Genomic DNA, 547,091 nt, shown 5'->3' on the forward strand with positions numbered 1-547,091 from the left:
TCCTTTAGTTTTCCTCCAGCATCACTGGGCATGGGCTGGCTGCTGTTTAAGGAGCGGCCTAAGCCAACAATCTGGGAGTCATTCAGAGTCCATTACCTAACATTTATTCTGCTACAGTGTTACTTATTCATTCAACGGAAGAGATGGAGTACTTTCTGTGTACTAGGTATCATCCTGGCACCATTTTTTTTCTTTAATATTTAAAGGGATGCACAGGTAAGTGCAATAGCAGAATAAGAAAGACAAGAGTCTGCTCTGCCTACCTTATGGCTTGCCCCCATGAAGTGCATCCTGCACGCTGCTCCCCACAAGGTCTTTGCAAAAAGCAGGAAAAAATTAAGCAATTTCCTTATTTTAGCAAAGATCATGAGTGATTCCCCCACCCCCTGCCCTCTCACTCCCTACCATTCTACCCCCGCCAGTTCCCCTAATTTGCAGATGAAATTCCATTTCTCTTAGTCTGGAGACAGAGCTCTTCCTCCCCTGTCCTGCCCTTACCTTGCCTTGCCTTGTATCAGTTACTGGGAAGAGAGAAAACTGATATTTGAATTGCCCTAGAGTCCCTGAGGCTTGGTATACAAACAGGAAATAGATGAAAATACTTGATAAATTATCTGAGCACAGTGGTGCACACCTGCAGTTCCAGTATTTGGGAAGCTAAAGCAGGGGGGTTGCTTCAAGATCATAGCCGATTTGATTCACAGAGGGAGTTCCAGGTTAACCAGGGCTAAATAGCAAGACCCTGTCTCCTTAAAAGAAAGAAAAGAGAGATGTGCAGGTGTGATAGTACACAGCTGTAATCCTAACACTTGGGAGATGGAGGCAGGGAGAGCAGAAATTTGAGGCTAGCCTCAGCTACATAATGAGGTTTTGAGTATGAGGCCGGCCCGGCCTATATGAGACTCTGCCACAAACAGCAAAGATTGGAGAGTCAACTATAGTGATTTTGTTTGTGTTTTCACAAATAAATCTTGCCTGAAGATCAGAGTGCAGAACTAAGCCACTAGAGGCCAGGGAGTAGTGGCACACACCTTCCAGGACTTGGGAGACAGAGGCAGAGGGATCTCTGTTAGTTCAAGACCACCCTGGGCTACAGGAGATTGAATCTGCCTAAAAGAGAAAGAGAGCTCACACAAAGGTGATCCCAGCACTTGGGATCTTGTGCCTTTAATCCCAGCACTAGGGAGGTGGAGACAGGAGTAATATGGATGGGTGGAGAGAGGAATACAAGGCGGTAGGAGACAGGAGCTCAATGCAGCCTGAGGATTGGCTCTGATGTCTGAGGTGTGCTGAAGACAGTCGCAGTCTGAGGATTGCTCCTGAGACTGAGGGTGCAGTCTGAGCAGATAATCTGAGGACAGGATTTTCCCTTCGATCTGAACATTGGTAGAGGTAACAAGGTCTCTCTAGTGACTGACCACCACACTGCTTTTCTGATCCTTCAGCTTTCACCCCCTAATATCTGATTCTGGGATTAATTTATTAAGACCAACTAGAATTCGTGCTACAATCAACATTCAGTGGACTGAATGGTGTTTTATGAAAGAAGCAGATGAGTCTTGAATTGATGACAACATTTTGGACCCTGTACAAATGGCATTTTCTTTATATTGGCACTAGTAGGAAGTACAGAAAAAGCAGCTGCCATGTTCTAGCCCTTTTGGCCCTGGTCTAATGGAAGAAGCTTAGACAGGGAAGACACTGTAGGCAGAGTTTCTCTGTGTCCCAACAGTCATTCCCAATAACCTCACAGAGGCTTAATATCAATTATAAATGCTCGGCCAATAGCCCAGACTTATTACTAGATAACTCTTAACATTTAAATTAACTCATATTTCTTATCTATGCTTTGCCACATGACTTGGTACCTTTTCTCAATACAAAGCATGTCCATCTTGCTCCTCTTGGTGTCTGCTCACAACTCCTCAGATTCTGTCCTTCTTCCTCCCAATATCCTTAGTTTGCTCTCCCACCTAATCTTATCTTGTCCAGCTATTGACCAATTAGCTTCTTTATTAAACCAATCACAGTAATTTATATTCACAGTGTAAAGGAATATTCCACAGTATTATTTGGGAAGTGGCAGGTGGGAAAGAAAAGTCTGCCTGCAAATGGCCAGAATTCCCATCTAAAATCTAATAAAACTTAAAAAAAGATTCAGAGCACACAAAAACAGAGCCGCCTTTCTAGTCTCATGTGTCTCATGCCAGCCATGATTTGGAGACACATCTCCTGGTTATTGCCTGTGGGCTTAAGCTACCAGCATGTGCCATGAGATAAGTTGTGTGGTGGGAAAAGTGTCCATAGTTTCTTACGCTGGCCACAATACTGAAAAGCATCTCCTGGCAGCTGCCTGAAGGAGGGAGCCAGCTGCAAAAACAGAGGTACTAACCACGCTGCTTAGCAGTTTAAAGGCTCATGGGGTCAGAAAAAGATTATAAATATGCAGTAAAGACAGACTCAGACTTAAAAAAAAACTTCAAAACAGGTTATGGTATGTTTAAAAATATACATAGGCTTAGGAGAGAGAAAAGAAGGGATATATACAGTCATAGATTAAAAATATAGTTTAAAAATAATAAAGCCCTTAAAAAGGGAATAAAGTAATGTAAAAGAAAAAAAGCTACATAAAGATGAGAAACACAGAGTCTGGATTCTGTATGTTACTGTGTTGTCTTTAGATTTCCTGATTACTAGTGAAGGAACCACAGCTGCTAAAACACATTGGATTATAAAAACTGCTGGATTAAACCTGATGTGAGAAGTCCTTCTGTATATGTGTTGCTTTTATTGGTTAATGAACAAAGACACTACTTTGTCCTGTGATAGGGCAGAGTAAAGCTAGGTGGGAAAACTAAACTGAATGCTGGGAGAAAGAAGGTTGGGTCAGTGAGATACCATGTAGCCACCCGCAGGAGACAGACACACCGGAACCTTACTGGTAAACCACAGCCACGTGACAACACACAGATTAATAAAAATGGGTTAATTTAATATATAAGAGCTAGCCAATAAGAAGCTAGAGCTAATAGACCAAACAGTGATTTAATTAATACATTTTCTATGTGATTATTCGTGTGTGGGCAGTCAGGAACAAATGAGTAATCTCCGACAACATAAACTAACCTATATATTCTAAAAAATGTCTTGACTTCAAAATGGAAGTAAAAAAATATGTTACTTTGAGGAAGAGGGAAAATGAGAGGTTGTTGATTTGTTCAAGGTTAAAGATGATCAAGTTTAATCAAAGAAGACCTCCTGAATTTCTGGCTATAGACATAATAAGCCTAGAAAAACTACAAGACATGTAACATATATTTTACCTGCTCAAACATAAAACAAAAAATTACCTTTGGCTAACTTGTATACAATGCATAGTATATACTTGTATTAATACAAATACGTATGTTAGCTTAGTCTGTGCATTTTCAGAACAAGGAGCTGAGACACCAATGAAAACAGATGGCCCAGGTGATCCAGCATCTCAAATGCCTTTGTTACAGTCTCCTCAGAATTCTGCATTCAAAACAGCTTTAAGGCTGCTGGCTGAGGTGATCCAGCCTCACAGAATACTCCAGTCAAGACTTAATTATTCTGGTTTTCTCACGGTTCCCCCAAAGATATGAGTACCTACAAACAATAGGAAGCAGTCTAGAGAAAAAAATGTCAACTTTCCCAAAAGGGGAATTTTGGATATTTGGTATTGTTTAGAAGGGGTGGTTACAAGTTGTTACTAATAATGGTCAGAAAAAAATTGGGACAAAGAAGATTAGACCCAGGGATATTGTTCTGAAAAGAAAAGGGGGGGATATAGAAATGATAAGATAAAAATATAGATTATTGAATCTACTTTAATCCAAAAGACAAGTATTAATCTCAAAATATTTTACATTGGTATGGATTTTGGTTTGTTGATACAAATTTAAAGTTATTTTTACTATACTGTATGTATGTTTCTACTCTTGTTTGGGGTATTGTACTTATGCAACTCATTTAAAAGTATAATGCAATTAAAAAATACAAATTAATAGTGATCCATAACAGTCAAACTTAAAATCATGTTATATATGTTTTCAAGGTCATACATGGATATATTTAGATAGATAGATGGCATTCAAACATTTCAAAGACCTACAGTATATGATATTTAATATGTTTAATAACCTTAGACTTTTCATGACAGTGAGACATGTCTGCTCCTGACAGCACCCATTTACTTCAAAAGAAGATAATAGGCACCGAAGAACCTCTGTATAGAGTTTGCTTTCTTTATGGCAAAAGTTAGCCATTCAAGAAAAGAAAATGCCCTCACCTCCATTGTTGACAGTATACTGTCCAAACTGAACCAGCAGGGCGCAAAAGAAAGTAACTGCCAAACTTTGTCAAGACAAAGTAGACCAGTCCTTCAAAATTCCCTGCTTCTCAGAAAAGTCTGTCAGATATACTAGGCCTGTAGGCCAAAGTTAGATGTCTCAAGGTTACAAAAGAACTTTGGGTGACTGTTCAGGCAGTCAGATGTCCCTGTCATTGGGTAATATTATACCCTTCTGGGGCCTTTAGTTGAGTTAAATATTAAATAATTAGACTTAAAGTTTTTCTTAGTTATGATAAAAAGTAAATTAGGTATAAAACTTTAGACTCACAAAGATAAGTAATAGAGCATGTTGTCAAATATAAATGGACTAGACATTGTAACTGTAATTCTTATTTGATAACTGTTTTGTTGTATATAATTTTACTATGTTAAAGTTAAAATCATCCTTTTTTTATTTAGACAAAAAGGGGGAAATGCTGTGGAACATTCCTTTACACTGTGTAACTATATGTCACAATGATTGGTTTAATAAAGAGGCTGGCTGACCAATAGCTGAACAGGATAAGGTTAGGCAGAAAAGCCAAACTGAGAATGCTGGGAAGAAGGGCAGAGTCTGAGGAATTGTGAGCAGACACAGAGAGAAGCAAGATGGACAGGGCATGTTGTGTAATAAGGAAAAGTCCCATGACACATGGCAAAGCATAGACAAGAAATATGACTTAATGTAAATGTGAGAGTTGAGCTATTGGCCAAGCATTTAGAATGAATATTAAACCTCTGTGTGCTTATTTGGGAGCAGCTTGTGGGGCAGAAACTTCCACCTACAACAAACAGAAACATAGCTCTCTAAACACAACACCCCCTTCAAAGGAAAATTGAGGCAGGGTAGGGAGAAGGGACATAAACAACACGAGTGCCAAAGCAGGAGTTAGGAGTACACGCTGGTAGTAGAGCCCTCACCCAGCAAGTGTGAAGCAGGAGTCAGGAGTAAACGTTGGTAGTAGAGCCCTCACCCAGCAAATGTGAAGCAGGAGTCAGGAATAAACGTTGGTAGTAGAGCCCTCACCCAGCCAAGTGTAAAGTCCTGTGTTGGATCTCCATCACCTGAAAAAAAGAAAATCCAAGAGAGATGGGCATACTTTATTTACAACATTACATAGGGTTGGGTTTGTGGTGTCAAGAGAATGGCTGTCTATTGGACCTGTGCCTCTCGACTCCATCTGTCACTGGTCCTATTTTCTCCGCTGTAACACCATGTAGCTGGAACTGAAAAGAGAGTGTGTCCATCTCCTTGGTGCTCTGATGATTTTCCAGCAAGCATGTGGCTCCCAGGAACACTGGGCATGATGCTTCTCCACTATCTTTCTTAATATTTTCTCATTTCTTTTGAGAGTTGTTAGTTCTGACTTCACCACTGAAGGTGCGTCACTGTATGTTCCCAAGGAAAACACCCATAGACTTTTTGCTTGTATGAAGTAAATACCACTTTAGGCCAGCCATCCCATCTGTAAACCAGGAATAACATCAGATTGCAGGGGTACTGACTGTGGTTAATTATATACAGTGTTTAGGAGCAGGGCAGTTACACAGGGACTCTGGAAGTTCTTGGCATAATACTATAGCATTACAATAATTCTGGCTTGCAAATTATAGCCCAGAAGAAGCATTACAGGGGAAAGCATCTCTGACTCCCTGGCCAGCTGAGAGCACAATGTGAAAAATAAGTTGTGAAATACAACTTCTCTTCCTAAACCTTCAGAAAAGCAAAGATAATGCTGCCATGTGCAGCCCACATGCAGGGAACAGGGAACAGGCATCCAGATACTGGGGCGGACTTTCTTGGCCCAGGTGTCCTGGCGTACTGCCAGGATCTGGCTTCTTTTCCTTCCTGAACCTGGGAGCTGAAGGGAGGTGGGGCTTCAGATGAAGATGTCCTGGCCTTTGTGTGTGTGTGTGTGTGTGTGTGTGTGTGTGTGTGTGTGTTTTCCTTAATTGGGGCCTCTGTCCATGCAGGATGATTAAGTGATTTTGCAACAGAGCAAGGATTTAAAGGGTAATTTGAGACATGTAAGTCTAGGGATACCCAAAATAAACATCTAAGCATCAACTTTTGGGGCCTCTGCCTATGTTCCAGACACCATATGGGCAGCCTTGTGGTGTGTGCACACTTCAGGACTATTTCCTATGCTGAATGAATAGGTCTCAGGTAAGAAGTAAGTGGCAGTGCTTTCTGAGATTGTTGGGATGGGGTAACATAGTGGGGTTTAGAAAATTCAAGTGCTCACAGGGAATGAGAGAGGCAAATAGCTTGAGTGTGCATGAATGACTACGTAGGCGGAACACAGCCTTCTGAGAGCTGGGCCTGGCTGTTCTTCACTGTGGTCACAGGCCTGAACCTGGGTAGAGCCAGAGAGAGCCTGGAAGAGATGACACTGTGACCCACCAGTCCCGCAGTCTCAGAATGGGAGCCTGATCTCTAACTCCAGCACATTCTTGGACTTGCTGCCTACTTTAATAGATTAGTACTCCTACAAGACACCGGACAAACAGTGTGCCAAACTCATAATGTCCAGATGACAGATGGAGATTATGGGTACAGAGTGCTACTTTGGCAAATCAGCACTCTTAAGGAATGTCTCAGCTCCCAGGGACGTGCATCTTAGCCCTAAGCTATATGGGGAGAGGGGGTGCCCAGCCAAATTTCAAATAGAATTAAGGTTTACAAGACAGGTGCCTTATTTTTAGTTAAGAATTTTGGTCTTGACAAGGATCATGCTTACCTTCTCTGAGAGTAGACCCCAAGGAAAGTTACCTTTGGTCTCGGTTCCTCACATTTGGGCAATAACCACATTAAGTCACATCATTATGGAGCCACCAGAACCCAGGGCTGGTATCTAAGTCCATCCCTGTGATGTACCTGGGGACTCAGTTTCTCCATCTGTAAAATCGTCTCTGGATCAAACAGAGCCTCGCCAGCTCCTGCAACCTTAAGCATTAAATGTTTACATAGCTGGTTCCACTAGGATTGCAGTGAACAGGGTTAAAGCCCCACTTCCTGCAAGGTGAAAAGGTAAGCAAACATTTCGACCTCCCCTTAGCCTTGCTCCCGGATTGGTGCCCCGTCGGGTCCCAGCCGCCTATCCCGTCTGCATCCGTCATCTGGATTGCTAATACGTTCATTAGCATAAAGAGTATTTCGAAGACCCGGCGCCGGAAAAACTGAACCGGAGTCTCTGTTCCTTTAAAAAGAAAAGGGACTCACACTCTTTGGTTAAGGGCATCTCCTCCGCACGGTCCTCTCTGTCAACTAGAGAGACCGTGCGTTGTTCTACTCAGCCGACTACCCCAACGCTGGGCTGGGCATCTGTTTCTGGGGTGCACGGGGCCCTGGTCCCCGGGAACTACGCAGACAGCTTTGGCCTCGGAGAGCCACAGTCTCAGTCGAAGGGGGGGCAGGGCAGGACACGGGATCCCTCGGGCACGACCCGAGTGCTGGCGCCCAAGCGGCCGCGGGAGGTGGCTCGTGCTGTGGGGGGGAGGTTCCCGGCCGCACGCGGGGCGGGGCCTCGGTGGAAGGGGCGGGGCCTACGGGGCCGAGCCGCGGCGCAGGGCGGGCTCTGGCGGCCGAGTGTCACACACGCGGCGGTTCGGGAGGCGGCGGCAGAGGCGGCTGCAGCGGTAGCAGCAGGCGCCGCCGGACGGGCAGGGGGCGCGGGCTCCGCCGGGCGCGGGCCGCCTCTCACCGACCCTCGCTTGCATTCCGACCCACGGCCAGGCCGGGCTTGCCCCGGCGTACTGGAGAAGCCCGCAGCCGGTCGCGGCTCGCACGGGGCAGGGGCGCGCTCCGGGGGGGGGGGGCGCGCTCGGTGCGGGCGTGAGCGGCGGGGGGCGCCCGGCCTTCCGCTGTTTGAGACCGGGGACCCTATGAGACGCGCCCGTGAGGGGCGCGAGATCCGAAGCTCGGGCGGAGCGCACCGCGAGTGGAGGGCTGTGCGGCAGCGGCCGGAGCCGGGCGGCGGCCAGCAGGAGGCGGCGGCTGCGAGAACTTGAACTTGGCGACGGAGACCCCGCACGCCCCCCACCGGGGCCGGGGCGTTGCGGGACTGGGCGGCAGCGCTGCCCCCCGAATGGCCGCGGCGGCGGACGGGGCTGGCGCGCCGCGGCCCTAGGCGGCCTCTCGCCATGGCCAAGTGGCTGAACAAGTACTTCAGCTTGGGCAACAGCAAGACCAAGAGTCCGCCGCAGCCGCCGAGGCCCGACTACCGCGAGCAGCGGCGCCGGGGCGAGCGACGCGAGCAGCCCCCACAGGCCGTGCCGCAGGCCTGCTCGGCTTCCTCGGCGTCCTGCGGGTCGGCCGCCGCCTGCTTCTCGGCCTCGTCGGGCTCTCTGCCCGACGACAGCGGCAGCACGAGTGACCTCATCCGCGCCTACCGCGCGCAGAAGGAGCGCGACTTCGAGGACCCATACAACGGGCCGGGCTCGTCACTGCGTAAACTGCGCGCCATGTGCCGCCTGGACTACTGCGGCGGCGGCGGCGGGGAGCCCGGCGGGAGCCAAAGAGCCTTCTCGGCGGCGTCGGGCGCTGCGGGTTGCTGCTGCGCGGCGTCGGGGGCGGGCGCCGCTGCGTCCTCGTCCTCATCCTCCGGTTCCCCGCACCTCTACCGCAGCAGCAGTGAGCGGCGGCCCGCCACGCCAGCCGAGGTGCGCTACATCTCCCCGAAGCACCGGCTTATCAAAGTGGAGAGTGCGGGTGCTGCGGGGGATCCCCCGGGAGGCGTGTGCTCCGGCGGCCGCACCTGGAGCCCGACGACCTGCGGAGGCAAAAAGCTGCTCAACAAGTGTGCCTCCGAGGAGACTGGAGCCGGCCAGAAAGAAAAGGTAAGACCCGAAGCTCCTGATGGGCACGGGAAGCTGAGACACTGCCACGTTAACCAAGTCCTACGAGTCAACTTTGCTCTGGCACCCTGGAGTCTAGGCTCCGACGCGCACTCTGGTCTGACTCCGTCTCTCTGGCTACTGCTTCCTAAATGCCTCCTTACCAAGCCAAAAGCCTGAGCGAGAGCACCCCGCCTAGCTTTACCCAGAAGACAGACCCAGCCAGCCCTTCCGGCTCCCCCAGTAAAGTCAGCTTCGGCGGGCCTAAAAGCATTTGCTCGTTTACCCCAAGGTTGTGTGGTGGTCCCCCTCCCAGATATAGATGGGAATTGAGGTCTGGAGCAGGAAAGGGACTCTCTGGGTTATAGTTTTTCTTGAATGTATATACGTAAATGCTTCTGAATCTCGCACTCTGCGTGCCAGGTTTCCGAAGCCAAGCGGCCTGTTGTACTGGAGCGGCATTGGGAACCCCTACGCAGGCTTTTCCGGTCTAAATGTCCGTCCTCCCAGAGAACTCACCGATCTGGCACTTCCCTACCTCCTCTCCCCAGCTCCGGAGGAGATCTGCTAAAAGGATCCTCTTTCCTGACTCCCCATCCTCTCTCCTGACTCCATCCCTATAGTAGTACCTCGGGGACGGGGACGAGAGGCCTTTGTGGCAACCCCCTGCCAATCAGGCGTCTAGTCTCCCTTGCAAGAGTTAATTACAGCCAAGGCCCCTCTACTCTTTCTCTTCACACTCCAGAGTTGACCTCCCTTCCCCCATAAAACACTTGCTCTGTCTACTTCTAGTGGAGGCAGTGTTTTGATTAAATCTGAGGCCCAGCGAGAGATCTCGATCCTTAGGGCAGGGTTGCTTGGCTGTCAGGCCCCTGCTCTGGGTTCTCCCCCACATTCTTGGAAGCTCAAACTTTTGCCTGGCATGGTGGAGACTGGATCTCCAAGCAGGGAGACGTCTTCTACCTGTCAGCTGGTGCTTGGCAAGGCTTCTTTCTTATTTTATGGGAGAGATGAGTTAGGGGGGTGCTGTCCTTTAGTTTTACTGCCTGGTTTTCTCCCTGGGGTCAACCTCTTCTGCTTTGTCTGTCCAAATGGATGGTGCGTGCAGTGTGAAGCAGTCTAGTGCTTCCCGGAACTGTGAGCACACACTTTGAAAGCGTGTGCTCTGGGACTTCCCAAACACCCAAGATGCCACTTCTGGTTGACAGTGAGCTGGAAGCCCTTGTGACTGCACACCCAGCAAGGGGGCAGAAAGATGTCCTTGCTGAGAGTGGAGTATGGTTGAGGCTTGTGGTTGATGTTTTAGGAAAGAAAGAGGCTCTTGCAGCTTCTTAGTGGCCAAGCTTGGTTTGGTTGCCCACAGGGAGGACCTGGAGCTTTACATCTGAAAGTTAGGAGGAAGCTTTCCAGAGGTTTGCAGCCTTGGACTCGCTCACCACTGTTGCGGAAGACCACCCCCCAGGGGGCAGACTTTCTTTGTCCTACAGCTAGTGATTCAGCCTGCTCGCTAATTTTTTTTTTAGTGACTTTCAAAATTATAGTAAACACATTTTTTTCTCAATTAGAGTGAAGACTTTGAAATGCTTAGTAATGATACTGAAACTTCAAGTGTGTCTAGTAATACTTGACTTCATTGTTACCAGATATTTCCCATGGGTCTTAGCTCTCCTCCAGCAGGTACTGGAAGGAGAACCCTGTCCTGTGCATGTCTGTATTGAGGGCTGTGACAGAGGCCATCCTGCGATGGGATCTGGTGTTAAATGGGGGCTTCTGGAGGGCACCCCCGAGGCAGGACCATTGTTGAACTGGAGCCAGTAGTGATTGAGGGTAGCTGGAGAAGTGTTTGCCAGAGGACTGTAGGTAAAATCTGGGGCTGGGACGGAGAGCACCCTGGAAGGGCTGCAGGGCCCTGGTCTTGTAAACTAGGTTGTATGGTGGTAGTGGATAAAGTTTTTTACGAAACTCTCTCTGTGCCAGTTTTCCTCTCTTATACATAGCTTTGATCTTTTAAGAGTTGTCTGTCTTGGGAGACAAGGGAGGGAGTTACCAGATGTTCTTTCTATCAGGAGGAAAGGGGGCAGCAAGGGAGTGGTTGCAAGGCAGCAGAGCTAGCACAGCGGCACTGAGTGTCCCTGGAAGGCTGGCTAAAACATTACCGGAATCTAGTCCTGCAGTTTTATTTTCTGAGACAAGGCTCAAAGAATGCTGACCTTAAACTTACTAGGTAGCCAAGGATGGGCTCCAGTTTCTTTTAATTTTTTGGTGTATGTGTGTGGTGGGGGGTTTCAAGATAGGATTTCTCTGTGTAGCCCTGCATGTCCTGGAACTCACTCTGTAGACCAGGCTGGCCTCAAACTCCGATTAGCCTGCCTCTGCCTCCTGGAGTGCTAGGATTGAATTTCTGACTCTCCTGCTTCTACCCCCAAGTGTGGGGACTACAGGTATGGACCTTCTAGTTTCATGCAGTACTGGAAATTGAACCCAGTACTTGGTACATGATAAACGAGCAGTTCCAACCAGGGAGCTACATCCATCTTCAACCCCCCTCTTCTGCAATTTCTTTTAAGAAAGAAATCAAACTGCTGCACATTTATTTTTTCTTTGACAGTTCTATACATATATACTATTTTTTTTTAGATTTTGTTATTTACTATGTATACAGTATTCTGCTTGCATGTGCACCTGCATGACAGAAGGCACCATAGTTGGTTGTGAGCCACCATGTGGTTGCTGGGAATTGAACTCAGGACCTCTGGAAGAGCCAGTGCTCTTACCTCTGAGCCATCTCTCCAACCCCCATATATACTATTGTATCTTGATGAAATCTACTCCTAACTTCCCAGTTTCTCTCTGTATCCTCCTCCCCAACAACAGCTACTCCTACCTTAATCTCCTATTTTAAGAATTCACCTACTGAATCCCATCCATGCTGCTTATGTGGGCATGGGCAAACTACCAGGGGCCTCCCCATCCTCAACAGCTCTCAGTTGCCAGTAGCTCCTCAGCTAGGGGTGGAGCCTCATGGGTCCCCGCCCCCATGCTAGGATTATGGCTGGCTTGTTCTTGTATAGGTCTCATGTGTGTGAGTTCACAAGTACAGTGACCATGCATGGCTGGAAAACAGCCTTTAAACAACCCCTCTCCCCATCGTGTTTCTTGTTCTGGCTCATTCCCTGAAACTTGTGACTCACAGTTCTGGGGGGATCCTTGAGAGTGCATTTTAACAGGTGTCTGAGTGATTGCTCCCATGGGTCCTGGGTCCCACTTTGAGAACCCCGAACCTCGAGCCCCAAGCCATGAGGGCTCTTCTTTCCCAGGATCACTTTGGGTCCAGGCTACAGGTGCACATCTCCAGCTCAGTATGTGGCCAGTACCTCCCATTTGGCGGTCAGAAGGCAGTCTGGTTTTCACATTATTTCTAGCAGACAGCGTTTGGAAGTCCAAACCTTCTGTGATCCCCCTGAACATCCCTGAACCAGTCTTCAGTCCCCACCAGTGGCTTCAGAAAACCCCACTTAGCCTGTGGCAGCCTAGCCTCCCGTTGTTGTCTTTAGAGAACTGGGTTGTGCCAGGGTCCAGCTTTAACCCCAAACCTGAGTCGAGAGTTCCTGGGTTGTGCAATGGAGCTGGTGGTCCGTGCAGCCATCTTGCTGTACTGCTCACACCATGGTTCAGCTTTGGGGTCCTATTCCTGCCCTTTCGACACTTGCTGCTTTTTGACCATGATGTCATCCTGTTCTCCAGGCGAGTGAGTCCTGGGGCACATCACTTGCATCCCAGTTCCACTGCCAAATCTATTTTCCTTATAGACTCCCTTAGGAAAGAGACTTTTCACGGTTCCAGAGGCTCGCTGACATAACTTAGCTAACCAGCATCCTGTGCTCGGAGATGGAGTAAGAGCGAGTTGAGTGGGAAAGGAGTCTGAGGTTAAGGGTGCAGTGATCTTTGGGCTGAGCTGCTGGAGGAAGTGGATGCAAGTTTTCATCATTTTCCCCCCATGAGGCTTTGCCTTGAGAACTTGGGGATGTCTTTATCTGGGAAGTAGGCATTTAAGGTGAAACTGGGGGCGGCGGTATGAAGCAGGACGGGATGACTCTAGGCTGTAACGGGGCTTGTGTGTCAGATAGTGTGTGCATATACTCTCACGACTGTAAGACATCATTGTAGGAAGCTGGGCAATGGTGGCGCATGCCTTTAATTCCAGCACTCGGGAGGCAGAGGCATGCAGATCTCTGAGTTGGAGGCCAGCCTGGTCTACAAGAGCTAGTTCCAGGACAGGCTCCAAAACTACAGAGAAACCATGTCTCAAAACCAAAAAATAAGAAATGAAAAAAAAAAGGCATCACTGTAGGATGTGTTTTTGGAGGCCAGAACCTATACGCAGTGGGTCTTCTTGGGAAATATAGGAGAGGTGGGATGGGGTTATGGTACTGGGTGGGGGCCTCAGTTTGGGTCTCCCAGGTGAGTTTTTGCACAAGAGGGGTTGTTTATTAGAGCGGTGGTTCTGAATCTTCCTAGTGCTGCTTTAATACAGGTTCTCATGTTGTGGTGGCCACCAACCTTATAAGATAATTATATTGAAACTTCATAGCTGTTAATTAATGCTATTGATCCCAATGGAAATATCTGATATGTGACCCCTGTGGGGTCATGACCCACAGGTTGAGAACCACATCTCTGGAGGAGCTGGCCCAGAATTAGGGGGCAGTTGTAATATATTTCAGGTGAGAGGTGGTAAGGGTCTGAGCTCCTGGGATAGGAAAGAGAACTGTAGTAGGTTGATGTAGGTAGAGCTAGTCCTTCAGTCGTGCTGTTGGAAAAAGATGACTCCGCTCCCCAAAAAAGTTGGTCAGTCGCGGCACACACCTTTAATCCCAACACTCGGGAGACAGAGGCTTGAGAATCTCTGTGAGTTCAAGGCCAGCCTGGTCTATAGCTAAGTCCAGGACAACCAGGGGGTGGGGGAAGGGTGGAAAAGCCAGTTATTTGTGGGTCTCCTTGGATGCAGCCAAACCGGTCCCATCCAGTTATGTTTTCTGCTGGTGTTGTTTCTTTTGTCATAATTAAATGGTATTTCCAGTACACCTGGGAAAGTCAAGATGTATCATGACATCAGTTTTGCCAGGTTTTAAATACATGCTAATGTGTACCGACACTTGGTATATTGTCAGCATCCACAGAGTTGACAGGTTTTCTATAGCTACAGAATAATAATTTTTAACTTGAAAAAAAGAAAAACATCTAGCAGTTAGTTTCTGAGCTCTTTGCTAGGCAGGGGGAATTTAGAGGAAGTTAAGTGTGGCTAAAGAGGTACATCAGGGTACAGAAGGCTGTGTGTAACCATAACCACCTAGCACCCAGATGGGGAGAGGGAAAGGCAGGTCTGTATTCACAGCTACTCTGGAAGTTGAGGCAGAAAGATTATAAATTCAAAACCTATCTGGGCGGCTACAAAGTGTGTTCAAGGTCAGCCTGGACAGGTTAAATCTTCTCTCAAAGTAAAAAGACAGTCTGGAGAGATGGATGGCTCAATGGTTTAGAGTGCTCATTGCTGTCCAGAGGACCTGGGTTCCACTCAGGACCCACATGGTACTGATACATAAGCTCACCACCATCTGTACTCCAGGCCTAGGGGGTTCAATGCCTTCTCTCGGTGTCTGCCCGCCTGCCAGTTCCAGGCACACACATGATGCGCAGATAGCATGAGGGCTGAGGTCTTGCTTAGTGACAGAATATTCATTTGTCTAGCATGCACTAGACTCTGAGAGGCTTCCCAGCTCAGCTGCCTCCTTCCTAGGGGAACTCTTAGCTTTCTTGTTTACTCAGGCAGGGAGGGGCCTAGTGAGTCTGGTCAGTTTCAGGGACTTCAGGAAGCTAGTTTGAGTTGTTTACCTTCCTTCTGAAGGAACTTCCTGAAGGATGGAATGTTTCAATCTCTGAAGAAGGTTTTGCACAACAACCAGGCCCTGGATTCAATCCCAGGTACCTTGAATTCCTTCCCATCCCAAGCTGAAAGAAAATCTTGTTATTTCCTAAATAAACACTTGCGTAACTATGCATGTATATATGTAGTAGTATTTTGTATTAGGTTTTATAAGTTTGCCGGTCAGGGCATAATACACATGAAAGAGAAATATTGCTGTGCCTTTTGCCTTATATTGTTTATTCTTTTGAGACAGGGTCTTACTATGTAGACCAGGCTGGCCTTGAGCTCACAGAGATCCTCCTGCCTTTGTCTCCCGAGTGCTTGGTTAAAGATGTATGCCATCACACCTGGTCCTACTACGTTATTTTATATAGGAGACTTAAGCTCCTATATATACTTGCGGTATCCAAGGAAAGATCTGAAGACAGTGTCCCCTGGGTATCAAGAAATGAACAAGGACACTAGGTTCTCAAGCCCGAAACAGTATCAGACAGAACCTATGGAAAGGCTGAGGTGTGTCCCAAGGGCTGGACAGGCCTGAATGCTGACAGGTGAAAGAGGGCTGCCGAAGGTTCCAGCTGAGCTGACTCTTAGGGAAGGATGAATGGAGATGTCTGAGCAGGGAAGGGAGGAAGAGTACACTGCCATGCAGAGGGTGGTGGGCCTGATGGGCGGGTACAGAGGGGCCCTACAGTTGACAGAACTGATCTCGGGCCTTCCTGAGGGGAGCTGACGTATCAGTTTGTCTTTTCACGGAAATCACTAGTCAAGATCAATGGAAGCCAGGATCAAAATGTCAGCCATTTCTGCTTGATTGACAGCTATCTTCTCCAGTCCTTAAAAAGTCCTATTTGGAAAAGGTTAGGACCAGAGTTTATTGCTGTAGTTGGGCTGAGGACAGGTTCCCCATTCATGAGAGAAGTGATGGCTGTCAAAGCCGTTTCCAGTGTTAATGCCCCAGAAGAAGGCTTTGTTCTAACCACTTCCATGGTCCCAAAGTCCTCACAGGCATTATAGGTACTAGGTCCAAATACTGTAACAGGTACTGCTCTATCACAGATCACTCCGGCCTCCTGGGCTTTAAACTAGAAGTCAGCCAACCTTTTTTTTTTTTTTTTTTTAAAGGGCCAGAGCCAGTAGTAAGTGTTTTCAGATATGAGAGCTAGGTGGTCTCTACTGCAGCTGGTTGGTCCTGCCATTACAGCTAAAAGCGGCCTTAGAGACTATATTAGAAGGAATACTTGTGTTCTGATAAAATTTTATTTTCAAAGCCAGGCAGCTGGCCCATAGGTTGTAGTTTTATACCTAGGCATCAAACACTGAGTTTCATTTCCGATCTTGATAGGGTTCACTGAGTCATCTTCAGCATATGTTCAGATGGCAGGGTGGGGTTCCAGAAGAGAGCAGAAGCCAATGAAGCTTCCTGAGGTTGGAACCTGGGGCTGTTCTTCAGCTATGGGTGCTGTCGGCCCATCTGCGGATAAAGACGATGAGGTATGGAGCAGTTAGTGAGGAACCTCGTGTCACAGCTTGCAAGTGTCAGGGCAAGGTGCACGCCCGTGCTTTGAGTCCACTGCGCGTGTGCTCTTCACTAATTTGGGCACTCTTTCCCAGTGTAAATGGCCATGGGCAGCCCTGCTGTTCACTGTGATTGATGGTTGTGTTTCTTCTCCCTCGCACTGAATGTTCACCTTCTTGCCTCCCTTCCTTACTTTTCCAAAACCACAGCTGGATTCTCTCTCCCCTCTCTGTTCACTGCTGAACTCCATAAAGGAGATGTTAATGCTGTGTTTGAGCTATTTTATAGAGAAATTCCGCACACAGGGTAGGCGCGTCCCAGAGGACAGCTGCACAAAACGTGTGCCTTGTAATTGTCTTCTCATTCTGACACTAGACCTTCCCTCCCCCGAAGGGTTGGCTAGGCTGTGCGTGTGCTGCTTTAAGATGAAAGCTGGTGGTATCTCTCTCTGCCCGTGTCAAGAGAGAACTTAACTTTCCTAAAAGTAGATCCAGGTGACCATCTTCACTGATGAGACACTCTTGGGAACAAGACTGATTAGGATTTAACCTTGAGACTTGATCCTGTCCTCTCCTTGCTCCCAAAACATTGCTGTCCTGTAACCTTTAAAAGGCAAATTTGAAGCAGGTGTGGTTTCCTCTGGTCTTGCAGCCAAGCCTTCCTCTGGTGAGTTTAACTTGTGTATTAGAAGCAGGGGTCAGCTTTGGCTTTTTTTTTTTTTTTTAATCAACCTGGACTTGGGGCCCAAGAGGTGGCTCAGCAACCTGAGTTTGATCCCTGGAACCTGTGGTAAAAGGAGAGGACCTACCTTTTGAGGTGGTTCTGTGACCTCCACATGGTTCCTATACACACCCAGCCCAGAATCGAACCTGAGACTTGTGGCTTTACGGTTGAAAGCTGGGGCTGCTACATGGTTGGGGAACACAGACCTGCCTGCAGGACAGAAGTGATATGTAAACAGGTTTTGGGTGAGCTAAGAGTGACCCTGTAAAGAGGATGGTCTGGATTGGACAGCACCGTGGAACTGAGGAGACAGAGGAGGGGAAGTACCTTCAATGGAGAAGCCAGGAAGGCTCCTCTGAGGAGATGTTTGGGCAGAGAGAGTAGTTACTGTGGCTGGGGGAGTTTGCACAGTCATGCTAGCTGGTTGTCTTGCTTGCCACCTGCTGTTTTGTGTGCTTTATATGCAGTTCTTACTTCTCACTGCCCTCCTTTGATGTATGTGCTATTGTAATTTCCGTTTCATTTATTTATTTTGCTAGTACAAGGCAGAGATGAGATTTGGAGCTGGGTCCACAGTCTGTTTCTAACCACTGTACTGTGTCCCCTCCAGCAGCACCTCACACCCGAGTTGTTCTGCTTTGTTTGTCATTTACTTTACTCTGTAATTTCCCTGTACCCCATAAGAGTGACTGGTACTGTGATCTTGTAATTATTCCACAGCACAAGGGTCACTTTTATGCCTGTAACTTACTGGCTTCTCAGACCCACTTCCCCGTTTGCAGATGGAGAGTTGGAGCAGAGCCTGCCCCGCCCCTCTGCAAGTTCTGGCTGGACTGGCAGCCTTGTCTTCTGAGGCCAGTGCCCTCTAAGCCAGGGTGGGGAGGCCCCTTGGCCAGAGCTTGAGTTGGCAGGAAGGGTGACAGCCTGATTGAGTTCCGTTTCTTCCTATGTTTTGATTCTGAAGCGCTTTGCTGAGACCATTGAGGCACATGGACCGAGGGCCTTGCTTCCACAATGGAATTTTCCTTTGCTTCCTGTTTGGTATTTTCCAGTAATATTTCTATTAATGTTTCACTTTCAGAGGTACTGACTTCCTGAGAAGCGTGAGCTTTCTCAATGCTGAGCCAGGAAGGACTGACTTTTCCTCTTGGTCATTCAGTTCCTTTCTGTTTTCTCCAAGGGGAGCTCTGGATTTCCCATCATGCTGGAAGGGAAAGGAGCTTGTGTGTGTGTGGGGGGGGGGTGTCCTGGGGATGGAGAAAGGGTTAGTCAGGACCCTGGGGAGTGACTCAGCCCTTGTTGGTGAGGCGCTTACAGTAACTAATGGGCTTCCCAAGGCCCAGAAGGGAGAAGTGGCTTGACAGGTGTAGGGGTGTGTGTGTGTGTGTGTTTGTGTTTGTGTTTGTGTGTGTGTTGGAGAGTGGAGGTTCACTGAGTAGTGTTTGCTGGCTGAACCCAAAGTCTCCAACTGGAATGAGAATGACCTAGTTTATGTATTCTGTTTTACTCATTCAGTAGCTCTTGCTTACGTGTTCCCTGGCGGGCAGTGGTGGCGCACGCCTTTAATTCCAGCAGAGGCAGAGGCAGGCAGATCCCTGTGAGTTCCAGGCCAGCCTGATCTATAGAGCAAGTTCGAGGACATACCCAAAGCTACATAGAGAAACCCTGTCTCAAAAAACAAGTGCTACATGCTGGGTGTTATTCTGTGTAGCCGGTAGGAATAGAACTGCACTAATCTGAATACCTCCTACCCCCTGGGGTTAAGATGTAGGGTAGAGTTTAGAAGGGACTTGACTGAAAGGCCAGATGCTGCGAGCTGTACCAGAGAAGGGCCAGGCAAGAGGGGGAGGCAGGAGCTGGCAGGGCTGCTCAAGGGGCAGTGTGGAGGTCAACACCCTTGGACGGGGCAGGTCAAGTCTGAGGGGTGTGGAACAGACAGAGACCTTGAGCCTCCTCCTGTGTGTAGGTCTTTACTCGTGCTCAAGTTTCTAGGAAGCCAGTAGAAGGTTCTGAGCAGAGTTGTTGAATGATTTGACGTAGGTTCTAAAGATGATTGCTTCAGGACTGGCATGAAGCTCAGGGGTAGAGCACTTGGCCTGCTGAGTGAGAGACCTTGGATTTGGCTGACTCAGAGAGCAAAGTGGAGGGGACAGACAGGCCATTGGAATTTGGGTGCCCTTCAGCAGGAGGTGCAGAGACCCGTGGTTTCCTGAGAGATGAATGACAAGAAAAAAGTCAATGTGTCTGCTAGCATTTGACTGAGTCGCTGGGAAGATGTGTTGCCACTGACTTTGTTAGGGGTTCCTGAGGACACAGGAGACAGGGATGGCCTCTGTCTGCGGCTGCAAAAGACAGTGGGAATGCAGGAAGAAAAGGAGGCCACATGAAGGACGGCTACAGGCACACGGAGAAAATGGACATCCAGGTAGAAGGGAGCTATCCCCAGCCATGGGACTGGAAGCTGAGCCTGCTGTGTACTCAGCTGTGGTCAGAGCTGGAGAGGCCCTGCTGGGTGTTACTAGAGGGTACTAAGAAAGGGTGTCCAGTGCTTTTCGGGGACGAGGCACTGGTCCGAAATGAGTGTTGGACTTTGGGGGGCTGTCTGCTCTGCAGCATGACAGAGAGTTCTTTGCTGGGGAGGGCGTAGGCAAGGCTCTAGCAGGGCTGGGGCTGCTCCTGGTACCCTAAGAGGATGCCTTCTGATAGTTGGGGGTGTTCTCTTTTATGTGGGGCCTATGGGGTGTAGGAAGGAGGCAGTGAGGTGTAGAGTAAGACTGCCCAGTTTATAACAAAACTCTAAACATAAAAGTGACCAGAAAATTCCCAGTGATGAAACTTTGCCGTATCAGTGGCCATGCATTCTCAGAAAGCCAAACAGCCCCACAGTCCGGATCTCTGGTGCAGTCTAAGCCACAGCATGTGATGTGGGGACTGCGTGGTATTCTGGGGGTGTTGCAGCCCCTACCTGCCCTTCTGTATGGGCCATTGTGTGCTAGCTGTGCCCAGAGCCAGTTCTCAGAAAAACAGGAATTGGGAAGTATAGCACATATCGATGTTGTTGGTAACTTTACCTTTTGTAACAAGGTTAAAGTTTGGTACAGAAACATAAAACCCAAACAGAAGCCAACTCTAACTGCACAATTCAGAGAAAACCACTATTATAACCAATTAGTGTTCCTATGTCTCGCCGTCTTCAATATGTGTATCAGTCTGTTTTTCCTTTGATAACAGTTATTTCTTTCTGCCTGTCTGTTTCATGGAATGGCGTCTACATTGTCCCAGACATACAACAGCAGTGATTTAGTGTTTGTGCTGTTTGTGTCTTTCTGGCTTTCTAGTTTTCGCTAACTTAGCAGAAGTCTGTGATTATTTCCCTGGGTTGATAGGAGAGTTGGGTCCAATGGTAACATGTTGGATTTTTGCTTTCAGAGTGTCCTAGAAAGGCATTTTTACTCTTAAGCTTCTTTATTCTTCTCCAGACACTGGAGATTTGTATGCACTTTGGTTTAGTTTGTGGTCTCTTGGATTACCAGTGCTCATACACATTAGCTGTTTGTTGCCTTTTAAAATTGTTTATTTACCTTGAGGTCTTCGGCCCATTCATGTCCACTGCAGAGTGATCTTCCTGTTGCTTTGTAAGAACTCTGTAGTAAGGATGGCAGCTTATTGTTTGGGTTGTAGTATGGTTTTCAAGTTTTGCAATTTAGGTTCTATGTCTGATGATTGTGGAACAATTTTCTGTCAAATCAGGCTCAGTGCTCCCCATGATATCTTATCCTTTGTTCCTGTGCTCACCTGTACTGATTCCATGGTTTGCTGTCGTCTTTCTTTCTTTTTTTTTCTTTCTTCTTCTTTTTTTTTTTAAATGACTGACTAGTGTGATTCTTGCTTGCTCCAAATCTGCCTTTTTAAAAAACTAAAGTGTCTTGGCTTTTCTTGTCCTGACAGTGTTTAGTTCACAAGTGACTACAATGATAGTAAAACCTTTATATAAAATATCTTTTATCTGCAGATACTCTTGCACTTAACTACAGTTGCCATACCAAGGGAAGTAACTTGGTATTAGTTCTTAATTTTATGCCAGTCCTGGCGTGTGTGTGTGTGTGTGTGTGTGTGTGTGTGTGTGTGTGTGAGCGAGCTACCCTACATTTGGTGCTAGCTTTACTTCTAGCACTACAGGACTAAGCATGCTAGTTGTATTTGAGGCGGTCACTCACTGTGGTTCACTCTGCCTCTGTGACCTTACCTGAGAAAATCTGTTTCACCTTTGGACAGTAACTTTGCAGAGAAAGAGATGAGTTGTTCAGTTGTCTGCATAGCTCATAGCCAGTCATTGTTCTAGCCCTGGGCTGTGCCTTGTAGGATAGACACACGTGATAAGTGAAGCCCAAGTGCTACCAGAGCCTGGGAGGGGATGCAGAAAGGCAAGACAGTTTCATGCCAGCATAGTGACGCAGTTAAATGACCTGCAGAGCAGCAAAGAGGCATTTGCATGTGGTATGGGTCCGGCAGTAGTCAAGTAGCCCGTGGGTAGGATCACTTGGATGTGAAGGATGGACTTTTTAACACTTTAACAAAATCCAACGCAAATAGTATGCAAAAATCTCCTCGTTTCCTTCTTTTTTTTTTCTGTCCCCTCGATCCAGGTGTTCACATTCTCACTCAGAGGCGGCCTGTCTATTCCCAGCTTCGGCTAGGTCCTAGTTTATCCTTCCATGTCTGTTGTGGGGACTGTGACATTAATGAATTCATGCTGGAGTACCAGATTCATACCAGATGTGTTTAGAGGTAGGGAGTTAAACCCAGGAAAGGACAGATGTTTGAACTCTTGATAATTTCCGTAGTTTGAAGAGGCCACGGAATATCTGTCTAGTTCAATGCGCTCACTGTATGTAACACTTGCATTCAACAGTAGACCAGCCTGGTAGCCGTTAGGACCAACAGGAACACAGATTTTTTTAAAGTTGGATTTGCTCAGTTTATACCTTAGGTAACTAAGCCATGATTCCTCTTAATTTTGTGTGCATGTATGCTCGCATGTGTGGGGGTGTGTGCACACATGGGTGTGAGCATGTGCCCATATTTGCTTACGTGTGAGCGTATATGCATATGTGATCTTTGTGCACAACCATATTCAAGAATGTGAGTATGTGCATGCATGCACACATCTGTTTTGAATGTAGTGTTTTGTTGTTTCTTTTCTTTCTCCCTTCTAATACCACCTCTTCTTCCTTTTCTTTCTTCCTCCTCTCTTTTGGAACAGGTCTTTGAGAGGGTATCATAAGGATCCCCACTTCACAGGTGGCAAAATGAGATGATGTTTAGGAGAAGTGTGCCAGTCACTGTAGGGTTGAAAGTCATTGGTTTCTGTGGCAGAGCACAGGGCCTGATGTGTGGGAAGAACCTTATGACTCTTGTATTACTTTGACAATGCTTGTCCTGGTCCTTAGCCCTGCTTTAGACTTAGGGCTTCTTAAAGCCAAGAAGGGCTTTGCTTTCAGGCGTGTGGCTTTCCTCGGAAAGGGCCCTTCCCTTTTCCTTTCCTGAAGAAGGGCAGTTCTAGGGCTGTATGTGCTGCTCACAGGTCCACACATGCTTTATGAGGCTTATGAGCCTCAGTCTTTCGAGGAGGAAACTGAGGCCTACAGGTTATGCAGGTAGTAATGGACAGAGCTGGATCTGGGGCTGTGTCCACCCCTAACCTCCTATGCTCAGGTGCTGGGGGTGTTGAGAACACTGCTCTGTATCAGCTCTGGTGGTCTCAGCACTGTGAGGCCAACCAGAGCCCGCCAGTCTTTCCATGATGGGTATGTAAGACACTGGAGCAAAAAAATGATGGGGTCAGATCTGTGCTCTAGGAAAATGTGTGTCTGCAGCCCAGGGGATGGGTTACAGAGGGGCCCTCGGGGGAGCCCTGAGGTAGAGACCTTAGTTAAGCAAATGTAAGGTCTGTGGGCAGGGGCAGCAAGGAGCAATCTGACCCAAGGTTGCATACTTAAGCCATGTATCATGTGCCCGACTTTTCAGGCAGCTCTCTGAATGACACTGGTCAATGGAGGGAAATAGACCAAGCACTTGTTGAGGTCTAGGCTTTTCCAGGTCCCCTCTAATTACTTCATCTTCCTGTAGAAAGGAGTTGCGGGCAGGCCTGCTTTTCATCCTGCCCGGCTCCTGCACAGCTAGCTTAGCCCCAGAAATAATAACACATAAGTTGTATTCATTTAAATACTGCCTGGCCCATTATCTCTAGAGAGTTAGTTACTGGCTAACTCTCACATCTTGATTATTAACCCATTTCTAATAATCTCGTGGTAGCACCACGAGGTAGTGGCTTACCGGAAAAGATTCAGCATGTCTGACCTGGTGGCTGGCTCCATGGCATCTGGCTCATAGCCCTCTTCCCAGCATTTTGTTCTGTTTACTCCGCCTACCTAATTTTCTGTCCTATCAAGGGGCCAAGGCAGTCTCTTTATTGACCAATGAAAATAGCACAATAGACAGATAACCCTCCTCCATCATCTTCCAGTACAGCTGTGTCAGGGTTCCAAAGGCTAGGTGGGAGTAGAAGTGCATCCCACTGTGACTGCTGGCTGCTCACCTCCAGTGGGACAGAAAGCAGAGCAGCAGCCTCTGGAGGTGCTTGCTGGTCTCGGGATCCCCCAGCCAGTTCTCTCTGCCTTTGCAGTTCCGCCATGGGCTCCTGTGTCCAGCTAGGGGGCCAGAAGGAAGACTTCAAAGATCGAGGAATCACTCTGCTGCTTAGCCGGCTCCCATGGGGCCTGGTTCCATTTGATATCCATCTGTGGTGTGATTGTGAAATGACAGGATGGTGGGAGTCTGTGTCATCACTTGCCAGTCACCCAGAGGACAGTTGAGAATGTTGTGACCAAATTCCGGTGTGTGGCTGGGTTTGCATGCTTGCCTTTGCTTCATGGAAAGGTCCAACTCTGGGTCCCTGTGGGGTAAGGTGGCTGTGGGCCTGATTCTAAAACAAGAAACTCTATCCAGGCAGGCCTTTTGTTTGGAGACATCTCTAAAGGTTTTATCCATGACACCTCTGGTGTAGCAGAAACTGCTGATAGTGGCAGCTCACAGTGGGCTACTGATGAAGTAGTTTGGTCAGTTTGTAGTCCATAGGTGGAGTCTTTATTTTTGTAAATACCATTCGCCTCCCCCATCTCTGTAGTAGTGTTTCTTTATTTTTATTTTCTGGCACCTCCTTGACCCTATCTCAGATACCTGAACCTCTTTCTTTTTGATAGCACCTCTGCTTTGATGACTCTGGCTTTACTTGTACTGTAAGTAGCAAACACTTTGGAGCCTCAGGTTCCCTAAAGTTTAGCAGCTTGTGTTCTGTTGGTACCATGAGTAAATTTCGGTGCTATGCTCTCTCCTTTTTAGAATTATTTTATGCTTGTGTGGTGGAAGTAGACTGAAACAGGACACCAGGTTCATACATTCTTGTGCCTTCCCCAGACTGTTAAAAAATTCAAACAGGAATCAGGGCTGCTCTGGTTGAGACCTGCCTTCCTCTGAAGATCTATATATTTGAATTTCAAAGGCTTGTGTGACTAGACACAAAAGTAACCTTGCATTCAGTATAGACTTCGGAGACCAGTGAGTCAGATTGTCACCCTTAGTCCGCCTCTGTAACTGCCGTGTGACTTACCCTGCTCCTTAATGAAAGACCACCGTTTTGTAAGGAGTTCTGGCATTTACCAGCCTTGCTCCAGAGGTGTTCAAACATTGACTGGCATCTGAGCTGGACTCAAAATCATGAGTTTGACTTTGGGATCATACTGTAGCAGTCCGTGTGTTGCAGATTGTCGTGTGTCATGTATTTGATTTTAAAATGCCCCTGCAGGACTATAGAGTTTGCTCCCCAGAATCTATATGTTGTAATGGAATGTGCTTATAATCCCAGCACTAGGGAGGCAGAGGGAGGCAGATCCTGGGGCGTCCTGACCAGCCAGTCTTGCTTACTTGACAAACTCCGGCTAAGTGAGATCCTGTCTCAAAAAATTAGATGGACAGCCATCAAGGCATGAGACCAAGAATTCACCTTTGGCCTTCACCCAGGTACCTGTTTATGTATGGACAACATACACATATACTCTCTATATAGTATAAAGTCCTGAATTCACTCCAGCAGGACGTAAACCAGGTGTGGTGGTACACAAATATATTGAATTTTAGGCCACTCGGAGGTACACAAGACCTTGTCACAAACAAACAGAAAAGTTGTTGGCTTGGTCTTAAGTCAAAAAGAATGCCCAGAAAAACAAGGGAATGTGGTGGCACATTGAGGCACTGTGAGAGTCTGGAGATTTTATTTAAGAATAGAAAGAGGAGAGTTACAGTGATTTTAGTTACAGGTCATAGGACATTTGGGAGAAAAGGAAAATATCAGGAATTCCCCGAGTACCCACCTCCCGGAGCCGGCTGATGTGAGGCACTTGCCAGTGGTTAAAGAGGAGCAGTCAACAGAGGTTGAATTCGGTGATAGCGTGGGACTGTGGAGAAGCTGGAAGCGAAATGCTTAAGAAAGGCATAAAAAGCCGAATATTGGTAGGTGTGGTGCATGGCTTTAATCCCAGGAGGCAGAGACGGGCACATCTCTGTGAGTTCGAGGCCAGCCTGATCTGAGTTCCAGGACAGCCAGGGCTGTTAGGCAGAGAAACCCTGTCTTCAAACATTCCCCCCTTGCACAAAATAAAATAAAAGCCATGAGCTTGTGTTCCCTGCCTCTCCCCCATTTCCACACATACTTGTAAAGGGCTGGAAGCAAATAGACCACAATGTCAACAGTGGTGGTCACAGGAAAGTTGGATTATTTTGTGTTTTCAAAAACAAATGCAGATTATTTAGTCACAAAAACAAATTTAAAAAACAACTTAAACTAGAATATCAAAACACACAAACAAAAGCCAGTGCTGTCTCAGGCGCCCTGTGAAGGGAGTGAGAAGGTAAGGCAGGGTAGGCAGCTTCCAGCTGAAGTCTGCTGGGGCCATCTGAATGAGTTGCTACACTTCAAAGCCAGGGCTGAGCATGTCTCATTGTGTTGGAATGCTGGTGATCACAGGAAGTGGTGACAAGCCCTTTGTTATATAAGCTCACCAGGCTTGCTCATCCGTGCCAGCGCTAGCCCTTGGTGCTGGATGTGGACTGACATCTGTCTCTCTCACTGTGGCCTCAGCCTGTGCTTAGCCCAGTATGGGAACTGCACTGTCAGGCCCTGGAAGGTGAAGTTCACACCCTCTCTTGCTTAACTCTCTCAGGCGCAGTGGGCCTCGCGAGGAGGGAGGCCACAGTGGAGGGGTTGACTGGCTTTATTCCTGACCCAGGAAGGGGTGGAGATTATCTTGACTACCTGCCAAAGCAGGAGCCTGCTTTTTGATCTCGGCTGTTTCTCAAGACCTGTCTGTCTGTCCTGCCATGACGTCTGTGGTCATGCTGTGGAATGTTGCTGCTCCAGAGACAGAGTGTGTCTGTGTCTCTGACTGTCGGGAGGCAGGCTGACTGCGTGACAGGTGCCTGCTGCAATTTCAGAGCCTGGGTGCTTTCCTGTGTTGCAGGTCTGTCTGCTCTGGAAGAGAGGAGTCCCGAGTCTCACAGGGAGAAGACGGTTCTGCTTGTGCCCCGGTTTTTAGTGGCTCCCTCTGGTCCCCAGAGCATGATGTGCTCTGTGGCTTGAGTTCTCTGCATTGCCCTGTTGTGATCATGTGGAACTGTGGAAGGAAGGCACCCGCCATCTTTCTCGTATGGGGAGTGTTTTGAAGGTCAAGGGCCAAGCCTGAGGTCTGCCAGGCTTCTCTTTTTTGTCGACGTGCCTGCATTATTTAGACGCCAGGATTGGGTTCCTTGAGAACACATACTTAATTTCGGTTGACTCCTTAGAGCCTGCGTGGAACCTCGAACACGGTAGCCACTTGGGATGAGATGAACTTTGAACTTCCAGGGCCAGGTGCCTCGGACAGGTCCTGTTCTGTCGGGGGCCACTGTGCCTGCATTTGTAAAACGGGCAGTGTTGGGTTTGTTCACAACTCTCTTTCCAAAGGCCTCAGCCACCTCCAGACCACAGGTTCCCCTGGAATGTCGTCGTTCTGTAAGACGGAGTTGGAAACCGCAAGCCAGTGAAGGTTTTAAGTATCAGGCCAAGGCCCAAACATGACTGTTGTCCTCCGTTAATGACACAAGAGGAAAGTTGCACAGCTTCATAAGAAAACCCTGTTCTCTCTGATTTCCAGTCCTCCTGCATGGAAGGCACACATCCTGCTGTGCGGTTCTTCAGCCGATCACCCATCTTTTCACCTGAGTGGATTCGGAAAAGCCCTAGGTGCTTAACCTCTAAAACTGCAGAGGATACACATTTACCAGGCCTGGGAGCTTCTAGGAACTGTGAGGCTGCCTCTGGGGGACAGCAGGGGCTTTAGGTATGAGTCTGCTGCCCCGAGGGTGACAACATGTTTGCCAGTGTTAATTCCTCATTTGTATAACATGGACCAGCAGACTTTCTCTACCAGGCTAAAGATGAAGAATTTTAGGGTTTTTTGGCAACTGGCTTCTGTTGTAGCCACTCAGTTCTGCCCTAGCCATGCAAAAGGGGCTTTGGGCAGCATACAAATGAGTAGGTGTGGCTGGGCTCCAGAAACACACTGCTGACATGAGGTGTTGTTCATCCCAGGCTGCAGTATTAGTTACCTCTTTGTAATCACAGCCCATATTGACTTGTTCTTGGTAGGTTTTATCCAAGCCCATTTGACCTTCTGAGTGCATGGAGAACCCCACCCACTCCACCCCTTTAGTTCCTTGCGTGCCACCTCTGCATGGTTCAGACATGCAGAAGGTCTTTGATCTCTTCTGAGTTGCACCTATGTTACCCAAATTCTCACGTCAAAACTGTGTTTTGTTTTGTTTTGTTTTGTTGAACTACTGTCTTTTGGTTTTCTAGCAATGCCATTGTCCTGGGGGAAGACCTCTCATCTATGTCCAATTCATAGAGAAGGGTTAAATGGATGCAGTGGCAACTTGCTTATTGTGACTTTGCTAACTGGTATCAGAAGAAAAGTCCTCTGCCTGATAGCCCTTGATGCTTTTGTAAAAAATTGGCGATTGATACGCAGGTGCATGCCATAGCACACGTGGGAGGGAGTCAGAGGATAGTTCTCGGGTCTTGATTCTCTCCTTCCATTGTGGCATCCAGGAATTGAACTCCAGGTCATCAGACTTGCCCAGCAAGCAAGCACCTTTACCTACTGAGCCATCTTGTTAACCTCTTGTTGATTTTTCTGGTTAGTGACTCTAGGTAATGTCATTGCTTAATATTCCTCCTGACTTCTGTTATGTCCAGCCTCCTAGTGTGCCGTCTGACTGCCCTTGGTCACTTAGAAAGGCTTCCTGTTGCCTCATCGCTTCTGGGCCAGACAGCTAAAAACCTTTCCTTGCCTAGAGTTACAGTGCTAACTAACCTGCACGCCTCTGCATCTCATGTATGCCCCTTAGCCGGCTGTGCCGCTCAGACAGCGTCCCATCTTCTTTCTTTCTCTGTGTGCATGTCTGCATCCCTGGTAGGAGAGGTCATGCTGTACCACTTCTCCAGTGTCTGTTGTCTGCTGGAAAGGGGCAGCGAGAGCTCCACACCTCACACAAGTTGACCCCAGAGTGGACCTAGGGTCCCATGTCAGAAATGCGCTCAGACTCAATGCTGTAATTCTGTCAATCCCCCGACTTCCTGTAACTCCAACACAGGAAAACACCTAAAAGCCCAGAGTCCTGTGGAGGAGCCAAGACACGCCTCATTGTAGGCATCTGTGGCTCAGCAGGCTGAGTAGCCGGCTTGGGCTGCCTGCTTTTCTGGTATGACGCAGAGACTTTTGGGTGAGTGTGTCAGGTAGGCGTCTTGGGAGAGCAGTTTTCTTCAGCAGCAGGTGGAAGAGAAGATGACAGCTGCCAACTGCCAAGTACCCCTGAGTGGGGGAAACATGTTGAGCTAGGTACTTGGCCACGATCTGCTCAGGGTTCCAGGGGGTGGGACGTAGGGCCCTTCAGTGGTTTGATTGAGCACAGCACCCCGCACATCAGAGGCACTCAGCAGATATGTTGTGAGTGAATTAAGCTAAATAGAGATTTTTTTTTTTTTGGCGGGGGGCTGGGGTGAGTTACGTTGTGGTTAGATTCAAGGGCTGCAGATAATCTCAGTGAGGAATTAATTGAGCCTTTGCCACACAGGAAGTGGGGACTCAAGGACAGGCTTGTGTGGGGAGGGACTTGAGAGTGCAACATGCGTCCCATTATCTGCTCTTTCCGGTGTGACAGAGATGCCAGATAATGAGGCGTTAGACTACATAAAGTGCTTCCTTGTGCTGGAGAGAGGCAGGGCCAGTCTCAAAGCCAATTGGCCACCGGCCTCCTCCCTGTAATTTATGTGCAGTGGCAGGTTGGAGTAGGGCAGCCAGGCAGAGCCAGGGCTTGCCTGCCTCCCCTGGTTACCACTCAGCTTGCTGACTCCAGCCTGTTGTCCTTGCTGTCCATGCCCTCTGGAGGGTTGAAGGCGATGCTAGCCCCTCCAGGACTGACCACACAGTTGATAGTTCTTGTGGCAGGTGGAGGGTACCACTGATCCATGATTTTTCTCTCCAGAACCCCATGCCCTAACTGGGGCTCAGGCTCAGAAACCTTAGGCTTTTCCCACCTGAAGATACTGGTTTGCTGTTTTCAGTCCCCAGCATCTAAGTGTGAGAGGAAGTCACTGGCGGAGCAAGTTAGCAGTCCGTGCGCTCTGGTGCCGATGTAGAGTGCAGGACCAGGCCCTGTGGACCAGGCAGAGAGATGGTGGTAGTGGGAAGAGAAACAGAGTGCTAGACGGATGTCGGATTCTGGGGGGAGTCCAGGGAGAGAGCTGGGGTAGGGTGCACACTCCTTGGAAGAAGTGGGGCTAGGTTTCAGCTTGGCTGGGGGAGGAATGAAAGCATGCTAGGTACAAGGCACAACTTGCCACAATTATGGAAGTTGGCAAAGACAGGTTGAATCTGGGGCCTGGCTGAGGGGAGCATATGAATGACATCTATAACTGGCCAGCCATGTGTTAATAATAGGTGTGAGTGTCCTCTCCTTGGGCCTCTGTCCCTGCAGGGATTCAAGGAAACCCAGGGGTGTGCATTTGGCAAGAGCTAACAGGAATTCAACTACTAGGCTAGGTCCAGCAGAGCCAGTGCTTGGCCTGGCTGGAGCTGGGCCCCTGTTCCTGCTGTTGCCCGCTGTTTTCTTGGCTTGGCCTTCCAAGAGCCCTCACAAGCGAGCTCTGAGGGATGCTGACAGATGGGCAGGTTGGAGCTGGCTCTCCTGGGCAGGCAGAATGCACTGGCCCCAGGTGGGCACTTTACACTTTGCCCTGCGCCATCAGCTCCCTACTGTCCCAGCCGCCTCAGAAGGCAGAGAGAAAGATTTTTCTCCTTCCCTTTCCCATTTTATTTTATGGGTGGAGAAGTGAATTGGTTCAAGTCACCACAAAGTCACTGAAACCCCAAGCAATGCTGTGACTGCCAGCCCTGTATGTTATTCACACAGCACTGCCCCTCGGTAATTAAAGGGCGTGTGCAGACTTTGGAGGTAAGGTTTGTAATTAAATGACAACTGAAGACAGTGGGTGATATCTGGATTCTACTCTCCTCCCCTTTTAATACAAGGTCTCGTGTAACACAGCCTGGCTTGGAACCTGATATATAGCTAAGAATGACCTTGGACACCTACCTGATCCTCCTCCTAGATTACAGCCACACATCTTCAGGCCTGCTTTATTTAGTGCCAAAGATTGAACCTAGGTCTTCACTAGGCGTTCACTACCACTGATCCACATTCCCAGCCCCGTGGCTGCATTTTCTAATATATATTAAACCTGCCTGACACTGTGCTAAGACGGTTCCTTCATTCTGGTGACAGCCTTTGTAGGTAGGCAGTTCTGTTTTCCTAATGAGACCCAGGCCTGGGGTCTAAGGGACTCCTCCGAAACCACAGACCCAGTATCTGATTTTTACCCAGGGCCTGAGCTCTTGGCCCTGCTGCTCCAGGGTCTTCTGGGAGTCAGGTGTGTGCACAGCCCCTTGTCAGCCCTGCTGCTCCCGGTGTGCTTTATAATTAGAACAGACTGCAGTGCTAGCAATGACGTCACTGTGGGATTAATATTCAGAAACTCAGGAGGAAATTGAAGAAGAAAAGAAAAAGGCAGAGATTTAGGTGGTTTGTACCAGAGTGTACTTAAAAGAATTCGTGAAAGCTTTGTGTTTTGGTCATTTAAAGGCTCACACTGTAGCTACCTTGACTTCTGCTTGTGCTTTGTGCTTAGTCCTGCCCAAGTCATGAGTCTTTATCAGGACAGCACATGCCATATCCCTCCCATAAATTACAACTCTGCACCAGCCGCTTGGCTTCGTGGGAGCTTCCTCTGCCTTAGACTGGCTTTCAGTGCCTCCTAACACAATGGTCTCGTTCTCTTTGCTGCTTCACCAAAGAACAGTCCTCTGGGAGACCCGTCCTCCCAATTGCCCTCAGCTGCCTAGTGCTCACATTTTGCTCCTTAGTAACACTGGCTCCCCCAACCCTCACACACCTGTGGGCCTTGCTGGTGGCTCCAGACCTACGCTATTCCTCAACAGTTTTGCAATGCCTGTCCAGCTATTTCCTAGCAATCGAAATCACTGTGTGGGCTGGTTCTGGGCATAGCAACCAGAGTGAACCTATTGGCAAGAAGTCAAAGAAAGGTTCTCTACCAGGAAGGAGGGCTGTGTGGGGCCTCAGGCCCGAGGACTTGTTTCAGTTTCTGCAAAGAATAAAGGCCTGGTGAAGATTAAGTTTTCACCTATAGAAAAGTGACTTCCCTGCTAAGACCTTCAGAACAATGGTTTTCACCTGCCTGTTTCCTCTCTGCGGGTTGACTGTGGGCCTGACCCACCTGCTGCCTTCTCCTCAGCTCTGCCACTGTACCTGTCTAAAGCCTTGAAAAGAAAAGCCAGACATGGTGGCATGCACTTGAAGCCTCAGTGCTGGTGAGGTGGAGACCAGAGGATCCCTAGCACGTTTTCTAATCAGTGAGCTCCAGGTCAACTAGAGAGTGTTCAAAAACCAAGGGTTTTTAGGAGCAACACCTGAGGAAACCTGTGACCTCCACATAACACACATATCTGTATATACATGTACCACACAAATAATGCATGCATGGACATAGACACTAAAATAAGCCCTAAAAGTTGTAGTATGCAGGGCCTTAGAACCTTTGCTAAACTCTCGGCATCACAAGCTGGTCTCTTCCATCCAAACACCCATCACCGCAGGCCTCAGTGCTCCTGAGGGAGCAACATAAACCACCCAGGCAGGAAGGCCTTGGGCCACTCTAATTCAGCATTCAACATCAGGTCCAGCTTGGCTCTTGACCTTCATCAGCATGGCACAGCCTGTGCGTTGGTCCCATGTCCCCTCTGCACAGGAGGAGCCTGACTTTAGTGGCTGCAGTTGATTTTGGGTGAGATCATTTTGCACTCATGGTCTCATTTCCTCTCAGTGGACCATCACCTCTTTTACCATAAGGCTGCTAGTCTAGGTTAGACACATTCCAGCTGGTGGCTCAGGCAGGACTATAAGTGGCCTTACCTCATCCCTAGTCTTGTGTCCTTTGTGCCTCTCTCAGCCTGCTTGCCGCCCCCCAGCCCCCAGCTTCTAAGGAAGTGGCTTTTCTCTGCAGCCCAGGTCTGCCCACCCCTCAGGCCTGTGGGGCGTGGCTTCTGCATTTCTGAGAAATGTAACAAGGCTTGTCCTTTGTAAATAGCCACAGGAGAGTTATGCAGCTGTGAACACAATGTGGCCTGGTTTGAAGCCCTGAGCCCACTCAAGAAAAGCTGTAACTGAGGGATGTGTGGAGCGCAGAGCCTGAACTGCCAGGCTCCCATCAAGAATTGCTCAGAGGAATCCTCTCTAGCACTCCTCTAGCACTGAGTGTCCCTGGGGAGGTCTTATCCTCAGGGTTGTACATGGCTACTACCCTGAGAAGTCAGTAGCTGGGTCAGGATGACCACGGTGGACTTTGTGGGGAAGCCAGGAGGAGGCATTGCTTATTAAGTCTGAGCTGCGTCTTGGAGACCCGTCTCTCCCACCTTTAACTGGTTGTGTGGTTAAAAGGGTTCTTCGGAAAGCTAATGTGGCATCAACAGGAATAAGATTGCAGGGGGACCTTGCAGTGACTTTGTGACCTCTGTTGGTCAGAGGATAGTAAAACCCAGGAATCGGGATCCACTGTCATGGGAAGTAAAGGTGTGGAGCCAGGAGCCACGACCCCCCCCCCCCACACACACACACACTCTTTGTATATCTCATTCCTTGAAATCTGAGGCAACACAAGCCATTAAAGGATAGCAATGCCCACCCTGTATAAAGTTTTACAATGAATTGTTCATGGCCTTGGAGTTCCCCAAAGCACTGTTTTATAAAAGCCCATTTTATCTGTTTTCTTTTGATGGAGCTCTTGGTAAATCAGGAAAGGGCTGGGATTGTTAAAGATTTCAGTCTGTCGCAGGGACAGTGTTAGAGGCTTGGAGGGCAGATAGCAGTATTTGAGAGGGCCCAAGAATGCTTTTCGTTGTCACAGTGTTTCCAAGAAAACAAAGCAGCCTGGGTTGGACCCTTTCCTGCACTGTGATGTCCCGCCAACCCGGCCTGATAAGCACTGTCTTCTTCACAGCTGGCAATCCAGCCAAGAAACTTCCATCCCCTCACTTCCTCAGCCTCCCATCCTGCCCACCCCAGCCCTGCCTTTGTCGTCTTTAGCAGACATCCTCCAAGTCATATCTGTCTCCCCCCCGCCCCCCCCCCCCCCCCACTCATTTCCAGCCAGCTCCCTGATGGGTAGCCGTGGTGTCTAGACCTCCCTGCCCAGGTAGGTCACAGGTTGCCTGGGACCCCAGTGGTGTAGCAGTGGTCATAGTACCCCCTGTGTGGGAGGACAGGCAGTAGACTGAGGCAGGAAGGAGTTGAGGGATCAGGCAGGCCTGCTACTTTTCTTTGTGACCCTGGGTGTGCCTCTCTGAGCCCATTTCCTCCCTTAGCAGAATTGAGTTTTTCATGTTCTGTATGTCAGGCCCTGCATTGGATGTAGGGATCATAAAGATGAATGGACTCTGCCCTGGAACACACACTTCACGGAGTCTTAATGAGCGTAAAAGGTGACTCAGTGGGTGTTTAGAAAAGCTCTTTAGACACAGAAATGACGCAGAACTATTCAAGGCCGTACATCTCCGCAGTTTGTTTGTAGGCCTTGCTGGACGTTGGCTTTTGTGGTGTTACAAGGTTTGTTGTGTTTGCACTGAAGCCTTGCACCCCCCACACACACACATGGTGCCCGTGTGCACACCCTGTCCTGTGGCCACCATCCTCTGGTTAGTAGAATACCCAGGGCAAGGCCTGCTTGTCTGAGACCGTGGAGTCAGACAACACAAGACAGCTAGCTAGGCTAGACTGCAAAGAAAGACAGAAAGAAAACTGAAGTTTTCCAAAGTAGTTTATTTGATTTTTTTAAAACCTCGTACAGCTTGTCAGGAGTTAGTGGCAGTGCTCTAGTTAGTGGGGAAAGAGCCATACTTTTAAATAAAAACTTTGCTAGTGTGTGACAGAGTGTAAAAAAAGTCACTGCTTTTCTTCTTCATCTTTTTTGGGAGGAGGTGAAGGTGGGGTTGAGACAGTAGCCCTAGTGGTCCTGAAGTTCTCTGTAGTCCAGGTTGGCCTTGAACTCACAGAGATCACCTGCCTCTACCTCCCTAGGGCTGAGATTAAAGGCGTGTGCCACCATACCTGGCCGAAAAAAATCACTTAACTCCTCTGAGGCACCTAGTGTCACTGCCATTTGTGAACCCATGTCTGTCCACTGACTAGCCTGTGGACTGCAGGCCCACGGTTGTGTCTCATTCTGTCTTGTGTCTAAAGCTGCCCAGCGTGGACCCTGCCTGGGGAGGCAGCATGGAGCAGCAGTTGGAACTGTGGGCTCACTTGTGTGTGTGCTGGAGGGGTACTTCAGAAAACAGCACTGGGCATGAAGCCTGGAATGATGGCAACCCCAGGCAAGCCCTTGCTTTTGGAGCACTGAAGGTGGGCTCTTACCCTGGCTAGGTGAGTGAAGAAACCCAGGCCATGAGAGGAATCTTCTCGAGGTGATAGGGCTAGGATGTCTTCGGCGCCCTGTGGGGGACCAGGTAGGTGTTGAACATGTAATAATGTGAGCAGATATCATCCTAAGAGAGTATAATGTGGACAGAAAGCCACTGGAAGAAACTGGATATGAATGGGATGGGGCAGCAAGAGGGGGATACTGTCCCAGGACCCCAGAAGTAGGACACTTCCAAATGGCACTGGTCCCTTAGCAGTTGGTATATAATACAGCCTAACAGAGTCCTGGAGCTGGTTGTTTTCCTGTTCCACAAGCTCTTAGGCCTCTTGTTTGAGCTCATTGGCAGGTGTTGTGAGGTGTCAGGATTTATTTGCAGAATTGTTTGGCCTGGCTAGGACATTGTGCAGTTCTGGCTTCCCTGTCCCTGAGCTGTGTGGCCCACACTTCTCTTTACCCTCTCTGAGTCTCTCCTGCCACCTTGGTCACTCAGTGGAGTCAGGCTCTTTGGCCATGATAGAGACCTCTCGAGTAGGACACCATGATTTTCCTGTCCACTGGAACTCCTTGCTCTGCAGACACTGAGGTCATCATTCTAGAGATGGCCCAGCCTCGGCTGAGCTCTTGCAACATTTCCAAGGCCCTGGGGGTTCCTTGTGCTGAGTCCTGCGTGGGCAGAGCTCTGGGCAGGCGGCACGTTTTGGCAGGTCTCTGGTGGTGTCATTGGAGAAAAGCTTCCTCTGGCTGTGTGCTCATTAGGACTGAAGAGACCCAGTTTTTTACAACCTCCTTTTGTTCCTCCCAGATGCTAATAAACAGTTACAAACTCTGGTTAAATGCTGCTTCTGGAAAGAAAGGGGTGTTTGGGAGAATTCTGTTCCCATGGTAGTTCTAGGTCATCAAGGTTTAGTCTGGGACAGGGGAGTTTCTCCTGTATTGGGGTGAGGTGGGGCAAACGTGACTGGCATTTTTCTGAGGTCCCCAGGTTCTTGTGTAGAGGGACATGACCAAGAAGGCTCTTGTGCTCCGAGCTCTGCTTATCTGCCCTGTGCAAGGTGAAGGTTGGGGCTGCCATTTTTGCAGGTCCAGGTTCCCTGCCTCTTGACTCATTGTGTGATCTTGAACAAATCACTTCCCCTGGGTTTATGATGGGATTAATAGTGAGGTGTTTGTACACACCTGTTACTACTGGGGATTCTCAGTCTTGGGTATTGTGCCCAAGCTCCCAGAGAGCTTTTATAAATGTGGGTTCCAGTTTCCACCCGGTAGCACTCAAGTCAGAATGTCTGGTGGAAAACTTGAGGGGATAGTGATATGCTAGACCAGCAGTAGTCAAGTCTGGGGCTGCTTTATCCATATTTTGTTAGGTCCTGTTGCGTATAGTTACTTTCATGTGACTGGTAACTGAGTAGTTTAGCAGAGTGTATAGGAACCTCACACGTTGCCCTGCAGGAAGCCCAAAGCTTTATCATTTTGGTTCTTCAGAGAAGAGGTTTGCTTATGTCTTAGATCCATTCCTCTTGAAGGAAGACACTGAGCTGTCTGCTTTCTCTGCACCGAGGATATGGCACGATTCCAGGACACAGACTTGTCTGTGTGTATCTGTGCCTCTCCCACTGCACCCAATCTTTCTGATGCTGCTGGGATCCTCCCTGAAGCTACCCTTGAGACACCAGGCTTGGTCGCATGCCCTTTGTCTCCTCTTACCCTGGAGCAGCGAACCTGTACCCAGCACCATGCTGTCAGCTCATCCTGAAATCAAGTCAAAGTATCTCTCATAACTTCTGCCTATTAGAGACCATTCTATCCTTTCTGACCCCTCAGAACACTTTTTGTGTCCGTTGTAGGGATTAGCTATTCATCCGGCAACCCCCTCTTCAGAACACATTCCTCTTCAGAACACATTCCTTGGCCCCTCCTCCTCCCCTGATGCCTGTGAGACAGAATCCAGTTAATGTGATGGCTTCTAGGGTTCAGAGTGGAAAGTGTTTCTTCCAGGGATCCTCATTCTGTTCAGAGAATTGAGAGGAATGCTTCTTGGGGGTAGAAGTTTCCAAGTGGAGTCTGAGATCAGGGCAGCTTTGGGGAAAATCTGTTAGACAGTATGTGTGCAGTGTCACAGGTCTCAGGTAGCCAAGGCCCCGGGTGTGGCACACATGGTGCAACTCTCATGTCCACCAAAGGGCCCTAGGCCCTCCTGGCCTGCTACCAGGGAAGAAGTAAGTACTTGACTCCCTGCCGTTGCAGATGGGGAGTGTGGCCATGCAAGAGTTTCCTGGGCCTTGGTTTTATGACATCATTGGGAACAAGGTTAATATTTAATGGTGAAGGGTAAGCCCTGTTATTACCAGAGCTCATTCATCAGCAGCAGAACTTGTTCTGCCTGTTAGTTTCTTGGTGTTGGAAGTTCGTGAATGGGAATCCAGTTCTCTCTGTAAAGCCTGAACCACCACTCCCTTAAGTGCAGGAGGGGGTGTCAGGACCTCACAGTGGATTCTTCCTGGGGGAAAAGGCCCTTCCTGCTTCACTCAACAAGCAAACCCACCCTGGCCAGCCCACAGGCTAGGAGGCTCAGGCTGTGATTAGGCATTTTGAGCCAACTGTTGACCTCATTACGCACTAGTTGGTGGATGGCTGACAAAAATGTTGCAGAGAGATTTGTCACTAAATCACCGAGTTGTCTAAGCCCCTCCAAAAATGTATTTTGGGTATTCTAGGTCACCTGTACCATCCCCAGTAAATGGGCAAGCAGGTTACTCATCAGGGCGCTGGGGCTCATTTGTCTCTTAGGAGGGTGCTGCTTTTGAGTCATTGCTTGGCCCTCTCAGACCCACTTCTACCTCTGAACTCCCATTGGACTGGCACCTTCTCCCTTCCAGTAGTTGCCGCTGCAAATATGGCTACTTAGCCTTTTTAATCAAGGTGGGTTCAATTCAACTCTTCCCTCCAAAGAAAAGTGAGCTGATGCTACCTTAACTGTTCCTTTGCTTAGTAGCTCTAACTAGGAAATACAGTTTCTTTTTTCCTTTCTTTCTTTTGTTAAAAACGTGGAATGTCCAAAGCTAGTGTGTTCGCTGGGTACCTGGCACTGCATGAGAACATCTTACGAGCAGGTTGTGACACCAAGGATGCCCTGAGTGGATGTGTAAGGAGGAAATGGCATCTATTGCGGGCAACTCGCCATGCTTCTTGTGCCTGAGACTTGTCCTGCCTGAGGCAGCCAGGGAACAGAGAAATAGGCACTTTCTTGAAAAACTGCAATCAGGCAGGCCATCTTGGCAGTACCAATTCCATAATAACCAGGAACTTGAGAGCTTTTATTTCTTTCAGGGCTGGGGGAAGGTTAACACTGGGAGAAGGAGGAAGAGGCTTGAGGTTACTAGTTTTTGCACACACTGGCAACAAGGAGAGCTTTGCAATTCCTAGGACTTTATCATCTGTGCACACTCACCAGGGTGTCCTTAGCTCCCTACAAAGGGAGGGGGGCAAGTTCTCAGTTTCCTTCAGCTTTCATTCCTTCCCCTTGCACAGGATGTTTTTCTGTGTAGAGGTTTGGGGATCAGGAGAGCGGGTCCCAGGGTGTTCTTCCCAGGGCACTGTGAGTGGCTGCAGACTGTGCTGGCATTCACTGACACTAAGGATGGGAACTATGCCACAGTGTACTACTTTGGGTGGAGCTGTGGACTTCCTGGGCAGGATGAGCCTGGTGTAGGGATAGAGGGAGGGAGAACTAGAAGGCAGTAAGCAGCCTGTTAGCACAGACTGCCTGAGGAAGGAAGCCCTGCTTCCCCAGGTGTGGCCCTGGCAGGTGGCAGGTGTGTGGAGTCAGTCACACAAGGGTGAGGAAGAGAGACTTCCAGTACTGGCTGACTGAGGGAGTGTCGGGCAGCCCTTGCCCAGGGTTGGCACATCTGAGCCAAGTTGGCAAGGCCTCCTCCTCTTCCTGTCAAACCTTCCTTTGGAGATTTCCTTTTGCAGGGAAGAAGTGGGTGGCATGGAGAGCCAGCACTGGGGTGCTGCATGGGGATATCTGAGAGCCCAGAGCCAGAGCCTGGCTTGTGTCAGGCTCTCCCTCAGCAGCGCATCCATGGTTACTTCATCCTGAGCCAGTCAGTTTTTCTCCTCTAGAGTGTGCAGCCCCCTTCAGGGTCTAGTCTGAGCTCTTATGTCCTAGCACCAGTGATCTGTGAGCGTCAGCAGGGTCTGCTTAGGGATAGCTATCTTATCAACACGGGGCCAGTCCCTTCCCCAGCTTCCAGTTTACCTAGCAGCCAAGCTTTTTCTGAAATGGGTAAGTCTGGTATTCAGTTCAGATACCTTCACCCTCCCTTTAAGGACGAGATGTTTCCTGTGGCTGGTGAATTATGACCTGTTTGGATGGGATACGATGTGCATTCAGAAACAGCTGCTCTGGGCCTGACCTGTAGAGCTCCTGCCTGAGCACTGAGCACTGTGGTGTTTCCTAGAGATAGTTCAGAGGTAGCCTAGGAGAAGCAGCCCTGGGGGTGGGGGCTTCGTGCACGTGGGGAGAGGATTGGCACAGGCCAGGACATTAGGCAGGCAGTTGTAATGCTTCCCAAAAGCTGGGTGCTCTTAGAGGAACCAGGGAAATGAAAAGTTGGGAAGATTTAGTTTGTATTTTATTTCTCTTTATTTTTATTTATTTGTATTTTTTAATGACATCTGTTCCACAGATAGGGAAACTGAGGTACTGACTCAAAAACTGCCAAGCTGGGGAAAAGAATTTGAGCCTTGGCTGGGCGGTGGTGGCGTACCACTTTAATCCCAGCACTCGGGAGGCAGAGACAGGCAGATCTCTGTGAGTTCGAGACCAGCCTGGTCTACAAAACTAGTTCTAGGACAGCTAGGACTGTTAAGCAATGTCTCTAAAATTCAAAAAAACGGAATGAAAAAAAGAATTGTGCCACAGCCAGGTGGTGGTGGCTCATGTCTTTAATCCCAGCACTCTGAAAACAGAGGCAGGTGAATCTCTTGTGAATTTGAAGCCAGCCTACTGTAAAGAGAGAATTCTAGGATAACCAAGACTGTCTTCAAAAAAAGAATGAAAAAAAAAAAAAGATTTTGAGCCTCAAGTGCTCCGTGAAAACCTGGGTATAGAAACCAATTAGAATCAAACATTGTTTTCAGGGCCAGCCCCCCCCCCCCAAAAAAAAAAACAATGGAAATCCCGTTATTCAAAATTTATTGAGAACTGGAAATGTAGCCGAGAGATCCAGCACATGCTTAACACTTTGGAGGCCCTGGTTTCAATCCCTCACACTAGAAGAAAAGAATTTTTCAATTGGTGACAGTGAGACATTAAACCAAGTACAGGGCCTATGTGACAGCGCAGGCCACACATGTCATGAAGCTGGCCCTGGGGACCATAAATGTCAAAGTCCCTGATAAATAAAATCCTACAGTACTTAACCCAAGAAATGGAGTGCATTGAGCCAGGCTTTTTAGACACCCAAGATCCCCCAGAGAGCATTTTCTCTGCTCCCTGTAGATCTCTTCAGTGTAGCTAGAGATTGGAAAGGAGCCAAAGCTGGAAGCTGTCAAGGTGAGGCCTGGTAACCCTGGAGGGAGGAGGCGGGGCTCTCCGTGCTCAGTGGCCTGCAGTGTCTGGCCCACTGTCACAGGGACCGAGTGACTTTTGTCCCGGAGCCTGTCTCAAGAGCAAAGTGACACTAGAGATTTTCTGGGAGCCGCTGCCTGCTCTAGGGAAGGTGCTCTCTGGGGATACCTGACTCCTGTCTCTGGCAGTCTAGAATTTGCTCAAAATCCCAAAGGGGGATGGATATTGGTCTCCCCTTTTCACAGTGAAGAAATAGAAACGGTGAGATCAAGGATGTGAGCAGAGCAAGAGGCGAGCGGTGGGAGCTTCTGCTTCCGTGGGGGTGAGGGGACCAGAAAGGCTTTCTTGGCTCCTGTCAGTCTCTCTCCAGGAGGAACCCCTTCTGCTTTCCTTCTGGTGTTTCCCACGTCTTCTTGAGGGTTTTTATTGTTGTTGTTCCCTCCTCCCTCCCTCCTGTCTTTTGTCTTTTTTCCTAGACAGGATTTCTCTGTGTAGCCCTGGCTGTCCCGAAACTTGCTCTGTAAACCAGGCTGGCCTTGAGCTCACCTGCCTCTGCCTCCTGAGTGCTGGGATTGTTGTTGCTTTCTTAGAACACTGCCAGCTACCCGGCCTAAAGAATTGCCCCCACAGTGAGCCTTTGACTCCAAAGGGTGGGCCATGCCTACTTTTGATAGCTGGCCTAGAGGCCTAGTTTTCCTAGCTGTCCTCCCTCCGTGTGCTCATTTCTGTATCTTAAAAGTGTCCCCTCCCAAATAAGCCGCTTGCACGGCAGCCCCTGATGGAAGGTCTGTTATCTGGGGAAGTTCACACAGAGGACTGTGGCCTGCGGGAAGAGGGTGGCATCCTTATGTATCCTCCAGTGCCCTTGTTGGACCAGTACAATGTGCTGGGCATTACGTTGTTCTGTGGTTCATTGGCCCTGTCTCCTCTGTATACAGGAGGAAGGTGTGTTCCTGGGGAGGCAGCGCTCAGCTGAGAAGGTATGAAACATGTCCAGAGTTCACAGCAGGCGGAAACCTGGGAACACCGAAGCTCGGGGTTCAGTCTAGCACTCACTTGGAGTTTCTGCCATGCCCATCCCCACGAGGGATTGTACTATGGTGAACTAAGAGGCATTCTCTAGGACCTCCCTCCTAGATGAAGTAGATAAAGACAAGCCTATTAAAGGTTGTAGACCAGGGCCAGTGGGCAGGGCTTTCTGTGCATCTAACTTATTCTGTGTGCCTGGCACAGGTGCCTCTTTCCTGTCTTAGCAATGTTGTTCTCCTGGACTGGGCAAACCGATTGATGTCATCCTTCCTAGGGCCTTGGAAACTTCCTGAGAGCAGACTGGGAACAACGCAGAACTTGTTATTGGTGCCGGTTAGTATATAGTGAGTTAGATTGAACAGCAAGCAGCCTAGGCCTGTGTGACAGAATTCCGCTGCCAGGTGGCAAGGGCATGTAAGACACAGCCTTCTAGGTGTGAGGACAGTCTGTTCATCTGTGTATGCATGTACATGAATAAGTTTGCCCAGGATTGGCATGACAAGAAGATAGCATTACTTTAAAGTAAATCAACGTTTATTGGGCATTTACTATTAAGCTGAACATAATTGGGAACCTCAAATGGTGCTGGTAGTTGTGGCTGATGCTGTGTGTCCATAAAAAGAAAGTGTCTGTGGGGGGAGGCAGCTCTTTATTGCTGCTTGTGTCTGCCTCTGGGCGCAGAGAGGAACTGTGCATGAATCACCCTAATGGGCTCCATTCGGAGAGAAATGACCCTTCACTGAGTGCAGTGTGCTGGTGCCTATGGAAATGCACGGGTGGCCAGGAACTGCTCCTGGCCAGCAGCCTCGCCTTCCTGGCAGCCTCAGCACAGAGAGGGCCCCTGGAGGGTCCAACTCTGCTTGGTGACTTCTCTCAACTCACAGGGATGTGAGACATGGATGCCTTGTTTCTGAAGGTCCTAGCTTGCGAGTGACAGTCCTGGCTTCCAGGCACTGCTGTTTGGCTGTACACGCCTTCCCCGTGAGCATGCTGGGAGTTAGCCTCACTGGCATTCTTGGTCTTCCCTTGTGAGGGGGAGTGGTAGTAGGTGGGCCATGCTTATCAGGCACAGGAGGGTACCTGAAACTTGGGCAGTATAAACTGCATTTTGAGAGTAGACAGTTTATACCCAGATGACTTTGTGTCTCTTGTCCTTCAGGTTTAGGGAGTCTGCTTTTGTCACCTCATGAGCATTTTGCTTGTCTCCCTCAGACTGCGCAGAAGACCTCTCCTGGTCCATGTGGTGAGGGCTGCTCTGGTGTTCAGGTGACCTTGGTGAAGTTCCTCGCTCTGCACTTTGTTTTTTGTTTTTTTACGGACTGACGGAGGCTAAGGCACAAGGCAGCCAGCCAGCCGTCCAGACCCGCATCCCTTCCTCTCTGACCTCAGCTCTAGAGGCTGAAAGTGACAACCCTGCTTTTTACTTGGTGGGCCAGGGCACCTATGTTTGCTTCCTCATTTAGCACCCCCTCCGCACCCCGCACCAGAAGCCTGGAATGAAGGATTGTCTGGTAGGCTGGACCAACATGATGGAAGCTGCTGGGGAGCAAGCTGTAGTTAGATTCCACACATAGAGCCCGGCCTGCCTGTGTGCACCTCCCACAGAGAGCGAGCCCTGACTGTGAGTGGTGCTCCTTGCCGGAGAAGCTGGGTGGGGATGGGGGTGGGGCTCCTTCTGAAAGGTGGTTGTGGTGGGATTTCTGAGAAAATTTTATTGGTGAGTTTAAAAGGAAAACTGAACTATGGGGAGTGCACAAATGGCGTGGACCTGAAAGTTAGGACGTAGTTTTGGTTGCCTGTTTCCTCTCTGGGACTCTCACCTTCAGTGGATTCCCCGTCCGGCTCCAGACTGGACAGTGGCCTTCTTTCTTCCGTTAGTGGCGTATGTAAACCCTGCAAGGTTTCCTTTATGCAGGTCTTACAAGACTTGAGACCCAAGACTTGAGACTGACTGGACTGCCTCCCAGGGTCCTCCCCGCAGTGTGAAATACCGCTGGCACTGGGCGCGTCTGTCCTGGGAGAGAGGCACTGTTCTCCCTGGAGACAGCAGTTGGGAAGCTCTAGGATTGAGTTATTTCTAAATTCAGAATAGAAACTCTCACCGCTAGAGAGATGCTGACAGGCCTGTCCCCAACATTCAACAGTATATTTCTGGGATGAATAGGGCTGGGCCAGGCTATGTTCCAGCCTCTACCCAGATTAACAGTCTTGGTGGGTGGAGGGTGCATGAGAGAGAAAGAGGGCTGTGAGTGGGGCCTGACCGGAGCCAGCAGAGGCTGGTTTGGAATGTCTTTTTCGTAACAAGCTGGAACCTGCAGGTATTTAGGCAGGCAGCTGTTGGCTGTGTAAGAGGCAGGACTAGAAAGTGGGGGCTGGGTGCTGCGTCTGCTTCCCTGGCCTCCTGATGTGGGACAGGATGGACAGTTAGTGAAAGGGCATTGTGGTAGAATGTCAACTAAAAGGTCATATTGTCTGTGGGGGAGGCAGAGCTCAGCTCAGTGTAGATCACTTTCATCCTTGCCGGGCAGTGGTGGCACATGCCTTTAATCCCAGCACTCGGGAGGCAGAGGCGGGTGAATCTCTATGAGTTCAAGGCCAGTCTGGTCTACAAAGCAAGTTTCAGGACAGCTGGGTCTTGCACACAGACTGTCTCAAAACAAAGCAATAGTGATGACATCCCACATGACAGAATCACCAAGTCCTGAACTCCGCTGTGCTGGAGTTTTGGGGCCAAGCATTTGGTAGGTACTCGTCTGTAAGAAAAGGGGGCTTTGGGCTTAGAGTGGTTTGAGATTGAGTAAGCTCGTGAGAGGAAGATTTCAAAGTCTGAGTTGAAGAGAGCCCTCCCACCCTCATTTCCAGAAGCTGCGGCTGATTGCATGAATGCAGCTAATTAATCTTTCCCAAATTAATTTCCTTGCTGTGTCAGAAATGATTTATTGGCGTGCCTATACCGGGGTTGGTCTGTGCTGGTCAACACCCAAGAGGACAGGGAAAGGCAAGTAAGAGCTCTTGCTTGTAAATCTACGTAGGACGTCACAACTGGGTCTGTGGACGTCTCTGAGACTTGTACACTGTTATCTCCCAGCGTATGGGTGGCCTTGAACCTCTGGAGTTTGCTAAGTTTTGGAGAGGTACCCTAAGTGCAGAAGGAGAGAAAAAAGGGCTGTTCCTAGAGGCTCTTCTGGGCGGGGTGGGGGGGGGTGGGGGGGGAATGGAGGACACGGCTGAAGTATGACAGCTGTTGGCATGCTTAATTGCAATCATTTCCTCTGTGTAATTACTGGGGCTTTAAGTGAGGAGGGTTGAGGGCTTCCCAGATCTTTTGTTTTCACCTTTAGGTTTTGGCTTCGTGGGTAGAGGTCCTGTCTTGAAGTTTTTGCATCGCACAGTGTGTATGGGTCCTTGGCACATAGGACGTGTGTCCTGCTTTGGAACAAACACTCAACCTGTTCTTCATAAACACTGACACATCCCAGAATCATCTTACTTGCTCTTTACAACATCTCTGAAGCTGAGATGCAAACCATGTTGCCCAGCTCCCAGGGGAGCTCCAGAGTGCAGAGAAATAGGGCAGGTTGCCTAGAGCTACCCAGTTAGCAGAGACTGTTCAGAGTGCTGCTTGTCTGCACTGCCGCTGCTCAGCCGTGACCTATGTGCCTGTCTGCGTGAGCCCAAGCCCGTGCCTCTCAGCCCCACTGCCTTGGTGTGGGCTCCAAGGACAACTGCTCATTTGATCAGCCCTTAAAGCTGGGCTGCTTGTGCCATGGGTGCCCAGAGCTGCATGTCCAAGTTTAGAGACACACCAAGAGCAGTGGCCTGTGGCATCCAGTTAACTGACCTTCCACCCAGAGCCTCCAGCTGGACAACACCAGTAGCAGGAGCTTCCTTTCCCAGACAGTGTGCTTGCTCCTTCATTGCTGTGCAGCTTCTCAGTACACAAAACATCTGTCCACTACTGCTTCCCCCACAGCCTCCCTCTCTACACTCTCACAGCCCTATTTCTTTAACACATCTCTGTTGGTATAGCAACAGAGTCTCCATCCAGTGGATGCCAGGCCTGCCAGGTCCTATATCACAGTGGACCACAAAGCCTATCTAGTCCTCATAAGGGGACAGTCACAGAGCTTAGCTGCCTTGATGCAGTGAGGATGTAATGCTCCCACATGCTTGGTTCTTACCTTCAGGGAGCCCTCCTTAGCCCCAAATTACAGAAAGGGTCGTGGCCCCTGGACTTCAAACTAGCAAGCAAGAGAAAAAAGACACAGGACCATAATGCTTGTGGTGCTCTGCCCTCACTATCCACCGGGGAATGACAGGCCCTGTCACATTGTACTGTGCCTTTGTTGTGGTGGTCGCTGAATGACAGGCCCTGGCACACTGTACTGTGCTTTTGTTGTGGTGGTGGTTTTTTATTGTTGTTTTATTTGTTTGGTTTTTGAGACAGGGTTTTTTTGTAGCCCTGGCTAATCCTGGAATTTGTTTTGTAGACCAGGCTGACCTTGAACTCAGAGATTCGCTTGTCTCTGCCTCCTGAGTGCAGGGAATAAAGGTGCGTACCACTTTGGCTTTCTATACTGTGCTGTTTTAGCGGCGACTTAGCATGGAGCCAGCTCCTGATGGCCCTCCACTTGCCACCTCAGCACAGCACACAGCATGTTTGTTTTTCCTATTGGTTAAAGTGGTTCTAATGGGAGAGGGCTTGCTGTGGAATGAATCTGGGGTTCGCCATGTACCTGTATAATATACCCTGTGGGTGTGTGCAAACATGGGGAGAGACAGTTTCCACAGGTTGTCCATGACCTCTAACTGGTAATGAAGCTAAGGTCAGTGTTAGAGGTGAGTCAGTGAGAAAGAGCCTAACTGGACCTTGACGGCAAACTCGGGGTTACTCAGGTGTCCTCACCTGGAGTCAACAGAAAAATGCCATGGCCTCGTGGCTTGCCTCCCTCTCACTTCCCAGGGATGGAAAAGCATCGTGGAGACCCCCATCCTGTAAACCCACAACTGAACTGGAACCGCTGTACCAGTTTGTGGAAGCGGCAGGTACTCAGTGCCTGGCAGTCAGTGCCTGTGGAGCTGGTGTGGGCTGGTGCACGTGCCCACTCTTAGATGATGACAGCTGCTCTCTCCTTCCCTTCTTTGTTAGAAGACTGGATGTAGGACTTGTATGTTTCTACAGTGGCTCTTCTTGGCAGTGCTGCAAGTCCTTCCTGGAGTTAGGTGTGTGCACATGTGTGCTGAGAGTCTGGTAAACAAGGCCTGAAAAACATCTGAATGGCGAGTCCTGTGGTCTTGTGGGCTGGGAACCTTCTGGGTCCCTGGTTCCCTGAACGGGGTGGGTACAAGGTAGGGAGCTTCCCGGGGGAAACCCTCCTGCATAGGCCATATCACTCAGTTGGAAACAGCTCTCAAAATTTCAGAGGATTCCCTGCTTCCTGCATCTAAGGTGGACCAAGGTCAGCTCTCACTTCTGCTGACCCTCTGGTAACCGGTCGGTCGTGAGCAGAGCTGAGAAGTCGCTGGGAAGTCCCTGGGAAAAGTGAAATTCCAGAATAGTGACTGTAGGTTTACCTTTAGACTAGTGGGTGGGGCCTGCTTTCTTTTATTCGTGATAAGAATCACCTGGGACGCTTGTTAAATACACTGAGAGTTGAGGCCTTAACAACCATCCTAGGCCATTTCTGTCTTCAGACAGGTTTGGGAAGCCGTCTGTCTGCCGTTCCAAAAATAGCCTGTGTAGAACAGTTTGCCACAAGTTTGGGTTTGCATGTCACACAGTAAGTAATAAATAGGCCCTTTTTGTTTGCAGCCCTGACCCTACCCACACATCAGTCTAGGCACCAGCTCTGCACTGACTTTTTCTCTGGCTGGTCAATTCAGGTTCCTGTTTCATTTCTCATAAATAGGTATGTTGTATATAGCATACCATTTATAACTCTTTCAGAGCAAACAACTCTGTTAGCATCACGAATATTAACGTGCTGGGTAATAATCCCCAGTGTGGGATGAGATGGCACGCTTAGCAGTTCCTCTGTTGGTGAATGTTGAGGTTATGTGGGACTTCCTGTTAATACTTACTTTAGTGAACATCTTTGCCCATGTTCCCTTGTGTACATTTAGGAGTAAATACTGAGATGTCAAATTGCTGAGTCAGACTATGTGTATGTGTCTATTTCTATTAATCCTGTTAAAAGTTAGCTCTCAGAGTGTCCCTTGCTACTTACCCAGTTATTCATGCAGGGGCAGCTATCCTACAAGAGCAATGAAAATACTCACCCAGGCATTTGGAAGGGTAGCCAAGTGGCAACACCCACCTTCCTCTAGCACTTCCCTTGGGGATGGACAGGAAGACAGCTTCCTATCACACAGCTAATCCCCATGGCAAACACAGCAGCCCAGAGAGCCATGATGATGAGTTTTGGGATATGGTGGGATCTAAATCCCAGTGTGGAGGTCAGGCTTTGTGGGCTGGCCCAGAAGGCTTCCTCTGCACTGTTCAACGACTTGGTCTGGCCCTGCTCTGGGGATGTTTTGTGAGCTGTGAAAATTCTTTAGGGGCTGTAGCCTGAGCTGGAATCACCCGCATTGTTTAAAAGCTCTCCTAGGGGAGAGAGAGCCAAGGAAGATGTGGCCTGGATCCCTGTCCCGTTGTCCATTAATGCAGGGGCCGATGACCTGGCTTCCCAAAGCAAGCTGCTTGTCCAATTGAACTGTTGATACAGATTTACAGGAAGATCTGCTAACTAGGGCGTTCTACCGCAAAGCAACCCCAGCAGGCCCACATCTGTGGACAGCCGCTCATTTCATCTGAATGTGTATGCAGCTTATAGGCACACCTCCTGCCCACGAGCCCCAGGAGAACAGGACAGTTCTGCTATGGCTGTTCATAAGGGGCTCTGCCGTCTTTGCTCCACTTCTACCACCTGGTTAAAATTTTACTTTCAGCTAGGACGTGATTTGCGTCAGGTTGGACCGTTCAGGGCTGTGTTTACCAAGTTTCAGGTTGCTTAAACTTCCACTCCCCCTCCACCAGCCTCACTTTGAAGTTCAAAAGCAAATTGATTAAAAATACATTTTAGGAACTTTCTGATTTGCTTCTTAAACTAACAGAACTCTAAACTTTTTTTTTTAAACGGAAGCATTTCCAGCTGTCAGCAGGTATAACCGGAACCACATGTCATCAGAGACTAGGGGGTTTTCCTGCTTTTAGGATTTGTAAATTCTTATTGAAAAGGAAGTAAGCAAGGCAGGCAGCTGGGGGCCTATGGCAGCCTGAGCTCATTTTAATTAGAAAATATAGATAGTGCCTGCTTTATTACAGGCCTCCCAGCACTCCCATCCCATGGTGAACAAAGATTTGGTTTATATCCTGCAAATCTCCGTGTTTGCAAATTACAGAGCACTTCCGAAAGGGGCTGGAATGCTGATTGCTGAATTACTCGGAGACTCCAGCCAGGCTAGGCACCACCTTACCACCCATGGTCCCCAACAAAAAACCCAAATAATTTTTACCCTTGGGGGAGACACTTCCTCCCTCCCATTCTCACTGCAAACCAGAGGAGGATTTTCAGATTGCAAAGACAGTGAAGGCCGTGGGCCAGGAGCAACAGAGTTAGGTGTCTTCTGCGGCAGCTATGTTAGGAAACATTCTCCATTGGGTTGTCTGGTTCCTTGAACTCAAAGCTTTGTCCATAAGACCCACTTCTGAACTGTTCTGGCTAACGGTGCTTCACGTACACAACTCTTAATGTGTTCTGCAAATGGTGGAGTGCAAAGCTCAAAAGAAAGACAAAGGCAAGCCTAGCTCCCCAACCCCTTTGTTTCTCGGCCTGGTGTCCTTTGAGTCTCCTGAAAGGCAGTGATTACCACGTCTTCATCTGGAGGAGTCCCTGGGACCCAGAGTCTGACCTGGTTTATCTACTTGGGTGTTGGCTGCTCTGGGCCTGGGTCCTCTTGAATGGATACAGTCCAGTTTAATGACCAGGGGCAATTGAAAGTCCCTCTGTGGGCATCACATTCCAGGCAGCTGGCGGTCACTTGTGCCTCCTGCCAGGGCTGCCACAAGCTGACATTCACCAAGCAGACACAGGTCTTTCTCTTTTCTGGGTTTCCAGGCCTTTGCAAATACCTTGCATTCCAGGAGCCCGGAGAAAAGAGTGGCTCCGGCTCCCGTGGTTTCTAATTAAACCCACAATTTAAATAACAATTCATCAAGGGGACGCTAACCTCCTCCCTCCCTGGGGCAGCAGCTGGGAGACTGGGGACTTATTTGCCCATTGCTAGACACCTAACCTGAAGGGGTGGGGGAAGGGCTCTCAGAGTTTAGGGTGATGAAGTGTGGGTCGAGAGAGTTCTTGTCCTTTTCTTCTCTGATGAGGACTCAGGGAGTTAGAAATGAGCGGTTAGGTACTGTGTTCTGAAGCTTTCAACTGGATGTTGTCCCCCTTCACCTCAAGAGCTGCAGGAATTCTACAAACGCCAGTTCTCCAGAGTCCTCGCCCAGCCCGAGACCTGCCCCAGTGACTCATTCTTCCCCTGTTTTAGTCAAAGAGCTGGCAGGGCTCTGGCCGGCTGCCAGGTCAGGGCACTAGGATTGGCCTCATGAGTGAAGATCATGAGTGAAGATCTCATGAGTGAAGGCTGCCCACCCTGGACCTCCGTGGGCTTCTGAGCCTTTTTTTTTTTTTTTTAACTCTTGGTATCTGTACAACACTGAGTTTAGTGTTCTCATTTGGCCTGTCTAGGGCCACACTCGACTTTTATAGCATGTTGATCTCACCGAATTGTTGTGTGATGACCCACAGCGGGATTGTGTTCCAGGTTTGGAGACAAGTGGAATGCTGAGTGCAGCTATCCTTGGCTGAGGTCTTGTGCCTCAGCTGGCACCGAGGGCCTGCCAGTGTTTCTAAACTCTGTGATCTCCCAACTCTCTCTGTTTGGTTAAGCGTAGTCATGCTCTCCGCAAGACTCCAGGTCCTCATCTCTGTTCTTTGTGCACTGGCCTTTACTCAGCTGCCCTTCCAGTTCCCCAGGATGGGCTCACGTGTCTGACTCCCCCATCCCTCCATGCTGAGCAGCCCAGGAGCAGTTTCTGTTGGCAGGAGCAGTGCCTGGCCGTGAAGGGTGGTGAAACAAAGCCAAAGATGGCCTCACATTCTTCTTCCTCCCTGCAGGTGACCATAGCTGATGACTACTCAGATCCTTTTGATGCCAAGAATGACCTCAAGAGCAAAACCGGAAAGGGGGAAAGCGCTGGCTACATGGAGCCCTATGAAGCCCAAAGGATCATGACAGGTAAGTAGAGTGGCTGGCACTGGGTTTTAGTTTGTTTTCTATTGCGGTTACAGAATACCACAAGACTGAGATTTTTATCAGGTGGACACACTGTCCAGGGCCTCATGATAGTATGGCAAAAAGCAGAACAAGCAAACTGCACAGAAGAGACAGGGAAGAGCTTGCCTGCTCTCATAGTGACAACCCCAGCCCTACAGAGTTAAGTGCCCAGTCACTTCCACAAGTTGGTGTTAGTCTCTGTTTGAAGACTCCATCACCATTACCACCAGCACTACTTGCTGTGTGGAGCAGCTAATGAACATGTCTTCAGTTCTGGGGGGACAGCACAATTAAACCATACCACACAGGACTTAGCGCAACAAGAAGACAAGTGTACTTGCTCACAGTGACAGCTGAGGGCAGTGTACTGTTTTATCCCATACTGAAAAAAAAATATTGCGAGTGTGTGCAAAACATATGCGACATGCACACGTGGAGGACAAAGTGACATGAATCGATGTTTTACCGTGTGAGTCCCGAGGATTGAACTTGGGTCCTTAGGCTTGGCGGCAAGTGCCTTCACCTACTGAGCCCTTTCACCCACCCCTTCCCCACGTTTTATTGGCTTGTGTTTTACCAACATCAGAAAAAGACTTTCAGATCAGAATGCAGTCAACTAGAGATACCAAAAGCTATAGGAGTGTTTGCTCAGAAACCCCGAGTGCAGAGAAGTGGGCAGAAAACCTTACTTGGAGCTAACTACCAGCCAGGGCAAGCTTGGAAGCAGGCCAGTTCATGGCATTGGTTAACTGGTAGAAGAGGAAGGTACCTTGTAATCCCAGAAAGTGATTCTGTGGCTGCCAGAACAGCTGGCCGCTATGCTATGCAAAGTACCTAGTGTTTGCTGCCCTTCCTGTCCTCTTCCTCACTGGGAGACCATGACTCACTTTACCCACGTCTTTTCTTTTTTCTTTTTTTAAAATATTTATTTATTTATTTATTTATTTATTTATTTATTATGTATACAATATTCTGTCTGTGTGTATGTCTGCAGACCAGAAGAGGGCACCAGACCCCATTACAGATGGTTGTGAGTCACCATGTGGTTGCTGGGAATTGAACTCAGGACCTTTGGAAGAGCAGGCAATGCTCTTAACCTCTGAGCCGTCTCTCCAGTCCCACCCATGTCTTTTCTAATAGTTATAAGGGGCAGTTTCTGGTTGTGAGGATCTTGCCAGGGCTTGTTGTGTCTCTGGAGTCTTTATTTGTACCATCACCGTGGTGTTTGATATCGTGGGCATGGTCCAGGGTGAGCTGTCAGTGTGTAAGTGCTCCAGGAAGGGATTCAGATCCATGAAGAGATCCAAAACTTGCTTTGGGGAGAATTAGGGAGAGTTAGTGCTGGAGGTGGCCAAGGAATGGGTGGCCCAGGAAGTTTTAAGTGTTTAGGCTGTGTCTCTAGCCCTGACTAGCCTTGAACTTCTAATCCTCCTAGGTGTGCTAGGTTTACAAGGATGAACCACAATGGTCAGTTACACAGTGCTGGGAATCAGGTCTTGGGCAAGGCATACTCTCTACCTACCTAGCCATATTTCAGCCCATCTGTTTAAGCTTTGAGAGTGACCCATTTAGGGTCACTGTTGTAATTTCTGTTCTTGTGTGTACTGGATCTAGTCCAGGGCAGTGTCCCATTCCTGGAAGGCCCCAGGCTGTAGTGAAGCACATCTGGAATAAGCACATGTCACCTCTGGGATTCAGTTTCTCCTGTAGAGTCAGAACTTAAATCAAGCAGTGTACAGTGTGCTGTGCAAGGCTGCTTTGGGATGCTCACTAGAGGCGACACAGGCAGCATCCATGCCTCTGGTTTTCCCTGTGTCAGCGACAGTAACAATGACAATAGAAGTGGTCAGATTCTCTAGTCCTCATTTGCACTGGTTAATATGGGATCCAAGTGGAGGACCTGTTTTTACCAGTGGAAAACTGAAGCCGCCCCCCACCCCCCAACCCAGCTGCTTCCTGCTTCAGGACCGTCTTGCACCTTCTTTGCGGGACTGGTGCTGTGGCTTGGTTTCCACTATCTCGGGGCAACATTGCCATCTCATGCTGGATTCACTGATGACCTTTGCCCCTTTGCAACCCTAGCTCCAGGTGGCCATGGGAGCTTCTGCAAACAGACAACTGGTTCCAGCCGCTAAGTAAGCACTAGTAGCTTCCTCTGACTGCCTCAGCTCATTGTCTCCAGGGTTCTGCCTGTGACACCTGCAAGAGCCAAGGTCTAGACCAAGATAGATGCTCTGCTCCATGGCTTCTGTGCCTTGTTTACCTCCCTACCGAAGTGTCTTGCAGAACTGCCTCCTCTAAACGTGGCTGCAAAGATCAGAGGGTGCAACTCAGTGGGGGAGCATTTGCCTTGCCTGAGGAAGCCCTCACTTGGTAAACCCTCAGCTCCCTCCACAAGACAAAAGACCCAGTTGGAGAGCCAGAGACCTCCAGTCATTCCTTTTGGTGAATTGGAAAACCGAGGGTAGAAAAAAAACAAAGAGTTAATCCTTGTGAGGTTTATTTTGAAGCCATTGGTTAAATGTGAGGCTATTTTACCAATCGGCAATCAGCCTGTCCTCAGTGGTGTCAAAGCAGAGAACATTGGGAAGGGCTGTTACAGCTCAGATGGTTGAGTGGCTCCCAGTGACCTGAGGTCCATGTTAACCCTGAATCCTTGAGATGCCATGATTTACTGTGACTGCCTTCTGCACACACAGATCGTCCTATTTTTCAGGACTGGCCCATGAAGGGAACAGGTAGGTCTTCCTTTGCTCGACTCTCAGATTCTGATCTTGGCTTCTTCTCTGCCCTGCTACCTCAGAAGGAAAGACAAGAATATTCCTAGGTTTCTTTCTTGCCCCCACAGATATTTGACGTCCTTAGACCAAATTTCCTATTGGGCTAGTGCTCAGACTGCTTCAGATGAAACCCAAGTATTTTGTTACTTTGCTTTTTTGCCTCAGTGCTGGGGTTGAACCTAGGACCTCATACCAGTTTAGACAAACATCCCAACACTGAACAGCTGTTTCCCAAATCGTCTTCTTACTTTTTATTTTGTGTTGGTCTTGGTAAGTTGCCAGACTGGCTTTGAACTCACCCTGCAGCTCAGGTAGGTTTCAGCTTCCTGAGTTCCTAGGTCTACATGCCTGTGCCACCGGACCCAGCTACAGACCAGCTTCACCTTTCCCCAAGTCTCTGTCCCAGACTGCAATCTCAGCACCAGGGACCTGATAGCTTTCGGTCTCTGTGGACACATGCACTCAAATGCATTAGAGTTCTCCCACTTATATACCTAATCAAAAATAATATTAAATAAGAATGCAAAAGAATTGGGACCATAGGTCAGTGAAGACAAGTATTTGGCTCTGCTAGAGCAGAGCCCGGATGGGGGACCTTTGGCTCGAGGGGACTTTGGATGAGATGATATGGGTGGCAGTTGGGCGTTAGTTTCACAGAGGACTTCCCTGCACACTCCACGGCTTCACTCATTTAGCCCTGGTAGAGCATGAGAGGGCCAAGCACTCTCCTGCCAGTCCGCAGAGCACATTGAGGCTTGGGCCAGCGAAGGAAGCAGTAGTACCAACATCCAACCCCAGAGTTCTTAGCGTGCTTGCTAACAACACATTCCTCAGAACCCAGTCATCCCTCTTCCCAGAGGGACTGTGGAAGTAAGGGAAGATCACTGTGGCCTGGTCTCCCTTCTTGCCTCCAACATCCTTTACAGAAGCACTCAGTGTCGACTCCCAAGATGAGTCACTTAGGCATTAATTGAAAACATTTTTACTTTTAAATATGTAATTACACATTAAAAACTCCTTAGCCGTCATTATTGCTAAATCAGCCTTACAGAATAATAGAGACCAAGAGAGGTCTTTCCACACAGCGCTGCCACTGTGCGTGACCTCCTTGGTCCTGCTTGTCTTCTCTTTCAAACCCTGTATGTGGTAGTTGTGCTGTCAAGAGGCCAGAGGGACGTATCGCGTGTTGTCTCCTCTTCTTGTGCAGCCTTCTCTTGTGGCCATGTACTTTCCAGAAATAGTAGCAAATGGTGTATTGAAAACAGTATTCTTTATGAGGAAAACTGGAAATGGTGGGGCCTCTAGTCCTTGGTTTGCCACGTGGCCCAGGGCAGGTTACTCCTCTCTCTGCTTTATTCCTTCATCTGTAAAGCTGGATTCTGCTTTTTATCACCAGGTGTCAAACGGATCCAAAAAAGGGAAGGGATCTGGATTGACTGTAAATCTATGGAGTACAGCTCTGGAGTCTCGGGGCTGCTAGACCCCCGATAGTCCTGAATCTCCTTGAAATCTATGGAGTACTGCTTCTGGAGTCTCGGGGCTGCTAGACCCCTGATAGTTCTGAATCTCCTTGCCTTCCTGTGCAGTACCCCCAAGTCTCTAGCGGGTGGTAGATGTTGACCTCTGCTCCCAGACAGGAAGAGCACCCTCTGGCCCTGCTAGTCTGGTCTCTGCTTCTGGTCTAGAGGCCAGCAGATGCTTCTCAGAGAAGGGCCCTGGGCCTCGCCTGAGATTCCCATCTCTGTTCGCTGTCATCTCTGTTGTTTTGGACAGCTGGTCTGATTTCTGGAGAGTGCAGGGCCTTTCTTGCAGAGGACAGGCCACCTCTTCTCCAAGCTTCACAGTGCAGTGGATTCTGTTCCCAGCATGTCCCCTTTATCCTTACCCACTCTGGTCCCTGCACCTGCTTGTATCCCTTATTCCCCAGCTGACCCCAGGTGAGTTCATGATTTAGTCTGCCTTGATGGTTACAGTGCTCCCTTGATGGAGTGACAGGGTGAAGAACAGTCCTTTGGCCTGGCATTCTTTCTGCCTGGAACCCAGACAGGCATCCACTGGCCACGGTCACACTCAGAGCAGAGCTGTTTTGAAATGTTTTGAAGCCTGACCTGGCCTCCTCCCATCTGGCAGGCAGTAGGGTTCCATCAGGATGGTGCAGTTCCCTGGTTGGTCTGTCATTTACTGGAATAGCTTACCCACTGGGCAGGAAGGAGATAATCAAGTGTAAATAGATTATGGATTAGTCAGTGATGACTTCCCTAGTCTTGAGAAAGAGTGGAGCTCACACACCCAACCCCGCACTTCTCACCTGCCCAGTTCCAGGGTGGGTGGAGAAGTGGGAAGCTGGGTTTCCATGGTGATAGGGCCCCCAGAGTTGTTTCTTCTGCCCTCTCCCACAGGAACTCCTGACTCTGAATACATCCAGGTTTTTCAGGAAAGATGCAGCAAGACCAGAACAGAGCCAGATGTATATATGTTTGTAACCCAATATCTGGAGGTCAGGACCAAAGGATCACAAGTTTGAGCCCAGCCTTGGTTATATAGCAAGACCCTGTCTTTCTGTGGGCAGTTAAGTCCTCCTGCCTGCAAGCACATGATTGTCTTTAGTCTAAAGCAGGTCAAAATGACATTGGAGAGATTGGTCTTGGAAGGACATGGGGACTGGTGAAAATCCAGGGTGGGAACTGGGCCACACAGAGTGATGCTGAAGGGAAGTCCTGGTCTCTGGGCTCTGCTGGCGTCTTCTCTGATGTTTCACCCATCCTTTTCTCCGCCTGATCTTGTCTCTATACTTAGCTTGAGCAGTCTCTGTCTTTTATTTATATTTTATCTCGCTAAGACGTTCTGAGTGCCAGAGCTTATTGATGAGCAAAACCCGTGTTCTCTTGGAGCTTGGAGTCAGTTCAGGACCAAGGAGGGCACTGTCACCTGGCCATGGTTCCCGAGGCCTGGAACTCAGGGTCTGTATTTATCAAGAGCAGAATGGAGACTTCTCACATAGGCTCCAGAACTCAGGTCCATTGCAGCCCTGTTCCTTTTATTCTGGGCACACCCTGCAGGGGCGAGACATAGTTGGGAAGTTGTTTTAGGATGGTGTATCTGCCTGGGTATGGGGTGGAATAGAACAGCGAGGACTGGCTGGCAGACTGGTTCTGTGGCTCTGTGACCAAGAGAGTCAGTTATCTAGGTCAGAGAGTTGAGGCAATAGCCTGGCAATGGCTGTGCAGGTGCTGCTGGAGGGTGACTTGCCAGCCAGTGCAGTGCATAAGGAAGGGACAGGAGAAGCCCGGTGACTTCAGTGGGGTCCTCAGTGAGTGGGAGGATGGGAGCATCATTTAACTGTTAGGAGCATTCTGGCTACGGAGGAGGGAGGGAGGCTCCCCTGGCAGGAGTCATTGAGTTCAGATATCGGTACCTGGGGGCTAGAGAGACCAAATAATGTTGGTGTCTTGGAGCAGGAGCTGGGATCAGTTCAGGGCAGGTCCCAGGGTGTCCCAGAAGCCTAGGCCCAAACGGAGAGGCTTGTGTTCTTCGGTTGAAGGATCTGCAGGGCTCACCAAAGACACCAGTATCTGCTTCTGCCCTCTGAAGCTTGAAGAAGGGTTTGGTGATTATTCTGAACCGTCATTTGTCTAGTTAATGTCCCCTCCTCCTAAGTGGTGCTCAAGTGGCCTTTCTGGAAACTTAGAGGTGACAGGTCTGCATTTAAAGGGTGCCTTGTATAGATTTAGCCGGGAACCTCCCTAGGGCTCCCAGACTTCTGCTACCAGGCTTGCTAACTTCTCTGTTTTGTGCTGTTTCCCATTCCCTACTAAGAGATGGTTCTCCCAAGAGTCTGCTGAAAGGCTTGCAGTGTTGCCTGGGAACCTAGAGCTACTGTTGGGACAGAACGAGAGGGGCGGTATCAGAGTGAAGTAAAATAGAGGAGGGGCTGCCTGCCTGTGCTCCTGGCCTGCACATCACAGGAGAGCTGAGGAGGCTTTGTGGTTCATTCTCCTGATCTCAGAACTGCAGCAGGCACAGGGCTGCAAGATGGAGCCCACCTGGGCTCTGCCTGAAGGGAATCAGTCCATTAGTGGGTGAGTGACTTCTACATTGTATAAATGGGGCCTACAGGACTGGATGTGGTCCATTCTATTTGTAGATGCTGGTTGCCCACAATAGACTTTTCCCTCTGATCACAGGTTAGAAGGATGTTAGACTCAGAGGCAAGTGATATGCTGACTAGAGTTGAAAGAGTTGCCAGAGGGTCTGTCCTGAAAAGCAACCCCAGAAACCCTCATGTTTTGCTGCAGGACTTAAGTCCTGTGCAGTGTCTGTCTACCCAAGACAGTTGCCTAGGCCTCACCCTCATCCTCAGCACATCTCAGGCTGCTAATACCAGTACAAACTAAGTGGCGTATTTTTTACTCTCATAATTTATGCCCAGATGTTAAATTAATGTATTCAGCCGTTAGCTCCCTAAATTTGCAGCTCCTTTACATCCAGACTAAGACTCACTGTGTTCTGAACCTCCAGTGCTGTGGGATTCCTGGCTGTCGTATGGTCCCCAGCCCCATACCCTGGGCTCAATTCCAGGACCTTGAAGGAAGTATGTGATGTCTCAGGGCAGAGTCTCACCTTTAGAATCTGGAGCCCTTCTCGTTGCTGCCCTAGGGCTCTTGGTAGAGCCTCCTGGAGTCGGTGGGACTACAGTCTGGTTTAGCCCATGTTGACCTGAGCTGTCTGGTGTTACTGGCAGCTGCATCTTCTCTTCTCAGAAGATCTCCCTTCACAGTGAGCTGACTAGTCTGGGACACTTGTTAACTGATCCCCCGTGTTTTCAGGGTGAAGACAAAGCAGAAATGTCCCACTCCACCCCACTGGTACAGGTGTAGTCCCAGGCTAGGCTTCGAGGTCTCCTGGTGTCTGGGAACATGTTACCTGTGAATGGGAGGTGGCTTCTCCATGGTGTATGCCCTGGTCTTTGATTGATATGTTTGGGGTTGTCACTTCTGTCCAGTGTGGTGGGTGAGGTAATAAGTCCTTGTGCCTTGTGGGGCCCACCAGAGTCCCACCCAACCCCCAGTTCTACATCCAGTGGTTTCCTTTCCTCTCATAGGCTAAGGGTCTGTGGGGAAACTGCTTGTTCCAGTCAGTCTGTGGATTTGAGAAAACCCCTCAAGTTGACCTTCCTCTAATTCCCTCCAGGAGGAAGCACCCAGTTCTTTGAGGGAGGGGCTAATCGTTTTCTTTTACTGATTACAAAACACTTTTAAGGCATTATCTCATTTTGTCCTTAAAACAACCCTGAAGGAATCTCTTGCTATTCTCCTAAGAAAGGAATTGAAAACCAGTGCATCCTGGAGGTGAGCAGGAGCCTGAAGGAGGTCTTTTCTGTGCTGTGTCATCTCAATCCCTTTGGCTTTCCCTTAGACATGTTCAGGTGGGTCCTGTATTGAGGGTCGCTTGTCACCATTTCTGTCCTCTGGAACTTGAGACTGTGGGGAGACAGATGGTTTTTCTATTCTTTGTTTCCTCCTACAGCTTGTCTTCAAAGCTGTGGAAATCAGTATGGGCAGGCAAAGCCGAGTACAAGCTGGGCCCAGTATGCAGGCCTAGGAATATGTAGCTTCCACCGGAGTTAACTGCCCCCCCCCCCCGAGCCAGTGCCCATCTTCCCACTATCAGGGCTGCTTGTGGACCCGTCAGACAGGACTGCAGAGGACCCAGCTCAGGAGTGTGCAGCCCAGCCCACACGGAGGAATAGTCGGTGCAAGCATTCAAAGAACAGAAGCTATAACACAGCAGCCAGGCTCGCTCCCCAACCCCCAGAACCTGCATGCTTGTGCACTCAGGGAGAGTCGTAGTCGAAGCTGGAAAGAGCCCTGGCTTTGACACTAGACACAGGGTTGTAATTACCGTCTTTAATTACCCGATGTTGCTGTGCCAGGGAGATGGGCTTGGCAATCACCTCTCCTGTCAGGGTGGCTCCAGCTCCCTATGTATGCACTGACACAAACACATGCTCACTCGAGGTTTCGTTATTATAAAAAGGGCCATTCAGAGTTGGCCTCCCAAGGGCTTCTGCCTTCCTGGCTAGGAGAAAGGGTGAGCCACAGATGCCAAGCAAATGCTTTCTTGCTGCAGCCACCACCACTGCTTCCGTGGCTGCGGCAGTGGAATGCCAGTGTACCTCTGAGCTGATTCAGTCTAAGAAGCTGAGAGGAAAGAAAGAACAGGCTCTTTCCTATTACTAAGAAGAGAGAGAGAGAGAGAGAGAGAGAGACAGAGAGAGAGAGAGAGAGAGAAGAAACGGTGAGGTGGGCAGAAAACTCCTTGGCATTTTCATGCTGAACACATCCTGCTTCTTAGACTTCCTTACTGCTACAAGGACACTGTCTCCTCTGTATAGGTGGGGGCTTGAAGCCTCAGAGAAGCTGAAGAACTTTCTGGAAGTCACAGAGGAAAATGAGCCTGGAACCTAGCCCAGGCCGTAAGCAAGGCTACTGCAGTCCAGTCTGGGTTGAGTGAGTGATTTTCTGAACTGTAACCTTCTTGTGGCACGTAAAGCCCCTGGGCCCCAAGCTGCTGAGGGCCGGATGCCACGTGTTTTTTAGAGTTGTGATGGCAGCATTCCACAAAGGCTTTGTAGGCTTAGGAATCCTGCACATGGCAGAGAGGCACTCTGAAAGGCCCCCAAGTTCTCTGCCCATCTCTCCAGATCATATTGAGGGGCCAGCCACCCTGAAGTCTCACACACACAGGTTTTTGCCATGTTCGTTTGTATATAGCTCTATGAAGAAGCAAAGTCTTCAGGGGTGGTATTGAGAATGCATATTCTCAGGCCCTGTCCCTCACAGACCCCTATTGGATCCCAGGAGTCTATACTATGTAGTGCATGGCTCTGGTTCTGAGACCAGGATTCCATCTCTTCCTTTTCTGTTTTTCTGTCTATTGCAGGTAGAGGTATGTGTCTGTTTTGATGTCTCCTTGCCATGCCCACGCAAGTCCCAAGGACCTAGTTGGGCTGAAGGAACAATGGATGCCACCTGCTATAGTGTGATGGTGTCAGCCATGCATGGTTCTGACCAGAAGAATCTTGCAGTCTGGGAAGAGAGCAGGGCTACATACAGGTGATAGGGGGTGAATTAGAATGAAGAACAGGAGCGTCGGCCCCACCCCCTCTCCTGGTCTGATGTGTACAATGCATTGCTTATCTTGGTCCTCAGTTTTCCCTGTCTCTCCAGTCTCTCTGACCTGATCTGAGGGGCTTCAGTGTTAGGAGACTCGAATTGGTGGTAGTAGTAGTAGGACACACTAGACAGAACTCTAGACACGTGCAAATCCTTCCAAGCTCAGAAACACCCATCTCCCAAACATAGAAGCCTCCCTTGGTGCTGGCTCCTGGTCTCCAGGGTAGCCCGGCTGCCATCAGACCCCTAAGTAACATGTGGTCCTAGATATCAGCAGCTTCCACTCAGCACCTCAGAAACCAGTTTGCGAACAGAAGACAGCATTTGCTTTTCTGGGGGAGGGGGGTATTTTTCTATGGAAATCTGCTTCAAAATGGGTCCTAATTTAACCATACCTGCTTTTTTAAAAAATGTTTTTCCAATTTTGAGACTTAGTTTTAGTACTTAATCCTGGCTAGTCTGGAACTCAGAGAGATCTGTCTGCCTCTGCCTCCTCAGTGTTGAAATTAAAGACGTACCATACCCAGCTTCTTTAAAAATATTTCTTGGTTGTACTTAATTGCATACGTGCACAGACAGCATCAAAGAGAAGTAAAGAGGGAAGCCATTGGAGTTAGGCTACGCTGCACTGTCTCCTACCCCTGTCTGGGAGAGATCTTGGGAAGGAGTGAGTGAGGGCTGAGTAGCCTGACACAAATTGCTAGCTTGGGCGTCCAGTTTCTTCCCCCCCTTGCTGTCCTCTGATGAGTTTCCCAGGTCTGTGATCTCATGGATCATGTTACTCACTCGCCAGAAGCCTTTGCTTTGTCCTACGGATCCCCAGACTTCCAGGTCTTCCTCCAGCTGTGCCCTCCCAGCCTCCGCCGCTCTTCCCTGCCCAGGCTCTGCTCCGCCTTGCTCAGTGCTCCAGCAGGACCTAGGACTTCCTGAGGCACGATGAGTGTGAGCCTTTTCTCTCAGTCGTCTGTGCCTCTCTTTGAAGTCTGTTGCATTGCTGCAGACAGAATAACTAGTTGAACTGTGTGATCTTTCCTTCTGTCCTGAGAAATGAGCATCCCAAAAACTACTTGGGGACTATCCAAGCATGTGCTCTTCTGGGTTTGAAGACGGGCCATGCCGAGACCATTTGTCTGGCTCTGAGGGATGTCCTGAGTCTCTTGGGCGTCTGCGGTTCAGGGGAGTTTACAGCTATGGAGCCAGTTGTGGTGAGGAAGCCGGGGCCAGCAGGATCATGGCCTGACTAGTAGGGCCCCTGTTCCCACTGTCTCTCCCACAGAGCTGCCCGCTGCTGGTCATTATTGCTCCTGTAGCCTTGAAATTGTGTACTAATCTCCACTGTGTCCCCCTTTATGGGGGCAGATAAGCCAGGCAACTGCTTTACATGTAGTTCAATCAGCTCCATCTCAACACAAGACACTCACAAACCTGTGTGATTATCCCCAGTAATGTAGCGAGCCTGGCTCCTCTCTGTCTCCATCCTTTTCCAAAGCCTTTCCCCTGGCAAGGATTTCTGTGAGGGACTTAGACTCCAGGGTGTGTTGTGTCGTGCCCCCCCCCCATTGCTTTTTTCCAGCTGTTGGGTGCTGTCGGACACCCACTGTTTGATAGCCTGCCCTGAGGTGGTGGGGCTGGACTGCTCAGGCCACAGAGACGGTCTGGGTTGGGGTGGCAGCTCTTAAAATTGAGTACTGTTCATTCAGTAGTAGTATTACACCTGGCCAACCAGGGCACAGGCCACTGTGGAGGGTGCAAGCATGGCCTGGTTTGGCTTTCTGGACATGGAGCCCTGGACGGATGCTGTGTACTCACCAAAATTCCAGGAAAAGGGGAGCATGAAAGGCTTTTGAGTGGTCAAATTTTGAGTTGAACCCCAGAAGATGAGCAGGAAAAAGGGGGAAGGGTTCTTGTGGGTAGCAGAGGAGTGAGCCAGCATTATAGCCCTCAGGACTTACTCACACCTGCACATGAACTGAACTGATACTAGAACTGGGTCCTGAGGGCCATGCGGATATGGTAATTGTGTTAGGAAGGAAAAAAAAGGATAGATTTGTAGGAGTGACAACAGCCTAGCCATGGCCAGAGGTGAGCAAGCCCCCCAGAAGCCAGCTTGGCCATACCACACAGGTTTGTGAGGACGTGTGGTTGCCAGCATGTCCAGTGACTTTTCATTCCCACTTCCAGGAAGGAGTTTGGGCTCTACCCTAGTGTAGTCTGGAATTGCTGAACCTTCACCTTTCTGCCCCGCCCCCTCCAACATTGAACTGATCTTTTCCCTGAATTGCATTATTAAGCACATTGGAATCCTGCTGATAGCAGGTGGGCACTGGGCCACATGATACAGTCATCACATAGAGCCTCCACTCCCAGAGACTGAGGCTAGGGAGAGACAGTCCAGGACTAGAGGTTGCATACACAGTCACGTGACAGTTTTTGCTTGTTTGATTGATTTTGGTTTTATTGTTGTTTTTCAAGATGGAGTTTGAGTTTCTCTGTGTAATCCTGGCTGTCTTGAAACTCACGCTGTAGATCAGGCTGGCCTCGAACTCAGACCTACCTGTCTCTGCCTCCTAAAGTGCTGGGATTAAAGGCATGGGCCACCATGACCACTGCCACCCTCTGGCTCACGTGGCAGTTTTTAAAGTCAGCACTGGAAATGTCTTGGAACCTTGAATTGATATTGGAACAGAATAGTGCTATGAGTGTTCATCCTGGAACCAAAGGGACAATTGGAGTCCCCAACGAGGGTCAGGGATGGCACTTAGCACCACTGTCAGGGGTGAAGTCTGAGCTGGCCTTGGAAAGCAGGAACTGAAAGGGAAAGTCGCTGTTTGTGGGTAGGGCAGGTGCTGACCTTGACTTAGAGCAGGCCCAGCAGTGACCACCCTGAGGTTGTCAGTGTGTGTCTCTAGTGTTGAAGGGCTGGGGAGCCAGCCAGTGTCCTGGAGATAAGGATTGTAAATTCAGAGGCAAGTGTTCACTGACTTAACATTTCTTTTCCACCAGCTGTCACCTTATGTAAGTACTGCCTTTGAAGTTACACAGGCCCCTGCGTCTGGCCATGGAATCTTCATGCATTTTGGCTTGGGATCTGGCAATTAGATGTGTGTGCATTAGGCAAGCTTCAAGACCACTGTCCATAAGAACTGATTCCATCATGAGGAGACTTCCACATGAGTCCAGCTGAGCCTGCAAAACTCAGAAAGCTTCTCCCAGGGTATCAAGGAAGGCTCAGTCCTCTGGAAGTTCAAGTGTTCAATGAAGCCCTGTGGACAGGTCGCCCACAGTTTCATTATGTGGCTGCTCCTCCTGGTCCCACCTGTGACCCCTAGCTAACACTGGGCACAGCAGGGCAATTTGGACGCTTTTCAAAACAGCCATCTAAGGTTGTAGGACAAGTAGACGGTCCCCAAGCAGCGTGGGGGTAGGTTCTTGTTTTAAGCAGCAGGAACTTCTTGCTGAGCCTGTGAGAGAAATTAGTTGCAAATTAAAGCCCAGGAAACAGAATGATTTGACCTATTGTATGGAACTGCTGGATGGGACCCAACTGGATGTGGAAAGACATCTACGTGAGATGATGATTCGGTCTTGGGGTACTTGATCCTAAGCTATTCCTTCTGGAAGGTGGAGTGGAGTATGCTCAAGGACCCCAGTGGCAGTGCCCTTCTGTGGAGCACGTAGGGGTGGTGGAGCACCGGGCAATTCGGTCAGCCTATGATGTGGGCCCGTGAGGGGTTTGTGAGGTTTCTAGATTCCTTCTCCCCCTCTCCCTTTTGGCTCCCAGCTCCTCATGTGATACCTTCTTTTATTAATGTGTTTGACATTGTCAGTGATAAAAGCAAACTGGACAAGAGCCTCCCCCAGCGGAGGAGGCATGGTGGGAGACTTCCCAGCAAGATCTCTGTGGCTCTGTCATCCGGCAGGCTTGGCACATGCTGTGACCACTGCCTTTTTGCAGACTGGCTAGTGTCCAGCCAGCACTCTCATAGAGCTGGAGGAAAGATTTGGAAAGGCAGAGGTACTTTAGTCAAGGACATGGGGCAGATGCAGATGGTTGAGCTGTTGGGTCTGGTGGCAGTAGGCATCCACCATAAAAGGCACTCTGCACCCAGGCCTTTAAAGATTCCTGGTGACACCTCTTTGTGTTTGCAGCAGGAAGAAGATGAGCCAAAGCCTCTGGTCATGTGGCTTGTGGCTGGTGCCTCCTTGTCAGGAGGACGTGAGTGAAATCTGAAGTGTGAGTCTGTGAGTGTCTATGAGGTGGCAGCTGTACCATGACAGCTGCCGCCCTCCCCTCGGGCTCTGGCCAGCCCTTGCCTCCTGGTGCTGAGTGAGGAAGCTTGTCTGGCAGCAGCCCTCAGCTGTCATAGCACATCAGTGGTTGTAGTTCCCAGCTCAGGGAAACATGCCAAACGCCAGCAGATGATGTACTTAACGGAGCACTCAGGAGAGAGGCTTGGGTCCAGACAGCAGGTTTGAGACACGGTGCCAAGGTGCTCCTTCCCCGTGGGCTTGGTGGCTGCTGTGGTACAGAACTGTCAAACTCTTGAACCCACAAAACCAGACTGTGCTTCTCAGAACCTTGTTAGGATCGAGCAGAGTTGCCTTTTGCAGAGAGGCAGATATGGAAAATACTGAACTGTGGGATTGAAGCTGACTTTATCGAAAAAGCTGTCCAATATAAAATGGCATGCCTTCTCCCGTGGACATGAACCGACCCGACTGGCTGTGAGTCATCTGTACCAGATGTCAGTTAGGAACGAGGTTGTGGGACTCTGCCCGTGTGTGTGTGTGTGTGTGTGTGTGTGTGTGTCCCTCCCTAATGTGTAACATCTGCACGGGGTTTTATGGTTTACAAGTCTCTTTTCTATCCTGCCTGGTTTTAGTTTATAACAGCCCCGTGCAGTCGATATTAATTTTTTCCCCGCTCCACAACTGAGCCTACAGGACTTCGCTGGGGCAGGCTCTCGAGTCATGAGCTAGTGTATTACAGAGCCAGGGGTGGAACCCAGCGTGTGCCCGCAGATCTGTAGAGTTGGCTCCATATTCCAAGACTGAAATGAAAGCGAGTACTTAACTGTTTGAGTTGTATTTGCATTTATGCTGTCATGAACAGGGCGGAAGGTTGAATGAGAGGTGGATGGAGTAGAGTGCTGGCCTAGTGTGCACGAGGCCTTCCTGGGGCTAGCCCCCCAGCACAATGCATACCTCCTGAGGACGCAGGGAACAGAAGAGAAGAATGCCCACGTGTCTCTTGTGCTTTATTTCTTACTCGCTGAGGTCTGCTGGTGCCATCTAGCTGTGGAGCTACTGGAAGCTCAAAAAGGTTGGAGGCCTTGCCAGGGTCACCAGCTAGAAGGTGGCTGGCCAGCAAGTCAAGTCCAAGGTGCGTCCTACTTGACTCGTGTGGTAAACATTGCTGCAATCACATATGGCTTTAGACACAAAGGACAGTTTATGAAAATACTATTCAGTAAACGAGTGAACGACGATGTCAGAAGGCTACTAAGTTGGGTCACTTTGAAGATGAGGAAGCTGCCAGAGGGGGGACTGTGCTGGCTAGAGTCTGTAGGTAGAGCTGGGCCAGGCTTCTGGACCTCCAGACAGCATTCACTCTTTGTTCCTTCAGCCCACCCCCCACCCACTAGAGCTCAGCCTCCCACAGGCCTTCATGTAATGAGGTTCCTATAAGTTTGGGGGTGCTCTGAGAGTTAACCCCAGTTCTTTCCACCATCAGGAAGCTGCAGAGAACCAGAGGTTGCAGAGTACAAGCACCTTCTGCTAGCATGACTGCTACCCTGGACTCACAGCTGAAATGCCTTGTTTCTCAGTGCTGAGTCCCAGTTATTTTTAGGTGGGAACTTCCTAGTCTCCGGTCCATCCAACTCTGCCCCCTGCCCAAGCTGAGCGTATGTTTTCTGTCTGGCACTGGTACTGGAGCTGCCTTATTTTTAGCATAGCTTGTTTTTCTTCCTAGCTTTCCTTTTCTTCTAATTTAGCACACACGTGGGCGTGTGTGTGTGCGTGTGTGTGTGTGTGCACACACTCTCACTCAAATAGATATTCTTCCCCACCCTTACTACTCATTCACCAGGTCATGCGGCTCAATCCATGAGGCAAGTGCTGAGCTTCATCTAACTCCGGAAGAAAAGAAGAGGCAGTGGCTTCAACAAATCTTGAGGATCTGCTTGTAGTTCGTACTGCTTGTCTTTTTTTTATTAAAGTTTCTTCACCTGTCAGTCACTTCTGCTGTCTCTGGTTCTGGCCTGAGAAACTCACACGTTACATACCTGATTAGAAATGCAAACAGTGGCTGCTAGAGAAACTAAGGGTGTGAGTCTGTGTGTGCATGTGTGCACAGACGATGGTCCCAGGTCCTAATTCTATCTGGGGTGTTTATGACATTTGATTCTGGCCAGGGGCACTCCACAGATGACACATGCCATCAGACCACAGTTGATGAATTAATCATGGTGTGTCAATTTAGTTCATCTGTACTGTGGGGTTGGGTGTAGTGGCACATGCTGCCATCCTAGTTCTAGGGAAGCTGGGGCTCAGAAAGGCAAGGTTGGCAGCTATTGTAGTTTTCTGTTGCTGATCAAAAAGCAGCTTTGGGCAGAAAGGTTTATTTTAGCCTACAGTTCCAGGTCATAGTCCATCATGGGGAAATCGAGATAGCAAGAACTTCACACGACTGGTCACATCACACTCACAGAAGAGCAGAGAGAAATGACCGCATGTATGCTGCTTTGCTGCTCTCTGCCTTTGCTCAGTTCCTTCCCCACTCTCACAGCTCAGGACCCACTGCCTGGGAGATGGTGCCACCAACAGTAGGCTGGGTCTTTCCACATCAACTGACAGCCTCCTCTGTACAAACCCAGTGTAGGTAGTCCCTCGCTGAAGCTCTCTTCAGGTGTTTCTAGGTTATGTCAGGGTGACGGTTACAACTAACATCACACGGGCCAGCCTGGACTGTGTAATGAGACTCTGTCCCGAAGAAGAGTATAGGGGCCAGAGAGAGATGGCTCAGACGTTACAGTGCTTACATTCAGTCCCAAGAACCTGAGTTAGAGTCCCCTGAAGTCAGGTCATAACCAGATACGATGATATATGTGTAACTGCAGCTCTGAAGAGGGGAAGGTGGAGATGGGTGGGTTCCTGGAGTGCGTTGACCAGGCAGCCAGGCCAAATCAGTGAGTTCCGGGTTCAGGGAGAGACCCTGTCTCCAGAAATAGAAAAGAGGAGCAATAGCAATGACTCAGAGTGACAGAGCACTAGCCATCTTCTAGAGGCCCAAGGTTTGTTTCCAGGCACCTGCAGTTTCTGCACTCACACGATGCACAGATATAACCGTATGCATAAAATAATAACTGAAATTGAAGTAAAGACCAGTTCAGTTCAAGCTTTGAACATGTAAACACATGAAATAGAAACTGCATGGAAATAATCCCTAGATGTTGATCCAGAGCCTATCACAGCAGAACATGGTAGACAATGAGGGGTTCCACAGTACAGTTGACTGATGAAAGCAGATGTGGGAAATTCCTGCTCCCATGTACAGTCTCAGGCATCTATTCCACCTGCCCCCGGGCTAAGGTGAAACCAGCAATGCCTGTCTCAGACAGGAGCAGGTGTTGGCAGGACCAGTAATGAAGACTGCTGCATCAGGAAGCTGAGGCAGGAGGATTGCACTTTCTAAGCCAGTCCTTGAGGCGGGTGGTCTAAAGAAATGTGTGTGACTAGTATGAAAAAGTCAGTGTTCAAACTTGTAGTGAAAAAAGCAGAATTGTCTGTTCTGGGCAAGGATGGCTAGTAATTTGTATGCTCCTTTCTGTGTGTGAACAGGCAGCGGTCAGAGGAAGACACCTGGTGTCTTCTACCTTACTCCTTTGAGACAGAGTCTGTCGCTGAAGCTAAAGCTTTCCTGCCTTGATTCTTGGATACCTGCCCCCCAATGCTAGAGTTCCAAACAGTTTTTACAGGGGTGCCAAGGGTTCTGATTCAAGTCCTCGTGTTTACATAGCAAACGAACGCTCTTTAGCTATTTCCCCAATCTAATAGTCTGTATCTTCTCAAAAAAAAAAAAAAATCTAGGGGACTGGCGGGATGGCTCAGCACTTAAAAGCAACTGGCTGCTCTTCCAGAGGACCTGGGTTCAGTTCCCAGCACCCACATGGCGGTTCACAACTGTCTGTAACTCCAGTTCCAGGTGATCTGACACCTTCATACAGACATACATGCAATCAAAACACCAGTGCACATAAAATAAGAAAAAGTAAAGCTGTTTTAAAAAGCTATTGTTCTTACTTTTAAAATTATTATTTATGTGTTTGGGTGTACGTGGGTGTGCTTATGTGTGTGTGTTCACAGGCACATGCATGATATGTAGGTCAGGGGACAACTTGCAGGAGATTTTTTCCTACCTCGTGGGTCCTGGAACTCAAACTCGGGTTGTCAGGCTTGGTGGCAATCTTCTTTACCTGCTGAGCATCTCACCAGCCCATTCACACATTCTTTTGTCCCTTTCCTCGCTGGCTTTCAGTAGGCACCTGTATGTATTCATATGAGCAAGCGCATTGTCTTCTCCATAAACGCTGGCGGGTCACAGAGCTTGTCTGGGGTCACTAGTCCCTGCAGATGACTCTATCAGGTGACTGGAGCGCAGGTGCTTCCGTCATTCTGCAGTGCACACACAAGTCCATTTATTTCTGCCTGTGGGTCTAGATATTTTTAGAAATAAACTCCGGGCCATGTGGTGTTGAATTCTCGTTAAGTCTACCAAGTTTACCTCTGAAAAGGCCATCCTCAGTTTATATTCCTTCTAGCAATCTGTTGGTGCTATTTCTTTTCTAGAGTAGACAAGTATTTTAAAAATATTTTTTCTGTGCTAAATTCTGAATTTGTAGCAGACTTGTTTGTTTTTATTTTCCCCTCAGCTAGTATTTTTGGAGCATCTGGAGAAGAAGAGTCTGTTAGGTATGGCGGGTGTGTGTTGAGATGGGTTAGACTTGAACCCAGCCCCAAAAGCAGAGGGGGAGCTTCTGTATTACTAGAAGGTAGAGGCAGTTTCAGCCCTTCCCCTAATCCCTCCACCTTGGGTGGAGACAAGATTTTACTGTCTCTGTTTGCTTCATCTTTGGATCCCTCAGGTTTCAATTCTTTGTGTCCAAAACTAAACAGAAACTTGCATTTTACCCCAGGGGTCAGGTCATTGCAGGCTGGGTCACTGAGGCAGCAAATAAAACAAGAAGTCTGTCCCTGCTTCAGTCTCCAAGACTGAAGTTCCTGGCTTCCAGAAGTGGGTGATACTTTTCAGTGTGGAATCTCTCTGCAGCTCCGCAGGATACTTTCTCAGACCCCATGGAGGGGCTGCTGTTTGCTTTCTTCTACTTCATTTCTGCCAGGTGCTCCCCCCACCACCAGAGTTTTTTTGGTTGGTTGGTTTTTTTGTTTTGTTCCAAACAGGGTTTCTCTCTGTAACTAGCTGTCCAGGACTAAAGGCATGAGCCATCACCGCCTGGCTCCACTGACTCTTAGGATGGCTGTGTATGAAGTGATCTGTAAGAGCTCTTGGTGAAAGGAGCCCACTGGAAGCTAACCTGGGCAGTGTCAGCTTTCAGGTCCTGGCTCTCCAGTCCACCTTCCTGTTCCCCTTCTCCTTACTGGGTCTGTTGTACTGTGACACTGAGAAATACAAGAGGTGACGACAGAGCTGGAGGACCTAAGGGAGCTGACCTCCCCTGTGGCTGTGGCAAGTCCTTTTCATTCTGATTTTCCCATTTCCCCATTAAGTGTGCATGGCAGCATTGACTGCCAGGCTCCTGTAGTTGGGGGCTGTTAGAACCCTGCAGTACAGAGGGTGTTCTGAGCTGTGGAGAACAAGGAATTCCCTGAGACCTGTCCTTTCTGTTAGGTTTGGGTTGAAACTTGTCTAGTCATCATTCTTGAGTGGGGTGAAGATCCTTACTGGATAGGCTGGTGGATCCTTACTGGATATTCTCCTGGGCTAGGAGAATAGAAAGTGCTAATAGAGCCTTCAGGGTACCCTGAGAGGTTGTGAGGACTCCAAAGTGAGGAAGCCCTAAGATCATCTGTTCCACTTTCTTGTCTCACCTGAGAGGAATCTCAGCTCCAGGGGACTGGGTACATGGTCACACATCCCATGAGCAGAGAGCCAGGCTGGTCCTGGGCCAGCAGCTTCACTGCCTCTGGCCAGAAGGCTGGCATTTGGGAGGGACTAACTCCTCTCTCAAGAGTAAGGCTAGGCAGATTTTTTGCCAGGTCTCACCAGGTCCCTTTCCCTGGACAGCTGCACTGGGCATAGGGCATGATGCCAGCAAGGTTCCCTCAGCATGAGGCAGCGACCAATTAAGGAGCCTACAGACAGTTGGGGTTTGACCAATGTGCCTGGGAAGCCCGGCAGGGTACTTCAGTTAGGTGATGGGGATCACCAGCCAGAAGAGGTTTCTGGCGGCATGAGAAGGAAGTCTCTGTGCCTGCTGTCAGTTTGTGGTCTCCAGCTTAGAGCTGCAGGACCGAGGACGGACAGGGGTTGCCTACCTGTGTAGCATCCAGAAAGTGCTGAATGGTAAAACCACCAGTCCAGGACCCTGTCCTTGCTTTCTTCAAAGGCTGACCCTAGTGACGCCTATAGGCACCTGCCTGTGTGCCTGTGGCCTTGCCAGATAGTCCTCAGGGCTGGGTGGACCATTGAGATAGTTCCAGTCACCTGACTGATACTGTCAGCAAGAAGCAGGAAAAGTAAGGTACCTAGTCACTCAGCTCAGTGGGACCTGGCCCTTCCAGGACTTGTGACCCTCAGTTCATGTTCTTTTTGTGCCTAGTGGAATAGGGGTAACACTGACTGACTGGAAGGGTGGTACAGATGGCCAAGTGTTGAGAGCATGAACTCTGGAACCAGGCTTTCTCTGCCTGTTCCTCACACCATCGCCATGGCAAAATAGCCAGGTCTGTGAGTTACCACCTCCTAGCTGTCAGAATAAAAGGGAAGCTGGGTGTACTGTGCTCAGTAGACCTGGCCCCCAGTACTCAGAGCGCCGCTGCTGTAGAATTGCAGGTTGTCTTCTGCACTCTGCCCTATTGCTCCACAGTGTAAGCTGTAGACTTAAACTTGTGGTTCAGGAGGGTCCTGTGGCTCCTCCAGAGCTGGCTCTGCGCCCTCTTGAGGACATATGAGGACCTGCTAAGGGTGAGGGCTGTAGCTCTGACTGGTCTGCCATTAAAGTCCATCCCCCGTGGCTTTATGACATTAGAGAGTGGCCCTTCCAAGTCCCTCTGGAAGCCAGGCTTCTTTGTGCTCAGCAGACTGGAAGATTGCCCGAGAGGGGCACAGGCCCTCTGCACCAGGACAGTCCTGATGAACTTGTGTCTGACTCCATTTGCAAAGACTGAGTCCCTGCTGGGCCCTGGCCTCTTTTGCAGCATGGGGAGCCTGGGAATGCTCAGCTCACCCTCTCAGGGTTGGCCTGAGGATGCTGGCAACCCACCAGCCTGACTCTGGACCTTGCATCTTGTATCTGTCTGAGCCTCCACTTCTGCATTTACAGTGCAGTTCGGGTTGAGTATTGAAAATACTTACGACTGAAAAGTTTTGAGATTTGAGATGTGTCCTGGACTTGGATATATTGGGACCATGTATTGGTACCCAAGTGTAAACACGAAAGTTACATATGTTATACACACCTACTGGCGATAGCCTAAAGATAGTTACATATGATATTTCAGTATGGTGTATTTTGACTGCAGCCTGTATATTTATAACGTGAGGCCCAGTGTGTACTTTCCTAGTTGTGGGGTCATGTCAGTACTCAAAAGGTTTTAGATTTTTTACATATATTAATCTTCTCTGTGTGTCTTGGGATGAGGAACTTTGCTCCCAACTCCAAAGATCGTGCCTGGCACAATAGCAGGTTCTAGAAGCAAAGAACCATTATTAATTTCAATCGATGGTAGATAGTAGTGCCTAGATTCTCCTGCTGAACCATGAGTTCACCAAGAGTTCACAAGTCTGTCTCAGCATTTTTCTGGGGTAGGGGCCAGTGTTGTGCATAATAGGGTGTCAGTGAGTGCTTGGAGAAGAAAAGCTGGCAGGCTCATCACTTGCCTGTGAACTTGAATAGACTTTAAGAAGATGTGTTGGCTGGGCCGATGGCTCACCAGTTGAATTGCTCGTGCACAATCATGAGGACTAGAGTTTGGGTCCCAGTACCCACGCAACACCTGGCATTCCACAAACACCTGCACCTTGTAACTCAAAGGCATCTAATACCTCTTCTGTGTACTTACCCACACACACATGTGCACACACGTGCAGACACACACACAAATCTTAAAAAAAAAGTAAAGGTGTTGTCTCCTAAAACAGTGACCCCCCCCCTGTAGTGAGGGGCTGCAGGCAGGCCTGCTTTTCGCCTCACCCGGCTCCTGCACGGCTATCTTAGCCCCGGAAATAACAACACACAAATTGTATTCATTTAAGCACTGCCTGGCCAATTATCTCTAGAGAGTTAGTTACTGACTAACTCTCATATCTTGATATTAACCCATTTCTAATAATCTCGTGGTAGCACCACGAGGTAGTGGCTTACCGGAAAAGATTCAGCATGTCTGACCTGGTGGCTGGCTCCATGGCATCTGCCTCACAGCCCTCTTCCCAGCATTCTGTTCTGTTTACTCCGCCTACCTAATTTTCTGTCCTATCAAAGGGCCAAGGCAGTCTCTTTATTGACCAATGAAAATAACACAATAGACAGATAACCCTCCTCCATCACCCCCCCTTAAACGGAAATCTGCCCCCACCCCCATTTCCCTTCACCTTCACTCTCTACAGGGGAGGGCAACAGAGTGCCCCAAAGGCAGTCACTAAATGATACAGATTGATGGTCTGAGCTCAGAGATACAGCAGAAACGACACAGAACACATGTTGGTACACAGGCTTTGTCTACTCTCTCGTACTTGAGGCCAGAGAGAAGGGGCTCAAGAGAAGGTCCTGTCCCTGGGCAGATAACCAAGGAATGGGAGCAACCTGGACCTCATCCTGGCTTCCTTCTGAGTCGCTTTGTCTTCCCAGGGATGAACACAAAGGAATAAGTGTAGGCTTGCCGACACACGGAGACTGTTCTCCTGCTCTGCAAAGCCTGGCCTCTGCTGGTTGGTATGAAAGAGATGTCAAAATAGTTATTAATTAGTTTTCAGCTTCCTGGCTCTGTGCAGCTTGGGAAATAGAACTATATAGAGGAGGAGGACATGGGACCTGTGTATAGGGTCACATTGTCTCCAGGTTCTGTCCCTGAGTCACCTGCAGCCTCTAAGGAATACCTGAACTCTAAACACCCAGGCAAGTGCTTCAGTTAGGGGAGAGGGTTTTCTCTGGCAGGTATAACACAGTTCAGATGAGGAGGACACGTCCATCCCTTTGATGTGGTACCTTGACACCAGGCTGAGTTTCAGCTGTGTGTCTAATGAGGAACAGCCACCCACCACTCAAATGGAGCACCTCACTTGGTGGAGGTGCTTGGGTGTGCTTTTAACACCTCAAAGGCCTGCCCTGCTTCCCAGAGACAAGAACAAGACAAGTTGATGAAAGAGATGTCAGAAAAGCGTCTGGAGAGGCAGGAAGAACCCGGTCCAGGAGTACAGGCCTCCAGGCCTCAGATTCGTCACACGTGCACTGTGGTGATTGGACTTGCTAAGACCTTCCTGTGGCTGTCTCACACCATGCACGGCAGCAGCATAGAGCTTGACTTCTGCATGGGGGGTCAGACTGTAAAAGCAGCTGCTGAAATGGGAAGTTATGGAGTCAGAAATGGAGACAGGTTCAGAGGTTTAAAGTTCCCATAGGAGGACTCCCCTGTCTAGCTGCAGCACACAGATCACTGAGGCTGTGGGGGAAAGACAGTCTCGGAGAACGGGTCATGTGGGGCTCAAGGAAGCTCATGTAACTGAAACAGTGATGCTCTTAGGGGTACTTCCTTTGCGCCAGGCACCTTTGACATGTGTAACTTCTTTATGCTCACGGCATCTTTCCCAGGTTGGCGTGCTAGTCTCATACGCAGTGAGGAGGAAGCCGAGGCAGCAAGTGCTGAAACAAGTTCTCTGTCAACCCAAGCAGTCTGCAGTGGTTTCATCTTTCAGCCTACATGGGCATCCCCCTCCCCCACTCGAAGACCCAAGGTTTTCCTCTCATCAAGGGCTCTTTGTGGCCCAGCTTGGTCCATAGCAGCTACACAGTTCTAGTCATGCGATCTTTCCTAACCTTACCTGAGACTCAGTCTCCCCCACCTACAGGCATGGTGTCCCCATAGCTGCACAGCCTGGAAGAGTGGTCAGATGGTGGTGACGGCTGGTGATGTCATCTTGTTGATGTGCTCTGGAAGAGAAAAGGTTTCTTAGGCTGAGAGTGACAGCAAGACCTGGGGGTGGAGAACTCTCAGGACCCTGTCCCTACTGAGCTCTACTGTTCTGGAACTTGAGAGTTGCTGTGGATTCTCAGAGAGACCTGGGTGGAAAGGTTAGAGGTGAGAGCTGCTGCCAGCACTGCCGTCCCCTGGGAGCCTGCTGCATACCCGTGCCACTCTGTCTCACCCACCTTGTACACCTGTGCCAATCCATTCTGCCCACCTCGTCCAGAGGCTCTGGGACAGTGTCTACTCTCAGGTGCTGAACTTAGTGCTCAAGGCCCCCAGAAGCCACTCCACCTTCTTCATACAACTCATCTATCCGTGCATGTCTGCAGACTCTCCAGTGCCCTGGCCTTGTCTCCTCTATCCTGTGTTCATTTTCTCTGCCACAGCATTGTGCATGATCTCGGGTCTCAATTCAAGGCCCTCACAGATTGTCCCAGCTAAAAGCTGTGCTGTTGTTAGTGGGTTGTAGCATAAGAGACCTGGACCATGCCTCTACATATTAGGCTTCTAGCCCTCCCTTGTTGAGGGCCACCATCTTCTCTCGTATTGGGAGTCTAGAGACAGTGAGTGACACTGAGGACAGATGGGTGCTGGAGAGGGAAGGGTGCACCTGAGATAGGAGCTCCAAAATGAAAAAGCTACTTAATCTTTTGGAGGGAAAAGATTCCTGATGGGTTTGGAGGTCATGAAAACAATTACTTTAGACCAGGTGTGATGATGTGTGGTATTAACCACAGCACTTCAGAGGCAGAGGTACGTGGATCTCTGAGATCCAGGCCTGACAGGGCTATATAATGAAACCTTCTCTTCCCCCCTCCACACACACAAAAGAATTATTTTATTTCTAGTCTCTGATGAGTTATTTTTCATGAAGTATATTGTATGTTTTTTAAAAATGTTGATATGTCTACCTTTAATTCCCAGATTAAAGGCTGCCTGTATTGGAAAGAAATGTATATATTAAGACTTTGCTACAAATCAAAATTTATATAGAAAAGATGAGCAAATCTCATCACCCAAGTTAATATAGCTGCTGAGGTTACATGTAACTGAAGGTTTCTCTTCCACTCATCAGTTCCCAAATAACCCACTCTGAGGGTCATTAATAATGAAAAACTGTTTGGCCTATTAGCTCAGGCTTATTACTAACTAGCTCTTATAACTTAAATTAATCCATTTCTATTAATCTATGTATTGCCACATGGCTGTGGCATTACCTCACATCTTGCTTCCCTGGCAGCTGCTATTGTCTCCTTGACTTTACCTTCTTTTTTCCTTAAATCTGTGGATTTCCCACCTAGCTATATTCTGCCCTGCCATAGGCCAAAGCAACTCCCTTATTAACCAATGGTGATAAAGTATATCATCTTACCTGGTACTTACCCAGAGAAGTTGCACAAGAATATTTAAAACTTAATTTGTAATTGCCAAAGCCCCGAAACAGGCAAAATATCTGTTGTAAGGAGAGCCCCTTTGTTCTTCCCAGCCACTTGGCTAGCTTACACCCGAAATAACCACACAGAAAATGTATTCATTAAAACATTGCTTGGCCCATCAGCTCTAATTTCTTATTGGCTAATTCTTACATCTTAATTTAGCCCATTTCTGTTAATCTGTGTATTGCCACGTGACTGGCTTACCGTCAAGATTCTAACCAGTGTCCAGTCCATCTCAGGTAGAAGATCCATGGCCTCTCACTCTGCCCTTCTTCCCAGCATTCTGTTCTGTCTTCCCCACCTACCTAAGTTCTGCCCTATCAGGCCCAAAGCAGTTTCTTTATTCATTAACCAATGAAAGCAACACATGAACAGAAGAACCTTCTACACCAAATATCCTTCAGTGTAGGTATCTGGATGGACTCCTAGAACACCTAAGACAGGAGTATTGCTGAAATACTAAGAAGTGAGAGGGCTGGAGAGTTGACTCTGCAGCTAAGAGTGCTTGCTCCTTCTCAGAGGACCTGAGTTTAGTTCCCAGCACCCACATCTGGAGGCTTACAACTAACTGCCTGGAGCTCCAGCTGTAGAGGGCCCAGGACCGTCTTCTGTCCTCTGCACTCATGTACAACACACGGTTTTTAAAGAGACAGCTATAATTGAGCTATCAAAGGGGGAAGAAGCATAAAGGAAATGAAAATGTGTTTTAGAGAAAGAAACTGATCCGAGGAGTCGGCATACTGCCTGATTCCCGCCGTATGTCATTCTGAAAAAGGTAAAATTATGGAAATGGGGAGAGATAGGCAAGTGCCAGAAGTTGGAGGAAGGAGCTGAGACTAGGCAGACGACAGACAATTCGGTGTCAGTGGAAATGCCTCACATACTGCAGCACTGGGAGAACATCCCATTACACATCTGTCCGAATCCCAGTCCAGGAGTGAACCCTCGCATGGTGTGACATCAGTGTAGGCTCGTCAGCTGCGAGCTGCTGTGTGGGTGTGCTGATAATGGAGACGACTGTGTATGGTTAGGGGCAGAGGATACGTGGGACATCCGTCCGTCTTGTGTTCAGCTTTTGCAGACCTAGAACTGCTTTAAAACCGGGAGAGAGTTGGTGGCTTGTGTCTCATCAGATCCCAGATACAGCCCCTCAACACATCCACTCCAGGAGGCTTCTGGTTTGTAGTAAGCTCAGCCTGTCTGGTTGCCTCTCTCTCTTCCTCGATTATCAGTTATGACTCTGGCTTTTCCAGCCCTTCTAGTAAATGCTGCAGGTGAGTTCTTAAAGAGTTCCTTCCAGATCTATCATTCTCTGGTTCTATGGAATGTACAATGTGTTCATTGTTGTTTCTCTTTTTTTCCTTGTTCTACTTGAAAACCTTACTACTCCAGAGGTCAAGAGAAATCCCCACACTGTCAATTTAATATTTCTGCTTGCTGCCCACAAGAAATCACATGAAATGTGACACATGAAATCACAGCCTGCCACCCAGTGTTGAAGGTCATTTTCCTTTAAGAAGTGGACGGTGATGTCTCGATCGTTTGTGGCTTAGAACATACAGGCACCAGCTCCCCTACTAGATCCTCGGGGGATTGTCACCAACGGGCCTGGTTAATAAAGGGGATGTGCCACGGTCATTAGGCAGGAAACGCGATGTCCTGCCAGGTGGCCTGGCCTGGTGGCCCTTGACTTGTGGTGCTCTTGGCAGCCTCTCAGGAAAGGAGCTGCTCACTGCTCTCATTTTCAGGGGCTTGGGCTGGTGGCTGCTTCTGAGACAGACAGCCCAGCCCTGGGAAGCCTGTCTGCTTAGTGTGTCACGTATTCCTGTCTTAATTACAGCTTTTTCTTCACTAGCATCTTTATTCATTATTCACAACAACTTTGAAAACTAATTAAACAGTGGTCTCTTCCTCTCCATAGCAGCCCTTTATTCCATGTGTCTGTACTTGGGGCATTGCTGTCCTCTCAGTTTAGATGTTAGGGTAAAATGTGCCTTGTTGGTTTTGAGCAATTCCTAAGCAGGGAGCAGAATTCCCTTTGCGGGTGTTCACCTTGCCAGAAATTGTTTAGGAAGTTCAGTTATATTCTTTGGTTCTCAACACACAAACATTTCTGTATTTTATTATTTAGCTCAACCGTGTTTCCATGTAGCTACATTATCTTCCTATTTATCATTTTAATGATTGCTTAATATTCCATCCAGTTAACATGCCATAATTTACTTAACTATTCCCTATTGTTGAGCCCTAATTAAAATTTAAATCTATCCTGTAATACAGAGGGAAGCTGGTTTTAATGACCACAATGGCATCCCGACAGCCTAAGCTGCCATTACAGGCCCAGATTTCTCAAAGAACAATCAATCCTGCATGAGAGGTGTCATGCAGGTCCTTCCGATTGAATAACTAATCTGTTCTCAGCACATTTTCCTTTTAGGCGGCTGTGGATACAGTGTGCCTGTTTCTTCTCAGTGTTGCTTGACACGAAGCTGTCTGCAGGTGGCATTTCCAGGCACGTCGTCGCTGGTACCTGGGATTTTAACAAATTAACGGGGAATTGGGGGTATAGAACGGTATCTGGCTCTCTGTCAGTTCTTGTTCATCTACCTCTCCATTCACTCGAATGTCTGCATTGGTTTCTGGAGAACGGCGCCACAGGTATTCCCCACAAAAGTGTACCTATGAGCTGCTTTATGCCCTTAGAGCCCTGGTTCTCAACCTGTGGGTCTTGACCCCTTGGTGGTGGTGGTGGGGTTAGACAACTCTTTCACAGGGGTCACCTAAGACCGTTGGAAAACACAGGTATTCATTATGATTCATAACAGAAGCAAAATTGCAGATAGGAAGTAGCAACAAAAATCATTTTATGGTTGGGGTCATGACAATGTATGTGGATCTATAGTAAAGGGTTACCAGCATTAGGAAGGTTGAGAATCAGTGCCTTAGTGACGGGCCATGCCAGAGGTTCTCCCAGGTCAGCTCTATCAGCTGCGACCCCCGGTCCCCAGGATCTGCGTCCTCCTCAGAACAAATAGGGAGATGTCAAGGGCCCTTTCAAAGCAGTGAGTAGCCTGGGTAGTTGGGCTCAGGAAGTGATTTGCGAAGTTGCCCGGGGTGCTTTACAATTGGTGCCCTTTCTTTCTCAGTTCTTTCTTCCCCTCTGCCTGACAAAGGGAAGCATGGTACCATGGAACCCAAGAAAAGCCACATTTTACCAAAGCATGGGGACACCTCTTGGGAGATACATTTACATGGCTTACAAGCCACAGTCAGAGGGGTTTCCCTGTTCATTTTCTCTTCTTTCTAGAAAATGAAAGTGTCTCCCCCCCCCCCCCCCGCCCCTCCCGAGACAGGGTTTCCCAATAGCTATGAAGCCAGTACTGGAACTCACTGTAGACCAGTTTGGCCTACTGACAAAGATGCTTCTGCCTCTGCCTCTGCCTCTGCCTCCCAAGTGCTGGGATTAAAGATGTGAGCCTCCACAGCCCAGTGAGAATGAAAATTGTTTGTGCCTGCATCCCTGCCAGCTCTCTAACACTTGCTAATCTCAGCCTTGGGCGCTCTGCAGGGTACCAGTCTAGTGGACTTGCTTCTCATTCAGGCTTTGTAATCAGTAGCTGTTGGTGCAAGATAACTGCTTCTGGAATATTTACAGAAACTTCCTTTTTAAAATGAATTTAAAAACAAATACAATAATGGTTCTGGAAGCCAGAGTCATAAAGTTGGTGTGGGACTTGGTAAACTTTGGTAAATACTGGCACAAGAGTTAATGCAGTCCTGAAGGGCAGTGTGCAGTCATTGGCCAGTTTCATCAGACCAGGAGGAGGGCTGTTGTTTTCTTGGTGAGGTGGTCTTGACTTGTAGAGCAGAGTCCAGAAGCGCTCTTGCTTGGGAAGGCACCCGTTATTCACGTGTGTTCCAGCAACTGTCCTGCAAGGCTGGTGGCCTCGCTGTGTCTCTGTGCATCCAACCTCCGGTTTGGAGAGTGTCACACACACCTTTGTAGTCAGCCATTCTGCCACTCTCTCCTTGAACCTGGGACCACAGCACAAGGGGATGGAAATGTTCACATGATGAGGCATTAATTAGCCTTGAAGACAAGTGAGGTTCTGCCACATGGCCCTGCTTGGAAACACAACGCCATGTGCAGTAAACCAACCTAGGAAGGGCAGATCTGATTCTCTTACGGGAAGTAGCAGTCCAGAGTAGTCAGACTGAGAGAGGTGAGATAGATTTTGCTAAGGACTGGGGAGAAGTGAGGAGCCCCGTATAATGGGTACAGAATTCTAGTTTGCGAAGATGAAGAAGTTTTAGGGATGAGTGGTGATGATGCCTGCACAAGGGTGCTTGTACTTAATGTCACTGAATTGTCCGGGTAACAGTGGCTGAAATAGAGAAGTTTTACATATATTGTTTCATACAATAAAAAAAAAAACCTAAAATTGGAGCCAAGTGCAGTGGCCCTTGCCTATACTCCAATCACTGGGGAGATTGAGGCAGGGGAATCATGACTTCAAGTCTAGTCTGGACCACATAATAGAAGTTCTATGGATTACATTGTGAGACTTTCAAAAGGAAAAGTAAACAATCTATGAGCTTGTTTTTTATGTGATGGGACCTTGGCTCAGCCCACTCCTACCTCAGGTGCTGCCATCCTTTTCCGCTTCCACGTACCAGAGCTGTGAGTTCAAATGCAGGTTCCTTTTTCCTGCCCTACCCCACCATGCCCAGTTTCCCTTATCTTCAGGTCAGTGTCATGATGATGTAAGTGTGTTACCTCCTAGAAATAGCAGGAGAAGCCTAGACAGCAAAGGTGCTGGATAAATGGCAGGTGCTCATGATATGCAAGTCAATCAAGTTTCTTTGCTTGGCCAAGAAGGCCTGAGTTCAGAATCCCAGCAACATCATGGTAGCTCTGTTCTCTTTTCTGAATAGGCAACTGAAATGTCTGTGCTGTCAGGAATGACTAGGCAGGTCATCCATGTCACTCCCCAGAAGAAGCCGCCTCTTGTTCCCCAACATATTCAGATGGGCGAGATGAGCGGACTCTGGGGTATAGAATTGCAGGGAGGCGTCACTCAGCTTCACAGGGTTGAAGAGTAGCCTGGCCAGGTCCTCTCCAGGAAAATCTTTGCATGTTGGCTCTTTAATCTATGAGCTGGGTGGGCACAGGAGGGTCATTGCCCCAATGTGGCTCTGTGGGAATGGGATTGAAAGGCTCAGTGGTGAAACTGTCAGGTAAGAGGGCTGGACGGAGCCCCAGACGGTACTTGTCGTTTCCCGCTCACAAGGGGCTCCCGTTCTTGAAGACAGAGAAGACAGTGGAGAGAGCTGCTGTGAGGTTGTCAGTTATGGTCGTGGGAAGCAGGTCTGCACCCAGAGAGCTGGGAAGGCACTTTCTCAGTGCAGGGCAGCCTGAAATAGAAAGGGATCATTTCTGCCAGCCCCAACTCTCTGGCTGGTAGCTCTGCCATCAGACCTGGTCCTTTGCTGGGGACTACACGTCTATGACATCTCTACTTCTTCTCTTTTCACCTGCAGAATTCCAGAGGCAGGAGAGTGTCCGGTCCCAACACAAGGGCATCCAGTTATATGACACCCCTTATGAACCAGAAGGCCAGAATGTGGACTCAGACTCAGAGAGCACTGTGAGCCTTCGGCTGCGGGAGAGCAAGCTACCCCAGGATGATGACAGGCCTGCTGATGAGTACGACCAACCTTGGGAGTGGAACCGGGTCACTATCCCCGCACTGGCAGGTAGGAGCAATGGCCCTGCTTGAGAGGCAGGTGCTGAAGAGCACTCAGCACCAGCTGAAGTAAACAAAACACAAGGGGGTCCCGTCTGGCCAGGCTAACACCAGTTGAATTGGGCTGTTCTTTTTCCTAGTACCCAGTGGCCCTGCAAAGATGGCCACTTTATCTCAGGAACCAGATAAAGGTTCCTGAGGGAAAAGAGGACAGGCCAAAGAGAAACTCCAGTCTAGCATTGCAGGTTTCCAGCCCAGTCTTGCCACCTGCAGTGCTGGTCCCCTGGGTCTCATGGAGTCCCTTGGGTCTCATCTGGTCCCGCATGGCTTCAGGGGCTGCTGTGTTTCTCATCTGTAGTTGTGACATGAGCCTGTGCGGAGCTTAGGCTTCTCCCACTTGGTCTCCCAGAATCAAATTGACCCCACTACAGCGTTTCTACAACGTGGTATGGCCACATGTCACAAGCCAGAAACCCCTGCTCACACTCTTTGATTTCAGGCCCACTCCTGAGATTTTTCTGCTAACCCCGATGGTCTGAAGTTGGGAAAAGACAGTTTATGCTCATGAGAAGTCGGGGCCGCTGGGATGACTGGCACAAGCAAGTTGTTAGAGGAATTTTGTGCATCCATGTGGTGGAATATTGCACAGTCAAGACTAAGTGAGGTTCGGAGTGAGTTGCTAACAACCAAGGGCAATGCTTCTGTGTAAGATTAAAACGTGTAAGCCAGATGCCAAGCCACTTAACTGCACACAAGAGTTTAGACACAGAAAGAGAGGCACGAGGAGACTGATCCAATCCCACGGTGAAGTCATAGGAGAGTCTTGTTTAATGTTCTTTCTTACGCACAACTAGACTCTGTTTCCCTTCGTAGGCCCCTCAAGTGATGTTCTAGACACCTCAGTATGTGCCCTACATTGTTCCCAGTATATATGACGTGCCCTGCACACATCTCAGTACTCCTCCTGAAGTGTGCATCACAGCTTACCTAGAAAGAGTTTGACCTCCCAGTACCCTGCTCAAATAGCCTTGTCTCTGTGAGCACCACCCTGGTACCTAGCCTTGCCTAATACAGATACCCTTGTCTGCTCTCTATACTGTGAGTCTTCTCACACCATCACAGAACTGCTTCTGTAGACCCAAGGGAACCCAAGGGGGCAGGCTCCAGTAAGAGTGGGAGGAGTTTGTGCCATCCATAGCTCATTGCAAACACTGACTTGATTGAAGGCCTAAAGAGGGCAAGTGGCAGCTATCCAGATACCGTATGTCCAGGCATGCGTCAACACCACAGACAGGTGCTAGGGTTCCCCTGTCTCATCCTGGATCCTCATGAGGACCTGGAGGGCTCTTGTTGCTTGTGATGCTCTCGTCTAGTCTAACACTTGACTCTCTGGCATGGTCTCTGACCAGCAGTGTTGGCATTGCCAATGAACTGCTCAGAAATCTCTCATCTTGGGCCAGTGAGATGGCTCAGTGAGTAAAGGTGTTTGCCACCAAGCCTGTTGACCACAGTTCAAGCCCTGGAAGCCACATGATGGAAAATGAGAATTCTTGCCAGTTATTCTCTGATTTCCACATTTATGCCTTGGTACATGCACACATATAAGCACGCGCGCACACACACACACAGACAGCAGACAGACATTTGGACCTTATACCAGACATACACAGTTGGAGTATGTTCTACCAGATTTACGTCACTAGGTGATCTGTGTAGAAGTACGAGTGAGATACACTTAACCTGGAGGACATCATCTCTCAGAAGGCTGTCTGTCTGGAACCTGCCCACTCATGCCTGGAGGAAGTTTTACTTCTGTACCTGTAGTTGTTCACAAAAAAACCTCAGATAGAACTAGCTGACAGTAAGACCCACAGTGTCCGTTCTGGCCTTGGTTCGAGTCACTGATTTGTTATCTCTGGTGCCACTGCCACTCACATTCTTGCCCTGCCTTCTCTCATCAAGTCTCTTGGCTTCACATGCCCCACGCCAGAGCAGATGCTGGCTATGCTCATCCCAGACAGCTTTGAGCTCCCTGCTCCTTTCCTGTGTTGAAAAAGGCGGTGGATGCATCACTTCTGGGCTGGAGGACACTGTGAGCAAGCCTTCAGTCTGTCTCCTCTACTCACGCAGCAGTGGGTAGAGGCCAGCAGGCCACTTCTCAGGTAATGATGATGCTTTGCAGCAACTTGATTGGATTGCTGAGTGTCATCATGGTCCCATTTGCCAGCCCTGAAGTGTGGCTTCTTGGAATGAAGGGCAGAGCCTATTGAGTGGCTGCTAAATGTCATCTGAGTGTGCATGCACATGAGGCGTGCATGAACAGGTATGCACATGCAAGTGAGTTCCTGGACTGTTCGGAAACTGGCAGTGCTCTGCGAAACAGCTGTGTAAGATGAAGTTTGTTGAGCACAGCTGCCCCTTCCTCTCTTCACTGCTCTATTTTTGTGACTCTGCCCGCTCAGGTTGGTTGGGGAAACCTGAGTGGGGGCCTTTTCCATGCTTTCAAAGTCCCAAAAGACATAGAACTGAACTCTTGAAGGGGGAGACCCAGACTAGAATCCAGAGGTAGGCGCTTGTGGGGAGCTTGACCATGTAGATGGACTTTGCCGCCTCAGAGGCTGCTGTAGCGGCTGCAGTGAGAAAGGTGGGTGGCACAGACTCACTTTGCAGTAGGACTGTGAACAGTAGGCAGTTCTGAGCCCATGCCTATTACCCTGGAACCCCAGCATGTCATGAGAGTAGACAGGGAGACCACAGGTCTCAGTCTGTAGAACAGGTGCTATATAGCCTGCGGGGTGCTGCCCTGCCCTGAGCTGGTGACAAGAGGCCCTTTTCAGTCAAGATCCAGCATTCTCTCTCTCTCTAGAGAGAGAGAGAAACAGACCCTCTTGTCCATGTCTCACTGGGATCTTAAGCCTCAGGACGGTTCTGTGGTCGCTCTACATCTGGGAGGAGGATATTGTGAGAGGATGAGGTAGTCCTAGCTCCCTGGAAGGACAGTCTTACCTTTGTTCAGGATTCTGCAGTGCACATTTTGTTAAGGATAAGGACTTGGGGAGTTAGACAAGAAATTTCACCAGTTCTTCTTTTTGAGCTCATTGAGGTGGTGAAGGTTGGTGTGACTGCTTGCAAGTTGAACAGGTTCTTCACAGAACTTGACCTGTGACTAGGACCAAGAATTGGGGACGAGGAAGCACTCATGTTGGGTGGCAGGCACGCTACTGTCAGACCTCTGAGAGGATTGTACCTGTTCTCCCCAGAATTGCCTCACTGGCAACGAATCCCAACAGCCCTGCTGAAGCCTCTCGTCAGGAAAGGATGGGTTCACTACACGTCTTCCTTATGCTGTCTCATTGTGTCCTCGTGGCTACCCTCTGCACGCTTAGTTTTCTTCTTTTAGGTATGGGACAGAGGGACTCCTGCCTGGGCAGTAGCAAAACCAAGTCTAACTGCAGAGCCTATACCTGAGCCTCCCCTCTGTCACTTAAGTTATGTTTGGGGACCTGCACCTGCTGCAGCTCCTGCCTCACATGCCAGCATGACGTACTAGGACAGCTCTAGGCTAGGAGTCTTCCTTCTAACATAAGGAGGGCCCTGCATACTGTATAGTCTACTCCCTCTGTCATGGAGAAACTGAGACAGAGGAGGAAAGAACCACAAACGACTTTGTGGTGGAGCCAGTCAGGCCGTCTGGATGTGGGAGATGTGCAGTTGGGTCTCAGATAATCAGAGCACTTGATGGTGTGTATTCCGGCAGCAGGACCAGGGGGTGTAAGCCTGAGAAGGGCCTGTGGGCCTTGGAGAGACAGTTGCTTCTGCCACTCACCATCTCAAGGTAGTCTCTCTTTGGTGTCCTGGGCTCCGCCAAAGGCAGAAATGGAATACAGAACATGCTCAGATGGGCTTATCTCTCAGCCATTACTTGGGGCCCTTGTCTATGCCCTTTACCATCTCCTGGGCATGTTGATCTGCCTTGCAAAGTTTAGGACCCTGTGTCTAATCCATTAAGACCAACAGGCAGGAGTCACAGCCCCATGTTTGCTGGCCAGCTCAGCCATTTGTCAACTTAAGCCCCAGGCAGGAGGCTCATCTCCCTGACCCTCAGTTTTCCCATCTAAAGACAGGTGATGGTCACAAATCTTGCAACATGAGCTTCTAATGATCCAGGAAAATCTCTGGATAAAAAGACATTGTGTTAGTTGGGCGGTGTTGGTGGCACATGTCTTTAATCCCAGTACTTGGGAGGCAGAGGCAGGGAGATCTCTAAGTTTAACGACAGCCTGGTCTACAGAGTAAGTTCCAGGACAGAGAAACCCTGTCTCCGGGGGGAGGGGGGGGAGATAAAAACAGAAGGAAAAAGAGAATTGGAGAGATGACTCAGAGGCTAAGAGCATTGACTGCTCTTCCAGAGGTCCTGAGTTCAGTTCCCGGCAACCACATGGCAACTCAGAATCATCTATATATAATAAAATCTGAAGCCTTCTGTCTTGAAAGCAAATAGTAGATAGAACACTGTATACATAATAAATAAATAATCTCTAAAAGGAAAAAGAAAAGACATTGTGAGCACTAAAGAGTTGTGCCTTTGAGGTTTATTTCTGGAGTTCAGAAGGGGCTTGCTGAATTAAATGAAGCTTAATATAAAAACAGTGCTGCATGAACAGGCTCTTAGCAGCTGTGGAGGCCTCATCTACAGCCTCATTCCTAGTTATGCCTGGCAATGGGAAGCAGGTCCCGGTGGCCTGGAAAGCAGTTCTTCGGTGGGGACCCTAACCCTCCACTCCAGTGTCAGCTCCACTACCCAGCCCTCACTCCTTGTTCATCCCCGTTCTAGAAGTGATGTGCTTGGTCTTCCTAGATGAGGAGTTTTGAACTTGAGTTGCAAGTAAGCCACTGCAGAAAGTGTCACAGCACCCACAGCCACCTGAGCCCTGACAAGTCCCCGGGGGACCCCACGTGGAGACCTCCAGTTGACTGATTACATCCTGTGTGTAGGAGTGGGGCTGAGGCAGCCAGGAAGGGTATCACAGCTCCTCTCAGGTCACACCAGTGGCAGCCCTCCCAGGAAGCCTCCCCTGACATAACAGTCCCTTCTCACCAGCCCGGATTGCGCTGGGCCTCCTGTCACATTCTGGAACAGCCAGGTACTTACACCCTTGTCACTCTGATCCCATGGGTGCTCATGCTGTGCCAGCGCTCCACAAGTAGCTCCTCTGAAGTTGACACCTTCTCAACATTAGGAAGGGTGTTGGAAAGGACAGAGAAAAGGAGAGTGGCATTTTAGGTGTGGCTGTTTCCTACACAGTTGTGAGTCATCTGAGCCAGCTCAGTGGCTGACTTAAAGGAACACGGGTATGGTGACTGGGCAGGGAGGAATGTATAGGAAGCCAATTTTTATTGAGCAGCAATTACAAACCCGCTTTAAAGTAACCCTATAAAGCCCTGCCGGGTGGGTATTGTTTGTTTCCCTATCTTAACATGAAGGGCAGCACTGGAGCTCAGAGGGAGGGAGTAGCTTAGCTGCAGTCACATGGCAGTGATCTTGGGTCCATTTGAAGGAAAAGTGCTTACCCTCGCCACTGTCACGTGGGCTTCATCTGGAAAAGGTGTGGTGAAGCTGGTATAGGGTAGCTTGGGCGGTTCCTGGGATAGAAGCAGTGGCTGCACTTGCTCTCTTGTTTAGTGCTGTCCTGCCCCCAGCCGTGCACACAGCCTGAAGATGGTGCTCTGGCGCTGTGGGCGTTGTGCACAGCTCACACTTGCTGCTCCTTGTGTCTCCTTGAAGGCTCAGAGTAAGCAGGCCCAGAGTCTGCAGGGTCTCCACAGGGAGTCTCAGACCTGGTCACAGGCTGCCACACACAGCAGGCATCCCTCAGTCCCAGAAAGCCTCCAGCCTCCTTCATGACCTCTCAGAATGCCTTGGGACTGTGAGGAAATTAATAATTGTGTTTGTTTGGGGAACTTTTTGCTGTGTAATGAGTAACAGCCGAAATTAATGTTTAACATGCGCATGAACAGCAGGTCTACTGAGGAGTGGGGTTCAGTGAGAGCTGTGGGATCGCTCACTTCAAATGTTACTGAGGGACAGGTTTCTCTGGTTGGTCTTTGTATTGACTCATTAATGAGTTCATTTAGTAATCTTAAAAAAAGTGAAAACAAAGGCACCAGCATATCATAGCTTTGGGTCCTCTATTAATTGTGCTGTTAGAAACGTTCCCACAAATGCCTTCTTTTCCAATGTGGAGTCCAGTGAGTAGCTTTGTCCTTCTGCTGGGCAGGTCAGAGGTCATCCTGGGGATGGAGACTGTAAGCTGTGTGAGGTCAAAGCCTGCCTTGTGCACAGCTGGGTCCCCATTCAGGCCATGCCTGGTGCCCACTAAGTGCTGGGATGTTTGTGACATTGCTGAGTCAGACCTGGTCTCACAAGTCCCAGACGCTGTCCCAGGCTAGGCTGCGCTAGTGGCTGTGTGCCTGCAAGGTACTTTGTGTTCTTATCCCTCTTGGGTGCTGGACACCTGTGTCTTAGCCACATGAGGCAGGACACTTTTGTGTGGCTGCTGACCTGCCTGACCTCCTCCCTTCCTGTCTATGACTGAATTCCCTCTGAGAAAGTGAAAGTGTGCCCTTCCTGTCTGAGGGGGAAGCCACTGCCAGCAGCCTTGTGAGAGCTGCGACCACTGGCTTACCTTTTCTCTCTAACGTGTCCTTCCTGTCTGAGGGGGAAGCCTTGCGAGAGCTGCGACCACTGGCTTACCTTTTCTCTCTCTTGTACCCTCATTGTCTGCAGTGGGCAGTCAGTGGCACAAACATACACTGGGCTGGAGCTTGGGCTTGTGGACTGACTTCCTCAAGTGCTAGCCTGTGCTAGGCAGCTCCCTGGGCTTGCAGATGGAGGGATAATCACTTTCCCCAGGCTCCTGGAGTCTTGTGAGTGTCTGCAGATGAAAAGCTTACAAATCACAGGCCCTTAGCCTTGAGCAATTCCCAGTAACAGGTGACAGACAGGTGAGCCCAGCCCTGAGCTCAGGAAGGAATCTGCGTATAAAGCTGCCATTCACTATCAGTGACAAGTCTGTGTTTCCTCATCGGTAGAATGAGGGTGACACTAGGCACTAAGGTTGGGGCTCGGTATGCTCGGTAGGTGGTGGATGTTATCCCTGTCATTAATACTGTGGACTCTTGAGACCTGTTGTACCATAAGATTGTGCTGAACTTGCTAAGACTAAGGTGGAGGAGACCTTGCTTCAAGTCAACGTTCAGGGCTGGCTAACTGGAGGAGTAGGTCCCATTTCTAGCCCCATGTTTCTTATCTATGGAATGAATTGTAATGGAGAAGATGGCTTCTCTCAGCTGAGGAGGCCTCGGTGCTTTCTTAGTCCTATCTAGGTCTTCTGCAGCCAGCACTCGGCTCTGGTGTCCGTGTTTTCTTGGCGGGGGGCAAAAATCAGAGGACAGAGGTGAGCCCCTTTGGCTGTCCTGTGTCTACCTTCCCTGGCCAGGCACAGCTGTGTAATGGCGGTGTTCTGGAACTCCTCAGCCTTTCCCTCAGAGTCTCCAGCCCTGTCTCGCACATCCTATGAAGATGACAGTAGTGCCCAGGGCCTGTGTGTATGTCCTCAAGGTGAAGTCAGAGACCTCTTCATGATCCTGGGGATGCAAACCTTTGTGAGGCTGCCCTCTATATAGCCTTCCTAGAGGGGGGGGAAGGGTGAGCAGACTTGCCCGCACGGGAGGGTGGGGAGAAGGATCTCGGTCTCCTTATCTGTAAACTGGGGCTCTCGCGGGTATCTGCGTGTGTGGTGGTAGGGTCAGTGACATGATGTAGGATTTGGAGCACTGCGGCTGCAGAGGCCTTCTAGTACAGAAGGAAAGTTTAGTTGTGCATGAGTGTTGGTTTAGTGCGTTGTGCAGATGTTCATAGCCTGGGGTAGGTAGCCCACTCCACCTCCAAAACCAGTGTGCAGTCTCCCCTCCTCACCAGGACAACATCCACCTGGCTCCCTGCGTTCAGGGTTATATTTAAAGCACTGCATGAAAGAGGCTCCTAGGCACCTTGTCTCTTTCAGAGTAGTAGGGCATCAGTGAACAAGTACCGACTCGGAGCCGTGCCAGCCCCGCCTGTGTATCCCATAAGGTTTACAGAGAGGGCTGTTCCTCAATTCTGGTTTATCCATGGAGAGACTGAGGGACCTGTGGCAGCCGGAGTCTCTGCACACTGACTCCTTCCTCTTTGGCCTTGCTTTCTCTGCTGCAGGAGGCTCAGTCCTGTGCTAGAAAATGGAGTGCCAGAGGCTGCAGGCTGACCAGCAGAGAGCCAACCCTACAAGGGATAACACTAGGTTGGAGGAGGCCCCAAGGCTGCCCAGCAGAGAGCTCAAGGGCTGAGGCCCAGCCAGTAGCCTAGCATGGCAGCCTGCCTCGTTAGCTGGCCACGTTCTCTGGCCACACAGGCCTTGTTTATAACAAGGGCACAGTGGCACCAATCTCACGGGTTGTCTGTGAAGATTAGAGGGAAATGTGTTCTCAGATCTTAGAGAACTACTAGAAGTACTAAATATAAAAATGAAATCATTTTCAAGAGGGTTCTAAAAGAAATTGGTTGAGACTGGCAAGGTGGTTTGGTGGTTAAGGGCATTGCCTCCAAGCCTGACGATCTGACCTCAATGCCCAGAGCCCGCTGGCACAGAGAGAATGCAGCCTGCAGGGATGAATGGAGATGGGGTGGCCCTGCAGAGCTAGGCGGAGACTTCTCATTCAATAGGTGTTGATTATCACCTGTATACCAGGTCCTGTTCTGGGCACTGGAGAGTTTGCGGTAAACAGTACAAAGATTCTGAAGACGCCAGTTCTGATACAGGACACTCTCTTTGTGAATATATGAAAACACACATATAAACCCATACACCCGTGGAGAGGTGTCAGCCACTGATGGAGGACCTGCCTGAACCATTTCCACAGCCTGCCCCTATTTACCAGGTTGTTCTCAACCCTGGTTGGTAGATGTGGACGCTGTGCTTAGAGAAGTTTAGAAATACTGCTAGCATCACGGTACGGAATGGTGCTGGAGGATGGAAGCCAGGTGTCCCTGGCTCTCAAGTTGGGATGCAGAGCTGCTCCTCCTCCCTAGCCTTGCTTTAGTCTGGGGGCCATTGCCTGGAGCCAGCTGCATGGCAGAAAGGGATGGGCTGAGTCCGTCTGCTTCTGTGGAAAAGGCTGCATTCTTTCCTGGAATAGGCAGAGGCTGACCTGGCTGTGTGGACAGAGCACTTCCGGGCTAAAGGAATTCTACCTGGGGGCCTAGGGCAGAGCCGCTCTAGGAGGTAAAACCTTCAGGCTGTACTTTGTGGGATAGCTAGAATTTTTTTTGCAGCATGATGAAGAAAGACATTCTGACAGACAGACAAAGCAGAAGTGGGAAGGCAGGTGGCAGGTATGTTAGGGACCAGCCAGCCTAGACTAGAGCATCCGGTGAAGAAGGTCAGGCAGCCTCCAACTTACTAAGGACTTTGAGCACTAAGTAGGGTGAGGAGGTTTTGCCGGTGAACCCAGGCCACTGGGGCACCAGTGAAGGGCTGCGCTGTGACGGCTGCTGTCCGCTCTGAACAGTGTACAGGAAGGAGACAACTCTGAAGCAGCAACACCTTCCACCCCATCATTTTATTAGAGTTGGGAATGGAACCTTGTGTGTGCTAGGCAAAACTCTACCGCTAAACTGTTACAGCTCATGCTCTTTCTAAGATCCTCTCCAGGCTGGGCTACAGAGTAAACTGAGTTGACAAGGGCCGGGAGAGAGCTGAAGGGAAGCCTTCCCAGGTGCTGGGAAGAGTGACTATATGTCCTTAGAGCAGCAGACACACTACCAAGGACTAGAACCACGAGAGAGGCTCGCTCCTCTAGGGAGTTGAGGGCAGCGCTCATGCCAGTCCTGGGAAGCCTGTATATGCCATTCAGATGGAGCAGCGACCAAGTGAGGGAGACCACAGCTTCCACCTAGACCTTGGCTGTTCTTGTGAAGAAGGAAAGACAGATTGGGGTACGCCTGGCCCTGTGGACGCAGAGTCTGGGCTCATTCTTGCTGTTCCACACATCGATGCTTGCCAGGAACACACACCGTAGCAGGAGTGCTATGGAGGTCAGTAGAGGGGACCAGTTAGAGGGAGCACCAGCTTCGAGACTATCTAGAAAGCCCTGTAAAATAAATGGGAGTCCTTGAATAATGAGCTCCGTCCCCTGAACACAACTCTTGGGTAGACGTCTGGAGCCAAGCGAAGGTACTGACTTGCTGACCCTGAGGACACTGCCTGGTCACCCTGCTCCCACCACCAGGACTAGCCTGGTAACTGAAGTCAGATGTTCAGCACCTCCTCATGCTGCACAACCTCGAGTGGCCCTCCCTCCTGCAGGATTCCAACTTGCTCTTTAATTGCCTATCGGTGGGACTCATTAAGTTCTGTCATTTGAACAACTCGCGGGGGCAGTGTGTTTTCCTCTAAATGCAGATATTCTTCTGAGGAATTGCGTCTTTATCTCTCACAGAAAACCACTAAATTAAAAGAATTGCCATTTAAAATTGCAGATTAAAGAGAAACTTAATTAGAAGGGATGGAAGCGGTTGTATTTGGAGCTTTTGTTCAGATCCCCCTCCCTCTCTGGCTGTCGAATCACTGCACTTGGAGTTTGTGTATTTGTGTTTTAGGTGAAAGGATTTGCCTAATTAAGCTTGTCATTCATCACCACCTGTTCTCACTAAAATATATGGCTGCAGTATTAAGCATGCCAAAGGATGTATAAATTAATCCAGTGGGGAATTACAGTGTCGACTAGGACATTCTTAGGTTTTATCCAATTTATCTGGTAGGAAAACCGATATTTTTTCCCCAGTAAAGCAAAACATCAGCTCGTTAAGGTTTTTTTCATTTTGCATTGAGCACCTGTTACCTTGCAGGCACTGTGTGGGGTGGGGCAATGATGCTACAGCCCATTCTCAGTGACTCTTGGGAGCCAGGCAAGGAGACTGGTGATTTGGATGCCATGGCTGAGGGAGTTCTGGGGTTTCTTGAGAGAAGTAACTTCTGAAGGCAACAGAGTTGGGTGAGACCGGAACCTGAGCAGGAGCTAGGTGTAAGAAGGCCTAGTTGCCTGTACCTAAGAGCGTGAGTTCAGGGCTGGAGAGATGGCTCAATGATTAAGGACGCTTGACGGCTCTTCTAGAGGACTAGAGTTTTCTAGTTCCCATAGTAGACGGCTCACAGCTGCTAATAACTTCAGCTTACTCTTGTCTTCTGTAGGTACCTACGCATGTACACGCATGCGCGCACACACACAACACACATCTTTTCCCCTCTCTAAAGAGCTTGAGGTCCTCTGTGGCCTTGGTATGTGGTCTACAGGGGAGGACCTCTGTTAACCATGCAGCGTTCTGCCTGCTGGGGGCTCTCTTGTTCCCTGGCATCTGTTCCATGCATAATATCTAAAGGAAGAGGAGCAGGCTCAGGAATCCATGCGACCCTACTTGGATAGGGTTTTCCAGGAAGAAGAGGAGGAAGAAGAACAAGCGTGATCTGGTCTGGCAGCTGTGGGAGAGAAAACCCGGGTGTTCTGGGGCATTCCTCTTGTTAACGGTGGCAGTTGAGGATCTCAGCCTTCATTCCTTGAGGTGCTCACAGTTCGAGTACTTCCTTTAAGGGCCTGCTATCCAACATTGACTCAATTCAGCATAGGAACTTTTGGGGACAACTTAGGCCATAGCAAAACCCAGCATTTTTGGATCCTCTCTTACTCTTGCAAAGTGTCAAATGCAAAGCAGAATCGTAGCGCGATTTCCAATTGATCTTAATAATAAAAACCCGGTGTCAGATATTAGGGGGTAAAAGCTGAAAGAGAAGCAGAGCAGCCAGCCACTACCAGTTCTTACCTCTACAAAGTCCTCAGATCAAATGGGGTGTCCTGTCTCTGTAAGTCCTCAGACTGAATACCCAGAGCTCCTGTCTCCTCTCTCCGCCTCCCTGACTCCTGACTCCACCTCCCTAATGCTGGTATTAAAAGTGTGTGATTCCCAAATTCTGGGATTAAAGGTGTGAGCTCTGTTTCTCTTTTAGATTCATTCGATCTTGTGTAGTCCAGGGTGGCCTTGAACTCACAGAGATTCATCTGCCTCTGTCTTCTGAGTACTGGGATGAAAGGTGTGTGTCACCATGGCCTGGCCTCTATGGTAACTAGCATGGCTAGCTCCACACTCTGATCTTCAGGCAGGCTTTATTTGTTACAGTGTAAACAAAACACCACCATACAGAATATCGCCCACTGTGCTGCCTGGACCCCGGGTGATGGTTGCATCTGTCTTCTCCTTTCCATTCTTACAGCCCAGTTCAACGGCAGTGAGAAGCGGCAGTCTTCCCCATCACCTTCTCGGGACCGACGGCGCCAGCTCCGTGCTCCTGGAGGAGGCTTCAAGCCCATCAAACACGGGAGCCCTGAGTTCTGTGGGATTCTGGGAGAGAGAGTGGATCCCACCATTCCACTGGAGAAACAAATGTAAGTTCATTGATGCAGTGCCGGGGCCGCCCCTGCTTCCTCTAGATGCTGTGGCCTCCTCCACGTCTTTATTGTAAGTTCAGCTGATCACTGGCCCCTCGTGACAGGGGCTCCTGGGAGGTCTAAGCTCTTATCACACCATGTTGCCACCTTCACCCTCAGTGGCTGGCAGGAGGGATAGCAAAATCTTGAGCTGTCACTTTCTGTCATTTTTCATCCTAGTTGCTAGGTCTGAACTAAACCTCCCTTCAGTGCAAATCGGGTTACTGTACAGCTTTTGTGCTGCGTCTGTTTGCCCCTCATCAGCTCGGGCCTGTGCTTCCCTAATCCCATTCTCCAAGATCTCTCACCTGTCACAGTCTGAGGTCTACCCATACTGCCCTGCCCCTCCTCCAAGCACTGTGCCAGGACTGGCCTTTTCACTGCCCTTGCTCTTGACCACAATGACACCTCTGCTCTGCCAGGTCTGTCGCTGCAACTCTCCCTTACTCCAGGATGAAGCCACAGCATCAGTTTCTTACCACACCAGTTCTTGGGCTACAGTGAGTTTCTCCAGGCTTAGCAAGTTTATGCGCAGTAAAGGGAAACTAAGGCCCAGCCTCATAACCTAGACCCTATTGCTTTTATCTCCTCCTGCACTTTTCTTGTCCCCAGCCCAATCATGTGTCTGGTGTAGAGTGAGAGATTATGCTGGGCGATAGTGTTGGTGCACACCTTTAATTCCAACACTCGGGAAGCAGAGGCAGGCGGATCTCTGAGTTTGAGGCCAGCCTGGTCTAGAGTGAGTTCTAGAACAGCCAAGACTGCACAAAGAAACCCTATCTCAAATAAATAAATAAATTTTTTTTTTTTAAAGAGAGACGCATAGAGTGAGGAGAGGTTGGTATTGCTGGCGCAGAGTAGGTCTGCATTGTAAAGTGACCGGTAGCTATTGCTGCATGGTTACATCAAGGGTCCGTCTGTATGCAGTGAGTTCTTACCAGTCTAGACCTGGGTGATACCGGTTCTCAGGGCCGGGTGTCCTTCTCCAGGGCTTTCCTGACTGTTAGTGCTGAAGGAGGTACCTCCCACCACTGTAGTCCTGCCTCATCCCAGCTCCTGGTTCCTGTGGGACACCGGTGCTGTCCAGACTGGCCTCCTCTCCGTGTCGGGCCCCGTGAGATCAAGGGTGTAGTGAGTAAACACTGGAGAAACCAGCTGTTAATGGCTGGGTTGAATGACAGTGGTTGAGTCTCCATGACCCCTTGAGTCTAACCTGGCTGGCCATCTCCACAGGCTTCAGCGTGTTTCCAGCTGGTCCCTTGCTCAGACCCAGCAATAGTAGGCTGAATGCCCAAGACAGCCTGTGATCTCCGGCCTCCTACTGACAGGCTGCCTGCTGATCTGCTGGCTCCTGATCCACTGCCCTTTGCCCTCTTTGATCCTCTACTCCCAACCCCTCCTTTCTTTGAACATAAAGCAGCCAGGACAGGACCTTACATCTTACCTACTTGCCACCAGGGACTACTCTTAACAGGCCCCTGGGGCCCCTTTCTCTGTCTCTCTTCCAGTCCCTATGCTCAGGGAGGGCAGACAACGGGCAGCAATTCCCTAGGGAACTTTTCCTGCCTTCCCTGAGGACAGCTCAGTTTCAACTGGCTAGAAATGTGATCCCAATAGAATGCTTTTGTCAGCTTGCTGGAGGTATGTCACACAGACCACCCCTCCTGAGCCTGGGATCTCCAGATCTGTGGCCGCTTGTTTGTGAAGCCAACTTTGTTTTTGTTTGGCTGTTTCTCCCCATGGCTGCCTTAGGGCCCAGGCCCCCGGCATCCCTAGAAATTTTCTGATTATGGTAGCCTAAACATCCCCTACCTGTGTTCTGTTTCTGTGTAACCATAGAAAGACAGACAGATTGACAGTCTGTAGTGTGTATGCTCTCTCTCTCTCTCTGTCTCTCTCTCTCTCTCTCTCTCTCTCTCACACACACACACACACACACCCCTGGCATCCCACCACGTAGTCACTTCTGCTGCTGCAATGTTCCTTTCGTGGACACAGAGGAGGCTTGGGGAGTCCCTCCTCCTTGTCACTGAAGGCCTTTAGTGATATTTTGTCTCCAGCTTTCCCAGTCACAGATTCATGGTTTTCATCCTATTCTGTGGCCAGGTGAGGCCTTATGCCCCCTGTACCGCACACTCCTCCTCCTTCTCTGGCTCATGTAGTATCCAGAAACGCAGTGCTGGGATTCTTACTTACCCAGCTAGTGCCAGGGCCATTTTACTGGAGCAGAGTCCAGCCAGGATCTTTCAGATTAGTGAGCTGTCCTCTCCTTTGCCCATGAGGCTTCCTATTGGCATGTTTGTTCTAGGAGCCCATTTCATTGAAAGAAATTCCCTGAGCCATGCTGCCTGCTCTGTCTCCACTACTCTTACCCTGTTAACTCTCTGGCTGCTCTTTCCAACACCCTTCCCAGACTAGTCTTGTGCCCGCACTAGACTCGGCCACAACAGGTTCTTTGTGGCCGCCATTCTTTGTGGCTTCCTTTCCTCCTCCTCCGGTCTGCACAGGCTTTCCTGGTCACCCTGCCTGAAACAGCCCCAGCTGTGGGATCCGGCCTCACTTTCACCTCCTTAGCACCTGTCACCACAGGGCAAACTGGATGGGCACAGAGTACCTAGTGTTGGGCTGCTGTATGGTCCCGAAGCCTTGCATGGGAAGGGACCCAGGGATTTGTCACTCTTCTCCCTCAGAATCTGACATGTGGCAGGCACTGACAGAGCAGCTGTCGAGCCTCCCCACGGGAGGTTGGAGTCAGCAGCTGCCCTCTGAGGGCACTGAGCCTCCTTGGAGGTCAGTGGGGGGGGCTTGACCCACCCGACTCTGACTCCCCTCTTGTCCCCTCCCCAGATGGTATCATGGAGCCATCAGCAGAAGTGATGCCGAGAATCTGTTGCGACTCTGTAAGGAGTGTAGCTACCTTGTCCGGAACAGCCAGACCAGCAAACACGACTACTCCCTCTCCCTCAAGTGAGTACCTCATGCCCTCTGCCTACCCTGAACAGTGGAGTGTGCCTGCATGGGTCTAGTGAAGAAAGGATACGCTCCGTTTCCCCAAGAACTTGTTTGTGTGAGTTATTTCAACCTGGTTTTTACTGTAGTCTCCTTCTGGGGACCCAGAGAAGCTGTGATCGATGCCCCCTGCTGCTTTCCCAGAGGGGAGAGGCTTGTCCTCGGAAGTATGGCCACTAGCTAGGAAGAGCTCTCGTGTGCAGTGAGCCCAGACCTGTGCTTGGCTCTTGACACGTCTCGCCTGTCTTCGGCTTCATATAGTCCTCTGTAGACTGGGAAACTGAGGCTCGCAGAGCAGGTGACGGATGAGCGTGTCTGACCCTCCTTGTGCTGGGTTGTCAGGGCGTCCCTGGGCAGGTCTGCCTTCTGTAAACTCCACAGAGTTTAGGAGGGAATACCGTGAGCTAGAAAGAACCCCGCTGGGGTTATCGCCTGTGGCCGCTCTGCGGATTGCCAGGTCTTTCTGACCCATGAGCTATTGAAATAAACAGGTTTAGAAATAAGAAAAGAGTTGTTGTTTTTTGTTTTTGTTTTGTTTTTGTTTTTTTTTCCCATGTTGAGTGTTCTGTTGTTCATTGATGTTGCTAGGCAGGACCCAAGGAGAGATCTAGACTCCATTTTATAGATAAGAAAATGGAGGCTCAGAGGAAGAGGAACTCTTTAAGGACACAGAATTAGTGACGTAGTTGGAGTGTGACCCAGGTCCTGCATCTAGACATACTGTGTACCTTACCTCCTCTCTGCCCTAGATCCTTGCCAGAGGCTCATGATGGAGAGTGGGCTTGGCAGCACTGCATTCAGGAAAGCTGGCACCCATGCTGGCAGGGTGGCCAACCTATCCGCACAGCCCCAGATAGCCTGCTGCCATCAAGGGCCCCAGTGCTGCTGGGGTTGTTGTCCCTCTTTATCTGCCTCGGCGTCCATTCCTCTGGGGTCGCATTCCTCCTAGAATCTCCATTGTCTGGCACTGTGGAGGGACCAGGGCAGGGCCTTGTCAGGTATTTGATGCATGGAGACATGCTCACCCTAAAAAAGCAATCTAGTTGTGTGCCATGACCATATGGGGTTATGGGAAACAGTCTGCTGAGAACCTGTGGGGTGTGGGGTGTTTGAGAAGTCTGCAGCCAGCTGCTGAAGAAATGACCCCAGTGAACCCAGCGTCATCCATGCTTCTACCTCCTTGAGCAACAACTTCTCGTTACCCAATATGCATAAAAACCAAGTCACGGGTTGGTCCCAGAGGTTAAGGCTTGGCCCCTTTATCCTTGCCATGTGCCATTGGATTGGGGCCCTTTCTAGGGGTTGGACTTTGATTCTGCTTTTATAGTGATAGGCTTGTCATTCAGGTGGTCTGGGTGCTGTGGTAGCTAGTGGGAGACCGCCTCCCTCCTTGGCTGTGGTCTTCACAATTCTGAGCCTCCCTGTCCTCGTCTGTGGACTGGGATGGTGACCTGTTCCTAAGTAACAAGCATCTAGTCAGCCAGCATCACCCATGTGACCTAGTACAGTTCCTACCCTGTTCCTGTTTCCGGCTAGTATCCTCGAAGATGCTTGTTGTCTAGTTAAGAAACCTGTGGTTGGGCTGTGGTGACACATGCCTTTAATCCTAGCACATGTGAGGCAGAGACAGGTGGATATCTGTGAGTTTGCGGCCAGCCTGGTCTACGAAGCAGGTTATAAGCCAGCTGGAATTTATATCATGAGACTTTGTGGTCCAAAGTGTAGACGGTGTCATGTCCTGCCACTCACTGTTTGGTAAGTGCCTTCATTTTTCTGTTTGCATCATCAGCATGTGACCAGAAAAAGTCAGACTTTGACAGTCACTATGGACATCACTGGCTCCCCATGTGTCCCCTACCCATGGATTCAGCCTCTACATTTGCTTGGTGTGCATTCTCTAGCTAAATCAGCTGCACTTCCTGAGCCAGTAGCATCTAGCAGGCTGCACAAGAACCCTTGGCTACCAGCCTGAGGTCTGGTTTGTTGTACCTGCCCTGTCTGATCTAACCACCAGGCCTGCTGTGTATCGACGACTCTTCCTCACAAGAGCTGGAGCAGGAGGGTTGGGTTTTTTTGTCTAGAGCCATTAGAGTACCACCCCTGGTGGTCGGAGTGCTGCTCACCTAGGCGGTCTTTCCTTGAAGCGGTGCTGCCTAGAACAGCCACGTTCTGTCACCCTCGTCCACAAACAGGGCAGTCATGGTACTGTGGGTACTGGTTGCTTTGGACAAGCACCACCTTTGCCAGCCTGTATGCAGTATGTGGTTTCTTACATCTTGAGGCCTGGTGCCAGTGGCTGGGTGCAGAGTGGCAGCCCCACACCACACAAGACAGGTTGCAAGCTGACATTGGAATTACAGTTATTCCTCTTCTTGGCCTCCAGCCATTTTCATGTGGGTATTGGGTCTTTCTGTGAGAATGGTCTGTGGAGGAGAATGTACTTGGAGAAGCCTATTCCCCTAGAACAGGGCTCTCTACCTGCTCCGTCCTTCCCCTTGGAAGAGTTTTGTTGGAACCTTCTATACCTGGCACTTGGGTCTGTAGAGAGAGAGCCAAGGCGGACAGCAAACCCAGCTGCAGACTCACAACCATGCTCATTCTGATTGCCTTGCAGCATGCAGGATTGCACCAAGGGCTTTGGGTGCCCAGACCTGTAGCGGGTGGTCACACGACCAAGGGTCAGAAGCTTCAGGGCAAAAGGTACACGCACCTCTTAAGAGATGCGAGTATTCCTCAGTAGAGAGAGAGGTAGAGGTGTGGTATTGAGGGGCCTCAGGACTTCTGTGTCTCCTAGAGGAGGTTGTCAGATCTTGGTGACAAAGCCACTGGCTAATGGGTCCCGCTCAGAGTCTGTCCTCTCATCCATCAGCAGATAGATGTCTGTGGCCTGCACACTTGTGCTAGGATGGCTTCATGCAGGGGCTAGGTCAGATTCCCAGCTCTTCATCTGAGGTTAGAGGTCTGAGTGCCTGCTAAGGTCTCTAGCAAGGCTGGGCTTGGAGCTGTGGCACACATGTGCGTGTGAGCATGCACACAGAGATACACACATACACCCTTATATTTGATCAGAAGGCCTTAGGGTGTCAGCTGTGCAAGTGACTTTAGGATTTATCTAAATGAGGAAACAGCCCCAGTGGAGATTCACAGTGGCCGTGACTCTGCCCTTGAGTGCATATTTGACTGCTCTGACAATGAAGACAGTGACTTGTTCTGTGGGGACCAGTGACACCCAGGATCTGACAGCACTGCCTCTCTCCAGCTGCCTGGACTTCACATCTCAGATGTGTCTGACACCCCCTACTGTGGACAACACCCACCTTTGAAGCTGGTTCAGAGATCCTTCAAATGACATTCATCACTCTCAGTCTCTCCCTCCTGCTGCAGGTGTCTCTTGTCCCCTGAGATTGACAGCATGTACTAGCCAACCTCATGCCTGCCACTGGTCCTGGGTGTGCTGGGTATGCTTTCTCCACCAGACAAGGGAAAGGTTGAGCCCTTTAGCAATTCGTGAGAAAATATCAAAAGCCCTCTTGTTTCCCTGGAAAGGCAGTCAGGCCTGGGGAAAGGAACGGAGAGTGAGGAACAGTCTCATTAGTAGGGTTCTTCAGGCACTTTGAACTATAAAGGGCCCTTCTGCAAGATTTGCAGAAGAATCTGGACAGGATGGGGGAAACAGGAGAGATAGGAATGTTGTAAGTGGTGGACAGTGGAGAGGAAGCAGGCTCAGGCATGCCAAGAGCAACAGATCCCACGTTGGCCTATACCCAGGAGTGGCACAGCCCATCACCTGGCTAAAGGATGGGGCTTTATCTCAGGGAGTGGAGTCCCTGCAAGTGTACATAGCAACAGTAATGCTCTCTGAGGCTTGTTCTAGAAGCATCAGTAAGATAGAGACATGAGTGTTGCCAAAGGGAAAGGTTGCAGCTTTGGCTTCCGTGTCCCACATGCCACACCTATGTGTCCTGAATGTGCAGAATCAGGGCACTGGTGGGGAATCTCCTGTGAAAGGGCTGGAGTGAGGAGCATGAGAGCATGCTGGATAGAAGCTCTGATGTAGAGGAAACCCTGCTGCTCAATCAGAGGCACTGTGGGTGGAGTTCTGGTTCAGTCTTTCACCAGCCATCTGACGCTGCACACAGATGATAACAAGGTGAAGGCCTGGGGTTCTACCACCACACTGTCTTCCAGTTCTGTGGCTCTGCAGTGAGCCTACAGAGACTTTCTTAAATCTGAGGACAGGGGTAGGCCCACCTCCATCCTGTGGGGTGGGAAGGTTATGAAGAAAGACCCCTGTGTGCTTACGGACATCCCTTTGCATCTGCCTGGAGCAGTGGGGTCTTTTGGCTGCTGTACACCCAGTACCACCCAGGAAATGCCCCCTGGTTCGTAGGAGAGGGTAGGTAGGTGTCGTGGGTCTGGCAGAGCTCGGGGAGGCATTTCAGTTAGGGGTATTTTTCTTTCTCCTCTCCTCATTGATTTGTATGGTGAAGGAGAGAGTTTTCAAACAGTAGGCATGTCTGGGTCCAGCCAGGCAGGCGAGTGATTAATCTTAGTTTGTTGCTGCTGACAGCCAGGAGCAAGAAATAATAAATGTTTGCAGGGAGGGGGAGGGAGGGGGAAGGGAAAGGAGAAGCTGAGCCCTGCATCTAGCCGTGGGGAACACAGATCTCACTACCTTCTGTGGAGTCAGCGTCAGAGTTCGAGGGCCAGGGCTCTAAAACCCAGGGCCTAAAACAAAACCAAAAAAGAACCATGGCGACTCCAGAAAGCTTCACTGCTCTGAAGAGGAGCCCTGCTAGACCGTCCCGCCAGGATTCCCGATAGCCTTTGAGCTCCCTTCAGCTGAGTCACTTCAGTCCAGCCACACATCCCCCTGGTCCCCAACATGTCTCTGAGAACACAGTGAACCCCTGTAAGGGCAGACCTTCAAGGAAGGCAGTATGTGTGCAGTGCCCGGCTCAAGCACAGTTACTATTTTTCTAGGGACCCCACATTACCCAGCTCTGACCACAGGGCCTTGGCTTGCCTGTGTGTCCTGTGGTCTTCTGGGCTGCTGAGTTGGATATAAGCTGGAGGAAGGGACATACAGGAGACAGCAGTGATGGCCCTGCCTGGGGAGGGAGAACTCTGTCTTAGGTGAGTGCAGAGGATTAGAAAGGGGTGGGACAGGAGCCTGGAAGGGCAGAAAGTACCACCTCGCAGTACATGGCATCCAGTGCCCTCCCCGGGGTAGAGGTGGTCCTGTGAAGGCCAGGTGCTCTATCTAGCTCTGCAGCGACCTGGCTCAGAGCCATTGACCAACTCCCCCAAGCACAATGGCATAGACTTTCTGAACCTCAGTTTTCTCCCATCTGGGCATTTTAACGAAGAGACCGTGACTAGAAGTGTCCCACACAATACATTTGAGCCAAAGCCTAGCTATTGATCGCAGGCTGTCTTCGTTGTGAACTTCGGAAAGGGGAAGGGGACTCTGCCCATATTTATACGCTTCACAGTGTTGGCAGAGTTTCTGCTGGGGCTGGAGAGAAGGCTCCCATGTGGCAGCTCCCAGTCTTGTGTAACCCTGGTCCCAGAGGATCTGATGCCCTCTACTGACCTCTGTGGGCCCCAGACAAGCATTTGGTACTCAGGTGGACACGTAGGCAAAACACCCATACACATAAAATAGATAAATCATTAAAAGAAGGAGCTTCTGTGGCTGTAACTAGAGCAAGCCTCCATTTCCATGACTGAGAACCTGAGTCTCACAGAACGGGGGTCAAATCCTCTGCCCTTTTCTGGATTGAGCCAAGTTGGAGATGTTGCTTGACTCTGACCTGTGTTTCTTGGAGGCTGCAGGCAATAGCTGTCTTAGGAGGTTGGTGTTTCTTCCTTGCCCTCGTTCCTGCCTGCTTCCTCTCCAGTTCTTGTACCATATCCCTACGCTCTGAATGACAGCTTTCTTCTTACCAGAATCTCATCCTCGCTTCCCTGTCCCATGCCATGCAGCATGCCAGGGCCGGAGTGCTGAAGATGTCGTGAGCAGGAATCTTGGGGTTCAGGGAACAGATGAAACAGGAAGCCATTCCCCACCCCCCATCACAAAGCTCAGTCAGTATTGACACAGGTGGGCTTGGGCTGGGGGTGAGAATGGGGCTCTCAGTCCGTGAGGGATCCCCGTCCTTTTGGGGCTGCTGAAGGTAAAGATGACTGTTCTGTTCAGTTGGTATGCTGTGTGTTTCTCCTTCTGGAAGGCTAAAGGAAGTGTGATAATTAGGAACTGCAGCTTTAGGCAAAGGGGCCCTCTGCTTTTGGCAGGGGGCTAGGGGAAAGCAGTGAGTTTGAAGTGTGCAGATGGCCGACAGAATGAAAGGGAAGCACTGGCAGTTGCCATTCAGAAGGAACGAGCTGTGCTTGCTGCCAGCAGACGCTTGCCGGGACCTAGAGCCTGTGTGTCAGCAGTTTGGGGTAGTGAGGGAGACAGTATAGAAAAAGTACAGGCAAGTTCAAAACATATGGGTTTAAATTCTGCATTACCTCCAGGTAGATGGGCACCCCACAGCAGTGTCTTGGCTCTGCCCTTGGGAAGGGATTCAGGCAGACCCCAGTTTGAGTCCCCAGCACAGCAACCGAGACATGTCCAATGTGAACAGCTTTGGATTACTAAAATAGCACTGTGAGGTGGGACAGTGGGGACACCCGGAAGGGGATGGGCACCTAGAGTGTAGCTCTCTCTGTGAAAGTGCTGTGAGAACAGGAACCGTGCTCTCCTTGAGATAGCAGAGGTCCTGTGATGCCGCAGCTGTGAGTGCAGCCTGGCATTCTTTGTGCCCCATGGGGTCCCTCTGAGCAGAAGGCAACCCTCTGTCTTAGCACCAGGACTGTACCCGATGTTCCTAGCAGAATCCATGTCAGGCGTCCTCTGGCAGCTTTTCCCAGTCAGTTGTGACTGTCAAAAGCTGAAGATAAAGACCTAGCATTTAATGTGGGTTTAAACTCCCGAAAATGGGGCTGCTCCCCACTGGCTCTTACCCATGGGGTTTCTACTTTATTCTCTGAGTGCAGTTTTCAAGCCACTCAAGTGAGGAAGTGCACCCTCACTGTTCCTGGAGGAAGCCAGGTTTGCAGAACCTGTTCTAGGCTGTGGGGCAGCGGGAGGCTAAGGCAGAGTCCCCTTGACCCCAGACTCTGTTCTTTTCTGATCCCCCCTCCTTAGCTATCTGCTCCAATTAGATGTGGAGGTGCTGCATGGAAACTTGGGGTGTCTAGGCAGAAGCTGAAGCCAGCTGAAGAGCTGGGGTACCGCCATAGGTTTTCCAGAAGTTCCTTTGCCCGTGCTAGGTCAGGAGTCAGAGCTGGCTGCTGGGGAGGCAGCTGTGCCAGCTCAGTGAAGGGCAAGGACAGTTGGTGGATGGTGACAAAGGGGAAGGAGTGGCATAGTTGAGGACTGTGTCCAGGTTTCTGAGCAGCTAGGGGATCAGGACAGTTGGCTTTGAAAAGAACCCCCACCCCCACCCCCCACCCCCAGGCCTGACTCCCTGCTTCCTTCCAGTTGTGCAGACCTGGGAGGTAATTAGGTGCTATGCTGAGTCTGCTTCTCATTGCCGGTCCATGCCCTGTGTTCCAGGAGGTGATGGTTGTTCCCTCCCAACCTTTCCTTCCTCCCCTCCGCCAGACACACAGTATTGTTCTTTGTTCCTCCTAGGTCCTCTCCAGTGTCTGAACCACTCCGATTACATTTCCAGCAGATTTTTAATTATTTCCTATCAGCCTCCTTCCATCTGCCTGTGTAGCTCAGTCGCCAGGGGAGGCATTTCAACTGCCATTTGTCACCAGGAAGCCTCCATGGCCTGGGCACTTCCTTTGAGGGATTCTGTCAGGTCTCTGCAAAACCGGAACACGTCTTCCCTGTCACCCTCACACCAGCTTATCAATAGAATGTATTTAGTGAACTTTTTGCCAGAGCCATCCAGGAAATGGTTGCTTGGGGCCTCCAGGGAGATCCCTGGGATGTTGTAGAAGGAGAGGCCAGGAGGGCAGCTGCAGAGCTTGTCTGCATGAGAAAGAAGTACCTTTGGGTCTCAAAGCCACCGTTCCATACAGTAAATCACAGATCACATACAGGAGTTAGCTGGTCCCTAGAACACCTGGTAGGTAGAGCCAAGCTTTGCTTTACTTGGGTCGAGACTGACAAGCTGCTGGCCCGAACGAAACTCCATGTCCCACCTCTGGCTATGCAAGGTTATGACCCCTCTGAGCCCTGTGAGCATTGTCTTTCCCTCTCCTGTTTTCCTCAGACGCTCTTGAGATTTGAGGCAGATTTATAAAATCAGACATCAGGTTTTTACAGCCCTCATCTTGCCTCCCATAGCTCAAATGCTAAAGCTTTAGAAGCACCCTTTGGCTTTGGGGGTGGGGATGAGTGAGGAGCCCATCCTGCCACTTCCCCACCTGTTCCTTTGCCACTTTTATTCATGCATGTGCTTTTTCCTTTGTTTCTCTTTAAGATTATTTTACCCAAGAGGAATAGCAGAGACGTTTAGATTTGGCAAAGCTGACTTATTAGAAATGCTTTAAATAGAATATCTTTTCCGCACCCCTTTTGAAAGTTTTTCTTTTGAAAATCCACATGTGGCTGGTGGCCTCTGGGTGTGGGGTTCACCCTCCCATACTCTCAGATGCTCAGGGTAGGGTGTGCACACAAGCAGAAGAGACGAATTCCAGTGGGGCATTAGGAGGCTTCTTGGAGTTGGTGACATTTGGACAGGGCCTTATAGGATATACAAAATGTGTATTAACTGCCCTGTCACTGTGACCACAGTGTCTGAAAGGAACATCTGCAGGCGAAGGGTGGCTTATTTTTGTCTCCTGGTTTCAGTCCACTGCAGAGACGGCCGAGGAGGGAGAGTATTTGCTCACATCCTTGCAGGTCAGGGAACAGCCAGGTAGACCAGGTGTCATCTTCTCTCAACTTCCTTTCCAGATTAAAACTGAGCCCTGTAAAACCGGGGACCCTGCTTTCTAAGTTGCCTTCTTATGGATGAGGCTGCTGGCCCCTAAGTCACTCACTGAGCTGACCCTGCATCTACCTGGGTATTGCTAGATATCTAGAGGCTCTGATAGTCTCCCCCAGGGTGACCATGAAGCAACAGAGAGATCGTGATCAGGAGGGCCTCTTGTAAGTACAGATCACTGAGCAATCCTGCCCAGTGGTCACCACTGCCCAGAGCACCCCACTTTGCCTCTCAAGATCAGGGGCGTCAGGGGTTACTCACCTGTAGCCATGCCAGCCACCAGCAGTCATAGTGCTGCATCTTTACACAATCCTCCACCACATCTTGGCCTGCCAGTGTGCTAGACACAGTCTTCCGTCCAGTGTGAGACATCGCCCTGCACCCTGAAGCCTCGTGCGGTTTCTGGACACTGGTGCTGGGAGCCGACTTAACAGACTGTGTGAGCAGTGTCCTCGGAGTCAGGTGGAATGGTGCTTGGGACAGTGCATGAGTTCTGACTGAGACTCAGATACCTGGACCATGTGACCTGGGCACCTAGGTGCTCCACCTCCTCGGAGCAGCGTACCCCTTCTGAGTTACTATTTTCAGGCCATGGAAGTAATCTTCTCTGTCCAGAGTGGTTCCAAAGTCAAAACACCATCCAGGGTCGACACTTTGTGGGAGTCACTCGCTCTGCTGGTGAGTGAGTAACTGTAACTAATTACATGCAGTCGTGCTGGGGGGAGAAGCATAATTAATGTGGCAAAACGCTGGCCAAATAATAAAATGGAGGTGTATCAAGGCAGAAATCAATTTCATTAGGAAGCAAAGAGCTACAGATTTAATTTTGAGAAAATTTCCTACCTTGTGGAAAGAGGATGTCAGTAAGCTGCCACAGTGAATGTTGAACATGAGTGGTTTTGCCCTCCAAAAGCCCAGACTACTGAGAAGTGATCGTGACCTTTTGGAGTTGTTTGTCAATCTTCTGAGTGTGGCCTAAACCATGGCTTTTGCTTGTTAGTCATCTTAAACATGTGTACTTTGGTTTTGGAAGGGAGGTGAGAATTTTCTGCACCTAATGGACAGTGGGGGTGGGGGTCAGTAGAATTCTGACCTTTGAGATTGAGGAGAAAGAGAGGAAAGAGATGCCCTCGGGAGGTCAGCAGACACCCACCATTAATGATGGAGTTTATGCACATATGCCTGTCAGGTGGCCTAGCTACACAAACCCACCAGCCAGGCCAATCAGGCTATAAACCCATTAGTGACGACCAGAGGGAAGGGGAGGACTTTGTGCCTGGTGAGGACAGTTAGGGGGGAGCTGCCTCCTGTGCTCCTCTTTGGCCTTCCAGGGCATATAGAACCAAGGCCTGCCAGAACCAGAGCTTGGAGCTGCAGCTCCCACTGGCAAGGAGCATGTGTCAGCTCTAGGGGGGAAACTTTGCGTTGCAGAGCTGAGACCATGTAGTGGGGGATTTGGCTGCCGGTGAGCAGTGAGAACATGCAGTGCTCACAGGAGCTGTCTGCCTCCTCAGGTGGAACTAGAAAGGTGCTTCTCAATGTCTAGATGGGGAAACTGAGGCCTTGGAGGAGGAAGCAGGCCCGGATCCTGAACTCTCAACCCTACTGCCCCATTTCCTGAAGACAGCTGGGACTTTTCCCACTGTAAATCAATGCTCACATGTGGGCTGTTGTCAGTCCGCCATGTGCCTGTGAACTGGAGAAAACCTGCCTGAGGTTAGAGGGCTGTTGACCCCAGTGTAGGAAGATGGCAGCTTCCTCTGTCACCCTCCATGAACCTCACAGGGCACTGTGGCGTGGACAGATCATGGGATTTGCCCCTGCCACTTGCTGGGCCTCTCAGTGATGTCTTCTTTCTGAGAGCTCCGAATACAGGAATATCCCCAGTGAGCGCTCGACACCTGCTAGAGGTCATGTTTGTTGGTCATGTTTATCAATAGAGAGACCTCTCCTCTTGACTTTTTGAAACGGGCTCTCAGGTCACCTGGTTTGGCCTGACACTCACTGACTAGCCTAGGCTAGCCTCAAACTCTGATCCTCCTGCCTTTGCTCCCCAAATGTTGGGGTTCCAGGATTTCCCACCTCACCCTGCTTCCCTCCTCCTCCTATTCTCATGTGGATTCCTCACATAACAATGTGGGTTTGTTTTGTCTTTCCGGTAAGGGGATGGGGTGAACCTCAGGCCTCATGCATGCCTAGGGTGACCTTAAACTCACTCTGTCACCCAGGCTGTCCTTGAACTTGCAGCTCTTCTGTCTTGGCCTACCAGAGAGCTAGGATTACAGGCCTGAGCCACCAGCTGGGTGGAAATGGTATACTTTAGAATGCGCATGTGGGGCCGTGAGTCTCGGGCCAGTAACCACCCTGCCAGTATCGCCTGCTCTGCCCACTGATGCTCAGTGACAAAGCTACCAGTGAACTAGGGAGGCTGCAGCCAGAGGGTAACTTGGCCATCGTGGGTTTGAGGTTGCCAGTTTGGCCATGAACAACAGACCAGACAGGCTCGGGGAACATGCTGGTTCTGGGCCCAGATAGACTGGAGCCAGCAGACAGACAGACCAGATGGGCAACAGTTGTGTGGCAGTTTCTGCTCAGCAGGGGAAGTGAGGCCCATATTGGGGGCCCGGCCCTAGGCCTTGCATTTGCACTAGAAGAGACCCTGCCTGCTCTTCAAGTGCCGGCTCAGAACTCAACTCAGGACGTCCTTTATATAGGTAGAGAGAACCCCTTTGCTCCGATCAAAGAGTGAGCCTAAAGGAGCATGGCGTACACGGGGTAGTGTGAGCCTCACACCCAGGGCCGTCTGGCCTAGGGCCCTGGGTTGTATCCATCCTTGTCTCCCAAGTATACTAGGTCTCAGGCCCAAGAGCTCTCCCTCTTGTGAGGGAATAGGAGGGATAGGTGTGGGGATTGGTCTTGGAAGTAGTCTAGAAGTTATTTGAGAACCAAGCCGGTTGGCAGGTCCTGTGTCAAGGAGCCAGATGGCCTTGCCTTAGCCAGGCGGTCGCATTTGTTTATCCTGAGAGTGTCTGGAGGACAGCTAGGTGTGATTCCTGTCCTGGTGACTCAGGAGGCGTGTGGCCTTCCACTCGACACTATTAACATTCTAGGCTGGGTTTTGTTATCTGTGTTACCTTCCTGTTAGAATCATCCTTGACTCCCTACTAGATGCTAAGCCCTGAACTGTCCAGACATTGCCAAATTCCTCTGGGGCAGGTGGAGTCATGGGCCCAGCTGAGAGCCTCAGTCACCTAAAGAGAATGTGGTCTGCGAGAGACCTGTCCTTTTGTCCTGGATGGATTCTGTCCACCCCATTTGGCCCAGGTGCTTTGGTTGTGTCTGTGCCCCCATTCCTCCCTACCCAACCCGTGCAGCCGTGTCTCGGAGACACTGAGAACATCAGTGGAAGGGTCCCCTCCTCCTTTTGCAGAGGGTCCCTGTCCTATGGCATCAGTGACTTCAGTCAGTGCTTGGTCCGGTGCCAGCCTCCTGTTTGAGCTGTACACACGTGAGTCAGAGGCCGGGTGGGAACACCGGCCCCGGAGACAGCTACCAAGCCCCATCACCGTGCTCTTTGCCTACCTCAGAAATGGCGGCTCCCTCCTCCTGCCCAAGTCTTGTCATTGAGAGCTGCTGGGGTGACGCTCATGTGGGTTTTGCCCCTGATCTCGTCTTGCCCAGCCTCCTCTTTGTGTGTGAGGGCAGGCCTTTTCCTCCCGGCCTGCCTGCCTGTTTGTCCTCCGAGGACGGCACTGTGAGGACGCACCGAGGACGGCTGATCCCTTCCGTGTCTTTACTGAAAGGGTCATTATTTGGCTATAAATCACGCTGTTTGGCTCAGCAGGGTTTACGTTTGGACATTGTTCACGACTTGGGCAGTATTTGGCTTGTCGCTGGAGGCCCTGTGAGGTGGTGAGGTGCAGGTGTTCAGCCTATTCCTGTCCCCCCACCTCTCTGCGCTCACAGGGCATCTCTGCTACTTGTGTACCTGGACAGCACAGTCCATAGTGAAGGATGCTGTTCTGCTCCAGGGTCCTTGCCCTGTGGTCCAGAAAGTGAGGCTTCTCCCTCACTTTGGCATTCATTTTCACATCTGTAGAGTGGGCATCTGTATTTAGTTCCAGTCCACCTACCTACTTTCGTCATGAATTGAGGGAACAGTCAAGATCTTCTCAGGCATCTCAGGTGATCAGGCCCTGGGCAGCACTGCCTCCTGTGGTTACCACACTTCTAATTCCCTGCCCTGGGGGGGTGGGGGATCCAAATTTGAGGCTACACAGAAAGACCCTGTTTTTGCGGGGGGGGGGGGATTCTAGACAGGGTTTCTCTGGGTAACCTTGGCTGGCCTTTATAGATCCAGCTGGCCTTGAACTCACAGAGATCCACCTGTCTCTGCCCCCTAAGTACTGGAACTAAGCATGCTTATCACCACCATTTGTCTGTCTGTCTGTCTGTCTTTCTTTCTTTCTTTCTTTCTTTCTTAATGTGCATTGGTGTTGTGCCTTCCTGTATTTTTATATGAAGGTGTCAGATTCCCTGGAACTAGAATTACAGTTGTGAACTGCTGGGAATTGAACCTGGGTCCTCTGAAAGAGTAGCCAGTGCTGTTAACCGTTGAACTATCTGTCCAGCCCCAAGACCCTGTCTTTGTTTTTTTCACCCAAAACAAGGTTTCTCTATGTTAACAGCTCTGACTGTCCTGGAACTCACTTTGTAGATCAGGGATCAGTCTGGCCTCGAATTCACAGAGATCCACCTGCCTCTGCCTCCCAAGTGCTGGGATTAAAGGTGTGGGCCACCACCACCTGGCAAGACCCTGTCTTTTTTAAAAACAAAAAAAGGCTGCCATGACGTTTTGGAATGTGTTCATAGAGAAATCACCTATAGTCCATAGAGATCACCATGGCTCCCCATGGAGTATGTGTTCCCTCCTCCTCCCAAAATCTGAGGTCTTAACTACTGAATGCCATCTGATTATCTTGTCACCAGGGCCAGTCTCCACCCACTTTAGTCTACAGTGTCACCAGGAGAGATGAAAGGCTTACTCCTTAGGCAGTTAGCTTCAACTGACTGTTTCTCCACCCAGAAAGTTAAGGCTAGGAGGCCTGGTTGTGAGGGTTTATAAACCCTGCAGGGCAGCCATACAGTGGATGACTGGTGATCCTGTTCTCTCAAGTCTCCTGGCAGAGCATGTGCCCTGCTGGAGCACGTGTTCCCTGACATGAGGAGGGTTTCCCTAGAGATGCAGTCCCAGCACCATGTCCCTCAAAGTCAGAGTAGGTGGAGATACGTGGGTTTCCCTTCATAAAAACTCAAGTCCTTTTGGAAGCAGAAAGCCAGCCTGGGCTCACAGCAAGACCATGTCTGGAAGGGTGGGAGGGGACTAGAGGTCTGAGTTGTAAAACTGGCCAAGAGGTGGGGTTATACCAGGGGCTGTCGCTGTGTGGCCGTGGAGGTACTAGGCCATGGTTACCTTCCAAGCCAGTCTGTCTCCTAACATCCCAGAGGCTTGTCTTTAGAGCAGGATACCAAACCTGTCCTCTCAGGCCTCGAAGCTTAGTCCTTTCTCTGTTGTGGAGGACAGGGGCTGTGAACTCTCCATCTTCCTCCGTTGTTGAATGCATTTAAAGTGCGTGACTGCACCCTTCAGGAAAACAAAACATGGGAAGAGACTGGTCTTGTATTTGTGGGTTTTGCGTATGCATGTGAGCCCATGCAAAGGGCAGTGGCCAGCTCAGGGATCCCAGACCTGAGTTTTGAACTCCAAGGAAGAAGTCTGACCCCTGGAGAAAATGACATGCTTTGAGAGCTATGGATCTTTGTACCCACCCCACCGGACTTCTTCTGACAGCCCCACCCCACCCCTATCCCTAAACCTCACTCTCCAGCCTGCCCTCCAGAGCGTGCAGCTGGGGAGGAGTCAGAGGGCCTCAGATCCCTGCTCTAGGCAGACCCTGACTACTCAGCCAGTGGAGAAAGGGTAGAATTCCTGGAGAGCCTTGGCTGCAGGCTAGAGTTAGTTCATCTGGGAAGCATCACAGTGAGCAGATAGGGTAGCCAACTGTGAGTCTCACAACACCCACCTGGGCCCATCCGGCTGGCAACTGGTCAGAGATGATGAGGTCCCAGTGGTCGCTGCAGGTCCTGAGTGCCAGGTTGAAAAAGGCTCTCAGGCCGCTGAGTCCAAGAGATGTAGGTTTGAGACCGGGTATGGTTGAAGACATCTAATTCTGCCACTTGAGAGTTGGCAGGAGGATTGGGAGCCCAAAGTCATCCTTGACTACATAGCAAGTTTGAGGGCAGCCTGGGCTTTGTTTCTTAGAGGAAGAGAGAAAGGAAGGATTCAGATCCAAATCCTGGCCCCATTTTTTCTGAGCCTCAGTTTCTCCATCTGCAAGTGATGCTAGATATGTAAGCTTAGCTCTGAGTCTAGTAAGGTTTAAGGACTAGTATCTTGAATTTTGAATTGACATTGGGAACCATGTATGATGATCCAGAGCTAAAAAAGAATTCAAGCACTTGACTCAAGAAAGTCAGGGCAGAGCAGAAACGCTCTGGACTCCTGTGGCTGGTCCTACCGTGCTAGTCCCAGGGCTATTTCCTCCTTTCTCCCACATAAATATTATATGCAAGTGTTTTTAAGTCATTTCATCATGAAAAGAAACGATTTAACATAACTATTACCCAGGATTCTTCATGAAATATGCATCAAGCAATTAGGTCTAAAAGCGAGAGGTGAGGCCCCACACCCTGACTCAGCGGCGGGCAGCTGTGGGCTGAGTGATGTTTTATTAAAGCTCATGATTAGGAGGCGAGGTGGGGCCTGTTATTAGGCCAGCACACGCCAGGCATGCTTGCTAATCCTGGGGACAGTGACAAGGAGGTGCTTTTTGTGATGGTAATGAGCGATCTAAGTGCCCTGACAACCCAAGCACCCTGCCTCTATGGGCCTTACAAGACTCATTAGACAGGTCGCCCACCAGAAACACCCTTAATTGTGACTCGCTCTCACAAGATGTCCTATCAAAGGAAACAGAACCAACAAAGAAACAGTTGGCAGGAGCCTGTCAGAGCTCCCTGGGAAAGGTGCCATCCTTGCACTGTGCCTTGAGGAGGGTAGGAGCAGGATCTGCCTGGAGCCCACCCCTCTGGCCCTAAACATGTCAGCACAGAATTCTCGTGGCATCTGAAGCCCCCTTGCTGGGCGCCTCTCTGGCCTGTTTCCTCCAGGGTATCAAAGGGGGTGAGGAGGGGGTACAGTGGCCACAGGCTACTTCTCACTAAACCATCTCGCTGTGAGCAGCCACAGCCTCCCTGTGCATACCCTTGATCTAATCCACTCTCTGGTCCCCACAGAAGTTTGCCCGGCTTCCTTTCTATTACAGTTCCTTTTCTGTTGCTGTGGTAATGCCCTACCCAGGCTGGGTTTGTTGGTACACACCTTTGATCCCCCCACTAGGAAGGCAAAGACAGGCAGAGATCTCTGAGTTTGAGGTCCTGCTTGTCTGCATAGCAAACTCAAAGCCGGCCGAGGTTACACAGTGGGATCCTGAAGAGAAGACGCCAGAACACAAGCAGCTCGGAGAGGAAGGCTGATCTACAGGTCTCCAGGTTCCTCATTAGGGAGTGTCAGACAGAAATCAGAGACAGCGGATCACATACACCACATCCACAGTCAGGAGCAGAGAACCTGCGTGGTGGTTCCAGGTTATGTCAAGAAGACTAAAAAAAATGAGCCACCACACCTGCTGCTGTCTGTTCATGCAGTGTTACAAGTGGTTAAAGCCACCCCTCGTTTGTTTGGTTGGGTTTTGTTTTGTTTTGAGACAGTTTCTCTGTATAACAGTCCTAGCTGTCCTGGAACTAGCTCTTGTGACCTCGAACTCACAGAGATCTGCCTACCTCTACCTCCCGAGTGCCAGTTTTACAGGTGTGCGCCACCACCGCCTGGCATTTTTAAATCTCTTATAACCAACCAGGCTGTGATACCATCCCATACTTAAGTGTGTGCATGCATGCACACAGTGTCACATGACCTTTGACGTGACTGAAGATCCAAGAACCTCTTAGGGTAGGGTCACCTGTCTTCATGACCTGGAGCTTCACAGGTTGGAATAGGCCAGTCCTGGTTCCTGGGACAGTTTTATGTATGGTCTTCCTCCCCACCCTCTGGTCTCTGATCTGCCATTGCCTGGTGAGGTTCGCACCAGGGTCATGGAGGCTCTGCATGGAGAGGATATCTGCTTAGGCCCTCCTGCTGCTCCTGCCACCCTGCCTAAGGGAGCACCAAGGATCTGGGACAGGCTCCCCAGAGAGAAGTGGGCCTTGCTGCTGATTGCTGTGACCTCAAGTCCCCTGTGTGCATAGGAAGTGCAGGGGCCCTTCCACTGGCCACTGCCTTGAAATAGAGGCATAACTTCCTCCACCCACTGCCTGCTAGAGGACACAAGAATCTAGTGTGGAAATCTCGTATTAATGCCAGCCTTATGACTTCCTTGCTCTGCTCTGACCCCTTGACATACAGTGGGAACTGTGACGTCAGCCCCTGCTCCTTTAGGTCTGACTGTGGAAGGATCTCAGAGCTAGGTGGCTTGGTTTCCACGACTTCAGCACACTCCCCCCCCCAGGTGCGCGCACACACCCCTGCACCCCCAGGATAGTGACGAATTATAGCCACTCCTGGCACCCTTGTACACCAGGCAGGCTGAGCTGGGCTCTGGGACAACGGTAAATCACCTCACTGTAGCTCCAGGTCCTTTCCAAGCTGGCTGGTGTTTGTGGGCTGTACATCATGCTGGGGGCACGAGTCCTTGGCCACACTGCACTTTGTATTGTGTGTGACATGCTTGCCTTCCCAGGTGTCGGAGCCAGCGCTCCACACAGCACCTCTCTAGCTCCGAGGTGATTCAGGTGTAGTGACCCTTCACTTGGGAGTAGAGCTTGCCACAGGATCTGTAATTAGAACATCACACCCTTAAAACTCTCAATTTAAATTTCAGTTCTTCACAAGAATTATTCTCTCTCGAAATGTAATTGCTCTCTGAACGATTTCCTTTAAGCCCAGGGTGACATCTCTAAATACATTATTATGCGCAGATGGATTGCTCAGTGCCTGCATGTCATTAGACATTCCTTCTACCCATTTGGAGAACATAGGTTTTGGGGGGCCCATTTCACCCAGAGGACAGGTCATGTTTAAGGACCACATTGGAACTTAGAAACCAGAAAGGGAACTGGGGCTCAGGAAGGCCACAGCCCCCAGAGCCCACATGGGACTCTTGGCTTCCTTAGATAGCCCTGGCTGCTGGATCCCTAGGGCTGTTGACGAGTTATAGGGGTGAGCCCTGAGATGGTAGCACACTCCCAATCAGAAACCTTAGGTTTCTAACAAGTTGCACAGGAGTGGGCACAGGTCAGGTTTGGGTGAATGAACAGGAAGTGGCATGCAGCCTGCACAGGGGCGGCAGGGTGGTGGAGGCTTGTGTGAGCAAGAGCATCACCTCCAATGGGAGAGGTCTTCTGGGACACAATGCCAGCAGTTGAGGCAGTGGTCTTCTTCCTCCATGACCTGTACCCACTGCCAGACTGTGATGGACCAGGACACATGGTCGGAGCCTGCTACTGCCTCTCCTTTGGTTTATTTAAGTTGTTCTGGTCAGATTTGAAACAAGGAGAGTGGGCACAGAGACCTGGCCCTGCTCCTCAGATGATCTTGGGAAACTAAGTATTGGAGTGGGGCATGTATTACCACAGCTCAGAAAGTCAAGTGCAGGTAGAGTCTGCACTGTCTTCAGGCCACTGATGTGAAGGAAGGAACTCCGCCTTGGGAGCCTGGGAGACTGCTGGGTAGAAAGCAAACCCTCCCACGTTCCATTGGCTATATAGCCTGTCAGGTGGCTAACTGCCCTAGGAAGTGTAGTTCCTGAATGAGGTATCCCTTTCCTGAGACATCGCATATAACTGCAGAGTTTAAACAGGTCCCTGCAGAAGGGCTGGGTAAAACCCCCAATCCCTAGAACCTTCCAGATACAAAGTCTTTCCATAAGTAGTGGTTAACCCTTGTACCCCAATTAGATGCTGGAGTGGAGGGTGCTCCTGGGTGTGGCTGGGACCCCTTGTCCTAGACTCCTGACCCCATGCTCAAAGGTAGCCCCTGGAGAGAACATGCACATACAGAAGCAGGAGCCAGTGGCTCCCTGAGAGTGCCTCCCCCCTCAGATACCGCACACTTCTGACATCCGTGTTTCCTTTGCAGGAGCAACCAGGGCTTTATGCACATGAAACTGGCCAAGACCAAAGAGAAGTATGTTCTGGGTCAGAACAGCCCCCCGTTCGACAGTGTCCCAGAAGTCATCCACTACTACACCACCAGGAAGCTGCCCATCAAAGGGGCGGAGCACTTGTCCCTGCTCTACCCAGTGGCTGTGCGGACTCTGTGAAAAGACCAGCCTCACCCTGCTCTGTGACCAAGCCTGATCCTGTGTTGCCATCGGTGTCCAGTGTGTCGTGTGTATGGTCCTGGCACACCACTGCATGTCTTAGAATGCTGTTGTCACTTACAGGGTCGGAGAAGGCCTGGATGAAGAGGGACAGCCTGCTGCCGCACCACCCCAACCCGTGCCCCACCCCCTCCTTGAGTTTCTGTGAATTAAAATATTTGCAATCCAAAGAGATGCCTTCCAGGGTAAACAAAGGTGGAGCTGCTCCAGTGGTGGGCGGGGCCCAGCGGTGGGCGGGGCCGAGCCCTGGCCTGCATCTCTTTGTTCTCCAGCTGTCACGAACTCACCTGTGTATGGACGAGGTTTTCCCATTGGTGCTGGGAGCCCAGGAAGCCCTGGGAGCCACCCCTCTGGTGCATGTCTGAGTCTCTGGGTGTGCATATTGAGTGTAAACACCAGAGACCATGTCATAAACCAGAGTAAGCCCCCATCTACTTCTAGATGTACACTCTGTAATCGTTAGATGTCAAGGAGCTATTGTGCAGTCGAAAAGGATACAATTATTTATGAATAGGGTGTGTAAATAAAATAGTCATTTAATATATATTACTAGCCCTTTTTTAATTTGTTTTAAAAAGTATATCCCTGAGGGTCTCTGCAGAGCCTGCTGGTTTTAATTCCCAAGCAAGATGTGTTTCCTGGACTGGGCTTGCTGGCATGGCAGACCCTGTGGAGGAGAGCGGCATGCTCCTAGCAGGGCTTGGTAACTTTCCGGGTACCTGAGTGACCGCTTTGAGAACAGAACCTCGGTGCGTGGCCAGAGGAATGCGTCATTGTGTTGAGATGTGAGCCAGACCCTGTGCTGAGTCTGTAGCCTCAAAGTTGACCAAGCTATCAGGCTCCTGTCCTACCCATGGTAGCTGATGGCAAATCTGAGCAAAACCCTCAGGTTCACTCCAGTCTACTGAGGGCTTTCTTCCCATTATCAGCCAGTCACACTGACCCCTGGAAGTGTTTAACGTGGGGAAAAGACAGGCTGGGGCTAACCTCCTAAGATCACACAGCTCGTGAGCAACCCAGTAGGCTGGTGCTGCCATCAGCTCTGAATGGCCTCACTGTCACCTTAAAACTCCAGCTATTTCAAGGGACATGGAACGTGCTTGGTCACCACATGGCTAGAAGTACCTCTGTAGCTGTACGTACTTAGAGACCTGTCTCGCTGTGACGGTATAGACACGAGACGACACAGGAAACCTCGCAGTCGAGGGTGGCAAGAGTGTGGATGCTCTTGCTCACGTGGCCTCGCGTTAATGCTGGGACCTCAGACACGGAATAGTGCCACCATCTTCTTTTATTTTTTATTTTTTGAGACTATCATTTTCCCCTCCTTCCCTTCAAACCCTCCCATCTCCACCACCTTCCCCTTTTTCTAATTCTTGGCCAGAAAGCATGCCCACAGACATGTCCGGAGCAGTGTCTCCTGATTCTGACTTCTGTCAAGGTGTTGATGGAAATGAACCGGCACACCTGCCTCTGCTGTGTCCGAGGGCAGCGTGAGAGGCGTGGCTGTCCTTGACTGACCAGCAGGGTTCCAGAACCTCTTCCAAATTCCTGTGCTAGCCGCCTGGGTGGACGGAATGAACTAGAAGCTTGATGACCACTGTCCCCCAGCACATGTGAATTAGAATATTTGCCGGTGATAGTTTGGTCATCTCCAGTTTTGGTTATCACCACTACCTTGGACAGATTCAGGCCCAGTGTTCAGAGGCCTGAGGCAGGTCTAGACCTGCCAAAGCTGCCTGTCAGGTTGGGGCAGAACAGAGCTAAAAGCCACCTTTGGGTAGCTGCCATTGATTTCAGCAGCTTGAAGCCAAGCCATTTCCTTGGCATCTCCTTCCATGTACGGCCCACCTTCTGTGTCATCTTCCTGGTCCCTTTGTCAGTTCAGTGTCCCCCCCCCCCACTCTACCCCCACCCTCATGCCTTGTCGCCTGTACTGGGAGGCTGGCCTCCACAGCTGTCACCCTTTCCTTTACTGTCCTTCAGGGAAAGTGGTGAGGGAGTGCCTAAAGTGACCTGTATTCCCTCATGGAGGAGGAAGAGGAAGAAGAGTGAGGCCAGGGCCTGACACCCCAGGGAGACCTGCTGGAGGCTGGAATCAGACCTCCAGGGCATTTCCTGAAGTGCCAGGAGGGGTGTCCCCAAACAAAGGCCCTGTGAATACTACTGACACAATCCAAGGGCATCTGTACCCTCTGCCTTTGCTCCTTTAAGGGACTCCTGGCCTCCCTGCAAGGCAGTCTTCATCTTCCTGAAGTTTCCCCCAGGCCCAGGCTCCCACTCTCCTTAGGAACCGGGGCACACAAAGGAGCCAGCCTACAGGATGGGAGATGCTAAAAGGAATTTTCCCCTATTTTATGAACCCCTCCCTCTTCCTCTGACTGTGGCTGGTTTCCTCTGTCAGCGTGTGTTCATGTTTTCTTGGACATCTAACAATTGAAAGGGCTTTTCCATTCCAGAACCTTCACATTCAGGGTACTGGCGTTGATTTGGTTTTCATTTTGGGTTTTTCTTTTTTTTTCTTTTTTTAATCTGCCAATTAGTGGGGTGGGGGATGTGCTGTAGTTCTCTGAGGAGGAGGAGAGAAGCTGTTGCTAACACTATCTCTCCAGCTTTTTGTCTGAAAGCACAAACCCCTAGTCACGGCCGGGCCGCCTGCTCAGAGCCACGGGACTGGGTTTCTTTCTTTCTTTTCCGCTGCCTTCATTATTGGTCACAATGTCCCAGCCACTTCAGCAGCTCGTCCTTGAGCCCTGAGGAGTCAAGGGCCCCTTCAGCAGCTCAGCCAAGCGAGATTGCATCCACAGGAAGAAAGAAAACTTTCCTGGTGGGAAGGGCCCTCCAGCATATTCTGGAGAGACTCCCTGAGCAGCCCTTTGTAGGGAAATTGCAGAAGACCCGAGTCTTTAAGCCATCTGGGCAACTCTGGCTGGTGGCCTTTGGTGACCAGGATACCCACCCTCAGGTTCTGCTACAGCAGTGGTCAGGGGGCAAAGATTTGGACTGTGAAGACACTTAGGTATCTGGTGTCACCTGACCGAGGGTCTGGGAAGGAGAAGTGCACTCAATGGCCCTGGGAACAGCTCATCAGAAACACTGGGACAATCGGTTGCCTTTTGGAATTGACCCATGGATGCCCCTGGAGGGCCAGGGGAAGGGGTGATTCAGTACAGACTGTCACATCTGCTCCTTACACTTCCTGAGACGATATGTTCAAATCTCAGAGGCACCTTTGAGACCCTGATGGTTCCCTTCCAACTGGAATGTGCTCTGTCCCTTTGCACAAGTGCCCTGTTCTCAAACACCCTGTGCCCCAAGTTCCATGTTTAATTTCTCTCAGATACTGCCATGGGCTCCAGGAATCTGAGCTCCACCATCCCTCAGAGGGGCAGTTCCAAGAGAGAGGAACTTTGCAGCTCCCTCAGAATGAGGAAGCTCCCTAATGAGCTTCTTAAATGGAAACAAATTAATTGGCTCGGCAGACACAGTACTTGCTGGTGGATACTGAGGTAAGTGGATCCCCCCTCTGGCCTCAGGAGGTTTCCAGTGGAGTGGGTAAGGAGAGGGGAGACCGTGAAATTACTCATGACACTGCAAGCCATAACGGGGTTCCACAGCAGGGACAGTGGGTGACTAGTTCTGCTTGGCAGCAGTCAGGACAGGGTGGGCTTTGGAGATGAAGCAAAAGCTGTTCCAGGTAGAGGTGTCTAGTGTTGGGGTCATCAGGAGACTTGGACAGGTCCATCAGCCTGGTGTCATAGCAATACTCCAGGGTCTCCTAGGACTTCATTGGAAGTTGTGTGTGTGCGCGCACACATGCAGCATGGCTTGAATGGAGCGCACCTAGGGCTTTGAGCATGCTAGGAAACTGCTGAGCCACTTACGGTCTCCGTTGTTTGCCCTGACACCATGGTCACGATGATCATCCTGCAGCCTGGAATCTTTTGAAGCAAGGAAGCTCCCACATCACAGAGCGACACAGAGGGCCCTACTAGGGGAAGAACCCACCAACCCACCAGCTTTTCCTGCTCAAGGGCATAGCCTTCCCTGTTACCAAAAAAAAAAAAAAAAAAAAAAAACACCACTTAGAACTTTTCTCTCTCTCTTTTTCCCACCGCCTTTCCTCCCTCCCTCCTGGCACAATGTTAGTCCCCAAACTAACAGAGGAAATTCTGGTCTGGAAAGGGCAAACCCTGGCACAGGGGCTTGGAGGTAGAAAATGTTCTTGGGCTGAGCCAGGATCCAAGTGTCGCTGATCTGTAACCAGGAAGTCCTAAGGGGAGAGAAAGTGCCTCACTGTGTTGACTCCTTTGTCTGGAGGTTTTTGTTTTTGGGGTGTGTGTGTGCACGCGTGTGTGCTCACGCGCGCACATGGCAACATGGAGCATGAAATAGATGCAGACCAGTAGGGGTAGCTGAGAAGAGCGAGGAGCATCTTCCTTGAGGAAGCTGTGGATGGAGGGAAATAGAGAACCAGAGAGGCAAAGGCTTGATTAAAGCCACACGGCAAGTGGATGCTCCAGGATTCTTGAGCAAACAGCTTGGAGGATCTCCTTGGCCAGTCCCGTTCTAGGGAGCTGGGGTGGGATTAGAGGAGTCCTCTGGCATGTCAGCTGGTTGTTTTCCTCATTCTCTCCCTCTTGGCCATTAGGCCACCCAGGGCCCTATGGCCTCCTGCTTAGGAGACAGTTTCCCCAGAAGGCTGACTGGGTGGAAGTTACTCGCGTGGCTCTGGTGCCCTCGTGTGGCGTTCGTTTGCATTACAGCTGAGCCTCAGAAAAGGCAAATAAGGCAAAAAGCAAAATGGAGGTGGAACTGGAAGCCAGAAGAGAACAGACAAGTTGAGCTTCAGGAAGTGTCGAGGGTGGATAATGGGTGTTCCAGCCGAGGACAGACAGAGGACGTGGCATCTGAGCTGGCTCTTCCTTGAGGGAGGATGGTATTCCTGGTAGAGGAAATGGTGAGTGGGACTGAGGCTGTGACTCCCACCTCAGACATACACACACACACACATACACACACATACACACACACACACATACACACACACACACATACATACACACACACACACACACACACACACACTACACTCTGACAAAGCTTCCCAGATTCACTTACAGAGAAAAAAGAATAGGGATGAGGGATGGAGAACAGGCAGCCTGGAGAAAAACATTAGCTCAGAACGCTCACACAGCACTCCTCCCAAGTCCCTCATCTTCTGATTAGGAAATTCAGATGTTCTTACCAATACATTTGTATTTCAGATAAATATAAGTAAGACAGAAATTACCATCAGCAGTTCAGTCCATGTCCTGAAGAACCCCCTCAGCCTTCCACGTACACGAGTAATTATTTGTTGAGCCTATTTATGCTTGTGGCTTCATGCCCTTCACTTTCCACTTAAAGGGGTCCTGACCTCTTTCTCTTATTAAATCTCTGAAGATTTGGGCTTAGGCTGTGATACACTGGTTTAATTTAGTTAACTTACATTCATTTTTTTCATAACTGGCCCTGTGGGAAAATATCTTCATTCAAAAATCACCATCCATTATTCTGGTTGGCATTTTTTGTTTGTTTGGTTGGTGGGTTTTGGTTTTTTGTCCTTTTTTTATTTGTTTTTTTTTATTCCAAGATATAAAATGTATCGAAGTGCACTATGAGGTCAGAAGGTAAGCCATCCATCTCCAAGTGTTTGTGTCCTCTGAGAGACATCAGTTGGTCCTCCAATATAGGTTTGGAAAAGCGCCAAACAAAAGCTCCATGCTTTCCTCTGGAGACTTTCCCTTAACGATTCAGGCCTGTCTAAAACATGAGACACAGGGTTAGCTGTTCTCTTCTATCAAAGAGACTTCAAACTCCGGCAGGTGCTAAGGGTGGCAGCTGCCTGGGCTTAGATGGTGGAGTCCCCAACTGTCCCCAACTAAGGGCTCGGTTCTCAGTCTAGGAAAATAATAGGTGAAGCAGAACTGTCACTTCGGCTGCCAGCTCCTTGTGTGACTTTTGTCTGGCAGGAGCTCTTCTGTCCAGTGACAGCAAGAGGCAGTGCTGGGAGACCCAGAGACTTGGAAGAGCTGTGCCCACGGTGCAGCGGCAGGGGAGGTGAAAATACGTTATCTCCTTGTCCCAGGGGAACACAGCAACCCTGGCTCACTCACGTCCTCCCCATCGCTCTGCAGCTGCGTGAGCCACTCAGGCTTCAGAAAGCTCCATTGCCTCGGGTGTAAATGACGTGTCAGCAGCCATCCCACAGGGCTTTGAGTGCAGACACATGCAGCCTCCAGATAACACCAGCAGGACCAGGAACAAGGTAAGATAGCCGAGGTCATAGCAACCATGCAACTTCAATGGTTAGAAGATCTAGAATATACAGGGACTTTAAAAAACATTCGAATGTGGGGTCCATTTTACAGATAAAAGGTGCTCACACCTCAGCAAGGACAGAAGGTCCTCCTAGAGATGCAGGCTCGAAGCAGCAGGCCCTAGTAACCCATCTTTGTTGTTTAAAAGCACTCTGCCAAGGTGACTTGGTGGCACACACCTATAATCACAACACTTAGACTCGGGAGATGGAGGCAGAAGGATGAAGGTTAAAAATCATCCTTGGCTACACGCTGGACTTGAAGTAAGCCTGGGCTACAGAAGACTCAACTCTTAAAGAAGGTGAGGGGGGAGCGTGTAGTAGTATATTATTTGTGTTTTAATAAATAAGTCTTGCCTGACGATCAGAGGGTAAAGCAGCCATATTAGTCAGTCATACAGGGAGTGGTGATGCACACCTTTAATTCCCAGGACTCTGGAGACAGAGGCAGCCTGAACTCTGTGAGTTCAAGGCCACCCTGGGCTATACAAGATTGAGTCTGTCTAAAAGAGAAACAGAGCTCACACAAAGGTGATCCCAACACTTGGGATCACATGCCTTTAATACCAGCACTGGGGAGGTGGAGATATGGAGGTCACATGCATTTCATACCAGCACTAGGAATTACATGGTGGGGCAGAGAGAGGAACTCTAGAGTGTTCTGGAGTCTGAACTTCGTGGATCTTCGTGAGCTTGCAGGATCGCCCCTTTGTTTTTCTGAGCCTTGGTAGAGGTAAGATCTCTCTAGTGGTTGGCTGATTTGCTTTTCTGATCTTCAGCTTGAACCCCAATATCTGTCTCTGGGTTTTTACTACTGCTACATTTGGCGCCCAACGTTTGGGGTACAAATTCATGAAAAAGCCTTTTGTCTATACAGCCACTGCCACAGGCTGGAGCTATGTGCAGCCAGAGTTACTTCCCTACCCGCCAGGTTTTTATTTTTTCTCTCCCAGAGGGCTCTCCCTGAACCCTCTTCCTGGACTGCTGCCAAACTAGGTAGCAGCCTTGCAATCCAGTCAGGACTTTACTGTTCTGCACAGCAGCAATGAACCTCACATCTTTATCAACATTGTCAACAGATTTGGTAAGACAATTGAGAATTCTTAAAGGGAGGAATTGGTTAAAAGAGAGAGTTTTTTCCCCTCCACATTAAAAAAAAAAAGGAAACACCATTACATTGGAGGGATTTGTGTCTCTGTTTGAAAATGGAACAATTGGATGCAAGGATAACTAATTTAGATGGGACTTAGGAAATGTCAGTTGTAAATATTATCAACTTTATCATTTTTGGTTTATCATTAAAAATTGGTTAAGCAGAGTGCTAAGATACAGACCTTAGAAAAACTTAATAAAATAGATCACAGAGATATTCAAATCCAGACAGAGGAATTTAATGAAGAACCAATTTTAGTTACATTATAAGAATAGAGAGGAACAGTCTAGAGTATTCAAACAACCAACCTTAATATATCCATTAACCTACAGGAATTGCCAAATTCTAGAGGCTCTGTAAGATGACCAATTTCTTGAGATCTTTGTATATTTTAGAGATCAGACCTCTGTCTGATGTGGGGTTAGTGAAGATCTTTTCCCATTCTGTAGGCTGTCGTTTTGTCTTGTTGACCGTGTTCTTTGCTTTACAGAAGCTTTTCGGTTTCAGGAGGTCCCATTTATTAATTGTTTCTCTCAGTGTCTGTGCTACTGGGGTTCTATTTAGGAAGTGGTCTCCTGTGCCAATGCGTTCAAGTGTACTTCCCACTTTCTCTTCTATAAGGTTCAGTGTGGCTGACTTTATGTTGAGGTCTTTGATCCATTTGGACTTGAGTTTTGTGCATGGTGATAGATACAGGTCTATTTTTATTCTACATGTTTTTTATCTACATGTTGATATCCAGTTATGCCAGCACCATTTGTTAATATCCATTTGATATTTTTTTTGCTTCTTTGTCAAAAATCAGGTGTTCAAAGGTATGTGGATTAATATCCAGGTCTTCAATTTGGTTCCATTGGTCCTCCTGTCTGTTTTTATGCCAATACCAGGCTGTTTTCAGTACTGTAGCTCTGTAGTAGAGTTTGAAGTCAGGGATTGTGATGCCTCCAGAAATTATTTTATTGTACAGAATTGTTTTGGCTATCCTGGGTTTTATATTTTATGAAGTTGAGTACCGTTCTTTCAAGGTCTGTGAAGAATTTTGCTGAGATTTTGATGGGCATTACATTGAATCTGTAGATTGCTTTTGGTAAGATTGCCATTTTCACTATGTTAATTCTACCTACCCAAGAGCACGGGAGATCTTTCCACTTTCTGGTGTCTTCTTCAATTTCTTTCTTCAAAGATTTAAAGTTCTTGTCACACAAGTCTTCCACTTGTTTGGTTAGAGTTACTCTGAGATATTTTATGCTATTTGTGGCTGTTGTGAAGGGTGATGTTTCTCCGGTTTCTTCCCCAGCCCTTTTATCATCTTGTGTACAGGAGGGCTACTGATTTTTTTTTTTTGGAGTTAATCTTGTATCCTGCTACATTACTGAAAGTGTTTATGAGTTTTAGAAGTTCCTTGGTAGAATTTTTGGGATCGCTTATGTACACTATCATATCATCAGTAAACACTGAGTGTTTGACTTCTTCTTTTCCAATTTGTATCCCCTTGATCTCCTTTCGGTGTCTTATTACTCTAGCTAGGACCTCAAGAACTATATTGAATAGATATGGAGAGATTAGACAACCTTGTCTTGTTTCTGATTTCAGTGGGATCGCTGGGAGTTTCTCTCCATTTAGTTTGATGTTGGCTGTTGGCTTGCTGTACATAATTGTCTTTATTATGTTTAGGTATGTTCCTTGTATCCCTGCTCTCTCCAAGACCTTTATCATGAAGGTATGTTGTATTTTGTCAAAAGCTTTTTCGGCATCTAATGAGATGATCATGTGGTTTTTATTTTTCAGTTTGTTTATATGGTGGATTACGCTGGCAGATTTTTGTATGTTGAATCATCCCTGCATCAATGGGATGAAGCTGACTTGATCATGGTGGATGATGGTTCTGATGTGTTCTTGGATTCGATTTGCCTGTATTTTATTTAGTATTTTTGTATCAATGTTCATGAGTGAGATTGGTCTGTAATTCTCTATCTTAGTAATGTCTTTCTGTGGTTTGGGTATTGTAGCCTCATAAAAAGAGTTTGGCAATCTTCCTTCTGTTTCTAATGTGTGAAATAATTTGAGAAATATTGGTATTAGTTCTTTGAAAAACTAATTCAGCCATGACAATAATTACTGACCATTCAGGTTGTAAAAGAACAGGGTACAACAGCAGCTGATATTTCAGAGGCACCAACAACCCTATCTAGATGGTTGACAGACAAACCTTTAACAACAGAGAAACTGCATGCTGTAGAGCATCTGCGACAGGAGCAAATAAATGCTCGGCATATTGAAGAATCAACCAGCCCCTGGAATTCTCCTGTATTTGTTGTTAAAAAGAAACCTGGAAAATGGAAAATGATAACAGATCTAAGAACTGTTAATAAAGTGATTCAGCCAATAGACTCTCTACAGTCTGGTATTCCTCTGCCTTCTCTATTTTCTGAAGGATTGCCTCTTATAGTTATTGATTTAAAGAATGTTTCTTCCCTGTACCTTTACAAAGCAAAAGACGGAGAAAATTTGCCTTCACAGTGCTTACTTATAATTCTCAGCCTGCTAAAAGATGTCAATGAAGGATTCTCATACAGGGAATGTTAAATAGTCCCTCCCTATGCCATTATTTTGTAAGTCAGCTATTGGAAATGATATATAAACAATTTCCTGAATCTATAGTTTACCATTTCATGGATGACTTTTTTTTTACTATCTGATTCAAATGTAGATACTTTAGAATGTTCAAAGTAAAGAAAATTTTGCCTTGTTGGGGATTACAAATTGCTCCTGAAAAAAAAAAACAAAGAGGAGATTCTATTAATTATTTAGACTATAAAATAGGTTTACAAAAATTAGACCTCAAAAGGTACAAATTAGGAGAGATCAATTACAGACTCTTAAGGATTTCTAAAGATTGGTAGGAGACATTTCCCATCTATGACACACTATTGGGATAGGTTCTGATGACCTCATTAGTTTAAACAAAATCTTAGACGGTAAAAAGGACATAAATAGTCCCAGGGAATTATCAGCTGAAGCTGAGAGAAAATTGGCTTTGTTTGAAGAGAAATTACAGAAGGCACCTGTGGATCGTGTGGATCTGAATCTTAACTGTATTCTGATCATATTACCCTCCAAACATTCCCCTACAGGAATTTTAAGACAGAGGAAAGATATCTTTTTTAAAAATATTTATTTATTTACTTATTATGTATACAATATTCTGTCTGTGTGTATGCCTGCAGGCCAGAAGAGGGCACCAGACCTCATTACAGATGGTTGTGAGTCACCATGTGGTTGCCAGGAATTGAACTCAGGACCTTTGGAAGAGCAGGCAATGCTCTTAACCACTGAGCCATCTCTCCAGCCCCCAAGGAAAGATATCTTTGAATGGATCTTTTTACCACATAAACCAAATAAAAAATTAAAAACTTATGTGGAAAAGGCCTCTGAGTTAATCCTAAAAGTAAAATTGAGACTTCATCAATGAGCAGGAATAGACCCAGCAAAAATTATAGTACCTTTTAATAATGATGGAATTGACAAATGAGAAGAAATTGAACCCTGGCAAAGAGCTTGTAGTAATATTTTTGGGGAGAGATTAACAACTATCCCAAAAGCAAGAAAATTCAATTTATAAAGAGAACTAACTGGATCCTTCCTCACATTGTAGGGGACACACCAATAACTGGAGCCCCTACATTCTATACTGATCTAAATGAATCAGGAAAGGCAGGTTACAAATCAGAAAATTTAAGTAAAGTGGATCAAAGCCCTTGTGAGTCTGTCCAAAAGTCAGAATTATATGATATTCTCATGGTACTAAGGGATTTTTAAAGAACCTCTCAACATAGTTACCAGTTCACAATATGCACAAACAGTGGTTTTGCATATTAAAACTGCTGAATTTATACAAATATTGACCTCATTATTTATTCAGTTCAAGATATAATCAGGAATTGGCATCTTTCCATATACATAACACACATCCAATTCCATACAGGTCTGCCAGGTCCTCTGGCACAAGGTAATACAGAAATTGATCACTTATGGTTAGAAAGGTGCTGAAGGCCTCAGAATTTCATATAAAAAAAAATCATGCCACTAACAAAGGTTTAAAAAAAGACTTTTTCATCACATGACAACAAGGCAAGGAAATTATAAAGAAATGTCCTACTTGTTCTTTATACAACCAAACACCACTACCTGCAGGAAGAACTCAAAGGAATGGAATGAAATATTGTAAACAGAGAGAGAGATTTTGTTTCCTGGCTGCCCAGACCTGAATAATAACGCAAAACTATATTAATTACAACCCTGTACAGTTACATGGCATCTGTCTGACTCCACCTTCTGTCTCCCTGCATTCAGTTTAGTTTCGCTGCCTACCTATATTCTGCCCTGCCATAGGCCAAAGCAGCTTCTGTATTAACCAATGGTAATAAGACATATTCATAGCATACAGAGGGGAATCTCACATCAAAGTCTGGCAGATGGATGTCCTCCATTTTATAAAACTTGGAAAATTAAAATATTAATACCACATCATTGATACCTATTCAGGTTTTCAATGGGCAACTGCTTTGAGTTTGGAATAGGCTGATTCAGTAATCACACAATTGCTAAAAGTTATAACCATGATGGGTATACCTGTACAAATAAAGACAGACAACGTTCCAGTGTATGTCTCTAAGAAAATGAAACAGTTTTTTTGCTTATGATAATATCAAGCATATTACAGGTATACCAAACAATCCTACAGGCCAACAGTTATAGAAAGATCAAATCAAACTCTCAAGGATGTGTTAAATAAACAGAAAGGAATGATAAATACCCCCAGAAATTGATGACAATGCTTTATTAACTTTAATTTTCTAAATGCTAATAAGAAAGGAACAACAGCTACAGAGTAACATTGGATAGTAGAAAAAAAACTACAGAATTAAATCAGTAGAAAGGCGTTAAAGATGTACTGATCTCAGAATGGAAACCAAGACATATGGTATGTTGGGGAAGGGGTTTTGCTTTTGTTTCCATGGGAGAAAAAAGCTTTTGATACCATCAAAATTGATAAAGATTCTATTTGAACAAGAGATACCTCTTAATTAGAAGAGATGATAGTTCATCAAAAAGCATGATCGTTTAATCTAAAATAAAGTATAAAACTAACAAATGATTTTTATTTGAACAGATAAAACTTGTCAAAAGAAACTCTCCCCAAAATTAGGGTTGGGGAAGGGTTTTGTTTTTGTCTTTTAAGGAGAATAAAGGAATCCAGCTAAGGAACCTGAAGACCACTGAAGAAATGAGACATCTGAAAAAAAAGGACAAATCATTCAGGAAAACAATATCTCAAGAAAAAGAGTAAATTGGCCTATTGGTATGTCACATTTCCAACAGGATAAAATTCCATAAATCTTCCCAAATGTTTATTTCTGCTATTCTCTACAGACATATAATGCAAATAGTCTTTTAGTAGTCCCAGTCCAATTAAAAATTAAAGCTGATTTAAGATTAAAGATTAAGAGTTGGATTGTGGGTCTCTTCTTCTCTAAACCCAAGCATGCTTATTAAAATAAAATCCAAAATCTCTGTCTCATGTCAGAAAAGCCACCTGATATGGGACAGAAGAAAAACAAATATTTGAGTACTATTTTATTGCCACTAATCTTTTCTTTTTTTTTCAAAGTTTATTAAATTATGAAAGTTTCCATTTCTGCCCCTCCTCCCAACACCCTCCCACATTGCCACTAATCTTATAATCCTTTGGTTTTATATTGACTCTTTAACAGCTTTTCTTAATGTTTAAATTTTATAATATATATAAAATTTAAATATAGACATGTGCCGGGTCATGGTGGCTCACACCTTTAATCCCAGCACTCAGGAGGCAGAGGCAGGTGAATCTCTGTGAGTACAAGGCCAGCCTGGTCTACAGAAGTGAGTTCAAGGACAGGCACCAAAGCTACAGAGAAACCCTGTCTCGAAAAAACAAAACCAAACCAAATCAAAACAAAACAAAAAGATATATATAGAGAGAGAGACATATATATTGAACATTTTTTCCTGATATTTATGGTCATATAAAATAACTAATTCTATAAAAATTTGATCTTTTTTCATGTACATGATTTCTGATTGAGTCTCTATCAGTTTTCTTTTTTTTAATATTTATTTATTTATCATGTATACAATATTCTATCTATGTGTATGCCTGCAGGCCAGAAGGGGCACCAGACCTCATTACAGATGGTTGTGAGCCACCATGTGGTTGCTGGGAATTGAACTCAGGACCTTTGGAAGAGCAGGCAATGCTCTTAACCTCTGAGCCATCTCTCCAGCCTTTCTCTATCAGTTTTCTGCAGTGAACCATGAGCACGCCTCACAGTGACCTTTGAAGTCTCCATAAGGAGGATGGGCCCACAATAACAGTGATTCCTCCAGGACTATGATAACTCCAGTAAGCTGAAAAATACCACCTAAGGATTAGTTTTTATACTACAAACTGCTCAGAATAATTTTGAGGTAGCTAGCTGAGATGATCCAGTCTAATAGACTACTCTAGCCAGGACAAGTCCTACATTTTCCCATTAGTCAGAGACTAGACAACAAATGATACAGCTACCTCTCCCAGGACTTAATAATTAACCCAAATTTTTCTTTTCACAGGATCCACTAAAAATACTGTCACCCAGACCAGACAGCAGGAAGTAAATTTAAGAATATGATGCCTACATTCCCAAGAGGTGGGGTGGGTAGTTTTTGGTCATTCAGTGGGCTTGTCATTGTTTAAGGGGGTTGAATACAAGTTGTTATTGGTAATGGTCAGGAAAAAAGCTAAACAAAGGAAATTAGATTCAGGGTTCTTGTTTTGAAAAGAAAAGGGGGGACAGAGATAGGATAAAAGAGTAGATTACTGAATCTACTCTGAAAAGAAAAAAGGGAGGCTATAGATAAAAGATAAAAAGATAGATTATGGAATCTACTTTTAAAAAGCAACTATTAGTTTTAAATGTTTTATATTGTTTTGGATTTTTGTATATTGTATGCAAATTTTATATATTAATACAAATTTGAGATGGAGGTTAGTAATTCGTCACCTATTATATCGAACTTGTGGTCAGTCATTAATTATGACTTCAAGGTCAAATAGAGATCTATTTTAAATAGACAGGTTGTCTTCAAACACTTCAGAGATCTATAGAATATGGCATTTAAGATGCTTTAATATAATAGGCTAATTTTTTTTATGACAGTGAGACACATCTGCTCCAGGCAGCACCAGTTTACTTCAGAAAAGATGATGGGCATCTAAGAAACTCCACATGGAGTTACTTTCTTTGTGACAAAAGTAAGTCACTGGGCAAGAAAATGCCCCTACTTGACTGCTGACAGTATGGTGTCCTAATTGAAAAAGCAGAACACAAAAGAGAGTGACTGCCAAACATCATCAAGACCAAGTGGGACAGCCCTTCTGAATATCCTGCTTCACAGAAAGTCTGTCAAGTATTCTAGGCCTGTAGGCCGAAGGTGGATGCCACACCATTGCAGAACAACTTTGGGTGACTGTCCAGGCAGCCAGCTGTTTCTGTCATTTCTCACATTTTTTGAAAGTTGCTTGCTCACACTTCCTGCTTACTCAGTCAATATTATTTGCTTCTTGGGTCTCTGAGGGAGTTGAAGACTAGATAGCTATGGCTTTCCTTGTTTACTAGATGCAGAAAACTTTATTTTATTTATTTATTTATTTACTTAGGCTTTTCAAGACAGGGTTTCCTCTGCAGCTTTGGAGCCTGTCCTAGAATTTGCTCTGTAGATTGGGCTGGCCTCGAACTCATAGAGATCCACCTGTCTTTGCCTCCCAAGTGCTGCGATAGAAAACTTTATGATAGAAAGTAAATTAGGTACAAGACTTTGGACTCACCAAGATAGGATAGATATGAAGTATTTTTCTCTGAATTTGTCAAATGCAAATGGACTAGACATTGTTGATGTATTTATTGCATGAATATATTGTAATATAGTCATTGTGTATATTATATATACTTTTCATATTAGTTATAGCCTTCTTTTTATTTTAGACAAAAAAGAGAAATATAATGGAATGTTATATTATAAATAGAGTTTGCCTGAAGATCAGAGGGTAAAGCAGCCAACTCTAGTCAGCCGTAAAGGTGGCACACAACTTTAATTCAAGGACTCTGGAGACAGAGGCAGATTGACCTGTATGAGTTCAAGGCCACCCTGGGCTACACAAGCTTGAATCTGTCTAAAAGAAAAACAGAGCTCACACAAAGGTGGTCCCAGCACTTGGGATCACAGGCCTTTAATCCCAGCACTAGGGAGGTGGAGACAGGAGAAATATGGTGGGGCAGAGAGAGGAATATAAAGGGGAAGAGACGGGAACTCTGGATGTGGAGTCTGAGGTTGGTGAAGCACATTGCTGGATCTCCCTTTTGTCTTAGCCTTGGTAGAGGTAAGATCTCTCTACCAAGCATTCCACCAACTGAGGTACATCCCCAAAGCCCCTGTAGTATTTGTGAGCCCCTGTAGCACAAATAATAAAAACCCAGACACAGATATTGGGATTAAAGCTGAAGATCAGAAAAGCAAAGCCCCAAATTCTATCCCTAACACCACACAAACACATAAACTAAACTTGATAGCTCAGTCCTGTAATCTGAGCACTTCAGAGATAGGAGTAGGAGGAATAAAAGTTTAAGGTCAGCCTCAGCTACATAGCAAATTTGAAGTTAACCTGGCACACATGGGACCCTGTCTCAAAAACAAACAAAAAGGATCAGCAAGATAGCTCAGTGGTAATGACACTTGCCACCAAGCCTAACAACCTGAGTTCAATCCCCAGAATATAGTGGTGAAAGGGGAGTGCCAAATCCTTAAGCAGTTTCCTGACCTCTACACACACTATGACACACATATGCCTATACACACATATACACACTAAATAAATAAGGGGGGAGTGTTGGATCCCAGGCCTTTCCTGGCTCCTCGAGGTGCTATGCAGGACTGTTTACCCAGCCAGTCTAGTTTCCTGCCATCTCCTCTGCTCACTCCACCGGCTAGGGGAATTAGCATAGACAGCCTTATCCTCTATTGGCATGGTAATTCCACCTGCAAAGAAATGTTCTCACAGTGGGCCTGCCACGTCTGTCACTGCAGCTAGCTCGGCACCCCCTGCCCGGCAGATTCTGCCATCCAGCGCCAGGCGCCCAACACCTTGATCTCACTTCCGGTGGGAGGGGGTTCTCGTCCTTTGGCCCCTAAGTATATAAACCTGGAATTTCGCTGAATAAAGTTGACATTTACCTTTTGGGCAAATGATCCAGGTCTCTGTGTGTGTGTGTCTGTTTTTAATTCCTAGGACATTATTCCAAGCTCGCGGCTCGATACGGAAAGCGTGCACCGTATTGGGGAACAGGGGCTCGCAGAATTGGGTGGGACTGGGGGGAGACAGAAACAAAACAAATTAGCTTTACACATTATAGCTATTATCTAAGTAATAAATATGTATGTTTACAATTTAACTAATTCCCATCGTTAATATTTATTTCTCAACACTTTATTATCTCTGTTGTATAAATATGAACTCCCTGCATCTTTATTGCATAAATATTAAAAATGCATCGTGTTCATTATTTATTGTCTATCGGTCTGTACTTACTAGAGTGTCCCTAGAACATCAACCCTGCCCAAGCAGAGGCCCGGAGAACAGGTGGTCAGTGACTGGGCCGAGACATAACTCTGGTCCAGGGCCCCGAGATTGGCAAGCTTGCCGTGTCTGCACCTGGCACAGTCCATGCACTGAGGGCTCTGCTGTGCGGAGAAAGGAGTCTCAGAAAGACAAACAACAGTAGAAAGGCAGACACTGGCCCTGATAGTGGAGACCCAGAGAGCATCATGGTCTAGAAGTGACCATCACTGGTAGGAACTGTAGGGCCTCAGGACTTTCAAGTGCAAGAGGAAAGAAGACAAACAGGCTCCTTCCCTCTGAGGGTACCCCAAACCTGAGTACCAGGAAGTGTTAGGTCTCCAACTGGGGACAAAGGGCTAACTGAGGTGCCTATTAACATATCAGAACAGGCGCTGGCTGCCAGCCTATCCTGGCACCCCTAGCACCTGGTCTCCTCCTTTCATTTCCTCTTTCTGGTTCAGGAAGGACCCCCATGTGCAGCCTGGCAACACATCTTGGAAGTCCTGGACCCAGGCCTCAAGGCCCAGCTGTCTGGTCTCACTGAAGGCTTGTCTAGTTGAGCATTCCCAGCTTGCTTGGTCATATGGTCCACACATGGTTCTTGTACTGCTACAAATCTCTGGGCCCTGTGCTTGGCGATTTCCATTCGGGTCTGCAGCTGGCCTCAGGCGCCACAAGCTCTCCTGGGGCATCCGAGTTTGGGGATAGCTCTCTGGGGTAAAGGGCAGTTTGCCCCTGAGCTTCTCTTAGCCCTGGGCCTATACAAGTGCCAGAGCTACTGCTAGCAAGTTGCACCTCTGCGCTGACCCCAGGCCATGGAAGTGGCACAGCCCCACCTCACGTCTGTGAGGTAAAAACAGGTCAAGGGGTTTCTCTGAGCACACAAAATATGTGACAATCAGAGGGAATAATCATTGTGTAACCGCTTGGCAGTCCCACAGTACTGTGCAAATGTTTGCTGCTGTATCGACCAGCCTCTTACTAGATAAAAATGTGTTTGTATTTCACAAGGATGTGGCACTCAGACACCAAATGAGGTGTCTCCTGGTCCTGCGTCAAACTTTCTGGGACTCGGGGTGGTACTCAGGTGTGTCTGGGAGCAAAGCAACATTGAAGGACCCCACAAGGTCATCCGGAAGGGGCAACCTGACGTCTCCTCCTTGAACATTTCTTCCTCAGCCATGTTTTTCCTGAGGTCACCTCGCCGAAGTCCTGGCATCCTTTGTGACCTTTCTTTCAGGTTGAATGCAGTTGGTAGAGCTTTTTCTGAGGTCATCACACTCAGCACGTGGTAGCTCCCATCTCAGACAATGCCTCACGCCTCCTCTCCTGGGCTGGGAGCTCATTCATTCACGTATGCATTCCTGTTTCCTTCAGGATTCCCAGTCGTTTTATCACGTTATCACGGGTCAGGAAGTCAGTTTGGAGCTATTGTTCACCCCAAATAACCTGAGGATAATGGCAGACAGGTGTCAAATTCCCCCATCTCTTTGGGGCAGAATTGTCTGGCCAAGCCTTCAGACATCTTAGTCCCTTTAGCTTGTACTGTGCCCTCAATCACTCACGCCATGAGCCTGTTAAATACCAACTGGTTCTAAAGGCCACATCGCTTGGAGAACCCCCAAGGCCAAGTCTGTGGTACTTGCCTATTTCAGCTGATTCTGAGCTTAACACTGATGAAAACTAGTTAAATTTGAATCTCCAGGTAGGGCTGGTACCCAAGGTTAAGCACACACTAAGCCAATGGTCTACAACCGGGTCACAACCCCAGCTGTTGCCTTCTGCTTATTTCTGTTTTTGAGACAGGGTTTCTCTATGTAACAGCCCTAGCTGTCCTGGAACTTGCTCTGTAGATCAGGCTGGCCTTGAACTTTCTGAGTTCCTCCTGCTTTTGCCTCCCAAGGGTTGGAATTAAAGGCCTGTGACTCCCAGGTCTTTTTTTTTTTTTAAGGGATGTCTAATGTGAAAAAAAAAATTGAAAAAAAAGTTGAAAAAGATTGGTTTAGTAGGGTTCTGTCTACATGGAAATAAGTGAATGAATAAGCGAACAGACAACCTCACTGGCTAGGTTAACTTTGACCTCAGTTAACTTTGGCCTCCGTTTAAAGATGTAGGTAAGTGACTTGGTGGACACAGGCTTAGAAAGGAGCCAAAGGGCCTGGGCGAGGCTCAGAGGGGAGAACACTCGCCTATCTCGTGCAAGGCCCTGGGCTCCAACTCCAGCTCTTCAGAGAAAAAAAGTTGAAAATGAGCCAGGACGAGGCCTCAGAGCTGACACACCCACTGGCAATTGGTCAAGTGTAGAGGTTGGGACTGCCGCCACTGGGGGAAGGGCTGCCAGCACTGAGGGCTCTGCAGTGGGAGGCAGCAAGGGTCAGGTCCCGGGACCACAGGGACAAGGAGGCTGCTGGAACTGAGGGATGATGAAGGGACAGGACATTATCTTCTGGGTGGAGGGAACAAAATGTGCACCTTTACCTGTTCAGGGAGTCAGGCCTAGGGACAGAGCCTGGGGGTGTGAAGGGGAGTGGCGGAGAGGGGCCCAGAGGATTGCAATGGTCTGGGAAATACCCAGAACAGAAAGGAAGGTGTCAGTGACCTCTGTTAGCCGATGAGCAGAGGTGACTGTACCTGGGCAGAGCTACTACGCATAGTAGTTGAGACTTCCCTGATAGTTTGGACTGATGGACCCTGGGGGCACATGGCAGATTCCTAGAGAGCATTTGGGTGTGTGTGGGGGGGTGGAGAACAGAGAGTGCTTAGAGCAGAGAGACCCCAGCAGCACTCCCATGTGTTGCTGTGGAATGATCTTTTTGTACACTGTGAATATGTATGTCACTCTGGTTGGTTTAGTGAAATGCTGAATGGCCAATAGCTAGGGGTGATTTTTGGGGCAGAGAGAAACTCTGGGAAGAGGAAGGGCGGAGATGCCATGAGAGGCAGAGCAAGCAGGATGGGCAATATGGAGATGGGGTAATACAACACAGCCACGAGGCAGAAAGTGAATAGAAATGGTTAAGTTAAAAGAACTAGTTAGAAACAAGCCTAAGCTATGGGCTGAGCTTTCTTAATAAGTCTCCGTGTTGTTTATTTGGGAACTGGCTAGTGGGACAGAAAAATCCCCTTACAGCATACCTTTTCCCAAAGACCCAGATTCTAAGTATGCGGAGCAAGCATGCTACCACCAAGTTAACCTCCAGGCCTCTAGAAGTAATTTTATTTGTTTGTTTATTTATTTGTGGTTTTTGAGACCGGATTTCTCTGTGTAGCCCTGGTTATCCTGGAACTTGCTTTGTAGACCAGGCTGGCCTCTGCCTCCTGAGTGCTGGGATTAATGTGCCACCACCGCCCAGCTACTAGAAGCCCTTTTAAAAACCTCTGCGATGTGTCGGCATTTTACTTTGGCAAGCATAGTCTCCCTTTTGGCATCAGAAAGCTCAGGCCTTGTGAATGGCTATAGAAAAGAAACACCTTTATGAGTGAGATCACATTCTGACCTCTCTGTGTGTGGAAGAGGCAGACGAGAGGTGATCAGAGGAAGCCACAGGTGGAGGAGGCCCTAGGACCTTGCCAGGATACCACGTTTGGTGAAACCTCGATGGTGACGAGGACAGACAGGTTTCTAGAACATAAGGATGTGCAAACCATGCGAGATTGCACAGGACAACATCCCCCAGCGTTAGCTAGGGATAAGGTCAGCGGCAAGGCGGGGGAGAGGTGTGACTGGGAGGACTGCTAACCTGAGGAGCGGTGTGACTGGGAGGATTGCTTAACCTGAGGAGCGGTGTGAACACACCTGGGCTATGTGTCCCCATGGAGGCTGCAGGTATGCAGAACAGTTTGAGGATCTGAACAAAAGACAGAAGAAGGATGGGCTCCGAAATGGAAAGCTAGCCTTATGAGGAATTCTGAATTTAAAAATAAGAGGGTTTTTGATTGCTAGCAGATAGGCAAGAACAGTGAGCGAAGTCCCTGGTGGCTCCTGACAACACGCTAGAGGCCTGCACTGTCGCCTGGAGCACAACAGGACTTGCTGACTCTACTCCAGACACGAGTGCTCTCGTGATGATGGATTTTCACACTTTTTAATCAGTTATGCCCCAGTTGTATGTTTAATCTCAATCTTTCCCTTCTCTACCTGCCCCCAACACACAGGAGAATACCCTTCCCGTTATAAACTGAAATTAATGATTTATGCTTATAAACACACTGGATACCTGCCTGGTTTCTTTGCTTTTTGAACAATACAATAATAATACATTCGAGTAGAAATTCACAGATGCCAAAGCAAACATAATTTTGAGGTAAATGCCCTTTCCCCAATTGTTGTCTGATTAATTGTTCTAAACCATAGTGTGACCTTGTCATTATTCTGCGATCCAAAAACCCGTCCCTTGTGCATCTGTGAGGGGAGGTTTGTACTAACAGGCCCTCCATCTGACCTTTAAATCTCCTCCTGCTGCTGTGGTGACTTCCTCTACCAGCCCACATTCCATCCGCTCATTCTCTGTGACCCAGTTCCAACGCCATGATCCTTGGTCCCTCTCAAGGGGAAAAGCCCTCTTACTTTGGTTTTGGAGTCTTCGATTTTGTCCTCTCTCAGACTGAACTCCCTTAGAGACTCCTGAGCAGGTGCCTACCTCCTCAAAGGGGTGTCCCTAACTGTGTGGCAGAGGACACTATCAGTGTGATCCAACATAAAATGACAAATTTATTTTAAGAACTGAGGGTTGGGCGCTGGAGAGGTCATGGTTAAGAACATGGACTACCCTTACAGAAGACCTGAATGTGGCAACCACACAGGACCACCCAGCCATCTGTAATTCCTGCACCAAGGAGCCTGAAGCCCTGTTCTGGCTTCCTGGACACCTATACACATGCACTAACATTAAATCTATTGAAAAAATGTTTTGTAATGTTTTTACGTTTATAGACTCGATTGAGTGACTGTCTAGGTGAACTTTGTGTAAGATAAAGATGCTTTGCAACACCAAAAGATTGGCATGCCTGTTTGCTGACGCAGGGAGGCGTGGTCTCCGAGGGGAGGTGTGGTCTTCCACAGCTTCCGAACAAGTAAACACTGGGCAGGCTGGGGACATCCGCCTAGAGATGATCCATAATGGTGGAATTGCCCCAATCTTATGTGGCAGGCACGTCATGCATCCACGAGTCTGCCAAAGAGCCTCCCCCAAGCAGGGTGACCTCTTCCCTTCGGTCAAATTCTCATATTTGTCGCCATCGACCCTGTACAAATCAGAACCTTGCACGAATGTCACAACACCGCAGCACCGAGGAACACATTCACGGAAAAGATGAGAAACTTGCCCAAAGACACTCATGAAGTGCCAGGGCTATAATTCCGACCTAGGTCTCCGTTAGCGCGTGGCATAGTGCGCTTTCTAAGACCCCACAAACTGTGAGCTTCTAAGGAAAGACACAGGTGTCCTGTGGAGTGCGGTGACAAAGAGCTCTCCACCAAGCTTTGAGAGCACCGAGCCTTTACGCACGCGCTATCAACATCCTTGGGTCTCCAGGAACTCGACAGGCCCCACGCCAAAGGACGCGCTGACTGTTTATGGCACAGCGAGGCCACCGTACAGCCTCGGCTCACAGTAAGGGGACTGGCGGCACCTCACAACCTGGTGACAGGAGTGATAGAGTCGCTATCGGGGCCGAAGCAGCCCAGGGCTGCCCCAACGGCCGCCACCCACGGAGCAAGGCAGGGTCCTGATCACGTGGTCCGACGACGCTGCTTCTCCCCACCCCTGCCTGGGTCGGGCCTGGTCTGCGCCTGCGCGGGCGCGGGCTCGCTCGCCGGCCGTCCTGCGGGCGGGCGCCCGCGGCCGTGGGTGAGTCCCGGGTGGGGTGGGGAGCGGCGGTTCGTGTGCCCCAGCTTCTGGAGAGACGGGCGGGAGGCTTGAAGCGGGGCCGAGCGAGCTCCCATGGCCTGCTCGCGCATCGCGCCTGGGGGTCCGGCGGCTCCGGCCCAAGGCCCTGTCGTGCTGCGCGCGGCGCGCTTGGGCCGGGAGGCGCCCGCAGCCTGGGGCGGGGGGCTGCAGGCCCCGGAGGGAATCGGCCTTTGTCTGCGCCCCCCGCGGGATCGCGGCGGCCCGTGGTTCCCCGTGGTGTTGGCGATTGCGCCCAGCGCTTTCCGGTCCTCACGGAATGCGCAGATGGAAGCCTGGAGAATGCTCGTTCTGAGACACCATGTTGCAGCGGCGGGCCGTAAACAGTGGAACTGAGCGGGGCGTGGGGGCGGGCGTCAATTGTTCCATTCTGTCTGGATTGTTAATGTCAAGTTTAGGTAGAGGGTGTCAGCGCCTCAGCCATATTTACGCCTTTTAGCCTAACCTTTGCCTTGGCCCCTATGGGCTGCTCAGCTGGTCCTAGTGCCCACCTTCTGCTGTTTGTTTTTCCTGTATATTGAACAGGCATGCCCAAAAGGCCCTCCGGGCCTTTGCTTTGAAAGGATTCCTAGAATCGGGTGCAGGACACAGGAGCAGCAGACCAGAGTCGCCCCTTGTGTGACACACCTGACAAGAATTGACTCGAGTCTTTGTCAGGTAGAAGGAGGCTGAGATGGTGGATCTTCGTCAAAGATGTTGCTTTGTGTTTGCAGTGGCAAAATCCTGCTGTAGCTCATACTTGACCCTCCTCCTAACCTTGTTTTTGAACGCTGACTCAGACCTGCTGACTAGTGGAAGTTCACATCCTTTGAGAATTACAGTCACCCTCTGCCCTGTGTTTGGACCAAGACCTTTGTCCTGAGATCACATCTGAGTTTTGCATATCCCTGTGGGCTGCAAGTTACTTTGGGGATTTAGAACTTGCGCTGTTTCTTACAGCACAGAAGTTTGACCCTTGGGTGAAAGTTGACTTTGCTCCCTTACCTGGTGATAGGTTATAGTGCCTCCTGCGGCACACTAGGGCAGTTATAGTAAATAGATTTTGTAGTAAATTCCAAAGAATTATCATTTCTGCAGATTTAAGCAGAAACCAGGTTTCAGGGTTTAGTCATGTTCAGAGTATACTAATCAAACATGCCATGTCTTAAATTTTTGAAGAAACATTTGGGGAGGGGAGCGGCTTTGATGTGCCGCTGTGCCCTAGTGGAGCTCAGAGGACTTTCCAGAGTCAGTGTTTGTTCCATTGTGAGTTACTGGGATTGAACTCCGGTCACCATGCTTGGCAGCAAGTTCCTTTGCCTGATGAGCCTGCTCCCCATTTTCTCAACTCCTAACGGAACACCGCTGTTTGTCTTTCCTTCTGTTGCTGCCTTAAGACCCTGGGCCTGCACTGCAGAGACGGCTCAGCTGTTAAAGGCTGGACTCACAACCTAGTCACACCACCCTCATGGGTGGGGTGCAGTTTACAGGAAGTCAGTCTCAAGTCTGGGACGTTTTCAAGACATTACTTCTTGCCAGGCATGGTAGTGTTCCCCTTTAATTCTAGTACTCGAAAAATAAACAAAAAAAATTACTTTTTTTCTGTATAGAACTTTTAATATTTAATAATATAAATGTTCAACAATATTCCTAAGATTCCTTATGATAGTTTGAAAAGAGGTCCATAAATAACTGACTGCCTAGGCTGTTTTCTCTTTGCTTACTAAGGAGCCTCATTATAACGGCCATAAAAACTGAATGAAGCAACTTTTGAGGGGGAAGGGTGGTTCTGTGACAGGGTTTCCTCTGTGTAGCCTGGCTGTCTGGGAACTTGCTCTGTAGTCCAGGCTAGCCTTGAACTCAGAGATGGCCTGCCTCTGCCTCCCAAGTGCTGGGATTAAAGGTGTGCATCACACCAGGCCAAAGGGAGCAATTTTAATTTACAAAATTTTGTTAGGCAACAGAAGGACCAGTTCTATAAAAACAAAAAGTAAATATGACCTTTGTTTTGCGGTGTTGAGAGAATTGAACACACAGTAGGTAAGCATTCTTGCCGAACTTCTCCAGACACGAATCAAGTTTTTATTGTTGAAGTGCACCAATAAATTGAGTTTGTTCAGGACCATAGGTGTGAACAGCTAGTCGATGCCGGCTTTAGAACTTAAAGTCTATATTGTTAGCTGTTCGTGGTGGCAAATGCTGGCCACCCTCTGCTACGTACTGAACTCTACGCAGGCCAGCCTTAGCTAGATGGTAAGACCCTGTAAATAAAGTGTTCAGGGTGTAAAACTGAAATAGTCTTTGAATTTATATATTGTTAGGATCTTATGTGATTGTGTACATTTTGTTGATTTGAGGATTTTGTTTGATTTTTATTTATTTATTTATTTATTTATTTGAGACAGGGTCTCTGTGTGTCCTGGCTTTTCTAGTGCTTGATATGTCGGCTCGGCTCTGCCTCTGAGCGCTGAGATTAAAGCTTGGGCAACCACGCCTGGGGCTTTTTGTTGACGTTAATGTTAACTATGAAACTAAAAATTTACAGGATATATCAGGCACTTCTGTGCCAGGTTTTAACTTCTAAAATCTTGTATAGGCTAAGATTGGCCAACATTAGCTAGTCTTATATTGTCAAGTATAGTATGACTAAGAGTTTTCAGTCAGGGGTGGTGGCGCACACCTCTATCTCAGCACTTGGGAGGCTGAGGCAGGCGGATCTGTGAGAGTTTGAGGCCAACCTGGTCTACAAGAGAGTTCCAGTATAGCCAGAGCTACTTAGAAAGATCCTGTCTCAAAACAAAAACTAGTTTTTAGACAGGCATGGTAGTACCTATAACATTTAGAGGCTGAGGCAGGAGAGTTACGAGTTTATAACTAGGGTGAACCAGGCTATAAAGCAGGACCTGGTCTCACACTAACAAAAGTTTTTACCTCGTGTCTATCAACTGGAACCGTAAAAGGCATGGATGGTGAAGGTCATACAACTAACCATTCCCAGGCTCACTGTTTGGCAGACCTTTCAAGTGCCTATGGAACATTATTTTAAATCCACTGTATTAAGTTACAAACCTCCGTACATTAAAAATGAAAGGGACTGCAGGTGCCTCGGAGGTTAAGAGCATATATTGCTCGTCCAGAGCATATGCCTGCCTTGGATTCCAACGCCCACATCAGGTGGCTCAGTCCATAGAACTCTAACCACCAGGGTCCTGATAGCCTGCACTCGTGCATAGACCCTCACACACACACACACACACACACACACACATGCACACACACATAGTTTAAAAAATGAAAGGGAAGTAATATTGTCTCATTCTGTAGAGGTTTGGAATCACATCAGATGTCCAAATTTTTGTTTTGGAACTGGGGAGGTGGGGCAAGAGTGTTGGCAGTCAGTGAAGAGTTGGTTCTTGGTTGGGTATAGGGACATTAACAACTGGTTACTGTGCTCAAGGAAAGGGGAACAAATACAGTTAGACGTGAGTATAGAAATTAAGCCAGATTTTTTTTTTCTTTTAAGGAAATGCAACTATCAATATTGACTCCAGAAGAGAGAAGGTTAACAATGGAAGACGTTGGGAAGGTTATCAGAAAGCTGTCGTCATCAATGCCAGGCTCGGTCGATGTCACAGGTGAATTCTTATAAACTTTGAAGTACTAAATAGTGATGCTAGCATTTAAATTGTCCCACAGTGTGATGAAAGACCACGGATTTGCTCTTAGAAAGCCAGTGGAACAGCTTCTGGAACTTGATGTAAAAATCAGAAACGGGGGTCTCTGGGGAACAGTGGTGGGAAGTGGAAGGCAGAATGCTAACAAGTGGACGTTGGGAGGTTGGCTGCGTGGCAGAGTCCTAGCTCGGCATCCACCGAAAAACAAAACAAAAGATCTTGGCAAATGCTGTTTAGCTAAAGGACATTTGGTCACCCCCACGTGCTGAGCTGGGGGCATAGCCTTTGACAGTGCTGTGACTTTCCCCTCTGTGCAGGGCTGAGCTGCATTATCAGCCCTGCTTTATCTCTTTTGACTTTTTGATGGTGCAAAAGTAATACGTGTTTAATAGGAGCTGAACCTTAAATGATTTTCACTGGCTAGTGATCTGAGTGGCGTTTGCTTCTTTGCTAACGGCAGGAACAGTGAACCACAGCTCCCATTAGCTACACAATCACAGCAGCAGCCAGTACTCCCTTGCTAAAATATGGTGTTCGCTAGGTTAGGTGTTCCAACTCTCTACAGGGACTGGGGGTAAAGCCCAGTGGTTGACCATGTGAATGGCATGCATGAAGCCCTGGGTTTAATCCCTAGTACCAAAAATAGATAAATGCATTTCTGACCTATTTTTATCTCATAATGGATTTATGAGGATACAACCTAAAGAACATCTTTGCATCAAATAAATACTTCAGAAAAGGACAGTAACATAGTTCAGCCTTGTTGACTACCTTCTGTACTCCAGACCACTTAAGGGTGCTCTCCATGTATTAACTCAATGAGTTGAGCCAGTCTCTGAGGTAGGTAACTTCTGTGTCTCATAAACAAGGCCACCGTGACTTGCCAAAGCTCACAGGTACCTGTGTGGTAGAACTGGGATTTTGATCCAGACAACTAGTAGGATCTAAGGCTCTGATTCCAGTATCTCTGTGACCATTTCATAGCTACCTAAAAGCATTTGACCAAAATTCAAGGTCAGTTCCAATTGTAACTGCAGGAGAAGGTAGTGGAGGCAGGAACTCCTAATAATTCCCCTGCGTTTGCTATGTTCTGTCACACATCTACAGCTGCTGACTCTTCTCTGGGCCTGGGCTCTGCCTTCTGCTTTCTCTTTGATGGTTTGTGTTTGTTTGTTTGTTTTAAATATTTATTTATTTATTATGTTCTGTACTGTATATATGCTTGCTGGCCCAAAGAGGGCACCAGATCTCATTACAGATGACTGTGAGCCACCATGTTTGCTGGGAATTGAACTCAGGACCTCTGGAAGAGCAGTCAGTGCTCTTAACCTCTGAGCCATCTCTCTAGCCCTGTTTGTTTTTGAGACAAGGTTTCTCTGTGTAACAACCTTAACTGTCCTGGAACTAGCTCTTATAGAGTAGGCTGGCCTCGAACTCACAGAGATCTGCCTGCCTCTGCCTCCCGAGTGCTGGGATTAAGGCGCGTGCCACCACTGCCTGGCCTTTTTAATATTTTTGTTCTGTTAGCGGTTTCCAGCAGCATAGTGTGACATTGGAAGAAAAACTTAAAGAATTTAAGAGGCTTTTGTTTTTGTTCAAATCAAAGGCCTAGATTGTTTGTCTGACCAGTTTCATTTCATGGACACTGTGCAGTGCGGCTTAGGTTTGTACCTTCCCACCTCTTGGGTGGTGCTGCTGTGAGCACGGGTTACATCCCTGCAGCTGAAATGCCGACCCTTTGGCAGTTCTGTGTGGGATTTACCAGCAGCCCCTGTGCTGTTGGCCTTCGCACTGCACCGTTTTCCAGTCCCACTAATAGTGCACCAGAGATCCTGTCACAGCCCTCTAGTGCTGGGTTTGGTGGTGTTGGGTTTTGTGGCCTTTTTAAAGTGTATTTGTGTTTATGTGCGTGCCATGCCCTGATGTGCCTGGGGACGTCAGAGAACAACTTTTGGGAATGAGTTCTCTCCTTCCACTTTGTCTCTGAGGTGTGGTCTGACCAGCTACTCCAGGCAGCTTCTCTTTTCAATGTTTACAATAGTGGTTCTCACCCTGGGGTTACAACCCCTCTGGGGGTCAAACGACCCTTTCTCAAGGGTTGAATATAAGATATCCTACATATCAGATATTTACATTATAATTCATAACTAGCAAAATTACAGTTATGAAGTGGCAATGAAATAATTTTATGGTCGGGGTTTACCACATGAAGTAGCAATGAAATAATTTTATGGTTGGGGGTCACCACATGAGGAAAACTTTAATATGAGGAACCACATTAAAAGGTCGCAGCCTCAGGGAGGTTGAGAACCACAGTTCCAGTGGATTCTTCTGCCCCTGTCTCAAGTCCTTAGCTCACTTTTAAATTGGATTCTTTACTATTTTGCTGCTGATTTGTTAAATGTGGTCTCTTAATATAAGAGAAGTAATCTATTTCTAAATATAAGGGCCTTTGAGAGGTGGCTCCATGGTGAAGAGGGCTTGCCACCCTTTCAGAGAGCAGTCCCCGGTTCCCATGTTGGGGGCTCACAGCGACCTCTGACCCCAGTTCCAGGGGATGATCCAACATACTCTGCCAGCCTTCCAGGCACCTGCCAGCAAGTGCATGCAACTGCATACACGTGTACATAGGTAAATAACACAGTAGGGCATGGCGAAACATCTTTTTCATCCTAGCACTCAGGAGGCAGAAGAAGATGGACTCTGAGTTCAAAGCCAGCCTTATCTATAGAGTGAATTCCAGGACAGCCCGGACTACACAGTGAAACCTTGTCTTAGGAAATAAAAACAAAAAAAGCCAGGTGATGGTGGCGCATGTCTTTAATCCCAGCACTCAGGAGGCAGAGGCAGGCAGATCTCTGTGAATCCGAGGCCAGCCTGGTCTACAAGAGCTAGTTCCAGGACAGGCTCCAAAACTACAGAGAAACCCTGTCTTAGAGACAGAGAGAGAGAGAGAAGATGTAGTATGGAGGGTTGCTTTTTGGTTCCTGGCTGCCTGGCTAGCTTAGCCCTGAAATAATCACACACAAGCTGTATTAATTAAATCACTGCTTGGCCCATTAACTCTAGCTTCTTATTGGCTAACTCTTTTTTTAAAAAAAAAAAAAATAATTTATTTTGTATACAGTATTCTGTCTGCATGTATGCCTGAAGGCCAGAAGAGGGCACCAGATCTCATTACAGGTGGTTGTGAGCCACCATGTGGTTGCTGGGAATTGAACTCGGGACCTTTGGAAGAGCAGGCAGTGTTCTTAACCTCTGAGCCATCTCTCCAGTCCTTGGCTAACTCTTACATATTAATTTAATCCATTTCTGCTAATCTGTATATGGCCACGTAGCTGTGGCTCACCAGCTAAAGTTCCAGCGTCTGTCTCCGGAGGGGCTATATGGCATCTCTCTGACTCCACCCCTCTTTCTCCCAGCATTCAGTCCTGTTCTCCCTGCCTGGCTCTGCTGTGCCCCACCCTGGTCTGCTATAGGCTTCTTTGTTCATTTATGGTAATCACCACATACAGAGGGAAATCCCACATCAAAAAGAAAATTTAAAAATACTAAAAGTGTAAAGTATAGTCAAATTACTGTTTTGTCCCCTCGGGTTGTAGGGATGGTCTTGAGGTAGAACCTTGCTTTATAAGTGAACTGGCCCCAAGCCTGCAGTTCTGCTTCAGCTTTCTGAGTGCTGGGATGACAAGGAGCTGCCAGGCCTAGCTAGAGCCAGCTAGTTGACCGTTTTTGCTTTAAATGTTTTTAAGTTACATTTCTATTTCTCTCGTGTGAGGGTAGCACACATGTTATGTGAAGGTCTGAAGACAACTTGCGGGAATCCATTCTCTCCTTCCATGTAGGGTCCAGGGATCAGACTCGGGCCATCGGGCTTGGTGGCAGGCACCCTACCTGCTGAGCCAGCTCCTAGGCCCTGTCTTTTGTTTTTGGAGGGAACTTGGGCTTGGTGACTGGAAGGAAACAGACATGCAGCTAGCTCTTGGCGTCCTCTCAGTGAGAGCCAAACTCTCTATGTATCTTCAGATCTCCATCTCACTGCAGACATACCCACTGTGAACCCCGGGCAGCTCTCCAAAGCAATGCCGTGTGTGGTAGCAAGGGTGGAGACTGTTACAGACATCATCAAAGTATTCTGGCCAAAGTATTCTGCCAGGTCCTGGTTATATCTTGAACAATGAGGACCATTGAGGCTATTTTTCCTTTTTCACATAAAAAACTAGAAAAAATACTTTATAGTTTGAAAACTAAATATATGGAAAATAGAACATAGTACATACTTTAACCTCATTTTCCTATAAGCCTTGGCAGCTTGTCCCGTCGGGCCCTTAGTTGTCCTCGGCATTAATACACACACTGTTATGGACTTGCTCACTTGGCAGACTCGCTGACTAGTCCATGGCTTTATTGTCTTGGAGGGTTCAGTGCCTAATGGGAGACCAGAGTTCACAGGTACGAAGTAAACGTTAAACAAGTTGAGTGAACGGCATGGTTCACTGCTGTATCTCCTGGAAGAACTTTTGTCCTGTTGTTCGTTTTGCTTTGTTTTTTTGAGTCAGGGTCTCACTAGAAGCCCTAGCTGGCCTGAAACTAGGCTGACCTTTTGACTTCCAATGCCCCTCCTACCTTGTTCTCCAGTGCTGGGGTTACAGATGAGCCCGTGGCTCCCGGGAGAAGTGTGAGTCTGTTTCAGTAGACTGATGAGTGAGCTGTAGCGTGGAGTGGAACAGCCAGTGTTTAGGAACTGTGCCCAGTGGTCCTGGTATCCCTTGTTTCAGGACTCTCTAAATTTTTTAAAGAGTTGTTGTGAACTTCAGAAAGCTTTTGCTTATATGGATTGACATTTAAGTTTTAGGGATTAAAATGAATTTTAAATAGTAATTACTGTTAACAAAGCAATGATAAACCTATGGCCTGCTAATGTCACATTTTTATGAAAAATGACCGTTGCATTCTGTGCTCTCTTCATTTCCATGAGGCAAATGTGCTTTATAATTTTCCATACAGCTTTCCTGTCTGGCTGAGAGATAGATGGAGTCTTCTGTCTGTTTCTTCATTCAGTCTGCTGTAAGGGCTGCTAGGGTGGAAGTGATCACAGAATAGCCAGTCTCACCCCCGGCATGGTGGAGTAGGCGTTAATTTTAGTACTCAAGATTGTGAGTTGAAGGCTGGTCTGGGCTATGTATATAGCAAGACTCTCTCTCAAAACTACATCAGCAACAACAAAACCCCACAGAAAACGTCTGATCTGCTGTGCGGTGTGCATGTGTAGGAGCAGCACGCGACTGAACCCCATCAGTTATACAATTAGCAAAAGTCATTTTGTTTTTAGTAATAGTCCGGCTTTAAAGGGAAGACATCGAGTCTGGAAATTGGAGAAGGGATTGGGGCGAGTTTGTGTCTCACTCTTTGTAACACCTTCGTCATTGATTACCTATAGGTTAAAACGTTTCCCCAGAGAAGAAAGACCGTAAGCACCATGATGGACTCAGAAGCGCATGATAAGAGGCCCCCAATGTTGACCTCTTCAAACCAGGACCTGTCTCCTCACATCGCAGACGTGGGTGAGGTAAAGCATTACTTCTGTGGCTGCTGCGCGGCGTTCAACAATGTGGCCATCACCTACCCTGTCCAGAAGATCCTCTTTCGGCAGCAGCTGTACGGCCTCAAAACCCGGGATGCGATACTCCAACTGAGAAGGGATGGGTTTCGAAACTTGTATCGTGGGATCCTTCCCCCGCTGATGCAGAAGACAACCACGCTGGCGCTTATGTTTGGTCTGTACGAGGACCTGTCACGCCTGCTCCGCAAGCATGTGAGCGGTGCTCCCGAGTTTGCCACCAGAAGTGTGGCGGCGCTGCTTGCTGGGACAACAGAAGCCGTTCTCACTCCGTTAGAAAGGGTTCAGACTTTGCTTCAGGACCACAAGCATCACGATAAGTTCACAAACACTTACCAGGCCTTCCGGGCCCTGAGATGCCATGGAATCGCAGAGTATTACCGAGGCTTGGTGCCTATCCTTTTCCGAAATGGATTCAGCAATATCCTGTTTTTTGGCCTTCGAGGGCCCATTAAGGAGCATCTGCCTACTGCCACCACGAATAGTGCGCATTTGGTCAACGACTTTATCTGTGGAGGCGTGCTGGGTGCCGTGCTGGGGTTCTTGAGCTTCCCAATTAATGTTGTAAAGGCTCGGATCCAGTCTCAGATTGGTGGGCCGTTCCAATCTTTCCCCATGGTTTTCAAGACAATCTGGCTTGAGCGGGACAGGAATCTGATCAATCTCTTCAGAGGAGCCCATCTGAACTACCATCGCTCTCTCATCTCCTGGGGAATAATCAATGCAACCTATGAGTTTCTGTTAAAGATTGTATGATAAGGTCACTACAGGAAATGTTATTCTCCTCCAACTAGACCTAAAGAGAGTGCAGTTTGTCTTTGTTCCTAATTGGCTTAAATACCGGTTGGCATAAGTCAGGCCATAATAAATTATGGACAAAGCACTGACAAAACATAAAGGGTTTCAGTGGGCAGATGTCAGGGTTTTGGTTTGCTCATTACTTGAGCTTTAGGCTGTTACCGGGTAACTAGCCGTGTGTCTGATGACCTTTTCAGGGCGGCTGTCAGCCAAGATAGATTCCTTTTCCTCCCGGAAGCCAGCGGTTGCTAGGCCTTCTGTGTGGAAACAGTGGCATCAGCAGCCAGAGCGTGTGCCCCTGTCCCAGGGCTTCTCAGGCTCACCTTCTCACCTCCTTCACTGCTTCTCCGCCCTCGGGCCATCTTCACTAAACCCCAGCACTGCACGGTGCGGAGTTGTCCGAGTTAGCTCTGAGACTGAGGGCTGTTGGGGCAGCCATTGTCCACACTTTACTAGATTTGGTAGACTGCGCAGCTAATGAGAGCTTTCATTTCACTGTTTAGCTTTGAACATTTTCTCTTTAATTCAGAATGTGACTTTTAAGCCCTTCCAGAATGTTCCTGTGCTTTTTTTTTTACTGAATTCATTGCCAAAAGATAGGGTGACCAGTGGGGGCATTGTCCCTTGTGAGTGGTACCTGTCATGTTCGTCTCCTGGTCTCTGGTACTAGACTTTAACAATAAACACTTCCATAAAGTTTTATTTGGGGAGTCTGTTCATACAATTCCAGGTTTTTTTCTTGGTTTCTCAGCCCTGCAGAGCGAGGCGAGCGCAGAGGGCGGATTTGCCCAGTGCTCGCTCTCCTTCTCTTTCTCTGGAAAGAGTTCTTCAGCGGTCTGGCATTCTAGGAGCCGGCTTACCTGTGCCTAGAGCAGCGTGAGGGGTGTGGTCTGCGCGACATAACACCCGGAGCTCAGGGAGGCCTTAACCGCCAGTCGGGGCCAAGAAATCCCGCAGTTATATTCTGGGTACATGGTGTGACAAGACTCACGGTCCAACTGAAGTCACAGCCATTCTGGAGAGGTCACTTATGAATCTTAGTTACATTTCTTTCCCAGGATTTGTCGTGAGAGCCAGCTTGTCTTTTTTCATGGTGCTGGGGATTGAACCTAGGACCTTGCACGTCCTAGACAAGTGCTTACCCACTGAGCTACACTCCAGCCTCCCCGCTTTTTTTGTTTTTGTATTTGAGACAGGGTCTCAACATGTAGTCCGGACTGGTCTTGAACTTACAGAGGCCCACCTGGCTCTGCCTTCTGAGTGCCAGGATTAATTAAAGGCATGAGCTGCCATCCCTGGCCTCTCCGATCTGTAAAGGTTTCTCCCAGCTTGGCCTCGCTCTGGCTGACTGCATCCAAGCGCGTACCCCACAAACTGAAATCAGACCCTCCACTGGAGTTTGCTCAGTTTCTGGGGCAGGTAATCTAGAACAGCTGTTCCCTCTAAGGACACTAAAGCTGGTTAAAGACAGTAAACATCCTCCTGGCTAGGAAGATTGGGAGCATGGTGAGCCCTGGGGTGGCGGTAATGGAACAACACTGAATGAAGGATTGTGTGCGCTGCAGCCATAACGCAAGTGCGTGCAGGTGCGAGGGCTCGGAAGACAAGGATTTGACCCAGATAAGTCTGAGTGGTGCCGTGGCTTCAGTTAAGATGAGGAGGGGGTGAACTTTGGCGCCGTGACCTCTGACCCCAAGTTGACACGTGCAGCATGGCAGCGCAGGGCCGGTGCGTTCATCAGGAACGGCACCTTGGCCCCAGCCGTGAACTTCATGGGCCGCCAGTGGCAGTGTTTCCTTCGCACTCCATGCCTGTGGTAGACGTTGTAAGCACTCCTGTGTCGTACATGGGCATTAGAAGGGTAGGCTCTGGCTTTCGCTGGCTCAATTACGTGGCGTCTCACAGCAATTATTAAACTTCTCAGTGACTTTTAACTTGAAGCGTTTTTGTCGCTCAGAGCTCTCGAAGACTAAACTGCAGTATGTTACAGAGACGGCTTTGTCTCCTGTAAATTTAAGCTTGACCAAAAGCTCATACCGTGTAGCCCGCTTTGTCAGAGCTTTTATGCCAGAATGTAATTCATAGGTTTTAACAAGTATGGTGATGTTTTCTACAGGCAACCCTGATTAAAGAACTCTCTGAAAAGCTTTAACGTGGCCCTTCTGTTACACGTGTGGCACAGGTGGCTCATGAGCACAGGACCCGTGTGTCCCGGGCGTCTCATCTGATGCCGTCCGAAACGGCGTGAGTGCTGTGAGCCTTCAGGACTGCACTGGTGCCGACACAGCCTTTGCATGGTGGCAGATCGGTGTCTTACTTCATTTGTGGTTAGAGACAGATATTCGTGCCCATCAACATCCGTCTTGTGGTTGGCCGTGTAATCACTTGCTGTCTGTTGTGACCCTGTGCAATAAAGCAGAGTTGTACATATATATAGTTTTATTTGGGTGCCCGAAATTCCTGAGCTCAATTACAATGTGGATCGGGCCGCAAACTTGGAAGGTGCAGAGGGCTGGCTTTGCGTGACTGCCATGGAATGAGCACTGGTTGGGGTGAGACAAGTGCAGTGTGGTCCGGTCAGAGGGGAGGCTACAGACTGTTGGCTGTACTGCACTCATTCTTGGTTTATGTTAAGTGTATTTTTTCTCATGTACAAATAAATGCATATCAAAAACTTGAATATGTTCTCTTGAGATTTAAAGATTGCTCGTTTTGTTGTTGTGGTTTCTCTTGTTTTCTCTGTGTAGCTTTGGCTGTCCTAGAACTTGCTCTGTAGACCAGGCTGGCCTCAAACTCACAGAGATCCACTTGCCTCTGCCTCCCAAGCGCTGGAATTAAAGGCGTGACAACCACCCACGGCTGATTTCTAGGTTATAATGGTCTTTGCATGCCAAATTGGTGAGGAGGTGGGTCTACAAATTACAAGAAACAAAATAGATTTCTTGTAATATGGGTCTACATATATTTTTATATTAAAAGTGGCAAAATACATACATATATATATACATATATATATGGGTCCACATATTCTTTATATTAAAAATGGCCAGACAAAGCTTTGGTTGCTCTTTCGAACTGTGAGTTTGAGTAAATCTGTTAAATATTTGTTAACTTTTGTGGAGTTTGAATACAATTTGGTGTTTTGTGGCTGGGTGGTCTTTTAACTACTGTAAGCACAAATATTAAAACCCCAGAGACAGATATTGGGGTCCATCCTGACGATCTGGAGACAAAGCAGCCAGCCACTGACTCTTACCTCTGCCTCAGACCAAAATAGCCATCCTGCCTCCATGAGTCCTCAGAATGAGACTGAGCTAAGAGCTGTCTCCTCCAGTCTTATATTCCTAGCTAGTGCTAGGAATTAAAGGCATGCACCACCGCTCTGTAGTTAACTAGTGTGGCTACTAGGATTAAAGGTGCGTGCCGCCACTACCTGGTCCCTGTGGCTGTTTTACTCTGCTCTCAGGGCAAGCTTTATTAAAATACAAATGAGATATCTCTACATACCACTAGCACATTACGGGGTGTGGTAGAGTAGCCTACCAGTCTTTCTGTGGGTGAGCATTAGCAGGCTGCTCAGCAGCTCACCTGAAGGCTCAGCTAGGGCCACACACATCTTTAGTAGGAGGGCCTGACCGCACCCTTAGTGCAGGGGACTTTCCGTTTGTCAGTCATTTCTGCTGTAATGACTCTCTCTAAACTGTGCTTTCGGGGAAATGGTTGGATGCTTATGCTTTCTCATCTTTGGTCTCCACTGAGGACTTGCTGTCATCAGTAACGGCCTGTGGGCGTGTCTATAAGGACAATTCTTTTTTCTTTCTTTGGAGATGCTGACTCACGGTGTCATCCCAAATGTCCTGGAAACTCACTATGTAGGCCATGTTTGCTGGGACCTCACAGAGATCCACCTGCCTCTGGTGCTGGGATATTTTCTTGATTGTTAATTGATCAAGGGAGGACCCAGCCCACTGTGGGAAGTGCCAAGTGGGCCTGGGCTGTGTGAGGAGCAAAATGTGACCTTGGAAGCAAGCCAATTGGCAACCCTTTCCTGTTTTCCACTTGGGCCCCTGCCTCCGGGCTCCTGCTCGGTCTCCCTCTCCCCCTCCCCCCAGGGCAGACTGGAAGGTCCTTTCGTTCCTCAGGTTGCCGTTGGTCAGTGTCTTGTCACATCAGCCAGGAAGCAAACAGCACGTCCAATTTTAAGTTGCCCCCTGACTGGAAAAAACTGAAAGTCCTGTTAAGGGTAGCTAGGTGAGGGAGACTCCGTTCTAGCATTTTAATCTGATTTTTGTTTAGGAACGTGTCATGTAGCTACCCAGTATTGTAAAACAGCCTTTTTAGGGCAGAGCATTCTGGGTACTGAGAGTCCGCACTTAACACAGAGCTTTGGCTTCCCAACAAATTCTGAAGGAAAATGGAAAGCTCTTTTTATTGGATGCTGTTTCCTAGGCTGCGTTGAGTTGTGTGCACCGCCACCGGCACCGCCACTGCCACCGCCCCCAACCAGGAGGGAGGCGTAAGAAATCGACCACAGTCATCCATGTTCAGTAGACATGTGTTGAGTTCGTCAGTGGATCACAGGCAAACGTGGCAGCCGGCCCTTCTTCCTGGCTGGCAGGCGGCACCTGCCCGATGGGGTGCCTGGGCGCTTGTTAGCTTCCCTCCCGCAGGGCTGGAAAGCTTTGGTTTGCTATGGGACTCCAAGCTTCCCTCCCGCAGGGTTGGAAAGCGTTGGTTTGCTCTGGGACTCTGGGTGTGAGAAAAAAGGAGCTCTCCCAGCTAGCTTCCCGAGGATGGGATGCTTGGAGCGCTGCACAAGCAGGAAGGACTGTCCCTCCCTGAAGAGCCCAGCCGGTGAGGGATTCAAGGGGCAGGAAAATGTAATTAGCAACATAAAAATCACTGTCCTGCACCACAGGGAAATGCCGGTCGTTTTTCCTGTTCTCTAGGCTGACCCCTGACTTGGCAAAGCCGTCAAACTGCTTCACCTTGGCTCACTCTTGAGTCAGCAGCGCTCTTACTAGGAAATGAACCTGGGTGTCGCTCACAGTATGTGAGCTGCACTCTTGGCTTAATCTGCAGGGCTTGAGCCACGTCCCTGACCAGGAGCGTGGGGGACAGGGTCTGTGTCCCAGGTCTTTGAACCCACTAAGGTTCATATCCCATGGAAGACGCAGAGTCTCATCCCAGACATTGTCTTTATTATGTGTCCCTCATTTCAAAGATGGTCTTTTTTATTATTAGAATATTCTGTTGTTGTTTTGTTTTTCTAGGCAGGTTTTCTCTGTAGTTTTGGAGGCTGTCCTAGAACTCGCTCTGTAGACCAGGCTGGCCTCAAACTCACAAAGATCCCTCTGTCTCTGCCCCCCCCCGCCCCGAGTACTGGGATTAAAGGTGTGTGCCCTCACCACCCGGCTTCAAAGATGGTCTTAATAGTTTAGTATTTCTTCTAAATATCAAAGGGCTACATGGTATATGAACTCACTAACATAAGATTAGATTTAAACTTTATTTCAGCAACTCCTCAAAAGTTAAATATTTAAACTGGGCATGGTGGCACACCCCTTTAATCCCAGCACTGGGGAGGCAGAGGCAGATGGATCTCTGTGAGTTCAAAGCCAGCGTGGTCTACAGAGTGAGTTCCAGGACAGCTAAGGCTGTTACACAGAGAAGCGTGGTTTCAAAAAAAGTTAAATATTTAACAGATTTACCCAGACTCACAGTTGCATAAATCAAAAGTGCAAGCAAAGTTTTCTGTCTAGCCATGGCGACTACTGAAAAAAGGAGACACATGGAGAGGCACTCTACACACCCGAATCTCTGCTGGGGACTGTCTGCTTGAGAGTAGCGGCAGGGGTGAGGAAGGGGCCCGAGTACTCTGCTTAGGGAGTTGGGGTTCACAAGCATATTTGTCTAAACTTAGCTAATATATAGTTAATACTTGTATTTCATATGTAAACTTTATTTTAAAATTGCACTATAAGTGTAATGAATTAGTACAATGGATACAGATGAAGCAATTCAAAATGTGTCTGAATCACATGGATTGATGAGTATTGGGTAAGTGTTAGAAGCAGACAAATGTCGGCAGGGAATCTTGGCTAATGGACGGCCTCTGCGGAATTCTTTCACCTGTGTTGGGAGCATTTATTTCAAAGTAGTGAATGTCAGTAGTAGATGGGAGACAGTAGTGTTCTTGCATGCTGGCAAGACATCTGTGAAGTTACAGAGCTACGGAAATGCTAGAAGGAAAGGGCCAGCTGGCCTGGGAACTTTTTTTTTTTTTTTTAAAGAGTTATTTATTTATTTCTTATGTATATAACATTCTGCCTCCATGTATGCCCGCACACCAGAAGAGGGCACCAGATCTCATTACAGATGGTTGTGAGCCACCATGTGGTTGCTGGGAATTGAACTCAGAACCTCTGGAAGAGCAGCCAGTCCTCTTAACCTCTGAGCCATCTCTCCAGCCCGGGAACTTCTTTTCTAGAAATGATATCCCAGGTTGCACCCACCACCCTTTAAGGCCCAAAGTGCCCACCTTAGATTGTGACTGGGGATCAAATTCAGGACTCATGCAAAGCAGGGACTCTGGACTCTACCACCGGCTCTTAGTGGAACTCACTCTGTGGACCAGGCTGGCCTCGAACTCACAGAGTTTCACCCGCCTCTGCCTCCCGAGTGCTGGGATTAAAGGCATGTGCCACCACCCGCCCAGCCAATTTATTCTTTCTGAAAACTGTCACAAAATGAGGGTCTGCCCACTTCTGACCAGAAAGCACTGGGGTAAGAGTCGTGGTTTTGCTGTCCGGAACTGTAATTTTTAAGAAATGCTAGGAACACCTTCAATTAAATCCACTTGTTTTGATTTGAACTTTGTGCATGGCTGTTCTGGCTGTGTGTGCATGCAGTACCTGCAAAGGCCAGAAGAGGGTGTCGGACCCCATATGGAACTGGAGTCATAGCTTGTGAGCCACCTTGTAGTGTTGGGAATTGAATTCCGATCCTCTGGAAAAGCAGCCAGCTTTCTTAACTGCTGAGTCATCTCTCCAGCCCCTCAATGTTATGTAACAAAAAGTGATTTTTGAGTTCATGTCTGTAATTTCAACAGTCTAGGGGGCAGAGGCTGGAAGCTGGTTACATGTTCAAGACCAGTCTACTGGTGACCAGTTCAGGCCAACCAGGGCTACATAGTGAGTCCTGTCTCAGAGAAATAAAAACAACCCACTCAAAGAACAATTTAGGTAATAACCCCTTAAGAATAAATACAATGAATGCATCAATGTATTTATAAAAGAGCTTGATATTTTATACTTAATTCCCCCCTCCCCCCCGTTACCTAGTATTTAATGTTTGAAAAAACCTGTTCACAATGAGATTTGGATCCTTGATTTTACTCTAATAAAAACTGTTTTCATTAACACAGCTAATGTAAACACAGCAGTGGATCATACTCATAATGTAAATGGTTTCCTAGGGAACTAGGGTTTTTTTTTTAATATAAAAACTAAATAATTTTATTTTCCAAGGCTGGGGATCCAACTTGCCTCCAGGCTGCTAAGCAGACTCTCTACTTAAACCTGCACAAATGTTTTGAATTACGTATCCCTGACTGTTTTGTTTCATTGTTACTGGAAACGCAGGGGCAGCTACTGACAGCTCTTACCAGAGCGTCTTAGCGCCAGGTTTCCTCCTAATTTAGAAAGGTCTGCGCCTGGAAAGCTGACCTCAGGGTAACTGCCCAGGAATTTAGACGTTAAATGGGGAGAGGTTGGCTCCAGCGGAAGCGGTGCTGCTGACATTTGAGGGTGGTGGACCTGACAGGACACATTGTTGCTCATCCACACTCTCAACCGCAGAGTTGTTTTCTCGACAGACCTGACCACCCCAGAAAACATGTAATTCCCTGAGAGTTGTCCTCTGACCTCTACACACACATACTATGGCACTGTCTCACACACACAATAAGAAACTTACACACGAAAAATTTAAAGTCGTTTTCTGACTGACTTTATACAGTGATCCATCCAATAGCCATAAAAACAAACAAAGAAACAAAACCCTTAATCCTAACTTGTCTTTGTTTCTCAAACTATGGTACCCAGAGCTGCAGCAGCAACAGAAAACCAGGCAGACGAGTGGTAGGCCTTTTAGACAGGCAAAGGCAGATCTCAGCGGACCAACACCTGTGGCTTAGCTCTTCCAGATGATTCCAATGCGCGTTAGAGCCCTCAGCTGCAGGAGGGACTGGGGGGAAAGAGGCAGCTCGTCTACATCACTGTTTAGAAGGAGCGGACTTGCCCGGTGGGGGATGGGTTGGGAGCAAGCATGAAGTGAGAATTACAGCAGTGGGGATGAAGTCAGAGCTAAGGAACGCAGCTTCTAGCACAGACTTCTGATTGCGAACAAGGAAGAGTTGTTTGGGGCCTGCGTAAGCTTACCATTACTGAACGAAATCAATCAAAGTGGGAAGGGTGCCACGAGATGGTTCAGCAGATAAAGGTGCTTGATGCCAAGCCTGATGTCTAAGGTTCAGTGCCCAGAGCTAACGTCAGGAAGCGTGAAGAGCCCTCCATGTCCACACCACACCACGGCACAAGCACACCCTGTACCCCTACATAATAAATGAATGTAATAAAATACTTAGATCTCAAAAGGTGGGAGGTTTGTTTTTGGCTTAGTTTTGGAGGCTCCAGTTCGTGGTCTACTGACTTCACTGTTTGGGGCTGTGGTCATGGCCAGGAAACCACTGCCCAAATGAACCGCCCCCCAATTAGACTTCTGTTGTTTAAAGGTTCTACCGCCTCGCCTCCTCGCCTCCTCGCCTCCTCGCAAATGTGCCCTGGGTTAGGGAACACTGCAGACCCAAACTACCACAGGGCTAGGTTCTACTGGGCCGGGGGAGGCAGGACGGCAACTTGATTGGAGCTAGGTGTAGAGGGACACAGTTGTGACTCCAGTTCTCAGGGGGCTGCGGCAGAAGGATCAAAAGTTTGAAGCCAGCCTGGACTACATAAGGAGATCATCTCAAAGAAAAACTAAAAATCCTGTGTGTGTGTGTGTGTGTGTGTGTGTGTTCATATGCACATAGGTGGGAGCCAGAAGGCAGTCTCAGGTACTGACTCTCAAACCCATACACCTTATTTTTCAAGACAGGGTCTCTCACTGGGTCCTGGGAGTTCCATGCTTAGGCTAGGCTCAATGGCCAGCGAACCCCAAGGATAAGTCTGTTTCTGTCTCCCAGCTCTGAGATTCACAAGAACTGACCAACACATTGGATTTTTATATGGATGCTGGAGATGAAACTCAGATCCCTGCCAGGCATGGTGGCACACACCCTTAATCCCAGCACTTGGGAGGCAGAGGCAGGTGGATCTCTGTGAGTTCAAGGCCAGCCTGGTCTATAAATGAAGTTCAGGACAGTCAGGGTTGCACAGAGAAACACTTTCTGGAAAACAAAACAAAACAAAATTAAAACCCCCACACATGCTGGTCATGATTATCAAAACCTGTGTTAGAGAGACTTGCTGGCCTGTGGGGAGCTACAGGTGGGAATTCCCAGTAGGGAATTGTGATAAGGTATAAAAGGGAAGCATGAGAGAGACCTCTCCAAAGACTCCCTGGGCTGGAAGGAAACCTAGACTCCAGTGGGGGTGCACACCTTCAGGATGTCTTCCACTCTCTTCCTGTGCCAGCGCTGCAACCAGCCCCTGAAACTCTCACAGAAGCTCCGTACAATGCAGGAAGGGCCCTTGGAAGCCCAGCAGCATGCGAGCCCCTCCCCAAGGGCCAGGACCTCCAGCAGCCCCCTTCCTGACTGGGGCCAGTCGTCCCAGTCAAGTTCCTGCTCCACCTTCTCTCTGCTTGGTGAATTGACTGCCCAGAGAACTTTGAACACTATCCAAAATGTTGTCCTAGAGACCTTTGAAATCCTCTCCGGCCAAAAAGATGTGGACCACCCGCTCTGTGTGGACTGCACAGACAATCTTTTGAGGGAACTAGATGCCCAGCTCACTCTAGTTGAAGCTGACACCCAGAAGTACAGAAGCTTCCTGGAGAGAGAGTCGCTGGTGAGTGAGGAGGAGAGGGAGGCCATGCATGTGGAGCTCTGGGCTGAGCTGCGGAGTCTGGAGAAGGAAGAAGCAAGGCTGGCTCAGGAGCTGAAGGATGTAGACCGCCAGCATGCAAGAATAGAGGCCGAACTCAGAGCAGCCCAGGCAGAGAGCAGGGAGCTCGAACAACAGGAGGAGCAGGATTTGAAGGACTACGCTCTCCTGACAATGGAAGAGCTGGAGCTGACTGACGAGCTGAGCAGTGTGGAGAACCGGTTGGCGCATGCCCAGAAGCAGCTGCAGCGCCTGAGAGAGACCGATATCTTCAACATCGCGTTTACCATCTTGGATGAGGGGCCGCTGGGCATTATCAACAACTTCAGGTTGGGCCGCCTCCCTGGCGTCCAGGTGGGATGGAGTGAGATCAACGCCGCCTGGGGACAGGCAGCCTTACTGCTCTTCAGCTTGTCCAAGACAGCTGGACTGCAATTCCAGAGGTACCAGCTAGTTCCCTGCGGGGACCATTCCTACCTCAAGCCCTTGGCTGGTGATGGGGTGCTGCTGTTGTTCTCAGATGGGAACCACAGAATCTTCCACAATAACAAGTTTGACCGTGGGATGAAGGCCTTCCTGGACTGCCTGCAGCAGTTGGTGGAGGAGGCTGAGAAGGAGGAAGGCCTCTTCCTGCCCTACAGGATCCACGTGAAGGGAGGGATGCTGGAGGATGCCAGGGACAGTGGCGAGTGCTGCTCCATCACGACCCACCTGAACTCAGAGGAGGAGTGGGCAAAGGCTCTGAAATTCATGCTTACCAACTTAAAGTTGATTCTTGCTTGGGCTTCGTCAAGGTACTGTTTTAAGATGGAACCAGACTGGAGCCATTTTGAATAAAACTTCCATTTTTGAATAGGGGTATAGGGATCAAATAAAGTTTTAAGTTCCCAAGACCTCCTTGAGTAAATGACATCCTTCTTGGCAGAGAGAGACATGTATGTGGGTAACTGATATCTTGGCTTCAAGTTAATGAGTAGGGGGCAAGCCACCCTGGCACCTTGGAGTAAGTCAACCAATGAGAACAAGATATGTGTACCACATAGATAAATGTTCCTAGGAATGCCCCCATCCCCAAATCCTGATCGGTAGAAAAATGTAACCGTAACTTGGTACAGATGTTGTGATTTTTTCAGGCATAAAAGCATTGTAATGTTCTGTTTGGCTTAAGGTTGCTGCTCAGCTCCTGAGTTTGTTCTGCAACTCTAGTCAATCAGTAGCAAAAACCAATTTTTTGTTTTCTGCATTGGCTTGGTATGTGAGTTGTGTTGGCTCCAAGTGGACTCTATAATGCTATGACAGTGAACTTGTCTTCTAAAATACTAGGGAAATAATGTGGCACAACTCAAGAATGTAACACGTTTGTGATCCAAAGAGATCATTTTGTCTTTCTTGAGAGAAGTTCTCCGTAGCTCAGATGGACCGTAAATCCTCGACTCCTCCTGCTTAGTCCCGAGTGCTGGGATTACATGAACCCACCAGGAATGAGTTTTAAAATATTGCCTCAGAGGCCCTCGGTTGACCCCTAGGACCAGTTATGTGTTGTTTGCTGAGAGTGACCTAAATGTCACTGCTGCACTGTGGTCTCTTTTCCTTGGATCTTTTTCTCTAGTTCATCTTCACCCAGGCATTCAAAATGATAGGGGATAAAAAGCCAAAGATATAAGATCATTCTTGCATTAAAAAAATTATAAAGAGATGAGGAGGGAATTGGCCAGAGACGAGTGGAGTCGGGGGTAGCGAGAAGAAAAGCTGGTTTGAACTTTTTAAGAAAACTGTGTGGTGGCTCTACTGTGTGGAACGGACCTTTGGAGGGCGGCAGTCATGAGGTTAGATGTCAGGGAGTGCGCAGGTTTTGAGTTTTGTAATGCATGAGCCTCCCTTCTCATCTCTAAGACAATTTCAATAAATGTTTACATTTTCTGAAATGAAAAGGAAACCTGTATCAGAAAACATGAGAACATATATGTCACTGGTTTTGCAGGGGGGAGAGACAGTAACCTAGAGAAATCAAGACATTCTCACTAGAGTCAGAAGGAACATAGCCCACTCGTGCCTTGACTTTTACATAGGGACCCATGTTGGACCTACAGCTGGAATCTCATCCTTGTACTAGGTTAAAGCACTAAGGACATGAGGGTTTGTTACAACATGAATAGGAAACTAATATGTATTATTTAGAATGCCAGTTTCTTATCCAATTAAAAACTTATTTGATTTGCCTTTTTTGTTGTTTTAATCTCACTATGTTACTCTGGCCTTAAGTTTGTGATCCTCTTGTCTCAACCTCTCAAGTGCTGACTACAGGTGTGTACCACCATGCCCAGCTAAAACACCGTTTTTTTTCAGTAGCCCCAATATGTCAGTGAAAGAAGTAACAGCGAAACTTAGAGCTACAATTTGTTAAATCAGATCATCTATTTGGTAATTCAATCTGAATTGAATGAAACTTGTTCTTGTTGAGTTTTGAGATGGGGTCATGCTATGTCACCCAAGCTGGCCCTGCCCGGGCACAAGTGGTCTTTGTATTTCAGCGTCCAGAGCGCTTGGAAGTACAGGCCTGCGCCACTCACCTGGCTAATCATTCTCTTACCTCTCTAGTACAGGGAGAAACTTAGAACTTTGACTTTTAAGTGTTATGCTTTTTCTTCTGCATATTTTTTGTTGTTTTCCAAGACAGGGTTTCTCTATGTATATCCCTGACTGTCCTGGAACTCACTCTATAGACCAAGCTAACCTCAGATTTGGAGATCTGCCTGCCTCTGTCTCCCGAGTGCTGGGATTAAAGGTGTGCACCACCACTGCCTAGCTTTGCATATGTTTTTAAATGGCAATAGATTAATAAAATAGCATAATTGGTAAAATAATCAAAATATGGAGCCAGGCTCCTACTGATGGCACATGCCTTTAATCTCAGTACTCAGGAGGCAGAGGCAGGTGAACATCTATGAGTTTGAGGCCAGCCTGATCTACATAGTGAGTTCCAGGCCAATAAGAGCTATATTGTGAGCCTCTTTCTCAAATAAAAAAACCCATGAGAAAAAACAACAAAAATTTGACATGAATTCATAATTTCTTTCTGGAGGTTACATGATCAGAAAAGTGATTATCAGTCTACTACTGCCTCTGTCTCAACCTTATGGTCAGTCCTGATCTAAAAACGCATACCCAGGTGGTGAAAATAAAATATTTCAAGCCACTATATCTGATATTTCATTGACCTTTCAAACATGTTAATCATACACAAAAGTGTGTCAAATGTTTGCAAGTAACATTTATTTCTTAAAATCACATAATGAGGTAGACATGTACCAAAATATTCAGGGCATGTATAAAGGCTTAATAAAACCTGGAGATTGTATGTAGGTATGTGTGGTGGTCATCTGTAATTCTGTCTATTCACTCAAAGGCTTAAAATAATTCAATGGGAAAGGCAAATCCATTTTACAGTCTTAGAAAGTTTATCTATTCTGAAATGAATATTTCACATACCAAAAACCTTCTGGAAGTAGCTTTAATTATAGAGTACAAATTAAGGAATGAAGTCATGCACTTTGTAGCTATCTTTGAAGGCCTTTACTTAAAGATAGGTGGACGATGTGCAATTTATGGTTCTTACAATGTCCTTCTAAGTAAGAACTACTTAATGTGTGAGCCAAGAGCCACGTGAGAATGCTCTGCTGGTACTCCCAGGTTTACGACAGGCTGGATGTAAATGAGGATGGAGCCTAAGTTACTCCACAGTCTTGTAATGCCAGGTTGATGTCTGTTTCCGACGCTTCTGTAGAGACCTTAGTTTTATCTCGGTTCTCTGAGTACCTAGTACCAGGCATATAGTAGGGTTCAAGTCCATGTTCAATGAGAATTAGAACCCTGATTTAGCTTTCAAAATCAATAAATACCCAGAGGAAGACAGCCTACTATTTAAAAACAAAACAAAACCAACCAAAACAAAGCCCAACCACCACTGCCTGATACTGCCTCTGTGGCTCGATAATTTTTTCATCACATTCTGGCTTCATAAGAACTTGAGGCCGCACATAGTGAAAGTTCACTTGACTCATTCAGCAGGTATTTATTGAACAACCACTGTCAGGTCCTCTCCCGGGCACCATGGGTACAGGAATAAAGAAGACAGCCCTGCCCTGAAGGAGCACAGTCTAGCAGACAAACCAGTAGCACCTTAGACCCTGCGACAAAGGGTTCTGATTGGCAGCTTATTAACTTGAATATTCCAAGTTTGTCAAAAACACAAGCCTAACGTTGGACCAAAAAGAGCCTTGGGAAAGCTGCGGATTCAGCCTACCTTAAAGACTGTGACCGGATTTAAATCCTGAACATTATTTTATTACTCCTGGGGGGTGTCACCTACAGTTATATTTCTATATACATACATTCAAAAGATGTGTGCATCAGATGTGCTTCTCAGGGCTTTTGACTGAACCTCTGTCAGCTCATTTACGGCAAACTGGAGATTTTCCTGTTGGCGATAATTTCCATTATCATTCGAACGGGAGCAGTTCTCAGGACAGTGGCTGGATTCTCTAGGATGTACATGTTCGGTGGCCTTTACTGTGATATCAGGCATACACTTCAATGGTTTCAGTGGCATCTCTACAGTCCTAAGCCTACCTGGAGCTTCCTTTTCCTTCCTCTTCTGCACTCCTGTTCTTAGGAGGGGGCAGGACCCTCTGATTCAGTTCCGTGCTAGTCTGGGATCCAGTAGCAGCTCTGGTTTACACATCCCTTTCAGATGGTGAGTAGAACACAGCCAAAGAAGCTGCCTCACTGTGTGTCCAGAGTTTGCCTAGTTATTGTTGGCAGCGACCAGGACTGGTTAACTCATGTCACAGCCCATAGGACAGCACAGAAAAAAGTAGGAGCCTGTTAGAAACAGGCATGCTGATAGAATACATTACTTCGCAATATACATTTTTAAAGCTAACAATGAGGCAAATACATAGTTGAGGGAATATTCCTAAGAGATATTTCTCACATTTCTTATAGCCCTTTGTGTTCTATGAAATATTCTACATGTATCAGAGCTCACTGTGTATTTGCAATAATACATCATGAATGTAATGTTACTTCATCATGATAAAGTGAATCAGACCGAGCATGCTGTTTAAGAAGGCAGAGAGGTAGACTACCATACCTACAGAGACTTGCATCAAAAATAACTACAAATTTAAAATTTTGGCACTTAAGAGATACACATTAGTTATCCAAACAAAATCCACATATATGGATTCCTTCATGACCAACAGGTGTTACTGAATGGATCTATACAGCACCCAAGGACCACTGGTCATTGAATAAGGATGATTGTCATCAGGAAGTTACCAGACCATATCCCCTGCTTTTATAAAAGTCAAATGAAAGCCTGGCATGGTAGTGCACACTTGGGAGGCAGAGGCCGAGGGAACTCTGAGCTGGGGGCCAGCCTGGTCTACACAGTGAGTTCCAGGACAGTCAGGGCTACACACAGAAACCTTGTCTCGAAAAAAAAACAAAACAAAAAACAAAAAATAAACTAGAAGCCAAGAGTAATAGACACTTAGGGACACAGTGCTGCATGGTCCAGGACACCAATCTTCTAAGGGATTCTTGGGGTGTTTCCCCTCTGCTTCCCTTCTAGAATGATAGCCTTTAAGATCACATGAGCTGACCTGGTCCTAGACACAGGAGTAGGGAACATGAACTTGCGTTCCTTGCGTTGTTCCCTTAAAACTTTTATTGTGGTTTCTTCTTAGGGATCTAACAGGGAGAAATAGCAAAATAGACATGATTTGGGCTTTGTGAAAAAACAAAAAGACACTTAAAACAAATAAGCTGGGACTCACTGTATATAGCTCTGGCTAGCCTGGAACCTTAGCATGCAGACCAGGCTGACCTCAAGCTCACTGAAGATCCACCTGCCTCTGCTTCCCCTGCACTGGGATTAAAGGTGTGTGCCACCACCAGCTGTGATCACTTTTTTTTAAAATAATTTTTATTTTATGTTCACTGGTGTTTTGCTTGCATGTATGTCTGTGTGAGGTGTCAAGCCCTGGAACTAGAGTTACAGACAGGTGTGAGCTGCTATGTGAGTGCTGGGAATTGAACCTGGGTCCTCTGGAAGAGTAATAAGTGTTCTTAATTGCTGAGCCATTTCTCCAGCTCCATGGTCACACACATTTTTAGCCCTTCATTTCCTGATTGAAAATAAGCAACTACTGTATATTTGATGCACCTAAACCATTCAATATAGCATTTCCACTAACAGGTGTTCTTTAACAGGAAGCGTTTAGCCAGAATAACTTAGTTACCAAGATTTACCAACAATAACTTCATTATCAATTATAATATACTTCTACCAATTATAATAGAAATGTCTGAATAAAAGAGTAAAAAGTACCAGATTTCCAGACTGTTCAAATGGGATCTTAAAATGGTAATATGTAAGTTTTCCCAATAGTACAGGTTTCCGCGGCCCTTCAATTCTTGGCTAATACTGTCTGGTTTCTGTCTTGGCCCTGACTCTCCCTCAGAGAGGGTAAAGGTTCCCTGCTGCAGCACTTGCTGGTTCTTTTCAGTTCTCATCTCTGTGGCTTGGCTGTCACACAAAGCTATCCTCTACATTTTCAACACCATGAGTGCTGCTTGCCTTGTTTTTAGCTTAGGAATGGCCTACATGTATGCCTAGGGTGATGATCTTCAGTCTCATGGAAACATCAGTATTTGAAATGTTCTATGCAGCACTGAAGGCAACTAGGCCGGCCTTGTAATAAAATTTTGCAGAAGATATCAAGCTCATACATTAACAGACCAAGGTAGCTCATCCTTCACAAACTAAGGGACAAAATGGTAGAGAAGTCAGTACAGACTTAGTAATAAACAGGCAAACCTGGGTCTGAATCCAGTACTGCTTGGGAGGGAGCCTTGCACAGCCTGAGTTTGATGTTTTTTTCCCCAGGAAAACTAGAGAGAGAGAGAGAGAGAGAGAGAGAGAGAGAGAGAGAGAGAGAGAGAGAGAGAGAGAGCGAGCGAGCATAGACTCCAGATAACAGCTCGGTTATCATAAGAGGAAATAAAAAGCATCCCTCTTAGATAATTGCTTTTGCATCCTTATGAATTCTCCCATCCAGGCCTGACCCTCCTTAGCTTCTAAGATGAGTTCATGTGCATTCAAGGGTAGTGTGGCTGTAGACTATCATTCTGAACTCTGTATTTGCAACTAAGAACACAGCAAAGAAGTAACTCACCACCTTAATATACTTATGTCTAAATTAGCTATAGAAGCAAGCCTATGATTTTCACTGTACTTTGCTGTTTTTTTTTTTAATGACTACAAAATTTCCAGCTTTTCTAACATCTATGATAAGATCTAATTTTTAAAGACTGCCCCAGAGCTAGCATTGTTCTTTGGGAGACACAGCTCTTACAGGTGTGTGAATGGCTGATGGGCACTATAAAGAACTGTGCATTTATTCGTGTATTTGAGCTGTTTAAACATTTCTGTAAGTATTAAATACCTTTTTTGCTATCAATAAAACTCTCAGCATCTACTCACATGGCTGCCTTTTCCAATCTAATCATCTTATTCACAATAATATAACCTAAAGGCAAAATGCCCATAATCACTGATTATTTTGTTTTGTAAGTCAGGGTTTCTGTGTAGTTTTGGAGCCTGCCCTGGTACTTGCTCTGTAGGCCAGGCTGCCTCTGTCTCCTGAGTGCTGGGATTAAAGGCACATGCCACCACTGCCTGGTATCACTGATGTTTTTAACAGCCATCATAATACAGTAGAAATTGCCTTGAGCGAGGAATTAAGCGACTTGAAGCTTTGGTCTTCCCACTAACTTTGTATGACCTTAGGCAAATCACTTAACTTCTTTCATTTGTCTAACGATGAAATGAATACCATTTCAAGTTATTAGCTACTCCAAAATTGCTATTGTTGATTTATTATTATTACTGTTTAAATAGATGAAACATCTTGTGGGAATTGTGTTAAGCACCAAATGGGTATAGAAATACCTGCTACAATTTCAGGTTGTTTTCAAACTATGACCTGGAGGCCACCTGGATACAGATGATTTAAGGTTCTGTTTATAAACAGAGTCTGGTCCTTTCCCTGCCTAAACCAGTCTTCTAAGGTCAGGCCCAGATTCCTGCATTTTTCACAAATCCTTCAAGGATTATATAGCATCCTAATAGTTGAGAAACACTGGCCTAAAGGGCACGTGACCAAAGAGAGCAAGGCTATGCATGGCTTAAATTATTCCAGCTTCTAACATATCTCAACACAGTGCCAATCAATGTAGCAGAGACTGGAAAGACGCTGCCCATTCAGGACAGGAGTAGCACTGCCTTCACACCTTGCCTGATACTTTCCATAACCAAAGCAGAGCCAGTAGTGCTACTCAAGTCCCAGACAGCAGCTCCCTTCTTAGTGACGGCAAGAGCTGAGTTTATGCTCTCTGGCTGAAGGAACAAAGACAATAAAATCTTTTATTTTCCTCCCACCCTATAACTGTGAACAGCTCATCTGTGTGATTCAAAGAATCACAGCCAATCTAAGCCAACTTAGTCTTCTCACTCTATGGCCAGATACTGTACCAACCTAATGAATAAATCTTCTACAACAGAAATGACAGAGCTTATTCCTTTCCTTTCCAATGCTGCTGACAGGAACAAAATACCAAATAAAGACACATGCTGGAGATTTTAAATTCATACAAGTAAAATAAATTACAATGAGGTTGCAATATTTTTCTAGAATTTCACAGCAAAAATTTCACATGAGATAACTTGTATAATTTTAACAGGAAATTTTAAAAGGATATTTTGTTGCAAGAGTATCAGTTATGAGAATAATGCCATTATCTGTGCTCAATATTTGACGGCAACTTTAAAGGCCAAGTGTACTGATAAACGAAGATGAACTGTCTTTTTTTCAACAAGTGATGTGCCAACATCCAACTTCTGGGTTTTATTTAACACTAGTGCCACAGGCTGTTCCTCATCCCAACCATGACTCTTATCCAATGCTCACAAAATTCATACCAAAATAAAATAGGGGGTGCAGGGAGGAGTGATGAAAATAGGGATGGGGGAGAGAACAAGAGCCACATGCAAAATGACTAGGAAAACTCAAACTCAGCGGCACGGACAGCAGGAGCAAAGGAATGCCGACAGAACGATGCTGTATGGTCGAAATGGAGATGCCAGATGATGCTGGATGGCCAAGGACTCGGGTCACATGTGTGTTCACCAACCCATAAGAACCAATATCTTGACCCAAACTTATAAGATCTTCTAAAAAAGAAAATACTTCACCTAAATTGAAGTAATTCATAAGCAAACACCAGAAGAGTTCCTCATTTGATGTAAGTTGTGCCTAAAACTTTGGCTGATACAGAGAGACCCGTCCACTAAGGCACCCTGAGGCAATCTGACAGTGTGTTGGAGAGAACTTTGTTGTCAGGACCACGTCATTGTGAGAGTACAGAGAGCGAATCACCCGTAGGGGGCTGGCTTCTTTGGGTAAACAGTCAACAAGCTCGCTGCACTGCTTGTCAAATCCCAACAAGCGAATCCCGTAGCCATGTGGGGAAGAAATCATTCGTCCATCAGGGCTGAAGCAAAGTTCTTTGATGTAGCCCCTGCCTACGTTAGCTTCTTCAATGTAATGAGTCAGCCGCAGGGAACATCGAGGTGAAACAGGCCGCACCGGAGCTCCTTCTTGGAATTCATAGACACAAGTCCACTGGAGGAGGAGAAAGGAGACAAACAGAAGTTACAGACCCCCAAACAGTACTGCAGAAATACTCTTAACCACAGGAGTGTTGCAAGAAATCAGTTAGATGAATATCATCCCTCTTACCTAAGTCTAGATTTATCTTTATAAGCTAGAGGTATTGTGTGCTATAGCTATAATGCTTTAAGACCCCTTGTCCCTGAGGCTACCTATGACTTCTATCATTACATTGCTATCAATACATTTCCCTTTTTTTTGAGGGCAGCAACAATCCAGAGTTCAGAGTATTTCCATCCTCTGTGTATTTCAAAGGCCTTTCTGCCTTCCTTCAGTTTGGTCTGTAGAGCCAGTGAGCTCCTTGCAGACTCCTGCCTACCACAGTAATGAGATCCTAAGTTTTTTGTTTGTTTGTTTGTTTGGTTTGTTTTTTGCTACTGGTTTTCTCTTTGTAGCCTTGGTTGCCCTGGAACTCACTCTGTAGACCAGGTTGGCCTCAAACTCTCAAAAGAACTGCCTGTCTCTACCTTCTGAGTGCTGGGATGATCCTAAGTTCTTTTAACTCTTCCTCCAGACATCAGTTTAGCCCCTTCCTTTCTCAGTTTCCTCTGGTTTTTACATAGACAGCTATGATATCTCTTTTTTTTTCTTTTGGTTTTTCGAGACGGGGTTTAGCTATCCTAGAACTTGCTCTGTAGACCAAGTTGACCTCAAACTCACAGAGATCCACCTACCTCTGTCTCCCAAGTACTGAGATTAAAGGTGTAAGCCACCACTGCCTGGTGGAACTATCTTACAAAATGCTAAACCTCACATTTAGTCAGTTTAACTGAACAGTTTGGTGTAACATATAATATATGGTTTTGTTTTTTGTTTTTTTTTTTTCTGTGATGGGGACAGAATGAAGAAGCTAGGCATATCAGCTGCTGATGGTCTTTAGTGCGCTTCTCAGCTTACTATAACAAAACAGGAGAGGAAGAAGAGACTGGAAGGGATAAAGCAACAGAGGAGGAGGTAGAGGAGTTGAGAAACAGGGCCTTTGGTAGTATGTCCGGAGGGCAGGTTATCAGTCTAAGGTCTGCACACAGGGCAAGGGCAATCTGTCCATTGAGCCCTGCTGAATGTGAAGCACAGTAGCCTATACCTCTTGATCATCAGTGTTGCTTGAGCACCGAAGAAGGGTGGCCCAGCCTTTGGGGTGCAGCTGTAAAGATGTGATGCAGTTTCCACGATCTCTCTCACCAGGAACTTCAGGGGTTAAGACTTCAAGACTATTTCGTGGTGAAACTCCTGAGATTAAAAAAAAAAAAATTAAAGATTTTGGATTTTTGTTACACAAGGACTAAGGCAGAACCAGGACTTCTGGCAACTGCCTTCTTGCCTTCATCCCTCACTTTATTCCTTATACTATACCACATGTAAAAGATTAGCTCTCTTAATCCCAATATATGTGAATTTTACAGCAGGAATAACCAGTGATCGAAGGCATGAAAATGAGTGGGGTCTTTTTCCATTGGACCTGTATTTCAAAAGGTTCTTTATTTAATAACTGAAGTCATGTGCATGGAAGGAATCTAGAAGATTAAAGTCACAATTCTCAACTCAGAGAACTTACTGGTCTGGTCTATAGGCCAAAGAATAAAATATTTAGAAAGATCAGGACTTATGGTCCTTAAGGACAGTACAGATGCTCCTTTACACTGGGATTAATAAACTTGTCCAAAGCTGAAAATATTTAGGTTGTAATGCACTCAGTACACCCAACCTCTGTAGACGAGGATGATCTTGAACTCTTGATACTCTTGCCTCTCCAAGTGCTGGATAATAGGTTGTGCCACCAGGCCTAGTTCTGCATACATACTGATTTAATTTTCATGGCATCCTTGTTTGGAATCTACATTTCTTAAATACGGTTCCCAAGTACTTCATCTTCAAACTAGACCAAATCAAGGTTGGGCTGGGACAATAAAACCAATGCTTCCAAGAGGTTCAAACGATGGCTAAAAAGCAACATAGGGCCTCATTTTTCTTGGATTTTGTTTTTATGAATTAAAACTAAACCAAAGAAAGCTATTTGATAGAAATCTATTGCTGTAAGGTTGTAAAGCCGGCTTATAACCTACCTTCTCGTTGAGAGGCTCGTGACATGTGTTTCTCAGATGAGTTAGAATCACTGTGATGACAAGGTGAACCAGAAACTCTAGAACCAGAAGAACTTGATGAAGTGGTCAAATCTTGAAAAGAAAACCGAACAATAAACCTAGAATAACTCTTACAGTATCTTTTATTTTTTTAATTATCTACTTGAACTTTTAATACAACTAAAATGTGCCAACAAAATCTCATGTAAACTGGACTAGAACTAAGAAAAATGTAGACAGTTCTTGGATCTATTTCAGGTCTACTTAAAACCCTTTTTAAAACCTTTCATAGTAAAGACTTATGTGAAATAAGATAAAAAGCCAAATAAGCACGCAAACATCTCTGCTTCTCTAACATTTCTAAAATAGAAGAAAAAAAGTTAAAATCTGTGGGACAGTGAATATCAGATACTTGTGTGTTATGTCACCTCACACGGCCATGTTTCACCCTGCATTTCTGGCAGCTGCACACTTTGGGGGGGGGGTCCTTGACAGACTGATTTCCTGTGACATTTACAACTAGAATCACCCATAGAAAACTGAACAGCTTTTTGGTTTTTCAGTCAAAAATGGACAATTTCAGGGGTGCTATTCACACACTTTTAGTCCTAATGCTTCATTTCTAGATGCAGAGGCAATATGATGCCTATCAGATAATACTGATACAATATCGCATTTAAAGTTTTATGAGCCCCAGCTTCATTTAAGTTTACTGAAATCAGCAGTGAAAAAAGAACGAGGCTTGGCAAAAGGATGCTTCAAGATGGATCAGCTTGTGAGTGGACACGGAAGTGTAGGATAGATTACAGACATAGAGCTCTTGGAGTGAGTGTAACTTAACATCCTAAAACAGGTACCATGGGCCACCATTAAGTTCGAGGCAGGGATGGTGATTCTCTGGCTTAGAGCTAAGAGTCCTAGAGGCACAGGTTAATGCTATTGTTGGCACACACAGATCATCGCCCATCCTTGGAAAGCCATGAGTAAGCTTCCGAAAGAACAGCTTTGATTTTCTGTCCTTTTCCCTGCTCACACACTTAGAACAAATTTCTGTGGCTCAGATTCTTCAGAAAATCTTTTAATCAGAAAATCTTACCTGAACTTGAAGTAGTTCTTCTTGCTCTCAAAATAGGATAGCTGCCTACTTCTAAAGACTTAGTTAAGTCCAAATCGTGCAAAATCAAAAGATATCCAGAGGATGTTGAGATCAACATTTTAGAACAATCTGGTGTTAATCTCATTCGCATGAGGAAACGTGTATGAAAGAACTTCTTATGTGGACACCCGTCTTCTGTGCACCTAAGAAATCAGACCACAAACCTAGTGTTACCACAGATAGGATGATTTGTAGTTCGTCAAATTACTTTACTCTTAAAGCAGAACTGAGAGCCAATGAAAACCTTGCACACATACTTTATGCTGTTTTACTTTTACTACCTCACCTTAAGTCTCCAACCCTTCTTTTGAGATCATTTTTTGAGTATACCGTTACAATTTTTAAGTAAAACTTTACTGAAGTAAACGCTCACTCATGGCTTTGACTCTTTGAAGCCCAGGTTTCACTGCGTATAGAGCGGAGAGGACAGTGGCTCCTCAACGGACGTGAGGAGATTCCACTGCTGCTATTCGTCAGTCTGCTAACAGCCTGCTACTTAATTTTTCTCCACTTCCTTCAGCTGATCTTTTTGTCTTTAGAATCCTGCAATTTTACTTTGAGACATAAGAACTTAGATTTTTATTTATCTTTATGAAGATTCATAAGAGTTTCTAAATCTTTATAATATTCAAATATTCTGAAAATTTTAGTCATTATCAATATTGCCTCTCACCCATTTCCTCTATTCTTTTTGGTTATTGTAAAAATCATGAACCATATAAACTCAACTTTTTTAATTAAGAAAAAATGATGTGTGGTGGGTATACATGTGGAGGACAATCTGCAGGAGTTGGTTCTCTCTTTTTTATCATGTGGGCCCCAAGGATTAAACGCAGGCTGCAGGCATATTGGCAGGTACCTTCACTCACTGAGCCACCTTGCCAGCCCATAAAACATATTGAGAATTTTAAAATGAAGAGCTGTGACTCATTACCAGAGGATGAATAGTATTAGTCCATTAAAAGGCCTCTCTTTCAACTGTATCTTACTTTTGCTTCAAGCACTCAAGTCTTATATAAGAGAATATGGGTAACTAGTTACTATGTTTCGTTTTTGTTTTTGTGACAGGGTTTCTCTGTGTTACTTTGGAGCCAGTCCTGGAAGTAGCTCTGTAGACCAGGCTGGCCTTGAACTCACAGAGATCCCCCTGCTTCTGCCTCCCAAGTGCTGAGATTAAAGGCGTGCGCCATCAACACCCGGCACTAGTTATTAAGTTTTATTCTCCCTATGTTGTTTCTCTGTCCTCCAAAAAACTTCCTATTTATGTTTTCTCTACTAGAAGATTTTCTCAATCATCTGATTATTATTAGATAGTTTAAGAGCAAGGGATTCAAGTCACTGGGAACTCTGAGTACAGGGTAGGGTGAAGTCATTTCTGAGGAAGCTCTCAGTGCTTAGGTCTTTGGGGTTGACAACTGAAAGAAACTAAAAATGTCTGAGCTGAACATTCAGTGTGCATTAGCACTCCGTTACCTTGGCTTCAGCCCCCGACTGTTTCTGGCATCCTTCAATATGGCAATATTTTCTATATTGTCCTCCTTACCAAAATAGAAACTTCAAGTAAAATGATGCACTGCCCATTAGAAGGGGTGGAGAATAGACCTTCAAGTTCTTAAATATTTCTCATTCAAATTTCCCCTTTAGCCACCTTTTCAGTACAGGATACCCAGAGTTGCCAACTCTTATGGTTTTTGAGGATTCTGGGTAAACTCAGTAAAGTCTTAAACTTTTCCCTCTGAAACTCAAGATTTAGCTTTCTTTTAAAAAATTACATTTGTGTGTGTGTGTGTGTGTGTGTGTGTATCATCTGTGTGCAGGTGCCTGGGGAGGCCAGAAGATGGTGTTTGATCCCCTATCGCTGTAGTTATTGGCAATTGTGATCCACCTGATACGGTGACAAGAAAACGCACGTCTTCTGGAAGAGCAGTAAGTACTCTTAAACCATCTCCAGCTCGAAGATTTACCTTTCCTAAACTTCTTGAGTGAAACTGCCTAAACTGCAGTTGCTAAATCAGTTGACATTCTTCTACCTGCCTCCCAGATTCTAAAATCTATTGTCCAGCTTCTTCTGTTTTCCTAACATTTTAAGTTCATGTCTGACCTCCTACCCTACCCTCTTGGTTTGTGAGACAGGGTCTCATTAAGTAGCCTTGACTGTACTGGAACTTATTATGTAGACCAAGTTGGAAATGAACTTGCTGAGATTCTACTGCTTCTGGGATTATTGTAGTTTTTGAGTCTTCTTATCTATAGGTTCTATTTATCTCATAAAGACTTAAATTTAGGTCTTACAATTAACATAAAGACTATCCATTTTCTGTGAAATTATATACTGTAGCTACATGTGGAGACATACCTGTAGTTTTAGCACTTAAGAGGCTAAGGCAAGAGGACCTTGAATTAGAGACTAGCTTGTTCTATAATAGTAAGTTCCAGGCCAGTCTTAGTGACTCAATGAAACCCCATCTCAAGATATATGTAACAATCTGGGTGTGATGGCACATGCCTATAATCACAACCCTTGGAAGGGTAAGGCTGGAGGATCAGGAGTTCAAGGTCATCCTCAGTTACCTCATAAGTTGGAGGCCATTGTGAGTTGTAAGAGACCCTGTCTCCAAAACAAAACCCCAACCACCAATCAAACTAAAAAAATTATGTATTTATATTTGTGAATACATAAGTCTATATATAAAACATATATTCACACTACTTTATTTCAAAAGTACTGGTATAGACGCTTATATACCAACTCTGACAGAAAGACAACAAGTTCAAGGATAAATTGGGCTACAAAATGAGATCTGTCTCAAAATTTTTGAAAAAAGGAAATCTTTTTAACTATTTGTAAGATACACTCACAATGGGAACATGCACAATTTGTACATTATCTTATACCTAGTAATCTTTAGTTGATTTTGTTTGTCTGTTTTGTTTTGCTCCAATACAGGGTTTCTCTATGTATCCCTGGCTGTCCTGGAACTCACTCTGTAGACCAGGTTGGCCTTCAACTCAGAGATGCACCTGTCTCTGCCTCCTGAGAGCTGGGATTAAAGGCATGTGTCACCACTGCTCAGTCTTTATTTTTGATTAAAACATGGTATATACAATTGTATATGAAAATTGGGTATAGTTCTGGTATACAACATGATTTTTCTTTTTTTTGTGTGGCTAGGGAACAAAACTGGGGCTTGCACATACTAAACCTGTGCTCTACTACTAAGCTACATTCCCAGCCCACAACATGCTTTGAAATGTCTACATTGTTAAGCTAATAATTAACTTATTATGTATTACTTTATATACTTTCAAGAATTTTTGTTTTGTTTTGTTAGTCTCTCTATATAGCCCAAGTTGCTCTGGAATTCACTATGTAGAGTAGGCTGGCCTTGAACTCACAGAGCTATGCCTGCTTCTGCCTCTCAAATGCTAGGATTTAAAAGCATATGCCATTAAGGCCCTCTCTCAGGGATTTTTTCAAGTATTATACACTGTTATTAACTATGGTTACTATGTTATATAATCTATACCTCTTGAATTTCTTCTCCCTAATTGAAATTTTGTATCTGCTGACCAATCTCTCCCCTCTACACCAGTTTTCAGCTTCTTAGATAATTTACCACTATTCTAATCATTGCCTCTCCAAGTCTACTTTTGAAATCTGTCATTCCATGTTTGGCTTATTTCACTTAAGATGTGTCTACCAGGCTCATCTACATTGCTGAAAAAGATTTCCGTATTTTAAGGGGCTGAATAACATATTGTGTATGTACCATATTTTAAAAATCTACACATCTGTACAGTGAGTGACTGAGTACAAGCCTTTAGCAGCTGACTTCAGCTCCTCTGGATGTATACCTAGTAGAGAGCCTACTAGGTTATTATGGGAGTTCTTTCTTTCTGTCTTTCTGAGAAAATTCCATACTTTTCCATAATTTATAACTAACAATTTTGGTCAATGCTTACTAATTCTGATTATTTCTCTGAAGACATTCTAGGATATCTGTATAGACAAGGGGTTGGAAAGCTATGACTGTGGACCAAACTTGGTCCACTGGCTGTTTTTATACAGCGTGTATGAACATAGCCACATCAACTCATGTACTGTTCCTGTGTGGCTACTCAGAAACTGCACACTACCAAAACCTAAAATATTTATTACTTGGTCTTTCACAGAAAGTTTGTCAATACTTGAGAGCCACATAATCTGTGAATAATATTAAATTTGCAATCCATATACATACATGATGACTTTTCTTTTATTGCACCACCTCACCCACGGCACCGATTAGCAACAGGAGTAGTGGTGGGCATATTCTCTTTCCCGATTTTATAGAGAAACTTCTGGAGGTTTATCACTAAATACTGCCCTGAGTACTGAGATGTCATCCAGTCAGCAGAGGGCTTGTCTAGCATGCACTCTGTGTTTGATCCCCAACAGCACATAAGTTAGCTACGGATGCACACACCTGTAATCCCAGAACTCAGAAGGTGGAGGCAGAAGGGTAAGAAAGATTTCAAGGTCATTTTCTGCCACAACAGAGTTTCGGGCCAGCCTGAGCTAGAAAGTTTGTCTCAAAAACAAACAAACAAAAAACAAAACAAAACCCCCCAAAATAAAAGTGAATACTCTGTATACTTTGGTGAATTTCCTCTTCTGTTTACAATCATTTGGTTTTCATAAAGTTTTATTGAGGAATAATTAACACACCATAAAATTCCCTCATTTTAAGTGTATAGTTAAATGATTTCGAATCGTGCAATCAATACACTACAGCTTTATAACATTTTCAGCATCTTAATAGTTTTCCTGACCATCATTGGCAATCCTTCCTTGTTCCAACTCCCAGACCTAGGCAACCACTAATCTACTTTTTATCTCCATTATTTGCCTAGTTCATATACACAGTCTTACAATAAGTGCTTTTTTTTTTTAAAAAAAAAAAAACTGCTTCTTTTTACTTACAATATTTAGGGGTTTATCCCTGATGTAATACACATCACTATTTGGTTCTTTTCCTTTTGTAGGCTTTTTGTTTTGTTTTGTTTTTCGAGACAGGATTTCTCTGTAGTTTTTTGAAGCCTGTCCTGGAACTAGATCTTGTAGACCAGGCTGCCTCTGCCTCCTGAGTCCTGGGATTAAAGGCCTGGCTCGGTTCTTTTTCATTGCTAAATGGTATATATTTTTAAATTAGATACGCTACTTTTGTTTGTTTGTTTTTTGAGGCAGGATCTCTCTACATAGCCCTTGCTTGCACCACCATGCCAACTGATACGCTACCTTGTGTTAATCTATTTACCACTTGAGAGATATCAGATTAGCTCCACTTTGGGAGGCAATTATGAAAAATACTACTGTAAACATTCATATACAAGTCTGGGTGTACACATATATGTTAATTTTCTTGAGTAAACATACTTAGGAAGTAGAATTGCTGGGTCATAGGCTAGCTCTATTTAATATCTCATAAAGCTGGCAAACTGAACCAGGCATGGTAACACATACCTTTAATTCCAGCATTCTGAAGGCAGAGAGATAGGCAGATTTCTAAGAGTAGAGGCCAGTCTGTTCTACACAGTGAGCTCTAGGACAGCCAGAACTATGTAGAAAGACCCTATCTCAAAACAAACAAAAACAAGCTTGTAAACTGTAATTCCAGTAATGAGAATTCTAATAATGAGGTTTTCAGTAATGAATTCCAGTTTCCCACATTCTTGCCATTGTTATTAATACTGAGTCTTTCAAACACAAACATGCAGTATCTCTTCATTCATTTACAACCTTTTTTCTTTCAGCAATGATTTAGTTTCTACTGCACCAGTCATATATATGGCACACAAATAAACACACACATTTATTTATTTATTGGGTTATAGATCAGACCCAAGGCTCTCTTGCTGAGCTATACTCCCAGCATAAATCTTATACTTTTGTAAAATTTATTCCTAAATTATCCTAGTTGTTCTGATGCCATTGTAAAATGGAAATATTTTTATTCATTTTTGGATTGTTTTTCTACTCATATATAAGAATAATTGGGTTTTGTGTATTAATCTTATATATCTGCTTATAAGTAGAGATACAGTTGAGTTTTGTATCTTAATTAATCTTGTGTATCTAGTCACATGTAAAAATACTATTGGGTTTTGTATATTAATTTTGTATATTTGCTCATAGGTTGAGATACAATTGGGTTTTATATATTAATTAATCTTATATATTTCCTCATATATAAAAATGCAATTGAGTTTTGTGTATTAATCTTATATCTTGTAGACTTGATGAACTTAGCTCTAGGGATTTTGTGAACCCATCAGATTTTCTACATAGTGTGCAGATTCTTTGCAACTGAAGACTGATTTATTTCTCTGTAGTCTGGATGCATTTTACTTCTCCTGTCTGACTGTGCCTCCACAGTCATGCTGTTCCTTCAGAACAATTTGGACAAAGTGGTGTTAGCTCTGTCCTCAATCTTATGGGGCTTTGAAGCTTTTCAACATTAAGTATTTATGACTTAAACCGCAAGTTTTTCATGGGTGTTATCATTCTAAGGAAGTTCCTTTTATTCTTACTTGGATCACAAAAAGTTGTTAGTCTTCTTTAAAAAGTGCTTTTCTGATGCATTAGGATGATTATATGAAGTTTGAACTTTATTAATATGATATACTACATTAGTTGATTCTTTAGACATTAAGCCATTTTATATTCCTAAAATAAATTCTATTTGATTGTAGCACATAATCCTTTATAGATGTTGCTCAATTTGACTTTCCTTGTAAGCGAGCCTTTCTGGCAGTTCTAAGCATATCTAGAATGCATCTTGAGTACTTTTACCGCATCCTATCTCCTTCCCAGCCCTTACTGAGAGGTTATCAGTCAGTAGTTGTTTATCTTATTTTGCTGATAGGATAATACTAGACTGTGATGGCTATTCTAAAAGTTTCTTTATGTTTTTATTTAATTTTGAGAGCTTCACACAGTATATTTTTTATCATATTTTCCCTCCCCCAATTCCTCAAAGGTTTGAGTTGGGAAATGCTATATTCTTTGGTTGGTAAAATTCATTAGTAAACTTATTTGGGCCTGGTCTTTTAATTATGGGAAGATTTTAAAATCATCAATTCAATTGTTTTTGTTTCTTCTCTATTCTTCATTTCTTTCTTTCTGATGTTGTTCTTTTTTGAAAAAGTGTTTCTCTGTGTAGCCCAGACTGTTCTGAAACTTGTATGCTGTGAATATCATTGGTTAATAAAGGAACTGCTTTGGGCCTATAACAGAGCTATAGGGGAACAGAGCTAGGCAGGAAAAACTAAAGGAAATGCTGGGAGAAATTGGGCAGAGTCAGAGAAAAGCCATGTAGCCCCGCCGGTAAGTCACAGCGACATGGCAATACACAAATTAATAAATATGGGTTAAATTAATACATATGAGGTAGCCAATAAGAAGCTTGAGCTAATGGGCTAGGCAGTGATTTAATTAATACAGTTTCTGTGGGATTATTTTGGGGCTAAGTGGCCAGGAACTAACTAGCGGCTCTCCTCACTATACTTGCTCTGTAAACCAGGCTGGCTTTGAACTCACAGAGATCTACCTGCCTCTGCCTCCCAAGTGCTGGGATTAAAGGCCTGCGCCACAACTGCCAGGCCCTACGTATCTTTTTTTTTAAATATTTATTTATTTGCTTATTATGTATACAGTATTCTTTCTTCAGTCCAGAAGAGGGCATCATGCCTCATTACAGATGGTTGTGAGCCACCATGTGGTTGCTGGGAATTGAACTCAGGACCTTTGGAAGAACAGGCAATGCTCTTAACCACTGAGCCATCTCTCCAGCCCCCCTACGTATCTTTTATTTAACAATTTTTTTTTAAAATATTTATTTATTTATTATGTATACAATATTCTTTCTGTGTATATGCCTGCTGACCAGAAGAGGGCACCAGACCTCATTACAGATGGTTGTGAGCCACCATGTGGTTGCTGGGAATTGAACTCAGGACCTTTGGAAGAGCAGGCAATGCTCTTAACCTCTGAGCCATTTCTCCAGCCCCTATTTAACAATTTTTTGTTTGCTTTTAAAACAAGGTCTTGCTATATATAGCACAGACTGACCTCAAACTCATGATCCTTCTGCTTCAGCTGACATATAAGTGTCACTACTTCAGTTTCTGTTAAGTTGGTTGGTGCTATACTTTTGCTTTTTAATTATGACTGAATGTTGAATTTTATAAAACAGAATCATATAAATATCTAGTTTATCTGTTAATATAATTAAACTAATAGGATATCTATTCATTTTTAGAATAAATTCAACCAAGTTTTGGTATTTTTGAGTTGCTATCTTCTAGGATTAATTTCTTTTTAGTTAGAATATTTTTTAAAGATATATTTATTTATTATATATACAACATTCCTTCCATGTAAGCTTGCATGCCAGAAGAGGGTCCCAGATCTCATTACAGATGGTTGTGAGCCACCACGTGGTTGCTGGGAATTGAACTCAGGACCTCTAGAACAGTCAGTGCTCTTAACCTCTGAGTCATCTCTCCAGCCCTAAGAATATTTTTTTTAAATCATCATTCATATTACATACTGGATTTTCTTTTTTCCTTCTAACATTTTCTTTGTTATGTTTGGCTACCCAAGTTATACTATAATAGTTTTATACTGAGGTCAAAATCTCCTTTTCTAGAACCTGCTCAGTTTAATTGGAATATTATTTATAATATTTGATAGAAGTCACCTATAAAAGCACTTGCACTACATTTTTATTAGTAAATAGGCTTTAATTAATTTAAATTTTTAGTAGATATGTTTGAATTTTTGTCATTGAATTGTTGTAAGATTTTTTTAAAATTGTGACTGTATGTATTATGTCCTTTGTGGATATATTCTGTGGGTATAGGTGCCCATGTAGACCAAAAGGGACTGGATCCTCTGAAGCTGGAGTTGCGTGCCATTATAAGCTGCCCACTGTAGGTGCTGGAAGCCAAACTGCCCTTCGAAAAGAATAAGAGCTCTTAACCACTGAGCTATCTCTCCAGACCCTAAATTTTGTCATTTTGTAATGGTCAAAGCAAAAGTAATATTCAGTACTGTATAAACACTGGGTACTTAGAATAAATGTGAGTTTATAAGGGGATTTCAGCTACTAGATCATGGGATGAAGAATGGGTACCAGCAGGTGTAGGGTATGACTTAGAGCACACATATTTCTTAATTAGTATGGCAGAAATTCACTATATGTGGGTGCTGGGGATCAAACCTAGAACCTAGTGCAGCTATGTATCTAAGGTCCCATTAAGTTCAATCTTCTAATAGCAGCTTCTGCTGAACCAGGAGTGTTGGTTAAATATCAAGACTTGATAAGAAGTCAATTCTCACTGGTCAGTTTTACTGAGGCGCTGCTTTTTTGTTTGTTTTATTTTGATTTGATTTGATTTATTTGAGATAGGGTCTCACTGTGTAGGCCTGAAACACTGTAATTCTCCTACTCAGTCTTTCAAATGCTAGGACTATACGAATGTGTCATTATATACCTAGCTTCTAATGTATATTAAAGAAGATGGCTAGTTCATCAAAGTTTTAATGTATATTGGTAAAATAGTGTTGTTGCTGAATTTTTTAGCTTTTAAATTATTTTATTATTTATTTCATGTGCATGTATGTGTGAGTATGTGTGCACACGTGGAGGACAGAGGACACCAGGTAGACCTGGGGGCTGGCAGATTGACTCAGGTTGTCAGGTTTGGTGGGAAAAGGCTTTATCTACTGAGTCATTTCACTGGAGACATAATGTTGTTGTTTTGAGATAGGATCCTATTGTGTAGTCTAACCTGGCCCTGAACTTATGCTCCTCCTGCCTCAGGCTCAGTGTTGAGATAACTGGTATACTTCACCACATCTAACTCATATTTTAGTTACAGCTCCTTTCTTCATTGCTATATTTTTAATTGTCTTTTATTTTGAATCTTGGCCCCTCCTCTATTTGATTAGCTTTTTTTTTTTACAGATTTTTATTTATTATGTATTCATGGTTCTTCCTGCATGTATCCTGCAGGCCAGAAGAGGACACCAGATCTTATTACAGATGGTTGTGAGCCACCATGTGATTGCTGGGAATTGAAATCTTTACCTCTGAGCCATCTCTCCAACTCCTTGAATAGTTTTTCAAAGAATAGATTTAAAAAAAAAAAAATCTTTTCTTTTTTTTCTAGGCTTTCTTGAGACAGATTCTTATTATGTAGCTCTGGCTTTCCTGGAACTCAAAGAGACCCACCTGCCTCTGCCTCTCAAGTGCTGAGATAAAAGGTGCATACTATTGTGCCTGGCTGCATTTTCATTTTATTCTATCTTTTTTTTTTTTTAAAGTGCACTAGTGTTTTGCCTTCACGTATGTCTGTGTGAGAGTGTCAGATCCCCTTGAGCTAGAGTTAGACAGCTGTGAAATGCCTTGTGGGTGCTGGGAACTGAACCCGGGTCCTCTAGAAGAGCAGCCAGTGCTTACACTGAGCCATCTCTCCAGCCCTATATTTTCATTTTTAATACTGATATTTCTATTTTTCATTATTCCCGTACATCTTTTATTGAGTTTATCCCACGTTTCCTCGATTTCTTTGAATAAGTTTATCAACTTTCAGTCCACTAATTTCATTACACCTGGACTTTCTCTTTCTTTCTCCTTCCCTGACAGAATCTCACTATATGTAGCTTAGGTTAGCATCAATCTCATCCTCATGCTGGAGTCACAGTGTGACTAAGCTAAATGTGGGCACTTCTAATAACTGTGCTAACTAAATTGTACCGAGTTCAGAAAAATTGTTTATGACAGCATTTATTTGATAACAACTGTGAAGTTTAATACAAGTTGTTTTTATTTTTTTATTTTTGTTCTAGGTCTGTTTGAAGGGATATATCTGTTTGAGGGAACAGAATTGAGTAGAATTCTTAAAAAATGTATGTCTTTAAATTTTCTAAAGCCTTATTCAATTTTTAAATCCTCTTTAAAAAGCATGGTGTGTGTGTGTGTGTGTGTGTGTGTGTGTGAGAGAGAGAGAGAGAGAGAGAGAGAGAGAGAGAGAGAGAATATCGTGGCATGTGTGTGGAGATCAGAGGTCCGTTCTTTCCTTCTACATTTATGTGGATTTTAGGGATAGATCTTGGGTTTCTAGACAGCAGAGCAAATGCCTTATCTACTAATCCATCTCCCTGGCCTTTTTTAAATGTCTACTTTATCTATTAGAAAAATGAGAAAACATTTTCTATTGATTTCTTGCTTTTTTTTCTTGTAATTTTGTCAAATTTTGCTTCTAATAAGTTTTACTTTTAAGTAATATAAGAATTCATTTATACTATTTATCCATACAAGCCTGTGTTGTAGGATGCCACTTGTTCATGGTAATTATTGCTACTATTCCCATTTAAAACATGATAAAAATAACCATTCATCTCTCTCCCCCTAGTTCATTAAATTGAGTATTTTATTTAATTAAGAAATAATTCATTTATATTCTAGTAAAACTAGTCTTTTAATATGGTACCCTTTTTTTTGGTTATAAAGCTTTTTGTCTTAGATACAATCTTATCTGCTATTAATGTGGCCATAACTGTTTTCTTCTGATGAATATTTATCAGTTTTCTTCCCTATTCTTTTCTGGTTTTGTGTATTTTATGTAGCTCATCTAGAGAACATACAGTTTGATCGACCACTATATTTTAATTGGCTACTTTAGTATTAGGAATTGAACCTAGGGCTTCACACAAGCCAAGTAGGTACTCTGCCATTGAGCACTGGTCCTTTTATTATGTTATTTCAAGACAAGGTCTTACTAAGTTGACCAGTTTAGCCTTCAATTTACAGCTTTTTTGCCTCAACATTTCCAGTAGCTGGGATTACAGATTCAGCTTGTTTTTGTTTTCTGAGACAAAATGTTAGTATGTAACCCAGGCTGGCCTTCAAGTCCTTCTGCCTCAGATTTCCAAGTACAGATCATAGAAATTTGCCATCCCGAGTGGCCTGTTTGCTTTTTTTTTTAAAAATATTTATTTATTATGTATACAATATTCTGTCTGTGTGTATACCCGCAGGCCAGAAGAGGGCACCAGACCCCATTATGAGATGGTTGTGAGCCACCATGTGGTTGCTGGGAATTGAACTCAGGACCTTTGGAAGAACAGGCAATGCTCTTAACCTCTGAGCCATCTCTCCAGCCCCCGGCCTGTTTGCTTTTTAAATGATTCTATCCACCCACTTTTATGCTTCTATTGGACTGATTGTTTTATTAAGTTTTTACTTTTCTTCTAATTTGAAAATTATTATTTTCCTATTCAAATTTTCTTCCTAAATTAGCTCCCCACATTTATGTCTGCATTTTAAAAGATGTGTTCGTATTTATTGAGAAACAATACCTCTGTCCTTCACTCCAACAGTTGGGTGTACCTAAAATTTTTTTTTCTTTTTTTTCCCTTTTTTTTACCAAGAATAACTCCTCCTTAACATAACATCCGAAGGCTCCGATATGTCAACTATATTGACAATTCACCACACCACCGTTAGCAACAAGCACAAGCCAAGCTTCAACTCTGCAAACAATTTCTCTGTAAGAGAACATTTTCTTGCAGTGCTTCACAACTGAGGTCACTGTATAAAACGTGCTTTGTACTACAGGATTCTGAGAAATCATGGTTCCAGCTAAGCTGGTGCCAGCAGGTATCCTCTTCTTCCACAGGCAAACCAAATGATCCCATGTATTATTTCTAAACACTGCTTCCAGATCACAATCATTTCAAATGAGAACTGCTTTTTTAATGCATGAAAATAAAAATTTAAAACTACAAAATAAATACATTTAGGACCAAAGAACCAAAGAATGAGGAATATTTTTGTTTCACATAGGAAATAAAAATATTTTCCCTTATATTTAGGAAATTCATTTTATAAACCAATTCTCTTCATTAGATATATGCCTTGATCTCCCGCCCACGTAATTTCCCCCATTTCTTCTTTATTTTGCAGTGGTGGGCCCATGCAGGCTAGAAAGGCTCTCTGCTACTGAACTATATATACTCTTAGTTCTAAAATCTTTAGCTTTAATACATGACTAAACATAATAAAAGAAGAAATCATGGTTTCTTTTTTTTTTCTTGTTTTCCTCCTCCTTTTTTTCTTTTAGGCTGAGTCTCTTTACACTGCCCTGTCCTGGAACTCTATATGTAGACCAGGTTGCTGAAAATTCAGAGATCTACCTGCCTCTGCTTCTTTGAGTGCTGGGATTAAAGGCCTGCACCACCACACCTGTTCCTCCTATCCCACAGTCCCCAGACAGGAGCATCTCCTGTAGCCCATGCTATCCTCCAAGTTGCTATATAATCAAGGATGACCTTGAACTTCCGATCTTTCTACTGTCTACCTCTAGAGTGCTGGGATAACATGCTTACATCACTGTGTCTGGCTGTGTGGTGATGAGGAGCAAACACCAGGCTTCAAGCATGCTAAGTAAGCATTCAATCAGTTGAGCCATGTCCCCAGCCGAGGAATCACTTTCCCTTGTTTTTCTCTCCCCATTAAGCTAACATTTTGACACCCCACTCCGACTCTAGATCAGAATACTGAACTTGTTCATCATCTTTTAAAGACAAAAAAAAGTTTTACAGTATTACATTCCTAACATGGTCTCCTATTTACAAACCTGTTAGTGTCCCATATAATGACATTTCCATCAAATCCTGATGTTACTAAGAGTCTTGTATTAGTATCATATTCGATGTTCTTCACCCAGCTAGTGTGACCATGTAAAGTGCATACTTTGGTGTTCAATTTTCTCAGATCCCATAGTGCTATTGTAGTATCATCAGAGCAGGTAGCAAATAGCCGGTTATCAAGAAATCTACAAAAGCAGAAAAGAAAAACTGGTTCATTTAATCTCTACTTAAAGAAAATATGATTTTAGAAACAATCTCTATACAACCAAAGGACTGCAATCTCCCTGTAGAACCCCAGCAATTCTAACACACTAGACAGTCCACACAGACTGCTAATGAATACAAACACACTATAACTGGCCTATGTCACTGTGGATTTTATTTGAATTTACTAGAAATTGTGAATAGGTGTTTAGAGCACAGTTGGCAGAAGGGAAGGAAGGAAGGAAGGAAGGAAGGAAGGAAGGAAGGAAGGAAGGAAGGAAGGAAGGAAGGAAGGAAGGGTGGGTGAAGGGAAAGGAAGGAAAGGAAGGAAAAAACTCCAGAATCTTCCCAGGGATTGAAAGAAAAAGTTTAATAGAAAACAGATTTTAAGGATTCGACTGCTCAAAGGGACACTATATTAAACAAAAGATTCTAATAGAGATTTGTTACAAGTAATGTCTCTTTCTACTTACAACAAATTTACATACAAAACTTGTGATTTGAAGTGCCACCATTTAAATCTATTAATTCAAAAGCATTCCCCCAAATAATTTCCAATGACATTTTATTAGTGAAGACTGTAAGACAGACTTGTTCTTATGCTACTTATGCTATAATGCAGACTTTTTATAATTTTTACTAATTTCCAAATCCTTAGTAACAATATACAAACACTTATAAACTGACCATTCACTTTCGTTTCTGTTTAATAGTGGTATAGTATCTTTAGCAAACACTGTTACATACAACTTCACAGTCTCCAGTAGAACAAATGAACTCTGGAGCTTCTTCCAACATAAAATTATATATAATTCCGTCTAAAATAAATATCAATATCCACACACAACACCATGACCTTACTGCAATTTATCATGGATTTGTCTCTTTTGCTTGTTTATAAGCCAATAGCCTATTTATACCCAGGCTGTCTCCCATCCAATACTAAGCAGGTTTAACCTCTGCTCAGAAGTACGGCATGTGAACCTGCCTAGCACACTGGGGTCAATATGGCCGTAGACTTACTTACAATGGCTTTAATTCTAGGCCCGCCTTCCTCCTCTTCCTTAATTTTGTTTTTTTTGTTTTGTTTTGTTTTTTTCGGTTTTTTTAATATTTAGCTGTCATCTCTTCCAGGAAGCCAGCACCTTTTTTTGTTTTTTAAATAAAATTCAGTCTTCTTTATCTAGTCTAGAGTAGTTTACAAATATGCTATAAGCTCCCCAATCAATCACTCTTTAATTTTTGGGGGTGCACATGTATGTACAGGTTCACTTATGGAGTCAGAGGCTGTCTTCCTCTGTTGTTCTTCACTTTATTTTTTGAGGGAGGGGATCTTGACTGAAGCTGAAGCTTGCTACTTCTGCTAGAATGGAGTTAAAAATGAGTACCACTGAGTCCAGCTTTTTTGGTGGATGCTGGCAAGCTGAACTGAGATTCCTATGCATGTATTTTATCCACTGAGCTATTTTCCCACCCCAGCGCTTTACACTTCTAGACAGGTTTCTCTGGCCCTGGCCGTCTGGAACTTGCTCTATAGACTAGGCTGGCCCCTGCACTTCGTTCATAATATTTAACACTGTGGTATAAGGAACAATTTTAGAAAGCTATAAATTCCTTGAAGACAGGGTAAAGTACCTATCATGTGATTAGAGCTGCAGTACCAAGCACATGTGCTTTATTTAATTTACTTAAAGACAGGATATCATATAGCCCAGGATGGCCTCAAACAACACTGAACTTAGGATTGTCTCACTACAGGAGTAGGCTACCATGCCCAGTTTATGTGGTGCTTAAGATCAAAAACAGGGCTTGATGCATAAAAAGCAATCACTTTACCAAATAAGCTAGATTTCTAGTTCTATCTGTAAATGTTTATTAAATAAATGAATTAAAGAAATTCATTACCCAGAAGACAAAAACACATTGTTACATAAAACTATTATGTGAAATAAGCAAAATAGAGATAGGTTAGGAAAGAGTACAACGAGAACTGACTGAAAATGAATAGGAACTCCCAGGGGTAAGAAATACAAAGGTATGTAAAAGATTGCTGTATGTGGTCAAGGAGAAAAATGGGGAATTTACTGACTTAACTGCAGTGATTCTCTGCTGTGGAAGCACATTCTGCTCCTTCAGCCAACAGCCTTTAAGAGACCAGGCCCAGGTGGGCTGGTATCCCAATGGCTTTTCTCCTTCCCTGCCTCCTCTAAGCAGCATCTCACTATGTAGACCTAGTTAATCTGAAATTCACTATGCAGACCAGGCTGACCTCAAACTCAAAGAGAGCCTCCTGACTCTTCCTCCTAAGTGCTGGGATAAAAGGTATGTACCACCACTTCTGGCCACTCCAAGACTTTTAATAAAGAGAGTGAGATGATTTCATAGGAATTTTAAGATCATTTAGATGATCAGAACCCCAAACTTTTGGGTTTTTATTTTAAAAGTTAAGAAAGATGGGGAAAAAAAAATCAACTTTTCAGTATTTGGTAATAAAATAACTAAAGTAATTATTGCATAAAAGATATTCTAATCTCTAAAATGTAGAAAGAATCTTAGAGTAATAGTTAATTAATTTTGAATTGAGTTTACCTTAATGAAAAATTCAATACTTTGACTTTTTCACTCATTTTTCCTCAAAGTATTAACTGACAAATTTTTTATACTGGTAAAAAGAATAAATCATACAGTAGTAAGAGTAGTGTGTAGATAAAGCTATCATCTCTATGGCAATTTTAATCCCAAAATATGTATATGTACAGAAAGTAAAGTATTACGATAGCCCTTGGATACATGGCCCATTCCTCTCCAGTAAAAACTTAGAATAGCCTAGAAAGCTGTCACTGTTGGGCTGGGACGTAGTTCAGTTGGTAGAGTGCTTGCTTAGTATACATGAAGCAATCCCAGCATGCACTTAGAAGGAGTAGGAGAATCCTAAATTCAAGGTTATCTGTGGTTATACAGTGAGTTCAAGGCCAGCCAGGTACGGTTATGTGACATGCTGTCTTAGAAAAGGAAAAGTTATGAGATGTTTCTAACTCTACATTCTTTGACAAGTAGGAGCTCCTCTTGCACAAACACTAAAATCTGTCTGAATCAGAACCTCTCAACTGTGTCCACAAAACTCTAAGTTGGCTAGAAAAGCTCTGGATGGACTTCTGTCTGGAGGAGCTAAGCTCTCTATTTGAGGAAAACTGGAAAAGGATAAAAGCAACTGAAAGCGAATTCTTTAGGACCTACATCTCATTGTCCAAGCCAAAATACTGTTGAATATTTAACAAAACTTAAACTAAAAAAAAAAAAAACACAAAAAGAAACTCTTCATTTAATAACTACATGTAAATTCTTAAAACTGGATTAAATCTTGAGCATTATAATATCTACAATGAAATTATGAAAGAATATTTTATCTTCCCTTCATATTTGGGCTTTGTTCTATAATGAAGATCACTTTCCCATAAATCCTCAGATTTTATCAGCTGTCCCAAGAGCCAGTGAGATATTCACGAAATTTTGGTATCTCTTGTGCCATTATTTCCATTACTGTTTTTTTCTGACATTTTCCTGATCAGATCACTATTGCCAATGATTTTACATGTATCTTGACCACTTCTCTAGTATCACTTTCAGGGTTTTGTGAAATTACACATGCATTTCCCCTCAGCTGGCAAATACTGTATTTGTCTTACATTGTGTGAAATGAACACAAGAACCCAGGAACAACAAATAGTTATGTACGCTGCTACATTGTTACCACATCACTGAATGTGTATTTTTAGTTTTACCTTGAGGCTTTCTCCTTACAATCTCATAATTACAGGTATCGAGATTGCTATATGGACTCTTACATCTAAGTATAAAGTTCTCTGGAATAAGTAAGCCTACAAAATGTATTTTAACATAAACATTTTTCTTTCTTAAAACATGAACAGAAAATATTCCCAACTATCATTATTATTTTACAAAATTAACAATCCACAAAACTAAAAAATTAACTAAAAGACATGACCAAGAATGTGCAAAATGACTGCCTTGAATGAAACAAAAAAAATGTATGTATGCCCACACCTTTGCAGAGTGTTTACAGAGAGGTGGTCTCATGGATCCATGTATGATTTCATTTCTACTACTTCCTGTATATGAAGCCTTGAAGAAATCTCTATAAAAGTCATTATTTCCTCCTTCTTAAGACAAATATGGCATCTATCTCACACGAAGACATGATAAACATCAAAGTAGCTGAGGCAGAGACACCACAAGTTTAAGATCAGCCAGACCAGCCAGCCTGGCAAGGCCTTACCTCAAAAGACAAATGTAAACATTTTTAATTAATCTGTGTGTGTGTGTACATGTCTGTACACTCACTCTTTGGTGCACATGTGGAGATTAGAGACAACATGTGGAGTTGGTTCCACCATGTGGATCCCAGGGATTAAACTCAGGCTGTCAGGTTTGGCAGCAAAGTACCTGTTGTCCCCCACTCATCCAAATTTTTAAAAATCTTAAACAATATAGCATATTAAAAGTGTTTTACTGATTTGACACACAATAGACTCAAGAAATGTACGTTAGTATTATTAAGTAGTGCACACTTAAGTTCATGCACCCAGAGACCTTTCAGATCCTTAACCTCTTAGGTTACTTGTGCTTCTACACAAACTTCAAAATCCATTTTCCTAGATTCAAATTTGTAGGCACGTGTGCTGTGGCAGCACGCTGACAGTAGCACATGAGAGTTGACACTGATAAAGAATTCAAACAGGTTAGTCAAATGTCACTTTGAGTGGGGGCAAACAACTTGACACAAGTCTATTCTTTTTGAAATAAAAGAATTTTCAATTATAAAATATTAGAAATAGAGACAATTAAAATGAATATAACAAACACCTGTGATACCCACCACCCAGCTTTATCAAATTTTAACATTTCATTATCTTTCAGAATTGTCTGAAAATATAAACATTTGAAGTACATTGTGAGTCCCTCCCCGAGCCCATTCCCCTCCCTCCCTCTCCAGAGGGAACCACTATCCAAAATTTGTCATTCCCCATGCACATGTTTAATACCACAAATTAATATGTATGTATCCATCATTTCCATAGTTTTTATATCCAATTTATTCTGGAGATAGTTACTGAGCACCCACCATGTACAAGGCACAGTTCTAGGTGCTAGGATAAAACAGAACAAATGCATGCCTTCATCAAGCTTACGTTTGCGAAGCTTTACAATTTTATATAAATGGCATCACACCATACAACTCAATCTACAATTTGCTTTTCTGTCTCATCCTTACACTTCTGGGATGTTTTTGGTTCATTTAACTGATGTATAGTATTCCATTGTACACTAAACTTTACCTGCTTTCCTCTTAACAGATAACTCATTTCTACCTTCTTTTTTAGTCTAATGCTGTAATGAACCTTTCCTCTCTTATGCACCTAATTCACATGGTTAAGGGGTGTATTAATTTCTTAAAAGTATGATGATCTCTAATTTTACCAGGCATTGCTGAACTGTTTGAAAACTGTATTACCCATTTAGACTATCAACATAACTAAGGGTTATTTCTCATCACTGCCAATACCTGTATTTCTTCACTGACAATTGATGAGCTTGAAAACCTTTCAAATGTACTGTGATTTTTTGCATGCTTTGTTGGGAGGTTTAACATACTCAAGATCCTTCTGCTCATGATTGGAAGTATCTTCTATCAGTCTTTATCTCCCCATTACTGTTAGGTTTTCTTTTTCTTCTTTCTTTCTCTTTTTTTCTTTTCTTCCTTCCTTCCTTTCTTTCTTTCTCTTTCTCTCTTTTTCTTTCTTTTTTTTCTCAAGACAAGGTTTCTCTGTGTGACTTTGGGAGTCTGTCCTGGAATTCACTCTGTAGACCAGGCTGGCCTTGAACTCAGGGATCCGCCTACCAAACGCACGTGCCACCACTGCCTGGCTCTGTAAGGGTTTCTGTAACAAAACTACAATGACGTTTTATTTCACTCAGCTGAATTCACTAATCTTTAATGGTTCATGCTTTTAGGATCTTAAAAATACTTTCTTGGGCTGGAGATATTGTTCAGTGGCTAAGAGAACTGGTTGCTCTTCTAGAGGACCTAGGTTCGATTCCCAGCACCCACATTCACAACTGTCTGTAACTCCAGTTCCAGGGGTCCAATACCCTCACTCATATCAATGCACATAAAATAAAATTAAATAAATTAGAAAAAAATACTTACTTACACTGAGACATAAGCATATTCTCTAGTTTCTCCTGAAACTTTAAGGTTTGCTTTCACAGTCAGGTCTTTAAGTGAAAGTTATCCTCACACAGCTATGGTGTGAGGATCTGATTTTGTTTTACTTTTCATGAATATAATCAATGTCATCTTTCCCACCAAGTTGGAATGCCTGATCTTATGCAAAATGTTCATATTTCACAGGTCTGCTTCTAGGTGATCTATTTCATTCCACTGTCACATATCAGGAAGGGTTGCTATTCCCACATTTATTCTCCAAAACAACTTCAGCTGTTTCTGGCACACTACTCAACAAAAATGTTTAAATTTAGTTTTATGAAAATCTCTGATGGTATGTATCTTAGTCAACAGCTCACTGTATTAATAGACTAATTTGGGGAAAGTTAGCTTGTTTATGATAGTGTGTTTAATTCAGGGAGGAATTACATGTTTGTGGGGGTTTTGTTGTTGTTGTTGCTTATTTTCCCAAAACAGTGTTTCTCTGTGTAGCCCTAGCTATACTGGAACTTGCTTGGTATACCAGGGTGGTCTTGAACTCAAGATGTTCCTGCCTCAGCATCCAAAGTGCTGGGATTAAAGGTGTGTACTATCACACCTGTTTTTTGTTTTGTTTTTTAAGTGTGTAGCCCAGGCTGGCCTCAAACTTCTGATCCTTCTGACTCTACCTCTTTTAGCGAATCCGACCAGCATGTGCCACCACAACCAGCATTTGTTTTTTAAGCCCAGTCAGCCTGGAACTCACTATGCAGACCAGACTGGCTTCTAACTCAAAGATCCACCTAACTCTGCCTCTAGAGTGCTGGATTAAGAGCTATGGGTCACCACACCTGGCTGACTTAACATTTTTGTTTTACAGGTATCTTGATCCAACTTTCTGATGCTGGCTGGAGGTATTGGGCTGTATAGGTAGGATCAGCATGTATGAGCACTGGCTTGTGGTTAACCCCTTTCCTCGATGCTAGTCTAGATTTAGAGTGCTTTACACTGAAAGTGAGATCTTTTGGGTTTCAGATTTTATAGACTTCCAGAAGAACCTTTATATGGAGCTGACCTTAGAATAAAGTCTTCTGTCCCTTGTACTCCTCATTATTGTCAAAACAAAAGCTCAATGTCACCAGCACTTGGCAGATCTTACAAGGTAAAAGCTGAAGTCTGTTTACTTCTCATTGTTACAGCTTCTACTTTCTTTGTGGCTCAAGAGTTCCTTTCTTTCCTATTCATTAAACTCTGTATTAAAATGTACATACATGTATATAACTATCTCATTCAACACTTCTTTTATTGGAAATGTTATTCTGGAACCTTTAAATGTGCAATCTTAATTCTTCAACAGCTGAGTTTACACTAACTAGCTTTGCCCTCAACTATCAAAACCTCATCACCACTATGGACTAGGCACTTTTGTTTCTGTTCTGTGATATCAGGGCTGGGTTGAAAGTGCATAAAAGTTTGTGATTATCGAGTTTTCCCTTTACTACAAATACTATTACATTTTACCCTTAATTCCTTTGCTCTGTCATCTGTCCAATACTGATAATCTTAGCTTTCACATTTATTTTTTATTATATATATATATCATATATATATATATAAATTATTCCTTTTCTTATTCAAATAGATGATTGTTTGTTTGGTTTTTGCTATTGTTGTTGTTCTGGGTTTTTGAGACAGTCTCACTGTTTAGCCCTGGTGGTCCTAGAACTCATTATATAGACCAGGCTGGCCTAGAACTCAAAGAGATTCTCCTGCCTCCACCTCCCAAGTGCTGGGATTAAAGGCACCACCAGGCCCAGCTCCAGATTGTCTTTTAATTAATATCAATCTATGTTTTCTGTGAAAGATCTAAATTTTGAACTTCTATTTCTTATCCTTCCTTTGCTTTAAATTAAAAACAACAACAACAAAAAAAAAAACAATTTAAACTTTCCTATTTCAACTGAACTGGCCACGTGTCCTCCCTTTCTAGTGGTCTGGAAACTATAAAATTGTATTTACAAGATTTTTGTTATTCCTTTAAGCATTTGTTTGTATACATTTAATTATGTGATGATCTAAAAATGTCTGAAATTGCTTGATATTTCTGTCTTCTTCTTAAACATGATATGGGTCTTACATTGCACCATCCCACACTATAAACTTTCCCTCATTAACCTACTGTTGCCACTGTATAAAGTCACATTGTCAAATATGGCATCTGTAATTCCCACTAGGCTTTCAAACACTTGCTATGTGTTTGCAGTGTGAACTGAGATATGTTCTAAGTATAAAATACACACTGAGTTTTAAAGACAACATTACAAAGTAGGAGTGAAATATCTCAAGAATTTTGTACTGATTATATGTTGAAATTATAGTAATTTGGAAATATTGGGCTAAATACATTAATATTGCCTTTCTTCAGTAATATAGTCACTAATAAAAATGCAAATTTGGCTAGCATTACATTTCTACTAGACAGTGTTTATCTACCCTTAATTGCCTCTTTGTCTTGCTGTTTTGCAATGCAATGCTGAAAATCAAACCCAGGACCTCCCACATGCTAGGCGCTAGGAGAGCAGTGACACTGGGCTTCATCTCTAGCACTGTTAACTATTAGTAGATGGCCTTTCTGTGCTCCAGAACTGTGGGGCTGAGTGTACTGGCACATGCACTGCTTACTAGCTTACTGCTTTAGGTTTAGTTTTGTTTTAAACAGATCAAATGCAAAAGTAAAGGCAAACCCTCAGAATTATATTTCCTGCACCATTAATAGTTACAGTGAACATTTCACCTAATTAAAATTCCTCAGTCTGGATTATATTTATCTGATATAATGTGGTACATGGCCTTATCAAATACACTTCATTTTCTTCTTGTATCAGCTGAGAAGAAATCCTGTCAGTTTACTTTATACTTTTAACTTTACAGCTTTTTAATTCTTTTAACTTTTTTTCTTTTTTGCTTTGTTTGTTTGTTTGTTTGTTTTTTCAAGACAGGGTTTCTCTGTGCAACAATCCTGGATGTCCTGAACTCACTTGGTAGACCAGGCTGGTCTCAAACTCACTGAGATCTGCCTGCCTCTGCCTCCTAAATGCTGGGATTAAAGGTGGGCACCACCACCACCTGGCTACTTTTAATACTTTTTAATTTTATGCTAATGGGTATTTTTCCTGCATGTATGTCTGTGTACCACATGTGTGTCTGGTACCCACAGAGGCTAGAATGGGGTTCACTGGGACTGGAGTTATAGGGGGTTGTGAACCCCCATGTGGGCACTGGGAATTGAATCCAGGTCTTCTGAAAGAGCAAAAACCACTCAGCCATTTCTTTAGCTCCCACTTAAGATATAATCTAGAGTTTTAGCACAACCTGTCCAGATACAGATTCACGATGACCCTGTTTCATAGTCTAAAGAAACTGGCTCTCTCTTATTACTAAATAGTCTGAACAATTATCAAGTTAATTTCCCAGAAATCTCTGTAACTTATTATTTACAATTAAATAATTAATTTTGAAATAAGCTTCCACGTGAGTCCCAAACTGACCTCAAATCTGAGATCTTCCAGTTTCCTAAATGCTGGGATTTTAGGTGTGCACCACTATGTCCAGTTTTGTAATTTTTTATATATATTGTAGTTTCTCAGTTAATCTTGTATTTTAATTATATACTCATAACTTTTAATACCTTTTAATCCTTTTTTTGATATACTTGATGAGTATTTTGGTATTATTTTCCAACTTCCAATTCACTCATCAGTAATAAAGAGTAAAGTTCATCTGATTAATTAAACTTAAAATTTTTTACCTATTTTAATATGTGCTATTATTGCTTATTTTGCATTTGAGACAGTGTCTCATTAGTACAGGTTGGCCTCCAACTCAACATATAGTCAAAGATTACCTTGAATCCCTCCCAGTTTTCCTGTTTCCCTCCCAAGTGCTGGGATTACAGGCCTGAGCCACCATATCCAATTCTGTGCAGCATTAAATTCAGGGGCTTCACATATGCTAACCAAGAACTCTCCCAATTAAGCTACATCTCCAGCCCCCATTTTTTTTTTTTTTAATTTTGGAGCTAGAGATTGAACTCAGAGGCTCACATATGCTAAGCACACACTTTACTTCTGACCTACATTTCAGCCCAAAACTGGAACTATGCCCCTTCAAGTGTCAAGTCTTTTTGGGTTTTGTTGTTGTTGTTGTTGCTGTTTTCCCTAGTAATGTTGTGAGATCAAGCCCAGGACATGCTAAGCAAATACCCTATCACTGAGCTAAGGCCTTAGCTATACCCTCCCCCTCTAGAATACAATTATGTAACAACATTTTTAATTTCTATGTGTTCTAATCAGTTCTTTACTATATAAACCTGCTACTTTCATCTCTTTTAATGTATACTTTCAGTGTATACATTAAAAGTAATGAAGAGTATACTTTACCTCTTTAAGCATCCAAAAAGGTTTTAAAGTTCTCCCAATCAATGGAATACTATGCAGCTGTTAAAAAGAATAAGATCATCCCATGGATACTAATATGAAATGATCTCTAAATATGTTCATTTAAAAAGGCCAGGAATATAATAGTATGTGTAGAATGCTACCATTTATATAAAAGTGTATGTGAGGTATATGTGTGTATGTGTATATTTATGCTTGCACATGCATAAACTATCTCAGAAAATATAGCAAATTAGTAATAGTGGTTGCCTCTGGGGAGGGAAACTGGGTGGCCAGGCGACAGAGGTGGAAATAGACTTACTTTTCACTGTTTACCCTTTTGTACCTTTGAATTTTGTACCACGTGCATGTATTACCTAGTCAAAAAAAAAATAAATAATTTATTTTTAAAAATAAAGTCTTTGTTGGACTACTTACTCCATAAAGTTAATTTCATCCAGAGAAATCCCTGTTCTGGTGGTTTGAATTTGTTGTATTAATATTAGATGTCTTCAAGAATGTTGAAATTTTGGTTATAGGCTTGAGTGGAAAAAGTTAACTTTTTTCTCTCCCTCCCTATTTAAGGGTTTTAGAATTACCTCTACTTGGCCATCTGGGCCCCTAGTCTATCACCAGGTTTTAACATTTCAGGGCTCCAGTTTCGTGATAATATTAGAAATAACACACATACACATCCAGTCACTGGCAAACACCTTCATTCAATTTCTGTCATGAGGCTTTATTAGCTAAAACCTACAGCCCCAGGGAGCAAAATAGCTTTTTCTTTCTTCAGCCTTTCATAAATGAGACAGATATTTCAGCTAATGGCTTCATGTGGTGATTGTGGCTCTGGGTCTTTCTGCACACAAAACTCCTCAGTGCTTTTAATCTTTTTAACTGATAAGATCTTAACCAGGTATCAGTGCTGCAGTGAAAGCCCAGCATCCTGTAGCTTCAGCCGTGTGCAATCTCAGGTCTGCCCTCTCTGATCAGAGGTGCTGACATTTGTTCTGGAACCTAACTGCAACTTTGTACTACTTATTCGCTGGTTCTGCATGTATGCGTCAGAGGAGTTACATCAAAACACAGTATGCTACCTAAACTACAAGTAATTCTTATATTTCCTTTTTAGGTAACATTGAAAGTAATAATTATAAAATGCAATTTCATTTCATATAGTTTAGAAAATAGAAAATTAATGGTAAACTACCCAATTTAAACTACTGTTAGGAGTTAAAAACAATCTTTTAATCTTCTATATCATTTCATACTTGTATAATTTGTATGACTTTAATTTACATAATCCCAAACATTTGTCTATAGTGTTACATAATCTCTACAATCATCATTTTTAGGACTGCAGATTAATCCACCAAACTGTTCACCTGTAATTTACTTCACAAATCACTGAATAGGGAAGGAGCTAGCATCCAAGGATGTTACAAAGATGTTTCTCTCCATGTGTTTTTCCTCTCAATACTCTGGATGTGGGTGTGGTATGACTGTGAGAGATGGTAAGCCAGTGCAGTAGTGGCTTAAGTACATGGCTAAGGTTCATAGTGATGACCTTGACATACAAAGAGGAAAGAAAAAAATTGCATGGAAGTAAATGATATATTGAAGAAGAGTTCCAATCCAAAAAATCATTAACAGTAAAATTTGCAATTGTAAGTTTTGCAACTGGGTAATGCATGACATATTCTCATAACTTGCAAACCAGACTACGAGTCACACTAAAAGCTCATTGTTTACCAGAACACTCACCTGATATTATTCACACAGTCTTCATGCGCTTCAGAAAGGGTTTTTATGTGCTTTGAAGAAATAGGGTCAAAAAGCAGAACTTCAGTCTGTTCACAAGCAACTGTCAGCACTGACCTGAAAGGAAAGAACACACTTCTTGTTTACTTTTCTAAGACTCTCTGGTTCACTTATAATTATACATATTATAGATAAATTTTTCTCTGAGAATTTAGTAGAGTGAAAAAATTATTAACAAATATAGAGAGACACAAAACATATGCTTCACCGTAAAAAGGAGAAATTGAAAGCAACCTAACATGAGAGAAAGAGTATTTTTTAACTGTCCTACTATTCATGAGGGAAATATCTCAAACCCTAAGTGGATGTCTGAAAGTCCAAATTGTAAGGAATCCTATACATACTGTCTCCTTCCTGTACATACTCATGAAAAGCTTATTTACAAGTTAGACTCAGTAAAGATTATAACTACAGTTATAACTATACGGTGGTGAATGCTACTTAAGTGTGTTCATTCTCAAAGCATATCATCCCGCTGCAGATCTTAGCAGTCTTGCATGGTTGTTTTGTTTGTTGTTTATATTGTCAAGTGGAGAACTTCCAATCTTTTCAGCTGCAGGATGAACCCTATGGCTGCTCTCTGGCATACTCCAACTGTCAGCACCACTACTCTTGTGCTCTGTAGGTCTTACTACCTAAAATAACAGTTATACTGTGAAACCTGAGTTTTGGTAACTGAGAGCTCCCAAGTGACTTACAATGCGTTCTTGCACATAATATGGATACAGTAAAAGGGGATGTTCCACGTGGAACAGAGCGGAATGATAAGCGATTTCATCAAACTATGAAGAATGGCATGAAATGTAAAACTTGAGTTATTTCTCGAATTTTTTCATATGCTTTTTGTGTACTATGGTTGATTAGGGGTGACTGCAAAGTGAAGTCATGAATAATGGGAAATTCCAGCCGGGTGGTAGTGGCGCACGCCTTTAATCCCAGCCCTGGGGGAGACAGAGGCAGACGGATCTCTGTGAGTTCGAGGCCAACCTGGTCTACAAGAGCTAGTTCCAGGACAGGCTCCAAAGCCACAGAGAAACCTTGTCTCGAAAAACCAAATAATAATAATAAAAATAGAAAATTCCTTTTCATATCTTAACAAAAGGGCAGTGTGGGCTTTTGAATTTAAAATAGCCACCAATCCTCATAGGTTCATACAGAGTGTCACACTTAGGAGGTATGGCCTTACTGGAGGAAGTTTGTCACTGGGGAGTGGGCTTTGAGGTTTCAAAAGCCCAAGCAAATTCAGTGACTCTCTCTTCTTGCTGCCTGTGAATCCAGATGTAGAACTCAGTTTTTCTATTCTCCTATCAGGCAGACTTACAACTTAAGAGGACAGCTTACAAACTTTTAATTAGATATTCAATGGCTAAAGCCCTAGTTATAATATTCTTATGACCTTGAGCCACTAGGTAAAATTCTTAAAGGGAGCAATAAGCCATTTTCCAATAGAGAGCTTATAAAAGCCACCAGTCAGGTACTCAAGCAGGTAAAATATAGATCAACAGGTAAAGTATACAATAATCTACAAGCACAGTATATTATGATTCAGCTATAGCGAGTGTGTGTATTAAGTACAAAACTTATTCTACAACAGTTTTATGAGAAAACAAAATGCTTTTTATGACTACACTTTCCTGTTTTTGCCAGTTAAGATATTAAACTCTTAATTTAGAGCAGTAGCCTGTCTGGTACAAAAGAGCAAGATGAAATCTGGGAGATGGTTTGACAGAATATTGATTATAATCAGTATTTTTTATACCAAGCAATAGATCAATTAATAATTTTAAAGTAGTAATTCTTGAACAATTGTGTTTGCTCAATTCAAAGGCCAGAATAATAATCGTTGCTGCAATTCACACAACTGTATTTTGCTAATGTTATAACTAAAAATCCCTTAAAGGATTTTATACTAAATTTTACAAATGGCTCATCAAATGGAAGAACTGCATTTATGATTAATAATAATAATAAAATTGTAGCGCATGCCATGACTCCTTGAAAACAACTTATATAAAAGTCGCAAACAGATCCTGATGCAAACAGATCTGACATGATGGCACTAAGGTGACCTTTACTAAGGCAAAGTAAAAAAGCCCTTGCAATAAATTATAAAAAGACCTGACCTATATATATTTGGTGTCAAGGATGTGTTTGTACTTTTTTCACAGAAAGAAAATAAAGCTGGACCTGATGACGTCGTAGCTGCAAACACCCCATAAAGAAGTTCAATAAACGAGTTGGAGAGGAATCTTTGATCCAGTCTTCCCTGTCCCCACAGAGAGGTGGGCCTGAGAGCAGGATCTGCTAAGCCACTCTACACTCTACACTCTACACTGTGTCATTCTGCCTCCAGAGAGTCCGCACAAAGAGACCCTGCTGAGCTAATTGTCAAGATGTGCTTCAGGTAGCAGAATCCAGCTCTCCTCACCCTGGAATCCCACCTGCCCTGAAGCACAAATGCTGAGCTGCTTCCAGAGACAGAGGCCCTGCTGAGATGACCTGACCATGGCGACTACAATTTTCTGCAGTTTGAATCCTGTTTCCTTTGGAGCTAATATGCAGACTAAACATCTGACTGTTTTAATCTTTAAGACACAGAACTCATTCTGATTAAAATATTAACCCCTCTTCACTTAAGAAGGGGAAAGACTTGGGGTTTGACTGTTGCTCAGAGACTGGAACTGGTGTTTGATAACAGTGTCTGTCATTGTACTGTTACTGGAATTGACCTAATGATATTTGTAACTGCTTATAGATGTTGAGAAGAGTTTGACACACCCTATAAAATGTTTGGGTTTAATGCATATGTTAAAAATTTTAGATTGATCCCTTTGCGCTGCCCTAAAAGAAAAATGTTGTTTCTATACTGATCACACTGGGATAGTTAGAGACAATTTTGCTAAGGTCAGAAAAGGATTAGAGCGTAGAAAAAAGCAAAGAGAGCAAGAGGAGGGATGGTTTCCCCTGTATCACCACCCTCTTACCCTTCCCTTTTGGGACCCATTTTAGGATTTTTATTATTGATGGCTTTTGAACCGCGGGCCCTTCATAGGCTCACTAAGTTTATTTGCTAATAGGTGGCATCTAAGCCCATTCAGGTTCATTATCACTGGCATGATCTGGCTGATCGAAGGCTAGAAGCCCCTTGAGAGCGAGTCTCCTATTGGAGCCACATAAAACCCAGAGATATGTGTGTCTGTCCACGACAAACATGGGTACCAGCAGAAGGGGTGCTAGACAAACTGCAGGGAGAAGACCATGCATTCTGTCTCTGGGTCTCCTGAGGAATTTGAATGACTGCATAGAGGTTGATGTCCAGAGGTATTGATATAAAAACCTAGACCCTCTCCTCCCAAAAAAGACATCTGTACCTTTGAAAAGAAAATTCTTCCACCAAGTTGGAAAGAATTTTCCCCCACCAATTAAACGTGGGAGGATTGGGCCTCTGTTCCCACCCCCCAACTGGTTAATGCCCGCTCATCTACTAGATGACCTTTAACTCACCTCATTCTAATACTTAAAAAGGGCAGACCTGCTGGAAGCAAAGACCTGTATTTTGAGATCTGCATTTTGTTTACAGCCTTCTTAAATTCACAAGTAAGATATTCACCTTTGTAGGCAAGTTCCAGACCTAGGACATCAGCCTTGTGAGACCTGCAGGCACCAGGCTTTCAGAGAACATTAGCATTTTCCTTTGTTAGTCAACAATCACAGACCCTCAGTATTTACCTATCAGTTAGGGAGGTCTCCAGGCCTGAATTCCAGCAGACCTGACACACCTCCCCCTCCCCTCTAGCCCGTTTGCTATATAACAGCTTCTGAGAATAATAAACTCGGCGGTTTGATCAGAAATACCATCTTGCCGTCATTCTTGTGTCTCTTGTCCCTCCACTCCTCTCCCCTAGGTTTATGAGGGACCACCGTTCGTATATGCCTGAGTGCTGCCATGTTCCCTCCCATAATGACAATGGACTGAATCTCTGAAACTTAAGCAAGACCAAACTAAATGTTTTATTTATTTTATAAGAGTTGTCATCTGAGATCTCTGTTCTCTGTGTTCGGTCGTGTCTGGTAGTCCGCAAGTAAAGCTCTTGCCCATGTAGTCATGGCCTCCCGAAACACATATATCAGAAAGCTGGCCCTTGACTTCATAGTCACTGTGGTGGTCGATGGCATCTTCAAGAAAGTCAATCTTTCAGATCAGAGAGGGAAGTACGTGGTCCTCTTTTTCTACCTGAAGGACTTCTCTTTCGTACATCCTACAGAGATCATTGCTTTTAGCAACCACGCTGAGGACTTCCAAAAGCTGGGCTGCAAGGTGCTCAAAGTGTCTGAGGACTATCTCAGCTCATGAAAAGTTGGCTTTGTATGAAATATGAGGCAAAACAAAAATACCACAAAGGAAAGAGTTATTTGTCTGATTTAATCTAATTAGCCTAGTAAGGTAAAAGTCAGCTCCCTTTCAGTACATTTTATAGAAACTGATGAAGAAATGCATGATTTGGTTTTTATCTTCTCCCCTACCCTAAGTTTTCTCATGCACATTTGCTTACAACTAACTTTTTCATTTAAATACATTTTGAAGCTGAGCGTGGTGGTGTATACTTATAATTCCAGCACTCAGAAAGTTGAAGCAGGAGGTTTAACCCAATTCCAAGCCCAGCCTGGACTACAATAGTGTTCAGGGCTAGCCTCAGTCAAACAGTAAACCTCTATCTCAAAACCCTCACATATATGTGTATATGTATATATGTGTGTGTGTGTGTGTGTGTGTGTGTGTATGTATGTGTATATATGTGTGTGTTTTTATATATAAAGTTTTTTATATGTAAAAGTTTGGGGGGAGGGGCTAGAGAGATGGCTCAGTGGTTAAGAGCATTGGCAGCTCTTCTAGAGGTCCTGAGTTCAATTCCCAGCAACCACATAATGGCTTATAGGCATCTATAATGGGATCTGATGCCTTCTTCTGGCATGCAGGTGTACATGCAGATAGAGTATCATATATATAAGATAAAAAAGGTTTTCATTTCCATATTAAGTACCAGATCTCATTATAGATGGTTGTGAGCCACCATGTGGTTGCTGAGAACTGAACTCAGGACCTCTGGAAGAACAGCCAGTATTCTTAACCTCTGAGCAATCTCTCCAGCCTAATGATTATATTTTAAATCTAATACTTGTTTAATCTTTATGTAAATATCCATTCAAGCTTCCAGGCAGAGCTGAGTTCTCACCATTATGATATAACTTAGTCACCTCAGTAATTATCTGCCTTCAAGTCAATTTTATTCTCCTTTTAATATAGTTTACCAGTTTTAGAATATTGGATATATTTTAATTATTTCCCTTTGTAATGTCTACCTTTTGAAATAGGGTCTTGATATAGTCTAAACTAATGGGTCCAACTGGTCCTCCTGCCCTCAGATTCCTGGCTGAAACTTTTTTTGTTTTTCCATTAGAACATTTATATTTATTATACTTAGTAACATTTGGGTTTATTTTCAGCTATTCTTTGTGCTTTTTATCTATTATACTTCATCATGTGGGAGGGTACTGAGATTAAACTCACATGCTAGGCAAGTGCTTTACCACTGAACAATATCAGCAGCTCTTTTTGTTCTGTTCTTTTCTTCCCTTTTTATGTCTGTGCATATGTGGTAAGCTTGTGTGTGTGTATGTGTGTGTATGTAGACCAGAGGCTACCTCTATTGCTCTCTACCCTATTTTTTAAAGTTTTACTTATTTAATGTGTGTGTTTTGCCTATATGTATGTATGTGTGCCACATATGTACATAATGGATTGTTGTGTGTGTACGTGTGTGTATGAGAGAGACATATGGATGCATGTGCATGTCAGAAGACAACTTAGTGGAAACAGTTCTCTCCTTTACCTTCACATGGGTTCCAGGGATCAGACCTCAGATCAACAGGCTTGCACAGCAAGTACCCTGACTTGCTGACCATTTCATGGCCTGAATACCAGAATAATTACTTTTTAAAAATGTTTCTGGGACTGGTGAGATGGCTGTGTGGGTAGAAGCACTTACCAACAAGGCTGACTACCTGAGTTCTGTCCCTGGGACCCATGTAATGGAAGAATGACTCCTATGGGTTGTCCTCCAACCTCCAAACGTGTGCCTCCACATGTAAGTCATGGAATGCACAAAAATCTGTATGAATATGTGATGCCTTTAATGCTAGCACTTGGAAGGCAGAATGAGGGCAATCTCTGTGACTTCAAGGCCAGCTTGATCTACATAGCTAAGTATCAGGGTAATCAAGATTACTGTGAGAAACAAAATAAATACACAAACAAACAAATTTCTCTGGAAGAATGAAGGCCACAGTTAAATAAGAACTATATGTAATATCCCTCATTCTAGCAGCCTTGGCATTTGAGTTAAAATTTTTATATGTAATTCTAGGATCACCATTTTCTATATAAAATTCTACCTCCAGAGAATCAATATAATTACTTCTTAAGTCCTGAAAGTTCAGTCTGGTAAAATTGAGCTACAAAACAGAGAGGCATAGACAGTATTTGGGGAAGAGGAGGAAGCTTTAAGAATAGTGCATAAAGGAAGAAGGTTCCATGAATAAGCTTCAGCTGAAGTTTCTATTCTCATTAGTTTTCTTCCAGATTCATGTATGTACCCACTGTTAAAACGCCAGCCAACTACTATAAGGAAACACTGCAGAGATTCTAGAACCAGGTATAATTAGAAAGAAGCACTCTCTACCTGGCAGTGGTGGCGCACACCTTTAATCCCAGCACACGGGAGGCAGAGGCAGGTGGATCTCTGTAAGTTTGATGCCAGCCTGGTCTACAAGAGCTAGTTTCAGGACAGGCACCAAAGTTACAGAGAAACCTTGTCTCAAAGAGAGAGAGAGAGAGAGAGAGAGAGAGAGAGAGAGAAAGAGAGAGAGAGAGAGAGGGAGACATTCTCGTCAATGAATTCCCAACTGTGTTCCCAAGCTTCTTTCTCAGCATATTCGAGGTCTTTCTTCCTTGAAAATTTTGTTTCATTCTTTCTATTTCCTAACAGTCTATGCTAATATGGCCCTTCAGCATTAAGTTCACATTCCTATGAAATACTTCTGTTCTTTACCCACCAGTCTTGAATCATGTGGCTCCTGCAATTTTTTTTCTGATTTGATCCAGGTGTCACTTTCTCAGGGTAGCCTAGCTCAACAGGCTTTAAGCCTTTATCTCAATTTGTAGGTGTACAATGGACACCTACAGAATCTCATATCCAATTGAACTAATAGAGCCTCGGCTCGATAAAAGGAGTGTCATTAGCTAGTTTTACTCACTGCTGTTATCCATGCATTTGCAACCTATCAAGTGTTCCAGGAGCATCTGGTTAATGAGGGATTGAGTGAAGGAACGCATTAACTAACCAGAGACTAGTAACTCGGAGGCCCGATGTGCTAAGAATGCTATTAATTATGTCATCTTAAGGTGAAACCATGAACAGTGTCTTTCCTCTTATTGGCGTTGAACTTGTCCACGCACAAAATAAAGTATTAAATAGACCTCGGAAAGTGAACCAAGAGTAAACAAACGTCAGTTAAAAAAAAAGTTGGGTACCCTTAACCCAAGGATGTAGTCTATCCTACAAATGGCCCAAACACCGTATTTCTGCAGTGTCTTAGTATCTTTCTAGAGCTTTTGATTGTCTGCTCATGGCAGGATTTGGCACAAGGTCTAAAGATTCTGGAGGCTTCCTACCTTGAACCCTTTACACGCTCAGCTCAGAGAAAGGCCAGCTGGGGATAACAGCGGAACGATGGGCATTTAAAGTGTATTTACTGAGTGCCTACGGTGTACCAGGCATTCCTCCTTGTGGAGCGACTCTGACAGACCAGCAACGAGCCTCCAGGACCCCCAAGGGCGGCACTGGGCCTGCCTACCTCAAAAGGCCAGGCTCACAGGTGACAAACAACGTGCTCCCGCATGTAGCAGGGACACGAAGGCCGGCGGCCGTAAGCCGACCTGAGCGGAGAGAGGCAGCTGCGGTGCAGGCACTTACCCGTCGGGCGAATACTCGAGGTTGAAGACAGCCCCGTGGGTGCGGGTGCTGAGGTACACGGAGTCCGCGGGGTGGATGGAACCATACAGATTCGTCATCGTGCGGAAGTTGTCCCGCGCCGGGTCCACGAACAGCCCGCGGCCGAGGCTCCGCTCCCTCAGCCACCCGAACAGTCGGGCGCCAGGGCCTCCCAGGCCCGCACCGAGGCCCTGCCGGCTCCGGTGGCCGGCCCTGCAGTCTGGCCTCGAGCGTCTGCGCGGCGAGGACGACGGTGACAGCTCGGCCTGCGCTGCAGCGGCCGACAGCTCCAGAGCTCCGGGGGCCGCGAGCTCTCCCGCACGCTCGGCGGACGACAGCGCGGGGCCGCCCGGGAGGCGAGGGCTCCGGGCTGCGGGCGGGGGAGGGGCCGCATCAGCTCCCCGCTGCGGAGGCGCCGGCCGCGGAGCTGGAGAGGGCGGTCTGGAAGCTGCCGCCGGCCCTCCGAGAGGCGGCGGCTCCTCAGCTCCAGCCGCCCCGTCCCCGCCCGGGCTGTGGGGCCCGAAGGGAAACATGACCAACACCCCCGCCCCCTATTCCGGGCCGCTGTCCCGCCGCCCGACAACTCAGCGCTCCCGCTCCAGTCGCCACTTCCGGGTGCCGCGTCCTAAATCCGCCGGCTGGGAAACCCGCGTCACCGCTAGGCTGCCCTCCGTCGGGGACCGAAAAGCAGGTACACCGCCGAGTCGGGAGCGCCCCTGCCCAGGAGGACTGTGAGGTCAGGAGCGACTAGCCCTCTGTGAGCAAGGTCGGACGCACAGGACCAGCTACAAGCAGCTGAGTCGAGTCGGCCCATAGCTGACAGGGAGCACGACTTGCTGTGTGCCTGACCAGTCCGACGAGACTGGGTCGGATTACCTACTGTTGTCCTTACGAGATTGGGCGGGGTGGGGGTGGGGTAGGTACATTACTGTATTATATGTAGGTCACACAGTAAATCTCTTGCGCACTGCCTACTCAGCCTAGAAGTCTAAAGATTCAAGAACATTCGCACGTGAAAAGTACTAGACTGTACAGTGCCTAGGCTCTGTATCGGTGACTTAAATATCTGCCCAAATCTGCCTTCTCTTCCGTTCTCATACTGATCTGCTGAGCACTGCACGAAGGGCCTTTCTCTCTGCTGCAGCTGAGTACAAATAACCTGTTTTTGGGGAAAGCGTTAACAAGGAGTGGGGGCTTTCCGTGGAAGGAACCTTAGTTCTCAAAAAGGAGAGCTTGAGGGAAAAGAAAAGGCAGATACAAGAACTGACAGATTTTCTAGGTCTTGTTAAGGGCAGCGTTGTAGGAAGTTCACATTTGGTACTGTAATGGTAAACCTGGAGGACGATCCAGCCTGTGAAGGTAGACCTGGAAGACGTCTGCAGGGAGGTAATTAGACAGGCAATGGCTGAACTGTCTGCAGAAAATCAGTAAGTCTTAATTTAGTTTGTATTGGCTCCAGATAATCAGATTTCACAGTTCAGAGATTCAACATGAAAAACATACCAAAGTCCCAAAGCCATTTAAGAGCTGTTCATGGAGGGTATGGTTCAGTGGTGGAGCGCTTGCCTAGCTTGTGTGAAACCCCGACTTTAAACCCCTAGTACTGTAGAGAAGACAAAACAAGTGTTCACTAATACAAATTCAAGACAAGTGGCAACCCAGGGAATAAGTAATTTAGTAATACCTTGTTAAAATGTTTGTATTTAATATGTGAGTACTCATTTATTCCAAATATTTTTTCACTAAAACCTAAAATAGGAGCATATTACACATGTCTAAGATCCTATAACATCAAGAGGGGCAGGAGTGGGAACTGGGATAGGTATGTAAAATGAGAAAAGATTGTTTTAAAAAATAAATTTAATAATTAAAAAAGATTCTGTAACATCAGTAAAAAAAACTGAGAAGACACTGAAACAGAACTAAATTTAGCTGCACCTGTTCCTGTGGGCCCTACATTAAGAGTCTATATGCACAGCCATGTTAATAAGGAGCCGACGTCAGATCAGTCTATATCAACCAATTTCTAGGTAATACCATTTGGAAAGCTAAAAGATTTTCAACTTTAGCCAAAATTCAATTAGATGTCTACTCATATTTAAAGCATCATGGGAATTCCTTTGCCTTAGAGTCCTTTTGGATCACAGTGGAAGCAAATAATCAACAAAGACTTTCTGAACTGTGTCCCCAAGTCTCAAGTGTCACATGTCCCTGAACACTCAAGGACTTCATCAGGCAGGTGGGGAACAATTTTTTTTTCTCTAACCAATAACTAGATGTTTTGTATTTTTAATTGCTATCCAATGGGTGTCTTCTAATGCAGCCTAACTGAAATGATAAATACTGGCCTTTCCTGTCAGGCTTTTATCCTTTCGGAGCAGTGAGTTCATTCTCTGTCTGTTTAGTATCCTTGTCTCTGCCCAGTGAATAGTATCCCTTGTTAGGAACGATGTCGATAAAGTGAACAAGGCGGTTGGCCATAGCGTAGAAAGCTGTGATGGTAGCTATGTCCCAGGCATCTTCTCTGCTGAAGCCATGCATTTCAAGCTTCTTGAAATGGTCATCTGTTATGTCATCAGCTTGGGAAACGGCAAGTGCAAACTCTATCATTGCTTTTTCTCGAGCAGAGAGGTCAGACTTTCTCCAGTTTATACAGACCTGCAATGAAACACACAATCAGAATCTTAGTCCAGTACAACACAGCTAATAAAATTCACAATGCAGTGGAATCAATGGGGAAAATCCCTCAAGGTTATTCTAGAATAAAGGGAGCAAAGTTAGGCCAGAACGAGAAATATCTTGGTTTATAACCTAATGGAATATAAACTGGAAATCTAGTTCAAAACCATGTCTACCAAGAAGTGTTTTTGCAGGACTAGAAAGACGCCTCCATAGCCTTCTCTTGCAGAGGAGCTAGATTCAGTTCACAACTATCTGTAACTCCAGTTTCAGAGAATCTGACACCCTCTTCTGACCTCTGAGACCAGGCATACACATATGGTACAAATACATGCAGGCAAAGCACGCACGCGCGCGCACACACACACACACACACACCAAATAAATATTCTTAAAAGTCTTTTTGTTTATTCTAGCTTCAAAACCCTCTTTATTTTCAGGCTGGAAAAATGGCTCAATAGTTAAGAGCATTTACTACTCTTTCCCAGGACCCAGGTTCAGTGTCCAGCACCCACATATATCCCGCGCTACTGTCTCGCCCGCAAGAACGACGCGGGACACTTAGGATCCTTCTGCAGAAAAGCTTTAATGCGTCTTGAGAGGGAGAGCATAAGCTTACATGGCAGAGACCCAGAATGAGGGGAACCCAGCCCTTATAAAGGAAACAGTCCTCGCTTCTGACGTGTCACTCTTGGATTGGTCCGCTGCCCATTATCCCAGATGATGCCTCGGAAGTAGGCAGGGACGCAGCAGTAGTAAGTTACCAAGCACGTGCGCTGGGATTAAAGGCGTGTGCTACAACACCTTGAACTCACAGAGATCTGCCTGTCTCTGCCTCCCAGGCATTGGGACCAGAGGCGTGTACTACCACACCTTGAGGTCACAGAGGTCAATCTGCCTCTGCCTCCCAGGCATCGGGACTAAAGGCGTGTACCACCACACCTTGAGGTCACAGAGGTCAATCTCTACCTTTGTCCCTTGAAGCAATGGAGAATGTGATTGCGGCCCTCCACACACATACTGGCTCACACTTGCAATAACCCCAGTTCCAGGGGATCCAATACCCTCTGCTAGCCTCCAAGGATACCTGCATGCGTATAGTGCACATAAACTCATGTAGGCTTGCACACATACCCATAACTTTAAAAAAGAAAAAGCCCCCCCCACACACACACCGGACACAGTGACAATCCATTCTATTCAAAGCTGAGACAAGAGGATTATTAATTCAGTTTAGTAAAAGTCTGGGAGAAAAAAAAAAACCAAGACAGTGTCTCTTGAAAAAAACCAAACAAATCCTCCCTTTTCCTCTAAACATTTGTAGCTTAAAAACTCTCAGAGTCAAAACCAGAAACCTTGTACCTGAAGAGCTTGCCTTCCAGATGAGAACAGTAGAGCTCACAGGCTGCCCCGCTGTCCCCAGTGATGCCCAATCAAGACACAATATTTGTGACATTAATGGTTTCTACTTATTCAACTATGGTGGCTCATGCTGAGGCAGGAGGCTCCCTGAGAGGCTACACTGTGAACTCCCAATGTAGGACAAAGGGGCCGATCTGGAAGTTACCTGCAGGCTAGTCACACAACCTCCACCCAGGCCAGGTCAGGAGAGAAGACCATAGGGCCAGAGAGACTGATGAATCTCCACTTGAGAATAATTCAGAGAAAATGTTTTAGTTCCCCAGCTCCAAAACCAAGGGATTTCATTGTCGAAATTAGAACTAGCGAAGCTTTGTGGCAAATCCTCATTGGCTGTCTCTATCCTCAGCCATTTTCTGAATAATTAGGATGACCTGTGAAGGCCAAAAGCCTGATTTGAGATGAACCAAGGGCAGAGTAAGGCACTTACTGGGGAAACAGGACCAACTTCACAATCAATCTTGGTGATAAGAGAGGACAGAGCCCATTCCAGAAAGATAAGCAGATTGGCCCAAAGCCTGGGGCCAGAGCTAAAATAAATAAATAAAAGAAAAGCTAATACTCTGACTTGGCCCCTGTTGTAATAATCAGTGAATGTACCGTTTGGCACTGGGAAATGAAAGCAGTGCAGCATAGCAGCAAAGAACAGCTTTGCAGTAAGACTCATCCTACAGTTGGATGCTCCATGCCGAGGGCAACCTCTGAACTGAGAGTGTAAAATAGTTAAAGAAACTCTCCCTTAGAGAAAAGAGAATATAGGCCAAGTAACCAGTACTTTTGGATAAAGCCTAGGGGTTCAGGTACTCCCTACCTCCACATAACATGTATACTGAACACAGCAGGAGGGACTAGTGGTGGGGACTCAGAGAGTGGGAAAACTTGAGGTGTATGCCCCACATCTTACAAGGACATGGGCTCTGCCCTTTCTCCAGACACAGAGAGGCCCGAACACTGTCACAGAAGAGGTAGGCACCGACCTGGTCAGAGAGTCCTGGGTTCTTTGAGTAGACCCTGTACATGGCGCTGTGGACAACAACGCTGTATAGGCACTTGTCACCCAGGCTGGTCACTACGATGATGAGTTCCTTGTCAGCTTTGCTGAGCCGACCTGAAGAGGAAAAGGAAAGGAGACCCGTCTAGAGAGCCCAGACAGCAGCTCAGAAAGAACCCATCTGGCCTATGTGTGTTTATCAACAACTCTGCCCGCACACTACTTGCCGACCCTCACCTACATAGTCATTCTCGTTTCTTGTTATCTTCTGTCACTTGACTCTTCCCAAAGTCACCTTGTTCTTCTGTTGCCTGTTTCTCCTCTTAAGAGTATTTGTGAAAGTGCTAGTAAGGCCCTACTGCTCAAGACAGCACCCATATGTCTCACAGAACATGGAGAGATGGTGCTGTTGTCTAGCTAAAGCTTTCGATACTACTATCCAGTATTCATAGTACCAGAAGGTACTCTGCATACTACCAGAGGAGAAAGGTGACAACAATGGTGAGCTATCTGCAGAATGCTCAGGTACAGTAGTGGCACCAAAGTTGTGGGAGTGACCAACAGCTATGATAGGATTTAAGGTCCATTCTGTGAGATGGAACCATGCCTGGCACTGCTCAGGGAGCCAAGGACCAGAGACCAGGTCGGGCATGGACCAAGAGGAAACCCACATACTATTGTTCTGCTAAAGGAATGTACAATAAAATGAGTCCTAATGGACAGTCTGCTGTGCCTGTAGATCAGTGTCTCAGGCAGCCATCGTCACAGAAGCTTCCTCTTGCAGTAGATGGGAACTAATAGAGAGACCCACAACTGGACAATATGCAGAGAGTGAGAGACTTTGAAATACTAGTCCTAAGTGGATATAGTCATCAAACCCCTTCCCTCAGGGCTCACGGAGCTACATGGAAAAGGAGACGACAGAAAGATAAGAGTCAGTAGGGATAGAGGGGACCCAGGAAACAGTGCCTTTTTAGACACAGCAGAACTGATAGGCGTATGAACTCACAGAGACCATGGCAGCATGCACAGGGTCTTACAGGTCTGCACCAGGTAAGGTAACAGTGCTGACAGGGGACGTGAACATGAGCCGTGTCCTTAACCCAGAAGCTATCTCCAATTGTCAATCACTTGCAAAGGAAAAAAACTGTTTTCCTCAATGAATTCCCACTGGATATATAAGCCACACTTAAAAAGCCCAGCAGGAGATGTCCATCACTAAATGAACTCCATTGTTTTCCTGGAGGTTTTTTTTTTTATCTCATAATACAGTGTTTGGGCTTTTTTTTTTTTTTAACCTTACTACTTTTGTTTGTATATTATGGCTCTGATTTTGTGTTTTTATGATATGTGTGTGTTTCTCTTGTTGTTTTTCTGTTCTTTTACTCCCATTCTGGTTTGTTTTGGTTTTTAATTTGTCTGTTCGTTTTCTAAAGAGAGAGAAAGTGTGAAGTTGGATGAGTAGGAAAGTTGGAAGGATCTGGAAGGAGATGAGGAAAGGGAAACTATGATAAGAATATATTGTATGAAAAAAATTCATTTTCCAAAAAAAAAAAAGAGTATATGTGAAAGCCCATGCATTTCTCTGACTTTTAAAACTACTCTGACCCCAAAGGAGTACAGACATACGGCAGCTACCTCAGATGTGTTGAAGGAATTCCTAAGTTGCAGAGCTAGCAGTTTTAAGACCAGAGACAGCTTACTAAGCTAAGCAAACCTGCTCCCATGTGAAGCCTGTAGAAGCGGAAGTGACTTCATGACTGGCCCAGTTCTGGGGACTTTATAAGTGCTACCCCTTCTCTCCTCACACCAGCGCTGTGTGTTTAACAGTTCACTAGGAAGGAAAGCAGGGCTGCGAGACATTTCAATACTCTGCAGAAGTCTGCTTGGATTATTTTGAGCAAAATTCATTATTGGAATACTCATCAGTCTTCTCCCAGTGGGAGAAAGATGTGCTGCCAACACTATGGAGGCAAATCCTACACAGCACTGGGAAGGGAAGCTGGCAACTGTAATAGGTCACAGGAGGAACAGTCCCTTGTTATTGAAAGCAGATGAGGAGGATTTTGGAGGAAAGAGCTGGTTCACAAGGGCACGAATAAGTGAAGAGACATCCTGGGGCATAGCAGAGTGAGTAGTTAAAGTGAAGAAAAATCATGAGACCTTGTATTGTGAGAATGGAATGTAGCCTCTGCTGACTCAAACAGAACATAAGGAGGGGCTGTAGATGAAGCGGCAAAGGTAGGCTAGCAATAAGCTGTGAAGAACTACTGTGACAGACTGGCTATTTCCCAACATGCTACTCACTGGCTACTTGCCAGGCACTGTGCTGCATGTGTTTAATCATAGCAATAGGAAGACAGAGGCATGGGGAGCTCCGTAAGATCGGCCTGCTCTACATAGTGACCAAGACTCCTGGTGAGACCCTGTCTTAACAAACAAACAAAACCAATCCATATCTTTTGCTCCCTTTTTTCTTTAGTAATTAGGATCTTCTAGTGCAGCTGAGCACATGGTCATGCGCCTTCCTTTGTAGCTAAATGTGATGGACAAAATCCAGCCTATGAGATCTAAGTGGAAGTAATGTGTGCAACTCCTATGTCCTGACCTTATGGGAAAGGGACAAGTGACCACCATTGCTACTTCTTTTTGTTAGTAACATTCATGAGCCAGCATAAGACTGTAGGCAAGGGCAGTTTCTAAAATTAAGTAAACAGTATATTGCTGGGCAGTGGTGGTACACATCTTTAATCCCAGCACTCAGGAGGCAGAGGCAGGTGGATCTCTGTGAGTTCAAGGCCAGCCTGGTCTACAGTGTGAGTTCCTGTGTAGCCAGGTTTACACAGAAAAACTCTGTCTTGAACCACTCCCCCTACAAAAAGAGAGAGAGAAGAAAGAAAACACTATTATCAACCCTTAGTAGCTCATATAGAAACTATTAGATAAGAGAGAAGGGGGAAAATCTTATTAAAACTACTGTATATTTTCACTCTGGGTAGTGCAACCCAAACTGAATCCTAAGAAATAAGGCTTTGATTTCATGACTTTATTCAGGGGCTAAAAAGAACCACAGATGACTTTTATGTCCTAAATAAGAAAGATTATTATTCCGGGATAGCTAGGAATGTTACACAGAGAAACCCTGTCTTGAAAAAACAAGAAAAAAAAGAAATATTATTATTACTTAATTTAAGTACTATAACTATAGTCATAAAGCTGCATTCAGACATTAGCTTCAAAGTCTAGAGCTGCCACTGGATGTGGTGCTATATGATTGTAAACCCAGCATTTGGCAAACTGAGGTGGCTGGAATGCTGTGGATTCAGGACCAGCCTAGGCTACATAATGAGTCCTGGTCCAGCTAAGACTATATAATCAGGCACATATATCCATTCTCATTCTCTCTCTCTCATCCCTCCCTCCTTCCCCTGCCACCACTACTAATAAAACAAGAATCCAGAGATATCACAGAAGTTGAGCTGCTTCCTGATGTAGTAACCTAGGACTCTAGAAATGCTAGAGGCAGGAGCCCAGCATATGGGCTTTATCTAAGAAGGTGTTAGTATGTCTTTTCATTTACCTGTTTCTTTATTATAGATGGCATTGTAGTAAGCAAAGAAAGCTCTAAATTCCAAAGGCCGGTAAGACAACACTTTAAATACATTTGGTAAAAATCCTGTCTGCAGGAAAGGAAAAAGACAGAGTCACACAAAATGAAAACTAGGATCAGAATAAGTAACGAGGTACGCCTGTGTTAAATACAATCTTGGGAAGGCCTCTCCTATGCATCCCTTCACCTTTCAGCATATAACTGTTACTTCTAAAGTGCATACGATAATTTTGGTAATTAACATCCTGAAATAGAGATTGGAACACCTAGATCAAATGATACACCCTATCATTTAGGTCTAGTAAATTCCCAGCTACTAAAAACTACTACCAGAGCTCACCACACAGATGCTACAGAGCTGCCAGACTCTTGCCATGTATATACTGCTATTCCTGTTTCCATAGAATGTTAAAGCGCTGAATCTACCTTGGATATTATAGTCAAAAGTCTTAAAGAAAAAAATCAGATTGTGGAATTATTATTGATTTATAAAGAAGATATCACATGGATATATAGAGATACATTATTTTGATTCAACTTTATTAAAATATGCTTTCACAAAATTGTTAAAGAATTAGTTAAACAATACAGTTGATTTGATACTGTGGATTTTACAATGTTACTCTACAAATGGAAAAACAAATTATTTAAAGTGGAATAAAAATTAAACTACAATCAAAGAGCAATTCATGGATGTACAAAGAGCTATATGGATAAACATATACACATACAAGATTGCTGCAATGAATACAGCATCTTAATACAACTGGCCTCATAAAAGGCACCACTGAAAATGATGTGCTGGGCAACAGTGGCACACGCCTTTAAACCCAGCACTGGGAAGCAGAGGCGTGCAGATCTCTGTGAGTTCGAGGCCATTCCAGTCTACAGAGTGAGTTCCAGGACAGCCAGGACTGTTTCACACAGAGAAACATTGTCTCTAAAACAAACAACAAAAAAGAATGTTTTTGACCTAGAAACATATTCAAGATAACAATTTCATTATAGAAATTTACATGGATATTTTTACAAAGAAAATAGGGGAGTAGAAAAGATCAACATATTAATAATGGCTAACTTTGTGTAATAGAATCAGATTGTTGTTTCACTTTTCTGCTTGATTTTAGAGAAAAAAGCAAGATACCTATCCCTTAAGCAGTTAGCATATATCCTCACTGAGATATATTGGTTATATCTGGACTACACTATAGTGCTATACAGAACTACAGAGTGCACCTCAGTCACAGTGAGCAGAGGACTAAGGGACATAGGAAAGACGCAGAGGCCAAGAGGAAGAACATATGGTCTAAGGTACCTGGACCCAGGAAGGGTCCACCCACGGGGTGAGCTTAAGCAGACTGTGGCAAGCGGTACTGGCAATCACAGAGGCCTATACAGGTCTCCCCACAGGAACTGACCCCTGCAGCAAGGTGCTCCTCACCTTTCTTTCCATCTCCTCCATGAGCTCTACGATGTCAAAAGGCAGGTCCTTCTTATAGGGAATAGGGTAACGACCAATGGGTTTGGAATTTTCTTTCTCATCTTCAAAAGGGTAAGAATTCAGGGTCATCACAGGCAACTTTTCCCCAACTTTACTTGTCAAAAGGTGAAGAAGAGACTAAAAGAAAATAAAGACAAGTTCAGATGAGCTACTAAAGGAATTTCCTTCCCAGCCAGCCACTCTGTATCTGGTCCTAAAGGAGAGAGAACACACAGTTCCAGCTCCTGTGTCACTTCCCACTGCTTAGAAGTCACTGCCTTGAGGACTGTAACAAGGATTCTGGGCCCAACATGCAACAGTGCTCAATTAATCAGGATTGTTTGATGGGTAGAGGGAATATGGTCTCATGGAATTGATACTTGCAAGCCCACTTCAGGGCTTGGACAGGGGATAAAGTTTCTATTTAGCATCTACAAGGTCCTGGGTTAGCATTTTACAAGGTACTAGGTGGGAGATAAGAGAAAATCAAAAAAGGAAAGTCCATGTGAGGGACCATCCAAAGCAGTAAGGAAATGGAAGTGTTTTAAGTGGTTGCCAGGATAACTCTCAGAACAGTACTCACTACCAACCAAGCATCAGGATTTCACATGCACTTTTTAGCATTCTTAAAAATCTTTTATCTTACCAATATAAAGATTAATGATCAGAATGGGTACAGTGATCACACAGAGATAACTGTTTGCATCTGTATTCAAATCCAGAACTGTCAGATTCTAGAGTCTATATTCTTCTCACTATATAGTCCTGTCCTTAAAAAACTTATTCAGCAGGGGCTGGAGAGATGACTGAGTGCTTAAGAGCACTGGCTGCTCTTAACCCAGGTTTGATTCCTGCCACCCGTAAGGTGGTTTACAATCATCTGTAACTCCAGTTCCAGGAGATCTGACACCCTCTTCTGGCCTCCATGGACATTATTCACATGTAGTGCACAAACATACATTCAGACAAAACACCTAGACACATAAAACAAAAATCTTTTATTGGTGATCTTTTGTTGGTGTTTTAACAAATAAAGCTTACCTCAAGTTCTAAGTGCAGAGCTAAGCCACTAGAGGCCAGGCAGTGGTGGTGCACACCTTTAATCCTAGGACTTGGGAGACAGAGGCAGACGGATCTCTGTGGGTTCAAGGCCACCCTGGGCCACTGAACCTGTCTAAAAGAGAAACAGAGCTCACACAAAGGTGATCCTAGCATTTGGGATTTTATACCTGTAATCCCAGCACTAGGGAAGTGGAGACAGGAGTGATATAGCTGGGTGGAGAGAGAAATATAAGGTAGAAGGAAACAGGAGCTCAGTGCAGTCTGAGGCAGCAGTCTGAGGAGCAGTCTGAGGACAGGATCACCCCTTTGATCTTAGCACTGGTAGAGGTAAGAACTCTAGTGGCTGGCCACTCTGCTTCTTTGAGTTTTTATTATTAAGAATTTATGGAGGAGGGGAGGAGCAGAAAAAAAAAAAAGAATTTATGGACACTCACCTTCCTGGACCTGGAGGGAGGGGGGAGAAACTTGAACTTCCCACAGGGCAGGAAACCCTGACTGCTCTTAGGGATGGAGAGGGAGGAGGAGAGGGAGTGGGGGGAGTGGGAGGGTGTTGGGGGAGGGGCGGAAATGGAAACTTTTATAATTTAATAAAATTACTTTCAAAAAAAGAATTTATGCTAAATCAAGATTAAAAAATAAGTTAAAAAATTTAAAGATAACCAACAAAAGGCAACAATAAAAAACAACAGAATGTTAGTAACAGCAAAGAGGAAGGCAAACAAAAATTCGAATGTACAGCTCATTCATTTCTTTTACCAAAGGAAGTTCTATGAAAGTCACAGAAAGTCATGATGATACTTTTTTTAGAAAGCTCTGTTCAGGCAAGCAGAAGCTGCGAAAATGTAGTATAGGGCTGTCTGAATCAGGCTGCCTGGGTCAGACTCTGTCCCTGCTGTCTACCCACTGTGTCCAAATCAGGCATCTTTGAATTCAAGGCCAGCCTAGTCTACAAAGAGAGTTCCTAGACAGCCAGAGCTATGCAGACAAACTCAGTCACAAAACAAAACAAATGATTAGGAGGTGTGACTTTGTTGGAAATCCCTGGGGTGAGCATTAAGGTTTCAAAAGCCCATGCCAAGCCCAGTCTCACTCTCTGCCTACAGATCATGATGCAGCTCTCAGCCATCGCTCCAGCACCATGTGTGCCACTGTGCTCTCTGCCATGATGAAACTGCACTAAACCTCAGAAGCTGTAAACACGCCTCCCATCACATGCCTTCTCAGAGCTGCCTTGGTCATGGTATAGTGCCTCTTCACAGCAGCAGAACAGCAACCAAGACCCCACCTTTACCTTCTTGTGATGGCTACATTAATGTGTCAGTGTGACTGAAGGAAGTGATCTCAGGTGACTTCTGTTTTAGTTACTTTTCTGTTGCTGTGCTGAAATACTAGGACCACGGTGACTTAGAGGAGCAAGAACTTACTTGGGTTTATGGCTCCAGAGGGTTAGACTCCATGATGGTGAAGCAGAGGCAGGCATGGCAGCTGGAGCAGAGCTGAGAGCTCATATCTTGACTCTTGTACCGCAAACAGGAAGAACAAACTAGTTGTAGGTGGGGCTTTTTTTATCTCAAAGCCTATCCTTGGTGATATACCTTCTCCAATAGGGCCGCACTGGCTAAGCTTCCATACACAGCACCACCAACTGGGGACCACGTGTTCAAATGCCTGAGACTCTGGGGACATTTCATTCAAACCACTATAGCTGTTAACATCTGTCAGTGTCTTAGAAGAGACTATCTGAACAGGTAGGCAGAGTAAGGGCGATACACCTCTATTCTTGTTGGAGGAATCCTATTTGACAAAGACCCAACAGAAAAAAGGCTACAGAAGGACAAATTCAAGCTTTCTTTTTCTTCCTTCCTTCCTTCTTTCTAAAATTTTTTCGGGTTTTTTTTTTTTTTTTTTTTTTTTTTTTTTTTTTTGGAGATAGGGTTTCTCTGTGTTAATAGTCTTGGCTGTCCTGGAACTTGCTTCGTAGACCATATTGGCCTCAAACTCTCAGCGATCCACCCACCTCCATGCCTGGCTCAAGCTCTCTTCTTATACTGGAACATCTCCTGCCCTGAGGCATTGAAGCTGCTATTTCTCACTGCCCCCATCTTAGGTTCTCAGCTTTTAGCCTTGAACTAAATTCACCTCTGGTTCTCCAGTAAGTTTACAAACCATAGACAGTGGGAATTCTATACTCATATGAGCAAGCCTCAGATGTCATACCTATCCTGAAAAGGATCCTGGGCCCATCATGAAATGATGCCATAGTCAACTATAGTCTTCTGTCAGTTCTACTTCTGTGGAGAAGCTCTTCATGGGCCCCAGCTTCCGTCGCTGCCTACTGCTGACATGCACATTTCTATCATCACCTGTACCTACTGAAAATGGAGTCCTGGGCTGTGAGGGCTTGTAGATGTCAGTCAGCTCTGCTACCCAGTAGCCAGGATGGGGTAAACAGCCACAGGCCCCAAAGCTCTATCGTTATAACTCATACACCTGGGAGGTTTCGCTGGGCAGTCAGAAGCTGAGGCGGTTGGCAGTGATGTCAGGGTTAAAAGTCCTGAGGTATATATAGCAAGTCGACTAGAGTCAGGACAGGCCAGGAGCACACAAAGGAAAAGAGGGACTGTGAGGAAGAGAAGACAGCGTAGAGGGAAGAAGAAAGGTTCAGGGAGGGAGAGATGCAGACAGGAGAACCAGGAGCAGCTGGGTCTTTTCTTGGTGGAGTCCCTGGATCCTGCTGCAGAGGTCTCTTGAAGGCTTTGAATGACTTAATCAGCTTCCATTTTCATATGAAATCAGCACTGGGTTTAATAACACCTGAAAAGGGCTCATGCAGTTACAAGAATCAGACTTAAAAACCAAAAACCTGTTCTTTCAACTATGGAGACTTCTAAGATGCAATAAAATGCACTCAGGAGTAAAGCATTCCTATCACATAGTCTTCATATAAAGTCAAAAACCCTTATATGGGTGCTGGCAGTGCACACCTTTAATCCCAGCACTTGGGAGGGATGTGTGTGCATGCCCATGGAGGTCAGAAGAGCATGCTGGAGTTACAGGCAGTTGTGAGCCACTAGACATAGGTGCTAGGATCTAAACCCTGGTCCTCTGCAAAAGCAGTACATATTCTTAACTGCTGAGCCATCTTTGCAGTCCTACACTAGTTTATTTATCAGGGCTAGGATGTGGGAATACCATAGCGCACACGTGGAGGACAGAGGACAACTATTCTTCCACAACATGGGGCCTGGTGATGGAATTGTCATCAGGCTTGACAGCAAGCACCATCTTCACCTAGGCCATCAATCAAGTCTTCTTGCCCACTTTTTCTTTATATATATATGATATTTATTGAGCTCTACACTTTTCTCTGCTCCCTTCCCTGCCTCTCTCCTCCCCTTCAACCCTCTCCCAATGTCCCCATGCTCCCAATTTACTCAGGAGATCTTGTCTTTTTCTACTTCCCATGTAGATTAGATCTATGTAAGTGTCTCTTAGTGTCTGTATTGTTGTCTAAGGTCTCTGGGATTGTGGTTTGTAGGCTGGCTTTCTTTGCTTTATGTTTAGAAACCACCTATGAGTGAGTACATGTGATAATTGTCTTTCTGTGTCTGAGTTACCTCACTCAAAATAATGTTTTCTAGCTCCATCCATTTACCTGCAAAATTCAAGCTGTCGTTTTTTTTTTGTTGTTTGTTTTTTTTTTACTGTGTAGTACTCCATTGTGTAAATGTATGTTCTTCTTATCATTCTTCGATCGAAGGGCATTTAGGTTGTTTCCAGGTTCTGGCTATGACAAACTTGCCCACTTTCAAATTGGGAAAATTGTCTTTTTATTGAAATGTAAACTTTAAGAAGCAGTTTGAAATGTAAACTTTAAGATAATTTAATATTATTGTTTTGATTTTGTTTTCTGTTTCTTTTTTTTTTTCCAAGATAGGATTTCTCCTTGTGTAGCCCTGGCTGTCCTGAAACTTGCTCTGTAGACCAGGCTGGCCTCAAACACACAGAGATCCGCCTGCCTCTGCCTCCCCAGTGCTAGGATTAAAGGCATGCACCAACAATGCCTGGCTGATTTAACATTTTTATTAATATGCATTATGTATGTGAAATAATGGGTTTCATCATGACATTTTTATTTCATGACATCATATTTTCTCCTATTCCGCATGCTTTCTGTGTTAACTGTGACAAAGCCAACTTTTTCCCCTTGAGTGACTGTGGTTGTGATGATTTCCTATCTGGGAATCTACTGTCAGATTATCTACCCTCAGATTATTATTATGTCTATTAAGAGTTTTTAATTTAGTTCTGACATTAAGGTCTTTGATCTACTGAGAGTTTTTGTATGTCTTTTGAAACCAGGGGTCAGTTTCATTCATTTGCATCTGTCAGGTGTCCTAACATTTGCTAGAATATATCATTTTTTTCTCTACTGAATTGTTTTGGCATCTTTGTTAAAAATCAGCTGGACTTCAGGTCAGGTGTGGTTGTACACATCATTAACCTAGCACCCAGGAGGATCTCAGAGTTTGAAGCCACCTGATCGACATAGTAAGTTTCAGGCAATACAGGGCTACACAGCAAGACCTTATCTCAAACAAAAAACAAACAAACAAACAAACAAGTCAATCCTAAGCATGAGGCATAAGGGCTTCTTTAGTTTTCTTGATACATGGTCTATGTAGCCCAGGCTGATTTCAAACTCACAATCCTCCTGCCTCAATTTCTGAATGTTATGATTATACATGATACTGGCTTTCTCAGATTCTCCATTTCTCTCTCTCTCTCTCTCTCTGTTGTTCTTTGAAACAGGGTTTCTCTGTGTAGCCCTTGCTGTCCTGGGACTCACTCTGTAGACCAGGCTGGCCTAGAACCTGCTTCTGCCTACCGAGTACTGGAATTAAAGGCTGAGCCACCACCTCCACCACCGGGCTACATTTCTTTCTTGCAAATTGGTCTGCTCATGCAGCGGCTCTGGATGCTGTCTCTGTCTCTCTTTGCCTTTCATTATGGCAGAGGTACCATTACTACTAGCTCTGGGACCACCAGGTAGGAGCTGCACTTACTTTAACTCTGAGAAGGAGCATGCAGCACATAAACCCTTTTATCTGAGTAATAGCTAAATCTGCCACGCAGCACACTGTGTGGCCTGGAAATATCTCTGTGTATGGCAGTGGGAATCCGTCATGCTCTCCTGCCTGCCAATTCCTGGCAGACCAGACCTGATTCTGTTGCCTGCCCCGGCAGGGCCATGGCATGGTCTCAGCTACTTTCCTCCTGACCCCCAGTGGCCACAAAAGCATCCAGACCTGAAGTGGGTGGCAGGCATCGACCCCAAATGTTTCAGACCATGTGATGGTGTGGGAAGTTCTGTATATGTGTTGCTTTTTTTAGTTAATGAATCAAGAAGCTGCTTTAGCCTGTGATAGATCAGAATTGAGTCAGGCGGGAAAACTAAACTTAATGCTGGGAGAAAGTAGGCAGAGTTAGTGAGAAACCATGCAGCCACCCGCAGGAGACAGACATGCCAGAACCTTGCCGGTAAGCCACAGCAACATAGCAATGCACAGATTGATAGAAATGGGTTAATTGAAGATGTAAGAGCTAGCTAGAAATATGCTTAAGCTATTGGTCAAACAGTACTGCAAATAATATAGTTTCTGAGTGACTGAGTGAGCTGCCGGGAACAAACGAACAGCCTCCCCCAACATGCTCCAATAATCCATGTCTTGTCACTCTGCTGCGCTCCCTGGTCTTCATTAGCCAGGTCCTCTGAAGCACGACTCCTCCACCTTCACTGGTGTTCTTCATGGTTGAATTGCTATTCTGGGTTCTTTCAATTTTCTCATTAATTTGAAAAGTAATTTCTCAGTTTCTGCAGTGAAACCAGTGAGGATTTTGATGTTTTATAGGTTCCTCAGCTTTGAACTCCTAAGTCTGCCACTGCCTCTTAAGCGCTAGATCAAACCATTAGATGTCAATGCCTTTCAGCCATCTAGAAAACAGATTCTCCAGTTTACACTAGCATTTACAGGTTTAAGGGGTAAAAAGTTCACTTTAGCTTCACTCAGTGTTTGAGAGGATGCAGTCCATCGACCTCATGGAAGGGAAACCCTGGCAGCTGGTGGCTCCATGGCAGCCACAATGCGCCCCGTGGGCTCTGCATCTTGGCTGGAACAGCTCAGCTGGCAGCTTGTTCTGTTTCATTTGCTCTTCCACATTTCATTCCCTTTGATGCTGCTTTCCCTGGAGTCATTTCCAAACTCACTTATGGTTCATTTCTTTCCTTTCTTTCTAGACAAGGCCTCATATAGCCCAGGCTCACTTCGAAATCACTATGTTGGTATGTTTCTTCAAGTGTACAAAGATGCAATTGGTTTCCTTATATTGTTCTTGCATCTTGCCCCCTCATTGAACTTGTTATGCTTTATTTTATGAAATACTTAGGATTTTCTATATGCTAGATCTTGTCACCTACATAATACATGTATCTTTGCATCTACTGATAATTTTTATTACCTTTTCTTACAAAATTGCCCTTGGCAGAATTTCTATTCTAATGTTAAACAGAACACCAAGAACAGACTTCCTTGGAATTTGTCAAATGGCATACATGTATCCACTGAGTTGTGTACTAATTCTTCATGTTTGGTATTTTTCATCAAGGAAATCATATAGGCCTAGCTTTCATTGCTGTTACTGATAATCCTGTGAGGCTTTACACTATTATTTATAACTGTGCTGCCTCTGTTCCAAAGTCACCTGCACCAAGTGCTCTGATAAAATAGATCTAGACATTTAAAACGTTTTCCTTTGCTATTATGACAATAAGCTTAGTATACCAAAAGTCCACGCAAATATATGAGCCTGTGGGTCATTTCATGTGTGATTGAGAGTCTTGCTACTTGTTGTTATCCTCTTTGAAGCTCAGCTTTTTCCTAACAAAAGGACACAAATGGGTGGCATGTGTCACACATGCTTCTGTTATAAAATGAGAATATAAACTAGAAAGATACATCCTTGTTTTAGAAATGCAAATGGCAAGCCTGTGGTGGTGTCCCATGCCTTGAATCCCAGGACACATGAGGCAGAGGCAGATGGATCTCTGAGTTTGAAGCCAGCCCGGTCAAAGGAAGAAACAAATGCAAATGGCAAATCCGTTAGAAACCAGAAAAATAATGTAATTGGGGTATTTAATATTAGTTCTATATTGTAGTACATGAGGACCCAACTTTAATGCCACTTCAAAGAGAATCTATTAATAGCTGATAACATAAGTTCAGATTTGGGGGATGAAAATGGAGAAGCCATATGATATTTTATGGAATTGCAAACACATTTAATGTTTCTCTAAGCCTTATATTTGAGAAGTTATGTTTTTTGTGATTAAAAAATCAGTGTAGCAATCTTGTGGAATAATCCTGTACACTGTGAAGATATATTATTCTCATTGTTAATAAGAGCTGATTGGCCAATAGCTAGGCAGAATTTTCAGGGCAGAGAGAATTCTGGAAAGAAGGGTGGAGTCAAGAGGAGTGACCAGCCAGATGGAAAGGAAGCAGGACACACAAGAGAAGTAAAAGTCAGGAGTATTGCCTAGATTAATACAAATGGATTAATTTAAGTTGTAAGAGCTAGTAATAAGCCTGAGCTATGTAGGCCAAGCATTTATAATAAGAAGCTTCTGTGTGGTTACTTGGGAGCAACTGCTGGGACACAGAAAATTCCACCTACACAGCAACTAATCTCTTTTGTGATGTGATAATTGTGGGCAATTACAGATTAAACCTTGTACTTGAAATAAAGATATTAATAATAATAATACCTTTATGAGCTTTTTAGGCTGTTGTTGTGGACTTCATTTTTAATTTTTAGAAACCAGTAAACTAAAAACATTAAAGATCCATTTTAAAAGTTACCTCTTGTAGGACACATATCTTGCCCTACCCACTTCCTCCCTGTACTAGGAAAGGAAACTCAGAGGATCCCTTTATCAGGTTACTACTGACAATAAAATGTTAAGCATCTTCCCATGGAGTCAATGAATTCTCCAAAGACAGAGACCAGGGTTCAGCTTGTCTGCCTTACTCAAATAACCTGCTCAGAACAAATCTTCACACAGTTATTATGTCTCAAACCCAGGACAAACAGCTGGGTCTATTTAACATATCAAAGCTGGACCTGGCTGCCAGGTTCTCCCAGCATCCCTCAGTCCCTATCTGTTTCAGGGTATGAGGCATACCCTGCCCTCTACCCTGAACTGTCCAGCCGAGGAGCTTGGCTGCCCTTCCCCAAAAGCTCTTCCCTGTATAACCCAGACATTTCGGTTACCAGTCCCTTTGGACCTTTGGCCTTCTGGCAACAGCACCTGGTTCCCCGCTCCCTTCCCCCATCCCCTTCCCTTTCCCCTCTGCCTACACGGTCCAGCTCAGTCAGGTCCTGTCCGCTCTGGAGTCTCCCAGATGTCCCTGCCTCTGAGTATGTTCGCCCACACATCTATAGTAAACTTTCTCCTCCACCACACCTAGGAGCTGTCAAGTCCTTTGTTTTCAACGTCTTTTTTTTCATTCAATAGTATCTGAGAGGAGAGAGACATGTGGGGGTGGGGAAGGGAAAGCCTGATCTCATTAAGGCAGGATAGAGAGGAAATAAAGGGGTGTCAGAGAGGAAAGCCTCTTATCTATCCACTTGGTTATATCCTTTCTCCAGATGACATCCAAGAATCGTGAGCATAACTGACCTGACCACCTATAAAATAAACTCTACTGTTTGAGAGTCATTCACAAGTGAAATTGTTAACAATGGCTAATGGGCTGAAGGGATGGCTTTGTGGTAAAAAGTGCTACAGTCCTTAAGGACCTGAGTTTGATTCCCAGAACTCACTCTGGTCAGTTTACAATCTCCTGTAACTCAAGCTCCAAGGGATCCAGATGCCCCATTCTGGCCTCCACGGGTACTTGCACCCACATATGTGTTCAGACATAAACATACACATTAAAAATTTAAAAAGCTATGAAAAGATTGCTAATGGACAATTATTTAAGTCAAACCTCTTGTGACCTATGTATAAGTAAATGTAGTTTAATGTTTATCCCCAATACTTCTCCAGCCACAATCTATAGTCTATATCTTTAAAAGTATCTTCTGTGAAGACAGAAAAAGGAACATGCCAGCACATACTTTTTCTAACATCTAAACTTAAGTAAGATAGAAATTAGGTGGCTTCAACCCCAAATCGATTATACTATTCTCATTCACAGTCTCACTTGACTCTTTCCAAGTCCTTTCTTTCTGCTTAATAAAATAAACTTACTTTATATCACTCTGACTTGTCCTGAAATTCTTTTCTGTGGTACTCTAATAGATATGGGTGAGGCCCCTAGGGGATCAGAGGGGGGACGCTGTGGTTCCTTTGACTTCAGATATTATAAGTAAGCAAAGGAAAAGCAATCACAAGTTCCATCATTCCAGCTTTGGCTTTGGCCACCGCACCGGATTGATAAAATGAGTTCTACCCATGGAATTAATGTGGTAGGAGAGAAATGGCCCCCGCAAGGAGTCCTCCAACATCCACGAGTGTGCATCCTCCACCCCATACAAATCAATGTAAAAAAACAAACCAAAAAGTTTTAAGAGAGAGAGAGAGAGGAGAAAGAGAGAGAAAGAGAGAGAGGAGAGGGAGAAAGAGAGAGAGGAGAGAGGAGAGAGGGAGAGAGGGAGAGAGGGAGAGAGAGAGAGAGAGAGAGAGAGAGAGAGAGAGAGAGAGAGAAAGAGACCAACCTTTCTGGATGTAATACTCAGCAGGCTGAGCAGAAATGAAGGTCTGTGGTACTCGAACACCAAAATGGCCCCCACTAGAAATTCTCAATACAAAATTAGCCAAGTCCACTCAGACAATTCAGGGGAAAGTCACACGTGCCAGATGGAGAACGAGACACCTACGTGGCCTGCACTATCTTCTAGTGTCCCCGATGGCCACAGCTATTTACGCCACCATTTAAAGGGACTGTCACCACACCCGACTTTAGGCCGTCCCTCGCGCCGCTGTTTTGAGTCAGGTGGCTTCAATCCGGGCTCCCCCGGCACTTGGGAGAGCTAACACTCACCGGCTGCCGCAGGACCCCGAGGAGTCGAAGCACAGACATGGCGGTGCACACTTCGCAGGTTTCCCAGCTCGAGGCCTTCTGCGCATGTCCGGTGGGCGGGACTTGCAAGGGCCCGCCTTTTCCGGCCTTGAGCTTTGGGTCTCAGATGACTTATCCTCCGTGGCTTTTCCAATTCATCCAGTCCGGTGGGCGGGACTTGCAAGGGCCCGCCTTTTCCGGCCTTGAGCTTTGGGTCTCAGATGACTTATCCTCCGTGGCTTTTCCAATTCATCCAGAAGTATGATGGACTCTACGCTACGTTTTCCCCACCCCCATAAAAGTTCACCCCATATGGCTCCTGTGCTAGATTTTGTACTGTTATTTCTTTGGGAGACTTCAATCTACCTGGGGTAGGTGCTGAGGGTCAGTCTTGGGAACATTGTTCACTCTCCCTCTGTGCCTTTAAGAGGCCTGAAGTCATTGAATACCCTAAAAGGCACAGCGTTGAGCCATTTTGAGCTTGGTTACTTAGGTTGCAGAATACCTATGGGGTCCAAGCCTTTTGGCGAACTAGGTTGTAGAGGAAGAAAGAAGCACAATTTACCACTGCCCAGGGACTGTCCACCCCAGTAAGAGAGACTAAGCAACTGATAACAGTCTAGAGGTCTTGATCAGGTTCATTTTCTCTGCCAGTTAAAGAATTAGAAGGCAGGCGAAATCTGGAAACTCAACAGTTGGTAGCAGAAACATCGCAAAGACGGAAGACAGAATCGGCAGTTGCGGAAAGGTGTTTATTAGGGGTAAGGAAACTCATACATGCGAACAGACACATAGAGAAAGACCCTCTGTGAACCAGAGGGGGAGGGACTCCGAGAGTCTAAAAATCCAGTCTCTCCCGGAGGACTGGAGGTTTCAAAGTCTCGGAAGGGTCTTCTTCCCCTGATTTAGGATTGGTCAGTTTGAAGAAAGTTTGGAAGGTTGATTGGTCCAGAACTGTTTTATGGCACGTCCTGAGCAGGCCTTGAGCTTGTTGAACCAGGGAGCTGCTGGTGGGAGACGAAAGAGTGGGGGTCCCTGCGAGTTCTGTTGCCAGCAAGAAAGATCCGCATGAGCCTTAGCCTGTGTCAGTTCAAACTTCTGGAATCTGACCCTGAGCAGTTAATTTTATATTTTATTTACATATTTAAACAGTAAAACTTTTAAAAAAGGTTTACTCCTGACAATGATCACGACAACCCTGAAGGTATGACCACACTGAAACTCCCCTGCAAAGTATACGGCTTTGGCAAAGCACCTATGGCCTCTTCTACAAGAGTGGGTTCTGCTGACTGAGAAACAGTGCTCAGGATAAGGGGGTTTCGGGTGAGAGCAGGCTCCACAGAACGGTAAAATAACCAGTTATTAAACCACATCCACTTCTGCCTTACCAGGGAACAGGTGTCAACTTCTTCTGTTGAAGAAAAAAAATAGTCTGTGTGTTTGACAATTCTGGTTTCTCCAGTGCTTTCTGTGAGCACACGACCCTCATGCCCTCTACACAAAAGCCCCCATAACCTATGTTTTAAGCTGCCAGGCTTGTATCAAGTTAGGAGGGTGAAGAAGTCAGCCATTTTGACAATTCACCACTTGTTTTCGAGCCGTGACCTACCTCCCTATCCGTCTACCAGGGAGTCTCAATAGGACCACGTAGGTAACTATCGGACTGCGGCACAAGTTGACTTCAACTGGCCCTACTACACCCAGGGATTAAATGGCCTGCCAGCATCTTCCTTTGGAGGAAGTGTGATGCTCTCTCTCTCGACCCCCTCCCCTTAAATCTAAAAATTCGAGTTGGCAGCAAAGAAATGAACTGGCCTCAGGTGTCAAGGTCTTGGGAAGCTCCACCAGCCCCTTTCCTCCCATTCCAGGCAGGAGGAGAAAGCAGCTCCTCTCCTGGAAATGCTCAAGACTGCCTACAGGCTAAGAGTCAGTGCAAAGATCTCTCGTGTTCTCTCTCCCGCCTTCTTGAGTCACCCAGGAGTTGCTTCGCTCTCCTCTGTTTAAGTCTGCATTTATTAATTCAGTTTGATTTGGCTTATTACTTCAGTGGAGGAACCCAATAACCGGGGCTCCAATGCTTATCACAAGGCATTCTGTGGGTGTAGAATGGAATCAAATACTCGCTGAATGTATCCACTGAGAGAAATACATAACCCCAAAGCCAGAAAACTGGAGGTTCTTAAGTTTCTGCATTGTGGGTTTGGAATTTAACAATTGTTCATCTAGCTATTAGTGAAAGAACTCTGGCCAACTCAAGCATGACAAGCATGGCTGGCAGGTTTTGTCTCCTCCCCCCCACCCCACCATTCCTTTTGCCTTGCTTTAAAAAAAAAATAGTTAGATCACATTCCTAAAACTAGCCCCCAAGATCTATTCCCTTATTTAGCCACTTACTCCTTCTGAAGCTGTCTACCAAGGTATAGCTATCGAAATATTAAAGTCTAGCAATCAAAAGCTCCCTTTGGTTCACATGCCCAACCAAAATATACCACGACATCCTAGCCCAATCTAACACAGACAGACCTCCTTTTTCCCCCTCCTTAAAAACTACATCTGCAAGGTCCTTTGCTCCTATTTTTCTGCCTGAGTCAGAAAGCAGCCACTTTAGCTTTTCTTCCCTGATTAACAAAGGATCTCTCTGTGAAATAGATGTTTGAGTGTGGTTTGTGTGAGGCCCAGGCCCCACAGCTGCTATGGCAGGCTTGATAGAGACAGCTAAAAAGTAGGCCTACATTTCTCGGTTTACTGGTAGGCAGCACTGGGTTCCAGAAAAAGCCATAGGCTGACACTACCCAGGAATGGCCAGCATCTAAAGGAAAGTACCTAACATTCCAACCATTAGGTCAGACCACCAGATGTCCCTGACCCCAGAACTCACCTATTCCCCTTTGCCAAGTACCCTAGACAAATGTTGGTGGGAGTGGGCCGCTTGTTTGTCCTGGACACCCGTTAGCTTACACCCTAAATAACTACACAGAAACTGTATTAATCAAAACACTGCTTGGCTATTAGCTCTAACTTCTTATTGGTTAACTCTTACATATTAGTTTAACCCATTTCCATTAATCTGTGTATTGCTACTTGGCAGTGGTTTACTGGGGATTCTAACCGGCACCCATCCCATCTCAGGCTGAGGATCCATGGCGTCTCTCACTCTGCCCTTCTTCCCAGCATTCAGTTCTGTCTTCTCTGCCTACCTAAGTTCTGCCCTATCAGGCCCAAAGTAGTTTTTTTTTTATTCATTAACCAATGAAAGCAATACATGAACAGAATCTCCTACACCAGACAAATGTCAGCCAATCAGGGTCCTGAACCCTGGAAATCCCCTCACCCCAACCTCTACTATGAAAAAGAAAACCTATCCCAACTGGGCTGGGCACTCTCGGCTTTCAACTGCTGTGTTGGACAGATGGAGAGTCCATGCTTGAGCTTGAATAAAGGCTCTTTGCTTTTAGGGATTCGGTCTCTGTGGTGGTCTTTTGGGAGTTCCCACAATCTGAGCATAGTAGTTTGTGCCTAACGCAGTCCCAGAGGGAGCCCTCCACCCCAGCCTCTCCTTCAATTAGTGTGCTCCAAAAGAAGTAGGGGCAAGAATTGTTCTTAGTTACTGGTTTTCCTAAGCCATGTAGAGATAACTCAAGTAGGTGAAAAGGTATTGTTGAACCCGCATCACATGGAGCCCCCACACAAGACCACCACAGAGCCGGTATCCCATTCAGACACACTGGGGTTTATCGATTATAAATTGGCTAACTCGGACTACAATCTGACATGCCAACACAGTGGATAGGGGATAAAGCCTCTGGGCTTCAGGGTAAAGGGCTTTTAAAGGGAAAACCTGCAAGCAAGATGACTCAAGCCTTCATGTTTTGGAATTGGGTAAAAGTATCCTGTTATGGTAAAAATAAAATGCTGCAGTTCCCTGAGTGGCCTGTGGGCCATGAGGACCAGCAGATCCCATGCTGGGAGCCAAGCTGCAGGTGAGAGACAAAGCGCCATGCAGAGAAAGTGGGTACTTATTTAGTGGGTTATGGAGGTGAAAGGGAAAGGGGGAGGGGAGAAGGGAGAACAGAGAGAGAGGCAGAGAGAAAGAGAAACAGAGAGGTAGGAGGAAGGGGAGAAGTGGGGAGAAGGGAGTGCAGGGGAGAGATGGAAAAGGATGGTACTCAGGTTGGAAGCTGAAGAAAGCTCTGCTTGCCTCAGTAGAGGGGATGGAGAGGGAGTGGGTGGAGCTTGTCTCTTAAAGGGACAGGACAAACCATTCTGTATACAACTTTTGAATTTATTGGTTAGGGTATAGGGAAATTTTAAAACAGTGACTGCCAGCAGATAAGAATTTCAAAACAGTGGTTAATCAGATACCCACAAAGGCATTTGAAGCAAGCAGGTGTTGTCTGGACACCCTGGTGGGTCACTTTGACCAGGGCTGGCACAGTTCTTGGGAATGTTTATGACTTTGCGGGGCTGCATTCACCCCCCCTTGTTTAAAATGGAGTTCGTTCTCAAAATAGAGTTTGTCCTGTTCCTTCAGTGTGATATGTGTGTGTGTGGGGGGTGTCTAGGGATTAATACACATAAAATCTATTTACATTAATTTATACATTATTACATTATTAATTATATTAATACACATAACATCTCTTAGGTACTGTGAGCTACAAATGATTCGAACTATAGCTGACAACACAGCAAAGGAGACAAATAGACCACTGTTGTTCTTTTTTTAATATTTTTATTTTATATGCACTGGTATTTTGCCTGTATGTGTGTCTGTGTAAGGGTATCAAGCCCCTGGAATTGGAATTACAGACAATTGTGAGCTGCCATGTGGGTGCTGGGAATTGAACTTGGGTTTTCTGAAGAGCAGCCAGTGCTCTTAATCACTGAGCCATCTCTCCAGCCCCTACTGTTGTTCTTTCTTTTTTTTTTCTTCTATTTTACGCAAGTTACATTGGTAGCAACAACCAAAGAAGTTATATTTTGAAAAAACTTTTTCCTAGTTAAAACTTCAAACACCTTTCTGTAGGCAGTATAGAAAGGAAAAGCCTCTAAACCTAGCTCATGTCCTATTCCTGGAGGCCCTCAGTTCCAGCACCGGTAGATACTAAGCCAAAGACCAGACACAGGATGAGAGAGCTCCAAACGGACTCCAGCAACGGACTTCTTTTTCTTTGCTTTTTTATGTGTTTGTTTTGTTTTTGAGACAGGGTTTCTTCGTAGCTTTGGAGCCTGTCCTGGAACCAGGTCTTGTAGCCCAGGCTGGCCTCTGCCTCTCAAGTATTGGGATTAAAGGCGTACACCACTACCGCCCGGTCAGCGGCGGGTTTCTTTCACCCACCCGCGGATGGATCACAGAATGGGTGAGCCGCTAGTCCAGTAGCGGCTGTTTGGGGAGGGGAGAAGAATTTGAGCTGTAGGGACTAGACCGGCTGGCTAAGGTCTAATTTGAAAGCCCACAACCACCGGAAAGGGATAACCCTGGTGGGTGGGCTAGTGGATGCGGAAGCGGAAGTAGAATACCGGAAACTGCGACGACTCCCGCTATGGCCGAAGTGCTGTCGGTTACGGCGGAATCCGTGGCCCGCTGTCAGGCGCGGGCAGCACACAAAGTGGTGAATCAGGTGGTCCTCCCTGGGGAGGAGCTGGTGCTGCCGGAGCACGACGACGTAGACGGCCTCGGCGGCGCCGGGGAGCAACAGTTACGTCTCAATGCGGGGGCGCGCCCGCGGCTGCGCGTCGTTTGTGGCCCGGGTTTGCGACGCTGCGGGGACCGCCTGCTGGTCACCAAGTGTGGCCGCCTGCGTCACAAGGAGCCCGGAGGAGGCGGCGGTGGCGTTTACTGGGTGGACTCTCAACAGAAGCGGGTGAGCGACTTCGGAGAGGCAGTGCTGCTGCGAAAACGGAGTTCCAGTTCCGGGAAGACTCCCTGCGTCTGGGAGGAGAGGTTAAGACGAGCCTCTAGGTCCCTCTGTGCGTCTTCTTTAGAGGAACCGCAGTAGAAACACATCCTGAGAAGGGCGAAAGGAGAAAAAGGCTCAAGAGTAGGAAACAGCAGGCTTGCCGTTTGGAGTCCCAGTTGCAATGAGCCTAAATCACAGGGAGTTAAATTTCTCGTAGAATAAGTAAGAGCTTTCACGTAGGAAATGTCTAATGGATGGGCGTCCTTGACTGTAAAGATTCTTGTGCCACCGGATGTATAAAGATGCTGAAGTGTGAAACCCCACCCAAGTCAACTCCGGATTAGTGGCTACAAAGTTGGACTGGTGCGGGCTGATTTGAACTTCCAGCTACTGAAGAGTATGAACTGGGAGGATTGGTTGAGGACCCCCCCCCGCCGAGTATCCTTGATAAAACTTGCTGGAGGTATTTTATATTAGTATTAGTGTCGTTTATGGTTGTTCATTTTGTTTTGTAGTATGTACCGGTGAAAGGAGACCATGTGATTGGCATAGTGATCGCTAAATCTGGAGATATATTCAAAGTTGATGTTGGAGGGAGTGAACCAGCCTCTCTGTCTTACTTGGCATTTGAAGGAGCAACTAAAAGAAACAGACCGAATGTTCAGGTAATGATGGGAGCCTTTGGTTTCACCAGTGAGAAAAAATAGCCATTCCCCATAACTGTCGGAGGGCGACCTAAATTGTCTCCAGAGCTCCGAGATGCTTTACAGGAGTTACTGAGGCGCTGCAGCTCCAGAGCCAGGGCTCTGTACTTGGTTCTTCTCTCCCAGGTTGAAGGGTTATGTCTGCTACCTGTCATGTTCTTATCCACCTCACAAGGAAAATGGCCCTAATCTAAGGGATGCTGGCACGGTCACCCATCGTTCATCTTGGCTCCAAATCCTTGGAGCTGACAGAGGCATAATCTTGTTACTACGGGATTTCAGGGTGAGCTTCTGGGCAGACATATTCTTCCTGAGGATGAGTGTGAACCAGAAACTTGATGGCACCTATGCCACTTTTCATTCAACTCTCACAGGTCTTTAGGCACTTGATCTGATTTGTTCCAGATCTTTTGCCTACCGATCCCTTTGTCTTCCCATGTTCAAGCACTTGTTCCCTTTTGACAGAACCGGGCAGCAATCTCATTAACACTCCTGCTTCCATCTGTTGACATCCTCACGGTGACATACTCCGTTTTTAAAAAAGAACTTTATTATATATATATATGATTTTTTTAAAGGTTTATTTATTTCATGAATATAAGTGCTCTATCGACTTTATGCTAGAAGAAGGCATCAGATCCCACTGTAGATGGTTGTGAGCCACCATGTGGTTGCTGGTGTAACATGAGTGCACCAGGGCCTGCTCTGTCCTCCCACCAGGTCCCCACAATTGTTTAGTTCCAGAGAAAATCACACACAGGACTCCGTAAGTTATAAAGCTGATTGGCCTATTAGGTCAGGCTTCTTATTAGCTAATACTCATATCTTGATTAACCCATTTTTCTGATCTATGTTAGCCATGTGACTCAGTACCTTTTTCAGTGGGGCAGCTCACATCCTGCTGCTTCGGTGACCTGGGCAGAAGTGGGAGGAATCAGCTTTCTCCTCCCCAGAATTCTCCTGCTCTCCTTGCATGCTGGGAATTGAACTCAAGACCTCTAAGTGCAGCCAGTGCTCTTAACCACTGAGCCATCTCTCCAGCCCCCATATTCCCATTCTTAACAGGAAAAACAGGATTGTTCAAGCACTACAGCATTTACTGACACTGTGCTCCAGGGGTCTGCCCTCACACTAGAGCACTTCCTGTAATGATGCTCAAGCTTCTCAGCACTACTGAACTTTGTTTCCTTCCGGGGTCTTTATTCATGATGGTCCTCTGTCTGGATTGCAGCATCTCCTCAGCCTGGGAGACACCCATCCTTTGAGTGACTGTAAAGTCATTCATCCTTATTTTCCTGTATCTTTACCATAGCACAGGATTTATTCTTGAACTTGTTGTGAGTTTATTCATTCTCATTGCCCCGTGCAAGACCATTGTTCCTGAAAGCCATAAAGTGTTATGATTCTCTCTAGGTTTTGTAGTTACCCTAGCCAGTGGGTACTTAAAACAGTTATTTTTTAATGTATGCCTATTGAGAGTGTTTTGGCTTCGTGTATGTATTTATCAACTGTGACTGCTGCTTGTGGAGGTCAGACAAGATCAGGTCCCCTGAAACTGGGGTTATGACTGGTTGTGAGTTGCTAGGAGGGCACTACCCTGGGTCCTCTCTGCAGGAGCAGCAGTACTCGTAACCTGTGAGCCAGCTCTCCTGCTCTCAACAGTGAGTGTTTTAATGTTAATTTTTTTTTTTTAAAGCAGCAAGTGTTCTTTTTTTTTTCAAATTTATTTATTTATTATGTACACAATATTCTGTCTGTGTGTATGTCTGACAGACATCATTACAGATGGCTGTGAGCCACCATGTGGTTGCCGGGAATTGAACTCAGGACCTTTGGAAGAGCAGGCAATGCTCTTAACCACTGAGCCATCTCTCCAGCCCATGAGTGTTTTAATGTTGAATGAAGAGAACAAATGCATTGTTTCTCAGCTTCATCATTTTAAAGTTGGGTTTTTGTAACAGTTTAAAGCAAATCTTCCATAAAGTGGCATTTGAATTACCACTGTCCCATTTTATTTTGGATATGGATGTCATGAGTTTTTCCTTCCTCTGGTCAAATATATAACTTTTTGTAAGTAGTACTGATAGAACATTCTCCAATGATGCCGGGTTTAGTTTTTGTATCCGCACTGACTGCTAGTTATTGCTAGTTACATGTGGCTGTTGAGCAGCTGAAAAGTAGCTAGTGCAACGAGGAACTGAATTTTGTATGTCTTAATTAGATACAAGGTTAAATATAAATTTAAATTAAGCCACATATAATTTGGACAGTGCAATTTTGAAGGGTGTTCTTAGACCTTGAAATGGCTCTTGTTGGAGGATTTCGTGGTTATGAAGGGAGGACTCAACTTGAAAGTAGTACCACTGGTCCTTAACCTTGAGAGCTGTGGCTTGCTGGCATTCTTGCCCACAGAACAGAACCAGCACAGCACCTGTAGGATGTCTGATGAAGGGAAGAGAACTTACTTTTCTTTTAACCTTATAGGTTGGAGATCTCATCTATGGCCAGTGTGTGGTTGCTAATAAAGACATGGAACCAGAAATGGTCTGTATTGACAGCTGTGGACGGGCCAATGGGATGGGTGTGATTGGACAGGACGGTCTGCTCTTCAAAGTGACTTTGGGCTTAATTAGAAAGTAAGTTATATCTGTTAACTGCACTGCTTTAATGAAAATTTAAAAATATGTTTTAGCTGAGTAATGGTAACTCACACCTTTAATCCCAGCACTCAGGAGGCAGAGGCAGGCAGATTTCTGTGAGTTGGAGGCCAGCCTGGTCTACAGAGTGAGTTCCAGGACAGGCTACAAAGATACAGAGAAACTCTGTCTCAAAAAACCAAAAAAAGAAAAACAAAGTTTACTAGTTCTTTGAGAATTTCATACAGTGTATTTTGTTGCTCATTCTCACTCTCCATCTCTCCTGTAACTTGTCCCACATCCCTTTCCTACGTTCCTCCCCTCCCCATCCTCCTAAGTCTGTATGTTCCTCAAGTTTGTGTGCTCTCTTTTTTTGTTGTTTTGAGACAGGGCTTCTGTGTAGCCCTGCTGTCCTGGAACTCACTCTGTAGACCAGGCTGGCTTTGAACTCAGAGATCTGTTGGCCTCTGCCTTCTGAGTGCTGAGATTAAAGGTGTGTGCCACCACTGCCTCCTGCCCCCGAAAATAAGCCACGATTCTCAAGTCTTGAATTAAGGTGTTCAGGAGAGACTTTATACATTTATGTGTTATATAACATTGGTGACGTGACTGTAAACTCTGGTATGCCTGAAAAGTGGAAGGTTCTTGGAAGAAATGGGGCATTGATCTGGGCACAGTGGCATATTCCTGTAGTCCCAGCTACTTGGGAAGGCAGGACAGTTTTCAAATCTACAAATCTGAGACGAGTTTAAGTAACCTAGCTAGATTTCATCTCCAAGTAAAAAAGGGCTGGGGGAGGGTGGTACATGAAAAGGGGCATCAGATGGCATCGTGTGCCTTGTGTTGGGAACGATTCTGAGGGGCTTTGAATGACCATGGAGAACTACCCAGAGAAAGAATCTCCTTAGGAGAGTCACAACATGTCCAACTGCTAAATTAAACTTTCTTGTCTGTTTTTCCTACCAGGCTATTAGCTCCAGACTGTGAAATCGTGCAAGAGCTGGGAAAACTCTATCCATTGGAGATTGTGTTTGGAATGAATGGAAGAATATGGGTCAAGGCAAAAACCATTCAGCAGACTTTAATTTTGGCGAATGTCTTAGAAGCTTGTGAACACATGACAACAGATCAAAGGAGACAAATCTTTGCCAGATTGGCAGAGAGTTGACAGAACACCTTTAATGGCTCATTTTGGTTGAGACTGTTTCCTGGGGAAATCTATTTTTCAGATGAATCGCTTCCTGTCAGATCTTTAGAAGATGCATATTGTCTTACTAGAATCCAATAAAATATTTTTATAAGAGTTACTGGTCTTCACTCATACATAGATAAGAAAATTATAAATTTTTATATGATAAATTTCATATATAACATTGTTTGAAGTTACCTTCCTTAGTTCTCTAGGGAACTGCTATAGTACAGCTTCTATAATGAGCTGTAACTCAACATTAAAATTGTTTGTTATAATAGTAAACTTGTTTGCCAGAAGGAAATCCATCTGTAATCCCATAAGCCAGCTGTTATGGATCCTGTAAGAGCTCATACTCACGTACTGACCTTGTTGAAAAGTTCCAAGTGTTTTTACACCATTAGTTCATCCCTGGCAAGTGCAGAAGACAGCAATCCTCATACTGAAGCTCAGGGTGTAACATGGCCCAAGGTTTAACCACTGTGTATTTATGTTTTTAAAATTGAAGTTATAGGATGTTGTAACTTAACATGATATTTCTATGTCTTCAGTTTTTTTCTTAAATAATAGTATGATGATAATAGTATGATGAGGATTTCTGATCCTGTTCTAGCCAAATGTTAGTTAACATCAGTTACCACAATCTTTAAAAAACCTACATGCTCCAGGTTTTAGATAAAGAGAGGTTTGGACTTGGGTCGGAGGGATTATGCTATTTATGTTATGAGATAAAAAGGAAGACTGGCAAGTGATACGAGTTAAGTGGTTCTGGGTTTTCAGACCCCTGAGCATGAGCTCTGCACCTCTGAAGCCTGTGTGGCTGTGGCCCATCCAGTATGAGAACTTAAGGGGTCTTCTGAGACATAGCCTATTTTCAGTAATAACGTTCAATATATCAAGAGAAAGTTCCCAAGGGATTGAAAGGGAAAGGAGAAGGAAGTAGGCTGAGAGGTCCTTTGGTTCTTCTGAGAAACAGAAAACATCTGAATTCGCTAGGAGCTTGACTTTCAAGTTAACCCAAAATAGGAGGAGTAACAGTTTTATCTGAACACGAGAAGCCTTCTGTCTGTATAACAGTGGGTAAGTGTGCTTGTGTGTCAGAATGCAGCATTCCTTCCTGGCTGCTCTATGCTGGATTTATCAATAACCACGTTTGCTTTTTGACTAGATCTGAGGTGTATGTGCATGTAAAGCACTTGGTTTATGTAAGGCTATGCAAAGCTATACAGGCTAGAAGAGAGGAGCGCTCCGTGACCATAATGAGGACAGAGCCACAGGGAAGAATGTCAGTCGGGCTGGCTGGGCTGAGACAGCAAAGCTGATGTGCGCCTGCGCTGGTGAAGAATCAGCACATAGACAAGTGAGAGAAAAGTAATTTTATCCAAGTTCAGTGAAAAACTAACATTTCTAAAGGTAGTTATTTCACAAAGAGCTCAATGTACAAAACATGAATTAACATCCAAAATGCCATGTATTTTGACAATTCCTTCATACATAAACTTTCTTTTAAGCCACAGTATTATGTTTTATCAGGGTATTGCGAGTGAGTACTGTAATTTCCAGGCACTGTAGGTGACACAAAACATAAACATGTGGTCCTTGCCATTAAAGGCTTTCAGAGACCCATGACAACCCGTAAAGGCAAGTGTGTGTCCCTGCCACCCTTTACCTGCCCTTTGGTGCTTCACCCACTACATCTGGAATCTTACACTGCCCATCATCCACTGAATCCCGAAGAATGTAGCCTTTTCCTGGAGAAACTCCTTTCTTCAGTGCTTCAGGCCAGCTGTGAGTCTCGAAGTACGTGGACAGGATATCAAACACTGTTGGAGGGAAACAGGAGAACAGACTAGTGAAGGACCAATGAGGAAAGGATATGTGTAATGTCTCACTGGCCCAGTGTCCTCTTGAGCTACGTGGTGGTAGATGATGGGAAGAGAGAAGCAAGGACAAGGCCCTGCCTACGTACACTGAGAGGAAAGGCTTTGCGAAGAGATAACTCTGCAACCGAGGAAGGCAGCACCATGGGAACACAAGGGGCTGATGTGGCCCGCAGTGGGAGGAAAGGCAGCCAGGAGGCCTCTAACTGAAGATACTGGCCAATGAAAGCAGACAGCAGGGCATTCTAAGCAAAGGGATCCTTTCAGCCAGGAACAAAATATGAGGAATGCCTCTCAGTGGCCAGATGCCTGCCAGCAAGTACAGGAAGGAGAGTCTAGGTACATGAGTCACAGACTGAGTCAAGAGGCACTGCACTCAGAGCAAAGCAGCAAGCTGGGCGGTGGTGGCACTCACCTTTAATCCCAGCACTCGGGAGGCAGAGGCAGGTGGATCTCTGTGAGTTTGAGGCCAGCCTGCTCTATAGAGCAAGTTCCAGGACAGGCTCCAAAGCTACAAAAAAAAGAAAGAAAGAAAGAAAGAAAAGAAAGAAAAGCAGCAGTCTGAATACACAGAAAACATAGTGACCAGCCAAGAAAAAAGACTAGTAAATGGCCAGGAAAAAACATGTTGGGTTGGATCATGTGACCAGTACCTTGATTGATGGCCAGTATTTCTGAATGGTAGTTTTTCTCATTCTGGCGCCTGACCATGTATTCCTGGATTGGCAAGCGGGCTGTCTTCACAGAGTGTTCTTGAGCTTTTTGGAATGTCACCTTCTGTAAATCAAATTTTCTTATTATAAGAATTATACATGAAGATGTTCATTGTAATGGACACCGCCAACATTGAGAATTCCTACACATTGCTGCTTTCAGTTGGCAGAAAGATAAGGGAGGACAATGTACTCAAATTGCACATCTGAAGAGTGCACCCCATTCATGGCCACCAAGAGGCCGCCTGCCTGTCTCAGGAGGATGTGACAAGGCAGAAGGTGAGTGTGACCCTTGCCTCTGCAATAGCTCTTTCCCATTCTCAACTGTTTCTTTTAAAAATCTCAAATCAAGTAATCTCAGAGACTCATTAAATTAATTCCCATTCCTGTCATTCATTTCTGCCAGCTAACGTTATCAAATTTATCAAACAGACATCTAACATTATTAGCCTCTCACTGGAGAGCAATGACGTTCTCCCTTAATACACTACTTCTTTTTCATTTTTGAAAATTCTGTAAGATTATTTAACACACAACCATTATACTATTAAAGTCTCCCCGATGTCTCTTCTAAAGCTTTCCCCTAGTCTATAATCCAACCAAGGTGTCCACAGTGCACTTGACAGGTTTTCGTTTGTAAGAGAGCTCAATCCACAGGCAGGATTCTCCTGCCGCAGGCTCCCAGGCAGATGGGGCCCTAGACACGTCACTGTATTTAACAATGTGTTATTTTCTACATTCTTTTAAAACAACCCGTTTGTTTTAGTTTCTATTACAGTGGCTTTTTGGAGCGTCCCATTGTCTTGCAGAATGTCCCATCCTAGACTTCTTGTTTCCTCATGATTAAATTTACACTTCTCAAATTTTGAGCAAGAATACTTGACAGGAAAGAGAAGTACACCAGGAGTCAGAATGTCTCTCCTAGTGATACTCAGGCTCATCAAATTTGGAGATGATGATAACCAACAATGGCTCCATTGTAATGGTACACTGTGCCTTGGTATTCTGCCAGGGGACGCTGAGCATGTATCTCAGATAGCTGGTAATGGCTTCACTTAATCCGCTGCCTGAATCAGTGACTACACTGGGAGCAACATAAACAATGACTTCCTAATTCCTATTAGCAGACTTCTGTAGGAGACTACTGTCACTTTTTAGATTATTATTATTATGACACTTTGGAACATTTAGTTTTTTGTTTTCTTTTTTTCAAGACAGGGTTTCTCTGTGTAGCCCTGGCTGTCCTGGAACTTGCTCTGAAGACCAGGCTGGCCTTGAAGTCACAGAGATCCACCTGCCTCTGCCTCCCGAGTTCTGGGATTAAATGCGTATGTGTTTAACCATGCCCCGGCAGAACACTTAATTTCAAATACTTACCTGTACTTAGTTTTAAAACTAAATATCATCTGTGTTAAACATGTGCTTCATATATGTGTGTCTCTCACACAAGATGCATGATAAGCACATGTAAAACAGACAACAAATATACCTAAGAAAAGTGAACCATGGCGCCTTGTGAGTTGAGGGGTCCAAAGTGGGACAGACGCTTACTTCTCACTATGTTCCTTTCTGCAAATGTAAACTATTATGTCTTTTAATGTATGCTAATTAGTGAACAGAAGCAAAAAAATAGTATTTATGTAATAGAAACAAAAATTAAAACTTCAGTAACAGTTTAATTATTCCAATGAAACTCCAATTCAACAAGACACCTGAACAAGGGGCTGGACAGATGGCTCAGTGGTTAAGAGCATTTGCTGTTCTTACAGAGGACTGGGGTTTGATTCCCAGTACCTATAGGCGACTAACAAGGATCTATAACTCTGGTTCTAGGGGATCTGATGCCCTATTCTGACCAGGCATGCACATGGTGACGGCAGACATACATATGAGCAAAACATTCATATCCATAAAATAAAAATAAATCTGAAGAAGCCTGGGCAGTTCTACTGATTTGAGATCCTGTGGGAATACGACTTTCACACCAGTAAGAAAGTTAGCCTAGAAGAAGTCAAGTATCTCTCCCAGAGAACCAAGTGTGGAAAAGTGCTAAGCCAGGATCAGAGCCATCCTGGCAAAAAGAAGAGAAGAAGCAAAATGGCTGTGTCTACATCACCAAGCATGTCTACTCTGACTTCAGGTTCTGCTCCTCTCTGTTTAGAGCAGAGGGACCTCCAGGCAGGAGGGGGTTCTAGGAACAAACTCTTTTTGTTCCCATGCAGGGAACAGGGCTAGGCCTTCTGGGTAAGATAACAATGGGGCAAATGCCTCTACTATAAATAGGCTAAAATGGATACTTACCTTCTGAATGCTCTCATCTACAAGTCCACCAATGATGTAAACCGTGTTCTCATCAACGTCTTCAAGGGCTAATGAAAAAAATGAAGGCCACTGGGATCAATTTTGTTTTATAATTTCTAAATCCAAAGAAAGCAAAAGGAAAGAAACATCACCAATACTAATACAAAACAACAAAAAGCTAATTCTCTGAAGACAAAGCAGACAGTAGATGTGAAAAATGCACGTGATGTGCTCAAAGCGACACTATGTTAGAAAGGAAGCGGGACCAGAACTGCAGAGAAATGTGAGGAAATATGAGAGGACCATGGCCAACCTAATACTAGCAAGTGTGAAAATTACACGAGACAGAGGATATTCTGTGTGCGTGTGAGAGTCTGTAATGTAATATATATCCATATATAGAGAACACTGTTTTAAATATATGTATAAACACACACACAGAGTCCAACTGGAGGTGGAACTAACCTTGACAGCACTGGGTATCTGCCCGTCCCCCAGTTCCCCCTCCCCCATTCTCTTGGATGGAGTGACGACCAATGTGCCATAAGAATGATGAAACAAAAAACGAGGAACAAAGTCATCCATGAAGTCAGGTGGGCAGGAAAGGTACTTACCCCGTTCTGAGTCGGGAGTCAGGTACACAAGGCTTTCCAGAGGAAATACACTAAAGCAGTCTTCTTCTGTCACATCTAGCTGGAAACACAGAGATTAGCGCACAGGTGGGGTGGCATTAAACAGCATGGTGCACACTCACACAGTGCCTGGGCATCTAGTGCTTGTCAGGCACAGCTCCGCTGTCCTGGAGCTGCAGGTCTGAGTGCTTCTTGCAAAGTGCTTAGCTGAAGCAAACAGACAAACACATCAACACAGATAGTTAAACCACAGAAATGAGACAGAAAGTGACCGGGGCTCCCAGAAGGTCAGGGAGCACACGCCCGTACTACAGGTGCAGGAGTCCCACACTAGGATGGCTTTCCGGTGAAAGGAAACTAGAACCCGGTTTCTGGGAAGAGGCAAGGCCGACACATGAGAAAGAAACTCAAAGCAAAGGAAATCACCTCAGACAGGCAGGAACATAGGACACAGGAGAGACAGCTAGCCGAGCAGCCCCACATGACACACCTCACATCTATGGCCTCCATGGCTCCGCCAGGGAAGGCTGCAATAACTTAGTCCAGGCTACACAGCGGAACAAAGGGGTATTTTTAGTGACATTCCTTAAGACAGATCTGGGTCTCACATGCATATCTGCTGCTACCTTTATGAAGATAGGAAGTCCTGTAGTTTTTCCTAAAAGACACCGTAAAGCCACACGGCTTCTAAAAATGGCATTTCTCTTCCTCTTAACAACTATATTTTCTGCCTCTCCATGACTGTTTCCCAAAAGCATTACGAGGATATGGGTTAGTATGAACTAGACAGGGTATAAAACACAGTCCTAGACATTGGGAATGTCAGTTTGCCAAAGCAGGACAAGAATGAGAAAAATGTAATACAAGAACTAAGGCAAGAGTCTGAGACTTCAGAGTGCATCAGTAAATGTATCATCTCTATTCAGACATTGCACTGCCCTCAGTACCCATACGGATTGGTTCCAAGATGGTGCCACCAGACACCAAAATCTAAGCATGCTCAAGTCTCTTATAAATTCCAGTGTTTACATTTAAGTTAGATGCTCCTGAAGACTTTATACCATCTCTAGACTATCTTAACACCCAGAACACATAAACAGTTCTTATGCTGGACTTTTAGCTTTCTGGTTTTGGAGATGGGGGTCTCACAATGGCCTAGGACTCACTATGCAGTCCAGGCCAGCTTCAGACTTGACAGTCTTCTGTCTCAGCCTCTGAAGTGCTGGGTTACAGGCGTGAGCCACCACACCCAGCTATACTGTACTGCAGAGAATAAACGACAAAAAGTACCTATGTGTTCACTACAGATGCAATTTTTTTCTAAATATTTTTTTTAAACTATGGTTAAGCTGGAGGTGAGACAGCTCAGTGGGTGAAAGGACACTGGCCATCAAGCCTGACTGGAGTCTTATCCCAGGACCCATATGGTAGAAAGAGAGAACAACTCTCATTGTCCTCTGACCTCTGTATTTATGCCACGGTATACACACATACACACACTAAATAAAAGAATAAGCAAATGCAATACAGATGCAATTAAATGTGTGGATGTGAAAGTCACAGGTAGAGAGCAAGCTGCACATCACAGAATGGAAGATAAAGTCTTCCGACTAGGACAGGAGCACTTTCAGACAGTTCCGGGGTCAAAGGATTCCTACCAAGTATGCAGAAAATCCATCATTCATCCTCAGACACTCTTCATAGAGGGGACTGTCGGTTGAGAATCCAGTGAGGCAGATCCAAAAGGGCCTGCTGGCTTTTTTGTTTGAACCATACAACCTTCGGATCTGTGCAGCCAACCTGCTCAATTCCTGTAAAGCAATGAGGACAACTCAGCAGAACAAGAGGGACAGCTCCTGCCACCTACTAGCTGTGGTCCGCAGCAGTCACCCAGTGCATGCTGTGCCACAAGACCCTCATGAACTAGCCTGGCCCCCTTTACTCCAGGAAATAGCACATGGAGAAGTGTTAAACTCCATGACACTATACACACAGACCAAGGTTAAGACAACGATGCTAGTCTGGAAATATTCCTGAGTGCAAAAACTGAGAATTCCTCCTGCTGACTCTGCCACTGTATATTTAATGATATTTGGAAAGATTGATTCTGCTTTTATCTAAAGTTTTTTATTATGTGATGTTCAGTATTTAACTTAGGCTAGAGAACACTTCATGCTCCATCACTACCTTTGGCACCATCGCCCAAACCGTAAGAGATGCCACAGTGTGTTAAAGTTTTAACCTTCCCCTGCAACCCTAGAAAGTTGTTTCATAATTTAGCTTGATTTGTGCTATACTGATTAAAAGGCATAACAGGCATTGGGTTTGATTTAATCTGCTCTCCCAGTTAATATAAAGGGAGACTGCCTTGTTCACTTTTTGTCTGCCTGTTCATGGCTGCTGTCTCTGCCTACACTGAGCTGGGATTAAAGGCATGCACCATTAATCCCTGACTCCTCGTTCACTTTTTTTTCCCCTTTGTTTTTCAAACCAGGGCTTTTCTGTGTAACAGCTCTGGCTGTCCCGGAACTTGCTTTGTAGACCAGGCTGGCCTCGAACTCACTGAGCTCCACCTGCCTCTGCCTCCCCAGGTGCTGGGATTAAAGGCGTGCGCCACCACCTTCTGGACATTGCTCACTTTTTGGAAGGCTACAGTTAGATGTTCTGCTGAGAACCTTAGAGATGCAGTCCTCCTAGTTTCTCTGAGAAACATGTACCATTAGCACACATAACAGTGATGCCTGAAATAAGATTCACTATGGTGTAAGGCCTCAAATTCAGGTCCAGTATTATGTGCAGGTTTGACTTCTGGCACAACTGAGAAGACTCAAAAGCCAAATCCAAGCTCCCCTGCAGTCGGCCTTTCCAGATGAAACAGGTGCCCCCAGCTAAAAAGCCTTTCTAATCGAGTGAATGAGGCACAGTTCCTGTTTATTCCTCTTTGCCCCCAAGCAGCCCATGAAACCATCCAAACAAGCCAACCATATTGTCTGCTGGGAGCTGGGGGACATCTTGCCCATTGCTTTCTCTTCCCAAGTATAATCCCATGTGGCTTTGTGTAGCATGCCATATCCTCCTCCCTAGGCTGTGAGTCAATGAGACTAATACACTGCTGTCAATCTCATCTGTCCAGGATCATGTGACATGTGTTCAGCCATCTCCAGAACCCTACAGCATAAATCCCTCCCTCATTAAAGGAAATAACGAGAAATAACTAAAACATAAACACTGCAAAGACCTCCCACCAGGAACCCTCCCCACAACAGGCTGCCAAGCTAGTATTTCTCTTCTAAGCAGAAGGACAAAGACTTGGTGTCTGGAGAAATGAACCGGCAAGGGTCCATCCAGAAAACATCAAGGCCAGAGTGGGAGACTCAAAAGGGAAAACAAACTGCAAAATACACCAAAGAACATATGTTCCTTTCCAACAGCCACTGTGGAACTCGGTCACCTAGATTAGAAAACCAGACCCTTCTAGATTACTCGAGAGCCACAGAAGCTGGCGATGGTCACCCCTCCCACGCCTCCCTCAGGCTCTCAGTCGTCTACCTTCTTTGACATGTGGTGGGTCATGCTCAAGTCAACACACAGTCTTGGTCCTGAGTGTTTGGCTTCCAAAAGTTTCTCTTTGGTTAAGGCTTTCAAGAAACGTTTGCTGTGCTGGGGACAGGTGCCTGTGACAGAAACACCAGAGAGTGTTATGTGACAGAAACATAAGAGTGGGCTAGCACAGGCACAATGATCAACAATGAATAAATGGGACCTCGTGAAACCGAGAAGCTTCTGCACGGCAAAGGACATCATCATTTGGACAAAGCAGCAGTTACAGAATGGGGAAAGATTTTTATCAACTCCACATCTGATAGAGGGCTAATATCCAAAGTATATAAAGAATTAAAAAAAAAACCTAGATATCAAGAAACCAAATAACCCAATTAAAAAATGGGATACATATTTAAACAGAATTCTCAAAAGAGGAAACTCAAATGGCTGAGAAACAAATGTTCAACATCTTTAGCCATCAGAGAAATGCAAACTAAAACTACTTGGAGATGTCACCATCAGAACGGCTAACATAAACAGAACACGTGACAGCTCATGCTGGCGAGGACGTGGAGCAAAGAGAACACTCATCCACTGCTGGTGGGAGTACAAGCTGTACAGTCACTATGGAAATCAGTGTGGTGGGCCCTCAGGAATAGGAAAATCTACCCCAAGATCTAGCCATACCATTCAAGCAAAGAATGTTTCATTCACAGAAACACTTGCTCAGCCATGTTCATTGCTGCTCTTTGTTCATTGAACTAGAAACAACTTGGATGTCTCTCAACAGAAGAACAGAAAAAGAAAATGTGATACATTTACACAGTGGAGCATTACTCAGTAGTTAAAAAACTGACATCATGAAATTTGCTGGTAAATGCAAAATGCATTAGAACAAAATCATCCTGAGTGAAGTATCCCAGACCCAGAAAGACAAATATGTTATGCATTTGCTTATATGTGGATGTTAGCTGTTAAGTCAATGATAACCAAGCTACAATCCATAGGACCATAAAGGTTGGGTATGGAGTAAGGGACTAGAGGGAGACAGATTTCCCTAGGAAAGGGAAATAGAATAGATAGCTATGAATGGATGGACGGACAGACGGATGGATGGATGGAAAGAGGGGCTGGAATAGGAGAATCAAGTGGGGAGGGGAAGCAGAGAGGAATATGGAAGGGAGAATACAGGGAGAGACAGCTGAGATTAAGGACCATTTGAGGGGTAGTATGGAAACCACAGAAGCTTCCTAAAATATATACATATCTGAAGGTGATCTAAATAATGGGAGACAGAGTCAGGCGGTAGTGGTGCATGTCTTTAATCCCAGCACTCGAAGACGGCAGAGGTGGGTGAATCTTTGTGAGTTCGAGGCCAGTTTGGTCTACAGAGTGAGTTCTAGGACAGGTTCCAAGGGTACAGAGAAACCCAGTGTTGAAAAACCAAAAAGAAAAAAAAAAAAAAAGAGAGTCTCAGCTGGTCATCTCTTATTACCAAATGAATTTTCCAGTACTGGGATTAGGTTACATCTAATTGAGTTGTTGGCCAAAGGGCCCCATGGGAATCCGCAAACAACCTAGGCTGTTAGGGAATATTTGTACTGTGTGATGTGTTGCTGTGATTGGTATAATAAAAAGCTGAACAGCTAATGCTAGACAGGAGGACAGGAGGTGTAGGCAGAACTTCTGGGCAGAGAGAGAACTCTGGAAAGAAGAAAGGCGGAGTCGTTAGCAAGACTGAGAGAAAACAGGAGGTGCAAAATGGAAGAGAAATGTTACCACGCGACAGAACATGGATTAATATAAATGGGTTAATTTAAGTTATGAGAGCTACTTGAGTACCGGGTGGTGGTGGCGCACACCTTTAATCCCAACACTCGGGAGGCAGAGGCAGGCAGATCTCTATGAGTTTCAGGTCAGCCTGGTCTACAAGAGTTAGTTCTAGAACAGGTTCCAAAATCTACAGAGAAATCCTGTCTCTAAAGAAAAAAAAAAACAACAAAAAACAAACAAAAAACACAAAAAACCAACCAATCAACCAACCAACCAAGCAAAACAAAAACAAAAAAAGTGAGACAAGCCTGAGCTAAAGGCCACGCTTTCATAATTAATAATGAGTCTCCAGGTCATTATTTGCGGGCTGGTGGTCCAAAGACAGTCCGACAAGAAAGCCTGCTACACCAGGCTGTTGCCAAGACTATAAATTGTTCTCCACAAACTGACAGTAAGGCCCCATCACTGCAGAACTCATCTATACAACTCATTGAACATGGAGAAGTTGAGCTGGTGGGCTAAATAGAGCCTTCACCCCCACATCCCAGTGTCTGTGGTACAGGAAGGTACTCTGTATGCTAGCAAAAGAGAAATGTAAACACCAAGACAGCCACAAACCCTTTGATATACAATGGTGTCCTGACAGCAAAATATGCTAGGGCAATAATGGCACAAAGCTTGTGGGAGTAACCAACCAATGTCTGACTTAAGGCCCATTCCACGAGATGGAGCCCATACTGACACTGCTTGGATGGCCAAGAACCAGAGACTAGATAGTCCAGGGACCTAGGGGAAAACCAAGTACTACTGAACTAAAACAAACAAATGGAAAAATACAACAACAACCAAAAAAAAAAAACCCACATAAACAAAACCCCTGAATACATAGCAATAAGAAGACTCCTAATGACACTCTGCTACACTCATAGATCAGTGCCTTGCTCAGCCATCACCAGAGAAGCTTCCTGCTGCAGCAGACAATGAGGACAAATACAGAGACTCACAGGCAGACAATGCAGTGGAACACTCAGTGGGATGTCTCTATCAAGTCTCTCCCCTCAGGACTCAGGGGTGCCCAGGGAAGAAGAGGCTGGGAGAGCTAGGAGCCAGAGAGGATGGAGGGCCCTATGAAAACAAGGCCCTGTAAAGATCTGCACCAGTTCCTCTGAGCATTCATCTTCCAGTTTAGTGTTTTTACGGGATTCCTGAGTGGGTGTTTGACTGCTGCACCTTCTCTTGGGCTGCTTTCCTCCTGTTTGTCTTGTCCAACTACAATGTAATAGTTTTTGCCCTATCCTTTATTTAGTGATATAATACGTTATAAATTATATGATCACAGTTATTATTACCTGGGTGTTCCGCACGTTTGACTTTTCTTCTTTCTTTTTCCTGCTTCCTTTTGCTCTTCTTCAAGGAGACTATCCTTTCCCAGTGTCTCTGTTTTCTCTGCACATTTTTCTTCCATTATCCAGAAAACAAAATTATTTGAGAACTCCATAAGAATCAGAAAGGAAAATGGACATCAGTCACCTTTCTTCATTTACATATAAAGTTAGAGAGAAAAAAGGATTTTTGTCTTAAAAACAAACCTGCTGGCTTGTATTTATTTTTAATTTTATCACTATGATTTCTTTGCTATTTTATTTCCATTGGTGAATATTCAGTAAACACAGTGTTGAGTTATTACTATTGTATGCATTGCTTGGGATCTGACTCGGGGCCATGCAAGGCAACAGCTGTAACTGAATAATATCCCTACCCAGATTATAATTAGAGAGAACATTACCTCACCCCAGCATCATAATAGTGACTTTTTCAGGTTATAGAAAACTCATCTGGGACAGAATTTTAAGAACAGAGTTTGGGGGCTGGAGAGATGGCTCAGTGGTTAAGAGCATTGCTTGCTCTTCCAAAGGTCCTGAGTTCAATTCCCGGCAACCACATGGTGGCTCACAACCATCTGTAATGAGGTCTGGTGCCCTCTTCTGGTCTGCAGACATACACACAGACAGAATATTGTATGCATAATAAAAAAAAAAAAAAAGAACAGAGTTTGGAGTTCTTGACCCTTTTAGAGGCACATCAAAATTTCTTTTGAATTTTTATTTGCATTCTTGAGACTCAAATGAAATCAAAACCTTAATCAACCTAGCAGTGAATGGATTCAACACTTAGAACACACAAAATTCATTCTCAACGCCTTTCATCTGCTGATCGACCCTTAGAGCCAGGTTCTCTGGGACACCCATCACGGCAAGCTCACCGAGCCCCACGCTGCACTGTTTGCAGGACACGCCTCTTCCTCTTGGTGCTCGTATTCCACATCCATCTGCAGCAGCTGGAAGATCTCAGACAGTCCATCTTCACCTGCCTCCTCTTGGGAACCGTCTCGTCCCCGCACCCCCAGTGACTCTGCTCTCCCAGCACTTTCTTCTAACTGACAGTCCATGCGCTCACGCCACTCACACAGCTAACCCTACAACCAAACGAGAAACAGCGTTCCTGTGTTAGTGGTGAGCAGGTGTACAATACTGGTCCCGACTGAGTGAACTAAGAAAAGCATGCCGCTGAGTATTCCAGAGAGGTAATTCAGCAAACAGTCAGCAGTAAAGAGCCAAATACACTAATAATATTCTAAATCTCTAGCTCTATTTAAGAGGCCTCCTCCCTTCTTTCTGTGTTACTAAGGATTGAATCCAGAGCTTTGCATGCACTAGACAAGCACTCTACCACTGAGTTAGATCCCCGGTTCTCTTTTTACTTTTTATTTTGAGACAGGGTCTCACTGTGAAGCCTTCAATTCACTCTGTATGCCAAGCAGCCCTCAAAACAGTAATCCTCCAGTCTCAGGCTCCTGTGTAGCTAGAAGTTCAGGACAAAGCTACCAGGTGCAGGCTAAGTTTGAAATGTATTTATTTATTGAGTGTATCAGAAAGTTAATGGCATATACAAAATTAAATAGAATATAGAATTCTTCCAAAGAAATGAGGAAAACAAGACATTCTCTAAGCATTCTAGAAGTACCACACTTTTCATGTATGGAAAGCAATGCGGATTATAAATCTTTTCAAACCAAAAACATCTAAATCTGTGCGATGGCACTTCTCTTAGATGTTTACACAAACTAATCATCCACATCACTTTTGATTTTTTTGTTTGTTTGTTTGTTTTTTGTTTTCCAAGACAGGGTTTCTCTGTAACTTTTTGGAGCCTGTCCTGGAACTTGCTCTGTATACCAGGCTGGCCTTGAACTCACAGAGATCTACCTGCCTCTGCCTCCCCAGTGCTGGGATTAGAGGCATGTACCATCACTGCCTGGCCATAATCTCTCCTTATTAAAAAGAGCAAAAAAAGTCAAAATTGTAAGGGGACCTATGGCTCAGGGGTAAAAAAGTTCTAGCCACAGAAGTCGTATGAGCTGATTCGGCAGAAAGACCTGAGTTTAACCCCTGGAACTCATGTAGATGTGGAAGGAAGGAACTGACTCCACCAAGCTGTCCTCTGACCTCCACACATGTGACATGGCATATGCACCAGCACATTACACACACACAAAATTAAAAAATAAAGGCCCTGTTTGGGGAATGAATCATTCTAATGTCTCTTTGGAAGTCTGGCTGAGAAGGAAAAAGAGATAGGAGAATTTTGAGGGGCTCTAGAATTTTCCATGATTGCTGCTTAAAAAACTCGAAATCCGGGGTTAATGTTTTCCTGCCAAACTGAATTCCTTTGAAGACTCTGCGAACAAGCCTGGAGAGACAGTCCAGCATTCAGGTCACTGGCTGCTTTCGCAGGGGACCTGGGTTTAGGTCCCAGCACCCACAACAGGTTCATAACCCTTTCTACCTTCAGTTCCAGGGATCCAATGCCATCTTTGGCCTCCAAAGGAATCAAAGTTCACAGACACACACGAAGGAAAAACAGTTGTACACATAAAATACAAATAAATAAATCCTAAACAACAACAAAGACCTTGCGATCAGCAATATTTGGCATTTGTTGAACTTAATTTCTTTTCTGTTTTTTTGTTCCTTGTGCCTTCCTAAATTCTGTAGTCCCTGAAGATGCTTTTTATATGAGGGAATCCAATAAAGACAACACCAACCACTACCCCGAGTCTATAGTATATCTGCCTGCACTCTCCTGAAGGCAGAGCCACCTTTCTCAAGCTTCGCACCTCTGGTGGACGGCATGAATCCTGGCACGCAATGGCAATGCAGTAGGTGCTGAATAGAGGCTATCATGTAAGAGTCCTCATAAGGCGAAGGTGCAGCTGCGCATCGAACACATACACCTGCTGCTCTTAAGGAGGACCCGAGTTCTATTACCAGCACCCATATCAGGTGGCTCACAACTGCCTATAGCTGCTCTCTAAGGAATCGGATACTCTTTTCTAGACTCTGATGGCAACTGCATCCACATACACTTGTGTGTGCATGTATGAGCACACACACACGCACACACACTTAAAAATAATCTTAAATAAATCCACACAGATCTGCTGAACCTGAACAAGACATTATCTATGCCCAGATTTGGCATTTCACCCCTTAATTAAAAAAAAAATCTTTTCTTTCTCAAGGCAGAGAGTCTTTTCTCAAGCCTGTAACTAGGAGCTAGGAGGCCAAGGCAGGGAGACTGTGAGTTCTAGGCCAGTCTAGTCTACACAGTGATTATATCCCATCTCAAACTAAAAAAAAAAAAAGAAAGGAAAAAAAAAACCTTTCTGAGCCTTAGTCATTCAGCAGAGCTGCTAAGTACCTGCTAAGTAATACAACAATGGTGTATCTGGGGACTTTGGCAGTGACATTTATTCCACCTTTATGAGGTTCCAATTTTCGACTGCTTTGAGTTCAACTCAAACTGGTTGCTCTCCTTTTTCCTACTCTACCATAAATCCTTCCTGGGAAAGAGGTCAAACATTTACCTCCGCACCCCAGAACTTGTACTAAGCAAGAGCAGCCTAGGAACAGGGCAGAGGTGGTCCACGCCACCAATCCCAGCACTCGGGAGGCAGAGACAGGTGAATCTCTCTCAGTTTGAGGCCAGGCTGGTCCGCAGAGGGAGTTCCAGGTCAGCAAAGGCTGCAGGTAAACACAGTAGAGTGCTTGCCTACCATGCAAAAAGCCCTAGATCCAACCCCTGGTACTGCCTAACCAGTAGGGACAGCTCAGGTGACACCGGCGCTAGGATAGAAAACAAGAGGGTCAGACATTCAAGGTCATCCTTGGCAACACAAAGTTTGAAGCTAGTGTAGACTACCCAAGGCCCTGTCTCAAAATAAGTAAATAAATTCTTAACTAGACAGCAGCAGATAGATGAGTATCTAAACGTTTGGAAATTATGCCACCCCCTTCTGCCTAGAGTCTGCAGCATTTTCCATTTCACTTACAGTAGTCCAGTATCTACACAGATCACCGAAGCCTATCCCTTCCATCAATTTTCCTTTTCCTAAAAGATTCCATTTATTTATTTGACTGATTGATAGGGTCTCACCAAGAAGCCCATGCAGGCCTCCAACTCACAAATCCGCCTTGCCTCTCTCCGCCTTTCAAGTGCTGTGGTTAAAGGCCTAAAATGTTATTTTTTTTAAAAAAAATTATGTATCTATGTGCACATGAGTACAGATGCCCAGGGAAGTGTGAGGCATCAGATCCCCTGGAGCTGAAGTTTACTGGCAATCATGATATGGATGCTGAAAACCAAACTCGGACCCTCTGCAAGAGCCATCTTTCCTGCTAGCTCCAACTTCATCAATTTTCTTTAGCTCTCTCTGGTCTATCTATTCCCCCAAACAGACTAAATATCCCGATGTCCCTGCATAAACTGTTCTCTCTGCCCACGATGCTCTTTCTTAATCTCACACGTCCTCAGCTCACGCATATTTTCACTATCCAACACTACCTACTTATTTTTTGTCTGATTTCCCCACACTCTTACAAGTAAATGTTTACTCAGACACTCTAAATACTGTCTGCATTAACTCCGACATCCCTGCCTCAGACCTTTCATAGCCCAAGTGACACCGGGTGCGCACAAACGCCAACGCTAAGTGTCCAATCATCCTCTGCGTGCACAAGTCTCCCATTCTCTCATTCTGGGTAGAGGGGCCCCAAAGTTAACCACTTTAGCACTATAACACCTACCTGGACCACAGGCCGCAGGGAATGTGGGTCCCGCTGCGAAAGAGGGGAGGGCAAGCCCCAGAAACCCCAGGACTGTGGGTGCTGCGACTTCAGGGTGGGACCCAGTAGTCTCTAGTCAACCTTCAAAATCGGTGTCTCCCCGCCCTGCCACCCGCATACCTGACGACCACACTTTGATTAGAAGAGCCCAAAATAATTGGTCCCGCCCCCAAGCTACTTCCGGTTCCTGATCGGCTTCGAGTGGCATTCTGGGAGTTGTAGTTTTCAATCAACTCTATAGAGGATGCCAGTGGGCTAGCTGGGCATCTGTATTGTGGGCACCCGTAAGTTAGTTGAGGGTGGCAATTCCAGCTCCTCGCAGACATTACGCAGCTCAAACAGGTGGCCAGTCGCTTTCTAGCTAGCTGGACACTGCAAAACTGGACTGTCCAAGCTTTAAACCACCTGCCTTTTCTTCTGTTAGTATGGGGCCCTTATGGTTTCCTGAATTTCCCCTCAACCAAAAAGGCCCATGAGCTAACACAGCGCCTTCTCGAGTACACAGCTCCCTCTGCCACCAGAATGTCCAAGTTCAAAACCCAGACAAGATTTAACAGGCAAGAGTCTAGTGGCTGGCTACATCCCTGTGTAGCTTCCAGCTCGTATCAACCCAGAAACTGGAGAAACTACTTTCCTAGCCTTGTCTTTTTTAAGATTTACGTTTGCTTATGTGTATGGGTGCTTTACCTGAATATGTACGTGCACCTCTTGAGTTCTGGTACTTGGGAAAGTCAGAAAAGGGTGCTGGATCCCCCGGGAATGGGAGTTACAGAGAGTTATGAGCAGCCATGTGGGTGAGAGAACCAAGCCCAGATCCTCTGCAAGAGCAGTCAATGCTTTTAACTGCTGAGCCATCTCTTCAGCCCCTGACCCCTAGCCTTGTGTTGATATGGACAATCTGCTACTTTCAGATTAACTCATGCAGTCGCAGGAGTTTCATTTTTAGAGGAACCATACAACTGATGAGCCTGGATTTTCTCCCTTTCACGAACCCAAAGCCTCGTTGCATTCCTTCTTGGTGCACTAATTTTCTTTGCACAACTTTTCCCAATCCATACTTCAATTAAAAACAAAACAAACAAACAAACAACAACAACAAAACCAGGGTCCTATCATGTAATCTAAACTGACCTCAAATCCACTATCCTCCTGCTTCTGTGTCTTCCTGTGTCTTACAAGCGCTGGATTCTAGTTGTGTTCCACTATGCTCAGTGCTTTAAAAAAAAATATTTATTTAAATTAATTTGTATAGTGTTCTGCCTGCATGTATCCCTGCAGGCCAGAAGAGGGCACCAGATCTCATTACAGACGGTCGTGAGCCACCGTATGGTTGCTGGGAGTTGAGTTCCGGACCTCAGGAAGAGGTCAGTGCTCTTAAGCTCTGAGCCATCCATCTCTCCAGCCTTTCTCCTTTATGACCCAGCTTTACCAAGTCTTTGTTCCCTGCTGACTCTGGCTTCCTACTCGCCGCGGGCATGCTTTGGCACAGCTTGAAAAGTGGGTCAAGCGGCCTTCGATGCTTTTAGAGATGTGCTCACATCCACGGGTCCCTCTGCCTCATAGTCAGCCATACTGATCTCCCCTCTGTCCTCATGTTTTGGTGTCACCCCACTTCTCCCACTTTTCCTGCTGCCTTCACTCCTAGAGCTGCTGCTGCTGCCCCAAAGACGCCTCTGCCTCTGCCGTTTCCAGTGGCACCTGGGTGGAGTAAACTTCGACCCTGTCCCCAAGGCCTTGCACCACCCGGTCCTGTCGCTTACCAATTCTATCTGCTCTGGTCTCCCAAGGCTTTAAACACACCGATGGCATTTGCACACTCTAGTCCCCCTCCTCTCATTTTTTTTTTTAAACACAGCTGGGTTTTAAAGATGATCATTAAAAGTTTGTTTTTATTTACGTGACTATGTGTGCCTGTTATTCTGTGTGCCATGCAAGTGCCCATGGAGGTCAGAAGAAGGTGTCCAATCCCCAAGAATTGGCTGTTGTGAGCTACCTGATGTGGATGCTGGGAATGGAACCCTGTACCTCTGCAAGAGCAGCAAGTGCTCTTAACCCCCGAGCCATCTCTGCAGTCCCTGATTCTTGCTCTTTAAGCCTCCCCTTAAATTGTCTCCATTCAGAACAACCTTCTGGTCATACTGGGTAAGACTGGCTCATCTGATCTTTTTCAAAAGTCTCCATGTCAGAAATTTTGTCTTTCCTACTAATCAGAAGTTCTTTGAGAGCTGGGTGTGTTGATGCATGCCTTTAATCTCAGCACTTAATCTTAGTAGAGACAGGTGAATTTCTAAAGTTCGAGGTCAGTCTGGTCTACATATCTACATAGTGAATTCCAGGACAGCCAAAGCTACGTGGTGAAACCAAAATAATGATAATAAATAAAATGACAAAAAAAAGAGGATCCCATATTCACTGTGCTCACGAGTGTTTTACCTGCTATCCCTGTATAGTAGACTCTGACTAACAGAATTATTTTTTCTTTCTTGACATCTAAACCCTACATAATCTCACGGCCTGACACATGGTACTCAACAAATTCCTGCTGTCACCCCAGTCCTAATTAGTAATGCCTCTTACAGAGACCCTTCCCTGACAATTCCCGTCTCCAAAGATTCCTTTCCCTTTACAAGTCTCACGTGCCTTCTCTTCGGTGACCCGGAGCTTTGCCGTTCTCCAGCTCTAGGGGTCATCAAGCCTACATCAAGAACTCTTAAAACTGGGCTCTCTCCTCGCCTGCCTCATGTATGGAGTGTATCAAAGACAGTGTGAGAGAATGCCTTCCCCGCGCTGTGGCGTCTCAATGAGCACCGAGAGCTTCCTACCACGTCTGGACCTTACTCTTCCTCATGGGATGCACAGGGAAAAAGAGCAACCAAAGAAAGGTGGAGACACGTGCCTCAGCTGTAGGCTTGATCTTCCTCCTTTCTGTATCTGTTTCTCATGGAACTGTTAAACATGTATAACAATGTAGAATGGCATATTTTAAAAGGTATTCAAGCTATCTACATAAAGCTTCTGGCATAGTGTGGGTTCTAGCTAATTGGACTCAAATATGGTTCAGGTCTGTCAGGATCCAGTCCTGGGTGAACTCACGGTGAACGTGAAGATCCTGCCCACAGATATAACCTATTCTTGGACAAGCTGCTCAAACTCTTGTTTTGGGTTTTCTCTCCTCAACATGAGGAGGCTCATATTGTCCCCTTGATAGGGCAGAATTCTAGGAAGCAATATAGTAGATTGTAAATATTGCTAACACAGTGGTCCGTGTCTCTCTTAGTCTGAAAGTTGTACCCCCAACTCACTCAACACCCCCGCCCCTACACACACACACTGTTTTCCCAACCCAGACAAACCCATTTCAAGATTTCTTTGGGACAACTTTTGGTCTGGCTTTTCTTGTCTGGTCAAATGTGGTTTGGTGGCTCATTCTGGGCCTTCAGAGGCCATTCTTAGCAAAGGTTCCGATGTTTCACACTATGCAACTTGTTTCTAGCCTGGTGCCCTGTTACTTTTCAGTCATGAAATCACTTCAAAGTTGTATTCAAGAGTTTAAAATTTAGCTGGGCAGTGGTGGCACACGCCTTTAATCCCAGCACTCAGGAGGCAGAGGCAGGTGGATCTCTGTGAGTTCGAGGCCAGCCTAGTCTACAAGAGCTAGTTCCAGAACAGGCTCTAAAGCAACACAGAGAGGCCCTGTCTCGGAAAACCAAAAATAAATAATAAATAAATAAAAAGTTTAAAGTTTATTAGAAGCGTTCTAAGAAGCACCATTCTAAGGTAACGAATCTTCTCCCGATACACACGCTGATTAACTACTTACAGGTGACAAGTAGCTGGCAGTGGGATGGAAGGGACATGTGTTCCTCTCATTGCCCAAGTATGGCTTCCCTTCTTCCTGGAGAGAGCTTGGCATGACTGACTCGTCCCTCATCCTGCTTCTGCTGGGCAAAGCCAGAAATCAGGTGCCTAATAGGGGTAGAGCATTGACCTCACAGTCTGTCAGTAACAGGAGGGAAAGAGGACTTCTTTGATGACCTCTGAAGACCCAGAATAAGCCACCAAACCAAGAAAAGCCAGACCAAAAGTTGCCCCAAAGAAATCTTGAAATGGGTTTGTCTGGGTTGGGAAAACAGTGTGTGTGTGTAGGGGCGGGGGTGTTGAGTGAGTTGGGGGGTACAACTTTCAGACTAAGAGAGACACGGACCACTGTGTTAGCAATACTTACAATCTATTATATTGCTTCCTAGATTTCTGCCCTATCAAGGGGACAATATGAGCCTCCTCATATTCAGGAGAGAAAACTCCAAACAAGAAGGGTTTTAGCAGCTTGTCCATGCCCATGATGGCCAGGGAGAAAAGAACTGACTATATTTCTTCTGCCCTAATATTAGTCCAATAATGACAACTTTGATTCCTGGATTTAATGTTTGCCTTATAATATTAAAAACTAAAACAGGATGCCAGAGTCAGGGGTACAGTTTCGGAAAAAACACAGATGATTCCTGCACGTGGGTGACCGAGCGGCTAGGGAATTTACTGCCACCTAGTGGCAATCTATGCTTGCAGCAGAGAGGCAAACAAGAAAAACTATCGGGTCTCTGCTCTGGTCCAGGTGCTGCAACTTCAGATTTGGAGGCTTGAATCTACCAGTATCACACGTATCCACCTGTTTGCGAAAGTGAGAGCCACAATGAAGTAACAGGGGAATCAAGACTGTTTTTCGGCAACTCCTGAGTTCTTGGGACAAAATCTGAGACTTCTTTTTGCCTGATGCCTGCTGGTTGGATGGCCATCTACTCACCTATATGCCAGCACATTCTGACCAGGGAGGAAAAGGCTGTGTCATACAGCCTGCTGTTCCTCAGGTTCCTAGTACAGGCCCGGTGCAAAGGAAGAGATGTCTGTTGAATGAATGAGTGAACGTTTTCTGTTTGGTTTTGAGACAGGGTTTCTCTGTGTATATCCCTGGCTGTCCTGGAACTCACTCTGTAGACCAGGCTGGCCTCAAACTCACAGAGCTCCACCTGTCTCAACCTCCCGAGACTGGTAGGCTGAGAGGCGTGCACCACCACTGCCCGGCTTGAGTGAACATTTTTAATCCAAATTTATCACCACTCAGAACACGGCAGGCTAAGATTAAGCAGCAGTTTATTCGAATACTCTACACAGTAAACATTTGAAGTGGGTGGGTGGACTAGAGGAGGCTCCTTGGAGGACTTTCCTGGCAGGGTAAAGGGGCCTGGGGTAGGTGACCTGTTCACAGAGCGGTGGATGCCCGGAACTTCTGGGTCAAACAGAAGACAGCAGCTGTCAGGGCCGTGCATTGGCGAGCCAAGAGTTTCACACTGAGGTCATGGTAGCCTCTCTCACAGGTCAGTTTTGCGGCCTCCACAAACTGGTGGTAGGTATAAACCACGTCCCTCAGGTTCCCGGCCACTTCCTTGTGCCGGGTGGAGCAGCGGCTACAGTCTGTGAACTGGAAGCAGAGCCCAGCCAGCTGGACCAGGTGCTGGAAGGTGACACGCACAGCCCCCTGCATTTCCTCAGGGGACTGGTCCATTCTGATCACATGTTGACAGCTGGACAGGAGCTTCTGGGAGCCCATGCACAGGCGGCTCCGGCTTTCTGAAAAATGCCAGGTGCACGTGTCGGTGGGGTGTTTGTTCCCAGCGCCCCAGGAAGCTTCTAGAATGTCCTGTAGCTCCAGCAGGCTCTCTGTGAGTTGGACAAAGCCCTCGGGGGCACTTGCAGGGGCAGTTTTCATCTGTCTCAGAGCCCTGGAGCAGTACTCTGGCCAGACATGGCTTTTCCTGGGCAGGGGAGTGGTACAGCTGTAGGCACGGGCTGACCTCCAAGGCAGAGTCACCTGGCTTCCTGCAGAAGGTGGTGAGGTAAGGGGGGCAACAGGATGTGTCTTTGGGTCTCCGTCTTCTTCCTCTGTCTCAGGCTGCAGGCCTCGAAAGCACGTGGCATAGGAGAACTGGCATCTGCAATGCTCTATGCCAATCCCGGCAGGCACCACTTCATCCATGCCAGCAAAACCCAAGGAGGTGGCCTTGCTGAGACTGGTGGAGTCTTCAGGGTGGCTCTCTGGGGCAAAGCACAGGAAAGACCTCTCAGGTGGAAGGCAAATGATAGGACTGTCACCTTTGCTGTCTGCTGGTGAGCCATGGCCTGAATCTGCTGAGCGGGGTTCCTCTTGACATGGTGAAAGTCTTGGCAGGGAAGGTACTGTCTGGACACAGATTTGCTGAGGAGTGTCCATAGGGGTTGTGTCTTCCCCTATGACAGGGTTAAGCTGCTCTGCCTTGACCCTCTCTGGAGGGAAGGCTGATGGGATGGTCTGCTCCCCAACTAAGAAATCAGGGCCCAAGTCCAATTCTGCCAATAGTTCCTGTTTTGGGCAGGTCTGGTCTATGGCTTCTCTCTCCTTCCCTGGGGAGTCTTTGAGGGAATAGGACGGGGTCTGGTCTGTCCATGTTCCAGGAGTCTCCGAGGAGAGGGAGCCGACTATTTCGCCAGCTGGAGCACTAACAAGAGCCAGTGGAACATTATCTGAGTCCTTCCCAAATTCTTCCTGAAATAAGGTGGGTCCATTTTTGTAGGTAACTTCACTGTCACTTCCCAAAGACCACTGTCCTCGTTCTCCCTCTTTGGAAGCAAAGGCAGTCCCTTCTGAACCCACGCCACAGGTACCATGTGTTGTCCCATCCCCAGGAGACAAGGACCCTCTGAATCTGGGGGTAACTTCTTGTATATGCTTTATTAAAAAAGATCCCAATTCCATTTCTGATTGGACCCCTTCCTGCTCTAATGTGTTTCCTGGAGGGACATGATGTGGCCCTGGGCTGCCTGAATTAGGGTTAGCGCTAGAGTGAGGGGAGGTGCTGCTCTCAGGCTCTGGGGGGAGTTCTTTGGGGGTGGTACCATCTAGGTCTTGAAAGGGAGATAAGATTTGGAAAGGCCTGATCTGAGCATCCTGTGGGTTGGAAGAACTTGGGTCGGAAGAGCGAGGGCTGTGAGGGCTGCTTGCTGAGGAGTTGTCAACGGTGAGGGCCACAGGGGGAGCCTCAAGATTCTCTGCATTGCTGGGGTCAATTCGGAGGCGAATGGCAGAGATAGAAGACACTCGGGAGTCGACAACTGACTTGGTTTCCATGGTCTCTGGCTCCATCTCCATGATCCTGGAGGCTGGATTTTTGTTCTTTGTCTCCCTCAGGGAAGCCAGCAACCCCAAGGCCTTGGTCTCCAGGAGGCCTGGCTCACCTTGCATGTCCTGCAGGGAGGACACAGTTGGGGAGGGTGCAGTGAGGGTCAGGTAGGGCTCTCTGTCATAGTAGCAAACCTCATCCATGTTCTCTTGGGAGGCTGATGGCTCCAGGGGGAAGGAGACCTGGGAGGTGTGGTCTGTCTGTAGGAAGGACCTTCTTTTCCTCAGAGTCTTGGCATACTTCTTCACCCCTCCCCGTCTGCTTGGTTCTCCTCCCTCTGGTCCTGGATGCAGGCTTTCCTCTGAGCCATGGGTTCTAGACTGATCCTGCAGTCTCTCGGCACTAAGATTGGCAGCTCTGGGCCCTGCAAGTCAAGACAAGAAAAATCACTAAGTACATAGCAGCAGAGAGGCTTGCCCATACTTGGGCAAGCACGAAGACTTGCCTGAACTCAAGCCCTACAGTCGCCTCATCTGAAAGGTGGGAATGATGGTTGCAGTAGACATTTGTTATGTGGCTTGTCCAAGACCTGTTTATAACCTTTAGTCACAGCACCATAAGCTTCTTTCCAGGAGACAACATCTCCTCATACAGTCTGATGAAGACCGGTGGTGCTAGAGATCAAACCCTATGCATGCTGGGCAAGTACCCCAGTACCCCAACACTCATGCTCTCAAACCATAGAATATCAATTTACAATACCTAAGTGACAAGATTCATAGTCCAGGCAGTTAGCTACAAATCCTCTGGAATTTCAAACTGCGCACACACACACACACACACACACACACACACACACACACACACACATTTTAAAAGGGTGTTAGAGAGAGATGGCTCAGCAGTTAAGAGCATTGGCTGCCCTTCCAGAGGACTTGGGTTCAATTCCCAGATCTTCCATGTCTACGCACAACCATCTGTAACTCCAGTTTCAAATGATCTGATACCCTTTTCTGGACCCTGGGGACACTGCACACACACACACACACACACACACACACACACACACACTCTACAACATATATGCAGGAAAAACACCTATACACATAAAACTCATTTAAAAATTAAGAATAATATAAAACCACGTGTGATGGTACATGTCTATAATCTTATCACTCAGGAGGCCTGACAAGTTTAAGGCCAGCCTGGGCTATATATTTGAGTTTCTAGCCAGCCTGGGCTACATACATATCAAGACTGTAACTCAGTAACTGTTAATAATAGTTATTATTATTGAGAAGTCATTATGCAGCCACAGTACCCTGACAACACAGCTGACCAATTCTGCTGCATAGACTCCTGGCCTGGCTACCAGCCATATCCGAGCCTAGTTCTTCAGGCTTGCTGGAAATCTCAAGGTTCTTTGCTCTTCAAGTTTTTCTGAATGATGCTAACTCCAGCCCATAGCTACTGCTGCCTCTGTAGCTACTTTTATCTTGCATGTGAAGTTGCAGGGGGAGGGGGGCTTTCTTTGGACAAACAGGAACCCTGACCCTCAGTCAGTCATGAGGGGTTCGCACACACTGGGATGCTCTCTCTCAAGAGAAGCATTGTGTGAAAGGGTCTTGGGATTTGGGCAGAAGGAAATCAGGATCCCATGTTAGTGGGGACTCAGATCAAACATTCCCAATCTGCTTGCATGATACTGAAAATCTTACCAAATTCTAGGCCACCCATCAGACCTCCAAAGTCGGAACTGCTAAGGTTAACGCTGAGGAACTGACAGACTTTAAACAAGGTTCCTCGGGTGGTTCTGATGTGCTGCTATGTTTGGGAGGAGCTGTCTTGGTTACCAATACCCTTTGATGGAGCTTGGTGTGTCAGGTGCTAGACTGAAACTCACGTACAAGAGTCCCAGTACTAGGCTCTGTGCTTTGCACACTGACCCCCTCCCTCCCTGTGAAAAGGTGCCTCACATGGACCTAAGTTTGAACTAGGTCCCCAAAAAAGAGTCCCATCTGCAAGTCCCAGCCACACCCTTCACCCTGCTCCTAGTATAAGGGCTAGCTTGGGGTCAGGGAGAATCCAGCAGGATGTTAGCCAGAGGTGCTTGTGGGCTTTACTGCGGCAAACCCATTGCTGTTCTGTTCCTATGGTCTACAAAGTGAGTTCTGGGACACAGTGAGACAACAGGAAAAACAAAAAAACAAAAGCTCCAAACAAACAAACAAACAAACAAAAATCAAGTCAACCAAGAGGGTGGTGATGTCACTCATTCACTCAGCAATGATGCCCAGGTGCCATGCACACGCAAGGAGCCTTTATACAGCGGTGCAAGTGAGTATATAGCTGCGGGCAGTCCCGAGGCACAGGCACTGAGCCACTGAGGTTGTGCTCACGGGAACAACCTGCGAGATGGGCACCTATCTCTGCTCTGGTAAACAAGGAAAATGTTCCCTGCAGAACAGAACCCTCGATTGAGACTAGACCGTTGATGGAAGGTAGCAGCTGAGGATCATATGGTCGCAGATACAAAGGCCTGCAGAGATGCAGGGGATGGGGGGGGGCAGGCAGAGGCCACCACAGAGAGCCTCACAGGGTGCTGCCCTCAGGAGCTGAGCTGGCGTTTCTGTCAAGAGCAACCACTAGAGGGCAGTATCAGAGAGGCACAGAGGGGGCTGGGGCTGAGGCTGTCTCAGAGCTCAGAGCCAGGAAACAGAGTGTAAGAAAGTATGTGTGAATGTGTGTGTCTTGCAAGATTTTCTGGTTAGCTCGGCAAGTCTATCTGTGTGGAAAGACTTTGTATTGGTGTTTCGTTTATGTGCATCATAAGTTAATTTTTTTCCACAATCTTTTTTTGGAAGCTATATGAGGAACCCAGCCAACAGATCCCCACCCTTCTGATATCAGGGACCCACAGACTCCACAAAGGCCGTCAGATATCACTGACGGCCTGTCTTGTTGCTCCTAGGATCTGCAGTAGCACAGCCACTCTTTCTATTGGGTGCTCCATTCCTTTTTTGCAAGTTCTGTCCTCCTGATGCTCACTTGACACTTCTTCTGGGAAGCTTTCCACGGTGGGATGAATACCTCTCCTCAACCCTGGCCCACAGTTCTCTAAACTCCCCTTGCAGCCCTGACTCAGGCCATGATGTCTGTAATTTCGTCCACGGATCCAAGCCTGCCCTGGGCTCTCGGAAGCTGGGACGTGGGAGGGGCTCACCTGAGAGTGTGTCTGGGGGTGTGAGTTTGTCAGCGGCATCATAGAACTCCTCCTCTGAGCTGCCATCCTCAAAGGCCCGTGCTGCCAGTGGGTGCAGGGCCAGCGCTTCCAGCATGGAGCCAGGCTGAGCCTCCATCCAGCCCTGCTGGCACCAGGGTGATGGTGCAGCGCCCTGGCGGGAAGCTGAGCTCTCCGAGCTGTCGCTCAGGTGGCTGCCTGGGGAGATGCTGGAACACAGGCTGTAGTAGTCAGTCCGGCTGCCCTCATACAGCCGGGGGTCTAGCCTGCCCATGTTCAGTTCTGGTCCCCAGCTGCAGGTCCCCGAAGTTAGGCCCTGGGGACACTCTGTCTTCAGGCACTGAGGGTTGGCGTTCTGGGCCAGGTCCAGTAAACACAGGAAACCGCTGGTCTCGATCCTGTTTTTTTCCTCTTGGCTGTTGGTATCGAGACCCTTGGAGAAGCCTGGTGGGCCAAAGTGAAAGAAGCCGGTCCCGCTGGAGGAGCAGGCATCTAAGTCATCCTCTTCGAGGGCATCCACGGACTCGCTGGAGCCACTGGTCCTGCAGCCTCGGCTCTCGGTGTTGGCTGAGTCAGACGCCTCGGATTCAGCACTGTCCGTCATGCTGCTGGCCCCGCAGGAGCTCGGGCCGCTCCTGGTTACCTCGGGGGTGGGACTGTCTCCAGGGGGCTGCTCCTCTCTAAGGAATGGTCTGCAGAGGCTCAGCTTCACCAGGCGTCGGTCAGACAGGGGCTCCAGCACGCAATCCATCTCCGAGGACTCCTCCGAGTCACTGCAGGCCCTAGACTCGTAGCCTAGGACAAATGGGACACAGAGTTACAAACTGACCTCGAAGTCTGACAGATGGCTGTGTATCCTGTTCCCTTGTCACCCTGCTGGAGGGAAAAGACAGACAGTAATCGACCCAAATCACAGCAGATTGACTGACACAAGATCCAAAGATGCCACATCATTGGGTTACCTGTTCCCCATCCGTCTGAGCCACCTACGGACATAGGATGAGTCCATCTCTTCTTCCAAGGAGACCTATCTGCCTATTGGTGAATATTCATCTGGATCTCCCTTGTGTGCTTAGCCTTTCCTCAAACATCTCCCTTGTCCTGTAATTTTGAACATCAAAATTACACAGGGAACCCAATGTAATACGCAAAATAGATCCTTAACCTACCCTTAATATGGAGTGAGGCAGCAAGGGAGTGGGGCCTGAGGCTGCTAGGGGCTTCAGAGACCCTTTGCTGCAGTGGACCAATTAGGAGAGCAGAGGTATCTAGCGGTGGGTACCTGGGAAGACTGAAAGGATCGAGAGAAGCAACATTCGGCTAGGTTTCCTATTTTTCTCCAACTAGCCTTGGAATAATTTCCTAAAAACATCTCTGTACACCGCGTGACCGCCCCCCCCCCCCCCGCCTTGCTGGCTTCTCCTCCCTACAGGGAAGAGCCGAAGCTCCTCATGAGGGGCAAAGAGTCTCAGAGTGTGGCCCTGTTGTTCCTACTACAGAAAAGCCCTGATCCGGTTCACAGTGTGTTCTCACACTGCGGCTCTGACCCCACCTTAGTCACAGCCCTCACAGTATGGCCGGTCCAGATCCCAGCAGACTGAAGCCAGTCAGTACCTCAGCAGACTGGTGGCCCTCCGCAGCCTTCTCCAACCTTCTCATGCTGTGCCTCCATGATTCCTCTTTTCAAATGATCTTTCCTTTTTTATGTGCTTAGCTCTAAGGTGTTCTATACCACCGTCTCTGACATGGTGGTGGCTCCTCCCGCCATCACCCCCCAAAACAGCAGCACTCCCACCGTGTTCTGTGTGATCACAGATGCTTGGCAAAGCAAAGGAAACTGCTGTGGAATACTCCTTTACACTGTGTGAAGATATGTCACTATGATTGGTTTAATAAAAAGCTAAATGGCCAAGAGCTAGGCAGGATTTTCGGGGCAGAGAGAATGCTGGGAAGGAGAAGAGCGGAGAAACCTAACAGACACAGAAAGAAGCAGACACACAATGGAATAAAAAAAAAAATCAAACAAAATGGTAGAACACAGATTAATAAAAGTGTGGACTGACTTAAGTTACAAGGGCCAGTTAGAAACAAGCCTAAGCCATCAGCCAAGCTTTCATAGTTAATAAGAAGTCTCCCTGTGTTTATTTGAGAGCTTGCTGGTGGGACAGACTTGCTACAGGCAACATAAGCAAAGTGCATCACTTCCTTACTACGGTTAGCCCTCCAAATCTGTAGGTTTCTATGTGTGGATGCATCCATCCATAGTCTCAAAATATTTAGAGTAAAATGCATCCATGTTGAACATGTATAAACCTTTCTTCCTGCTATGATTCTCTCAACAGCACAGGATGATAATGGCACACTATAATATAATCTACGGGGGTATAGATTAGTGGCAGAACATTTGACTGTAATATAAATCACATCAGTAAATTGTCATGTGCTTATGTGCACTTGTGTTGAGTGCTGACCCAGGAAACAAGAGATGGCCCCACCCAAACATGTTTATTTTGAATTTCCCCCCAAACTACTCTCCCTGGGTCAGTCTGGCCCCAAGCTCAGTCACAGGGAGAAAGGAGAAGAGCAAACCACCAGGGGTCTTAGAAAAACTGTGTCCTTGAGGACAGCCAGAAGGCAGATTGTTTCAAACCAAGATTACTATTGTTTATCCCCTGACATAAGAACATGGGTAGTGGGAGCGAGAAACAAGAAGCTCCTCCACAGAGAATACACAGCCCGGCACATTCTTTATCGATCAGGGTGGTCCTCAGAAGACTTTTTGTTTGCTTGTTTTTTCAAGACAGGGTTTCTCCGTGTGACCGCCCTGGCTGTTCTCCAACTCACAGAGGTCTGCCTCTGTCGCCCAAGTGCCAGCATTAAAGGTGTGTGCCCCACGCCTGGCCCCAGATGGCTATTTTTACAGGGCTTCTTCAGTCATTCCTGTTGGGTGATGTAAGCGCCAAATCTGATGTCCTACTATATACTGATTGCTTGCTATCTTGCTCTTTTACTTTTGCTTGTTATAGACTAATAAACTCATTCATTCAAAACCGAAAGCACGGCTCTCACGGACCATTCTCTGTATGAAACACATACATGACATTCACAGTGGGTAACTTAGCGCTTTACTTAATGCATATGCAAGGCCGTGTACAGGTTATAAATTATATACCATTTCATAGGAAGGACTGAACATGTGTGAATTTCAGTAAGCTCCAACGTTGTGGGGATCGATCCCTTGTGGCCACCACAGATGTCATGGACGGCTATGGTTCACTTCCCAACCATCTGTTCTCCTGGGGTGATCTCTGTCTATTCTGCCCGCATGGAGGAAACACCATATAAGGGTAAGGTACTCTGCCTACCTCCGTCTAGCATGTTGGCAGTCTGAAATGGGGTGACGGGAGGAGAGTTAGGCAACTGTCTCAGCTCGGGGGTTTCCCCCTGCAGCGGCAGCTATTAAACATTTATTAGGACGCCCCCGGAAAAGTTACATCAATACAACAGCTGACATGGAAGCCACCTGGGAACCTGTTTTTCTTCCCTGCCCTTTAACAGCCCCCCCCCATTCATTCTTTACATGGCATAATTTTAAGTCTCTTTTGTCCCCAGGTGCCCCATTCCTCTAACTATATAAGGCTGAGACTTTCTGTCACAAACAAGAGAATGAGAAAGAGTGCAAAGGTGAGACCAAGTCATTCTCCTGAGAAAGGGACACCTTCTTTTGCCAAGAAATAAGATACAATGGACCTTAGAGATGACTGTGGGAAACTTGGCGGGAATCAGAGACCTTCTAGCGTTCCATTTAGGAGAATCTTGAAGATTCTAATATCCAACAAAGATCAAATGCGTGGTTGGAAATAAATGGTCCTGTCCTTTCTGGGGAAAAGACTCAGCATCTCACCTTCTTCAGCAGACACTCGGTGAATCTGCTGTCTGTTTCCAGACCAGAGGAAAACTGAGTGAGCCGGGTCCACAAACAGCCGGTAGTAGCCAGCAATCAAGCACGCCAGGTCTTTTGCACTGTTGGATTCCAGCAACAGAGTCAGAACCTGTGAGGCAAACAGAACCTTTCTGTTTGTAGATGGCGGAGATACAGCAAGGCCTACGGGGCCAAAGAGAGATAATAAGTGTACTCAACCGTGGTACACAGACTGGCCCCAAGTAGCCCACATTTTCACATCGAGGAGCTAAATCTAAACGACCAAGCATGCACATAAACACGCATGTGGACCCTGACACACTGTGGGTCCCTCATCCTTTCTCTCCTTGATGCCACCATACCCTAGCTGCCCCACCCACCCTACTCATTCATACAATTAGTCCCTTAATGATCTGAGCTGTCACAGGGAAAGGAGGAGGACTGAGTAGAGAATGAAGAAAAGAGTGGTAAAGACAGAGGACACTCTTGAGCACACTGGATGAAACCAAAGGAGGGAATAGTGAATGTAGAACCCTTCAGAAAGGCTCAGGAGGTACCCTGAACTATTTATCCATTTTAACTTCCACCTAACAAACTCTAGGTCCAGAATTTTTCATCGATAAAACACATAGCCCAACAAATAGAACAAAACCTTTCCAGGATCCTCACAGGACGAGGCATCCTGTTTGCCATACTCCACTTGAGACAGCTCTGCTTTGCCAGTTATATAAACAGTGGACTTCATTATCACTCAAAGCCCATATTAACTACCCTAGAATAATCTCCACACCAAATCCCAGAGGCCAAATTCAGAATCTCTTCCTCTGTTACCTTCACATCCTGAAGATAGACCTTGACCATGCTCACTTTCTCAGACTCTTGCGCCAGCTCCACGCGGCTGATGTGGGCAAACTCCGCCAGCGTGGACATGATGTTGAGTTTGCTGTTGATAATCTGACTGATGCCGTACTTGGCTCCGACTAGAAGGGCAATGTAGGACTCTCTGTCCTGTAACTGCAGAAGAGAGAAGGCAATTAGCGTCTATTCGCAAGCTTGTGAAAACACTCTGCATGTGGCCTCTTTTTGACAAATTTTTCTTTGGTAGTTTTGGAAATGGTTTTGCTGTGTAGCATGAGCTGGCTTCAAATTTATGGTCCTCCTGCTACAGTCTCCTGGGTGCTGGGATTACAGTGTGTGCCACACCTGGCTTCTCTCTCTGCCAAGTTTGTTTCCTGTGTTAGCCCCTCATCATCATTCCCCAAGACAATGCCTCAGCATGGGACCCACCTACAACTGAATTAAAAAATAAATCCATCTCCTATAAATTCTCTAGTTGACTTTTTACAATTTTAAAATTATGTGTATCTCTGTGTACATGAGTCCAGTAAACATGGCGGCCAGAAGAGGGCGTTGAATTCCCTGGAACTAAAGTTGCAGGCAATTGTGAGCGGCCTGATATGGGTGCTGGGAACTGAGTGCATGCTCTTAACCCATGAGCCATTTCTTCAGAGCCCTGCCTAAGTCTTTTTAACAGAGGACTGTCACTTCTCAAATAACTGTCACCTCACCTTGTCACCCTTGTGTCTGAATTCAGACTGCATTCCTCTCTCGGGATCTCACGTTCATCATTACTCACAGAAGTCCTGACCCTTCCTTAAATGCTCCCACCAAAACCCACAGCCACCCAGCATTAGTAGCGCTACCTGTAATCTCAGCACCGAGAAGACAGAGGCAGGAGGATGAGTTCCAGGCCGTCCTCCAGTATACAGCAAGTTTGAGGTCAGCATGGGATACATGAGACCCTGACTCAACAAATCAAAATAAACAAAACAACAGCATCTTATGCCTAGGGAAGCCTCAGCCTCCTCAGCCTGGACAGCCTGGACAGCCTCTGTCCTCTGTGCGGAGCCTACACCACTTTTGTATGCCTCCAAGAACACTGGGCGCATCTTACTTATTTCAATTACTTATGCTCAGATTTCATATTACACATTGAGTTCTTTGACGGTAGAGTTGGTATTAGCCGTATTTGTACTCAAGGCCCAAGCCAGTCCTGTCTAACTGGCCGAGCTTTCCTGGGACCAGTAAAGGCAGGCTTGGGGTAGGAGGGTTAGAGCCTGTGTGAACACTAGAAGCTTTCCCAGTCTCTTCAAAGCCCTCTGTTCTGAAATCTAGTGTCTTTCCCACCATTGGGGCCTTGTCCTCACACACAGATTCTGCCCCTTTTCCATTCTCCAACTACCCACTCCCCTTCTGTCTGTGCTGTGAGGCCAGCAGTCTGACTGGATTGTTCCATCACTGAAAATAAGAAAATACACAAAACCTCTGAATTTTCTCCTTACTATTCTTGAAAAAACCTCAACCAGCCAGTTGGTTCTGAGCTGGCAAGTCCTGGGGCTGGTGGCACAATGGAGTTGAGTCCTTTAAGCCACACCATGAGCACTGAGTCTCCACAGAGGAAGCAGGAGGGAGGGGCTCAGGGCAGAGGCTTCTGTTCGTTTTTCTGCACCATCGGGGCCCAGCCTGGCAGCCAGCCCACATTCTCATCCATCATGCCCCATTTTCCTGCTGCCCTTATGCATCTAAACTCCCATGGGTGCCGCTTACAACAGACCTCATCCCGGTGCTTTTCTCCGATTCTGACTCAGGCCCCGTCCAGCCATCTGAAAGCCTTCTCTTCCTCGGATCCAGACTATTAGCAACGGTGGCATCCATCTTCCCACCCCACAACAGGGGCCATACCCTGCCTCACGACCTTGTCTTGTGGGACAGCTAATTTTATCTTTGATGGCAGAAATCGAAACTAATTCAGCTCTTCCTCCCCCTAACATTTTCCATACACAAAGCCAGTGCCTGATAAATATCCACCAATCTGTAAGCAGTCAAGATCCCGAGCAAGCAGGAGCCCACGGTGGTCTGGTACATACCATCAGGGTAGCGTTAAACACTTTCCCGCCATATGTCTTGAGTTCCCCAAGGATCTGAAGATAATTTAAGCGTAGCTGAGCAGCAGAAATAAGTTGCTTTATTAGACAAAAAAAAAAAAAGTGTTGAAACCAGAGTTAATTCAGTTGCCTAAAACCCAGGCAATGTTGAAAATTTCCCCAAAAGCTTCACAACACATTACTGGGCGGGTCAGCAGAGGTTATGGTCACCTTACCTTCTGTCGGGGTTCTAGCAAATTCTGGTTCCTCTTCATGTGGAAACTAATGGCTTTCTTGATGTCTTTGCCTTTCATATTTCGGAGTAAAGTTGGAGATATAAAATTCTCTATCCCCCAGTCTTTCCTGCGGGAGACATTGGAGGCAAGGGGGCCTATGTTTACAATGCACATGGTTCTAATGAAGGGCAAATGACATGTCATTCAGATCTAGAGTCCTGAGTACACAGCAGTTCCGTGTTCCTTTCTCTAGTGGGAGGAATACAGACAGGCTGACAGACAGAGGTACAGATACAGAAAGAGAAAGAAAGATGAAGGGGTATCTGTCTATATCTATATATGTATATTTCTCTATAAAGGGAGAGTAAGAGAGAGTGGAGGTCCCCCCCGCCACAAAGACACACGATACACATCATTCATATTCCGCGTTTAGGACCTCCCGACTATGGAAACTAACTGGTCTTGGTGTTGTTGTATGATAGTTCATGAATCAAAGCAGAAGTTCTCAATCTTTTAATTTTTTTTAATTGTGTGCCTATACTAAGTCAAACTTTTAAGGAGAGTCTGAGATGGTGCATTTTAGCAAGTGTATTCATGGGTCAAGTGACCTGAGGTCAACTTGTGGGAATCAGTTCTCTCCTTCCACTCTGGGTCCTGGGGATGGAACTCAGGCTGTCAGGTTTGTAGCAGGCACCTCGACCGCTCAGCCGGCCCACAGGTCTGCCCTCAGTCCTTTTAGTAACAAGATACGTGGAATGATCATGCCTACATAAGAACAACTTTCCCACCCTCCGCTAGGGGACAAACCCAGCGTCTTGCCTATGCCACGCAAGCTCTCTATCACTAGCTATGTTTGCTGCCCAAACACCCTTGCAACGGACAGCACCTGTCCATCCCCAAAGCTAAACTTTAGAATGTTATTAGCCTAGAAGCCTCAGAAGCCCCCTAAAGTTGCTCCTATACCAGGGGTAGAACCAAGGAGCTGTTCTATTTTTAAAATTTTATTTCTCCATGGGATTTGGATGCGTAGACAAGCTAGAGCTGAGGCCTGGGAGGGACTTAGAATAACAGGGTGTTAGCTCTCAGCGCTAAGAATCAAGAGGTGCTTGGATCTTAGGACTTGAAACCTCCCCATTTGGGGGAGGAGGGGATAATGCAACAGCAGTTTGCTCACACCTGTTGGAAGACATCCCTGCCCTTAGAAGTTGTCAACTGACTGCCTCAGATTTCCTTCTAGGGACTGGAAATTTCCAAAGGGACCCTGTGCCATCGCCTGTGGCAGGGTCTTCTACTTGGATGGGGGAGCCAGGTTGGATGGAGGGAAATGGACAGAGAGACAAAGGCAGACGGGTGGGTATCAGCTTTCTGTGGCATCTGGCCATCCTGGCTAGGAGTCAGCAGTCACAAAGGTGGCACAGCTGTCGCCCCCCCCCCCCCCGCCACTCACTCTATGTACTTCAATGAGATCTTCTGTGGCTGGGCACAGGCATAAATCCGCTCCTGGATGTGCAGGGCTGCAAGCCGGAGAGCAGAGTTGCACTTCATCTCCACAGCAAAGCGCTCTTGGAGCACATCACTGCAGCTCTGCAAGAGATTGCACAGAATGGCTGGGCGACAAGAGAATGCACAGTGTGCCTCCTGGTCTCTCAGGCCAAAGACAGCAGGGCCAGCAGTCGGCTTTGCAGTCTTGGCTGTGTGACCTCAGTTACATGAAGAATCTCTGAGCTCGGGGCCTTCCATTGTTAAGTGCATACTAACTATCTGATCTACGTTTCTTGATTTCTGTGGGGTTTAGAAAAGACAATATGGGCTGGAGAAATGGCTCAGTTGTTAAGTGCACTGACTGTTCTTCCTGAGAACCGGGGTTCAATTCCCAGCACCCACAAAGAAGCTCACAACTGTCTGTAATTCCAGTTCCAGGGAATTTGACACCCTCACACCAATGTACATTGAATAGAAAAGACAATATGCAGGAATGCAAGCATAAAGCACACAGTATTATATAAATGCAGATATAATGCATTGGTGGTAATGAGGCCGCTTCATTATTTCCTGGTACCACTTCGGTAAGACTTGGGCTAGTCAATCTACCACACTGAATTGCCTCTTCTGTGAACTGGTAACACCTCCCACATGACTCTTACCATCCAAATAAAAACAAAATTAATCTCAGTCCAGGCAATAGAGGGCAGGACCAGGCTGGGAGTCAAAGAACCAGGTTTCTGGCCAGGCATGGTGACTCATACCTTTAATATCAGCACTCAGGAGGCTGAGATAGGTGGATCCCTGAGTTTGAGGCCAGCCTGGTCTACAGAGCCTGTTCTAGAACAGCAAGGGATACAAAGAAGAAATACTGCCCCGAAAAACAAAAACAAACAAACAACTAAAAAAAAGGAAAGAAGAAAAAAAAGGAAGGAAGAAGAAAAAAGAAGAAAGGAAGGAAAGAAGAACAAAGAATAAAAAAAGAAAAAACAAAGAGAGAAAAAAAGAAGGAACGAAAGGAAGCAATTAGGAATGACTCAACTACTATGTGGGGACCTCAGATGCATGCTCCTTCTAAGACCCAGTTACATCATCTCTAACATGAGTTTCTGAAGCACTAAAGCCCCGTTCCGCAATAAAAATGGAAACGATAACAATGCTTAATAGTATTAGAAAAAATGTATTATCTACATTGAGGACTAAGCCTTAATTTGATTAGTCTACTGCAAATCTCCCATTACAGCAACTCGGAGCAGGAACCCTGGAAGGGATAATGGGACTCACTGTCCCCAGAAAAATACAATTCCTCTGGGAGAGTTGTTTAGCGGCCACCAACCCAGAATAACCCAGCCTGCATCTTTGAGGACACTGTCATCCCAGGTAGCCCAGCCCAGTCACCTGCAGGTAGAGATACTCAAAAGCCACCGGGTCTTCTTTCAGCAGGTCCAGGGGGTCCTTGGGGACAAAGCACACCCTGAAGAGGCAGCGGGAGTCTTGTGATTCTTCCCTTTCCACCACCTGCCCAGGGGAAAGAAGATACTGTGATCTCGGGGCTCTCTATAAGGCAGCTCACAGGGAAAAGAGAGCAAAGTTGGCCCTGGTCTATTCCCGTCTTTCCCCAGACTTCTCTCTCTGCATGATTTCTTTCCCATGGTATAAAACGTGTAAGATTCAAAAGGGTGATACTTCTTCTGTCAGAGGAACCCCTGTCCATCTCAATACCCTCCCAGGGACAGCTGAGGACTCCTCACTTTGTGGTTTGAGTGTGAACCCCCCACTGTCCAGCACACGTTTAAACATTTGGGCAATTCAGTTGGCAGGGCTATTTTTGGGAGACAGTGTGTGGGGCCTGGTTGGAGAGTGGGTTTCTGAGACAGGGGTGCAAAACTCTGGGGGTATATCTCGGTCTGCTTCGGCCTGCAATCTCTCTGTTTCCTATCGGCTAACCACACTGTGACCAGCTGCCACAAGCTCCCACCACCATGGAGAAATGCTCCTGTTGCCACGTCTTCCCCAGTGATGACTCCTAAACTCTGGGATAAAATAATCCTCTCTGTCCGCCTAAGTCGCTTCTACCGGGGATTTTATCACAGCCAGGAGAAAAGGAATGCACATGAATATCAACGTCCACAAGTAAAGATGGAGTTTGTAGCAAGGGCGGTGGCGCACGCCTTTAATCCCAGCACTCGGGAGGCAGAGGCAGGAGGATCTCTGTGAGTTTGAGGCCAGCCTGGTCTACAAGAGCTAGTTCCAGGACAGGCTCCAAAGCTACAGAGAAACCCTGTCTCGAAAAACAAAACAAAACAAAAAGATGGAGTTTGTACCATTCTATACCTTACCCTCCCCCACATAAACTATGTTGGGGGATTTAGTATGATTTTCTTACCAATGCAAATGCAAGTATATATTTATACAGCTATATATATATTAATTAAAAATATATGTTAATTAAAAAAGGTTTGCAGCAGTCGGTGAATGGTGGCTGGGTCATAACTTACTTGTAATGAGGAAGGTTGAATGACTTCCAAGGTCAAGGCTTCCCATTCTATTCCCCTGCTGAAGAAACCCTTCCCTTTCCCAACCATAGAGTGTTTACTGCTCTTTTCATAGTAGACACCCTACAATGGTTTGTTGAACAGACCTGTGTTTGACTTGAAAAAGTCAGGACACCAATTTTTTTGCACAATCAAAGGATTGGGTAGCACAGATGGATTGGCTGTTTGACCTGTCCTATCACGGGGGGTACAGCTCAGTGGGGCAAGTGCCACAAAAGCGGTTCTGGACATAACTACCAATGTCCCCTAGCAGTTCTGAGACAGCCAGTACCAGGAAAGATCATCAGAGCCAGAAGCGAAAGACTTTATCAGATATGTGATGGGGAACAGCCACCTTACCCAGATAAGCCTCTGTTTCCACATCTGTTAGATGGGTGTCTTGGACTCTGGATGCAAACCGTGCCTGAGTCTTGCCCTGCTATCCCCAGGCTGAGTGAGTGCAGAAGACCCCAGCCCAATGTGGCTGAGGAGCTTGGCCGCCCCAGAGCAGGTGGGTCCTCCTACCTGCTGGATGAGCTCCTCCTCATGCAGTAGGTGTAGGCGGGAGACACTGTACTGCTCCTCCAGGGCCAGCGCAAAGTACTCGATACTTCGGATAGACAGCTTCTCCTTGACTGTGAGGATGATGTCCTGGCAGCAGAGGGGAACAGGGTCACCTGATGAGTGGGCAGACTCCCGAGCCTTCTCACAGCTCCCCCACGGCATCTGGGAGGGAGAAGCTGACGCTGCTGCGTCCCCTCCTAACACAGGCAGGGACCCAGGTCCCACGTTGAACCTTTACGCCCTGCACCACACAGCACCAGCCTATTTAGCTTTTCTTCAGCGGGTGCAGCACAAGGGAGATTCCAGTCTCTTGCCTCATATCAACTGCTTCCTGGACAGAATCCTACCAGCTACCTCATGTGACTGAGAGAAATTGGTTTCAGTTTCTTCTGAAAGGGAGGAAGCAATGCCTACAGACTGCCAGGGAGGCTGTCACGATGGGCCGGCCGACAATGCTGTGCAAAGGTTTGATGGCGGCCAGGCCATGCTCACCCTTTCTCTCCAATGGCCCCCGTCATGGTGAATGCCTCAGGAACTCACACATGCTGTTCCCTCTGATTTACACAAATTTTCCCTCATTCCTCACAGGGCTGTTTCACTCTCTTCAAGTTTTAGCTCACATGTCACCACTTCAGAGAGATACTGTGTGGCTACTGTGACTAAATGACACTCTGTCTATCATTCTCAGTTCTAGGGGCCATCTTTGTTTGCTTTCCATTCTGTGGATTGAACCTATGGCCTCACACATACTAGGCAAGAGCTCTCCAGCTGACCTAGGTCCCCAGCTCCTGGGGCATGTTCAGTACCCCCATCATTATTTAATGTCCATGTCTTTAATAAATCATGCTCTTTTCATAGAAGACAGTATAGCAGGCATATGAACGGGTTCTAGATTGAGACTGCTCATCCTTACTTCCCTGTGTGTTCATGGACACACTGCTTCTTCTCTCTGCACCGGGAAGTATTGGTAGAGCATCAACACCCAGCAATGGGACCGCTGTGAATTCATTTCCCCATAGAAGGCACTTAGGACACTCCCGGGTGCTCAGTGTTCTACATACGCTCACTTCTACCATTTCTTTTCCTGCTCATTACCTTTTACCCTAACAGACAGCAACTCTGCCAGTGCAAACCTCATCTGTGCTGGAGTCTTAGTCAGGGTTTCTGTTGCTGTGATAAACACCTTGATCAAAAGCAAGCTGGGGAGGAAAGGGTTTATTTGGCTAAGTCTTCCACACCACTGCTCATCATCACAGGAAGTCAGGACGGGAACTCACACAGGCAGGAGCTGATGCAGAGGCCATGGAGGAGCGCTGCTTACTGGCTTGCTCTCCGTTGCTTGCTCAGCCTGCTTTTCTGTAGCACACAGGACCACCAGCCCAGGGATGGCACCACCCACAATGGGCTGGGCCTTCCTCGCCTACCAATCACTAATTAAGAAAATGCCCTGCAGTTGGCTCTTATGGAGGCATTTTCTCAGTTGAGGATCCCTCAACTGACAAGCTGACAGAGAACTAGCCAGCACAATCGGGGTTTGTTCTATGCTAGTATTGGGGCCTAGGAGATGCTCAGCATAGTGCCCCCTGATGAGTGACCGTGGATGCACTATAGAGCTCCTGTTAGAACCTCAGACTTAGTAAGCCCCAAACCTGAAAGTGTTGCCTGCTCCCTCCCTGTAACCCCTGACTCCCAGTCCTCTCATTATTGTCCCATCACTCTCCACAACTAAACCAGTGACTGAGTCCCGAAGGGGGTGACTGCTTCTGTGATTCCACAGCATTAACTCAGCACCTGCTGGGTGCCAGGCATTGTGTGTGCCATGAAAGAAAGCCCCATCACTCTCTCTTAACTCTACAATTATGAAATATACACTTTTGGCATTGCAGACTAACTGCTCAACTTATGAAAAAAAATTTATTTTGTTACATTTCATTCACTCATTTTCTGTGCACGGTTGTAGCTGGGCACACACCACACCACAGTGAGCCTGTGGAGGTCAGAGGTCAACTGGCAGGGAGATCTGTTCTCTCCTTCCACCATGGTGGACTCTGAGGCTCAAACTTAGGCTGTCAGGTTAGGTGGGAAGGCACTTCACTGGTCCATATTATTGCTTTCTGGCTGGTTGGCAAGCCTATGGCTTAACTCTGCCAGTCCTTTTCCCATCTTCCCCTTGCCTTGAAAGCACATACGTATTTCCTGTCTTGGTAACGTGCTGTCCAATGGGCCCTCCTGCCACCCAGTTGTCTGCCACCTTCCATCCAGAGAGGAGATGTCGAACCACAGCCATGGAACAAACCCAGATCACTGATGACTTTGTCATTAAATTCATGAGAACAAGGTCATGCCAGTCACTATGATAGGAAAGCTGAGTAAGTGACCTGATGGCCCTCAAACATTTATTGTCTGGTCTTTTATCATGTGGATTTAAGCAGTGGTTCTCAACCTGCCTAATGCTGTGACCCCTTAATATAGTTCCTCATGTTGTGGTGACCCCCAACCATAAAATGATTTTCGTTGTCACTTCATAAGTGTAATTTTGTTCCTGTTAAGAATCATAATATAAAAACCTGACATGCATGATATCTGATATTCGACTCCTGTGGGAGGGTCATTCAACCCCCAAAAGGGGTTGTGGCCCACAGGTTGAGAACCGTTGCTCTAGAGGCTAAACCCAGGGATTCATGTCAGTGAGTCAAAAATTCTACTAACTGAGCTATATCTTTGGTTCCAAAAAGGATCCCCCCCCCACACTGCTAGGTGTGGTGGTGCATGCCTTTACTCCCAGCACTTGGGAGACAGAGGCAGGCAGATCTCAGTGAGTTCAAGGCAAGCATGGTCTACAAAGAGAGTTCCAGGATAGCCAGAGCTGCTACACAGAGAATCCCTGTCTTGAAAAAAAAAACTAAAAGAGAGAAAGACAGGGAGAATAAAGAATTTCCTTGCTTGCTTTGGTAAGGGAGTGGACAGGAGAAGTTCCCAATGAGCTCATGTGGGCTTTCGTTTCTTCGCTGGTTGGATTTGTCTATACCCACCTAAAAGACTTGCTTTATAAAACTCGGCTGCTGGAGATAAGATTAGCCAGGATTATACTGGTTGAGTCTTTGCTCGCTGTCATAACTCCATCTTCTTAATTCCTCTGATGTGAACTTTTATTGTAAACCCCCTCAAGGTATGTGTGGCTGTCACGGAAGGCTTACTTGCCCTCATCCATACTACTTTGATCGAAGGTGACAGAAGTAGAACCCTGCTTAATTCACTCACAAAACTTCCCTTCCGAAGCAAAATAACGGGGGAGAAAGGCCAGCCCAGCCCGGGGCTCAGCAGCTGAGAGTCATCTCCCAGGGTTAGCCAGATGTTAAGTTAGACAGGACACGAGGAAGAGCTGAGCAGAGCGGCTGGCATGAACGAAACACAGCCATTTCTCCCTCTCGTTCCTCCAGTGGCCTGGAGCTTCCTGGGTTGCAAAGGGTTTTATCTTCTCAGTGACACTACAGTAGAAACAGGGGAGAATTTGGAGGATCTTGAGAAACTGAGAAAGGATTGTACCAGAGCAAACTATTAGGTACGTTCCTAGGTGCATGCGTGTGTATATGTATGTGTGTGCGTGTGTGTTCTTGTACAAGTGCATGTGTCTTGGTTGCCATCTATAACCTACAACCACATCATCCCACCTCTACCTGCTCTTCTGCCCCTAAAGGGGTAGGCTCCTTAATGAATCCTCCACTTTTGTGTGTCTGGGTGTGTGTGTGTGTGTGTGTGTGTGTGTGTGTGTGTGTGTGTGTGCGTGTGTTACAGTCTTTTATTTGTTTGTGTAAGATGTCCTGGAACTCACAACATAGACTAAGTTGGTCTTGAACTCACAGAGATGCACCTGCCTCTGCTTCCCGAATGCTGGGATTAACGGCGTGCACCACCACACTCTTATGCTTTTTAGCGTTTTGAAAAACAACTCAAATAGTTTGCTTCCTCTCTGCAGCCTCTCTCTGACTTTTCCTTCCATGTTCAAGAACAACTAGAGCCATTACTCCTGTCTCTGGACAGTGATGTCTGGCATCAGAGCCATGACTACTCCCCTCCCTTCCCTAAGAGAACAGCCTGTGTTCCCGCTGGGTTCTTCATTGATAACGCCCATTTTCCCAGTGTGCACCTCATCCTCCGTCTGCCCTTGTGGAAAACTTGGTGGTCCTTCACAGCTGCTCAAACGCACTTCCTTTTCCCTGCCCGGGTGATGTGGTGCTGGCACGAGAAGGACGCGTCCTATGTGACACCAGCATGACTTTTCTATCCCATCCCTGTCCTGGACGACCGGAGTTTCTGGGGTGCACACCCTCTCTAAACTTGACTGACGGCTCCTGCAGTCCTCCAGACTCGATAACCGCTCTCGGAGAACCTCAAATGGGGAGTTTATTATGTATAAGACACGCAAGGGCCTGGGCTTGTTTTCACATCTTGCCTTGGTGTCTAGCTAATTGGGTAGCTGGTGGAGGTGGAGACAAGAAGCAGGGAAGCCTGCTGGTTAAGGGTGAAGGCACAGGAGATAGAATACGACCTTGAACAAGCCTCTTTACCTCTAGGAATCCCGAGTCCCTCCCCTGCCGGAAGTGACAGAAACACCATCTTACTGGGTGGCTGTGGAACCAAATGAGATAGGAAGTACATATCTTTCCACGGGCACTCAGACCGCAGTGGGCAGAGCGCTGAGGCAAACAGAGGGCAAGCTTGTCCGGCCGTCCATTGAGCTAGGAACTTCTCTAAGGAAGAAAGGTCCAGGTTTACTCTCAGTACCTTCACAGTTGTGTTTGCCTCGAACTTGAAAGCTTTGGTCTGTCCATTCTCCAGGTACACCTTGAGCACATTGGGCATACAGAGCAGAGAGTTCCCCTGGAAAACACAAGAGCGGAGTTAGGGCGAGCCAGTCCCCAGCTGTCTGGCTCTGCCATTTTTGGAGCGCAGATTGCCACTCATTAGCATTTGGGGATTTCTCCAGGGAGGATAGATTTGCTTTGTCCAGGAACAAGCACGAGGGCTGCTCGGCGGACAGGAAAGCAGGGGCGAGTCTTGCCCTGTCAGAGCACGGCAGGAGCTGTCAGGAGCTCACAACCCTTCACTGATGTGTATCTACTGCAGGCCACCCTTCGGGGACACAACTGATGACTGATGTGCCACCTTCTGCGCTCATCACAGGGGCCTTTCTGAGATTCTCAGACCCTTGCGTGTGGGGTGACGTGGAAAAGGGGTGGGAGTGGAGGTGGAAAGCTTCCTTAGAGCCCCCTCCCCATTTTACTGCTGGAGCTCTGCCATAGAACAGTAAGGGGCAGAGAGAGAAACCCTGCACCTCCACGGACCCCAATCATCACCTCTCGAAGAGACCCTGCCATTCTTACAGAGCTTTTGGATTGGAGGTATAGGGCTAGTCTTTGGTAGCTCAATGCCAGTCAGGATTCCTGGGAGCAGGGAAGCATTTAAGGGGATGTAAATACCTCTGAGTTGAGCTGAAACTAAGTGAGAACCACTGGGAAATTCTCGAGTTCCCAGAATTTGAACTAAGACTACCAGGGGTATCTACGTGTCTCTATGGAGAATCTGGGTAGGAATCCCAACTGGGCAAGAAGTCCCCCCTCCCCCCGATAAAAATCCTACCTTTCCCCTATGAAAACAAAGAGTTTTCTAGCATGAAATATCCGTTTTTTTGTTTTGTTTTGTTTTTTGGATACCGTGTTTTTCTCTGTGGAGGTAAGGGATAGGGTCACACTCTGTCCTGGTTGTTTCTTTTTTTTTTAAATTTTTCTTTTTCTTTCTTTTTTTAAAAATATTTATTTATTTATTATGTATACAACATTCTTTCTGTGTGTATGTCTGCAGGCCAGAAGAGGGCACCAGATCTCATTACAGATGGTTGTGAGCCACCATGTGGTTGCTGGGAATTGAACTCAGGACCTTTGGAAGAGCAGGTAATGCTCTTAACCTCTGAGTCATCTCTCCAGCCCTGGTTGTTTCTTTTGTCAATTCGACACAAGTCATAAGTTAGAGTTGCCTGGGAAGAGGAACCTCAGTTGAGAAAATGACTCCATCAGATTGACTGTAGACAAGTACTTAATACATTCTCTTGATTACTGATTGTGGGAGGACCCAGCCTGTGTCTCCCTGGGTAGGTGGTCCTAAGGTGTATAACAAAGCAGGCTCAGCAAGCCAGAGGAAGGCACTTGACAGCAAACAGCGTTCTCCAAGCCACGTTCATATAAACTATGCTATAATTTGTGACTTACAAGGCTTACAATACACACACACACACACACACACACACACACACACACACACACACACACACACACACAGAGTCCTGACGTCATATTTTCTGCTTCAGCTCCTGTCTCCAGGTTCCTGCCCTGGATTTCTGCCCTGACTTTCCTCAGTGATGGAGTTGTAAGATGAAGTAAGCCCTTTCCTCTCCAAGTTGCTTTCGGCCATGGTGTTAAAACCCAGCAACAGAAACCCTAGCTAAGATGTACTCCAATACCAAATCACACTCAGCTGAGGTGTGGGATTTCAAGCAGCCCCCTCTTCTGTCATTTTGCATTTCTGGCTCTGCATGTAGAAATCTCATTTGGATTTCCCACTTGGGGGCTTTCCTCCTTTGTACGTTATATTTCTGATTTGCAGGGCTTACAAAAAAAATACAGTCCTGATGTCACATAGCTCCTACCATTTGTTTCTACACAGCTTCTTTCCATTTTTATCTAACTCTGTACATAGATTTTAGAGAGCTAAGAAAAGACTATGCACAATTCTACATTCTTTTATTCTTATCCAACATTATATATATAATTTTTATGTGGGTTTTCTATTTATTATTGCAAAAGCTTTAATATATTCTAAGGAACTGCTATATCAGAGCTGACATAACCATCTCTCCTTTCTAGGCACACAGCATCTTTCTGGTTTTGACTATTTATAATACTGATACTACAGCTATCTTTTTGTTTATGCATTTCTTGCATTTGAATTTCCTTATATTCTAAATTTATAGAAGTGAGATGTCTTGGCCATATTTCATGGCAGACATTGAGCTATGTCTTTTTGCACCTCCCCCGTAAGTTTATAAACTATTTCACAAAGCCCCCAGTGGGTGCACAATTGCAACTCTTTTCTCAGCATCCAGGGTGACTTTTTTTTTCCCCTCATTTGTGCTCATTTACTAATGAACTGGGAGCTCACCAGTTTTATCACTTCCTAACAATTCCCTTTGTGTCTCTCTCTTTAACCATGAGCCAAGCCAGACCTATTTCCAAGGCTAGGTTTTACTACTCTAGAATAATCTGGAGCGGTGTTTCTCAACTGATGAGTTGTGATCCCTTGCAGGGTCGAATGGCTCTTTCACAGAAGTCGAATATCAGTTATCTTGCATATCAGAGATTTACATTATGTTTTATATTAGTAGTAAAATTACAGTTATGATGTAGCAATGAAATAATTTATAGTTGGAGGTCACCAACTATATTATCACCAACTGTATTAAAGGGTCTCAGCGTTAGGAAGGCTAAAAACCACTGCTCTAGAATGATGTGTGCCCTTAGAGCTGTCTTCTCATTTTCCAAAGGAAGCTGAGCCAGTGTTATCAGCTTCTAAATGCTTGTGAGGAAGGAGAGGCAGGTCGTAGTGATGAGCGCTCACTGGCCTCACTGCCTCTCCCATGGATGGCTGGTGCAGATGCCTAGAAATGGCTCTTGGGGTCCCAACCTGCAAGCTTCCCAGAGACACTGTTGGGGAGCACTGGTCCTCTAAACTGCCCATCCACACCAAAACCCTTATCCAGTTCAGTAGCCTGTCTGGGTCTCAGAACTTGTCTTGTCTCGTGTTCTCAGAACAGACACCAGGGGATGAGGGATGATGGCCATTTTACAGTGACAGTCCAGGCATCCTGGTCCACAGCTGTGGTGCCTTCACTCTCCCTGCCCTGGGCTCTTTCTTATCCCCCTACTCTTCATGTTCACTGCTCTGCGATTCGCAAGTCCATCGCTTTTCAGCCTTTTGACTAAGAGTAAGTGAATGCACATGCTGGATCTAAATTCAATCTTCAGGGAGGCTCAACCCATTTTCACAAGTGTCGACACCGCGACTCAAACCGTTGCTGACAGGCAGCGACCCAAGTTACTGATCGATGCTTTAGGCCTCCACTGGCCCCTTCCTGAACAAGCACATCTTTCTCTCAGGTCTAACTGAATGTGTCTGTCATATTGCAGGGCAGAGAGAAAATAAAGAGGATTTATGCGGACCAGGTCACCTGGATCCTTTGTTTAAATGGCCATGGGCCCCATTCCTTCAATTTCTTTGGATGACAAGAAATTTTGACTTGAAAGTTTTAAAAATCTAATACTGATTGTTGAATTCAGAGTGGCAATAGTTACCAGGAATTTTATAAATTATGAGTAAACGTGTTTTTAATTGATAAATCCATACGAAAAACATCAACCCCAGCTGGGCGGTAGTGGCGCATGCCTTTACTCCCAGCACTTGGGAAGCAGAGGCAGGTTGATCTCTGTGAGCTCGAGGCCAGCATGTTCTACAAGAGCTAGTTCCAGGACAGGCTCCAAAGCCCAGAGAAACCCTGTCTCAAAAAACAACCAAGCAAACAAAAGCCCATCAACCTCAGGCTGGGAAATGGCTCTGTGGTTGAGACTGCTTGTTGCTCTTTGCAAAAGACCTGAGTACTCAGCTCTCGGTACCCACAGGGTGCTCACAATTTAAACTCCAGCTTCAGGGATCCAGTGCCCTTTTCTGGTGCGTGTGCACGCGCATGCGCGCGCGTGCGCGCGCACACACACACACACACACACACACACACACACACTATACAGACAAAGGTACATACACATAAATAAAAATAAAAATTAAAACCAATAATCTGAAGGGCCAAGTTTCCCTTAACAAACGTCTTCTGACACCACATACTTCCAGCCTTCTTCCATCAACCCTGGATCTCTCTGTATCAAAAAGGACAAGAGAGTATGTCTAGAAAGAAAAAATGGAGTCACAGAGGTCACAGAGACCCAGGTTCCTGTTTTTCCTTACTGTGTGATTCAGCGGTTGATTCTCTTAATCTAAGTCTCTGTTTTCTTTTGTTACAATTCCTCCTTTGCAAGACACAGTGATGCCTAAGGATGAGGCACAGGATGAGGTTTGCAGTGACGCCTGGCTGTGCCCACTGCCCAGCACTCCCATCCCTGACCAGTGACACCAGGCTGTGCCCACTGACCAGCACTCCCATCCCTGACCAGTGACACCTGGCCATGCCCACTGACCAGCACTCCCATTCCCAACCACTGATGCACCTGGCTGTGCCCACTGCCCAGACTCCCATCCCTGACCAGTGACACCTAGCCATGCCCACTGACCAGCACTCCCATTCCCGACCACTGACGCACCTGGCTGTGCCCACTGACCAGCACTTCCTCAGCAAAGTGCACCTTCACAGGGTTGGTCTTCAGCCGGGCCCTCTTCTCTTCAGTCAAGAAGGATGACTTGGGGACCCCCTGAAAAATATTAACACGACACACTTTGGAGCAGCACATTCATAAAGCCATTGACATCTTGCCACTTCTTTAAAAAAAAAAAAAACAACCCAGCCTCACGGCTAATGTAGATTCATTTAAGCCCACACAAAAGGAGGGTACCCCGTTTAAAGATTTCTTTTCCTAGGGTATAAGATATCCAGCCTAGACAATGTTCTTGTGTGTCTGGACAGCTGGAAACTCCAAATAACAGCACACTATTGTGACACAAGGAAGACAAAGAGGACTAGAAGGGAAAGACCTGAAGTTTAACCCAAGTGCTTCCTCAGGAGCTGTGAAAACATCACACAAATAACTATGAATGGAAATGTGTGTGTGTGTGGTGTGTATGTGTGTGTGGTGTGTGTGTGTGTGGTGTGTGTGTGTGTGTGTGGTGTGTGTGTGTGTGTGATGTCTGTGTGTGTGGTGTGTGTGGTGTGTGTGTGTGGTGTGTGTGTGTGTGGTGTGTGTGTGTGTGTGGTGTGTGTGGTGTGTGTGTGTGTGGTGTGTGTGTGGTGTGTGTGGTGTGTGTGTGTGTGGTGTGTGTGTGATGTGTGTGTGGTGTGTGTGTGTGTGGTGTGTGTGTGTGTGTGGTGTGTGTGTGTGAGTGTGTGTGGTGTGTGTGTATGTGTGTGTGTGGTGTGTGTATGTGTGTGTGGTGTGTGTGTGTATGTGTGTATGTGTGGTGTGTGGTGTGTGTGTGTGTGTGTGTGTGCCCCGTGATTAAAAGTGCTTGCTGTGCAATCATGAAATCATTAGGACTGAGTTCAGGTCCTAATTCCTGGGTAACAAAGCTGGATCCCAAGCCCTTCTGGTCTCCATGTGCACACACATGCACGCACATGAGTGCACACACACCAGACAGACAGACACATGCACATAAAAAAATAAACCTTAAAAATAACCGGATGACTTTTGGCTGTCTTCAGCTTTCTCTGAATTTCAGTCTCTTCATGCATACATATGAGAGCTAGACAGAGCGCCTGGATGCTCTGGCCTCTGTGACATGTGGCTGGCATTCTCTTCCTCCAAAGACTCACATTAGTAGGTAAGATTAAATGGCAAACCCTTATACAGATCTTATCGGGTCACACTGTGACACCTGAGCAGTGTTATGACTCAGACCAACAGGACGTGCTCCGCCTGCTCAATGGAGTACTCCCCAGCTTGTGTTCCACATTCCCTTCAACACTCTGGCAGGTCTTTTAGGCCAACCTTTAGGATGTCTGTAGTATATAAGGGTCCAAAGATGCCACTCTGTAGTCAGGGAAAGAGATATGTAACAGCAATGGGGGACTTGCTGGAAGCAAAGTACATGAACTTAGACATCAACAAACCAATGCACGAAGTACATGAAGTGAACAAATGACCCCATAACTTTAAGAAGTGATGTTACTTGGTGTGGCAGGACATACACTGTGACTATGCATCTCAGAGACATAGCTTGCTTTCAAATCACAATACTAACAAAAACTCGAGCCTGAGAGGGAAGCATAGCTCTGCTCCCAGAAAGAAACACATGGAGAAATTCTTGGTTTTCCAGTTCGAAAGAATAAATGAAATAGGAAAAGAAAAAGTTGAAATCCAAAGCTGGTGATGAGATGACCAGACTACCTGAGTAAGTTTAAGACCGTGATCCAGGTGAATCTGGGTGCTCATGGAACCAGAAGATGCCACAGTTGCCACTGCCCAAGATCAGAGAAAGGAAGACATACTTAAAGCCTACAGATGGCCATTATCAAGTTCTCCACAACGGACATGAAGATTCAGAAAAGCACATACTGGGAAGACTGTTGTTAATTCTCGGTAAAAATCTAGGAACCGTGCAGAAGGCTATCACTAATGACTAAGGAATTATCAAGGACAAGTCAGAGCCAACCGAGTTCATTTCTCCTTAGAAGAGAACATTCCAGATTGACAGGCCAGGGTTCTGTGAATACGGCAGAATTCCTTCATTCTTGCAAAGCATTTAATAATCTCCTCCACAACCCCGCTGTGGAGAAGGCCAGATGCAGAGCCATCAGGTGGATTCAGCCATGGTTTATCTGTGCTCTAAGAGCCCTGCTTTCTTTTCCCCTTCCCTTCCTTATCTGTGCTGGGGATCAAACCCCGGGCCTTGCTCCTGTTAGACAAGAGATCTACCACTGAGCTCTAAGTTCTGATTTTTATCTAAGTAACTCAGGCTTCCATTGGCTTACCCCTCCTTGTTGATGTTTAGCAATGCCTTGGATGGAGGCAGAGGAGGAATTTACGAAAGCAGAACTGTAGGAGGTCATTAGATCTCAAGCAACAGAAACTGAATGAGATCCATGAGAATCAGGAGAAGCTATGAGACCTGGAAAGCCCAAGAGCAAATGTCAGAGGGCACAGAGAAACAGGGCTGTCAGCAGTGAGTGTTCAAAGAATCAGGGAAGCAGCAACACTAAAGACTCAGACGGAGCAAGCAGGGACAGAGGAGAAGAGAGGCAGAGGGAGGGAGAGCAGGGATCTACAAGAGGCAATCACAGCTTCTCACACTAGGGAGGGCAACCTCCTAAGAGTTAGGGCTAGACCTGGAATGTGTTAAAGCAAATTAGCTGGCTGAGACTAGAAGTGGAGGAGACCAGGAGAGGAGGCTCCTCGATAAGAAAGGACGAGGATTACAGCTTCCAACTCCACAAATTAGCCTTTTAGTCTCAGGACTATAAAAGCACAGCCAAAACACCCGCCAAGGCAACATAACCTGACAGGGATTAATAGGAAGAGTGACTCTGAGGGGGGAAAATCAATTGGACAAGCAAGGGATGGAGGGCTCAGCTTAGAAGCTATTTATTTGAAAACCAGCTCACTATTTCACTGACCACAAATCGCACCCAAGCCAACAGTGTGATTGGCCTTGCCAAGTGTTAATCCATTTCTGAGCTCCACTAGCATGCTTGGTGCACATCAGAAGTGACCCTTCATTCCCAGGAGAACTCTTTGGCTGTTGGTGGAATCCTGGACCTTTCTGGATGACACCATTCGCAAGTATCTTAGTTAGGGTTTCTATTGCTGGCAAGAGACACCATGATCATGGCAATTCTTATAAAGGAAAATGTTTAATTGGGGTGGCTTATGATTTCAGAGGTTTAGTCCAGTATCATCATGGTGCAACATGGTGGAGTGCAGGCAGACATGGTGCTGGAGAAGGACTGAAGGCCCTACATCTTACAGGCAACAGGAAGTGACTTAAGTGCCACACTGAGAGAAGCTTGAGCAAAGGAGACCTCAAGGCCCACCCCTACAGGGACACACTTCCTCCTTAAAGCCCACCCCTACAGGGACACACTTCCTCCAACAAGGCCACAGCTACTCCAACAAAGCCAAACCTCCAAACAGTGCCACTCCCTATGAGACTATGGAGCCTATTACATCCGAACTACCACAGCAAGGATCACTACAAGATTGTAATCCACCCAGAACATCATCCACAGAGTGAGAACTCACAAAACACACTGATGAGAAGTAATTGTTCAGCTTGAAGACATGAAAGCCATATTGTCAAATCTCAGAAGCGCTATCTCAGACAAGGTAGACTATTTTGCTCTTGGATCGTTGTAGGGAGTTACAAGAAAATGGGGCCTGTCATTTCTGGAACCACGAAACTCGTTGCTTTGAGAAAGAATGGACCGATTGGAAAAACCCAACACAGGGTCCACACGGCAGCTCCTGTGTTCTCACATCTGCAAGCTAGCAATGCAAACCAGGCACCCGGCATCGGTCATATTATGCTAACCACGTGTGTAAGAAAGTACACTGATATTTTAAAGGAAAAATTCAGATGATATGAACTACCATTTACCCTAGGATTTCTGAACTCTTCCTGGGCTCACTGATAAAATGTGTTTTTGTTGCAGAGTTAATGCTTCAAAGTGTTAAGAGTAGAAAAAAATTATCAGCCGAGTGTGGTGGCAGATTCCTTTAATCGCAGCACTTGGGAGACAGGGGCAGGTGGATCTCTGTGAGTTCTAGGCTGGCCTGGTCTGCAGAGTGAGTTCCAGGACAGCCAAGGCTACACAGAGAAACCCTGTCTTAAAAGAAAAAGAAAAAGAAAATACTGGTCAAGAGAATGAACTCTCTGGCCTGGGTAGACTTAAATTTCAGTTGGGCTGGTTCAGTCACTTTGGCTAAGGGACCACCTAGGGGAGGGAGGCTTACCTTAAGCCACACTAACAAGGTAGTATACCTAGCTCTCTAATGAGACACTGTTCTTTTCCCTTCCCAGAAGCCCTGCTCCTAGTGCAGGAGCTCACTGGAGGCAAGGGGTGTAGATCTGCCCTTAGGAAGAGCACTGTGTCCTTTTCTCAGCATGCTTTCTTTAACCCTTTGGGCTCCCCCACCAATGTTTAGGGTTCTATTTCTCTAAAGCCTCCTGCCTCTGCCACATAGCTGCATGCCTGCCATGTGTCTGACTGCCATGCCAGCTTCAACGGTGTGGCTTTCTCCTTCTCTCCTCCGTGTTCTTCTTCTAGGCAGCCGCTGAGGATCACAGCATGCTTGCCCCAGGGCTTTTCTTTTAAACTCTAATAAAAATCATTCATTTGGGGGCTGGAGAGATGGCTGAGTGGGGCTAAGAGCACTGGTTACTTCTTCCAGAAGACATGAGTTCAATTCCTAGCATCCACACCAGATGGTTCATAACTGACTGTAACTACAGCTCCCTTGGGCACTGCATTCACATATACAACCCCCCCACAGATACATATCCAAGCACATAATTTAAGAAAAATAACGATGATTTCCCCCCCACCCCAAAACGGGGTTTCTCTGTGTATCTCTGGCTGTCCTGGAACTCACTTTGTAGACCAGGCTGGCCTCAAACTCAGATCCTCCTGTCTCTGCTTCCCTGAGTGCTAGGATTAAGGTGCACACCACCACCACCTGGCTGATAACTTTTTTAAATGCAAATTTTAAGCCAGAATATATTTTTCCAAAAATTCTGTGTCCTAGCTGTGAGAAGAAGTCATCAATGCTCTAGTTTGGGATTTTATAATTCCCAATCTGTTTAAATTACTCGAGGATTCCAAGAATCTACCATGAGGACAGCAATGCCAAGCCTCCCTGTCGAAGCTAGTCATGTCTGCTCATGTTGCACTGTCTGTAAAATGCTTTGGAACACTCCTGATGATGGCCCGGGAGGTCAGCCTATGGTCAGGGCATTTCTCAGGGATCCTGCTGGTCAGAAATGGGTGTTTCTGCAGATTCTCCTGAGTGTGGTACTCACATTCTACCTGGAAAGCTTGGTATTAGAACACAGACATTTTTTCCTTCCCTACGTTTCAGTTTTTAAGGAATAAAATACAGGCTGTTCTCTGCCTCACAGATCAAGTGTTCTATTTTGTCCAGTTCATGGAATTGCTGTGGGAAATCCCCGCCTAATTAAGATCAAGATGCTTCCCATTGAGATGATAATAAGCTAAATAAAAAGAATGGCTTACCACCTGCACTGTTATTGACGCTGATTAGCTATTCCCATTTTCATATTTCATAGGCAAACTCTGGTTAGCATAGAAAAGTCTCCACTTAGTGGGCATGGAACATTCAGCTTGTCATATTTATAGCAAACATTTTAATCCTAATTGGGTGACTCTCCTTCCCCCCATCGTTCTCAAAGAAATAAAAAGAAAGCACTTGTTGAGCAGGGAGAGGAGACGAGGTCTTCGTTTATGGACTTACGTTTTCACACAACTGAAGGGCCATTTCTCCCACAATGCCTTTTCCTATCACCATATGCACAGGAAATCCTTCAATAGCCAATGGTCTGACAGCCAGTCTGCCATCCTGTTTACATCTTATTTTTATTTATTCAAAATTACATTGGTTTATTGTGTGTACACACACGTGTGCATGTGTGTGTATGTGTGGTGACAACCACATGCCACAGTGTCCACATGGAGGTCAGAAAACAACTTGGAGGAACCGGTTCTTTCCTTTCACTCTCTAGGTCCCAGACACTGAATTCAGGTCGTCAGGAATGACAGCTCTATATATTCTCGAACACCATATGGTATGTGATAAAGTTGCCTGTATCCCAACTATTTAAAAACGTTAAGGGTAGTTATACACACCTATAATACCAGCACTCGAAAGGAAGCTGAGGAAAAAGAATTCACTCACTATAAAATGTAGATTTTGATTTTGATTAATTTCTTTAATCATTTTAGTTGGTTGTTTGACTTACTGAGGCAGGATCTCATCTAGCCCAGCTTGGCCTCCATCTGGGTATGCAGCTGAGGCAGGTCTTGAACTTCTGACCCGTCTGCCTCGGCCTGACCATTTCATGCACCACCACACTTGGCTATCTTATTAGTTTTAATTTTTTTCCCAACTTTTCACCAAATACTTAATTGATGTATTTTCTTTTTTATAATTGATATATTTCCTTTAAATAATAAAAACAGTTAAGGCTATGAATTTTACCTGATCACAGCTTCAACACAGTAATTCTGTTGTTGTTTGGAGATATGGTCTCTTCCATGTAGTCCTGGCTGTCCTAGAACTCACTATGGAAACCTGGCTGGCCTCGAACCCACAGACCTCCCTCTCCTTCGGAGAGAGTACTAGGATTAAATGTGTGTGTCACCACACTCATCTTAGTTTTTATTTTAAAGTATATTCCAGAAAAGGAACCATTATAGCTTTAAATTTTTATTCTGTGTATTTTTAAATAGGGTCTTATATATAACCTAAGATAGCCTGGACCTTGCTCTGAAGCCCAGGTTGGCCTCAAACATTTGGTCCCCCTGCCTCATTCTCCTGAGAGCTGGGGTTTAAGTGTAAGCCTCCATATCCATACCTACATGTTTTTCTTATTTTAATTTTAATGGAGGGAGTGTATGGGGTTTTCATTTTTGTTTTTGTTTTACTCTTTTGGTTCTTTGGGGACCCACCACCCAGCTCCCAAATAAATCACAGAGGTTTATTCTTTTTTATGAATGCCCTTGGCTTGACTTATTTCTAGACAGCTTTTCTTAAATTATCCCATCTACCTTTTGCCTCTGGGCTTCACCTTTCTCTATTCTATATACCTTTCCTTACTTCTTACTCTGGGGCTGGCTATGTAGCTGGGTGGCTGGCCCCTGGGGTCCTCTCTCCTTCTTTTCTCATTCCTCAATCTTCTCTTCCCAGATTTCTCCTCCTATTTATTCTCTCTGCCCACCAGCCCCACCTATCCCTTCTCCTGCCTCGCTATTGGCCATTCAGCTCTTTATTAGACCAATCAGGTGTTTTAGACAGGCAAAGTAACACAGCTTCACAGAGTTAAGCAAATGCAACATAAAAGAATGCAGCACATCTTCACATCATTAAATGTTCCACAGCATAAACAAATGTAACACAACTCCAACTAATATTCACAATGTGGGGGGTATTATTGCATATTCTTGTTAATCTAATATATAGACAATTAGGTTAAGTTATTAAATACATTATTAAAATTCCCTATGTTGCTCCTTCTTCCTTTTTTTATCTATGTGTAGCTGAATTAACGTGAATTTTTGTCTATGTGTCCTCCCTGGTCAGTTTTCTCTGACAACTTGATCCCAGGAGTTTCCCTGGACCTGTATCAAGGGCCCCTTTGGTGGTCCAGGTCTGCCATTTTCTGACTACGCCCTACTTTGTGGTGGGCCTCAGCTGATATTGTCACAGGCGACACTTCATTGGGTGCTTTGGATGACCTATTAGACACCCATTATTGCTGTCACCCATTATTTTTACCCAGTGACAACTAGAAGGAGGGACTTGTCCAAAGTCACCCCACCTAAGCCTGCCTTGGAGCTCCCTGTTTGCTGTCCCCTCCATGAGTCTACCCTGCATTACACACAGTCTTCTCCCTGAACGACAGGTCCCCAAGGTCCAGACCATATCTGTTTTCTCCATAGCACCCGTGGTTAGGAGGTCTTCAGGTCAAGTTGGCTGACTAGCTATCCCCTGCCTGGCAGCTGTCACCCTCTGCCCTCTGCCCTCCTTCATACGGGACATCCTCAAGGAGCATCTGAGTCTTAGGGTCAAGGAGAGTGAAACTAACATATAAGACAAAAAAGAGATTTACCGACGTGCAGCGAACAACAGTCATTGAAAGAGCATCTTCAGTTTCCCTGAAAAACAGAAGAGGATAAAAGAAAAACAGTCATTCGTGTGTGTGTGTGTGTGTGTGTGTGTGTGTGGCGTGCATGGGTATATGGTATGCACGTGGTGTGGTGTGTGTGTGTGTATATATGGTGTGCTGTGTGTATGGTGTGTGTGTATGTATGTGTGTGGTATGCATGGGGTGTGTGTATATGTGGTATGTGTGTGGTGTGTATGTGTATGTGGTGTGCATGTGGTGTGTATGTGTATGGTGTGTGTGTGTGGTATGCATGGGGTGTGTGTATATGTGGTATGTGTGTGGTGTGTATGTGTGTGGTGTATGGTATGTGTGTGTGGTACACTGTGATAAAGCCGCATCTCTAGAAAGGCTTCTTGGACTCAGCAAAGCTAAGGAGGACCTGGGAGTGTTCCTTCTGCCTGGATGCCCACCTCTGCCTCTGCCATGTGGACACTCCACAGCCACCTTAAGGCTCCTTCTTTAGCCTCATATAGTAGGGAGCTCATACAGTTGATACTGGCTAATTTTATGTCCAAAGATAAATTTATTTTTAAAAGTACAACGACAACACAGGTAATTTAATCGTTTCAAAAACATAGGCTAAACATTCCTCTGTTGATAACATCTATCAGCTAAAAGCCAGCTCTTTTGTGGCGTTTGGGCACACACAGTCACTGCAATGAGTCCAAAGCATATAATCAAGACACTGAATAGACATTTTTTTTTCTCAAGTTATCTTGGAGATTTCAAAAGCGATCAAACAGGTACCTGTCACACCTCCACTTTCCTTAACAAAGAACCAGGAGCTAGGGCAGGATCTCCACCCCACTTTGCCATGCCTACTCACAAAAAGAAGCAGTTTGTAAACTTTCATTTGACTTCCTGCACTACAAACATTTAGGCCAGTGGAGAGGTGAGTACATCATCCCCTTGATGGTCAAGGTCAACCTGAGGATCTCCAAAGTTTGGGGGTTGCCTCCGCTCCAGTTCATGTGAGCACAGTCCTTTTCACAGGTAAATCACACAAATCCAAGGTCCTGGAGGTCCTGGTGCTCTACTAAGGATATTTTTGGGTTTAAAAGGTTTTTTTTTTTTTTTTTTGGAGAAATTAGTAAGACTCTGTTGCTGTTACTGTCAGATTAGGTTTTTCTTTTTCTTCTTCTTTTTGTTTTTCTGAGACAGGGTTTCCCAGTAGCTATGGAACCAATCCTGGAACTCACTCTGTAGATCAGGCTGGCCTTGAACTTACAGAGATCCACGACCTCTGTCTCCCCTCTTTCCCAAGTGCTGGGATTAAAGGCAAGCGCCACCACCTTCCAGCAGTTTTGTTTGTTTACCCTTTTCAATGAAAATGAGTAAAATATGTATCGCTTTTAGACACAGGATGCCAAGCTATAACAGCAATCTCTGCTGGGATTCCCACATGCACAGGGAGCAGGGTGACAACACATGCCGGTCAGAAGGTCACCGTGGTGGCTCTTCTCAGGTGATTGACGCTGGATCTTGCTGACTTGACACCCAGGACCTTTCATAATCTGAGTTTTACCTCCCAAAACATTTCTTGAGGCAAAGGGCAGAGTTCAGCACTCCCCTGCTCCCCATCTATTGCCTCAGTTTATTATTTTGCCAGAACATCACCCAAGTTCTACCCAGCAAGAAAAGTCCTGCCGCAGAGGCTGGCACAGTGCTTGCCTTGCAGGCACAAAGCCCTGGATTCACTCCTCAGCACCCCATAAACTCGACGTGGTAACACACACCTGTCTCTGTGCACTGGAGAGGTGGGGGCGGGAAGATGCAAAGTGCAAGGCCATGTGAGTTTGCCGCCAGCCTGAACCACGTGAGACTTGCTCTCAAATAAAGAGATAAATAAAGTTAAAAAGGTATAGCTGAGGTATTTCTGGACTCTTCTCTGCTTCATCAAACTGCGGCTTCTTCCTAAGCTGGAGTCTCTTGTGTCTGTAGCCTTGCTTCTCACGCCTGCTCACCCTCATCACAGAAAGGTGTACACACAGGGACCAGCACAGGATTCTAAGTGGCTGCGTGCAGATTGCCTCTGCCTTCGAGGGTTCCTTGCCCAGACTAGACGCTCAGTGCGCAGATAGGGGCCAACTGTTACCTAAACACCCAGTTCTAGACTGTGACTTAAAGTTATAAATACATTCGTGGATTCCTTGGAGTTTAAGAATGACAGAAGAGTTAGCAGCACTGAAAAATCTGTTGGAAGCGGTCCTCTGGGAAAACAGCCCAGGGACTTAGAAAGCAAACTTTGAAGTTCTATATTTATTTAAAATTACCGAATCCTTCCCCACCTGCTTCACAGACTCAGTTAAGGCCCTGGCATTCCTGAAGCAATACTGGGCTTGGTTTCATAGATTCTTCGTGAATCTTAACTTGAACTCTGTCTGTCTGTCTGTCTGTCTGTCTGTCTCCACGGTAACTGTGCTTCTTGAGGGCGGACGTGAGGTTCTGCATCTTCAGTCCCTCCTCCTCTGACTGTCTGGGTTTCTGCTCACTGGGATGTGCTCAAGAAAGAGTATCCCGCAAAGCCAGGCCAGCCAGTTCACAAGGCACACAGTACCCTCCCCTAACTCTGCTTTTCGTTTCCATTGATAATAGTAAAGTCACAGAACAGCGCTGAGTAGAAAAGGAGAAGCCAAAGCTTGCACGTCCTGACGCTGTCTCTCAGTCTCCCCCACCTCGTTCCTCTCATCTGTCCACCTTTAATCCTGGGGCCGACTCCCAGTGCTACGCCGTCTCTCCTCTTACTGAGGGTCCTCTGCACACCTGTCTTGCTCGTGGGAAGCAGCTGTGCAAAGCGCAATGACGCAAAAGAGAGAGATGTGGGTGTCACACCAATGAAGTCGCATATACGCCGGTCAGGCTGTCACAGGGAGAACACTCAAGGGGACAGCGGCAGGGTTAAAGACGAGCAAACACACTGGCGTCTACTTAGTTCAAGCTTTGGCACACGCTACCGTCAATCCTTAGAGGACAGGACCAATGGAGTATCCACCAGTACACTCCCAACAGTGCTTAGCATGGAGTCTTGGGCACAGTGATGGTTTGATAAGTAGGCACTCTGTGCCGATCCGTAGGCAGGTGGAAGCCAGCAGACCATACTACAGCCATGGCCCAAACACTAGTCCTGTTCTTTGAAGGGGACAGGGCCTGCCTAAATGCAGGGCACAGCACTCCTAAGGATTAGCTTTGCTCTTCCATCACCTGTGTGGCCCTGGTTGCTGGAAGATGGGAATACCTGAGAATATCAATCGCTTGTTCACAGGAAAGGTCTTCGGCTGGCTCATTGTTCAGCTGAAGAATCTGATCGCCGGGGAAAAGCTTGCCATGAGCGGAGCCGCCTGTGGGAGAGAAAATCGGTAACTGCTCAGGCTAGAAAGACTGAGGCCCCACAAGTCACAGTGTACCACAGCCTAGGTCCCCTGGGCCCTGGCTCGTATGCAGTGTCATTTTCCTCATTATAAGCCGCTGTTCTCCATCAGTTTCAAGAGATGGGGAGATTGTCCACAGGAAAAAAAGGAACAGAACCAGCCAAACCATCACAGCTGGCCAAGGGATTGTTCTCCTCCCCTCCGAGGAACTGAGTGTGTGCACATTCCTACGTGAGTAAATGGAAATTAATATATTCTAACCAGCCTCAAATCTAACACCAACACATAGCTCAACCACACAAACAGGCACTGGGTGCTCCAGCCTGCGCATCTCCTTCCGGCACAGCCTACATTTCACAGAGACTCAAGAGCAAACAAATCAATAGTCTCTCTCGCGCGCGCTCTCTCTCTCTCAGTCTCTCTCTCTCTCTCTCTCTCTCTCTCTCTCTCTCTGTGTGTCTCTGTCTCTCTCTGTCTGTCTCTCTCTCTCTCCCTCTCTTCCTCCTCCCTCCCTCCTTTCAGAAGCTTCACAGTCTGGACCTGCAGGATTCAAATAGGAGGGCCAGATTAGCCAAATACCTTCCCCTCCCGACATGGGTCTGGAAGCCACAGGAGTGCAGAGCCCTGGGCCAAGGCCAGTGGAAGGCCAGGGCTCAGAGCAGCGACTGACCCCAGGGCCACTTCATTCTGGCACAAAAATCAGGTGAAAAGTCCAAGACAGAATGAGGTCAGAATTTTTCAGTTTCCCAGGTAGCGTTTTCTGCCTTTCTTACAGGCCGGGGATGGAGGGTAGGGGGAGAAACTACTTTCCCTAAGAGGCCTAGATCCTTTTCTGTTTCCCCAGCAGCCCCTACCTGCTGTGACAGCCACCACCGTGAGAGGCAGCGTCTCCGAAATGTGAAATCCATAGTTCTGGAGGAGGGCATCTTTGTCTAGCGTTACGGTGTGCTTCACTGTTGTGAGAGCCTGCGCTGGGCTCCCGGGTGGCCCATCAGCTGCAGCAACTTTAGCCCTAGAAGAGAAGGAGTAGGCTGAAAAAACAAAACAGAACAAAACAGAACTCCAGAAGGGGGGTACCGACAGCTCCAGGGGAGGCAGAGAAAGCTGAGGCTAAGCAGACACCAGGCCTTTTCTTTCAGGCTCGACCCAGGGCTTTGCCGATGGTAGGCAAGAGCTCGGCCACCAAGCTAAATCTTCAGCACTTGGTTTTGGGATATGAGGTATGATTATACAGTTTAGGTTGGCCTCCACCTTGACACCTTTCTCCTTCTGCCTTCCAAGTGTTGAGAGAGATGAGACACAATGCTGGCGACAGTACCAAACAGGACTCAGCACCACGCTCTGGGAGTGAGGTCATGAGATGCTGTGGGCATCAGGAGGTGGAAGAGTAGCTCTCACTTTGCAGGGATGGGGGCAGGAACGCTGCCTGGAAGAGGGAGGGTTTGGGTTGCACCTAGAGAATCACAGCCCAGGTTCTGGACTACAGAGAGACCAACGACGGGCATTCCGTAGGCAGTACTGCTGGAGCAGAGAAGGGAACACACAGGAAGTACAGCAGCGAGAGCCACTCCGTTTAAGGTTTCATTTTGATTTTTTAAAGTGTGTCTGTGTGTGCCCACGTGCGTTGTGCAGGTGCACATGTGTGGGGACTCGTGGAGTCCCTGGGGCTGGAGTTACAGGAGGTTGTGAGCTACACAACATGGGTACTGGGAACTGAATTCTGGTTCTCTGCCAGAGTAGCCAGTGCTTTAACCTCTGAGCTGTCTACTCTGCTTAGATGTTTGATGATAGCTTCTTTTGTAGCTGGATGTTCCTTAGGTGGCTCACCTATTTAGCTTTAGAATGCACTGTTGTTCTGCTGAGCTTTGTAACTGTGAGGATTTCTGCATGAGACGCCAGCCAGGACTGCGTCCGTACTGATCTCTAAAACCATACCTAGTCTCACTACATCTAAAGCAGGCAAGTTGAAAGCAGGTTATTTTCTATCCCTTAAAACCACAAAGCAAATCCCCAAACTATTTTTCATCTATCTGCAGCAAATGATTTCTTTCGCCCTAACATTCAGCGGTTGATTCTGAGGAAGAGCAAAGAGCAATGAGCAGAGGTGTTTATCATTGCTACAAACAAGAGGACTGTGGAGAAGTAACAGCTCCCTCAGGCCTCTGCAGTGAGTGTCTATAATTGATTCTCGTCTATTTACTAAACCCTGTCAGGAACTCCGCCTGATGCAACAGGACCTTACCTATTGGACTCTGTCATTTATGATGACCTCAAAGTCCTGCCAAGAATCAGGAAGTATTAAACACTGCCTTCCAGAGCCAGTTTTCCAGACCCCATGCAATATTTGTCCAAGAGCCCACTGATGGGGGAGCCTAGCAAGACTGGACAGAGAACCCAAGTCCCACTGTTTAGAAGCAGGGCCCTTCCTCCAGGAAGTGAACGTGTTACCATGAGGAAGGACCAGCAGAGAGACCTAACACAAGAAAGACCATAAAATAGGAAATCACGAAAATGTATGTGACATAAACCCATAACCAGTCCAGACTTTAAGACCCCAAACTTTAAGCCAAGTATAGTGAGTATACCTACAATTCCAGCTTTCAGGAGGCTGGGGCGGGGGTGCTCAAGATAACATACAGTCTGAGTTATATATGACCACCCTACTTCAAAACAAAAACAAAAAACACTAGGGGTAGCAGCCCATACCTGCGATGGCAGCATCTGAGGAGGCAGGAGGATCAGGAGTTCAAGGCCACAGTGGGGTACATGGGCCACATGAGACCTGTCTCAGAAAAAAAAAAAAAAAACGGAACAAAAAATATAAAAATTCTAATTCATGTGTCCGTGCATGCATATCTGTGTGTATGTACACACATCTTCAAGTACCCCTGGGAACAAAAGAAGGAGCTGGATCCCCTGGAGTTAGATTTGCAGGTAGCTGTGAACCACCCAAAGGTGGGGGCTGAGACCCAAACTCCAGACTACTGCAAGAGCAGCAAGTGCTCTTAACCACTGAGCAGTTTCTCCAGGCTTTAAAGCTATAAATAGGTTGCAGAACACAACTGTTGTTCTCTGCTGGGAGGCTGAGACAGGAAGAAAGTGGAGCCTAGGAGTTCAAGGCCAGCCTGAGTAACACAGGAAAACACACACACACACACACACACACACACACACACGTTGCCACACAACTATCCAGACTATAAAAGGTCTTTCTACGAATAAGTAACATACTTTACACTGAAAGTAAAAATTCAATATCTGAGGGCTGCGATGTCCATGGGGAAAGTATGAGGACCCAAGTTCAGGTCCAAGGAACACATATAAATCCAGGCAGCACAAATCCCTATAAACCCTTCAGCCCAAGAGCTGGAGGAGGCGAGAAAAACAGATCCCTGGGCCTTGCTAGCTGGTCAGTCTAGCCAAAGGAGCAGTGAGACACTGCAACAAAAAAAAATAAGAATAATAATGAAAATGATACCAGATGCCAACCTCTGGTTCCAAATGCACCCATCCAAACACACATGTGCACGAACACACACACATGCACATAAACACACACGCAGAGAAGGCTCTCAACATTTGGAACTAGAGAGATGGCTCAGCAGTTAAGAGCACTGGCTACTTTTGCAGAGGACCCGAGTTCAGTTCCTAACATCACATGGCAACATCTGTCTGTGACTCCACTTCCAGGGAATGTGATGTCCGCTGGCCTATGCTGACCCTAGTCATACACAAGGTGAACATATATACATCCATGCAGGCAAAACATTTATACACATAAAATAACAATCATCTGGGCTTTTTTAAAAAAAGCAAAGGAGAGCTGGGCGGTGGCAGTGGTGCACACCTTTAATCCCAGCACTCGGGAGGCAGAGGCAGGTGAACCTCTGTGAGTTCAAGCAAGGTCAGCCTGGTCTACAAAGTGAGTTCCAGGACAGGCTCCAAAGCTATAGAGAAACCCTGTCTCAAAAAACAAACAAACAAACAAAAAAAGGGATAATTATGCCTATTTAATTTTACAAAAGAAAGTTTAACATTTAATCAACCTTTCTTCATTTTCATTTAGTGTGTGGTGGTGTGTGTGTGTGTGTGTGTGTGTGTGTGTGTGTGTATGTGTGTGTTCATTCACTTCATACACATGGAGGTCAGAAGCCAGCTTTGTGGGGTCGATCCTCTTCTTCCATCTTTTCCTAATTCTGAGGATTGAACCTACGCTGGAAGGCTTGCATGGCAAACACTGTTAGGCACCGAGCCATCTCTCTGGCCCACCAGCTTTTTCCAAGGTTACAAAGGAAATCATTGGAGTTGGAGGATAAAACAAAAAAGCCACAGAGAGATTCCAACAACTCATTAAAAACAGATTAGTTGAAGGGGTATTTGGTGCCAGGCATTTTTAATGAACTAATGCTAGGCAATTAGAAAACAGCACCCGAGGATCCAACTAACAAAATTAGTGGTGTGTATTCATTAGCTCAGGGTCAGGGAGATTTATTTAAGGGGAATGACGGAACTGTCATTGAAGTCAGAAAGGAAGGCAAATCTGGTACAGGTTAAACTAGGCTCCTGGAATGGAGGCTGGGGATTAAATGTAGGAAAACAAAAGCACTCAGTTAAAACATAGATTTAAGGTCATATGGATTAGAAATTCTCTCAGATTAAAAAGTAAATTTAGAAAAGTATATCCAGGCATGGTGGCACATGCCTGGAATTCCAACACTTGGGAGGGAGAGGAAGACAGATCAAGAGTTCAAGGTCATCCTTAGCTACACAGTGAATTTGAGGTTGGCTTGGGCTACCTGAGACTCTACCTCGAACATCAAAAAGAAGAAAACAAAATGTATTAGCTAATAGGAGCAAGAACAGTGGTAGTAGTGACAGCAGAAGCATAGCCATCAGTGAAGGAGTGCTGGAATATAGTTTTATACGTAACATTCATTTAGCCCTCATAATAAAACACATGAGGTATTTTTGCTTTTATAAAGAGACTGAACAATCTCTAAGCTATGACTGGAACTCCTTCCTACGGATGAGCCAGTGGCTGTTTTGCGCGCACGCGCGCGCGCACTTACACACACACACACACACACACGCCATATCTCCCAACCACTCACAGAACATAAGTTTTGCCCTGTGTTTTACACACACACACACACACACACACACACACGCGCCATATCTCCCAACCACTCACAGAACATAAGTTTTGCCCTGTGTTTTACATACACATACACACACACACACACACACACACACACACACACACACGCCATATCTCCCAACCACTCACAGAACATAAGTTTTGCCCTGTGTTTTACATACACATACACACACACACACACACACACATGTCATATCTCCCAACCACTCACAGAACATAGTAAGCCTTGCCCTGTGTTCCCCATCCCCAGTCTTCAAGTGCTGGCCCAGATCCACGGGCCTACGCCTCCTCCTAGCCCTTCATTCTGGCCTGATCATCCCACCTATGCTAGCTGTACCTTTAGGTCTCAGCTCTTCACTGCACGGAGTCATCAGAACAAGCCAAGTCCAACTGACATGTCTTCTCCTCCTCAAGAGTCCTGCCCGCATGACCACAGAGCACCTGGACCTTTGAAAGCTGTTTAACCCAGATATCATTACGTGAAGTAGACATGATTCCATGGAGGCAGAGGCCAGCTTGTGTACTTCTCACAGCACCAGGTGAAGATGTCGGTGCACAGAAAGCGCCGAGGCTTTAGTGTGTAAGTGACAGGGCCACTGGGTGAGTAAGTGAACAAAATACTACAGATATGCAGCCTGATACTGCTCATTAGTCAGTTGTGACACTCCTTAGGATGAGGATTCGACAAAGTCGGATTAGCAGGAAGTGTAAATGAGTATGAAATCACTAGTAACTAGCGACATGAAAATGTTGGCTAACTCGCTGCTGCTCATTTTCCTTTACGCTTGCCTGACTTGGGTGTCAGCTCTACGACCACTGTTCTAGCCAGGACTCATCTGTGCCATGTCCCAGAGCTCAGTCAACGGTATCCTTGGGGTGACAGTACTTTCTCAGACCTCATTCCCAGAGGTCCTGTCTCACAGTCCCTTGCTCTCACCCCCAATACCAAAAGATCTCTAAAGAGTGCATGTCTTCCCATCTCCACGGCAACTATTCTATTTCAGTCCTGCGGTGGACTTCTGCCAACAGGCTCTTAACCAGTCGCCCCACTTTTCAGCCTTTTCTGTCTTGCTCCTATGTCTCCCCTGGCTGACCTAATTCAGACTTGTAAATATGGCTCAAGATAGCCCCTGCCCATCACCCCAGCCTCCAAGACCAAGCCATCCATTCTCTGTTATTCTGTTTCCATCTGAACTGGTCTCTTTTGAGTTCTACACACACACACACACACACACACACACACACACACACACTGCTCTCTTTCTCAATATATCCCACTATATCCCACCACGTGCTCCATCTCTCCTACTCCTATCCAGTCTTATGATTTGGGTAGTAATATCTCCAGCTGCTGAATGTGCCCAAAGAACCAGAAGTCTTCCTCTCCCTCCCCCTTAATTTTAATAGTGTGTGTGTGTACACAGGTCACAGGATAATCGGGTTCTCTCTTGTTTCTGTCACCAGCTACATGCTTCAGGACAGCTGGCCCCTAAGCTTCCAATCAATTCTCCTGCCTCCCATTTCACCACAGAAGTTCTGGGCTGACCGGTTTGTGCCACTGCATTTGGCTTCTTCACAGGGTTCCCAGGGACCGAGCTCAGGTGGTTCGGCTTGTGCGGCAGGCACTTTTACCCATGGTGCCATCTCCCGGGCATCTCTCTTTGTTTTTCTGGGCATGTCTTATGGCATTTGAACCCAGATTGGCTTCAGACTCCCTATGTAACTAAAGATGGGCTTGAACTCATGGTCGAACTGCCTCTCCCTCCTAAGTGCTGGGATTACAGGCCTGAATCACACCCAGACACTATCCTTATTTCAAGCAGCCCTCATATGTATAATGGTCAAGGCAAGCTGTAGTCCTCTCTAGGCTGTAGTGTGCATTGCAAGAGCTGAACCTTTCTTAATCCACGGGAGGAACTCAGAGCCAGTGGGAGTGTCAGTAACAGGAGAAGAAAAGAAAGAACATACACTCTTGCCCGCAGGGTTTCAACAAAATCCAGGGATGCCTTCCAAGTGAGTGGGCTTCAGTTATCTGGCCCTTTCCCCGCAGAGGGCGCACTCCCTAACAATGGCAGACAAACAAGGGCCCGCTGTGTTCATTAATCCCTGGATGGCGTCAGCGACTTTGGCTCAAAGTCTGGAGTTGACATTTTCCCCAAAGGCCACGTCTAGCCTTTGCTTGGAAAGGGATTATCTAAGTACACGACCAAACTGGCCTCTCTCGCAGGGAGCATTTAATATTTGACAGTGGCGGAAAGAAATGGCTTCTATAACAAAACGTCCTCTTCTGAGGCATCTTTTAAATAGAAAACTAAGTGGGGATCCCAAAATCTCTCTCTACCACTGTGGTACACGCCAGCCATAAATCTGAGGTCATTTCTGTGAGCTTACACCCAAAGAGCAGGAGATGCGTTACACTAATGAAATTCCCATCTGATAACTGGATGTACCTCTAAGGTAGAAGCAGAGAAAACACATTCAATTTATCATGAACAGTTTGTAGAGGTGAATGCTAAATTTATATGTCATAAGTTCATGCGGAGCTGATCAATAACACTGAAAAGAGAAAATGTCAGGTGGAAATAGATCACACTTCAGATATTCCCTGGCCTTCTCTGTTCTCTGAAACCGGATTTTACCTCTATGCGGAATGACTCTGACATTCCTGAAGCGTTCAGAGAAGCAGCATAAATCTATGTTTAAACACCTTAGTATGAGTAGCTGGAGTGGTTTTAAAAGCTGAATCGGTCTAAACCAGATTTTGTAATTTGAAATGTATTCAGAAAAAGCTGAAAGAGAGGCAAGTCTGTATCAGGAAGGGAGTTAGCATGCTGTCATAGTCGGAGGGATATTCCCGTGCTATGACAGCATCCAGGGGATCAGTCAGTGTAGATATTGTGCATATAGTACCCCCACAGTTGAGGGGAGAACTTCCATCATTACTATTTATTATTTTTGTGGTATGAGGGATGGAACCCAGGGCCTTACACACACTGGGAAAGTGATTTATTACTATATTACTCTATTATATCTCCCCAGGCCTGTTATTACTTTAAACACATGATTCAGAGTAGACATGGTGGTACAAGCTTGCAGTCCCAACACTTGGGACTCTGGGGCAGAAGACCCCAAGTTTCCAGCCAACCTGAACAATACAATGAGTTCACAGTCAGCCTGAGAATGCGTCACAAAAAATTCAAGCAGAGAGTTTGGCAAACAGTGTAGATAAAAATGCAGTTTGTAGATTTAAGTCAGGAGCCTTCCAGACTGTTTCGAATGTTTCAACTTTTGCTCACAGGTCATGAAGCAACAGAAAATCCTGGAAGGGTCCCTGAAAGACAACTCATCATTTGGAATACTAGAAAGGACAAACAAAACCCACCTCTGTTTTTATGGTAAGTAGACTACTTATCAAGGGGGTAAACAAGTAAATCTGGGAAGTGGATAGAACCAGTAGGAAGGGCTTGTGACTACTGAGATGTCATGTGTGTTTATGTATGTGTACATATATGCAATGCATTCAGTTCTAGAGTCAAGCTAGGCTGAAAGAAACTTTTTTTTTGAGCTTAAAAGTAAAACTAATTTTGCTGTGTAAAGCTCTCATCTCCAAAGATTAGAAAATTCAATTTCATGCTTGTTTTAATAACCAAGTGAAATTATTCTGTACAGTAGAAATGGCATTTGAGCATGGAAGCTCTGAAAACGAAGCTTGGGAAAAGCCTGGTTTAGCAGGAAATGAGATGTAAGATATAATTAATGTAAGTAATTTTAACACAGCTATATAACACAGTAAGAGCAGCGTCCCAGAAACGGATCCCATCTCCCATGTCAGGATGCAGCAACAGGCCGGCAGGGAAGTCGGGACAGACACAGCAACGGGGCCTCAACTGCTTATTATCCTGGGGGGGGCGGGGTCAAGCGATATGTTTAGTTCCTAGATTATATTAAAATAAATTCCACATTGAAGAACTAAATATAGAATAATAGACTATCTTAAACTATACTGAATTAAAAAATTAAACTTTCATTAGGTCAAGATTTTGAAGAGAATTTCTTGTACGTGTGTATGAGTGTGGAGGCCAGGGTTGACGTGGTGTCTTCCTGGATCATATTCCACCTTATTTTTCTTCCTTATGAACTAATACACTTTTGCACATATATGACACACACTTATACAAATTTATGGGGTACCAATACCTCTATATACATCACGTGATGTACAAATCAAGGTAATGTGTCTTTCCTTTCCACGAGAATATTCAAAATCCCTTTGTTTCCTTTTTTGAGACAGTCTTTTTAAAATCCACTTCTTTGAAACGGTATCTCTCACTGATTGGGTGAACTGGCTGCCAATGAGCTCTAGGGACCCACCATTGCTGGAGTTACAGACACATTCTGCTGCACCCAGCTTCCACATGGGTACTGTGGACCTGCACTGTGGTCTCTGCGCTTGCGCGGCAGGCACTTTCCCTCTGGCCCCAGGTCAAGATTATTTTCAATTCAGAAGTAATAAACTCCAAGGAAAAGAAGTACAACTGAGTATACAAAACAATAACTTTTGCTGGAAAAGGGCAGGTGGAGCGACAGCTTCTAAGGCAATACTTCTATAGTCCTACAAAGATAGAAGAATAAACTGGGCCAGGCATGGTGGTGCATGCCTTAATGCCAGCACAGGAGGCAGAAACAGGCGGATCTCTGGGAGTTCAAAGCCAGTTTGCTCTACATAGTGAGCTCTAGACCAGCTAAAGCTGCACAGTGAGAGCCTGTCTTAAAATAATAAACAAACAAATTCAAACTTGTCTTAGTAGGGTTTCTATTGCCATGATAAACTACCGTGACCAAAAGCAACCTGGGGAGGAAAGGGTTTATATTTCAGCGTGCAGTTTCACATTACAGCCAGCCATCCAAGAAGTCAACATCGGAGCTAAAGACAGGGGCTTAGTGGCAGGAAGTGATGCAGAGACCATGGTGGAACTTTGCTTACTGGTTAGTTCCTTATGGCTCAATTTGCTTGCTTGCTTGCTTTTTTTAAAAAATAGAATTTATTTTTATTTCATGTTCATTGGTGTTTGCCTGCACGTATGTGTGTGTGAAGGTAACGGATGCCCTGGAGCGGGAGTTACAGACATGTGAGCTGCTATGTGGTTGCTGGGAATTGAACCTGGGTCCTCTGGAAGAGCAGCTAATGCCATTAACTGCTGAGCCATTTCTCCAGCTTCCTCTGTTTGCTTTGTTATATCACCCAAGACCACCTGCCAGGGGTGGCCCCACCCACAGCAGGATGGGCCCTTTCCACATCAATCATTAATCAAGGAAATGCCCAAGATGCTTACACACAGGCCAATCTAGTGTGGGCATTTTTTTTTTAACTGAGCTTCTCTCATCTCAAATGATTTTATTCCAACGTCAAGATGGAAAAAAAAAAAGCAACCAAGATAAAATCACATCAAGGAGCCATTTGAGGGATTAGCGCTTTCTTAAAAAACAAAAACAAAAACTGATTTTTATCATTTTAAGATGATATGTATATGTATGAGTACTCGAGTGCTGGTACCTGCAGAGCCCAGCAAAGGGCCCCAGATCTCCTGGAGCTGGAGCTGCAGGTGGATGTGGATAACCTGCCGTGGGGGCTGGGAACTGTCCTCTGCAAGAACCACACAAGCTCTTAGCCTGAGCCATCGCTCCAGCCCTACGGGTTAGCTCTTTCTAAAAGAACACTGATACCAAGCACACTGTCACAATGGAATATGAAGTCAAGCGGTCACCAGGGAACCAGCTTCAATGCACTTCCTGGAATTACAACCGCCCCAGGCTTCCCTCAGCCGAGGTACGTGCATTCATTCGAATCTAATACTACAGCTGAATTTGACTAAAGACGGCAGCAGTAGCACCTGGAGAGAGTTCATTTCAAACCCAGAATCCCGAGTAGCCCTGAGAGCTGACACTCCCTGCAGAGAGATACCGGTTACATAAGTGTAACACCGCGCCAGTGATTGAAGTACCCGTTATTTCACAGTTCAGCAGATTCACTCCTAGGTAATATAGCTGGAGCCAAGCATAAGGTCTAACTATTATGTGGAAAATGGCATGAAGACAAGAGTGGAATTATTCAGTCTTTGAAAATCTGAAGACAAAAAAACACAAAAAAACCAAACCAGAGAATATGTACTTTAAATGGAGTGACTGCAGGTAGCTGCTTCCTGGACCACAATATGCTACTTAAGGGAATTCTTCTCACTGCTGGCCCCGGCCACCAGGACACCCAGAGCTAATGTGAGGGTTCACGTGCTAAGTCCTGGGCTTTTATTTGTAATGTATTTTTTTTTTAACATCCCTATTCCTTATTTCGGTTTCTTTAGCATTTTAAAACTGTAAGCCATCCAGAAGTCCTCTTGGAAGGAGATAGGAAAATTTAAAAAAAAAAAAATCCATGGCTTATTGGTTAAAAGCGCTGTCTGCTCTTCCATAGAACTCAGGTTCAGTTGCCGGCACCTATATGGCAATCCACAAGCATCTGTAGCCCAGTTGTAAAGGGTTCAATGCCCTTTCTTGGTCTCTGCAGGCACCAGACATGCACATGTTGTACAACATGGATGCAGGTAAAACACTCACATGTGTAAAATTAAAATTAAAAAATTAAAATATTTGAGTTGGAGAGATGGCTCAGAAAAGGAAAGAAAAGGTAGGTAGGTGAGATGGCTCAGTAGCCAAAGGTACCTGCCACCAAACCTGAGGACCCAAGTTCGATGCCCAGGATAAATATTTATATTTTCATATTTATTCTCTCTCTCTCCCTCTCTCTCTCTCTCTCTCTCTCTCTCTCTCACACACACACACACGTACAATAACAACAACAATATAAAAAAAACAGGCAATTTGACAGGCATATCATGCCTGCTTTGCAAAACCACCAACAGCAGACCTATGACCGCCCCAGCCAGAGGCTTTTGAGCAGATTCATGGTATCAGGCATGAATTCTGTCCTGTGTGGAAGGCATCAAGCCTAACCTGAAATGGGAGCTACCCCTGTCTCAGCAGGAGGGACTGGAGGGACTCTCCCTGAAGGCGTCCATGCAGTTACAGTTTGATGGAGAGGGAGAAACGTTTTCTTCAGTCGTGCAGTCATGGTAAGGGCCATCTTCCTGTAAAATGATGCTTATCCACACTCCTGTGATCAACCCTAAGGAGACTCGATGGGACACACACACACACATACACGCAATGCATAAATAAAAATAAAAATGAACCTTAAAAAAACAGCACATAGATGTGAGTATCTGGAAAGGACAGGGATCGATGGAAGTGGGAGGGGCAAAAGAAGGAAAGTGTGTGGGAATACGATTGAATACATTACGTGCATATATGAAAACACATAATAAACTCATTGTTATGTATAGTAAATATAAATTGATAAAACTGTTATTTTACATAAAATCTCACTATGTAGCCCTAGCTGGCCTGGAACTCATTCAGACTCAAAGAGATCTGCCTACTTCTGTCTCCCAAGTACTGGCATTAAAAGCATGTAACACTACACATTTTTCTTTACTATAAATATAAAAACATTTTTTGAAAAGCTATCAGGTAGGGGCTGGAGAGATGGCTTAACGGTTAAGAGCACCAGCTGCTCTTCCAGAGGACCTGGGTTTGTTTCATTCCTAGCACCCACATGGAGACTGACAACCATCTGTGATTCCACTTCCAAGGGATCTGGCCAGGCCCCTTTCTGGCTTCTATGGACACTGCATGCACATGGTACAGGCATACAGGCAGGCAAAACACCCATACATTTATGAAATGGAGGTCATCAAGGGTCTTTGAGCGGGGTTGAGAGTGGTCTTATGTAAGGCCCTCAGAAGCCTCTCTTCGAGACTTAGCTGTTAGAGGGAGCTAATTCTACCGGCCTCATCACATGGCCATAATGAGGCTCAGAGAACCTGGGCTCCAGCCGCGCAATCTGTAGTAAGTTTGTCAGTCAGCAACAGAGCAGCTGTCCGAGCTCCTTCAGAGGGCCGTGTCTCCATAACACCTGACATTGTCACTTCAGTGCTGTGGCAGGACCAGATGGGAAATCCCAGATGAAAACGAAGGCTTTGAAATTTTATTCTAAAGTTTTCTCATAGCAGTCATTTCAGATCTGTATCTGATATCATCTTACTTTGTTTAGAAAGAAACAGGGACCATGGGAAAGGAACAGCTGCCAGGAATGAGGATGTGGAAAGAATATAAACTCTTACAGCAAGTGCCCGGAAAGTGTTGTACACACATGTGTATAAGTATACGTGATGATGATGATGATGATGATGATGATGATGATGATGTGTGTGTGTCTGTATATATGGGTGCATGTTGGGGCAGAAGCATAAGGAAAGACATTCCATTCAAACTGTGGGGCTAGTTACCGGTCCCATCTCTCTGCATATGGCAGACGATCAAAGCCAAACCAGAGACACCAAGCCCAAAGTTCTTTCAGAACAGGCACTGCACCAGAGGGGCATGAAACCTTTATAGCACGTTCCTCTAGCAGCCCAGGAGCCTTACCGGGCTGAGCTGTCCCGGGAGCGCCGAAGCCATCTTGCCACCATTTGCTCTATTCTGTGTGCTTTCCGAGTCTGGGATAAACTGCCCTCCAGCTCTTCCATTTACCTAAATGGTATGAATGAGAGAAAAACATTCTTAGGACATGAACCCAAGCCTGGTACGGACTCTCTCTGCTACATCCATGGGATGCCTCCTAGGCCCGCCCGTCTGAAGACCCACTGAGCAAATAAATAGTCCCCTTCTAGCTCAGATCTTCACAGTCCACACAGAGCGAACACCTCAGCATCTGGCCTGAAGAATCCAGGCTTGTAGTAGACAGAATGCCTTTGTGTCTCCCACATAAAGATTATTAAGAAAGAAAAGCTAAGGTTTCACTATTGAGTTGCCACCAGGACCTGCCAGCATGTGGCAACATTTTTTTCCAGATTTGTTGTTTGTTTTTATTACTTTGAGATAGTGTCTTGCTATGTGCCTAGGCTGGTCTTGAACTTGTGAACCTCCTGTCTCAGCCTCCAAGTGCTGGATTTACAGGTATGCACCATCACACCTGACACAACAGGATATCTTTTCCTTTTTTTTTTTTTGAAGATTTGTTTCATCATATCTGTGGGAGTGTTTTGCTCCCTGTTATATCCACACAATATATGCATGTCTTTATGCCCACCGAGGCCAAAAGACTGTTGAATTCACTTGAACTGAAGTTCCAGATAGCTGTGAGCTGCCATGTGGGTGTTAGGAATCAAACTCAAGAGCAACCAGTGCTCTTCCCTGAGAAGCCTCTGTAGCCCACAGCAGAGTTCTTTATCACATGACTGACATATTCTTCTGTTATTTTTGCTCAATGTTTCATGCTTAATCTTTAAATAGTTAATTCATCTGCATAATTCCATACCAGCTTATAATAAAGACATGCAGGTTTTGTATGGCAGCTCAGTGGGCAGAGTGCTTGCTTGGCATTCAAAGAGCCTTGAGTTTAATTTCCAGGACGTCATGAACTGGGCATGATGGTGCAATCCTCTAACCCCGGGACTCAGGACAGGGAAGTAGGGGGATCAAAAGTAAAGGATTTTCTTCAACTATATGGCAAGTTTCAGGCCTACATGGGCTACATAAGACCCTGTCTTAGAAAAAATTTGTTAAGGTAACCCTTAAGCCTTCTTACCGTAATAAAAACAAGTATCTATCCAGTACGTGCCCACTTCTACCTGGCTCCTAAGCCCATCCTATTCTCTCTTCTTCTGATTGTCTTTATGCCTGCATAAGTAAATACAAACAAAGATCTTCTTCTTTTCACTGCAAAGGGAGCACACCACGAGCATGGCTCTGCACCAGGCTTTTTCCTTCTCTTCAGAATATCTACTCTTGATATCTTCCTACATCAGCACATAGAATCATCCTTCATTTTTTGGGGGGGGGCAACTGATTATTCCATTGTATGGACTGTACTGTAATCTAGAAAGTAGACTTCTGTTGACAGACATCTGGGTTATTGCCAGTCCTCTGCTATTATAAGCAATACTCAATGAGTTATATAGCATATACATCATTTCTGCATGTATACAATTGCATATTGGATAGATGCCCTAGTGATAGGTCAAAAGCTGCATGCATTTGTGCTTTGACAGATATTGTCAGGTCACCAAGAAAAGAGATCTACTTCAAGATTGATGTTTCATAAATCAATATATATTGATATTTCTATTGTCTAATCCATTTCACTTTTTAAAAACACTGGTCTCAATTCACCAAAGTAATTTTATCATAACCCAATAAATAACCACAGAAAATAAAAATACAACATTGGAAAATAAAATTGGATACAAAAGCAAATAAAAACAAATTATAAGTGATTATGATGTTTAACACCATACAATTGCTCAAGAAAACCTTGGAGACAAGGAGAATTTTCTTTTTTTTGAGACAAGGCTTCTTTGTGCTGTTTTGGCTGTCCTGGAACTCACTCTGTAGACCAGGCTAGTCTCAAACTCACTGCCTCTGCCTCCCAAGTGCTGGGATTAAAGCATGCGCAGCTACCACCTGGCTGACAAGGAGAATTATTAAGAAAAACAAGCCATCTAAGATGGCCCCAGAAGGAAATCTAAAACACCAGTTCCCACATAGATTTGTTAAAGATCTTTACTTTCCCTCCCTCCCCCGACAGCAAGGACAGGCTCACAGGTGAGTTTTACAAATATGTAATGAGGTTTTATTTTATGTAAAATTTATTTTTGAGAGCTGAGGATATAGCCCAATCGGCAGACTGCTTGCCTAGCATGCACAAGACCTTGAGAGATCAATCCCAAAGAAACCCGGTATGGTTGGTGGCACACGCCTAGAATTGTAAGTTCAAGTGTAAAATACCCCTTGCCTACACAGTAAGTTTCAGGCCAAACAGGACTATATGATACCCTGTCTCAAAATGCATGCAAACACACAAGCACACACATCCCAAACAGAAACTTCACATTTTATTTAGAAATAATTTGGAATGTATAAAAAGTTGCAGAGATAACAAAGACTCGTCATCTGCCTGTACTCAGCTTTCTGGAAAATAACATCTTACATAATCTTTAATATCGTTTTGCAAAATTGAAACATTAGCATCAGCATAATACTATTAAGCAAACTGCAGGCAATATTAAAATCTCCCCAGTTTCCCCAATGCTCCTTTTCTATTCAGGATCCAATGCGGGATACTACTTGCATTTAGTCATTTTACTTTTCCCAATACTATTTTGCATAGGGAAGTTTCCAATTGGTAGGGCCAGCGTGATACACACACCAGTTCTGACAAAAATGGCACAGTGAGGCCAAAGTGTAGCCTTCCCTATGATTAATAAAAAGTCAGCAATCTGGAAAATAATGATCAAGAGCCAGGTGGTGGTGCACGCCTTTGCTCCCAGCAGAAGCAGGCAGATCTCTGAGCGAGTTGCGGGACAGCCAGGGCTACAAAGAGAAACCCTGTCGTGAAAACTGAATCATCATCAAATAGAATCCAGAGACAACTCACAGAGTGACAGCAGGGCATCTCCCAAGGGGTTCAGGGAGAGAGCATTGCCAAGGCATATCCAAACGAGCATCGGATACCCCCAAACCGAACGCCTTGAAAACCTGGAGGCATATGCTTTTCAATAAATAGAAGCAAGCAACGGCTAACGAACAAAAGGTGAACATAGACAGGCTACAACAAAACATACATTCTAGGCTCTGTGATCCTCCACGTTCCAGAGACAGCCATATCTCTTCGTGGCATGCTCACTCAGACATGATAGTGAAGATCAGAGTGAACAGATTTGGCAGTATTGGCCATCCACAGCTGCCTCAACTCTGGCAACCTGCATATTGTTGCCATCTATGACTCCTTCATTGACCTCAGTGGGTAAAGTGCTTGCCAAACAAGGACAGGAGTTCAGCTCTCCAAACCCGACATCAGTGTCTGGTAGGTGTGGCAGCCTGCTTGTAATTCTAGCCTCAGAAAGCAGAGACAGGGAATCCTTGGTGTAAGCTTGCTAGTTACACTAGTTATACTAGTGAACTCCAGATTCAACTGAGAGTCTATGTCTCAACGAAAAAGTGCAAAGTGAAGGATATCAGGACACACTTACACGTGCACGTGGCCTCACACTTGAAAACACACATACGATTACAAAAAATAAGAGTAAGAGAAAACAACCAAATACCAAAAGCCAAGAAACATAAATAAATGATCAATGTGGATGCAGGAGGTCCAATATTCACAGAACATCGGTTCTAGAGGTGAGAAGAAACAGAAGTGAAGAAACTGCTTGTGGGAGTTTGAATAAGACTGGTCCCCATGGGCTCGTATGTTGTGGAGCATTAGTTTAAGATGCATTACATCCATTTATGATGTGGGGTATTTGTTTAGTAATGCAAAGATGTGTGGCATTCTTTTACGTTGCATTTGTTTAATTCTATAAAGCTGTGTTATTTTGGCTGCCTAAAACACCTGCTTGGTTTAATAAAGAGCTGAACGGCCAATAGCAAATCAGGAGAAAGCAGAGGGGGGATGGCAAGCAGAGAGAACAAACAGGAGGAGAAATCTAGGCTCGAGAGAAAAGAGAGTGAGGAGAGAGAAAAGGTGAAGGAGAGGACACCGCCAGGGGCCAGCCACCGAGTAAGAAGGAAAGAAAGACATACAGAATAAAGAAAAGTTAAAAATTCCAGAGGCAAAACATAGTGAAAGAGAAATGGAATAAAGTAAGTTAGAAAAGCTGGCTAGAAACAAGCCAAGCTAAGGTTGGGCATTCATAAGTAAGAATAAGTCTCCTTGTATTTATTTAGGAGCTGGGTGGCAGGCCCCAAAGAGTAAAAAAATAAAATTAAAAAAAAACCCCAACTATACTTATATTTGAATGTTTAGTCATCAGGGAGTGGTATGACTTAAGGATTAGGAGGCATGGTCCTGTTGGAGGAACTGTGTCACCTGGGGTGGGCTTTGAGGTCTCAAAAGCCCAGGCCAGGCCTAGTATTACTCTCTTCCTGCTGCCTGCAGATCCGGGTGTAGAACTCTCAATTTCCTCTCCAGCACCATGTCTACCTGCGTGCCACCATGTTCCCCACTGTGATGATAAGGAACTAATCTGAAATTGTAAGCCAGCCCCACTTAAATGCTGTCTTTTATGAGAGCTGCTGTGGTCATGGTGTCTCTTCGCAGCAATAGAACAGTGACTAAGACACTACCCATTAATTCAGAGTTTTTCCTAAAGAACAAAAATTTCCAGATTGAGAATATCTACCAAACCACGCCTGTGAGATCTCATGGAGAGGCTGCTCTGATCTATACAGTGAGACTCTGATGAGTTTGAGGCCAGCCTCATCTATACAGTGAGACTCTCTCCGCACCTCACCCCTAAAACCATCCTGTATAATGAATGAAAAAAGCAGTAGGAAGCAATACTATACATTTTTATTTTATTTTATCTTTTGAGACACAATCTTACTATGTAGCCCTGGCTGGTCTGGAACTCACTGTCTAGATCAGGCTGGCCTCGAACTCACAGAGATCCACCTGGCTTCAAGTATTAGAAAGTACAGTGAAAGTAAAATCACCTCTAATCCCACTCTCCAGTGTTAGCTTTTATTTGTCATTCTTTTATTTTTACACATGCACTTTTTTTTGTTTGAGACAGGGTTTCTCTGTGTAATCCTGGCTGTCCTAGAATTCCCTCTGTAGACCAGGCTGGCCTTGAACTCAGTGATTCACCTACTTCTGCCTCTTGACTACTGTGATTAAAGGCATGCACCACCACCACCTGGCTCATTTTTAAATTAAAATGAGGTTTTATACTTTCCCTTTTGCTGTAGGAATTCCTTCAACCAGTAGCTTTTAAAATATCAAACCGCTTGGGCATGGCCGTTTATGATATAAGTGCCAACATAAAGCACACACTTGCTCTCTCTCTCCTCGGCTTCTGGATTCAGTTCCTGTTCCAAGTTTGTGCAGAGGACTATGATGTGTGAGTCTACCCCTAAATAAATAATCATTTATTATACGCAATTCTGAGCTAGTGTGGGATTATTTTGTAACGTCCATCTTCAATGGAGCCCAACTTGGGGCTCGAACCCACAACCCTGAGATTAAGAGTTCCATGCTCTACTGACTGAGCTATCGTTTAACAGAAGACAAACTGCAGGCTTTAGAACAGTTGGTACAGGAGCAACTAGATGTTCACTATACTGAAGAATCAACCAGCCCTTGGAATTCTCTTATATTTGTTGCTAAAAAGAAATCTGGTAAATGGAGAATCTAAGAGCTGTCAACAAGGTAATCAAACTATGGGCCCTCTACAATCTGGAGTTCCTTTGCCTTCTCTATTATCAAAAGGATGGCCTCTTATAGTTACTGATTTAAAACACTGTTTCTTCACTATACCTTCACAAGAAAAGGACAGAGAAAAATTTGCCTTCACAGTGCCTACTTAAGTATCTTAATATCTACTTAGTATCTACTCAGTATCTCAGCCTACTAGGAGATACTAGTGAACTGTCTTCCCACAGGGAACGTTCAATACCTCCACTCTGTGCTAATACTTTGTAAGTCAGCCATTGGAAATAATATGTAAACAATTTCCTAAATCTGTAATTTACCATTACATGGATGACATTCTGTTATCAGATTCAAATGTAGATACTTTAGAAAAAATGTTTGAAGAAGTAAAGAAAGTTTTGCCTAAATGGGTATTACAAATTGCTCCTGAAAAAATACAAAGAGAAGATTCAGGCAATTACTTAGGTTATAAAATAGGTTTACAGAAAATTAGAACACAAAAGGCACAAATTAGGAGAAACCAGTTGTGGACTCTTAATGACTTCCAAAAATTGTTAGGAGATATTTCCAATCTATGACCAGCTGTTGGGAGAACACCTAATCTAATAATTCATTTAAAAAATCTTAGATGGTGACAAAGACTTAAATAGTTCCAAGGAAATAACAGCTGAAGCTGAGAAAGAATTAACTGTGGTTGAAGAGAAATTACAGGAGGCATATGTGGATCAAGTGAATCCAAATCTTAACTGCATTTTAGTCATACTGCCTTCCAGAAATTCCCCTACAGGAATTTTAATGCAGAAGGAAGATATTATCTTAGGATGGATCTTTTTTTTTTTTTTTACCACATAAACCAAGTAAAAAATTAAAAAAAGGTGGAAGAGGTCTCTGAATTAATTATAAAAGGAAAACTGAGACTTCGTCAACTAGCAGGTGTAGACCCAGCAGAGATTATAGTGCCTTTCACTACTGATGAGATTAAAAAATTATGGGAAGACAATGAAACACAGCAAAGAGCCTGTGCTATTTTTTTTAGGGGAGATTAATGGCAACTATGCCAAAAGCGATAGCATTAACCTCATAAAGAGAACTACTTGCATTCTTCCCTGAATTGTATGCAAATAAATTCTAATATGAAGTCTTAGTCTTCAAGCTATATAGATATTAAGAATTATAGGTCAATGGTCATTCATGTTTGTCATATAATAGTTAGACTATTATATCAGGCTCTTTAGATACAGAGATTGTATTCTGCATAGATAGGTAATCTTCAACCACTTCAAAGAACTGTAGAATATGGCACTTAAATAAATTAAGAGTTCTGCTGACATGAGATACAATTGCTCCTGGCAGCACCGATCTATTCCCGAGAGAATGTTGAGTACAGAAGCACTTAGAGCTTGTTTTCTTCTTGGCAAAACTGCCCATGCCTCGACTACTGACAAAATGCACGGTGTCCTGACAGGATAAGAAAGATATAAGAAAAAAGACTGTCAAACCTTGCCAAGACAGGGTAAGACAATTCTGAAAATGGTCTGTCAGATACTCTGGGCCTTAGCCAAAGTTGGTTGCTTCAGTGTTGCAAATGAGACTTTGGGTGACTGCCCAGGCAGCCGGTTATCTCTGTCATTTCTTGCACCTTTTGGAAATTGCTTGATTGCACTTCCTGCCTACTCAAGTAATATATCTCCCTTCTCAGGCCTTCAGTGGGGTTGACTAGTTACTTTCCTCTTATGATTTAGCCACGCCATTTCTAATGCAAGACTTAAGACTCCTTAGGATAGAATGGTTATTGAAACATTTAGTATATGCTCCTTGCTTAATATTGTTTATGCTGGTTGTAATTCTAATTTTTATACTTGATATTCTTATCATATATAGTTTTGTATTAGGCTTAGAACTCTTTTATTTAAACAAAAGGGGGAGGTGCTGTAGGAATTCCTTTAAGATACCAGCCCACTTGGGCATGGACTCTTATCCTATAACTGCCAATGTAAAGCACGTGCTTGCTCTCTCCCTCGGCTTCTGGATTTGGTTCCTGTTCCCCATTTGTGCAGAGTACTGTGATATGTGACTCTACCCCTACATAAATAACCCTCTATTATATGCAGTTCGGAGCTAGTGTGGGATTATTTTGTAACTTCCATCTTCACCCTCTTATAGTCTCATAGACACTATTCTAGACAAATATGAGTATTTATGCCATCATCTCAATGGCATTATAATATAGTCTTTTCTCTGATTACAGATTATCCAATAAATCTATCATCAAACATTTGTGTTGTTTTTAATTTTCACCTTTACAAAACTGTGGAGGTGAGTCTCTTGGTAAAGTGCTTGTCACAAAACCATGAGGAGCTGAGTACCCGTGTACGGGGAAGAGTGTATAGGTAAGCAGAGAGAGAGAATTCCTAGGACCCACTGGCCGGTCAGCCAGCCTAGCAAAATGGTGAGCTCCAGGTTCAGTGAGAGACCTGGTCTCAAGAACTAATGTGGAAAAAGACAGAGAATATCACTCAACATTGACCTCAGCCATCATATACATATATGTGCACATATGTGCACACACACATGCACACACACACACAGAACTTTGCAAAATGAAAATCCTATTTATGGTAAATGGCCACTTATCAGATATTTTCTTGAGATAAGAATCTAGCAGTGAAATTCTTTAAGCACATACTCTTCGTGTTTGTTTGTTTGTTGTTGTTTGAGAAAGGGTCTTTCTATGTAGCGTTGGCTGTTCTGGAACTGTGCATACAGCGCTGGTCTAGAACTCACAAAGATCCACCTGCCTCTGCCTCCCAAGGACTGGGATTAAAGGCATGAGCCACCACTGCCCTTCTGGTATATCGTCACTTAAAAATCTGAAGTCTATGTTGCTTCTAAGAAAGCACCAATTCACACTCGTACGAGAAAGGAACTTATAAACATTAATTATTATTATTATTTTTTTAAGTTATCAACATGATGAAAACAGCGCCAAACACTTATACTCCCGGGGGCTAGACAGAGAGCTCACTTGTTAAGAGCACTGGCTGCTCCTCCACAGGATCAGGTGTGGTTTCCCATACCCACATGACAACTTACAAGGGTCTATAACTCCAGTTCCAGGGGATCTGACACCCTCTTCTGGCCCCTGCAGGCAGCACTTGTGGCACACAGACATGTATGCAGGTGAAACACACTCCAGACACAGAAAATAAAAATAAATAACTGAAACGATTTTTAAGTATTTAAATTTTAGGTAATACAGAAGGTGAAAATTAAATATTCATACTCTCATAAACACTAAACTTATCCCTTAAGAACATGTTCTAAGGGCTGGAGAGATGGCTCAGAGGCTAAGAGAACCGACTGCTGTTCCGGAGGTCCTGAGTTCAATTCCCAGCAACCACATGATGGCTCACACCCATTATAATGAGATCTGAGAGCTGGTGCCCACAACACTATATACATAATAAATAAATTTAAAAAAGAGTATGTCCTAATAGAATGGAGAGAGTTATGACTGGCTGTTGGTTTAAACATACTTAGAAAAAAATACAGAAAACGTCACCCTATCACATTAAAATAACCCAAAATACCCATGCCATTCCAAGCATCTCAGAGGTCACATGATCAACATCTGTTAACAATATGTTAACTCCCACCTAAGTTTACAGAAACCCATATTTTTCATATTAAAGTATGCTTTCCAAAAACTAGGATGTTCTACTCCCCTATTTTTTAATTTTAATGACACGGTCTCACTATGCAGGTCTAGCTGCCCTCAGAGTTACAGAGATCTACTTGCTTCTGCTCCCCAAGACTCTGCACTTCTAAGCTATAAAAAAATCGTGTTCATTTCCCATCACAAGGGCTCGGTACCATGAGATTTAAGTTACTTGGTGACTGGTTGATCTAAACGCTTCTCATAGGCCCTGCTTGTTCATATTTACTCTTCGTGCCTTTGTTCCTGATGGCTTTCCCTGGTTTCCTACTGGAATGTCTTCCCTCCTTACTTAGAATAAATACTCTTATAATAAAGTTATTTAATGTTCCCTTGCCACAGGCACAAAACTCACAGTGGGTTTCTGTGATACAATAAAAGGAAAAGAATGTAGGTCTTAGGTTTCAACAATACAGAGTCGGGAAAATCGATGTATAGTGACGTCCCCAGGATATTGATCCCAAGGGTGACTGAGTCCATCCAGGGAATCAAGTCAGCCGCAAGTCATAGAGTACGAATATTAACGGGGTGTGTGTGTGTGTGTGTGAGCAATATACTTTCAAGGAACTAGGAGGGTAAGCGGGCTTGAGCTTAAAAATCAAGCCATGTGACAACTCCCTGAGAATCGGAGAATGCGGCTGGGCTAGGCATGGGGGCAAATGCCTAATATGGGCAAGACCCTGGATTCCATTCCCAGCATGAAAAGGGGAGAGGAAAGCAATCTGAAAATGTTTATTGGACTAAACCTGGAGGTAGCCTGCATCATCAAGGCTCACAAACAGCCGAAAGGCTGCTATGGACAGTACATACCCCCACGACTCCGGGACGGAGAACCGGGATGGAGAACCGGGATTGGCAGAGAAACGCCACGGAGGGAGGAGCTTCAGTTCACGCTCAGTCAAGACCTTTACAGAGACCCAAGGATGGAGTGAGCTTTCTTAAGAATTGAGATTCTTAAGTCCATCAAGGGACTCAAGCAGAAGTCGAATGATTACATGACTGTAAAAGGGATATGAGAGAGAAACTTGCAAGGAGTCAGAGCCAGGCAGCTTCTGCAGTTCCTTAGCCACTTCAGCGATTGGAGTCTCCACTAGACAGATGTAGGAGCCAGGAGAACGGACACTTGCTGTCCTCTGCTTTGGGTTTAGAATCCTACAGTGAGTTTTTGGAAGCTCTGAAGTAACCACAGATCACAGAGGTGTCTCTCTGAAGGACCGCAGAATTTTCTGAGCTATCACGCGTACCCACAAGAACTGACAACCAGCCTTCCTTTCCCGCTGAAGGTCATCCAACTGCAGCATTTATTTACAGAGATTGTTAAACTGCTGCCAAATACAGTTTAGCTAACTGATTTCTATAAACGTATATGACTCTAATTAAAATAATTAATTTGCATTATATATCTGGACTGTGGGTAAGCCCGGGCCTTCATCTAGGAATCTCCAAAGACCAGACAGATGGCTCCATCAATGAAGCCATTAAAAGTGCTCCCTGACTCAGCAAGGTCCAAGCCGGACCATTTAAAGTCAAGAGAACGACCTGCTAATGGCTTTAATATTCGCCTGCGCTGCTGTGCTAATGGAAACAAGCAAGATGCAGATAATCCCCAACCACTTGGGATCTCTGCTGCAATCGCAGTGCCAAGAATCATCTGGCCTCTGACGGCTCTGTTCTTCGCTGCTGGCACCAACTCCTGGCACCACAGTGCCCGTGCCTGCAGCTGAATCCCACCTCTCAATCGCCCGGGTCTCCTGCGGCAGTGCTGCTTTGACACACCCGCCCGCCTCTGGATCCTGCCTTTAGGTCTCCTCTGCCCCATGCTAAGCACCCTCAGTTCCTCTATAGTTCTTCGCAGTCCAGGGCTGCTTTACACCGGACCTCCCTGGCTAGGTACCATTTTAGCACCGACCCCTTAAACGCCCACATTTTCAAGCAGAACCCGTTCCTGGCTGTATGGATTGAGTTGATTATGAAAAGGCAAACCCTTTCCAAATATCTTGCAAATGGACAGGTGGACTGAGAATGAAAAGTGTATTACAGGAGGACAGTCATCCTAAAAGCAATTAGGCTTTAAATTAAGGGTGTAGACATCCAAACGGGAGCTGAGAGGTGGTACTCACAGCTGGCACAGGCTATGGAGAAATTAACGACAGGGGGCAAAGGAAAGGCGAGAGTGAAGGGCAAAGATGACTCACACGATAGACTTTAAAGCTGGATGGCAATTCAAGTGGACAAGAACCAGGCTGCGGGTGTTCAACGTTCAACAAGGGGCTCGGGAGATGAAAATACGGCAAAGAAATGCAAGAACCATAATGAAATGTCTTGAGCTGAAAAGTATGCTTCAAATATAAAGGACACAAGAAGCAATTCTCAGGTGCGCTTCAAGAAAGGCTCCTCGCACACTGTTTTTGAGTTGCAGAGAGAGAGAGAGAGAGAGAGAGAGAAAGAGAGAGAAAGAGAGAGAGAATTACCCTTAAAATTTATTTTAAAAAACAAAAAGAAAATTATCATCTCTGAAAGAGATTAGGCTTGTGTTTTCATTTTTTATTATTACGTGTGTGTGTGCTCACGTGTGTGCACAATGTGTGAGTGAGGGACTGCATGCATGCCACGGTGCTCCTGCGGAGGTCAGGACACAATGTGTGGAGCCGGTTCTCTTCTTCCACCTTTACCGGGTTACAGGGATCAAACTCAGGTGACCAGGTGCATACCAAGCACCTTTACCTGATGGGTCATCTCGCCAGCCCCTAGGCGTGTATGTTTACAACATATTACAGAGATAGAAACTCATTATTCTTCTCTTTAGGGAATATAAAACTTTTACAAATGATATTTAAAACTTTAACTTTTAAAGACACATTCACGTTATTCTGTGATCTTTCTTAATGTTTAATTTTAGTGTATGTGTATGAGTGTTTTGACTGCATGTATGTCTGTGTACCACATATGCTCCCTGGTGCACATAGGCCAGAACAGGGCATTGGATCCCCTGGAACTTGAGTTAACAAACAGTTGTGAACTGCCATGTGGTGCTGGGAATTGAACCTGAGTCCTCTAGAGGAGCAGCCAGTGCTCTTAACCATTGAGAGGCATCTCTCCAGCTCCCTTCTCCCCTCTGTGATTTTCCAAACTCCTAGTGATGGTCTTATATTAGCTTGGTTTTTTCCCCACCATTTTTTACATTTTTGTATCAAACTATGAGTGATTTGAACACAAGAATCATGGCATTTCTATCTGTTTTTTCTCAGAACATGTCACCATAATAAATGTTGGTTGAATGAGTGAATGAGTTATTCCTAAGTAACAAAATTAAAATAAAAGCAGAAGATAGACAATTAAAATAAAATACCACTTGAAACCAAGTTGATAAGGTTCTGTGTGAGATGAACAAAAATCCACAAACCTGTATTATAAGTGATTCTTAGCAAAACGAGCAATGATGAATACCACACTAAGTTAGCTGCAGTAGGTGGCCTCCTGTTGGCTACCTAGTGAGACCCTGAATTCCAGCAACTGCTTGTTCCTGGGTACCAATGTCAGCTTCAGGAAATGGCATCTTCTAAGACCTCACTATCAACCCCTGGCAGTAAATGAATTCTGGTAAGAGTTCCCTAGATTATGGAAGACATATTCCATGAAGGGTCTTCAGGGAGAAATGAGGAAGGGAGGAGATGAAGGGCCTGAGAAGTTTATTCTGGTCTTCCCTGGATGTACTCAACATTCTGCTTGTAGCACAAAAGACCCAGTTCAGTAAGAACACATTCACTGGTAGGGGTGGGGAGCAGGGACACAACACACAGGAACACACTGGGACCTGAGAGAGGGTTCAGCAGCTAAGAGCACTTTCTGCTCTTGCAGAGGACCTGGTTGGGTTCTCAGAGCCCACAGCAGGTGGCTCACAACCACCTATAACTTCAGTTCCTGGACATCTGATCCTCTGGCCTCCATGATACTTGCACATACATGGTCCATGCATACGCACATCCATAGAAATAAAATAATATGTGTAAAAATCACTCCAAGAAAGTCATCCAGAATGAGAGGAGAAAGTAAGATAAGAGCTCCTACATCAGGAGACGTCAGCTCTCAAACCACACTCTGCCCAGGGGCAAAGGGGCCTGGCAAGGCAGTCAGCGTCTTGGCTCACTTCTTCTCTGGTTTGCACTAACTTCTTTAATCTTCTGCTCCACAAGGACCGATCAGCTTCAGCTTTGAGCCACTGAAACTGAAGGAGTTCAATGCCCTGTTCCCCCATGGAAAGACGTAGAAATAACAGCAAAATGATAACTGTAAGGAAATCAAATTCTGTCCTCAGAATTAACAGAAAATATTCTTCAACAGAGAAAAGGAGCACATATAACCAGGCTATCTTAATGATGCAAGGATAACCACAGTTTAAAGTCATATCAAGATTATTCTAAAGGAAGGATATAGAAACCAATTTTTACTCATGAATCACTCACACAATTCTGAGATAGGAACCAAGTAAGAAAATGCTAATTTCTCAAGTTGAGAAATAGATACATAAGGTTCACTTTATCACTCTCTCTGCTTTTGTGTACATTTAAGTTATTCTTTTTTATGTAATACAGATTTTATTCTTTACATTTTATACACATGGCTCCCCAAAGCCATTTTCATGCACGTTTATTATATACTTTGCACCCATTCCTCTCCTTTACAAAATTATTCTTTTATTAAAATTTATTTATTATGTATACAATATTCTGTCTGTGTGTATGCCTGCAGGCCAGAAGAGGGCACCAGACCTCATTACAGATGGTTGTGAGCCACCATGTGGTTGCTGGGAATTGAACTCAGGACCTTTGGAAGAGCAGGCAATGCTCTTAACCACTGAGCCATCTCTCCAGCCCTACAAAATTATTCTTAATAAATGTTCTAAAATTTAAAAATTGCTAATAAACTCCAACAGCAGCACATTATAGGGATTATATATCACAATTAAGTATTATCCCAAGAAATAAAGCTTCAACTTAAGGAAAACTATTAATATATTTTATCTTATAAATAGAAATGAGAATAATATAAATACATATAATATTATACACTGTAAGCTATAGGTCATTTGTTACATGTAACCCAATTTTCTTGTGTTAAACAACACAGAAACACCATGTGATTCTATGCCATTTTGAAAACAAGAGTAGAAATATTTTGCTTAAAGGAGAAAATAAAACAGTATTCACTGGAATGGAGTTGTTAGGGAGTCAATGAACATGAACAAGAGATGAGAAGGCGGCTGGGGAGATGAGATGGCTCAGAGGTTGGTAGCACTTACTGTTCTTCCAGAGAACCCAGTTCGGTTCCCAGCATCCACATGCAGTCCACAACCATCTCTAAGTCCAGTCCCCTCCATGTGCACCAGGCACACATGGTGCGCAGACACGCAGGCAGTCAAAACACCCACACACATAAAAAATTTTAAAGTCTTTAAAAAAAAAAAAGAAGAAGAAGAAACAAGAGAACCACAGCCCAGGAAGAATTGACTGAGAGGTGTCAGGTAGGGCCTGAGAATGCTCATTTTAATGTGGTTCTTAGATAAAACTTGGGGTCTCCTCAAGAGAGCGTTGAGCTCACACGTGAGCCGCTGGCTTGTTCTCTGTGCCAAAGTCACAAGGCCTCTGGCTTATCTCTGCTAAACCTCTCCAGCAATTTTTCCACAGACCTGAAATGCTACCATCCTTTTTTCCCTCTAGGGCTCCTTATCCCTTCTAAGCTGTTTGCATGTTTATAACTCTATCATCTACTAAAAGATTGCTCTCATGACCAACTTGGGGGGAAGAGGTGTGTTAGTTTCTCATGACTGATGAATAAATACCTAAGAATACAGCTTAAGAGAGAGAGTCAGTTTGAGTTCAGTTTCCAGTCCACGATTGGCTGTAAGGAAGGGTTTGTTTGGGTTCAGAGTCTCCAGTACATGACTGGCTGGCTCCATTGCTAGGGGCCTGGGATAAGACTGACCGTCGCAGTTAGTAGACACGGCAGCTGTCTACCTCATTGAGAACACAGGACATCTTTCTGAAGCACTCCTCTAGTGACTACTTGGCCCAAAGAGGTTCCACCTTCCAATAATGCCAATATATGATTCCATCAGGGGATTAACTCATCGATTAGGTTGGATCCTGGGGACCCAATCACTTGACAAATTTCCACCCCTGGCGATGAAGGCTTCAATACACAAGCCTTTTAGGGGGACACAGCACTCAAAGCCTAATGAGGAGAAACGAACATTTTTACCTACAGATTCGTGTGCTAATTTGAAGACAAACTGAGGCTTGGCCAGGATAAAGAACTGCAAGCAGCTGGGGGGATGCTAAGGCCTTCTGCTTCTGTCACTAATCCTCTATCCCCTGCTTCTTTCTCCCTCTGTGGCCCTTCACTGTGCCTCTCTTCATGACCTCCCATTTCTCTAGACCTAATTCTAATTAGATTTGACCTTAGTACATAGCTTGAGGCTCAGGATGGGTTCACAGGGCCCCTAATCACAGCGCCACTGTCAAGTGTCTTGCCCTTCCACCCAGCTGGGCCCAGCTCCACTCCACTCTTGCCTGTGCTTTCTAACTTCATAAGGATTCGGGTCTTGTTTTCTGCCCCTCAACTGTGAGCTCCCTGAAGGAAGGAGGAGAGCATGACCCAGGCAGAGCCTAGCAGAGTTTTTTTTGAGCAGCATGCAGTGTTTGCTGAATGAATAATAACAAAGACATGGAAGCCTAAAATGCTGTGATAAGAGCAGAATAAAATAATTTAAATAATTTAATTATTTAAACTTCTAAACCCAAAGAAAAAGCTATTAGTAGCTATTTTAGGGAAGTTCATATTAACTTTATACTTTATCTTTTTAGTTACATTGTATGTGTATGTCAGAGAGCAACTTTCAAGGGGGCAGTTCTCTCTTTCTACCGCCTGGGTTCCAGGGATCAAATCTGGGTGGCCAGGTGTGCACGCCAGGTGTGCAACACAGTGTTGCTCTGGTTCATTGCAGTGACAAAGGCTTGGGGAAGGATAGTGAGCTGGTGTCTCACATTCGCCTGACATTTCTCCTAGACCACGTGATACTGCTCTAGTACAGGCGGCCACCAGGACCCCATGAAGGCATTTCATATCTCCTCCCCCAAGGGATTCCAGTCAACTCGGGTCTGATACAGAATCCGTTCACAAGTCACATCACCTGGGCCATAAAAACGGTCCGGGAAAGGCTGCATGGAATTACTTCAATTCTTCCGTGTCCGTGGCTCCTCCATCTTCCTTTCCTCAGTTTGTCTTTTCAAGAGCTGTCTCTCTCAACACGTTTTGTTTTACAGAAAAGGGCTTCGGGTGCCTAACAGGAGTTTTACCATGAACCAAAGAAAATCCAGTGTCTCCCAGCTGGTTAGCTAGGTTTCCTTATCCCCCGTAGCATGAGCACTAGACACAGCCCTTCCGCTGCATCCTTACAGGGCTCACTTTCCAACTGATGCTCAGGATAAGCTGCGTGATTAACTTCCCACCTTACACTTGGAGTGTACTGGGCCCTGGTCCTCAGCATCCTTGGGCATCTCACACCGAACCAGGTGCAAACGAGACACAGGAGACGGCTCTTGAGAAAGCACCCAGAGTCACCACAATCCATGGCAGCAGTCCCAAACGACAGATGATCTCAAACTGCCTTCCCGCGTCAGCAAACTGCCAGAGCACCGTCCTGACAGCACACGGTATACGTGGAGAGGACACCACGGTGGGACGCTGCCCCAGTTAATATGGCACCCTAAACACTAATAGTCACCAAACCACAGCTCTGATCAGGCCTGACTTTTCCCCTAGTCACATAAAAATACACATGCAACAATTTTAATAGAAACTATGATTCATTCATATCATCACCCCAAATCATCCTCAGGGCTGCACACTGTAAACACAAGTGTTCTTGGAAATGATGGTCCAGGGTATCCTGGGATCACACATCCTCAGATTCCATATCTGCCTGACAAGATTGGGCATCTCAGAGAGAGTTGAGCTTCTTATCTAACGCACTGCAGATGGCCTCCGCATGGCCCTCTGGGAGCTTCAGGAAGGCAGCAGTCAGGATTGATGGGAACTCAGGCTGTGCCTTTTTTTTGTTTTTGTTCTGTTTTTTTTTTTTTTTTTGGACAGAGATTTGGGGGCATGGGGCCCAGGCCACTCCAAGGGGATGATGGGAAGTTGGTCCACACAATTCATCCTCTTTATCAGATGGACAGCGAGCCCTGGGAAGGATGTGGGGAAGAGCTGACTTGAACACCACTGTGGCCTGCACCTCACCTCAGCTGTCCTAGGGTCCCTGAGGCAAATGTCACTGTTGAATTACATGCAGTTGCCAAGCCTCTTGTCTTTACTGGGTGAGGGACAAGGCACTCTCCCTCCATAGGGAGACACGAGATCTGTAATCAGCCCCCCACCCCGTGCTGTTACCAGCTAGACACAGGACCCACGTCACACCCCTTCACTTTCAAATCTCAGTGTTCCTATCTGTAAAGTGAAGGGTTTATGTGAATGAACTCTGTAAACATGACTATATCACAGGAGTGTGGATCTTCATCCCCAAGTGTGCAGCCAGAGGCACACTCAGCTATGTAGGCTTTTTATGTGAGGGTGTGGATTTGAACCCAGGTCTTCGTGCTTGTACCAGAAGCCTTCTTAACTTACTGAGTCGTCGCCCAGCCCTGCTTACAGTTTTCCTATGAAAATCCAGAATAGAGAATCTTCTTTGCACTCGGTATTGTTCTAGGGCTTGGGACACACTGGGAACACAACCCTAACCAGTCTGTCACATTCTGATGGGGGCTCCAATTACACGAAGCAGAATGAAGGAATCTAGAAACGCTAGAGAATGGAACGCTAGGGGAACAGAGGTGGAATCCGGCTCGGTGCCTTCATACTGCACGCCATGACTCTGAGATCTCACTGCGGCTCCTCCTGGGTACATCTGCCCGTTTCTCTAATTCTCCGGGTACGCAGCCGTGACACGCCTCAACAAACACCACCGCTTCGCTTTCCTCCTCCTCGAGCCGGCTCTAATTTCTACGTCTTCCTTTGACACTGAGCAGCAGAGACCGTGCAATCACAATCCTGGAGGAGCCGGAGAAACATGCCACCTAGTTCCAAGCGGGACAGAAGGTCCACCTGCTGGAGACCTCTAGTTTCCAAGCAGCTTCATGGGCACGGATGTTCTCATCTGGTGTGTCATATCATGGCAATTCCCCTTCCGTTTGGGCTCAGAGGTCTTCCCCGGTGACCCTCACATCAAGAGCAAAAAGTTCTGACATGTCCTGCTTTGGACCCCAACTCTCACTAACCATGTAGCTGGGTAATTACCGTAAGCTACCCAGAGCCTGTCACCAGAGAAGTGGGACATCTCTCCCAACCGACAGTAAATTAGATCATATACACACAATGGTGGGTGTGTGCTGTTAGGGGAACTCTGGGCACTGCAATGCACAGCTGGCACTGAGCACCCCTAGGGCAGAATGAATGGCGCTGAGGAAGGAATGGGTGCGACGGTCATCTCAGGTGCTGAAGAAGCTTGGACGCCATGAAAGAGAATGAGAAGAGACAGCCAGGGAGGCCTGATAACCACAGAAGCCTAGAGCAGCCCGAGGAGAAGGTTCAAAGGGATTATATCAACTGTTTAGAGTGCTTTCAATGAGTTAAACTCAGAATAATGCTGACCGCATCCCCTCCTTGGTATACACCCCAAAGAACTGAAAACAAATGGTCAAATGGAAACCTGTACACTAATGTTCATGGAGCGATATTTATAATAGCTGAATGGCAGAATCAACCCAAAAATGCATCAACGAACACATGGATAGAGATGTCATGACATATTCATACAATGCAGTATGTTTCAGTCACTTTTTGGAACGAAGTACCACTACGTGTTATGACATGGATACGTCTTGAAAACATGAGGACTGAAAGAAGCCAGACGACATTTGATAAAACTTTGTATGGTCCCATTTCTATTTAATGTCCAGAGTTAGCAAGTCTATATAGAAGCAGAAAATAGACTGGCGGCTGCCAAGGCCTGGCAGGAAGGAGGGGCTGAAAAATGCTGCTTAATGGGTACAGGAGTTACTTGGGGGATGATAAAAAAAACTGTAAACTAGATAGCAGTAATGATTATGCAACACTGTGCAGATATCTAAACGCCACCAAACTCTATATATTAAAATGGCTAGGGCTGGAGATAGCGCGTAAAGGTGCCTGCTACCAAACCTGAAGACCTGACTCCCAAAAACTGTTCTCGGTCCTCCACATGCACTTCTGCATGCACACATGTAAGAACACACACACACACAGGGAGAGACACAGAATGAGAAAGAAATGAGAGGAAAAATAAAAGGTAAATTTCTGTCATGCATCTTACTATTTCAAAAAGTATGCAACTGACCAGGTCAAATGTGTACAAAGAAGCCAACAAAAGCCATTCTGTAAGGAACCACAGGTCTGGCAGTCAGGACCTTCCCTGGCAGGGCTCCATACTACACAGGTGCACAGAGTGCCTGGGAGCAGGGATGGGGTCCTCAGGGGCCTTCCCAGCACAGCGGTCTTTAGAGCTTGTGGTGTGTCTGGTGTCCCCCAGGCACTGAGTAAGAGTCTCTTCCTTCTCCACAGACACGTTGGTTATTACAAATGTCTTCATTCTCATTAGTAGTAGTATTGATGACCATCTGGGGATAATTCAACCAAACTGTACAGTGAGGACTAAAATCTCAATCTATATTTTTCCTATGAAATGATTTATCAGATGTTACTAGGCACCAGAAAATTTCCAAAACCCTCTGGGCATATTTGATACCATAAGCACCAAAACCAAAATCTGCCAACAGCACTGCTTGGGAACTTTTGACCGAGGGGTCCTGAAGCAATGGCTCACCACTCCAGCAGACCCCACTGTGACTCCATGTCAGTAGAGGAAGTAAGGTGGCCTTCCAGTCCTATCCGATCAAAACCAACCACAACCACAGCACAGTAGAGCAACAGTGGCTTCCAGAGATGGCCCAAGATGTGCTTCACAGGGCTGTGACCCAGGGCAGGGGACACCAAGGCTTGTTTCTCCCCTGCGATTCCTTGTCTGAAGTCTGTACCCTTCCCACAGATGAGGTACTGGCCATGGTCTTAATTTGCATAGTTCAAGTCTATAACCTGGGGTTTAGACTCTAGTTTGAAGAATTTTCATCCATCTCAAGTTTAAAAAGGGGATCTTAGTGTGACAGAATGACTCATTCCACCATATCAATCCCCTCTTTCACTGGGACCTGTGCTGGGCATCATAGCAGGGACCCAGGTTACCCAGGCATGGCCCCTGTGCTTGAAGAATTCCTTATGTTCCAGAGAATATAAAACACCCAGGCCGGGTGGTGGTGCACACCTTTAATCCCAGCACTCGAAGCAGAGGCAGGTGGATCTCTGTTGAGTTTGGGACCAGCCTGGTCTAGAGTGTGAGTTCCAGGACAGACTCCAAAGTTACACAGAGAGACCCTGTCTCGAAAAACCAAACCAAATCAATAACAAAACTACCCAGATGATTCTTAGCCAAATGTAAGTCAGAGTGTGGGATCCTCGGGGGAAAAAAGGAAGCCTAACATCCTGTAGAGGCTAAGGAGCAACTCCTCAGGGCAGCATGGGTCTGTGCATCTCTGCATGAGGCCTGACTGCTGTCAGACAGCCAAGAGTGCCAGGTGCCATCTGCCAATCAGGACCCCGCACAAGGTTCAGGCCACAGGGTTACTCTGGCTGTCTTAATTAAGCCCTAATTAAGTATTCTGCCCGGAACCCTTCTCCCTCTCGTAGAACTGCACAGTTCACAGCCAACGATTCAGGGAATCGGGTCAGCTGTTGGGCGATGGCAGCCGTTAGCAGAGGCGCCGATGGCTATGAATGGATGCCAGTGGGATTCACAGAGCCCCCGCACCACAGGGCCCGGAAGTGTAGAAAGCCAGCCCTTGTGAAGCTCTGTCTCTAGCCTCGGCAGGGCCCAGTTTTGCCCATGGGGAGAAGGAAAGGGGCATGTAGCTAAATGCCTGCTGAGGTACGTAGGAAGGAAAGGGTGACTGACCATGCCACCGCACACCCTCTTTCTTGAATTCTTAAATACTACCAACCGGAACCCACAGAGCCTTCCAGAAACTGCTGTCAAACCAAACACTTTGAATTAACACGGGTGTAAACCATAGATGATGTACCTACATGACCACATTCTGTGAGGTCATTCTCTTCTGGAGGAACCAAACCCTACGTCGCACTGGACCAAGGCAAGTGGGAAACACAGATTTGATCTAACACGTAGGGTTTCTGGTTTCAGCAGTAAATTTCAGGAATGTGTACTTTAATGGCTATTATTGTTTGTGCCACAAGGAAGCCCTTTTCTAAGGATCAGAGAGGTCTCTGGGAAGGGATGGAGCACAGGTTCCCTGGAGAGTACAAATGTGCCAAGCGAAGGCACGCTCATCTGAGAAGCAGCGGGTACACACCTCAAGTTATTCCAATTCTGCCCCCCACAGGAGCTTCAGAAAGCCCCTTCTTCCTCTACCCTCATCTCCGCCCTAAAGTCTAGACACATCCGGAAGCCCTGTACCTCCATTCAGAATCTGATGGGCAGAGAAGTCAGAAGTTGAATCTATTTCTGTCATAAGCAGTGGCTAGCAAGCTCACACAGGGACAGGACCCTGGCACCTGTACCAACAGCACCCAAAGTCCCTCCCTACTCTACTTTCCAAGCCCACAACCCAGGCTTGGGGGCATCCATCAGAGTTTATCAGAGTTTGGGGGTCGTGGATATAACTTGGTGGTTAGTGCCGGCTCACCATGCCTGAGGCCCTGGGTCTGAGCCCCTCCAGCCTTGCCAAAACAAACAACAGAAAGCAGCACAGCAGCAAAATCCAGCTGCTCTTCGGCTCCTGTGAATGCGCTTTCTCGCGGTTCCGCTTCTTCCCACCTGCACATGGAGGAGCTGGCATGGCCACGGAGGTGGAGCGCTGCAGTACCTGGTCCCTGGCCTCAGAGTTTCTGACATATATGCCACATATTATGGAATGAACTTCTAAGACGTACACTGTCCCTCTCTTGCATAAAACTCTGGCACCCAAAAACTTTGAGGGTGATTTATTAGCTTCTCACTGTGAGCTCTGCAGTCAGACCTGGGCTCTGTCTCAGTCCTGCTGCTTCCTAGAGGGACGACTCTGGGCAGATTAACTCCCTGCTGATAAAGTGCTGACAACAGCAGCACCTGCCTCAGCGGCTGTTGTGAGCTTGCAAGAAGGAGTGCGTGTAAGGGCTCAGAACACGCCGTGCCCGGCAGAGAAGTGCCGCGCAAACGGTGGCTGTTGTGATTGTTCAGGTCAGGCCCCTTGTGTCTCTCCTCAGCCTCCTGTTTTCTTCCCTTAACATGCTCACATTCCAGAGAGTTCCAGCCCTGCTTAGGCCCCTCCTGCTCTGCTCCCAGAGTGGGACCTTTCAAAGCTGGGAATAGTCCTCCCTCTACATTTCATCATCATCGTTGTTGCTATTGTCCTGTTTGTTTATTTCGCAGAGCTGGGGCTGACACACACTAGGCAGGCACTCTACTCCTGAGCTACATCCACAGTCCCTGAGCCATTTCTTTTCCCAAGATGGCTTTATTTGAGCCACGATTACACAAGTCAATGCTTTCAGCACAGCCGTGGGGTTGAGCATCTGCCATCACAATCAACTTCAGGGCATTTCATGGCTCCCCCCTCAAGCCATAGAATTAGGTGCTCCCATGACCCCAAGTCCCCAACTCTAGGCAATTGCTAATCCACCCCAAATGATTTTATACCTCCGACTCTGAGCAAAGTGCTCCTGTAGTACCCAGCACCAGCTCTCCCTCAGAACAATTACATGCCTGACAATAGACCTTATATCAAAGTTCTCTGGGTCACATGACTCTTCAGGGCCAGATAGATGTTCAATAAATACTGGGTTGAGTGACTAGCGCCAATGGCGCAAACTGACCAGTGCCCAACAGTAACATCTCCACTGCATATATGACCCGTAATGAGCCACTCTCCTGAGCCACTCCTATCACAGGCACCACCAACATGTGTCGGAGCCTTGCAAGGGGAGCCTCATTCAGGCGCTCAGTCAGTCAGTCTTGAGTAAGAGGGAAGACGAACAAGAGTTGGAAAAGGAGAACAAAGCCATGTTTTAGGTGTTCACTACTGGCAGATTTTATGGGGTCTGAAATCCCCAGATCATTACTGGGTGAAGCAAACACAAATATATAAAAGAAGTTATTAAAAAGGAAAAAGAGAAGGAAGCAGTTTGTTATAGACGTTTCCTACAAAGTCATTCTGCTAAGCAGCTTCTGTTTCCCTGTGCAATGCCCAATTATAAAATTAGAGTTGCCTCCCCCAGACAATAATCTACGCCCTCTCAAAGTCCAGTGGCCATCATAAGAAAAGCAATTACCTTCCAATTAAACATTAAGACAATTTCCAATCCATCAACACACTGAGGCAAAAGTTACAGAGCAAGACAAACAAGAGGCTCCGCTCATACTCCCCCTGCCCCACACTGCCTGCTAAGCCCGCTGGAAACACAGTTCTGCTCAGGCCTAGTTTATGAGAAACCATTCAAAGGCTCCCTACTGCCTCCAGGATGAAAAATGACTCCTAGGTGGCTACAAGAGCCTCCTGCTTTGGGTACTGGCCTGCTTACCCAGCCTCATTTTCTTCCTATCACTTTCAGATAACCTCCATCCAAAGCTACCCACGCAGTCCTGCCATGCCTTTACCTGTTCTCCCTCTGCCTAGAACTTAGCCCCAAATCTTCCACGTCAAAACTCTACTGTCTACCCAGACCCAGTGTCTCACGCCTTTGATTCCAGCACTTGGGAGGCAGATGCAGGAGGACCTCTGTGATTTTGAGGCTAGCCTGGTTTACATAGTGAGTTCCTCCCCAATCTCCCTCCCTCAGCCCTCCCCACCTCTCCGCCCCTCTGTTTTATTTTTGGTTTTTGAGACAGTCCAAGCAGCCTAGGCTGACTTTGAGATCACTATGCAACCAGTAACAATCTTGAACTCCTGCTCCTCCTGCATCCAGACCCCAAGCACTTGAACCACAGGGGTGTGACCCTGAAGGGAGCTCCACTTCAAGGACACACCCAGCAGACTGTCAGGTCAACCAGGGACTTGAGGCCAAGGGAACTAGCACCAGCTATGTAAGGCAGGGTCACTTAAGACCAGAAATTTCACTGTAATTGGATCAAGGCGTAGAGAAAAGTTCAATAAAACCCTGAATGTTCCCCCATCTGAAGTGTAATCCAGAGGCTGACGTCTACAATGTCTAAGGAGGTATAGACAAGAGAGTGGGGGATCTGAACTTGAAAGTGAGCAGTTCAGGGGGCGGGCAAGACAGCTCAGTGGGTAAAGAAGCTTGCTGCCTGACAACCTGAGTTTGATTCCTGGAACCCACACTACGTTAGAAGAAAGCCAACTCCCCAAAAGTTGCCCTTTGACCATCACAATTGTCCCATGGCACCCACGCCCCACTCCCACAACAAGCACACAAACAAACGAACCCTAGAGAGAACCTGAAAAACCTTTCTGGTATTTGCATCCTACAATCCCATAATTTTGAAAACCAGTGAGGAATTTAGTGTCAGACGTATTTAATAATTATGCTATCTACATACAAATGATTAACGATACAAAGGTTTGTCACACATACATAAGATATTTACCAGATATATTTGAGAAGAAACTTTAGTAATTATAATGACATTAAGACTAAAAAGGGGTCTTTACTCAGATTTTTAAGGAATGCTTGAGAAAAACATGCTATTGAAATGAATATTTATTTAAATACACATATATTTAAACACAAGTACAGAATAGGTCTTACAATTGAAAGGCAAAGTGGTTCCCTTTCTGAGAGCATTCTAGGGAAAACAGGACTTATTTCTGAGTGAGAAATGACCACTCACCAGTCTGAGCTGAAGGGGCTCCTCCAAGGCATGAATCCCTCAGCTCCTCTCCACAAGGACACCTCCCCTTCATCCCAGGACACTGCTCCTGGGCTGGTCTTAAAGAACAAAGGCCACCATTCCCACGATTGCAACCAGAGGTGTGTGAGTACCCAATGCCGCTTCCAAAGCTCATCAATAAGGAGGAGTGGAGAGAACGGTGAGGCCATGTGGGCACAGTGTGACGGTCTCCGGCCCAGGTGCCACTGTTCCCAGGACTGATCCTCCTAGCTGCTGCTGGGCTGCAGCAGGGCTCTCAGAACAAGCTTGGCTTCTCTCCTTTCAGTGCATCAAGCCTGGAAGTCCTCTGGATGCCATTGTCATCCCAAGACCTCAGCCACTTGAGCCAGCCAGAGGAGGAAACCTTAGAGGCTCTTGACTGGCACACTGGCTTCCTCTGTGTCAAGGACGACACAGACGATAACACCCATTCTGGGGACCCAACACCTGGTCCCCGGCTGGTTCTGCCCAGTCACCTTCAGCTGACGTTAATCGCCGCCGGAGCATTAGTTCACTAAGCCTCACGGGAGCATGGAGGGGCAGGTCACCCCCAAGCACATTATCCTCCCTTAACAGATGGGGAAATGACGACACAGGAAGATTAAATGACCTGCCCAGCTGCATGCAGCCTGCCCCAAGTGGGGCACAGAACCACCAGAGCCCTCGTACCAGCTCTCAGGAACAGAGAAGGCTCCAGGTAAAGCTCTTTAGAATTCTAGGATCCTGTGCACCATGGACGCCTAGCACAAGAGGTGGGACAAGAATAGAAAAATAAGAACGTGAGGCAACCGTAGAGTTGCTCTCATTGTCTCTCTTTACCTGTGATAAAACACCATGAGCAAAAACAGCCAACACAATGAAGACTGACGACGTGGGCATCCGTGTAGGGAGGGGGCAAGGGCTGCAGTGAACAGGATAGGAGGAGGAGGGTCAGCCCAGGGGGAGTCTATCAGCGACCTCTGTCCTTCACACCCGTCGGGACTTAGCACAATCCACAGACCTCTAGTCTAAAACTGCTGTAGGACAATGGTCTTTTAACCTGTCACTTGTATTATTTTTAACAAATGCTGATTGGCCAGTAGATAGGCAGGAAGCAGAGGTGTGGCAATGAGAATTATGGGAAGAGGGAAGTTTCAGTGTGCTGTTTTGACCTAGTCACAGAGAAAGCAAGAAAAAGGTACCAAGCCACATGGCTAACATAGACAAGAATTATGGGCTAATATAAGTTAAAAGAGTTAATAAGAAGCCTAAGCTAATAGGACAACCAGCTTATAGTTAATGTAGACCTCTGTGTGATTCTTTGGGACTTAACGACTACAGGACTAGGCGGGACAGAAACCTCAGACAACATAAAACTGTGGCCATTTCACGCTGTACTCAGTAAACACTTACATATGGAGTGTATGCAAGGTGCTAAGAGAGACATAATCAACCTGCCTCTGCAGTAAAAGCCAGCTGGAGAATGTCATCAAGGAGCACACATGAGACACCAACGCACAAAGTGAAGGGCAGCAAGGCCCAGAGCTGGTCAGAAGCCCAGGAGTCTACGAGGACTCACAATAGAGTTAGATGCCAGGGAGACCCTGTGCAGGAAGAGACCCATCTCTGCAGCATAGGAGAGAGAGAGAGAGTCCTGCAGAGCTGGGCAGAAAGATACTGCAAAGAGAAGGTACTTAGGGCAAGGCATTGGGCTGTCCTCAAGACCCAAAGATCAGGGTGGTAAGGAACAAAGGGTGGTGGGCATGGTGGTGCATGTCTTTAATCCAGGCACTCAGGAGGCAGAGGCAGAGGCAGGTGAATCTCTGTGAGTTCGAGGCCAGCCTGGTCTACAGAATTAGTTCTAGGACAGCCAGGGCAGAACAGAGAAACCCTGTCTCAACAAAACAAAAAGACAAACAAACAAGTGAGAGAAACAAAGGGAGTGAAAAGTGGAGTTGAAGCATGAGGGGAGGGGTGACAAACACCTTAAGTACAGAATAAGGAGGTTAAATTTTACACCCAGAATCACCCCAGCCGTCTATGTTAGTGGGGAGAAGAGCAGGGAGGCCATTTTATTCATGAGGAATGCAGGCCGACTCTGAGGAAGGCATATCAAACCAAACAAAAAACACCTCTGCTTTGTTTTATCAATGTTTACCTAGTCCTGACCACTCCCAAGTTTAACAATTTAAAAGATTTGTTTGGGAGGATGAGGCTGGAAGGTGTCCAAGGCTACTGAGTAAGACTATCTCAGAGGAGAGAGGGAGCAGGGGGCTAGAGATGCAGTTCAGTCAGAAGAGCGCTTGCCTAGCGTTCTTGATCCCTAGCATAAACTGTGGGTGGTGGGGTACCCTAGAATCCCAACACTTTGGTGGTGGGGGCAAATGGACCCGAAGTTCAAAGTCATTGTCTTGGATACACAGTGAGTTCAAGGCCTACCCAGGTGACAGGACACCTGTTTCAAAATAAACTGGGCCACAGAGATGGTTCAACAGGTAAAAGTGCTTGCCAGGCACATATGCTGACCCGAGTTTGATCCCTAGATTCCAAGATGGGAGGAGAGAAACAATTCCTGAAAGTTGCCCTTTGACCTCTACATGGGGTGCACATGCCTACGCACACACTAGTAAAACAAGGGGGAAAATAGACATATACATAAAAGAGTCTGGAAAGGTAATTAGCACCTCGTATATAAATAAAGTAATACAATAAAATATCTGCTATGCTTTGCCCCCACAGAGGATCATAACCCTTCCCATCAACTTCTCACCCAAGAACACTTCTCCCAAGAATGAACGATGAGGTAATGTCTGTGCAATGCCCGGCGCTCTCTGAAGATGCGTGGCAAAGGCATCACTATAATTAATATTTAACGAGACACTCCCGCCTCTGATCTCTTTTTCTGCAGACTAATGTTACCTCTACAGGATAAGGTGATGCCAGATTGGCCCCCACATCAACCTGCCCAGCACACACTGCCCAGCCCTGCTATGCATCCCCTGGATCCCTTCCTTCTATGGTTGATGGGGCCCATTATCCCAACCATCCAGAACTGGTCTCCTTCATGAGAGTCTAAGGTTGCTAGACAATGAAGGTCAAAATACATCAAGTTGACGGGCAAAATACATGTCAGAGGGTAGTCTTCCTTGAGGTCCCGTTTCCAAGCATGAGAGGACCCATGAAGACTTCAAGGGGAATTGTCTTAGCCAAACCCACATCCTAAGCCAGTTAATATTTTTAGGCCTAGCGTAGGGCTCAAGAAAGGAAGAAATAAGAATAGCCGTGCGGGCTCAATTACAAATGGAGTGGAGAAAATAATTTCAAAAGTTCAAGGGTAAAAAAAATCAATCTATTTCCTCCCCACCCCAGGCTTTCACTTCTATAAATACACACACAAATGGACCCGAGACCACGCTGCCTTCGAAAACGCTACCTGTCTGGAAATCTGCAAGACAGACGCTGTGCTGGGCTGGCTTTCAAGGCACCTGGGCTCAAACCATTCTCCCCAAAGTGTCTCTGCTCTTCTTAAATAACATCATTTTCCCTCTCGGATTATAAGAGCAATACACGTGCCTGGCAGAAAATTTTTTCATCTCTTTAGAAGAAAATATTCTCTAAAATCTCCAAGGTACTAATTATCCTTCCTTTTTGTCTGAAAACACATTTTTCAACATAACTTGAGAACTTATCTTTTAGATGAGTTACAACCTGGCTTCCCCTGTGCCTTTGCTGTTCTGCAACAGTTTAAAATGTCCTATGTGTAGAAGCATCCTGTCCTGTAGGAAGCAGTGGCCTACTGTTCTTACAGACAATGCTGCTATAGACATCTTTGCCTGATACTCCTCTGGTTAGTCTTGAGACTGGCCTACCGGGTGAAAGATTGCACACCAGCGCAGAAAGCTTTTTGGTTGGGTTTTGTTTGGGGAGACAGTTTGTAGCCCAAGCTGGCTTTGAATTTGCTATGTAGTCAAGGATGGTATTAAATCCTGACCCTCACAGACATGCGCACACATCCTCTGAGTACTTGTATTACAGTGTACACCAAACTCAGCTGAGTTTTGAAAGCTGACAGAGCCAAAATGCCCAGCAGAGAGGTTGTCTCAAACTCCCTCCATCTGTGGGAGCCACTTCCTCCAAATGCTCACTGTCCTTGAATTTGACAGATGTATAAAGGGAACATTGCAGTTGGGGGTGTAGCCCAGTTGGTAGGGTCCTTGTCCACCATGATCGCTGTCCGGGGTTTGATCCCAAGCAAACCAGGTAGGACAGCACACACCTGTAATCCCAACACTGGAGATTAGACAGTCAAGGTCATCCTTAGCTACAGAGACAGTTTGAGGCCTGCCTGGGCTACATGAGACATTCAAAAATAAGAAAATAGAGCCGGGTGGAGGTGGTGCACGTCTTTAATTCAGCACTCGGGAAGCAGAGGCAGAAGGATCACTATGAGTTCGAAACCAGCCTGGTCTACAGAGTGAGTTTCAGGACAGGCTCCCAAGTTACACAGAGAAACCCTTGAAAAAATTTTAAAAAAGAAAAAAGAAAAAGAAAAAGAAATACAGGAGTGTCAGTGCTTTTATTTGCAGCTCTCTAATTATTGGAGATGTGCCCCAAAACACTGAGTGTCTACTACACTTCTCGGAGTATTTTTACAATGTGCTTCCTATCCTCAGGAAGTTGGCAGCCTGCTCCTCTCCTGACTCCGAGGACACCTCAGTGGTCTCCCTGCTCTGGACCAGAACACCATTTTCACCTTCACACCTCCCTCGGCAAACATTTCAGTTTCAGCAGGTGAGCCAGACGTGTGCGCTTCAGTCACTTCATTTAGCCTTTCTTTACCCGCTGCGCTCTCTCTCTCTCTCTCTCTCTCTCTCTCTCTCTCTCTCTCTCTCTCTCTCTCTCTCTCTCTCGGGAGGTGCTAAGAGAGAATAGCCAGAGTGCTGTGAGAAGCCAGGCCAGGGTCAGTAATGAGCTTGGGAAGGAAAAAAGAGCTAAGCGGGGGTGGGGGGTGTCACAAGAGCAAAGTCCAGAAGCTTGCTAGAGCACCAGCCACGAACCAAACATACTGAGCACCTCACCTGTGGTCCACTCTCTTCCCCTGCATCTCAGTTTAGACTTGTGCTCCCCACATGGCCCATCTCCACTGCAGATTCATCTAAGAGCCATCCCCACAGAACCCTCCTCAGCCTCCATCCGTCTGGACCTCAGTGCCTGGGGCAGGAATTCTGGCTGGCAAACCAATCTATGCAGCAATTTCCAGTGAATAGAGGGCCTGTTCCATGACTCTTGGGCACAAGTCTTGGGAGCCTGGCTAGAAAGAAGACTATCGGCTGATGATATATTCTCCCATTCCCTGAAGCTCTCAACATCCGACGGAGCTTACATCAGAGGCAATCCATAACGTGTAGAGAATCTAACCAAATTAAGCTGAGCAGTATAAATACAAGAGAGGGGATGCCTGGACACAAACTGTATGGATCTGCTGCCCAGACAGCTGGGGAAATTGAAACCGTCTTTGAAAATTAGTTTCTGAACACAATCGTATTAAAGGGTGGAGTAATTTTCCTCCGGTGTGAATTTTGCATCTACACAGCCGGTTCTCAGGCACACGGCTGCACTTGTCCAACCGAGCTGCACATCCCAAGAGTCCTGTGCACAAAGGTCAATCAATTCTAGAGATTTGGATTTTTTTTCCCCTTTGCAGAAAGTCAGAAGAAGAAAGGCCCCTAACACAAGCCATCTCCGCTGGGATTTTCCACACTGACAATTCCAATTCAGGACAAAAATTCAATCCTTTCCCATCTGTGTTTTCCTGAAGGCAGCAAACAGGTCTAGATAATTCTTCCCTAAGGGCCAAAATGCTGAGAATTCTCCAAGTTCATCACATTCCCTGGGCTAGGAATTCATCTCTACTATAGAGACCCTCAGGCTAAGTTGTTGGGTTTCCTCTACAAACAGGAGAATGGTCCCAGCCCCACAGTTTCTCAAGCCTAGAACTCTCTGGGCAGTGGAATAGCAACCTGTGTTAAGGCATTAAATGCAGCCTCAAATGCTGCAAGGACCGGAAGTCACCTGGGCCCAGACACGGAAGTATCCTCCAGATTCACAGAAGTTGGGGACAACCCACTGGTGAAAGAATAAGACCCAAGCACCTGGGAGAGTCTGTGAGTTCAAGGCCAGCCTGGTCTACAGAGTGAGTTCCAGGACAGTCAGGGCTACACAGAAAACTACAGGACATTCCCAGAATTGCTTGGTCACAAAGGAATTTCTATATCACCTGTCCTGTTTTTCCTGGGACCTTCTCCTGACTAGGCGCCAAGCTCTCCTTCTAGCTTATTTTGGGAGCTAGAAGCTGAGCCCTCCAGGGCACAAGCTTGGTGAACTGTGTTGATTGAAGCAATGAATGAAAGACGGTGACCATGACATGAATGATGAACAGGGCTACTATCTCAGAAAAAAACAAAACAAAAAACAAATAAAAAAAAATGCAAAGAATAAAACCCAAAAATATCACCAATGCTTCGGGCTTGAAAAATCAGGAGCCTGGGCATGTGCCACCATGCCCTGCCAACCAAACAAGTCTTGTCTCTCTTCTCCATGACAGCTCTTCAGATAATAGAAGAGGAAGATGAGACTTTACTGACTCTTCTTCATTATAGTTGTAACATGCCCTGAGAATCAGATGGATAAGCGACTAAACAGTAGGTCCTGGTACAGCAAGCCTGAAAAACCTGACCTGATGGAGTCAAAAGTCCATATATATATAATATAATATATAATATATCCTTTTCCCTGGACCACACAGACCTCCAGACTCCAGTAGGAAGACTAAGGGGCACTAGGAAGAGCCACTGGACCACACGGCCATGTCAGGGACAGCAAGGCAGAGTTCAGAAAGCTGGAAGCCAGGGCTGAGGTTTCTCCACCTCTGAGAGTCTGGAGCACTTAAGTACCACCTGAGTTCTTGCCAGCACTTGCCTGACAGGGCAAACTGACTCCAGGAGCAGGTGTACCTCACAAAACCCCAGAGGCCCACATACCTGGTGACCATACAATGAGCCATGGAATGGCAGGAAGCCAGGCAGATGCAGCTAGGCCAGAGGTCATAGCCACCACCATTCATTCATTTCTTCAGTGAACACAGTTCGTTGAGCCTGTGTCCTGGAGGGCTCAGTTTCTAACCTCTAGAATGAGCTAGGAGGGCTCAGTGTCTACCTGAGGTCCCCTCAAATGATATGGGCTACATAGAAATCCCCCGTGACCAAGCAATTCTGGGAATGTCATCCTGAATTGGGAAGGGGCAGAAGAGGCTCCCTCCAGCCTGTAAAGGCAACCCATCCCAGACACGGGTAAAATGAAGCCGTCTCGGAGCAGTTACAACAAACAAGCCTTGTCAAAATGGAAAGTCGGCATCCTCTGGACCCATCAGGCCAAACCAGAAGAGATCTCTGCCCTGCTCCCATCCAGTCCTTTGGGCTCCAAGCAGCTCCCAGCGAACAGCTTTCTTACCACGTGAGCCAAAGGCCTCCTTCAAACCTGAGATTCTAACGACCCAGCTATGGCCCATAATCCTGGCCCCTGCACATTACCCTGGCCCCTGGGCATCTACCCATGGGCCCTGGACATCACCCTGGGTCCTGCGTGAGGCTGTAGAGTTCTGCTTTGCTTCTTCCTCTGTCTTACCCATGGAGGCTTGGTTTAAATGCCAGTCCCTCTGGAAGCCTTTCAAGATCTTCCTCCAATGCGTGCCCAAGGGTCTCTGTAGAGCACCTTGCCCAGAGCCAAATGACTGTCGCTTCAGGTGCGGCAGGCACTTGAATGATTCATCTGCCTCCTCCCTCCCCCTCCCCTGCTTCCTGCCTGGTGGACTGAGAATGGAGTGGTAGCCTTGGAGGGTGCTTTGGGCAGAGGTGAGGCTGTAACCTTGGGAGCAAAGGGGATGGCAGCTGAGCAGAATCTGGAGCTGTTCAGATTATAGCCCCTATGAGGTCACCATCCTCTCCCCCCAGCTCTGCTAACTGCATATAAAACCCACCTCTCCTGCTTGCCCCAAGGCTTTTGGGTGCTCTAGACAGAAGCCAGCAGCAGACTGTGAATCACTTTAAAAGACCATAGGGTTTAGGATGAAGTGTGTTGAAGGGGAAGGGAGCATTTACACAACACTCTTTTCAGGGCTGCCAACAAACGCTTCCTGGTTTTGCTTTTTCATTTTGTTTTATAGAAATAGATATGTATATGGGCTCTGAGAAAATAAATGATCTTCTTCAAGTTCAATAAGGACTAAATTGGGGGAAAAAATACAAGGACATAGAGTCCCCCGACCTGTCTCTTCCATCAGAGCGTGCTCACTGGGGACGTCCGTGAGTCTAAGAACTCAAATGAAAATTTGAACAGCAGCAGCCTCTTCCCATTGATAAAACTCCATCGACAAGCTCAAGCACGCTGGTGAAATGAGGGCACGGACCAGAAAGACCTGCACTTCTCTGGGCAGCTTCCTCCTCAGAGGCCCCACCCCCAACCCCCCCAAATAGGGAGATGGCTATCAGAACAGCACAGGCACCCAGGAGAACAGCAGGCAGGTTGCTGAACCAAAGGAGAGAATGAAAACATGGGAACTGGAACAGAAAGGACAAGGTTGGTGTGTTGGGACATTCCTGTAATCTCAGCATCAGGAGGCTGAGTCAGACAGGAGACAAAAACTTTGAGGTTAGCCTAGTCTACATAGCAATCCCATATATATATCCACCAGGGGGCTAGAGAGATGACTCTGTGTTTAAGAGCACTGGCAGTTCTTCCAGGGGACCAGGGTTCAATTCCTAGCACCCACATGGTGGCTCACAGAGGGCACCAGGTATGATATGCACGTGGTACAGACTCATGTAGATAACACACACAATGTAATTTTAAAATTTCCTAAACAGGGGACTGGAGAGATGGCTCAGTGGTTAAGAGCACTGACTGCTCTTCCAGAGGTCCTGAGTTCAATTCCCAGCAACCACGTGGTGGCTTACAACCACCTATAATGAGATCTAGTGCCCTCTTCTGGCCTACAGGGCGGATATTGTATAAATAAATAAATTTTAAAAAAATTCCTAAACAAACAAAAGAATGTAAGTAAAATAGAGAGTCAAGAGCTGAGTAAAAGCTGGGTCCCCTAGAAGAAATATCTATGCAAATCTGAAAACAAGGAATCTGCAATATTCTCTTATTTAGGAACAAAAGGTCTTTTTTTGACATAGAATTCTGCTACTGGGCTTTAGTTGAGCAGCTTGCCTGGATGGTCCAGGTAGATGCATCATGAATGTCCTTCTAAGAGCAAAGCGGAGAGAGATCTGACACAGAAAGCAGAAGAGAAGTCGAGAAGGCAGAAACTGGAGCCAAGTCAAGAAATTTAACAGCCGGGTGGTGGTGGCCACACCTTTAATCCCAGCACCAGAAGGCAGAGGCAGGCAGATCTCTGTGAGTTCAAGGCCAGCCTAGCCTGGTCTACAGAGTGAGTTCCCACACTGCCAGGGTTACACAGGGAAGCCTTGTCTCAAGAAAACAAAAACAAAAACAATAAAATTCCCCCAAGAAGAAACACAACAGCCTCCATAAGCTGAAAAAGCAAGGAAGGTTGCTCCTCCCTGCTCCACCCCCACTTCTGCCCCTGCCTCTTCCACACAGAAGACAGCATTGCCAACACCTTGATTTTCCATTTGGGACCTTCTGTGGATTTCCACAGCTTTCAAAGTCATGGCGTGGTGGAGTTACAGCATCCACAGGTAACTAATAAGCTCCTCAGAAGCAGTCAGAGAAGGCTGAGCCCAGAGAGTCAGACACTGATTCTAAGTACCTAGAAGCTGCTTTTCTACTTAACATGGGCTCCTCTTGAGCCCACAAGATACTAACAGTAGGATAAAGGCCTTCATTTTGGGTCTGTGTCTCCTTTACTGTGGGTCACCTGCTTAGCGGGGGAAGGTCTGTGTGTAAATCACCCAAGGAATGTCCCTCTTTAGGGGGTGAAAGGTTGGAGGTAAGTCATTGACCTTTTTTCCTTCTGAGTTAAATTGGATTAAGAGAACTTCAAGGGACAGTCTACCTCCCAATTGAGGACATGATCCACGAGAACAGGGCCACACCCTGGAGCATACAACTTGTCCTCTCAATCAATATGAAGTTCTTTGGAGACCCTTGCAAGACCAAAGCTATGACCACTGAAACCATACCTAAACCAGGCTTACTTAACTACACAGACCTCTTGCCCTTTGCCCCAGTTCTTCCTCTATTTAAGCCGAAAGCCCATGTCAGTGTTCCAGTGATGGTCTTGGGGTCACTGGACCAATTTATATCAAATAAATCTCTCTGCTTTTCCCAGTTCCTCATCTCTGTGATTAGAGTCTCAGGACAGGTGGCCGAGCCTTGCTTGCTGGAGACCAGGCTCTGACTCTAATTCCAATTATAACAGCACAAATACAGACCCTGAAGTAAGGTGATAGGAACCCTGCACCTGGGCTGAGCAGACCCCTGCACAGCTGTGCCTGGCTTAGTCCTTTCGGGACACTGGAGACGCTAATCTACTTTGCCTGAAGAAATGAAGGCTTGGGGACCTGATCCCAGACTCTGAATGTCTAAATGTCCTACACAGCTATTGTAGGAACGAAGAAATAGATGTGGGAGTCGGGGGGAGGGGCTCAAAGAGCAGAATCAAGGCAATTGGGCAGTAATTGTCCAAGGATGGTTTTTGACTCAGCATTAACAAAAAACTTCCTAATAATCAGAGTCGACTGAGGGTGAGATCAGAGAGACGAGCAGGATCAGGCCCAAGCAGTTCGCTGGGTGTGCTAGGGCAGTTCCTGCCCACCAAAGGGTGGACTTGACCAGCTGGCAGTCCTTGATGGTCTGTGACCGATAGCTAAAATATCCTTTAAGTCTGCGTGAATTTAGGCTTTTAGGCTTTTGGCATAAGGCATATTCTCACTTTTATTATTACATGGCTTTTGTAAAAAAAAAAAAAAAAAAACTAAGCAGGGAAACTCCCCAGAAATAAACTCTTCCTGCCCCATATACAAAAAAAATTCCCTGACCCCAGAGAGGAAGAAGGTGGAAAGGCATGAGCTCCAGACAGACATGGCTTCCAACCTGACCAGCAGCCAACAAATAGCACATGAGCAGGTGCCTGGGAGCCTTGCACGGCCCAAGTTTGATGTTCTTTTCCCAGGAAAACCAGAGAGAGCACAGACTCCAGGTAACAGCTCGGTTATCTTAAGAAGAAATAAAGAACATCCATCTTTGATAATTGCTTTTTCTTTCGCATCCTTCTGAATTCTATTATCCAAGTACTAACTAGGCCTGACCCTCCTTAGCTTCTAAGATGAGTTCATGTGCATTCAGGGTAGTGTGGCTGTAGACTATCATTCTGAACTCTGTATTTGCAACTAAGAACACAGCAAAAAAAGCAACTCACCACCTTAACATATCGATGCCTAACTTAGACTTGGGGTGGGTGTTTGGGTGGGGGGTGGGTTGTTAGGAAAGGTTAAGAGGCTGTGGCCTACACCCGGTCCGTATTCTGGATACTGTGGACGGGAAGTAGAGCATTTTTCATCTGCCTGCACATCTGTCTTCTCTTAAGTCAAAATCTCAGAAAAAGGAGCGCTGTTACATCCGGATGAATTCCTCTGAAGCTCTTTCCGTTCAGGATTTTTGAAGATTTGCCATGTTGCCCTTTTACAGAAACTGCTGGGTTCTTAGATCATTCCTCAAGAGAGGTTAAAAGAATACACTTTCATCTTTACTGCCACCTTTTTTCTAGCCTCTGTGTGTGTGTGTGTGTGTGTGTGTGTGTGTGTGTGTGTGTGAGAGAGAGAGAGAGAGAGAGAGAGAGAGAGAGAGAGAGAGAGAGTATGTGTGTGGTGTGGTGTGTGTGTGAAAGAGAGTATGAGTGTGTGTGAGTGTGTGTGAGAGAGTATGTGTAGGGTGTGTATGTGTGTGTGTGTGTGAGAGAGAGAAAGAGACAGGGAGGGGGTGTTGTCTCCCTCAAAGAACCATCACTGAGGCCACCCATCACTCATCAGCTGGCCCACTAACTGGTTGGCAGCCTGAACCCTTTTTAACCACCACAAATATCAGATGAGTCCCTGAAAACATCACGTCATGTCAGTGAAATAATAGCTACTGCTTCCCATCCACTGGCAGAGCGCCACACCAGGCTTCTCGCTGTCCCTCAGGCAGAGAGTTAATCTAGAAACAAAGCAAAACAAACCATCCTGTTTGCAGAGCTGCAAAAAGGGATCTATACTCACCCAAACAAACACAAGCTGCTACTGCTGCTGCTTCCGAGCATCTACTCGCTGTCTGCATTAGACTCTAGGAAAACTACGGCAGCATGCATGCGTGCATCAAAACTGTGGGTTGGATGGCACTGAGCACATGGGCGTGGATGATACCTGAAAGATTACTGGCTCAGAATTTTTTTGGTACAGTAAAAAATGCTTTTTATAAGCTGGCAAAATGGCTCAGTGAGTAAAGGTGCTAGCTGGGAAAGCTCGGTATTTTGACTATCCCCCCACAATAACGAATAATTTTTTAAAAAGAACACTTTTCATAATATTATTGTTCAAGGAGTGAAGGCTCAAACACACAAAGCATGTTTATTTGGCATAGGTCACATTGAAAAGCTAAATTCAAATTTCCTCAATTTTGAGGCTGCATCAACTCTCTACCCAATAAGGCCCTAATTTAGAGATGGGAAAACTGCAAGAGTGGGTTCAGCAGAGGACCACGTGCAACCCTTGCAGCAGCAGGAGCAGCAGCATGCTTCTGGCCTCACCCAAGTCACTTCTGATCTCAGGAAAATCGCAGGCTTTTGTCAATCTTGAATAGCACGCGTGTGACAGAGAGCAAGCACTAGAGCCACAGCAGGGTGGGGTGGGGAGAAGTGGGACACTGCAGCTGCCATTCTGGGAGCTTCCTGTGGGCTCTCTCTACAAGCAGAGGTGACCACACACAAAATCTTTCAAGCAACTGTTTTGCCGTGAGCACTACCACATGTTGAGGAACACCTGAGACAAGGTGATAAGAATGGTGACTCCCTGAGGGGAAGGTCAAGTCAAGCCCCCTAAGGCTAGGCACATGCTTGTCAGACACCTGATAAGTGTGGAAAAGGCCTAGAGACAGGGAGGTGAGGGTCTAAGAGTGGAGGATAGGGTGAAGGGGAAGAGTGGACATCATGTCTACAAGGCTGGGGACTTTGAACTTCCAACACACCAACACACACAAGATCCAAAGAAGTCTATGAAAAAGGATCAGAAGCACACTTCAGGAAAAAATGACAGAAGCCTGATATTGAGAGAGAGAGAGAGAGAGAGAGAGAGAGAGAGAGAGAGAGAGAGAGAGAGAGACTTGAAATATGGGAAGTTTGAGACTTTGGAAGTTTTGGAAGGGCGTGGTGACCGGTGACCACAATAAAGAGGGAACAATCAAGAGATAAGGTCGGAGATGATTATCTTCAAAGCAACAGTCCTCTCCTGCAGGGAGTCTCCAGCCTGGGAGGAAGAGGAGGAATTGGCCATCCTATGGCCAGAAGGCAGGGTCAGCGATCTGGTATCAGGGTTGGTATTGCCAGGCAAGCAACCCCACTCAGGCCTTCCCTTCATTCATCAGTAAGCAACCAAAGGGCACTACTCTGAGGGGCTTATGGTGAGAACAGAAGAGAAATAGGGAGGAGAGGAAGGAAGGGAAAGATAGGGAGGGCTTTAAGTGAGAAAGAAGAGAGGAAAGAGAGGAGGACAACGGAAGGGGAGAGGAGGGGAGAGCCTGAAGAATGTCAACTGACCACGCCATTCCCCAAGCGCAGCGGTAGCTGCTGCGACCTGGTGACACCTCTCCTGATCTCCTGAAATGGTCCTCCACTGCGGGTCCAGAAGCTTGGTCCAGAATGTGCTCAGTAACTGTGGGAACGCCAGCTGTGCAGACAGCCCGTCTCATCCTGAACACGCTGAGACCGCTGAGACGGCCAGGCTTTGGGACTTGATGGCCCCTCTACCTGGAATGGTTCTTCACTCCCTTTTATTAGATGCTTATCACATACATGCCACTCTTCAGAGGGCTTTTCTAAAATTAGGGGTTCGAGAGATGGCTCAGCAGTTAAGAGCACTTGGTAGTCTTGAAGAGAACCTGGGTTCAATTCCCAGCATCCATATGGTGGCTCGCAACCTTCCACACTTCCAGGTCCAGGGGACCCGATGCCCTCTTCTGACCTCTGAGGACACCAGGCAGACACATGCTACACAGACAGAGAAACATCAACATAAAATACTCATATACATAAAATAAATCATATCTATATGTTACACATAAAATAAATGATTTATTTTGTGTATCTACACACACATGTGTAAATACGTCGAGACAGGCGCATGACAGTCAGAGACAACTTTTGGGAGCTGGTTCTCTCTACCATGTGGGTTCTGGGAACTGAGCTCAGGTCACATCCATCAGGCTTGGTAGCACGGGCCTTTACCTGGTGAGCCCCTCATCTACGTCTCTGCCCATTTAAGTCTCCCAACGACCTTATCAAGTAGGTACAACACTCTCTCTAGTATGCAAATTAGGAAATAGAATCTCAAAAGCTCAAATAACCTGGAGGTGGTGAGATGGCTCCAGCCACCACGCCTGGCAACTGGAGTTCAATTCCCAGGACCCACGTGGTAAAGGAGAGAACCAACTTTCACAAGTTGTCTTGTCCTCTGGCCTCCATGCATGCACTGTGGCACGCACTTGTGCATACACACACACACACACACACACACACACACACACGTAACCTAAAGGTAGAATACATGCAGAACAAGAATACAAATCCAGGTAGTGTAGCCCAAACCTGTATTCTCTTCCAAGCTTTAGTCCAGCCCCTTCCTAGCTCCTCTGCTGTAGTATTGATAGACAGAGTGGCCCTAAAGTCCCATGCTTTGTGCCTATTGCTTTCTCTCACACTGCCCTGAGTATCTCCTTCCCGGCACAGCCTGCATTCGCCTTAATTGAGTATTTAGCTGTTTTTTTCCGTTTCTCTAACCAGAACATAATCTTCTGTAAGGCAGAGAGACCTTGCCTTTTGTTATCCTAGACCAATTCTCTGGTTCACAGTAGCCAGCCTATGAATAATGCTGAATGAATGAGGAAGGGACTGTGGTGGACGCTATGTTGTGCTACACAGGGCAACAGAAGTACTGAGTGCTGGTCTTCACCCTCTTGTTCTGTTCTTCTCTGGTCACTGTAAATGTTCAGCATCCTACACAAAACCAGAAGGGAGCCAGGGCCCAGCTCTCGGCATGTAGGGACAAAGCTGCCATATTTATAACTGACTGTCAAATCCTCCTGCCTGGGTCCTTGAGCACACAGTGATAAGCTTGTGGGAGGGCAGGGATTGAGGCTTCTGATTAATCCATCTGCAGCCTCCACCACCTTCGATATTTGCAGGACACAGGAAGCAGCTGACGTCACTATCAGATCTGAGGCCCCTCCAGATAACAAGCGCCTGTCTCTGGGATCAGGAGGTTCCCTGAGAAGGAACACACTGCCACAGGGGCTCTACCCTGGGAGAAAGGTTCTACACCAATGCACGAGCTCAAACAAAGACGCCATTTTTATATTCCATCAGTGCACAGCAACACACTGAACTTGCTGCCCGTGAACATGCTAAAAAGGCACTGACTCTGACCAAACACCTTATTACATACAAATACCATGCTTGTAGCTTTTACATATGATCTATCTCATGCATTGGTGATCCTCTTTATTCTCCTTTGACAAAGGAGAAAATCACGACTCAGAGGACCCAAATCCCACAACCGGGGGAGACTGACACACTTCCCACCGTCCTCTGCTTTCAGAGGGCTCTGCATGCTTTCGCCAGGCTCCCTGTTCTTCCATGACCTGACCTTTGCTAGTCTGTGATCGTCCCAGTCCTGGCCTTAAAAATGGCCTCCCTTATCCACTTGTTGCGATCGTCCCACTCCCTCCACCTTCCTGCAATCCGGCTCCCCCAACCCTCCAGCTGGAATTCATAGTCCATTCTCACAAGCCCCAGCTAAAGGAGGCCAGAAGCCCCATGGTGGAATTCTGCACGCCTCCCAAGAACCTCAGCTGGTGCAGTGAGGGAACCCATCAGGAATTCTCCTCATTTCTTCCCAAGGACTGGTGAGAAAGTACCTGAGTCCCAAGCACTAGAGGATGAAGAAAGGGAAGTCAAGCTGAGTCTGAATGCCTCTGGGGGATAAAAAGGCCAATTAGTGTCAAACTCAGGAATATCACTCGGGAAAGGCGAACTTAGGTATCACAACCCCACCCAGGCACAAAAGGCATCCCCCAGCCTTCTGACTTCCTCAAGCTTGAAGCCCAAAACCAGGATGTCTAGGGACGAAATCAAGTAAAATTCCATGAGACGCCTCTCACTGGGGGAGACACTAATTGCAGCACACGATACTGGGCAAAGAGACAACGCTCACCTTGCTCCACACATGGTCCCGTATCTCATTCTCAACTTTGCTCTGGCTGCACCAGAATTCATTAGTCTTGGAAGTCAGGACCTGTCCTTTCTGAACTGTGGATCTCTTCAGCTCCCTGGGCAGGCCACACCCACCAGGGGGCTCCCGGTTTAGACTGAGTCTCCACGTCCTGCATTATAAACCATCTCAACCTCAACTTCGGCTGGAAATAAACCTCCCTAAGCAACCTTCAGGGCCCTACAACAGTGCATTATCTTCCTCCCTGAATTTTGTGAGGTTTTTGCAAAAAATAACCGCCTCACAAACAGAAACATTTCCTGATCTATAAGCCACTTTAAAAACAAATCATTATGCCTTTGAATATTTTATGATGGGCCAATGCACTGGAGGAGGCAAGGCGCGCTTTCACCAACCCTTGCCATGTCTATTTTGAGACTCCTCGAGCAAACTCCAAATGCTTCCTTTATCTTCCAAACACCAATTTGTAAGTGCTGGATAGATTCTTGATGAATTAATGGCTCCACCCAAACTGACCCTCCATGGCAGAGCTCAGAGAATCCCCTTCTGTAGACCTTATACCTAATCTATCTCAATGTATACTCAACGAACACTACTTCCCACCCTGTGTTAGAAAGGCGCCAAAACCGGCCAAAATCCGTGGACTCGCCCAAGGTCACACAGCCTGGATGGTTCCGGGACACCTAGCCCTTGAAGCACCTCCATTTCCAGAGGCTGTCACCACACCCATCCTAAAGTTCAGTCAAGGCTGCTGAGGGTTAGTGACGTGACCCCCTTCCCCCAATACTGACTTCTGAATGTCTCCAACCTTCCTCTCCATGGCCCTATGAGACCTGGAGCGGAAACACTCTCTGGGTGCCCCTCCACTCAAAACAGAGCAATACAGACATGACGCTTCAGCTGATCGCCCTGGCGACCAGCTCAGTCCACTCTGATCCAGGTGTGGCCGCCGAGACCGGACAAGAAGGGCTCATCTGAGGTCACTCACAAAGTTGGCACTGGCTGCGGCGACCGCACCTGAACCCAGGTCTGCCTCCCGGCTGGGCGCTCCTCCCACTAACTACACCGTGCAGACCTCGGAAACTTAAGGCACACAGATCCCAGATACAAAGTTAACCGTTGCAGGTCCCAAGCAAGCCGGCGGCCAAGCCACGGGCGCCGGGAGTGAGGACACGAGGAGTGGCGCGGGTCACCCGGGAGCACAGCGTGGAGGGCGGCGCGGAAGAAGCCGAGGGGCAGCTCCCGGAGGCGCAGGCCTGGGATGTGGGGACTCAGGACCTCCCCAAAACTTTGCAGCGGCGCGGGGGCCTCGCCCTTACCTGCAGAGGAGGCGCCGCCCGCGCGCACGCGGAGCCGGCGGGAGCAGTGGCAGGGGCGCCCCGCCCAGCGGCGGCCACGGTAGCGGGCCGGGCTCGGGCAGCGGCTCGGCTCGGGCTCGGCTCGGGCTCCGCCTCCCGCGCCGCCGCTGCAGCCGGAGGGGGGAGACGCCGGCCCGGCTGCGCCCGCGCCGTCTGGCGGCGGCAGGTGCTGAGGCTGCAGCTGCGAGGCCACCAGCTGCCGGCGCCAAGACCCCCGCCCCGGGGGAGGAGCCCTGCGCGCAGCCCGTGCAGGCTCGGGAGGTCTTGGCCCGCCGCAGTGGGCGGTCCTGCTCCCACCCGGGCCCTGCCTCCTCTGGTTTTCCCCAGCTCACCCCTTGCAGGGACACTGAGGCCGGGTGGGGAAAGGGACACCCCAAGGTCACCCAGACCCGCGGCCAGAGCTGGAATCCAGAATGACCCTTTTCTAACCTCTGCCTTCCCAGCTCTCTTACCTCGAGGTAGGAGACCCTGAAGAACACAGAGGACCTTTATTCTTCCCTATATCTTCCCAACCTTGATCCCCAGTCTCTCCTGCTGAGGAAAGTGGAAAGGAGTGGACCCACTTTAGGTACTGTTGACCACTACCTCTGCCTCTGCCCTGAGTCGCTATACTCCTCAATCTTTCTGTCCTTCTGCGGGGCTCGGGAAAACCTAGAAATAATAAACTGCTGGGGTGCCCTGGGCTTCTGCACTCATGCCTTTTTGGGTTCCCCCAGCCGAGTCACCCAGCTCCTGTATTACAACCCTACAACCTCTCTCTCCCAATGAAAGTCTCTAAGATGCAGGAGCTACACTTCCAGTCTTATGCTGTGCTAGACGCTGGAGGAGAGGCCTCCAGGAAACGTGGTCCTTTCCTAGACGGCACAGCCTGGTCGACTTAGTAAAGCGCTGATCTGGTACACATAGCACCATCCCCCCCTGCTGAAGGCCTGCTGGAAGGGATGCCCTCTGAACAGAAAACTGGGACACCAAGTGGAGTTGGTCAGTAGAGTGTGGAAACGCAGGCATTCCAGGACCAGAACGAAGACCCCAGGATGTTGCAGATTTCACAGAAACGGGCAAGAGTGGAGCTGAATCGAACAGTTAGAGAAGGCCATTTCTGATCAAAAGCTATACTATTGTGTTATTAGTGGCGCCGGTTCATAGGAGGAGTTTTAAGGATGGAAGGGGCGCCACCAGATTGTCAAGTTTGACCATTCTGGGAATTGAATGGAGCAGAGACAGGATCCTTAATTCAGGGTCACATAGGATAAGCAACAGGTCAGCCCTTGGCTCTTGGAAACCAATTGGGCCTGGACACCCCAGTACCTACCAGCTCCCTAGCCTCCAGTCCCAAACCCGGGCCACTCTCTCATGAGTGGCTCTGTTTTTGGAAGGCCCATTTCAATGGGTGGATGCCTTTTTTCCCTGTTTCTGTTCTAGACAGGGTGTACAAAGTTATACCCCAGGGTAAGCATCACTCAAGGAAGTGGATAGAAATGGAAGATTCAGAAGCCATGGTGGGTATAAAGTTGGCTTTAAGAAAATTAAATACATTTCGCAATCGCCTATGAACCTACAATTTATAATAAATGAATGACTTTAATTGAATGACTTCGCCACAGATGAAGATCAATAACTAAATTATGCCCACAGGACAGATTAAACACCAAACAGGGCATGTGTCAGACAGGGAACAAGAGCCCAGCCCTGTTGTCCACTAAGAACAGAATTTTCCCATTATGTCAGATTCTGTCCTTCGCAAATTTCCTAGCTGACCCGGTCAGAAGTGTCCTTCAAACAGGGCTCTCTTTGACTTCAGAGCCCCCAGCCTGTGTGGGTCACCATCCTGATAGCATCCTAGGTCGTTTCTCCCTGGAAGAGCCCATGGTTCCAGCCATTCTTTGCCTGCTTGACTTCTTTCTCTTTTCACTATTGTGGAACAATTCTTTTTTCTTAATTTTATTAATTTACTTGTTTTAATTTTTTCTTTGAGACAGGGTTTCCTTGTGAAATAGTCCTGCTGTCCTGGAACTCACTTTGTAGACCAGGTTGGCCTCAAACTCACAGAAATCCGCCTGCCTCTGCCTCCTGAGTGCTGGGATTAAAGGCATGTGCCACCACCATCCGGCTTTCTGAATTTTATTAGAACATATTTACTGCACAAAGTGATGGGTTTCATTAGGCCATTTCCAGTCAAGCACCTCATGTTCTGACCATATTCCCCACCCCATTTGTGTCTTCTCCCTTCTAGGCAGCTTCTCCTTATCTTCCCAGACAGTCTCCCATTTCCAAGTCTATATGTACATATGGAATCTGAATTACATCTAAGAGACAACATTGTCTTTCTGCATTGATGTCTATGGCCTGGTGACTCAGGTCCACTTACTCTTTGAGTGTTTCAGAGCCAGACACCCAAGCGACTGCCTGAACACCTATTAAATGCCCCTCTGTGGTCCCAGCTCCACAGAGCCAGGACCAAACTCACATCTTTCCCCTAAATTATGTTTCTCTGTCCCTACTTGTGCAGGCCCAGAAACCCAAGGGACATCCTACTCTCCCTGAACCTCATCCCTAGTGGGCACTAGGTCCACCCCGCCCTGTCTCCTTACCACCTTTGACACACTGTCCTTCTCTTCACCCCCTTGCCCCTACATCAGCGTACAGCTTCTTTGTGTTTTAAGGATTATGAGTTATGGGATATTTGTACACTGTGTGAAAATGTATTGGTGTGAGTGGTGTCATAAAAAGCTGGATGGCCAATAGCTAGACAGGAAGTATAGGCAGGACTTCTGGGCACAGACAGGAAGTAGGAGGAGGTAATCAAGCACAGAGACATGGAGGGAGTCAGACATACAGAATGAAAGAAAGGTAAAAAGTCGTGAGGTAAAATGTAGGGTCATATAAGTGGGTTACTTTAAGTTAAAAGAGCTAGTGGAACAAGCCTAAGCTAAGGCCGAGCTTTCACAATTAATAGGAAGTCTCCCTGTTGTTATTTGGGGGCTAAGGCTAGAGAAAGACTCATTACAACTGGTGCCCGGTGTGGGGCACATACAAAGAGCCCACTTCTCGCAGCATGCAGATGCATGGCTCCTGTATCACAGCATGCAGATGCGTGGCTCATGTAAGAGAGTCTCTGCGGTGCAGCATCGGAGCAGCCGGCGCACTAGGTAAAAATGTCTGCCACTCGGACTCAACAGATTCCCCTGTGCTGGGCTGGTAAATGCAGCTCCCACCCAGTATCCTCTGACTAGAGGCTAGGCCCTCAGGGAACCAACGGGGCATGGCCAGCAGCCAGAGCCAGGCAGTGGCCATTTAGCTGTTTAATATTTGCCTCAAGGTCAGAAAACGCTGCAGACACACAAAAAGTCAGGTCTAGACTGAGAAAACCTCTGAGCAGATATAGTATGCTTCAAAATGGGCTTAGGTGCTGAGAAAGAAAATGGGTATAGACAGTCATAAAAATGGATTGAAAATAATAAAGTGAAGTCTTTAAAAAGAGGGTAAAGTAATATTTTAAAATGCCACGTAAATATGGGAAATACGCAGGCTGTCTGGATTCTGTGTGATGCTTTGTCAGGATTGAATTTTTAAATGCTAATAAACTCAATATGACATCTGTTGAGAGATGTTGGATTGTGGAAAGAGTTGCTGAATTAAACCAGCAACTTTAGGGATGTCTTGTCTTCAGAATGGAAGTTCAGGATGGAAAATGTGTTGGGGAGGAGGTTGTGCTTTTGTTTTCACGGGAAATGAAAAGCTGTGGAGTCCTTCAAAATTAATAGAGACCAGATTTGATCAGGGGAGACCCCCTAAAAATCTTGACTACAGACATAAAGAAAAAAAGCAAGAAAGAGTACAGCACAGGTGACAGATAGGCTGATCTCTTCACATGGGACAGCTGAGACTGGATGAGACACGAGAATCTTGTTGGCTACAGAGTCCTCATGACTTATTATTGCATGCCATCCCCTCATATGGCATGGATTGAGATAAATATTACAGTTTTTTATGCATTCAGACTTATGAAGATGCCTTTTACCTGCTCAAACATAAAAAAAAAATCTTTAGCTGACTTGTACACACCAACATTCCATTCTTGTGTTAGTACAGATATATATGTTACCTTTAAAAGTTTGTGTTCAGAAAGAAAAAAAGGGTCAGGCACCAGTGAAGACAAGTAGTCCAAGTGATACAGCCTCTGTTACAGTTTCCTCAAAATTCTGCATCCAGAACAACTTCAAAGCTGCTGAGATGGTCCAGCTTTATACACTATCCAGCCAAATAAGTCTTGTACTTTCACACATAGACTAGACAACAAATAATAGAATTAGTTTTCCCAGGACTTGACCATTATCCCAATTCTCTTAGGGTCACATAAATATGCCATTGCCCCAGACAACAGAAATATGATGCCCACATTTCTAAGAGGTGGGCTAGGTAAGTTTTGGTCATTTGGTGGGGTATGGATGTTTGTGATCATTAGGGGGGTTGGCTGCAAATTGTTACTGGTCATGGTAAGGAAGGAAACTAAGCAAAGGAGGTTGGATTCAAGGATCTTTTTCTAAAGGGATAAAGGGTACATATAGCATAGAATGATGAGATTAAATGCTATATTGTTGAGTATACTTTTGAATAATCACTAGTCTCAAATATTTTACATTGATATGAATTTTTGTGTATTGATACCAATTTAAGGTTATTTTGTTATACTGTATATATGTTTATATTATTGTTTAAGGTATTGTACCTATACTGCTCATTTAAAAATGTAATACATAATTAAGAAATATAGGTTAGTAGTTGGTAATCTATAACAATCAAACTTGTAGTTATGTTAGGTATGTTTTTAAGATTAAACAGATATATTTTAGGTGGTCTTAGATATATTTTATGGGTAGGTGGTCTTCAAACACTACAATGACCTACAGAATATGGTATTTAAGATGTTTTAATAACCTAAGGCTTTTCATGACAGTGAGACACATCTGCTCCTGGCAGTACCAGTTTACTTCAAAAAAGGATGATGGGCATCAAAGAACCTCCATATGGAGTTTGCTTTTATTGTGGCAGAGTTAGCCACTGGGAAAGAAACTCCCTTTGCCTGACTATGTCCAAACTGGATAAGCGAGACACAAAAAGAAAGAGATTGCCAGAATTTGCCAAGACAAGGTAGGACAGCCCTTCAAAATTCCTGCTTCACAGAAAAGTCTGTCAGATATTCTAGGTCTGTAGGCTGAAGATGGATGCTCCAATGTTGCAGAGGAACCTTGGGTGACTGGCCAGAGCGCCAGCTATCTCTGTTGTTTCTATAGTTTGGGTGGTTATTTGTTCTGCATTTCCTGTTTGCTCAGGTAATAGTATATCCTTCTTGGGTCTTTGATGGAGTTGAAGACAAGATAGTTGCAGTTAGGTTTTTTTTTTGTTGTTGTTGTTGTTGTTGTTGTTTGAGACAGGATTTCTCTGTAGCTTTGGGGCCTGTCCTGAAGCTAGCTCTTATAGACCAGGCTGGCCTCAAACTCACAGAGATCCGCCTGCCTCTGCCTCCTGAGTGCTGGGATTATAGGCGTGTGTCACTACAGCCCAGCTAAGTTACACTTTTCTTACTGCCAAATTCAAATAAGAAACTTATATAACAGATAAAAATATATAGGGTGTTTATCTAAGAGAATATTTTGAAGTCTAAAAAGAAGTTTTGGGCTGGTAATACAAATTAGGATATAAGGTAAATTAGGTACAAAACTTTGAACTCACCAAGATGGGCTAGATAATGGATATTTTCTTGGAATTTGCCAGATTCAGGTAGATTGGACATTGTAAATGAAATTCTTAACTGATAGTTGTTCTTACTGTATAAGTTTTACTATGTTAGAATTCAAACTTTTCCTTTTTATTTAGACAGAAAGGGGGAGATGTGGAATATCTACACACTGTGTGAAATATTTGCTGTCATTGGTGTAATAAAAAGCGGAATGGCCAAGAACTAGGCAGGAGGTACAGGTAAACGTCCAGCAACAGAGACAGAAAGTCAGAGGAGAAAACTGAAGTGCAGAGAGATGCTAACGAGACATGGAGGGAGTCGGACATACAAAATGAGAGAAAGGTAAAAAGCCACGAGACAAAAATCTAAGTTAATGTAAGTGGGTTAATTTAAATGATAAGAGCTAGTGGTACAAGCCTAAGCTAAGGCCAAGCTTTCATAATTTGGGGCCTGGCAGTACGAAGAAAGATTAATTGCAATGATGTGTGTGTGTGTGTGTGTGTGTGTGTGCACGCGCGTGTACACATACATGCATGCACATGAACATACATATGAACATGTTGATACCCATGGAGGCCAGGAGCATTGGATCCCTGGAGGTGGGAAAACAGGCTGTTTTGTGTCACCTGACACGGCTCCTGGGAACTGAACTCAGGCCGTCTGCAGGAGCAGTATACACTCTTCACCGAGCTGTCTGCCCAGCCCAGCCTCCCTGCTTCTGACCAGAGTTGTGGTAATACCCATCTCATCAGTGTCTCCTTCATCCTTCTTGTGCTGCCTCAGTCTCTAACGCAATCTGACATGTCCCCTCTCCTGAAGATTCCTTTGCTATTCCTCCCCCACTCTCTACATAGCCCTGGCTGGCCCGGAGCTCACTATGTAGGGCAGGTTGGCCTGGAACTCCCAGAGATCCGCCTACCTCTGCCTCCCAAGCACTGAGATTAAAGCTGTGTGCCACCGTGCCTGGTAATTAAGTCTTAACGCACAACTACAGCTGCAGGCCTATCGCCACGCACTGCCCACCTGCCCACCAAACACCTATGTTCCCAGGCTACATCATGAAATAAAAGACACGAGCTATATTTGCTTCGGCTTCACGTATACTTAAAAAACTGGAGAGATACAGAGAAGATTAGCAGGGTCCCTGAACAAGGATGACACAAAAATTCATGAAGCATTCCATTAAAGAAAAAAAAGACATGAGCTTTGTGCTAAAAATATAGACTAGAGGCAAGACACCTGGGCTCAATCACACATTTTTTTACCTTGTGTAATTATAGGGAAAGTTCTAGAACCTCGGTTCTGGGTTACTTCCTCCGGAAAGAGAGTGTTGCAGGAACACCAGCACCCTGGCAGTGATCTAAATCCAGCTTTGGGGCAGGAGCTAGCCTGCGAGCCAGCGCCATGACTGATGCTTATAACCATAAGCTTGAACTGCCTGTAACAGTGTAGCTCACTCTGCTCACTCCACAGAGAAAGAAGCTGAGCCTCCAAAGAGTAAATACCCTACCAATAATTAAGCAACTGCCCTGAGATTCACATGGGATTCGGAATTTCTCCGAGCTAAAGACCTGGCCTAAGTGCTCACCGCCCACTGGAAGGCTTCCTCCGTTCCCCACCTCGGCTTTGCCTGATAGGAAAACTCACCCTTTAACTATTTTCTGCTTCCTCAAGCCTTCCCAGTCTCTCTCTGTGCATCCTGCACATCTGTCAGATAAAGCCCCCCACCCCCACACTCATTACAGGGGTTTGCTAGCATGTCTCTATTCTTGGGACTGCCTTGAAAAAGATAATACCTTATTGGGTTTTGTCTTCCTAGCATGCCATAAATACTTCTGAACGAATGAATAAATCAGCAAATAAAATATATGTAAGGTACTCAGAAGAGGTTTGCCCTAACGGATGTGATTTCAATATAAATCACTCAGTCCTCTCCTCTGTCATCCAGAAGTGTCATTTTTGATCAGAGGGCAGCATCAGATGTGGCCGTATTAACACAGAACCAGATACAGCAAGCCTGCTCTTTGGTTGTGCCTTGTCCCTCTCAGATGTCTCTCCCTTTTTTAGGGACACCATATAATAACCCATAATGAGGCTCTATGTTGCATCCTAATGAGACTTCCTGACTAAAACATCTGAGGTTTTAATTTATTTCCCATAAGTACCATTTCAGCTCAAAGTTTGTTCTCTCGGTGGCAGTGAGGGAGCCATTTGTCATCTGCTAAGTGCCTACACCTTCCCTTTATCTGTATTAATCTTCTTTGCATTCAGATACTCCTAAGCGCTGACTTAACAGTGAGCTCTTCTATACAATTTTCTTCTTAGAATGCCCAGCTCCTCCTGACTACACATCTATTGTTCCCAAAATAGTTTACTGCTTCAAATTTCAGTTTTACTGTCTACAGTGATTTAGGACACGGAGTATTCTTCAGGATGATCAAATCCCATGGACATTACAAATGTTTAATTTGTGTACCAGAATGCAAGCATACTGATAATTTTAATACCTTCATATCAAAACACTGAGAAGCAGGATGGGCAAACGACATCAGTGGTTTGAAGTAGAACAGAAGGAGGGGTGGCATAGGGTTCTACTTTCATAAATCCCCTCATGCTGGGGGACCCAGTAGAAAGGAGAAGTAGGGTTCAGTGAGCTTCAGGTCTCTCCGCTCTAAATTACTCCTTCAGCCTTGCTGAGTGCCTGCCCATCACGGACCTAAGCCCTTTAAAGCGGGATGATTTTAATATAGATCCATACTGGATAAAAGAATTAAATAGTTTGGCTAATAATCAAATTCTTTTTAATGAACTATAATAAAGGTAGCTGCAGCATCGGGACTCTTTTGGAACATTAAAAATGTTACATTTGTTTATGCTGTGGAACATATGTTTAATGATACAAAGATGTGCTACATTCTTTTATGTTGTGTTTGTTTAACCCTGAGGCTGGGTTACTTTGCCTGTCTAAAACACCCGATTGGTCTAATAAAGAGCTGAATGGCTAATAGCAGGCAGGAAAAAGGGTAGGCGGGGCTGGTAGGCAAAGAGAATAAATAAGAGAACTCTGGGAAGAGGGTATCGAGGAGCAAGAAAAGGGGCCAGCCACACAGCCACACAGCCAGACACAGAGTAAGAAGGAAAGAAAAGATATAGAGAGAAAGGTAAAAGCCCAGAAGCAAAAGGTAGACAGATTAAGAAAAGCTGGCCAGAAACAAGTCAAGCTAAGGCTGGGCATTTATAAGTAATAATAAGTCTCCATGTGATTTTATTTGGGAGCTGGGTGGTGCCCCCCACAAAGTGCCAAAAGAGTTTAAAAAAAAAGTCCAATAACAGACTCTGGTGAACTAAGACCCACAAACTGTTAAGAACGTTGCAGGTGAAATAAGCCTTGTCCCGTGCTGGCGTGGTGGAGCACAGCTGTGCCTTGTAAGGAGCCCAATGTCACAATAACCAAAGAACACCCCAATATGACATCTATGCCAGAGTTCTTGACTCTGGTTCTCCCTCCCTTGCCATGTGACAAGTCCCTGCTCTAGCTACAGCTTCTCTTCTACAATAAATAAATAAATAAAGAAGAAGAAAGGAATGGTATCTGATGACAGTCAAGACCCTGGGAGCCCTTTGTTGATTGCTCTCTGAGATTAAGGAATTCAGAGTTAACATTATCTAGTCACAACAAGAGGGGCCCCTGTGCTCTGTAGGCGGAACCAACCAGCATTGTCAAGAGGACTACACCAAGGCCTGAGAAGGAATTATTGCTCTGCAGGGACAAGTGTTGGCATTATAAACAACAGTTCTTAACTCCCCAGACTCGAGAACGAAGATGCAGACATCCCTGTTCGGTTCTTAAGAATGAGTCATCCAGTCATAACGTCCCAGGAACAGAGTTGGACTAGAAATCCCTGATATATTGTGACTGGGAAATGCCCCCTGCAGACTCATGTTTTGAGTGCTGATTTCCCAGCTGATGGTACTGTTTGCAGGGAACTGCTGTAGGCTGGCCTCGGATTCCAGCACGCTCTCTGCTTTCTCTTCCACTGAGATATGAACAGCTGTCCTCTGTCACACACTGCTGCAACCATGTTGTTCTGCTAAGCACGTGAGACCAGGCAACCATGGTCTGAAACTTTGGAAACCATGAGTTAAAATTAGCATTTCCTTCTTTACGTTGATTCTGTTGGGCATTTTGGTCACAGTGATAGGAAATTAATCAGTCCAATATCTCTTGTGTTTTTGTTTTCAAGATAGGTTTTTCTCTGCATAGCGTTGGCTGTCCTGGAACTAGCTCTATAGACCAATCTTGCTTCAAATTCACCTGCCTCTGATTCCCAGGGCTGGAATGAAAGGCGTGTACCACCATTCCTGGCCATTAGGTCTTTCTTAGTAGACTTCTTAGTATTCTATACTATCCAAACCTTCCTAGCTACTACAGTCACCCACTAATGGGACCTCCTTGCATTTCCTTTTTCCTTTCTTTTTTTTTTTTTTCTTTTTTGGTTTCTTGAGACAGGGTTTCTCTGTAGACCAAGCTGGCCTCGAGCTCACAGAGATCTGCCTGCCTCTGCCTCCCAAGTGCTGGGAATACAGGCGTGCACAACCACCGCCCGGCTCTCCTTGCCCTTTCTTTTTGGGTCTGGAGCCCACATTTCCTTTCTGGGTTGCTTTCTTAGCTCTCACATAAACCTGTCTGTGTATATTTCTTTTTTGATGCTCCTTGATAACACTGGAATTCTAATCATTTGCTAATGCAGTGGACTTAATGACTCGGAAACAGAGGGAGAAATCGGGACATTTGCATAGAGCTGAGAATGATTCCCACAAGTTAAAAAAATATTCTAGGTCTTTATGACCTTCACCAGGTGCACTTTGATTTTATTCCTCTGGTAATAGATTTGGGGGACAGTGTTGAACTCAGAGGAATGGATCCATCATTTCCTATGCTGTCCTTTTTATTTCTTGGTAAAATTTCCTTTACTCTCCTAGTTTGGTGTTTGGGAGATCAGCTCCCAGGAATAAACACCCTAGAGGTTGTGGTTACTCTCTTGTGTTTCTAATGTGGTTTTCCCCACTACCCATAGTCCTCTTTCTACAGTGGCAAATTCTTGCCTGCCTCTGGCAGAAAGGGAGGGGAGGAGGCAGAGCCAGACCCACAGGACTCTCCCTGGGGCTGAGCAGAATGGTGAGGTCAGCAATTCAAGTCTGAGTTTATCTGAGTAGCAGGGATCTATCTTGTTTGGGAAAAAGATGGCTGCAACCAAATCACATTCTGGAGATATTTCTTAAGTCATCTTAGGGTGACTAGCCAGGGGCATGCTCTTCAGATAGGCGCTTGCTTCCCACAGCTGAGCTCACTGCTTAAGTGACTAGAAGACACAGGACACTGGGGCCTGTAGGTGGGGACTACAGGACATCTGGTGGGGGGGGAGATTGCACCCAGGAAGAAAGTCACTGTAGGGCCAATGAATGTGCTGCTCCACCACACTGTATGAAATTTCATGGTGAATTAAGATCCAACACCCTAGGAGATGGCAGTGGTGGTATAAATAAAATTGGCCCTCACAGGCTTATATATTTGGGAATGCCTGGTCCCTAGTTGGAACTATCTGGGAAGGATTAGGAGGTGTGGCCTTGTTGGAGGAGGTGCATGTCACTAGAGATAGGCTTTGAGGTTTCAGAAGTCCATGTCATTCCCAGTTAGCTGTCTCTGTTCAAACTTGTGGATCTAGAGGTAATCCCTCAGCTATTGCTCCAGCACCATGCCTGCCTGCTGAATGCCATGCCCCCTGCCATGATGGTCATGGGCTCTAACCCTTTATAACAGTAAGCCCCAAATTAAATGCTTTCTTTTAGAAGTTGCCTTGGTCATGATGCTTTATCACAGCACTAGAAAAGTAACTAGACAATGCCCGACCTCACTCGTATGTTGGCAGTGAAAGCTGTCAATCTTAGAGCAGTCCAAGGGGCCCAGCCTATTCCAACTGAGATGGACTATTAACAAGAAAGAAGAGACGGCCCAGTCCTCTGGTAAGCAAACAGCATGACTCTACTGCAACCTGCCTCCCAAGAGGGAAGTGTTACCAGGGGCAAAACTACCTTTCCCAGAGCCACTGCCAACGTGCACAGCATCTTTATGTAGATTAGAAAAGGGTATGGGGGGCGGGGGCTGGAGAGCTGACTCCGCAGTTAGGAGCTCTTGCTGCTCTTCCAGCGGGCCTGAGTTTGTCTCTGACACCCACATTGGGTAGCTCACAATCACCTGTATTTTCAACTCCAGGGGATCCAACCCCTTCTTCTGGCCTCCATAGGCCTCCATGCACATCACCACCCTGACACACATCGTATACACACATGCAGACACACATACACACATAAATGAAAAGGAAAAGGCATTCACTCTTAGATGCCTTTGTGCGAATGAGCTGATAATGTTCCCTTCCTTTAGACCAATGTTTCCTCCACCCCAGAATACCCAGCTTAGCAAGTTCGCTTTAGTTCCTGCTTATCCACTTGGCCAGGTGCCCTTGTGAAGCAGACAGTACGATGGCACAAGGTGGCCAGCCTCTGCCCACTCATCCGGGCACTGTCTGGAGACCCTAGAAGTCTCTCCTTCTGCAGCTTATCCTAGTGGGTCCACAAAACACCTTGCTCCCCACTAAACCACTGAAGAAGTAGTGCCTTTCTTCCCTTTCTTGATTCTGAACTGCTACTACTAAGAGGCTACAACAGGCTGGCCCACACAGGGACTGATGGGAACAGGCGAGGCAGGGCAGCAACACTGAGGGGAGTCAAGCCCTTGAAAGGATAACACCAAGCTGGGAGAGGTGGTTACTAGGACCACGTGGAGACAGATATCCCGTCCTGTAAAGAAAGAGCAGTGTAAAGAAAGAGCAGTTTGGTTTGGTTTTGTTCTTAAGACAGGATCCCACACAGCCCAGACTAGCCTGGAATTTGCTCTATAGCCAAGGCTGACACTGAATTTGGGTCACTACACCTGGCAAAAGGATGCATTAAAACAACAAACAAAACCAACAAGTGCTTCTAACTGCTAAGCTATCTCTCCAGCCTGCAACAGGTAATTCTTAAACCTAAACATCTCAGCCACTATGGCAACATGCAACTATAATTCAAATACTCAGAAGACCAAGGTAGTAGGATCGTGAGCTGGAGTTCAACTTGAGCCGTCAAAATATAAAAATAAAAACTCACCACTTCAAATGTGGAAGTGAAAGTCTGAGTGGACACCACCGAAGACTAACTCGGGGATCTGAAAGGAGGAAAGGAGAAGCATCCCACGGTGCAAGCAAGGTAAAAAGCCAAGCAAACGGTCAGTGCAGGCATCGTGAGACGCGCTGCAACCAGAGGACCGTCAACGACAGGAATCTAAAACGGAGCAAAGCTAACAAGGATGCAGAGTTGTCACAAAGAGGAAAAATGGGAGGCTTTTAAGAGACTCGAGTTACCAAATAAAAGTTCACTGTATTAATCAACAATCACAATCTTAGGATGGCTAGTCCCAGAGAAAATGAGAGATCCCGTTTTCCTTCTAAATACAGCTAAAACCCCTAAGCATAATATATGAACAGCACGTGGAGACACTGAACACAGCAGAGAGAAGGCAGAAGAGCGGAGAACTTGAGGACTCAGGGTGATAAATTTTTTCCTACAAATTCCAGACAGAGCACTAAAGAAACCAACAAGCAGGAAATATGGCAGGGTATGTGTGTATGAGAGAGAGACACACACACGAGACAGAAAGACAGAGAGAGAGAGACAGGCCCTGCTCTCTGTAGCCAAAGTGATATAAAAAAAGCCTAAGAAGACAGAAAGGTTGGTGATAATACCCCTACTCCAGCCTAATCCCACGGGAAAGTGACCCACACCCTTCTCCTGCTACTCCTCTGCCCTGGTCAGTGGGAGTTTCCCCTTCGCTTTGCACACCGCACCAGGGGGACCTGATGGGGCAGCCAACCACTCTTCCCACCTGGTGACATTGTGGTGATGTTCTCCTTCCCCTGACAGTCAATCATCGCCTGCTACAATTGAGGCTGAGGTAAGATTCAGATCTCGGGATAAAACTTCAATGTCCAAGATCTAGCTTTAAAAAAAAAAAATCACCCCCCATAATGAAAACAAGAACAATTTCAGTTTGAATAAGAAAGACAGACAGCAGATGCCGAAATGCACATTTGCTGGGTGTTGGGTTGTCTTGAAAATGCTCAACATACACTTAGGACTTCTCTGAAATAAATGAAGACACAATGCCAGCCCCTGCTCCCCTCACTCCTGAGGAAAAAATAGATGTTCTATGTGGGGGTCGCCGTTCCACGCCACCCACCTCCCACGAGTTTTATATTGTCCTAGGGGTTAAAACACAAGACGCACATACAAATACAGAGTTTGAGTCATCCTCAAGAAGAGAATGCCCAATTTATTTAACTTAATCCAGGGTTAAATACTTTTGGCCCCAGTAAAGAAAAACTCCTCCCACCCAGAGGGGGCTGGGGAAACTGGCATCTGTGAGAGCTTCTCCGCAGGCAGGTGGTCGAGGGTGCAAGGCAGTGCCAGACAGGGTAGATGGGCCTTGTTGCCTTGGAAACGGATTTTTGCTGGGCGCTAGCTGCGTCCAGCCTGTTCTCTTTAGTAAAAGTTAAAGTTTCCTGCATGTGAGAGCCAAGGACTGAGCTCTCTCACAAAAATTAGGCAAAATATCACCTCAAAAAGCAAACTGTCTTAATGAACTCTTACGTGGTGCGTCTACATTAAAAATGTTGGTGCTTTTCCAAAAGCACTGTCAATTGACCTTAACAGGTCTCCCGGTTCTGAACAAGGACAGAGATACTTACATTTCAAAATCCTCAGTTCTAGAACTGGGAACTTTGCTGATAGAAATGATAAATTCACTGGCAGGCGGCAGAGAAGGCCAAGAGTTCCTTTTGCGCTGCCAGGAGACTGGAGTGTGGTTCCCAGCACCCGCACCAGGCAGTTCACAGTGACCTGTAACTCCAGCTCCAGGGGTCCAGCAACCTCTAGCCTCTGCTGGCACCTACGTTGATGTGCACTAACTGCCCCCTTACAAACAATTAAAAATAGAATAATTAGGGGGATAAAAACTTGCTTGTAGGTGCCTGCCTTTAATACCAGCACTCAGGAGGCAGAGGCAGGTGGATCTCTGTGAGTTCAAGACCACCCCGGTCTACAGAGGACAGCTAGGACTGTACACAGAGAAACCTTGTCTTGGAAAACAAAACAAAAGCACAAACAAACAAACAAACAAAGCAGACGCCACCACACCCATTCCATCCACCTTAGTTTTTGAGGCAGGATCTCTGACCTAACCTGGAGCTCAGTGATTCAGCAAGGCTCAGTGAGCCCTGAGCTCTAGGAAACCGGCTCCAACTCCCCTCCCCCACCCTCCCTCTCTGAGGTTACAGATGCCACCATACCTGGCATTTCACATGGGCTCTGGGAATCCAAACCCTGGTCCTCACGCTGGGTCAGCAGGTGTCTTACCAGCTGAGCCCTATCTCCATCTTAGAGATGATAAAACTAAAGCCAACTTTATTGAGGTCTTTCACTAGTCAGTAGCAGATAGCCTTCTGGGTATCTACCGAAGGATACTAAAGAATGCAGCTAAGTTAACCACCTGAAGAGAGAGAAGAGGTACGCCTTCTAGGCAGAGAACAAAGAGCCTATTGGAGGCTCTGAGGACAGAAAGAAACCTCACCTGTGTGGTATGTTTTCAATACGCTATTAACTTTCAGAAAGCTCCAACAAGCAGGCATGAGTGTGTCTAGCTTGTGGATGAAGAGACTCAACAAAGTTAAGTAATTTGTTCAAGGTCACCCAGCCAGCAGGCTAGAATGGCCTTGGGTACATTCCCACAGGATGTCATTGTCATGTTAGTTGCTCTATAATGACCCAGAAAGTGAGACCTCAAAGAAGGGGCTGGAGAAACTGCTCAGTGGTTAAGAGCACACATTCCACCAGGTGGGGGGGGGCACACACCTTTAATCCCAGCATGGCTGATTTCTGTGAGTTCGAGGCCAGCCTGGTCTACAGAGTGAGTTCCCTGACAGCCAGGGCTGTTACACAAAGGAGCCCTAAGCAAACAAGCACATACTACTCTTCCGGAAGATCAGAGCTTCATTCCCAGCACCCATGTCAGAGGGCTCCCGGGCACCTGTAACTCTAGCTCCAGGGGCTCTGACACCCTCTTCTGACCTCCACTGGCACCAGCATGCAGGTGTACACAGACACAGACACCTGTGTACAGATACCTGTGCAGAGATACACATGTAAACACATAAATAAAAATATGTCTTTAAAAAAAAAAGCAAAGAAAGAAGGAAAACAAGAAAAGGGAAGGGAGGGAGGGAGGGAGAGAGGGAGAGAGGGAAGGAGGAAGAAAACCCTTAGAGGGAAAAGGTCCTATCCTGCTCTCTGGGTGTATTAGCCCAGCCTACCCAAGTCTGAGTGTCTCCATTATCAAAGAGAACCAGGATGCCACAGTATCTCTCTAACTCTCTAAGAGGAGACAACTACAAACTTGAACAGAGAAATGGGCATGTGAGCTGGCCCTCCTTAACCCCACATTCTGAGAGCTGGGCTCTGCCCCTTGGTGACAAAGACAGGTACAAACTGGGCAAGTCTCAGTTGGGGGAATGGGGCTGTGGGCTGGTGTCTCTCCCTAAGTTCTGAGAGCTGGCCCCAGAGAAACCCCCGGCACGGGGACCATTTTCTCAGTGCTTTCTCCTATCTTCTGTGTAGGACAGAAGAAAAGAGGGTGACCTAGATTTTCTTAAAAACAAGACTTTGTTCGTGTGTTGTCACGATGTGCTGTGACACTGTGTTTCAGCCTGCTCTTTGAATTAGAGGAATGTTCTAGAAAGGATCTGTGCTGCTGGGTCAGACATGGCTTGAATCTTAACTCAAGTCCTTTCAAGCATTGTGTCCTCAGTTTTTCATCCTAACATAGAGATGATGCTGGCCTCCAGGAAGCCGTGAGGTCTCAGGAGGATGAGCAGCCCCCTCCTGAGAGCTGGGATGCCTTGGGCTTTCCCTAAACAGCAGCTGTTATTTTGTTTTTTTCAGGCTCCTGGGTCCTCAAGGCACTTGACTGCCTTGCAGTCTGTAAAGCTGGGGTCTTCCCTTCTTCCTTCTTTCCTTCTTTGTTTACACATCCTTACCAGTATCAAAAGAGATAGACCCTTTTGCAAATCAGAGCTAATGGTTCCATGATGGAACTGTTGGTCCATGAACGATCACACACTTACCAGTGACAGTGAAGCCATGTTTTTAAAATGTCAGGACTGGCCCATCATTATTACACATGCCGACTAGCTTGGAAACAAATAGCAGTGTTCACAAAGTTGTCCAAATAACATTTGCTTGGGAATGTTCAGTTCCACTAAAACAGTATTTTTTTTTTCCTCCAAAAAATAAGGGTTGTTTTAGCGAGTTTTGTGTTGATAGGCAAAGATGACTTTCTTTCCCGGACTTTGAGCCTTGAGAAGCTGTAGCCGGGCAGGTCGTTGGTGCTAGAGACAAACCTGCTGCTATTATTCTGTCAAATGGATACAGTAGTAAACTAATTCCCAATGAGTTATCATTATACCCATGGCTTAGTGCATCTCTCAACCCTCATCAGGGACCTACAACAGGTCCACAAAACAGGCAATAAGAGAGTGCAAAAGGTTCAGCCTTAACTAGGACATTTAGAGCACACCCCCCCCCCCTTCCAGCGCTCAGGGATTACCCCAGAGGAGGGGACAGAAAGATCGTCAAATCCAGAGGCAGCAGTGGACTCCAGTGGAGCCGTATTTTCCAGATACTCAGAGGGTAGTCACACATGTACTCACCCCCAATGACAGCATGCATGAAGTCCAACCATGAGGAAAGGAACGACAGGCAATTGAAAGCTTTGGTGAGAGGGTGAGCCAGTTTTCTTTAAGGGTATGATGCCTGGTAGGGTGACCAGGGCACGACCCCACACCCAAGAGCATTTGGGCAGCAAAAACTGGATTTGCTGGATTCTTACAAGAATAAGAAAGAAGATGTACACTCGGGTTAGGAGGGATAGATCTGGGAGGAGCTGGAGAGAGAGGGTGAATATAACCGAAATACAATGTATGGAACGGCAAAGAAATAATACAATATCCAATTTAAACTAGTAAAGCTTTGTGCATCCTCCAGAAGTTGGAGCTACCAGCTGACTTTCCAGATCCTAGGAGACATCAGGGCATCTTTCCCAGAGGCTAGCGTCGCAGCAGATTTCCTATAATGGACCAGGAATTCCTGCCATTTCTCATGAAGCTTAATGGGAGAACATTTCAGAGCATATGCTCCTCTGTCAACTGATACTAATTTCTCCATTAGTGCAGCTCAAAGGGAATTTCAGCCTAAGCCGAAAGCATGGCCACTTGGGAATCAGAAATAGCTACTTATAGGCCTGCCCCCTCCCCACGAGTCCCTTCCGTTTAGTCTTCCCCTCCTCCGTCAATCCAATCAGGAAGAGAAGGGTAGGGTGTGTCCATGATTGTTGGTGCACAGCTGAGCTGTAATCCTTTAAGGCATACCACTTGGATGTCCTTCAAAGCCCTTGGGCAGGCAGCCTGGCCTTCAGCTTTACAGTGCTCCACACTGTTACCACACTTCCTAGACAGGGACGGTGGTGGAAATGCTCACTCGAATGCAGAAGTGAGGGAGGAGCCATGTCCGGCAAGCTGAGCCTCACCTCGCGCTTGACGTGTAGAGGCATCAACTCGCCCGACTGGGACCTGTGAATTGCTCTGCTGTGCTGGAAGGAATCGAGGTGTGGACCAAAGTAAGCACATGTAGAATGAATTCTAATTGGAGTCAGATAATCGGGGTAAATGCTGAAAACTCAGAGAAATAAAGGAGTCAGCCACTAGAGAGATGTCTTACCTCTACTAGACAGAAGGTAGGGGGGAGCTCCTGTCTCCTCCCACCTTATATTCCTCTTCCTACCCAGCCGTATCACTTCCTGTCTCCACCTCCCTAGTGCTGAAATCCCATGTGCTGGAATCAAGTGTGTGAGCTCTGTTTCTCTTTTAGACTGGTTAAATCTCACGTAGCCCAGTGTGGCCATGAACTGATCTTCCGGTTTCTACCTCCCTAGTGCTGGGATTAAAGGTGTGTGCCACCACTGCCTGGCCTCTCTGGTAAACTAGTGGCTAGCTCCACCCTCTGATCTTCAGGCAAGCTTTATTTGTTAGTGCACAAACAAAGCATCACTCCAAGCACACACAGATTTCTTTATTTAAGTAAAATTGACTAGGTGCTATGCTAGCTTGCCAAGAAAGAGCAAGCCATGTCCTGGGAAGAGAATGGGGTTTGGATTCATGTGGCCTGTATGTCCTGCCCCTGGTAAAGGTCACTAAATGCTAGCTACTGTCACTGAGAGGTGCAGCGGAGGACACAGAGACCAATTAGACATGGCCCTGACCTTTCAAAGGCTGTGACGAGAAACACAATATGTGTTTTCAGGTAGCGGTCGCAGGAGCAGAATACAGCCATTGTCACTGGCGGAACAGTGGCACTGTGGCCAAACCGCAGTTGTGGCTCCCAGAACGGGGGAGCTGATTTACCCAGTTACTAGAGCACGTTTTCAGTTTTCAAAGGCAACATGTCAACACTCACAATCTACCAGACCCGTGCGAACTAATAGCTCCAGGGCTTCCCCGTTTCAACACTGGTCATGCCTGTCTTCCTGGGCGATTGTGTCGCTGTAAAAACTGGATTCTTGTTGATTGCTCTGACAGAATGGAACAGGAAATCAAAGCAACAGCCAAGCAAACTCTGGGGCTTAAGAGGGTACGGCGCTCCGACAGACACGCAATCCCATTAGTAAACGGTGACTTTAAAATGGGAAAAGACAGGCTGGAGAGATGGCTCTGCACTGAAGAGCAGGTGGCAGGGGTCCCTGGCTCCATTCCAACAACCTGTTACTCCAGCCCTGAAAGACCCTTGCACTCACGTGCACACACCACCCACCACACACATATGCATAATCTTTTAAATTAAAAAATGAGAGAAAGGAACAATGTTTTCAATGGATTGCACTGTGTTCTCTAACAGTTACTAGGACTTAGCTAACTAATACTACAAAATTGTAGTAGTACAGTTTTGGGTCTAAATGCATCATATATGAATCTACTAGTTATTCGCTTTTACTTGGCTCTGTGGTTGTGAGAACTTGTTCTTACAGAGCACTGATGTTCGGTGCCCAGCACGGCAGAGTGACTCATAACTGTGTCCCAGCATCACGGAGCAGCTCACAACTGTATCTGAAGGAGCTGAGAGTCTCTGGCTTACAGGCACCAGGAAAGCACACACAAAATAAAAATTCTTTAAAACTAAAAAAAAAGTACACCGATGTTGTGGTTTGCTTAAAAACCAGCACCCAATGACCTCTTTTTTCTCTTCCCCAATCCGTCTCCATTCATCCTCCCTCAGGGCCATCGCTTGCCCCTGAGTAGCGCCTTACCCTTCTGACTTCCACACCCGGTGTACCTTTCGGTTCTCATGAGAAATCTGAAAAGCAGAGGAGTGTGCTGATGTAGCTCCCATTTCACAGATGAGCAAAGTGAGACCTGGAGAGACTGACTTCTGGAAATTTTCCCACTCCCTCTACCAGTTACTGAGCACTTTATGAAATGCCACACTAACAAAGCAGAAAAGAGTGGGCTAGGAGAGAAGGGGTGTCTCCTCAATAAACAGGCCTACTTCTCACTACTGCGGTTTGGATGTGGCGTGTACCCCACAGGCTCACGTGTCTGAACATCTGGGCACCTGCTGGTGCAACCTTCAGACAGGTTATGGGCTGACTCCACTCCTGACCCCAGCTCAGGCTTCTGGGTAACAAGCGACGCCTCATGTTCCCACTGTCACAGGTGAGGTACCAGTGATCGTGTCTTCCCCACCATGATAGACTGTATCCCCTGAACCATGAGCCCAAATAAATCCTTCATCCCTTAAGCTGATTTTGTCAGGGATTGGTCACAGCCCTGAAGAACACTAACCAGTGCCTAACGGTGGCACCAGCTGGCATAAGTCATAGGAGGGCATGACTGTTTGAGCGAGAAGGTCCCCATAGGCTCATATATTTGGGTGTTTGATCCCTAGTTGGTAGACTGTTTTGGGAAGGATTAAGAGGTGTGTCTTACTGGGGGGGTATCACTAAGGAGGGATTTGAGGTTTCAAAAGCCCATGCCAGGCAATTCTCCCCTCTGTCTCTAATCTACAGATCAGATGTGCGCTCTCAGCCTCTGCATCAGTACCACGCCTTCAGCCATGCTCTCCACCATGATGACCATGAACTCACTCTCTGAAACTGCAAGCAAGCCCCCAATTAAATGTCTTTTCATAAGTTGCCTTGGTCACAGTGTCTCTTCAGAGCAATAGAAAAGTAACGAAGACAAAGAGGCATAGAGAACAAGCGCAGAAAGGAATACATGAAGGTCTCAAAATACTTTGTTTCCTGTGGTGCCTAGTAGGTTTCCAGAAGCATGAAGAGTCATAAGAGAGAGTTGTCTAGGGCAAATTTTCCCACCCCACAGACTGCTAATGTGACTTGACATTCCTTATGAGCAGAAGAGACGTGCCCACCTCTGCCCTGCAAATCTGAGCAGCCTCATGGCTTCCCCAAGAATGATGCTACGTAACTTCCATGACCAAGTTAGGGAAGACAATCTCACTTCTGACTGGCATCCCGAGGCTCTTCACACTAGGAGCCTCACCAGTGCTGTGAGGTGCAGGCCAGCCTCCCCAGAGACCTTCCGGAAGAGGCCAACCTTCCACTCAGTTGGAGTCCCAACCCAGTCAGCGTGTGAGTCAGCACGCTTCTCCGTCAGTATCGCGCTGGCTTTTGAAAAGAGTCTTTGCCAGTTTTCATACTTTATGGAACCAGCTGGTTTCAAGACTTAAAGTTCCCACCAAGAGGAACTTCAGGTAGAATGCACACTGGCTCTCCCCAGGCAGTGCAAGCCAGTTTTCCACATATCTGATTAGGGGTTCCAGATATCAACCACCAGCCCGTGTCTTCCCAGGCGAGGACCAGGATGACACATAATGGAGTTACGTCGCCCCCATGTAATACTGGCTCCTGGAATGGTTGTTTAGTGAGAGTCTAGGCGGTGGAACTCTGCTGAGTCAATGGCCAGAGGACACGCTAGATGCCCTCTGCTGTGTGGACAGGAGGTCAGAGTGGCTGGGAGAAGTTACTCTTAAACCGACCAGTTTGCAATAACCAAAATGAGAAGATCAACAACCAATCCATCCAAAAAATACGATCAGGGCTGGCAAATCGCTCCACCAGTACAGGTGCCTGCCACGGAGCCTGACCTGAGTTCAATCCCCAGGACCCACACGGTGGAAAGAGAAAACCGACTCCAATCCAGTGCGCAAGTTGTCCTTGAACACACAGACAGACAAAAATGTGAAAAGAAGAAAAGGGACATGGTCAAACAACGGGAAATAGATAGTTTATAGTGACGCAATTAAGAGGGGCTCTAGTAACTAGAAACGTCCAACCTCGTTCATAAAAGGTTTCAGTTCGGGGCCGGAGAGATGGCTCAGTGGTTAAGAGCACTGGCTGCTCTCCCAGAGGATGCAGGCTCAAATCCGCGCGGTGGCTCATAACTGTCTGTAACTAGTCCCCAGGGCTCAGACACTCCCTTTTGGGCTCACAGCCACTGTAAGCAGGTGGTACACAGACATACCTGCAGGCAAAACATTCACACAAATCAAGTTAACTAACATTTTCTTCAAGTCAAAGAGACTTTGAGCTGTCATGTGTTGTCAGTTATAACAACAAAGACCAAACACATCCAAAAGCACCCTGCATTGTCGAGGATCTGCAGACACACACGAACTCCTATATATTTCGTTGGTGGGAGATCACTTGATGTGATTTCTGGGGGGAACAATATTATAGGACACAATTTCGAAAATACAGAAAACTTGAGAAAAGAATATTTAATATTACCACAAGTCATCATTTTTTTTTCTATTTTATTTTCTCACAAAATTGAGTGACTGGCATAATTTTACATTCAGACCTTCCAGCTGAATATCATAGCCTAATATTTCTTTGGGTTAATGGTTTTTCAAACAGATGATTGTAATATTTCAGAATGGCCTTTCATAAAGATATATTATAGATTCAACCATTCAACTATTTTTGATACTTTATTGTCTACTTTTCCCTAAACACCACTATGATGACCATGTCAGTGTCTGCTTTCCTGATTATTTTTCAATAAACTCTAAAGGCAGAATTCCCGAGTCAAAGGACCTGTTAGCTGGGTGGTGGTGGTGCACACCTTTAATCCCAGCACCCAGGAGGCAGAGGCAGGTGGATCTCTGAGTTCAAGTCAGCCTGGTCTACAGAGTGAGTTCCAGGACAGCCACAGCTACACAGAGAAACCCTGTCTCAAAGCTAAAATGTGTTCCAGTAGGGATATATGAGTTTATTGTGCATATATGGGTTCTCATTTCATCTCATCCTCTACAGACAGAGATTATCATTTAAAAAATGTTGCTAATTAAGTAGGTACACATGATAGACTCATACATTAACTTTTTATCTATACATATTTAGTTACCAGTAAAGTTGCATGTGTTTTCATGTATTTATTGATATTTGAAATTATTTTTAAATTTTATTTCATTTATTTTTTATGTTTAGTGTGTGTGTGTGTGCATGGACATGTGCGGGATGGTCAGAAGATTCCTCTTAGGAGCTGGTCCTCTCTTTCCACAGTGGGATCAGGGGGATCAAATGCAGGTCTCGAGGCTGAAATAGGTAGTACCTTTACCTCCTGGGCCACCCTGCCAGCCCAATATCAGAAATTCTCATATGAATTATCTGTGTAAGTCTGTAGTCTAACCAGGAAGCAGAGAACAGGGCAAGAAGCTGTCACGGATAATGACAGTAATTGTTACAGATAGCTAAATGTTAGGTAGGTTTCAGAAAGCTGTGTTAGTTACTTTTCTATAGCCGTGATAAAAGCCATGACCAAGGGAACTTAGAGGAGGGAGGTTTATTTGACTTATGGCCCAGAGGGTAAGAGTCTGACATGGCAGGGAAGTGTGGCCAGAAGCAACTGGAGCTGGAAGCTGAGGGCTCACACCCTGAACCACAAGCCGGAAGCAGAGAGAGCAAACTCAAAATGGTGCCAGCCTTTAACTCTCAAAACCCACCTCCAGCGATAGACTTCCTCCACCAAGCCACACCTCCCAAACAGCACCTCCAACTGCAAACCAAGGGTTCAAATACCCCGGACTTTGGGGGACAATTCTCATTCAAACCACCACAATCCATTCATAGTGGCCGCCTAATATTACCACTGCCAAAACTCAGGAAATATTCTTACGGCTGTCATGAAGGTTGTTTACAGGTACCTCGAGGTGTGGTTATGTCCTCCAAGCCCACAGGTGTCTAAACAGTTGCCTGCCTGTTAGGATCTGCAGGTTCTAGTACTTTCCACGCTCCTTCAGGAGGTGAGCAGAGCTGGCAAGGGTTCCGAGATGAAGTTGTTACAGAAGATGGATTTAATATTAAGTTGTGTTTAATATCAAGTGCTCTCTAGGAGTGAGAAAATTGGACCATTTGAAAAGGCCTGGAGAGACTCTTTTCATTCATTCTGGGTGAGACCAGGTGAAGAGGCCAGAATGCTATGGTTTGAATATGAAATGCCCTCCACCCCCACTGACTCACCATCTCAGAGCTTGGTCCCCAGCTGGTAGTGCCATTTTTCAAGGTTATAGAAACTCCCACCGGGGAGGTCTGGCTGGAGGAATCAGGTGACCGGGGACAGGCAGGCTACTATTATCCCGGCTGCTCCTTGTTCTCAGGTCTCTGGTTGACAGGGAATCGACCCGCTCCCCTCCACTACATGTTCCTGCCACCGTGAAGCCTAATTCGTGGTGCCAAAAGTCCGCTGACTAAACCTTCTGAAACTGAACCACAGTGAATCTTCACCCCTGTGTGTTGGAAGCTGCAGATCCCTGGTTCCCCCCTGACTTTCTCTGCCTGCAGCTGAAAGATCCCGAGAGCTGGGCGTGGCTAAGGATCCCTGTATAAGCTGCCCCTCAGCACAATAAAGGGGGCATTTGGCATTCTTGTGTCAAGGATGACCCATATCCCTGCGTCCCTGTCGGTGTGTGCGTGTGTTTTTAAGTCTCCAGGCCAGTTCCCGGCTCGTGAACGGGTCCTGTAGTGCCACGGGAGTTATAGGACCATCTTCATTTGGGTTTTTACACCATAACCTACCCACATCAGATACTGCGATTACAGGCACAAGACGTAACTGATCCAAGAGGCATTCACTCAGTTCTGGACTGGAGTTGGAATGCCTGCATACTGTTGCTTGCCCAGTCTCTGGCTCCAGACTCACTTGTTCTGGAATTTGAAGCAGGCTCAAATGTCTCAAGGACATCTCCATCACTTTACAAAAGAGGCCACTGAAATTCTTAGGGCAGAAGACCTTAGCTACAGCTACTGTTTCTGTTCCCAAGGGAAACGACTCTTGGGAGGAGGGGCAAGTTATGGCTATTAGTCTGCAATGGCCACTTAGAGTAGACAGTACCCAAACAACAAGGGTTCTAAGTGTGACCCTATCCAAGGAGATCCACGCGGTCATCCCTGAGGTCAGTTCCAAGCTCTGAAGTCCTGCGGTCATTCGTGAGAAGTTCATCGGTACATTCTGGGCAAAGACTGGGGCAGACTAGAACAAGTGATTCCACAGACCGTAGTCTCTGGAGAATCTAGCCCGGGGGTAGCTAAAATAGCTGTTCTCAATACCCAGAAAACAAACCCAACTTCCCCTTGCCTCAGAGAGTGTTAGTGTCTCCACCTTGGCGATGTATGATGCACACTTTTGATTCACTCACAGATGGCCTTGAAACTTTAAAATGTGGACCCAAGTAGCAAAAGGAGAACCTGCTCAGCTGACCCAGAAAAGAGCTGTGGAGACGGGCCCCAGGTGGGCTTGGGGACATCCCGACAGCCACTGTTTCACTGTGTGATGGGATGTTTGCCTCTGCAGAAGGCCTTGTTTCAGACAGGGGATCAGTCAGACCAAGAGGGAGGTGATGGTTGTTCTCAGCTCTCTGGAAGCCCGTGTGATATAAGGCCCTTTAGGATTGTTCTGTGGAGAAGATTCAGGGGAGGAACTGAGGGTGATGGGCATGTCATTTGGGGGGAGGCTCATGAATACAAAACAGACTGTGCATGTCATGAAACGAGAGCAGTATCTGCTCTCTTTATCATTATATCCCAAGTGATAGAACACCTGGCTGGCTGTCAGGTTTTTTCTAATGAATAAATTCGGAATGAATGGATGAACAAGCTCCTCGAAGGTTTTTCCCAGGAGGGGATAGGGTTAGAGCTGTGCCTTCTTAGGCACGCTGGCAGCAGTACATGTCTAGGGGAGACAGGGTGTGAAGAGAAGGAGGAAGTGGCCGGGAAATAGATCTGGAGATAATGGAAAGGAGGCCAGTAGGCATTCAGCCAGGCTTCGATGTTTCCAAGTGATGATGCTTTGGATGGGGCACATAGAGAGGTCTTCACTTTCTTCCTAGGCGTTAAAACTCAGACGCCTAACACCAAGGCTCCCTGGGCAGGGGCTCGCCAAGGGGCTCCTCTCCTGGACAAGCAGAGGTCAGAAAGGGGCTCAGCCAAGTTGCCTAGCAACAATGGTGGTGACTGATTAAACCATTGACAAGAAGACAAGTCCCCATCCAGTGGTATTGTATCCAGGTCTCCTCACATCCGGGTGCCCAGGAATCCCTGACTGCCGGTCACCTGACACAGGCAGTCACCAAGTATCATCAGTTATATCACTGAGCTCTGATTTGTGGTCAGTCCACACACCCCACTACCCTGATGCTGGTCCTCACTTCACCGCCTGGCTAAAGAGAACGACTTCTGGCTGCTTTCCCCATCTGCCACCCCATCTCTTCCCTATGGAGCCATCAAGAATTTGACTTACAGTTACATCTATACTAAAGGCAAGGTAGAAGGCAAGGACCAACACCCGAGCTTGGCCTCTAACCTCCTCCTGTTCATGGTGGTACAAACACACTCTCACATACAGGAACAACAACAATAATCATAGTAAAATTTCTTTTAAAAGTCCGAAAGAATGAAAAATAATTGACTGAGCCAAAATAAGACAAGAAGATTTTAAAACAGGTGTGACGTGGGGCTGGGGAGTTGGCTCAGTTGGTAAAGTGCCTGATGTATAAGCATGAGGACCTGAACTTGGATCCCCAGAACCTACGAAAAAAGCCAGGAACAGTGGTATATACCTGGAACCCCAGTGCTGGGGAGGCAGAGACAGGAGGATCCCTGGAGTTCACTGGAAAGCTAATTTTGCTCAATCAGTGCATCCAAGTTCAGAGGAAGACCCAGTCCGTGAGAAAGGAAGACATCATCAACCTCTACTGGCATGCACACACACACACACACACACACACACACACACACACGAACACATACACACTTATGTAACACACATGCAGAAGGAAAAGAAAAACTCAGGAAGGAAAAAAAATAAAAACAATAGTAAGGCAGTGGTTATAAACGTAAATTAATCACAAACCCAGAGAAGCGTCTTGAGCTGTAGATACTGGATCCACACACTAGCCAAGAGAATGTGGGACCCAGAGACTGTGAGCCCCAAAATACAGACAGTGAGGGGCCTGGAGTGACATGGTCCTGATATGTGCAGGCACGTAAAATCAAATGGACATAAGGAAGTTCCTATGTCATCACCTTGCAGGATCTGAAGGAGCAGCTTCATCATCTTGAGAGGGTTTTAAGAAGAAAGGAATGAGTGTTTATCCTGCTGAGCCCACATGACCTAGACCTTGCCATGTGCTGTTGAGCGTGTAACAACTGTCTTTCTTGGGGAAGTGGGCTGGGTTGTGTCATCTGTCCATTTCTATGGTGTAAACACAACTACGGAGGCCAATTTCAGGCTACCAATGTGAGGACTGGTGATGTAACCTAGTGGCAGAGCTCTTGCCTTGCATACCCCAAGAACTGGTCCTCCCCTGGATGGGGGAGGAGCTTCTCAGCGCGACATCAGTGAACCTGGGGATGGAGAGGGCTGCACACATTCAGCTCTGATCAGCTGGAAGAATGCAATCCTAGCATCCCACGAGGGAAACATCTCGCTATCCAAGTGGTACGTGAAAAGGAGATGTCAACTAGGGCATCACCGTTTGCAGTCGACAATGAGTTAAGGACCTTGATATGAAGGACCTGCAGCTGCCAAAGTCACACGGGGAGACAGCCTGATGTTATCTGCCGTCCACCGCAAGGACATCACTGCACTTAGGATGATGCCACCAGAATAAACCCAAGTCTAGTGAAGTCCTCGAATCCAGCTGCCAGTTTTGTGGGAAATACAGAGGTTTCGGGGGTGGGGGGTGGGATGGGGGTGGTGGTGCTGTGAACTGGATCATGAGAGTGAAACCAGCAGAGCCGGGAGGTTGGAAGCCACAGTTCCAATGGTTCAGGTTTCCCAGCAGATAAGCAGAGAGGAAGAGAAAGGAATGGAGGGGTTGGAGGGAATGGAGGGCTGACCCAGGGGCTAAAAATCCTGCTGCTCTCCCAGAGGACCCGGGTTTGGCTCACAGCACCCACCCCACTAAGCAACTTGTAATTAACTGCCTGAAACTCCAGCTCTGGGGGATCTCTTCCGACCTCTGCAGGAACTCACAGAGAGACACATAAATCCTTAGAGGAAAGGAACAAGGAGAAGCTGGTATCTTTAAAAAAGAATTAGAACGACATAATCAGGTTTATAAATTCGGGGGAAATCTCAAACATGGATACTATATTTATACCCTTTCCATCCTTCCTTCTCCCCTCCAGTTTCTCCTGTGCCCCCTGTCACATTATCTTTTAAATCCATCGCTTCTTCTTTAATTATTATTGGTTCATATATGTATATATGATCTCTAAAATGAGAGGAGCCAGTCAATAGTGGTTTGTGCCCAGAACCCAGAATTCAAGAGGCTGAGGCAAAGAGATTACCATGAATTCAAGACAACATGGGATATATAGAGATTCCAGGCTGTTCTGAACTACAGAATGAGAACCTGACAGAAAAATAAATATCTCACAAAGAAAAAAACTCATGAGAATACTTTTAAAGAGATGAAGTTGTAGGTTAGAGAGATGGCAGTGATTAAGAACAGACTGCTCTTCCAGAGGACACAGGTTCAATTCCCAGCAAACCCATGGTGACTCAAAACTGTTTATAACTCCAGTTCTAGGGAGCTGATGTCGTCTTGTGGTCTCCAAGGGCACCAGGCACACAGGGTACACCCAAACATACATGCACATGCACACACACACACACACACGCACACACACATACATACACATATACATATATATTAGAAGAAAGGAAGAAAGAAAGAAAAAAAGAAAAGAAAAGAAAAGAAAAGGAAAGGAAAGGAAAGGGCTGGATGGTGGTGGTACACGCCCTTAATCCCAGCACTTAGGAGGCAGAGGCAGGCAGATCTCTGAGTTCAAGGCCAGCTTGGTCTACAAAGTAAGTTCCAGGACAGCCAGGGCTACACAGAAAAACCCCCTATTGGGGGAGGGGGAAGAATAGGGAAGTACCCACCACCCTGATTTTCTCATTACACACTGTATACACACATCTAATTATCACACTGTACCCTTTAGCTATATGCATCAAAATAATGATAAACAATTCAAGGTGTGTGTCCTGCTCTGCTTTCTGTCACTGTGACAGACACCGTGACTGGAGGAGAAGGGTTGCTTACAGGTTACAGTTCATCATGAAGGGAAGCCAGGGTGGAACTCAAACAGGAAGCTGGAGTCAGGAGCTGTCGAGAGGCCATGGAGGAGTGCTGCTTTCTGGTTTGCTCCCCCTGGCTTGCTCAGCCTGCTTTCTTACAGAACCCAGGACCACCATCTCAGGGTAGGTAGCACCACAGAGTGAGCTGGGTCCTTCCCCATCAATAAGCAACTGAGACAATGCCCACAGGCCAATCTAATCTGATGGAGACAACCCTCCGATGAGGTTTATTCCCAAGGACTCAGATTTGTTGACAAACACTAACCAGAATGATACACACAGTTACTTCATTTCACAAAATTCAAAACCAGGCAAAGCTGCGTCTTCTTCAGGGAAAGACATTAGCTGCACTTAGGTAGGTCACGGAACTGGAAGGAGGCAAAGAGCGTTCAGCTTAGCTGATTTCTTACCACATTGCTGGTCTTACGGGTGAATTCATCGAGTGAACACAGAAGAGGAAAAATTAAGGCACTGAGATGTGATGCCTTCATGGCTGATTCTGGATCATCTGTGGCCCAACCGAATCCAAGGTTTCCTGATGAACTCTCTGTGCCGTGGCCTAACCCACTGCTCCTGAATGGCGCGTAGATGCCTATTGCTGGGGGTTGGACGAATCTCTTCTCCGGGAAGTAAGGGGTACTGAGCACCAAGCCCCAGTCTCAAAGTCATCTGTCCTCCTATCAGCATACACTGAGCTGGGCTTGTGGGGTTATCAAGCTGAGTTCCATAGTTGCCATGTTCTGGACACAGAACCCAGTGGCAGAGTTCTAGGTGGCGGATGAAGAATGCTTCCCTAGCAACAGCAGAGGCGCCCGCAGGGTGAGCCTCCCTCACCGGAGACATCAAGGACAGGGCACATGCTTCTCTGTCCTCAGGCCTCAGATGGTGCCTCCTCAAGGCGTTCTGAGCCACCCTGTCTCCATGGTTCTGTCTGCTCGGGTCCTCTGACTTCCCTATGCTCTCAGTCCTAACCTGGCCTCTGAGCTGTTCTCTGATCTGGCATTTCCAGTCTGGAGTTTGCAGTTCCATCTTCTCAGACCTTGGGGCTGGCTCAGTTCACCCTTATGATAGTTGCACTGGCTTTAGATGTCCCCGAGAGCACTCCACTCCTGGATCTTACAGGGCTGTGAACAGTTAAAGTCACCCAGCCAGTCTCTCTTCAAACCCAGACTGCCAGGGCCTGGAAGAGGGCTTAGCAGGTAAAGGCTTGCTGCCAAGTCTGACGACCGTGTGTGCCATGGCATGTGGGCACCACACACATGATAACAATGAACAATTTTAAGAGACAGAGTGAGCGTCTGTCTCCACCAAGCAACCATGAAGGTCAGTGTGCCTTTGAGAATGAAAGGTTTGCTTTACAAAAGGTAAAGACTGCCGGGAACTCACTCATCCTCAGATTCTCTAAGCTTCGCCTCTGCATCAGTGCAGCCCACAAGAAAGAGACAGCATCTTGCTGCTCCATAGAAATAATTTCGTAGAAATTTGATTTAATAAAGAGCTCTTATAAATAAATAAGAACCAGATAACTATCCAATAAAAATGGATAAATAATTCACAATAAGACTCCTAAATGAATAAAAAGCCTGTACCTCCCTTCTGCCATCTCCTTTCTTAGCAGGCCATCCTGGTTTGGGGTCCTTTAGCTGCTGAGGGGTGGGATAGATACCAACATTTCTGCTTCGAGGAGCCAGAAGGAAGCTAAATTTCTTACATGGAAATTAGAGAAACTGGAGAGGATCCCAAAGCATAGAAATCCAGAGAGAACAAAGTAAGTATTGTCCAGGGGAGTGGAAAAGGGAACTGGGCAGGGGTGTAATGCTATAAAACGCTAATTCAGGCTAAGCGTGGTGTGCAATCCCAGCATTCTAAAAGATGAGACAGGTCGGTGAGTTCAAGGCTAGCCTGGGCTATAAAGTAAGATATTCTAAGGGGAAAAAAGATGAGAGAGCCTGGAGTTGGCTCAGAGCTTAAAAGCTTATACTCTTGCAGAGGATCTGAGCTGGTTGCCAGTACCCACGCTAGGTGCACCCATAACTCCAGTTCCAGGCAATGTGATGCCCTTTGTGGGCCTCTGAAAACACGAACACTCATGTTCAAATGCCCCCCTCACAGACAGACACATAGCTAAAATTAAAATAAAACTTAAAAAAAAATAGTAAGGAGCTAGAGAGATGGCTCAGCTCCTAAGAGCACTGGCTGCTCTTCCAAAGGATCCAGGCTCGATTCCCAGTACCCACATGATACTCAAAATCATCCGTAGCTCCAGTTCCAGGGGATCTGACACCCTTTCCGGCTTCCACAGTCACCAGGACACCATGCCCATACATGGTATACATGCAAACTCTCTGACACAAAAATAATTTTGAAATTTTATGGTTGTAATATAATAATAATTCATGATTCCATCAAGTTTTATTTGGGCCTACAAGTCTGGCACAACATTTGGGGAAAAATCAATAAATATAACATATTAGAAAGCTAAAAAAGAAAGAAAAACGAATGTTCATCTCTACACAGAAAGGGAATTTGATAAAATTTGACATCTGGCACAGTTTGGATGGGAAATGTCCCCAAAGGCCATGTGTTAAAGGTTAGGTCCCCAGTTTGGTGCAGGTATTGGAAAGCCTGAGTGATGGGAGCCAGCAGGTTTCAGGTCACGGGGAGTGCACCTTCTAACGGGACTTAATTAGGACACTAGTCTCTCTCAGGCCACCACATGAGGTAATTAGCTCTGGTCCGTCATTCCTCTTACCAGATGTACATCAGGCCTAAAGCATCAAGGCCAACCAGTTACAGAGCAGAGCCTCTGAAACTCTGGGCCAAAATAAACCTTTTCTTTCTGTGAGTGGGTTTCTCTGGGGATATTTGTTACAGTAATCAAAAGCTGACTAAGACATCTATTGCTGATAAACATTCTCAGTAAACTAAGCCTAGAAATAAACCACCTCTACTTAATAAAAGATGTCCATGATAAACCTACTGCTAACATCACACCAAATACTTAAATAAACAATGTTTTCTTCCTAAAGTTAGGGACAAGGTAGAGTGTTTTCACTACTCTGCCCAAAACCTGCTAGCAGTTCTGACTAGTGATATAAGAAAAAGAGAAAAAAGTTAACCCTAGGAAGAGAGAGAGAGAGAGAGAGAGACAGAAAGAAAAAAACTATATTTGTAGATGACATGTTACTTTTTTAAAGACTTATTTATTTATTATGTATACAACATTCTGCCTCCATGCATGCCCGCACGCCAGAAGAGGGCACCAGATTTCATTACAGGTGGTTGTGAGCCATCATGTGGTTGCTGGGGATTGAATTCAGGACCTCTGGAAGAGCAGCCAGTGCTCTTAACCTCTGAGCCATCTCTCCAGCCCAGATGACATGTTATTTACACAGATAATTCTGTGGGTTGTACAAAAAATCTATTAGCTCTGGGAAGTCGTAGGGACACTGGACTCAAAAGTCAGTATGTTAAAAACTGGCCTTATACTATACTAATCATGAAGAGTGAGAAAAGTTCAGACTAAAAGTAGCATCTATAACACCACCAAAAATAAAAACATAAGGTTAAATTCCTAAGTATGTGTAAGTCTGAGCACTAGCAACTCTCAAACACTGCCGGGGACTAAAGGAGACATACAGAAGAAGTGATGGCCCCTGCTAGCGGCGGGGATACTAAACATCAAGATATTGGTTCTCTCAGATAGACGTGTGAAATCAGGGTTTTAAAACCAACACCCCAGCTGGATTTCTGTAAAAATCATCAGATTGATACTAAAATGATTATGAAATTAGAAACAAAATCAAACTTAAAAAAAAAAAGAGAGAGAGATCAAAGTTAAGGGCCAGGAGATGGCATAGCAGGTAAAAGTGTTTGTGCAAAATTCATGGTTGAAGTTGGAGCTCCCTAGAAGCCACACAAAGCAGCATGTGGCTTGTGACCCCATCACGCCTGCAACAACGGAGGAGGAGATAGAGTCCTCCACACGCTCACAGCCAGCTAGCCTGGAGCACACAGAACAGCAAGAAAACGAGAGCCTGCCTCAAAGCAAGTGGAAAGGCCAGGACTGACACCCTAGGCTGTCCTCTGATTCCATGTGGTATTTACATCCATATGTATGACTATTTACACATACACCCCATATATATAATATATGCACAAAATAAATATTTTTTAAAACTTGAAGTTGGACATGGTGGCTGTCTTAGCTATGGTTTCTTAATAGCCCCTTCCTTCTATGCTTGATTCTAAAGCCAGAACGATGCGGCCAAAGCTGCCAAGTTCTGCTGCTTGCTGGAGCTGGAACATGGCCCCCTCATTCAACTGCATCTTCCCCAGCTTTCTGTTTTCCGTGGTTTTCTTCACTGCCCAAGCTTGACTGTTCTGGAACTTGTTATGTAGACCAGGCTGGCCTCAAACTCAGAGATCTTTCAGCTTCTGTCTTCCCAGTACTGGGATTAAAGGTGTGCACTGCCATACCCAGCTCTAAACTTTCCCTTGGTTCCTTTTCACAAGTTGGAAACTTAGCTGGGTAGGATCTTGTCCTGAGGTCACCACTCCCTTTATTCCATTTCTTAATCCATTTATCTCCTTGGACACAGGATTTAGCTCTATTCCTCTTTTTTCAATCTGTATATTTTATATTTTTAATTTCTCAGCTTGCTCCTTTTCATTATAAATCTTCACCAGAGTTAAAACTAATAATCACATGACAGAGTCTATACTAGGCTGTTTTGAGATTTCTGCTGCCAATTGAATTAATCCAAAACTCTTCACTTTAGCCTCAGGCAGACTTTTCAGACAAGGGCAAAAAGCAGCCATGTTCTTCACCAAAATATCACAAGACTGGTCTCCAGGCCACATACTAATAGTCTCCTCTGAAACATCCCACAGTTCAAATCACCCTCAGTCCCATTGTCTTCCACGTTTCTACTAGTGTGGCCCATAAGAAATACTTAAAGTATTCAACTGCTTTTCTAATCCACAGCTCCAAAGTCTATATTCCTTCAAACAAAAGCATGGCCAGGCCTATCACAATACCCCAATCCCTGGTACCAATTTCTGTCTTAGTATGGGTTTCTGTTGCTGTGAAGAGACACCATGACAATGGCAACTCTTAAAAGAAAAACATTTAATTGGGGTGGTTTACAGTTTCAGAGGTTTAGTTCATTATCAGCGTGGTAGGACATGGTGGTGAACAGGCAGACACGGTGCTGGAGCTGAGCATCCTACAACTTGATAGGCAGGCAAAAGGAAGTAGTCTGGGTCACAGGGTGTGGCTTGAGCATATATGAGACCTCAGAGCCCACCTCCCCCACAGTGACACACCTCCCCCAACAACGCAATACCTACTCCAACAAAGCCACACTTCCTCATAGTGGCACTCCCTTCGGGTGCCATTTTCTCTCGAATCACCACAGTGGTGCACTGCTCTAATGCCAGGTCTTGTCAGGTGGAATCAAGAAGGTCAAGAATTCAAGGCTATTCTTGGCTACATAGTGAGACAGATCACAGACAGCCTGGGTTACATGAGATCTTCCCCCAAACAAGTAACAGCAACACAAAAAAGTCGGAGGATTCATATTACCTGACTTACAGAGTTACTATAAAACCAGTGATAGAAGGAGACTATTCACTTCAGAAAGTTGTCCTTTGACCTCCACACATGCTGCACGCACTCACACACGCACAAACACACACACACACACACACACCACACACACCAAAATTTCATTGTAGCCTTAACGTTCCCAAGCCTTGGCTTCCAAGGGCTGGGGATTATAGGCCTGTCGTGCCCAGCTATGAGTGAATTTTATATGTAATTTTACCTTTATTTTTAAAAATGAAAAATAATAATGACCAGCCAATCAAAAAAAGAAGTTTGTGAGAGAATTGAAATGTCTAGTGAGGAAATAAGTTTTAGGCCCAATACAGGACAGTGTGACCCTTCACCTCTGTCTCCCTTAGACAACACCACGCATTTCAACGTTGAACATTAAAAATTTACAATGTGGTTTCTCTTTAGAGGGGACAGGTAAAGAAATCTTGAGTGCTTTCTTCAAAGCTGGGGATAGAATAGGCAGAGGCTGCCCAGAGGGGACAGCCAGAATATGGATTATACAGCTCATTTAAAATGCAGATTAAAACGAGCTGTCATTTGTCCGCGGTCACACTGGCTGTTCCGGCAGCACTTGAAGAGTGAAGATGTGCCCCACGGAACAGACGGGGGTTTCCACAACTCTGGAGAAACGCTTTCCATTCAACGTCTTACAACCAAACAACCAGTCACATGGAAAACAGGATGAAGATATTTCCATATTCTAAATCGTTTCAGAATGGGTCCAGTGTGACGACTCCAGTGGACAAAGGCACTTGCCTTGCAAGCCTTGGGATGTGAGCTCCATCCCTGGGAACGGTGTGAAAGCAGATGAAAAGACTTAACAGAGATATTCCTGACCTCCCTGCATGGACCATGGCCCCTCCCTCACAGCTCCAACCCCACGCCCACACCAACAACAATGAAATTTTTAACAAAATTAATCTTTCACACAGTTTGCCTTAGGAAACAATTGGAAGGGTCTCTTTAAATGAATGAATGAATGAATGAATAAGGGTAGGGAGATGGCTTAGTAAATAATGTGCTTCCTGTGCAAATGTGAGGCCTGGAGTTTAAGTCCCCAGACCTGCTTTAGAAACTGAGTGGGTGGGGTGGTGGTAGCCTGCCCGTGGTTCCAGCACAGGTGAGGCAGAGGTCATGAGCCCCCAAAGCAAACTCCGAGCTCTGGGTTCACCAAAGACTGCTTTGATATGTAAGGTAGAGAGCAGTGGAGGAAGACAGGCACCTCCACCTCACACCTCCGTATGCATGTGCGCATACACCTGTGAACGTGCACACATGTGTGCACACACACTCAACACAAGTGTGAAAAATAAAACACGCTGAAAATAACATAAACCAAGAAGAAAAAAGACAAATTTTAGAAAACAGAAGAATTCACAATTTTTGTTTTGTTTTGTTTGTTTTTGATTTCTCAGGATAGGACTTCTCTGTGTAACATCTCTGGCTGTCCTGGAACGCCCTCTGAAAACCCAGCACTTGGGAGGCAGAAGCAGGCAGATCTCTGTGAGTTCGAGGCCAGCCTGGTCTACAGAGTGAGCTCCAGGACAGGCTCCACAGCTACACAGAGAAACCCTGTCTCATAAAAACAAACAAATAAACAAAAAAAAAAGAAAGAAAAAGAAAAAACAGAAGCGCTCAGACGGCATTGAGTTAAGGGAAGCAGACAGTGGTGGGACCAGAAGCGGCAGCATATTCAGAAAACCGCAGTGTGGACGAGCCGGGAAGTTTTTCCTTTGGCTGAAATAGCCCTGTTGTAGAAATCTGAGTTGAGGAAATTTGATTTGAGTCTGACCAACATCCTTTCCTTTGAGGGCTCACTCTTCTCTTACCCAATAGTAATCTTATTTATCTGAATGATGTTGGGGCAGCTGAGCCACCCACCTGATGGGCCCAGAACTCGATCTCAGCGTACCAGCTCCAGTGCTTGGTCCTGCCATCATGACTGGTTCAGGGATGGGGATGGACATAGTCCCAGATAGGGACACTCAGTGTTTCCCTGAACTACTTCTGGGGCTATTAAGAAAAAAAACAAAAGGGCTGGAGAGATGACTCAGCCATTAAGAGTACCGGCGTTCTCCCCAAGTTCCCAAGTTCAATTCCTAGCACCCACATGGTGGCTAGCAACTGTAACTCCAGTTTCAGGGACTCTGATCCCCCACCCCCACCCCAGTCTCTGGTGCACATATATCCAAAAAGGCAAAACCTTGATACATATAAAATAAATAAATAGATAAAGCTTTTAAATGCCTGACTCCAGTTTCTGGCATTACGCTCCCCATCCCCGTCCCTGGCAGGGATGAATATTCAACCCCCATGAATAATCACGTAGCTTATTTGCAGGAATAACCTTCAACACATACATAATACTAGAAAAGTGAATGTTGGTTTAGCAATAGGACATTGCTAAGTTATCGTACCAGCCTCAGATGGTACAATAGACACTATTATCGAACAGTGCTGTGTAAAATGGTCTTAAAATATCATAAGCAAAAGCTGCGTGTGGTGGTGTAAGTCTATAATCCCAGCACTCAGAAGCAGAGGCAGAAGCCTTGCCACAATTTCAAGGCCATCCTGATCTACACAGCAAATTCTAACCCCAGACAAGTTATATAGCAAGATCCTGTTCCAACAAAACAAAACAAAAGTTGATCCTAACAGACATAGTTTATAATGCTGCTTTCAGAATCATAAAAATCTTCTCTCTGTGTGTATGATCAATACTGGTATGGCCAGCAACTTTATTTTATCTTATTCTTCCTTTGTAGATTTATTTTCTTTATAAAAAAAACATAAATATGTTTGCCTTCATGCATGTAGGTGTACCACACGTGTACTTGATATCCTCAGAGGTCAGAAAAGGGTATCAGATCACCTGGACAGGATAAAAGGTGGTTGTGGGAAACTATGTGGGTCCTATCACTGCTGTGTAAAACACCATGGCCAAGGGCGGTAGGGGCGCACACCTTTAATCCCAGCACTCACTCAGGAGGTAGAGGCAGGCGGGTCTCTGAGAGTTCAAGGCCAATCTGGTCTACAAGAGCTAGCTCTAGGACAGGCTCCAAAGCTGCAAGAGAAACCCTGTCTCGAAAAACCAAAAAGAAAAGAAAAACAATATTATAAAAAAAGGTACTACAACGTTCACAAGCCCAACAACCACAGAAGGAGGCTGCCCTGTCATCCTGAGTCCCAGACATGGAGGACTCTTCCAGCATCCAGCCACAGAGATGGTGGTGGTGGCTTCAGCGGAGGCAGGCCAGGGGAGGGAAGGGATCCTATATTTCCTGCTGACTCTTACTAAGGAGTCAGTGTTTCAGAAAGCCTAGACTTGAACAAACACCCAACAAAAAAGGAACAAGAGAATAATTTAAAAGTTGAATCGTCACTTGGCTAACAGACTTCGGCCCACCGTATCCTTTTCACAGCCCCTTCTGGAACAGTCATCTTGTTAGTTTTATTTTTGCAAATTCCTTTCCACTCTGTCCTTCACCTGTGACTTTCCTTTCCTAGTCTGTTTCTGCCATTCTGTTTTCACAAGTGGATATACTTGCCTTCTGAATGACTGAAAGAAACTTTTACATCTTTTCTTCCAAAATAAAAGTAACAAGCTGACTGTGATTCTGAAGTTGAGACCAGAGCAGAAGACAGAGGTCTCACTTGAAATTTGACTCCCCTGCCCTCGTTTTTTTGCACAGGGCATGACTTGAATTGGTTTTATTTTTCTTAACTTTAAATATATATATACATATGGAAATATATATTAAAATGTTCTCTAAGTAAAAAAAAAAAAACCCACCATAGCCAAAAGCAACCTGAGGAGGAAAAGGTTTATTCCATCTTACAACTAACCACTGAGGAAGTCAGGGCAGAAACCCTGAGACAGGAACTGGAGCAGAGGCTGTGAATGAACGTTCTTTACTGGTTTGCTTAGTTTGCTTTCTTATACACCCCATACCTGTCTGGGGATGGCAGGACCCTCAGTGGCCTGGGCCCTCCCACATCCAGTGTTAATCAAGAAAATGCCCCCACAGGTTTGCCAACAGGCCCATCTGATGTAGTCATCTTTCTTAATTAAGATTCCCCTTTCCCAAATATATCTAGGTTTGTGTCAAGTTGACAAGAAAAAAAAAGAAGAAAGGAAGAAAGGAAGGAAGGAAGGGCGAGAGGGAGAAAGGGAGGGAGGGGAGAGGAGAGGAGAGGAAGGAAGGAAGGAAGGAAGGAAGGAGGAAAGAAAGAAAGAAAGAAAGAAAGAAAGAAAGAAAGAAAGAAAGAAAGAAAGAAAGAAAGAAAGAAAGAAAGCGAGCCAGCACATGGGTTCTGAGATGGCCCCAGGTTGCCAGACTTGGTGGCTTTCGCTTCTGCACCATCTCACTGGCCCTGGAAACACTTCTGAGTTTGCTGCCATGAGGGCATTTGTTTCCTCTGACAGACTGACACGCTTCTCTTTCTGTTAACCCACGCTGTCTCGCTCATCACGCATCTCTTTTCATCTCAGCTGTCAATAAAATATGATTTGCTTTCAGTGGCAGGTGACAGCAACTCTTTCTACCGGTAACAAGCTTCTCAGCTTCACGGTCCACCCCCCCCTTCACACCTCTATTTGTGCCTTTCCCATCTCCGGAGTGTCCTCCCAGTTAAGTTCACTATGACATCCAAAGCCACACTGTCTGATTACAACCAAACCTCTCTGTGGTCCTCACCAATCACACACACACACACACACACACACACACACACACACACACACCCCTCTGTGACTGGCAAAGATTCTCAAGCCATTTCCCAATGTATTTTGCATTTTAATGCCTGAGCCCTTTCCTTTAATTTTTTTTAAATCAGCTTTTACTGGAGTATAGTTTACTTATCACAAGTTTATCCTAAATGCGTTAAACAAAAACAAACAATAAAACAAAACCCAGGCTCTCACGGATCCCAGGCTGGTCTCAGACTCACTACGTAGCAAAGGATGACCCTTGAACTCCTGCACTTCCTGCTCCCAAATGCCTTCAGGCACACAGTACCATACTAAGTTTTGGGTTCCTAGGGCTCCATGCAAGCCTGCTTTCAGCTGCGCCGCGTCCCAGCATCCCTATGTGTGCTTTTGCAATGTGCTTCCCCTCATTCTCCACTCAGTGATCTCTTCTGCCTCTTTTTCTTCCCTCCCTCCCTCCCTCCCTCCCTCCCTCCTTCCCTCCCTCCCTCCCTCCCTCCCTCCCTCCTTCCCTCCCTCCCTCCCTTCCTCCCTCCTTCCCTTCCTACATCCCTACCTCCCTACCTCCCTTCCTTTGTTTTTTTCTTCCTCACCACCTCCTTGTTCTCCTCCTTCTTTTTACCTCACTATGCATTCCTGGCTGGTCTGGAATGTGTTATGTATACCCTGGCTGGCCTTAAACTCACAGAGATCCACCTGCCTCTGCCTCCAAGCATCACCACACCCAGCAGCCTCCTTTTCTTTCTAAAGAGCTAGACCAGGTCACCTCCTCCGTGAAGCCACACCTATTAAACCCAGACAGGCTTAACTTGACCCTTCTTAGAATTTCTATTTGCCTCTGTTAGAGCCCTTGGCATGTTACATTGTAATTGTTGGTATTGTATTACATCTACTAGAAGGAGATCACCTTGGAGTAAGGATGCGAGCCTGAGGAGTTTTCAACCCCCTACACTGTCTTCCAGAACACGAGTCACTGTTCAGCAGTAAAGCTACCTAGGGGAAGCTGCTCCTGTCTGCAGTGAGTAGCACCAGCGTCTCTGTCAAGGGCCAACTAGTTACTTCCTGATTGAGCACGGCAGATCGGCAGAGGCAGATCGTCTAGGCTGTGAGGGACTCTTGTGAAGGAAATGAAGCAAAGCCACAGAACACACGGAAGGCAGATATATAGGCTGTCCTTGGAGGACGAACCACAGGCTACAGAAGGAAAAAAATCCTCAGGTGTCTAAAGAGGCTCCAGTGGTCGCAGAGACGGCTCAAAGTTAAGAGTTCTTGCTGCCCTTCCAGAAGCCCCCAGTTCAGTTCCTGGCACCCACGGTGGGTGGCTCACAACCACAAATTAACTCTAGCTGCAGGGACTCTGACACTGTTCTCTAGCAGTTACACACACACACACACACACACACACACACACAGTACTATATTAGTTAGGGGTTTAATCCCATGAATAGACACCATGACCATCGCAACTCTTATAAAGGAACCATTTAATCACAGCTGGCTTACAGCTCAGAGGTTTAGTTCATTATTATCATGGCGGGAAGCGTGGCAGCATGCAGGTAGACGTGGTGCTGGAGAGGTAGCTGAGAGTTCTACATCTGGATCAGCAGGCAGCAGGAAGAGAGAGTAACACAGGGTCTGACTTGAGCATCTGAAACCTCAAAGTCTACCCCAGTGACACAGTTCTAATAGTGCCACAACTTCTAATAGTACTATTCCTTCCCTAAGAGCCTATGGGGCCATTTTCATTCAAACCACCACAAATACATACATACATACATACATACATACATACATACATACATACATAAAACTTTTTTAAAAAATCATAAAAAATATATCTGGGGCTAGAGCGATGGCTCAGCAGTTAGGAGAGAACTCACTGTTCTTCCAGAGAATCGAAATTTGGCTCCCAGCACCCTGAAGAAACCACAGGAGGAGCAAATGAGTTGGAAGGCTTAGAAGAGAGATAAAAAGAGAAAGAATTAGGTTTGTGCTGGTGTACTGGAAGCAAAGCCACCCCTGAAACTGCGCCTGAACTCTGTGCTTCAGGCTCGAAACCTCTCTGATGGAAGTCTGGCGCTGCTTTCTTTCTCGAAGCATTTCCTGATCTATGTTTCTCCTTTGTTCTCATTTCCGAGCGATAGTTCATTTTAGATAGTTTCATTGGCACCAGCGTCTCACTGGAGTCTGACCCTTTCCCAAGTTATTTTTCAGCCTGAAAGTTCCATGCATATGCAAGGAAGTATGTCCAGTCCATATCTTAGAGTAAAACGTGCAAGGTAGAAAGGAGCTCATGTGTACATAGGGGGAAAGAATCTTAATTGTGAGGGGACAGCTGTGTAATCTCAAAAACATAAAATTTTTTGTTACCCCCTGAGACAGGTTTTCTCTGTGTAGCTCTGCCGGTCCTGGAATTCGCTTTGTAGATCAGGCTAACCTCAAACTCAGAGCTCCACCTAAATTTGCCTCCTGAGTGCTGGATTCAAGGTGTGTGTCATCACCGCCCAGCTCCTAATGCTTATTTCTGTGTGATGTGTTTCATTTCAGTTTTGGCTTTTGCTTATAGTTTTTGTTTTTGTTTTTGTTTTTTTTTTAAGAACTCACATTTCATACACATGAGGTGTTTGTGAGAAGCTAGCGTCAGTTCAGAGCTAATACGCAGCTGGGTGTGACAGCATACAATTCAGTCCCAGCACCATTGAGGCAGAGGCAGATGGGGCTCTAAGAGTTAGGACAACCTGATCTTCAGAGTTCGTGAGTTCCAGGCCAGCCAGAGCTACACATTGAAATGTGGAGACATTTTGTTTGTGCTCTAGCAAATAAAGCTTTCCTGAGGATCAGAGTGTGGAGCGAGCCTCTAGTTAGCCAGAGAGGCCAGGCAGTGGTGGTGCACACCCTTTAATCCCAGCACTCAGGAGACAGAGCCAGAAGGACCTCTGTGAGTTCAAGGCCACCCTGGAGACACTAGATTGATCCAGTCTCCAAGAGAAATAGAGTCAAGCAGTGGTGGCTTACACATTTAATCCCAGCACTAGGGAGATGGGGACAGAGAGGAATATGGCTGGGCGGAGAGAGGACTAGAAGGCGGGAGAAGACAGGAGTTTAAGGCATTCAATTTGAGGACTTGTAGAAACAGGACACCCCATTTAGTCCGAGGATTCAGCCGAGGTAAGAACCAGTGGCTGGCTGCTGCTCTGCCCCTCTAATCTTCCCACATTTATCCTGTATCTGACTCCAGGTTTTAATTGTTAAGACTAATTAAATTCTCACCACAGTAAAACTGTCTCATAATAGTAGTAGTGGTAATAACAGTAATAAAATAACAATAATAATTATCAACCAGCTTACAAGGGCAATGAGGTATCTAAATGCTTGATGAAAGAACTATAAAAAAGAAACGAAAACCTTGAATTATCTCTAGGTTTATTTATGCAGAGGAATAAGACTGGTCCGCGTTACAGAAAAAGAAGTGCTAAGCTGAGCAGAGGACAGTGGTACATGCCCATGATCCTAGCATTCAAGAGGCTGAGGCAGGAGAATCACCAGTTTGAGGCAGCCTGATCTACACAGTAAGATGCTGGGTTTTATTGCTGTTATTTTTAAAGCACCAAACTAGAAGCTAAATATAAAGTTCTGTCTTGTCCTGTGAGGCTTTATTGTCTTTGGAAAAGCATCAGGCATCAAATGTTTTCTGAAGAAACTCCCAAGCACGCATGTAGGGTGTCTCCTGAGAGCAGGACCCCACCCTCTCCTTGTGAAGCAGCCCCATTTCCGCCCTATCCCAGTAGCTGAGAATTAGTGGCACTGCATCCCCATCTCTGCCTCCGTTCTCGACACCTGTCGTGTAGATGCTTCGACTATTTGATTTACAGAAACACAGACTGATGAGCCAGTCCCATGTGTCTTAATCCCGGATGAGTTTTAGAGTTACCTGGTTGGCGGGGGAGGGAGACTTTCTAAAAGGCAGATTGCGGGCCCCACCCCAGAGCTTCCAATGGTGCGCTGTCGACGTCTATTAAGTCGCTACCGGGTGCAGACTGATGCTGGCTCATGGACCACACATTCACTCTGGAATCTGGTTTAAACTTTGTGTCATGGAAAAGAACACTGAGTGCTAGAAGGGGAAGAGACCTGACAAAGACTACACTAAGATTAAATAAAACGAAGCTGCCGGAGCCAAAGTCTTCCACTCAAATCACCTCCCAGCAGAAGCAACAGAGTTCTGATAAGCACCCTGTACCTATCCAGTTTGTTTTATTTAAACCTAGTCACTAACGATCAAAAGAGCATTGTTAGACCACGGGCCCAATTAATGAAACAAACTCTCTAATCTAAACCTATTATTGTTTGCTTTAAAGTTTTCATTCCCCCTCCTCCCCCTTCTTCTCTGTGTCCACATCCTTCAGAGCAATTTGCACGAAGATTTCCCCAAAGACTAAGATATGTTTACAAGTTCTCTTTTTGTCCCGAGTCCAAGCGTCTTCACATTTTCCGGTAAAACACCCCGTGGCTGCTGCCCCATCCATTACCACAGAGGCAGAGGAAGAGGATGAGGCTTGGATGGCCCCCTGCGCACCGCCCGGCACCAAAGCTCCATCAACTCTCTGCGGAATCAGTTCACAGTAGGGGGTGATAGGGTGCACGAGTGAAGGCCACTCAATCTCTCAGGAGCCTGCTGTATGCGAGAGGGTCTGCCTCGTTAGGAACCGCCCATCCTCGTTCTTGTTGATGGTGTCTTGTTTTTTGTTTGTTTGTTTTGTGGGTTTGTTGTGAGTTTTTTTTTGTCTGATCTTTATTCTCTTGTAAACCGTGGTTCTCATCCTATTCATTGCTTAGCTATCCCGTTAATGTTAGTCTAGTTGAGCTGAGCTTAGGGCCACTTGGATCGCCAGTAACCGTCAGGGTCTCCCTCACATCTTGCCATTACTCTGTGGCCAACACAGGCTGTAGATATTCCCAGTCAAAGCCTGGCAGCTTCATCAAAGCATCAGGGATCAGGCTGGATCCTCAGCCATCCAGCATCCCCACATGAAAGTGATTAGGAGTAATCCTCCTGCCTCAGCTCCTTAGTGTTGTGCCTATAGGTATGTGCCCAGTTAATTCTTAAGGCTCACTTCCACAATGATATGAGATAGTGTCAGAGATTAAAAAAAAGAACAAAAATTATAATTTTGCTGGGAGAGCTAGTTAAGAATCTGAAGAAGGTGGAGACAGAAGAAGAAAAGGAAACAAGGAGGTGTCCTAGACCAAGAAAGCGGAAGGCAAGAAGCATTCTGCAGTTCAGGGGGTCGGGCCAGGGGTTAGGACAGAAGGCGAGAGTCTCCTGCGGCACTGTGAGAGTTGGAACAAGTCGTGCTGGGCAAGCACAGAAAAAGTGACCTGGGAGGTGGAAGGCCCCGCAATAACCGCAGCGGTCTAATCAAGCCCCAAGCCCGGCTCTGTGACTGAAAGAGAATCAAGGCCAATCCGGGGATTGCTCTCTAAACCAATGCTTCCCAAACTCGGTCTGCATGGAAATCTGGGATTCTTGTGAAAATTCAGATTCCAGAGCCCACGCCCTGGAGACCGAAGTAGCAGGGCCCATAATTTGCATTTCCAGCACCTGTCCAGTTTGAGGAGCAACCACAGCCCACCTAGTACTCCCAATCAAGGAAGTCCCCTGTTTGGAGGAATCGCCCCCACCCCACTCCCTGAGGTGCCTGCATAGGGGAATGGACACCACACACGTCAGTCTTTTCTCTATGTCTTGTTCCTTTGGTGTCCTCGGTTCCTTACACATCTCCCGATCCTAAGGCTGATGTGATCTCGAGCCAGAATGTTCCAGTAGCTTCCTCCAGGATCTCCTAGCACAGTGCTTCTCAGCCTTCCTAATTCTTCAACCGTTCAATACAGTTCCTCGTGTTCTGGTGACCCCCAAACCATAGAATTATTTTTATTCATAACTGTAATTTTGCTCCTGCTATGAGTAGTAACATAAATATCTGTGTTTTCTGATGATCTTAGGTGACCCTGTTGTTTGACCCCTGATCCGCAGTTTGAGAAACACTGATTTAGAAACTGCCGACAACTCAGGAGCGGTAAGCCATGGGCTAGCTTCCTTTGTTTTTGTTGATGTCTATGACTAAGAAAATAGGAAAATGCCTGAGAGTCTCTCTATGGCTCAAAGCGAGCAAGAGACAGGACTTTCTCATGTGACATCCCAAGAGAGTTCTCTGCCTGCATCCCACCCAACAAACATCTCCACATCAGAGAACAAAATCACTGGTATTAGAGATGGAACCAGCCTGTCTGAGGATTCTCCCTGAGGATCAAACCAAGGAAACCAATCACAGCCAAGAGCTGAGTCATTCCTCACACGGGGTTTAGAGACTTCCAACTGCAGTGAAGGGCTTCTCATCTCCTTCCGATCAGTGTGTCGGTGTTCTAGGTTCTGGAAGGAAACCAGGATGTTTCCAGGCAAGAAATCCAAAGTTCAGACCTGAGGTATTTGTGAAAGTTACTAACCGGGTCACTCTAGAACATGGAGTCCTTCAATGAGTTCTATTAAAGGCCCCTCCCCCATTTTGATCCGGAGGACTGTATTGTTGAAGGGTGGAGTGTTTAAACATGTAAACCATTCAGAGTGGTGGGGGTGGTGCACACCTCTAATCCCAGTACTGAGAGACTGAGAGACTGAGGCAGGCGGATCTCTGTGAGTTCGAGCCAGCCTGGGCTACAGAGCAAATTCCAGGACAGCCAGGACTGTTACACAGAGAAACCGAGTCTCGAAAAACAACCAACCAAAACCAACGACAAAAGCAAGCAAGCAAGCAAGCAAAAACAACGTGGCAATGTGCGTGAGAGAGCTCATGCACGGACCTAGAGGAAGGACCTAGAGGAAGGGAGAGCACTTGGAGTTCATTTCTAGTCTCTTGATCACGATCTGAGCAGCCCTCTGGGCCAGACCTGTGCTGGCAGGACACAGATCGGCAAAGCCGAATAGGAACAACGCTCCAGTCCTTTTAGCGACTTATACCAAATTTAGAAAACACTGTTGCCCTGTCAGGGTCTAGCCCCGACATAAACTATTTCTTGAACCAGAGTGGAGGTATGGGAATAACTGAGGCACAACTCACATGACTTTATCTGGAGAGAGTTTTCAGGGATTCCCTCGTGAAATCCTGAGTTCACATCCTGAAAATCTCCCGTGTTTATTCTCCAAACAGCTTTTATACCAAAACACAAACTGAGGGGGAAATTCATCAGCATTTTGTTTCGTAGGTAGCAGGGAGAATGACTGTGGTCACATCCACACCTTATCCGTGTCCATTTTGTCACGTCTTCCTGTCTACCTGCTCTGTAAGCCTGCTCTGTCGCGTACACTGAATTAACACCTCTTTCCCAGGTGACCTCCCAAATTACAAAGAAGGAGCAGAACAACATTAGCATATCCTAACCACTTGCCTTGGATGCTGTCAGTTTGTCTCCCTGTCAAAGGGCTAAGCGGCCACCTTTTGTGTGGCAGGCGCAAACTGAGCCTTGTCAGGTCGCTCAGAATTTTGACTGCCATACAATGTAGAAATAGGGGCCAGTATAAGCCGGCCCCTATACTGCATCCTTCTTCTTTTCAGGGTGACTTTGGAGAACAGACTGAACTAATGTCATCCACATACAGATACAGTGAAACTCAACAGCTAAATTATACTCCCAAGCTCAGGCCCCACCTTTCATTATTTAGACTTTTATCATCAAGTGTGTGATCCTGATCACAGTGCAATCTGTCTGCAATCCTCAGGAGTCAAGAAGCTCCAAGACCTCAGTGCATAAATTATGACATCATCAAGTGTTCTGATTAGTTTGTGCTTGTGTCCCCTTCCTTCCCGTACATACATGTGTGTGTGTGTATATTCTCATGTATAATTAGAAGCCTTCAATATTGATTCTTTTCAAATACTTGTATTTCTAACTAGCATATAAAGCATTGTCATCATGCCATTTTGAAATATAACTTATTTTACTGACCTTCCGTTCCCCCTTCTACCCTTCCACCCCCGTAGCCTTTCTTTGCTTTCATGTTCCCTGTGTTCTCTCACCCTCCCCATCCTTCCTCATTGGTTTTCCCTCCCTCTCATGGACCCTTGTCTAGTTTCATGGCCTATGCCCAGGTGCATACCCACAAATGCACATATATAAACGTTAAATTTTTGGATTTATGCATGAGAGAGAACATGGGAGGGTTGTTTTTCTGGGTCTGGGTTGAACCCTCACTCAGTCTAAAGGTTCATTCACTTCCTGCAAGTTTCATTTGTGGCTGAATAGAATTCTGTTGTGTATATGTTCCATATTTTCATTATGCATCTGTTATTATCATTATTTATTATTATCTGCTACTGTGAATGGAGCAGCCGCGAACACGGTGTGCCCATCTCTCTGTAGTAGGACACAGAGTCCTTGAGTTACATTGCAGGAGTGGTATGGGTGGGCCATATAGTAGTTTGAATTGCTATTTTGTGGGGAATCCCTTAGATATTTTGTTTCTCTTGTTCTGCACCATGACACCTCTATAACTACACTGACAAGTCACCCTGACAAGTGAGTGTGGCCAGTAAAAGGAGCTCATGAGAGAGAAAAGGACAAAACCTAAGAGATACAGTATTGCTTATTCACTCTTTACCCTTCCCCCACCTCAGCACCTGCGGGGTGAACCTCCTATAGGACCCAGCTCTCCCTGGAAACCAGGAATGCTATTCCCCACTCTTGCTGTCTTAGTTAGAGTCTCTCTATTGCTGTGAAGAGACACCATGACTTATTGGCATAAAAACAGACAGGAGGACCAATGGAACCGAGTTGAAGACCTGGATATTAATTCATACACCTATGAACACCTGATTTTTGACAAAGAAGCAAAAATATCAAATGGAAAAAAGAAAGCATATTTAACAAATGATGCTGGCATAACTGGATATCAACATGTAGAAGAGTGAAAAATAGACCCATATCTATCACCATGCACAAAACTCAAGTCCAAATGAATCAAAGAACTCAACATAAAGCCAGCTACACTGAACCTCATAGAAGAGAAAGTGGGAAGTACACTTGAACACATTGGCACAGGAGACCATTTCCTAATCCCAGCAGCACAAACACTGAGAGAAACAATTAATAAATGGGACCTCCTGAAACTGAAAAGCCTCTGTAAAACAAAGGACATGGTCAACAACACAAAACAATATCCTACAGAATGGGAAAAGATCTTTACCAATCCCACATCAGATAGAGGTCTGATCTCCAAAATATACAAAGAACTAAAGAAATTGGTCATCAAAAGAACACATAATCCAATAAAAAAAAATGGAGTACAGACCTAAACAGAGAACTCTCAACAGAGGAATCTAAAATGGCTGAAAGACACTTAAGGAAATGTTCAACATCCTTAGTCATCAGAGAAATGCAAATTAAAACAACTCTGAGATTCCATCTTACACCTGTAAGAATGACCAAGATCAAAAATATTGATGACAAATTATGCTGGAGATAATGTGGGGTAAAGGGAACACTCCTGCATTGCTGGTGGGAATGCAAGCTGGTACAGCCCCTTTGGATATCAGTATGGCAATTTCTTAGACAATTAGGAAACAACCCTCCTCAAGACCCAGTAATACCACCTTTACATATATATCCAAAGTATGTTCAATAGTGCCAAAAGGACATGTGCTCAACTAGAATCATAGAATCATTGTTTGTCATAGCCAGAACCTGGAAACAACCTAAATGCCCCTTGAACGAAGAATGGATAAGGAAAATGTGGCACATTTACACAATGGAGTACTACACAGCAGAAAAAAATAACAACATTTTGAAATTTGCAGGCAAATGGATAGAGCTAGAAAACATCATTTTGAGTGAGGTAACCCAGACCCAGAAAGACAGTTATCACATATACTCACTCATAAGTGGTTTTTAAACATAAAGCAAAGAAAACCAGCCTACAAATCACAATCCCAGAGAACCTAGACAACAATGAGGACTCTAAGACTTACATAGATCTAATTAATGTACATGGGAAGTAGAAAAAGACAAGATCTCCTGAATCATTTGGGAGCTTGGGGACCTTGGGGAGGATTGAAACGGGTAGGGGAGAGGCAACTCCTCCTCAGTGATTGGACTCTAGGGTCCAACACTACCTCCCCCAGCACTGGGTTGCCGCACCCCACTTTTACATGGGTGCTGGAGACCTGAACTCCTCATGTACCCCTCATGCATGGCAGTCACTGTGCTGGCTGAGCCATCTCCAAGGGTTTGGATGTTTCTATTTTTTTTTTAACTTGGTGTTTTGCCTGGTCGCATGTCTGTGTGAGGATACCAGACCCTGCAGAACTGAAGTTACAGACAGTTGTGAGCTGCCATGTGGGTGCTGGGAACTGAATCCCGGTCCCCTAGAAGAGCAACCAGTGATCTTAACCACTGAGCCATCTCTCCAGTCCCAGATGCTTCTATTTTCTTACCAAACTATTCACTCTTCTTCACTGTCGCTAGCCATGGCTTTCCCTTTCTATTGTACCTACTATGTTGAACTTCACAGTACAGTGTTCTGTCTCCATCTTGTCCCACACCCATTCTAAGCATCTTTCCCCACTGTTTGGTTGATAGTGGCACCTCCACTGATCCACATACACAGCACAGTGCAGAGTCAGTCTCAACTCATGAGTCCCAGATGAATGCATGCATGAGTCCATCTAATTCATGAACCCCTCAGCGCTGCCGCCGTATCTACCATGTGGTCAGACTTTGAAACATCCGAAGGATCAACTGAATAAACAAGATAAGAAATACAATGGACTACCCAGGATCTGTGGATTTGCCTATTTGACATTATATATGTATATGTACATATAAACACATATACATGTATAATTTTATCATCTGCCATTGAAAAAAAGATCTCATTGGGCGAAAACAGTACCACATAGTACCATTTTTTAACTAAATGTGCCGAAGCTGAACAAGGGCCTGGAAGAGGTTTCTGAAGGGCGAGTAAATGTGTGAAGCTTTGAAATAAATATCCTTCTCCTTCCTTCTCATTTCCTATCAGTCAGTCCCATCCTCTCCTCGCATCCAATTTTGTTTAATGAGGCCACAGAAATGTATTTATTTTTGAGTGATTGAATTTAGAAAGACATTCATCTAACACACAATTGCTACTGCAAGCTGAATGGCTGAATCATCGCGGAGATGATGCCACGAATCCGAAGACAGCTGTTTCTCATCATCCCTCACAGAGAAAACGCTCAGGCCAGGCTGGCGCTCCTGCCTCAGGTGCAGGAGAGAACAGACAGGCTTGGAAGCAGAAGTTGGGTGTGGGGGTGCTCACCCGAAACCTGGCCCTTGGGAAGTAGACATAGGAGGATCAGGAGTCAGGGTCAGCCTCAGCTACACAGTGAGCTGTAGACCAGCCTGGGTAAGACCCGGGAGACCCTGTCAAGACAGGAACAAGGGAACAAATGCTTCCGGACTGGCGACTGGTGAAAGTCCCATGAAGGACTAAACTTGGATGTTCAGAGTGCGCCCTGGCGTGCGAGGGTTGCCGCTGCTGGGCATGATTGAGATAATCTAATTATGCGCGAGCTTGATAAGGAGGTCGGAAGCATTTGGGCAGGCCATTAACCTTTTGATGAGTTCCCAAGGCTGTTGTCATTGTTTGCAGCCATTGAAGAACAATGTGGGCAACCCTAGTGCAGATTCGCGTGGCACCTTCTGGCTAACCGCAAGCTTCCATGCATTCCATCTCAAGATAATTAAGCGCCACCCACATGCCCAGAGCCCACAGCCTGCTATGGTTTGACTCTGTCCCCCGCGTCGCCTGTTAGAAACTTAATCTCCAGCGTCAGCGTGTTGGGAGCTGGAGCCCCCGGGAACGGATGAATGTCCTTATTGTGAGTTTTCTGGAGCGCACAGCCAACTGTTATGAACACGGATTCCCCGTGAGCTTCCTTTCACACGTTCCTGCCCACTCCCTGCTGCCACTGTGTTGCCTCTCATGATGACGCAGCAGCACAACAGCCCTCCCCAGAGGAAAGCCCTCAAGTTTGGATTTCTCAGCTTCCAGAACTGTAAGAGAAATTTGTTTTCCTTGTCAATTGCCAGGGCTGCGACATCCTGTCTCAGCGACTCAACCACACTAAGATGGTCAAACCAAGTATGGCTGCTAAGGAGCTGAGCAGGTCGCTTCTGAAACAATCCGGGCTGGCTCTTTGGGCAGGAGTTTTCTCCCAGGCTCTAGAGATCCCTACAGCCCACACCTAGCTTCTCCTCTGTCAGGGTGTGTCTTTCTGTATTTTACAGCCTGAAGGTGCTGCCTTCAGCTTCTAGCAGGAGCCCCAACCTGCTCCGGATTCTGGAGTGTCAGTCCATCCCCTCACTGACTGGTTTGCAGCAGTGCTAGCCAGTCCTGCTTTTTGCTGGTAAGTTTCTAGAGCAAGAGTCAGATCAGTCTCCTGGGCCTCAGCTGCAGGCCACACAACTCAGACTCCCAGTGATCCTGCTAACATGATGTGGGCTTAATATGTCCCTTGCATGCTGGAACCAGGAGTGGTCCTTGCCACGCTAGCTGCTGCCTCCAAGATCCTCTTTTGGCCTTTGGCATAACCAAGATACATGAGAATCATGTAACCACTTTTGACTAATTCTTGCTCAAAGGTTCGGTCTGTTATTTTGAGTATCTCATAGCTGTCTATCCCACTTCTCTGTAGAGAATCCTGATTTGGGCTGGGGAGAGGACTCAGTGGGGAAAGGCACTTGCTCGGCGAGTCTAGTGACCGGCATCCAATCCCTAGAACCTACATATAAGTGAAAGGAACAATCAAATCCACAAAGTTGTTCTGTGACCTCCAGTAGTAGGGGCATGTGTGTTCCTGTGTGCCTGGACACACACACATACACCATACACAAACACACACAGAGATGGATGGACAGACAGACAGATGGACAAATGGACATATACATGGATGGACATGGCTAGACATAGGCATGCACACACAGACACACACACTAATGGACAGACACACATATGGATGGACACAGATGAACACGGACACACACAGACAGACATAGACAGACACAGACCTGGACACACACACACACGGACACACGGACACACACAGACACGGGGACACGGACACACACACACAGACACACTTTTTTAAAGTGGATTTCAGTCTAACACCCTGTCCGCGTCGCTCCTTATCTAGTGAATGACTGGTGACGTTCTGACCTAACTCAGGTTTTATCTGTTCTCTGTCGCTTTTCTTCACCTTCCTGATACCAGACCTTACACATAAAGATTCGCTTGTTTCCTCTCTTACCGTTTTCCCTCTGCACAAATTTCTGCCTATCATTTTAGACTCATGTGAGAAAGGGCTTGCATTTTTTAAAAGAAATACTAAAATAGATAACAAGCAAACTGAAAAGAAAAAAATCTAAATTGATAATAAATAATGAAAAGGTTTGGGTGTGAGTTCATCTCAGAAGCATAGAGATTTTGTTTGTTTTCTCCATTTGAGCATGGAAACAAGCCCTTGGAGAAACGGTTTCCTCAAAGCGCTGTGGCAAACACACTCTGAAATCGTAACAGGAGAGATACTCCAGGCCTTCCGGTACACCGGCCTAGAGTAGAAAAGAAGCCGAGGAAAAGCCAGGCCGGCAGCTGGCTTCATTACAGCTGCAAGCACAGCGTTCCTATGCCACAGTGTTGGATAGTGTGCATTTTTTTTCTATTTTGAAAAGTATCTACTTAGATTAAGTGAATTAGTTGCAAATAAAAATGAAGCTGCAATGCATCACCCCAACAGAAATGGCAAGAACAAGCAAAGCAGGGCTCGATGTCCTTGCGTTAGCCATAAAGCATGTGACCTAAAGACTTTAAAATCAACTAAATTTCTTTGAAAGCAAGGGTAATAACCAGCGGTTACTGATACATCACAACTAACCTATAATACAAATTTCTTGACATGTATTTCCTGAGTGAACGCAAATGATCATTTTCAAAACAAGGAGTTTTTGACATCAAATAAAATAAAATAGCTCATGGCTACTAAGTGATTTTTTTTGTTGTTGTCTTACTTTTCAAGAATTTAAGACAGTGGTGTGGTAAGACAAATTGCTTTAAGGCTGAGCCCCTCACAGAAAGAGAACCTCACAGTCTCACCAAGGCTGGCCAGTGAGTTCTCAGATCGGCCTGCCTCTGCCCTCCAATGCTGGGCTCCCAGGTCTGTGCAGCCACGGCTGGCCTCTTACATGAGTGCTGGGGAGTCGAACTCAGCTCCTCAACCTTGCACAAGCCCGTGATCTTACCCACTGAGCCATGTCCCTCGTCCTTTTTCCATTTTAGAGACAATCTCGCTTTGTCACCCTGGCTGGCCTGGTACTCACAGCGATCCTCCTGCCTCAGCTTCCCATTTGCTGTGATTACAGATACACACTCTCATTTCTGGATTTTCTGCAGCATTTAAATTCAACCATATGGAAAGGAGGCAATAAAATGAGGGATTGAAAGGAGTCCCAAAGTGGTCTGAGACAGCTCCGCCAGACACCAGAACATCTAACAGACTTTCTCAAGTATCCTGTATAAATTGTTTACTTACAGAACCCTTAAATAACTACCTCGGGTAGTCTTTTTTCCCATTAGTAATCATCATGATAACCAATAGCTGTCAATTAATTCCGTAGGGTTTTCTTTATGTCCGGCATTGGATTGAGGTACTTATGGAATGTGTTATTTAACCCCCACCGTGGTCCCCATGAGGAATGTACTGTCTGTTCCCCTTTCACACAAGAGAGAGGCGAGCCCCCTTGCCGACACCCTTGACGTCACCTGTGTGCCTGGCAGCTGGCACACCGACAACATGCTTGGCTCTCGGGGATGCCAGAGCCGCTGCTGCTTCCCCAGGCTGCAGGCTCTGACCTGGATGTGCAGAGTGACCGTCCCACTGCCACCCTGCCACTTTCTGCAGAAGTGGAGGGGGAGAGGATTGCAGCCTCGTCTGAAGCCTTTGGGGCCATTTGCCTGGTCTTAAGTTAAGCCTCCCACAATCACAATGGGCCCCTGTTTGAGCTGCCAGCTGTCTCCTAGTCCTCCCCTTCCTGGGGAATGCGTCACAGCACCAGTTCTAGATGTGGGGGACAGAGAGTGACAAGCGGACTCAGGAGTACAAGGCTTCCCCGCTCCTTCCTACATAGCCAGCAAACCCCTTCAGCCTCCCTAGCTAATCCACTGATACAGTATGGCAGGGCCCTGCATGTGACTGTACCTGCCTGGTTCCAGTTTGTGCTCCTCCATCCCTGCGGGAACAAGTCTCTCTTCCCTTTCTCTTTCCTCCCCCACAAGCATTTGTTGAGCACCTGTTGTGTCCCGAGCACCAGGCTCAGGGTTACAACAAGGACGAGGGCTTGGCCCTGTCCTCAAGGGTCCTCAGTCTGGTTGATGAATCAGAAAAATGAATATGTAATTAGCTTCTCCCCGGAGTTCTGGCTGCTCAGATGACTAAGGCAGGAGAATCAGTTGATCCCAGGAGTTCAAGGCCGATCTGGACAACATATTAATACCTCAGTTATAAATACATACAGCCATGCTTGAATGCCTGAGTATTTGATAGCAGTGTTGGGTTTTGAATAGCATAGTAGAGACCAGTGCAAAGGGAACATTCAAGTGACAGAGGATGAGGTGGCAGGGAACATTTGCCTGAGAAAAACAAAACCTTTCTCGGTCTTTGATGTTAGAAATCAATTTTATCCCCACTCCAACCTGAATGATAATCCACTTTGGGTCTCTGCCGCAGAACCCCGGTGGCATTGTAGCTTGCGTTGGTTGCCTTGGGCTAGGTTCATCCCCTATTCCATTCTGTATGTAAGTACTGTGCTGGGCTGTGTGAGAGGAAAAAGACAAAGCCAACTCAGAACCAGAAAGAAAGCTGTGCTACAGGAAGGATGGCCGAATGGTACAGAGGATGCTCGAGGTGCAGACACGACCATGTCGGATGCTCAGAGGAAGGATGGCATTCCAGATGAGCTCTGGGCGAGGTTTCTGTGGTCAGAGACTAAACGGGACCTTGTCAGGCTTCCTGGTAGATTTGAGAAGGTGAGAAGACAGGGACGGAGAGAGACCGAGGGAGCGGTCAAAGCATCAAGGCTGGTGCATGGGGCCCTCAGTATGACAGAACCCGAGGAAAGCCTGCGTAAACTCATGTGGGTGGATAATGGTGCTTTCCATGGTGGGGTTTTTGCTATCTACGTTTACTGTGTGGGCCGTGGTAGCAGCAAGTGGGAGGGGTATGTGCCTGACTCCGTTCTGGATGGATTGTGCCTGGGAAACCCAACAGGGAGAGTAGTAAGGGGCCATCTCAGCTGTCCGGGTGAAAGTCCCTGCCCTCACCACCCCGGCCATGAGAAGCAGCAGTAGGGACCGAGAGTTGTTTCTTTCTGGGTCCTGAAACATCCAGTGCTGTTTCCTGCCCGGGTTCCGTACAAATAAAACCACGTTAAAGAATCACTTTCAAAGGATAGATTTATACTTTGCAGGTGTTTTACTCTTGCTGCTTGACCCTTGTCACCTAAGTCATCCAAGTTCAAGTCACAAGACGTCCCTGCCCAAGCCTGTCATTATCTGGCATTATGTGGCTCCTTAGAACAGTCGTCAATTGCCTCATGTGCCATTTTAATTGGTCTGCAGCTGTCCGTACTGACAAACTTGGTTTCCTTCCTGGAGTCGGCTAGGACTGTCCCACCCTGTCCTGCTAGCTCAGTCATCTGGAGCATCACCCACAGGCATGCTGAGCTCCGAGGTATGCAAAGAATGGGGCCTCCTGGGAAGTTCTAAAGACAGGTCTTCAGGAACCCACGGCAGAGCAACTGTCCAGTGAACTCATGGTCTCTCCAGGCAAGCACTTCCAGGAAGGGCTGTAGGAAAGCACAAACTATAGGGACTGCCTGAGTGTGACCAAGAGTTCTGGGTAAGGTCTGGTGTTCATACCAGGGGTGATGTGGGAGGTCCTTCTGCATATGTGTTGCTTTTATTGGTTAATGAATAAAGAAGCAGCTTTGGCCTGTGATAGGGCAGAACAGAACAAGGTAGAGTCAGAGAGAAGCCATGTAGCCAACAGAGAAGAAAGATGGGAGCTGCTACTGGAACCTTGCCAGTAAGCCACAAGTCTTGTGGTAAAATATAAAATAATAGAAATGGGTATGTTTAAGATATAAGAGATAGCTAGCAATGCACTTCAGTGGTTGGCCAAGCAATGATTTAATTAATATAGTTTCTGAGTGATTAGTGATTATTTCTGATATGGGAGGCCAGGGACGAACGAAAAGTCTCTACCAACACAGGAGTGGGGGGAGGAAAGAGAGAGAAAGAGAGAGAGAGAAGACAACTTTTGGGAGTTGGTTCTCTCCTTCCACTGTGTGGGCTTCCAAGAATTGAACTCAGGCAGGCTTGGCAGCAGGTGCCTTTACCTGCTGAACTGTCTTGCTGGCCAGGGTAGGATCTTTTAGTTAAGGTGGAGCTGGCAAGATGACTCAGTGTGTAAAAAGGCTTGGTATGCAACCCTTACCTCTGTGACCCAAGAATGGAAGAACACAGCATGGAAGGAGAGAGCCAACTCCCCAAAGTTACCCTTACAACACACACACACACACACACACACACACACACACGTACACATACACTGTGGTACACACATGCTGCATGCTGCACTCACACAGATGTCATACATACTCACCTACACATGCAATAATAATAAAATAAACATTTGAGAAATGATCAAGATGATGTATTTGCTAAGAGAACCACCTCCAAAAAGGATCTTAAAATGATGGAGTTAATGAAGATGCCATGGCTTCTGAATCCGATCAAGTGCTTAGACTGAACTGAAAACACAACTTGGGTTTCATCAAGATAATGACTGGGGGCTGGAGAGATGTCTCAGCGGTTAAGAGCATTGACTGTTCTTCCAGAGGTCCTGAGTTCAATTCCCAGCAACCACATGGTGGCTCACAACCATCTGTAGTGAGATCTGGCGCCCTCCTCTGGCGTATGGGCATACATGGAGGGAGAATGTTGTATACATAATAAATAAATAAATCTTTAAAAAAAAAGATAACGGCTAATCTTTCTGGGCATTTCCTATGTGCATACCACTCTGTGCCCATACTGGTTAGCATATTTTCTAAACACTGCCCTTATATCAGTTAGCAGGTCTAAGCTTCACAGTAGCCCTGGGAAGAGAGCCCTATCACTACTCCATGTGACAGGTAAGTCTTCCCCACACCTCACGGTTGGCAGGTGGTGGTGTCTGAATTTGAACCCAGGCGGCCGCACTGGGAAATGCAGCCCTCTCCTACCTTCCAAGTTCAGAGTGTCTTGTGCTTGCGCTCCTCACACTGACCACCAGGACTGGACAGTTTGAGTTCTTCCTATAAGTGGCCTGGGACAGCCTGTGAAAATGGTTCACTCCTCTCCGGACTCAGAAAACCCTATAAAGTCATAAAAACTTGCAATCAAAGAGGTTCACGTCTTCATATTCATTTTAAGGAGACCCGTAAAACTGTCCAGGCCATCAAGGCTATGCATGTCTGAAAAGCCACCAAGTATCTGAACACTGTCACTTTAAAAATCCGTATTGTGCTATCCTTGAGGTATGATGGTGGACCTAAGTAGGGATGCCCCAGCCAAACAGTGGGACGGACCAGAGAGAATACTGAATTTTTGCTGTACGTGCTTAAAAATGCAGAGGGTGGTGCCAATTCTCCAGTCACTGGACATCTCCAGGCAAGCCAAGCACCCAAGATGCGTTGCTAAACTTAAGACACATGGTCAGGTTAACTTACAGGTGAGCTCTCCTGCCTGCCTGAGATGACCTCACTGAAAACAAACCATCTCTAAAGAGGAGGCTGTATTGAAGCAAACCACACCCCAGAGCAAACTGTAGGAAGAAAATATTGGCACCAGAACAAATAGCATAATATAAAATGCAAATAAAAGGAGGAAAAGGTTCAAATTATGGCATATTTTTTTCTGTCGACATGGAGTTAGTAAGGATCAGCACAGCGCAGTGGCAGTTCTTGAGTTTTTTCTTGAAACAGATCCACCTTGGAAACCCAGTCCCATCACTTATCAGTGACCACGCTATGCAACTGAGCATTTGTGGGTTTCACTTAGAAGGAAGCAATCCCTAAGCTTGTTGCAGGTAAAATGAGGTTCGTAGTCCTTCATCTGGTGCAGTGTGGGTGTTCAGTAATGAGCCTCGTCTGTGCCATCTGAGGAAGGCAACAGAAGATGCCCTAATTTATCCAGAAGTGAGTGAGCAGTGGGTGAGACCGCTGGGTCTGAGAGCTGCTCAGTCTTTGCTTCACTGTAACATACTTCAGGACAATAAAGCACCTCTCTCTCTCTCTCTCTCTCTCTCTCTCTCTCTCTCTCTCTCTCTCTCTCTCTCTCTCTCTTTCTAAAACAGGGTCTCTTTATGTAGCCCAGGCTGACCTTAAACTCATGATCCTTCTACCTCCCTGTGTGCTGCTATTATATCAAGTATCACCTCACAAGGTTACATGACCTCCCACCCACCCCAACTCTGGTCTCATGGAACAGATGTGCCTGTCTAGGATTTGGCTCCTGCTCCTACTGTGTCTGGCCCTGCTGCCTTCTGAGTCTATTCTTTGGAAACAGGGATAGGACTGCACCCTGTTAGCCAAGCCCCAGCCTCTGTCACTGTGTCCATGCCAAGTTTCAACACTTCACGCCTGTGCTTGTCCTTCCTGTGGCCAAATTCCTGAGTGTCATGCTTTCAATTAGGGAAATTAACAAAGAGACAGACAGACCCTCTTAGCTGTGTATCACCATACGTCAGCAATACCAGCATTCAGGATTCTGAAGTAGATCTTGAGGAGTTTGAGGCTAGTCTATACTACATAGTAAGACCCTGCCTCAAAAGCTAATAAATAGTCAGATGTGATGATGCCTACTTTTGTTCCCAGCACCTGGAAGGCATAGGCAGGCAGATCTCTGTGAGCCTAGGAATAAAATAACTCACATGAGTGTTTTACTTACAAAGAAACAGGTGAATGGAATGGGATATGATCAGCGAAGTTTATAAAATTCTGACAGTGTTAAATAAGATTTCCTAAGCCACTTGGGGCTCAGAGGGCCCCAGAATCTCCAGGCTGTAAAGTGTTAGCAGTTAGCATCTGTGAGTGACTCTGAAAGAATTAGAAACGAGATTGTCCTCTGAGATTTAAACTAGGACATCAGCATGTAGTGGATTAGAGCAGAGATCAGCTCAGTCTCCTTAAAGAAGCAGTAGCTCTTAGACTGGGAAAACGTGATGAAGTCGGAAGGAAGGCTCATTCAGAAGGGGGCTGCCTAGCCATGGGAGCCTAAGGAGGTCAGAGAAGCCACGGTTCAGCAGGTCCCACGGCAGAGCAATTGAGTTCCTGCTGTAGGGAGGGCACTTGTTTGTTTCTAGCTGCTCAGCAGCCAAAATAACCACACAGAAACTGTATTAATTAAATCACTGCTTGGCCAATCACCTAACCACATTGTGTTTGTGAGTAGCATGCTACAATCTGCTTAATGGTGCTACATAGACCCACTGTATACCTGGAACTGGGGTAGTGTGCAAGGTTTGCAGAGGTGGTGAACAGACCTCTGCCATGTGAACTGGGCGAAGAAGGCAAAGCAGCCTTAGTCCTAGTTACATCACCGAGAAGTGCTCCTGGACAGAAAAGGATTTCAGATACATAATAGGACAGATTAAGATATAAAAAAAAAACCAAAAAACTCTAAACGAGATACACTGTGTTTTAAAAAAAAATGTACGAAGGCTTGGGAGAGAGAAGAAAAAGAGTAAAGAGATAGTAAGTGTAAAATAAAAGAGTACAGATAGTCATAGATTAAAGGAGCAAAGAGAATAAAATAAATACTAAACTTGTAGAAAAAGTAATAGAGTAAGAAAAATAAGCCGTGTAAAGATGAAATATCACAGACAGTCTGGATTATGTATATTATTGTGTTTCTTTAAATTTTTTGACTGTGAAGGAGCTAAGTACAGAGAGACATTACACTGTATGGGCTGCTAAACTAAACCAACATATATACTTTAAAGGTATCTAGTCTTCAAAATTTGGGTCCTAGGATATGTTGCTTTGGAAAAGAGGTTTTTCTTTTGTTTCCACAGAAGATGAGAAACTATGGATTCCTTCCAGACTAATGTAATTTGATGGACCAAGACCCGAAAGGTCTCCGTGAACACCCCAAAAATTACTTCACCCAACAGAAAGCAGGAAACAGTTTTGAGAGAACTATGCCCAGATTCCCTAAATGATTGTTTATAAATGTTTGTTTACATGTAAAGGGGGATATGATATAGAGATCAATAATTTGCATTGGTATGGATCTTGGTCTATTGATACAAATTTCCGATCAATCATATATATATATATATATATATATATATATATATATATATATATATCCACTCTTGATTAAGGTATTGTGCTTGTGCAGATCATTTAAAAATGTAATGTATAATTAAGAAATACAGGTTAATAGATAGTCATCTGTGATAGTCAAGTTTATAGTCATCTTAGCTAGGTTTTCTAGATATATAGAGAAGTATTTCAGTTATGTATTCTTCAGACCTTTCAGAGACCTTCAGAATATGGCATTTAAAATGTTTTAAGAGCTTAAGAGTTTTCAGAACAATAAGTCACATCTGCTCCTGGCAGCACCAGTTACTTCAAGAGGAAGATTGGCATCAAAATGGCTCCTCATGGAGTTTGTTAGCTGTTTGGGCAAGAAACTGCTCTTGCCTGGACTGCTTGATGTTATGCTGTATGAACTGGACATGCAGAATTCACAGGGAAAAAAGACTGCTGAAGTTGTCTAAAGAAGGTGAGACAGTCCTTTGGGATTCCTGCTTCATAAAAGAGTCTGCTAGACATTCTGCAGGGTACAGAAGAAAGCAACTGATGGACTTTGCCATTACAAGGCAGAACAGATCTTCAAATTTCCTGCCCATGGAAAAGTCTGCTGGAGTCTATGGACCTGTGGGCTGAAGATGAATGCCCCAAAGATACAGAAGAACTTTGGGTGACTGTCCAGGCAGCAAGATGTCTCTGTCAATTCTAGAGTTTTGGAAGTTGCTTACAATGCACTTCCTGTTCACTTAGGTACTATTATATCCTTCTGGGGTCTTTGATGGAGTTAAATAATAAATAGTTATAATTATACTTTTCTTTAGTTATGAAAAAAGATAAAGTAGTTATAAATATTGTAACTATAATTTTTGCTTGATATCTGTTTTGTTATATGTAATATTACTATGTTAAAGTTAAAACCTTCCTTTTTATTTAAAAACAGAAAAGGGGAAATGGTGTGGAAGTCCTTCTGTATATGTGTTGCTTTTATTGGTTAATGAATAAAGGAGCTGCTTTCGGCCAATGGCTTAACAGAATATAGCCAGGCTAGAAAAGATATATACAGAGAGTAGGCAGAGTCAGGGAGATGCCATGTGGCCACCACTGGGAACAGATGAGCTGGAACTTGCTGGTAGGCCACAAGCCTCATCATAAAATATAAAATAATGGAAATGAGTTAATTCTAGATGTAAGAGCTAGTTAGCAAAATGATTAAGTGATTGGTCAAGTAGTGATTTAATTAATACAGTTTCTGTGTGGTTATTTTGGGGCTGAGCAGCCGGGAACAAACAAGTGGGCTCCCTACAAGTTATGGAAGGAGGTGAAGATGGTATCTGTGGGGTAATTCAGAGATGAGTAACTTTCTATTATAGAGATGGAAGCCAGATGCCTCAAAACATTCTTTCAGTGTTTCCCCTGCTTAAAGTCAAACTTACCAAGCATTAAGTTTGGTAATTATAGTTCTAATTCTCAAACTATGGCTTTAGATCCACCCACAGGACATGCATACATGAGCCAGTGATGTAGGTGTCCTTCCCCGGTTGATGTCTTACTGTGACTTGGCAAGCTGACTAGCGATTAAAGGAGTGTTCATGCCGCCTGCCTACAGGACTGGAATGCCTCGTCGTAAGCAACTGATATCTTTGCAATCCGAGTCTTCTTTTCCTTTAGGAAGTTGGTCTCCAGGTCATAGACAGTGACAGTGGAAACTTAGACCACTGGGTACGGATGAATCACATTTCTGAGCCTCCTGGGCCAAAAGCCAGAATCTGGATCCTGTGAGGTCACGGAGGCGAGGTCATTAAAGTAATTAATATCCACTGTGAAGCCTTTGGGGACGTCATTGCTACTGACCTTATCCTGGGGTCATTGAGTCCCTCTCGTCATCCACACTATTCTTTAGGGTACACAACAGAAGAAACGAACTGTTCCTCCTTCGTACAAATCAGGGATTCCCTCCAAAGTGAAGCAGGAATTCCAGCATACCTTCCCCAGCATGGCCTTCCCGTTCTCCTCCCCATGCACTCTGAGTTCTGAACTTGGCTTCTTTGCTATGCTATTCATCTATGCCTAGAACAACTTCCTCGCTAGCCTTGCACACCACATGTCGTGTTCAACCCAAGGCTTAGGATGAGTGGCCACAGATCCGTTTCCATAATGACTGTTCCATCTCAGAAGCCCCACACCTTCTGTCAAGCTCCTGTTCACTTGCTGCCATAGTTTGCTGTGGCAAACACCATGGCCAAAAGCATGTTGGGGAGGAAAGGGTTTATTTCAGCTTATGATCTACAGTCCCTCAATGGGGGAAGCCAGGCAGAAGCTCAATGCAGGAGCATGGAGGCAAGAGCTGATGCAGAGGCCGGGAAGATGATGTTACCTCCCACAGTGTGATAGGTCCTTCTCCATCAATTAACTGTCAAGAAAATGCCCCAGACTTGCCTACAGGTCAATCCGATGGAAACATTTTCTCAGTTGAGGTTCTATACTCCCAGATGAGACTAACTTGTGTCAAATTGATTAAAACCAACCAACCAAACAAACAGCACTTGTATTTTTCTATCTTATGTTTACATACTGCTGTGAGGACATAGTCCCCAAGAATTTCAAAAATAACAATCTCTGTTCTGTCAGAACATTCTTCTTTTATAGGAAAATCTTTCTGGAGAGTCAGATTCTTCCAGTCTTTCATTTACTTATTCAGACACTTAACAGGTCTTTCCTGAATGCTTGTATGTGCCAGGACATGAGATCCAACAGCAGAAAAGATCACTAGAGCCTCTTCTTCCTTCAGGCAGCCTGCAGCCTAGCAGGGAAGTCAGTCAGCAAAGACACCACAAACTCCAGCTGTGAGAGTGTCATTACTCACAGTGGCTGCAGCCCTGTGAGATGACAGAAGAGGCTTTCCCAGGACCGAAACCAGAGGAGTGAGCCCAGAGAGGGCAGGGAGTCCGGGAATAAGTGTGAGCTGAACGCTTCCCCTGGCCTGGGTCACTGAGCTCAGTACCTCCTGTCCTGTCTTCGGATAAATATCGAGAACAATCTACAGATCTCTTCCTCCGTTTTCTAGTCCAGGCAGACCACTCCACATACACTAACAGTTCTCAAAGGATACAGTTTGCTGTCTTTCTGCTCTCTTAGCCACAGCTACATTCCTATCAGACCACATAGCTTATTTGCTTCAAGCTAATGTCCTAATGTCATTCTCAAAGAGAACTCGAATAGCATGTTTTAGGAATTCTTATCTCCCATCTGTGAGACACAAAAATCTTTGTCTTGTTAATTGCTGAATCCCTGGTAGTATCTGGAGGCCACATAGTAGATGCTTAGTGTGCAGTCCCTGGATGGATGTAGGATGAATTGATGTAGGATGAAAGCGTGTAGGCTGGATGATGTAGAATAGAAGGATGGATGCTACCATCTCATACAGAAGCACTCTAAAGCACAGGACTTGCCTAGGTCACATTTTTACATTCCTCTGTCAGTTAGGACAATGCTCTACACATAGTAAATAATGAGTCAGTGCCTGTGGGTTGCTTTATCTGGCAACCTCCTCCCCGTTCTGGGGCTGACAACTGCCTCCCCTCTCCTCCTGGTTTCTCCCTCTGACCTTGTGACAAAGACTCCACCTCCTCGGCTCCATGCCAGCCCTTCTGACGTTGGTGACAGGGATGAGGTTCTCTGGAGCCACTGATACACCGAACAGCATGCCAGAGTGGACTCGAGCATTTTGGAGTAAAGTACTCCTCACGTATTTCCACGGAGGACACAGCCCGTAGAACTTCGTCGGGTATTATAAACTCCCTCTGGGAGTCACTGTGCAAGCAGGTTCTTTCTCTCAGTCAGGAACCCAGGCTGGAACCGACAGTGATAACAATAATTACTGTTTACTTCACAGTTAATTACGCTTGTAGATCCACGTAACACAACCGGGATGGAGGTGAGGGTTTCCTGGCCCATAAATGGCCCAAGGAATCAGAAGGAAGATCTGAAGGGTCTATGTATGTCTTTCACAGATGCCGTGACCCAAGCTGAGAGGAGGAGGAGAGAGATGAGGTCTCAGTACCTCGAGAGCCAAGACCCAGGCTGGCACATCTGTAGCCACCACTGGCCCTGCTTGGCTGAGTGAGTCACTTTGGCTTCAACCTCATTATAACCAGAACATGAAATGCTGCATCTTCGAGGGCAGGAGGTCATGGGAGGAGTGCATGCAGCTCAGACAGTGAGGGTGTACAAGGTACCAACTCTGCACTAAGCCCTGGGTACTGAGCTCGGTCAAAAAACTATTCCCCAAACAGAAACCAGTGTTGTCTGAAGCTAACTTTCTGCTACACATCGATTTTACTGCGGTGGAATTTGCCCCAGTCTTCTTAGAATGAGAGCGCTTGACTCATAAAGAGTCTACTAAAGTAAGTGCATGGGTTTTCTCTTATGAGTTTCGTTTTTATTGTACATTCACAAGACATTTCTGGTGATTTTTCTTGTACACCTTTTCTTTCCATTCGATTTTTAAGTGGAAGGCTTTCTCCAAGCATTGACTTTGGTCTGTGTTCTTTCTCCCCCTATCCCCTTCTCCCTCTTCTCTGGGGGTGTGGGTGTGTACACTTGAGACAGTGTTTATGTAGCTCAGGCTAGCCCACCATTTGTTGCATAGCCCAAGCTGGCATCATTAGGTGTTTTGCCTACCTCAGCCTCCCCAGTGCTAGGATTATAGTTGTGAGCCACCAGGCCTGGCCAAGCAGGAGTTCTAGTCGCTGGATAATCTGGGGGCATTCACATATGGGCTTCTCCCAGAAGAAAACCCAGAGTCAAGCCAGAGAGCCTCAATGGGAAATAGTGCTTACCACAAGACCTGGCAGCCTGGATTTTTTTTTTACCTGAAATCCACACAGCAGAAGGAGAGAATCAACTCCAACAAGTTGTCCTCTGACCTCCACACACATGAATTTTAAAAGAAAACAAACTCATAGATAAGCAAAAGATGGCATGGTAGAGCCTGCTGTAGAATGTGGAGACCACACGCTGGTTTGGGGTTTTGTTTTGTTTTGTTTTTAGAACTTTATACATGAGTACTTACATCATTTCTACCCCTCCTCTTTCCTCCAACTCCTCCCTCCTTCTCCGTTCCCTCTCAGATTCATGACATCTTCTTCTATGACTATTATTGCACACACACACACGTCCCTCAGTAGGAGACAGATGAATTGGTAGACAGACAGACAGACAGACAGAATCTACTGAGTCCGTTTAGTGTTGCTTGGATGTACATGTGCTTAGGGCTGACAATTTGGGATTGGGCAACCTGTCGGGGGTCGTGTCCCTGGAGAAAACTGATTCTTCCTCCGTGGGCAACTGCTGGGTGTACTTCTTCATCTAGGATCTTTGTAAACTGTTCCTTGCCCTCTTCTGATATCCACAGCCACCAGGCACACATACATACACACAGACAAAACATTCATACACATAAAATAAAATAATAAAAATTTTTATAAAATAGCTTAACTGGTAGTACTAATAGCTTCCAGAAAGGTATTAATGGACAGAATTGAAGGGAAACTTTCTAATTATAAACTATATTCCATATGTAAAATTGTGCGTATTTGCACACAGATTAAAGGAACAATCGGCCACTTTTGTGTTATGTGTGCACGTGCGTGCGTGCATGCGTGCATGTATGTGCATGTGTGTGTGTGTGTGTGTGTGTGTGTGTGTGTGTACAAGCAAGTTCACAGGCCAGGGCACTCACATAGATCTCAGAAGATAAGGAGCAGCCACACGGTCTCTCGTTCTACTATGTGGGTCCTGGGGATTGAACTCAGGTCATCATCAACTTGGCAGCAAGTGCCTTTATCTGCTGAGTAATCTCACTGACCCTCCTGTGAGACACTTCAAGCTTGTAACATCCAAATGAATGTATAAACGAGACATTATGTAAACAATTAGGTGTTTGGCCAGAAAATCTGGTGTAAGGTTGAGGTGTAATAATACCCACCTATAAAACTGGGATAATAATATGTAACCCCCATGCCATAGAATTATGAGAGAATTAGACAGAGAATACCTAGAAAGCTCTCCGGGCAGGCAAGGCCTAGAATACGAAGCTGCCTAAGCGCATTTTAGCTGTTTTTATTAGAATTCAAATACTCTCCAAATTTCTGTCATTACTATGGAGTTATGGAGCTACTTTCCCTTTGGCAAGACTGTTTTAGTTTTCCTGCTGTCAGTTCCAGAGAAAGCAAGCGTCTCTGGGGTCACCCCAGCACCTGCGGAACTGGTTTCCAGGCACAATAAAGTGTGGAAGGGTTTGCATGCAGCTGCCCTCTTCACAGGGAAGTTACACCAAGCTTCCTAAACAACCAGTACTAACTGTGTTGACCCAGAAATCATCCCACACTTTGGAGAGGGGTGGAGATAGAAATGAGACCGTTCATTAAGGGAAAACTGAATACCAGCAAGGACCCTGGGGGAAGATATTCCCAGCATGCTCCTGTGGCCTTTGTGACGCAGGGTGAAGAGGAGTAAAGCCTGGGAACCTAGACTTCAAACACTAGAGATGTTATCGCAGGCCACAGATTTATCTGGCTCCTTTTACAGCTGATTCACAAAAGCCATGACCTGGGTTATCCTGAGCTTCTCAGAGGAACTCGCCTGGAAGAGGCATGCCCTTGCTCTCTCGTATTTCTTCACCGCTTTCCGCTGTTTCGTGTTGGAAAGTCAACAAAAGCTGAGGTTATTTTATTACGCAATTTAAGATCTTTGAAGCCAACAAGTGTTTTAACATCACAACTTAAACCACGGGGTTTCTTACTATTTTTACATCTCTTTGAATTCCGACTATAAGTCCACGAGAGTGCAATTCTCTTCTGTATCTATGACAGGCCTGGCACTAAATACTTATCTACTAATAATCCTGCTGTCTGCGTTATAGCTGAAAGGAAATGAGGCTGAAGCGGTTCAAACAATGCAGAATGCTCCTGTAACACACGGATGGCAGTGTCGCTTAGGATCACAGGCCCTGATGGGCGAATCAGCCCACAGCACAGACATGGACAGACTGCGAGCGGTGGGACAGAGGGACGAGAAATCGGAAAAGGAAAAGGAGTCCTCAGAATCCCTGTTACCTTCCACTTTAAAGGATGCTGTTTAACTGGAGCTGATTGCTGCTAACGAGGAGACCTCTGCTCAGCCGAAATCACGGGCACCAGGCTCATTCCTTCTCCCTGATTCTTGTGTCTAGTGAGTTCTACATTTGCTGCTGCGCTTTTGGTGGTGGCTTCCTGTGAAAAAGCCTCTCAGCCTTTTCTCGGGAGGCGGAAGAGAAGGACACCCCAAGAAGTAACACTTTGGGGCACCAGAGCCAGCAGAATATGAGAGAATTTAGGGTCCCCCCCCAGGACCCCTACAGTCCCTACATAACCCAATTCCAGCTTCTCTCTGACTGTGTGTCCCACAACTCCAGACTGAGGAGGACTAAAAGATCCAAGAGCTGAGCATCCTAAATTGAGCCAATAAAGCCGATGACAGAAACAATGAATTTGTCCCTTATTTCTGCTTAATTGATTTTAAGAAGGTTTTGGTTTTGTGTGTCCACACATGCTGAGGTAGGAAAGAACGGGCTCCATTTGTGTGCGGGCGTGGTGGAGACAGTGGAGGAAGCTAGGAGCAATCGCTCAAACTCCAACACCTCTTTATTTTTAAGTGTTGAACACAGGCCTGCCAGGAGAAGACAGGTGTTTTCGTTGTTGTTCATAGACAGTATTACAAGTATCCTTGTTCCAGAATGTTCATCCAAGGGACCTGAAGATTATCCAAGCCACCTCTAGCTTTCAATTAGTGGTCAGTGAGATAAACCTTTAAAAGTCCACTGAAGGCAATAACGCGGCCTAGAATCAGTCTTGTCGGCCCACACAAACCAGGGACATATCCAGAGTCCTATAGCTAGGTGGTCCTTGTCACCTCAGAGTGGGGAGCAGGATGCAGAACAGGCTCTCTCTAACTCTGTACGTGGGCCCAGTGCCCAATGCATGGGCTGGTGTGGAGTGAGCTCCTAGAGTGTGCTGTGTAGTGTAGTGACCAAGTTGCTTCATCACTTCCCTTGCCCCTGGTCTTCCTCTCTTTTAGCGACCTGAAGGGAAACGCTGCCCATGACCCCCTCCCCCCCATCAGCACGTTAGACCAGGCTTCCGCTGCCAGCCCTGAGGGACAGGCTACCAATCTTTATCTCCTAGTGTCTTGCTGAGCCTACCAGTGCCTACCCTAACTCCAGGTGCTAGGTTAAGGCCCAGGCTGAATTTGCTGGGTTCTATTGTCTTGGAAACATTCAGCAAGACCTCTTACCTTCCGACCTCAGGCTGTGTGCTAGAGGCACAGAATTTGAGTCGTGTGAGACCTTGAAAGGTCACGACTGCCTTGAGGTATAGTGACTAGTCGTGACACCTTAGGATGGAACCACCTAGTCTGTACCCACCCTCTACAAGTTACCCCTGATTGCCCTCAGGTGAACACTTAGCCTTTCTATCCCTGCGTTTCCCACTTGTGAGAACTTCCAGGGTGCCGTTGGGATCACTAGAGCCAATGATTTCGAACCACGCCTGACACAGAGTTCTCAATCGTGTTGACTATTACCGTTTGCGTGTTTTGGCTCCTTTTTCTGGACCCTCAAGCTTACTCCATTTTCTTTCACTCTCGGTTCTAGCTGTTTCCTCCCCTCCACTCCCCTGCCCCAGGACTTTTTATTTTGCTTCTGGTCCACATCACTGTTGATCCTCTAAGAAGGACACGCGGCCACCCTATTATTTGGCCAGTGCCTTTTCTACTCGAATTCAAATTCAAAACCTTCAAGAGATAGGCCGGTGACTCACATGAATCATTGTGTAACGATTTTTCTAAGGAACATCAGACCTGAAAGGAGTCGCCCTAAGCCTATGTTCCTGAGGAAACCTTCCTGCTTCCAGTTCTTTCAACGACATGGAAATTCTGATGCCGGGGAACAGAAAGACTCTTCCCAGAATTGTTAGACCATGATACTGTCCATGATGGCTTATCCATGTTATCTCATAGTCTTAGCTAGCTGGTTATGACATAGTCACACAGTTAGACAGATCGTCTCTCATTTCTTTTCTTTGTATGACAGAGACCATTGAGTAGCCCACCCGACCTATATAGTTCAATTTGGCCTCAAACACACAATTTTCCTGACTTAGCCTAACAAATACTGAGATTATAGTCATGTGTGACTACACTGAGCTAAACGTTTACTTTTCCTTGTGCTTCCCAAGAAAGCTTTAATGTCCTTATCAAAGCCATTATCACCACTCTGAAAAAACTTAGAACAGCTACGGCAGAAGCTGCTTCAGTCCTGGGTCCAAAGATAGATGCACATTTGTGTTTTTCACGGCATTATCAACCACATACATAGATATACAAGTTATTTTTATATATGCAGACACACACACAAATTGGAGTTTTAGGTAACCACGAAAAAGAATGAAATGGTCAGCTGGGCGGTGGTGGCGCACGCCTTTAATCCCAGCACTCGAGAGGCAGAGGCAGGCAGATCTCTGTGAGTTCTAGACCAGTCTGGTCTACATGAGCTAGTTCCAGGACAGGCTCCAAAGCTACAGAGAAACCCTGTCTCGAAAAACCAAAAAAATAAAATAAAGGAAGAAAGAAAGAAAGAAAGAAAGAAAGAAAGAAAGAAAGAAAGAAAGAAAGAAATCATCTTTGGGGGAAAAAAGTGGTCAGAAATGAGAAGTATGGTGTTAGGTGAAGCAAACCATCCTCGGGAAGACAAATACCTCACATTTTCTCTCCTTAGACTAAAAGAAGAAAACACATGGAAGGAGAAGATAGGCCTTAGCAAAAGGAAGAAAATCAGCAAGAGGCAGGAGATAGCGCTAGAGAGTAATTGGGGTGGATATGATATAAAATAAAAATAAAACCCATTATTTTGTACCATCAGTACACAAAAATAAAATTATTATTATTATTATAAAAAATAATTAAGACTCATTTTTAAGATACTCATAGTCAATGAACAGGCAAACGTCAAAATAATTGACCTTTTTTAAAAAAAATTATAAATTTTTTAGAATTCTAAATTTCTATAACTTGGTTATTCAGACCCTCAAGCTACAACTAGCCACAGTTAAGAATTTCAACAGCTCAACAGAAGAACACCCAGTCTCCTTCTAGGAGGGACACCACATCAACTTCAGTATGCACCTGGATAATTTCAGCATTCAAGGTCAATGCTAAAAAACTCTCAGCCGACACACATAAAAACTTTCCCCAAACATGGACGTTATAGTACGTGCCACAATCTGCCTTCTCCAGTCCCTAGAAGGACTTCTTCCCAATAGACTCCAGTCAGATTCTTACGACAGCATGGTGAGCAGCTGTCCCCAGAGCCCCCACTTCCAGAATGCCTAGCATGGCTTCTTGTTACTGAAGATGTCAATCAACCTGGAGCCAATGGTCCAGGTGCGCCGGCTCCCAAGACACACTTACTTGCTTGCTCCCACAGAGGTCCACAGACTTCACGGGGATCGCCAAGCACAGATCCTGGAAGGAACTTCAGAGACTGCCCGATCCAACCTTTCATCTTACAGACAGACACTGGAACCCACACGAGGGAGATACTTAGCCAAGGTCACGCATCTCATTGATTCAAGGACTGAGGACAGAATTGCCCAACTGCAGATTCACGGCCTTGTGTGTCATTCTTCTCCCAACCCGTTTTTCCGCTCTCCACCCGCCCGCCCTCGCAGGCTTTCAAACGCTTGACACACACACAGTCCACACCCTTCTGGGACGTGCTGGCAGCACGCCTCTCACCAGGAGTGAAGGATTCCAGTTGACCTGGGGCTCTTTACCTCCGAGGGAACGAGCGTGGAAGTGTAAACACTGTAGGGTTACGAGAGATATTCTAGTCTGTCCATCGTCGCTGTGTCTGACTGCCGGTACCTACGGGTTGTTATGATCTCGGAGGCTTCTCAGTTCTTCCCCTCCTATAATTTCCAGTTAGCTTACAATGAAAACTTTGGGACTGCCCCCTCCATCATTCTATACAACAGCAAACATTGACTTAGGAGACACTGGGTGCTTATCATTTGCCAAGCACTGTCCTGACTTTGGGGACACAAGAATGAGAAGGCATATGGTGGGTGCTTTGATATGGTGACAGAATTAGGCATAAGTCTCATAGACACGCAGAAACCATCACAGACAGGCATAAAGAAGGCCAGATTCTTCCTCCTCTTCTCCCTCCTTCTCCTCTTCCTCCTCCCTTATCACCTCTGCTTCTTGCTTTTGTTTCTTGTGCTTCTCCTTTTAAAGATATTTTTAAAGGCGGGTCTCACTATATGTCCTTGAACTCATAGAAACCATACCTGCTTCTGCCTTCCAAGTGCTGCAATTAAAGGAGTATGCCACCATGCCAGGCTTTTATAAAACTTAGAATGGTCTGAGGTGTATGGCAAAGCCATGAAAGTCGGGCAGAGAATACTGTATACCCTCAATTCGGTTTCCTCTATATGAATATCTTACACAGAGGGTAGATTTTGTTTTTTTTTTTCTAATTTTTGTAACATTTAATTGTTTTACTCTCTCTCTCTCTCTCTCTCTCTCTCTCTCTCTCTCTCCCCCTCTCTCCCTTTCTCTCTCTCTCTCTCTCTCTCTCTCTCTCTCTCTCTCTCTCTTTCTCTCTGTGTGTGTGTGTGTGTGTGTGTGTGTGTGTGTGTGTGTGTGTGTGTGTATGTAAGGAGCTTAGAGGACAATTTCAGGACTTTGTCTCTCCTGTCACCATGAGGGTCCCAGGGATCTAACCCATTAGGTTTATCAGTAAAGGCCATTCCCTGCTGAGCTGTCTTGCCATTTCTGACATATTTAATATAGGACACTGACATCACAAAAAAATTGTATTTAGAAATATCATGTGGATTCCAGGGTGGGAAATGCGCTAGCAGGGATAATATAGAAGGTTGGTTGGTGGGCAGGCTCAGCAAAAACCACAGCAGAAAGAAAGGAAAGAACATAATGGCTTTTAGACATACTAAGATGGTATAACTGATAGAAAATAGAGGTTAGTTAAAGGACCTAAAGGTGGAAGATGAATCAAGTTAACCAGATTCCTGGCTTTAGGACTGAGCAGCTGTGGCCGTTATTAGGCTGTGTGACTGTGGTTTGAATGCACCACCCCCCCCCTCCCCAAATTCATGCAGGAGAAAATGGATCCCTGAAGCAGCAGCGGGTTGTGGAGCATCACAGGAGGAGTTCAGGGTGTGGCGACTCTGCTCTTGGGAATGAATGAGTGCCATTACGAGCAGTACCTTCAGGAGGGAGTTCTCTCTGCCTGTCACCCCTCGATGAGGCCTCTCTGTGCTCCCCCTCCCCCACCCCGCAATGTGAGCATGCAGCAAGCCCACCAGGCTTTGATGTTGAACTTCTGTCCGAGACAGAATAAACACCTCTTCTTCATAAATTACAAAGTTTCAGATATTCTGGAGTAGCGGCCCTCCGCGGGCTAAGATGGAAGGAAGGTGATTGGTTCCACCATGAGAAGGCGATGTGTTGGGTACTCGTGGGTGGGCAGACAAGACAGTGAAGTCATGCCATCAGGTGAGCCAGGCATGATGATAGTCCCGGGCAATTCAGACACTTGGGAGGTAGAGGCAGGAGGAACAAGAATTCAAGGTTAACTTGGTTAACCTTGGAGATCCTCATTCAAAATACATCAATGAAGATACTGGTTGTGTGTGCAGGCCTGTGTTCCTGGAAAGACATGAACGAAAGTCATGTGATATAAATCACTGTCCTCAGGATGGTGGTAGAAGCCAGACTAGACTGCATATTCGTGTAGAGAGGAGGATCCAGGAAAGGACCTAAAAGAACACTGTCATTGAAGAAATTACTGGAAGGACAGGTGTAGAAAGAGGCTGTGGAACATCGGGAAAGGTCGAAAGGATTAGAGACTGTGGCATCCCTCATGCAAGGAGGACAAATGCTCTTTGTAACGCATTATGTGACCAGTGGTGTCAGATCCCAAAGACAAGCTCAGAGCCTCCAAAGGCCCCCCAGGTGAGCAGCTCCAGAGAAAGGAGGGAGCCGCAAACCCAATCTGTCTTTGGGCTGCAGACTGAAGAGAAAGCAAGGACTTGAGGCTATCCGCATCTGTCATTCCTTCAAATCTACTGTCAGCTAGAGGACAGTGATAAACGGGGCTGGAAAATGACAACAAATATTGTGGGTGTAAAAACAATTCTTGTTCCATCTTGAGCCTGACTGAGCCATGATTTCCCTACTAAAAAATTATGTATTAGGAGTAGCTACCATTTATTAAGTGGCCACCGTAAGTCAAGCACTTCAAAGGCATTATCTTATCAAGCCCTCTCAACGGCACTTTGGATGGACTCCATCGTCCTCTGATACAGAAAGAGGAAGACCATAGGCGCGCCCATATCTGACACCGCTTTCCACATCACAGAGAAGCTAGAATGGAAACCCGACCACTGCTCCAAGGGTGCCCCCTTCCACTGCAGTGACACCGCCTGCTTTTCAGTTTGAAGATCAAGATTAGAACGGGTGACCAGAGAACTCCATCCATCATGGGAAGAACCATGGACTAAAGAGATGGATACCCGGGCACACACTTCTTGTTCCAGGACAATGGCTGGGTAAGAATGTAGAGTTTCTGGCTTTGAATCCCAGAGTCCCAAGTAAGTCCCCTTTGAGGCTGTGTGCACGTGTGCACCAATGTATGTACATGAGGGTGCAGAGTCAGAGAGCTCAGAGTCTCTCAGTCCATTTTGTTGTTAGTTAGAAAAGTTGAGGTGGTGGGCTAGGGAGATGACTTGGTGGTAAAGAGCAGTGGTTGCTTTTCTAGAGGACCTGGGTTTAAGCTCCAACATGGCGGCTTGCAACTATCTGGAGCGCCATTCCGGGGATTTGATGGCCTCTTATGACTTAAAGGAAACCAGGCACACAGTTGGTGCACAGGCATACATGCAAGCAAAACACCAAAACACCTATAAAAATAAATAAAAAATAAAAAATAAAAATAAAGAAAAATTGAAGAAGGAAAAGTTAAGGTTGTGCATAAGAGAAAATCCCGAAACTGTACAAGGATTTTGCAAAATGTAGTTTATCCTGGAGACAGCACATTTTAAGAAAGATTCCAGCCACTTTACAGAGTCAGGAGGGAAGATGAAGCAATTTCTGGCAGATGGTCAGGAGGCTATAACTGGGGCTATTTGGGTACATGGTATGGAGAGAGAGAGAACTGTCCTAGAGAGCTGGGAAGTCCCCAGAACTGGAGGTGCTCGCACGAGGCAGGGGTGCTGAAGTCGGAAGCCAAGCACCAAAGACTGTTTACATTGTGTTCCCAGTCTGAGACTGGAAGTGAGCCTCCAAGTACATATACGCTGCACATGATCAGCCTGGCCTTTGTTCTCTGCTGATGGATTCCAGGTGTTATGACACGGAATGACCAGCATGCCCCTCCCTTCACTGCACGTATAATACGGAACAACTGAACTCTGATATGCTGGGAGCAGGAAAGCATTCTCACCTTTAGGAAGATGTGTCTTTCTTTTCTAAGGTGAGACGAGTGGTGTTTGCCCCATCAGACATGCCTGCCATGCTCTGAACAACAGAGGCGCAGTGTGGAAAATGGAAACTTGGAGAAACTCTGAAAAGATTACCCTCAGTGTAACAATAGTGGCTGTGGGGTTGTAGAAGATTGCTTTCTTTCTTCCTTAGTTCATCCTTAATTCCATGTTGTTATAAATATGTGGGCTGGACAGGTGGCTCAGTGGTTAAGAACACTTGCTGCTCTTTTTTTCTTCTTCAAGATAGGGTCTCACTATGTAGCTCTGGCTGCCCTGGAACTCACTATGTAGACCAGGCTGGCCTGGTCTCACAGAGATCTACCCGCCTCTGCCTCCAAAGTGCTGAGATTAAAGGTGTGCACTATTACACCCAATGACTTTCTGTCCTTCTGTTCCCTGCACCCACATGTGGTTTCACAACCATCCAAAGCTTTGGTTCCAGGGGATCAGAACCTTCTTCTGGTATCAGAAAACAAGGCATGCATATGATGCACATACATGCATGCAAATTTTCCAAACACTCATGCACATAAGAATATCGTTAATATAAATGAGTAAATATGTGCTTTTAAATTTAAAATGAGTGATTAAAAAGCATCAGATGGTTTCGTATACTTATATTGTTATAGATAAATAAAAGCAATGAAATTTAAAGGTCATAGTTTAAGTTGTCTTCATTTTATTTTTATGTGTATAGGCATTTTGCCTGTATGCATGTATGTGCACCACACGCATGCAGTGTGGAGCCGAATCCCCTAAAACTGGAGTTACAGGTGATTGCCAAGCACCATGTGGGTGCTGGGAATCAAACCAGGGTTTTCTAGAAGATCAGTCAAGGGTTTTAACCACTAAGTCATCTCTCCAGCCCCAATAATACTGCTTTTTAGTGTGTATATGTGTGATATATGTATATGTGTACACATGTGTGCGTTCTTACGAACACACACATCTGTATACTTATGGAGATCAGATGTCAACACTGGATGTTTTATTGCTCTCATATGTTTTTGCATTTATTCTTTATTTTCAGAGAATACCTTGTAGGAATTAGTTCTCTCTTCCACCATATGGATCCTGGGTATCAAACTCAGGTCACTGGGCTTGGGTGGAAGAGCCCTCACTAGGCCATCCTGCTGACCCCCTCCATCTTATTTTTTGAGACAGGATCTAACATGGGACCTGGAGCTCACTGTTTCAGGAAGACTGAGTGGCCAACGAGTCCCAGGAATCCTCCCTCTTCTCTGCCTCTCAGTGCTAGGATTTCAGACTTTGTCACCACATCCGTCTTTTCCACGGGTGCTGACATCTGAACTCAGGCTCCCTCCCGTACTTCAAGGTAAGTACTTCACCCACTGAGTTCACCAACCCTACGGGTCTTTTCTTACATTAGTAGACAGCTAGTTTTTCCATCAACAGATGTCTAGATAAAGGAAATGTGGAACACACACACACACACACACACACACACACACACAATGTCCAGCATGAAGAAGGAGGGTGTCTCTCAGGAGAATAGATGGAACCAAAGGCTATCTGGATAAGTAAAATAAGACAGACTCAGAAAGACAAATGTGAAACTTCTCTATAAAAATTCATACATACATACATACATACATATATACACACTTACATTGATACATAGATATGACTTGAAAGTAGAAAATTAACTATTTTATTTGGGCAAAGGAAGAGCGCTAGTTTGAGTGAGGACACAGGAGAGAGCAATGGGACAAATTATTGTAATAGTAAACAATATATTTGAATGAAAGTGTCATTATGTCCAAGAAACCCATTACTTTGTATGATAAATATGCACTGACAGGACTTTTTTAACTAAAAAATATGCTGAGCAGATCTTTGTGGGTTCAGGGTCAGTTTGGTCTGCTGAGCAAGTTCTAGGCCAACTCTAACTATACAGTGAGACCCTGTATCAAACAAACAATGAAAAAATGAACTGGCAGATGGCTTCATGGGTAAAGGCACTTGCTATCAAGCCTGATAACGTAAGTTTGGTCCCTAGGACTCAGACTTGGCAGCTATAGCACTTACCCACTGGGCCATCTCATGGGGCCCCTATTTTCCCCAGTCAAACAAAGCCAAATTTACCAAAGCTGTAAGAAATATTCTTATTTAGAAATATAATGAATACAATTTGGAATAAATTTCTTTGGGAACTATTTCCTTTCAGCCTAATCTATACATGGCCTTTCATTCATTCATTCACTCAATGAATAGTGAGTTTTCATCACGTATAAACACAAGCCCCCAGTGCATGAGGGACTTGAGAAGGACCAAACGCTCCTTACACTTGAGGTGCTTTCAGGCTTCTTGGAAGGGGACCATATACTAATAAATCATTCAGATGGTGAAGGCCTAACTACCAAAATGAGAGTAGACGCCAGTGAAGTGAAGTTTATCAAAATTCTCTTATTCTTTAAGGTTCAAAAGAGCCCCTTCCTGGAGATGTAAATCTCTCACTAGGCAGTGATTTCTGTAAGTATGGTACCTTATCTATTGGAAGCATCTACCACAGAGCAATCTCCGTGTTGCTGTTGTTTGACATAGGGTCTCATTATACAGCCCAGCTGGCCTGGAACCCTCTCCATAGACAGGGCTGTCACATCCGCCTTCCTCTGCCTCCTGAGTGCTGGGATCAAAAGTGTGCATCGTCACACCTGAGCAGCGAAATCTCTTTAAACATCCTTTATAGTGTGTGTTCATTCATTTGTTTATGGTTGAAGGCACAGGTATAGAGGTCAGAGGACAACTTGCAGGGGTTGTCTTTTCATCCTGGGGTACCCAGGTCATCAGTCTGGGCAGCAAGCATCTCTGCCTGCTGAGTCATCTGGCCGGCCCCATACTGCAGTCTCTGAAAGTCCAAGCCTCTCTTCCTTGACACGAGTCTTGCTTCATTCATTCTGAGTCCTGGGTAAACTTCAAAGTCAAGTTTATTTTTATTGTGGTTTTGATTTTCTTTGATGTGGGGTCTCAGGTAGCCCAGGATAACCTTAAACTTGTTGGGAAGTAGCAGGTGGACTTCAACTCCGTATCTTTCTCCTTCCAGCTCCTAGACTAGGCATAAAAGAATGCCCCTAATACACCCAGTCGCTGTCCGGGGAATGCTAGGATGCGCCCCTCCCCTGAGGAGTGAGGAAGGATAGGAATGGAGTGGAATAATAACTCGGTCCAGATCAGCAGCCACCGTGGGAGTGGGAGTGTGAAAAGGGGGCCGCTGCTGGGTAAGCCCTGCCACTCCAGAGACAGAAAGGGCCTCCATTCTTTCTGCCCTTATCTCTTGGAGGACAACTGTCAATGAAAGTATTCACACTAGCAGGATACCATGGGAGGAAATGCAGAACCAAAGGCCAGAGATCCACCCAGATCACTCTTCCCTTAACTAGTTCCTCTCTGGGCCCAAGTTTCCCTGTAAAGTTTAAAAGAAAAAAAAAAGTTGAACTGTTCAGTACCCAAAGTCTCTAGTTTTCTATGGTCACACAAAGCACACGCTCACTGAGATTTTATATTGTGTTAATTTCTCAATCAAGAATCACCCGTGAATCCCTGACCACGCACATATAAATTCCTCCCCAGTGATGGAAATTAAAACACTTAATTCCCTTACAGTTTGGCTGTACACTTCAAATGCTTACATGAAAGCTGTCTGGGAAATTGAGTCAAAGTAACAGCTCCTAAGTCCCTCCTGGGACCTAAATGGAAAACAAGACAGGCTATGACATCAGCTGCTATTTCCTCTGTGATCAAACTGAAGAACACAAATATCAATATTAAATTATGTATGCATATGTCTTTATTTTTGCCTCTCAGTGCACATCCCAGTAAATCCTTGCTCTTAGCCTTTAGTTCATTATATAGAAAGAACAGGAAACATGGTGAGCCTGGAAATTCAGCATTTTAGAGTTACCAGTGACTTCAAAGATGAGGCTGAACTCATTCGGCGCCCAGAGGAGGAAAAAGTAATGAGGAGTCGAAGATGGGAAAATGGCTCCATTCGATACTGACTTCTGGAGGCATCATATTTCTTAATGTGCCTCACCTAAATCCACTGTAATTGGATGACACCGTCACCTAGATGCTATATATATATATATATATATATATATATATATATAAACAGTATCCACAAGCCTAAAATAGGGAGCCTGTTTTTATGGGTCTTCTTCAAGGTGGTTAGAGGGGCCATGCAAAGGCAAGGAGGCCAAGTTCCCCAGGATGAGCATCCTTGATGCAGAAGCAATCCTAGATCCAGACTAGGAAATGGGGTTGCCCAAGCCAGTTACTGCCTCTCCCTCATTCGAAGCGGAGCCAGCAGACCTTCCTAAGGGATCTTCATACGAATTGCATTGCCTTGGCGCTGACAATGAGCCTCAGAAGCCAAGAGCACTTGCTGCTTTCACGGAGGACTCAAGTTCCATTCCCGGCACCCACAAGGAGGCCCACAACCATCTGTAAGTGCAGATCCAAAGCATTCAACACCTTCTTCTGACCTCCTTGGGCACCAGGCACACACATGATGCACAGATATCCTTGCAGGCAAAACACTCATAAAATAAAAATAAATAAATCTAGGAATTACATTGCCTTTAGCAGGCCAGCCATTTGCTACATGGACATAAACAGGTGCCTCTTTAATTGAGCATTAGATAAAAACAATTGAGTGTTAAATATCTACTTTTTTATCAATGAGCATAGTTTTTGGTTAATTTAAAACCTTCTTTGATGTTCTGTGAAACCAAACTACTCAAAACGATCTCAGTATATGCAAAAAAAAAAAAAAAAAAGAAAAAAGGTATTTCTACATCTAAACTCAGTGTTTGGGTCTAAGTTACCAGAATTATGTAATTAGGTATTTCCTTCCCAATCTGTTTTACCCACTTTTCAGATGAATACTATCTGCTTGTTGATTTGTTTTGTTTTGTTTTTTAGATACAGGGTTTCTCTGTGTAGCCCTGGCTGTCCTAGAACTCACTTCGTAGGCCAGGCTGACCTGAACTCAGAGACCCGCCTGCCTCTGCCTCCCACGTGCTGAGATTAAAGGTGTGAGCCACCATGTGTGGTAAGATCTGCTTATTATTAGATTCTTTTCTACCTTGGAGAATACACATATGGCTATTTTGTTATCTGTTTTAGTTTGGCTTTATTCATGTGGTAAATGCCATAACCAAAAGCAACTTGGGGAAAAAAAGAATTTATCCCACTTTATGGCTGTCATCCATCACAAAGGGAAACCAAGGCGGGATTTCAAGGCAGGAACCTGGAAGCAGGGACTGAAACAGAGGGCTTGGAAGAATGTTGCTCATTGACTTGCTCAGCGGGCTTTCTTATACAACGTAGGACCAATTGTACTGCTCATAGTGGGCTGGGCCCTCCCACATCAATCATTAATCAAGTAAATGCCCCACAGACTTGCCCACAGGCCAATATGATGGAGATATTTTCTCATTTTAAGTTCCCTCTTCCCAGACAACCCAAACTTGTGCCAACTTGACAAAAACCTAGCCAGCACACTATCTGGCCACAAGTGATGATAAATATTGACAATCACACGCTCCAAACTATTTTGCCCTCGGTAATAAAATTAGGGTTCAAAATGCAGAGATTGACAGAACTGGAGGGAGCCTTAGAGCTTCTAGCCGTAGGCCTTCCCTTTGCTACGGAAAAACAGAAGTAGCCCTGGAACAGAGGCTTGCCCCTGACTATGTGGGTGGTGGGAGGTATTGCACTAACCCTTGAAGGCTGGACTGGAGCCCTTCCTTGGGAGTCAGCCCCTCCCACAACAGAGCTGCCTTGGCTAGTCCGCGGAGTGAGTTACAGATGCAAATGCTTACTAAAGCTTGAATACGCAGGTGAGGGTTTTTTCCTCCCTAACCCCAGGGTCTTACACTCTGTCAATCAGGAAGGTGGAATGTTATGCTAACACTATCATTTGCTCTCCTACTAAATGATTGTTCTTATTTAACCCCCAACTCACTGATGTTATGCAGTGTGTGCTCCAAGAAAAGACAATCTGGTATTGAATTATGTAAAAAATCCAGTTATCTGATTTACGTCTGAGAACTCGAACAGTGCAGTTGGTTTCCTCTTCGGCTGTACAATGTTAATCAGATTGGATTTGGCTCACACTTGTGTTCCAAGGTCTGCCTCAGAATGTGCAAGAATCGGCTAACTCCAAAATTGAAGAAACAGAAACCATACGGGAAATGTCAAAAACTCAGTCTCTGGGGTTCTAGAAGTCTAACTAGGTGTGAAACTCACTAGCCGATGCACTTGAAACTGTTTTTGTTTTGTTTTGGGCAGGTCATTGCTTGTTTATCTTGGATTTGTTTGTTTTTTGAGACAGCATCTCTAGTCCAGATTTGCTTTGTAACCAAGGCTGGTCTTGAATTTGCGGTAATTCTTCTGCCTCTGTCTCCTGAGGGCTGAGATTAAAGGTGTGAGACACCGGTCCCACCTTGACCCTGAACTATGACCCTCTTTCCAACCCTGTGCCGGGAACACGGGTGTGCACTTTGTCACTTTGGCACAAGCTAGAGTCACCTGGGAAGAGAAAACCTCAATTGAGGAACGGCCTCCGCCAGATTAGCTTGTTGGTGGGTTTGTGAGGGGCATCGCCATGACTACTAATTAACGGAGGAGAGTTTAGCCCATTGTGGGCGGTGCCAACCCTCGGTTGGTCTTGAGTTGTATAAGAAAGATAGTTGGGGAGACCAGGGCAAGCTTACAGGTCAGGGCAGTATCCCCTCCTTGGTCTCTGCTTCAGTTCCTGCCTCTAGATGCGGGCTTAATCTCCTGCTGTGGCTTCCCAGGATGAAAGACTGTAACAGGTTAGGTAAAATAAACCCTTTCCTCTCCAAGTTGCTTTGATGGTGCTTATGACTACAGAAAACAAGCAGCTGCCACACAAGGTTTATGCGGTGCTAGGGCTTGAAACCAGGGCTTCATGCATGCGAAGTAAACAATTTGGCAAATGAACTACATTCTCAACTAAGTTTTTTCAGGCTGGTGTATTTTATGAAAATTATAATGTGCAATTCACGATGTACTGTCTCGGGTACTCCATAAATGCTAGTTATTATTATTTATGGTGGTACATGTGCACATGCCTCCCTACTAGAAATCATAAAACTACTTTATAGTTGGTACAGATTAAGAAACAGTCCACCAAGACTCCGAGATTTAAGACTGCGGCCGCCCCCTGCAGGTCTCCTAGCTTCAGATGCACGCCGGCTGGATGCGGATTGTCCCTCTCAGGTTCCCGTCGCAGGACGGAAACGAGGGGTGGGACAGGAAGTAGGGTCTGGCTGAGTTCGGGTGCGTGCAAGGCGGTCGCTGGAGGAGAGCAAGGTGCAGTGGCTGCAAGCTTTGGAGAAAGAGCCGCAATGTTCCGGATCGAGGGTCTCGCGCCGAAGCTGGACCCTGAGGAGATGAAGCGGAAGATGCGCGAGGATGTGATCTCCTCCATTCGGAACTTCCTCATCTACGTGGCCCTGCTGCGAGTCAGTGAGTGTCCTTCGGGACTGGCCGTGAGACCATACGTCCAGCCCTGCCTGCATGCGGTCGTGGGGCCTTGAGCTGAGCATCCTGGGGAGAGCAGGGCGGGCTGGGGGACTCATGCATGTCCAGGGCGGCCCAACTGCGTGCCCTCTAGGGATCTGCGGGTCCTGAGAATGTGCCAAGTGCACGTGGTGGCCGAGGGCGCATGGTTAAGTCACCTTTGCTCGCCCCACGTTTGTGCTTAAGGACCTTCAGGTGTTATCCCTTGAGCAGTACCCTCATTTGGCAAACCTAGAAACGGTCCCTGGGAAGTGGCTAACCCAAGGTCATTTTGGCGATTCAGAATAAGCCTGACCTAGAATCCCGACCTCTTAACTCGGTACCAGGCACTTCTCTTCTTGCCTTTAAAATCCGAAAAGATTTTCTTTCTTTGTGTTCATCTGTACAGAGGGTGAAATAAATAGTTGGTTTTCCTTTATCCGAACGATGAAAAGAGAAAAATGGGCATCCGAGGAGCTACTGAGAATACCTGAAGTATTTGATTTCCCCATTGCCCCAAAGTTAATTTCGTTAGTTGATCTCTGTGCCTTTTACAACCGAGAACTTGAGTTCAAGGGGCACATGAGGGTTAAAGACAGACTGGCAAATGGTCACTACCTCCAAGCTGAATCCACCCTTGGTGGCGGGAGAGAACCAATTCCCGGAAGTTGTACTCTGACCTCCACACCTGCACCGAGGCATGCAAGCACGCGGGCACACACCACAGAACACACACAATAATAGTGCTTTTCTGAGGGGAAGGAGAGGGATTCAGGCCGGGTTTCTCTGTGTAGCGCTGGCTGTCCTGCAACTAGCTCTGTCGATCAGGCTGGCCTTGAACTCACGGAGATGAGTTCGCCTGCCTCTGCCTCCAGAGTGCTGGGATTAAAGGCGTGTACCGCTACTGTCTGACAATAAAAATTTTTTTTCTAAATTAGTCCTCTAATGATTTAACAGAATTGACTGACCCTAGTTCTCAGTACAGCATCCTTCTCATTATTCTGTGCTTGTTTGTATATAGTTGCCTGCTATGCAGGCAGAGGCAGGAGTGGTTCAGGTATGTGAAGAACATACCAAGGCTGGCCTGGAATTCGCTGAGGTGGAGGCCTCGTTCATTCAGATGCCTCTTCTGCTGTGTTCTCGGTCTAAAACTGGGCTCTCCAGGAGAAGACCTCTTGGAGAACAGAAACACCTAGGTCATCTTGCTCATCCACAGCTTCTTGAAACTGCTTCCTTTTCCATCCTCTTAACCTTTTCTTGTAGAAAATTGCCGAGAAAACGTCAGCTTCGTGATCTTTGTGCTTGACGGGCATGATGTGCCCCAGTTTTTCCCTCTTTCAAGATTTTTATTTGTCCCCTTGTCTGTATGTGAACCACATGCCTGCAGGTGCCTGCACAGTCCAGAAGAGGGCGCTGGAACCCCTGGAACTGGAGTTAAAACAGGCGATTGTGAGCTGTCAGGTGGGATCTGAACTCAGGTCCTCCTGATTGACAACAGACAGGTTTAACGGCTGGCTTATTTCTCCATTGTAGTAATGTCACTTAGTGTTCCGCACAGCTCTTGGTACACCGGTTATCACACCAGCACGGTAACCAAGGGGCTTAAGTGACAGTTCAGATCAGAGAAAACCGCGGCCTCGGCTCTTTCAGGGTTTTCCCTACCCCGTGCCTTCTTCCAGTTGTTGGTTTTCCTAGGATTGGGAATTGAACCTAATACTCACTTGTTAGGATTTTATTCTGTTTATCTAGGTTAAAGTAAATCCCCAGAGCTAGAGGTTTCCCTTGAGAAAGTGCTTGCCTGGCCTGTGTAAGACCTTGAGTTCAGTTCCCAGTACTGCAAAATAAATGAAAGGTCTCCACAGTCCAGGACCGCCGGAGTTATCTACAACCCTGGAGGAGAGAGGAAGCTTGTAAGGGTGTACTTTATGATGATGGCAATTGAGTCACACTGGGATGGCTGCTTTGCAAGGCAGTGACTCCCTTGGGAGTGTGATCCTGGTAGAGGCTTGATCACCGTTTGGGAGTTGTTTCCAAAACCATATTTCATAAAGCTTTTTCTTTTACACTCCAGTTTTATAATTCTGTACTGTAGCCTGTGGACTCATAGAATAAAACCTAATTTGGGGTTTTTCTTTCAGCTCCGTATATCTTAAAGAAGTTGGACAGCATATGAGGACTGGGAGCCCCATGGATGCATGGCATGAAGAACCTGGTGACAGTTTCTCCTCCTGTCTGCAGATGAATTGGCCCAGAAAGGTGTAAGACTGATTAAATGGACATAAAAACTCTACTTGTTATGAACACATCGGGCCTTGGGAACTGACCTTCATAGCTGAATTTTAAAAGTAATTTGGGAAGTGCAAAAAGATGTCTTGTGGTCGTGGTGTGCCCTCAAGCCCATGCTGTCCACCTCTGTGAGTGCTGATGGGGTTGTCAAGATGTCAGACTCCGAGGGGCTTGGGTCTGAAATGGCAGTCATTTCTGTTTACAACTTCTGTTCCAAGTGTATTTGTGGAGAGCCTGTTTGGGAGTCAGCACACACCCACAATGACGCTTAAGCACAGAACCGGCAGTCTATATTTTTAATAAACATTCTGATGGAACAGCTTGGGTTTCTGGCTTTGTGTTTGTTTGTTTTGGTCCCACTTTTTGCTGATGATGTCCGTCACTACCGCAGTGTCGTGACTATTGCTCCCGTAGTGAGTTTCTTTTGAACTTTATGTGGCAGTGTGCTTCTCTGCCACAATCTTAATGAACTGTGCTTGATGCTGAAAATACAAACACCGTGAAAGGTGGGAAAATGCCTTTTTGAAAAATCAAATAGTTCTCTAAGTTTGTTAGCTAAAGGGGGCAATCCTCCTAAGCAACCATTCATGCTCACCTCTTTAACTTATTGTTTTCCAAGACAAAGTTTCTCTATATAGCAATCCTGGTTGTCCTGGAACTCTGTAGACCGGGCTGGCCTTGAGCTCACAGAGATCTCCTGCCTCTGCCTCCTCAGTGCTAGGATTAAAATTGTGCACAATTGCCTAGCTCTACTTAACTAATGTATATGGGTTTGGTTTTGTTTTTAAATTACTTTATATATGTGTCTGCCTGTGTGTGTGTTTGTGTACCATGCAAGTACCTGGTACCCATGGAGGCCGGAAGAGGACACTGGGTTCCCTAGAACTGGAGTTACAGGTGGTTATGAACTGCCATGCGGATACTGGGCCATTTGCAAGACCAGCAACACTCTTAACCACTGAGCCATCTCTCCAGCTCCACCAGTGTGTCTCTTAGTAATGTGATGGTGCTGTCATGGTTCCTGTTTTAGTTATTGCCCGCTTGCTGCTCGATGTGTTGCCAGAATTTGGGTTTTATCGTTCTTCGTACCCATCATGCATGGTTGTCATCCTGTCTTCCTGTGTGATTTTCGTTAGACCGATGGTTTACTTTTCCTACATATCCCCCCCCTTTTTTTTTAAAAAAAAAAAGGTTAGCTTTCCAGTGAACTCTCCACTGAATTCGCTCACTTTTTACCAGGTACCAGAATTGTTCCACCATGTTGTCTGGGTAGACACCGCATCTCATCTTCCCTAGGGAGTCCAGTGGAGCCTTCGTTGCTCCGCTCTAGACTGTGTACGGCTGTAGCTTGGAAACCACCTCTTCTGGTCCCACACTGGGTCTCTTGTTTGCTAATGTTTGTTCTAGTCACATGTTTGATTCTTTGATCTGTGTAGAGTTTTGACTTGGAACCTTTGGACTTCAGGAATTTAAGGCACCGAGACCTTGGCTGTGGGTTAGAGTCTGTTGAGAAACCTGAAACCATTCTGACTCCTGGACTTCTGCGAGGCCTAATTCTTCTTTCCCGAGAAACAAGGCTCTGTTGTCCTGGTGGTCTCCACAGTGACACCGGTGTGTGTGCTTAGCTCACTGTGCTGAGCACTGGATCACCGTGGTAAACCTTGAAACATACCGTCCATTAGTTCTTTTAAGTTTTGTGCCTTATTTTGGTTTTGGTTTTTGTGTGTGTGTGTATGTGTGTTGTTTGTTTTTTGAGACAGAGTGTCTCTGTATCGTCCTGGCTGTCCTGGAACTCACCATGTAGACCAGGCTGGCCTCAAACTCAGGAAGTCTGCCTGCCTCTACCTCCTTAGTACTGGGATTAGATGCTCATATCACCCCACCCCACCCCAGCAATTGTATTTTTATTGGTGGTTTCTTTCCCTTTTTGTGTTTTCGTTGTCCTTCATAGTCTGTTGTCTAAATGACTTTTGTCTATTTATCTTCAGGTTAGCCACTTCACCTTTGTTAGCGCAGTGAGGCTTGATGGCCTTAGGCTCCTCCCTAGAGAGATCTTTTGAGGCTTTTAACTGAGAAGAAGGCCTGTGTCCTATCTTTAGAACAATCTTTTCATCTTACACAAGAATGAAGGAAGTCAAGGGATGTAGGAGGGCTAGGATGAGGCCCAGGGCAGCGGGGTGGCCCTCTTGGAGAGATAGCTTAGCCCCTAGAGTTGCAGACCAGCCACATCTGATAAACTTAGACCTTCACTGACTAGTTTTTGTTGTTGTTATTTTGGGTTGGTTTGTTTGTTTGTTTTGGTTTTTTTGAGACTGTTTTTTTGGTTACTCTGTGTTACAGACCTAGCTGTCTGGAACTAGGTCTTGTAGACCAGGTTGTCCTTGAACTCCCAGAGATGTGCCTACCTGTGTCTCCTGAGTTCTGGGATTAAAGGCAGTGTGCCACCACTGCCCAGCACCTACTAGTTCTTAGTTTGGTATCTCTTCACTCTTCCCACTTGTAGAGACACACAAAACTACCAGTTCTGGAGACTTGGGAATTCTATGCTGTGCTGTAGGATTCTTTTATTATTTTTTACTTCTTTGCTTTGCTTTTCATGCTGCTGGCTTTTGCTTTCCAGCTTACAACTTTTTGTAACTGTTGTCTTTGAGATATTTTAACCTTAAAGTGGACAGAAACCTCTACTGTTACCTCTACTGTTACCGAAGGGAGTTTCAGGAGAGAGGATATGTGTTTACCCAGACAATATACATGCCTTGTCCCTGTTATTTTGTGTTGTGTGTAGTAACTTACATCTACTCCTTAGTTACCGGCGTGCGGTTTCCAACACCACGGTTGCGAGCACTGCCCCGAGGAGAAGTATATTTGACTTCAGGTCCTTGCTCCGGTGTCTGAGATACACTGCTTTCGTTGGCTGAGCCCCTGAATTAATTTTCCGTTGTGGATTAGGGTGTAGAATGCCTGTCAAGGGGAATACCTGGCTCTGTGACTTGGCACTTGGTAAGCAATAGTTATTGGCGGTCAGTCTAAGTTTCATTCGTGTTTCCAGATGTGATGAGGTAGCCTGTTCCTGATGTATTCAGACTCCAGAATTATCAGTCACTAGTAGGCAAGTGTGTGGCACCCTCCTAAAATCCCAGCGGGAAGGATTGGAGTTTGAGGCCAGCCTAGACTGCTTGAAAACAACAAAAATCACTTGAATTATTACTAAAAATTAGCAAATATTTAAGGGGCTGATAGCTCAATGTAGCATGACTAATAAAAACCCTGAGACAGAACTTGGGGTTCAACCTGAAAGGCAGAAAAGCAAAACAGCCAGTCACTGGCTCTTACCTCTACCTCAGTCCGTGATGGTGATCCTACCTCCAGGAATCCTCAGAATGAGACTTACTGAGAGTTGTCTCCTCCCATCTTATATTCCTCTCTAGGACTGGGATTAAAGGCGTTCACCACTGGTTTGTATAGCAAACTGGTGTGGCTACTGGGATTAAAGGTGTGTGTCACCACCGCCTGGTCTGTAAGGCAAGCTTTATTACAACACAAAGTGAAATATCACTAGAACTGGTTAAAAGCACTGACTGCTCTTACAAGGGACCCAGGTTCGATTCCCAGCCCCCACATGGGGGCTCTCAACCTTCTGTAACTCCAGTAACTCCAAATCCAACAACATCCCTGGACACAAGGCATAAACGTGATTCTCAGACATGCATGCAGACAAAACACCCATAAGCATAAAATCAATACTTTTTTTTTTTGATTTTTCAAGACAGGGTTTCTTATTTGGACTATGTACATAGCTGGAGTGTGCAAGAATTAGCTTCACATTGTGTAAACTTGAAATTGAGGACATTGGGGAAAATGGGGAACAAAAAACTTAATTTCTTCTAATTAATAAGTGGTTAGGATTTCCACGCTTAGATCAACAACTGCTAACAACAGTGCAGCATTAAGAAAACACTTTTTCTTTGCCCTTTGCGGCTACTCTTGAAGGAGCACCAGCTTTGCAGTCGGTACATCCAGTAGGTCTTGGGTTGGTAAATATGAGCCTCCATTTAGGGTGCAGAAACCTGGCCTATTCGCTTGCTTGACACAGAAAAGAAACCAGCTGCCGTTTGACCTTTTTGTCCTGTCCTGACTACTTCATGAACTCGGCGTATAGCTCAAGGCATCAAAGAAACCACAATGTCAGGCCTACTTAACTTTGCCCTGGGTCAAATGATAAATATTTCAGACCTCCGGGTCTGCACAGCTTCTCCTGTGCCAAGTCGGCGATTGTGATGTGAAAAACAGACTGTTCAAATGTGCAAGCCTGGCTGTGTCCCAGTCACACTTCACAGAAACAGCTGGCACCCGACTAAAGTAAAAAGCATGGCCCTAAATCACAGAGCCGTGACAGTAAAGATAAGCTATTTAGGGGTTGGGGAAATGGTTCAGTGGATAAAGACGTGCGCTGCCAAGCCTGACAGCCGGAGTTCAAGCCCTGGAGCTGTGATTGGAGGGGAGAACCAACTCCCATGGTTGTCCTCTGGCCACTGCGCATGTGCCGTGGCATGCACATACATCCGTACCAATACACTCAGGTATGAACAAGTGTAATTAATGTTTTTAACATTTTAATTGAGTGTGTTTGTGTGCCCCTGACGGCCAGAGGTGATGGATCCCCCTGCAACTGGAGTTTGAGACTGCTGTGAACTGCCTAATGTGGGTGCTGGTAACTGAACTCGAGTCCCCGGAAGAGAAGTACACATTCTGGACCACTGGGCCGACCATCCAGCCCCAAATGAATGTGTTTTCACAAGATGAGCTATTGACTCTCTTGCTGGTTATATAAGGGAAATATTTGTTTTGAAGCCTGGCTCTAAAAAGCCCTAGAGATGGCAAGGTCATTCATCCCGAGTTACCGAGCTGGTACCGTGTACCAGGCACTGGACTAGAGATGGGCATGTTGGGCAAAGAGGCTGTCTTTGAGGTCCATCACCCACGCATAGGAGAGTGGATATCTGAAAGACCTAAGCTTGCTGGAGACTCAGCAAGCCTAGAAGAAAGCTTAGGTGCCATCAGGAGAAATGGCACCAGCGGAGCCCTGAGTCAGGGCTCTTTTAGGAGAGAGGTTGGGGTGAGTCAGGAAAGGGTCACCGCCCTGGTGAAGGGTCAGAGGTGCCCATCTCAGGTGACATCACACCCGAGGACAGAATTTGAAAGAGAACGAAGGGTACACGAGCAGAACATATCCTGGTTCTAATGTGCCCTGGGGAAGGCAAGGCATCAAGGAAAACTGATTGGTGGCTTAACTGTCTGGCTTGATGATGCAGCTCTCTGAGGTACGGGGAAGATAATGGATTCGTCTTTATGCCAAAACTGGAAGTTTGTGAGCTGGAGATATTGGGAGGGTATTTGCATGTTGTCTTAATTAGGTTATTATTGCTGTAATAAAACACTATAACCAAAACCTCGGGGGGGGGGGGTTGTTTGACTGATAGATCCTGAATCACAGTCCACTGAGGGAAACCAAGGCAGGAATTGAAACCAGGTGGGAACTTGAAGGCGGGAGCTGATGCAGAAGCCACAGATACAGAACCTCCTTTGGGGACTGAATGACTCTTTCACAGGGGCTACACTAAGACCATCGGAAAACACAGGCATCAACAGTAGCAAAATTACAGTTATGAAGTAACAGTGAAAATAATCTTATACTTGGGGCCACCACAATGTGGGAAACTGTATTAGAGTCGCAGTGTTAGGTTGAGAATCGGGAGAAGAGGAGGAGGAGGAGGAGGAAGAAGAAGAGGAAGAAGAAGAAGAAGGAGGAGGAGGAGGAGGAGGAAGAAGAAGAAGGAAGAAGAAGAAGAAGAAGTTCCATGTGAAAATAACATAGCAGGTTTTATTTTACATTCATTTAGTTGCTTTTTTGAGGCTGGTCTTATGTATCCTAGGTTGGTCTCAAACCCACTGTAACCGAGGAACCTGATCTGGAACTTGTACTTCTTGAGAGCTAGGATTACTGGCATATGGTACTGCACTTTGATTTTGCAGTACTGGAGATAGAGCCCAGGACCTCACGCATCCTAAGCAAGCACTTTACAAACTGAAGTACAGCCCCACTTCTACTATATTTTAAATACTCACGCTTCTTTGTTGAAAAAGAACTCTATTGCAAGTGTATCTTTGCTGTGACCTACATAGCAGATCTTCTGATCACATCCTATTAATAGTAAATAGGCCCCAGAGGTCGTATACCTGCAAACCAAAGAATACATACTCAGAGGGAGTTGGAAGGATGATTATACCCTGGTGCACCCGGTGGTAAGCTCCCCGTGAGAGGAGAGGTTCAAGTCTAATAAGGAAAACATTATCTATACTGTTACGTAAGTTTCAGACGTAAGGTGCTGAGGCACCTTCCGAAACAAACTGCACACTAACGTCACCTGGGAGGCTTTTAACAAAAGGCCCATCGAAGCAGAATCGCTGTGGACGAGACCCAGAAATCCGTTTCTCATAGCATTCAGGTGATCTCATTGGCTCGGGATCTGCTCTGGGTAACTGATAAATTTATATTAACTTCGGGTCTTTTCTAGTTATGCAATTACATGATTGTTCAGGATTAGGAAGCAAACGGAAGGACGTGAGTAGTTGAAGATTTCATTAGTAAAATTATAGCACGGAGGACTGCTAGGTGGGGCTGCACACACCTGCAATCCCAGCATGTGGCAGGCAGAGGCTACCGAAGGGTTCTGCTTGTTTGAGTCAGCCTGAGCTGCACAGCAAGACCCTCTACCAAAATAAAAAGGTCCTCTGCCATGACAGATGCTTCAGGATTGGCCACGTGGCCACAGATGAGAGCGTGGATAGTACAGGAGGATTGGAAAGCAGGCTTCCAGAGAGAAGACGGAGGAGCTGAATGCAGGTGCTTGACCCAGAGACTAGCTTAGGTGCTTGAGAAACTGGGACAACTTTGTGGAGCTGACTCTCTCCTTCTGCCACCACGTGGGTCCAGCTGAACTCAGAACCTTAAGATTGTCAGCGCACTGTTTTCACAGATGAAAGGGGCTGCCTTTTCAAAGGGTAATTATCCCAGAAAGCAGAGTAGGAACACCATACTGAAGCTAAGCAAGAGGATGCCTTCCTGAATCCATAGCTGTGACCAAGACAGGCTGGATTCGGGAGGGAGTCTTCCACTTGAAATTAATGTGGAGACCCTCTGGGAGATGGCTAAATAGCCCTTTGTCATGGTCTTTTCCCTATTGCCAAAAACTGCCTTGTACAGTTTCTGTGTAAGTGTTATAACTTTATACAGTGTTCTGTCCACATTTCTCTGTTAGATCTTAACGGAAGAATTGGATAAATGACAACTTGAATTAAAGGGGGAAATAGTGACTGCGAGTGCAGCCTGATATCCAGGTATCAAAAGCCATCTACTCAATGGGATGCTCATAGTCACAAGTCTTACTCTCGTTGCCTGCTGTGCACCAGGCGTCACCAGGTAGGAGGATGACAGAAGTCAACCATTGTCGTTGTTAGGGTTTTTGTTGCTGTGGAGAGACCCCACCACCACAGCAACTCTTATAAAGGAAAACATTTCCCTGGGGCTGGCTGACAGTTTCAGAGGTTTGGTCCATTAGCCTCATGGCAGGAAACATGGCAGTTTGCAGGGAGACATGGTGCTGGGAAAGGAGCTGGGGGTTCTATATCTGGGTCATCAGCAGGCAGTAGGAAGAGAAAGACAATGGGCCTGGCTTGATCACCTGAAACCTCAGCCAACTGCCAGGGACACCCGTCCTCCCACAAGGTCATACTTCCTAAAATGCCACTCCCTATGAGCCTATGGGCGCCATTTTCATTCAAACCAGCACAGCCGTGGTCTCTGACCCTAAGAGGCTTGCAGAACTGGCGTGATTAAGAGAATTTACTGCTCTTACAGAGAACCTGTGTTTGATTCCCAGCACCCACATAGCTGCTCACAACACAACACAAGTACTCCAGTTCGGCTCCTGCATGCATGGGCTACACATAAATTCACATGGGCGCACAGATCATACTATAGAGAGAGACAGAGAGACAGAGAGAGAGAGATGCCAAGCTTTTAATACAAGCATTTAGGAGGCAGAGGCACGTAGGTGTATCTCTGTGAGTTTATGGCTACATATTGAGACACCGTCTCAAAAAACGTAGGAAAAAGAAGAAAAAGAATGAAAGAAATGTTTTATGGAGTCCAGCAGACATTACATCACCTCCCCCCATCATTTCATTTCTGACGACCTCATTATCTTAATGACTGTGAGAGCCAAGTGCAAGTAGTTGTGAGAAGATGGAAGAGAACTTGGACCCTCTTTGGTTGGGGAAGAAGCAGAGAAAGAAGGCTCTGTTGGGAAGATACAGCAAGTAGAGACCGTTAGCACTTTGCCAGAGCAAGAATGAAGAGTGTCTGAGAAAGCTGAGGCAGGGGTGTCTGAGGAAGACAGGAGGCAGCGTGTTTGGGGCGAATTGATGAGCAGAAGAGAAAGAAACCCTCAAGCTTGCTCCTCAAATCGACTCCATGCTGACATCTGCTGGCCGCTGCCTGCACTGCAGTTCTAGATTCCGCGATACAAGCCTCCACAGTAAACCAGCACCAGGCTGACTTCAAACTCACAGGGATCTGCCTGGCTTTGTCTCCTGTGTGCGCCATCATGTGTGCCAGGCTCACCTACCTTTCTATTACAGACTGTAAAAATAAATTCGAAAGAAAACCGTTGTTCAGACCAGCGAGACGGCTCGGGAGTGAAGGCGCTTGCCGCCAAATCTGAAGGCTAGAGCTCAACTTCCAGGACCTAAACGGTGGAAGCAGAGAACTGACTCCCACATGTTCTCCTCTGGCCTGCCCCACACACCATAGCACATCCCCCCTCACACACATACACATACAAACACACACAAAAACATGAAAAGGGAAACAAGTTAAAAACAGTATACTCTTCCCCTACCCTGCTTTGTGGTCTTTCCATGTTTTCAGGATTAAAGTATGCTTGCATGGTGCCAGCTGTCTACATTAGCACAAATTCACCCAAACATGGAAGCCACATGTAAAGGGTGATAGACTTGCTACTGAAGCATTAGACCATTGCAAAAACATTCACATGCTTCATTTTTTTTTTTTTTGTAAGAATGTGCAGGGGCTGGAGAGATGGCTCAGTGGTTAATAATACTTTCTGATCTTGCGATGGAAATCCCAACACCGACACTGAACACAATGAGCTATCATTCCAGCTTCAGGGATCTGACAACCACCTTTGGCCTCCAGAGCACCTATACACACAGACAGATTAATAAAATGAATTTTTTTTTTTAAAAAAAGATGTTTGTGCGGCATGCACTTATATGTGGCTTGTGTGTATATGCATGTTTGTGCACATGTGAATACAGGCCTGAAGTTAAAGTAGGTTGTCTTCTTCGACTGCTCTCTAGTTTGTATGCTGAGGTAGAGTGTCACTCAACCTGGAACTAGTGTTTAGGCTGCCTCTGCTAGTCAACTGGGTCAGGAGAGCCCACACTGGTGGGCAGCAAGTGCCTCACCCTCCAGAGCCACACTCCTAACCCATCTTCTAGTCTAGTATAATATTCTTAATTTGTCTCTTTAGAACTAAACCATGAGCTAGGGAGATGGCTGAGTGGTTAAAGTGTTTACTGCTCTTTGCGGAGGACACAGGTTTATTTTCATGCACCCATGACATAAAGTTCACAGTCAATCTCACTCCAGTTCCTGGGAATCGAGTGCCCTCTTCTGGACTCCACAGGCAACTGCATGTGTGCACATGCACACGTGCAGACACATTTGCATAATTCAAACAGTAAACCTTTAGAAATAAAACATGCAAGGCCTGGCATGGTGGCACACACATTTAATCCCAGCACTTGAGAGGCAGAGGCAGTTGATTCAAGATGAGCCTAGTCTATATAACAAGTTCCAGGCCAGGCAGGGCTACTTGGTGAAACCCTGTCTCAAACTAACTAACTGAGTTGGGTTGCAGCTCAGTAGCTGAGAGTTTGCCTGGTGTACCTGAGCCCCTGTTTGATCCCCAATACTACAGAAAGGAAGAGGGAATCACTCTGTAAGGCTGACAACAGCCCTAAGAGGCCTGCTGGTCCTCCTTTTCTCAGTTACATTAGTAAGTTTCATTTCCACTCTTGTCTTTAAAGATGAAAAATAAAATTAAAGGTTTTAGGATTACATAGAAGAGGGCTGAGGAGGTAAGTGTCTGCTGGACCAGAGGACCTGAGCTCAGATCTCCTGCATCGCCTGAAGAAAAGTTGGAACGAGTGGCAGCTGGGAGTCTGTAATGTACCATTGGAAAGGCAGAGATGGGAAGATGCCAAGAGTTCAATGGCCAGCCAGTCTGGCCTAAACAGTGGGCTCCAGGCACAGCAATAATACCATGTCTCAAAAAATAAAAGTGGAACACTTTGGCCAGGGAAGCAGGCGGTCTAACTGGAGACCTTACCTCTCCCTCCACTCCTCCAGATCTAATTCCCCAGTTGCATGCAGCCCCAGCTCTGTAGCAGGCTCCCTGCTGTGGCCTCTCCTCACTCTCTGCCAGAGGACTAAGCAGATCTTAGTGGAACACCCTGCTTTCCTCTCTCCTGTGGACTCCTTTCCCCCACCCCAGCCCATCCCCATTCCTAAGTGTCAGTTTTCAATACTCGGAAACACATTTTACCAAGAATCCCAGTGACCACACCTATCAGGACCCCAGAAGAATTTCCTACTGGGCAGCTCAGCCACCACACTCTCCTAACAGCCAGAGAGAGCAACGGAAACCAAGGAACAACACATTGACCCAACAAAGACGAAACCAGATATCAGCACTCAGAATGGCAATCTTCCCAAACCTAGATGCCTAGACATCATTAAAAGTACAATAAAAACCAGGGCAGTATGTCTCCACTAGAGCCGAGCAACCCTACCTCAGTAGGCCCTGAATATTCCAGCATAGCTGAAGCACAAGAAAAAGACTGTAAAACAACCTTTATGATATGACAGAAATCCTTAAAGAGAAAATGAATAAATTCCTTAAAGAAATCTATAATACTCAAATGAAAAGTGGAATAAAATAAATAAAAACTATCCAAGGCACGAAAGTAGAAATAGAATCAATAAAGAAAACCCAACGTGAGGGAAATCTGGCAATGAAAAATTTAGGAACTTTAACAGGAACCACAGAAGCGAGCTCACCAGCAGAACAAGGAATGGAAGCAAGAATCTTAGGCATGGAAGACAGGATAGAAGAAATGGATACATCAGCCAAAGAAAATGTTAACTCTAAAATCCTGGCACAAAACATCCAGGAAATCTGGGACAGTATAAGAAGACCAAATCTAAGAATAATAGGAAGAGAGGAAGGAGAAGAAGCCCAGGCTAAAGGCACAGAAAATATTTTCAACAAAATCAGGGAAGAAAATTTCCCTAACCTAAAAGAGATGCCTATCAGGTACAAGAGGTTTACAAAACACAAAATAAATTGGACCAGGAAAGAAAATAACCAGAACACTAAATTTATAGAACGGAGAATGTTAAAAGCTTCAAGGAAAAAGGCCAAGTAACATATAAAGGCAGATCTATTAGAATTACACTTGACTTTTCAATGGAGACTCTAAAAGCCGAAAATATCCATATAGACTCTAAGAGACCACAGATGCCAGCCCGGGCTATCATGCTCAGCAATATTTTTAATCACTATAGTTGGAGAGAATAAGACATTCCATGATTAAAAAAAACAAATTTAAGAACTATCTACAAATCCAGCCCTACAGAAGATGTTACAAGGAAAACCCAAACCTAAAGAGGTTCACTAGACCCAAGAGAACACAAGGAATAATTAACCCCAGACCTAAAGAATGTGCAGGGGACCATATACACATGCAGTCCAAAACAACAACAGGAGCCAGCAATCATTGCTCACAGACATCTCTCCACATCAGTGACCTCAGTTCCCCAATAAAAAGAACGACGAGGGGACTGGAGAGATGGCTTAGAGGTTTAGAGCACTGTCTGCTCTTCCAAAGGATGTGGGTTCAATTCCCAGCATCTACATAGCAGTTCACAACTGTCTGTCTCTCCGTCCTAGGGATCTGGCTCACTCGTATGGATATTCCTGCAGGCAAAACAACAATGCACATAAAATAATGATAAATAAATTATAAAAAATAATTTATATAAAAAAAGAACGGTGGTTAGTTGGGCGGTGGTGGCACATGTCTTTAATTCCAGCTCTTGGAGGCAGAGGCAGACAGATTTCTGTGAGTTTAAGACTAATCTGATCGGAACTTGGAGATCGATCAAAACAACACATCTGTAAAAAGTTTCTGTGTGTCACCAAAGGACAAGTTTCTTCAGCTGACAAAAGACCAACTCAGAAGCACACTAGACAGTGATGATTTAAATGTAGACCGGGAAGAGCACGTTTATGAGGGCATTGTATGGTGGTTTGAACCTGAGCAGAATGAAAGAGAAGTACACTTTCCAAAAATTTTTGCCAAATGTATACGTTTTCCATTGATGGAAGATACATTTATAGAGAAAATTCCACCTCAGTTTGCACAGGCCATAACCAAAAGCTATGGAGAAAAGGGGCTATCCAACACCGATGGCTGTATGCAGAGGCTTGGAATGACTGCTTCTGAAATGATCATGTTCTGATGCTGCACACAAACACCCAGGAAAGAAGCACACACTGCCTTGTCTAGATATAGTCACAGGAAGAGTGTTTAAACTATGCAAACCACCGAAAGACCTAAGAGAAGTTGGGATCATTTTATCACCAGATCATGACATTTACATCGCAGGAGGGTACAGGCCAAGCAGCAGTGAGGTCCCCATCGATCATAAGGGAGAAAATGATTGTTGAATGCATGGCTATTCAAGCCATCCTTGCTTCGAGCCAGAATAGGCTGCAAACTCGTGCACTGCTGTGGTAACATGTATGCAACTGAAGGGCGTGTGTATGAAGGTGATGGAAGAAACTCCCTGCAGTCTGTGGAGCGCTATGACAGCATACTGTCTGTGCCATGCTGGTTGCAGGGGAGTTTCACAGTGCTGTGGAGCACAGACAAAAGATCAATGTTTGACGGGGGAATTTTCCCTCTTCTATGAGCCTCAAAAAGACTACTGGGGATTTTTAACCCCCATGCCTATGCCTAGAATCCAGGGCTTGGCAGCTGTGTACAAGGACTCGATCGACTACATAGCTGGAACCTGTGGAAATCATCAGCGTGTGTCTACTGTAGATGCCTATGATACAGAGCTAAATAAATGGACTCGTAAGAAGGACTTTCCATGTGATCAGTCCATAAATCCATACCTTAAGCTAGTACTTCTCCAGAATAAACTCCGTTTGTCCGAGCTACTCAAGTGACAGTGGAAGAACACATCTTCAGAACCAGCAGGAAAAATTCTCTTTACCAGTATGATGGACGGCATTGCCGACCAGTGGATGAAAGTGTACGAGACCCCTGATCGATTGTGGGACCTTGGCCGCCATTTTGAGTGTGCTGTGACTAAACTCTATCCTCAGTGTCTTCAGAAAGTACTGTAAGATGTGGCAGACCATGGAATGTCTCTGTCATCTCCTACTAAGAGACCTTGTTTGGAAACGCTGTCGGCATTGAAGAAAACCGAGAGAGTTTTGTAGACAGAAATGGGTGCTCGTCACGATTGTGGGGAGGGATTCGCTTTTACCTTCATGCCATTTTCATTTCAGTAAGGAAAGGGAACAAAGTGTAATTATCAGCATTTCCTACCCCTGGCTTTAAAGTATCATTCTGGAATTTTGTGAGAAGCAGTCCCTGAGAAACCCGGTGAATCAAGACAACTATGCACTTTTAAAAAGCAACTTGAGTATTCCTGGGTAGAGACATCCAAACTAACACAACTTTATTTTAAATACGGTTAACATTATGAGGCAATATCATTTATTTAGTTGTGATCTCTCTAACACAGACAAGCACTAACTTAGATCCTCATTCGTACTATTTATGTGTATTTACATATCTGTTGTGTACTGTTTTCAAGTGTATGAGATTAAATGTGCTCTGTCAAGCTGAAGGAATGCTCAGTCTCAGAAAGAACCTTTAGTCAGATTATTTCATATTCTCCTGTAACTTGAAGTTCAAACTTTGAAGTGGCAGTTTTCTGTCCATAACTTTTTCAAGTGCTAACACTGCTTATTTTTTAAAATCCCAGAAAGGGCTCAGATTTGCAGGTGACTGGTGCTCGTAAAAATTAATTCCCATGTAGCTAGATTGACTTAAATGGTTTGAACCTCTGTTTATCTTTGAGATTAGCATGCTACTTCCATGGCCATGACTTCACAAGGTCTGCTCTTTGTGTGATAGGATGTGGCTGATGGCCTTTGGTCCAACTGGATTCAGTTTTACAATTCCAAGTTTGCACTAACATGGACTGTTTTGTTGCCCAACCTTTTTTCCATTCTTTGCCTGTCCAGTCATTGTTGGTACCGTGAAAGTTAACTTACAATGTGAAGCTTTTACAACTACTTATAAAATTTTGTTTTCAAAAACAAGAAAAAGAAAAAAAATAGAAAAAGAAAAGACTAACCTGATCTACAGAGCAAGTTCCAGGACAGCCATGGGTACACAGAAATCTACAAATTCAATGCAATCCCCATTAAAATTGTAACACAATTCTTCATGGACCTTGAAGGAACAATTTTCCACTTAATATGGGAACACAAAAAACTGAGGATAGCTAAAACAATTCTGACAAACGGAAGAACTGCTGGAGGCATCGCCAGCCTTGATTTCAAGCTGTACTATAGAGCTATGGTAGTAAAAACAGCATTTTGATCAATGGACTTGAATTGAAAGCCCAGGCATAAATCCACACATCTATGGACACCTCATTTTTGATAAAGAAGCCAGGGGGAAAAAAGGCACACGAAAAAATACAGCATCTTCAACAAATGGTGTTGGTCAAATGGATGGCTGCGTACAGAAGACTCCAAATACACCTGTACCTATCACCCTACACAAAACTCAACTCCAAGTGGATCAAAGACCTCAACATAAAATCAGATACACTAAAGCTGATAGAAGAGATGGTGGGAGTTGGGTGGTGGTGGTGCACGCCTTTAATCCCAGCACTTGGGACGCAGAGACAGGCAAATTTCTGAGTTTGAGACCAGCCTAGTCTATAGAGTGAGTTCCCAGGACAGCCAAGGGCTACACAGGGAAATCCTGTCTTGGGAAAAAGAAAAGAAAGAAAGGAAAAGAGAAAAGAAAGAAAAAGAAGAGAAAGTGAGAATAGCCTTGAACTCATTAGCACACACAAAAAAGACTTTCTGACCAGAACACTGTTAACACAGGCACTAAGATCAACAATTAATAAATGGGACCTCATGAAACTGAGAAACTTCTATATGACAAAGAACATTGTCATTTAGACAAAGTGGCAGCCTACAGAATGGGAAAAGATTTTTACCAACTATATATCTAATAGAGAGCTAATATCCAGAATGTATACAAAAAACTAAAAAAAAAAACCCTAGATATTAAAAAACCCAAATAATCCAATTAAAATATAGGGTACAGAATTAAACAGAGAATTTTCAAACAAGAAAACTCAAATTGTTAGGAACAAAGAAGTGTTCAATAGTCTTAGCCTTCAGGGAAATGTGAATCAAAACTACCCATCAGAATGGTTAAGATCATCGATTCCCAGCCGCCACAAGTAGTTCCGTACCATCTGTCAGCACCCTCCGCCAGCCTGCAGAGTGACCCACAGGCTTCCGCTATCCACCATAGATCCGCGTAGGAAAAAGAAAGAAAGAAAAAAAAAAAGAATGGTTAAGATCAATGAAAACAAGTGTCAGCTCATACTGGCAAGAATGTGGAGTAAAGGAAACACTCATCCACTGCTGGTGATATGCAAACTTGTGCAGCCACTATGGAAATCAGTGTGACGATTCCCCAGGAAGATGGGAATCAATCTACCTCAAAATCCAGCTATATTCCACTCTCGGGTATATACTCAAAGCACCCTCCATCCTACCACAAGAGCACTTGCTCAACCATGTTTATGGATATTCTATTCATAATAGCCGGACATTAGAAACAACCGTAGAACCACCGAGTGTTGGTATAGTGTAAGAGACTAAGTGTGAGAGCTCTCCCTAGGAAAGGGAAACAGAATAGACAGTTATGGATTGGTGGGGGCAGGGCTGGAATGGGAGGATCAAGTGGTGAGGGGAAGAGAAGGGAAGTAAGGGGAGAGACAAAAAAACTAAGGCTCATTTGAGGAGTAGCGTGATAACCTAATGCAAGAGAAGTGTCATAAAATACATGCAGATATGAAGGCAATCTAAATGAAATTGCCAAATAATGGGGAGGCAGAGTGCCAACTGGCCATCTCTTGTCACCAAATAAAGCTTTGAGTATTGGGATTGGATTACAATACATCTAATTGAGTTGTTGGTCAAAGGGGTCCATGGGAATCCCCAAACAATCAAGGATGTTGCCAAGGCAAAGACATGTTGGGCTCTACAAACTAACAGCAAGGTCCCATTGCTGAAGACAAAACCTACACAACTCACTGAACACGGAGAAGTTAAGTTGGTGCTTACATAGAGCCTTCCTTCTTCCATTCTGGCAGCTTTGATACGGGAAGATATTCTGCATGCTACCGAAAGAGAAATGTCAACACCAAGCCAGCCACAAACCCTTTGATCTACAGTGATATTCTGCGTGCAAGATATGCTAGGGCAACAGTGACACAAAGCTTGTGGGAGTGACCAGCCAATAGCTGATTTGACTTAATGCCCACTCTAAGAGATGGAACCCATACCTAACATTACTTGGCTAACCAAGAACCAGAGACTAGATAGGCCAGGGACCTAAGGTAAAGCCAAACGCTACTGATCTTAAAAATGCTGTGATAAAATTACTCCTAATGATATTCTGCTATACTTTCTACATATACTTGTTCAGCCACCAGAGAAGCTTCCTTTGGCAGCAGATGGGAACAAATACAGAGACCTACAGACAGACAGTATTCGAGAGTGAGAGACCTTGGAACACTCAGCCCTAAACAGGAAGTGTACACCAAATCCCTCCCCTCAAGGCTCAGAGAATCCCTTAGAAGAGGACTGGAAAGAGTGTCAGAGCCAGAGGGGACACCTCAAGAAAACAAGGTGCTCTAAACCAACAAGATCAAAGCTCCGTGGACTCACAGAGACCAAGGAAACACAGCCCGCCCCTGTCTGTATCAGGTCCTCTGTGCGTATATTATGGCCTCCAGTACAGCGTTTTTATGGGATTCCTGAGTGTGGGAATGAGTGGGTCTCTGAATTTTTTTTGCGTGGTTTTTTTTTTTTTTGCCCAACTCTGATTGTAATTTTTGTTTTATCTTATTGTATTTTATTTTTATTCCTTAGGGAAAAAAGCCTTTTTTTCCCCCAATGAGAGACAAAAGAGTCTTGTTGGGAGGGGAATAGGGGAGGAACTGGGAGGAATGGAGGAGGGGAAATTGTAATCAGGATATATATTGTATGAGAACAATTTATTTTCAGTAAAGGGGGAAAAGGGGAAATTAAAGCGAAGAACAATAGAGAAAGCTGCTCAATGGTGACCTCTGCCCCCCATTCATGTGCACACACATGCACAAATGAACATGCACCTACACCAGAGAGAGAGTGAAAGATGAAAATGATAGAGCAGATGCACAGCATTTCTGCCTTTGAGATGTTCTGCTGACAGCCGCCTCCCCGTGAAGCCTCTCAAGATGTTTATTTTCAGCTTCCATAAAAATTCAGTAAAAAAAAAAAACTGATACAGAGACATCAATGCAGAGTGTAAATATTGTGGATTGCTGGGACAGGGCGATACGAGTGTGGAAGAACACGAGAATCTGGAGTTCACAGTCCTGGCTAACAACTTCAGCGTCTTAATATAAATCATGTGAGTCTGAATTTTTAGTTGCAAACATCAAAATCCGTTTTTGGCAGTAGTAAGGAAAATATTTCATTAACAAGATAAAAGGAACGTCAGGATCACTAGAGAATCAGGTTTCCTGGGAGACCTGACTGGACCATCTCTGTTTGTCTGTTGATCATTAGGTGCCACCACTTACTCTGAGGGATGCGAGCTCACAGCTTCCACGGCACTCGATGATGCTCTACATAGTGTTGCTGACAGTGTTCCGGAGACGTGGCTATATATAGCGTGTAGGTCTCAATTCTGCAGGGGGGAGTATTTATTTGTAAAGTTAAAACTGCATGGAAAGACAGAGGAAGCATCTGGCGCCTTCACTTCCATAAGAAGCTCATCAGTGAGGAACCCCCATATGTAGGGAGAAAGCTGAGACCTGCAGGTGGCCGAAAAAGATGACAGCTGTCGTGTTCTTGGACAAATGACTCTGCCTGAGTCTCATCTTTCTATAAAGAAAAGGTTCACGTGGCTGAGGAGACAGTATATCCACTTATCCACTTGCATGGATATACGGATTATGTGCCAGGCTGCAAAGATGAGCAAGCCCGCTGCAGTCTAGTGAAGGAGAAAAGTCAACCAACAGTAGGGGAAATCATTGCGCACATGTTGGGATGGAAGGCTGTACCAGACAGATCAGGGCAGAAAAACAGGAGCAACCCACTGCCTACAAATGCCGTTCTTATGCACCAACACACATGCAGCCAAAGCACCCATGCACGCAAAATAAAAATAAAGAAATCTTAAATAAGCTCCATTGTTTTGGCATGTAAAATCCCTCACGTGGCACGTGACACCTGTAGCACTAATGAAGAGGACCGACAGAGTGCCGCGACAGACAGCCACCACCGGTCTCCTTTGGAAGTCCTACGTCTTTTACAGAAATGCCGAAACAACAACGTTCGGTGGCACAAATCCAGGAACTCAGGATTTTCATTGCTTATTGAAATTCATATCCAGCCTGCTGGTTTCATACAATGGGGCACTTTTCAAAGGATTAGACATGTGATCGGTTTGCCAGCCGTCAGAAGCGAGCAACATCACCAAGTTAATTGTAGGATGAGTGTATCCTGTTCTGCGCTGCACTTGACCTAGGCGTGGCCTTCCCACTACATCTGTGGGCCCGGGGTACAGCTTTCAGTCTTTAAGTGCTGCTTTTAGGTCTAGGGGTTTGGTTTGGGCTTTACCCAGGTGAGCAGTTGAGGGCTGGAATGTAGGTGAAGGAGAGAGCACTTGCCCAGCATGTGCAAGAATTTGCTCCAACCGCTACAGAAAACAAAACAGCTAAAATCTCTACAGCTACATGGTAATGTACGCCCTACCCCATCATGCCAAATTCATCATACAGTAGTAATAGATGAAATGCATTTTAACAGACCATTTTTTCCCCTGTAGAGCTAGGAGTCGGCAGAGGGCAGTGGGACCACAGGAGTCAGGTGGAGGAACTTCTCAACGTTCTTGGTGAGTTAGGTTTCTGCACTTGACAGTCTCTTCCTCAATTCAGAGGTCTGAGTTCAGATGCTTTTGAAAAATTCTTAAAATTATTTTACGTGTATGTGTGCTTTCTTTATGTGTATGTCCGTGCACCACATGTGTTCAGAAGAGGGCATTCTGGAACTCAAGTTATAGAGGATGGTGAGCGGCTGTATGAGCGCTGAGAATCAAACCTGGGTCTTCTGCAAGAGCAGCCAGCGCTCTTAATGGCTGGGCCATCTCTCGGGCTCTCCCCTCACCCCATCCCGCTACTTTTTGAAATCAATGACCTTGACACTACACAGGCATCACAAACTGAAGAAGTTCAAAACTGAGTTACTGATCCTCCGTCTCCATCTATGTTCTGCCTCTAACAGTTCCATTTCTGCAGGCACACCTTCTGGAGCTATGGCAGTCCGTTAAACCAGAAGAGGAGATTCCCCCAGTTTTCCCACAACAACCCAAATTTGACCCTACTGCAAAACCGTCTCAAATCTGTGTGCCCACATCCATGACCAGTACTTCAGCCCAATCTTGGTGGCCGGCAACTGTCTGTACTCCAGTTCCAGCATACCCAACCTCTGCTGGCTTCCGGTGGCCTCTGCAAGCATAGGGTGCACATAAACTCAGGTGCACACTCATACACATAAAAAATAAAACGTCTTTTTGTTGTTGTTTAAAAAAAAACCCACAACACTTCGTATTTCTCTAAGGAGCAATCTTGTCTCCCTCGGCTCAGGAACTTTCTCACACTGACTTCCCCTACCCCTTTTCCATATAGCTATTCTCATCACGTCTCTCAACCCCAGGTTTTAAACCAGGGCTCTTTTCACGTTACTTCACATAATTTTAAATACATATGGACTTAAATAGCGGTTTGTGTTTATCGTCTCCAACGGATTTTAGAACAGGGGCCATCACAGCTTTGTTATCCCGGGCCCATAACTATTAGCTGGAGCAACAGTTACTACACATCATTGACATACATCATGCTTTGTTCGCAGGGTGAACCCAGCTCCTGTGTACTCATCCGCACACAGCCCATGGGGCTGTTAGGCTACTAGTGCAGGGGAGGATCCGCGTTGACCCCCTGGGATAGTCCTGCAGTTCTCGCCCACGGATGCTATTCCTGCCCCTTCCGAGGCCATCCTCGCGCTTCGCCGAGACCCGCTAACTCCACCTTCCCTCCAGTCTCCCGGCCCCGCGCTCCCAGTCGAGCTCCGCCCCCGCGTCACGTGACAGTCGTCGGGGGCCGGGCTTGCGGCGAAGTCGGTCCTCCTGGCGGCGCGCCGCAGTCCTCGGGCAGCCCTGCGGCTTCCAGGGCGTCGCGGTCGGGGGCGCGCAGCGCCGCTCCCTGAGGTAAGAGCGCGGGCTCCTCGACGCGCCCCGGAGGCCTCCCGGGAGCCCGCTGATGCTCCAGGCCACCGGCCGCTCGGCCCTGCCGCGGGCCAAGCCTCTGGCTGGGCTGCGGGGACCCGGCCTGGGGCCGTGCGGGGATGGGGGGGCTTGGCCGCCGGAGCTCCAGGAGAGCCTTGCCTTGCCCCGCCACCCCCACCCCGGGGACCGCCCGCGGTCGCCTCCAGCCCCAGAGCTCTCCGAGAGTGCGAGAGAATGAATTCTACTTTGCGGTTGGCAGCCTCCACCTGAGATGCAGGAGCGAGTGTGCAGTCGGGCACCCAGTGGGTCTGGCTTTAGCAAGTCATGGAGACTCGGTCTCTAAAATCTATGAAGGAAGAGGGGTAACCCCTGCCCGGCCTCTCTCCTGCACCGAAGCCATTTGGTGAGCCAGAACTCCGGAGTTGGTTTTAGTCCCACCACCCACTAGCCAGACAACCTTGAGCCACGTCGATGGCGCTTCTGTTCAAAGTAGAGAGAAATGAGTACTCCGGCCAGAGGCTGCTCTGAGGATTGAGCATGAAGAGAGATGAGCACAGTGCGGGCCCGAGGGCTCCTTAGAGAGTGCTCTCAGCACGGGCATTATTAAAATAGACTAAAATAGCCGGCTAGAGAGACTCCAAGAGAGACGTCTTTCTTGCAGTAAGCACAGCATCCACTGTGTGTATGTGTATCTGAGCCCAAAAATCAGTGTTGTTGGTTTTTTTGGCTGTAGAACCCTCGCCCCTTTCCCAGGCCCCCTTTGCCTTCTGTTTCACTTTGGCATGTGAACCTGTTGTTCCTACAGAATGAGTCAGGATGGGAACACTAATTTACTTGAGCAGATGGGTATCAGATTCCCTCTGAGGGGAGAGAAAACTGCCAGGCATGTGCTCCCACCAAAAAAAGCACAGTAGAGTGATTGACTGTCTCCTGGAAGGTGCCTAGGAACCCATGTAATCCGGCTGCCTCCTGCATGTAGAGAGACTGCACCCAGAATGAGGCCAGGACTTTGATTTTGCCCAGATTTCAGTGCTGTTGGCACTAGGTAGTAGGAAGAAGGCTTGTGCTTTCCCGTGTTCGTCTGTTCCGGCTGCCTGTTTGTACATCTACAAGGAGTTGGATGGAGATAAAGCTATGAACCAGACAATGGTGTTTGCCCCCGTGACGCTGTTTCCATAGCTGACTATGTCAGTTTGAGGTTATATAAAAGTCTCTTTTGTGCACGTGTGTGTGTGTGTGTGTGTGTGTGTGTGTGTGTGTGCACGCATGTGCGTCCCTCTGCTGGGTCTCAGTATGTTTTAAGATAACAGGGAGCTCGCCTCACTGCGGCTAGCCCCAGGGGACTGGCACACAAGAGAGGTTTGAATTGTCTCAGGAACCTTGTCGGGTCTCCAGCCCCGGTGGAAGCCTGCTGAGATTTAGAGACTGAGAAAATGGTACTCTGTTGAAGCTGTTAGGAAAGGGTTTCCTCTGGCCTAGAACGCCTGCATCGCTTTGTTTCTCTGGGTTCTGGCCTCTTATTGTTTTTAGCTCTCTAAAGAGAGCAGCCTCCACCATAGTGCCTTCCTTTGGTTTCCATGGTTATCAGGGGAATTACATTTTCATGATAGCACCAGTGGCCAACCACCAGTCACTCAGCCGCCAAGTCCTGCTTTCTGGTTTCGTTTTTTCAGTGGTAGTGCAGACATAGGCTCTCTTTTCTCTCTTCCCCCCATTTCGGTCTCCCCTTCAGTGAGTGGCAGTGTGAAGAGGGAAGAACAGATACAACAGAGACAGACCTCGGCCTGAGAGATTGTAGGATCCCAAGCCACGGATGAGGGCGTTGGCAGGGGTGAGGTGCGGGTCAGTGGACCTCTGGAAAGGTGTAAATGGTGAACCAGCAAGAGCTCATGGGCAGAGGGACAGTGTCCAGGGCGACAGACCGTTTTACCTGATTTCCAAGGAAAGAAGCGTGAAAGAAGCATGTTCCTGTAATGGGCATGTTCTCGGTCCTAGAGGAACACCAGAGAGCACAGCAGCATCCTGTTCCTCGAGTTTGCACTCACGGGTGGCCCTTCTCCTCCAGTCACCTGCCATGTGTGAACAAGCAGCGGCTTTCCCTGCCAGCTTGATGTTGCCCTGCTCATGTGACAGAGTGGGACGTCGACATGAAGGGGCCAGAGAAGCACCTGTTTGGGACCCACCCACTTCAGTTAGATGTTTCCCCTCCGTGCCGCTTTTCTCGGGGTGGGCACTAAATGCAGTCACACATTTGTTTTTTCAAGTCCCCTTCCGAGTTTCCCAGAAAGGCTCATTAGTAAGGATTCTAAGCTCTCTAGAGGCTGCTGCAGCCCAAAGAGGTCCTTTCGGAGGAGGGAGAGCAGTGGGTGGGGACCCAGATTGTTGTCTATGTGGTGTCACTGTGGAAGAGTTGCCCTGCACAGTTCAAGGATGTGTGGTAGTCGCTGCTCCGTGTCCTTTGGGGACCAGCTCCATGCCAGTACGATCCCCCGCTTGGACGCTGAGGTTAGGGCTTTTTTTAGTTCACACCCACGTGCTTAGCTGTGTCCCCAACGTAGCACTTGTTGGGCCTTGCACTGAGCCTGCTGTTAGGCTGACTGCCTCTAGCCTTCGGGGGATCAGCACAGATCATCGACAGTCTTCTCCTTTTAAGCCTTTTATTTGAATTTAAGGGCTGTGTCTGCCTTCCTTCCTTTCCCCAGTCTCCAATCCAAATTCCTTTGGGAAACTGGTTCCACGTTGTCCGTAGGGTCTTACCTAAGCAAGGATTCTCAGGAATGACAAATTTATTTTTTTGTTTTGTTTTTTTTCGAGACAGGGTTTCTCTGTGAAACAGTCCTGGCGATCCTGCAACTCACTCTGTAGACCATGCTGGTCTTGAACTCACAGAGATCCTCCTACCTTTGCCTCCCAAGTGCTGGGATTAAAGGCGTGTGCCACCACTGCCCAGCTAGGAATGGCAGATTTCAAAAAGATGCCACCCTACGTCTGTGGGTACCCATTCAGCCTTGTTTTTCCAAGTGTAAGTGGGTTGGGTCCTTGGGTGATGCGTAGCAAAGCATCCATCTGTTCCCAGGTGACTGTTTCCACCTGCAGACCTAAGAGGTTAGGTAATTGCAAACATCCCCTGCTTAAGCTGGGGTGGTGCATGCTTGCGGTCCCAACATTCTGTAGGTACAGGCAGGAGGAGTAAGAGTTAAGTCCACCTCCGCTACATGAGACCTTATTTAAAGAAACATGAAAAGAAAATAGGCTTTCTGAAAGAGAAAATGTGTTTGGTATGTACTCTCTTAGGAATTTGGGAATCAAGGTTTCAAATTAAAAACAAAGGTCATGATTGGCAGGGTGATACGGTAGCTCTTGAAAGGCTGAGGCAGGAGGATTGTTGGATCTAGAAGTTAGAGTCAGTATGGCACAATCTCAACTCAAAAACAAACAGAAAGATGGGTACAGTTTTTGTATCCTTTCAATTTTTCTAAGAATCAACATATTTATTTTGTTATATTTGTTTTGAATGTTTTTTACTCTGAAGGGTACAATATACAGATGTTGACTGATGTTTCTCTCCTGCCTGGTTTCTGCAGTCATTAATTCCCAAAGAAATCACACAGAGGTCTACATTAATTATAAACTGATTGGCCTAGTATCTCAGGCTTCTTATTAACTCTTATAACTTATATTAGCCCATAATTCTTGTCTATGTTAGCCATGTGACTTGCTACCCTTTTCGGTGAGATAGTCACATCTTGCTTGCTTTGTGTCTAGCTTCCTCTCTGTCTGAATGATGGCTGCAGACTGAAACTTCCCTTTTCCCAGAATTCTTGTTGCCCGCCTCTACTTTCTGCCTGGTTTCCCCGCCTATACTTCCTGCCTGACTACTGGCCAATCAGCGTTTATTTAAAATACAAGTGACAGGGTACAGACCATTGTCCCACAGCAATGGGGGGGGCACAAATGTATAGTTTAGCAAATAATAATGAAGGAAATGACAATGTAAACACTGCAGCCTCAAAAAACAGAACATGGTCCAGGCGGTGGTGGCACACGCCTTTGATCCTATTGATCCCAGCACTCAGGAGGCAGAGGCAGGCAGATCTCTGAGTTTGAGGCCAGCCTAGTCTACATAGTGAGTTCCAGGATAGGCTCCAAAACTACACTGAGAAATCTGTCTCAAAAAAAAAAAAAGAAAGAAAGAAAGAGAGAAAGGAAGGAAGGAAGGAAGGAAGAAATTAACAAAAAGAAATAGAACATTGTCAATGCCTACTTCAGACTTTAACCTCCTCCTGAGAGGCTGTCATCTTGACCTGTAGATGATCATCATCTCTTTGTTTCACCGTTTGTGTGTGCGTCCCTACACAGTACCATTTAGTTTAACTAGTTTAATTTTATACGTGTGAGATCACCTTGTCTGCATCTTGTGTTTGGCTTATTTTGCTTAGTGTGTCACTTGGCATGCACCCATGTGGAAGTCCATGTCTGTCGCCAACAGTATGTGCTGGTGTGAATAGGTCACAGTAAGTTCAGTTAGCAGTGGATGGACAGTGGGGTGCCAAGAACATTCTCAGACATATTCTCTCTTCTAAATTGTATTTACTCATTTGTTTGTTTAGTGGCAGAGGCATGCACGAGTTGGCTCTCCTTTCACTGTGTGGATTCCCAGGATGGAACTCAGATCATCAGGCTTGACTCTTGAGCCGTCTCTCTGGCCCTCCTCAGGCTTATTCTGTTGTGCATCTGAACAAACTTTTTTAGGTTACATTCCTCTAAATAGAATTGCTTTGTTAGTGGTGGTAGCATGTCCTCCTCCCTCCACTGACATACACACCTTGATTGGTTGGTTTGTTTTTTGATACAAGATCTTACTGTGTAGTTCAAGTTGTTCTGGAACTCAGTATGTAACCAAGACAGACCTGGAACACACAGCAATTCCCCTGCCTCATACCTGTAGTTGGAATCTACAGGTGTGAGCTCCTATGCCCAGCTTCTAAATTTCTGTCTTACTAGCTGTTTGTGAGTTCTACTTGCTTCCAAAACTTGGAGATTCTTGCTTCGGTCAGTTTAGTTAAGTATTCTTGTGAGTATATCTCCTGAGGCTTTAACTTGCTTTTCTTGGTTATTGCTGATATTGAACACTTTTTTGTGGTTACGAGGATGGCATCTTTGTGAAATACTCAAGTCATCAGGCTTGTTTTGTAATATGGTTCCAGGTTGGCAGGGTTGGCGGGCACTTTATCCACTGCTCTGTTCAGCTGGTCCTGCAGGTACTTTAAGTTAAGCATACACTGGGTCCACGTTTAAATGAAAACATGCAGTGTTTGTCTTTCCAAGTCTCGCTCGGTTGCCTCGGTGTAATTTTTTCCGGGCTCATCCATTTTCTTCCATTATGTTCAGGTACCGTGTTTTCACTGTGGTGGACATCTAGGCTGTCTCCATGTCCTATCTATTGTCAAGAGAGTAGGCGTGAACACGGATGAGCAGACACCTCTGTCATGGGGTATAGAGTTTCTAGCTCTCTCAGGAACCTCCACATTGATTTTCATAGTGACTGTACCATTTTGCTTTCCCAACAAGTGTCTCTCCCCATACATCCTTGCCAACTGTTCTTCTCATTTGTTTTCTTACTATTAGCCTTTCTTACTTGAGTAAATGAAATGGCAAAGCGTTTTAATTTGCATTTCCCTGATGGCTAATGCAAATGTTAAATACTTTAAAAGATATATTTTAGACATTTATATTTAAGGTTTTTTTTTTCAAAAAAAAAAAAAAACTATGTGTGATGATTCAACTATATCCCCCATAGTCTCAGGCATTTAAATTCTTTTTTTTTTTAAGATTTATTTATCTATTATGTTACAGTCTTCTGTCTGAATGTTTGACTGCACACCAGAAGAGGGCAACAGATCTCATCATAGGTGGCATTTAAATTCTTGGTTCCCATTTGGTAACACTGTTTGGTGAGGTTTAGGAGATGTGGCCTTGTTGGAAAAAGTCTGTCACCGGAGGGGGACTTTGAGAATTTAAAGACTCACACCCTCTGCTTTCTGCTTATGGTTTAAGATGTGAGCTCTCAACCTGCTGTTCCACCTGTCACTCTGTCACTGTGGACGCCAACCCTGTGGAACCACAGCCCAGATGATCCCTCTGTAGTTTCCTAGGTCATGGTGTCCTATCACAACAATGGAAAAGTGACTAATGAACTGGGTTTCACTGTGTTTCCCAAGCAGCCTTGAATTTGCTATGTAGAACAGGCTGGTCTTGAACTAACAAAGAGCTATCTGCCTCTACCTCTCAAATGCTCAGATTAAAGCAAATGCTACCAAGCATGCTCGGTTGTCATCATTGTTATTGTCATCTTCTTATCTTTGATTACGTACGTGTGTACGTAATCACACATGTGCACACACAAACACACATGTGTGCGCACACACACACGTGTGTGGAGGTCAGAAGACAATTTTCAGGAGAGTGTTTTCTTTTCCACCTGTGTGTTCCAAGGATGGAATTCAAGTTGTCAGAGTTAATGGCAACTGCCCTTACCTTCTAAGCCATCTTGCTGGCCTTTGTATTTCTTTTCTTCTTCTTTGTCCTTTTTTTGAGAAGTCTTTCTTCAGTTCCATTAACCGTCTTTTTTTTTTAATTGGATACTGTATTTTCTTGATGATTAGTTTTTTTGAGTTCTTCATATAGTCTAGACACCATTTCTCTGTCAGATGTATACGGCAGAGATTCTCCCCCCCACCCCACACACACATGTTCCATAGGCTGCCTCTTCAGTTGATTAACTGTTTCCTCTGCAGTGGAGAAGCCTTTTAATTTCATGAGGTCCCTCTTGTTGATTGTTTGCCACTGGGGCTCCTTTAGGAAAACCTTTACCTAAGTAAGTATGTCATCAAGAGTATTCCCTGCTCTCCTTGTATATTTTCAGTCTCAGGTGTAACATTGAGATTCTGACCCATTTAGAATTTTGCGCAGGGTGACAGGTAAGGACCAATTTTCCCCACAGGACCCAGAGACCTTCCCAGAAGAAGGAACAGAAAGATTGTAACAGGCAGAGTTTGGGGAGGACTGGGTGACATAGTATCTTTTGGATGTTACAGGATTGATGCACAAATAGACCCACAGAGGCTTTGTTACCTGACAAAATCAAGCTGGTCAGTATTCCAGCATAGAGTGGGAGGGACACCATGCCTCACCTTTAGCTGAGGAGCTATTGAGAGTTGATAGCTTCCGTGGGAGGGCGAGTCAGTTTTCTTTAAAAAGTAGCCTCTGAGCCAGGCGGTGGTGGCGCACGCCTTTAATCCCAGGACCGGGAAGGCAGAGACAGGTGGATCTCTGAGTTTAGGGCCAGCCTGGTCTACAGAGTGAATTCCAGGATAACCAAGGCTATACAGAGAAACCCTGTTTTGAAAAACCAGAAAAAAAAAAAAAGAAGAAGCAGCAGAAGAAGCCGCCTCTGGTAGGTTGACCAGTGGACTGTCCCATACCTATGCATATATGGCCAATATGAACATCAGACTCACATCTGCTTCCTGCTAAGTGCTGGTCTTTCATTTTGTGGAAAGAGAGCAAGCAGGTAGGTGGAGGTTAGAGGACATATCTGGGAGGAGTGAGGGATGATCGTGGTCAAATATGTTTGTCCTGGTTCTGTTGCTGTGAAGAGACACCAGGACCAAGGCAATTCTTACAAAAGAGAGCTCCATTTCAGAGGGTCAGTCCATGATCATCGTGTGTGTAGCGTAGCAGCGGGGAGACGTGATGATGAAGAGGCAGCCGAGAGCTCACGTCTCATCTGCAAGTTGCAGCAGACTGAGAAACAGGTACAGAGAAAAAGACACACTGGGCCTGGCTGTGGCTGGCATGAACTTTTGAAATCTCTGTGTGTCAATCTCAGGCCCACCCCTGGGGCACACCTCTTCCAACAAGGCCATACCTCCTCATCCTTCCTAAACAGTTCACCAGCTAGGAAATAAGCAAATATATGAGTCTGTGAGGGCCATTCTCATTCAGACTAAGCAAATATATGAGTCTGTGAGGGCCATTCTCATTCAGACTACCACAACACTATATACGTGTATTAAATTCTCAAAGAATTAATAAAAATATTAAAAGAAAAATCTCAAGCTAGCAAAATGGGTCAGCAGGTAAAGGTGCTTGCTGCTAAGCCTAATACTCAATCCAATCCCTAGGATCCATATGGTGGAAGGAGAGAACTGAGTCCCACAAATTGTCCTCTGACCTCCACATATATGCTATGAAAGGTGCCACCCTCCAAAATAAATAAACGTTTTTTAAAAAGAAAGAAAATCTCTTTGTCTCTCTGAATCCCTGTCTTGCATACTTTAATTTGGCTACATTCCTTCGTCCCTCCAGTGATCTTTCCTGAGTTTCTCCCATTCCTGACAAGGACCATGGATATTCTGTCTACTTTGGGTCAAATATCTATTCCATGTGGTACCTTGCCCTGGCTAAGGCACTGTGAGTGTTAATGGACTGGGAACACAGTTCTAAGGACGAGGAAAGTGCTAGGCTTGGTGTTGCGGGCCTGTAATCTCAACTGCTTGAGAGGCTCAAGAGGAGGATCACAAGTTCAAGGCCTGCCTGGGCAGCAGAGTGAGCCAAGACACATCTTGGCAATTTAGTAAGACTCTGTCTCAAAAGAAGGGGACTAGGGATATAACCTAGCATACACAAGGCCCTAGGATCGTTACCACTACCAAAAAATACATGAGTAAAAATGAGGAGAACATACACTGTTGGGGCTTGTATGTAGAAGTAGAAAGTTTGAGGCCAGCCTGGGTAACATAGCAAGGTCCTTTGTGAAAAAGCAAAAGTGAAAGGCTTGGTGATGTGTGTGACTCAGTGGTAGCAAGCTTGCTTCGTGTGCACAAGGCCCTGGGTTCAATCCCTAATGCCACCAAAATAAAAATTATGTAGAGTAATAGTCAAAGGGGAATAGAGCAGTCTGGTCTGACTGAAGAAGGCCTTGTGGCTGCTATGAGTCCAGACTTTCCACTGTGTTCTGGAAGGCCCCAGCATAAGGTCCTTAAGTGCTACCGTTCGCTCCCTTAATTGTTCTTGAAAAATGAAAAAAACAAAAAACAAACAAACAAAAACCGTTCCTAGAAGCTGATATTTGGAACTTGGGTCCATGCCCATCTGGGTGAATTTTTACTGCCGGTGCTGTTCCAATCCTGTTGCGAATAAGAGAAACTTGTTCTCTTTGCCATTTGGTGATCAGGACCCAGGAACTTCCTTCTTAACCCAGATACAATGAAGAATTGTTGGGGCTGGAGAAATGGCTCAACATTGAGAGCGCTTACTGCTCTTTCTAAGGACCTGAGTTCAGTGGCCCTTAGGAATTCCAGCTCCAGAGGACCCAGCGCCCTCTTTTGGCCTCCTAAGGCTTCATCACTCAAGCGTACACAACTCACAGAAAGACAGACACATTATTAAAATAACAATCCTTGGCAAGCACTGCTAATGAGAGCTGATCCTAGGCCAAGGAAGTGTGTAGTCAGCACTGTCCCTTCTGCACTTCGGACAAGGGCTCAACATGTGGTGAAGGAGAGGTGGGAGGGGTGTGATTTAGGAAAACATCCCAGGGAAGGAAGTCCACCACTTAACTGTGTGTTTACTGTGCGTCAGGCTCATGGTAACGGCTTCCCAGGCATCTTTCATCCGCCTAACAAGTCCCTAAGGTCGTATTACCTCCGTTTTTATAGATGAGGCAGGCTAGAGACCAGTCTGACTCCATTGAGTGTTTAATGTCACCAGTAAAGTAGCAATCATTTGGTGTGAAAATCGCCTCAAACTGAGCATGATTAAAGAGGGCTTGGCTGGAGCCGTTTGTGGCAGGTTGGGAAGCAGAAGGTGACAATCTGATTGATAATGTTTCAGTGGTTGGGCTCTCCACTCTGCAGGCCAGGTGCTCTGAGCTTTTGTGGATTTTGATTTGAAATCTTAAGTTTTTAGACTTTCTGGTAGAATGCTCTCAGTCCAAATTAGACATTTTATGGTGCTCAGTAATAATTGCAGGACCGATTTCATTTATTTATTTATTTTTTTACAGTCAGCGAGTCTGCCTATACATCTGTGATGCATGGTCAGGTGTCCTGTGCCATCACTAGTCTTGAAACCCAACATTGTAAAGAGGAACCTGGATAGCAGGTGGTTGCACTCCGGGCACAATGGACTTGGTCCAGGATAGGAATCCAGGTAGATTCCCGCCAGATTCTGGGGGTGAGATTTGCAGTGTGGTTCGCCTTGAGTGCACACTGAGATGACACAGCTCCTGAATAAAGTAAACCCTCAAAATACCTTACTGGGGGATCTGGTTATCTACACCTACTACTCAGGGAGACAGAGCTGGATGAAGCTCTTGAATTAGAGGCCCACCTGGTCTACAAAGTGACTTTCCAGGCCAAGCAAGGCTTTATAGTGAGACTCTGCCTCAAAACAAACAAACAAAAAAAAAAGCAAAACAAAAACAAACCAACAGAAACCCCAAAACATTCCCTTACCCTTTCACGTCTGTGTATTGAGTTTGTGAGCATCAGGACAAGGCCAGTTGAAAGGATTCCCAGATTCATGTTTCTTCCTATGTGAACCTCAGTGAGCAGGCCCTGGGCTGACAGAGAAGGGGGAAGGGAGAGCCTGTGCGGCCTAAACCTCTCAAAGCTCCTGACTTAGATCAAGCGCACAGTGTTCTGAATTACAGCATCTGATTTCCACACTGAAAATCTCGTCTCTTAGACTGAAGAGAACTGAGACTCAAAGAAATGATAGGATGCCCAGCTGAGACATTTGTCGCCCCCAGAGTCTTGTTTTTTCTCATTTCCGAAGTCCATGGACGTGTGTGGGCACAGGCCTGTGTGTGGCCTTTTTGTGGTTCATATATCACTCTGTATTACTTCAGAACGGATTTGAACTAAAATCTGCAAAAGTAGAGGCATCTCCTTTGATTTGAGATTTTGAATCATTAACCTATTACAGTAGCTCTGCTGTACAGTTTGTTCTTATGTAGCTGGTGCACAGGCCTCACAGTGTGGGTGGAGAGTCTGGTTTTTCCTGACGTGGACATGAAAGGTTTGAGCTGCCCTAGATCCTTTGTTCTTATTGATTTTTTAAAACTGAATCTAATCTCCCACCACTTTGAAACTAAGTAGGAAGCAATTGGTTTTTGTTGTTTGGGTTTTGTTGAGACACCAGGTCTACAGCCCAGACTGGCTTCAGACTCACTGGCTTCCCATGAGCTGGGGTTGCAGGTATGTGCACCATGGTGGGCCATTTTGAAAGCAGAGTTCGGGCAGCTGCCCTAAAGGTTAGCCAGTAAAGGGGAGGCAGAGCCCAGGCTAGAATGTGAAGCCCGCTGGGTTCTTCTTATAGTCATTTCACCATGATGTGTAGAGGACTCAAGGCAGCTCCCCAGGTTAGCTAATGGCTCCAGTTGGTGTGTCTGTGGGAACCAGCTAACTTTTCTGGCTGACCCTGGAACTGGCTCAGTCTCAGAATGGGTTCCCCTCAGGCTTTTACTGACCCCCAGCTTCTCTACAGACTTTCTGCTGCCTCACTCCTGTCCGCATTTCAGGTTCTCACCCACCCATGCAGCTCACGGCAGCCCTGATCCTCTGCTCTGTCATTTGTGTCCTCTCAGGCTGAGTTCCTCCTATATCTGTGAAATGAAGACGGAACTACTTCAATTCAGGGCCTCTCAAGCTTAGAGTCTACACTCTAAGGAACTTAAGTTCCTCGTTGATCTTGCTAAAATGCTATATCCGGGGCTGGAAAGATGGCTCAGCAGTGAAGAATCCTTGCTGCTCTTGCGTGGGCATGGTGGTGCACACCTATAATCTCAGGACTCAGGAGACAGAGGCAGGAAGGTCTCTGAATTTGAGGCAGGCCTGATCTACAGAGTGAGTGCCAGGACTGTCAGTGTGGAGACAGAAAAACTCTGTCTTGGAAAATTCAATGAATAAATAAATAAATAAATAATAAGGTGCTTGCTGCCAGAATCTTTAAAAAGTGTTACATCTGATCCACTGAGTATATGATGATACCCAAGGTTAGTGTTCTAGCAAATCTCTAGATCCTAGGAATGCTGTTTTGAATTGTTAACTTCAAAGAGATGTGAAGAGAAAAAGATGAAATAAGACATTGTAACATAAATAATAAAAACCCAGAGACAGATATTGGGGTTCAGCCTGAAGACCAGAAAAGCAAAGCAGCCCTGCCACTGGAGATTCCTTTTACTTCTACCAAATCTTCAGACCGAAAGGGCAGATCCTGTCTCCACGAATCCTCAGACTCCACACTCCCCTGAGTTCCTATCTCTTCCCGTTTATATTCTTCTCTGTCCAGCCATATGGCTCCTGCCTTCACCTCCCTAGTGCTGGGATTAAAGGCGTGTGATCCCAAGTTCTGGGATCACCTTTGTGTGAGCTCTGTTTTCTCTTTTAGACAGATTCAGCTTTGTATAGCCTAGGGTGGCCTTGAACTCACAGTGATCTGTCTGCCTCTGTCTCCCGAGACCTGGGATTAAAGGTGTTTTCCACCATTCCTTGGCCTGTATGGCTGGCTAGTATGGCTGCTTTGCCCTCTGATCTTCAGGCAAGCTTTGTTTCTTAAAACACAAATAATATACCACTATAATACATTGGGGAAAATAACATTTTATTTGCGACAAGGTGTTGCTTGGATGCAGCTTAGATTGGCCTAGACCCTTTGGTCTCCCTCAGTCATCTGATGGGATTTCAGGTGTGTCCGTCATTCCAGCAGGTTTTCCTTCTCTGGAGACCCTGAGTGCTCCTCCATTTATACTGTGTTTTATTTTGATTTTGTGATGGATGGCATTGTGTTGGTTAGAGGATATAGTGGGGTTTTTTGTTTTGTTATTTTGTTTTGGGTTTTTTTTTCTCTTTGTTTTGTTTTGGCAGATGAATCTTTGTCTTTTGTTGGGTGGAGGAGCAGGACCCTTACCTGCTTCCCCATGGAATTGTGAAACCCACCGTGTGGTCTTAGACATGGCAAGTGTTGTGTACAGGCTTTGGTTTGTTTTCTGGTTACACAGGCATCTGTGGCAGTGGTCTGAAGTCTCAGCAGTGTCCGTCCTATAGTAGTTTATTCATGCAGGGCTAATACCCACTGTGGGCAGAGTTCTAGGCGGATTACACACAGTCATACCGAGTTCCTCCCCTTAAGGAGCTTACGTTTCACTCAGGAAAGGTCAAGAGAAGGAGGGAGTCTCTAGACGGTCTCTTTTGGGGAGTGTCAGTCTAGGTGGGCAAGCCTGGGGTCAGGAACTGAAATATCCCAGACTCCCAGGCCAGGGCTGACAAGGAGCAGTGGGAAGACAGACAGCCAAACCAGAGCAGAGCCTTCGTTCCAACACTTTCTATGGGGAGACTACCACAGCGCTCAGCGTCTGCCATGTCCACTTTCTCCTCCAGAGTCCCAATCCATTGCATGTCCTGTACTTGCTGAACTGGCTGAGCACTTGGTCTCCAGACTTTTCTCTCTCTTCATCTGTCACATCAGGTCTCTGTTCAAGGGCACTTTGCCAGAGACCGTCCCTGACAGCCTGTCTAAAATAGTCCCTGGCAGTTGTTCACACACGCACACACAACTCCTGCCTCCCTTCTCTGTGGCGTTTGTGTTCACACACACACACACACAACTCACGCTTCCCTTCTCTGCAGTGTTTGTGTTCACACACACACACACACACGCACACACACGCAACTCCTGCCTCCCTTCTCTGTGACGTTTGTGTTCACACACGCACACACAACTCCTGCCCTCCTTTCTCTGTGGTGTTTGTGTTCACATTTGCTCAGTTTCTTGCCTGTCTCTGAGGGTAGGGACTTTGACTTCTTTTTTGCTTTTCAGTACTTGGAACAGAGCCTGGCTCATAGTGGGCAACCACGTATTTGTTAACCAAATGTTACTTTTTTAGAAATTGTCAAAATCTGTACACTGTGGCAGAAGAGCCATTTTGTGAGAGGTGTTTTTCTTGGTCCAAAGGTGAGGAAGTAGGCTCAGAGAGGTTCAAGGCAAGTCCTTTGCCCCTCTTCCTGAGGCTGGGGATGCCAAGTGGCCTAGAGGCATGTGGCTTTCTCCAGTGGGAGGCTGGAAGAGACCACAGGAACCCTGAGCTCGCCTCTTAGGAACATGTTAAATATGGAAGTGTTGGGAGCCTCCCTCAGGACCTGCTTTCTCACACATTGTTTTTCCAATTCTTAACAGACGTCACGCCACAGGCACAGAGGCCCTGGGGACTGGTGTTGCTTTGTAATTCCGTGCTCAGAGGCCCCAGTGGCAGAAAGGAAAGGCAGAACTTGTAGAGCACACTTTTAAAACAATGTTAGCTGGTTAGAGAAATCCCCTTGCTGCACGGCTCCCAGTGAACAATATGAGGATCACGTACACAACGCCAAATAGAACAGTAGGGAAGAGACAGTGGGATGCAAGGAGACCCTTATCTGAGCTTCGGGGGACCCTGAAGGAAGGATCACTGGCCTCAACCTCATTCTAGACTCAGACCCCTGAAAGTGGGGACAAAGGTGAATCTGCAGGAAGGGTAGAACTGGCTGACTCTTGAAGGGCCAGGAGCTAGAACGTTTGCTTCCTGAACCCCAAACCCGAAGCCCTGGTGGGGTCCATGTGAGATGTGATCTTTTTCTGTTTCCATTGCTACAACACAATGCTCCTATACAGATTTTTTTTTTTTAAAGCTAAACAGGGAACTGGAGAGATGGTTCAGTGGCTAAGAGCATTGCCTGCTCTTCCAAAGGTCCTGAGTTCAATTCCCAGCAACCACATGATGGGTCACAATCATCTGTAATGAGGTCTGGTGCCCTCTTCTGGCCTGCAAGCATACATGCAGACAGAATACTGTATACATAATAAATAAAAAATATATTTAAAAAAGCTAAACAGATTTATTTAACTTATGGATACATATGGGCACGTGGGATGTGCCTGTTTCTAGTGACTTGAGGAGCTGAGACAAGAGGATCAGTGGAGCCAGAGAGCTCACCTGGTGTAACAGACCAAGACCCTGTCTTAAAAATTAATCTAAGAGCGTCTACTCTAGGAAAGGCCCCTTGTTCTGAGATAAAACAGCAGAGGTCATTGCATGCTGAGATGGCCAGGGAACTGTCACTAACGCCGTGGTGGCCATTGTGGGCATCCTACTCTAACAACCTCATCTGGTGGTAATTAGCTCCCAAAGGCACCTTCAGATGCCACCGCCATGATTTTGGAGATTAAGTTGTTGTTGTTGGAAGACACGCTCAAGTCATTACAGACACCTTTGTCCAAAATTAACCCCGTGTTCTGAGGGGAACATGTCACCACGTAGTATTTGCAAAGTCGTGAGCTCCCACCTTCACAGTTCCACTTACCTCTTCTGGATCATCTTAAAACACAGCTCCACTCAGGCCATGCCCTCCCGAGAAACCTGCGCTAGAGTTCCAGCTGCTGAGTGTGTCACTCGGGGTCTCGGCCAGCCTGGAAGCTGTAAGAGTGGCTCCGGGGAGGCAGGGGAGACCAGCTGAGGACACCTGCTCAGCTTTGAGAAGAGTGCTGTGGTCCCGACAGAGCATCCGCGGAATGGGCAATCAGGACTTCCAGAGACTTTGCCACATGCTTTAGAGCAGATTCTCTGTCCTCTGTGTCCAAAAATATTTGCGTTATGATTCATAACAGTAGCGAAATCACAGTTCTGGAGTAGCAATGAAATGATTCTATGGTTGGGGTCACCACAGCATGCGGAACTGTATTAAAGGGCCGCAGCCTTAGGAAGGCTGAGAACCCCTGCTCTAGAGTTTCACCTGCTCTGCCAGCTGGAGAGGACTGGGCTTTCCCATCGTAGCCGACTGGCCTCCCAAGGTCTTAGCACCTTCACTCAAAGAGAGACAGATGGTCATATGTAGACCAGGAGCAGAACCAAACAGATCTGCCCACCTCTGCCCCCTGAGTGCTGAGACAAAGGCGTGAGCCACCCATCCAGGGTTTTCGCTCTTTGATTCCTTATCCACATTGTTACTGGAAGAATTTCTGTATAGAATTTTCTAGGTCAGTCTCATTATGCATGGGAGGGGATTCGCAAAGCTACAGATATATGGTAAATTTGCATCTGGCTGAGGAAACAATTATTCATCTGAAAATAATGGAGTGAAGACTTGACAGAGATTCGCCTCTACCTGTTGATATATTTAAAACTAGTGTAGTAAGCTTGTATTTTGTGCTCAGTTTTAGTTGGGTTTTGCTGTCGTCTTTGTAACTGAACTGTGGCCTAGGGCATTCTTTCTTACCAGGCTGCTACCGAAACCCATCTGGGACAGAAATTGGCATGTTGGGTGCTGCAGCTTGTCTTGGCCAAACACTTGTCTAGTATGCTAGGTTGAAGTTGTACTTAGCATGACCAGTGACTCTAATTGGGTAGTTGTGATTTGGATGTCTTTTAACATCTCTACAAGAAACGGGATATGAGTACTCGACCCCAGAGGGACCCTCGTGGACAGATGTGACGGGCTATATAAATTAGGATTAAGCTCTCACTCTGGAGCACCTACCAGTTCTCATTTGTAGAAGTAGAGGACTCAGTGGAAAGGCATCCTGGGAAGTCCCTCCTGACATGCAGTGCCCCCGACAGAACAACGCACAGTTAACTCAAGAGAGCCAGTGTGAGACCGTGGGATGCGGAGACAAGGAAAGTGGGTGTAGAAGTAGGTCAAAGCCCCAGGAGTGACCAGAAGATAATTCTCTCCAGATGCAGCACGCGGTCCTGATTCAGATGAGCACGGGCTCTTGGAAATGTTTAGATGGTGAGCAGTTACATATTTCGATGGAGAAATTTATGGGGATGTGGTTGTTCTGATGCTCTTGAAGTCACAGATAATAAAAGAAAGCGAAGTGAGAAGCAGCCGGTAGAGTCTCATAAGTGAGCTTCTCTTTATAGGGAGAGAGAACAGAAAGGTAAACAGTATGGCCAGGGCTCTGTTAAGTGGGCGGAGACTGAGTCTGAGCTAGGAGGCAGAAGTGTAGTGTGAGTGTCAGAGAGTGTCAGAGCTAGGTGGAAGAAATGAAGAGTGTGATCCCAGGGGTGAGGCAGGAGGTTGCAAATTGCAGTCCTGCCTGGCAGTTTAGTGAAACCTTGTCTCAAAAGAAAAGCAAAAAGAGGACATGGATTAAAGTTCAGTGGTTGAGCATTTGTCTGGCGTGTGTGAGGCCGAGTTTGAGCCCCAGAATAGCATTGGTGAGAGGGGGTCGGGGAAGGGGGAACGAGAGAGAGCGAGCACAAGCATGCTAGTGTTTGGTATTAATAACAGAAATTGGGGTGGTCAGCTTATGCTAAAAGAATACTTATTTATGACAGAGTCTCATGGCCCAGGCTGGCCTTGAACTCTTGATACTCCTAAGTGCTTGGGTTAGAGCTGTGGTGACCACACCCAGTCCAAAGGGAAATTATTAGAGGGAGGAGGAATTAACTAGCATTCAAAGGCAGAGGGTAAAGCTGAGCCTTGAGATTGGCGCCATGACCTGCAGAGAAACTGGGATGTCCCTTGCTTCCATTGCTTTCTCTGGTTCATTCTTTCAGTGCCCCTCAGCTTCTACTTCCTGTCCCCTATTGGAAAATGGTCACCAGTACCTACTCCAGAGTTTATTCTTAGGAAAGAAGTTGTTGGTGTCCTATCATCCAAGAAAGAAGCCAGCTACTAGACTGCCAACTCATGTTCACGTAGAGAAGGTCTCAGCGGGCCTTCTCTTGCAGCTCGTTAGATGCAGCCAGAAAGCTGGGCACCATTTTGTTATGTCCTTTTCTTCAGAGACCCCCGGCTCTGCAATCATATGATATGAATTGTTGGTAAGGAGGAGGAGGATATTTTCCAAAGAAAGCAAGGATGCAGACAGTAGGGCAGCCAGCCCAGTGGACAGTTAGGACATCGGGATTACATCAGGGAGTAGCTTGAGCCAGGATCAAAACCCGCATAGCCTTTTTTAGGGACTCAATAGTGATTAGTTGATCTGGACATGATAACGGAAAAACAAATAGGTACTTAGTTCTCATTCGTATTTAGGACATCCAGACTCTTAAGGCCATCGCAGCTAAAGATGGCTGCCCTCTGTATGAACCCCAGCTCTATTAGGTAGATCCCAGGGGTACTTCAGGGATCTGGATTCCATCCTTTCCATACAGACTCCTGCCCTCACGTCTTCTTCCACCTCCTCTACCTAGGTCATCTCTACTCCTTTCTTATGGTTGTTATACTTGTAGTGATTTGAATGAGAATAACCCTCGTGAGATCCCCTGTTGGCGGCACTGTTTGGAGAGGCTTCGGAGGTGTGGCCTTGTTGGAGGAAGTGTGTCACTGAAGGTGGGCTTGAGAGTAAGTGTGTGGAAGACAGCAGTGCTCAGAACTGTTCAGACTGTGGAGGCCCAGCTCAATGTTAGCAACTTGGCTAGAGACCTTTCTGTGATATTTGGCAGAGTGTGGCTGCTCTACTAGAATGGCCCATTAAGCTCCACTTACCATGTGTCATGGCTTTTTTGGTTCAAAGTTCCAAAGTCCTTCCTTCAAAACCCAACATGACCAGGACTGTCTCAGCAATAGTACCAACTTCTGCATTAGCCGCTTTTCTCTTGCTGTGGTAAGAACAAGGCCACGGATAAAAGGAAGAGTTTATCTGAGCTATGGTCATAGAGGGATAAGAGTCTATCGCTCTCATGGTGGGGAAGCCGGCAGGCAAGGCGCAGGAACAGCTGACAAACTGGCAGCTTGAAAGGCCAGCAGGGTACCGAGAGGGTGAGCTCAAAATGACACCAGTCTGGAAACCCTCCAGCTCATCTCCAGTGACATACCTCATGTAAACATCTGGGTGTGTGGGGCCCATTCTTACTCAGATGACCACAGTCTACTCCTTGGGCCTCATAGGTTTAGAGCCATATCAACATGTAAAATACCTGCAGTCCAACTTCAAAAGGTCCCATAGTCTCTTCTGAGACTCACGGCAGTCTCTTAACTGTGACCTCCTGTAAAAAGCAAATTATATACTTTGAGATATAATGGCATATAAAGGTCTCTCTAGTGGCTGGCTGCTTTGCTGTTCTGATCTTCAGCTTGAACCCCAGTATCTGTCTCTGGGTTTTTATTATTCGTGCTACAATCATATTCTTAGAGTACCTGACCAAAGAGAGTAGAGACTAACCTCCTAATGGCAGGGATTAGGTGGAGCCTATAGTAGTGACTTTTCTTGTCATTCTGACCAAATACCCAACAGAAACAACCTAAAAGAGATGCTTATTTTGGCTCATGGTTTCAGAGTTGACAGTTGCTCCTAACTAAGTGTGGTTGGACAGAATATTAAAACAGAGAGTAAGTGGTCGAACAAGTTTGCTTGTTTGTCTGTTTTGAGACAGGGTCTCACTACTAGCTCTGACCGTCCTGAAACTCACTGTGTAGACCAGGCTGGCCGCAAACTCAGAAATCCACCTGCATCTGCCTCCCAAGTGCTGGGATTAAAGGTGTGTGCCACTATACCTGGCTTATAGAACAGGTTTTTAAGAAGATAGTTGTTTTTATGTGTAAGTCTGTATGTTTATGTGAGTGCAGGTGCCTGTGGAAACCTGAAGAAGGTGTGGAATCACCCTGGGGCTGGGATTACAGGTGGTTGTCTGTAACATGAGGGCCGGCTTGTTGGGATATCTGTTCATGCCCAGTATCCCACAGCTGGCAAGTTCCAGAGAAAATCAATCACACAGAGATCTCTATAAGTTATAAAGCTGATTGGCCCATTAGGTCAGGCTACTTATTAGCTCTTATAACTTTTGTTACTCCATTATCCTTATCTGTGTTAGCCTTTCTCAGCTGGGCAGGTTACATGCAGCCTCTTCGGTGGTCTGTGCAGGAATAACGGAAGAGCTTCCTTCTTCCCAGAAGACATACTCTTGTTCTCATCGCCCCGCCTCTACTTCCTGTCTGGTTGACCCGCCTATACTTCCTACCTGGCCAATCAGCATTTTATTAAAATACATGATTGACAGAATACAGACAATTCTCCCACACCAGTTGTCAGCCACCTGATGTGGGTTTGGGATCTGAACTCAGGTTCTCTGGAAGAGCAGTACGTGCTTTTAACCTCTGAGCCATCTCTCTGGCCTAGAACAGGTCCTTTACCTCATGACAAATGGAAGCAGAGGAAAGGGTATTACTGGAAGAGACCAGGGCAGTTACAGCTCGAAGGACGTGTGACCGGGTCCTGCTTCCTGTAACTAGGCTCTACCTTTCCCCACTTCTGATGATGCCATCGTAGGGTGCATCTGTCAAGGGATTAGTGCATGGATTAGGTTGGAGTCCTCCTGGCGTTCTTATCCCTGGAACTGCATCACAGAGTCCCCCAGAGGTGCGCTTCCCTAATTACTTAGCTGCCTCTTCATCTAACCAAGTTAACGTCCAAAATTAGCCATTACAGATGCTTGTTGAGGAAATGGAGCCCTCTAATTGGCTGTGCCTTGTTCACACGCTCCTCCCTGGGGTCAGGGGGTGTTATTTTTAAAAAGGAAACAGTAAAAGGGAAGTAGACAAAATCTTCTTTTGTGTCTTTCTCCCAGGTGATCATGGAAACGGGTGGCCTCCCCCTGGAGCTGTGGCGGATGATCTTAGCCTACCTGCACCTGCCTGACCTGGGCCGCTGCAGCCTGGTTTGCAGGGCCTGGTATGAGCTGATCCTCAGCCTTGACAGTACCCGCTGGAGGCAGCTGTGTCTGGGCTGCACTGAGTGCCGCCACCCCAACTGGCCCAACCAGCCCGATGTGGAGCCTGAGTCCTGGCGGGAGGCCTTCAAGCAGCACTACCTGGCCTCCAAGACCTGGACCAAGAATGCGCTGGACTTGGAGTCCTCCATCTGTTTCTCTCTGTTCCGCCGGAAGAGGGAGCGCCGCACCTTGAATGTTGGGCCAGGCCATGAGTTTGACAGCCTGGGCAGTGCCTTAGCCATGGCCAGCCTCTATGATCGAATCGTGCTCTTCCCAGGTGTGTACGAGGAGCAAGGAGAAATCATCCTGAAGGTGCCAGTGGAGATTATGGGCCAAGGGAAGTTGGGTGAGGTGGTCCTGCTTGCCAGCATTGACCAGCACTGCTCAACCACACGCGTGTGCAATCTTGTCTTCATGCCAGCCTGGTTCTCACCAATCATGTATAAGGTGGGTGCACATTGGGTGCCATCCAGTTTTGACCGTACCACCTTGCCCTCACTAGTGCATTTCCCTTTTGGGTTAGAGCTGAGAGTTTGGCAGTTAATTTCTATGCACACAGTCCCAAGAATTGAACTAGTTGAAAAGTGGGCTCTCAGGTCAGTATAGTGCAGAATTGAGCTTTGTACCACACTTCCTCTAAAGCTGCATTAGGAATGAGACATGGGCTAAGGACAAAATTTGCTATACCCTTCTGTTCCTAACCAGATCAGCTAGAGCACCGGGTAGAGCAGTGAGGTGGCAAAGTGTGCAGCGTGGTGGCAGCAGCATTGACCCTCTGGACCTGGACCTCATCCTGTACAGGAGTCATTGCCTCTCAAGGGTACCTGGAGGGAGAGGCCGAAAATGTTAGTCCAGCATGGCGTGCGTTAGTACAGAGTGGGCACCATGTGTGGAGGAGCTGGTGGTCCTGCAGAAGAGCATGGTGCCTACGCATTGGTGAAATGCGCCTCTGACAGCAGGCTTGTCTCCACTGTACTGATCAGTGCCTCACTGGCCCTTTGGGTCACTCAGTGCGCACCAGACGTGTGCTTTCTGGCCAGATCTCACTTCCTCTTTCCTGCAGCCCTGAGAGGAGGTTGCATCCCCTGGCTTTATAGATGAGGGAAGCCGAGGCCTAACAGTGCAGCGTAACCAAGGTTTCAAGCTTTTGGGCAGAGCTTGGATCCAAAGCATTATTAATAATCAAGACAAGCTTCCGTCTAACCAGACCTCTGTGGTGATCACTAGCTATGCTGCTTTGGGCAAGTGAGGGGAGTGTTAGCAAAAGTCAGAGACGCTAGTAAGTCTCCCGGGTGGGTAGTTTAGTGAGGTTAGAACTCAAGCCAGGTCCTCTGATTTATAAAGTTATATCATGCCAGAGTCCTTGGGAGCCCCAAAGCCTCCTGCTTTTTAGAACTAGGATGTTTCAGAAGGAGTAGAGGGTGTGCAGACCTAGGAGTAAAGTTTGCCTCTAGAAGCAAGGCTCCCTACCTAACCCTCATGCCTTGAAATTCATCTCTCGGCTTCGTGCCTTGAAATTCATTGATTCCCACAGTCAGTCCCTCAGAAGCACAGCTGCCGCCCCTCGTCTTTACAGTCAGCCGTATGTGAGTACCGGCTCCATGGCTGTCTTCCATCTAAAAAGGCACAGAGGTCTGAGATGTCCTTGCCTGAAAACTGAAAAGGCCAGGACAATTTCACACAAGTTACAGTGATCTCTTATGAGAATGCCAACATTGACTACATCTCTAGAAAACCGAGAGGACCAAGGAGGGAACATGGCTTCACTGACAGCAGGGAAAGTCATGGGGCATATGGAAGCACCTAGAGCACCTGGGGTCAGGGATGTCACCCTCCTCCAAAAACTGTCAAGGCAGGTCACTCAGAGAGAGTGCTTTTAATTGCTCAAGGGGTCATCTGTTTGGGTTGTTGGTTAGACTTATTGGACGCTGCATTATTCTATGGTTGAGATGTATCTCGTAGAGTTTATGCAAACCCAGAAAAGGGTATAAAGCAGTTTGGCCTCACTAAGCTTAGCTGTCACTCAGGCCCAGGGTCCCAGTAGAATTTACAGGTTCAGTGCTTTCCTGTCCTTCCGTCAGTCTCCTGAGGTCTTGTGTCTTTGACCTCAGATCAGCTAACTGTCACTGAGTACCATTTTTTGATTTAAACTATATAAACTAGCAAGCCCCCTGCTACACACAGGAAAGCTGAGGCTTAGAGAGGTGAAGCCGTTTGTCCCGGGTAACGCAGTTGGAAGAGCAGAGCTCTGGGCAGCCGCCAGAGCACACCCCCACCCCTGGCAGCAGTCCCTGTCTTTCTCTTTGAAGATAAGACCTGTCATTTGCTTTGCTCTGCCACACACCAGTAGCTGCACAGACTGGTCTGTCCTAATGCCTGTGGCTGGGCCAACCCCGTAACCTGTCCCAGTCAAAGGAGTGCTCAGTCCTTCTTGCCTGTTTCTACTGTGCTCTTTAGAAGGGTAACAGAATTAGAAGGATGCAATGATTGGCAGTTTTTCTTGTGCCTCTTTGATGCAGACCTACTCAGAGTGACAGCTGACGGCCAAGCCTTTTACAGGAGAGTAGGAGGTGAAACCAAGGGCCTTTCTATCTCTTTCTCCCTGGAAGAGTAGCTTGGTGATGACCGTCAAAACCAAGGGTAGGCTTCTCACCGTGTGCTCTCTTTCTTTTCCCCCAGACCACGTCGGGTCACATCCAGTTTGACAACTGCAACTTTGAGAATGGACACATCCAGGTCCATGGCCCGGGGACCTGCCAAGTGAAATTTTGCACCTTCAAAAACACCCATGTCTTTCTGCACAATGTGCCCTTATGTATGCTGGAAAACTGTGAGTTTGTGGGCAGCGAAAACAACTCCGTAACTGTTGAGGGTCACCCGTCGGCAGATAAAAACTGGGCCTACAAGTACCTGCTGGGCCTTATCAAGTCCTCTCCCATCTTGCTCCCTGCAGAAGACAATGAGTTTTTAATGTCCTTGGACCTAGAGAGCCGGGACCAGGCCTGGAGCCCAAGGACCTGCGACATTGTCATCGAGGGCAGCCAGAGTCCTACAAGCCCAGCCTCGAGCTCCCCAAAGCCGGACTCCAAGACTGGCTCCCAGGAGGCAGAAGTGGGCAGCGATGGGGAGAGGGTGGCCCAGACTCCAGAGAGCAGCGATGGTGGCCTGAGCCCCAGCGGGGAGGGGGAGGACGAGGACGATGAGCAGCTCACCTACAGACTGTCCTACCAGGTGCAGGGCCCGCGCCCCGTCCTGGGCGGCTCCTTTCTGGGCCCTCCACTACCAGGAGCATCCATTCAGCTGCCCAGCTGTCTAGTGCTGAACTCACTGCATCAGGAGCTGCAGAAGGACAAGGAAGCCATGGCACTAGCCAGCTCTGTTCAGGGCTGCCTCATCCGCAAGTGCCTCTTCCGGGATGGGAAGGGTGGCGTCTTCGTCTGCTCTTATGGCCGAGCCAAGATGGAAGGAAACATCTTCCGGAACCTGACTTACGCAGTGAGGTGTATACACAATAGCAAGGTACTGTCGAGAACCAACACTGTAGACTGAGGCCTCCCTGGGTGGTCATTGGCTGAGAGCATGAACTGTGCTTTTGGAGAGGGCTCCTGTGACTTTGTGCAGGAAGGGCATGATGGAGCTATTTGCATTTTAAATGATTATTCAAGCTTATCAGCTATACTTGAGTTCCTGTCCGTGGTCTGACTTGGATAAGACAAACTTCTTCCCATTTCCCAGAAAAGAAAACAGAGGCCCAAAGACAGAAGGAGTCTTCCTCAGGGTCATTGAACAAGTTTGAGACAGAGCCCAGGTCTTGTACCTCTGTTTACCTCTTATTCTGCTTGACATGTTACCTAGGTGTTTGTAGAAGAAATATTTGTTCTTTTGTCATCCCCCGCCACAGTCAGAGAAGTTAGAGATGATCACTGCCTTCATTTTAGATCCCAGTGGGGTAGCTGAAAAGGGGATTCTGCAGGAACAGATGTCCGGACTGAATGAGGTGAATAGAGGCAGGAACACACGTCCGGACTGAGCACATGTCCGGACTGAGTGGGGTGAATAGAGGCAGGGACACACGTCCAGACTGAGCACACATCCGGACTGAGTGGGGTGGAATAGAGGCAGGAACACACGTCCAGACTGAGCACACATCCGGACTAAGTGGGGTGGAATAGAGGCAGGGACACACGTCCAGACTGAGCACACATCCGGACTGAGTTGGGTGGAATAGAGGCAGGGACACATGTCTGGACTGAGCACACGTCTGGACTGAGCACACATCCGGACTGAGTGGGGTGGAATAGAGGCAGGGACACACGTCCGGACTGAGTGGGGTGAATAGAGGCAGGGACACACGTCCGGACTGAGCACACGTCCGGTCTGAGCACATGTCCAGACTGAGTGGGGTGAATAGAGGCAGGAACACACGTCCGGACTGAGCACACGTCCGGACTGAGCACACGTCCGGACTGAGCACATGTCTGGACTGAGTGGGGTGAATAGAGGCAGGGACACACGTCTGGACTGAGCACACATCCGGACTGAGTGGGGTGGAATAGAGCAGAGAGCACAGGGCAAGTGGAACCTATGTGGTGGGAAAAGGGGGCACATTCTAGAAGCCAGTGCATTCTGTTCTGGGCCTCTTTGTGGGCTCAATTCACCCAGTGAAGCATGTTGAGAGGTGGTGGGGCTGGAGGGATGGTTTAGCGCTTAAGAGCATTGTTTGCTCTTCCAGAGGACCCAGATTTTGCTTCTAGCACTCACGTGGCGGCTCACAGCCATCTGTAAGTCCAGTTTCTAGGGACCCAAAGTCCTCTTCTTAACCCCATGGACACCAGGCAAGCACATACATACATGCAGGGAAAAATACTCATACACATAAAATAAAATAAATCTTAAAAAAAAATTAAGACAGAGCTGAAGAGAGCAAGCAGGAGCCATCTTACTCAAGAGTCTAGGAAGGTGGACCTGGCACTGAGAGTATCCCCCAGCCAGGACAAAAGTGCTCTTCAGGCAGAGTCACAGAGTGCTGTAGAGCAACCTCCATGCCCATTAATAATAGGTGCCACAAAGAGTTTTGAAGGGTGAGCAGGCCATGCAGAAGGAGGCATAGCTGTGCAGTTCTCCACCGTCTCACTCCGAATTACCAGTACTTCTGGAAAAGTACTGTGGGAAAGAGTGTTCCAGTGTGCTCCTCTCTGAGGTCTGAGGGCCTGGTGCTGCAACATCAGCGGAAGTGCTCAGTAAACCGATAAGCATTGTACGGGGTCCAGTGTGGGGTTTAAAGGCATCTAGAATGGTTGATTACAATTGTATTTTAACTGTATATTGCCAGGCCCACTTCTAAGGAAGGTATTATGTGGTGTTACTACGAAAACACAAGACCATACTATACTATAAGCAGAAAACAAGGAAGAGGGCCTAACATGGTGTGCATATCTGAAATCCCAGTACGTGAGAGGCTGAGGCAGGAGGTTCACCACAAAGCCAAGGCCAGCCTGAGTTACACAGTAAGACCTCGTCTCAAAAGGAAGCAGACGTGGAAGGAGGCTGGTTTACTTCTGTGGGTGCCCTGATGTGAGGAGCAGACTTTAGCCCTCGGGAAGCCTTTTCTCTCCACAGAGTTGTTGATGGCATGGCCATTGGCGAAATTCTGGCTCTACTGCTATGCTTCCTTAAGGTGTGGTGAAGATGAATAGCAAGGTTACACATGGAAAGTACATGGTTGGTCATGGTGGTGCGTGCCTGTAAGTCCAGCACGCAGGAGGTTAAAGCAGGAAGATCACAGGTTCAAGACCAGTCTCAGCTATGTATCTAGGCCCTAATGTCAAAAAAAAAAAGAAAAAAGAAAAGGAAAGAAGGAAGGAGGGTGGGAAGAAGAAGGAAAAGGAAGGGGAGCTTAGCAGAGCACCTGGTATATAGCAAGTACTCGGTAAGTCTTTTTAAGGTGCGAGCAATCCAGTTGAGAGGCTCTCTGATAGATGTGCCAGGGTTGTGGCACAGGAACCAGAAGTGAGGGCACCTGACCCACCCTCAAGGAACCAGGACAGGTCTCCTAAATGCCATTGGCTCAAACTACAGGAAGGACAGGAGTTGACAGGAAAAGACTCAGTCCAAGAGGTGAGCGAGAACCTGGAGTCAGGGATGCAGCACACACGGAGGTGTGAGCTCTTTGGCAGCTGTGGTGGGTGGGAGGGGAAGGTGGCAGGAGGAGTCTGGTAGAACTGCCGAGGTTGGAATTCTGGAGGATGGTCAGATCTGCCTCAGAAAATTCACCCTGTGGGGCTCCTAAAGATGGAAGGGAGGGGGACCAAGGCTGGAGGTATGGAGGTAACTATGGAGATGGAGAGGAGAGCACCGGCAGCCTGGAAAAGGAGGGCCAGGAGAAGGGTGGTTGAGAGTTGACTCCTCAATTTCTGGCCTGAGTGCATGAGGCAGTGGCGGAAACGTGGAGGTTAGGGTGTGAGGAGAGGCGAGCCTAGCTCTGGGCATACTGAGTTGGAACAGGTGACATCCAGCAAAGGTGCCATCTTCTCGGCCCGAAATGTGGAGAGGTGTGTGCCGATGTGCTGGGCTCTCATTGTGCGGACCACGGTTGGCAGCATCAACAGGACAAATGAGAGTTTACACAGCCTAACTGTGGCTGTCTTGGGCAGTTGCCCCAAGAGACATTTGGCAGGAGTCATGTGCCCAGAAATTCCTTGTTAGTTTCTAGCAAAGAATCTAGAAACTTGATTTGCACGAATTTTGACTAAAAAGGAAAAAAAAGTTAACATGTGTTTGGAAGTCACCATTATGAGTGCTGAGTAGCTTGAATGCAGCCAGGGGCTGTAGGTGGGAGTATGGGGCTTGCTGGGCAAGCTCCTGGATTGGGGGTCCAGGTCTTGATCATTGGCCAGAGGGCCACCACTTCCCAGGTCCCCAGCAGGGTGACAGTTGGCAGAAGCAGCCTGGTTGCTTGGGCTCTAGGAAACCCAGTGTTTTTGTGTAGGCTGTAATTCCTAGTTGGAAGACACTGGCGAATGGAGGTAACTACACTGTGTTTGGAAAAGGGCACTCTTCTGTGGTCTTCCCGGGCTCAGACTTGGCAGGAATTGAGCTGGTTGAGATGGTGGCATGGTGATTGGCTTCCGTTTCCTTCGTCTTTGCCGTCTGCTGCTTTTCTCTGGATCTTTCCTTCGCACCTGCCCCTCTCTCTGCTTCACCCTCCCAACTGCTGTGTGACGTTTGTCACCCTGCACAGAGAGCCTGGCAGTGACAGAGTTCTCCAGTGTTGTGTCTCATCCTTGGTCTGGGTAGGGATCACGTCCTTGGGTCTTGGGAGAGACCCTGTCAGTGATCCTCTCTCATCCCCAGCTCTAGGGGCTTTCCTCATAATCTGGACTAAGCTGACTTTCCTCACATTGCCCACAAGTTACAGGCAGAACCTGAGTCTTAGCCCACCTGTCCCCCAAATATCCCGGGGACATCTGTTATTCAGGTTCTTCTTTCCCAAAACAAAGAATAGAACCGGGGACACAAGGTTGGACATAAAGAGTGTACACTCCAGAAGTGCTGGGCCATAACCAAATGAGTCCTTACAGGTCATTGGCATAACACTGTCTCTCCCATATGTGTGTGGTGGGGTTTTTCTTGAATGTGTGCTAGTGTATGAAGCCCAGGTGGGGAAGGGCCTCCGGTCTTTTTCTGTCATTCCAGGGGTAAAGCTGGCTTTTGTTTTCCCATTCTCCTCTTTCCTATGGGTTCTGGGGTGTGTTGCCTTTACCCTACTATTTAAAGCAAGTTCTGTGGAAAGTTAGAGGTGAGTCCAGGGCAGGTGTGCGAGCTAGTTTTCTGTCAACACAGGCTAGAGCCATTAGGTTTGGGCTGCAGGCAAACCTGCAGGTTATTTTCTTTATTAGTGATTGATGGGGGAGGACCCAGCCCATTGTGGGTGTTTCCAGCCCTGGACTGGTGGTCCTGGGTTCTATAATAAGAAAGTAGGCTGGGAAAGCCTTGTGAAGCAAGCCAGTGAGCCGCACCCCTCCATGGCCTCTGCATTGGTTCCTGCCTCCAGGTTCCTGCCCTGTTTGAGTTCCTGTCCTGACTTCCTTTGATGATAAACTGTGGTGTGGGAGAGTAAACCAAATAAACCCTTTGCTCCCAACTTGCTTTTTTATCACAGCAGTAGGAACCCCAATTTAAGACAGTGGGCATAGTACCTTACTCATAGTGTCTGCCCTGTTTGCCTCCAAGTCTATTCTGTCCTTTTATACTTTGGTTGAGGTTTTGTTTTGGAGACACAGTCTCATTATGTAGGCACAGCTGGCCTCCAGTTCACAGAGATCCTCCTGCCTCTGCCTCCCAAGTGCTGGGATTCTGGGGGTGTTCATTCCTCCATACGCACCTCTGCTAGAATTTTACTATAATGAAATAATGTATTAGTAGAGTGATTAATCTTAATATAAAATTATTTAAAACAATATGTGTATGCTTATACTTATTGCATATAAGAAACTGTAACAAGAAACACATCCCTTTATGTGGGAGCTACATTGTGCCATACTGTTAAGAGACTTCTTAACATCCAAATTTCTGACCCTCTAGTTTGTTGTGGGAGGTCTTTCTGCTGAGCTACCAGCTCCTCAATGAGACTTGTTATTATGAAAACTTGAACTTTAGCTTTGGCTTGTTCTCTACTTGTTCTTATAACTTAAATTAACCAGTTTTTAATCATTTACATTCTACCACGTGGCTTTTTCTCTCTCATTCATTTTTTTACGTCCAACTTCCTCTGGGTATGGCTGGCATCTCCTTGTGCACCTACATTCATCCTGAGTTCCTCTCTCTGCCCAGAAGTCCCACCTAACCTGTCCTGCCTAACTATTGGCCATTCAGCTCTTTATTAAACCAATCAGGTATTTTAGACAAATACACATCTTTACAGTGTACAAAAATATTATCCTACAGTATTTCTCCCTTTTTGTCTAATTAAAATGAAAATTTTTAATTCTAACACAGTACAACTATATACAGTAAGAACAATTATTAGGTAAGAATTACATCTACAATGTTCAGTTCATTTGTATTTAGCAAATTCAGAGAAATTACTCTACTGTCTATCCTATCTTGTTGAATCCAAAGTTTTATACCAAACCACTTTCGATTAGCTTGTATTACCAACCTAAATGAATGACCAAAACCCACCTACCCTACCTCTTGGGAATGTTGTGTTGTGTTCTCTAGACTGATTCCTGTTGTCTGGAGGCAATGACATCTTTAGGAGACCCTGGAAAAATTGGAATAATGATCAAGTCATGGGAGAGTTAGTTGTACCATTTGTTGTCTTGTCTCTGTGTGATGGGAATGTGCAGGGTTTATCTGAGGTCTTGCCTGGAGTAGTCTGTGAGGCTTACCATCTCAGCTAGCAGCTTTGAAGATGTTCTGGATGAAGACTTTTAGGAAAAATCTAAAAGAGAGGCTGGATCACCTGGTCTACTTGCTTTTATTGGTGTCTGGTTCTTTTTTTTCTGAAAATATACAAACTTTTAAAGGCAACATACATAATCTGTATTAACGCAAGTATGGAATTGCGGTGTGCACAAATCAGCTAAAGATGAGTCTCTGTATTTGAGCAAGTAAAAGACATCTGTCAATATAATAATAAGTGCATTTGTACTGCATAACCAAACTGTAATATAAATCTTCGTCCATGCCATATGAAAGCATGGCATGTAATAATGTCATGAGAACTCTGTAGCTAATAAGATTTATCAGGTCTCATCCAGTCTCAGAGCTGTTCCCCTAGGAGAGGGATCAAGGATTGACATATATATCACCCGTCCTGTAGTTTTTCCTGGTTTCTTCCTTCGTGTCTGCAGCCAAGATCCTCAGGAGGTCTCTTCCCTTCAAATCTGATCTTCATTAATTTTAAAGGAATTCATAGCTTTTTGTTTCCTGTGGAAACAAAGGCATAACCTCTCTTCCAACACAACACATTCCCCGACTTCCATTCTGAAGTTAAGTCATCCTTAAAATATATAGGCTGGTTTAATTTAGTGTTTTTTTTTCTACCATCCAACGTCTCTCAGCAGTGTTTGCTCTTCACTCACCAGCAGTCAAAAAATTCAAAGTTAACAAAGCAACACACAAGGTCCAGATGCCCTGTGTACTTTCCATCATTATGTAGCGTATTCTTCTTATATCACTTTGCTCTCTCTTTAAAGACTTTATTATTTTTAACTCTTTTTTTCCGTGACTGTCTATACCCATTTTCTTTCTTTCTTCCTTTTTTCAGTATCTAAGCACATTTTCAGGTACCTGTTTAGAGGGTGTTTTTTTTCCAGCCTGGACCTATTTTTTTCTGTTTGATTTTTTTTTTCTTGCCTGTCTGCAGTGTTTCTCTGACTGCGTGAGCCAAACCTTAGCCTGCAAGGTCCTTCCCCCTTCAGATCTGCCTAACAGTCTCAACTCTGGGAAGCTGCTGTGTCCACACTGTGGCCAGTGTTTCTGTCTTGTTTCCTTTTGGGCCTCTTGAAAGAGCCTCAAGCACTGAGCCTACCGGAAAGACCAAGAGACCACATTCCCCAGGAAGACGCGTCTGACTCTGTTCAGGACCTTTATTCTTTTCAGCTTTCCCAGGTCCTGTGTGGATTTGCATGTCTCATCTTGGGCTCCAAATGTAGGAGGCCTTTCTGTCAGGCCACCAACTTCCCAATAATAACATGGGGGATTATTAATTATGAAAGTTTGGCCTTTAGCTTAGGCTTGTTCCCGGCTAGCTCTTATGACTTAAATTTGCCAGTAACCAGTTTTATCTATGTTCTGCTACCTAGCTTTTATCTCTCTTTCACTTTGTGTGTCTGACTTACACCGTGTCACTGGCAGCTCCTCGCATGCCTGGATTTGTCCTGAGTTCTCTCTGCCCAGAATCCCTCGTAATCTCTCCTGCCTCGCTATTGGTCTTTCAGCTCTTTATTAAACCAATAAGGTGCCTTAGGCAGAGACACATCTTTACAATGTGCAAAAAGATTATCTCACAACAGTTTGGAGTATCAGTAGTTTTTGCATACCAGTAGCTACACCAAGAAAGATTCATAGTTAACAAGAACAGGTATTTTTCTTATAAAAATGAATTTGTGCATGTGTGTATATGTGCAGGTGTGGATTGAACTCAGGTCTTTCCATCCATGCAGCAAACACTTCACTAACTAAACCATTTCCCCATCACTTAACTAATTTTTTTGGTTGTAATTTTTTTTCATAAATACTTTTTGTTTTCTGGTTTTCTTTTGTTTGAGCAGAGTCTCACCATATAGCCCAGGCTGACCTCTAGTCTATCACCTTCCTTCCCTGTCTCTCCAGTGCTGGGATTAAAGGCGTGCGTCATCATACTCAGCTTTAACTAAATAATATTTTTTAAATTAAGAATTGGCCATGGGCTGGAAGTGGTGGCACATGGCTGTAATGGCTGACACCTGAGAGGCAGGAAAGCCCATGAGTTCCAGATGAGGTTGGGCTATACAGTGAGGCCGTGCCTCAAAACGCCATGGGCTGGGGTGTATCTCAGTGATAGAGTGCTTGCCTCGTAGGTATAAGAGCCTGAGTTTGAGCCCTAGCACTGAAAAAAAAAAAATCATGGGTCTTGGTTTCATAAATGGGAGGGAATCTGGGAGGAGAACCTTTTAGTGCTGCCCTTAGCGCTGGCTGTGGAATCAGCACTTGCTTGGGCAGGTGGATTTTTGATGGGAAGGACAGACCCGGAAGTGACTGCATTAAACACTGCTAAGGGCTAGGGAGGTGACTCAGTCGGTAGAGCGCTTGCCTAGTATGCCGGGAAGTGCCAGGTTCACTGTCTAGCACTCCATAAAGTAGTGTGTGGTGGTGCAGCCCTGTGATCCCAGGACTGGTGGGTCCCTGGAGATCAAGTCATTGTTGGCCACAGAGTGAGTTTGAGGTCAGTCTGGGCTACATAACACTTTTTAGAATGCCAGCTCAAGAGCATGAAATTTGAAGATGAATGGGGAAAAAAAAAAAAAAGAAGGATATGACTGCTCCGAGGTGTGGTGGAGGTGCAGGTTTATTGTAGGTAAAAGGGAGAGCGTAGCCAGAGGCAGGGACATCTAGGAGATCCCAGAGTAGTGGCCCCGAGTTGGACATTGTAAGGAAGAGGGGAGGGCCAGAAGACCAAGAGGTCAGGAGGGTAAAGGGTAGACAAAAAGGGAAAAAAGGTTGGGTAACCAAAATGTCTGGTGTACAGGGAAGAGAGACTGGGGGAAGTTTAGGATAGGTGGTGTGGTGTGCTGGCCAAAAGGACCCCGTGACAGGGACTGAGGGATGCTGAGAGACCTGGTGGCAAGGTCCACTTGATATGTTTACTAGGCACCCGAGTCGGCTGATTGTCCTGGGTCTGAGACCTAACAAAGACCGCTTGCTCTGTAAGCTTCTCTCCACCCCGTGAGCCCAGAGCCAGGCTTCTGAGCTTTAGAAAAGCTCTGGCTCGAAGTACACAGTGCACAAGGAAGCGTCCTAGTGGATAGGGAGATGGTGTCCTCTGAAACGAGACTGGAAGATGGGGTGCACACAGAGGCACCCCTCTCACAAACTGTGAACTGCTGGGACTGTGTGGGAAGGAAAAAACTTGCATGCTCTTCTTCTAGGGTTTGTTATTGTTACTACACAGTGTGTGTGTGTGTGTGTGTGTGTGTGTGTGTGTGTGTGTGTTGCATGTGAGTGTATGTGTGTACATGTCTGTGTGTATGCCTATGTGTGTACATGTCTGTGTGTATGTGTGTGTGTGTTCACATGTGTATGTCTACGTGTATGTGGTGTTTGTGAGTGTGTGGTGCATGTGAGTGTATGTGTGTACATATCTGTGTGTGTGCGCACGCACATGTACCACAGCATGAGTGTGGAGGTCCAGACAACTCTTCTCTCCTCTCACTCTCCTGGGAAGTGAACTTGTGTTGTCAGGCTTGTCAGCAAGTGCATTACCCCCTAAACAATCTCCTCTGATAGTTTTTGATCATCCTTTGACCAAAGAAATGTTTTGTTCTCTCTTCTGCTTAGATTGTCATGCTCAGGAATGACATTTACCGCTGCCGGGCATCAGGCATCTTTCTTCGATTGGAGGGTGGAGGCTTGATCGCTGGCAACAACATTTACCACAACGCAGAGGCTGGTGTGGACATTCGGAAGAAATCCAACCCACTCATCCTGGTACCTTTCTCCATCCTTTTAGCATTTAGCCTGGTCTCGCTTTCTAGAACCCTTGTCTGAGGATGTTTAAGTAGTTCAGATTGGTTCCTGCCCATTTTTGTGTGTCCTCATGACTTCTTTCTAGGTGTCTGAGTGATGACAGGACAAGTCCCTTCCTGAAATCATCACACCAATAGGGAAAAGATGGGCTGGACAGGATGTTTTCTCAGAACCTCCTCAGAACTCATATATCTGACTTTGAAACTGATTCTAGTAAATAGGCATTGTCTGTCCTAAATGACATGTGAATCTAAAATTAAAGCCAATCTGCTCGGTCATTCTTTGTAGGAAAGGACAGGGACACTTTCTCCTCCGGGTGATTTTGTAGACTGAGAGCATGTGAAGTCTGGTTTTGCTTTATTCTTGTTATGGGGTTGGCAGAATGATATAGGCAGATTCTCTTGCAATTCAAGCTGGAATCATACCAGTTGAAGCTGATGTGAACTCTTAATCCTCCTGCCTCCGCCTCCTGAGCTTTGGGGATTATAAGCCTGACTTGCATTTAGGGTTTTTTCCAGCATAAAAACTACATAAAATCCTTGCATATGTGATACCATGCTTGCTCTGCAAACGTGAAGTCTTAAGCTCAGTGTTCACCTGAAACAATAGGCATGGGGAGCCGGAGAGATGGCTCAGTGGTTTAGAGCCCTTGCTGCTCTTCCAGAGGACCCGGGTTCAGTTCCTAGCAGCCACATCAGGCAACTCTCAATTTCTATAACTCCAGCTTCAAGGAATTACATACACCTGCACACACATGGCACTCACGTGCGCGCACACACAAACTTAAGAAGAGGCATGGTGCTACACCCCTGTAATCCTCACTTTGGGGAGGTGGAAACTGGAAGGTCCCTGGGGTTTACTGGACAGCGGGTCAAGTCCAGTTGGCGAGTTCCAGCTCACGTGAGAGGCCAAGCCTCAAGAAAAGGTTCAGAGTGAGGCAAAACAACACAGCATCAGCCTCTGGTCCCCATGTACATGTACACATTCATATATGTACACAAACACATGAGTATCACATACACAAATCCTTGCCTGTGTGACCGTTAAACTAGAGACTGGTTCCCTGTCTGTTCTGAATTTTCCAGAGATTTTAGGAACTGTGAGTTTAGAAAGGTGGTAGCCATCCTGAGATGTGATGCTTGTTTACGTACGAGAGGCTTCTAAAATTCTCTGTAGATATCAGTCATTCTGTGAAACAGGATGGTTTTCTAGGGGAAGACGTGGGGTGCAGAGGGTAAAGGACCTTGCTGGCTACTAACAGGGCTGGGGTTTGAGTTCAGACAGTCTAACTCAGGATTGATGTTCTTAGCTCATTCTAACCAAACTGGCCATGAAAACTCAGAGAGAATCCATAACTCTACTTAAAAAGACACACCCAGCCAGTGACTTCTGCCCATCCCTTCCCCTCACAGGGCCTCTGCTGTGCAGCTGGTGGGTGATGCACTGCCTCCACATAGGAAGTTTCTGACACTGTTGCCAGAAAAATGCTAGGAGTCTGCGGCAGTGGGGTGGGCTGCTTCAGCAGGCAGAGCGGAGTCCAGGCTTAATAAAATGAGGCAGGGAAGTCCTGTCACATATACCTACCTCTTTAAGCTTTTCAGTCTTTTGAGGGAGAGGCTTGGACACTTTGCATAGCCTCCTTTCTTGGGGGAAAAAAAAAGCACAGACCCCTTCAACAGCAAAGGCCATATAGCCATGTTCCGGGGCTGCAGGGAGAATTCATTTATCTCCACACCCTGCCTAGTGTTTGCATTCTCACGCATGTGAAAGGAAGGCAGCTCTATAGCTTAGTCCCTGTGTTGTGTGCTGGGGAACTTGTGATGGTGTTCTTGTCGTGGCCATGGCCATCTTGGTTCACTCTGCGCTCCGACATGCTGGATCTGTCTGCCACATCTCACTTTCGCTTGCAGTGTAACCAGATCCACCACGGTCTTCGATCTGGTATTGTTGTCCTTGGCAATGGGAAAGGCGTCATCAGGAACAACCAAATCTTTTCAAATAAGGAGGCGGGCATTTATATCCTGTACCACGGAAATCCAGTTGTGAGGTAGGCACCGCTCTGCCCAGACTCTCTGGCTCTTCCAGGGTCCCTTTACTCCCCTTCTCTGTGCCTGTCTTCCATTTGAAAGTCTGTTTGTTTACTACAGTGATGCTGCAAACAAAGTCTCCGTCCATAGTCCCACCCCAGTGACACAGCCGCCCTGGTGCTTCTGTCTTCCTTCCGGCTAGCTGCGTGCAGGCATTCTGTTTGGCAGATGCTACTGTGAACTTCCAACACCGATAACAAAATCAAACAAGTGCCAGCTGTTCCTCAGGCGCTGACTCTAGTCTGGAATGAGAAAAGGCATTTGCTAGAAAGCCTGACAAGCAGTTTGACCCCGGGGACACACATGATAAAAAGAGAGAACCGACTAGTTCAGGTTGTTCCGACTTCTATAGATGTGCTGTTATATATGTGCCCAGACATACAGACACATGATGAATGAATGAATGAGTAAACGAATGAATGAATGAATGAATATATAAAAGAAGATGACCCTGGCCTCCACGTGAATGCATGCTGTGATCTTTCTGTGGTGTCGGTCATCAGGAGGAAGCGAGGGGCAATATTGGGTGTGTCTGCCATCCTAGCAGTAGTTGAGGCAGACTGTGACAGGCACCATGCTGCTGTCTAGAGGAAAGATTCATTCTGACTAAGACCATGTAGGAAGGCCTTTTACTGGAAGAGCCATTTGAGTTGGAAGAAAACTTGCCCAGCATGCACCAGGCTCTAGAAGGCTCAGTCTTCCACTAAAGAAGAGGAGGAGAAAGAGGACATAGCTGAAATCTTAAATCTGGGTAGGACTTGAACCCTCTTGGAGCTGTCGTGGCCATTCCTGGGAACAAGGAGAGGGGTGACAGCAGCTCAGAGCCAGGCGCCCTCTACAAGAGCAGCAAGTGCTCGGCCACCTCTCCTGTCCCAGTTTTAGCTTGAGGCTGTCCCAGTGAGTCAGTGCCTTGTGGGCACTGGAGCATAATCTTCTGTACCCACGGGTCCACCTCTGTCTCTGCTGTGCAGCGTAAGAGGGGAAAGAAATGGCAGAGAGCCCTGTGCTGATGGAGACAGGCCTGTGCCGGCTGAGCTGCGGAGGGTGGACTAGGATTTTGAGCAGAAGCCTCAGCTGTAGGGAGCTTTAGGGAAGCTGGTGTCAGTGTGCAGCAGGTGTGCTCAGTGGTGCTTTCCTGCCCTTTCCGTAGGAGTTTGTCTAAATGTTGCTGCGTGGTATTTACCTGTGTCACTTGAGGGCACATACCCATACCCAGCTCATACCCATACCATTTTTCTCCATGTCTTATTGACTCCTACTTTCAGGCAGCTAGTATCCCATGGCTGAAGACCATTTACGTAAGCATGATGTGTAGACATAGAGTACCTTGCCTGTGCTGGGAAACATGAGAGTTTCAAAGGAAGGCTCTTAAGTCAGTGTTACTGCTTTTTAAGGCACGGTCGTCCTGAGAGGATGGGCTGTGCTTTTTTCCTCCATGTTTATTTATTTAGGAAGTGGGGTCAGGAGTGGGGAGGGGAGGGGACACAAGAGTCTGAGATCCCCAACTGAAACACCACAGCACTGAGAGCTTGGTGCAGCATCCTCGGAATTCTTCCTGCTGCCAAGACTTGCCTCGTGGCACACGCACCATGGCAACATCTGTGTTGACTGACGCGGTACAGAAAAGCCATAGAGTTGGACATCATTGTGCTTCTGTCCGGAGTTGTGAGTTTAGTTCTGGGTCAAGCTACCCTAGGCCAGATAAGGATTTCCAAGTGCTTAGTTTATGGGATTTCAAAAACTGGCACACACTCACGCGCGCACATACACACACACACACACACACACACACACACACACTCGAACAAGTAACATTTTAAAATTTTTCTAAAGGAAGGGACCTTGAAGCGTGACTTAGGCACCTTTGTCTCACGTCTTTCCCTGTCCTCTGTTTTAGTGGAAACCACATCTTCAAGGGACGCGCGGCTGGCATCGCAGTGAACGAGAATGGCAAGGGCCTCATCACAGGTATATGATAGGAACTCCTGGGACCATGGCCAGCCAATGCAGGCGACAGCCAAGCCACCATCCCCTGGCATCGCCCCCACCAGCTTCAGGCCCTTAAGCCACTCTTTTGCTTACCCCAGACCTCCTTCTGTGATTAGCAGGTGGGCATTCAGGGTTTCCAGTTCTATGGGAGATTGTGCTTTTCCTAGGAGGGCCCAGCATAGCACAGGGGGAGTACCATCTCTGACAGCTGCTGGCCAGCCAGCTCACACTTCCAGCTGCACCAATTAAACAGGTGTCTGAGGTTTCCATACTTTTGTGTGAGCTTCTGCCTGCTCTGCAAATCTGTCTGTTCAATTCTTACGTATCTGTTATGTCTAAACTCATACCCCTTCCTATGGGAAGCCTGCCTTAACTCTCCTCATCCACAGATAATGCCACTGTGCCCAGGACACTTCCTCTATTGTACATTTTACAGAATTTCTTAGTGTTGTTTTGCCTGTCTTCTCTGGTACCAAGCAAAGGTCACATCTGCCTGGTATATCACTGGAGCCTGGGATTTTTTTTTTCTTTTGGTTTTTTGAGACAGGGTTTCTCTATGAAGTCTTGGCTGTTCTGGAACTCAATCTGTAGACCTGGCTGACCTCAAACTCAGAGAGTTAATCCGCCTGCCTCTAGGATTAAAGGCATGCACCACCACCACCCGGTGTGGAGCCTGGGATCTTGATTGCATGTAACTATCATTTACCAAATACTCATAACTCAGTTGGAGGCCACTTGCCTAGCATGTGTGTGGCCATAGATTAGATCCTAGCATTGCAAAAAAGAAACAAACAAAACCACTATTGAGAACCAACTGTGTGTAGCCCTTGTTTCAGGAGCTGGATGTGGGGTGAAAAAGGAGACAGACGGCAGCTCTGCTCTGGGGAATTGACAGTTTATAAGGCAATGCATGGAAATAAGTGAAAGCATATGCAGACAAACAAAACTGCCCAGCCATCTGCATGAGGCGATGGGAGGACTGTGTGGGTGCTTGAAGTCATGTGATCGTGGTAGACTTCAAGGGGGACACAGAACCCAGAACCTGAGAAGTAGAAGGAGTCCAGAGAAACAGCTCCGTGTGCAGGGCTACCTGTACCTACAAACTTTCACACCTAAGCGGGACTGCTTGTAGGAGGGAGTGTGCAAGCGAGGGGTGGCGATAGGGTTGGAGAGGCGGGAAAGGTTATCACACAAGGAAGTGTCCTGGTTCCTGGAACCAAGTCTGCCTTGTCACTGTGCTGAGGCAGCAGTATTTTTGTTTTTGTTTTTTGTTTTCTTGTTTTTGTTTTGTTTTTCGAGACAGGGTCTCTCTGTGGCTTTGGAGCCTGTCCTGGAACTAGCTCTTGTAGACCAGGCTGGCCTCGAACTCACAGAGATCCGCCTGCCTCTACCTCCCAAGTGCTGGGATTAAAGGCATGTACCATCTCCGCCCAGCTTGAGGCAGCAGTGTTTAGAACCACCTTTCTGATGTGAGACTCTGCTACCAAGTCCCAGGAGAGGAGGTAGCTCTCAGGGATGGGGCAGGCCTAGGCTGAGGACTAGCAAATGGAAATGGAGGGAGGTTTTCTACATCTGTCTCAAGGCTGCGGGGTAGAGTGTGAGTGGAGACACAGGAGTGTGCAAGAGGAACACAGACTTTGTTCTTGGGAAAGGGGGTGAGTCCCCAAAACAGCCAATGGCAGCATGGGTGCATGTCCTGCTCTGGGGAGGGTGGGGGTGCTTTCTTTTAACTGTCCTCGTCTTCATGGCCTGCTGTGGAGGTGGCTCTGGGGTACTGACCTTTCCACATCTCCCCATAGAAAATGTCATCCGTGAGAACCAATGGGGAGGGGTAGACATCCGCCGCGGCGGCGTCCCAGTCCTCAGGAGCAACCTCATCTGCTTTGGCTACTCGGACGGTGTGGTCGTGGGCGATGAAGGCAAAGGACTGATAGAGGGGAACACCATCTATGGTGAGGAGGATGTTCCTGGGCCGTGGTCTGCAGGAGGCCCAGGTCTCAGCTTCAGCTAGTGGGTTCTGAGAAGGTGGTCAGTTCCTCCAGACCTCAAAAGCCTCCCTGGTAGAACGGACGTGTGCAATCTCGGGCCTCTTAGCAGGGGTCTCCTCCTCTACCTCCTGACCCACTTTCAGCCCAGAGGTCAGCAAGCAGTGCTCCATCTCCGTGTAAAATAATAAAAGGCAGGGTGCTGTCTGCCGCAGTGGGCCATGTGAACTCCAGCTCTTGGGCATCTAACTCCTCCAATCTAACTCCTCCAATCTTAATGCAAGCAGTGGAAGATTTAACAAAATAACCAGGGTTATTTCAAAAACTACTGTTCTCACCATGTGACTTTAAGCAAAGCTGAGTGTTTCTGGCCTGGGTCTGATATCTGTGGCTCTGTTACTCAAGCCTAACTCCGTGTGCTTTGTCAGCCATCAACCCCAACTTAATGAGGGGTCCGAGACACACAGGTCCAGCTCCTCACTCAGGGTCCCAGCTTGGAAGTGGTAGGACTGGGGTTCACACTGAGCCTGCTCCCCTGCAGAGGCCTTGGTGGTCCCCTTGCACTGCTCGGCAGTTCTTGGAGCACTTCACACCCTACGTGTGATCCTAGATAGTGAGGTGGATTGGTCATGGTCCCTCGCATATGCAGGAGAAGCCCATAGCCAGAGCTGTGAGGCGATTTGCCTCAGTACCTACCTTTTACTTCCCCTTTTGGGGTGACACTGGGTGCCGCGTCACCTGTTCCTGGCTGCCGGTGACAGGCTCTTTCCTGTGACCACAGCTAACAAAGGCTGTGGCGTGTGGATGATGTCCTCCAGCCTACCCCATGTCACCAGCAACCATGTGAGCTACAATGGCCTGTATGGAGTGGCAGTGTTCAGCCAGAAGGATGGCTCCGGTGAGTTCCCCGGAGGCCACGGGGCCCAGGAGAACTTCAGTGAGGATGGGGACGCCATCCTCTGGGAGACAGAGCTGGAGAAAGAGGACGACCCACTGCGCAGGCCCGTCACCGTAGCTCTTGTGGAGTCCAACAGCATTAATCACAATGGAGGTGAGTGTGCCCCAGCCCCTGTGGTACCCTCCCATGGCTCCCGCTGTCCTGGGGCTCTCCATGCACTGGTCTCAACCTGTCCTTCTAACTTCGTTAGCTACCCAATTATTACTCAGCCCCTGGACTTTTCTCCCAGACTCCAATCCACCTCTTCTTACCTCTGCCCCACTGGCTTCACTAACGTGTTGCTTTTGCCCGAGATTCACCTTCTCCCTGTACATCCCACACCAGCAAGGACTTCCTGACTGCAGACACATCCCCTCATCCTGTCTTCCTTGGATTTGTGCCCTAACCCATACCCAATGACATGAGGTCATAAAGTCTTAGTTGGCTTTACTTTCTGTTTAGATGTGTTTATTCTATTTTATATGTGTGAGTGTTTTGCCTGCATGTGTATCTGTATACCACATTCATGTGTAATGCTCATGGAGGTCAGAAGAGGGCGTTGGAGCCCTCTGGAAATGGCGTTCCAGATGATTGTGAGCTGAGGAGAGGATATAGGTGCTAGTACTCAACCCAGGTGATCTATAAGAGCAACAGGTTCCTTTAACCAGTGAGCCATCTCTCCAGCCCCATCCAGTGGCGTGTTCTATGGGGTAAGACTCACAAGCGCTGATGGAGTAGCAGAACAGATTCATGGGCCCTGGAAGGCTCTTTCCTCTGGAGTGACGTGGAGCAGTGAGATCAGTTACAGCAGCCCCAGGGGAGTGAGTTCTGCCAGCACACCCCCAGGAGAGAATTTCTTTCATGAAGCTTTGCTGCCTGGTAGCCATGTAAGGTGACTCCTCCAGGCTAGGGGACAGCACAGGTGTCACCAGGAGGCTGGCCCACGCTGCTCTTGAACCAGCCTGGGTCTCGTCTTCCACACCACCTCTTCAAGGCGCTGCCACTGTCCCTTTGCTGCTACAGCAGCCGTCCTGCCACTGAGAGGATGAGGCTGTAGGAGACCGGGGGTGGGAGCTCGGGCCGGAGGACCGTTGAACATAAGGAGTCCTCTTACAGCCTGTGTTCCTGGCCACCTTAGCAGGGATTCCGTGCCTCTTCCACCCTGGAGTGCACACTTGAGGCGATGCTGTTCCTTCTGGCCGGTATTGTCAGAGTTGACTCCAGGATCACCTCTGCTCTTCCCACTCCCACACTCTGTAGCGTCAGGACTCTTTGTCCAGAGCAGCGAGGCCCTGCAGGTCATCACCAACGTGATCCATGCCAATGGGGACAGAGGCATCACCATTGTTCAGAGCAGCCAGCTCACGCGGGTAACCAACAACAGCATCTCCTGCAACCGCCAGAGTGGGGTGAAGGTCGAAGCCCAGTGCAAGGTGGAGCTCCAGGGCAATGGCATCTATGACAATAGAGGCCACGGCATCATTACCAAGGGTGACAGTACTGCTGTTGTGGAAAATGACATCATTGGCAACCGGGGCAGTGGACTGCAGTTGCTGCCCAGGTCTGACACTAAGGTAAGTGTATGGTGTGTCTGATACAAAGTACCAACAGGGCTCAGACCTGACTTGCGCACTTTGCTGAGAAACAGAACCCTCAGCACTCAGGGCTGTAAGGAGAATCAGAACTCAGTCTGGACAGCATGGTCCACAGAGGGGGAGCTTCACAGAGGAGGAGCTTCTTTCCAAAGGGCGCGCATATAAACTGGGCCCCAAAGGATGGACAAGAGTTTCTCAGCAGGAAGCCAAAAGAGCCATGGTGCTGGAGCCTTCTGGGTGTCTTCTTGTCTCTGGGTCAAAGTCTCTTCTGTTGCAGCTTGCACTGGATGGTTGTGCAGTAGGCACTTACCAGGAGAGAGCCCTAGCCTTTGCACACCTCTGGTCTGTGTGGGGCGGCCTCTTAGCCATTCCTATGCATCTGCCTGACTGTCACATTTTTAAGGAAGACTTGCTCAGTCGCCCAGGCTATTTGAAGTGCTTTCTTTTGGACTTTTCGGGCACCCACCCACAACCTCCCCCGCACTTCTCATTGCTTCCTGTTTCCTTACCTGTCCTGGCACGTGACCATGAGCTCTTGAGCACCTTTTAAGTAAAGCACTGGATGGTGCTAGGGCTTCACGGTAGAATCAACCAGATAGAGCTGCTGCCCTGTGGATTATCCCAGAGGGTTTCCGTGATGTAGCCTCACAAATCAGCAATGAAGACAAGGGGTAAAGATCTGGACTCTTCTGAGCCAGGAACAGGAGCAGGGGGCGGGGGGCACTGTAGGCTCAGTCAGGCTGCAGTAGGCACGGCTTCTGGCACAGCGCCCTTCTCTGGTAGGCTTACTGTTTATTCTTCCAGTGTTGGAGGAGGCCGCTCGTTCATTCCAGCTGCCCAGGACTGAAATAATCACACAGAAACTATATTATTTAAATCACTGCTTGGCCCGTTAGTGCAGCTTCTTATTGGCTAGTTCTTACACATTAATGTAACCTATCTCTATTAATCTGTGTATCACCACGTGGCTGTGGCTTACCGGATAAAGTTCCAGGTCTATCTCTGGTGGGGGTTACATGGCTTCTCTCTGACTCCGCCCTCTTTCTCCCAGCATTCAGTTTAGCTTTCCCCACCTACCTCTATTCCTTGCGCAGGCCCAAGACAGTTTCTTTATTAACCAATGGTATTCACAGCATACAGAGGGGAATCCCACATCACCCCAGGGCAGAATTGTCCGCAGCTCAGCTCTCCTACAGCCTGTCCATCAACTCTAGGACACTAGTGGCTCTACCAGGCTGGCCTCTGTGCCCCACCCAGACTTCCCTTGCTCTATCTGACCTCTCCAACACACTTAGACTCCACGGTTTTCTAACAGTCACTCACCTGCCCAACTTCCAGTCTGTGAGTGTCTTTGGCTGCTTCCTCCAGGTACTGAAGAACCGGATCCACTCCTTCCGTGCCTATGGCATTGCAGTGCGGGGCCGTGCTAAGGCCCTGGTGCAGGAGAACATCATCTTCCAGGGCAAGACCAACAAGACCATCTTCCAGCAGATCACTAATAACCGAGAATGCGTCATGCAGAACAATAAGTTCCTGGTCTTCAAGAAGAAGTAAGTGAGCTACAGAGATGGCCCCTGGGTAAAGCACTTGCCGTGTGAGCACAGGGACTTGAGTTTGGGTTCCAGCACCCGTGCAGATGCTGGCTATGTTGTCTTGAATCTGTTCCTTCAGTTAGCCAAATGCAGCGTAGTTTGGCCTGGTACATTGCTTGTAAGTCGCTCATTATTTCCATTCCTCCTTTTAGAATAGCATACAAAGCAGTGGATTTGTTATGGCATTTCCATAGAGGTGTCATTAGTACAGTGTTCTCCCACTGCCTGTCCTTACTCTTGCTGGCCACCCTTGTTCTCCTAAAATAGTCCCCCATTCTCTTTTCAGAAGTTTTCTGTTCTGGATAGTCACCATAGCCCTCTAAGATAAGAAATACAAACAAAACATTGGCATATGGTTCATGCCTTTATTCACTGGGAGGCTGATTCAGGAGGATCACCAAGTATGTGGTCAGCCTGAGTTGAAATATCTCAAAAAAAAAAAAAAAAAAAAAACGTGTGAAGATAGTTTGGATGCATTTGAAACTGTGACGAATGCTGTCTAGTTCTCAAGGCCTGAATGGCATTCAGAGGTTGGCAACGTTACTAATTCTCTTCTGCTACCTGCTTGTGAGTGGGTTCTGGGAAACTGCCATTACTTTAACCTCTGTATATTTACAGAGTGTTTTAGAGAGATTGCAAGTCCAGTATTCTGCAGTAAGTTTTGTTAGAACATAGTTAGTTCATTTGCTGATACATTGCCTCAGTCTCCTCACACACAGTTGCAGCCCAGCTGTAAAAACAAGACAGTATAAACTGTTGTAGGGTTTCTGTTGCTATGCAGAGACACCCTGACCATGGCAACTGTTATAGAGGGAAACATTTCATTGGGGCTGGCTGACAGTTCAGATGTTTAGTTCATTGTCCTAATGGTGGGGAGCCCGGCAGCATGCAGACAGACATGTGCTGGAGAGGGCTCTACATCCAGATGTGAAGGCAGCAGGAAGAGAGAGAGACACAGTGGACCTGGCTTGAGCATATGAAACCTCAAAGCCCACCCCTAGGGACATACTTTTTACCTACTCCATCAAGGCCACACCTTCTAATAGTGCCATTCCCTGTGGGCCTTTGGGAGCCATTTCTCTCAAATCCCCACATTCCACTCCCTGGCCCCATTAGACTTCTCACCATATCATGATGCAAAAATCCATTATGCCCAACTTTAAAAGTCCCCATAATCTGTAACAGTCTCAACTGTCTTTCAAAGTTTGAAGTCTCTTCTGAGACTCATACAATCTCTTAACTGTAATCCCCTGTAGAATCAAAATGAAAGGGCAGGTCACATACTTCAACATATAATGGCACAGGATATGCATCACCATTCCAAAAGGGAGCATAGTGAGGAAATAGTGGACCAAAGCAAGACTGAAAACCAACTGGGCAAACTCCAGACTCTACATCTCCATGTCTGGTGCCAAAACACACTCCTTCCTCCCGGGCTGGTTCCACTACTGTTTGCAGCTCTCCTAGCAAGTGTCCCACGGCTCTGGGGTCTCCAGGCCTCACCTTCACAGCTTCACTCCATGGCCTCTCTGGACCTCCGGTCACTGTTTATCTCCTTGAACACAGGACTTAGCTCCATTCTACGTCCTGGTGCCCCTTTTCACCTCAAGCTGTACATTTTGTATTTTTCTTTGCTCAGTTTTCTCCTTTTTATTGTGGATCTGCGTAAGAGTGAACACTAATAATCACAGGACACAGTCGATACTAGGCTGTTTTGAGATTCTCTCTGCCAGAACATTTTATCCCAAACTCTTCAATTTAGCCTCAGGTAGACTTTTCAGACAAGGGCAAAAAGCAGCCACATTCTTATCCATAATATCACAAACCTGGTCTCTAGGCCACATACAAATATTCTCCTCAGAACCCTCTTGAGCCAGGCACCCACAGTTCAAATCACCCCCTTCCCATCTGAGCTGATGTATTTTAAACCGTACTCCATGTTAAAGGGACTGTATGTATTACTCAGCAAAACACCTGACGTTCTGATGGAGCAGTTTTTACCTGCACACACTGTTGTGGGTTACTGCTTCCTTACGGGGCGGGGGTGAAGACCACTACTTTGAAGTCATCCCGGACTAGTGTCTCCAGAAATTGGCAGCTGGCTATTCTGCATGTACTCGGAGCTCCACAGGACACAGTCAGGCAGAGTCCCCCTGTTTTGTCTCACCTGTAGTCTCTCGTTTTCCTCCCTTTCCCCTCCTATAAGATCTCCTCCCCATCACCTGGTCCCTTTTCTTGCTGATGTGGCAAAGTGACTGAAAAAGCAGTTTAAGATAGACAGGGTTTATTTTCCCTCACAGTGTAGGGGTGAATCCAACACATTGGGGAAGCCATGGCGGGCAGGTCAGCTCTAGCCCTGGCAGTGGGAGCGTGAGACAGCTCATCACATCATGTCTGCTGTCAGAAAGCAGGCAATGGATGGCAGGGTTCTGCTTTTCAGACCCTTAGGCCTCAGGAAGGTGCCACCCACATTCAAGCTGTCTTCCATACTCCTCAGACTTCTCTGGGACACCCTCCCTCACAGGTACACTCATAGATAGGTCTGTTTCCTAGGTATGATGGCTATTCTTGGCTGTCATCTTGAATTAACTAAAACCCAAATGGCCGGGTACACCTGTGAGGGATCTTTCCTAAAGTAAATCTTCTGAGGTGGGAAGATACATCCTCACACGGACATACATACTGATAAATCTGGGCTACACCTTCTGGTGACAGTCTATATAAGGACACGAAGGAGGAAGCTTTTGTTTTTTGCCTGTCTCTGGCAAGCCCATTCCTCCACTGGCATTAGAACCTACTACTTTGAGATCTAGCATAAACTGAAGAGAGCTGAGATAGCCAGTCTCATGGACTGACCAACTCCTAGATTCCTGGACCTTCTGTTAGTAGATGGCTGTTGTTGGACTAGCTGGACCACAGCCTGTAAGCCAGCCTAATAAATTCCCTTTAGATAGATAGATAGATAGATAGATAGATAGATAGATAGATAGATAGATAGATAGATAGATAGACAGACCACAGAGGGAATGAATATATATACATATTCACTATATATGTGTATGTATATACATACACACATTCTGTTCAGTTCTGTTCCTCTAGAGAATCCATTATACATTAATTTGTAATCTAATCACGTCACAGTGAAGACTAGGTTATCGTAATTTCTTCTCTGTGTTCACAGTACCATAAACACAAAGGCACTTACAAATCTAAATCTAGATTCTGCACAAAATGTGGTATTTGTCTGAGTCTGCTTCTGGCACATAGTGTCATTATCTCCCGTTCCATCCATTTTCTGTAAATGTTATAGCTGCATTCATCTATTGGTGGGTGTCTCAGCTGGTTTCCTTTGCTGGCTACTGTGCATAGTCCAGCAGCAAGCATGGGTGTGTGAGCGTCCCGGTGCTGGGTCTAGCTTTAGTTGTTGGTTTTTATTTGATACGTAATGTGAGTGTCACATGGATCGCATGTATGTCTGCATCATATATGTTCCTGGTGTCTGCAGAGGTCAGAAGAAAGTCAGACCCCCTGGAAGACATTCTCTGTCTCTTTGTTTTATTGAGGCAGGGTTTCAGTGTATAGCCCTAGCTGTCCTGGAACTCTGCAGACCAGGTTAGCCGGAGCACACTACACCCTGCTTCATGCATTCTTTTTCAGCACCGAGTAGTTTCCATGCACTGGTGCAGCAGCTCGTTTGCCTGCCCGTCACCTGAAGGGCTTTTCGGTGGTTTTTAGTTTTGGGTGATGATAAATAAGGCTTGTAGACCGTTCATGCTCATAAAGATGATGTGTGTGCGCTTGCGGGGGGGAGGGGAGTAGAGATAAAATCCACGGATTCACATCTAGATCCAGAAAGATGGGGAAGTTGAGGACCTCAGAGGAAATGTGACCAAGGTTCCATGCAGAAATGCAGCAGGGATCGGTCCCTTGGTTTCTCACTCCACCTTATTGGGCAGTCACTGACTTAGAAGATAAAACCCACACCTAGATTTAAACTAGGAGACCCAGAGAACTGGAGCCAAAGGTCAGACGCAGGGGTTCACTTAGTACTCTCTGCCTCTGTATTCACTGGCTTTTCTTCTGCACCTCCAGGTCTGACACTTGGCGCCTGGTGAATCCACCAGCACGGCCTCACCTTGAAAACTCAGTCAGGGGTTCCTCTGGGTCCCACAGTGGGCAGAAGGTGACAGCCATGGCGACCAGGATCACAGCCCGTGTGGAAGGTGGTTACCACAGCAACCGCAGCATCTTCTGTACCATCCTGTAAGCAAGAAGACTTGCCTCAGCCCCAGGTCCCAGTGGGCACTCAGAAGAGCATGAGGCTAAGACTCTTGGGATGGAAGTTAAGCCTGGGAAGACTCCCAGCCCCACCCCCATCCTACACACCACCACTCCTGAAAAGAGGGTCCTAGGCCTCCTGGGGACTAAGAACAAGGTACTTTTAAACCCTTTACTCCACAGCCTTCATCAGGAAGGACCTTGGAAACATTCCCCCAGGAGAAAGAGTAAGAGCAATTGGGAGTGTTCCAGCACTTAGAGGTTATGAAGAACTAGGGAGGCTCAAACAGCACATGCAGATTTTAGGTCAATTATTCCACGCTACAGAGAACCTCACTTTACATAGACCAAACCTAGACTCTTCTCAGGGAAGAGAGTCCTTCTGATCAAGGGAAGTAACTGTGGTGAGGGAGACAACTGCCGCCTTTCCTGGGCCTGCCCTCTTGGTCCCTCAAGGGACGGGACCTGCCTCCCAGCTGCCTCTGGGGACTGCAGTGTTGTTTTTATTAAAGACAGTTCTAGACTGGCACATGGCCCTGGGAGCAAGAAAGTCCTCATGAAAAGCTGTCCCAGGAATGATCAGGGTACATGCTAAAATAAGGGGGGCAGGTGGCTGCCTTCAGGTGTGCAGGCAGGTGCTGGGCTGGGCCGTGTGAAGATGAACGAAGCTCCACTGTCCCCAAGGAGCCCCCAGGTTCAGAGCATTAGCTCAGTGCCTGCCACAGGACACATACTCCAACTGCCCCTGCAAGCTCCAGCCTGTCTAGGTGGAGGTGCCCTCCAGCGTGTCTGTATCCTCATGAATGACCAGCTGCCTTGACCAGCCCTACCGTGTTTCCCACTCTGTGCCTTGGCTTGTTTTTCTTCCCGGCATGCCTTCCCAGCTATCTCCGTGTGTGCAGGCCCCACCTCTCACTCCAGGGTTAGCTCAGACACTGCCATCTCCATGTGACTCTCCCGTTGCTCCAGTGATAGTGTCCCCTGACCCCAGCCTCACCCTCCCACTCCCTCTCAGGGCACTGAGCACTTTCTGCCTTGCTTTGGAACTCTCTGGGTCCATACCCTGTACTGCCTGTTTACCTGTGAACTCTCTGAAGGTAGAGCCCCTTCTGTCTGTGTCCTTAAGTCACAGCCCAGAGTCAGAGTTGAATCAGTGGCCTAAGTGACGGGAAGGCCCCCTCCCAAAGGGCTTCCCTAGACTGTACTGTGAATGTGACAAGCTTTGAGAGCCAGGTGGGCTTGGACTGCATGCAGGGCCAGCTCCGCCTTGATGGCCCCTTTCCCACTTGGCCTTTACTGCAGGGCCCTCACCAGCCTTTGGGGTCACTGTCCTACACTGGGCCAGATCCCATGCTGGTTCTGTGGAGCCCTAGGTGCTGCTGTTGGGTGGGTGGGAGGGAGGGGGAGCTCCGACTTCTCCCTAAGCACTCTGGGAACGGGAACCCTGGTCTTTCCCATCTTCAGTACTGCCCGTGTACTTGTCTGGTGGCCCCGATGTGAGTCGCTGTATAAAACGCTGCCTTCGGTATTTTGTAAGAAATGACTTTTCTGTGAATCAAGTACTTACGAAAATCTCAATAACCAAAATAAAGTTCTATATATTTTAAAGGAGGCGCTTCCGGGTCTTAACTCGGCCCACACATTTGCTGCAGTTCCAAGTGACCGGCAGGCCTCCCCGCAGGTGCCAGTGAGACCGCAGAATCAAAGCTCTCATTGTACCACCACGGCTCAGAATTCAAGGCTGCAGGGCTACGTCTCAGGGCCTCCGCCCCACCCAGAGTCCTGCCCAGGGTCTGTCTGGAGATAACGGCTGACACTGCCTCCATGCAGGTCTCCCTGGATTGGGTTCTCCGTCAGCATGTACCCACTCAGCTCATGAGCTCGGTGTTAGAACTTTGTTTCGGCATCTCCTGTGTGTGTGTTTCTATGTGAGCCTGTGTCACAGCACATATGTGGAGGTCAGAGGACAACTTTGGGGCAGTTGGTTCTCTGTTGCTCCCATGTGGGGTGCAGGGAGTGAACTTGGGTCATCTGGCTTGGCGGCAAGTGCCTTTACTGAACACTGAGCCATCTTCTGGCCCTAGTAGTAAATACTTTTGTCAGTTTTCTTAGTCTTAAAATTTTTCCTTAGAAAATGGTTTGGCTTGGCTCCCAAAGCAGCCCACCCGAGCTAAGGTAAACCCATCTTCTGAACTTTCTTCTGATAAGGGGTGTTTAGGGTCAGCTCCCTCTCCTGACTTCCCTTGTGGGCTTCTTAACCAACTGCTTTGTTTTTCAAGCTGTCCCGAATTAGCTGACGCTTCCTCCCAAATGCTGGCATTATAGGCTTGCGCCACCGTTCCCAGCTCAGACTGTGTTGCCATGAGCTGTTTTATGCATCTCTTTCATCCAGTGTGGAGCAGTCTGTTTCCTAGAGAGGACTGATTTCCTGTGTGTAGTGTGTGGTTCCTGTTACTCTCTGCCTTTCCCTTTGAGGCATGGTTATCTCTGGGAACCCAGTGCTCCTGTTTTTCAGTGAGGCCAGCAGCTAGGAAGCCCCAATGGATTTCCTGTCTCTGCTTCCCGGTGTTGGGCATATGGGTGTCGGGTTGGAACTTAGGTGTTTGTGGGACTTTTAACCGCTGAGCTCTCTCCAACCCGGTTTTTGTTGTTTGTAAGTTCTGTTGGTGCGGTATATAGCCACCACAGCCCACAGTGGAGACAGGACAACTTGCCTGTGCCCTCACCATGTGAACCCATAAAACAGGCTTCCTATCAGCCTGTCTTAAACTCACCTGCAGAATCATGGCCACAAGATCATTTGGTGCTGTCTAAAAAGACTCAAGCCTCTAGCACAGCTCCCCTCCCCAGACACCAGGAACTTTATTACCAGCAGTTGGTCTGTCAAAGCCTGAATCCAAAACCAAGTGAGACCCTCATGTTGATCATCCATGCTTTCCACATAGTATTCATCGCCAACCATGCCCCTCTGCATGGTCTCAGCGAGGGAGGAAAGCTGTGGTTATCACTCCTGACTGGGCTACGCTGTGCTGTAGTAGGCTGTCATTTAGATCCCACTGCTGACCTAGCAGAGCTAGGAGCCTCCCAAGCCCTGCTTTTCTCGGCCCCCCTCCACCTGCTGTGGGCTCTTCTAGGTCCTCCTTTTAAACCGTCATCCTTTCTTTAGGCTCAGAGTTCAGCCTGACCCTCCCAAACCCTGCACATGACCCAGCAGGAGAAACATCTGCCATTTCTAACCTCAGCAACAGCAAAGGAGGGAGACGAAGTCAAACCTAAGCCATCCTTTAATCTCTGCATGAGAGGCACAGCTGGGATGCTGGCCCAGGTATGATAACCATGCTAAAGTAAGGCCGTGGGGTGGTGGAGCACAGTAGAGTCCCAGACAGGCCCAGGATGCACAATTGTCCTGCCTCAGTCTCCTGAGTACTTGGGTTATAGGAAAGCACCACAACATCCAGTCTGCTTCCTTTTTCAAAAAATAAAGGTGGGACTGGACAGAAGTGGCTGTGATGTGGCCAGAACAAGCCAACTGGAAAAGATCTAGTTCATCTTCCTCCGCTTTGACTGGCGGTCTGAGGTCAGGGCTGGCGGCAGTGGGACAGACAGAGTGCCCAGTCTGTGATCCTCTTCCCTGCCGTCTGCCAGGGTCACCTTTCTTTTGGAGATCTTCAGCCTCATGGCTTTTGCTATCTCAATCATCCTAAGGAAGAAATGGAACAAATGAGGAGGAGCCTTGTGTGCGCTGTTCAGGTCTGACAGGAGCAAAGAGTGCACTGTGCTCCGGACCATAAAACTGGGTTCTCTGTTTCCACCCTCGCTTCACCCCTAGATCCACAGAGGATCCCTCCCTAATCACAGCAATGTAGAGCACACAGGGGTATTCAGACCAGAAAGCTGTGGGAGGCTCAGGCCTAAGGCCCAGGCACCCTTTTGGGGAATGAGATCTTGAGAAAGTTATTACCTTTCCAGACCTCAGAGTCGTAATTTTTTGGGGAAATCAGTGAAGAACTGTGAATGAACTCAATATCAAGCCTTGCAAAGAGAAGGCACTCAGAGTTTCTCACCAACCAACCATTCATTCACAGAAGATTGTCTTCTGGTCCCAAGATTTTTCCATGAGACACCCTTCAGCGGGGCCTCATGGGCAGGAGCAGGTTCTACCCGGGCGGCTGCAGGGACCAGACTCATTCTGCCGGGCTCACCTCTTCTCACTGAGTTTCAGGTCTCCCTGCAACACTGTCAGGTCGATCTGGAAGTTACTTATGTGCAAGGCGAGGATGATTGCATACGCAGTGATCTTGGCCTTCATCGAATTTGAAATTAAGTTCCGTAAACTGCAGTCAGTGGCAATGGAGGAGAAACGAAGTTAAACCCCAAGTGCTAAGTGAGAACACCAGAGTCTTATCCTCTATAGTCAGTGGTTCTAGTTTGGGGGGCAGTGGGGCAAAGCCACACAGCCTGTTCCTTCCAAGGTGCCCAAGTCTCACAGTGGACAGAAAGTCAACCCATGTTTCCCCTCAGAGAGAGAAAGCCCCGCCCACGTTTCCCCAGGTGGCTGGTAGGAACCGGTGCCTGTCTGCTCAGCAGGCTGCAGGAAAAACCACCCCAGCCTCAGCGCTGCCCCTGCTGTTTCCAAACACAGCAGGAGCAGGAAGCGCAGTCCCGTCAAACAGCAGCAAGCAAGGCCTGGATGCGCTGCAGTTTCTGTCTTCTAGGTCACTGTGTAGCTGTCCTTTCCTGCAGCACTGATCAACAGTAAGCCCAGCACTGCAGGGTGCCCCACAGCCAAAGACAAACGAACACTTCCAAGAGGGACAGTGTATGATGTCCCCAGAAGACCGTCAGACGGCAGTGACTCTTTGGCGCTGGATCTCTGAACATGGAATTGCACCTGAGTCCCCACACTTCCCCGCCACCCCCATCTGCGTTTCTTTTTACAGAAACAGCTCCCTGACCTGCCATTGTTGTAAGTCAGGCAGGTGAATTGTTTCAGCAGCTTCGTGTTGATGATGTGGGGGATTCCAGGTCCCAGGGCACCTAGAACAGAGAGTTGCATTGGATCATTTTCCTGGAAAGCCCGCAAGTCGCACATCCGTAAATGAGTGGGTGGGGGCTGTAATGGCCAGAACCACATGATAAGAGGAGCAGGGGCCTGAGATCCAAAGCAGCCATTTTAAAGTCAGACACACACAAGGTGTTGGTGAAGGGGTGTGAACAGCTAGAGCTGACTGAGGAGGACTAGGCACACAGTGAGATCCTGGAAACTAAAGTAGACTGCGCATAGAGCCGGAGAGATGCCTCAGTGGGTCAAGATGTGCCACCAAGGATTCGCATGGATATATAGAGAGAACTGATTCCAAAGCTGTCCTCTGACCATAGGTACACTGGGCACGCACCCCCCACAACTACTCATAAGTAAATAAATTGAGGGTGGAAGGTGCGAGAGACCAGAACATGAAACTTGAGAGTTAAGCAGGCAGGCACATCTCCATCCTTGGTGCCCTCCACAAGAAGAGTGAACAGACAACGCCTTGTGCTGCAAACCCCAGGGGTCTCCTGCTGGCTTTTCAGCTTGGCGTGGGCATGGGTGTGTGACCGCCACGTATGGTCTTAGAAGCAGGTGGATCATCACAAACTGCCTCACTCTCTCAGTGTGAAGTAAACTCTCACAACATCCTCCCACACACCACAAAAAGAAGGGAAAAAAGGGCAAGTACACCTTTAATCCCAGCACCCAGGAGGCAGAGACACATGAATCTCTGTGAGTTCCAGGCCAACCAGGCCTGTACAGTGAGACTATCTTAAAAAGCAAAACCACCTGCCCCAAGCTTCTTCACAAGCAAAGCCCTGATTTCTCCTCCTCCTGTAACTGACGTTTATTCTCACAGCATCCTGTACGTCACTCCTCTCATTTGACCTGGATGCTGTGTTTTACCGGGCAGAACAAACAGGGCATGTGCTCTCTGGGAGCCCCATCCACCCGTCCCCATTTCCAGAGCAGATGAAAGAAATACAAAGAGAGCCCTGCGAGGCTCAGGAAGGGCAGGCTGCACGGAGAGGGCCTGGACAGACAGACATCCACGAGGGTGACATGAGAACTACAGACAAGCAACCACTGGAGATAAAAGGATAAAATGCCTGCAGGGGAGCTTACTTTTTCCCTTTATCACCTTCTGAGCTCGAAATCTGATGAGGGCGTCTAGAAACCAGATGCTTCGGGCTTGCCGGTCTCGACTCTGCTCATCTGATGGCAAAGACTTCAGCATTTCTATGATGAAGGAACAGTGGCTAAAACAAGGAAGGTAAACAGGCGGTCAGGAGGCATCACCAGCACACGGTCTCCACACGTTCCACCCGCTCTGGGAGAGTTGGCTAGGGAGGTTAACCTTAGCAGGGCACACAGGGTTTGATTGACAGATTCCACGTCATTGAACAAGGTAAAAAAACAACAGAGGACAATTCCTAAGATGATCAACCTCAGACCCCCACACAAGCACAATCACACACACACACACTCAGACACACAATCACAGACACACAAACTCTAAGAAAAAAACTAAGAAGAGTAGGACTAGAGAGATGGCTGAGCAGTTAGCATTGCTCTTGCAGAGGGCGTTGTTCATTTCTTAGCACTCACACCTGATCCAGTGACATCTTCTACTGGACCCCTACCCATGTTATACACACATACATAATCTTATAAAAAAATTAAAAAGGAATAATTAGAAGGAGAGGCTCAGAACTAAGACATAATCTAACCATCATCATTTTTTTTAAAAAAGTTGTTTTAAGAGGGTTAATCTCTGTTATTTAAACTGAATATAAATATTTAAAATGTGCATATTTAATTTTAGAAGTTTGCAAGCATGCTGCCACAGACAGCCATCACTCTGGTTAGCATCTATGCCAATGCCAGCCTTTGGCCATTGCCAGTGACAATCAGCGTCAACACAACAGCAGAACCTGGGACTGGCTTTGGTCCCAGATTACAGGACCCTGCCACCATCTCTCCAGCTATAGGTGCTACACAAACAAACCAGTCCTCTTCCTTGGATCGACCCACAGCTCCTGAATGCCTGGTGTCAAAGCTTGCTCCTTCACTCTGGCTGAGCAGACGCCTCCCCACAGACTCCCCGAGCTGCTACTTTCTAGGTGGAATTAACAAGGTCTTGCTTTATGTCAGACTCTGTTTCCCATCATGCCTCACGATGCCCCACCTGCCCATGAATACCTGTTCTCTTCAATCATCTTCAGTATGTCTTCTGATGTAACATTTCTGAAGGCTTCGGAAGGGCTCTCAAGAGCATCATACTCAGCCGGGGACAGAACTGGTTGCAGGTCAAGAACGTGACTGACCAAAATGGACACCTACTGAGCTAAGTCATCTCAAGGGACCTCATTTCCCAGGCAGGAAAGCTAAGACCCACAGAGAAGGAACTCAGAGGAAGCAGGGTGGAGCACAGAGACCCGATTCTCAGACTCCAGCCTCAGGGTCACTTCCTACCTGGATTGCCCCCCTTCTCTTCACTGCTAGAGCCTCTGTTAGCATTCTCCAATTAGCCAGACCCCCTCAGCAGTGGAGTTCTATGTTCCGACCCTTCTTTCAGTTTGTCTGCTCTGGACTTTGATTCCAGCCAACTCAAAGGTTATATTTTGACTGTTTATGGAGAATGACCCCCACAGCGCAAAGCTGTGCCCATCTGTCCTGTTAATTGAACAACGGGTTTGAGTCCCAGGAGTAGGTCCTTCCGCTGATGAGGAAGCCAAACTGACAAACCTTTTGCTAACAGCAATGGGATGTGGGAAAAGGGTTGGATGGTGCATTTATTAATGTCACAGGACCATGGCTACTCTGGCCTGGCTCTGCCGATACATACCAACATGATAGCCTGAAAATTAGGCACCTTTCAAACTGCAAGGATACTGTCTTCAAATCTGTACACGTCTTCAGGCTTGGTCGCATCAGCATAGCAGGGAGGAAGGTAGAGGGAGTCATCTTGCAAGTCATCCTGCATGGCATCACTGACCAGAGCTTTCAGTGGAGAAAAATTAACCTGAGTGTCACCCTGTCTGGCTACAGGCTCTCCAACACTCCATGAACCCCATGCAGTAGAGATCACATGGTCCAAAACTCAAACCTGAACACCTGCCAAGATCTGAACTTCCTAGCCATGTAAAAGGTGGACACAGTGTGTTTGCCCTCGAGTAACTCAGCAGAGTTAAAGAGATGCATGTTAGTAAAAATCACTACACATCATCAGAGAGGCTGCGGCCATGCACCAGAAGGAATCCAGCCTTCGAGCTCCCCACTGGCTTCTGCGAGGTGAGTGACAAACCTGACATCTTTGTGGGCTGACTCTACCCCAAGCTCCAGCCTCTTACCGTTCACACCCTTTGTATCAATGATGTTCTCTGCAGCTTTAGTTACTGTGAGATTCAAAGATTCGCTGCCAACTTTGTTCATTCTCCTGGAGTTCAGGGACCGCTTCTGCTTGGTGCTTCCAAAGGCTTCAATGCAAGAATCCAACTGTGTAAGAAACAAACCCAGTTACCAAGGACAGGCTGAGCAGCATGGATGTTTCCGAGTGTGTAATCACACAAGCTGTGGGGTCCCTGAGTCAAGATTACCTCACCTGTCAATCAGGCTGGGTCCTTTCTCATACCTGCCCATATCAGGACTGGGCTTGCGGTACTGACTCCCAGTTACAAATCCATAGTTAGTTTTCCATCAGTACAGAAAGACTTGACTGGAATTAGGGTTGGTAAACCTGTGGCACACAGCCTACCAACCTGCCATCTGCTCCAGTAGCAGACGCTGTTAATAAACCACTCCCCCTCCCCAAGTGAACCAGAGTGGTCTTCTCTTTGCTGTGGCCCAGGCAGCACTGAAAGTTCAGTCTGCCATCCGAAGGCGAGACGAGAATTCTTTACACCCAGAAGTGCAAAGAACTTACTTTGCTTATATGCATCTCCAGGTACCACATTTTCTACAGTGTGGACCAAAACCTAACAAGTTTTCTGCTACACCTCCATCATCCCAGACAATGGGGTGCAAATACTAACATTAGCTGAGTTCACCTGGCCAAGGCAGCAGCAAGCCTGCTCCCTGGGAGACCAGAAGGCCTCTGCAAGTAGCAACCAGGCGGAGAATCAAAGACCAATTGAGCTGGAGCAGCCAGGGAGGCCCATATTCATGGGGGCTGTGGCACTGACAGGGAAACCGGGCCTTGAAGGAGCGTCCTTAACTATCACTCACCTTCTCCCTGAAAGTCTTGGTCTGATTGTCCTGCAGGGACTCATGCTCAATGCCATCTTCTGTAGAAACACAGAACAGGAAGAAAACAGAGGCTCACAAATGAGCATTTTACTATATTTTTTAATGGGGTCTCACTATGCTGCCCACGATGATCTTAAATTTGAGTTCAGCTGATGCCCTGGTCTTAACCCCATAAGCAGGTGTGTGTGTGTGTGTGCGCGCGCGCGCGCGCACGCACGCAGTGCAGCCACTGTGCTCAGCTCTGCAAGGTCTTAAAAATATTAATAGTGCTTAGTGTTTATTTAACATTAATCTAAGAAAAACTGAATTCCTTATTCTGAGACTTCCCTACCATGAATGTATACTGAATACTGGCTGTATTCCTCAGTAAATAAGTAAGAATGGCTGTCCTCTGCCCCAGCCTCTTAGATCAGAAACAAGGAAAAATGAGGCCGGCAGACAGTGACTGGCCCAGGCACTTTCCCCGGCCAGGCCACGTCAGAGGGAACAGAAACCAAGTCCTTGGCTCTTCCCATAAGTAGATCTGCTTTTCTGGTCAAAGACCTAAAGGTGGGTGTAAACATACTGGGAATTTTCACATGACACTCTCCAGCTTCCCACAATGTACTCAAGTAGCCGTATAATCCAAAGGGCAAGAACACAAGCTCGGGTTAGCTCAGCAGCAGGTCACCTCAGTCAGCCAAGTCTCAGTGCTGCTAAAAAAAAAAAAAAAAAAAAAGGAATAACACACACACACAAAAGAAAAGAAAGGAAGGAAGAAAGGAAGAAAGAAGGAAGGAAGGAAGGAAGGAAGGAAGGAAAAGAAAAGAAGAAAATCCAGGTGGTGGTGGCACATGCCTTCAATCCCAGCACTTGGGAGGCAGAGGCAGCCAGATGTCTGTGAGTTCAAGACCAGCCTGGACAGGGCGAGTCCCAGGACAGACAGCCAGACCTACACAGAGAGTTGTCTTGAAAAAAGAAGGAAAGGAAGAAAAAGAGAGAATAGTAGTACCTACGAAGCAATTACGTGGTTCTTGTGAAAGGTGTTCAGAATAGTGACAAGCACACAGCAAGGACCCAAAACTAGCGTTGCCGGGCGGTGGTGGCGCACACCTTTAATCCCGGCACTTGGGAGGCAGGTGGATCTCTATGAGTTTGAGACCAGCCTGGTCTACAAGAGCTAGTTCCAGGACAGGCTCCAGAGCTACAGAGAAACTCTGTCTAAAAAACCAAAAACCAAAAAACCACCTAGCATGCATGGGTGAGCCAGCAAGCCAGTACTTATAAACTATCAACATGTAACATAAATGTATCTCATCAAGAATTAAACAACCTCAGAGTCTGAAGAGATGACTCAGCAGGTAAGGGCATTGGCTGCTCTTGTAAGAGGACCTAAGTTCAGTTCCCAGCATCCACATGATGGCTAACAACCACGTATAACTCCAGTTCCAAGTGATCCAACTCCCTCTTCTGGCCTCCACAAGCAATGCATGCATGTGGTACACAGACACACATGAAGAACCATACAATAGAACCATGCACGTAAAATAAATCTTTTTTAAAAAAGGAATTTAAACAATTCCACCTCAGCAGGCTGGTAGAGGGCCAGCAGGTAAAAAGGTGTCTGTTACCAAGTCTGATGACCTGAGTCAAAAGTTGTTCACATGTGCCTGGATCCACATTTTGAAAGGAGAAAATCAACTTGCTTGAATTGGCCTGTGCTACCACACATACACTGTGATATATATGTATATATGTGTGTGTTTATATATGTATGTATATATATTTACATGTATATATAGACACATACATCCAATAAATAAATGTAATAAAATTTTAAAATTTCCATTGGAATTTAGAAAGTCTAGAGGATGGCTCAGTGTGCAGAGAGCTTGCTACCCAAACACGAGGACCTGGGAAGCTGGGCACAGTAGCACACATCTGGAATCCCAGTGCGGCCACAGTAAGATGGGAAGCAGAGACAAGAGAACCCCAGATGCTCAAGGGGCAGCTGCCGGCCTACTCAGAGCCAACAGACACAGTGTCTCAAACAGGTAGTCAGACACCAGAGGTTCTACTCTGACCTCTGTACGTGTGCTGTGGCATGTGAACACCTGTGCTCCCACACATGAAGGATTAAGAAGAGCCTGTGGTGGGAAAGAATGCCCATGAGACACCTGCACTGACAGCTATTCCTGCTTTAAAGGCTGGTTTCTGAGACAACACTGCAAACGCTGGAGAGACGGGATCTTGCCTGCCATACACAGTCCTTAGCTTAGTACTTCAAGCATAGTAAGGGTCAATAAATGATTCATTTAATATATATGTGTGTGTGTGTATAAAACTTTTCAAATTAAAAAAAAGAAAACACTTGACAAGAAGGTGTCCCACTATGGCCGAGGATAAGCTGTATTTGCCGGGAGACACCGAGTTCTGAGTTCACACCCCCTTCACCATATAAGCATGCGTGGTGGCACATACCTGTAAGGTCACACTCAGGAGTTGATGGCAGGAGGACCAGAAATCCAATGTCATCCTCAGCTGCCCAGCAAATTCAAGGGCAGCCTGGACTACATGAGTGAGACCTTGTCTCAGAAAGGTGTATGAGGGGGAAGCCATTTAGAGAAAATTACAAATGCCTTTTAGGAAACAAAAATGAACTAATCCAACAAACCCAAACGATGTGGCCTTTAACTGAGTCTGCATTTCCGGAACCTACCGGCAAACAGCGGCTGCATGTTGAACAGCTCGGCGTCATACACCTCCATCTGGCCGGAGGTCTTATTCAGAATCCCCACAAAGTGTCTGGGTAAAAGCGGAATGATACGGTAGTGGGTTATTCCAAAGGTTATTATCCACGCGACCCTCTCTTTCCTATTTACAGATCCCTAGCTTCTTTTTGCCAGAGGAAGGCGTCCCCTTGATCACAGGTAACAATAATCCTGCACAGAGAGGGAACAGTAGGTAATGAAGGAGGAGGCACACAGAATGGCTGTGGACTGAAAAAGCCACTCACATTCAGAGCCACTGCTATTAATGGAAACCCTTTTGAGGTAATGAGAATCTTAGAATTAAACAGAAGCTTGGCATGAATGAATTTTATGGAGACGAATACAAGGAACCTTATTCCTCCTGGGGAGAAGGTCAGTCTGAAGCCGAGCATCTTTGAGAGGGGATGCAGTGTTAGGATTTAGCATGCTACGTCACTCTGCCTTCAGCTGTAGCCCGGCAGGGACTCTGAAAGGTCATCTCCACTGTGTCAGCCTGTGAGTGAGACTCTTCAGCTCGCTGATGCTGCTACACAGAAGACACCAGAGGGGAGCGAAGGGCAAAGCCGACAAAGTCATTCACTTCACCAGTGACATTGCTGGAGGGTGACTTTGCTCCAACCCAGGGGCCTCGGAGATACCAAATTCTCTTATCCTCTTGTCCCAAGGCAAACTTGAGGCAAGCTTGAGCTACTGATCACACATTCTAATCAGCAGCCACAGCTGTCTTTTGGGATAGGACAGTCACAAATAATGTCATAATTAATGAGATCTTTAAGAACTTGCCAAATGCAAGCCATCTTTTCCTTTCTAGGGATGTCTATACAAAGTATAAGAAACTTGTGAGTCCAGAAACACAGGTGTAGTGATATTTCATTTGTATTTTAATAAATAAAGCTTGTCTGATGATCAGAGAGTAAAATAGCTGCACTGGTCAGCCTTACAGACCAGGCAGTGGTGACACACACCTTTAACCCCAGTAGCCACACTAGTTCACCATAGAAACTGGGTGGTAGTGGTGCACGCCTTTAATCCCAGTCCTAGAGAGGAATATAAGAAGGGAGGAGACAGCTCTTACACACAGTCTCATTCTGGGATCCCTGGAGGCGGGATCACCATTTCAGACTGAGGTAGAGGTAAGAGTCGGTGGCTGGCTGTTTTACTTTTCTGACCTTCAAGCAAGTTTTATTTATTAAAATACAAATGAAATATCACTACACACAAGGTCTTAGTGAACCTGCAGATCCTCCCAACTACCTCCGAGATAAAGACTGAAGATGGTGTCACTGTCACACTACAACCCTCCTAGCCCCTGTCACCGCCCCGTTGTCCATTACCTGCAAAGAGTGTTGCATTTGAGAGCGCCAGTCCCAAAATTGTTTCCAACATAGGAGAGCCTGTCTGTTTCAGCTGCCTGAAAAACAAAGAGTGTTCCATTGACGATCAGCATTGAAGGGCACTGAGCATGGACTTTGACATGCACAGAAGCCTTCGAATCCAGAACAGAAGCGTACCAGCCCTAGATACCTAGATACCCTCCAGGAGGAAATCTAGCCCCATCACATCTACAGGAACCTAGGGTGTCTCTGGGGGAAAGGCAAGAAAACTTTGGAAAGGGGACCCCAAAAACCTTAAGAAAGCTTTGAGGTGGTAGGTATAGTTCTTGGGGGAAGTGGCACCTGGGACTGCATGAAATTAAAAAGCTTTTACAGAGCAAAGCAAATATTACCTAAGGTAAAGAGCCCACAGAAGGGGCTAAATCATTGCCAAGTATAATAATATTCAACCAATTAATATTTAGAATATACAAAGAACTGTAAAAATTAAATTAAAAAACCCTCAAATAATCTAGTGAAGAAGAGGGCTGATGAACTGAGTAGACGGCCCTTAAAGACGTAACACAAACTGCCCAAAATACATGAGAAGTGCTCAAGACCTTTACCCAGCAGAGACGCCAATGAGAACAGCTGTAAGGTCTGCACATGGGCTCCGTGGATAAAGCGTTTGTGGTTTAGATGATGACCTGAGTTAGAGCCCCAGAATCCACATGGTAAAGAGCAGTGTGTGTGCATGTACATTCAGGACATGACAGAAGGAAGGAACCATGAGAAAAAGAGTAGCAAAAGAAGGGGGAACAGAGGGTAATATATGTATGAAATGAGATATTCATGTGTTTAGGGTGTTTTGCCTGTATGCATATATGCATGCCTTGTTTATGCAGTGCTGGCGGAAGCCAGGAGAGGGTGTGGGATCCAGTGAGACTAGAATTACAGTTGTTGCCTCTATGTTGGTACAAGAAACTGAACCCAGGTCCTCCAGAAAAGCAGTGAGTGCTCTTAACCACTGAGCCATCTCTCCAGCTTAGTATGTATATCATGAAAGGGAGATTTGGGAGGGAGGCAGGGGACTAACAAGAGGGGAATAGGGAATGTGGGGAAAGGCAGAGGGCAGAAGACAGCGAGAATACAGATAAAAAACATTTTTATTTTTTATTTTATGAGTATTAGTGTTTTGCCTGCATGCATGTCTGTGTAAGGGTCCCCTGAAACTGGAGTTACAGATGGTTGTGAGCTGCCATGTGGGTGCTGGGAATTGAACCTGGGTCCTCTGGAAGAGCAGTCAGTACTCTTAACTGCTGAGCCATCTCTCCAGCCCCCAGCTAAAAAAAATTTAAAGTGAGAGAGAAAAATAAAAGTTCTTGGGTGAGCTGCATGGGGAACCAGACAGTGAGGTCTTGGTCTTCCAGCACTCCCAGATACAACGATTCTGCGGGTCATTGGGTTGCACAAGCCCTAGATCTTCACCAACCTTTCCGACATCAGCTCTTCCTAGACCCCAGGCACCAGAAATGGCTGGCTGACTTCCCAATCAGACAAGTTCTTCTTTTCCCCTTGTCACTTTGGACACCAAACTTCAGCTGTCTACCTGTTCCCCAATCTTCCAGAGCTCAACTCTGATATACCTTTCCCAGGAAGGCATTCAGACAAGCAGAGACTTCTTTTCCTACTGAGCTCCCTAGGCCCTAAACCCTGAGCTTTTTCTGCTGTCCGCCAGTACTACCCAGAGAATTTGCATCTCTGGAAAGTAGGCATTCTTAACCCTGCACCTACTGAGTGGAGACCAGAAATGCTGTCTCCTGTGGCACAGCCTTTAATCCCAGCACTCAGGAGGCAGAGGCAGGCAAATCTCGAGTTCAAGGCCAGTCTAGTCTACAGAGTGAGTTCCAGGACAGCTAGGGCTACCACAGAGAAACCCTGACTTTCATTTGTTTGTTTTTGTTTTTTCGAGACAAGGTTTCTCTGTAGCTTTGGTGCCTGTCCTGGAACTAGCTCTTGTAGACCAGGCTGGCCTCGAACTCACAGAGCTCCGCTTGCCTCTGCCTCCCAAGTGCTGAGTGGCACATGCACCACCACTGCCTGGCAAGAAACCCTGTCTTGAAAAACAAAAAAACAAACAAACAAAAAGCATCCTATGAGGTACAGGTCTCCACCCACAACAAAGAATCACCCGGTTCAAAACATCAACAGTGCTGAAGCTGGGAACTGGACAAAGGCTCTGGGGTGGAGGGCACCCGCTGCTCTTCCAGAGGACCAGCATTTGACGCCCAGCACCCACAAGGTGGCTCGCTACCATCTGTAACTCCAGTTCTAGGGGATCCAGTGCCCCTTTCTGGCCTCCACCAGCTAGCTACACAGACATGGTGCATAGACAAAAACGAAAAACACCCATGCCCCTCAAAGAGTGCTGTTGCTGAACTCCCGAGGAATGCTGTCAAATCTGACTCAGGTGCTCCCTTAGTCTGCTACGTGAGGACACAGGGAATAGTCAGTAAGTTCATGTTAGAAAAAAACCCAAATATATGAAGCCGGAAGTGGTGGTGCACATCTTTAATCCAGCACTTGGGAGGCAGAGACAAGCAGATCTGAGTTGAAGGCTAGTCAGCTACGTCTACACAGTGAGTTCTAGGATAGCCAGAGCTACACTGAGAAATCCTGTCTCCAAAGAAATGAAACCCAAATATGTGAAAAGTCATCGTTTCACTCAAATCTTTCACTCAGCGCAGTCACAGTCCCATTTGCTGCTTCTTCTTTTCTCCCCCTTGGGCTCTCCCATATCTGCCCACACCAAGGATCTTCTGCAGAGCCTTACAGAGTTCAGACAACCTGAACTCTGCACTTACCAGGATCCGCTGATTCCTCAGCCTCGGGTTTACAACGTCGTTGCTGTTGTACAAGGTGAAGCGCATGTTGCCTGGATTCTGCAGCTTCCCATTGGAGAACTGAACTGTAAATGTAACCCAAGAATGAGGTAAGAACAGGACCAGTAGGGTGTAGTGGGTGAAGAACTGCATTGTGGCTGGGAACCCGTGGCGAAGGCAAGGGAGTTTCTGTCGGACTTTTAGGGGGACTGAAGGAAGTCCTGGTCCAGTAGTAAAGAGGGAGATGGGGGGATGGCCTCTGGGCAGAAGTTATCACAAAATGACTGAGGGAATGTCATTAACTGGCAGAAGAGAGAGGGAACTCTGCTCCGTGGAGGGGAAAAAGGGCGAATGAGAGATCTGGGCAGTGCCCTGAGAAGTGTCCTTGCACAGATGTGCAGTCATGACCGAGGAACGGGAGGATAGCGGGGGCTCTGTCCCAGCTCCAGGTAGTGGGGAGGAGGGGGATGGTAGGGCTACGCGGAAGTCCCGCAGTCTTTACCCAGCACAGCTTTCTGCCTGTTGTCAGGCTCCCCACAGTACAGCCACCTTGCACTCTGTGGCACCTCTGTCTCCACGTCTCCAGTCTGGCCGTCCAGCCTGGAAGACTCCAGGGAAGCCATGAGCTCGCCGATCCACACGCGGACTCACACACCGGAAGTGGATCTCGAAGCCCCGCCCAAAACATGCAAGTCGCGAGACCACGCCCCTCGCGCAGTGGAGTTTCGTCCCGGACCACTCTTGGCTCCTCCCACAATGACCACGCCCCCTGGTAGGAGGGCCTCTGCGTGACGCAGCTCGAAAGTGCACCGTTCTCCAGTTTGCGCCCTACGTTAGTATCACCGCTAGCCAAATGCGGAACACAGCCTCTTCAGCCTAGGTTTGGCGTGGAGCGGCCTCCGACTTAGCATCATTTAGGTAGAGAACTGTCTTTCTTCGCCTCCACGAAAATACTCGCCCAAGACCTGAAAAGAAAAGTTGAAACTTAGAATCCGCAGACATGAAGTCCTAGAGTACCAAGCAGATGTGTCAGTGGGGGACATCCACATACTTGGAGAGCAAGCCCTATATATCTCCCACCACCATACCTGCTCTGGCGGAGGCGTTAATGCTCTTTGTTCTAACCAACTCCGGGAGGATAGACCATAAGGAGAAACAAGGAGAACTCAGGTCATCTGGACAAAAGCTTCTGAAGTGGATAGAAAGGAGAGAGAGATAAATAGATTCAACAACTCTTTTTCCTCGTGGGAAACTATCATAGCAAGGGGAAGGAGGAACATAGGCCCAGGCCAAAGCCCCTCTGCCCAAATACAGGTCAAGACTGATTCATCTTTGTTCTCCAAAATATTGTTTTTTGAGAACCCCATACCCTCCTCAGCACCCAGAAAACGACAATGACCCTAATGCCAACATGAGCTTTTGCCGCGCTTTCCTAATTACTTCGTTATAGAAACTGCTACATATAAAAACAATGCTAGCCCGGCGGTGGTGGCACACACCTTTAAATCCCAGCACTCAGGCAGACAGAGGCAGGCAGATCTCTGAGTTCGAGGCCAACCTGGTCTACAGAGAGCGTTCCAGGACAGCCAGGGTTACACAGAGAAACCCTGTCTTAAAAAAAAAAAAAAAAAAAAAAAAAAAAAAAAAAAAAAAAAAAAAACAAAAAAAAAACCCAAGTACATGACAAAGAACTCTTCCCCTGAGCAATTGGATAACACACTCACCACTGAAGACTAGATTTTCCTATGGACAAAGAACTTGGAATAGTTGAGTGTGGACTGTCCCCCAGATAGCTGGAGAGATGGATGGTTCAGCTGTTAAGAACACTCGCTGCTGTTCTAGACTACACAGGTTCTATTCCAAACAACCATGTCGGGCAGGGTAGCTCCAACTGCCGGTAACTCCAGGGAATTCTATGCCCTCTTCTGGCCTCCTTACTACCAGAACATACACACACAATAAGCAAATCTTTAAGATAAAAAATTCTTTAAAAGCTTGTTTAACACGTCATGAAACTGTTGGGGATGGTGGGAACTTTAAAATTTAGGATGAGTCTCTTTAAGACATGGAAGGGGCGTGGCCTCAAAGAGGCTCTGGAAGCCAACAGACCCTCCGTGCTTTCACACCTGACTGCCAGGTGAACAGCTTTCTTCTGTGAATTACCGCTCACCACAGGCTCTAAGCTGTGGAACCAATCAGTCATCGACCAAAATGCCCAAACCTAGGAACCAAAAGAAAAGAAACTGTTTCTCTCTCTCTCTCTCTCTCTCTCTCTCTCTCTCTCTCTCTCTCTCTCTCTCTCACACACACACACACACACACACACACACACACAGAGGGGGCGGGGGGGGGGGGGGGATCCTGGCTGACCTGGATCTCATTCTGTAAATGAGACTGGCCTCAAACTTACTGAGATCTGCACCCACCTCTGGCTCCTATATTTTGTTACGGTAATAAAAATAGGGCCTATCTCCTTAAGTAATTTCAATACAGCTACCAGAATAAGAAAATTAACATTAAAGCAACTATATAATCCTCCCATTATTCAAATTTACCTACTATCTCCGTGCTATCTTTACAGCTAAAAGATCCTGTGGCAATTCCTGTTGCAGCCTGATTTTGTGCCTTACACTTGTGATCCCAGCATTTGAGAAGCCAAGATAGGAAGGCTGCTGTGGCTCAAGTGAGAAAACTCTCTCTCTCTCTCTCTCTCTCTCTCTCTCTCTCTCTCTCTCACACACACACACACCACTGTGCTTTGCTTTTATCTGTCACAACTCTTTGACTGGGAGGTTGCTTTCTTTGATCCTACCCAATTGTTTTCAATTGATTGTTTCCAGAAAGGAAAAGGAAAGAGATGAAAAGGGTTTCATTGTCTAATCATTTATCTGCTTCTTCTGTCAATATTTTCCATACTAAGCTTATTTGAAGTTAATAACTAATTTTGGAGCTAATAAGAAACACATTTCCTTTTTTAAATTATTTAATTTATTTATTTGCTCTCAAGAAGGAGCAGCTCATTGGTGGCTAAGTATGAAGGAGGGAAAGCGCTGAGGTCCCCAGCTCCCCTTAGGCTCAGGCTGTCTTCGCACTCCTGAGCGAAGACACCTATTCTGTACCCGAGGGTGACTATGCACTCCTCATCTCCTGCCTAGAGCTGGGATTACGGGCATGTGCCATCACAACAAGCTAGCAAATCTATTTCTTTCCTTTTCCGTCTGCACCTCCAGCTCCTGGGAGCTCCTGTAAAAATGGAGATTCTCAATGAATGTTGGATGAGAGAGCTGGCAAAATAGCTCCGTGGTTAAAGGCATTTGCCACCAAGCCTGATGGTGTTCCTAGCACCCACCTGGTGGGTTACTACTTATTAATTATATAATTAGTACTATTGATGCTACTTATACAGTAGCGTACACCTGTACACACTAACAATTAGAAAACAAATGTAAAATAAAGAAATATTGAACAAATGAGTAAAAAGGTAGGTAATAGGTCAGCATCGTTACTAATCCTTGGAGTCTAGGACAGGGAGTGCATCTCAGAGATAGTAATGCTCTTGAAACCAGTTAGCATAGGTCTTGTACATAATAGATACTATGTTAGTGTGCACTGGTTCAGTGAACATGAACGGTTATATTGAGGTTAAGAGGTCAAAGACGACCACAGTATAAGGAATAAAATACAGTTCTCAAAGTAAGTGTCTTGACCCCTCTATAGTAGAAGGACACTATGGCCGTGCTACTCAAAATACCATTGTCTGTAGAAACAGCAACATCATTACCTGGGGGCCGATCAGATCTTCTGACCAGAAATCAGCAAGTATGTGGGTACAGCTGAAGAGGGGGAGCTCTGTCACACTAAAGTGAGTCCCTTTTAAGAAACCTCTTTGCCAATAGGACATAATCACCGAAAGTCCTCTGCATTGGCTGCTGTGGTACTGGTGGGAAAGTAAAGATCCCCAGAATTCCCACGGGCAAGGATCCAAAAGATAGATGTTCCATCCTGCACAAGAAGTTCTACGGATGGGGAGCTGGGTCAGAATTGTAGTGTACCTCAATGCTGCTCAACTAGTTAACAGTGACTCAAAATACATAGACACCATATACATATGCATACATTAAATAACCAAAATGAGACAGGATGCTGGGAGCCTTATGGAAAAAAAGTCAGAAATTCACAGTGGCCTCTTTCAAATTAAAAGCATGAATTACTAAAAGTACACAACACTTACCATAAGAATCTTCTTAAATTTAGTCTGGAGAGTCAGAGATACCTGGAATTCTCTTTTGGTGTGTTTTTTAAGCAAAGGAAATTTTGAATGTAAATTTCTCATTTTTCAGGGCAATATCCCCATCTGCTGGTGTTTCGGGATATCGCTAATGAAGATGGACCTGCAAGGGAGATCCCGGTTTGCCGTGATTTACCCAGAACTCCCAAAACGACTTTTTTCCTATCTTATTTCTCATCTTCCTTTCTTGTACCTCTACCTCTCTCTTTCTTCCGTTCTCTTCTTCTGTGTTGCCTCGCTCTGTAATCTCCTCTATCCTTCCCTTCTCCTCTGTGTCGCTTGATACAGGCCTTGCAGAGCTGTGTCTGTCGTTGTTCATGCAGCCTGCACTAAATGATGTTTGTTTTCTTTGCATGGAGCTAAATCTACTGAAGCTTCAGCCTAAAACCCAAGTTTTGCTCTCCAGGGCCAAGGAGAGACCAACCAAAGACTCTGCCAGAGCCTTGTGAAAATCTCCCTTCCTCCTTGTCCATCTCCTTTTCCATTTCCCAGGCTTTCCACTCAACTGGGTCACCTTCCAGCCTCTCCCTGCTCCTCACACACCAAGACTTGTGGTTGGTCTTTTGCCCTCGTTACCTCTGTGAGCCACAGGCATCAGTTCCCATCCCCGAGCTAGGCAGGACAGAGCAGAGAGTCCATCCTCTACATGCCACTGTGTGCATTGTTCATTTACTTGTTTGTTTGCTTCTAGACAGGGTCTTGGTATATGACCCTCTCTGGGCTGGAATGTGCTACAAAGACCAAGTAAGAGTACTTGGGGCAATAGTACTTCTGCCTTCTAATATTTGGCTGATTGTGTTCATTTCCAAATATTTCTACTTCTTGATTAACTTTAGAACAGCAGTAAGCAAAAACAGCAACTTTTCTTTGGTAGGTTCTCCTTTTTTTTTTTTTTTTTTTTGGTTTTTCTTTTTTCGTTTTTTCCCTCTTTCGGTTTTTCAAGACAGCGTTTCTCTGTAGCTTTGGAGTCTGTCCTGGCACCCACTCTGTAGACCAGGCTGGCCTCTGACTCACAGAGATCTGCCCGTCTCTGCCTCCTGAGTGCTGTGATTAAAGGCATGTGCCACCAACGCCCAGCATAAGTTCTTACTTTAAGGCTGCCCGTACATGCACTAAGTAGCCCAGGTTAACTCAGAATTTGGGGTCACCTTGTCTCTTCTGCAGATAATCAGGATTATAGGTGTGTACCAACAGACTCAGCTAACAACAAAAAAGTGACTTCGTTTCTGTTAAGTCACAACATTCTTGGGATATTTTAATTAATTAATTAATTAATTTTGGAGGGTTTTTTTTTTGGTTTTCATTGTTGTTTTTGGAGACAGGGTTTCTCTGTGTAGTCCTGGCTGTCCTGGAACTCTCTCAGTAGACCTGGCTGACCTCAAACTCAGAGATCCTCCTGCCTCTGCCTCCTGAGTGCTGGAGTTAAAGATCTGCACCACCATCGCCTGGCTATTATAAATTTATTTTTTTAGTTTTGCAATATTTTTAAATAAAAACAAAGATTCACGGCCAGTGAGGTGGCTCAGTGGGAAAAGGCACTTTCTGTGAAAGCTTGGCAGTGGAGTTCAATACCCAGATCCCTCCCAGTGGATTAGCGGGGTTCAATGCCCAGATCCCTCCCAGTGGATTTTCTCCATGTGTGCTGAGGCAGATGCATACATGCACACATGCACACACATGCAGGATAAAATGATAGTAATAAATAATAAAATATGACAAAAGTCTACTACAAATAAAAACATCAGTGTTTTATATTAAAGATGTTAAACATATAAGTATTCTCATTTTTCCTAACACATATTAAATTATCAAAACAATTATTAAAGCAACACATAGTGGATTAGAATATTAAAAAATACAGAATGTTCTGGATAATAAAATTGTAATAACCCATGATCCTATAGCGCTTTGAGACAGTCGTTGTTAACATTCTCTCTCACCCTTTGGGTTTACCTCTGTGCTCTGTATCTTTTCTTCTCTTTTTGAGACAGGGCCTTACTATATAACCCTGGCCAGTCTGGAACTCACCACATAGGCCAGACTGGCCTCAAACTTGCCTCAAACTTGAATTCACAGACATCCGTCTGCCCCTCTGCTTCCAAGTGCGAGGATTAAATGTGCAAGCTACTACAACTATTTTTGTTTTGTTTGGTAGATAGATAGATAGATAGATAGATAGATAGATATAGATATAGATATTCCATTGTATTGATCTCTGTATGTTTTCTTTAAAAACATTTTACTGGGAGGGGATAGTAGAACATATGTGACATGAAAGAACGGGGAGAGAATCTGGGAGCTAAAGGGTCTGTCTGGGATGGGACTTGAATGAGGGAAAGGAGAGGCCAAATGGAGGTTAACCGAAACTAAGGATATATGAAGAAGCCTTAGGAAACCCTATTAGCTTATGAACCAACTAAGAATATAATTTTTTAAAAAATTATTTTTATTCAAGTGTACGTGTCTTTGTGTGTGTGTCTTTGCCCCTTATCTGAAGGTGCCTGATGAGGCCAGAAGAGGGTGTAAGGGCCCCTGGAGCTGGAGATTAGGCAGTTGTGAACCGCTTTGAATGGGTGCTGTGTAGGCCCATTTTTCTATACGGCATGGAAGCCAAGCCATCAAGCCATAGACCACACCTGAGATGGGTCACGTAGCCCTGCAGACAGGCTGTCACTGCCCTAACAAAGGGTCAGGATGTTGTTGTTCCTTTCTTTGTAATTTGGAGGATGCCTGATAGAGATGCTGATTCAAGCCTACATGACAGCTAGCATACAGAGCAAACAGGTAGTTGTGGACATGACGAAAATCCATTCACCTGGTTACCTAGGAGACAGAATGCTAATGTATTTCCCCTAAGTTAAGTTTTGGTATAAAGGCTGTTTGGAAAATGAAACGAGGAAATTTTTCAGGATGTGAACTCAGGATATCACGAGGGATCACTGAGACTCTCCCTCCCGATGAAACCATGTGAGTAGTGTCTTTATTCCCGTCTCCTCCACCTCAGTCCAGAGAGGGAAAAGTAGTTTATGTTGGGGGCATCGGACCCTGACAGTGCTTAGAACCTAACTTGGGTCCTCTGCAATAGCAGCAAGTGCTTTTAGTCACTGACCCATCTCTCCAGACGACCAAACCTTTTCTTCTTCTTCTTCTTCTTCTTCTTCTTCTTCTTCTTCTTCTTCTTCTTCTTCTTCTTCTTCTTCTTCTTCTTCTTCTTCTTCTTCTTCTCCTCCTCCTCCTCCTCCTCCTCCTCCTCCTCCTCCTCCTCTTCCTCCTCCTCCTCTTCCTCCCCCTCCCCCTCCTCTTCTTCTTCTTTTAAAGAAGTTGAACAGAAAGGGCCCACACTAGGGAACAATGCTGCTCCTAGAAGACAGATTATTAAATAAAAATCTCAGTGCCTGGCAATAGTTACTAGGTATTAGCTTGGTTTATATAGAGAGCTCCAGGCCATCTATGGTTATAGAGTTAGGCCCTGTCCTTAAAAAAGTTTTTAAAAAATCCAGCCTTCAGTGGGGAAGGACCCCCAAGGCTGAGGAGCTACTGGCAGTTGATTGACTGCTAAGGGGAAGAGAAGGGGAGGGAGGGAGATTCACTTTCCTTTAGGATTATGGCCACTGGTAGGTTCCCCAAGTCCAGTGAATGATTCCACAGCCCTGTGCATGTTGTACTCAGTGGCTTGAATAAAAAAGGAAGCAATTATAAAGGAGGACATGCTAGGAGATGAGATGAGGGAGTCCTTGGGGGAGTTAGGGGAGGGGGAGTCATGGATAGGGTCAGGATAAATTGTATACATGTATGAAATTTTCAAAAAATAAAGACACATCAAATTTTTTTTAAAAAAAAATGTACTGTATACAGTGGCTATACCTGTAATCTCAGTTCTATGGTGTGGAAGTAGGGGAATCAGAAGTTCAATACAAGCTGGGCTTATGAGAACGAGAGAGAGAGAGAGAGAGAGAGAGAGAGAGAGAGAGAGAGGATACCTTGTAAATGTTTTCTTCAATCTCATATGACAGTCAGCTGAAAGTTAATACAGTGGTTACACAGTCAAAGCCCTTATGTGAACATTTACATGATTTCCAAAATTTTCACCATTATCTGCATTATTTTGGTGATCATTTTGCAAAGAAAACTCAGCAATTTTTTCTCCCCCTCTTTCATTTTTCCCCTTCATTCCTCTCTCCCTCCTTCCTTCCCTCCTTCCCTCTGTCCCCCTTCTTTCTTTGAGACAGGATCTCCTGTTGCCCAAGCTGGACTTGAACTTCTGATTCTCCTGCTTTTACTTTCAGATTGTTGGAATTGCAGGCCAGCAATATCACACCCAGCTCAGGATTTTAGTTAACAATTCAAAATCAAATATTTTTTTGGCTAGTTTTTTGTTTGTTTGTTTGTTTGTTTTTTAACATACATTGGTGTGAGGGTTTCAGATCCCCTGGAACCAGAGTTACAGACAGCTGTGAATTGCTATATAGGTACTGTGAATTGAATCTTTCTCCTCTCAGAAGGTGGGCAGCCAGTGCTTTTAACTGAGCCATCTCTCCAGCTCTATCATGTTTTTTTGTTTTATTTGTTTGTTTGTTTTTATATGTGACTGATGGAGAATCTTTGATAGATTTGTGAGCTACTTGATGTTCTTTCTGCGAGTTGTCTCTCTGCTGTGTTTTCTGTGCCCCACCCCCATCCACGCCCCATGGAAGCATTGAACCCAGGGCCTCACCCAACTAGGCAAGAGTTCTCCACTCAACTACATGCCCAGTCTTTTCTTGAAAGTGTCTGTCTGTCTATCTATCTATCTATCTATCTATCTATCTATCTATCTATCTATCTATCTATCTATCTATATCATCTACCTATCATCCATCCATCTATCTATCTATCTATCTATCTATCTATCTATCTATCTATCTATCTATCTATCTATATCATCTACCTATCATCCATCCATCCATCCATCTATCTATCTATCTATCTATCTATCTATCTATCTATCTATCTATCTATCTATAGACTCACTATGTAGACCTGCTGCCCTGGAATTCACTATGTAGTCCAGGCTAGCCTCTGCCTTCAGAGAGCCAGGACTGAAGGTTTTCTATCATTGAGGTATACAAGTTCCAGTCCCAGCCCCCACTACAAGTTATTGGTCTTATCTATTTTGGGGTGCTAGGGATGGAGTCAAGTGCATGTTAGCAACATGCTACCTCTGAGTTAAACCTCCCAGGTGACCCCTGGTTTTTTGAGACAAAAATCTTGTTCTGTAGCCAGGAAGGCCTCAAACTTCTGGCTCACTTGCGCCTGCTTCCAGAACACTGTGTTTGTTACAGGGGTGTAAACCCACCGTGGCACCAGGGGGTTTTATTGTGTATGTTCATGGGTTCACTAGTAAGGGGGAAGGTATTGTATGCATACACCAATACTAAAACCCTGTACACATATTTAGATTGTATCCTTCTCACCGGGCAGTGGTGGCACATGCCTTTAATCCCAGCACTCGGGAGGCAGAGGCAGGCAGATCTCTGTGAGTTCGAGGCCAGCCTGGTCTACAAGAGCTAGTTCCAGGACAGGCTCCAAAGCTACAGAGAAACCCTGTCTTGAAATAAACAAACAAAACAAAATAAAAAGATTGTATCCTTCTCCTCTTTCAGCTATACTTTTCATAGTTTCTATATTTCAGTTGCCTGTGTTTTTAGAAAGAAATCGCTGGCAAGAAGAGAATGTGTATTTTGCATTTTAAGGCCTTTCTTCAAAGAGAGCATCAATGGTATTAGGAAGGGACCTGATTTACAAATTGTTTTCTTTTTAACCAATTGGATGATATGAAATATTCTCTAGGTTACAGAATTATCTTAAGATCCACATAAGTGAAAAGCTTTCTCATTAGTGTCTGATTTATAGTCACAATTCCATATCGCCTTAATGTGTACTTTAGTCACTTCGGAGTCCGAATGGAAGAATTGTCTACAACAGATTAGACTGTGGGCAAGACTGTCTAGCATTGTCTAGATTGCTTACTAACTGATTTAGTAGGGGCCACCCTCGGTGGACCTTACCATCCCTAAGTGCTGAGCTGTACAAGAAAGCAGAGCCGAAGCCTGGAGGCAGCATTAGTCTATAGTTTCTGTTTGAGTTCCCTTCAAAACTTCCCGAAAAGACGGTGATCTATGAGTGTAAGCCTATAAACCCTTTCCTCTCCCAAACTGCCTTTGGTCAGTGTTTTATCAAAGCAACAGAAAAAGCAATATAGAACACGTATCTTGATTTTGCTGCTCGATGATGTACATGTCTAAGAACTATAAAATGTCAAGAATTGACCATACTTCATCAAGGTCTCAAAGAACTAAATACAGAGGCCGACACTTCAGGCGGTCACGTCGGAAGGGACTCGTCAGACGCGGTACTGGACGGTTCTGAAGGTGGGCTTAGCAGCCTGCACCGCCTCCTGCGGTCACCCCGCTCACAGCCCGGCGGCACTCGCCAGTCTCTTTGTCTCTAGCACGGAGCGGCGGTGCAGTGACCCAAGAGGGCGGCCACCGGGAGGCCGGGGTGGCCGCTGGGCCTTCCCTTTCCCCACTGGGTCCTGCAGACTCTTGCGGCAACGCTAGGAGGGCAGAACCGCGTAGTTTAAGGGGTGGCGACTGAAAGCTTGGTTCTGGAGCCGACGCCGTGGCGGGCAATCGTCAGCCTTGGAGTTGGGACCAGCCAGTGGTTATGCCGAGACAACCGGGCAACTGAGACGAGACGCGGGCGACGGCCCGCCCAGCTACCATTGGGTAGCGTTTCCTACTCATTGTGAAGCTTGCATTTGGGTCCCATTCGACTCAAATGGCGTCTTGAGATTTCGTGTTTCTTCTTCCCCCCTCAATTTACAAGTTGGGAACAACCTCCAGGGCACTGCGTAAAGAGCCCCCGGTGAGACCAGCTTCAGACGCCCGATCACCGCCGGACCAGGGTGGGAAAGCTGTCAGTACCAGCCAATGGAGGGACACAGGGCTGGCAGTCTTCATTGCGATTGGCTTAACTAGACGGAAAGCCCGCCCTTCCCCATCCATGCTGGATTTTGATTGGGTGTGACGCAAAGTCGCTTCGCTACAGGTCAAACCTGGTGTTGCTAGTGATAAATCCCGCCTTCGAAGGCCTAGGACAACAATTTCACTTGTAAGGCAAACCGTGATTGGTCAGAGCGCTCACGTATGCTTTGGTAGTAAACACAGCCCCGTTCCTGGGGCCTCGGATTGGTCAGACTTTTCAGACGCCACTCCTTGCCGTGGCACCGCCCTTCATCCTCCTGATTGGCCACGAGCGGGTTACGAGGGCGGGGTTGTATACACCTCACATCCGTTTACTGTTGGCCCCCATCGGGTTCGCAAAGAACCGCGCGAACCGGCAGAAGGAGCCCGGAGCGAGAGGCGGGGCGGGCTCGGGGGCGGGGCGGGACGGGGCGGGGCGGGCGGAAGTCACTGCCGGGGAAGCCAGGCTGGACCTTCCCGCCTCCTTCCACAGGGTCGGTCCGAGCGGAGGAGGGTCACCGCCTCCTCCTGCGCGGAGAAGGGGGGCGGAGCCCGACCAGGTGAGGCGACCCTAGCAGCTAGAGTGGCCTCGGCTCGCGGGCGCGCTGCGCGCTCACGTGCAGGCGGTTGAGCCCCGGGAGCGCGCCGAGGCTGGGGGAGCGCGCAGACACGTCCCGGTGCCGCTGGTCCACCCTGTCTTGCTGCTGAGGGGTATTGTTACCCTTCGCCTCGGAGGGCCAGGCGGGTGGGAGCCGGGATCTTGTGCGCAGGCGTCCCCCGTGTCCCGACGCCCGGCTGTCTGTGCGGGGTGGGGCAGGGGCTGGTGCCCTGCGGAGCGGATCTCCCGCTGGAGATGGAGCCTCCCGGGATGCTGTGGGAACAGGTTCCCGATCTGCATCCTGGCAGGATGAGCCGAGGAGCGGCTGCCCTGCGGGATGGAGGCGAGTAGCTCTCTCGCCCCTGTCCTGGGTCCTTCTGAACGAGGAGGTTTGGTTTCATCAGAGCAAGGCCACAAGCGGTCTGGATTCGGGATCCCGCGGCCGACTCCAGGGGTGGAGTCAGCGTTTAGGAATGCCCTAACTTGTTAGACAAAAGTGTTTAGTAGGCATTTATTGAATGCCCACTTCTTCCAGGCTTCGTGCGAGGAGTTGTGAGGTGCGGTAGTAAGAGACAGTCGTCCCATCTTCCCTCCCTGGGGACCGACGACTTTGCACATAAACAACAGTAGAAATAAATAAGGCAGTGTATTAAGAGGACTTGGAGGTTAGGATTTTTTGTTTGTTTTATTTTCCTAAAGTGCCACTCACTGTGGTGATTCTCTGTCCTAGCTTAGTGAAGGATACTGTAGGAGCCACATTTTGGTTCTTTAATTTGGAGGGAATTTTTAGGGTAAAGACTCAGCAAGGTCCGTACTCTGAATCGTTAATTTAAGTTAATAAAACAAACTCGTCACTTTCAAGGCTTGAAACAAAAATCTTTCCACAATGCATTCTTGTACTGTTGCGTTGCAGTAGGACGTTAAGCGAATACTGTGCCTTAAGCATTCGTGATCTGTCTTTGTATGAGATGTTGTTCTTTACATTATTTTAAAAGGTGGACCGGGCACTTCACTGTTTACTAGAGATTTTTGTTTTCATTTGCCAAAAAGTCTTGTGGTTGGCAGTAAACTAAAGTTGGGGAGAGGGGAGAGGACACATGGACAAAGGAGAGAGCTCTAGAGAAAAGCCCCTAAACTAAAGGAAAACTTCTGCTGCTCGTTTTAACCCTTGTGGAAATCTCAGCAAGTTTGGGAAGATAGAAGGACCTGGCCACTGCCGCAGACTTGGTGACCTGCCAGGTAAGGTTAACAGATTAGGGACTCATTCTGGGCTTTTGGGTTTTGCTAACTAAATGGACCAAGACTTTTCGAACAATCTGCTTTGTGAAGATTTGCTTTTTTTTTTTCTCCCTAAAAACTGTATGAAAAACAAAACCAAAACAACTCTGTCATTTGGGGGTGCTGGACATTTTTATTCTGGGTAATTAATGTGTCTCCACTCGAATTTTGCTGAATTGATGAGTATTGAGATTTTGGGGGAAAGCATTTTATAGGTGGGGCATTTTCCAAATTTTAGGGGCCGGTGTGTTCAGAAGGGACTGTTTGAGACTATCCACGTGAAAAGATTTAAAAAATTGAATAGCAAAATGCGCGTGTTTCAGTATTTAAAGCTCTTAGCATTGGTTTTATTAGAGACTTAAAAACACCCTGTATTCATCCAATTAGTCTTATGTCGGAGACCAGCTTTGACAAGGATATCACTTACCAGGGTAGGGGCACGGGGATTAGAAAACTAAGTAAAGAGAACGAAGACGCGAGTGAAAATAATAAAAAGAAACTTGGGATAGCATCAGGAGGTGGTCCAGTGAATACCGAAATTGCCAGCGTTTAATTTCCATTTGCTTAAATATCCTGACCCCAAAGTAGGAGTAAGATAAAAAACTGCATTAGCATGATACAAGGAATGAACAGACCAGCTGAAGGATTAAGGGATACCTTCTTAGTTAAACATTCTGTTGCCAAAACAAGACAAAACCTTAGACCAAAACATTCTGTAAGCACATTACTCCCTGAGTGGAATCCATAGTTATCTCCCTAAGGGAGTAGAAACCTAGTTGGATCCTTAGACTTTTGTTTGAGTAGAAACAGATCTACTTCTTAATGCCTGAAATACCAGGTTTGGATATTAGTCATACCTGTTATTGAACTGTTAACAATAACCTGGAGGGAACAGAAGTAAGTTCCAACTCTCTGACCTTTAGTCGGATAGAATAAACCCATACCTATGGGCCCTGTCAGTCTCATTAAATAAAATCCCGGAGTCAGATATTAGGGGGTGAAAGCTGAAAGATAGAGAGGCGGAGCAGCCTCAGTCACTTCTTACCTCAACGAAATCTCAAACCAGATGGTGGCTCCTGTTCTATGAATTCTCAGACTGAACCCGGGAGAGATCCTGTCTCCACCTGCCTTATATTGCTGTCTTCACTGGGATCAAAGGCCCGAGCCACCAGCTCTGTTTCCTCTTTAGAATGAGTCAGTCTCCAATGGCCTTGAACTCCTGATCTTTCTGCCCCCCCCCCCCCCAGTGCTAGGATTAAAGGTGTGTGCCACCACTGCCTGGCCTCTGTGGCTAGCTCTGCCCTCTGATCTCAGAAGACAAACAGAATGTCACACTGCAGTGAGGCTGACAAAAGGTCTCTGGGACTGACCTAATCTTGAGTCTGCCTCCAGTTCTCCTCGGAAAGGGGGAAAGGAATCCAAAATAGAGATTCCATGTCAACTTTCAACTCTACTAACGTTTCAGAATGTAAATTCACTGTAAATACGTTTTCCCTCTGTCAGTTTGGAGCGCATGATTTGTCTCCTGGTGTACTTGCTTTTTATTAAATAAGGGTGCTGTCTGCTGGAGGCTGACTTCCTCAGTGTAGCCAGTGAGTAAGTAACTATACTGCTCCTCTGTCTGAAGTGAACTTCTCGTGTGCTCAAGACCAGATGTTTCTGAGGAAACCCCTGGTCTTCACAGCTTCCTGGGGTGCCTTTGATTTTCTTTATTATCATTCTGGGAACTGGAGGGAGGGCTCAGGGTTTAAGAGCGCTGCCTGTTCTAACAGAGGACCAGAGTTGGGTCTCAGCACTTACATGGCAGCTCACATTTGTCTGTAACTGCAGTCCCAAGGGATCCAGTGCCCTCTTCTGGTCTCCTCATGCTCACGGTGCACAGACATGCTTGCAGGCAAAACACCCATACATATCAAATAATAAGGGGAATTCTTTCAGAAGCTTTTGTATTGGCCTATACAGATTAGAAATTATGTTGGAGTACTGGCTTGATGGTAACAGAAGAGATGGTAGGTTCCTAGTATTCAAGCTTATTTTATCTGTAGATAATTTCCCTTTGATCTCCTAATACATTTGAATATGTTATGGTTTCAGTAGTTCCTGACTCTAAAACTAGCTTTTTAAAAAATAATTTATTTTTACTTTATGTGCATTGGTGTTTTGCCTACGTGTATGTCTGTATGAAGGTGTTGGATTCCCTGGAACTGGACTTACAGGCAGTTATGATCTGCAATGTGGGTGCTGGGAACTGAACGTGGTCCTCTGAAAGAGCAGCCAGTGCTCTTACCACTGAGCCATCTCTCCAGCCCTAAAACTAGTTTTATTACATTTTACTTTCTTTGAAGATAGGATAGCATAAGTAAGCTTGTTACAGCTTAGTTGCTAACGTTTAGTCAAGTATGGTGGCTTACACCTTCAATTCCAGCCCTCTGGACACTGGGGCAGGAGACCTTGTCTCAAAAAAAAAAAAAAAACAAAGAAAAAAGAAACTTTTTTCCTTTTCTTGTGTTACACAAAGTAATGCAGTTTATAACCACTGACGTTTTAGACTTACTAAAATGTGGGGCAATTAAAAGACCTGCCCTGAATTAGTTCATTGTAATTGTAATCAGTGATTTTTACAAATTTGCCTTTGTGCTCTTGAGGAACTTATTACTAAGAGAGCTTATTAGGAGTGGGGTTCTCTCTTATATAAATGGAAATTAACAAACTGTTTGCTCTACAAACTTTAATGAATGATTAAATGGTGATATGCTTTTTGGAAATTATACATGATAATCTGTTGCTTCTTTATACTCAATAAATGGATTTACAAATCCTTTATAGTCAACTTCTTACATTTAAAATGATTAGAGTGAATTGCTTCCTGTTTTTCCCGTATATGATATTGTTAACATGGTATAATTGATTTTTCAGTACATCTTAATTATTCAGTCATAATTTACAATCAACTCAACCATTTCTTTGAAACTGTGAGGTGCTCACCTTTTGTAGTCCTGTTTTAGAGTGTAGTCCTGTTTTAGTCTCTACTCTGGGGAGATGGCGGAAGCCAAAGCCTTCTCTTTCCTCCCCCCAGAAAGGGTGCACACACTCAGAAACCCTCAGCACATGTAGTCCAGCTGCATACATTGTATTCTGTATCAAACAGATGGGTAGAAGCAGCTCCGTGTAGTCAAGTTCTGAACACTAACTTTCAGAAGTGACTCACACTGCTTTGAAAGTAAATTCAGTATAAGAAATTAATTCCTTTTCCTCCTCTATTTTGCCTACTGGTAAGGGACCAGAGCTTTAGGGCAGATGTCTTCTAGGAGTCCCATTGGGCTAATCTCAGCCACCTGGCTCAACATGCCAATCAAAGACAGCATTGGTGAAGGTTGGACGGCAGCTTTAGCCAGTGTGATCACATTGGGTGGGGCACACAGGTTCAGTAATCTCAGGTCTGTCTGTGTCAGCTTTGTTGGAAAGGGAAACAGGCTGAGACTGAAGGTTTGCAAAGCCTATGGAGCAGATAGATCATCTTGGTCAGGTTAGTGGCCCCGTCCCCGTCTGGGGCTGATTTCATCACGGGGATATCTTTTTCTGCCAAGTTAGCATTGATGGGGTTAGTTCCATATTCCTGTCCTAAAGATGATTTTTCATCTGTCGTATTCCTAGAATCCAAGGTAACTGCAGAACGAAAAGGTAGAGAGGACAAAAGTAAGAGAGGGACAGAATGGAATCGGTTAGGCCAGTGATTGGGCTGTTCGTCAGTACTATAAATAGCAAAGTCCCTGATGCTTAGGCATTGCTTTCTTCTTAAGGAACCCCTCCCCCACTTAAGAAATAAAATTCCAGACAGATCTTGTAGTGGTGTACACTTTTAATCCCATACTCAGACTGCAGGTGGGTCTGAGTTCAATGTCAGCCTGGTCTACAGAGTGAGTTCAGGACAGTCAGGACTACACAAAGAAACCCCGTCTCAAAAAACAAAACAAAATTTCTTCCTTTACTTTTTCTTTCCTTATTTTGAGACAAGGTAACTTTGGGTAGCCTGAGCTTGCTGTGTAGGTCAGGTTGGTCTTGACCTTGTTGCCAACCTTGTGCCTCCTGCCTGGTAACTACTAGAATCATAGGTGTATGCCATAGGGCCCAGTAATGCTCGATTAATAAAAACTCAGAGAGAGAAATATGGGTTCAGCTTGAAAGTCAGGAAGCAAAACAGCCAGCCAGACTGAAATGGCGATCCTACCTCCAAGAACCTAAGAATCAGACTGAGACTTAGAGCTGTCTTCTCCTGTTTTATAATCCTCTCTCGGGCTGGGACTAAAGGCATGCACCACCGATTTCTATGGCAATTAGTGTGACTACTGGGGTATTAAAGATGTGTGTTACTACTGTCTGGTCTGTAAGGCTGACCAGTGGGACTGTTTTCCTCTCTGATCTTCAGGCAAACTTTATTTATTAAAATACAAATGAAATGCCACTACAGCCCAGCAAGAAGTAATTGTCTGTTAGGAATAAAATGCAGTAAAAGCTATTTGTGTGTACATGTGTGCACTGTTGTGCAGGTGTAGAGGTCAGACGACAACTTTCAGGGGTCTGTTCTCTTCCTCCTCTTTATGTGGGTTCCAGGAGTTGAATTCTGATTGTCCAGTTTGCACATCAAGTGCTTTTACCTGCAGATCCGTCTTGCCTCCCTCCTTTCCCCCCTTTGAGGCAGGATCACATGTAGTCCAGGTTGGCCTCATGTATTAGAGAATGACCTTAAACTTTTTTAAAAAAGATTTTATTTATTTGTTATATATGC

At 46.2% G+C, this 547,091-nt stretch overlaps 11 protein-coding genes, 1 long non-coding RNA gene, 1 other non-coding gene and 1 pseudogene across 22 annotated transcripts; 9 read left to right on the plus strand and 5 right to left on the minus strand.

Annotated features, from left to right (window-relative positions):
- Nucleotides 1–8,221: 8,221 nt before the first annotated feature.
- Shb (SH2 domain containing adaptor protein B) lies at nucleotides 8,222–118,626 on the plus strand. Of its 2 annotated transcripts, XM_085677197.2 has the most exons (7): nucleotides 8,222–9,193; nucleotides 42,017–42,058; nucleotides 51,284–51,404; nucleotides 82,800–83,015; nucleotides 95,368–95,539; nucleotides 98,429–98,548; nucleotides 117,839–118,626. In XM_085677197.2, exons 1-7 carry the CDS (start codon nucleotides 8,498–8,500, stop codon nucleotides 118,020–118,022), a joined length of 1,551 nt encoding a protein of 516 aa, XP_085533323.1. In that variant the 5' UTR covers nucleotides 8,222–8,497; the 3' UTR covers nucleotides 118,023–118,626. The 2 variants fall into 2 exon arrangements, with proteins under 2 accessions (XP_085533323.1, XP_048275759.2); XM_048419802.3 differs by lacking the exon at nucleotides 42,017–42,058.
- A 5,780-nt stretch (nucleotides 118,627–124,406) lies between these two features.
- Nucleotides 124,407–134,920, plus strand: LOC148119553 (uncharacterized). 2 transcript variants are annotated; one of them, XR_015735103.1, is made up of 3 exons: nucleotides 124,407–130,958; nucleotides 132,248–132,329; nucleotides 132,835–134,920. It is a non-coding gene; the product is annotated as an uncharacterized LOC148119553 (long non-coding RNA). The 2 variants fall into 2 exon arrangements; XR_015735102.1 differs by having other exon boundaries at nucleotides 132,248–132,324.
- Nucleotides 134,921–140,927: 6,007 nt separating this feature from the next.
- Slc25a51 (solute carrier family 25 member 51) lies at nucleotides 140,928–153,947 on the plus strand. 2 transcript variants are annotated; one of them, XM_087897149.1, is made up of 3 exons: nucleotides 140,928–141,139; nucleotides 144,699–144,810; nucleotides 150,290–153,947. In XM_087897149.1, exons 2-3 carry the CDS (start codon nucleotides 144,802–144,804, stop codon nucleotides 151,223–151,225), a joined length of 945 nt encoding a protein of 314 aa, XP_087753275.1. In that variant the 5' UTR covers nucleotides 140,928–141,139; nucleotides 144,699–144,801; the 3' UTR covers nucleotides 151,226–153,947. The 2 variants fall into 2 exon arrangements, with proteins under 2 accessions (XP_087753275.1, XP_087753276.1); XM_087897150.1 differs by lacking the exon at nucleotides 140,928–141,139 and adding an exon at nucleotides 141,563–141,853.
- Nucleotides 153,948–160,880: 6,933 nt separating this feature from the next.
- LOC125391056 (beclin-2-like) lies at nucleotides 160,881–162,227 on the plus strand. Its single transcript, XM_087897284.1, has one exon. It carries the CDS (start codon nucleotides 160,936–160,938, stop codon nucleotides 162,208–162,210), a length of 1,275 nt encoding a protein of 424 aa, XP_087753410.1. The 5' UTR covers nucleotides 160,881–160,935; the 3' UTR covers nucleotides 162,211–162,227.
- Nucleotides 162,228–165,420: 3,193 nt separating this feature from the next.
- Nucleotides 165,421–209,632, minus strand: Dcaf10 (DDB1 and CUL4 associated factor 10). Of its 2 annotated transcripts, XM_048420079.3 has the most exons (7): nucleotides 208,827–209,620; nucleotides 200,737–200,850; nucleotides 188,094–188,291; nucleotides 174,348–174,550; nucleotides 173,234–173,344; nucleotides 172,255–172,400; nucleotides 165,421–171,122 (listed from the first exon to the last, which is right to left on the minus strand). In XM_048420079.3, exons 1-7 carry the CDS (start codon nucleotides 209,375–209,377, stop codon nucleotides 170,754–170,756), a joined length of 1,692 nt encoding a protein of 563 aa, XP_048276036.2. In that variant the 5' UTR covers nucleotides 209,378–209,620; the 3' UTR covers nucleotides 165,421–170,753. The 2 variants fall into 2 exon arrangements, with proteins under 2 accessions (XP_048276036.2, XP_085533326.1); XM_085677200.2 differs by lacking the exon at nucleotides 188,094–188,291 and having other exon boundaries at nucleotides 208,827–209,632.
- A 1,054-nt stretch (nucleotides 209,633–210,686) lies between these two features.
- LOC125391251 (uncharacterized) lies at nucleotides 210,687–230,270 on the minus strand. 2 transcript variants are annotated; one of them, XM_085677201.1, is made up of 6 exons: nucleotides 230,192–230,270; nucleotides 221,510–221,602; nucleotides 218,985–219,161; nucleotides 217,514–217,613; nucleotides 213,920–214,050; nucleotides 210,687–211,502 (listed from the first exon to the last, which is right to left on the minus strand). In XM_085677201.1, the coding sequence occupies exons 3-6, from the start codon at nucleotides 219,111–219,113 to the stop codon at nucleotides 211,209–211,211; spliced, it is 654 nt and encodes a 217-aa protein (XP_085533327.1). In that variant the 5' UTR covers nucleotides 219,114–219,161; nucleotides 221,510–221,602; nucleotides 230,192–230,270; the 3' UTR covers nucleotides 210,687–211,208. The 2 variants fall into 2 exon arrangements, with proteins under 2 accessions (XP_085533327.1, XP_048276546.1); XM_048420589.3 differs by lacking the exon at nucleotides 221,510–221,602 and having other exon boundaries at nucleotides 230,192–230,259.
- Nucleotides 230,271–235,719: 5,449 nt separating this feature from the next.
- Nucleotides 235,720–240,752, plus strand: Exosc3 (exosome component 3). Its single transcript, XM_048420078.3, has 4 exons — nucleotides 235,720–236,073; nucleotides 236,625–236,774; nucleotides 239,298–239,449; nucleotides 240,416–240,752. Exons 1-4 carry the CDS (start codon nucleotides 235,753–235,755, stop codon nucleotides 240,615–240,617), a joined length of 825 nt encoding a protein of 274 aa, XP_048276035.3. The 5' UTR covers nucleotides 235,720–235,752; the 3' UTR covers nucleotides 240,618–240,752.
- A 1,247-nt stretch (nucleotides 240,753–241,999) lies between these two features.
- Trmt10b (tRNA methyltransferase 10B) lies at nucleotides 242,000–257,832 on the minus strand. 2 transcript variants are annotated; one of them, XR_014997318.2, is made up of 10 exons: nucleotides 257,627–257,832; nucleotides 253,744–253,956; nucleotides 252,830–252,938; nucleotides 249,714–249,838; nucleotides 247,823–247,975; nucleotides 246,147–246,225; nucleotides 245,533–245,600; nucleotides 243,172–243,295; nucleotides 242,934–243,029; nucleotides 242,339–242,461 (listed from the first exon to the last, which is right to left on the minus strand). XR_014997318.2 is itself a non-coding variant. In XM_048420076.3 (9 exons), the coding sequence occupies exons 2-9, from the start codon at nucleotides 253,927–253,929 to the stop codon at nucleotides 242,304–242,306; spliced, it is 1,002 nt and encodes a 333-aa protein (XP_048276033.3). In that variant the 5' UTR covers nucleotides 253,930–253,956; nucleotides 257,627–257,829; the 3' UTR covers nucleotides 242,000–242,303. The 2 variants fall into 2 exon arrangements, 1 of the variants encoding a protein (XP_048276033.3); XM_048420076.3 differs by lacking the exon at nucleotides 242,934–243,029 and having other exon boundaries at nucleotides 242,000–242,461; nucleotides 257,627–257,829.
- Nucleotides 257,833–262,796: 4,964 nt separating this feature from the next.
- On the minus strand, nucleotides 262,797–429,854 carry Frmpd1 (FERM and PDZ domain containing 1). Of its 4 annotated transcripts, none has more exons than XM_085677202.2 (16): nucleotides 429,708–429,854; nucleotides 314,460–314,564; nucleotides 301,615–301,772; nucleotides 300,628–300,730; nucleotides 297,336–297,381; nucleotides 289,142–289,249; nucleotides 284,505–284,600; nucleotides 279,681–279,806; nucleotides 278,020–278,139; nucleotides 276,587–276,723; nucleotides 275,140–275,266; nucleotides 274,907–275,002; nucleotides 272,811–272,993; nucleotides 271,962–272,109; nucleotides 268,040–268,852; nucleotides 262,797–265,240 (listed from the first exon to the last, which is right to left on the minus strand). In XM_085677202.2, the coding sequence occupies exons 2-16, from the start codon at nucleotides 314,558–314,560 to the stop codon at nucleotides 262,923–262,925; spliced, it is 4,680 nt and encodes a 1,559-aa protein (XP_085533328.2). In that variant the 5' UTR covers nucleotides 314,561–314,564; nucleotides 429,708–429,854; the 3' UTR covers nucleotides 262,797–262,922. The 4 variants fall into 4 exon arrangements, with proteins under 4 accessions (XP_085533328.2, XP_085533329.2, XP_085533330.2 ...); XM_085677203.2 differs by lacking the exon at nucleotides 429,708–429,854 and adding an exon at nucleotides 357,790–357,924; XM_085677204.2 differs by lacking the exon at nucleotides 429,708–429,854 and adding an exon at nucleotides 347,649–347,772.
- Nucleotides 364,653–364,757, plus strand: LOC125391437 (U6 spliceosomal RNA). The gene has a single exon (XR_007229126.3). It is a non-coding gene; the product is annotated as a U6 spliceosomal RNA (small nuclear RNA).
- An 11,245-nt stretch (nucleotides 429,855–441,099) lies between the features above and the next one.
- Tomm5 (translocase of outer mitochondrial membrane 5) lies at nucleotides 441,100–443,960 on the plus strand. The gene is made up of 2 exons (XM_048420429.3): nucleotides 441,100–441,322; nucleotides 443,494–443,960. Exons 1-2 carry the CDS (start codon nucleotides 441,202–441,204, stop codon nucleotides 443,526–443,528), a joined length of 156 nt encoding a protein of 51 aa, XP_048276386.1. The 5' UTR covers nucleotides 441,100–441,201; the 3' UTR covers nucleotides 443,529–443,960.
- An 11,972-nt stretch (nucleotides 443,961–455,932) lies between these two features.
- Nucleotides 455,933–457,206, plus strand: LOC125391406 (kelch repeat and BTB domain-containing protein 8 pseudogene; annotated as a pseudogene).
- A 7,133-nt stretch (nucleotides 457,207–464,339) lies between these two features.
- On the plus strand, nucleotides 464,340–514,523 carry Fbxo10 (F-box protein 10). Its single transcript, XM_048420393.3, has 11 exons — nucleotides 464,340–464,443; nucleotides 485,073–485,663; nucleotides 487,896–488,735; nucleotides 498,261–498,410; nucleotides 500,360–500,496; nucleotides 502,434–502,504; nucleotides 504,325–504,477; nucleotides 505,292–505,561; nucleotides 506,708–507,021; nucleotides 508,411–508,592; nucleotides 512,730–514,523. Exons 2-11 carry the CDS (start codon nucleotides 485,079–485,081, stop codon nucleotides 512,902–512,904), a joined length of 2,877 nt encoding a protein of 958 aa, XP_048276350.3. The 5' UTR covers nucleotides 464,340–464,443; nucleotides 485,073–485,078; the 3' UTR covers nucleotides 512,905–514,523.
- A 1,658-nt stretch (nucleotides 514,524–516,181) lies between these two features.
- Polr1e (RNA polymerase I subunit E) lies at nucleotides 516,182–529,815 on the minus strand. Its single transcript, XM_048420241.3, has 12 exons — nucleotides 529,640–529,815; nucleotides 529,120–529,223; nucleotides 526,277–526,353; nucleotides 524,891–524,976; nucleotides 522,172–522,230; nucleotides 521,298–521,442; nucleotides 520,840–520,947; nucleotides 520,147–520,243; nucleotides 519,070–519,203; nucleotides 517,871–517,952; nucleotides 517,118–517,249; nucleotides 516,182–516,615 (listed from the first exon to the last, which is right to left on the minus strand). Exons 1-12 carry the CDS (start codon nucleotides 529,758–529,760, stop codon nucleotides 516,456–516,458), a joined length of 1,305 nt encoding a protein of 434 aa, XP_048276198.3. The 5' UTR covers nucleotides 529,761–529,815; the 3' UTR covers nucleotides 516,182–516,455.
- Nucleotides 529,816–547,091: the final 17,276 nt, after the last annotated feature.

The sequence above is a fragment of the Myodes glareolus genome, chromosome 16 (assembly GCF_982192425.1).
Source record: "Myodes glareolus chromosome 16, mMyoGla1.1, whole genome shotgun sequence".
In the NCBI taxonomy this organism is placed as follows: Eukaryota; Metazoa; Chordata; class Mammalia; order Rodentia; family Cricetidae; genus Myodes; species Myodes glareolus.

What these genes read in the sequence shown, in the direction of transcription:
- Tomm5 (XM_048420429.3), top strand. Translation starts at nt 441,202, where the DNA reads ATGTTCCGGATCGAGGGTCTCGCGCCGAAGCTGGACCCTGAGGAGATG. An exon ending in CGTGGCCCTGCTGCGAGTCA is followed by an intron (nt 441,323 to 443,493) that starts GTGAGTGTCCTT and finishes TTTTTCTTTCAG; the next exon opens with CTCCGTATATCTTAAAGAAG.
- Dcaf10 (XM_048420079.3), bottom strand. Translation starts at nt 209,377, where the DNA reads ATGTTTCCCTTCGGGCCCCACAGCCCGGGCGGGGACGGGGCGGCTGGA. An exon ending in CTCGAGTATTCGCCCGACGG is followed by an intron (nt 200,851 to 208,826) that starts GTAAGTGCCTGC and finishes CTTTCCTTTCAG; the next exon opens with GTCAGTGCTGACAGTTGCTT. An exon ending in GACTGTGTGAATAATATCAG is followed by an intron (nt 188,292 to 200,736) that starts GTGAGTGTTCTG and finishes CTGCTTTTGTAG; the next exon opens with ATTTCTTGATAACCGGCTAT.
- Trmt10b (XM_048420076.3), bottom strand. Translation starts at nt 253,929, where the DNA reads ATGGACTGTCAGTTAGAAGAAAGTGCTGGGAGAGCAGAGTCACTGGGG. An exon ending in CAAACGTGCGGAACACCCAG is followed by an intron (nt 249,839 to 252,829) that starts GTAATAATAACT and finishes TTTCTGTCACAG; the next exon opens with GCACCTGTCCCCAGCACAGC. An exon ending in AATACTGGCCATCAATCAAG is followed by an intron (nt 242,462 to 243,171) that starts GTACTGGTCACA and finishes TCCCTCCAACAG; the next exon opens with TGTTTGATATCCTGTCCACG.
- LOC125391056 (XM_087897284.1), top strand. Translation starts at nt 160,936, where the DNA reads ATGTCTTCCACTCTCTTCCTGTGCCAGCGCTGCAACCAGCCCCTGAAA.
- Shb (XM_085677197.2), top strand. Translation starts at nt 8,498, where the DNA reads ATGGCCAAGTGGCTGAACAAGTACTTCAGCTTGGGCAACAGCAAGACC. An exon ending in CACTATCCCCGCACTGGCAG is followed by an intron (nt 83,016 to 95,367) that starts GTAGGAGCAATG and finishes CCATTCTTACAG; the next exon opens with CCCAGTTCAACGGCAGTGAG. An exon ending in ATTCCACTGGAGAAACAAAT is followed by an intron (nt 95,540 to 98,428) that starts GTAAGTTCATTG and finishes TCCCCTCCCCAG; the next exon opens with ATGGTATCATGGAGCCATCA.
- Frmpd1 (XM_085677202.2), bottom strand. Translation starts at nt 314,560, where the DNA reads ATGGAAGAGCTGGAGGGCAGTTTATCCCAGACTCGGAAAGCACACAGA. An exon ending in TGGTCAGTGGGCACAGCCAG is followed by an intron (nt 284,601 to 289,141) that starts GTGCGTCAGTGG and finishes TGTGTTTTCCAG; the next exon opens with GGGAACTCTCTGCTCTGTAT. An exon ending in AGGCAAACACAACTGTGAAG is followed by an intron (nt 279,807 to 284,504) that starts GTACTGAGAGTA and finishes CTCTGCTGCCAG; the next exon opens with GACATCATCCTCACAGTCAA.
- Exosc3 (XM_048420078.3), top strand. Translation starts at nt 235,753, where the DNA reads ATGGCCGAAGTGCTGTCGGTTACGGCGGAATCCGTGGCCCGCTGTCAG. An exon ending in TGGACTCTCAACAGAAGCGG is followed by an intron (nt 236,074 to 236,624) that starts GTGAGCGACTTC and finishes TTTGTTTTGTAG; the next exon opens with TATGTACCGGTGAAAGGAGA. An exon ending in GAAACAGACCGAATGTTCAG is followed by an intron (nt 236,775 to 239,297) that starts GTAATGATGGGA and finishes TTAACCTTATAG; the next exon opens with GTTGGAGATCTCATCTATGG.
- LOC125391251 (XM_048420589.3), bottom strand. Translation starts at nt 230,230, where the DNA reads ATGTCTGTGCTTCGACTCCTCGGGGTCCTGCGGCAGCCG. An exon ending in TGGAGGAGATGGAAAGAAAG is followed by an intron (nt 217,614 to 218,984) that starts GTGAGGAGCACC and finishes CCTTTCCTGCAG; the next exon opens with ACAGGATTTTTACCAAATGT. An exon ending in ACCCAGGACTCTCTGACCAG is followed by an intron (nt 211,503 to 213,919) that starts GTCGGTGCCTAC and finishes GTTTCATTGCAG; the next exon opens with GTCTGTATAAACTGGAGAAA.
- Polr1e (XM_048420241.3), bottom strand. Translation starts at nt 529,760, where the DNA reads ATGGCTTCCCTGGAGTCTTCCAGGCTGGACGGCCAGACTGGAGACGTG. An exon ending in CAGGCAGAAAGCTGTGCTGG is followed by an intron (nt 529,224 to 529,639) that starts GTAAAGACTGCG and finishes TTACATTTACAG; the next exon opens with TTCAGTTCTCCAATGGGAAG. An exon ending in CGTGTACAGATTTGAAGACA is followed by an intron (nt 520,244 to 520,839) that starts GTATCCTTGCAG and finishes ACCTGCAACCAG; the next exon opens with TTCTGTCCCCGGCTGAGTAT.
- Fbxo10 (XM_048420393.3), top strand. Translation starts at nt 485,079, where the DNA reads ATGGAAACGGGTGGCCTCCCCCTGGAGCTGTGGCGGATGATCTTAGCC. An exon ending in TGGCAAGGGCCTCATCACAG is followed by an intron (nt 502,505 to 504,324) that starts GTATATGATAGG and finishes ATCTCCCCATAG; the next exon opens with AAAATGTCATCCGTGAGAAC. An exon ending in CAGCATTAATCACAATGGAG is followed by an intron (nt 505,562 to 506,707) that starts GTGAGTGTGCCC and finishes CACACTCTGTAG; the next exon opens with CGTCAGGACTCTTTGTCCAG.